At 49.0% G+C, this 406,517-nt stretch overlaps 16 protein-coding genes, 2 long non-coding RNA genes and 1 other non-coding gene across 25 annotated transcripts; 10 read left to right on the top strand and 9 right to left on the bottom strand.

Annotated features, from left to right (window-relative positions):
• Positions 1 to 7,624: 7,624 nt before the first annotated feature.
• On the top strand, positions 7,625 to 19,303 carry LOC139595291 (microsomal triglyceride transfer protein-like). Its single transcript, XM_071438328.1, has 18 exons — positions 7,625 to 7,950; positions 9,012 to 9,190; positions 11,038 to 11,181; positions 11,658 to 11,765; positions 12,273 to 12,389; positions 13,209 to 13,348; positions 13,426 to 13,579; positions 13,747 to 13,904; positions 14,096 to 14,261; positions 14,651 to 14,758; positions 14,872 to 15,084; positions 15,183 to 15,397; positions 15,987 to 16,084; positions 16,751 to 16,872; positions 17,331 to 17,558; positions 17,842 to 17,966; positions 18,169 to 18,339; positions 18,900 to 19,303. The coding sequence occupies exons 1-18, from the start codon at positions 7,884 to 7,886 to the stop codon at positions 19,045 to 19,047; spliced, it is 2,661 nt and encodes an 886-aa protein (XP_071294429.1). The 5' UTR covers positions 7,625 to 7,883; the 3' UTR covers positions 19,048 to 19,303.
• A 4,432-nt stretch (positions 19,304 to 23,735) lies between these two features.
• ADAMTS14 (ADAM metallopeptidase with thrombospondin type 1 motif 14) lies at positions 23,736 to 57,620 on the bottom strand. The gene is made up of 22 exons (XM_071438518.1): positions 57,436 to 57,620; positions 56,657 to 57,084; positions 49,865 to 50,021; positions 48,986 to 49,182; positions 41,488 to 41,571; positions 39,011 to 39,167; positions 36,049 to 36,154; positions 35,807 to 35,950; positions 35,083 to 35,215; positions 34,848 to 34,961; positions 34,529 to 34,677; positions 33,700 to 33,875; positions 32,376 to 32,509; positions 31,378 to 31,501; positions 31,188 to 31,268; positions 30,874 to 31,037; positions 30,290 to 30,455; positions 29,460 to 29,592; positions 29,111 to 29,318; positions 27,784 to 27,910; positions 27,255 to 27,365; positions 23,736 to 26,743 (listed from the first exon to the last, which is right to left on the bottom strand). The coding sequence occupies exons 1-22, from the start codon at positions 57,506 to 57,508 to the stop codon at positions 26,418 to 26,420; spliced, it is 3,492 nt and encodes a 1,163-aa protein (XP_071294619.1). The 5' UTR covers positions 57,509 to 57,620; the 3' UTR covers positions 23,736 to 26,417.
• Positions 57,621 to 70,983: 13,363 nt separating this feature from the next.
• Positions 70,984 to 95,007, bottom strand: PALD1 (phosphatase domain containing paladin 1). The gene is made up of 20 exons (XM_071438517.1): positions 94,874 to 95,007; positions 87,919 to 88,118; positions 87,684 to 87,786; positions 87,324 to 87,503; positions 87,079 to 87,243; positions 86,832 to 86,992; positions 86,633 to 86,708; positions 85,875 to 86,023; positions 85,693 to 85,789; positions 85,478 to 85,582; positions 82,975 to 83,070; positions 82,267 to 82,401; positions 79,986 to 80,102; positions 79,280 to 79,459; positions 78,617 to 78,814; positions 78,217 to 78,357; positions 77,522 to 77,593; positions 77,269 to 77,409; positions 73,500 to 73,655; positions 70,984 to 71,274 (listed from the first exon to the last, which is right to left on the bottom strand). Exons 2-20 carry the CDS (start codon positions 88,104 to 88,106, stop codon positions 71,125 to 71,127), a joined length of 2,610 nt encoding a protein of 869 aa, XP_071294618.1. The 5' UTR covers positions 88,107 to 88,118; positions 94,874 to 95,007; the 3' UTR covers positions 70,984 to 71,124.
• Positions 95,008 to 97,758: 2,751 nt separating this feature from the next.
• EIF4EBP2 (eukaryotic translation initiation factor 4E binding protein 2) lies at positions 97,759 to 101,190 on the bottom strand. Its single transcript, XM_071438516.1, has 3 exons — positions 100,973 to 101,190; positions 100,127 to 100,303; positions 97,759 to 99,974 (listed from the first exon to the last, which is right to left on the bottom strand). The coding sequence occupies exons 1-3, from the start codon at positions 101,109 to 101,111 to the stop codon at positions 99,943 to 99,945; spliced, it is 348 nt and encodes a 115-aa protein (XP_071294617.1). The 5' UTR covers positions 101,112 to 101,190; the 3' UTR covers positions 97,759 to 99,942.
• A 97-nt stretch (positions 101,191 to 101,287) lies between these two features.
• TRNAE-UUC (transfer RNA glutamic acid (anticodon UUC)) lies at positions 101,288 to 101,359 on the top strand. Its single transcript has one exon. It is a non-coding gene; the product is annotated as a tRNA-Glu (tRNA).
• Positions 101,360 to 102,495: 1,136 nt separating this feature from the next.
• LRRC20 (leucine rich repeat containing 20) lies at positions 102,496 to 111,718 on the top strand. The gene is made up of 3 exons (XM_071438515.1): positions 102,496 to 102,621; positions 105,078 to 105,245; positions 111,192 to 111,718. Exons 1-3 carry the CDS (start codon positions 102,552 to 102,554, stop codon positions 111,338 to 111,340), a joined length of 387 nt encoding a protein of 128 aa, XP_071294616.1. The 5' UTR covers positions 102,496 to 102,551; the 3' UTR covers positions 111,341 to 111,718.
• Positions 102,968 to 113,792, bottom strand: LOC139595408 (uncharacterized). Its single transcript, XR_011681024.1, has 3 exons — positions 113,612 to 113,792; positions 105,101 to 105,223; positions 102,968 to 103,189 (listed from the first exon to the last, which is right to left on the bottom strand). It is a non-coding gene; the product is annotated as an uncharacterized lncRNA (long non-coding RNA).
• NPFFR1 (neuropeptide FF receptor 1) lies at positions 112,646 to 116,678 on the top strand. Its single transcript, XM_071438514.1, has 4 exons — positions 112,646 to 112,825; positions 114,496 to 114,789; positions 115,375 to 115,474; positions 115,796 to 116,678. Exons 1-4 carry the CDS (start codon positions 112,792 to 112,794, stop codon positions 116,589 to 116,591), a joined length of 1,224 nt encoding a protein of 407 aa, XP_071294615.1. The 5' UTR covers positions 112,646 to 112,791; the 3' UTR covers positions 116,592 to 116,678.
• A 1,450-nt stretch (positions 116,679 to 118,128) lies between these two features.
• On the top strand, positions 118,129 to 129,631 carry PPA1 (inorganic pyrophosphatase 1). Its single transcript, XM_071438507.1, has 11 exons — positions 118,129 to 118,285; positions 118,398 to 118,462; positions 122,181 to 122,234; positions 123,016 to 123,135; positions 124,759 to 124,845; positions 125,122 to 125,248; positions 125,716 to 125,843; positions 127,221 to 127,306; positions 127,527 to 127,596; positions 128,623 to 128,662; positions 129,300 to 129,631. Exons 1-11 carry the CDS (start codon positions 118,150 to 118,152, stop codon positions 129,329 to 129,331), a joined length of 945 nt encoding a protein of 314 aa, XP_071294608.1. The 5' UTR covers positions 118,129 to 118,149; the 3' UTR covers positions 129,332 to 129,631.
• A 382-nt stretch (positions 129,632 to 130,013) lies between these two features.
• On the bottom strand, positions 130,014 to 130,557 carry LOC139595403 (uncharacterized). Its single transcript, XR_011681021.1, has 2 exons — positions 130,370 to 130,557; positions 130,014 to 130,088 (listed from the first exon to the last, which is right to left on the bottom strand). It is a non-coding gene; the product is annotated as an uncharacterized lncRNA (long non-coding RNA).
• Positions 130,558 to 130,596: 39 nt separating this feature from the next.
• SAR1A (secretion associated Ras related GTPase 1A) lies at positions 130,597 to 134,851 on the top strand. Its single transcript, XM_071438481.1, has 7 exons — positions 130,597 to 130,681; positions 131,051 to 131,125; positions 131,937 to 132,056; positions 132,469 to 132,534; positions 132,926 to 133,029; positions 133,458 to 133,589; positions 134,180 to 134,851. The coding sequence occupies exons 2-7, from the start codon at positions 131,068 to 131,070 to the stop codon at positions 134,294 to 134,296; spliced, it is 597 nt and encodes a 198-aa protein (XP_071294582.1). The 5' UTR covers positions 130,597 to 130,681; positions 131,051 to 131,067; the 3' UTR covers positions 134,297 to 134,851.
• A 1,257-nt stretch (positions 134,852 to 136,108) lies between these two features.
• TYSND1 (trypsin like peroxisomal matrix peptidase 1) lies at positions 136,109 to 138,122 on the top strand. 2 transcript variants are annotated; one of them, XM_071438479.1, is made up of 4 exons: positions 136,109 to 137,109; positions 137,193 to 137,329; positions 137,410 to 137,595; positions 137,681 to 138,122. In XM_071438479.1, the coding sequence occupies exons 1-4, from the start codon at positions 136,127 to 136,129 to the stop codon at positions 137,890 to 137,892; spliced, it is 1,518 nt and encodes a 505-aa protein (XP_071294580.1). In that variant the 5' UTR covers positions 136,109 to 136,126; the 3' UTR covers positions 137,893 to 138,122. The 2 variants fall into 2 exon arrangements, with proteins under 2 accessions (XP_071294580.1, XP_071294581.1); XM_071438480.1 differs by lacking the exon at positions 137,410 to 137,595.
• Positions 138,123 to 138,584: 462 nt separating this feature from the next.
• On the bottom strand, positions 138,585 to 144,268 carry SPOCK2 (SPARC (osteonectin), cwcv and kazal like domains proteoglycan 2). The gene is made up of 11 exons (XM_071438482.1): positions 143,971 to 144,268; positions 141,882 to 141,890; positions 141,641 to 141,686; positions 141,250 to 141,364; positions 141,073 to 141,175; positions 140,882 to 140,990; positions 140,686 to 140,805; positions 140,381 to 140,599; positions 139,532 to 139,594; positions 139,255 to 139,392; positions 138,585 to 139,172 (listed from the first exon to the last, which is right to left on the bottom strand). The coding sequence occupies exons 1-11, from the start codon at positions 144,184 to 144,186 to the stop codon at positions 139,027 to 139,029; spliced, it is 1,284 nt and encodes a 427-aa protein (XP_071294583.1). The 5' UTR covers positions 144,187 to 144,268; the 3' UTR covers positions 138,585 to 139,026.
• Positions 144,269 to 146,525: 2,257 nt separating this feature from the next.
• Positions 146,526 to 181,775, bottom strand: ASCC1 (activating signal cointegrator 1 complex subunit 1). Its single transcript, XM_071438476.1, has 10 exons — positions 181,619 to 181,775; positions 179,931 to 180,058; positions 178,762 to 178,861; positions 177,830 to 177,927; positions 176,394 to 176,572; positions 170,024 to 170,160; positions 167,785 to 167,904; positions 163,550 to 163,671; positions 161,426 to 161,505; positions 146,526 to 147,105 (listed from the first exon to the last, which is right to left on the bottom strand). The coding sequence occupies exons 2-10, from the start codon at positions 180,037 to 180,039 to the stop codon at positions 146,989 to 146,991; spliced, it is 1,062 nt and encodes a 353-aa protein (XP_071294577.1). The 5' UTR covers positions 180,040 to 180,058; positions 181,619 to 181,775; the 3' UTR covers positions 146,526 to 146,988.
• Positions 181,416 to 187,776, top strand: ANAPC16 (anaphase promoting complex subunit 16). Its single transcript, XM_071438477.1, has 4 exons — positions 181,416 to 181,550; positions 183,200 to 183,357; positions 185,258 to 185,332; positions 187,017 to 187,776. The coding sequence occupies exons 2-4, from the start codon at positions 183,216 to 183,218 to the stop codon at positions 187,130 to 187,132; spliced, it is 333 nt and encodes a 110-aa protein (XP_071294578.1). The 5' UTR covers positions 181,416 to 181,550; positions 183,200 to 183,215; the 3' UTR covers positions 187,133 to 187,776.
• Positions 187,777 to 192,971: 5,195 nt separating this feature from the next.
• On the top strand, positions 192,972 to 194,345 carry DDIT4 (DNA damage inducible transcript 4). The gene is made up of 2 exons (XM_071438475.1): positions 192,972 to 193,121; positions 193,305 to 194,345. Exons 1-2 carry the CDS (start codon positions 193,025 to 193,027, stop codon positions 193,784 to 193,786), a joined length of 579 nt encoding a protein of 192 aa, XP_071294576.1. The 5' UTR covers positions 192,972 to 193,024; the 3' UTR covers positions 193,787 to 194,345.
• A 2,620-nt stretch (positions 194,346 to 196,965) lies between these two features.
• DNAJB12 (DnaJ heat shock protein family (Hsp40) member B12) lies at positions 196,966 to 214,029 on the bottom strand. 3 transcript variants are annotated; one of them, XM_071438472.1, is made up of 9 exons: positions 213,853 to 214,029; positions 209,858 to 210,032; positions 208,868 to 209,013; positions 205,886 to 206,071; positions 204,459 to 204,538; positions 203,690 to 203,799; positions 200,893 to 201,065; positions 199,894 to 200,026; positions 196,966 to 198,860 (listed from the first exon to the last, which is right to left on the bottom strand). In XM_071438472.1, the coding sequence occupies exons 1-8, from the start codon at positions 213,983 to 213,985 to the stop codon at positions 199,905 to 199,907; spliced, it is 1,125 nt and encodes a 374-aa protein (XP_071294573.1). In that variant the 5' UTR covers positions 213,986 to 214,029; the 3' UTR covers positions 196,966 to 198,860; positions 199,894 to 199,904. The 3 variants fall into 3 exon arrangements, with proteins under 3 accessions (XP_071294573.1, XP_071294575.1, XP_071294574.1); XM_071438474.1 differs by having other exon boundaries at positions 196,966 to 198,764; positions 213,853 to 214,015; XM_071438473.1 differs by lacking the exon at positions 213,853 to 214,029 and adding an exon at positions 210,170 to 211,523 and having other exon boundaries at positions 196,966 to 198,764.
• A 1,811-nt stretch (positions 214,030 to 215,840) lies between these two features.
• Positions 215,841 to 309,829, bottom strand: MICU1 (mitochondrial calcium uptake 1). Of its 3 annotated transcripts, XM_071438471.1 has the most exons (14): positions 309,756 to 309,829; positions 308,308 to 308,386; positions 297,122 to 297,283; positions 288,456 to 288,636; positions 282,932 to 283,094; positions 274,561 to 274,604; positions 263,213 to 263,278; positions 261,921 to 262,035; positions 253,208 to 253,290; positions 245,410 to 245,607; positions 229,764 to 229,901; positions 224,560 to 224,668; positions 218,858 to 218,947; positions 215,841 to 216,560 (listed from the first exon to the last, which is right to left on the bottom strand). In XM_071438471.1, the coding sequence occupies exons 3-14, from the start codon at positions 297,280 to 297,282 to the stop codon at positions 216,397 to 216,399; spliced, it is 1,512 nt and encodes a 503-aa protein (XP_071294572.1). In that variant the 5' UTR covers position 297,283; positions 308,308 to 308,386; positions 309,756 to 309,829; the 3' UTR covers positions 215,841 to 216,396. The 3 variants fall into 3 exon arrangements, with proteins under 3 accessions (XP_071294572.1, XP_071294569.1, XP_071294571.1); XM_071438468.1 differs by lacking the exon at positions 263,213 to 263,278; XM_071438470.1 differs by lacking the exons at positions 263,213 to 263,278; positions 297,122 to 297,283.
• A 4,682-nt stretch (positions 309,830 to 314,511) lies between these two features.
• MCU (mitochondrial calcium uniporter) lies at positions 314,512 to 403,408 on the top strand. 2 transcript variants are annotated; one of them, XM_071438497.1, is made up of 8 exons: positions 314,512 to 314,695; positions 390,737 to 390,806; positions 394,627 to 394,797; positions 395,588 to 395,692; positions 397,897 to 398,057; positions 398,540 to 398,743; positions 400,220 to 400,336; positions 401,448 to 403,408. In XM_071438497.1, exons 1-8 carry the CDS (start codon positions 314,564 to 314,566, stop codon positions 401,562 to 401,564), a joined length of 1,077 nt encoding a protein of 358 aa, XP_071294598.1. In that variant the 5' UTR covers positions 314,512 to 314,563; the 3' UTR covers positions 401,565 to 403,408. The 2 variants fall into 2 exon arrangements, with proteins under 2 accessions (XP_071294598.1, XP_071294599.1); XM_071438498.1 differs by having other exon boundaries at positions 314,513 to 314,695; positions 401,444 to 403,408.
• The last annotated feature ends 3,109 nt before the right edge of the window (positions 403,409 to 406,517 follow it).

The raw sequence follows: 406,517 nt of genomic DNA, 5'->3' as shown, positions 1-406,517 counted from the left end.
CTGACTGCCCCTGGTTACTGAAGCCTCACGCACCGTGTCCTAGAATGCCGTAAACATGGGCTGAAATGCCTTTGTAAAGTTAACCTTGTGTTTTTCACTAACTCTGATTTCACTGAGAATTGTTACCGGAGAGATTCAAAGCGGTAAATCCAGTGCCTTATTGTTATGTGCAGCGTAACACAATCGAATTCCTTTAACAGAAATGCTGCTAACATTTACCACATCCTGTTACACTAAATACAATCTCGAGAAGCTCCCGGTTTGCTGGACAGTTTGCCAAATGCTACATTGTTATTTCTTTCTGTACAATTGCACTTTAAAAGGTCTGAGGAAATTTATGGTTCCATAAAATTTGGGGCTGCCATGAGTTTTTCTCAGTATTAAATTACATAGGGTCAACATATTTGTCACACTTTTCTAATCCCTCCAGTAAATCCATCATGCTGTTATTTCAACCATGCTTGATTCACATTTTCAGTGCCTTTTGGTATTAATAGCAGCAGAATAAGTTACATTTTGTAGTACCCAGAGCTTTTAAGGATATTGATTGTTACTTCAGTTCTGGTTTATTTGATTATGATTTTAGTGTTGGTAAGATTAAGCAAGGTTAGCAACATTCCTGAGTAATGTTACCTTTACTACTCTATTGAGATAATTTTTTTACTAATCATTTATGTCAAGGTGGATTTCTGTCAGGTTTGAGTATTGCTGAGTTTAGACAAAGTCAAGATTAAGTCTTCACTTTAAGCCATTTCATGTTCTATTCCAGTTTCATTTAGATCAATTTTTATTCAGTATTAAAGATGTTACTTTAAGTTCTCTTAAGTGTACCTCTAATGCCACTGAGGTGACACTGAATTCCACTGCAATTAATTTCAAGTCCTAAGTTAATTTTGTTTAAATATGTTGGTTTACATTGCAAGATGTGGTTCTTCTCTTCTAGAGATAAGACAGATGCCACTGAAACAGCTGTGATGAAACACTGATAAGCACCTGCTTTTGGACAGGAGAAGCTACAGCTTGTTGGGCCCTTGATCCTCTCACAGCTTGCACAGGTGCCAGTGCTGCCCTGCCTGACAGGATCATTCACTGTGATCTCTTCTGTTCTATCTTCCACAGATAGCACAGGAGAGAGGCTGGTTGTTCTACATGATGGCTGTTAGCCACTGGAAGCTGTTCAGTGTTCCATTGTTGTGGGTACAGCAATGCTGGAAGAATATTGGCTCCAATTCCTGAGACAGTCACTGCTGATGGATCGGTTCCATCATGTCAATTCACTCATTTTGATAACAGGCATTCTTCATAAGACACCATTACCTTATTCATAGCTGGCTTTTCATGAACTTTGAGCTATCTTTGTGTGACTATGCACAAGACATGGTGTCACTTTGGGATCTCTCTGTTTTGCTCTCCAGCTGCAGATGCCTCTCTTTGAACAGGCTGTCTGCAGCCGTTCCCTGCGCTGCCTGCTCAGCCTTTAGTCCCTTCTCTTGTTCCAGCAGGGTTGCTGTGCCTTCAGCCAGGGCTGTCTCCTGATTTTCCTGTGTTTTCAGAGTTCCAGGAGGAGATCTCTGGGCTCTGTCAAAAGCCTCATCTGAGCTGAGGTCCTGTGGCCTTTCCCGACCCTTTTGTGACCCATCCTCGTGGGCCAGGGCTGTGACCTGCTGAGGGCAAGGCTGCTCCTGCTCTGTGCCAATCACACACAGCCCCAGTTATTCTCACAGAAGGGCCTTTGCCTCAATTTAGCCTCCTAAAACGAGGGGAAATGCAGCTTCCCTCTTCAATTTCCCTCAACCAAGACCATTCTGGGGGCTTTTGGACATCTTTTTCACCTGTGAAGGTCCCTTCAAATGGAGGTGCCCCTCGATGGAACTCTTACAGTGGCACACCAAGAGGTTCCTCTCCAGGGAAGCCCTTTCAGACCAGGGGCAGCCGTGTTGGCTCAGTTTGAACCTGAAGATGATGGAAATGGGGCTCTTTCCCTCACCTCAAACAGCACCATAAAGGGTTCCTCCTTCCATTTAAACATGGAAATCATGGAAAATGGAGGTGCCACCAAGGGAGGCAGCCAAAAAGATGAAAAAGGTGAGTTTTCCTTCAGTTGAGACCCTGCAAATCACAGGTGAATGGGGATCCCCCCAGTTCAAACACAATCACAGAAAAGCTTTCCCCCCTCCATTTCAATCCCTTTTCTCCTTGTAATGCCCCATTCTGGGGGCTCTGGGGAGGCACTGGGGGCACTTCCCCCTCCTCACTGGTCCCCCCTGGGGCTGCTGTCCTTGCAGAGTGCTGAGGAGCTCCCTCCCAGTTCCCTGCCAGTATCCCCCCTCTTCCTGGCAAGCCCCAGCAGGGATGGGGAGAGCACTGGGCAGGAACTGGGAGCACTGTTCCTGCCCAGGGCTCCTGATTTCCCTCCCAGGGCTCCTTCCCGCTCACTCCCGCTGCTCCCACTCTCCCTCCCAGTTCCCTCTGGCATTCCCTGTGCTCCCAGTTCCCTCCCAGTGTTCCCAGGATCTCTCCCAGTGCTCCCAGCAGCAAAGCCCTGGGGGCACAGCGAGCTCTGCTCTTGAAGAGGCCAGACTTGAGCTGTCAGGAGAGAAAACCCGGCTGGGAAAACTCCACACTGTCACACAGGAACAAACCCTTAACGAGGATGGGTTTCCCTTGCAGGCACAAGGAGAGAAGCAGAAATCTGACAGGAATATTCTTCATCATTCTGCCCAGGCTCTGTCAAACCCTCCAGCTCCTGCACCTCGGGAAATAACAAGTGGCTTCTAAGCAGTGCCTTTGATGTCACTGAGCATGTTATTATGGATTAATCTCACACTGGAAAGCAGCCTTCACACCCTACTGCTCTTTGCAAAGAGTTTGGAGGCTGCTGCCCAGCGAGCTCCTGAGTTGTATCTTCCTTGTCAATCTTATCAGCCCCTTGTTTAATTATAAAAACATAAATAAAATGCAGGGAGCATTGGCCCAGGGTCTCAGGACTTGCATATCTCCTCCAAAGAGAGGGAAAAAAGAGTGTTTCTCCCAAACCACGGAGTTAAAAAGTTCATGTTATCTACATATATTTTGAAAAGGAAAAGAGGAAGAGTGAAATATAAATTTCTATGCCAGTGGTGCTCCAGCCTATTTCTGTTCTCTTCTTTCACTTAGAGCATCTCTAAGAATACTTGAAAAAAAACCCAAAAAACCCCAAACAAACAAACAAACAAACATACAAGCAACGACAAAAAAAACCCCATGGAATTAAAGCTGAAGGAGAAGCAATCTGGCTGCAGGCTTGTGGCACTGCCCTGCCTGAGTTGCTGTAAGGGAGCTCATCCCCTCTGCAGTTCCAAGCCAGATCCCAAGTCCTGAGCATCAGCTTTCAGCCTTTTGAACACTGAACTGTAAGAAAAGCTGCTGGGGAGGGCCATGCTCCAGGCACATCTGTGGCATTTCATCTCTCCGGCTCTCTCAGCTCAGCTCGGGTCTTTCCCTCTCCTTGCTGCGTTTGGCTCATGCATTTCTTGAGGGGCTGGCCCTGCACTGACCAGAGCATGAACTGACCATCAGACAAACAGCTTCTGGCACTGTGGCTCTATCCTAAATGGACCATTTCCCAAAGGAGTTCCAGTGCCTTAGTTTCACTGACTCGAGATGGCTTTTCAAGGAACCTGCTTTGATGCACTCCATTTCTAAACCAGGAGCGCACAGCGCTCCTGCACTCCCTGCCAGGGTCATTCTTTGAGCCTTGGAGAAAGGCTTTAAAGCAGCACAGAGCTTGCTGAGCACCAACAACTTCATCCAAAATTCAAATCTATAGCACGGACAGAGCCTGACTTAAATCCTATTTAAAAACTGAATTAAAGAGCAGTTGCATTGCCAATTGACAAGATGAGAAAGGTTTCCTTAGCAGTTGCTGAAATGACAAAGTAAGGGAGAGGACGGAGCATGGAGTGGGGAAAGAAGGGGAAAATCTTCATTTGCACAGTGGGGTTTTAACCATCATGGTCACAGCTCAAGGACTTGCAGAAACCATTCTAATCTCTAGAAAGGAAAAGGTTCCTGGATATTTCTCATTTCAGCAGGAGCCTAAGGAGGCCCTCATCAGCAGGAGATTGGGATAAGTGCAAGGCTGCTTTCTGGAGCAGAGGGAGCCGGGTGTGCTCCTCAAAGCCAGACCTTCACCCACAGCAGCCAGAAGGGAGAAAAACAAGGACCCAACAAAGCTTTAAGTGGGAAACGGGTTATCAGGGGTTTTATATGGAAAGAACAAGGTCTGGGGAATAGGACCTGGAAGGTGAGAGAGGAAGGAAACAGGGAGGCAGCTGAGGCCTCTTCAGATTGGAAAAGAGAAAAGAAGGGAGGAGAAAAGAAAAGGCTGTGGTTAAATTCTAACTCAGCTGGGGCTGGGTTTAAAGGTAATAGAGGGAAGCTGTAGAAAGAGGAGACTTCTTTATAGTAGCAAAGTACTGGGATAAATTCACTATAGAAACTGAGAAATCTCTATCAGCAGCAGCTCTCTGCAAAGAGGTCAGGCATCCATTCCCCATGCCAAAGCCAGGCTCAGGAAACTGGGCCAGACAACATCCCCAGGTTGATCCCAGCCTCATTTTCCAAAGATTTCTCAAAAATATAATTGTGCATTAACACAGCCAAGTATTTTTTTCAGCTTATCAGGCTTTGAGATGCCTCAGATTGACATGCAAACCCAGCTCCTGTCACTTTGTTGTGCTCAGGCTTTTCCCCTTTCCCTGACCCAATCTCTTTAGCAAGCAAGAGCTCGTAGGGAGCCAGCCAGACCAGGGGCTTTTCCACAGCTTGTTTCAGGCAGAGGGAAGGAGAAAAATAAGGAAAAAGGAGGACAAAAGGGAGGCTGTCCTGAAAAGTGCAGCCTGGCAACCTCCAGACAATGAAACACAAAGCACTCAGACAGCTCCTTGCAAATGGGGGGCTCACAAGCCTCTCCACAGGGCTGGGGGGAGTAGCTCTTTTTATCCATCTCACCCTCATATATGTCACCCTCTTTTTATGCATCTCACCCTTTTTATACAGCCTCATCCCCAGTGTGGGCTGTTTTCCTCCACAAAGTCCATAGGTGTGTGTGCTTGCATAGGAAATTGCTGAACAACTGCCTAAAAAAAAATACAGGTGGGAAAGGGGGCATTGCTGCCTTACAGACCAGCTTAGGTGGGCTGGCTTAAAAATACATACATATATATATACACACACACACACACACACATATATATGTCTGGTCCAAAACCAGGCCTGTAAATATATATTTACATAGCTCCAAACCTTTCAAACCCCAAAATTAACTGAGCAGAATTGATTTTTTTCTTAAAATTGTGTGGTTTTTAACCAGCTCACACAAGCACCAGTCATATTTTCCCCTTGCTCACAGGGCAGGTAACTGGCTGCTTTGCAGGAACTGAAATCATCTCCTAAGGAAACCACAGCTGAGGCTCATTAGGGTCATTAAAGCTCATTAGGGCCCTCAGGTGCTCATCGGTCACACCCGGGGCCTCTTGACCCACACAGCCCCAGGAAATCTCTCTGTTCAGGGATTTTGGAGATTTTTGAGTGCCACCGGTGCAATCATGTGGGAACTGCTCACTCCCCTTCAGTTTTTCTCTTAGAGGGAAGGATTGATGGAGCTTGTTGGTAGAGTCAGGGCTTTCCCTGCCGCTGCAATGGCAAAAAGGGAGGTGGCAATGCAGGAGAAGATGCTGGGGATGGGGTGGGGAAGCTTTAGGAGCTGCAGGTCGTTTAGAAGAGAAGGAAATTGAGGTTTGCAGGCTGTGATGCAGCAGCCCCTGTGGCTTCCATCCAGGCGAGTGCAGCCTGGCCACCCTGTGCCAAAGTCCAGCCTGGTGTCACAGCTCAGGGTGGTGAGGGCCCTGTGTGCCTCTCTGACCCGGACGCGGTGACCTGGGCACCCTGCCTGCCCCTGCTCTGCTCTGCCCCTGGGTTTCAGAGCTGCCACACCAGGTCCTGCAGCCAGGTCCCTTCCCTGGACAGAAGTGGGAGCTCACATTTCCCTGGGGTGCTACACGAGGGGCTGGAGGAGCACCCAGAATTCCAGCAGCACTGATTTTAGGACCATCCATCTGCCCATAGGTGTCCAAAGTTCCATAAAGCACCTTTCCAAGAGCATGGCAACCCCAAATGGATTTGAGAAGAATGCTTCACAAAGCTTTTAACTCCCTCTGGGTTCTTCTGCTTTATTCTTTCTCACAGATTCTCTCAGTGACAGAAGGAAGAAGCAGGTTTGGAGAAAGAAAAACCAGGTTTTCTCACAGTTTTTCACATCCTAATCCTGGAAAGTCTTGGCAGCCAGACCTAAACAACCAACCTGCCAAAGTTCAGTTCCACTTTCAAAACCTCCTTATCAGCAGGTTTTTTTCACAGGCTATTTCTGTTTGCCTTTCCTCTCCAGGTATTGTATTGAGCTGTAGCCAGCAAACATTCTGGGACCTCACCTTCAGGGCTTAGACCCTCCACAACCACCTCACCCTAAAATTCTTCCTTTTCCCCCCTGCTGGATAAAAAACTAAGGCTTCCTGTGTTCAGCAGGAAGTTTTCATGCTCTGAGAAGTGTGCTTTGCTCTCACACTGCAGAGCACAGATCCCCCAGAGCCATAACGTGGTTTGTGTTGGAAGGAACCTTAAAAATCAACCCCCTGCCATGGGCAGGGACACTTTCCACTGTCTCAGGCTGCTCCAAGCCCCACTCAGCCTGGCATTGGACACTTTCAGGGATCCAGGGGCAGCCACAGCTGCTCTGGGCCATGGGCTTCTCTGCCCATGCCAGGGGATTGAGAGAAAATGGTCTTTAAGGTCCCTTCTACCTCAAACCATTCTATGAGCCTATAAAAGCTAAATGAAAATACTGAAGAGAAGGATATTTATCCTAATAAAGGATATTTTAAATATGGGATATTTGTCCATAAAGACCACCAGAAGACCAAGTGAAGACACCACAAATGGAAAACCTATAACTGGAATTTTCCCAGGTTTCTCTCAGCTGGATCTGCTCTGGTTTTCTGATCACAGTAATGGCCCAAAAACCCAGTGGTGATGCAGAGCTGGGACACATGCCCTTGAAAATGCCAAAACACCAAAGTCCTGGGGTTCTGATCCCACTGCAATATGCAGATCACTTCCAGAATGACACGTGAAGTGCCCCCCTCTTCCACCCCCCATTCTTTTTAGCACAAAGCCTTCCCAGGACCCCGAGCTGCATCACCACCCCTTACTGCGGTGTCTTCAGGAAACAATTAAACTCAGCAATCAGAAGGTTCATGCACTAATAAAAATACTGTATGGTTGCTGGGCCGAGGGGTTTAGAGATGGATTTCCCAAGCCCTTTCCCGTTTCTTTCTGGGGGAAGCCATGCTCCCCGTCCCCTCCAGCCTGGCCCTTTAAGTAACTTGAGCCTCCAGGCTGCAAATCCCAGTCTCCAGCTAAAAGGATGGAAAAGCTCTTTCCCCCTTCCCGCTTCTGGGTCTTTTCTTTTGAAAGGAACTGTTTTCTATCCAGTGATGGGAAGAGAGAGATCTCCAAAAGACAGAGCAGCTTTCTGAGCATCCCCGTCCCGTATCAGGACAAACAGGCAATTCCTCCTCCCCTCAATGCTTCTGGCTGCTCTTTTTCTCCCAGCTTTCCTCCCCTCCCGCCGGCCTTTGGCGAACCTCAGCTGATTTCCAAACCCTCCGTGGCTGCTGGGGGTTGGTACAAAGGTTTAATTATTTGCCTTTTCTTGGGCAAGGCGGGGACAGGGAGAAGGTCGGGCCCCACCGCCCGGCACTGCTGATCTCGGCACTTTTGCTGTGGGGTCCCTCTCTCCCACCCTCCTCCCTTCCCTGCCTCCCTCCCGGCTCCTGGAGCCCACCATGCATCCACAGGCAGCTTGGGGATGCTTGTGCCTGCTTTGCTTTTCCCTCCTGAGAGCAGCAAAAGGTAAGAGAGGCTTTGGGCCGGTTTAGGTCCAGGGGCTCGATGGGGTCTGGATGCTCGGAGAGGTGAGATGCTCATCCCAGCATTTATCCTCCCAGTCTGCAGCCAAGCAGGGAACAGGGACTGGCAAACTGCACACAGCATGAGCATCTCCCGAGGCTGGGAAATTTTGGGGGTTGTGGAAGTCCTTTCTTGGGGGATGAGGAAAATCAGGGAGTTGGAGCTTTTTAAACTGCACCCAGTGCAGAACTGTAAAAACTCCTCAGTCTGTCTCACAGAGGAAAGCCCCAGGGACTGAGCTGGACTTCCACTGATTCATTTGTTGTTAAAAGCAGCAAAGCTATAAAACATTTCAGAAGTCCAGCAAGTGCATTAAATTTCCAAGAGAATTTCAAGTGACTTCAGGAAACAGATTTGACTGCTTTTGTCATGGCAAAGGCAACTGTTCCTCCTTCAATCACACTTGTGTATGAGCAAGAGAAAGGGACTTCAAATAAATCTAGAGAAATAAGATTAATGCAGAGAGTTTTTGAACTTTGTAGGGGTTTCTCTGATGCGGGTGTAATTAGTATTGACTCTAAGATGTAGAAGGTTGAACTACTGTTTTATTTTTTTATACTGTATTATTATTATATTTTTAAGAAGCTTGTAACTTCTTTTAGTTTGTTTGATACAGCTTTGACCTTATTGGTTAACTAATTAAAACACTATTGCTCTTTGGTAAATAAATCTCTATAACACATTCCATATTTGCTTAGTAACAGGTGTAGAAGTGGAGATAAAAATTGTTTCAATTCTTTCTCTGAGCTTTCTCGCAGCCTTCCCAGGGATAAATGCCTGGGAAGGCCTGTGCCTGCTGCCACAAGGGACCACCCTTCTAAACACCTTATGAAAAACAACTGTTCAAAACACCAGCTGCAAAACCTTAAGATAAGAATTGTTTAAAATCCTTTCTCTGAGCTTCTCACAGCTTTTCCCAGAACGATGCCTGGGGAACAATCCGTTTCTATCCCAGCATCCACAATCCACAGCTGCTTCCCTCCAACACTTCCATCTTTCCCCAGGGAATTTGCTGCCTTCTTTCCAGCCCAGGAGCCTGTATCAGTACCAGTACTCCCTGGCTGTCCAGCTGCAGCACACCTCCACTCCATCCCCGTGGGGAGCCCGGCTGCAGGCCGAGGCACTGATCCATCTGCAGCAGCTCTGGAGGGACCCCAGCGGGGAGGAGCTGCTCCAGCTGCAGGTGTGTACAGGGGGTGCAGGGTGTGCAGCCATCCCAGCCAGGGGGGTACAGGGTGTGCAGCCATCCCAGCCAGGGGTGCACAGGGGGTGCAGGGGGTGCAGCCATCCCAGCCAGGGGTGCACAGGGGGTACAGGGAGTGCAGCCATCCCAGCCAGGGGTGCACAGGGGGTGCAGCCATCCCAGCCAGGGGTGTACAGGTGTGTACAGGGGGTGCAGGGGGTGCAGCCATCCCAGCCAGGGGTGCACAGGGGGTACAGGGGGTGCAGCCATCCCAGCCAGGGGTGTACAGGGGGTACAGGGGGTACAGGGGGTGCAGCCATCCCAGCTGCAGGTGTGTACGGGAGGTACAGGGGGTGCAGCCATCCCAGCCAGGGGTGCACAGGGGGTACAGGGGGTACAGGGGGTGCAGCCATCCCAGCCACGGGTGTACAGGGTGTGCAGCCATCCCAGCTGCAGGTGTGTACAGGGGGTACAGGGGGTGCAGCCATCCCAGCCAGGGGTGTACAGGGGGTGCAGCCATCCCAGCCAGGGGTTCCTGCTGGGAACACCCCAGGAGCTGCAGGTGTGTACAGGGGTGTACAGCCATCCCAGCCAGGGTTCCTGCTGGGAATGTTCCAGGTACAGGTGTGTACAGGGGGTACAGGGATCTACATCCATCCCAGCCAGGAGTTCCTGCTGGGAACACCCCAGGAGCTGCAACCCTGTTGGTTTCTCTGGGTCTGGATTGAAGGCACTTGAGACAGTGGTTCATGTTGGGACTCAGGTGTTTATTATTTCTTAGCAGTAAAACAGCCTCACTGCTGTGAGTTTGGCCGCTGTGGTCACCAATTGTTGTGGTGTTGTGGGTCCCCAGAACGAGGTGAGAGATGAGAATCTGACTCCAAGGTCTTAGAAGGCTGATATATTATATTATATTACATTACATTACATTGCATTGCATTGCATTACATTACATTACATTACATTCTAAAACTATACAAAAGAAAGAGAGAAAGGAGACATCAGAAGGCTGGACAAGAATGAATAATAAAAACTCATGACAGCCTCAGAGAGTCCGACACGGCTGGGCTGGGATTGGTCATTAAGTAAAAGCAATTCACATGGAATCAAGCAAAGATGCACCTGTTGGTAAGCAGCCTCCAGACCACATTCCAAGCAATCAGGTAATTGTTGTTTACATTTCATTTCTGAGGCCTCTCAGCTTCTCAGGAGAAAAATCCTGCAGGGATTTTTCAGAAAATATCACAGCGACAGGCAGCTTTTCATTAGAAGGCACAAAATGGCAACAATCTCTTGTTCCAAGGTCTTTTAAGACTAAACTGTCCAGTTAAGAGCTGACACCTGGATTATTTTCCCTTTTAACCCAATAACTGATCCCACAGAGCTGCAATGGGGACTTTTCTGCCCAATGACAAAATGCCAAACCCATGGAGAAGGAGGAAGAAGCAGCATGAAGAAGAAACCCAGGGTGACACCCTGTGCCCTCACTCTTGCTTCCATCCACAACACACTAAAAACCCCAAACCTCAATTTCTCACCCAGTGATACACCTACACTGCTCTCTGTAATCTATTTCACACTTTTGTGGGTTCTGGTCTATCTTGAAGTCTGGGAAACTTTCTCTATGAATGAGGGTCAGAGTCAGTGCTGCCCTGGGGGTAAGGACACCCCAGAACAGACACAGAAATATTCCCAGTGCTCTGGGTTTCACACAACCCCTTCTGTTTCTAGCCCATGCCAGCTGAAAAATGACCTCTCTGACCAAATCCATTGCCTGCAGGGGAAAGGCACACCAGCTTCAGAGCAGACACTTTGTCACTGCTTTCTGCCATCTTCTGCTGTTGTAGATCCATGACCTGAAGGCCCAACACCAGCCAGAAGAGGAGAGGAGCCAGGACAGCACCGGAGGCTCCCCTGTAGAGATTGCACTGAGCCCAGAGGCACAGGCAGAGCTCCAGCAGCCAGTGTTCATCTCCTGGAGCAGTGGGAAGGTCAGCTGGGCACCTCCTGGGCTTGTTCGTGCCCTCTGCTAAGCATTCCTGTCCCCATCCCAAATTTCCTGGGCTATGAAGCCCATAGGAGCTGCTGCTCCACCTCTGATTTCAGAGCAGATAGAACTGGGCAGAGTGGCCAGTGCTGGACCCTACAAGGAGTCCCATGCTCCAGAAGGACTCAGCTGGAGCTGCAGAATCCCCTGTTAAAGCTCTTCAGTCCTAACCATGGGATATAAACTCCTTTCTGGCCTTCTCCTCTAAGGCTGTGGAACTCCAGGGTGGGAAGGAAAGGGAAATTTTGTGTTCTTGCATTCACAGACCTCAGGCTATCGAGGGATAAGGGCCTCCTTGAGAAAATTCCTCAGGTGTCTGCAGGGTGTTCTCAGGTTCCCTTTTGTCAGGGAAGGCAGCAGGGAGCCTGCAGGGACCCCAGAGATGTCCCCTCAGCCAGGCACCCCCTCCTGCCCTCCCAGGTCAAAGCTTTCTACGGGAATGAAGCAGAAAACATCCTGATCTCCAACCTGAAACGAGGCATCATCAGCCTGTTCCAGCTTCAGCCCCATGCTGGCACCACAGTGGAGGTAGGTCCAGAGCTGGGACCAAAACCCAGAGATGCCCCAGGAGAGCTGGCCTGGAGCCCAGGCAGCCCAAGAGCTTCAGCAGAGGGGGCAAAATTCAGGATAAATAACATTGGGTCTGCTGCTCCAACCGGGCTGTGAGCAAGGATGACTCTTGGAAAGGCAGAAGTCTTAAAATAAAATAACCTAATTTTCAGCAATTGGCACCCCTTACAAAATCACAGCCTTTCCCTGGACAGTAGGAACAGCAGGGGAAAAACTCCACAAGCATTCCTGCCAAGAGGAATGACCTGTGAACAACATGAAATAACCTCAGAACCCCAAATGCAGTCACAGAGGTGCTTAATTAAATCTTAATTTAGAGCCTGAATTTGCAAAGATGGACGTGGAGCTATCCAACCACCCCCTGATTTGTCCCACATTCTAGATTTTAGATGCTGTTCTCTTTGCTAGGTTGGCCTCTGTGTCTGTGCTCTCCACAGAGTGTTTAATACTCGGTTTGTGTTTCAGGAAGATGCCTCTGGAAGCTGCCAGGTCACCTACACCGTGTCCAACCATTCCATCACCAAGGCCAAAGATCTCCACAGCTGCTCAAAGCCAAAGTCTGGATTCTCCTCCCTGAACAAAGCAAGTCCACTGCTCTCACTGTGGGGGGCTCAGCTCACGCTGAGCACAGCAGGGCCACCCCTAAAATCCTTTTGCAGGTGGGCTTGGATTCCCATTCCCAGCTGGCTTCAGCCTTCTGCACCAGCTTGGGATGGGACTCTTAGACCCATCCCCAAAGTGGGATGCACCACCATCCCTCAGGAGAGTCTTGAGGTGGGAGGGAGCAGTAAAGGTGCTCTGGGTGACCCCTCCCCGCTCCTGTTATCAGTTCTGAGCTGCCAGCTGGTCCTGCTTGGGAAGCTGGGGATGCAGGGATGTTTTCTGGGTCTCAGACTCGTTGCATGGGGGATTATTTTGACAGGATTCTGTTTTGCTGAAAGCAGTAGCCTGTGTTCAGCCCTGACATAAACAGAGGAAATCCCATGGGTCTTAATGCAGTCATACCTGCCATAACCAAAATTGAGGGTTTTTTTTGAAAATAGGCAAATTCTACTGAATTCAATATAAAAATGGACATTCCCATGGAGACCCCACAGGTCCTGGCAGGGGTCTCAACACCTCCTTGTTGTGCAGTCCCTGTGGTGTCACCACTCTCTCTACCTGAATCAGCCATGGGTGGGAGCGTCCCCTTGCTGGTCCTCACCTGGAGGTGCCTTCTCCCACAACTGGGAAGAAGGTGGGCTCTTATGGATTTTCCTTTCCTACATTTTGCAAGTGAAGTAGGTGACTTAGTGAGCAGGAAAGCTCTTTCTCTGCTAATGTAAAGACAGAAATCTCCTGGGGAAAGGGCAAGGGGAAAAAAATATTGCCTTTTTTTCTCATTGCTTTTCCTTTCCCAAGATTTTTGGAGTGGAGTGGCAGCCCTCCAGCAGAAGCCAGTACGTGGTGAGGGATAACCTGCTCCAGTCAGTCCTGGCAGAGGAAAGCCACGTGCTGGCTCCAGCCCTGAGATCCCGCTCCGGCATCAAAATCAGCTCAAGGTGAGGGATGATCCCAACCCCTGGCCATGGAGGGTGGAAATCCCAAAACTTTCCACTGACTGTTTCTCCCTTCACAGGCAGCAGCTCCAGCTGGTGTCTCCTGCAATGCCTGGGCTGGCAGAGGTGTCTGGACAAAGCCTTGAGGATGTGCTGGCTGGCACGGGGGCACGGCCCCAGCCCCTGGGCATGGCCAGCCTGCCCTTCAGGAGGGTCTGCACCCACTGCCCGTCGGTCAGTGATGATTCTGACCCCAAAACTCTCCCTCAGGATGGGCACTCTGGGGGTTGGGGGTTAAACCCCAGTGGTGCTTTTGGAGGGGCTGCTTTGGTGTAAATGTTACCCTGTGATAACATGGGAAAAGAGGCAAAATCCTGCCCTAACAAATCCCACCTTTGCAGCTGAGAGCCTTCCTGAAGGCTTTTGACAGGCAGAGAGTCAGAACAGACACCTCGAGGGTGGCCACAGCCTGGCAGTTCCAGAGGTTCATCCAGATGCTGCACAGTGCCAAGAAGAGGGATGTGCTGCAGCTGCTGAGGAGAGCCCCTGAGGAGGCACGGTGAGAGCCCCTGGAGCTGTCTCTCCAAAATTCTGAGTGCTGGACAAGACAGGCAGGGTTGGTTGGTGCTGCTCCATGCAGCCACCCTGGCTAGGGGCAGTGTTCTCTGCCTTCTCCTAATGCCTGCCTGGCCAAGCACTGCAGGGTTTCTGTGGGCTCTGCCTCTGCTGATTTCCCTCCTCCTGCTCCAGCCCCTTCCTGGTGGAGGCAGCGGTGGCCACACAGTCAGTGGCTTCCCTGGCAGCGCTCTCAGACTTCCTGGATTTCAGCCAGGAGCCCAAAGCCCTCCTGGAGAAGTTTCTCTACACAGCAGCTTTCTCTCCCCGGCCTTCAGGAGAGCTCCTCCAGCTCGTCCTGGTGAGTATGGGCATCTCCCTCTCTTCCCCATCCTGGCAGGGACCCACACACCATGGAACGAGGGGGGAAACCTTTCTGTAGAAATTGATTTCCCTGCTCATGGGATTGTTTCATGTGCATTTAACGGGATGGGAGTAGATGCTTCCCAAAGGAAGAGAATCCAGCAGAAGATGCTTTGTATCATTGCATTAAAGATGAGAAAATCTCAATTTAGAGCCACAGCATTTTATCCAATTAAATCATGCATGGCTTCCTTCAAGGCAGGTAAGAGGTAGTTTTCCCTTACTTGCTTGAGACAAGAGGTAAAGCATACTCCTTCTCTTTTTTTCCTTTTTTTTCCCCCTCATTTCTTTTTTCCTGCTTCCTGTTGCCCCTTTCCTGATGCCCAGGACAAGCTGGATGGGAAGCAGCTGGCACCTGAGATCTGGGAGACAGGAATAGTTGCTGTGGGCTCTCTGGTGGGCAAGCTGTGCCAGCAGAAGCTCTGTGGGCTGCAGGTGGGTCCTCTGCAGTCCCTCACACTTGGCTTTTTGGGACACTCCCCAAATTCCAGGGTGCCCAGAATCTCTCCTGTCCCTCACTTCCCTCTCCTCCTGCAAATCCCGAGCAGGTGGTGGAGCGTGGGGTGGAAACCATGCTCAGGGGGCTCAGAGGTGCCGAGCAGGAGCCCAAGGTGGTCATTTCCCTGCTGGCCCTGGGGAATGCAAGGCTCCCTGAGACCATCCCCACCCTCCTGGAGCACGCTGAGGACGGTCCCACGGCTGTCACCGCCGCAGCCACCTCTGCCCTGCAGCGATTCCCCGCTGCCCACATCTCCAGCAAGGTAGGAGAGGAGGTGGTGTGAGGCTTGGTGCTCCCCTCCCCACTCAAAGCCAAGCTGCTGGGGTGCACTTCACTCTTTTCATTACCCCTTCTCATCAGGTGAAGCAAGTGATGAGGAGGATTTTCCACCAGAAGAGGAAGAGTTATGACAAAACCTGTCGCCTGGCTGCTGCAGAAATCCTCCTGGACAACCACCCCCTGCCCATGGATGTCATCAACATCCTGCTGGCCACCAGTGAGATGGAAACAGAGGTGGCCACGTTCCTGCTGCTCAAAGTGCAGAACAGCCTGCGTGACCACCACCACCTGGCAAGGTGGGCCTTGAGGCCACGGGGGCATTTTCCCTCTGCTCTGCATCACCTTTTACTGCTCCTCCTCCTCCTCCTCAATCCAGCTCTGGGGTTTGGACAAGCAAGTCTTTAAAATGGGCTAGCATCACTTTGTGGGGGCTGCCTGGACATTCCTGGAGGAACAAAAGGGATGCAGATGTCACACAGCCAGGTGAAAACTGATGTTCCTTGTGATCCTGCCCCATGGCAGCAGGAGCCAGGCTTGTGGCTTCAGCAGAGTCCTTGGAGGCTGAAGCTCTGGCTCCCAGGGCAGTGCACAATTTGTGCCTGCATTAATCTTCCTGTCTGCACAGAACAAACCAAGCACTCACATTTTTCAGAGCTAAGCAAAAGCTGCACAAAAATATCTGCCTGGTTTATCCCAATAAGCCAGAGGAAAAGGAAATTCCAGTGTAGCCCACGTCTAATGCTTTCACTTTTTCCTCACGCTGCTCTGGGCAGTCAGCAACCATGAGAAACACTTTGGCAGATTATATTTCCTTCTGTAGGGACCAGTGACCTCTTGCCTTCCCTCCCTCCCAGTGCTGACACATCCTTTGCCTCTCTTTTCCAGGAAGATAATGAAAGACATCATGGGAGACCCACGGATCAACAATTACAACTTCTTCTCCAAGGCTGGCATCTCCTCTTCTTTCTCAGGACCCCTGGCAGGTGACAGCACAGAGCACGCCTTGGTCCCCTCAGAGGGTTAAAGGAGGGGTTGGTGGGAAAAAGCAGCTTCCAGAGGAGGATCCAGGTCACAGAATGCCCTAAAATCTCAGGGAGGTTTCTGAGAACGTCCCCCAGTACCAGAGATAGGAACATGCCCTTCTCTAACACAAACTTTTCCCAAATCTTGCTGGTTTGAAAGAGGAGCTTCAGCTGGAGATGAAACCAACAGCAGATTGCTGGTGGGAGTTTCTGTGCTTTCCCCGACAAGTCAAGATATTTCACTCCATTCCTCAGTTCCTTTTGTATTTGAATAAGATCTTCAGAGGAGGATCCTTGTACTGAGATTTAAGAGCAAAAAATCAAACTTCAGAGACTGCAAAAAGCAGCACTTGCTAAATATCTGCTGAATTCTTCATCCCTCATTTCTGTCCCCCTTTAAATTAACTCAGTCTGGCCTTGCAGAGGGTCAGTGAAGGTGGAATAGCCAGGGAGAAAAAAACAAACCAACCTTGCAATTCTGAATGATTTGAGTGTTACAGGAATGAAAGGAGAAGATGCAGAGTGGTACCACAGGTTTGGGTTGGAGGGGACCTTAAAGATCATCCTGTTAGCACCCCCTTCCACCAGACCCCCAGGGGTGCTCATGGGCATCTCTCTGCCCTTCAGTCACCCAGGACCTGACTTCCACTTTTGGGCTGGACCTGCTGTTTTTGGAGGGTGGATTCCTGAGGAAGAGCGTCTCCGACTTCTCCCTGCTCAGCCACGGCCAGCGCCTTCGTGCAGCTCAGGTGCCACTGAGAGAGGGGCTGGGGGCTGCAGGGGGGTGACAGCACAACCCAGGGCTGCCACTGCTGTCCCTGTGTCCCCTCTCAACCTCCTTGTGGTGCTTCACCTCTGCGCTCAGCACGTCCTGTGTCAGAAAAAGGCAAATTCCCAAATCACCGGTGTGAAAGCAGACACCCCTGCTCTGGAGAGGGGAGCCCCCTGCCACCCCAAAACCAGAGGATGCCTCACTGGCACCTCAGGGTGCTCAGGGATGCTCAAGGCACCTCAGGGATGCCTCAGGGTGCTCAGGGATGGGTTGGATGCCACACTGGCACTTCAGGGTGCTCAGGGAGGGCTTGGATGCCTCACTGGATGGCTTGGATGCCACACTGGCACCTCAGGGTGCTCAGGGATGGCTTGGATGCCTCACCCAAGTCTCTCCATCACTGATGTCCTTCTCCTGTCCACTTCTGTCTTCCAGGTGACCTTTGAAGCGCAAGGGATGGAGTCAATGATGGGAGAAAACCTCTCAGAAGGAGAAGAGGAGCCAGAGCTCATGGCTGGGATGGCAGCCACCTTCTTTGACGTCCAGCTGCGGCCAATTGTCTTCTTCCAGGGATACACAGACCTGATGGGCAAGGTCCTGCTGAGCAGTGCAGAGCCCACCAGTGTGGTCAGGGGGAACCTCCTGCTGATGGACCATCACCAGGTACAGGATGGGGAGGAGGCAGTGGCCTGTGTGCACACCACATCCCAAATGAGCCTGTGGATGTTGCAGACCACAGACACAGATCTAAGAGCGAGGTGGCACTGCCAGATGTGTCTTGGGGTTGGTAAAGCAGTGGGATGGCTTCTTCTGCCATGGGAGACCCGTGGCTGGAGGTGCAGGCTTGGGATGGACATTCCCAGCAGCCACAAGGCCCTGCTGGTGTCAGCCGCTCACCCAGGAGCAGTGCCTGGGCACTGGAAGCTCTGCCTTTTCCATCCTCCAGGTCATTCCTCTGCAGGCTGGCCTCCAAGTGACCATCAAAGTCCAGGCTGGGCTGGGGCTGGACATTTCAGCTGACATGGACGTGAGCATTTGGGAGCAGGAACTGAAAACCAGCGTCAATGCCAGGTCAGCTTGGCTCTGGGAATGGGGGGCAAGAGGGGTGGATTTCCACAGCTCCCTGCTCCTTTTCTGGTGGGTCCAGCCTTTCCTGATGTTTACACAGACATTTTCCATGGCCAGACCTCTAACTGAGGTGTTTATGGAGTTGTTTGGTGCCCAGTTCAGGCCATTGCTCTGAGAGCAGACCCTATGTGCTTCTCTCTCCCAGGGGAAGCCTTGCCATGGATTTCCAGGCAGAACTGGATTCCCCTTTGCTGCAAGCCACCCTGAGGAGCCAGACAGAGGTGGAGACCTCCCTCCACTTTGACACCAAGCTGAGGTTTTCCAGCAGCCCCGTGCTCATGTGCCTGCAGCTGAGAGAGGAACAAGTCCCATACAGGTAGCAGCAGATCCTGCAGAAACATCCTGGTGGGCTTGAGAGAAAGGAGGGAAGAGGAGAGGATTAATGGTTGCACTTATTGGGTGGGGATTGGTAGGGGATGAGGGAAGGGTACCACAAGGTCCTGATATGGGTGGAAGCATCATCCATAAGTAATCCATAATATTGCTCTGATTTTTTAAGCCAGATTTTCTAAGCCTTCTGATGTTTACATTCTTGTAGCAAACTTTCTCACACACTTTTCTGTAAATAACTTATTGTTTGGCATGCTTTTATAGAAGAGGAGAAATTTGATGGACTGTTGGTTTGTCCAGTGTCATGGGAGAGGTGGCACTGTCACCCTCCAATCCACTGTCTCTTTTAGAAAACTATAAATGTTAGAGTCAGAAAATAAACTTCCCCTTTCTTCACCTTGAGAGCAGCAGTGTGTGCGCTCGCGTTGTTTCGTGTCCTGTAGCGACACATGAGACCAGCAGGAGATGGTGATTGGGAGGAGAAGGATGAGGTGCACCAGCACCACCCGAGGCTCCTGGCCATGCTGCTGTCCCTTTGTCCCTCAGGGAGGTCCTCTCAGTGTCCCAGTCTGCCGGGAGCCGGAGCAGCACCGCTCGGAGGGGCCGGCGCGGCGCCGTGCCCGGGAGGGAATTTGCCCTGCACCAAACCAACTCCAAGGTCTGCAACCTCCTGCTGGCTGCAGAAAAGGAATAAGGAGTCAGAGCACTTTGGGATTCTCCTCCACAGCCACCTTTGGATGAGGACAATGCTGCAATAAGGACACCAGAAGGGACCACAGGAGGAGCTGCTGAAGAACAGACGCACGCCGTGCCTCCAAATCTCCAAATCCCTCACACCCCAAGGCTGAGAATTCCCCCCCCGGACTCCTCCCCTTCATTGAGCAGGGCCTTGCTGGAAGCCAAGCTTTTCCTCATGAAAAACAGCCTGGTTTTGCAAGTGGATGAGTTTTGAGAGCCCAACAAGCCCTCCTGGAGGACTGTGTCCCAAAATGCTGAGTTTTCTCCCTATTTACCAAAGCTGTCAGGAGGGGACACATCTGCAGCCAGCTGGAAGTCCCCAGTGGAGGGAATAAATGACCTTCCTTGCCCAAGCTGAATTGTTGTCATCCACCACCACCCAACACCTCCAGCACCAGAGGGAGGCTGTGAGGAAAAGCAGCATTTCTCCATTCCTTCCTGATAATAATGTGCCTTGGAAGTATTTTTAGCCCTTTTTTTGTGGTCTGTGTGCTACAAAACAAGCTTTTTAGGAAAGAAAAGAGGGATATGGAGAATATATTATTTTGTTAATTATGAGCCTGAAATGTTAGCACCGAGTCTCCTGGTTCAGGGGAGGAGACTTGCCTGCTTTTCCAGCTGGAGACACAAATTGCAAGCGCTTTGGTTATGTACAGAAATAAATGCCCTGTATTTTCATATTGTCTCTGTTTGACTCACAGCTTTCCTGGACACATGGAAGGGCAGAAGGGAGAGGCATTTCCAGCAAGAACCTGCTGTCTAGGTCTGTATTTAGGGTGCTCCCTTTCCTCTTCCTCCTCCTCTAGAGATTGACAAATGCAGATTTGTCATCCAGCTGATATTTACCCCAAATCAGCTGAACTCCTAGTCCCAAAGGATACCTGACCTGCCAGAGGGACCAGGTCCTGTAGCTGGCATTGGAGTTGGGAATGTGTTTCCAGACCCTTTGGAAGGGGTGAGGACATCTGAATATGGATTTCACCAGTTTGCATTGCTGCTGGAAGCTTTGCTGTCCTGCTGAGCCACTGAACTCCGATGTTTTCCAAGCCCTCCCAAGGATTTTTTTTTCCCAGTCCTGGTTAGATGCTCAAACAGCAATGAAGGACCATGGGCCTTTTGGTAAAGCCACCCATTTCCTTGGCACTGGCTCCAAACCCTCCCCAAAGGGACCTCTCAGCCCCAGTCCCCAGTAAAGGTGACATTGTGCCTGCAGAGCTGGAATGGATTCCCTCAGTTTAGGTGGGCAGAAAGGGACCTGGATGTGAATCTATTTTATCCAGCCTGTTCCAGTGCTTGACAGCCCTCTCTGTGCAGGAATTTTCCCTCATTTCCAGCCTCCCCTGGCCCAGCCTGAGGCCCTTTGCCCTTGTCCTGTCCCTGTTCCCTGGCAGCACAGCCCGGCCCCCCCTGGCTGTCCCCTCCTGGCAGGGAGTTGTGCAGAGCCACAAGGGCCCCCTGAGCCTCCTTTGCTCCAGGCTCAGCCCCTGCCCAGCTCCCTCAGCCTCCCAAAGGGTCCCTGCATCCAGCAGCGAGGGACAGGGACCATCGGGCGGGCTTGGACCCCCCAGGACAGCCACTGTCCCCATCCATCTCCGCAGGGGGAGCAGCGCTGCTGTCGCCTCTCCAGGAGCCGCTCTCCGTGTGGAGCTGCAGAGCAGCAGTGACCTCCAGCGGCTGCAGCCGCATCCCAAACCCTCCCTCCGGCTCCCGGGGATGTCCCAGAGCGGCACCCGAGCTCCAGGGACCTCTGCCATGGACCGGGGCTGACCCTGGGCAGCCCTCACCCCTCTGAGCCGCCTTTGGGGTGGCACTGCCACCCCCTCCTGGCCTCCAGGTGTCACCTTTAGGTCGGACGTGACAAACACACACACGTGATTAGGGTCTAAGAAGAAATAAGTTTTTATTCTGCGTGCTCTCCAGCTTATATATTCTTAACAAAGCGTGATCTTAAGTCATTAACTACATCACAATAACTTATTATATTCATTGGTGCAAAGCAATTAACACCAATAGAATTGGTAAAAGTTTTACGGAAATTTAATCAGGCACGCACACACATCTACTTATACACATAGTCTAGCTTGCAAAAATTTTCATGTATTTTTTCTAAGATGCATGCTGCCAGGCTTGTCTTCTTCCTTGCTATGGATACACTCGAGAATCATTAATTGTTATTTCTTCTATTAACTCAGCTTTGCTTGCAGGCCAGCTGTCAAGCCCCTCCATATCCAGGCTTGCCAGCACAAGCAGTTTTCTGTGTTTTCTTTCCCCCTGCAAGTCACTCTTATTGCCAGGACACCCCTTCCAGCCCTCAGGAGAGCACATGGACACCACCCACCAAATGGGACAGTAAAACACTGTCTGCCTGCCTGCCCCAGCTGCCTGCAGAGACAAAACTGCCATGAGAGAGTGAGGGAATGCATCTGAAAGAGTGGTGAGGATCAGCTCTCCTTGGGACTTCAGTGGAGAGGCAGCTCTGAAGTGCTGGACAGAGCTCTCTCTGATCAGCCACTGCTCTCTCCTTCCTAGGCAGCCTGAAATACAAAGAATTGTATTTCCTGGCTGCTGGGCCCCAGAGACTCCCCAGACTCCATGAAAAATTAAAAAAATAAAAAAATAAATTAAAAAAAATCAGTTTATAACTCACCAAAGCAGCAGTGGAAATCCCAGCACTGAACTGTGGCAACAGCAAACCTCCCATGAAGCTGCCCATCCCAAACCTCCACTGCAGGGCTGGCAGCTGCCTTGGGGCATGCACATCACACCAGGATCCCTGCAGGGCATTCCTGGGACATGCACAGCTTCTCTGACAGCCACAGGGGAACCAGTCTGGAGCATGCCAGGAGCAGCAATGGCAGGGTGCTGTTATAACCTGCCCAGCAATCAGGAATGCAGGGAGAAAGCTGGGAAGATGGACTGGGACACAGCTGGGCAAAGCACAGCAGCTGTGCCATGAGGAGATCCCTGCAGGAAAAGCTGGGGGGAAGCTCAGGGCCAGGGCTGGTGAGTCAGGCAGGGAGCCTGGGAAGTGGCTGAGCTGAGCCAACAAGGCTGAGATAAAACCCTTTGGCAAAAGCCACGGGAAAGAAAGCTGAAGCTTTCCTAGAAAACTGTTCCAGCCACTGCAGTCCTGGCCAAGAGTGTGAGTACTGAAGGGATGCAGTGACTGTAGCAGGAAAATGAGCAGTGAAGAAGGTGAGACACAGCCATAATTCCAGTTCTGGTGGGGCAATGGGGACAAGCACCTGCTCTGCCCCATCTCACAGAACCCAAACCCCTGACTGGTTTGGGTTTAAATCTCATCTCATTCCACCTCCTGCCATGGGTAGGGCATCCTCCACCAGACCAAGTTGCTCCAAGACCCATCCAACCTGGTCTGGCCTGGCCATCCCAGCAAGAAAAGCCACAACCACACCAGCTGCAAGCCTCTCCTGTCCCTTACAAACCCAAAAATCCCTCCTTGCCCAAATCTTGTGGCTGCTGCAGCCTAAAAAGCTGAAGGTGTGATGAGCTGTAGTGATGCTGTGTGGAAGGGAAGCACCCAACAGAGAGGTGGAAGAGTTTTTCCATGGTAAAATCCAAACAGGGTTTGCAAAGCACTTGTAAAAGCAGGCACTGCAAAGATCCAGAGGAATCCAGTGTGGCTGGGATTTAAGGAATGACCTGGTGGGGTTTGGGTTTCACCTTTTGGGAGGGGCCATGAAAAACACAAGGGGAAAAACACAAGGAGAAAAACAGAGTGACTTCATTATGCCAAAAGATGTAGTGGTTCCACCATCACTCTGAGAACCAGAGGGCTGCAGGAGACACTTAAAAGGGTGTAAAGCAGGAAAGATGAAAATAAGGCTTTTTTTTGAGGGATTACAGCAGCACCAATGGCCACCAATGAAGTAAATTTTCAGCCACAGTGAAGTCAAGCACCAGCACCTGTGACATTTCCACAGGAAGCACCAATTTGTGTGAGGTGACTTTAGAGCAGCTCCCACACCCCTGAGGGCAAAGCCACGATGTTCTCACCTCCCTGCCATGCAGGTGCCACCAGCTGCCACCATGGTCATTGATAAAAGGTGGCACTGGGCACCACCCAAGTGTCCCCTCCAGCCCTGCCCTGCAGTGCAAAGGGCAGGAAGCAAGCAGGGAGTGGTCCTTGAGAGGGAAGCTGCTGCTCTGAGGATGGAGTGGAGCATCCATGAGCTGGGACAAGCGAGGCAGCACCAAACCTTGTAAGAGAGTTTCCCTAAAAACCTCAGGAAGCCAAACAGGAACTGGGATTTGGCATCAAACAGGAAAAGGGGGGCTGCCAAAACAGACCCTGACACTTCCTCTCTGGCCTCATCCCTACCCTGGTTTCACCTCTTTACATCTTTAACCTGGCCATGGCATCAGGGGCTCTTTTTGGCCCGAACCAGTGACACATCAATATTTGTTTTTGCAGTGGTTTAACTATTTATGTGTGTGTATCTATATATGTGTATCTCTAGAGATTTTCTTCCTCCTCAAAACAGCCATGTGAAATTCTGGTTGATAAAGAGGAGGAACTGGGTTGACGTAAACACCAAGTAAATCCATTTCAACAACCACACATGGGTCATGCTCATATTTCCCCCTCCACACACACATCCCCAAAACAGATCAACAGCAAGAGATTTTTATGTGGATTTATTTTTGTTTTTTTTTACATTATGTTAGAGTTCAAAAAAAAAAAAAAAAGAACCCAACAAAATTAATAAATATTAAAAGTTAAAAAGCTCTGAATCTCATATGTACAAAACTTTATACATCAAGGTAACACTGGACAAGGTTACAGCACAGGAAGGACTCCATACTCCATGCACCCACCTGCCTCAGGAGGGTGCAGGGGATCAGAGTCACCCTCTCCTCCTGGAGACAGGACCAGAGACAGGACAAAGCCACCCAAGCTCAGCCTGCCTTCAGCTGGAATAAATCCCCCTGCAAGTGTTCAAGGCCAGGATGGAGCAGCCTGGTCTAGTGGGAGGCGAGGAGGGCTGGAACCAGATGAGCTTTACAGCTCCTTCCAACCCAAAGCACTCCAGGATTCCGTGAGACACAGGGCAGAGCTGGGTGCCAGCCCTGCAGCACCACCACCCAGAGCACCCCCAGCTGCTGGGGGAGGTTATCCCAGCCTGCTTCAGATCTCCCCCAGCTCTCAGGTGATCCTGAGCTCAGGATCAGCACCTGCAGTGCAGTCCCCCTGCCCAAACACCCCAGGGGCTGTGGGTGCCAGGATCTGGCTCAGTGCCCAGCCCCAGCTCTGCCCTGAGGTGTAGGGAGGGACCACTGCAAATATTCCTAAAGCAATAAAGCACCAAAGCCTAGGCCAGCAAGGAAGGGAGGGGAGCAGCTGGGAATCTTGGAGGAAGGACATCACAGCCCATTTTTGAGGGGAAAGAAGGTCTTTTTGTTATGCTCCTTGGAGAGCAAACAAAGCGTTATCTTTGGCACAATAAATAAATGCTGGCACTGCTGTGGAGGGGCTGGCAAGGGGCATGGCAGGGGTGGAGGCATCCCAAGGGATGAACCCCACGCTGGTATCCCCACAGGATCCCCTGTGGGTGCCAATACCTGCCTGTGCTGGGTCTGGGCACTGCACAGCACCCTCCCTGTGCCCACTCCCACCAGGTGTGCCAGCTGTGTGGCTCAGACAGATGGGGGGCTTTGTTCCAGGCTTTGGGATGCCCACCTAAGGCCAAAGGGCAGCACCCAGGAGGCCAAGGACCTCCAGCCTGAGGTGCTTCAAGAGGAGTTGGAGAAATGCTCGTCCAGCTGTGCCTCAGCAGCAGGAGGGTGTGGGGAAGCCCTGGGGGAGCAATGCAGAGTCCACTGCTAAAACATCCAGAATGCAGAGGGGACTCCATCCATCTTCAGGCAAAGCAAGCACCTCAACCCTGTCACAATCCATGGGAAAGTCACCCCAGGCCACCTCAGCAGCAAGGCCTGGCTACCTGCAGAGCTCACAAGCACTGTCCTAGGGATGCCACATCCTACTCCTTGGAAACCAGGGAAGCAGGAGCCTCAGGGCCAGCACCCACACCATGCACATGCTCCCAAGGACATCCCACTGTGCAATGCCAAACTGGCCTGTCTGCCAAGCCTTGCCTTCCTGGGACTCCACCTCCCCATTCCCAAAACCTCCTCTCCCACCTTCCCCTGCCACTGCACCCAGAGGTACCAAAGTACCAAAAACCATGGAAGCCCCCTCAGGGACACCATTTTTGGGAGGTTTTTGAGGACTGAAACTTGTCAAAGCAAACCCTGTGCCCAGAGCTGGCCCAACACCCAGCAAGGAGAGGGCAGCCCAAGGCTCCTAAAGTGCTGTGCAAACGTTTAGTACTTGGCACAATAATTTGTAATGGCATTAATCACCCCCTCTCCACCCCTTCCCAAGCAATGAGAGATGCAGATGAATCCTTGGCTCCCTCCTCTCTTGGTAACTGCCCCTAAAATCCACTCCTGGCTTCCCAGTCACTCCCATTTCCCCCTGGAAGCTGTTGCTGCCCCAGAGGTGCTGGATCCAAGGGTGCAGGGATAATCCTGGTGATCCTGGGCATTGGTATCAGCTCAGGGCTGGCCAAGGGCAGAACTGGCTAAAAACAAAGTCACCCCCATGTGACAGGCATTTTTGACATCAATATTTGGTCTTTGCCCTGTGGTTCTTATTGCTCACTTTGGAATCTCCTGGACCATCCCCTGCCCCCAGGACAGAAGCAGCTCTATGCTTGGCACGTTCCACCTTCCCCCAGACACATTTCCCAAACTCTCTACCCCACCAAGGACAGCCCAAAGCAGCAGTTTGGGATTTCCCCACACTTCCCCTCTCCTCACCTCAGCACCTCCCCTCCAGTTTTCCCCACCAGATTCCCAGGATCCTCCCATTGCTATCCCCAAGCTCCAGGGCTGAACCACCAAGCCAGGACCCTCCTGTCCAGCACATCCTGTGTTGCTGCTTGGAGCAGGGGGAAGGAAAATGCAACATTAAAGCCATCCCCCTCCCACATCTTTTTAGCACCTTGGGAGGAAGCAGCCTGTGTTCCCACAGCTTTTTTTTTTTTTGCTCTTTTCCACCTTTTTTTTTCCCACAGCACTGTCAAAAAGCACCATGGCACGGCTGGGAGGGCAAGCAGGACCATGGGAAATGAGTGGTTTTCCCAGGAATTTCTGGGTGTGGAGCCAGGTCATTCCCAAACCTGGCAGTGCCACCCATGAAAACCATCACTGAAAGCTGGGGGAGAGGAAAAAGATGGAGAGAACGGGAGGAGAGAGGGAGAAAGGCTTTGCCAGCCTCACAGGGAGGTGGTTCTGAGCAGGTTACCTGGCCCCCTGGCCCCTTCCCTGCTCCCTGGGGGCTGGCAGCTCCCCTGGAAAAGCAGCACTGCTGGATACCCCAGGTGCCAGAGTGGGGTCCCCAGCGGGCTCCCCCCGAGCTGGGCTAGTGGGGTAGGGGAGGAGAGGCAGAGCAGGGCTGGGAGTGGTGGTTCCCGGGGGAATGCTGGTGGCAGGGGCTGAGCCCGTGGTGGAGGAGGCTTTCTTCCCACAGGATTCACAGCAGAGCTTGTTGTAGCCAGGGATGGAGCAGTAGCGAGCCAGCACCTCCATCTGGCAGAAGATGGACTTGTCCCCGAGGCAAGGCTCCCCTGGAGAGGGACAGAGCAGCACAAAATAAGGTGGCATCAGGCTCCCAGCCCTGCACCCCTCCCGTGGGATTCCCAAAGGGAACAACCCTGCCAGGGTGCTGCCTATCCACGTAGGAAGCGGGCAAGAGGGACCTGGAAAAGGAAGCCAAAGCACTGAAAGCATTGTGTGCATGGAGAAAAAACAGAGAGCAAGGGATGCTCCAAACCAAAATGCACCGAGCCCCAGCTGTGAAGGACTCCGAGGAGGAAAAAAACCAGAAGCCATTTCCCTGCTTAAAAAATTCCAAAGTAAAAAGGAAAGGGCATAAAAAGCGGGAGGCCAAAGGAGCTCAGCGGGGGAAACTGCAGGACCTCGCACACCACGAGATGGCAACGGAGCAACGCGCTCTGGAGCAGAGGCAGCAGCGGAGGCTGGAACTGCCCAGGAGCAGCGCTGGGTGCGCTCCCACCCCTGCTGCGCAGCTCCTCGGGAGGGGAATCCAGCGGAGCACCGCCCTTACACTGCACTTACTGGAGGAGATCTTGCTCACGGGGTTTTTGGCTCCCTCCTGGGGCACCCGCTGCCCTTTGGTCGTGCCTTGGTCACCGGCATCAGCACTGGCAGTGATGCCAGAGAGCTTCCCTGCAGAGAGAGCACCACGATGCCCAGCAGCCACGGGAGGCTGAGGGCACTCAAAATACCTCGGGAGGGTGTTTGGTTTGTTTTACGGGATCTCCTTAAAAATTAAATCCCTTAAGCACCCAGCATTTAAGCCACTCAAACCCCACCCAAGATAAACTCCAGGGTTCCCATCTCTACCAGCTCACCACGAGTTCAAACTGCCAGAAAACCCAAAACCAGTCAATGCCAGGGCTATGAGCAGAGAAGGGAAATATTTCGGCTGGCTTTTAACTTTTTTTTACTGCCAGCCACATCAGGAGACGTTCAACCCAACCTTGTCCACTGGCATCCCCTGAAGCCGCAACGGGCTGGAGGCATTTGTGGGCACATGCCCCATCCCAGTGCCGCCTCCTCCTCCTCCTCCTCCTCCTCCTCTCACCTGGGCAGACAGCCACGTGGCAGCCCTGGATGGCCTCTGGCTTGTCACCCTCGCAGCGGGCGCCGCTGTCACTGCCCTTGCACACCACCTGCCGCTGCTGGACGCCTTCCCCGCAGGTCACCGAGCACTGCGCCCAGACAGACAGACAGACAGACAGTCAGTGACAGCCCCCACACCCCCACAGCTCCCCAGGATGTGCTGCTGACTGTTCCTCAGGTGGATTTTGCTTCCTGATTTGGGGTTTCCCTCCCTGTGTCCCAAACCCCCACACTCTCTGCACAGGGATGCTCTCCCCTCTCTCATTTTTCCGTGGAAGTTTTCAAAGCCAGACTTGGAGCAACCTGGCCTAGTGGAAGGTGACCTGACCAAGGGAAGGGGTTGGAATGAGATGGGCTTTAAGGTCCCTTCCAACACAAACCATTCCAGCACTATGTGAAAACATCACTGTCTCTTGTACCCTTATCTCCACCAAGGCCAGGCTGGGTGGGACTCACCTGGTCTGATGGAAACTATCCCTGTCCACGGCAGGGGGGTTGGACAAGGTGACCTTTACAGCCCCCTTTGAACCAAACCAGTCTAGGCTTCTCCTCCATGACCCCTATAAGCACCTGACCTTCACACCCACCTGTTGAAAATCCCAATGCAAGATGTTTTCAATTCCCATCTGTATGGCAGATTACCTTTGTCAAGTGGGCAGTTTGCCTGATCTCTCTCTTTGAGTGACCACAATCACACCTCCCTGGGAGGGGACATCTGCTGATAACAGCCATTGAATGTCCCTGCATGACTGATAAGAACTGTAACATCCCATTGGGAGATGTGAGCCCAGAGGGAGGAGCCAAGCATTGCTACCCGGATATAATCCAGAGGTTTTGAGACACCAGCACGGCTTCTCCATGGGATTCCCAGAGGAACAGCAGCTGCCTCTCCTTCCACTGGATCTTCAGAGGAAGAATACATCCTTCTCTACAGGATCCCTGCTCAACAGAACCACCCCTGACACTGCAGGAGGGCTGCAGCCACATTTCCAATGGGACTGCTGCCAACACCCTGACCCACAGGGTGTCAGGCTGGGTTCTGACTCTGTCAGTGTTGTTCTAGTGTACTGCATTGTTTATTTTATGCTTTTATTTTTCCCTTTTCCCTATTAAAGAACTGTTATTTCCTGCTCCCATATTTTTGCCTGAGAGCCCCTTAATTTAAAATTCATAGCAATTTGGAGGGGTGGGGAGGGTTCACATTCTCCATTTCAGGGGAGGCTCCTGCCTTCCTTAGCAGACTCCTGTCTTTCCAAACCAAGACACCACCCTCATGCCCTCCTCCTCACCTCGGACCAGGCTCCTGTCCTCCACTGTGCGGGGCAGGGCAGGCGGCCGCAGGGCCGGCGCGTCTCGGGGCGCTGCCCGGGGCAGTTCTTGCTGTGCAGGGTGCGGTTGGTGCCGTCCTGCAGGCGCTGCATGCACTGCACCGCCCGCGCCTGCACCCCCAGCTTCCCGCAGGAGCGGCTGCAGGCGCCCCACTCCTCAGCCACCCACCTGCCAGCGGGGGAAAATGGACAGGGAGAAGGCGTTTGAGGCGATGCTTGTGCTGGGAAGCAGCTGGAAACGCTCCCAATCCAACCCCAAACTGCCCCAATGAGGAGTGGGAGCACCCTGGGCCACACAGAGAGGACTTACATGGGCTGGGAGCATTCCTGGAGGTTACAGCGCCTCCGGATTGGCTTTGGTTTCTTGCTGTTGTCACAGAAGTTCCTATGCACCATCCGGTTGTCGCTTTTCCGACGGCAGCCGTACTTGGTGTACTGGATGCCTGAGGGGGCAGAGTGTGGGCAGTGAGGGGAGGGGTGTGGGAATCCCTCCAGGTTCCCTCAGGTCCATCATAACCTCCTGGGATATCCTGCATATCCCACATATCCTGCTGGGATACGTGCTCTGAGATGTCACCACTCAGGTGGGACCCAAGGTTTGCTGAGGATGCTCGTGTGGCTGCTGGACCCACCCCAGGGTCCCCCAGGCTGCTGTGGGGTGCACACAGCTCGTGGAAAATGTCCCAGCTCATGGCAGGGTTTGGATTAGGTGGCCTTTAAAGGTTCCTTCCAACCCAAACCACTCTGATTCCCAGAGCAAAGGTGCCCCCCACGACCTGAGGTCAGATCCCAGTCAGATCCAGGCTGTATGGAAACAAGGCTTTCACCAGCAAACCTTACACCTACTTCTGTGCAAACCTTAGTAGTGGTCATCTTCAAAATCACTGTTTCTTGGCTCAAATCCAGTTAAAAACAGCCAAAGAATTTAAAAATCCCAGCAGGTCCATGGATAGACAGACAAAGGTAGACACACACAATTATGCAAGCCTGTTTCTTTAAGAAATCCAGCTAAAATGCTCACTTGAACTGCTTTGCAACAATTTCTTCATGCCAGAGATGCCCCAAGGGGCTCACACACCCTCTACCATATCCAAGCACCCCCCAAGCATTCCCTGTAGGCTGCTATGAAGAGGAAGTTACCTCCTCCACACGCCTTGGAGCACTGGGACCAGCTCTTGAGGGCCCACTCATAGGAATCCATCTCCTCCAGCAGGACATTGTTATTTCCAATCATGGGCAGCAGGTCTTCGTGGATGATGTACCTGTACATGAGGCTGCTCCTCGCCTCCTCCTCCTGAGGGACGACCTGCAGGCACAGAGGGAGCAGTCAGAGAGGGGGAAGAATGATGCCATGGGAAAGGGACCACATGGCAAGGTGGCCTCCACTCAAAACTGGGAATGGGGATGGATGGGAGCACAGACCTGCCATTCCCTGCATGTCCAGGGAACCCAATCTCTAATTCCCCACATACCAGCATAACCAAAATGGGATTTGGAGTCATAAGCAATTGCTGCAGAGCAAAATGCAGCAACACATCCTTGTGCCATTCCCTCATGCAGCTGGTCACCCCTTGCTCTTGGCTGGCTCATTCCCTGGATTTCATGACATGCCCTCTTCCTCTACCCACATCCTTCCATCACCTGCCACAGCACACCTCAGACCAGCTCCCCTGTCTGTGACAGTGGTTCCCAAGCCCCCCAGAGCACGGGCCAGCCAGGCTTACCAAAACACTGATGGCCTCGTGCAGGGGACCGCTGGTTTTCAGGCTCTCCTTGCCTTGTTCCACAGTGTATTCCCACTCCAGGCCCATCTCAATGAACACTTGGCTTTTGGCTTCTTGGCCCTTGGCATTAAGGATAAAGTTCCCCGTGGCTTGATTCTTAACAGCTGGAGGAGAAAGGAGATATTTTCAGTATCATTCCCTCTGGTCACTCGCTTTGGAGGGTGGGAATGACCTAAACAAGACCCTCTTTGGTGGGAATTATGAGAGAAGGGTTGAGAAAGGGTGAAGGGAGAGGTGCACTAGGGCATGCTCACCGATGCTGTGGGATGCTGGCTCCATCTCCTCTATCTGAAGGTGCCTTGCTCCAGCTGGGATCTCAAACATCTTCAAAACACCTGAAAGGGAGGGAAGAAGGATGGAGGGAAGAGAAAGAGCAGGTTTCCTCCAACTGGACACATGAATCCAGCTCGTGAATCTGCTTCCAAGCCCACCCACCCCTCTCACCTGGCTGCTTGGGGGTCTTGGCCAACGTGCCCTTCACCGTCCGGCAGTGGGAATTGTCCCCCCCGCAGACCCCACACTTGTCATCCTGCTTCAGGGAGCCAACCTCCTTGTCACAGCCGATGTGCTGGCACCCAGGGGACGAGAGGACAAGCCTGGGGTTACATGCCTGAGGCCCAGCCCAGGGTTACAGCCCTGCTGCCCAGCCCAGGGTTACAGCCCTGCGGCACAGGAATATTTCCCCGTCTGCTCTGGGGTGCCCTGACCCCCAGGGGAGCACTGACTTTGACTCTCATTCATGGAGAAAGTTTCCTAAACTCCAGAATAGACTAGAATCCACTAGGGTGTGAAGTAGATTGTAGAGAGTAGGTGTATTACTTGCTGAGAAATTTAAGTTTTGGGATTTTTAGTGTGTTGTGGATGGAAGCAAGATGCAGGGCACAGGGTGTCATCCTGGGTTTCTTCTTCATGCTTCTTCTTCCTTCTTCTTCAGGGATTTGGGTGGTATTTTGTAATTGAGTGGAAAAGTCCACATTGCAGGCTTTTGGGGATCAGTTATTTGGTTAAAAAGGGAAATAATCTAGGTGTCAGTTCTTAATTGGATAGTTTAGCTTTAAAAGACCTTGTAGCAAGAGATTGTTGGCCATTTTTGTGGTGCTTTTCCAGTGTGCTGAGCCTGGTGTGGACAGCGTGCAAAACTTTAGATAACAATAAACAAAAACCTGAAGACCGAAAAGATCCAGTGGGTCTCTCTTTCCTGACACAAGACCACTCCAGGAGGGTCTCCCCCCAACAGGGGAGCCCCCAGGGAGGGCCCAGCCAGAGTCCCACAAGTCAGGGAATCAGCAACAGGTACCCTGACAGCAGCCCAGCCCATCGCTCTGCCATCCCCTTTGCTGCACACAGGCTTGGTCCCCAGGGGAAAAACCCATGCCCCCAAGGGGGCTGAGCTCTCTCCTGGCCAGGGAAAGGACAGGGACAGCCCCAGGGGAGCTCCTCACCAGGCACTCGCCCCGGACACAGACGCTGTAGGGGTCTCGGTAGCTGCAGCGGGTCCCGTCGTGAACGACCTGGTTCATGAACACCACGTCCCCTGTGCCCTCAGACTGGCAGATCAGCTCACACTTCTGAGCATCTGTGGCACAGGAAAAGGGAAGGGGGAGAAAAAGAGAGGTGGGGGGAAAAAGGAGTTGTGGAAATTCGTTAGGGTGAGTGAAGGCAGAAATTCACCTCAGCTTGTACCCCTGAGCACAGCCACAATTCCAAAGCCCAGGACATTCATGTGGCTGCTCTCCATTTGCAGCTCAGGAGCCTGCACTTTTGCCTGGTACACTCAGGAAATTAAGGGAAGGACAGGACACACTACATGAGGCTGCAGTGCAAGTAGGCTGCTCTGCTCTGGAAACAGGCTGGGAGAGCTGGGAGTGTTCGGCCTGGAGGACAGAAGGCTCCAGGGAGAACTTAGAGCCCTTTCCAGTGCCTGAAGGGGCTCCAAGAAAGCTGGAGAGGGACTTTGGACAAGGACAAAGGTGGGACACATTAAACCCCATAATGGGGTTTAACCACAGAGTAATAAATCAAGCCCTGGATAAATCATTTGAAAAGATTTGTTTTACCCTCATGAAACTTTCCACAAGAAAGAATAAAGTTGTGGGAAGCTTTCTCTACAAGGGGAAGGCAAATTCATTTTGCCTAGAATGAAAATTGGATAAATTCCCAACCAAAAAAGCTGTGGATTGAAGATGGGACAAAGGAATATGAAAAGGCAGGTTTTTGTAAGGAAGACTCCAGTAAGAATTGGAAGGAGCACAAAAGGTTCTCCACAGGAGAATGATGATGAGAAGCAACTACCTGGAAAATATTTAATTTTGAGCACAAGCACCCTTCAGCTTGTGAAGACTGGGAATGACTTCAAACTGTCAGAAGGCAGGGTTAGATGGAGTATTGGGAAGAAATTCTGTATTGTGAGGGTGGTGAGGCACTGACATAGAGAAGCTGTGGCTGCCTCTGGATCCCTGGAAGTGTTCTTCCACCTGTGAGTAACCTGGTCTAGTGGAAGGTGTCCCTGCCCACGGCTGCAGGGTTGGAATGAGATAATCTTTAAGGTCCCTTCCAACCCAAACCACTCTGTGATTCCATGATTTTAAAAAGCTGCCTGCTTGATGTCGGTTTATGGCACAACAGTTTCCAGCTCAGGAGCTTCCCGCAGCCCAACATCTGTGCAGCTGGCACAGTCTCCACCCCAGGGTGATGGCCACCAGGGCAGAGGAATTCCTCTGGAGGAGTCTGGCTGCTGCTCCTTTGCCAGAACCTGCCACCACTCACCGTCATGGTGCTCGTAGGGAAGCCAGGAGTGTTTGCTGTTCTGGTGGGTGTAGTAGGAGTTGCGCTTGGAGCACTGCTGGGCACGGAAATCCTGGAAAGGCCCCGGGCACTCCTCAGCATTGCACACCTGGTACTCGTAGGTGGCTCCTGGGCACGGGCGCCCTCCGTATGCTGGGCTGGAAAACAAAGCCAGTGGCTGGTGAGAGTGCTGGAGAGGGGATGGTGTTCAACCCCAGCATGGCTCAGTGCCCAAACACACAGCACATTGTGGCATTCATGCTTTCTGGAAAAATCCCTTTGTCCAGGATTTTTCTCCTGGGAAGCTGAGAAGCCTCAGAGAAAAAGGAAAACAATAATTATCTGATTTGCTTCTCCTGTGTTTTGCTGCTTTGGAATGTGTTTGGAGATTGTTCCAATTGGTGCTGATCAATCCAACTGATTGATCCAACAGGTGCTTGTTTCATTGGGTTCATGTGAATTGTTTAGACTTATTGGTCAATCAGTGCCAAGCTGTGTTGGACTCTGGAGAGAGAGTCATGAGTTTTCATTATTATCTTTTTAGCCTTCTGTAAGTATCCTTTCTGTGTTCTTTAGTATAGTATAGTATTCTTTAATATAATAGAGTATCATAAAATAATAAATTAGCCTTCTGAGAACACGGAGTCAGATTCATCATTCCTGCCTTCATCGGGGCACCCCGCAAATACAATAGCACAGCCCCCGCAGGAACAGATATCCCCATCCCTGCCAACAAGGGGAAGAGCCAGGAACCCCTGGCTCGTGGCCACTTCCAGCTGGGAAAAGGGAGGGAGGCAGAGCCCAGACGTACGGCGGGTTGTCACAGCTCCGGCTGCGGGACCGCACGCCTCCCCCGCAGGTCCTGGAGCACGAGCCGAACTTGGACCAGGAGCTCCAGCTGCCATCCTGGCTGTAAGGCTGCTCTGACGTCTTCCAGATGCAGTGGCCCTTGAAGCACCACTGGAAGGGAGGAGAAGGAATGAGTTCCAGGCCTCTTCCAAAGCGCTCAGCACCAGTGGAGAGCCCTCCTGCACCCACAGCACTACAGAAAGGGTACAGCACGGGAGGAAGGCGCTCTTCATTGTGCCCTTGGACGCATCCCTCCCACAGGAAGCAGGACCAGCCCCTACCTTGCCAGGAGAGCACTCGGTGCCATCCAAGGGCGGCCCCTTCTTGGTCTTGCAGAAGTAGGGGTTGTCCGGGTGGCTGCACCACAGCTGCTTGCAGGGATCGAAGGTGCGGAACTGGGGAGCACAGAGGAGCTGGGCTGGGACAGCAGCGGCGAGTGCCAGCAGGCTGGTGGCAGCCAGGCTGGCTGGGGACCCCGGGGAGGGGGGACAGCGTGGCCATGCAGCCCCTACTCACCGCCGTGCAGGTCTTGTAGCCCACGCCGAAGTCGAAGCGGCACTGCTCATCCATGGAATAATTAATTCCTGGCAGCTCGGGTAGCATGGGCCACTGGTGCTCAAAGGGGTCATCCAGGAGGCAGTCGTAGGAGCTGCAGAGTCAGACAGAGGATTTCCTTCCATCACCCCATCCCTCAGTTCCCTCACTCCACTCCTGGAGTGCTGTACTCCAGGTCACTCTCCAAATTCAGCAACTGAGAAATTTGAATTATCATGGAATCCCAGCCTGGCTTGGGTTGGAATGGTCCTTAAGGGCCATAGAGTTCCACACCCCTGCCATGGGCAGGGACACCTTCAATTAGACCAGGCTGCCCCAAGCCCCAGTGTCCAGCCTGGGCTTGGACACCTCCAGGGATCCAGGGGCAGCCACAGCTTCTCTGGGCAACCTGTGCCAGGGCCTCACCTCCATCACAGCAAAGAACTTTTTCCTAATATCCCATCTAACCCTACTCTCTTGTCAGTGGGAAGCCATTCCCCCTTGGCCAAAGTCCCTCTCTGGATCCTTTAGGCACTGCAAGAGGCTCCAAGGCCTCCCTGCAGCCTTCTGTCCTCCAGGCCGAACACCCCCAGCTCTTCCAGCCTGTCTCCAGAGGCCCTCCAGCCCTGGGAGCACCTGTGGGTACCAAAAGCCAGCACTGGGGGTCTGAGGGGAGGCCATGCCTTCCCAGCTGGAAGGGGCGTACTGGATGTAGCGGTTGAGCTCCTGCTTGCTGCAGCGGGACCAGTGGTAGCGGTGGAAGGCGGCCTGCACCAGCGGCGCCATGATGCTCCCCATGCTGGTCTCGTCGGCGCAGCGGTTGCCCTGCCCGTCGTGCTCCATGCCCAACCTGGAGGGAAGATCCCAAGGGATTCACAGCTGCAGCAGCACCTTTTTAAAGGGAGGGGCACCACCACAGCCAGCTCTCTCTCTGCCCCCAGGACTTACACGTGCCCGGTCTCGTGGGCCACCACGAAGGCCGAGGAGAAGCCGTCCTCGTGGTTGAGGGTGCAGCTGCGGAGAGGGTGGCACATCCCTGTCACCGGAGCGTAGCCTGGGGCAAAGACAGGAGGGAAGGACAGAGGAGGAGAGGAGAGAGAAAACCTTTGAGAGAGGAGGGGAAAAAATGAAAAATGAAGAAGAAAAAAGAAACCCACAAATGCATAACCTGGCTTCACTGCAACAGAAGAGAAAACAGAGGGGAAGGCGCTGGAGAGGAGGGGTCACTGCCCAGGTCACTTGGGTGGCAGCCCAAGGACTGGCTCACCAGTGTGTGCCAAAAGCCTGCAGAGGTTGCTGTGGGGCTTGCTGGCACCACTGTGCCCTTGTGCCAACACACCTGGGCAGGCAGGAGGGCAGGAACAGAACCCACAGCACCATGCCAGCGTGGGTGGCCATGGCCTCCCCGCCCAGGAATGGCCTCCCCTGCATTCTTCTTCATTTAAAACAAATAAAGAAGGAAAATAAGAGAGGAGAAAAGGCATGAGGCTCCCCCCAGAGCCCTGCCAAAACCACAGCCCTGCTCCCCACGGGGCGTACCCGCACATGCACCCACCCCAGCCCCAGGACACAGCCCTCGATCAAGTGCAGTGCAGTGAGGCAGCTGTGGGCAGAGGAATCTTCCCCCACCCAGGCAGCAACACATCACCTCCATTTTGGTCACTTTTCCTTTCTTTATCACCTTATTTCTGTCCAATTTAATTAACTTGTTGGCACACTCCAGAATTTACTCCCCAAAGTTTTTTTTATGTGTGTTGGTTTTTTTTGAGGCTGACCCTTTTTGGCATCAAGGGAGTTAGTGAAGGAAGGACTTAAAGGTCAGAGAGGCAAAAGCAGGGCAGGACCATGCTGGATAACTGGGATGTTGGAAGGGGAGAGCTCAGTCAGCCAGGAGTGGGCAGCAGCAGGAGAGGGGTGCTGATGAGCTGAGGGAGATGCACATCCCTACACCCACCCTGGCCAAACCACGGGGTCCACAGAGCCCCCCCATCCTTGTGGGATACTTGATCCACACCAAGTCACTCCCATAATGGGGTTTAACCATAGAGTAATAAATCAAGCTCTGGAAAAATCATTTGAAAATATTTTTTTTTACCCCCATGAAACTTTCCACAAGAAAGAATAAAGTTGTGGGAAGTTTTCTCTACAAGGGGAAGGCAAATTTATTTTGCCTAGGATGAAAATTGGATAAATTCCCAACCAAAGAAGCTGTGGATTGGAGATGGGACAAAGGAATATGAAGAGGTGGCTGCTCACAAAGGCAGGTTTTTGTAAGGGAGACTCCAGTAAGAATTGGAAGGAGTACAAAGGGTTCTCCACAGGAGAATGATGGTGAGAAGCAACTACCTGGAAAATATTTAATTTTGAGCACAAGCATCCTTCAGCCCAGGCCAGAAAACCCTCTGTGCCACCCACTGCAGAGGGACAAGACCTTTACAGCAGCAATTAAAATTTACAGCCCATCCATCCACTGCTTTTCTCTTCAAAGGGCATATTTGGGATAATTTGGTGCTACACTCTGGTCCTTCATTCCACGCATCCCTGAGCTTAACAGAGTGTTGGGGGTCCACAAGGACTTTGTTTTGGGGAAAAGAGGCAAGAGCAAGCACGGTGTTACTATTCCAGCAGCCCAATCAGAGGGAAATTCCCAGTGGATGAGGAGCTCCTTGTGCCATGCAGCACAGCCAGGCAAGGACACGGGGATTCTGCAGAAAGTCCTGGAGATGTGTGACAAGCAGAGAGCCAGATCCACAGGGAAAAGGGGAAGGAGGTGCTGGAAGGAGCACCCCTAGAGCAGGGCTACTCCATGGATCTCACGACTCCTTCCCACCAAGGCGCAGCCTAGGGAGTCTCCCCCTTCTGCCAAAAAAGGTCCTCTCACCAATGCCTTTGGACACAGTCACTTTGCCAGGAAGGGTCTAGAAAAACGCAACAAAAGCTGGTATTGCACCCATGTGCCTCTGGACAAGGAGACCAGGGCAAGCCACCAGCCTGGCACAACCCAAGGTCTGCTACTTGGTGGCCACAGGACCACTGGCACACTCAGGAGGGTTTCCAGCTGGGTATCTCCTGATGTTCATCTCCTGCTGAGGGGGATCCTTCTCAGGGAGGTCGTGCAAGTTAGGACAGGTTTCCTTCTCCACCTTTCCTTCCTCCTGTGCACACCAGGAGAACCTGTGCTACAAATCAGGGTGACAATACCCACCCCATCCACGGCATCAAATGGAGCCTCCTGACGGGAATCCAGACCTGGCCACCAGCGTGGAAAGGAGGAGATGGGAATTTGGAAGCAGCAGGCTCAGAAGTGGGAAAAGTCACCTCTCTCCTGGTAACACCAAAGCACCTGTTTTCCTAGTGGAGCCATGAAACATCAGAAGGTTTTCCTGAAAATTTTTATTAGCAAGGCCTCCAACTTCTCAGACCACGCCAGCACAATCTCTGCACCAAGAAGGTGAGAGATTCCTGCAGCAGAACTTCCTCTTTGGCCCAGGGTTTATTGAATGCTCCCATGTCCAAGAAATAAATCCATATAAAAAAAGGTTTTAAAGGTCCTCCAGAGGACAGAATAAATGGATTGTCCCCATGGGGCTTCCTGCAGCATTTCATCGTTTTTTATCTTATTTTTATATTTTTAAGGCATTTTGGGCCAAGGGGAGGACTGGTAAATGAAATCAAAGAGCAGGAGAATAAATAAATAAATAAAGACATTTTATCCATTCAGGCTGATGCTCTGGATTAATTCTCTGTCTCTCTCTTCTTCATCAAGTGAAGAAAAAAAAATATCGATTTTTATAACCTTTTTCTGGACCTCACTGGCCAAGAAACTGTGCTTGCAAGAAAATCCTCTCACCCCTCGCTGGCTTTTCCCCCCGGGCAGACTGCACATACCTGATCGAGACAAATACAGTACCTTGCATACCTGCGGGCCCAAAATCTTGCCTGGTGAGGAAGACGGCGTGGTCGTGGTGCTCGGCGTGCGCGGGGTCGGGGCGCTGCTGCGAGTGCGCCCAGCGGCACACCTGCTCCAGGCTGCGCGAGGGATTGCCCCGCTCGATCAGGCTCACCGACTGCAGGGACAACAGCGGGAAACCCACTGCTGGGCAGGGCAGGAACGGCTGCTGCCCTTCCCCTGCAAGCCAAGGAGGCGTCGTCCCAAGTGGGGTGGTTTGGGGAAGAAGACAGGAAATACAAGCATTTCCTTCCCTCTCCCAAATCTTCACGCGTTTCCCTTCACCCCAGCAGCTGTCAGGAGCACCGTGACAGGTCCAGATGAACTGCGCCTCAGATCTCCCCGATGTAACAGGCAGATCCTCAACTGGACTGGACCAAAGGACTTCATCTCTATGTTTGGTAGCTATATCCCCCTCTCTCCCTCTCTCTCTCTCTTTTTTTTCTCTCTCTTTCTCTATCTTTTTCTCTCCCTTAATCCCTCTATCGCATTTTGCTGTGGTCATTCAATAAAGGTGTATTTGTTTTGATTATTACTGCAATCCCCTGTGCTGTGTCAGTTTTTTGCACCCTGAGATCAAATCCACAAACCATCATGAAACCCGTTCGTAAGGACGGATCGTGACATGCTCCAAACTGAGAGAGGGTAGGGGTATCTCCCTCTCCTTCTCCTTCTCTCTCCTTCTTTTCTCCCAAGTGGGAGATAAGAAGCTTGTCCTGGATCGCCAAGCTAATTGCATTCTCTTTGCCATCTGTATGGCAGTTGTCTTCTGTTCAGTGGGAAGCTTTCCTTATCTCTTTCACAACCACTCCTCCCTCCAGAGGGACATCTGCTGATAGCAGCTATTGAATGTCACTGCATGGCTGATAAGAGCTACAGCATCCCATTGGGAGATGCTCTGCCCAGAGGGAGCATTCCTACCCAGATATAATCTGGAGATTCTGGAACACCAGCACAGCTTCTCCACTGGATTCCCCAGAGGAACAGCTGCTCTCTTCCACTGGATCTTCAGAGGAAGAGACTGCACCTTTCTACAGGACCCCTGCTCCAGCAGAACCAGCCCTGACACTGCAGGAGGGCTGCAGCCACATTTCCAATGGTTCTGCTGCCAACTGCCTGACCCACAGGGTGTCAGGCTGGGTTCTGACTCTGCCAGTGTTGTTTTGGTTTACTGCAGTGTTTATTTTATCCTTTTATTTTCTTCTCTATTAAAGAACTCTTATTCCTGCTCCCATATCTTTGCCTGAGAGCCCCTTAATTTCAAATTTATAGCAATTTGGAGGTGGGGGGGATTTACATTCTCCATTTCAGGGGAGGCTCCTGCCTTCTTTAGCAGACCTGTCTTTCCAAACTAAGACAAAGCTGCAGGAGGGTTCACTAGGGAAGCATCAGACCCAAACAGTGAGCTGAGATCTCTCCTGGATTCAAACATCCATTCCTTATTTTCTACATCATCCCCTGAACCTGAGGAGTGACGTAGCTGGACAAAGCAGTTGCCTCCAGAACAGGCTTTGGGGAGGATAAATCATCCCTAACAGAGCCTGGCAGTTCCTACCCCACTGTATCACCACAGGTCTAAATCCCTTCCTCTCCTCAGCTCAACCTCCAGCCCAGAGCACAAACGTCACTGGGACAAAGCCAAATGGATTGTTGGTTTTCTCAGCTAGAGATTATATTCCTGGTCCCATGGAAGCCTCCAAAAATGGGCCAGCCTCCATCCTTATCCCTGCTCCTCAGAACCATCCCTGGATCTCCAGGATGTATTTGAGTTTCTGCCAGCCAAGCATATTTCTACAATAAGGAAGTTTTTTCCAAGACCTAACCAGTCTTATTTGCAGATCACACACAGAGACATCACTGTGTTGAGTCATTAACACCCTTGCTAGAACATTTCCTGTGGGACAGGGGCTTGCCCCAGAAAAGTACAGAAAATCACATTGTTTTAAAGAAAAATCTGGCTGCTGTGCTCAAACAAGCCTTAAAAAATAAGTGCAGCCTGAGAAACCACACGAAAACTTCTCAGGAAACCTTCCCACGCTTCTCCTGGCCATGCCCAAGCCACACAAGAGCTACAGGACAGCCAGGGAGATGAGTCAAGGAGATCCCAACCTCAGCTTCTCCTCACTAACGTCCAGCTCCTCTCAATATGGGAAGCCACCTCTACCCCATCACCTACAGAGCTCTGAGGAAGCCTCTGTGGTTTTCCCCACATGCCAGAGCAAGCAGGTACCAGCAGATCACAGCCACCCACCTCCCTGAGGGGGCTATCCAGGCCCTCAGCCCCCAAAATCCAGGCTAAGGAAGGTTCAAATTCACCCCTGCCCAGCACAGTTGTCACCTGGGCTCCAACAACTGCCACATTTTCCCAAGGCTGGGCTTACCTAAGCACTAAATAAACATTAGAGCACGTGCTGCTCTAATCCGCGCGCCGGATTTACCTGGCGATATCCCACCATGATCATCCTGACCAGCACGATGTTGATGTGCACGCCCAGCGACTCATCGTGGTAAATCTCATCCACCTGAGGGAGTGTGAGAAATAGCTGCTCACTTTCCATAGTTTAGGAAGGTTTATTAAACCTTACCAAAAATACAGCAGAAGAGTGAATAAAGAAAAAAGGTTACGGCGCTGGGAGCAAAAGGTTTTCCCCGCCATGTGCTCAGCCCCCTCACAATGGAGGTTTTACCCTTTTTAACCCTTTAACCCCTCCCAAAGTTCTGTCCATCTTCACTGTCCAGTAGAGATCTCTTCCTCAAATCCTGACTGGAGGTCAGATGTTCCACAGTGGCAATCCAGCCCTCCCAGATGTCCCAACTCCTGTTGCCCCTCGATAACCACGCGAGGGGGTACAACATAACTATAAATCTATAAACTTTTCTTAACCTATATACATGATATTTGTCCATTAATTGTAAGAGTCAATCATGGCATTACTCATCTATCCCAAGAGGGAAATCCAACAGGGAAGAAGTTAAGGCCATCCCAGCTCTCAAGCCCCTCCTGTCCTCCACGCTCCCACGTTCCACACCCTTCCAGGCTTTCCAAGACCAGGTGCAAAGATGTCATCCCCATCCTCCCACCGTGGGGAGGGTTTTTTTTCCCATTTTCCCACGTGTAACAAGCACAAAGCCAAAAAGCCAAGCTGGAATAAGCCAAAGTTTCCCCAGGAATGGCTCAGATGGTCAATGACATCACCCATTTCCATCAAGGGCTATGTTTCCTCCACCACATTTCTCAATGAGCCTTTGGAATATGAATCCCTCAGAGGGATGGAAATGCTCCAGACTCCAGCACCCAAAGGAAAAATGGCCTTTTTATACAATCCTTTGCCTGTACCCAAAGCCAGGGCTTTCCTCAGTTGAGTCAAACCTGACCTATGGCTCCAGAAATCCCAGGAAAAGGCAAAACAATGGAGAGAACAGGGAGGGCTCATGACTCAATGAGATTTTTACCATCCTCAGCTATTAAAAATGACCTTGCAAAGGAAATAACCAGCTACAACCTCTTCCTTCTGCGTTTCCAGGATGAACAAACAAATTCTACTCCCAAATGCTACCAAGAGAGTAGGAGACACCCAGATGGGAAATGTCCCTGAGAGCTGAGCCCAGTGGCATGGAGAGAGGCATGGAGTGGGCAGCCACAGACCCACATGAGACCCTGCACGTCCTGCAAAGCACGTGGGAAAACACAGCCCAGGGAAGAAAAACACCCTGGTTTTTGAGAATGGGGCTTTCTTTTTCCCAAAAGGCCTCTCAAATGAACAGTTCCACAAATTGGGTTTCACTGCAGGAGTCGAGGAGACTGAATCAAGACAATTTTTAATATTGACTAGAATTCATGTTTTAATTAAAATATACTTTTTTGGCTTTGCCCAAGGGTGGACTAATTTGCCTCAGCTCTGTCATAGCCTTCCAGACTAGATGAAGGTTATAAAGTCAGATTTATGGATCTTTTCTATTTTTTCCTCCGTTCCCCCATTTCCATTTGGGGTTTTGCAATTTTACACCAAGGATTGGGTGACAACTATCCTTTTACTGCTGCTGAAATCCATGTCAGCCACTCCCCAGTGTTTTACAAGCCCCCTATTTTCCAGCCTGGGATTCCATTTGAAATACCCACTCAGGCCATTTTTAAACCCAAAAACCCAGTGTTAACCTTTTCCCCATGACAACCAATACTCCCATGGGGTGCCTCCGAGCCATGCAGAGAGGTAATCCAGACCCTGAGCCTTGAATGCAGCAAAATCGATTATAAAAAATTAAAATTAATCAATGAACTGCCAGTCCATGCCCATTAATGCATCCCTTTGGATGCAGAAGCTGCAAGAGCCGCGGGGTATTTTATCCATCAGTGTGGAAAGACAATGCTGGTCAATGACCCTCAGCTCATCCCTGCTTTCTGTGGGTGGAATGCTCCTTCACCCTCCCCCTTTTGTAAGAATAATGAGGATATGATGGATTTTTCCTGATGCCAACCCTATTTTTTGGGGATGTGCACGGAAGTGTTGCAGCTGCAAACATTGCTCAGGCCTGCAGACACACTGAGGTGTGAAGGATCCAGCCCAGCAAGGAGCTGCAGCTCCCCAGGGATGTCTGGCTGGGTTTTAGCATGTAGGAGGCTTTGGCATCCTGGAAAAATCCCACATCCTAAGTTTGATCCCTTACAAAAATATTGGTAATGTGGCAGGGTGGGAAAGCAGGGAGAGACGGAGAAATTAAAGCCACGCTTGAAGAGATGCAGGGCTGGAGCTGGGGGTGGTGTGGGGAACAGGACAGGAAACACAACCATTTCCTTCACTCTCCCAAATCTTCACACACTCTCTTCACCCCCAGCAGCTGTCAGGAGCTGGAGCCCCAAACTGAGAGAGGGGAGGGTGGAGGGTTAGATGGGATATTGGGAAGGAACTGAGGGAAGTGAGGCCCTGGCACAGGCTGCCCAGAGAAGCTGTGGCTGCCCCATCCCTGGAAGTGTTCCAGGTCAAGTTTGATTGGACTTGGACCAGCCTGGGATGGTGGAAGGTGTCCCTGCTCATGGCAGGGGATAGGAATGGAATGAGCTTTCATCTCCCTTCCAAACTATTCCATGATTTAAGGATTCTGTGGTTGTCCACCATCCCTCTGCTGCTTGCTGCCTGCTCCTAAGGACCCCTCAATCCATCAGGATGAGCCACATTCCTGCCTTAGGGACCTCTGTACCAGCCACAACCTGACCTTGCTGTGACTGGGAGCATCACATGGAGCAGCACAGACCTTTCCCTTCCCAGCTGCACGGGACATTTTGGCAGGATGCTCAGTAGATCCTGCTGTATTATTCCAAGATGGGATTTAATTCCACAAATCTTCCTTATAAAGCAGTGCTAAATCCCCCCCTCCTCCAGCTCACAGGGGCCTGGTTCTCCCTCAGTATGGTACTCCATTTCAGCCCCCCCTGGTGCTGCATTTCAGCCTCTGAAATGAAGAGTTAACCTAAAGCCCAGCCCCTGTTTAGTCCAGGGTTTAGGCAGGGATCTGCACCTAACAGATACCAGCTCAGCAGTGACCTTCAGGGTTAATTCAGAAAGCAGATGTGGAACCAGACTGCCCAAGGCTATACAGACTTCCCTTCACAGCCAGTTATAAATAATTGATTGAGGGGGGGAAAAGAATCATATCAAAAGGGCTTGGTGCTGGCCGCTGCCAGAGCTGTGACCCACAGGCCCCAAATTTTGGGGTTGGGGGGGGAAGGGGCCAGCTTCCCCCAAGTGCTCCAGGGCCTGTGGAAGAAGTGGGGATGGAGCTGGAGGGGCCAAGCATCACCTTGGAAATGGGAATTCACCTGGAGAGCAGTTTGCAGGCTCGGCACAACTCCCCCTGCCCTCTGCAGATGCCATTAAGCAAGTCAGTGTCTTCAGAGAAACCCCTTCCCCCAAAAATAGCTGTTCAGCAAACGGCTCCAGTAAAAAAATACCAATTTTTATAACCCACATCCCAAGCCATGGGATAAAGATCTTCTTACCCCTCTCATCCATGCTCAGCCTGTTTCACACCACCACCTGGCAAGAAATGCTCTCCTCTTTCAATTAAAATGGAATTTTCCCACCTATGAACAGCCTAGCCCTTAAGGCTTGCTGTGAGTTAAGGGCAAACCAGCAGGAACAACCACCCCATAGGACTGCCCCCAAGCCCTGCAACACCAAGGAGGCAGTGGCACTGCCTTTACAGTGACAGGAACACTCCAACCTGAGAGCAGGGCAGGCTGCCTCCCCAAATCCCTGCAAACCCTGGCCAGCCCCGAGCCTGCAGCCCCAGACGCGAGATCCCGACAGCAAAACCGCACTGGCAACGAGGTCTAGACCTCGCTGTTCTTCAGGGAAGGAAAACAAAGGGAGAGACACGAGAAGAATTTGCCAAACCAGCAGAACAGCTGACATTTCAAAACGCCGGGATCGCTTACTCGGAACAGCCAAGTCATCTTTAAACTCCTTTCTTTTATTCCCTCGCTTGGTTTTTATTCTGGTGGATTCACCCTGAGCCTCTCTGCTGGGGCTGGGGGGGTTAGGAAGGGAGGGGAAAGTCCCCCTTACCACATTTTTGGGCTTGCATAATGCATGATGTCACCTCTGTGAGGGCTGACCCACATTATCTGTGGGGAGGAAGAGAGGAAGGGGAGAGTTGTTCTGCAAGGGCAAGAGTGGATTTGATCAGAGCTCTCTACAGAACAAGGCATGTTGTCCCAAAAAGATAGCAACAAACATGTAAGCCTATACAGAGGGTATGGAAAAGTACATGGACACGTGAGAGACTTCAGAGGTATTTTTGTTATTATCAGTTACCAAGGAAGTGTCTCATAAACCCCTCACCTAAGGAAAAAAACATACACAGGTTAAAATTAAAGCTGGATGTTTAATTTTTGTTCCCAAACCACCTCTTCTGTGGGGTCTCAGTAGCACTCTTTGTTGCTCTGCCCTTGGGAACAATAATTTCAGCTGGAGCCAGGCAAGTCCCAGCCTGGAGAGGGGCTCTGACTCATGGGGTTTCCCTAGTAACCCGAAACAATGGGAAAACACCAAGAACCTTTGCATCCTTAACCAAATCATGGGCAATATCAGACAAAAGCCCAGGAACCCAGTTGAGGCCAGGGCCAGGTTTAACACAGCCACAGCTTGGCTTCTCCCCTCCAAGTGGAGCCACCCCCAGACCTGAAAGGATCAGGGATGAGCAGTGGGAAGTCTGGAGGAGAAAACCAAGCCCAACTCCCTGAAGGCAAGAGACTGGGAAGCAGAGCTGAGCACTGAATATTTCCTCTCCTCTTCCTTTTCCAAGGTGCAGGATCCCCTCCTGGTTCCCAGCCCTTGATCTCAGCAGCCACCCCGTCTGGGGGATCCCAATTTTCCTTCTGTAACATCACAACCCCTGCCACAGGCAGCAAGCAAGAGAGGGGAATGGCTTTCCAGAGGCACCACATCACCAAACATCATCCCAAGAGTCCAACTGACCAGGTTTGGTTAGGTGGACACAGAAAAGCCCAGCTTGGAGCAGAGATAAGCTCAGCAACTGATGGCAGAGGGGGAGCTGTGCCTTTCCCACTCACTCCAACCTGACCCCAAATTCCTGGGCAGCATCTGAGCCAAGAAGGGAAGGGCAGGCTGGGAATGCAGGCTGGGAGCTAGCAGGGAAGGCAGGCTGCCTGCAGGGAAGCTCTTAGGTGCACAAAAGGAGCAGTCATCCTCATGTCAGCCTCCCGGGATGGACACAGCACCCTTCACTGAAAAGCATCCACATTGCTGGCAATGAAATAAGGGCTGTGCGGTTTGTTTCTTTTCATAAAAAACCTCCTCCGTGACAAATCATTTATCACCAAGCTTCGGCCGACACAGAGCTCCTAATAAAGGGTTTTGTGTCTTGGGAAGAGCCCCGGGACCCTACCTACAGCAGCGCTGGGAAGGGATGCGCGTCCCACTGCTCCCTCAGCGGAGACCTCAGGAAAAGCCAGCAGAGTTTATCATTACATCCAAACTCGTTGCCCCCTTTTCTTGGGCTATATCTTGATAGGAGAGCTCCTAGACAGGAAAACTTTCCCAGCTGGCTCCCTGACGTACTCCAGCCCAGCTCGTTAAGTCCTTTCCTCGTTAGAGGGCTGGCCAAGCCTCTCATCCTTCTTCCCTTTGCCTCCAACTAATGGGATTAATGTTCAGCTGTGTGGTCCCAGCAGGCTCCTCCTCTCTCCCTCCCTCTGCCACCCAGGCCAGAAAGCAGGACTCTCTTTTTTCTGCTGAATCGGGTGTTTTAAGGCAATCTGAGCCGGTAAGGAAACGAGGCGGCGCCAAGGGAAGAGGAGGCGGACGGAGGTCACGGCAAAGCTGGAAAGAAAACGCACTAAAAACCAGAAAGAAAGAAGGGGAAGGGGGTGGGGGGGGGGAGAATATATAGAAGGAAATAATACTTGGGGGGAAGTATTTGTTGCCTGTATTATCCTGGGGCTTTCCCCCCCTCATTAAAGTCTCCAGCGCCGCCTTTAATTGAATAGGCAGCGGGTCCTCCCTTCTCCCAGCGCAGCATCCCGCGCATTCACTCCCTGAAAAGTCCTGCCCGCGGGGTAGGAACCATGAAATGCGCCTGAAAACCGACCTTTTGAATTAGAGCTGACAACCCCCGGGCGCTCAAACTGGCCATCCCGACCCCCCTTCCCCCCCTGGGATCGGAAAGGAAAAATGACATAATCTCCGACCCCCGTAACGTGGGAAGAGCCGGAGGGCAGAGCAGGGAACCCGGTGGCTTCCCCCTCGCAGGAGGATTTAATGTTCAGAAAGTGAATTTAAGTGATGCTGAGAGCATCGGGCAACTGGCATCGGGATAACGTGCCAGAGAATAAAACATTGTGATGAAGGTGTTTGCTTCTGCAACACTTTCCCTATTCAGGACCAGCCACTTCACTCATCCTTCACCTCATCACCCTCTAATCACACAAATCCTTCCCCCACCCATGATGATAATTTCTCCCTTCATTGCTGGCCATGTGGCAGAAACAATGTCCAAAGCAACAACCAAGCACCCAAAAACATCTTTATAACTTGGCCATTCCAGAGCTGGTTGAGCCTTTTGAGTATTTTCCACCACTATGTCAAAGAACACTTAAAGAAAAGTAAATAAATAGAGGTGATAATAAAGCATGGAAAACAAAACAAAACTAGGAGATAGAAAGAGATACTTGAGAATAGAGAGAATCTTCTTTGCAGACATTCAGGTGCTGGAGGAGCAAACCTCCCTCAAGATGACTGGATGAATAAATATTGATCCTTCCACATCTCTCAGGACTTGGGGAATATGGAAGTTTTTGTCTTAGAAAGGAATGGAAAGGGGTGTAAGGAACCACCACAGGCTGCCCTGTGCCTCGGAGTGAGAAAGGGTGCAGGAACTGTAAAGCTGCTCTAAACTCCTTTTCAAACATATTCTGAATGGTTACCCAGGTGCACAGGTTTCCAAAAAGCTCCTGAAAACATATAAAAATATTTCCTCTACCAACAAATAGTATTCAGAATAAATCATGAACATCATCACTGCAAAACAAATTACAGATATGGTCATTTCTAACTAAGTAAGCCATGACTATTCTCTTTTCTAGTATTTCCTGAGACTTCAGTGATGAGGAGGAAACATTCTCAGCCAGGATAAACTTTTGGACTCAGGTGACAGACAGTGACAGCACCAACACGCCAAACCCTGCCATTGGCAAGGGGAAGGTGATGGAGATGAACATCAAAGGGCTCTGCTTTCCATCCCTCCAATTCCCACAGCTATTAAACACCAGAGCCGGCGGTGTGAAGACACAGCCCTTCCTGCAGCACTGCTCCCCTTCCCAAACCCAATTCTTCTCCCAGGATAACAGATTCGCAGCACCAGAAGAGCACTAAAACCCAGGGAAGGGTGGGATCCACATCCCCCAGAGCCGAGCCTTACTATGTTCATGAGGGTGAGGACATAGTTCTGGACGTGCTCCTTGCCATGGAAGCGCACCACGGAGTCATCCACGGCCAGCAGCACCTCAATGTTGTAGTCGTCCTTCCTGGCGTGGCGCCGCTTGCGCTCCGCGTCCCCCAGCCGCTCCGCCATCAGCTCCAGGGAATTTGGGAGCTCGCCCACCTGCACCCCGGGCCCTGGGCAGGAAAAGAGCAAGGATTTGAGGTGACCTGACACCATGGAGATGCTCCACAGAAGTAGGAATTCAGTAGGGAAAGCAGATAGGAGATTTAACTCTAACGGGATGTTGAGGTCCGGCTGGTTGCTGGTCCAGCTCGCCCAAGTGGCAGGCGAGCTCTGAATGGCTCTGAATTGTGAAGACCAGCACCAAAAGACATGTTAATGATTGGACTCGAGAACCTTAAAGGTTTTTTCCATACTAAATGATTCTATCATCTGTGAAAAAGTCAAATCGAGGCCACATTTTGTAGAATCATCACAGAATGGTTTGGGCTGGAAGGGACCTTAGAGCTCACCCAGTTCCACCCCCTGCCATGGGCAGGGACACCTTCCACTATCCCAGGCTGCTCCAAGCCCCATCCAGCCTGGCCTTGGACACTTCCAGGGATCCGGGGGCAACCACAGCTTCTCTGGACAACAACTTCCACTACCTCAATACTCTCACAACACAGGTGATCAAAGCAAGGCTGCGGCACCTCCAGCCCAGCATTCCCTTTCCTTCTTCTTGACTTTAGCAGTTAAACTGAGCCTAAAGCCACAGGGTGAGATATACAAGGGCTCATGGAAGGAGAAATCCTCTCCCCAGGTGAAATATTTATTACCAATTGCTGGGATAGACTGGATCCCAGCAGCCCCTACCTTCGGGGTGGAGGTCGTGGGGCGGCTCGGCGCCGTCCTGCCGGATGGCCGAGCGCCGATAGACCACGTGGGCCCTGCCGTGCTCCTCTGTGTCCTGCTGGCCTCTCTCCAGGGGCTCGATGAAAAACTCGTTGCTGTCTGTCCGAATCAGGCCAGCCTGGACTCCACAAAGAAACAAGGAAAAGAGGGGAAAAACGATGTGGGTTTATGTAAGTGATGGGGGACATACACACTCAGTATGCTCATTAAAGATTAATGCACAGCACACACAAAGGGGAAAGGCATCCCAAATAATCTTGTTTTGATCCTACTCCATGACACCAGGATGGTTCTAATACCATGTTCATCTATGACAACCCTTAATTTCTTCTGTAGATGGGGAAAAAAAAAAGTAAGGAAAAACCAAGCAACAAAAAAAACCCAACCTGGCTGCAATTCAATTTGTGTCCTTATATGGCTACAAAAGTCTGTTCTGCCTCATCTATGAGTTGTGCTCGACCCTGAACTCAGGGATACAAGGCTGAAGGGGCTCCCAAAACACTCCTGAGCCTCCCTGAACCCTCCCCATTCCATTCTTGCGGTGCCTTTAGGATATCTGCCATTTCACTGACATGACGAGCTGCAACAAGAAGAAGGAAAGAGAAACCATTCTCTCTGCCCCACAAAGTACTTGGGAATTAACAGAGGGGAATCCCGTTGGGGCAGAAGCTGGAAAGCATTACAACTCCACCTCCCAAACACAGGGATGATGAATGACAGGGCAAACATCGCTGGTAATGTTGTCCTGGCTACCGACCTGCTCCTAATTAACACCAAGCTCCCATCAAATCCCCCTTACATCAGCCTGAGCGCTCACACCCCGCAGCGCTGGCCGGCTCAGACCTCGGGCAAGGAAAAGGATCACCAGGATTTGGCTTCTCTCCCACGGGCAGCCCCCCCAGCTCGGCATTTTTCCCAGCTCCCTCCATGGCGCGCGCGCGCGTTCCTTCCTCCGGCGCTGCCCGCTGCTGAAGGGCTGCCTGGAAAGCACCAGCAGAACATTTGGATCTGTTCTTGGAGCAAAGCCTCCAGCAGCGTGGACCTACTGGAGTGAGTCCTCATAAGGATGTTGGGGTGTTGGAATGGTCCTCATCAAATCAAATAAAATAAAAGTAAAATACATACAGAGATGTATTTTGGACAGAGGCTGGGGCTCTTCCAAACCCACCTGGCTCTTTGGGTCCCCATCATGTTCACATCCCATTGGATACATCAGGCCATGGCCAACCTGGCTCTGTTGGATTCCACCAAATTTCCTGCTCCACTTGGGTTTCATTAACTCCTTAACTCCACTGCAAAGTGGGGTTTTGGCTGGTTTTGTTTTACCTCTTTCCTGAGGAATCCAAGTCTTTGCCTGACACATGTATCTCAGGGTCTTCCCACAGGAGACATCCAGGTCAAACCAGGGCAGCCAGGGATTGTGCCCCCCACCCTCAGCCAAGGAGATGAAGAACACAGCCAGGTTTAACCAGGGGCACCAGGCAGGGTGCTGGTGATGAGGCAGAGAACAAGGCAGGGAGTTAAGCCACCAGTCAGGTTCAGTGACGGCTGGGCAAGGCCATGATGATGGGGCAGAGCACAGAAACATGGAATCCCTTAGGTTGGAAAAGCTCTCCAAGATTATCAAGTTCAACCATTGACCCAGCACTGCAAAGGCCACCACCAAACCACATCCCCAAGTGCCACATTTATACATCTTTTCAATCCCTCCAGGAATAGGGAACACAAGCCTGTGCCCAGGTCTCACAACCCCTTCCATGAAGAAATTCTCCTCATTTGCAGCTCCGAAACATTGCCCTTCATTATACAATAAGAGAGGAGCAGAAGCAGCCCCTGGCCCAGGAGGAGCTCTTCTGGGACACCACTACCCCCTCCCAGCCCTGCCATGGGGTGTTTCACTTGGGGCCAGGCACCCCAAAGCCGGTTTATGGGTTTAGGGCCAAAGCCGGGACTTGCTGAGTCAGGCAGCCGGAGGAAAGCTGTGCTGGATTAAAACCTGAAAGAGCCTGGTCCCAAGCCACAGCCCACTTGGGTTTGAGCTGCTCTACAGCTCGTGACTAATTATATCTGGCTCAAGGAATAAAGCAGCCCAGACTTTCTCCCATAGGTGGGATGCAGCGCGCCGCCGACTCTGGGGATGACCGAGGGTGAAGGGGATAATGCTGGGATTTTGTGTCCATCTGATCAGAGCAGCCCAAGAAATGAAACAGAAGCTGCAGTGCTCACCCTGACATTCACAAAAATAAATTAAAAAACCAGAACAGGCCAAAAAACACCATTGCAAGAGGCATGCACCAACCTGCCTGCTCACAAAGAGGAGCAGCTCAGGTTGTATTTCAGCATTTTGGGAGAGTTGTAACAAAGGTCAGATGCCACCCAAAAAGTCCCACTCAGCTTCTCTTGGGCTTTTTCCAAGAGTTCAATCCCATCCTCAGTGATCAATTAGCCATATGCTTCCTACCCTTGATTTTAGTTTGGTTTAATAATACCAAATCAAATTAAATCAACTGGCAGGACTATTACCACTGCTTTTCCTAACATGAGATGCTGTCTGAAGCTCTCAGTGAAGGTACTTCCCAACTAGAAAATGGCCCTTTAAAGACAATTCCACTGGAAAGAGGGAACACAATACAACAAACTCACTCCTGCCAGCTCACGGAGGGTGAAGTGTCCTCTCCAGCTCTCCTGTGCCTCCCCAGGCTATGGGGAGATGAACTCCTGCCTCACTAAGGGGGACCTCCCAGACCCTGAGTAAGAAACTCCTCCTCCACTGCTGGGTAAAAAGCTCCAACTCCCACAGGAATTCAGGAAATTCTGACACTTTACCCAGCTGAGATGTGGAAAAATTAATAAAGCTGCTGCACTCGACCAGGGGAGCTATCAGCAGGGGGAAATCCAGCTGCATGTACAGTATGTATTTTCCCTCTAAGATTCACACATAATTTGGACAAAAAGTCCTAGAAAACCAGGCAGTGTGAACACAGAGACCACAGATAACAGCGCTCCCCTTCCATCCAGAGGGCATCAGGCATGGTCCAGAGGTGCTCCATCACTATTTTCATGCCTCTCTGCAGTACAGGCTTTGCAGCCCATCAAACACAACACTTTGCTTTCCTTGACTCCTTTTCCCTGCTCTTCGTGCTGAGGTGAGAGGTTTTTGGGGTGGCTACAGACCAGGCTTTGCCAGCTGACCTGAGCTCAAATGTAGCTCCTGGTGGAGTGAGAACATGAAGACACGCTGGGCACTAATTAATTAACTGAGTTTTCAGCCCAAACAGGGCCTGGTTTGCATCTCACTGCCAGAACCTGGGATTATCACCTGGGAGAAAAGCCCTCATATCCATATAACACCCACACCAGCTGAGGCCAGTGACCTATGTCACCAAAGGGACATCTCGCACCCTTTTCCTCCCCAAAGTTAACCCTACAGCTCAGGAACTGCAAGGAAAATCCTGGAAGACCAAGCCACCCTTTTTTCAGTGGGGCATCATTTTGAGGGGCTGTTTCTCCCTCTGTTCCCCATTAATTACTGTTCCTGAGGGCTTTTGTGTCCTGCTTATCTGCTGCCACCCATCTGAAGCAAGCCAGGGCCACGGGGATGGAAAACGCTGGCTCTACAGTTTGCAGCACTACGGCAAATCACCCCAGGGCAAAGCCAGGCACACAAATATGGTGTCTGTGGGTGATAATCCTTCACCCATCCCTGCAAACCAGCAAAGCAGGAAGGAAGCAGGGTCGACCACACGCTGCTGAAGCCGGCAGGGAATAATCTGGGATGCCTCCACTGCAGCGAGACGTGTCCGCCGGCGGAGATTCCTGCCTAACGCTACTTTACCAGTCAGGAATTTGGTGGCTTAGATCAGCTTTGAAATTACATTATGGGCCACAGCACCTTCCCACCCTGGTACGAGACACCCCTGCAGAATATGCAAGGCCAGCTTCTCACGCGTGGGTGCCTGCAGGGAACGACAGCCATGGAAAGGTGCCACGGCTTTGGCATCTGGGAAAAGCATCGGCTCGCTTACACGGCTAAATATGGATTTAGGAAAGACTTTGAGTGGACTCTCTTTGTCAAGAGTTGGGTTCAGGTTTTGGGGTTTTTTTCTTCCTCTCCTGCACTCCCCTCCCCTGTTATTTATAATCTCAGTCTCCGTTTACACACGGCCTAATCTCTCTGTGTACACAGCCCTCATCCGCAGCATCCCGGAGCGCTTCCTCTGCCCAGGAAGCGGCAGCCAAGCGCGGCCCCGCGCCTCCCACGCGCGCCATCCCGGGATGCAAAAGCCACAGCCCCCTTCCAAAGGTCATGGACAACTCCCAGCAAAAGTCCACAGCAATTCCAGGGTCCTTGCTCATGGAAGAGTTTCCTCCAGCTCATCAGCAACATTCCTGACCACGTGCATCCCTCCCAGGTGCTCTGCTGCTTCTCAGGTCATCAGCATCATCCTCCCATCCCATCCACACCTAGAACCAGGATTCAGTTCCAGTTCTTGCTCTGTTTCCTAAATCAAGCTCTTTTCACTGGTTTTGGGGAATCCTCTTGATCTCCCCACTCCTCCAAAGCTGAGATCCTGAGCAGATTGAAGATGTCAGACTCACTTAAGACAGAGGGCCATACAGCCAGAAAACCCATGGAAAAGAGAAACCAACTGTGATGTTGGATGTATCACAAGGGCAAGGGAGCTGAGCATCTGCTTGTCCCCTCAGCCTCGTGTCCTTCACCAGACCAGCTCTGGAAATTCCTGGTGGAAGCCAGGATATGGATTCGTTGGCCACCCAGCAATAAATTTATTGTGGGAAATAGAAAAAAAAATCCTTATCATGGGAGAAAAGCCATTTCTTCCTTTATATGGGCTTAAAAGGGTGGGCTTATCCATGGGTGGCAGGATATGGCTGCATAAATCCACATGGAAAAGCATCCTGTGGTACAAGCTACACCCTAACCCAGCTGGAACGAGGGCAAAAAGAATGACAACCAACAAGGTGTGCAAGGGGCTGCGAGGGGAAAACGTGGGGGTAAAGCCTAGGAAAGCCTGGAAAAGTTAAATTAAAGCCTGCTTGGGATTGACAGCAACAATAGAGCAGGCTCTGGGGAAGAAAACTCCCAGAGCTGTGCCACAGCAGGACACAGATCAGCTGCCAATGGCCTCCAGCATCCTTTGGCTCGTGATGCCAAAGGGAATGAGATCTGCCAGGGAACCTGCACGCTCCAAAGCCTGCTCTCTGCTCCAGACTCGGCACTGGCTCTGTAGGAAATGCCTTTAAAGCTGCCAAGCCTGCCCACACTGGCCAGCCCCAGCACGATCCATGTCCCAGAGAAATGTCTGCAAGTCCACAGCCTCAGCCCATTCCCAAAAGGACGCTTCAAAAGGTGTGGATTACGTGCTAAAAAAAATTTAATTCCTGTACGTAGGCGAAATATGTATTTCTAGCTGTGCTGCTCTATCATTTCCGCTTGTACAGTAGCATCAGGCACTGTATAAAAAGAAAGGAATGCCAAATTGTTTATGCTGGTGGCCAAAATTGGCTTAAGGAGCTCTCAGAATAAAGCAACTAAAAAAGAAATATATAAAAAAAGGGTTTTTTTTAAAAAAAAAGGCACAAAATAAGGCATTTCTTCCAACCCAGCAGTAAGTTTAAGTGGCACCAGGAGAAAACAGCAAACTCTGGCACCTAAAACAAGATTTAAATTGGCTCAAAGGAAATCTGAAGGGCAACGGGCCAAGGGTATTAAAAAATAAGCGCTTCCCCAAGCGTATCAAAGGTAGGGAACCCACAGGCAGAGCAGATGCTGGGGATAATGAGGTAACAGAGCCATTTAAAGGAATTAAAGCGCTGTGGCAGCAAGTTACTGATGCTGAACTGTGCTCAGAAAGCCAAGAGCCTCCGAGCCCCTGAGTGATTAGGGAGAAAAAAAAAGAAAAAGACATCCTCCTGCAAAGAGATGCTTGGTGGGAGCCAGACTGCAGCCAGCAGTGATTTCAGGAGGTGCTCCAGCTCACACAGCATCATTCAAGAGGCGGGAAACGCAGAGGAAAAGTTCCCGGAGCAGTCCCAAGGTAAAACACGGGTGGGCAAGGATGGAACAGCATCACCATGAGTGTGGGTCCCTGTCCCAGAGGCTGGGCACAGCCCATGGAGGCAACAGCATCTGGGCAGGAGGCACTAGAGGCACAGGGCTGGCAAGTTTTCCAAGCCTTTTAAATAAATACTGATGCACGGACCACCCTGATGGAGCAGGCAGGTAACACCCAGGGGAAAGGGGACCCGCTGCTGTCAAGGCCTAAGGGGCAACATATGGCACAGACACCTAAAGCATCACCAAAAAATCAGATTTCAGGACACCAGGATTCATCTCTTAAGAGGAAACGGCACCAAAACACAGGCAGCACACACAAAGCACCTGTGGTGGTTCTGCATGGGAGGCATTTAGGGAAGTGACAATTTTATGCTTTGTTTCTTTACATTGTCAGCAAGAAGAAAATGTTGTGAGAAGAAGAGAAGTATTCTGAAGGCTTTGTTCTGATTTTTATTACTCTTTCTTTTAGTTCCTGTTAATAATTTCTTCTTTATACTCCAAAAAAGTTTCGAGCTTACTTTACCTTTCTCCTAATCCTACCTCACAGGCAAAAAGATAAGCACACCAGTGATTATCCAGCACTAAAACCCACCGCATCCATTAGCACACTAACCAGAAAATCTCGAAATTAACAAACCAAAACCACTACAGCACCCCACCAGCCCCCAGCTTACCAGCCCATCGCAGTTGCTGATGGCCACGGCAGCTCCGGGCATCCCGGAGATGTCACCGGTGAAAAGGCACCGCTGCTGGAGGGGTTCCCGGAAAAGCACCTCGAAATCCTCCTGCCACTCCGCCACGGCTCCCGGCGGCACCAGCCGGCGGTTGGGGCTCAGCCGGAGGTGCAGCTCCTTCCCAAAAACCGTGACGTTGAAATAGAGCAGGCGGCGCTGGGGGGGCTCCTCCGGGGGGCTGCGGGGGACGCGGCGGGCCCGGGCCCGGGCCGGGGCTGGCTCCGGGGCTGGCTCCGGGGCACAGGCGGGCTGGCCGAGCCCCGCCGCCGCCTCGCCGGACACCACGTGCGACAGGAAGCGGCCCCGGCAGTCGGTGCTGAAGGGGACGATCACTCCATACTCGCTGAGTTTGCCGGACAGCAGGAGCTCTGCGGGGACAGCAGCGAGGCAAAGGGGCCGTGGGCACGCACGGAGCATCCCGCCGGGACCGCGGGGGCCACCCCAGCCGGGGCAGCCTTTCGGAGCCCGACGAACCCCAGAGCAGCTTTTCCGTCCCAAGCCAGCTCCGCTTTGTAGTTTTAAGCGGGTGCGTCCAGCGTAGCAGAAGGAACTCGGGCTGACGTCCCCTCGCACGCCAAGCACGCCAACTATTTCTCGCCCAGCCTCCATCTCCCCCAATTCCCATTGAAACCTCGCCCCCCAGCAGCGGGTTCCCGCTCCCTTCTCCCCATCCCGCAGCCACCTGTCAGCCCCCCAGCCCCCCGGGGCAGCGGCCGTACCTGGGGCGCTGCCGGCGGCCAGGCAGCCGTGCAGGGGGACGAGGCAGGAGAGCACCAGCCGCAGATAATCCATTTGGGGCCGGCGGCGGGATGCGGGGCCGGCGGGATGCGGGATGCGGGGCGGGCGGCGCCCGGCGACCGCCTCCCCCCGCCGCCGCCGCCGCCGCCGGGGCCACCGGCGCTCCCGCCGCCGCCGCCGCCGCTTCTGCCGCCTCCCGGGCGGCGTGGGGCGGGCCGGGGGCCGGGTCTGCTGGGCCAGGGGGTGGGAGGTCGGGTTCGTTTTAATTTAATTTCTTTGAATTTTTAAAATTGTTTTTAAAACATAGTTTTCTTATTAAAGACGCAGAGCGGGGGGGTGTGTTGGGGGAGTGGGGTGGGGGGGGGAAAGTTCTCGCGTTGCCTGTGGATCGTTCTTTTCTTGGAGATTTAAAAAAAAAAAAAAAAAAAAAAAAAAAAGAAAAAAAGCCTTTTCGGGCAGCCCTCCCTCCTTTTCCTTTCCTCCCTCCCACCATCCCGCCTCCCCATCCCTCCCCGCCCCGCGGCCGCCCGGCTCCAGCGCTGCCCGAACAAAGGCGAGACGCGCCGGGAGCCGGGGAGCGCCCCCGGCTCTGCCCCTGTCCCCCGGTCCCACCCCCGGCCCCTCGCTGCAGCGGGACCGCGCACAGAGGGAGATGCTCCACAGGGAGAGCCAAATCGTCCCTCAGCTCAGGGCGCTGCCGCCGCGTGAGCTGGAGGTAAACATCCCGTTTGGAAACAGCTGGGATGTCTTCCAGATGTGGAAACATCCCTGACAGAGAAACTGAAGATGCCCCATCCCTGGAAGTGTCCAAGGCCAGGTTGGATGGGGCTTGGAGCAACCTGGGGTAGTGGAAGGTGTCCCTGGCCATGGCAGGGGGTTGAAAAGCAATGAGTTTTAAGGTTCTTTCCAACCCAAACCATTCCACGATCCCATTTAATTTTTCTTTCTTCCCTGTCCTCCTGTTTTTGGGAGGAAACAGTCAGAAGGAGATGCTGGCCTTGCTCCTGGATGCCCTCTTGCTGGCTCTCCAAGGAAAACCCGCACTCCTTGGGTTTTCCAAAGGGCATCACCACAGCTCCAGAGTTGGAACCCCTCAGTTCAATATGTGCCGTGGTTCCTCAGGCTCCTCCTCCTCACCACCCTGACAAGGGGCAAATAAACCCACTACTCCCCTAAAAAACCTCAGCAGAACTCAACAAACCCAGCACCGCGCTAAAAGGGCTTCCCACATCATGGAACCATGGAATGGTTTGGGTTGGAAGATCATCTTGCTCCACCCCTTTGCCACGGCAGGGGCACCTTCCACTATCCCAGGTTGCTCCAAGCCCTGTCCAGCCTGGCCCTGGACACTTCCAGGGATTCAGGGGCATCCATCAGCACAGAGTAACAAACCTCCTGGCACTGTTTCCATTTGCTGTGTCCAGCTAATTTTTTCTTCTGGACAGGGCTCCAGAAGGGAGGGGGCTGTGCTGAACACCAGTAACACCATTCATGCTGCTTGTGCTGGGATGTTACTGCCATGGGGGCCAGTGGCTCTTGGGGTTTCACTGAGCAACCCAAAACCTTTCCCAAGAGGTGATTCCTGCCTTGAGGAACTTGCCATCCAAGCTGCCACACAGGCCAGAGCACGAGGGAAAAGGCAAGCAGGGAAAACAACGTGCCAGCCTGCAAGCTTCCCGTCAGGAATTGGGATTCTGGGTTTGGATTTCCTTGGTAGGACCCCAGCTGGAGCTTTGCTCCCAACCCATCAGCACAGCAATGCCCAGAATGGTAGGAAAGGATCAGTATTTGGGAAAATGCCCTGCTTTACCTCCCCTGCAGGTGTGGGTGGATGGTGGGGCTGCTGGGTGCCAGGAGGAGGATCCAGAGGTGGAGATGGCGAACCCCTTGGAGATGCTCCTGCTGCAGCCATTTCTGGTGAGGCACCACTCTCCTGTGTTCTGCTGCCAGAGCATCCCTCCAGAGGAGGGGGGAGAGCCTTGCCTTCCAGCTGGGTAACTGGGTTGGGGTTTGGGGCAAAGAGGAGAAGCTGAGGCTGCAGTGATCAAAATCCAATCCAAAATTCCCTGTAGCTAAAGCCACGGGATTCCCCCAAAGGGAGAGAGGAAAACACTTAGTTCAAGTAGAGAATTTCAAGCTGGAAGAAAACCAGATTTTAATTCCCACTCTAAGTCTTTTCATGCTTCTGTTGCTTTGTGCAATCTATAATTAAAGAGGAGAAATGATCTGCAAGAGATTCTTTGCAGAAGAGATAGAAAAAGAATTTGTGCTCCGAGCATTTCGGATGATTTTGGAAGATACGCACCCGCTGGAGCATCAAAGCTGGAATGAGCCCTTAGTTTGGCTGAATAGATTTATGAGGAAACATGCAATAAAGGGCATGCTTTACTTGTGAAGAACAGCTCTGGAAAGCATCATTTAATTACTGTTTTTCAGAGGCAAAAAACTATTTCTTCATCCACAAGGTCTGTGAATTCATCCAGTCCCTCTAGACCTTTATGCTTGCCCTGATGTTACCAAATCTCTGGCTTTGGCAGCAAAAGCTTGGCTGAATGACAATGGCAAGGACTTGACACACAGCTTGCCTCATTTATTACCTTCTAAAGGTAATAATTAAACATGCTTGGGTACCTGTGACATGCTGGACCTGGTGAAAGGACAATTTCCAAGGGGATCTCGTGGGCTCCCAGATGACAAGATGTTCATCTGTCACCCACACAGTAACACTAAGTGGTGGCCTTATCTGCCTGAAATATTCATATAATAATATTAGTGTGGATTTTGGTGTTATCTGTATCAATACACCATCATTTAAGTCAGAAAAATTCGTTTATTCCAGCCTGTTTCGTCCCAGTTCTTGTCATAGAGGATGAAAAGAGAAGCAGCAAGGCAACTTCCCCTTGGTCCTTTCCTTCTGCTTTGGCCCCTCCATTCTCCACTTTGTCTCCTGGCTTTGCCTTTCCCAGCCTTTAACTCTGTCCCACCCTTCTCCTTGACTTTAAGCTTAACCTTTTCCTTTCCATTTTGGAGTCCAAATGGCTCCTTTTCCTGTTTTTCCCCTCCTCGGGTGCTATTTTGTCTCGTGCCCCCATTTCCTCCATGGATAATGCACTCTGGAATCCCTTATGACTCAAGGCTTCCCTCTGTAGCCTGGAGATTTACCAGTGACATGGGTTTGGGGACTTTCCCATTATTTAGGTGACCTCTAGGCCTGGGGAGGAGCAGGTTTTCCTTCCAGCTTCCAGAGAAGAAAGCTGACAACAGCTGCTGTTTCCAAAACCCCAAATCGGGCTCCTTTTCCTGCAGGAAGCTCCAGCCAGTATTCCCAAAGACTGATTTTCATCTGGCAGTGCCATTTTCGGGCCATCCTGGAGTGCTGCAGTGTCCAAGCTCTGCATGTCCCACCAGGTACCACTCAGAGACAGTGCCCAGGTGAAATGTCCCAAATCCCCTCCACCAGCAGTAGATGCAGCTATTGGCCCCCAAATACAATTAATCTTGATTTTGAGGGCTGGAAAAACCTTCACAAAAGGCTGGAAGGATTTCTTACAAGGAAAAAAAAATCAAACAAACCAAAAACCAAAAAAAAAAAAAAAAAAAAAAAAAAAAACCAAAAACAAAACCCCCCAAAAAAACAAAAAACAAAAAAAAACAAAAAAAAAAAACCCAAACCCCTAACAAACCCACTTAATTGGGTCTATTTTTGTGCCTTTATGAGTACTGGTTGCTTTGCTCAGTCGTGCAAACCTCCTGGAGGGAAGGGAATTAGGGCTAATAAAATCATATCACTCCCCATCAATTACCTAAACTGGCTTTCCTGCCCATAATATCGTGAGTTTGGGAGCCAGGAGCTGGGGGTGTACCAGAGTGAGAAGACAGGGCTGTATTTCCAGCTCTAGCTCACCACATGTCTTCTTCCCAGAGATTTCAACCTTCTGTTTGTTAATCCAAAAGGCTCTGAAACAGCTGCCCCTGCGCTCAGGTTGCGCAACCACCTCCTCGCCACGGGCTGATTTCTGGCAAAAAGTGGTCAAATCACCAAAAAAAAAAAAAATTAAAGCAGAAGAAGGGGGAAAGAGTGTTTTGCAGCTGTTTGGGTTAGTCTGAGGTTTTAAAAGCAGCTGGAAGAAGGAAGAAGCACTGGGAGGGATGGCTCAGCATCCTTGGCACAGGTAAGATGGGCAGAGGGCACAGCCAGGGATTTTACCTGATGCTAAAATCCCCACCCAGGTGCAACACATTGATCATTGTCACTGCTAGAGATGAAGAGATGGGACTATTTTCAAACTCAGAAGGATTTATTGCTCAGATAAACATCAGTCTCAGAGGCAGTGAGGTTTTAGAAGAGCAAGCACTCAGCCATAGCTCAAAGTAGTCACAAGTTCTTTGTTACAAGGCAATATAGAGCTTTCTAAACCAATGGATAGGTGCTACAAGGTTCATTTTGCTTTTCCAACCTATCACTTTTACTAACTTCTACTGCACTGTGGATATTTTTATCTAATGGGCTTCCAACTCACGTGCACACTCATGCTTCCATTATAACTTCTAAACTCTCAGCTTATTCCATGCAACCACAGCCCTACATTATAGACCCTTCACCATCTTATCAATGCAGTTTTCTACATTATAAACCCTTCACCACCTTATCAATACAGTTTTCTACATTATAAACCCTTCACCACCTTATCAGTGCAGTTTCTCACTTAAGGCATATTCTTACTTACAACTACAGAAACACAAGTTTATGGTTTTTCTGCTTAATCTCTGTGTATTGTATTTTTACATCAATCCAAGCTTCTCCCAAGGCTGCAGATCAAACCCTCCAGTGTCTGTGGAAGTTTCTGTTTCCCCGATTCCCACTCGCATCCCCGCTCAGAGCAAGGCATTGTTTGCTGGGGGAAGCATCCCAAAGGCACCGTGCGGGGACCGGGAGCCCCAGCAGGCTCCAATCGCACCCTGCCCTGCGGAGGGAGGGAGGGAGGGAGGGATGGAAGCCGGAGCACGGCGGGCTGCGGGTGAGCGAGCATGACCTCATCCCTCAGCCACGCCGAGCTGCCCCGGGATTAGAGCAGGGAGCAGCCGCTGCTGCAGCGCCGGGGCAGGAGGGGAGCGAAAACCCCCTGAGCATCCTCCCCTCCCTCTCCACAGCTGCCCCTGCCCGGAAAACACCCCTTTCCCAGGATTTCAGCTCTTTGCGGGGGGATTTTTGGGAGTGCAAGAGCTCGAAGGGGAGTCACAAAGGTGTTGTGCTGGTCCAGGAGAGGAGCAGGAGAAGCAGGAGCCCGGATTTTGGAGGCAGGCGGGGAGGGAGGGAGCTGACAGACACATCATCTGGTCTCCGGCTGCCCCGAGGCACGATCATTCCTGGCAGATCTCTCCCTAATCCCTACTTTAAGACCTCCAAAGATGGAGGGAGCCTCCACAAGCCAACATTTCTTTTTTTTTTTTTTTTTTTTTTTTTTTTTTTTTTGGCCATGTCTTGCTTTTCTTATCCTGGAAAGTTTTTCCCCCTGGTTAATCTGTGTATCTGCAAGTTTGGCCCGGGTAAAACACTAATTCTGATATATCCTGCCACCAAACTCTTCCTGCCAGCATGCCAAAGATGCTGGATGCTGTCACAAAAGCAAGTGACAATGGCAGCCACTGGCAAAGCTCTTCCACAAGGCCCCAAACCCACTGGAATCAGCACAACACTTTAAAGGTGAGGCTTCACTGGAGCTGGAAAATGAAGGATTTAGCACACAATGCTGTGGATTTCTGAGAGGACCCAAGTTCCTTTTTCCAGGACCCAGATGAGAGAGCTGGGTGTGCCAAGCAGCTGATCCAGCCAGGGTGGGAAACCATCCCTTCCAACCCTCTCCCCAGGGCCAGCTGCTCTGCATCCCACATCTCCAAAATCTGCCATGCTCCCTGCTTCCCCAGTGAGCCCAGCATCCCACAGCTGAGACACGAGGCCATTGCACCACAGCCAAACCCCTGGAAGCAACGGGACAGCAAAGATGACACCGAGTTACCACAGGAGATAGCAAGGGTGACAGCAAGAAACCTCTGGAGAGGAGCAAACTCCTGTTTAGGCACATTATGGAGGGAACAGAGCTCAAATCTTACCAAGGCTCATCTTCTGATGGCACCTAGGCAGTGTTTTTTGGGATCAGAGCCCTGTGTTCAGCCCAATCCAGACAGAAGCATCTTTCCCTCATCCCACCAAAATGCATCGTGCCGCACCTCCGAGCATCGCTTCTCCCCAGCTACAGCTGCATCTGCAAATTCCTGCCAGATGTTTGCCTTGGCAGCCCTGCTGGGAGGTTTTCTAGGGGCTGGGAGTCCCCCCTCACTGCCTTGCCCACCCAGGGATGAGCAGACAAGCTCAGGAACCCAAACTGTAAAGTTGGAAAAGGGATAAATGAGCCAGAAAGTGGAAGCCGACGCCGGTCCTGGCTGAGCTGTGAGTTAAGGGATGGTGAAACAAGGTCAGTGAGATTTATACTGACAGCCTTGGATGGCTTCCAGCCCCTACTGTCAGCAGCAGAGCCTTGGAAAAGAGGAGGGAAAAACTTGCTCTCCTTCTAGGAACCGCGCCGCAGGGAGAGCTGCGCCGGCGTGGCCGCGTCCCCACCGTGGGGAAGCAGAAAATAACCCCAAAATCTCTGTTTTTCTAAGCACAGCTGCAGCAGATGCTGAGCTCCAGGTCAGCAGCACTGAGGTGGTCACTGGGGTGAGGGGCTCCTGCTGCCATGGGTGGGAAGCCCATGGAACCCTCCTTGCCAAAAGCACAGAGCCTGGAAGCTCCCTGGTGGCCGTGGCATCCAAGGGAAACCTTATTGTATTTGTGGCAGGAAGGAATGATGAATCTGATTTCAAGTTCTCAGAAGGATAATTTCTTATTTTATGATACTATATTATATTAAAGAATGCTAGACTGAACTATACTAAAGAACACAGAAAGGATATTTACAGAAGGCTAAAAAGAGAATAATGAAAACTCCTGCCTCTCTCCACAGTCCCAACACAGATGATTGACCAATAAGTCCAAATAATTCACACCAGAATCCAATGAAACAACCACCTGTTGGATAAACAATCTCCAAATACGTTCCAGCTGAGCACAACACAGGAGAAGAAAATGAGATAAGAATTGTTTTCTTTTTTCTCTGAAGCTTCTCAGCTTCCCAGGAGAAAAATCCTGGGCGAAGGCATTTTTCAGAAAATGTGAATGTGACAAAATGTGTGCACCCTATCCATGGGATCCAGCAGGGTGTCAAAGCCTCTCTTTAGGACCAAAGTCCCACTGGCATCCCTTCAGCACCTGGGATTCATCCATCCCTGCTACCTCGGCATTCCCAGCCCTTCCCTTTCTCTTCTCCCTGCTGATGCTCAGTACAAACTAGGTTAACCTTGCCCAGCATCTCCCCCAGAACAGCCTTTCCCTCTCCACACATTGACCACCTCATTAATTTTTTATCATCTTCCTGCTAAAATTAAGCTTACTGCCATGTAAACCCCAAATCCTTCTCTGTTTTTCCTTTTTGACCTCTTAAATCGAACTTCTGAGCATTTCCCAGTCCCCAGGGCCTTGCTCATCCCCTCAGCCCACAGATATTTTTCCAGCATGACCCCCACCAGCCAGAGAGTGCTTTCACTGAGCCCCATCTCCTCTTTTAGCTCGAGCTGGGGAAAATTAATTTTTCATTTGCTTGGGGCCAGAAGCACCCTGAGGTGGTGGAGGGCTGGAAAACAGCTGCTTTTTTTCCCCTTCCCCTGCAATATTCATGTCAGAAAAGTGAGAAATAGAAGGAGAAAGTCATTCCAAGCCTGGGATCCGTGGTTTATGCACATTTTGCTGCAATAAAAAAAGCCAAGGCTGATTCTTTGCATGATGTCCGTAGCTTTTGGAGCTTTGGAAATCCTCCCCTTGCTGCCACCCTCTGCACAGGTCAGCACTGCCACTGCTCTTCTGGGTTTTTAGCCAAAAATCCCACTTCTCTGCACCATCCCCTTTCAGCCCATGATTTATTCCTGCTCCCCAGAACAGGGGCTTGGCCATGCCCAGGGGTCCAGTGGAGCTGGGAGGGTGAAAACGGGGGGAAAAAGGGAATTTCTGGTGCTTGGAGGTCTGGTATTGTGCCTGGATGGCTTTTATTTTTAGTTTTTCAAGCCCTGGCTCTGCAAAAGCATCTTAATTACTATTCTTCAGCTGTAAGAATGAAACCCAGATGTGCTCCCTTAGCAGAGGTTTCATCGGGGGGTTCTGCCAGAGGGGGACATCCCAGCAAGGAAAACATGGAAATTATTATTATTATTAATATTATTTCAAGAGCTCTCATGTCCAGAGCTATTTGTGGTGGCCCCAAGCCAGCACATGCCTCTTCCCTGCTGCTGTAAATAGAAATTATATCACCCCCAGCCCCAAACAGCCTCAATTTTCACCAAAATTAAAGGGAAACACTCCTGAGCTGGGCCTTGAAAAGCTGATGTCTGTGGGACTTGGGTGCAGTTGGCAGAGCTGCCACAGCTGGGCAGAAAAACAGGAAAAAATGGGATTTTTGTTGGGAAAAACACAGCCCTGAAGCTGCAGTGATTTGGCTGGGGCTGTGGCAGGTTTCCCCTTGCAGCCCCATGTGCCAGTGGAATATTGGCTCCTCGGCACATTTTCCCTTTTGGATGGATAAAAAACACAAAGACACGTGAGGTTCAGCTTCCAGGGATTGCTGCTCACCCCTGAGAGGAGGAGGAGGAGGAGGAATAAAATCCCTGGCTGAGGTCAGAGCAGCCCTGTTCCTTTTGCCTCTGTGAAGCCCAAGGTCCCTTTGCCAGGGCCCCTGTCTGATGCAAAGATGCAGGAAGGGAGAATCTGGCCAAGAGCAGCTGCATTTTTGTACTTTAAATAAAATTAAGAATTAGAAAATTATAATAGAATTGAAAATTAAAAATAAAAATAAAAATAAATTAAATAAATTAAAACTCTAAAATAAAATAAAGAAAATAAATTTTAAAAATTTAAAATAAAATAAATAAAAATAACATAAATAAAAACTTAAAAATAAAATAAAAACTCAAATAAAATAAAAAAGACTTAAAATTAAAACAAAAAACATAAATAAAAATTAAAAGTAAAATAAATAAAAATAACATAAATAAAACCTTTAAAATAAAATAAAAATACTTAAAAATAAAATAAATAACATAAATAAAAATTTTAAAATAAAATAAATAAAAATAACATAAATAAAAACTTAAAAATAAAATAAATAAACCCCTAAAAATAAAATAAATAATATAAATTAAAAAATTAAAATAAAATAAATAAAAATAACATAAATAAAAACTTAAAAATAAAATAAATAAAACCTTAAAAATAAAATAAATAATATAAATTTAAAAATTAAAATAAAATAAATAAAAATAACATAAATAAAAACTTAATCAAATAAATAAAACCTTAAAAATAAAATAAATAATATAAATTTAAAAATTAAAATAAAATAAATAAAAATAACATATAAATAAATAATAAAAATAAAATAATAAACTAATTAAACGTTTTTAAAATAAAATTTTTAAAAAATTATAGTCTGAAAAAAATGTGATCTCCCAGGCCCATTTATTGGGAAAGAATTTCACAGAGAGGTGGTGGAGTTGGGATAAAGTTTCTTGCCACCTTGTCACCACCCACACAGAGGATTTATGTATTTATTTCTTATCCCTATTATTGTTCTCCCAGGAAAAAAAAAAAAAAGGTTTCTGGCAGAAAGCTTTGCTTTCTCTGGAAGGAGGCAGCCTTCCAGCCAAGGGTATACGTGGTGCAAAGCTCCACTGAAATATTCCTCCCACCAAACAAGCTCCACCCAAAGGCAAAGGCTGAGCAGTGAGGAAGGACCTCTGTACCCACCTCCTCACAGGGGAAAGAAATATGGGGATGCTTCCACTTCCAAGGCAGGTTTTGACCTGGAATACCCCCTGGATTGAGTCACAGGGGTTTTAATCTGTTCCAAAAAACTTTTCTTCTATTTTTTGGGGAAGTATTTATATTAAAATAGGTTTTAATAGGGATTTAAAAGAGAGGTTTTGTCCCTGTGTGAATAGCAAACACCATTCAGCCAATGGTTACAGGTTAATCGTGCCTCAATTTATAAAATGTTTTAATTACACCCTCAAACATGACCTTTGCTATGGGACAAGAACACGAGTGCAGCACATCTGCTGCAGAGAAAAGCCTGGAAAGGACACGACAGCACAGCCCAAATCCTCAGGGATGGGGAAGGCAAGCAGAAGCATTAATAATCCATTAATTAATTATCCATGTCAAATATAATCTCATTAGGCAGCAGCACAGCTACAAACAGCCCCATTGCCACGTTACCCCCACAGTGCAGCCAGAAAAAAAGGGGGAAAAAGCCATTAAAACCCTCACTGCTTTCATGCCAATGCAGCCAGGCTCCCAAAGTGGCCCAAAAATGCTCTGTGATGGTGACCCAGGCTGTGCTGGTGTGGAGGAAGGAGCATCCCCTCCTTTGCTCTGTGCTCAAGGCTTCCTGAGCAGCAAGGGGGGAGCTCAAAGGAAATTTGGGAGAGGGTAGAAGTGCCCCTGGTCTGGGTTTGAGCTCCCAGGGAGGGGCTCAGGGCAGGTCCCACCCTGGGACAATTTGTCCTCACTGCCCTTGAGGCTGCAGCATCCTGGGAAATGATGTGGGGCAGCCTGGAGCCCGTGGGCAAGGCTCCTCTGGCAATATATACAAATATGATTTGAATGAAGTCTCTCTCCTCCTGTGTCACAGGTGCAAGAGGCACTGACACCCTTTATTCAGGCAGCTGTGGGCCCCCTTTCAGTGCTCTCCACATTTCACCTCTTCTGAGCTCCAGCAGCACCAATGCCACGAATAACTTTTTCCATAGGTGGAATAAGGGGTAGATTTGGGGTTTTTAAAGGCATATTCAGAGTTTCCATGACCCACCCCAGCCTGTGTGTGCAACCAAGAGTGCAGGGGGGTGATTTTGGGCAGTGCTGGGGCTTCCCTTTGGCTGCAGCACAGAGCCTGGCTCTTCCCCACTTCCCTGTGAGCCTGCAGGTTTGGGAAAAAGGGGACAAAACAAAGCCCAGAAATGGGTGATGGCACCCAAAGCTGTGGGGATTCCCTGTGTCCCCATGGAAATGAGATGCAGACAAGCAGGCACAGATCTCTGTTTCCTGCCCTGAAATCAATCCCTTAGCACTGCTGGCTGGGATTTAATATTTAATTCCCTACCGCAAAATAACCTCAGATCCCCTTGGCTGAACTCCCACACTCCAAGCCCTGAACAAGGTGAGGAAAGTAGAGAATTAGGAGTTAACTGAGGGTCAGGAACCTGCACGAAACCAGTTTTCATGAAAATCAATAAAATTGATCAATGAGCTCTTGGTGTTTTAATAATAAAACACACACTTTGAGCTTCTATTTTTTTGCAGATATTTTAGTCCACACAGTCTCTTGCTGGTGCTTCCCTGGGAAGAGCTGCTGCTCCTCCAGGGAATAAACCCCAGTGAGGCTGGAGGTCAGCTCATTAACACCATCCAATTAATAGCTGCTTTTTACCCTCCTGCCATGGGACACCTTCCACCAGCCCAGGTTGCTCCTGGTTGTTATTATATAGAATTTAAAGTATTTCATGTATTTAATATTTCTCGAATTTACATTGTATAGAATAATTCCAGAATGTATATTTTCTATCATTATATATATAAAATTTTTTTCATCATTATATATATCATTATATATAAATGTATATATACATTTATATATAATGCATACACAGGATATGTAATAAATCTAAATGCTATATAGATTAAAAATAAATAAATATAAAATAAATAAATATAAAATAAATATAAAAATAAATAAATTAAATATAAATAAATATAAATAAAAATAAATAAAAATAAATCTAAATGCTAAATGCTATATAGACATATATAGCATTTAAAATTCACAATATACACTCAATAATGATTTTATATTTTAGATATATCACATATGATACATAACCCCTTGTTTGCTTTGTCTCTGGCTGAATCCTTTCAGAATTGCCAATCCTTTTCCCTTGGAGCAGAAAATCCAGGCCATTCAGAGCCAGGTTTTAACTTCTCATCTAGGAGAGGGATCTGGGTTTCTGCCTCCCCAGCCTGGGGAAAACAAGGAATAAACACAGCACGGTTGATTTTTCACATTCAAACACATTCCCATCTCCCAGGATATTTTTTTTTTCCCAGGCAATTGCTGCAGCCCTGCTTTGGAAATCACTTGTTAGGATGGTGGGAAAGCAGAAAGGAGCCTTTGAGCCCCTCAGACCAGGTGATGCAAAGCTCCAGCCTTCATTACCAAGATTAAAAGAGGCTGGGATTTCCTAAGCAATTAAAAACTCTGCCTAATTAAGACAGGGCTAATAGGCAGGACTTCCAAGGGCTGCTGCTGCTGGGGCAGGAGAAGGATTTGCAGCAAGAGCCTGCAGGTAATTGCTTTGGTAAGGCAGAATGAATGGGGATGTGAGGATAGAGAGGATGTGCTCTGTTAAAAACTGAAATAAGAGGAGGGAAAAAAAGAGGGAAAATAGCATCAACAGCCTCTTGAAATTACTCAGTCAACTGTCTGACTGCATCAGCAGCAAGTTATCCAAACACTGCAGCACTCAGCGAGGGGCAAAACATTCAGGCAGGTATTTCTGCCTGAAGAAAGGAAAAAAAAATGTAAAAGCGCTCCCCAAACGTGCAGCTAAGCCAAAAAAAAGAAAGTGAGGGACCCCTTGGGACCTGGGTCTGTCACAGCCAAGGCTGAAGAAAAAGCAGCACTTTGCTATTTTAAAACCTTGTTTTTCTTTCCAGCCTCCACCTTTGAATTTCTGCCACCTCCCGGCACTGGCAGGGGATGAAAGCGGCGGCCGGGACAGACGGACAGACAGCGTGCTCCTGCTTTTGTGCTTCCCATCCTGCCCTCTCCTCCCTCCAGGAGCCTTCCCCTGAGCCCCTCTCACCCCACTGTGAGGCCAGCAGGGCACCGGGACCCCTCATTTATATCATCTGCTATGGATTCACTTCATTTTTCACTCTTTCCTTAAAAAACAAAGGAACCCCCCTGGCCTTAATTTTGCTTTTATGCCTTTGCTGAGCAGCTCAGCTCCCTCTGCACCACCCTGGGACTCAACTTGCTGGAGGCACCCCAAAACTGGGTACCACAGCTGCCATGCCCCCAGCTAAAAAGAGTTGTGAAGAATCAACAAATATGCCCAAGCCCTAAAAATACCCAGGTTTGAAGTGACTGGGATTTCTGTGAGTCCTAAGTCTGGCTGCTGGTGTTTATGACTCCATATATACATGGAGCTATAAAAATATAACCATATATATATATATATTTATGTGTATATAGACATGTACATTTGTGTGTTTATACACATAAATACACCTCTGTGTGTACAAATATGTAAATCTGTGTAAATGCCGCGCTGCCTCAGGGAGAAAGCGAGGAAGGATTTTTAATTTACAACATTTTTATTGCGTCCAAAAGAACCCCAGAAATCCTCCCATCCTAAGGTGAGCTTTGAGGCTCGCCCCTCCCTCCCCACACCCTCAGATTTGGGGAAAACAGTCTTTTTTCTTCGCTCTCCCCCACCCCAGAGCAGGCAGCAGGGGCCCCTTTGTGCTACACGAAGTCGCCGCGGAAGGGCCGGGCCATGGCCCCCTGTGCCTGCCAGCGGCCCCGCAGCGTGCACAGGGCTTTGCCCTCCAGGCTCTCCAGCTCCGGGAATCCCAGCTGGTTCAGCACCTCGTAGACCCCAGCCACTGCTGCCACCTGGAAACAGAGGGACAAGGGACATTGGATCCCCCTCCCACCCCGGGGATGCTTCCGCCACCTCCGGGGTGAAGATTCCCCCCCCGATCCTGGTAGCACCCCATTCACCTCCCCCAGCCCTTTTCCAGCCCCAGTTTATCCATTTTCTAAGCCTCTTCCTTGCTGCTGGGGTCAGCCATCACAGGGTTTGTTGGCTTTGGCACCCTCCTGCCAAAAAGCTACAATGGCGCCTTGTTTTTGCTAAAAACGCCGGGATTATGCAGCGGGAAGGGGCGCCCCGGGGGTCAAAGGCTCCTTGTATCCACAGGTTGGGTGTTTTTCCCTCCCCTCCAGCAGACAGGGGGAGTGGGGAGGGGGGGGATGGAAACCCCACACACAGGAGATGTGGCATTAAAAGGGGCAGCACCTTTTGGGGCTGTACTCAAAAGAGATGCAGCGCCTAAAGAAAGATGCGGCGCTAAAAGATGCTCCAGCAAAAGCAGGGACAGAGGGCAGATGTAAATCCATGTGCTGGAAATGCAGCCCCAAAGGGTGTTGCTTTAAAAAATACAGCCCCAAAAGGTGCTGCTTTAAAAAATACAGCATTAAAGGTACAGCCCCAAAAAGTGCGGCGCTAAAGGATGCAGCCCCAAAAAGCGCAGCATTGAAGGTGCAGCATGAAAGGATGCAGCCCCAAAAGATGCAGCACTAAAAGATGCAGCCCCAAAAGATGCTGCTTTAAAAAATACAGCATTAAAGATGCAGCCCCAAAAGGTGCTGCTTGAAAAGGTGCAGCATTAAAGGTGTAGTCCCAAAAGGTGCAGCACTAAAGGGTGCAGCCCCAAAAGGTGCTGCTTTTAAAAATATAGCCCCAAAAGGTGCAGCCCCAAAAGGTGCAGCACTAAAGGGTGCAGCCCCAAAAGGTGCAGCCCCAAAAGGTGCAGCACAAAAGGATGCAGCCCCAAAAGGTGCTGCTTTTAAAAATATAGCCCCAAAAGGTGCAGCACTAAAGGGTGCAGCCCCAAAAAAGCGCCGCATTAAAAACTGCTGCACTCAACCTCGGGCCTCCCGCATCCAGCCAACAGCAAACATCCCAAATCCCCACAAAAGCTGCTCCAGCCCCAGCGGCGGCCGCCGGGCAATGCAAACACCGGCATAGCCGGGATGCCAGGGCGGGACGGCCCCGCTCCGGCCCCAGCTCCGCCCTTCCATCGGCCGGCGGATCAAAGATGCCAATAGGAATTAGCAGCGCCGGCCGGGAATGGGGGAGAAAAACTCTCTGCACCGTAATAGAAGTAAGAGATGGAAATGACAAAATAAATTGTAAAAAACCCTGAAATTATAGGGTACATCGATAGAAGTAATACAATAATAGGGCAAAAATTAAGAGTGAAAATAGTAAGATACAGTCGTGCGATGATAAAATTTAAATAAATACAAATAATTAAAATGTAACAATATTAATAGGAATAAGAGGAAGACTAGGAACAATAATAATAATATTAATAATATTATTATTATTATTAATAATAATAATAATAATAGCATTATTAAAATTGCCATGTCCCCATCTTCCCCTTCTCCCCCGACTTTCCTTTCATGCAGAAGAACCCCCCAGTCACCAGCACACACCCCTATGCACCCCACAGCACTTGTACCACCTCCAAAGTCCCTTTTCCATGGAAATTTGCAGCCCTCCCCCCAACATTCCCATTCAAATTAATGAATCCCAAATAAATCTGGCACCTACATCCCCCCCAAGAAGGAAATATGGGTAATTTAGGGTCTCTCACCCAGCCTGCCCCCATTCCATAAGGATCATTTAGGGTCTCTCACTCACCCCCATTCAATTTTCCCAGCTGGTTCCCAATCCCCTTGGATATCCAATGCCACCATCCCATACTCTCATGCCCTGTACCACCTGTCCTGGCCAGGCAGGTTTGGCTGGTGGCCCCCCCAGCCCCAGATGCTGCAATCTCACCAAAACCCCAGGGAAACTCAAACCAGGGGAAAAGAGCAGGTTTGGGGTGGGAGAGCTCCTCTTCCATGTGGTGGGATGCCAGTGGCCAGTGCCAGTGGGATCTCCAGTGGCTTTCCATGAGAGCCACCAAGCCAGGGAGCAAAGGGACACAGATGATGCCCCAACAAGCCCAGGAATCAGGCTTAAGCTAAGGATGGGTGCCTGCTTCCCAGTGAATTCCTGTATTCCCACATAAACACCAGGTGGCAGCCTGGGAGAGCCTCACCTCACGCATCCAGAGGCTGAAGGGTCTCTGCCAGGAGTCCTTTTTCTCCAGGTGCAGGTAGGTGTTGAAGAGGATGAGGAAGATGTAGCGCTCCAGGTACTGCAGGCTCCTCAGCTGCAGCGTCCGCGCCTCCCGCTCATCCTTGCTCGACTTGCCCTGGGAGGAACAACAGCCTGGCTGAGGCACCTGTGGCACCCCCAGGGGAGCTCCTGCACCCCAGCCTCAGCCACAGCCCTGGCAGAAGCCTGGGAAGGGCACAGGAAGAGGGAGGAACACTTTGGGGACAAAAATGAGCGCATCCGTCCAGCCGCTCCTGCTGGGGCTTGGCACTCCAGGCTCGCATTTCCCTGTGGTTTCCAGTGGGTAACAACATTCCCAGAGCTCAAAAATAGGTGAGGGAGGGCTAAACATGGGGGGCAGGAGCAGGAATAGGCAGCCAAGGGAGAACTGTACCCCAAACCATGAGTTTTTGGATTATAAAGCACTTCCCCAGGGAAAAACATCTCCCTGCAAGGCACTCCCACCTGGATTCAGCCTTTGTTTCCAGAGGAAGAGAAGAGAAGAGAAGAGAAGAGAAGAGAAGAGAAGAGAAGAGAAGAGAAGAGAAGAGAAGAGAAGAGAAGAGAAGAGGAAGAGAAGAGGAAGAGAAGAGGAAGAGAAGAGAAGAGAAGAGAAGAGAAGAGAAGAGAAGAGAAGAGAAGAGAAGAGAAGAGAAGAGTTGATGGCCATCACATCTCCCAGTATTATTTTATATATATAAATTATAAACATCTCTTCTTATGTGTTTTATATATACTACAGTCTTCATGCATTCATTATGTATATTTATTGCTTTATTTGATATTGTATGTAATTATACAGTAATTTTTGTTAGTAGTATTATTGCCATTATTTTAAGCCCTGCATGTTGCCCTTGCTAGGAATTAATAAATACTAATAAATCAGAGCACTGATCCCACAGGCCACCCCAAAAAGCAGCAATTCCTCACTCCAGCTCTGCCCTTGGGAAAAGATGTCTCCTCCACCTCTCTGTGCCAGTATTTGTAGAAAGCAAATCCTATAATCCTGTTATTTATCCTGGTACTGTATTACCCTATTTATTTTTCATTCTATTATCCTATTATTTACCATGTTGTTATATTATCCTACTTATTTTTATCCTATTATTTATTGTTTTATTCTGTTATGCTATTTATTTTTCTTCTGTTACTTATCATTTTATTCTATTATCCTATTTAATTTTCTTCTATTATCCAATTTTCTTCTATTACTCTATTACTTCTCATTTTATTCTCTATCATCCTATTTAATTTTCTTCTATTACTCTATTACTTCTCATTTTATTCTATTACCCTATTTATTTTTCTTCTATTATCTTATTATTTACCATCTTATTATCCTATAATTTATTTTTTATCCCATTATTTATATTTTCCTACATTTTTCCTATTTTTTCCTCTCAGTTAGGGGTGGGGAGAGGTCAGAACAAACCAAACCAAGCCCCCAGAACACCTTTCCCTTCCCTTCTGTTTGCCCTAAGCCTGAAAAGCATCTCCCAGCAGGCTCCCAAAACCCCAACAATTTCCATCATTCTCTTCTCCAAGCTGCCCATCACTGATGAAAAAAAACAAACAAACAAACAAAAAAAAAATTAAAATGAAAGCATTTGCTCAGGGCCAAGTCAAATCTAATGGGATGGATGGAGCAGCCAAGAGGCTCTTCCCTGAGCAGAGGGAGTGGATGAAGCCCTCCTTATCTTGCCTTCCCACCAGGATGCCAGCCTGGAAATGGGATACAGCCCAGCATCACCCCTGTGCCAGGCCTGACAGCCAAGCAGGTGAAACTCCCCACATGGCCACATGCCCATAGTAAAGGAGGGAAAGCCAAAATTAAATTAAAGTACTTATCCTGAATGAAGATAAATTAATAAAAAATAAATGTGACTATAAATAATTTATAATCGCTACATCTGCAAATAGTTGGGTCTCCAGAGGTTTTCTCTCCCAGCTCCCCAAAAAATGCAGAGGATCTCAGGAAGCTGCAGATGTTCCTGGGTGATTGAACACTTTGGTTTTTCTTCCCTCCATCGATGGTTGGCAGCCATTAATTGAAAACACAGATCTGTGGCAGCTGGAGCCAGAGCTGCAGTGAGGAATTCCCTGTGGGATGTGGCACAAACCACCCCAGGAATAACACCAGGCCCTGGGCTCTGCCCTTCCAAGGCTCTGTGACACAGCTGCACAGGTTTGAAACGTCCCAAATCTGGGTAAAATAATCCTTTTTGCTTCTTCATCATCCCCACAGAGTGAAACAGGGCTGTGGAGCACAGGCTTGGCTGGCCATGGATGAGTCCATTCCCTTTCCCAAAGCTGAATCTCCTTCCCAAACTCTGAGGAGCCAGAGGAGCCTCTGGGGCTGGGAGTGGAGCGGGACAGAGCAGCCCTGCCCTCTGCAGGCTGTGCCTGGTGGGATGGGATGATGGGATGATGGGATAATGGGATGATGGGATGATGGGATGCTGCAGGAGAGGAACGTGGGATGCAGGACAGCAAGGGACAGCACAGGATCCAAGGGTGACCGTCACCACAAGAGCCCTGGTGTCACCATGATATTTTCTGAAAAATCCCTTTGCCACGATCTTCTCCTGGGAAGCTGAGAGGCCTCAGAAAAGAATGGAAACCATAATTATCTGATTGTTTGGGAATGTGGTCTAGAAATCATTTACCAACAGCTGCATCTTTGATTGGTTCCATGTGAATTGTTTTTAATTAATGACCAATCACCATCAGCTGTGTCCCACTCTGAGGAGTCAGTCACGAGCTTTCATTATCATTCTTTTCTAACATTCAAATATATCCTTTCTCTTTCTTTAGTATAGTTTTAGTATATCATTTCTTTTATTATAGTATCATATCATAAAATAATAAATCAGCCTTCTGAGAACATGGAGTCAGATTCTCATCTCTCACCTCGACCTGGGGACCCTCACAACACCACGCCCTGGCACCTCTCTGGTGACACTCCAGAGACCTGCAGCCTGAGCAATGTTCCAGATTGCAAGGCAAGATGTGTTCTATTACCATCTGTATGGCAGCTGTCTTTTGTCAAGTGGGCAGCTTTCCTTATCTCTTCCACAATCACTGGGAGGGGACATCTGCTGATATTGGGCTATTGAATGTCATTGCCTGGCTGATAAGAACTACAGCATCCCATTGGGAGATGTGAGCCCAGAGGGAGGACCAAGCATTTCTACCTGGATATAATCTGGAGATTCTGGAACACCAGCACAGCTTCTCCACTGGATTTCCCAGAGGAACAGCAGCTGCCTCTTCCCCTGGATCTTCAGAGGAAGAGACTGCACCTTTCTACAGGATCCCTGCTCCAGCAGAACCAGCCCTGGCACTGCAGGAGGGCTGAGCCACATTTCCAATGGGACTGCTGCCAACACCCTGACCCACAGGGTGTCAGGCTGGGTTCTGACTCTGGCAGTGTTGTTTTGATTTACTGCACTGTTTATTTTATCCTTTTATTTTCTTCCCTATTAAAGAACTGTTATTTCCTGTTCCCTTATTTTTGCCTGAGAGCCCCTGAATTTCAAATTCATAGCAATTCAGAGGGTGGGGAGGGTTCACATTCTCCATTTCAGGGGAGGCTCCTGCCTTCCTTAGCAGACTCCTGGCTTTCCAAACCCAGAGACCCCAGCTTTGTCAGGGCTGGTCCCAGAGCCCTGCAGCCCCTGGAGCTGCCCAGTGCCCGGGGAGGGGCTCACCTGGCGGAAGGTGCAGATGATGATCTCCCGCAGGTGGTAGTGCATGGGGGTCATGGTCTCGCTGACCGTGTCCAGCGCCATGTCCACCTCCTTCTTCATCCGGTGACCGTCGGGCAGGAGCTGGACCACCTTCATCACCACCTGGAGCATGGGCAGGAGCTTCACCAGGAGCCTCCCTGCCTTGTCCCACTGCCCCCACCTCCAAACAAGCAGCTGTGGCTTGAGGGAGCAGAGGGAGAGCGCCAGGACTCACCTCGAACTCCCCCTTGGTGTACTTGGCATCGGGCACGCTCACGATTTCCTCCTCGCTCATCTCAGGGATGCCCTGGGGTGGCCAGAGGGGAATGGGTCATTATGGGCTGCACAAAAATGCAGAGCCTGTGCCCAGCCCAGCAGGACCCCCAGAATCCCTCGCCTCGCCTCTGCCAGGCACAGAACGTGAATATTTTACCCCTGCCCAAGAACGGAGCCACATGTCTGGATAGACAGAGGACTGTTCCAGGCACTGGCTCAGGGTGCCCAGAGAAGTTGTGGCTGCCCCTGGATTCTTGTGAGTGTCCAGGGCCAGGCTGGACAGGGTTTGGAGCCACCTGGGATAGTGGAAGGTGTCCCTGCCCACAGTAAAGGAGTGGAACAGGATGAGCTTTAAGGTTCCTTCTGACCCAAACCATTTCACAATTCCATGCTCTCCCCTGCCCTTAACCCTTCATCCTGGGGAGGGAGCTCTCAGGAAGAGGGTAAAGGCTCACCAGGGATTCACCCAGGCTTCTGGAGCTCACTGGGAATTAGGCACAGCAAATGACAACACACAGACAGGCGTCCACCCCACAGTCCACCCTGACCCTGCCCACACTCCTTTCAACCCTCTGGCTGTGACACAGCTGCCATGGGCTCTCCAGAGCTTCCCCAGGAACCCCAGCAGGGGTTGTTGCAGCCCCCTGCACTCACATTGAAGTGCCACAGGGTGAGGACAGCGATGACCATGGCCGTGGTGGTCCTGCCCCGGCCACTGGAGCAGTTGAACACGAAGGCTGCCCGCGAGTCCTCGGCCAGGGCGCTCTTCATGGCCTCCAGCAGCCGGTCAAAGTCCTGCCAGGACGAAGCCAGTGGGTTTTCAGGGATGTAGGGCTTCCTCACCTTGGGGTCCCCTTTGTCCTACAGCCTCCAGGTTGAACTCCCTGTTTCCTTGCTGCCAGAGCCACCCTTGCCCACCTGAAGGCACTCAGCCTCTGCATACAGCACCTCCTGGAGATCCCCCCTGCCCTGGCAAGCACTGAGCACCCAAGGGACATTTCTGCACAGCATCAGGGCTGGGATGGAGGCAGCAGCACCCTCCCTCCCTGGGTACCTGCTCCTTGGGAGCACAGAAGTCAGGGATGGGGATGCGGCGGTAGGTGAGTCCCTGGCAGGAATTCTTCTGCTGGCTGAATATCTCCTGTGTGGTCAGGCAGCTCTTGAACATCTTCATCTGCTTCTCTGACTCCAGGTACACCTCCAGCCACTTCTGGCACTTCAGCAGGTCCCCCTTCAGGGCAGCCTCCAGTTTCTGCAGAGGACGGAGAAACCCTCGCTGTAACACCCGCCCCTTCTGATTTTTAATTAGGATTTTAATCAATGTTTTTAGATGCAGGTGAACACCCCAAACCCCACACGAGGTCCTGGCCACCAGTTCTGCCCAGGTCCTTCTCTGGAGCCCCAGGAGCATCATTTCTCACCACACCACTCCTCCATGCAGCCACGCTGCTGCTGGCAGCCAAGCTCCCCCACTGCCTGTCTCCCCTGGAAATCCAGCTGGGAACATCCGCTCCCCTTTCCCCAGATGCCTTTTACCCTTGCTCTCAAGGCATGCTATAAATTCTTCCAGGGTAGATCTCTCTCTGCTTTGCTCCCTTGCTCCCAAAGGAAAACAAACCCAGTAGCTCCAGAGGGTGAGGAACTATGAAAGCCTGCGAAAATCACCCGTGAGGATTCCTGGGAACCTCCACAGCCCCCAGCACCTCCCAGAGCTCACCTCCAGCTGCTGGGGCGAGGCAGCAGGCACGGGGATCAGCTCCTCCAGGAGCCCAGGCTCCCGCAGGGTGTAGATCTGCTCGTTCCCCTCCAGGACCGCTTCCTCCCGCAGGTTGATCCAGAGGATGCGCGAGTGCTTCCTCTTGGCATCCGTCAGGTACCGCAGGACGCTGCCCAGGCTCTGGGGGAAGGGTGGGCAAGGGTGATGGGAGGGCTGGGAGCCAACAGGGGGGTCCCTGCCTGTCACATTCACATTTTCTGGAAAAATCCCTTCCCCCAGGATTTTTCTCCTGGGAAGCTGAGAAGCCTCAGAGAAAAGGAAAACAATTCTTATCTCATTTGCTTCTCCTGTGTTGTGCTCACATGCGGAATGTGTTTGGAGATTGTTTACCCACAGGTGATTGTTCCATTGGATTCTGCTGTGAGTTGTTTTGACTCACACTCACACTTTGCCAATCAGTGCCAAGCTGTGTTGGGACTCTGGAGAGAGTCACGAGTTTTCATTTATCTTTTTAGCATTCTGTAAGTATCCTTCTATCCTTTCTGTACTCTTTAGTAGAGTTTAGTATAGCATTATTTAATATAATACAGTATCATAAAATAATAAATTAGCCTTCTGAGAACATGGAATCACATTCATCATTCCTTCCTTCATCAGGGAACCCCACAAATCCAATGCCTGCCTGACGTGGGATGGTGTCCCTCACCTTGGAGCTGGGCTGTGCTGTGCCATAGATGGGCATCTTGGGCACCCTTCGGAAGTTGGCCACGCTCATCTCCTTGGCAGTGCTCAGCACATCCGGGCAGAAGCGCTCATCCGCCACCTGGAACAGAGCAGTGCCCAGGCAAGGGATGCCCCTTCCCACCCTCAGCTCTGAGCACACCCCAACCCAAAGACCCTGCTCAGGACAAGCCCCCAGACCTTTCCAACAGCATCATCCAGGGCTCAAAGCTGCATTTCCAAGGTGGGACAGGCTCTTCTTGCAGCACAAGGCACCAACAGCCCCGGCCTGCTCCACCCCACCACAGAGATATCCAGGGCTCAAAGCTGCGTTTCCAAGGTGGGACAGGCTCTTCTTGCAGCACAAGGCACCAACAGCCCCGGCCTCCTCCACCCCACCACGGAGCTGCTGCCCAGGCTCACGTCACGGGATGCTCCAGACACATCCACGTGCACAGGGATCTCTGGCCACACATTCATCCTCAGGTGGCTCAGGCTGGAAGGGACTTTAAAACCATCTAGTTCTATCCTTGCTGGGGGTGCCAGTGAGAGCTGAAGGACCCAAGAGCCCACGACATCTGCCCTACAACAGGGAACCCCTTTGTGAATGCAGCAGGGGGAGAGGGTGGGGGACAAAGAGAACCCTTCACCCCATGTTCATGTGCCAACAGAAGGAGTTTATTCTCAAGCCTTTCTTTATAAAGGACATTTGAAAAACCAGGTCTGGATAGATCAAAGGTCTGATCTTTTACTCTCCCCAAATCCTGGACCAGGGACCTGCTGGCAGCTTAGGAAGGAATGAAATTGGCTGAAGTTCCTGACAGTCAGCCCAGGGGCTAGTTTATGGAGCTGGCTGAGTAGAATTAATTTGCCCAGTACAAGCCACCTGGTATTGTGATATAATGTGGAAACATCTCCTCCTTTTTTCCTTTTATTAAAATTGCAACCTGCTCTCTATCATCCATCTGCAAGGGTGTTGCAGTAAAGCGGAAAAATTGTAAGAAAAAGGCCTCAAAAATCAGGCCTGCTCTGGCTGGCCTGTCATTTCTTCTAAGACAAGCTAGCCCTTTGCAAGTTCCCATGTGAAAGCAATCCTGGTGTGAGCAGTTCCTTAGCATAAAAATCTATTCCTGGGTAAAAGACAGCTAGCACTTGTATAAACTCTTTTTACAACATTAGATAGAAAAATTAAAATTACCTCTCACAAACAACTTTTCCTGCATGTACACACTGGGGGTTTGAGTGACCAATCAATGCAGGGTGACAACTTGTTAATAACCAATAAAGTAACTAGCAAGAAAGCTACTGACCCATTGGAGTCACACACGAGGTCTGTAAAACTGTATAAAAAGGAGTTATGTGACTGAAGAAGGGGCTTTTTCCCCCCTGAAGAAAATGAAGTCTGCATGATTTATTCCCATACAAGGGCCCTTTGCAAACTGGCTGACAGAAGCCAGCACAGGTTTAACCTGCATGAGACCACGTAGCACTGGAGCTGCAGCACTCACCTCTAGGAGTTAGGTGAGAACTTTGGCCAGCTCATCACATGCTTAATGTGGTTTTAAAGGGGTTCTCCCAGCCCTCCACACCTCTGTGAGGGCCAGCACCCCAGGAAGGTGCCACTCCCACCTGTGCAGTGCCCACTTGTCAGAACCCAGGACATCCCTCTGGCTGTCCTGGATGGCTCCAGCCCCTGCCAGGGGGCTCAGAGACCCTGGCACAGAGCCCAAGGCACCTGTGACTTTGATTTTGACCCATGGAGCAAATCACCACCTTTATATGAAGAATTACAAGTCAAGAGAGTTTAGGTAGAATAATAGTTAGTCACAGGGTGAAAAAAAGATTTTTGGGGTTTTTAGAATGGAGGCTCGGGGTCCCCAGATGGAGGAATTTGGGCGTGCCCTGTCCTTATTCTTTCTTCTTCTTAGCCTGCATCTTCTGGGTGATGCTGGCACTTTTGGATTGGTTTAGAGTAGAAGCTCACTGTCTAACACAGGTGATGGGTATTGGGAAGTTATGGTAAATAATGCACAAGTAGTTTTTAGTATAAAAAGATAACACTGCCCTGAGGGTGGCCAGAGCACCTCAACCCGACCTGCCAGACAGACCTGCGGCGGGTCGGAGAAAGAATGTTATAGATAACAAAAAAATAAACAACCTTGAGAATGAGAACAGAAGAATCCTGACTCCTCCTTCGACTGCTGGGAAAAGAGACTTGTACATATCTCGGGGTCACTGTGGGCAGCAGAAGCCCCGGGAGCACTCACCAGCACTCGGGCGCCCTTGGTGAGGAGCTCGGCGGTGACGGTGAGCTCGGCGCGGTTCATGTCGGCCTGCAGCCGGTACAGCTCCGGGCGCCGGCACATCCACCTGCTGAAGCTGAGGGCAAAGCCCAGGGGGTACTGCCGGCGGGGGAGGCACCATCAGCCTGGGCTCTGACCCCCCTGCCCGCCGCCCCACCCGGAGAACCCGCAGGGAAAACTCCAAGGGGATGGAGCAGCTGGTTTGGGGGATCCCCGGGGTGCCCCCTAAGCTGTGTGTGCCCTGGTAGCAGAGGCAGGGAAAGAGACCCACAGGGCTTCTGAGGGTGCTGATTAGATGAGGGCTTATTGGGGGTCCCACCCCTGGGAGCAGCATGGTTCCAGAGGGAGAAGGGAGGGAAGAGGAGAGAGAGGGAGAGCCTGGGGAGAAAAGCGCCGAGAGCGCGCCTGGCCTCCCTCACACAGCTTAACAGGGAGATTCAAGGTGGGTGCAGAGTAAGTCTTGGGCCAGTGGGATTACAGATCCATGATCCTTCAGGGGAGGATCACAGGCTTGGAATAAACCCTACATTTTCATTTTGGAGGGGTGAGACAGAGCGTGCCATTTAAATAAAATGTAACACCACAGGGGGAAGCCCCCACCCTCCCACCGCACAAAGGAGACAAATAAAACAGAGGGCAAGGAAGGTTCTGGGTTGTGCTGGAGGTTTTCACCTGCTCATGAAGGTAGTAGTTGAAGGCAATCAAGTAGAAATAGCGTTCGAGGCTCTGCAGAGTCCTCTGGAGGAAATACTCTTTGGTGCTGCTCCCCTGGAAGCAAAGGACAGGGAATCTGTGATGCTCAGTGCTGACCAGCCCTGCAGCCCCCAGCAGACCAGGAGGCTGGAAAAAAGCCCCACAGACACTTTGGATGAATTGGTTTTATTTTTTTTTTTTAATAAAACGTTTCCAGTTTCCCATATTAAATGATGCTCAAAGGCATAAATTCACATATCAGCTCAAAACAAAAGCTTCCCCTTAGCACAAGGACACACCTGGAGCAGTTCCAACCAGTCCATGCTGTCACAGGGACACACTGTCCAGCTGGGACATTCAAACCAAAGGGAATGGGTCTGGAAAATGCAAGGTCCTGCCCCCATTCCAGCCATCTCCATGACCTTTGGATGAAATGCTCAGGCAGTGGCATCCCTGAGCCAGCCACACACCCTGCAATACCCTTAATTTCCAAGTGTCTCCCTTTTCCATGTCCAGAAGCATCCTGATACCTATGTTTCCAGCAAGCTCTCCTCCTCCTCCTCTTCATCATCACCTCCACAACCCTTCAGAATATGCTGAATATGTCAGCATATTCTCCACCACAGCTATCCCCTCCCAGGGAGGAAACTCAAACCCTCGGGATTTTCCATAATTCAGAAACCTCAGCAGGGAGGGTGGGGGGTTTGTACCTCTGAGCACCCCATCCAACAAATGAACCTGGCACCAGGTAAGGAACACCCAGCATGGCATCCACAAGCATCCCCAGAGAGCCTGTGGAACCCTCTTCCCAGGCCAGGATGGAAAACCCTCCAAGAGGGGGCTGCGTCCGCGCTCAGCTCGGCGAGCGGGGTTTGCTCATCCCTGACACTCCGTGGCTGACTCATGAATATTTACTTGTTCTCCACAAGAGAAATCCGGCCTGCAGTCATTTATCAAGAGGAAAGGCAGTGGGATTTGCTCTGGAAACTCAAAACAAAGCCTGTGGGGATGGAGCCGCGCCAGGTTTGCCGGCAGCACCGACAGCACAGCGGTGCTGCTGCTGCTTCCCAAGCACTTGGATTCCTGCAAAAAAATCCACCCCAGTGCTCCCACCCAAGACAAACCTCCTAACATTCCCCTTGAACACCCTGGGGGTGGAAAGGGGAATGATCCACTCGTGTTTCAGCCGTGAAAAGCCAGGTATTGTGGGAGTCTGGCTGCTCAGCATCCCACACCAGGGTTCACCTGCACCTCCATCACTTGAGGGCTTAAATCTCCATTTTTTCCCCCCAAACCCAGGCAGAAACCCACAGACATCATTCCTCTGTGCCCAGAAAAGCCCTTTTTCCCCCCAAACCAACCAGTTCACCCAGCACCACTCCAACACAAAGAAATCCAGGCTGGTTTTCCAAGGACTGAGCATTATCCCCTCTCCCCTCCTCACCCTCCATGCGCCCCCAGCACATTTTCCTGGCCCCTTGCCACTGTTTAAACCTGCTCTTGCTCCACAAAGACTTCAAATAAACACTCCTTGAGGCTTATTTACGGCAGTCCCCCAGCCATTTGTTGTCCAGGAGTCCAGGATGACACAGAGCAGCTTTCCCCAGCAGGGGAAGGCTTCAAGGCAATGGGAAAATCCCCTGTCTCATGCCCAACCTTCCCCTGCTGTACAAGAGAACCTGCCAGCACATAAACAGCACAAAATCCACCCTAAAAGGGAACAGGGGAGTATAAAATTTGGGATTTGCCACTAGGGACCAAAAAAGTGACAGTGAGTGCCTTCTTTTCCTGTTGCTTAATCATTTTCATGGGGTTTTTTTTGCCACGGGGCACCTGGTTTGAAATTGCTCTTTACAACCAGCTCCAGCACTTCCACCCCACGTTCAACATTTAAATGGGAAAATTAATCTCCAAAGAAACTGGGATCAGGGCAGCACCTCCACCTGAGCATTCAATCTCCTTCCATCACCTGGTGAGGAGCCCCCTGGTTGGGCAGGGAAGACCCCAGCTTTCCAGCATGGAAAGCCAGCCTGATGGCTCTTCAAAACAGCAGGAAAAAACATAAATCCACAACTAGAAAAGCCTGACCTTGGGTGACTACATTTGCAATGATCCCTCCCAGCTCCCAAGGACTTTTACCATCCAGGCTGATATCGATTTTCCAATTTTAGAGCTGATGAAATCAGGGCACAGGATATTATTTGCCCCCAAGGTCATCTACCAGAAGCACTAGCAAAGCCCAAACCAGACTGTTTTCCCCCAGTCCCAGCCTGCTCCATTTTATGGCTTTTAAAACAACTGGGCGGGGGAAAAAAAGAGAAAGAGACACTCCACAACCTTCCAGGTTTCCTATCTCTGGGAAATCTCCAGCTCACAGGAAGCTTTGGGTTTCCAGAATTTACATTCTTCTCATCCCAGCGCAAAAACAGCTCAAAAAATTTCCCAGTCCCGATGGCTCCCATCCGAGCACTCCTCTGATTACCTGGATCTGATAATCCTCCCCAATCCCTTCCAGCTTCTTCTTGTTCTCGTAGATGGCTTCCTTCATGTCGTGCATCTCCGAGCAGGAGGCAATGGCACCGTCCACCTCGGGAGGAGCAAGAGGGAAATTGCTCCATAAGCCTCGGATCTGGGGGGGAAACTCCATCCCTCCCTCCCAGCCACAGCCTGCTGGAGGGTTCACCAGCACCCCCTTACCTCTTCCACTATCTGCTGGCCTTTGGGGACCATCTCCATGAAGGTCTGGATGACCCGGAGCCTGTCCCTAGGAGATGTCTTGGGCAAGGGGGGGAAGCTGCAGTGGGAGAAGGAGGAAATCGAACCAGCCCCAGGGGGAATGGGCATGGCCCCAGTCCCACCCTGGGGGCTGCTCTGCTTACTCAGGCTTCTGGGCAGCTCCTCGGTGGTGGTGGAGGACCAGGGTGCCCATGGCCATGGCCAGGTTGGTCCTGCCCACGCCGGTCTGGCAGCCGAAGAGCAGCGCGGGCGGGGGCCGGCCGGGGTCCCGCAGCAGCAGGCTGGGGCTCTCCTAGGAGGGAGGGACACAGGGATGGAGGGATGGATGGAGACCCCAGCAGCCTCCAGGAGAGCCAGGTCTGCCCCATCAGGGGCTGGGATGGAGGCCATGCCCAGGCATGGAGGGGTGGGCAGCATCTCCCTTTTGCTCAGGGGATGGGGTGGAAGGAGAACAGGGCAATGGGTGGCCCACCCACTGCATTCCCCTGCCCAGTGCCCTCTCCATCCACCCCACTGGAGATGCTCCCATCACTCATCCCCAGCCCCACTGAGATTTCATCTTCCAGAATGTTAAAGGAAAAAAAAAAAGCAGCTCTGACATGGAAAACCTTTGCACCAAAGGCAGATCATTCCTGCCAAAGCCACTTAGGGAAGAGCTGCCTGGAGGAGGCCAGGGATGGTAATTTCTAGCCAGGGGTAGGGATGAACTGCTGGACAACATGGACTTCTCCAGCAGGATCCTACAGCAAGGGGAGTGGGACCTGCAGGCACAGGCATCCTCTAACAGGCAAAGTTAAGGAAAACCAGAAGATGCTCTCAGGCAGTCGTGGTCTCCACACAGCACAGGAGCAAACCCCACCCCAAGGAGGCCCCGCAGGCCAGGTGCTTTCCCTCTGCTCACCCTGAGGCAGCGGATGAAAGCATCAAACTGCTCCTCCAGAGGGGCTCCCTCGGCGGGCAGGGGCAGCCGGTGGTACCTGCCAGGATGGGGACAGCCCTCGTGAGGATGGCACCACGGAGGGGCTCCATCCCCACCACCACGGGGGATTTGCGGCTTGAGGGGTGCCAGGAGGAGGAGGAGGAGGAGGAGGGAGAAGGACCTGTAGGAGGGCTGGAGGAAGACAGGCCTGCGATAGACCTCGTCGGTGACCTGGATGTCCTCGTCACAGTGCACGCGCACGGCGTGGGGCTCGTCGCGCAGCCGCTCGATGTCGTTGTACACGTAGTACACGCTCTCGCTCAGCTGCGCGAAGTCACGGATCTACAGGGGACAGGAAAAGCCCCGTCACAATCCCTCCTCTGGCCTCTGAACCCCTGGGATGTGCACCCATTCCCGCCCCAGCTCACCTCCTTGCGGATGGCCAGCTCCAGGCTCTCGGCCCGCGCGCCGCGCTGCAGGCGCTGCAGGTTCTCGTGGAGGTTCTCCTTGCCCCGGGGCGTGTAGGACACAAAGTCCCCCTCCAGCCGCAGGAACACCACGGGCTCCTCACGGACACAGAAGAAGACACATTCCTGCAAATAGCAGGGGAGAGGCTGTCTAAAAGCTCTGCTGGCTTTTTTCCCACCCCAAGTTCCCACCCCCCCCCACCAACCTTGTGGCCTTCTCTCTGCAGCTTCTGCAGCACGAGCTTGAAGCCATTGAGGCTGGGCTGCCCCATCCCGAACACGGCATAACCTCCCTTGGCCTGCCGGAAGTTGGGAGCGCCGCAGCTGCCAGTAGTGTTCAAAACATCTAATTTTCCATACACATCCCTGACCATGAAGTATTTCCCCTGCAAAACACCAGAAGAGAGAAGGTGGGACATCAATGAATTTGGAATTCAACACAGCTGAGCGTAAAAGCGGCTTTTTCTACGTGACCTTCAAAATGAGCCGCCCTAAAAAACTCCTGAGGTCCCCAAAGGCCAGGCTGAAATTTGCTGGGTGATGAAATCGGTGGCAGAGATGCTCACCTGCACCAGGTAGTGCTCCAGCGTGGCCTCAGAAATGCGTCCCACCGTGTAGTTGGCCTTCAGCAGGTCATCGTGGATCTGGAACTCCTCCCTGCAGTTGTACCTTCAAGAGCCACACACACACAGGAGGGTAAAGGAAAAAAAAACAATGGCATAGGTCAAGATCAAAACCAACCCCAATATTTAGAGAAGAGGGTGGAGAAACCCAGAATTCTGGAGGCTGCCGAGGACTTACGTGATGACCACGGGCGCCACTTTGTTGGTGATGATGGACTTGGCCTTGCTGTTGTGGAGCCCCAGGGTCTGGAAGGAGTGGATGCTGAGGGAGTGCTGGTCCTCCATGCTGCTGTCTCCCGGCGCCCGGCTCTCCAGGGGGGATGCCGACACCGCCTGCTGTGCCGCGCTGGCCGTCGTACCCATCATCCGTGGGCAGATCTGCCGGAACGGGGATGGAAGGGGGAGAGGCAAAACAACAAACAAGGAGGTAGGGGAAGAAAGAAAAGGGAGGAGGAATTTATTTTTCAGCCGCTCCTGATTCAGGATGGGAAAATCCCAGGCAGGCACAGGGCAACCCCCTGCTGACAGCCGGCCAGGGAGGGAAGCTAAGCCAGCCCTTTCCCTCCTGCTCCCACAAAAGGCTTTCTTCCTGCCTGCCATGCAGCTTGCTCCATCGGGGAGGTGAAAGTAGGGCTGAGGAGGGAGGGGGGGAATAAAGGGAGAAATGCTGGATCCGGTCCCTGAAATCTGCCGAGTCAGCACATGGCACTGCACAGAGCCTCGTCCCCTGCTTTCCCAGCACCCACAAACCACTCCCCACATGGAAAACTCTGGAACAGAGAGCACATGTTACTGGGTGTTTGGTGTGTGCCAGCCTGGAAGCTGCCTGTGCAGCAGCAGCCGGTTATCCCCATGCCAGGGGAGCACCCAGGGCAGGCAGGGACCCCAAAAACAGCCCCCAGCTCCATCCCCAGGGAGCTCATCCCTGCACAAGGATGGAATGGAAAGGGCCAGGCCTGGCGGCGGCCAGGAGCATCCTGCCACACTCCAGCGGGCTGGGACAATGAGCCGACTGTCTGCGCCAGCCAGGGCCGGATCCCGGCTTCCCAACAAAGCCAGGGATGGCAAAGGGCTAGCCTGGAAAAGACAAGGACTCTGCCCACTCCTAACGAGACAGTCCCCAGTGAAACCTCCTTTGTGTGCGTGGGAATAACCCTGGCAGCACCCGAGAGGGGACGGTACCTGCTCCGAGGCGATGCTCAGTGCTGGGAACACAGGGAATGGCTTTAACCCAGCCCTGCAAACCCCTCTGCAGCTGCTCCTCCTGCCTCACAGGCAGCCCAGGATCAACCCCTTACTGCAATCCCTGCGAATGTGATGCCCCCAGCAGCTGCAAATGCTTCAAGTGGGGGGAAAAGCCTGCGGAAAATGTGCTATTTCTAGACCGCTGTGCCCAGGCACACATTTTCCCCTCCTCCCCATCTTCCTTCCCTGCTCCACGGAAAACTTGTTGCTCTACTGTGAATTTTCTGCACCATTAGGCAGCCTGGTTTCTTTTACACACAAGAGCAGAGGGGGGGGAAAACAAAAACAGCTGTTTCAGGCCAGTGCTGTTTCTCCAAAGTCGTCTTGAGTGTTTCTTTCATGGCAACACTGTGAGGGCAAAAATAAGGAAAAAAAAAAAACAGGGAGGTTTTGAGTGTTTCAGAGCAAGTGCTTGAGGCTTTGGAGAGCTCAGGCAGCAAGCAGGAATGGGGCACCCAGCCAGGATGGTTTTTTTTCCCCTAATCTTGCTCAGAATGGGTTCATCTTTTCAACAGTGGGGTGGATCGATCCCTCTGGGTTTGCTCAGCCATCCCCATGCTGCAAGATGGAGATTCCACCCCCCACTTCCAAAGCAGGCAGCTCCTGTATGTCTTTTGTCTTTCTCCCCTCCCCACAGACACCCACTTTCACCCTAAAACCCCCGGGGATATTTTCTTTTCCCAACAAATCACACCAAGAAATAACAGGCATAAAAGACGCCGGGCAGATCTGGAAATTGCCCTTCAAACCACAAAATGAACAGAGAGAGGAAATCACATCTCAGCTTCTTCCCTTACTCCCTGCTTAGGCTGGGCAGGCAAAACCAAGCAAGAAAAGTACCAAAATTACCCAAAATGGGTGCTGAGGGAAGCCAAGGGAACTGCTCTAAAAAGCCACGGGAAGAGGGAAGTTCTGTGGTGTTATCCAAATGGGAGCAGCTATTTACTGGTATTGCTGCATCTGATGGGAGCAGGAGGATTTACACCCCCCCAGTGCCCACTCTGCAAGCTGAGCCACAAACTGGAATGGGTAGGGAAGCAAAACCCTACCGCAGGAAAACAGATAAAATGATCTTGGCTGAAACTTTACCAAATATTGCTGGTGGCTGCAATGGGAAGAGATGCAATGAAGCCACCATCACAGGCCAGCCAAGGGAAGCAGGAGCCCAGGGCCAAGCCTGGCTGGGACCAGCCCACCAAAGGGCTCTGGATTAGCCCAAATATCATTGTTTTCAATATCACTGTTTTCCCCATCACTGGCCACAGCTGGCAAACCCCATGAGATGTTCCTGCACTGGAACAGGATGCCCAGAGAAGATGTCAATGCCTCTCAAAGTGCTCAAGGCTGGATGGAGCTTGGAGCAACCTGGTCTAGTGGAAGGTGTCTCTGCTCATGGCAAGGGGTGGAACGAGATGATCTCCAAGATCCATCCCAAACCATTGTGGGATTCTGTGATTCCAGGTTAGGAGGCTAGGAAGCAAGCCACGTGGATTTTACAATGTCATCAGCCATCAGGTGGCATGGGTTGGTTTTGAGTATCCCTTCCCTTTCACCACACTGTATTTGGGGGTTTCCTTCCTAGGAGAGAGAGGACACAGAGACAACATCCCCCTGCACAGCATCCTGGCCTCCTGCCTGCACCTTGCCCTTCTCTTTTGGGGACATATCCCAGAAATATTCCCTCAGCCAGCAGCTCATCCCTTCACAGACCCCAAAGCCAAGCCTAAGATCAGTCATGGCCAAGGCTCCTGAACAAAGAGCCCATTTTCTCCCCAGCTGCCAAAAGAGCCAACACCCTGCACGAGGGCATCCCACCAAACAAACCAGCAGTGTTCCTCTCCAGGTGTTTTCCCTAAATTCAAAGCGCTGCCGATTAATTATTCTTACTGCCTAACGAGAAAGCGGAGCCTCCGGGTGGGCAGGGCAGAAGTGCTTCCCTTCCCCTCCAGACCCTGTTTCAAAACACCCAGCTCTGCCAAGCCTGGACAGGGAATACCAGAGGAGGCACCAGGAGCATCCCAAGAATTCCACTCGAGCATGCCAAGGCATCCTGTGCGTGCAGTGCCGCAGCCTCTCCCACAGAGGCCACGACGCTGTAACAGCGCCCTGCCCTCCATCTTCCCACCTCTCCCATCCTCCACGCACCCCAGGGGTTATTCCCACACCCGGGGACCTGGAGAGGACTCAAAGCTGGAGCAAACAATGGACTAAATATAGTGGGAGGTGGTCAGGCTGCAGCTGCAGGATGCATCTGCCCCGGCCACCGCGCCGAGGAGGAAGCGTGCACTTGCCTGGCCGCCTCATTGTCAGCAGGAAATAAATCAAATAAATCTCCTCCCGTGCATCCTCGGGATATTTTATAGCTTTTAAAGCTCCTCTAAATGAAAAGCAAAGCCCTTTGGGAAGAAGCAGCATCCTCCTAATGAATCCATCCTTCCTCGGCGTGGGGCAGCCCCTGTAGCTTTTCAGCATGGAGTCGGCGTGGATGCATCCTCGAGGGACCCAGGGGCACCCCTGGAGCACTGCTGAGCCAAGCAGGGAGGCAGGAAACACCTCAGGCCAGCAGGAAGCTCTGGTCCAGCCAGAGGGGCATCACTGGAGCCTGGAGGAAGTGGAGCTGGAGCTGAGCCCCCGGCCCTGGCGTGCTCTTTAACCCCCTTCTTCAAAAAAAAACCAGCAAAAATGAAATCCCACACAAACAGCTTCTGTGGGACAGCCTGGAGATATCCCAGAGCCAAGGCTGCATGGGAACCAGGCTCCTGTTGTTCCAGGTGATGCCGGAAGGAAGCGGCTCGGCTTCTTAAAAGCACATAATAAAACAAAAAATAAAGGTGAGAAATAACACATTAAGCTGCGGATGATTTGGAATGTGTTGTCCTGTGAGGGTAAAATAAGGCAAAGAACCAAAATGCCTCAAATCAACCTAAAAGTGCTTTGCCACGGGTAGGAAAAGGCCCTGGAAAGGCAACTTTGCAGCAGAGAGCTCTGCTTTTACAAGCCTTGACTGATTTCTTAACATCTTTAAAGGAGCAAAAGCAACTGCCCTCCATCCTCACGAGCTCCTTGGAGAGCCGGTGGCAATGGCCAAAAATATAACGAAATAAGCAGCATTTCCTAGAAAGTCCAGAGGTATTTCCCAGTCAGGCTGGGAAAGCAGGGATTGGGGCAGCCAATCCCCCCACCAGCATCTGCTGAGCACCACAGGAAAGCATCAGTGGGATGCCTGTCCCCAAATCCAAGCAGGAGCATCCAGAATAACGAGGATCAGGCATTTCACAGCCCCTCCCCAACGTGCTCCTGGTTTTTGGCAGAAAACCCGAGTGCCACATCCCCATCCTCCATGTGACCAACTTGCCTTTAGTCACTTCACTTTAAACACCCTGCCCTGAAGCCAGGGAAAGTTGTTGGACACAGGGAATGGAGGAGAAAAAAGTCTCCCTAAAAATGGGGATGCCAATGTGCTCCCCACCATGAGGAGGATGCTAGTGTCCATTGGGAATGGTATCCAGGCTGCAGCCCCTCTTCACAAACCTGGTTTGCATTATTAATCAGCATAATTAGCCTGCCTTGCTAAGCACAGCCTGGGAGGAATTACATTCCTGGAAGTGTTGGACAGGGCTTGGAGCAGCCTGGTCTGGTGGAAGGTGTCCCTGCCCATGGCAGGGGGTGGGAGGGGATGCCCTTTAAGGTCCCTTCCAAACCACTCAGTGGCTCCAGGGTTTTGCAGAGAGCCCACCTGTAACTGCTGCCTCACACCCCACAACTGTTAAGGCCTGCTGGCAACCTCCATCTGTCCCTAGGGTGCTCCTTTTTGGGCAGGCAGGAGATGCTGGGGCTGCCTGCTGGTGAGGTGAGGGGTTTCATCAAGGAGCAGCAATGGAAAGAGGAACAAAGCCCTGACTCGGAAGCACCAGCGCTGCCACTTGCGCCGTCAGCTCGCTGCCAGTGGTTTCAAGGTCTGCCTGAAGGGTTTCCTTTCAGTAGCACAAAGCAAAAACACAACAAAAAGCCGTAAAACATGAAGATAAAGGCTGGGGGGCATCTCCAAAGAGACCAGCGACCTGTGGGCAAAGCTTTTGTCCAGCACCAAACATTCCCAGCCTGCCAGGAAGCTCCACAGCCCCACACCCAAACCAGACCTGCCAAGCTCTTCCCCGCCGGAGCTTCTGTGGTGTGACCCCGCTCTGGCTGCCAGGGGGGAGCAGGGTGTCCCCGAGGGTGGGGAGCCCAGCCTGTCCCCCCCAGCACAACCCTGGGATGGCCAGCGCCAGGCGGAGCCGGCCTTTGGGAAGGCCAGGGCTGTGATTTTGTGCTATTCATAGCTAACCACGGCTCCCCTCCCAACGGAGGGAAGGCAGCCGGAGCAAAGGGACGGCTCCTTTTACACGGGGCTGCTTTTCCACGCCGACCACACCTTTGCCGGGACAAGCAGCACCTTATGCGCGCCAGCAGCGTGGTTTGGGTTTGGGTTTGGGATGCAGCAGGACTCGGAGCTCGCAGATCTCCTCTCCCTCGCCCCGCTCTCTTAATAAATAAAGCAAAAATCAAGCAAATCCCAGGGGTGTTTTGCTCACAGCAGAGACCTGCCCGTTATTTTTAGGCTCCGTGCAAAGACATAATCACTTCCTGCCTTCCAGGAAGGAAATGTCCCACCACCGCTGCCTGGCTGCCTCCTCCTCAGGCAGTGCCTGCCTGCTCCCAGCCCAGCCACCCCAAAACCCGCTGTTTTCTCCCATCCAGGGCAGAAAAACAAGCTCGGGGTGTGAGGGGTGCCACGGCTGCGGGAAGACGAGGGGGTGCTGGCTCCCCCAGCACTGAGAGGATGCACCGGGCAAAGGGCAGGGAAGCAGGTCCGGAAAAGTCCGGCAGCCATCGGAAACGCAGCCTGGATGGGCTTTCTGGAAGTTTTCAGCCCCGAGGAGCTGGGCAGGAGCTCAGCGGGTGTGGGCAGCCTTGCTCCCGGGACATTCCCTCCGGTGACTCGGTGCCGCAGGGGCCCGGAGCCCACCGGGCTCGGCGCCATCCATCCCCCACGTGCCAGCGGGAAGGAAGCCCATCCCATCCCATCCCATCCCAGCCTTCCCGCTCCCCAAACCCTCAGCCACATCTGCTCCTCTTCCTCCTCCATCTTCATCCCGCACCTCCCCGCTCCCAGAGCCCGCTCCCCGGGCGGCTTTGGGGAGTGCAAATGAGGCACAGCCAAGAGATGCAAATCCCAAAACTCGCTCTGGAGCCGCGGCAGGCACAGCCGGCACCGGCCGACAGCCGTGCTGGGCTCCCAGCCGTGCTGGGCTGGCTTCCAGGCCAAAAGAGGGAGAGAAAAAGCCCCTTTTAAATAGGGAACGCAACTCAAAGGCAGGAGAGGTGGGAGGATGCCATCCGCGGGGCGCACGCTGGGCCTCAGCACTAGCGATCCACCGATTTTCCAGAGGTTTGAAGCCCACCCTTGGCTCCGGATGAACCCTTCTGGCCACGGCTGGGGCACCTCCTGGCCACGCCGTGGGCTCTGTGCTCCAGGGGCAGAACAAACCTTCCCCCATTGTCCCGCCCGCCTTGGCTTGGGGGCACCCCCCGCCCAGGAAGCCCCCCGGGTGCCCATCGCAAACCCCCCGGAGGGTGGGGGGCACCCTCGAGGGCTGCTCCCGCCCCCTCCATCCCCTTCCCACCGCGCCGGGCCGGGAAACGAACCCCAGCACCCCGGGGAGGGCATGAGAGGGGCAGCCGGTCCCGGGGGGGGCAGGAGGCTGCCCGGCACCGGGATGGGGCGCGGAGCGGGGCAGGATGCCCGGAGCCGGGGCTGGAGCGGGGGGAACACCCAGTGCCGGGGCTCGGGGGCAGAATGCCCGGCTGGGCTCGGGGGATGCCCGCTCCGGGCGGGGATACGGTACCTGGGGGGCTCCGGGCTCAGCTGCCGCGCCGGGCCGGCCGCGCCGTCGGGCGCCCCATGGGGGCGGCGGGAGCGGTGGCGGGAGCGCAGCCCCGCGGCCGCGCCGACCGCCGGCGCCTCGGCGGGGGAGGGACCGGGGCGGGCACCGGGACGGGGCCGAGGGGCGTCCGGGACCGCCCCCGCCTCGGGAACACGCCCCCTGCCCCGCCCCCTGCCCCGCCGGGACGCGGCACCGGCACCGCGGGAACGCCCGGCACGCAGCACCCCCAAACACAGCACCCCATGTTCCCTTAGGGACCCCTGACACACAGTCCTCATCACCTCGGGGACACCCGGCACGCCAAACACACCCAAACACAGCCCCTTAGGGACCCCTGACACACAGTCCTCATCATCTCGGGGACACCCGGCACGCCAAACACACCCAAACTCAGCCACTGTCCCCTTAGGGTCCCCTGACACACAGCCCCATCGTGTTGGGGACACCCGGCCCACAGCACCCCCAAACTCAGCCACTGTCCCCTTAGGGACCCCTGACATGCAGTCCCATCGTCTCGGGGACACCCGGCCCACAGCACCCCCAAACTCAGCCACTGTCCCCTTAGGGACCCCTGACACGCAGCCCCATTGTCTCAGGGACACCCGGCACACCAAACACACCCAAACTCAGCCACTGTCCCCTAGGGACCCCTGACACGCAGTCCCCATCATCTCGGGGACACCCAGCATGATGATCCTTCCCTTATCTCCTGGTGACAAACCAGAGAGGGGTTGGGGACAGAGAGGGACTGTCAGACGCCACCACCCCAGCCAGGTTTGCAGTTTTGGGAGCATCAAGGCACTGCTGGTACCTCTCAAAGCCAAAAGGTGCTTTTTCTTCCCAGACATGGGAGACGGGGATGTGAGTGATGGAAGCCAAATATCCCATCCAACCCTGCCCTCTGGCTGTTCAGAACCATTCCTCCTTGTCCTGGCACTCCATGCCCGTGTCTAAAATCCTTCTCCAGCTCTCTTGGAGCCCCTCTAGGCACTGAAAGGGGCTCTAAGGTCTCCCTGGAGCTTTCTCTTCTCCAGATGAACATGCCCTGCTCTCCCAGCCTGGCTCCATAGGAAGCATCAGGGCGCTCCCAGGTCTCAGGGCCATCCTTCCTTGCTCAGGCCACTCAGATTCCTGGGAAATAAGGCTGCTGCCCACCCACCCAGCTGCTCCCCAGCACCCTGCAGGGTGCCCCATGGTGGGCTCTTGCCATGGGTTCACCAGTAGCAGCAGGTCCAGCAGCCAACTCTGCTCATCTCCTGCCCGGAGCCCACCACAGCACAGAGTGAATCCATCAGGCCACTTCAGGCTGCCCTCATTGCCACACAAAGATGCTATTTCAGCTAATCCACAAAACCCCAATCCTTTCAGCCCCTACCTGCCTTGCCACATTCCATTTGGGTTAGAACAGCGGCTCTCAGAGCCCCCCCAGGTAGGACCCCAACCCCACCTCCCCCTGAGCCTCCCCAGCATTACAGCCTTGCCCACACCCAGCACCATCCAGGGCTGCAGTGCTGCTCCAAATCAGTGCTTGTAGGGCACCAGCAGGGCAAAGGAGAAGGAGAAAAACGGCGTTAACACGTTCACTGGCACTGGGAAGGAGGGCCAGGAATGTAAACGCAGCCCAGAGCTAGTCCGAAAATGGTAACAGCTGGAAAAGAGGGCTGGAAAGTTTGCTCGTCGGGATCCGAGATCCTAGCCAGGCTCCCAGCATCCAGCTCAGCCAAAATACCCTGCCCTCAGCTGCTCTGCTGCATTTACAGTCCTGGATTGAAATTTTAAAACTTTTGAAATTGATTTTAATTATCCATTTGAAGATCCCAAATCAGTATCTAGAAGCTTATTAGGGAGGAGCACACCAAAACCCAGGGATTCACACAGCCCTCACTACAGGAGCTTTGATAGCAGGGATTAACACATAAAAAACACCCCAAAATTCATGAGGGAACCAGTTGCCACTGGCATTGCACGGCCTGAACCAGATTCAGGGAAGAGCAGCTCCCAAACGCCTCGTCAGCAATTTCCCTCGCCGTGTTCCTCTCTCTGTACGCGCTGATTTCCCTGACACTGCAGAATTAAACTGCTGCAATACGAGCACAATCCACGGGAGGTCATGGCAGGACCACTCCGAGCGCAGCCAAACCAGGGTGCTCCAAGAGGCCCCCCCAAACCCTTGGAAACGCCCCCCAGCCTCACCCCTGGGATCTGAATGCTTTGGGAATGTGATGTGCTGCTGTGGTATTTCACACACACAGCTGAGATGGCCTCAGGGGATGCATCCCCAAGTGATGCTGGTGGTTTGCTGAGGCACCCACAGAAATTTGGGGGCACCCTCTGTAGGCAGAGGGAGGGGACAGACATCCCATTGCTGCCCCTCCCTCAGTGCCCTAGGGGGGGAAAAGGACTTTGCTGCTCAGACCCCTCCCCAATTACAGTGGATGGTATAAAAGAGTTAAAAAATGGTTTAAAAATTTTGAAAATATATTACAATGCAATATATTAACATATATTAATGGTCTCCTGTCCCAGAAGGCTTCAAGGCCAAGGTTGCTGGTCACCTTCCACCAGACCATGTTGCTCCAAATCCCATCCAAAAAGTCCTTGAAGACTTCCAGGGATGAGACCAGGACAAGTGATCAGTTTGGGGCCGTTCTGCACATGGGAGACCTATGGGAAAATCAGGTTTCTCTGCATGTGACATTTTGCAATTTCACCCTTGGTTACTGGTTCTGGGTTTGACCCTTCCCTGCTCTCTGGGCATGACTGGGAGAGAGCCCATGAGGGGATTTTGCTCCAAAGGGAAGGGAAAACCCTCTTCACCCCCTGAATCACAGTCCAAATCACCTTGATTTAGTAGAACCAAAATCTTTATTGATCTCACTGTAACAGCAACCACTGGCGAGAGCTTTTCTCCTCCCAAACACCTGCTTGAAGAGACGGTACAAAAACACAGAAATCCCAAACGGAGCCCCTGACTAGCAGAGGAACACCCCGGCGAGGCCAGGCACTCCCTCCCTGCTCAGCCCCCAGCCTGCTTACAAAAGGGAACCTTTGGGCAGAAAAGTTGCTGGGATGGGGAACAGAGACACAGGGAGATTGGGAAAGGGGGCATTTAGAGGAAAAAAAAAAAAAAAAAAAAAGAAACAACAAAAAAGGTTTCCCTCCGGCTCCTGTCCATCTAGTCACGTTGTCCTTGGATATGGTCTGATTGTTTTTGGCTAGCAGAGCAGGTTTTTCCCAAAAGGAGCAGCTGTGCTTGAGGGCGCCAGCTCCCTGCATCCTCTGCCAAGGATGTCCTCGCCCCCTGCCCCTCCCTCGATCCGAGGGCCTAACCGACCTCCTAGGATCTTGGCTTCAAGGAAAATATATTTATTTATATATATAATATATATTTGTGTGTGTCTCATCACCACCCACCCACCCACACGCATTGCTACTCGCACTCACTCACTCGTGCGCCCACGGCTGCCGCGCTCACCTCACCTCCCACGCCAGGGAAAGGATGGCAAAGACAACCCCATTCCCTGGGGCTGTGCTTCTGCTTCTTCCTCCCCCACCCCAAAAACGAGGGGCAGCCCCCCCCTCCCTGTGAGAAAAGCAGCTGGAAGATGGGAGCTGGCCACCAGCGCCGTGCCAAACACACCTAGAGAAATAAATTACGGGATGGAAAGTGCACAAAGCCTGTGGGGTGTCCCCCTCCCCAGCACGGGTAACGAGGTGTGGGGTGACCCCAGCGAGGGAGGGACGATGGATGGAGCAGGCACTCAGGTGGGGGCTGATAAAATGGCACTTGAGAAGGTTGCAGAGCTGGTGATGGCTCCCAACAGGCAGTAAAAAATCAGAACTGGGGGGCTGGTGGGATTGGGGGGCGCAGCCGTGCCCAGCGCTGCTGGTCAGGGCAAGAGTCACACGGAGAGAGGGGGGGGAAAAAAACCCCATCTCCAGGGGAGGTTTGAGATGGCCATGCCGTGCCAGGCTGGCCAAGGGGAGGTTGATGTGGAAATGCTTTATCCACGACAGCATGATCCAGCTGGGAGAAATGCCACCCTGAGAACTGAGGGTGGCATCGATGGCAGCGCCCTGCCAGGAGAGCGCCCCATCCCTGCGGTGTCTGGCGAGCCCCCACAGCCCCCAGGGACACCCAGCGATTCCTGAGACATCCAACGGTGCCAGAGGGATCTCCCCCCTGTAGGATTCACATTTTAAAGGGCTGGGGGGTAAAAAAACCCGAGCACTACAAAGCACTTTCCCAGAGGCACTCGGCCCCAGCCCAGACAAAGTCGTTGGGGTTGAAGCGCCCCTTTTTAGTACCAAAAATAAAAGCAAGGGGGTTTTATAAAATATGGCTACATTGCTGTGAGTCCTGGCTGGTGGGTGGGGGACACAGCCCCTGGCTGGAGGGCCAAGATGGAAGAAATCCACATAGGAGAGATGTGGACATGCTGGCTGATTCCATCAGGGATACATCGGACCCTGGAGCACTGAAGGGAACGGGCTCCCAGTGCTGTCCTTTGCTGAATGCCAACACACCCCAGGGAAACTCAAAAAATACCCTCCCCAGGGTGCAAGCAGGTGCATGATTTTAGGAGTGATGTTTCCCCCTCCTCCCGACAGGCTGCCCAAATTTTCCAGGAGAAGGTGGCAAAGGGGGTGACACAGCTCCAGAACACCAAGCTGCTGGCCATGGGAGGTTTGGGTAACAAGAGAGGGGAATTTTGTGGGGCACGAGGCAGCAGAAGAGGCAAAGGGATGTTTTAAAAAGAAGCCTGGTGGAGATCAGGCTGCTGGCAGGTGGAAGAGGAGGAATAGGGCCGGATCCAGAAGGGATGCTCCGTCTGGCACATGCTGGGACCGCTCACCCGCAAAGGGGGAGAAGACAGAGCTGCACTCCCCCCAAAAAAGAGGGGGAGGAGGAGGGCGGGGAGGGGACGCTGGTGGGGACCACTGCCACCTCCACCTCGCCGGGATGGATCCTGCTAAGCCGAATGGGGGTGCACAGGGCTGGGGAGTCGCTGCCTCTCCGTGGTTCCCGCTCAGATATCCATCTCGAACTGAGCTTCGTCCCCTGGCAAGAGGCAAGGAGGGCAGCGTTAGGGGCGTCATCCTTCCCCCCAAATCCCTCCTGCCCCACCCCGGGGGTCCCTTACCCATGGAAGCAGTGTTAGGGGTGTCATTCTTCACCCCAAATCCCTCCTGTCCCGCCCGGGGATCCCTTACCCATGGATGGCTTGCCCTCCTGGTGGTTCAAGCTGTTGGCGTCCGCTTTGGGCTCCTCGCCGGGCTCGCCGGGGCTGGTGACGCCGGGGATATTGGGGAGGTGACAAGGCGGGGTCTTGGCCATGGGGGAGTTGCGGCGGTCCAGCAGGAACTTGCGGTCGTAGATGATCCGGGTGCCTGGGGGGAGGACGGGAGCAGAGTGGGGGAATCCGGTTCGGCAGCGCTTGTTTGCCGAAGGAGTTTCCCGGCGGAACGGGCCAAGGTTCTCCGCCGCGGATCGGCGGGGAGGGCTGGGGGGTGCGCGCTGCCGCTCTGCCCGCTCTTATCTGGGCACAACAGGCGATAATTCGGCCAAACACCCCGGCGGCAACCGGGTCCCGGCTGCCCCGGGGGCGCTCCACGCTGTCCCGAGCAGAGAGCTGGCAAACTCACGGCACGGGTGGGAACGCGTCCCGGGGATGCCGATGGAAGCGGCACCCCGAATCACCACCACGTGTCCCTCTGCGCTGCACAGGGACAGGCGTGTCACCGCCCCGCGGCACCGGGCCGGGGCAGGGCCGAGGCACCGAGCCCCCGCTGCCCGCGTCCCACAGGGAGCTTCCCGCCAGCCCGTCCCGGGATCCGGCTGCGGCCCCGCCGGGACCCTCCGCGCTCCCGGTAGGTCCCGGAAAAACAACAAACCCATCTGCACGCGTGTGCGCCGAGGAGAGCGGGCGGAAAGCACTCCGTATCCACGACATACAGAGGGGATACAGGCGCGGCACGCACGGTCCGCCCGCGACACGCGGCGTTCGGGCTGGCCCGGGCGCGCTCCCCCGGAGGCCCCGGCGGGCGCGGCGCTTTTACCTCCGGGCGTGGTGGAGAAGAGCGTCCCGCCGGGGGTGGTGCAGTAGTCGGCGGGGAGCTGCGCGGCGTCGCTGAGCGTGACGGTGCGGGTGGGGATGGCCCGGCTCTGGCTGGGCTGGCGGCCGCCTGCGGACGACATGGCCCCCGCTCGGCGCCGCGCTTTGTCCCCGCCGAGCGGGCGGGCGGAGCGGCCCCGCCTCTCCTCGGGACCGGCCCCGGCCCGCCCCGGCCCCGGGACCGCCCCCGGCCTTGGGACCGCCCCGGGCCCGCCGCCGCCAGGGGGCAGGCGTGCTGCTGCGCCACCCTGCCCGCGCCTCCCACGTGGTCTAGCGGTGAGGATTCCTGGTTTTCACCCAGGCGGCCCGGGTTCGACTCCCGGCGTGGGAAGGACGAATTTTTTGGGGGTTATTTTGGGAGGCAGGAGAGGGAAGGGTGGTGGTGTCCTGGTGTCCTACCCAGAATACCTTCGGCCAGAATGTTTTGGCTAGACCGAGCTGAATTAAGTCACTGGGAAAAGGAATGCGTCCAAATATCCCAAATCAGGAAAGGGGCTTTCTCCCCATATCCCAAACCAGGAAATGGGTTGGATCCCCATATCCCATATCAGGAAAGCGGTTATATTCCTGTATCCTAAACCAGGAAAGGGGTTGTATCCCCATATCCCAAATCAGGAAAGGGGTTCTGTCCCCATATCCCAAATCAGGAAAGGGGTTCTGCCCCCATATCCCAAACCAGGAAATGGGTTGTATCCCCATATCCCATATCAGGAAAGAGGTTGTATTCCTGTATCCTAAACCAGGAAAAGGGTTGTATTCCCATATCCAGAAAGGGGTTGTATCCCCATATCCCATACCATGTAATAGCATTCATCTCCATATCCCAAATCAGGAAAAGGGCATGGATCCCTATATCCCAAATAAAGAAATGGATTGCATCCCCTTATGCCAAACCAGGAAAGGGCTTGCATCCCCATATCCCACACAAGGAAAGGACACCCATGCCCATGTCCCAAACCAGGGAATAGGATTCATCCCCATATCCCAAACCGGGAAAATGGCATATCCAATACCAGGAAGGGGGATGCATCCAAATATCTCAGACCAGGAAAAGGGATGCACCCTCATTTCCCAAACCAAGAAAGGAGATGAATCCCCATATCTCATACCAGGAAAGGGGATACATCCCCATATCCCAAACCACGGAAAGGGATGCACCTACATACCCCAAAAGCACCAACCTGGAAAGCTGGGAATCTCACCCTGATGCTTCCTCATTTCCCAAACCAAGAAAGGAGAAGCATGCCCATATCCCATACCAGGAAAGGGGATATATTCCAAGCCAGGGAATAGGATGCACCTACATACCCCAAAAGCACCATCCTGGAAAGCTGGGAATCTCACCCCGAGGGACATGCCAGCCCCAGCACAGCCTCCCTCCCTCCCCTGGGAACACTGATCCCGCCGGTTATTTTTAGCATCGCTCTCCCGGAGAACAGAGTGGCTGGTTTCTCTCTCCAGCCCTGGATCCCCCAGGGCACAGCGCACTCCCGGCGGGACCGGCCGCCCTCCTGCACAGGAGGATGGGCGAGGCGGTGGCCCGGGTGGCCAGGAAGGTGAACGACACGGTGGAGAACAAGGCGGATTCCCTGGGTAAGGCCGCTGGAGAACAAAGCGGATTCCCGGGCTGAGCCCGGCGCTCCGTGCCGGGGCCGCACTGGGATCGGGTAGCCGGGAGCAGGGCTCTGGTTTTCACTGCCACAGGCTAAAAAAAGCTGTCGGCGCTCCCTCCCCGCGGCTCCGGAGAAGGGAAAGGCTCCCCCAAAGGGCCCTCAAAGTCAGAGCAGGTTCACATAATCCTGCGGGATGTGTCCCCTCCTTGGGAGCACGGCAGGAGCAGATTTTCCCCACGTGGCCGTGTCAGATTTATGCTTTCCTGCAGCTTCCCCATTTCCAGCTAATACCCAAGAGCAGGGTGCAGTTCATCAAAGGAGAGAGATGAAAGCCATTCATTTTTATTCCCACTGGATTCCTGGCCCTGGGATATAAACCAGAGTATGGCAGGAACTGGAGCTTCATCTCTCAGGCTCCCCACATCCTCCTGAGAGAAACGTGGGAAGATGGAACTTGCTCCATCAGCCCCCGCAGTGGCTTTGGGGAGGGAGCAGGAAGCAGAGCCCATCCTGGGGCTGGGATACAGGGTTTCCATCCCTGGAGTCTCCTGGGAGGGGAAAGAGAAACGACTCAGGGCAAAACAAGAAGGCCACGAGGTGAGAGGCACAACCAAATCTTTTTTCCCCTCCCCACCACTTGCCGTAGGACAACCAGCCATGACTATGAGAAATCCAGCCAGGAATGCCCAGGGATATCCCTGCTCCATCCCTCAGCAGTGGAATAGGCATCCCTGGGCTGCTCAGCTGCCCCCAGGGAATCGGGGACACGGGGGGGAGCAGGGGACTGAAGTTGTCAGCCCCTTGCCTGGGTCTCTCCGTGCGCAGATCTGGCCAACTGCAAGCTGATGTCCTTCCCTGTTGGAGTCTACAAAGCCGTGAGGAGCGTCACCGAGGGCATCCACCGCATCTCCCTGGCCAACAATGAGCTCAAGTCCATCACCAGCCGATTTGTCACCACCTTCAGCCAGCTGAGAGGTAAGGCACTGCCACTTCCAACCCTCTGGGGCACGCCAGGAGCCCCCGGCTGGCTGCAGAGGGGGAAAAGCACCCACGCGTCTCCCCTGAGCTCGCACCTCGTTGCAAGCGTTAGTTCAGACCCCAAAAAATCCATTTTTGGTTATGCCTTCTGGCCCCCGAAGGACGAGGACACTGGTTCTGCTCTCACCCACCCTTCCAAAGTGGTTTCAGGCTGCTGTGGGGTCACTCAGCACCCCCAGCTCCCTCCAGGGATGGGGCTGAGGATGGAGGAGGACAGGAAAGGCAGCCTGGGGATAACAACGGGACAATATCCAGGCTGTGCCGAGTAATTAGTCCTCGTAGTGCGACATCAATGAGAGCTAATCACTGCAGGAGATGGGAGCGATCATCAGCACGGCGGGGACACCTCCCTGCCGAGCCCAGAGAAGGCGGCCCGAGGCTAATCCGATCAAAAATGGCCATGCAAGCATCCAGAGCATCCAGCACCAAGGTATTGAGCACTGAGGGCGGCGCTGGGGATGCTCTGGCAGCTTCTAAAATCAATTTTATTCCTACGAAGTACCACATAAATGCCGCTGTGCTGGGTGCCTGCGGGGGCTTCCCTTGTCCTGGAGCTGCAGCATCCACTGTGAGAGCACCCCTGGGCTGGGGAAAGGAAACACATGCAGCAAAGGGAATCAATTTCCATTTTCTAGACAGCACAACCAGCCCTGAAGGGGAAAATAAATGACTTTGCCTCCCAGCAAGGGCTTTTCTCCACCAGCGAACCAATCGCTCCAGCAGTGAGCTGTGCTGGGTCCCAGCAGGAACAGATGCCCTAGGGCTGGGGACAGGCTGAATAAGGCAGGACCTATAAATACCAGGTATTAGCAGGGGCAGGGCGGCTTGTGTGGGTATTTATAGTGCAGAAAGCCCTGTGTCACTGGAGAAGGGCGCTGGGACAGCGGGATTTGGGTTCTGTGCCCGGGAGTGCCGCTCCTGGCCCCACAGGAGCTCATTTCTGGGGCGGGAAAGCATCGTGGATGGGTAAACTGTGACAAATAGGTATTTTTCACAGCTAAAGACCTCTCTCCCACCATTCTGTTTATTCCTCAGAAGGGCTTCAGGCACATGAATACAGAGGGCTAGCCTCAAGCCATGACAAATGACCATTGGCGAGGTAATTGCACTGAGTTTATGAGGAAATATTCCTTATTTTCTTACAGACTCTGCTTGCAAAAGGCTGCCCAATTTCATTAGGAAAACATTGCTCCTAAACGTGGTCTTCCCAGCAGGGAAATCTACAATGGCAACCACGGAAAACAGCAAAAAAACTTTAAAAGCCCAATTTTTGGAGCTGGAATCCCATTGACGTACCTGGCAGTCCATGGGGGCCAGAGGCTGTAAATCAAGCCGTGCATTAGTAATTTCCCCACCTTTTTCTCTGCATCCCACCACCTCCCTTCTCTCTCTTCCCAGAGCTCAACCTGGCAGGCAATTACCTGCACCGCCTGCCCGAGGAAATCACCTCCCTGCTGCACCTCCGCGCCATCGACCTCTCCCGAAACCGCTTCCGGCGCTTCCCGGAGCCCCTGGCCACCGTGCCCGCCCTGGAGACCATCGACCTGCAAGAGAACGAGATCGCAGGTGAGGGGGAACCTTTCCCCACCGGGAAAAAGGCGATTTAGCACTGTGAGAAACAACTGCTCGCGTTGGAAATGTAAAGAGGTTTGTTAAACCTTGATGAAAATACACCAAAGGACTATGTAAGTGTGAAAAACGCCAGTCACTTGGGGTTTTTTAGATTTTAAAAGTTTAATAGTAATAAAATGGTTATTAAATTAGTAATATAATTAGAGTAATAATAATTTGGACAATTAGGATTTGGACAATATGAGACAATAAAAACAAAGAGTTACGGACAGTCCAGGTGCCTTTTTCTGGGCAAAATAAGCCCGAAAAAGGACCCACGTTAACAGAGGATTAACCCTTAAAAGCAACAGCCTGTTGCATATTCATACACCTCATCCATGATGCATAAATTCCATTCAAACCCAGGATTCTGGCTGGGCAATGTCAGCTTCTTCCTCTGAATCCTGACTGAGTCTTCAGGGCTGAGTGAGGCAGGAAGAACTCGATAATGGAGCAATAAATTCTCTTTCTCTGAAATATTTGGGTGCCCTGTGGCTGCTATCTCGCTGCGAGTCCTTTCTGTAAAAAACTATCTTACACAGCATAGTTTCTATTTTAACATTATGTTATAACCTAAAACTATATTTAACATGCTACTCAAGAAAATTAATACAGCATAACTTTCTAACACAACACATATAATATTCATTTTAATATTTGCGAAAAGCCAATCATAAAATACACATTTTTCACATAAGGAAAAGTTCACAGCTCTGGGAAATGCCCTTGTGGATACCACATGTCCAGTTCATCATCAAGGTGGATGCTCAGTCTTTTATACCCCTGGGGGTTGCATCAGGCAGCCCTGGCCCCTCTGTCAGAGGGGCTTCTTTGCCATTCATCAGTGCAGACTGCTTTCTTGTAACTGCATTGGAGATCAGGTGTTGCCATGCCCACCCCCTCAGCACCAAGCTTTTCCATTCCCACTGCCCCATGCAAGGGGCACATGTGCAGCCTCCTTTGTACCTGTCCTAGACAACCCTGACTGTGTGATGGCAGCAATACAGGGGGGAAAGGGAACTGTGGGGAGAACAGAGGACATCTAAACCACAATAACATAACTATACACCACTAAAGCTTCTCTTAATATTCACACAATAGTTATCTTTTAATTGCGAGAGCCAATCATCTCATTATCCATCTATACCAGCATCACCCAGGGCTGGTGCTAAAATAATCAGAGCCTGCTCAGCCATTTGCCTTTCCTGGGAAAGGAAATTTGCCTCCCAGGGCACAGTGGGAGCCAAGCCCCATTCAAGCTGCCCCATTCACCACGCTGGGATGTAGCTCTTAGAGGCACCTCCAGCTGGGACCCCAAAATCCTCAGATTTCATTAAAAAAACCAGAGCTGATTGCAGAACCCAGCCCCGGGAATGTTGGGCCGGGATGTTTGCTGCCAGGCTAAGCAAAGACACCTGAACATTTCCCAGAACAAACAGCAGCTGTTTAACACTACAAAATCCCCTAAAAATTAAATTAAAAGAATGGCAAGAGCCGCTCATCCCTCAGCCCTGCAGCGGCAGGAAAATTTTTCATGTGAAAAAAACCCGAAGGCTTTGGAGTCTGTGAAAGCTGGGCAAAAGGGGCAGCTGTTGTACACAGATAAAAGTGAATTTATTTAGCAGGCAGCCTTCAAAGAGCCCAGGCTGGAGCATCCTACAGCCCCCACGGAGCCCCAGGGAGGCGAATCTCGGAGTCCACTCAATTTTGCTGTTTTATCTGGGGTGCTTCAGCTGCTGCAGGGAAACTGCTCCCTGCAACTGGAGGTTTGTTACCAGCCTCACATCAGCTGCTCCCCAGCTGTGCCTGCAGAAACCCTGGAATTAAAAACTGCTTCCACAGGAGCCAGAGAAGGACAAGGCTTTTCCTCACCCTCTTTTTCTCTCCTGCCTCCTGGCTTGCTTTTAGCTCCCTCCATCACTTTTTCAGTTCAATTGGCTGATTTCAACCCCAGCTGGTCTCCAAACTGCATTTTCCCCGCTGGTTTTGTGGAAGCAGGATGGTGCAAGAAGGGAATGCAGCTTTTTGGTGCCTCTTTCCCTGCTACAACGCAGGGAGGAAAGGCTGCATGCAGGGCTGCACCCAAGCTGGATTGCTCCTGGGGGACAGGGTGGCCTGAGAAGCCAGGTTTGGTCACCTCCCACCAGGCTCCCCTCAGCTGGGAGGGGCCCTCCAGATGTGGGGGAAATAAATAATAAAAAAAAACAAAGTAAAATTTGACAAGTCCAAGCCAAGATGTTGTAGGGATATGTGTGAGTAGTTCACATGATGCTGTCTGGCTGCAGAAATGGGTGATGTGAGCTTATCTCACACATTTTCTGGAAAGGGGAGAGGAAAACACCGGAAAGCCAGGGGATTTCAGCCCATGTTTTCCAAGGAAACACAAAAAACACCTGGGGGATCACCCTGCTGCCCCCAGCCCTTCCCAAACAGGTTCCCCTGCAGGTGAGCTGGTGTTTGCAGGGCTGCAGTGCCCTGGTTTGTGGGGCTGTGCCAGTGCTGGTCCTGCCTGTCCTCCTGGGCCAAGCCAGGGGTGCTGAGAGGCTCCTGCCAGGGCTGCAAACCCCGTCTGAAAGCTCCTGCTGAAAGAGCTGAGTGACTTGTGAGGCAAATCGAGCTGCAGGTGGTAGGTGGTGTTTTCCAAAGGGAAACAGGAGTGAAAGGAGATTAATTCATGCCTGCCTGGAGCCTGTGGGCTCTGTGAAAGGAGACATTTAGTGCCACAAGCCACCCTTTTCATCTAAATAAGCTCTTAACCCTGGACTGTAATTATGTATATATTACTGTCAGTGCTTTTAACTCTTTCCCTGGTAATTAGAGTTATATCAAATCAGCTTTTAAAGCTCCCAAATCCATGGGGATGTTTTGGTGCCTGGAGCTTCAGCTTCTCTTTCCCTTATTCCTTGATTAAAGGTTTAAAAGTGATGATGTTGAGGCTGGGGAGGTCACTGCTGGCTGGGGGCAGCTGTGGTTGAATTTGTCCTCCTGAGGATGTTGAGATGGGACAAAGGGGGGTGGTTTCAAACTCAGGGTGGGGCTAGATGGGACATTGGGAAGAAATTCTGCCCCAGAGACACTGTGCATTCCTGGCAGTGCCCAGGGCCAGGCTGGATGGGGCTTACACCAACCTGGGGCAGTGGGAGGTGTCCCTGTGTCCATCCAGGGTGCACTGCATCAGCTCTAAGGTCCCTTCCAACCCAGACCATGTCACATTCTGCTTTAATTATGTAAAAACGCCTTTTCCCTCCCTGTCTTTTGCTTAACTGGTGGAGCTAGCATGAATAATTCAGGCTCAAATGCAAGTGCCTCATCCATTGGGAAGGCAGCAAGGGATGTTTTGGGCTGTTTTTGGAGGAGTTTGTGGCTGGCAGGGCACAACCCTACAGCTACAGGCTGCACGGTGTGCCCTGCCTGTCCCTTCATGCCAGGGCTGAGTCACTGCTCCTCACCTGGAATTAAGGTGCAGAGCTGAGCTGTTCCCAGCCTGGGAAGGTCTTGGTCCCCAGAATACTTCACAAAACTCCTTAATCTAAGCAAAATGGGTGAAAGCACTTTTAACTTGAACATGCTGCCTGAGAGGATGATTAAACTTCTTATTCTCCACTGCATTAGGTGATGATTAAATAGGAAGATGTATGAAACAAAATATATTTCTTTTGTTCTTCAAAGGGGAAAAAAAACCCCAAGCAAAATGAAACGGGGGACTGGCAGTGAACAAATCCACCATGAAGAAGAGTTATTAAAAAAATTCATGTGAATCTCTGCCTGATGAGCTGTGCTCTCCTAGGGAATTTGTGTATGGAAAATATCACCATTTTCTGGAGGAGAGAGAGGGAAAAAAAACAAAGGCATTGAAGTGTTTGAGTCTTTTTCCAGCATAAAATAAATTTCATGGTTTAAAAATCACATAACCATCTACCAGATATAATTACAACACTGCAATTCTGCTCCAGGTGCTGGCAGAGGAAACAGGAGCTGGGGTAGAAAAGGCTCTTGTCATTCTGGTGGCCAAATTAAAAAAGAAATTGGTTTTGGTAAATCAGACAGGTGGGCTTTGCTAGCCCCAAATATTGTGAATTGTAGCAAAATCCATCACCTTTTAATGACCTTAATTAGGGTTAGGTTTTCATATCAGCCTCAGTGGATACACATTGGGACCATCCAGCTGAGCTGCACCCTCTTTTTAAACACAGAGTTTGTAAATGTCGTGTTTTCTGAAGGACAACACCCAAATTCGTGGAAATTGCAGAACAGAAGGGGGCCTGTGGGTGGCTCAGAGCCATTTTGCAGCCTGTCCAACAAGGGCAAAGACCACGAGCCTTCCTGTCAGCCCGGAGAGGGCTCCTGGGCATTGCAACACCGGGGAGGAAATCAGGGAATGGGGCTTTGAATCCCCATTCCGTGTCCCAGCAGGGGTTTTATTAGCTGGGAGAACTGGAGGGCAGTGCCCACTCTGCATATCTGCGTGTTTGCACCTCCCTGACACATTCCTTAGAACCCCGAGATCATTTAGGTTGGAAAAGACCTCCAGGACCATCGAGTCCAACCAATAACCATTTGAGCAGTTGGATAAATTAATATTTCACTGTCTTTCTGTTTGGTCAAAACCTGCAGACAGACTTAACATCAACAGCAAACCTTTGTTGTTAAACTCAAAAAACCCCTCAAGTTACCACCACGCCTCAACACAAGTAGTGGTACCTCCTGACAATCAATTACCCAATCAAATAATATTAATTCCTCAATCATTTATCCCTCAGTCAACCATTCTTCAAATAATCCCAACTCAATACCCTCAAATACAAAATTTGAATTAGCTGCCTCAAAATTAATACACCTTTTAAATAATTTTTGTTATAAAAGCATTCCTACCAAAATTGTCATTTTTTCAACAAAACCAAAATTTTTTAATTCTAAGCCAACAGCAGAATTCTTCAACTTTCAATCCTTCCCACCATTATTTCAATAAATTACAACAAAAAACTAATTATTTTAGCTCTTACATTTAGTATTCCTACAGCAATTCCACCAAAAATACCTATAACTATTACATTTCTTTTACCCATAAATACACCCAAACAAAACAACTTTCCAAAAAACTCAATTATGTCTGTGCCACTTATTGCCTCATATCCAAAAATCTTTTAAATACAATGTTTCAAACCACAACCAACCAAAATTAACTGACAACCTAACTCACCGTAATAAAACAATTTACATGACAAACATGCCAAATACTGATACAAATGTCGCTATAATTTCTTACATGTTTTAACCCAATAATTTGGGTTAAATATAGATATAAATATAGATATAGATATAAATATGTATAATGTATAATAATATATAATATATACTATATAACATATATAACATATATCATATTATATATTGTATTATATAATATATACTATATAATATAAATTATATTTTATATTATATAATATCAAATATATATCCTATATTATATATCCTACATCCTGTATTATATATTATATATTATATATTATATAGTACGTATTATATAGTACGTATTATGTATTACATATTATATATTATATAATATAAATATTATATATTCTATATTATTATATTATTATATATTATATGTTATGTATTCTGTTTTATATATTATATATTACATATTATATATTATATGTTATGTTGTATGTTGCATATAATATAATTTATTTTATATTATATTACATTAAATTATATTATACTATATTAATTATATAGTATATATATTATAACTATAACCATAACTAAATATAAATATAAATATAAATATAAATATAAATATAAATCCTGTATCAGGTTTGCTTCAGGCTGTCCATCAAGAGGAGCTCTCACCCCTCCACTCCTCCAGGGTGGATTTTCACCTCCCTGCTCTCTTTCCAGAGGTGCCCACGGACAAATTGGCCTCCATGGCGCTGCTGCGGAGCCTCAACCTGCGAGCCAACCCCGTGGGCCCCGAGGTGCGGCTGCTGGTGCGGCCCCTGGTTCCCTTCGAGCTGCTGCTGTCTCCAGAGGAGCCCATCCATCCCTGAATCCCGGCAGCGTTCCCGGGTGCCCGAGCTGTCCCGAGGGGGGCTGCCCCCCACAGGGGTTTGGCTCGGCTCAGTCCCTGCTGCGCCCCCATCTCCGCCCCCAGGCGGGTCCCAAACCCGAGCCGGTGCCTCGTTTTTCCCGTGCAGGGACGGCTCTGCCAAATCCCAAGCCAGGCAATCTCCTGCTTATGCCTTTTGGGGGTGCAGAGGAGCTGTAGCACATGGGGTGGGAGGTTTGGGTGGAGCTGGGGGGATCTGGATGTGCAGCTCCCACCTGAGAGCATCGGGAGGACATCCCTGCAGCTGGAAGGGCTCTCCCTGGAATTGCTGCCACGATGGTGGTGTGCCAAGTGCCTGATTAAATGCTTTCCTGTTACATCGAGGGGTTTGTGTCTAATTAAATTCCAATTACCAGTCTTGTCCTTAGAGAAGCCCCTTTGCACAGCTGCTCACTGCAGCCTCCAAGCTGGATTCTCCCAGAGCCAAGCTGTACTTTCCTGGAAAAATCCTTGTTTTCCAAGGAATTTTTCTTCCCTTTTGTTTTTTCACTGTGGAAGCCAAAGTGGCCCAAGGCCAGTGGGTCCCCACACGCTGCTCACCCCGTGGCTGTCCCCAGAGGTGTGTGCCCACCTCTCTGGTGCTGTGGGTTCTCAAGTTGTGCTGATTCCCTTCCCAGAAAGAAATGTCCTGGAGAGAGTGGCTTCTCGGTGGCAGAGAGGCCACTGCCAAGCACACCCATGGCCCTTAGCAGCTGGCTGCCTGCAAAAAAAAAATTCCTGGGAGAAACCCCAGATGTTATCTCCAAACGCCTTGTTTAAACAGCTCCCTTGTTTGTTCCTTTGGGTATTTAAGGGACAAACACTTCCCAGTGCTGTGTGCGGGTTGGGGACAGCCAGGAATGGTAAATCCTGTAAATATTTGACTTTTCGACTTGCCAAACTTTGGTAAAAGATTATGGTAAGAGATGTTGGGCTTGCTGGAGGAGCTGGGGTTGAGCGGAGCGGCCTGAAGCAACATCCCTAAACATCGCGCTGCTTCTCCCTCTGCTGGATTGATGCGTGGGGGATCTCCCCACTCGTCTGGAGGCTCATTTTCCTCCCGGGATGGCCAGGAGCGCTGCTGGGGACACCGGCCATCAGCTGCCAGCATCACTGCGGGGACCCGAACCTCCCTAGGGAGCGAAGCTGCTCCTTCCCTCCCTCTCCGTGCCCGGCGTGTGCTGCCCGCCCCCGCGCTGCCTCACCCGGGGGGCAGCGTGCGGGTCCCCCGGTATCCATGGCGATGGGAGGTGTTTCCCCCCGCGCCCCCTCCCCTTCTCCGCTGCAGCCGCCGAGCAGCCGCAACCGGCGCGGCGGCGGCACCGGGGCTCGGGACCGGGCGGGAGGCACGGAGCGAGGGACGGGGGCGAACTGCGCCCCCTCCCCGGGCAGCGGATCCCCTGCACGGCAGCGATGCAGCCCCCGGAGCCGGCTCGGGCCGGCGGAGGTGAGTGCCAAGACCTGATTGATGTTATTCCCCAAGAAAGCGATCCACCCCTCATCCCATCCCTGTTCCATCAGACCAGCCTTTCCCCGCGGTGCTTTCCCAGGGCACGGAAGGCGGGTGCTCCATCCCTCCCGTGCGGTCCCCCCATCCCCTGTCACCAGTCCGAGGTGTCAGTGAGTGCTGAGGACGCCTGCATCCGTCCATCCATCCACCCATTCATCCATCCTCCACCCATTCATCCATCTATCCACTCACTCATCCATCCAGCACCCAGCCGGCTGCTCAGCGGCCCCTTATTTTCCTTTCCCCATCTTCCACCTTGCTTTAAAACCACCTGCAATTCCACAGGACACCAACCTCCTGCTCATGCTGCACTGCAGCCCCAAAAGATAAAGTCCAGCAAAGTTTTAAGCTTAATATCACAGGTTTTGGGCAATCTCATTACAGTCTTTGTTGTTGCTCCTGCTTACAGAGATGGTTCACGCATCTGATACCGACTGTCTGGGGAATCTTGCCCCCTCCATCCCGCTACTCCCTTGCCTCTCCAAGAGGCTCCCTCTCCCGTGTCGGCTGCAAATCCCCCCACCAGCGCCTTTTTGAATTCCCAGTGGAAATGTGTTGCCCAAATCCTGCACCCAGGACTGGGGTATCAGGGGCTGGATCGGGCCCTCCTGCCTGCCGGAACCTTGAGGAAGCCGCTGGTCCCGGTGCCTGGGAAAAGCCCCTCAAATGGCGAGCAGGGCATGGGCACAGGGATGGGGGGTGCTCCAGCCGCCCAGGGCTGACCTGCAGGCGCTTAGGCTCAGCCTTAAAGCTCCAATGTGCCTTTCCTCGGCTCAGCACTGCAGCCCGGATTCTCCGGAGCCAGTCCCGTCAGCGCTGCAGGCAGCTCCTGCCCACGCTCGGCATCCTCCCGCATCCCCGGCTGCGTGCGTGCGGCTGGGGAAGCCCGAGGGTGGGAGCTGCCGAGCCCCGCTCCCCGCTCAATCCCCCGTGACAAAATGCCACCCCCGCCTCCACCAGGAGCTCCCAGATAATGATCAGAATGATAATTATCGCTTTAGATGGGAAGGGAGGGGAGGGGAGGGTGTCCTCTGCCTCAGCTCCTTTCTCCGGGTTCTTGCGGCTTTGCCGGGGAGAATTAAGATTTTGTGGAATATGGAATTGTAAACCTTGGAAGCACAAGGAGAAGCAGGGATGCTCCCAGGGCAGCCGTGGCTGGGACCACAAGGGTCCAGCTCCCATAAGGCCAGAGCACTGGAGTGTCTGGATGTGGATTTGTCTTCCTTGCATCATCCCTAAAAAAAAAAGGCCCACGAGATCAGAATGTCTTCTGGGCCGTTCTAATTCTAAAAGAATGATGCAAATAATAATGATATCAAATAATAACGATATCAAGCAATAATTGTACCAAATAATAATGATATCGATGGTATCAAACAATAATGTTGTAAAATAATAATTCAGCCGAGATGCTGCAGAGCCCTGAGCTGTGCAACCCAGGGAGGAGGAGACTTGTTGGGGCACAAAGATGAGTCCAGCAGGACATGTCCCAGCCAGTCTGGGCACTGGAATAAATATGAAAACCCCCACTCTGGTGGCATTAAGAAATGAAGGGAATTATTGCTTTATTCTCTCCCAGCTTCATTTTCCTGCCTTCCCTTCCCCAGGCCCTTCCAATGGCACCTGGTGGCCCAACTCCAGCGCCAGCCACCTCCTGAGGGAGAACTACACCTTCCTGGCATACTACCAGCATTCCTCCCCCGTGGCCCTCATGTTCATCCTGGCCTACACCTTCATCTTCCTCATGTGTGTGGTCGGCAACGTCCTGGTGTGCTTTGTGGTGGTGAAGAACCGCCAGATGCGCACGGTCACCAACATGTTCCTCCTCAACCTGGCCATCAGCGACCTGCTGGTGGGCATCTTCTGCATGCCCACCACCCTGGTGGACAACCTCATCACAGGTGAGCAGGGAAGAGGAAGGGGAAAGATTTTTTTTTTTTAATTTTTATTTGAGGTTCTGGCCATTTGTGGTAAAATAAGTTTAGCCCTAATGCTGCATTTGCATATTTGTTTGAAGTTCAGGCATTCTTCACCAAGCAACATTGAAAAAAAAACTCCTTTCTGCATTTACCTTCTCCCGTGCTGGCTCAGCTCTGCCTGTTGACCTTTCCAAAGATAAGGGAGTTGGGAGGGTTCAGCTGCAGCAGCAGCCAGGCCATAGGGCAGGGTTTGTACTTATTGATTTTGGGGTGTGATTTATGTATTTATTGGTATTGGGGTCAAGAAACAAGATTAAAATCCTTCTGATTGAGGGTCCCAAAGTCGGTAGGAAAAATGATACCATGTTCCTTGAGTCTCTAAGTGTCATGTGTATCTTTTTTACCAATTTTGGGGTTCTTCTTCAAGGATCATGCCATTAAAGGCTATCTCCACACAAGCTGTGAGCAGGACTTAGCATACCCCAGCAACAGCACAGTGGATGGGGACACCTCAAGGGAGCTGGGTGGGCCAGAGGCACCCACAGCCTGCATGGTGTCCCCTCACAGGTTGGCCCTTTGACAACACCATGTGCAAAATGAGCGGGCTGGTGCAGGGCATGTCCGTCTCCGCCTCGGTTTTCACGCTGGTGGCCATCGCTGTGGAGAGGTACGTTGGCACGGGGACATGGGGACGTGGGGACATGAGGAGCAAACCATCTCCAGCAGGTCCAGGTGCCCTGTGCCGTTCCCACTGTGGGAAAGCTCCTGGGAATGTCAGGAGCCTGCCACAGCTCTCCAGGAGCACCACAAAGCTGGGGCATTCCAGCAAGGTGTCCTTCCCCACGCCGGGATGAACACACCAACCCAGCTCTGCCACCAAAAGACACGTGTAAAGATCAACCCATCTCACCCTCCATTCTCACCCCTGGGTCCTGGCCACCCTCATTCCCCAGGATGCCCAAAGCCACCATGAGCTGTTCTTCCCCAGGTTTCGCTGCATTGTCCACCCCTTCCGGCAGAAGCTGACGCTGAGGAAAGCCCTGCTGACCATCGCCGTCATCTGGGTGCTGGCCCTGCTCATCATGTGCCCCGCTGCCGTCACCCTGACTGTCACCAGGGAGGAGCACCACTTCATGGTGGACACCTACAACAACTCCTACCCTCTCTACTCCTGCTGGGAGGCCTGGCCCGAGACAGGGATGAGGAGGATCTACACCACCGTCCTCTTCTCCCACATCTACGTGGCTCCCCTCGCCCTCATCGTCGTCATGTATGCCCGCATCGCCTTCAAGCTCTTCAAGTCGGTGGCGCCTGCCCAGGGCGGAGAGGAGCCGGAGGGGAGGAGGATCTCCCGGAGGAAGGCCAAGGTCATCAACATGCTCATCATCGTTGCCCTCTTCTTCAGCGTCTCCTGGCTGCCCCTCTGGACGCTGATGCTGCTGACGGACTACGGGCGGCTGAGCGAGGCCCAGCTGCGCCTGCTCACCGTCTACGTCTACCCGCTGGCGCACTGGCTGGCCTTCTTCAACAGCAGCGCCAACCCCATCATCTACGGGTACTTCAATGAGAACTTCCGACGCGCCTTCCAGGAGGTCTTCAGGGCCCCGCTCTGCTCGTGGCACTGCCAGCGCGGGCCCTACGCCCCCCGGAGCCGCGGCCCCCGGATGCTTTTTGGCACCCGTAACCGCATCCTGAGCCAGGCGCGGGCCAGCGCCTCGCCGGCCGTGTCCGAGTCAGGGCCGCTGGCCCCGCGCCGCGCCGGCATCCCTGCGTGGGACGGCTGAGGCCACCAAACCCCTCTGCACCGAGGGATTGTGGGGTGGGGAGTGGGGATTGGCCACAGACATGGAAATAAAGGTGTGTCCAATTGATGCCTTGTTCCTGGCTAGGCTCCTCCACTTCCCACCATGGTACTGAGCCTCCCGGGCCCTGCCAGAACCCCCCTAACCCAGCCCAGTCCAGGCACGGGGCCAGGGAAGGCAGGGATCCAGGAGAAGTGTGGGAGAACGGGCCATCCTGTCCTTGCTTGGCCATGCCATGGAGAGGCATACAGCACCATGCTGTGCTGGACCAAGCCATGCCATGCGGGACCATGCTAAGCCACGCTGCCATGGCCGTGCCAGGCAGGACCAAGCCAGATTGTGCTGGACCATGCTGTCATGGCCATGGGGAATGGACCATTCCATGGCCATCCCATGGATGGGCGATGCTGTGGCCATGTTGTACCAAGGCGTGCCATGCTGGACCACGCCATCCCATGCTATTGTGACCCTGCTAGACCAAACCACGCCATGCAGGACAATGCCACTCCTCGCATTTGTGGCCATTCCTGACCACATCCCACCATACTGCAGTGCCATTGCCATGCCAGTCCATGCCACCTCATGCTGTTACACCCATGCTGGGCCGAACCATGCCATGCCAGATTGTGCCAGCCCAGCCTTCTGTGGCCATTCCAGGCAGGATCATGCCGTGCTGGAACACGCCACTGCTTGCTACCATGGCCATGCTGAACTGTGCTGGTCTGGGACCTCTCTGTGCGGGTCCGTGACAGCCCAGGCTGTTGTGGCCATCGTGAGCAGGACTGTTCCAAGCTGGCAGGGCCATTCCAAGCCAGGAAGAACCATTCCCAGCCAGGCAGAGCCATTCCCAGCCGGGCAGAGCCATTCCGAGTTGGGAAGGACTATTCTCAGCCGGACAGGGCCATTCCAAGTCGGGAAAAAACACTCCCGGCTGGGCAGGACCATTCCTAGCCAGGCAAAGCCAGTCCAAGCTGGGAAGAACCATTCCCAGCTGGGAAGAACCATTCCCAGCCGGGAAGAACCATTCCAAGCTGGGCAGGGCCATTCCCAACCAAGAATAACCATTCCAAGCTGGGAATAACCATTCCCAGCTCAGAATAACAATTCCAAGCCAGGCAGGACCATTCTAAATCATGAAGAACCCTTCCAAGCCAGGAAGAACCATTCCAAACCAGGAATGACCATTCCCAGCTGGGAATAACCATTCCCAACCAGGAATAACCATTCCCAACCAGGAATAACCATTCCCAACCAGGAGTGACCATTCCCAGGCAGGCAGGACCATTCCAAACCAGGAATAACTATTCACAGCCAGGCAGGACCATTCCAAGCCAGGAAGAACCATTCCCAATCAGGAAGAACCATTCCCAGCGGGGAGTTACCATTCCAAGCCAGGAAGAACCATTCCCAATCAGGAATAACCATTCCCAGCCGGGAATTACCATTCCAAGCCGGGAATTACCATTCCCAACCAGGACTGACCATTCCCATTCCCTGCGGCGCCGCGTGGCGCGGGGCGGGCCGGGCGCGCGGGCGGCGCATGCGCACTGTGCCCCGCCCCCCCCATCCCGGCGGCGCGGCGGCGGCGGCGAGCGCGGGCGCGTGCGCGGCGATGTCGGGGTACGGCGTGGAGGAGCGCGCCGGGCCCCACAGCCCCGAGTACCGGCTCTTCTTCAGTGAGTGCCGCCCCCGCCGCCCCCACTGCCCCTCACAGCCCGCCGGGCCCCGCCTGAGCCCGCTCAGGTGTGCCCCCGGTGCGTGACTGGGCTCCCTCCCCTTGCCTTGCAGAGGATGGCGCCGGGCGCTACATCTCCCCCTTCCACGATATCCCCATGTACGCGGATGCCGGGAAGGTAAGAGCGGGTCCTGAAACACGCAGGGCGTCGGGGAGTCCTGAAACGTCCGGGACATGCGGGGTCCGGGAACATCCAAGGGACCGGGGGATCTGGGAGCACGCGGGGGATCTGGAACATCCAAGGGATCGGGGGATCTGGAACATCCTGTGGACCGGGGGATCTGGGAACACACAGGGGACCAGGGGATTTGGGAACACGCAGGGGACCAGGGGATTTGGGAACATACAAGGAGATCTGGGGATCTGGAAACATCCAGGGGATCTGGGAACAGACAGGGGACCAGGGGATTTGGGAACACGCAGGGGACCAGGGGATTTGGGAACACACAGGGGATCTGGGGATCTGGAAACATCCAGGGGATCTGGGAACACACAGGGGACCAGGGGATTTGGGAACACACAGGGAACCAGGGGATTTGGGAACACGCAGGGGATCAGGAGATCTGGGAACACACAGGGAACCAGGGGATCTGGAACATCCTGTGGACCGGGGGATCTGGGAACACGCGGGGGACCAGGGGATCTGGGAACACACAAGGAACCAGGGGATTTGGGAATACACAGGGGATCAGGGGATCTGGGAACATCCAGGGGATCTGGGAACACACAGGGGCTCAGGGATCCTGAACCATCCAGGAGATCAGGGAGTCCTCTAATATCCAAGGGTCCAGGGGATCTGGGAACACACAGAGGACATGGGGATCTGGGAACATCCAGGAGACATGGGGTCCTGGAACATCCAAGGGAACAGGGGATCTGGGAACACACAGGGCATCAGGGGATTTGGGAACACACAGGGGACCAGGGGTCCTGAAACATCCAAGGGATCAGAGGCTCCTGAAACTTCCAAGGGACCAGGGGATCTGGGAAGACACAGGAGATCAGGGAATCTGGCAACATTCCAGATGTTGTGTGCTGGGGATCTGGAAACACACAGGGGATCTGGGAACACACAGGGGACCAGGGGATCTGGGAACATCCAGGGGGTCTAGGAACACACAGGGGATCAGGAGTCCTGAAACATCCAGGAGATCAAGGGGTCCTGGAGCATCCTGGGGATCTGGGAACATGCAGGAGACTGGGGGTCCTGAAACATCCAAGGGGACCTAGGGATCTAGGAACACACAGGTGACATGGGGTCCTGAAACATTCAAGGGACTTGGGGATCTGGGAACATCCCTGGGTCCAGGGGATCTGGGAGCACACGGGGGATCAGGGAGTCCTGAAACATCCAAGGACACAGGGGTCCTGCAGCCTGAGACACCTGGGGCAGGCTCACCCTCCAAGGAATGGGTTCCTCTCCATCCTGGCCTCGGGTGGAGCCACCCAGGGAAGAGAATGGATGATCTCATTCCCATTTCCTGCGTCAGAGATGTGAGTGGTTGGCTTGAGCTCACCCGTGCAGGCATTTTGGGTTAGCTAAGCAGAAAACTGCTTTTTTTTGTAATGTCTAACCCCCATTTCTATGAGTGCTGCATGGTATTTCAGGCTTGGGGATTGGCTGCAGTATGGCCTGCAGTAAAATCTGACAAGGAACAGAAGGTGAAGATGAGCAGGTTAAATTCTTGCTGGAGCATCTCCTGGGAGCTCTTGTCTGGCAGAACCTGCCCCTTGCAGTGCTGCAGGTCTTTCACATCCTTCTAGCAGCCAGTGGTTAGGCAAATTAGGCTGTGCTGAGTAAAAAAAAATGCCCCAGCTTCAGGAAATCAAAATGGTTGTGTTTCAGTTTTCATTTAATGCATTTTCAGTGGTGCCTCGGGCTCTCTGTTTCCTTTACTGTTGTAGCTTGTTCCTTTCTCTGACTATAAATCTGTGCAGCTTGGGAAATGTAGTGGAGCAGCTGCTACTTGTTAGAGAGAGCTGAAATTCAGAGGTGGTGGGGAATGGTTCTGGGAAAGGAAAAAGGAAAAAAAAAGCTGAGAGATGAACCTCCAAAAAGCAGCTGATTGAGCTGCTGAGGTGAAGGTGATGGAGCTACCTGAGGTGTTCTGGGAAGTGGCTTTTGCCTTCGCAGAGGAGAAAAGATGGATTGTGGTCATCCAGGACTCAGTAGGGAAGCATTTCCCAGTGCAGGTGCCTGGCAGGTAAGCCAGACAAGGAGAATCCAGATAATGCCATGCTTTGCAGATGCCTGTAGAACAGAGGAGGAAAGAGCAGGGGAGTGAGTACAGAGGTGAGGGGGAGTTCCTTGACCTGGTAGTGCTTAACAGGGAAAACTGCTGCTGCCAGCACCTCTGTGCCAAGTCGTTCAGAGAAAGAAATCCCAATAGCTGAAGGTCACAGTCCCTGAAGTTACACAATAGTGCTGCTTGCTCCCATGGGGCTCTCTCTGTGCCTGGAGTGCCTCAGCACTGAGGTTTTACTCATCACTTAGCAGGTGGACTGCCAGCTACAATGCAGGGCCCAGCTCAGAGCAAAAGGTTGTCCCACTCTGTCTGGGCTCCTTGATCTTTATCCTCAGACTCCTAAGACACTGAGAGGATTGCAGGGTGTTTTTTTCAGACTCAGGCTGGGCTGTGTTCACCTTACCCAGACTTGTGTCATTGCAAAGGGACGACCTTGAGCTGCTTTCTGTGTGTCTTTGGCCAAGCTGGACCACGGGGAGGCTTCAGTCCTTACAAAGATGCAGCCCCAAGTCATCTTTCCCTGCAAAGCCATAAGCTCCCAGCCCAGCCTGTTACAGTTCCTCATTCCTTCCCTGGAGTTAGGAATAAACCCAGTTTTGTGCCTTTGTGCATGTAAAATGCAAATGAGCAGTGACCCCCTGCAATTAAGGGGTTGTAAAAAAGCTCTGCTGGGGAAGGGTGTGGGCAAAGTCAGTGATGTAACAGCACTTGTTGCACAATACCAATCCAATTACGGGGCAATACAGGTTGGAGGGACTTTGCCATGCTAATACTGCTTAAGGTGGGGATTAGAAACCTTGCCCAGGCCAGGGAGCAAGGTTTGACTTTTTGTTAAAAAGCCATAATCTCTTCAAACAGCAGATGTTAAGGTTCAGGTGTGGAAAAGCCTGTTTCCTTGGAGAGGAGGCTGACCTTGAACTCAGCCCAGCTGGATCAACAGGAGATGTTTTCAAGTGTCACCTGTAAACAAGATACAGTGAGATGTGGTTCTGCATTTCTCCCCCACGTTTTCATCCTCACACCATGCCACTAGCAAGGTCTGCTGTTACAGGAGTGTCAGCCTGGAGAAAGGGCATCCTTCCCTACACTATGGCTGGAATATTTGGGAGTGGTGGTCTCATTCATTCAGGGCAGTACCTAGATACCCACACTATTAAAGAGATGGCTTGTCCTGTTGGTCTTGTCTTTTCTGGATGGCCAGAGTGGCTCTTTGTACATAATAAATATGGCCCAAAACCCCATTTTGTTATGTCCAGGGTAGTTTGTGTGCAGCTGTTTGCCATTGATTTAACCTGTTCCTGTAGCCTAGGAATGGGATGGGGATGGGTGCAGGTGGCAACTGATGGAGAACATGTGAGAAGCTTAATCTGGCCTTTGGGGTGTTTTGTGGGATTCAGCTTGGAGTGATGACAGGTGACTGACTGGGCTACAGGACTTTCATCAGCTGTCTCAAAATTAGCACTGAAAAAAAAAAAAAAACAGCAGAAAAAAGCATGGTTTCAGGTGAACTGGCTGGTTTTTGTGCTCACTTGTATGTGTTCCCTAGTTTAGAAGATTCCTTCCCACTCACTGCTCTTCTGCTTTCTTCAGAATGTGTTCAACATGGTCGTGGAGGTGCCTCGATGGACAAATGCTAAAATGGAGGTAACTACATTACTTACAGCTCCATCCTAGTGCTTGGCTTTGCCAAGCCCTCCTCAGATCCACCTCCAGAATCAGAGTGGCTGCTAACTTCTCCTCTCAGTCCCTGCTGGGTGCTGCAGGTCTGGTGTGGAGGCTGAGGTTGCAGATGTTGGAATGCCGTGGTGTTCTCCCGTGGCTTCTGATTAAAGCAATATTTTATGGCTCTAAACCCCATGTGATTCCAAGGCTTGTAAGTCTGCTGGAAACCATATTCCAAGGGATGGCAATGCAACAGGAGGTGTCCAGTATCTGCTGCTAGCATCAGCATCTTCTCCTGGTCTCTTGCCTTGTTAATTCCATTTTAAAAAATTACTTTTTTATTCATAAAGGGTAAAGCAGAGGGATTTATTTATAACTATATAAATATAATATAATCGTAATATACTAATGAATTATAGTAATAATTATAGTAATATAAATTATATTATTTTATATAAAATATATATTATATATTCTATATTTTGTATATTATAGTATATTATAATAATTAAATGAATACTATTATATATAGTATAATAGTATATATATACTATACTATTATATTGTATACTATTGTATACTATTGTATTATATTATATTATATTGATTAAATATATACTATACTATAATAGTATAGTGTAATAATTAAAAATATGATATGATGTAATATGATATAATATAATACAATACTATATAATATAAATTTATATTATAACTATCTTATAATTATTATATATTTATTTATTTAAAACTTCTCTTTCAGATTTCCACAAAGGAACCCTTAAACCCAATTAAGCAAGATGTGAAGAAGGGGAAGCTGCGCTTTGTAGCGAACGTGTTTCCCCACAAGGGCTACATCTGGAATTATGGTGCCATCCCACAGGTACTGTGGTTTATCCCAGTGGCTCATCCCTCCTGGTGGGGAGGAGGGAGGGTTTCTGTGCCTGTATGAATGAGCAAAAAGGTCAGCAGAGAGTCTGGTCTGGAGCGTGGTGTTTGCAGCTGGATTTGTTGTGCTCCTGAGGGAGAGAACCTGTCAGGAAAACAGGGGTATTTTTAATCAGAAATGCCAGGTTTTAGGCTTCTATCTGATGGTAAAAACCAGCTCCCTGAGGAGGAGCTCCTGCTGCTCATCCCCAGCTGCTGGGAGCTCGGCTGGGCAGGAGCTGGCAGGTCCTTCTGTGGCTCATCTGGCCATGCAGTGCCTTCAGTTCCTGCCTGGCAGAGCACGAGGCTTTATCCTGAGGGTGCAGGATTGAGGCTGAATCTTTATGGGAGATTCTTCTTGCCAACGCCCAGCACTGCACAGATGTGCTTTCCCAGAAACAGCTGGCAAGGTGGCACCACGATAGTGACATCTGGACACGTGCTCTTAAATGGCTGGGGGCTGCCAGATAAAGAGGGACTTCAAACAAGGCTGTTTGCCTTTGATGTTCTCTAAGACTGGGGTTTCCTGCAGAGAAATAAGCTGTCAGTGTCAGGCAAACACTCTGAGTTTGGTATTTGTGCTCTTGACAGTAGCACATGTCGAGTGTTTTCCCCACATGGCTTTACAGGTTGAGTTGTTTCCTGCTTGAATGGATTCTGGTGCCTGTTTCTTTGTGTCTTTTGAAGCCTTTGCTCTGTCATGTATTCATGGATCAAAGGTGTTTATGCATCAAGAGCTTAACACTTCCTGGTAGAGAAATGTGATAGTGTTTGTGGCCCCACAGCACCACCCAGGTGTCAGAACATCTTCTTGAACACTTCCTGAACATCACAAGGTCCTGACTACACTGGGCTTGTCCTGGTACACAGAGGTTTGGGAAGAACATTCCTTTTTATATCTCAATCCCCTTAGGAGTACGTGTTCCTTATGATGCAAGTGGGCATGGAGTGCTTTTCACTCCTGATCAGGAGCATCTTTTAAACAGCTCTTGTTCTTGGAGTCAATTAATTGGCCTCTGGAGTGGTGTCCTTCAATGTGCATTCACCACTGTGGGTGAGATGCACTGGGGAGCACAGTGGGACTCCACATTCTTATCACTTCTCCAGGGTTAACAGTGTCTTTAATTGTTTAATTAAAGGGAAACAATACACCCTGCCTGTCTTCCATCCCTGCTGGACTGCTATCTGGAGTTCAGGAAACTTCTGCTAAGGAATGAATAGGGAGAGGAACAGGCAGGAAGCCAAATCAACAATTGCCCTTTATAGATGTGAACTTCACCTTTATGCAGCTGTGGGACAGAGGAAGTCTGGAAAGTTGTTGGAAGGGCGTTTGTGGGTAGGAAGGGGCTGCTTACCTTGTGAAAGATGAGAACTTTTAACTTGAATTCAAACTTCCCAGGCCCAAGGGAAGCAGTAGCCCAAATAGCTGACCTGGCAGCAGGTGTGAAGTGGGCCATCCTCTGTTTATTCCAGGCAACTGCATGCCCAAAATAAACCCGCTTTTTGTACCTCTTTAAACCTGTGGGTTCTTATTCTTATGTGTGGTTGATTTTGGTGTTGGTGTGGGGTTGTTTTTCAGACTTGGGAAGACCCAGGTCACAAGGATGAAAATACTGGTTGCTGTGGAGATAACGATCCCATTGATGTGTGCGAGATTGGAAGCAAGGTAAGGCATCCTCAACGACTCCTGAAACGTGTAATTAATGTCTCCAAAGCCAATTATCCAGGGCCATTATTCATTTCCTACCTCCCCTCCCTTAACAATGTGCTGTTTCCCTCTGCTGCCCCTGGAGATTGCTGCTGAGATGAGGCAGGGCTGATGAGCTGCTGACAGCCAGAGCTAATTTCATGGTGGCTGGCTGCTGGCTGAGCCCCTGCACAGCCTCCTGTCCTGCTCTCCTTGGGTGCAGCAGGATGGACAGCAGGGCCTTTGTCCTTGCAGGTCTGCTCCAGGGGAGAGGTCATCCAGGTGAAGGTGCTGGGCACGCTGGCCCTGATTGATGAGGGAGAGACAGACTGGAAAGTCATTGCTATCAACGTTGAGGACCCCGAGGCAGCCAGCTACAATGGTGAGCTCCAGGGGGTGTTCCAGTCCTTCCCTTCCTCCCCTGGGAGCCTGCAGGAGCTGGGGACAGGGCTTGCTCCCTCTGTGCCCTGCTGGCAATCAGGTGTGATGCTGGAAGGAAAGTCCTGGAGCGAAACATTTCACTGCTGTTTGTCTCATGTGGCAAATCCTCTGCACAGCCTGGCATTCCAAACAGTGCAAGGAAAGGGATTGGCCCCAAAGCCCCTAATCCAGGCTGTTTAAATGTGTCCAAGCTCCTGGGTTCACTCAGGATGCACACCCTGGGGATGACACTTCCCTGCAGGGATACTCGCTGGGACTTCAGGGAGCCTGTCTGAAATGTTGCTAAGGCTGCCTGGGGAGGGGCTGAAAGAGGCACAGCCCAGAACAGCTCAGCAGAGCCACTTAAAGTCTGCAATTCACTGCATTCTGTTACTGTTTCTGGCTAACAAACCCTGTGTCCCCTGCCAGACATCGAGGATGTCAGAAGGATGAAGCCTGGATACTTAGAAGCTACTGTGGACTGGTTCAGAAGATACAAAGTACCTGATGGAAAGCCAGAAAACCAGTTTGCCTTTAATGGGGAATTTAAAGGCAAGGTAGGATCACCTTCCTGTGCACAGAGTCCCAAACCTGAGCTCAGGCTGGGTGGGGACACGAGTGAGCTGCTGAGAGAATGGATTTTTATGGGGGTGCTGAGCGTTGATTTCAGTTCATCCTGCTGGTTTTTTCCAGACTAGTGAGTGCAGGAATACCAGAAAAAAAATGCCTGGGGTTATCACCATGGTGTTGTTGAATATTTTTTTCATGTGGGATCACTTCAGGGCTGGGAGCCTTGGTGTCAGAACCAGGTGGAAAACACCAGGTTTATTTGCTCCAGCTCTGGAGCAAAGGCAGCTTGGCATCACCCTTTGCCTTCCTTACCCGTTGGCTTTGTTCCACTGGTGCAAGTTAAACTTAACTGAGGAGTTAAAGCACTTCTTCCTTCAGGCATGAAGTGTTCCCTCACACCCTGTGAGTAAGGCTCAGCCTTGGCAGGGCTCTGCCTCTTCTCTGGGTTGGATCAGATAAGTTACTGCTCCTGAGCAGGTGAAATCCTGTTTTGGTGTCCTCACTCCTGCCCTTCCTGGAGTGCCATGAGGGGTTTAGTGAGGTGACTCAATTCCCAGGGCTCCAGAGGTGGTGCAGAGGAGGGGAATTCTTGCCAAAGCTCTCTCTGGGAAAGGAAATGGAAGTGATGAAGGACTTGTCCCCTGGCTGTAGCACAGCACTAGGCTGGTCAGGCTGGAACACCTTGCTGCCCCTCAGGATGGGTGAAACCCATCAAGAAAACTGGAAAATCAGGATAAAGAACCTCAGACATGCTCTGCAGTGTTTTATTTGGCTCAGTGTGGTATCAAACCAGGACATTTAGTGCCGTTGTTCACACCAACAGTGAACTGTGTGTTTCCTTCTCCAGCTGACAGGTTAATGCTTGAGCATATATTGCTCCTTTTTAAGGGAAGAGGTTGATCTGCCTGGAAACAAATTGAGTTTTAAGGAGTTGCAAAGCCAGCTCAGCTGCGTGTCTCTTCCTGCTGCTCTGAATTGTTTGCCTGGAGTGGAGGGAGCTCCTGGACAGGCCTGGATCAGCAGCTGCTGGAGACAAACCGAGTGGGAGGAGCAGCAGGGTGGAGGTGCTTCTAGAATGGAGCACTGGCCCGAGACTCTGTTCAGTTTCTTTTGGCCCCAAGCTCGCTCTTGACCTTGGCAGATCCTCCCATCTTGAAAGCAAAACAATTCTGCTGCACAATCCTGGTTGTTTCAGCTGTTGTGTGCTGGGAGTTTCTGCTCTTCCTGAACAGCACTGGAGAGGAAGAGGTTTCTTCCAGCCCCTGCCAGAGCTGCCTAAAATCAGCTCCTTGTGAGTGAGGGTCTGGAGAAGGTGGTCTGGTGCTTCCACATGACATGATGTTTGTTCTCATCTCCAACTTCAGGATTTTGCCCTGGATGTCATCAAAGGCACCCACGAACACTGGAAAGCTTTAATAACAAAGAAAACTGATGGAGGGGAGATCAACTGGTAGGTTCGTGCTTGTGGGAATGTGCCCTTTCCTCTTCCCTAAATTAAAAACCCTGGAACATCCCTTCCTGAGGGGTGCCATGCTTTCTGTTAGCTGCTGGCTGCCTCCCCAGGCCTTCCCCCCTCCACCTGGCAGCTGAGAGCTTTAATATTCCATTATTTAATGCTCCTGGGGGGAGGCTGGGCTTGCACCTTCTCAGAAGTGCCCAATGTCTTCCAGCACCAACCTGACAGTGTCTGAGAGCCCCTTCTGCTGTAGTCAAGACTGTGCAAAAGCTACTGTGGATGCAGTAAGTACCAGTTTGAGTGGCCAGATCCTGGTGTTATTATCAGGGAAAATGGTGCAATTTGTGTGGGGAACTGCCCTCTCTGTGTGGATGGCACATGGCATGCTCAGAGTGTTTTGGATGGCTGAACACCTGCTTCTGGTTAAACAGGATGGATGTGGAGCAAAGCACACATTCCCCCAGAGGCTTCTCCCTGCCCTTAGTCACCCAAGAGATGGAATCCCAAATGGAGTTTGCATGGAGGGCTAAACTTCTGAGCTGTAGCTTGGCTGTCAGCTGTTCTGAGAGGGTTTTCATGTTTGGGCTTCCAAGAGCTTCACAGTCCAGGTCTCCCTTTGAGAAAAGAGAGTCTAATTCCCCAGGGATTTTGCAGATTCAGAATGAAGAGCTTGACATTCCTGGTGTAGTTCTCCTGTCCAGCCTCTGGATTTAATTGTGTCTCCCTAGACTTGGAGAGTACTGCTGTTGGCAACCTGAAAGGGCTTAGAGGGAGGGGACAGGAAAATCAAAGTGCAAATCTTGGATCCCTTCCATAACTGGAAACCTGAGTCTCTCTGTAGCCTTGGAGAGATCTTTAAAACCATTGTGGTTTTTTCTAAAGTGCTGGGATCCCAATTAGGGTTCTCAGTGAGATTTTCGAAAGCCCTCGTGGAGGATGTGTCACCAGACTTTCTGGTTTTGGTTGCTGAATACCAGGGAAAGCTCTTCAGAGGAGTTCTCAGAAAGCCCTTCATGCCTCTATTCCCCCATATTTTTTAAAAAAGCAGCTGCCTGCACCTGTGTAGGGTCTGGAGTGGGAACTGCTTGTGCTGGGAGTGGCCCTGGAGGCTGCCCCTGGAGCAGAGCCCCTCGGGCATCCCCGGAATGGGGACGCTCCAGGAATGACAGGACACTGCACGGGGGCTCAGTTGTTCCCCCACAGCTGCCACAGGGGCTCAAATGGTGCTCAGGAAAGATTTGTGCAGCCCTAAATGCTGTGAGGAGAGTGAAGGACACCTCTGGTCTCTGATAACACCCTTCTCGTTTCAGGCGCCGCCGTGTAAAGCTGCCAGCCCCATCCCACCCGAAGGTGAGCCCAAAACCCCCCTGACACCCCAGCACCCAGCAGGGGCTTCCTCAGGGGAACTGTCCTTGGGAAAACGAGGGGCTGAACTAAACCTGCAGGGTGCTGCAGCCAGGAAAATGAGGGGCTGAACTAAACCTGCAGGGTGCTGCAGCCAGGAAAATGAGGGGCTCAACTAAACCTGCATGGTGCTGCAGCCAGGGCAGGGCCCAAGGGCAAGCTGAGGGCAAGTTGGGAGCAGAAAGAAGAGCTGGGCTGACTCTTGCAATCCCTTCATGGGGAATAAACCTGTGGAGGTTTATTATTTTATTAAAAATGTGTATCTCCCATGTGGGCATGGGAGTTGGAGGCTTTGCCCCCCTGAATCAGCTGAGCCAGTGGGAAGCCTGGCTTGCTGTCCTTGCCTGCACCAAGTCATGGATGCTCCTAATGTCAGCCTGAGCAAGGCTGACTGCTCTGAGAAAACAAATCCATGCAAACAGGGTTGTGCCAGAACCTGTTTGCTGTCTGAGGAGCTGTTGCCAGGAGCAGAGGAAGCCCCTGAGCTGGAGGTGACACACACACACACACACTGCCACGTAACTGCTTAATAACTGGGTGGCTCACAGGGGACTAACCTCCTCCTTTTTTCTGCCCCACACAGTTGACAAATGGTTCTACTACCAGAAAAACTAAGTCCTGAGGATGGTGGTGAGACAGCTGTGTCCTTCCCACCGAGGAGCTGCCACATGCAGGAATAGAACAGAAAAATAGCTTCAGTGTCAGCAAGAAGACCTTGCCTGTAACTTTGCTGATTAGAATTCCATACCTAGCAGTGACGTGTCTGCTGAGGCCTAGTGGAGGCTGGAAGAAATAATTTATGAAATCCAAACACCCTGCTTTGTGCACGGTCGTGTGGTGTGCTCTGAGTCGTGACAGGAGATCACTCACCTGGGGCGTGTATGGATGCTAGAAATAAAAAACTACTGAAATCCAGTGCTGTGGGGCTGCCTCTCTGTGGAAAACACCAATCACTTGTTTTTAAAATTTTACAAGTTTAATAGTAATAAAATGGTTATAAAATTAGTAATATAATTAGAGTAATAATAATTTGGACAATTAGGATTAGGACAATATGAGACAATAAAAACAAAGAGTTATGGACAGTCCAGGTACCTCTTTCTGGGCAAAATAAGCCCGAAAAAGGACCCACGTTAACAGAGGATTAACCCTTAAAAGCAACAGCCTGTTGCATATTCATACACCTCATCCATGATGCATAAATTCCATTCAAACCCAGGATTCTGTCTGGGCAGTGTCAGCTTCTTCCTCTGAATCCTGACTGGGTCTTCAGGGCTGAGTGAGGCAGGAAGAACTCGATAATGGAGCAATAAATTCTCTTTCTCTGAAAGATTCAGGTGTCCTGTGGCTGCTATCTCGCTGCGAGTCCTTTCTTTAAAAAAAGTATCTTACATAGCATAGTTTCTATTTTAACATTATGTTATAACCTAAAACTATATTTAACAAGCTACTTAAGAAAATTCATACAGCATAACTTTCTAACACAACACATATAATATTCATTTGAATATTTGCGAAAAGCCAATCATAAAATACGCATTTTTCACACTTTCCTTTCCATCCCTGGAGCTGAGGAGGCACAAAATCACAGAACCACTGAGGCTGGAGAAGACCTCAGAGATGATGGAGTCCAGCCTGTGGCGGGTTCCCCACCTTGGTACCGAGAGCTCCGGGGCTGGTCACTGCCCACTCAGTGTCTCATCACCCTTTCCGTGGATAAATCCCTGCTCGTGTCCAGCCGGGAGCTCCCCGGAGCAGCGGGACACCGCGTCCCTCCCGCCCGGGGCCGGTCTCGAACCCGGGTCCCGAACCCCCGGCCTCCCAGTGCCGCCCGCCGCAGCCCCCGGCGCGCGGGGCCAGCGGGGCCGGAAGCGGGCGGGGCGCGCGCTGACGCGTTTCCGGCGGGGCGCTGGCGGCGGCCGCGGACGGGACTCGGTGGCGGCGGCGGCCCGGGGGCAGCCGGGGGTGAGCGGCGGCGGCGGCCGTGCGGGCCGGCCGGGCCCGGCGGGGCGCTCAGCGGGGCGGCGGGCGGCTGGCGGGCCCGGGAGAGGGGCGGCGGCGGCGCGGGGGGTGACACGCAGGCAGAGCGGGGGCGGGGCGGGGGCCAGGCCGCGCCGCCCGCCCTTGAGGCCGGTGCTCGTCACTCCGGTGCCCCTCACCCCGGTGCCCCTCAGCCCGGTACCCCTCATCCCCTGTCTCCTCCACCCCCGTTCCCCTTCGCCCCCGCTGCCCCCGACCGCTCCCGTTCCCCGGGATATCCCCGGACCCCCTGCCCGCGGCTCCCTTTGGGCACCGACCCTTCGTAACTCGGGGTTTGGGGTTTGTCCCCCGCAGGCATTTTGTTTCCAGAGATGTCTTTCATCTTCGAATGGCTCTACAACGGCTTCAGCAGCGTCTTGCAGTTCCTAGGTAATGCCTCGGCAGCCCCCTCTGGGTGGGTTTCGCTTCTCCCGCTGCCAGCATCCCATAAAAGCCGGGGATTGGGGGGTGAGCAGCAGCTCTGGGCAGTGCAAAGTCTGCTGAGGCAGCTCTGTATCAATAAAGGGCCATTTACACTGGTGCAGAGAAACTTTGGGAGTGTTTGGGGGCGTTGGGCTCCCACTCAGTGTTTCTGTTGCCCTTTGGAAGCCTGTCCAGCCCCAGGCAGAGGTGCTGCCTCGCCAGGGAGGGAGCCCCATCCTCCTCGTCCTCCTTCCAGAGTGCTGGCTTCCAGTGGAACTCCTTGCTGGAGGATGGGGTGCCCATTCTCCTGATCCCCTCTTGAAGGGAGGATGAGAGGGATGGGGTGAGACAAAGCCCTGCTGGAAATCTTTGGGAGCTTTCCTGTGGCAGACACGACAAAAATCAGTTTATGCCAAGAAGACAGCTCAGTGTTCCCTGCTTTGCACTTTTTCCTGGACAACTCACTGCTGTCTTTTATGAGTTTGTTCAATTTTCACATCTTTTGAGGAGACAAATTGATCCATAATGCTCTGCTGCACACTGTCCTCTGCTGCTAGGATGGAGGAAAGAATGGAACAGGAGCTTAGAAAATGTCCATTGCTGTAAACATGCCTTGGAAAAAGGCTGTTTGAGCTGTGTGTGTGTTCCCTGCTGCCCCTGGAAGCGTGCACAGGTGGCAGCAGAGCTCTGGGAAAGGCCTTCCCCAAAAAAAAAGCAGCGTGGCATTCCGGGTGAGCCCGCTGGAGTTTTCCTCTTGCTTTGTTCCTTCTCCTGGCAGGTTTGTACAAGAAGTCTGGAAAGCTGGTGTTCCTGGGCTTGGATAATGCAGGGAAAACCACTCTGCTGCACATGCTCAAAGATGACAGGCTGGGTCAGCACGTCCCCACGCTACATCCCAGTAAGTGTCCCTGGAAAAGCCTCCTGGCATGGCTTTCCCTCTGGAATTGTGGGGGCACGGTGGAGAAAGAAGCTCAGCCTGGGGAACTCGAGGTGCACTGTGGCTCCCCAAGCTGAAATGGATCTGTGTTTTCCTCTCTAGAAATGCCCAGCAACTGGTGTGGCTCTGTTAACAGAAAGGGAAGATTTTCCTTAATGAAAAGCCTAGTAAAGGATAATAATTGCAGGTTTAAAGGCTTCAGTGGGAAGCACGAGAAATTATTTTCTGCTGCTCGTGATTTTGGGAAAGTGCTCCTGAATTCCACAGGAAGTTTGGGGAATTCCTTGCTAGAGGAGTGTGTGGGATACCCAAGAAATTCTGTCTGTCACAACTTCCTTGTTTTCCTGAATCCCACCTGTGCTTTCCATTTCAGCATCAGAGGAGCTGACGATTGCTGGAATGACCTTCACGACTTTTGATCTGGGTGGACATGAACAAGGTAAGGAAAAAATGACCAAAAATTGATCCTGACGAGTGTCAGCAATTAGCAGTGCCTAATTATTTGTTGCCTGGATTTATTTATGGAACAACACGTGGAAGCAGCCTCCTGGCTGTAGGATTGCTTGGAAGGAAATGCTGCCAGCTCTTGCCCTGCTGCCCGAAGTATTTTTAGCTGTGGTGGACTCAGATATAATTTAGTTTGGATAATTGCTGGATTTTTATTCCTGCACTTTCTAGAAGTTTTAAACACAGGTTTTTTGCCCTTTTATACACAAAACTATTGGAAGGAAGACTGCCTGGCTACAAAGGCAGCCATGGTTGCTGAGGTTTGGTGGATTTTTCCGTGTGTGGAGATTCACAGGGCCGTGTTTGTCCCTTGTGTTTTCCAGCTCGCCGGGTCTGGAAGAACTACCTGCCTGCCATCAATGGGATTGTCTTCCTGGTGGACTGTGCAGATCACTCACGGCTTATGGAATCCAAAGTTGAGCTTAATGTAAATACACTTCCCTTCTTTCCCTTCTCCAGCACCTCTGATCAGCTAAATTATGGAGAACAGCCATCTCTCCCAGGACTGGAGGAGCCTGGATGTCCTTGCTTTGGGTTGGCCACTTGGGTTCAGGGGAGGCTCAGCTTGGACAGCAGCAGCAATTTCTGCATGGAAAGGGTGCTCAGGCCTTGGCAGGGGCTGCCCAGGGAGCTTTGGAGGTGTCCAAGGAAGGGCTGGAGGTGACACTCAGTGCTCTGGGCTCCATGGGCTGGCAGGGATTTTCCAGCCTCAGTGATCCTGTGGCTCTTCCACAGAGTCTGGAAGCCCCAGAAACGAACCCTTGTTGGTCCCAGAGCTCAAACAAAACCATTTCCTTCAGGCAATGACTCCTTTTTCCACCTCTCTGCTCAACTCTTGTTGGCTCTTGCACGCAGGCGTTGATGACAGACGAGACAATATCCAATGTGCCAATCCTTATCCTGGGAAACAAAATCGACAGACCAGAGGCCATCAGCGAGGAGAAACTGCGGGAGATCTTCGGGCTCTACGGACAGACCACAGGGAAGGTAGGAGCCATCCAGACCTTGCCTTGGCACGGGCAGGGCAGAGCCTGCCTGCTTCCTTGCACATTGAGCCCTGATCCATTTGGGATTGATGGGAATTTGTCCATTAATTGGTCGAGGTGAATCAGTGATAATAATGATGGTGTGCCTGATGGGGGCCTAGGAGGGAGGGACTGTTTAAAAGCTGTGGAGTGGTGGGACAGGAGGGACTGGCTTCCCACTGCCAGAGGGCAGGTTCAGATGGGAAATTGGGAAGAGATTGTTCCCTGTGAGGGTGGTCAGGCCCTTGGCACAGTGTGCCCAGAGAAGCTGTGACTGCCCCTGGATCTCTGGAAGTGTTCAAGGCCAGGTTGGACAGGGCTTGGAGCAACCTGGGATAGTGGGACCAGGCAGTGGGGTGGAATGAGGTGATTTTTACAGTCCCTGCCAACCCAGACCTCTGATGCTGCTCTGAGGCTGATGGGATTGTCCAAAATGAAGTGCACATATGAAAGTGGCCTACAAGAGGAGCTCCCCTGGGTGGCTGTGGCTCTCTGGGCGCTTCCCCAGGGGCACCAGGGGTGCAGATGTGACTCCTGTTTGGATTTCCCCAGGGAAACGTGCCACTGAAGGAGCTGAACGCGCGCCCCATGGAGGTGTTCATGTGCAGCGTGCTCAAGAGGCAAGGCTACGGCGAGGGCTTCCGCTGGCTATCGCAGTACATCGACTGACGCCGGCACGGACACGAGAGTCTCGCTCCTCTGGACTGATCCTGTTCACTTCAGCTTCCTATGGACTTTTCTATTAGAACATGGAAGGCTTTCCTGGCGTTGTCCAAGAGACTCCTGGTTTCCAGCTGCCCCTATGGCACAGTGGTGACACCGCTCTTTTCCGCGCGGCGGGGAGGCAGCGCCGTCCCTGGCTTGTCCCTGCCACTGGGGTGACAGCGGGGCTGCTCCAGCCTGGGAAGGCAAAACTCTGCACGCTGCAGTGTAACAGCTGAAAAAGAGAGCACGTCTCACCACTGTGGTTAATTGACTTCAAAAACAAACAAACAAACAAAAAACCAGAAAAGGAAAAAAGCAATTATATTTTTTAAAGAAAGTGTTAATGTAAATGGCGTCCCTTCTAACTTTTTAGTTTAACGTTCATCTTGTTTAGTCCAGAGTCTGGTTTAGGGTTTTTTAAAAATATATTTAACGGTATTTAGGTATTTCACAAATTACTGAAGCAAGGTATCACGATATTAGAAGTCCTCAATAAACATAGCATTTGGGCTTAACTGAGCTGTAGGGTGGCTGTGCTGTGTCACGCTGACCGACGACGGCGAGCTGCCGTTGGGACTGAGGTGTGCAATCCCAGCTTCTTTAGTTTACAGGGTTTTTTATTTTATTTTTTTTTCCAGTTGGGGAGGAGCACCTGGTGCAGGTGTTGGGGATGGTGTGCAGTGGGAAGGGGCTGCCTGGTTCCCCCTCAGGCCAGACCCTCCATCGAGGCTCCTCCGGCCACGCCATCACAGTACGAACCACGGAGCTGTTTTGGTGGTTGTAGATTGGAAGTGTTTGACATTTGCATATCATGAGGTGATTAATGTAGACTAAACCGGTTTCTTTTATACTCTCAACGGACTTTTTTTTTTTTTGTCTGAAGTTTCATTGCTGTCTGGCACTCATTTTCAGTTCAATAAAGACATTTCTTTCTCCTCCGAAGGGGCAACGAGCCTCAGTCTGGCTTGGTGTTTGCTGGGCCTTGGGGCCATCAGAACACCAGCCACAGAGTTCCAGAAGCCTTTGGACAATGCTCTGAGGCACAGGGTGGGATTCTTGGGGCTGTCCTGTGCAGGGCCAGGAGCTGGGCTCAATCCTTGTCGTTTCCAATCACGATATTCATTCAATGATTCCATGGTTCTGTGACCTGCATGGTGCAGCCAGAGAGGGAAACTGAGGCAGGCTGGAAGAGCCGCTTGCCTCTGGGCTGGCAAGCAGGGAGAGCTCATGGCTTGCAGGGCGTGAGGAACCCACACCGAGCCCAGACAGCCAGGAAGGGGCTGGGGGGGAATTGGGGCAGGGGAGCTTCGGCTCTGACTCCCACTATTAGGGGGATTTTAGCTCTCCCAAAGGGATTTTCCCAGTCCCGCTACCTCTGTTGGAAATAAAGGTTTGGTACTCGTTCGTGCTGCGGGTGAGGTGGGAAGCGAGCGGGGCCGTGGGGTGTCCGGGCCGAGGGTCCCTGGGAAGGGGGCCGGTGCCGGTGTCCCGAGGGGCAGCGCTGGGGCCTGGGGGCCGAGGGGCGGCTGCGGGCCGGTGATGCCCGTTCTCGCAGGGCCGAGGGGGGCTCCGAGGCAGGCATCCCTGATGTCCGAGAAGCGGAGCCGGGGTTGGCCCTGCCCCGGGGGTCCCGGGAAGCGGGGCCGGGCCGGGCCCGGCACCCCCGTGAGGGCCCCGCGGGGGCGTGTCCGCCACGTGCGCGCCCCGCCCCGGCCAATGGGGAGGGCGCGGCGCGGGGCCGCAGCCAATGGGCGAGCGGGGCGGGTCCGGGGGCGGGGCGCGGCCGTGGCGGTGATGGCGGCGGCGCCGCCGTGCTGCGCGGTGCGGGTGCGGGGCGCGGGCGGCGGCGATGGTGATGGCGGCGGTAGCGGGCTGGTGCTGAGCCGCCGCCCCGGGCTGGTGCTCTGCCACGCCGCCGTCTTCGCCCCGTTCCTGCGCGCCGGCCCCGCCGCCTGGGCTCGGCCCGCCGCGCTGCCGCCCTCCGCGCTGCGGCCGTGCCCGCGGCTCAGCGTGGTGCTGCGCGGCGAGGCCGGCGGGCTGCGGGAGCTCGGGGCGCGGCTGCTGGCGCTGGTGCCGTGCGCGCCGTTCCGGCGGGCGCTGGAGCGCGGGCTCGGGCGGGCGGAGCGCTGGCGGTTCGGCGCCGAGGAGGAGGCGGCGGGCACGGACCCGCGGGCGCTGCCCTGGTTCGCCTGGCTGCGGGTGCCCGGGCTGGACGCGGCCGAGGGCGGCTGGGCGGCGCGGGCCAGCGCCGGCTGCCTGCGCAAGGGGCAGGCGCTGCTGACCTGCGGGTCCCCCTTCGGAGACCTGTGCCCCGAGCTCTTCCTCAACACGCTGAGCCGGGGGGTGGTCAGCAACCTGGCGGGCGAGGAGAACGCGCTGGTGCTCACCGATGCCCGCTGCCTGCCCGGCACCGAGGGCGGCGCCGCCTTCGTGCCCTCGCCCGCCGGGCCGCGCGCCGTGGCCGTGATCGCCGCCTCGCTGTGCTGGAAGGGCGCCGAGTGGGTCGGGCTCACGCTGCTCTGCTCCCTCGCCGCCATCCTGCGCAGCAGCGCCGCTGTCCTGGGCGAGGCCGGGATCGCGGTGCCGCCGGTACCGGCCTGGGTGGCCGCGGTGCCAGCGAGCGGCGGGCGGGACCCGCTGGGCTGGACGGCGCTGGTGGAGTGCGGGGCCACCTGGGGCTCCGGGGTGCTGCTGGCACCGAGGATGCTCCTCACCTGCCGGCACGTCGTGGAGGCCAGAGCCCCGCTCCGTGTGACACCGGCAGCCGGCCCCGGCCAGTGAGTGCGGCTGTGCCCCCCAAACCTCAACTCCCCTACCCTGCGTGTCCCCCGCCCTGACATCTCGCTAACTGTGTCCTTAGGGATGCCGCCGCCGTGCTCTGGGGCCGTGTGGTGTTCGCCACCGAGGAGTCGTCCCCCTTCGACGTGGCCGTGGTGGAGCTGGAGGAGAGCGTGCCAGGCTTTGTCCCGCCGTGCCTGGCCAGCACCTTCCTCCCAGGTACGCGCCGGGGGGACACGGGATGTTGGATGGGGGCTGCCTCGCCCCCTTGTCCCCACCTGCTGCCTCTCCCGTGCCAGGAGAAGAGGTGAGCGTGGTGGGTTTCGGGGCGCTGGGGCGGGCGTGCGGCCCCTCGGTGACAGCGGGGATCCTCTCGGCCGTGCTGGCGGTGGCCGGGCGCCCCGTCATGCTGCAAACCACCTGCGCCGTGCACGGCGGCTCCAGCGGCGGCCCCCTCGTCTCCTCCCGCAGCGGGTGCCTCATGGGTGAGCCAGGGCTGTGTCCCCGTGCGTGTCCCACGGGTGTCCTCCGGCCGGGCCCCCTGACGTGGTGTCGCTCCCTCCCCGCCAGGTATCGTGGCCAGCAACACGCGGGACACCGGTGCGGGGGCCACCTACCCCCACCTCAACTTCTGCATCCCCATCACCGTCCTGCAGCCGCTCGTGGCGCGCTACCGCCGCACCGGCGACCCCGCCGCCTTCGCGGACCTCAACCGGGCGGCTGAGGGGGTGAGGGCGACTTGGCAGCTCCAGCAGCGGCCAGGACCCCCCAGCAAGCTCTGAACCCCCTCCCGGGGGACTTGTGGCAGGGACCGAGGTGCCAGGGGTGGGACATCCCCTCTTCAGCCCCGGTGCTGCGGGGCCCAGGCGCCTGCACTGCACAGAGCCGGTGGGGCATGGGCACCCCCGGGCAGGGGATATGGCACAGTGCCTTGGACAGCCCCAAATGGGGAGGTTTGGGGTCTGTATGATTGTTTTATTTTCTCCCTGGGGCCATAAATGCTGTGAGTTGAGGCCCTGGTGTCCCGGTGTGCTGAGTGGCTGCTGGGGGTGGTGGAGGCCCTCACCAAGGCATGGGGTGGGGTCTGAGGGCAGGTTGGTCCTGTAAGGGATGTTCTGGGTCAGGGGTAGGATTGGGTTGGGGTCTTGTTTGGGATTGGGGTAAAGCATAGGGAGGAAGGGCAGTTCTGAGCCATTCCATGGCTCTGGAGCCCGTGGAAAGGGAAGGTTTGGGGTCATGGAGAGGGTCAAGAGCTGGGGAGGGGCCATGGCCCTGGGGAGGGAGGCCCGTTCCAGCTTCATGGCAGCAGAGTGCAGGAGCCAAACCCGGGCACTGACGGGGGGCACCCCCACCCCAACCTGCTCCCCACGCCGCTCGTGGGGGGGCACAGACCCACAGCACCCCCTCCCCAGGACAGGGCACAGGGCACAGGGCAGGCACGGGGGGTGCCGGGGCAGGAACGGGCGGGCCAGTGTTTGACACAGCACGGGGTATTTATTTCACAGCCGCTACACAACGCCGGGGGCCGGGGCAGCCACGCAAGCACAACATGAGGGGGGATGCGGGGAGGAAGGGGGGGGGCAGCTTATCTATAAGGGGGTTTGTTGGGTTTTTTTTTGTTTTTTCCTTTTTTTTCCCACTTTTATTAGCGCCATTTGCCCGGTTGAAGACCACGCAGCAGCACACTAGGCCTACAAGGCTCTACCCAAAAAAAAAAAAAAAAAAAAAAAAAGCTCAAATTCGCATAAGAGCGGCCCCCCCCCCGCCCCGCGAGGAGCGCCCCGTGTCCCCGTCCCACACGGGACCGGAGCGGGGAGCACCCACCCCACGCCACACCGGCAGCGGGGGGGGTCACGGGGACCCCCAGCTGGGGGGCTGCCTCCCGGCCGTGCCGCCCACCGGGCTCTCCTGCTCCTCTACCAGATGTAGCCGCCGTCGTCGCCCTCGCCTGCTTCGCCCTCCTCTTCCTCGCCTTCCTCGCCCGCCTCCTCCGGCTCCTTCTCCTCCTCGTCCTCCCAGCCCACGCTGCTCCCGAAGTCGCCCGAAAACCCCGTTGCTTCATCTGGAGGGGCGAGGAGCAGAGGCTCAGGGCCAGCCCCGCGCTGCAGCCCCGTCCCCCGGCGGGCTCTGCCCGCAGCTCTCACCGCAGTCGGGGCTGCCGTGCCCGCGGGTTCCCGTCAGCTCGGCCCCGTGCTGGTCCACGCACCAGCACTCGCCGCCGCCCGGCTCGCACTGTGCCCGCCGGTAGTAGCCGTCCTCATCGCAGCTGGGGATGAAGGTGCCTGCAGGGAAGCCATGGCCCCCCACCCCCCCAAACACGTGCAGTGCCAGAGCCCCCAGGCAGGTCCCCATCCTCATCCTCATCCCGGCCCGGCTGCGCGGGCACTGCTGGGGAAAAGGGCCCTGGGCTGCCCCACTCACCCAGCTTTTTTTTGGTCGCTTCTTGGATCTGGATCTTCTCCAGCTCCCTGAGACAGGGCGGCTCTGCAGTGAGGCCACATGCTGCTCTTAGGGCAGGCACCCCCTCACCCCACACATTGTGCACCCCCAAACCCTCAGCATTCATCCCTGTGGTGTGCATCCTCCAGAACTCCACATCCCCCCATGGACTGCAATCCCCCAGACCCCACAGTATGCATTACCCATGGTGTGCATCCCCATGGCGTGCACCCACCCTGGCCCATGGAGCACATCCCCCAGCTCCACAGTGTGTATCCCCCATGGAACACATCCCCCAGCTCCACAGTGTGTATCCCCCATGGAGCACATCCCCCGGCTCCACAGTGTGTATCCCCCATGGCTAACATCCCCCAGCTCCACAGTGTGTATCCCCCATGGCTAACATCCCCCAGCTCCACAGTGTGTATCCCCCATGGATAACATCCCCCAGCTCCACAGTGTGCATCTCCCCAGCCCCATGCTATGCATCCCCCTTCACCCCAGATGTGCTTCCCCACGACCCACAGCATGCATCCCTGCATGGTTTCCAGCCCTCCCAAACCCTGTGGTGTATCTCTCCCCCGAAGGCAAACATCCCAGAGGCACCCCAAACCCACAGCAAGGATTGCCCATTACCCCACCACATACATCCCCTCATGATGTACATCCCCAGCCCCACAACCCCACGAGGTACAACCCCAATCCCGCAGCAGGGGCTCCCCAATCCATGGCATGCATCCCCCAGGACACAGATCCCCCAGCCCCATGGACCTGACCCCGTGGTGTCCGTCCCCCGGCCCCTCGGCGCCATGTCCCCCTGTCCTGACGCACTTTCCCTCCAGAAGCAGAAGCACCACTCGGGGGCGGAGACGCGGCCGTCCTTGGAGGTGTCGCAGGAGTTGAAGAAGGCGCGGATGCACACCTCGTACTTGTCCAGGTTGATGGCGGCCAGCTCGGCCGCCTCCAGGAACAGGTCCCCGCTGGTGTCCAGCCGGGCGAACATCCACCCCACCGCCTCCTTACAGGCGGCTGCCACGCTCCTCTCCAGCGCTGCGGGACAGGATGGAGCCCGTGGCTGCCCGGTCCCCCCGGGGACAGCAGCCCCCGTGCCCTCCCCGTGTGGCAGGGACAGGTACCGGAGGTGGGGCTGGCGGGGAGCCCCGCGGAGCCGTTCTGCTTGGCGTTCTCCCGCAGCAGCTGGAACCAGTCACGCAGGCGGTCACCCAGGTCGGCCAGGTCCTGCCCGGTGCACAGTTCTGGGGGGTCCAGCGGGGCAGCGTCAGGCCGGGCCGAGCTCGGGGACGCTGCCCCGGCGCCCTGCACCCCACTCACCTTGTTTGGTGTCGCCGGCGGGGCTGTGCGGGGTCGGGCAGGGGCACTGCCCCTCGCACCGCACCGTCAGCTGCTTGCTGGCCAGGCACGCCTGCTGCTCCAGCTTGCACTGCGGGGCGGCAGCGGCACGTCGGCGGGGGGACACGGGGGGGACCCGGGGCCCCGTCCCCGCGGCCGTGCCCCGTCCTTACCGCCGAGCTGTAGGTGTGGCCGTCGGAGCCGCAGACGGCGGCCAGGGGGGCGGCGTGGCAGGGCTTGCAGCCGCCGTGCGCCTTGGGGCCCAGCGGCTTGATCCTGCACGGGGGGAGAGGTGCTGAGCGCCCGCCTGGGCTCCCTTTCCCCCTGCCCCGCTCCTGCCCCGCTCCTACCTGTGCTCCAGCTTCTTGCGGCTGATGCACATGGCGCGCTGGTAGCCCTGCGCCACGCACACCTTGTGCCGGCTGCACTTCACCTTCTGGCAGGGGTCCTTGGTGGTGTCCAGGGCTGGGGACAGAGAGGCGCTGGGGCGGGGGGACGGCCCGGGGGAGCCCGGCAGCGCCGGCCGCCAGCCGGCCCGGCACAAAGCGCCATTCAGCCGCAGCTGGGCGGCCGCCCCGGCACCAGCTGCTGCTTCCCGGCTCGCAGCGAGCCCTGCACCGCTCCGAGCGGAAGGGAAAAGCCCGGGGGGTGCAAGGAGAGAGTGCGACCCCCCCCCCCTTCCTGCCATACTGGCTGGCACGGAGCCCACTGTGCTCCATCCCAAACCCATCCCAGCGGTACCTTCATCCCCGGGCTGGTTGTCCTCCCAGCTCTTGATGTAGTCGTCCTGCGAATCGGGGAGAGCCTGCGTGAGTGCAGGTGGCGGGGAAGGTGACACCGGGCCAGGCGTGCCATCCCCCGGCTCGGGGCCACCGGCGCACACCCCAGGGCACCCCCGCAGGGCAGGGACGGGGAGCAGGGACGGGGAGCAGCCTCCCCCCAGGAGCGGGTGTCACCCCCTCGGTAGCCCCTCGAGCCTCACCTCCACCTCCTGGCGGCACGGCAGCGAGACGGCCCAGCCGGCACCGACAAAAGAAAAAGAGAGTGCCCACCGTCAGCTGTGGGACACACAGAGCCCTGCTCCCGGCCCCAACCCACAGTGACAGGCACCCCGTGCCAGCGAGGCACCCCGACCTTCCAAAGCTCTCGCCACCAGCTCTGGGTATCACTGGCACCGACACCAACGTGCTCCCCATCTCTGGCTCTAGACCTGTAATCCTGGAGAGCCTCCACACAGGATAAAGCCTTCCCCCATCAGCCAGCTGGGAAAGCCAGGGAATGGGGATGGAAATGGCATCGGGTGGAGGAAGCCCTTGGGAGCCCAGTGAGGAGCTCGGGGGATCCCCACGGTGCTGCCACAATGGTGAGCCCAGGAGGAGCGGGCCAAGGTGGATGTCGCAGCCTGGGGAGGCAGAACTGCTCCCATAGGACCCTGAAAGCATCCCGGGGGTGTGGGGGAGCAGCGGGGACTCAAACGCTCCCGGCAGGCAGCATCGCCCGCCCCACGGGATGCTCGAGGTGAGCTTTGCGCTAAGGCAGGAGCAGCCCCGCCGCCCTGGAGAGGGCGGGCAGGCTTTGGGATGGCAGCAGGAAGCAGCGGCACGGGAGGCAGCTCCGGAGGGGATGTCTCGCTCCAGCACGGCGGTGTTTGCACCGCAATCGATAGCCGCGCTCCCGTGCCGTGATTGGTAACACTGCGGCGCCCGGCAGCTCCCTGCGGCCGCCGGCCTCCTCCCCGTGCATCCCCCCACCGGCGCTGCTCCCCGGAAAACCCCACAAATCCATGGATTTGCTTATTAATCCAAGCTAACCGCCAGCCGTGCCACGGCAGGGTGGGCCCCACGTGTGCTGGGGACGGGCATCCCCCCTCGGCCCCGAACCCCCCGGGATGCTCAGTGCCAGGGGGGCACGTCCACAAGGGCTCCCTCCCCTCGAGCACCGCAGCCATCCAGGTGCCCGGTGCTGGCGTTGGCCAGCGGGGGTGTTGTGGGCAGGGGTCTCCAGGGGAGGAATTTACACCTTGGCGCCCTCACTCGTGCTCTGCCCCCCCAAATGGTTTATTTCGCGGGTGGTGCCCCCTGTCCCTGCGGTGGGCACATCTCCCTTGCTGCCATCCATCCATCCATCCATCCATCCATCCATCCATCCATCCATCCATCCATCCATCCACTCCTCGCTGCCAAGGTGAACCCGGGTGTGCATCTGAACAAAGACCACAGGGGCTGGCTCGGGGTGTGCCCCCTCCCCGCCCGGCTGCTGCAGGTGCCCTGGGTCTCCCCAGGATGGGGCTGCAGCACCGTGTCCCCCACCCCAGAGAACACGAGCAGGTGTAAAACGAGCCCAGGAAAAACCCCGACTGCCTCATAATACTAAGTGCTGCAGCTAAATGACATCGAGGCTGCTCGCAAGGGCTGTGGAACAGCGAGGGGTGACAGGATCCCGAGCCCGGTGTGCCAGGTGTGCCAGCGCTCCTCCAGCACTGCCTGCATCCTCATCCTCCCTGTCTGGCGTCCCCCACATCCCCAGGGGTCACCACCCCGCCGAGGCAGCGCCGGCCTCGGCTGCGGCACCGCGCGGGGCTCCGGAGACACCCGGAGGGCTCGGGGAGCGCAGTCCCGGGGGATGCTCGTGCCCTGCGCTGCCACCGAGGGTTTCAGGCCACGGCGCAGCCCCGCTACGGGCGGGCGGGCCCCGCCTGCACCCCCATGTGGGGCACGGGCAGAAGGTGCGGGGGACAGCACCCCCGGTCACCGGAGAGGGTCGCTTTGGCATCAAGCCCTGGCCACGCAGCTTTGGCGTCGGGCAGGGAGGCAGAGGCGCTGCCGGAGCCGGTGAGCATCCCCCGGGTACCGGGGCCGCGGAGCATCGCCCGGGTACCGGGGCCGGCAGCCGCCCACGGCCGCGGCGGGATGCGGGCACCGCCGAGCACGGCCGGGCGCCCGCCGCGGGGCCGAGGCCGGGGAGGGTCGCGCTGCGGCAGCCGCAGCGGCGGGCGGGGAGCGCGGGGAGGGGGCTCCCGGTGCCCGGCAGCGCGTCCCGTCCCCCCCGCCCCGCTGCCGGCGCGGACTCACGTCTCGGAAGCGGTTCCAGTGCTTGATCCTGCCGCCGTACTGGGAGATGGACGAGAGCCACTGCTCGTCCTCCATGAAATTGCCGGGGCTCTCCCCCGCCGCGGCGGGCCCGGGGCCGGTGGCGGGGCCGGCGGCGGGCCCGGGGCCGGCGGCGGCGGCGGGCAGGAGCAGGGCCAGCAGGGCCAGCAGGGCGCGGCGCCCGCCGCAGCCCCGCATGCTGCCGCAGCGCCGGGGGGAGCGGGCGCGGTGCGGAGCGGTGCGGTGCGCACGGGGAGGCGCCGCCGGCGAGTGCGGCCGCGGGGCGGCACCGGGCGGCACCGGCGGGAGGGCCGGGGCGGGGCCTCCGCCGCGCCCGCCGCACCTGCGCGCCGACACCGGGGCGGGGGAGCCGCCGGCACGGCTCGACACGGCTCGGCACGGCCGCAGCACCGGCCCCCCCCTTCCGTCCCCATCCTGCACCCTCGTCCTTGACCCGTCCCCGTCCCGCGTCCCTCATGGTGCGCCCCGCATCTCCTGCCACACCCCCATCCTGAAGTTCTCGTCCTGCACTACTGGTCCCCTGCGCGTCCCCATCCTCCATCCCCTGACACACCCCCTTCCCCATCCTCTATCCTGCATTCCTGGTCCTTATCCCGTCTCCATTCCACATGCCCCTATCCTGCACCCCTCATCCCTGGTCCTTACCCAGTCCCCAGCCTGCATCCCCCATCCCCATCCCATCTCCATTCTGCATCCCCCATCCTGCATCCTTGACCCCTACCCAGTCCCCATCCCACATCCAATGTCCTGCATCCCTTGGTCCCTGCCATGTTCTCATCCTGCATCTCTGCCCCATCTCCGTCCTGCATCCCCCATCCTACATCCTTCATCCAGCAGCCCTGGCCCCTGCCAGGTGCCCATCTCACATCCCCCATCCTGCATCCCCTGCCACATCCCCATCCAGCACCAGTCATCCCACATCCCTCATTCTTACCGTGCATCCATCACACATCCCCCATTCCTTCCACATCCCCAACCTGCATACCCCATCCTGCATTCCCAGTCCCATTCCCACCCCTATCCCACAGCCCCCTGTCCCTGCCATCTCCCATCCTCCAACCCCTCTCCCTGCAATGCCCACACTGTGGTCCCCATTCCTTGGCCATCCTACCACAGCATTTCAGGGCCCCAGGGAAGATTCCCCCCTATCCCAAGGTTTTGCTTTTGGATTTTCCCCTCATCTCAGCAGGGGGAAATCAGGGTAGGCAACAAGTGACAACTCACCCCAGCTGCAGCTCCTTCACAGCTTCAGCTGGGGATGCCACAGCACACATCCAGCTTCTCTTCTCCCTGCCAGGATGCTCAGGATGGGAAGGAAAACTGCCAGCAAACCCCAGTGATGTCAGGCAAAAGATCAGAATCCTTAATTCTGCCTGGGGAAGGAGGTGTGAAATGAATTTTGCTGCGCCAGGCTAGAGCAGTGGGATAAGCTGCTTACCAACAAAATCCAACCAACTTCCCAAAGAATTGTCACTAAAACATGTTTACACAAGCGGGAAGGGGAGGAGTATGCTCCAATTGTCAAAACCCCGTGTTTGCCTCAACTTCTCATTGAGAGTCGTTAAAAACTCATCAGGCAGAAGCTTCCCAAGGTGCACCTCCACTTTCCTGGTGGCTGCGTGAGCAGCTCCCGGGTCTGTTCCAAAGAGATTTGCCAAGTACCTCTTCAGGCTGGCGGAAAGATGACAGCAACTGGTGTTAAGTGCTCTCAGCACCTCCCTGTGAGTGCGTGCTGTGCTCTGCTCCCCGAGGGAACCGTTTGGAAGGCGGCTTTTGGAGAGCACAGAGGCGTTCTGACGCCAAGGAAAGGGACACAAACAGCCCAACGGCTCTGGCTGGGTACAAGCAAGGGCACCCAGCAAAAGCACAGATGATTGGATTGCCTGACAGGCAGGCTTGAAAGCAGACAGGCAATTTGGTCTGGGAAACATAAACAGCAATATATCTGGAGGGAAAAAGAAAAGCAATCCCAGTTTCTGAATGACTCCCACTGCTGTTTGTGCACAGCCAAAGAGCCAGCTCACTCTGGAGGGAGGAAAAGGGGTGAAGACCTCTTAGAAATGATCACTAGGACACGTGGGTTCTGCTGGAGCACCCCTATCCCTGGCTGAGACACTCTCCACCTCTACCACAGCATGATTCCATATCCATGGAAGCAACTAGGAATGGGCAGCAGCACCTGTTTTGTTACAAAACACCCAAGCACCAGCACCTTCCATTTTCCAAAGCGTTCATCCTAGGGCAAGTCGAAATCCTGTGCTGCTATTTTTACCAAATGTGGAGATTTACAGGAAAAAAACAACTTTGTCTTGAGATCTCTGAAGGATTCACAATGGAATCAAAGAGCTTGGTGCTGCTTTTAATGGAGAAACCACCTACAAGGCATATGTTTTTTGACACGCTCCGAAACGGTCACTGGAAAGAGCTCTAACCGTCAGTGCTTTCTTATTACCATAGTTATGTGCTGTGCTGGAAGTTTAATTACAGAAACTATCAATGCAACAGGAGATAAACACTTTGCTTTTGAAGGGAATTAATTTATTTGGAGATCCACATCACAGAGGCACACTGCTGGAGATCCAAGCAATGCCTGACCTCAATATCATTAAATCGTGCTCCGGCGAAGCTCTCCTGGATTTTAAATACTTATTTTAAGAACAAACTTCCCTCTTCTAAAAAAAGCCCCATATTTAAACACCAGTGATGCCCCAAAAGCCCCAGTTCTAGTAGTTTTCTTGGAAAACCAGCAATCCACAGACATCAAAGAGGCAACTTTGTGATGTTTTGGGGAAAGGAGGAGGAAGGCAACCCCAAAGCAGAGGGCAGTGGGAAAAGCTGCAGGGAAATGCCATGGTTCCCATACTTTGGAGGAGTCATGAGGCATCCCAGCTTGGAGTTCCCAGGTTCCCATCGAAGATTCAGGTCCTATAAAACCTTTCACCGAGGGATCATGCACAGAGCAGACCCACCATGGCCTCCTCAAGAGAAGCACAGCTGCCCAGATGTGGCATAGTAGCCAGAGGCGTCCGAGGAGAACCTCTGGGAGAGACGCACCGAGTCCAGCTGCACCTCCCCGAAGTGGAAGTTCTCAAAGAGCTGAAAGGAAGAAGAAAAAAAAACACTTGAAGGGCACCAGAGGGATGGAGCCTGCAGCTGGCCCACGGCTCTCTCGCAGGAGTTGGCCCTGTCAAAAGCCTCTCCTCACAGATTGGTTTTGCCTTTATATCAAAGTGTTCTTTAGGTTATTTTTCCCACTAAGGACTGCACTTGAACTCTTTTTATCTATAGTAGCAGCTGCTCAAACCTCCTCTGTTTTGCTGCCTGTGTCACTGAGGGAGCGTGGGGAGGTACCGCTGCTCTGGAGGCACCACCCCCGGGCTGCTCTCGAGGTCACAGGCTCTGCAGCAGCGAGGTTTGAGGCCAGCAGGTTTGCACCAATCCAGGCCACAGGATGCAGGACTTAACAGCTACAGCTCAGTCCTAATTCAAAGTAGCAGGCTGGAGGCACAGGGCTCCTCATCCCAGCACTGACCCCGCTTTGTTCAACAAATCCGTCTTTGTTCCGCAAAGACCTGAGTGCAAATTAAGGAAAGCAAGCCAGCTCCGGAGCCCGGGGGGTGTGTCCCTGCCCATTAATCCAACCCACCGGGCAGACCAAGAAAAATGACATCAGAATTCCTTACAAGAAGTTACTGCTGGAAAAGCGTCCTCGTCGCATCCAAGCGCAAAGTGCTCCTCCCGTTCCATTAAGCAGCAGGAAATTGCTCTACCTGGGAACATCAGCTGTGCCTCAGGAAAAGCTTCTCGGTGGAGATGCTAATTTGGAAGCTCTGTTTAACACGAGAGCTGTGAGTCACCGAGAACCTGAGCAGTGGCTTCTGCCCACCTTGGAGATCTCCAAAATGTCCATTCCATCTGTCTCCTATTCAATTTTCTATCTGTCCCTGCAGGCGTGGGCTTGAGACAGTCCCCCAGCCCTTCCTGCCCTTTACAGAAGGCAAGAAGGAAAGCCAACACATTAATCCTCCTGGAGCCAATGGTGCATCAATTCCTCCGTAGAGGGACTGACTGAAATCCCAAATAACTACTTAGCATCTGAAAGGCTGCACTTCACCTCCTCCAAAGAGGCATTTGGCTCTGCCTGGCACTGATTTGGGCACAACTGCTCTTTTGTTGTTTGTCCCAAGAGTATTCTATACCCTTTTTTCCAGAGGAGACCAGCTAGTTTTCTTTCAGGACAATTCCTGGGTTTGCTGTCACTCCACAAAGGAAAAGAGCCATAGGGAAAGTGATTCCCTGCCCATCTTGGGGCAGAGCAAGAGACCCCAGGGCAGCAGCGTGGCCTCCAGGGACACTGTGAGTGGTGGCTCCACGGGGTCAGTGCCCTAAAGAAGAGCAGCCTGCAGAAAAGAAGCTGTGCTAAGGAAACATCTCAAACCAGGAGAGGAGGAAAAGAGAGGAAGAGAAATGACGACAGCCACACAAACTCCATTTCATACAATTAAAGATTTATACAAGAAAGATTAATTATGTTCCCAAAAGCCTGCATCTTTCATGTTGGAGGACTTAGGATAAAATGTCTCATTAATAAGAGATGGCAGTAAAAAGGGGTTGGTCACCTTTCTCTTTGTTTTGGCTGACCTCAGAAGGAAGGATGGTGCTCTTTGGGGCTGCCTGCACTGCTCTGCCACTGTGCCCACTCACCCCAAACCTTCACACCTGTCCCTGTCACAGTGGCTGCTCACACTGTCTCTCCTTCCTATCACAGAGCCCTCTCCACCCAGGAAAAACAGAAATCACCTCTCTCTCGATTCCTGACAGAGGGAGTGGCAGGTGTGCTGGGAAGCAAGGAGTACTACGGCTTGAATAGAGCCCTCTCCAGTGCCTAAAGGGGCTCCAAGGGAGCTGGACAGGGACTTTGGACAAGGCCATGGAGTCATGGGACAAAGAGGAATGGCTTCCCACTGCCTGAGCATGATTGAGATACTGGGAAGAAATTCCTCCCTGTGAGGTGGGCAGGCCCTGGCACAGGGTGCCCAGAGAAGCTGTGGCTGCCCCTGGATCCCTGAAGTGTGCAAGGTCAGGTTAGAAGGGCCTTGGAGCACTCTGATCTAAGGTGTCCCTGCCCATGGCAAGAGGGATGGAATGAGGTGGACTTTAAGGTCCCTTCCAATACAAACCATTCCAGGATTCCATGAAGAAAACAAATTAAATGCTGGGATGTGCCAGACCCATCAGCAGCGCTAGAAGTCAAAGCTTTCCACAAAATAACCAAAGGAAGAGTTTTGTTTATGCTATTGCTGCACACCACAACCTGTTTTTCTTACTAAACATAGGTACTTCAAAGCAAAAATTAGTTAATGAGACTAATGAGCCCCTAATGAGACTAGTGAGCCCCTCTTGCTTCACACAGCCTCAGGCATGCCACAGCAGAAGGATGACTGGGAAGCCCCAGAAGACACTGCCCAGGTCAAGGGCCCTCCATTTGTACACTGCTAAAAGTGCAGCAAAGCCATTGTACCAAAGCACTTTGTATTCCCTTGGCTTTTTTAAGATTCCCCACCTCCCGTGTGTTCGAGCAGCTGTGTGTTTCCCAGGGAGGAACGCTGCTAGAACTATTGATTTTTGGTAATGTGGCTGTACTTTCTGAGAGTAAACATGCTACAGGATTTAGAGGACAACCACAGACACTTTTCTCTGCTCTTGTTTCAGGCTGGCTTCTCACTGATGCTCCTTGTGCTCCCTGAGGCTTCCCATGACAGAAACCACCAGACTCCAGGCACGGAGATCACTGCACAGCTGAGACCTGCCTCAGGCAGCGTGGAGAGAGGCCCCTCAAACGTCATCCTCAACACCTCTGGAACACCAGGAACCCTCCAACACCTCTGGAACACCAGGAAGTGGCTTCCCATCACAAAAGCATCCTGCACTCGGGTCCCTGGGGACTCAGGAAGAGATTGCAGAGAGCCAAGCCTCTGCTTTTGACTTTCACTTCTATTTATCTTGAGGAGAAGCCAAGCAGAGCCAAGAAAGATATTTATAACTCCCCCCTCTCCCCAGCCACCACGGAAACGCTCTGGTTTTGGAGGAGCCCTGGAGCAGAGCTGATGAAATGCCTCCTGGGAAAGCATCTCAGCATTTCTTATTCTGCACCAGGGAAGAAGGTACCTTCTGGAGGTTGTTGCCCTTCAGAAGCAATCACTGATAACCCCAAGATTGGCTGACTCCCCTTTCCATCCTTCCCTATGGCTGCCAAGGGCCCACCTTTCCCTGGAAAGGCTGCAGGGAACACGAGGAGATGTGGATCAGGAGCAGGCAGGAGGGAGGCAGGGGAGGAGAAATGCAATCACCCGCAGAGCCGTGTCATTTGATTGGAGTGGGACGTGAGGCTCAGCAAAAGCACAGTAATTCTATAAATCCAAACATGCCAAAGGATTTATGTCCTCGATGCCCAAGGAATAAATAAGAGGATGGAGGCTGGGATTTTTTTTTTTAAGTATTATAAATGAGAATGAACCTGATGGAGGTAAAGGTCAGCTTACAGAATCAACACCACACATGCAGTGCAAGCTACTAACTCCCATCAAGGGAATAGCACTTAGAGGACTAAGTGCCCTCCATCTCCCTGCTGCCTTCCCAAATTGAATTAGAATGGAATAAGGAAAGAGCACTGTTAACTTTTAACCCCAGACCCAGCACCTCCAAGCAAACGCTCCAGGGATGTGCCCTGCCTTTCAAGCCACAGCCAAAGGTTTGGGCAATGCTCACAGAGGATGCCTGCATCTCCCATGGGGACAGAGCAGGTGCCTGGAGAGTGGCAGCAGCAGCATCCCAGGATCTGTGGGGGATGGCACAGACTACAGCCACACTGCCCTCCCCATAAGCCATGAGCTCCCAAGAGAAGGAGAGAACTGGATGATGGATAACCCATATTTCACAGGTCAGCCTGCAAACTATAGGTCCAAGTGCTCCTCTCTCTCCCTCTCCCATCCTGGGGACTGGGTCTGAGTGTCATGATGAAAGGCAAGGAGCCCTGTGGTAGCTCCCAGAAAGCAAGTTTTCCTCCACTTCTCCCCCCAAAGTTGTTTATCCTGAGCCAGGAAAAGCCAGCAGCACCCCTGTCATTTCTGACACCACATTTTCTCCCTGAAGACAATTCTGTTCAGATGCTGGAAACCCTTCTTCCTCTGAGGTCTGTTCCCCTCGATTACCCACAAATTACCCAGCAGACCTCCCTTGGGATGAGACAACCATTTTCTGAAGGAAGACAAGAGGTTGAAGTCTTGTTTTGGGAGAGAGAGAAAATCACACATCAAACCGCTCACTCCTTGCAAACCTGAGCCAAAACTGCTTGTACAAACTTCAACCCCTAAACCACAACAACTTCCTTATCAAAGGCAGAGCAACAGATCAAACCCAGGATGCCTCTTTGCCACATTTTCTTCCCCTTTTCAAGCCTGTGAAGTAAGTTTTGCTGAGGCAAGGAGGAGGATGCCTCCTCAATGAAGAAGTTAAAACAGGCGCCTAAACGATGTCGTGTTCCCAAGCGCGGGTGTTTGTCAAGCTGTCCTCCTCGGGGGGCTCTCTTCCCACAGACATCCCTCCTGGAATGAGCCAGCACCTCTGTGCTCCAGCCTGGCAACAACAGCAATAAATCACAGCCAATCCACACAAGGACAGCAGCGATGTGTTTCAGCTCTGGTTATGAAGAGCGGAGGTGCCAATGCAAACTGGGCCTTTTAAATCACCTGTCATGGGCTCAACAAGCATGAGAAATATTAATGGATTCGCTTGGAGGAGCATGGGGAAGTGGGAGGACAAAGTAAGTCCACGGAAGGGAAGGGAGTCAGAGGTATTTAAAACTTCCTTCACGTAATCTGTGGCTCGCATTCACACTGCCTTGGCCTGGATTTTGCCACTACCGTCAGGATTATTGATCAGTTTTTAAAGCCTTACGTCGTTTACAGTAGGCAGCCAAAAAAACCCCACCCTGAATTAATGAAAAAGTCCAAGCAGCTCTGCTGAGAGCCTCGGAAATGCCGAGGGAGCAACAACTCACTGTGATGCCTGGCAATTAAAAATTCCCACTAACAAACAGCGATACCATGGGATAGAATGGATGTGCACACACACACACACACACACACACACACACACACACACACACACACACCCACACCTCCCTGGACTGCAGGGAGTTCTGCTGTGAACTCCAGCCCCAGAAAGCAGTGCCTGAGGGCTGGGCTATTACAGATCAACAGCACAAAACTGTCCCCGATGACTCAGCGCTGCCATGTAATGTCATTAGCCTGTGACAATCTGCCTCACAAGCCCCACTGCCCTCAGCAGGGAGCTGAGGGAGGGTCCTGTTTTCCATGTCTGGAATGAACACAGAAATTAGCAACTTCAGAGAGGCTGGGAGGAAGAGGCTCGTAGCTCCAGGAGCTCCAGGAGCCCATGGCTGTGGATGAGCTCACCGTGGTCCACGCTGAGGATGGGACACCAGCAATCCCTCCTGTGCTGCTTCTCCTGGGTGGAAGATGTTTATCCACCCTCAGATCCCACCCAGGAAGGGTGTGAACAGCCTGAGCACCACTGGGCTGTGCCTCCATGGCAGAGCACGTGCAGGAGGATCATGCTGACAGATAACCCAGTGCATGGACAGCTCCAACAAGGGATTAAAGGGAGGCTTTGGAGGAGCTGGAGCCTTTAGAGCTTCAGCTGCTCTGCACAGAGTGACAACGCTCACCAGCACAGCCCCAGCGTGTCCCCATCGGCAGCAGCGGTGAATGAGGGCACAGGCTTGGAAAGCCAGGAGCTTTCTGTTGGAAATCAGCATGTTATGGTGCTGCTATCCCCTCTGGGGAAGGGGAGGAACAAACAGAATGCCAGGCACCTGCTGACAAGCATGGAGAAAAATTAAACAGCGTTTCTGAAGAGGTGCCTCAACAAAGAGCAACAAAACCTGTCTGTCTGCAGACTTTCTGTGCCCTCCCTGGAAATCTTTCCACTTGGTAAGGGATGATATATTTGAATTAAAGTGTGTATACCACGTCCACAGCTTGGGATGAAAAACACTGGAGAAGAGCAGAGAACAATCACCCTTCCAAATCATCTGGCCAAAGCACAAGGGCAGATCCCATGCCAGACACAGCAGGAAGGCGCTGACTCCTCAGCAAATTGCTGGATTACTGATACCAGCACCAGGCAAAAAGGACTGACGGAGGAAATGGCAAAAAAATGGAAAGATTAAAAATCTTAAAACATTAAATTCTGAAATGAAAATGTTAACACTCAGAAACACTGATGGACTCTTAAGAGAACCCACTGAACGCCAGCAAACTCTGTCCATCCGAGTTCCTCTGATTAACCTCCTTTGCTGCACAAAGCACAGCCTCCAATTCTGCTTTTGGGATCCCACCTACTTGTTTAATGCACCTCAGTCCTGCAGCCTCCCACACAGGCCTGCCAGGACCTCTCCAGAAGGCTCTTATCTCCACACCTGTCACAGTTCCCAGGCTGCAGTATGTGCTGGCAGAGCTCCTTCTTCCTCATCCCAAAAAATTCACCAAACCCCGTCCAAGCTATGACCCAAACTCCCCCAAACTATGACAGACAAACCCCAAACTAAAGCCCCTGGTGGCTCCCAGAAGATGAGGCACAACCAGGCAAACTGTCAAAACCTGGGGAGTTTGTTAAATGAGTAGATTATTTTTCCTTCTATTTTTGACTTTCAAAATTTTCTGCAACAATTTGGTGCCAAAAAAGGAAATACCTGATTCCTGTGTTATTCACCCTGGACACCACTCCACCAATGATTATCTGTCAGAGTTTTAATTGTGCTTGGAAGCTTGCCAGCAATAATGCACGAGAAGCATAGGAAAAGCAGGCAGACATTCATCCAGAGAGGCAGCTCTTCCCAGCAATCCCAACCTCCTCCCCAAATTAGCAACTGCTTCCTTTCCATGGCTTTTTGAAGGATGGCTGGCTGGCCATCCAACATTTCCCAAGACTGTTCAGGTGTTACAGTCTTGAAGAATATTGTGCAGAGTCACAAGGGTGGAAGATGGGTGGGAAGGACAGAGAGGGCAGTTGTCACCCTGGCTGTCCCCAGCAGCACCAGCCACAAGGCTGCAGATTGTTTTGTTCTGCAAGTGTGCAGCTGGCTCTGGAGTGTCTCTCCATCCCCAATATAGCATCCAGCCCTTCCACAAGGAACAGCCCTTCCCCTCTCCTTTTCTTCCAGCCTCTGGCAAGATTTAAAAGGCAGCAGCAGAGACCTTTTCACCTCATCTCCCTTAGGAAGAATAAAGCAGGCAGACTTCAGGAGGCAGAAAATCTTGTGTCATAGAAGTCCCAGTGGCCTCTCTCTTGGGAGATACCCAAGTCAGGGCTATCTCCTCTGTCACATAGGAAAATCCCTCACAATTATATCACTGGTACAATCCTTTGGAAACAACATAACCGTCTCTCTCTGGCAAAGTACCACCAACATAAGAAGCAGCAGCAAGTGCATGGAGAAAGATCCAAGGCACATGATGGGAGGTTTCTTTTTTATATTTTTATTTCCTGAGCCAAAGCAAATGCCACGTAAACGCCAAGAAGCTCTTGGTATGTTCACAGATGCCATCTCATGGGTGTTCTGCACACATTCCATGGAGGAATCATGAAGGGACAAACTGAAGATAGGACCAGTGAAGGTCATCAGCTCCACCATCCTCCCCTTCTCCAAGGAAGGAGGAGCTGGGTGGTGGCAGATCCTGGATTAACACCTCTGCTCCCTCAAAACAATCAGGACCCCCTTTTCCCAGCTCCTCTAGAGCAGTGCTTCCTTATCCTGCCCTTTTACAAAGATTTTCCTGATCTCTTGCTGCAATTTAAGCCCATTATTTATCACTTTATCATCCACTACTGGCAAAAGCATTTTTAAGCTTCAAGAGTTTTTCCTACATGCTGCTCTCCTTCCCTTTATTATCCTTGAAACAACTCTTTCAGCCCCAGCTTGCAGACATTTTCTACCCCTCCAATGATCTTACTGTTGTCCCCTGGGCTCTTTGCACCCATCCATGGTACCCAAAACTGGACAAATCCTTCAGCTAAGCATAGTCAGAGGTTTACTTTAAGGACATTTGCCTCTTTTCTTAATTTCTATGGGCTGACTCAGTCTGGAGCAGCCCCCCATAAGCCAAACCCTGGCCTGTTGGGCTGGTATTGAGGAACTTCTCCATCCTACACCGGTGCCACAGCTCCCTCCTGGACCTGTCCTTGTTTGCAGCTGCCTGTTTGTTTCTGCCTGATTTCCCAACATTGTTTGGAGCTCTGTTCCCTCCTACTCACGTGTGCAATATCCCTGCCTCTCCCCAGCTGGGTTTCACCTGCAGAGCTCAGAGTGCATTTCATGCTGCCCCTAACACCCTCCTGACCTCCACGGGTGGGATGAGCATGAGGTTTCCAGCTCTGTGAATATGGAAGCAGCTGATCCTTCTGTGACTGCTGCCATGTGAAACCTCAGCTCTTGATAAAACTGGAGCAAAGCCACCCCAGCTGCCAGAGGGTGATGCAGCAGTGGGGAGGGTGACATTCAGCAATAGTCTAAATTAATCTGTCAGGATGGATTTTTTTCAAACAGAACTGTTCAGGGCTGGGTGCAGGCCTTTGTTCAGCTGAGATCCCCTCCCTCCAGGATCCCCTGCTCCCCACAAGCCAAATCTAGTGGTGCTCCTGCCATTGCCACGCTGCAAAACCTTTGCTTTAGCTCACAGTTTTGGGTCTGTCCCCCCCATCACAAATCCATGAAAATTCATGTGCTTCAGGAAATCAAACCCCAGTTGCTATGGTGAAAGGCATTCTGCAAACTAAGAAACAAATACAAGCGGGACATTTGGAGGTTACCAGATTTTTGCACGTCTTTCAGACAAGAATAAAAACCCTTTCAGCAAATTAAAGGCTCCGATAAGATCCCAGACCTACACCTCAAACGTGAAGGATTTGCAGTACAACTTAAGGGAATTAATAACCAAACACTGCATTTCTCCACAGAAGCCTCATCCCCATGGCTCCTATTACAGCAAATGCAGCAACAGTTTCTGAGAGCTGGGCTTTGCCTTTGCTGCAGGGATGGCAGGAGGCTTGGGAGGCATCCGGGAACACCGGGACACGGAGCTGCCGTCAGCGTGACCTCTCACAACGCCCACCGAGCACCAAGAGGAGGAGTCTAGCTACAGAGCCAGGAAATTAATTCAGACAGACACAGAAAATTATCCAGCAGAAGGGTCATGGCACCTTAGGGATGAACTGTCTACTTTTGCTAATCAGTAGGTTGGGGTTTTTTGCATTTAATGTGCTGGGTCCTTGCCTTCTATTAAGGCGCTGCTGTAATTCAAGCCCTGCCAGCTCCACGGAGAAAAATTGTCCTCTTAAGATCAAAGAGGTGACACTGCCCTGGCTGGCTGGTGGCACAGCAGGGATCTCAGGGAAGTGAGGAGGGGGGATGCTCACTGGGTGGGAGGCAGAGGCACCCACAGAACCTCCAAAAGGCTCAGCTGCTGGCTTGGGTGGGAGTGCAGAGGTGCAGGGGAAAGAGCATTCAGAGACTCTCAACAAACCGTCCTCCAGCTCTCACAGCTCCTGCTAAAATTAGTCAGAGGGGTGTAGAGCACCTCTGAGAGAAAAAAAAGGCTTTTCTTTTTCTTGGTAAGGTCACCAAAGAGATCTCTGTCATGCAAAGGCAGCACAAACCTTCTGCACTGCATTCTCCTCAGTGCTGTGGCTCAGCCTTCCTTCCCCCAAAACCTTCAACACTGCCTCCAAGGCCTGAACACTCCAACAAAGATATCTTCCCTCCTTTGTCTGCTCTGATTTTTCAAATGCCACTTCAGATTCCTGTTTCATCAAATGCAAATAACATGAATATGGCTTTTTCTCCCCCTGAAGAATGTAATTCTCAGGAAAGCATTTTCACAGCAACCCCAATTTAATCTCCTTTTTTTTTTCCTCATGATTATACAAACTGATCTCCAGTCTCATCTGCTCAACTGTCACATCCTCCCATCCCACTGTTGCTCTAATTGCACACTGCTGAGCCCCCTCGATTGTTCCGGTACCTCTTGCTAATGGCAGGAATTCTCCCCTCTGCAAAGTGCCAGCACAGCCTTTCATTGCTGCTTTTGATTCTTCTGCAAAAAGGAGGTGAGGAAAGCACTGGCTTATTTCTGAGATCCTGATGTTGCACCACAATCTCTTACTCGGTCTTCCCTCACCTCAGTGGATTCTTTGTTTGGTATTTTTAACTCTAAACTTTCCAAGCAGCCACCTCCTGTTAGGTATTTGTTCCAGCTGTCAGTCCTACTTTGGTTCTACATCTTTACCACCTTGCTGAGGATAACAAGATGTTCTTACCCTTTCTGAACACCAGGCAGTCTTGATCCCCACCTAACGCCGGTGCTTTGGCTCTTTGATTCACCTCAGCTTAGAAATATATCAGGAAAAGACTCAGCCTCCTTAAATCCACAAACAAAATTTACACAAAAGGCCTGGGTTCCAACTGCTGCAGAACATAAGACACACTCCTCATCTGCAAGTGGAGCTGGCTCTGCACATGTTCATTTGTTTAGAGCTTGGTAGGCTTGGGGTATTTTGAAGGGGTCAGGGGTTTATTCAGGCCAAGGTTTTTCTTTTCCATTGCACCCCTCTCCGTGGCATTGCATCAAATGTTTTAAACTGAACTGCTGCATGCCCCAGCCACCACACTGCTCTTACCCAGCAGGACAGATATGCTGACAGGGAACACCACTGGCTCTTCAGAGTATCAGACAGTAAATGCAATTTTCCCCTGCTCCCAATGAAAACAGGTACAGTGCCATAACTCAATACACTTATGCAGGCCTCAAAAGAGAAGGAGCCCCATCAAATGATGCCTTATGTGACCTAGAAGCCCTCCCTGAGCACTCTTGCAGCCCTGCTGCTGGACCAGGGCACGGCAGCATGTGTCACCACCTTGGCTGATCCCATTCCCAGTCTTCCATCCCAGCTTAAAGTCTCCCCTAATGCCCTAAAGACATAAGATGTGCAGCTTTCTGCTGCTGTACCTCAGTAGCTGTTCCCTCAATATTTAATCTTGTAAGCTGTTAATGCACGGATCTGTGCTAAGCGGCAGAGTTCAGCTTTTTCTGCACTCAGAATTTGCTTCCTTCTTGTTTGAACGTGGCAAAGGCCATTCATTTACTTCTCAGACCTCAACTCAAGCCAAAATTCATTCCATTTTGACCCAGTGAGAGTCCAGGTGGTTTTCTTCCTTTCCCTTAAACGTGCAACAGAAATTTTTGGCCAGCCGGCCTTTCTGCATTTCTTTTCCTTTTTATTTATTCACTGCAGCCTTAGTTGGATTTTCTTCCCACTAAACAAAACCAAATAAAAGCCCGGAGGCAGCGCAGCCGGAGATGCCGGCAGCTGCCCTGGGTGCCTCAGTGCCAGCTGCAGCACAGGGAGCACGGCAGGGTTCTGCCAACCCAGCATCTCCCCCAGGCCTGGCCCTGCCTGAGCTGCTGGGGCCCTTCAGCAGGAATTGCTGCTTCCTCCATCAGCTCTCCTGACTCTTTCCTGCCTCCTCCATCAGCTCTCCTGACTCTTTCCTGCCTCCTCCCTTCGCTCCCCTGGCCGGAGAACGATTTTGGGTTTGTGGCTGGGATGTTCAAAGCCAGCCTAGAGGGAATACATATGGCTCCATGTCCATGAAGCATCCCCAGCTTTTTGGGAGTGGACCAGAGAAGTGCAAAGCCAAAGCTCTGTTGGACACAAATCTCACACAGCCCCTTGGGCTCCCAGCTCCACCTATGCCAGGAAACCTTTTTCAGGGATATTCTTCAAGACAGAAGTAATTTAAACTCCCAAACGCAAGTCATCCTACAGGATCTATTTTCTGAGCAGTGTGGGAAGGTAGCGGCCTGCACAACCATTTATTAGCACAAATAGGAGTGTATGTTTAACTCCGTGGAACGGGTAGAACAAAGGATTATTAAATAAAATTCTGATTAGTTCAGCTGAAAGCAAAATACCAGCTGGAGCCTGGTGTAGCGCAGGCATGTTATCAGCAAACATGTGCTGCCAGCACATCTGCACACACACACACACAAACACACACCCCAGCTCTGACCATGGAACAGCAGAGCCACAGCACTCCCATCCTGCTCTGTGCCCCGACAGCTCCAGTCCTGCCCTGAGCCTTTGGCCCTACAGGGCAGCACAATGGGAATGAGAGTGATGAAACCTGAGTTTTCCCACTTCCCCTCCTACCAGCAGCCATGCTTTGTTAGCGTTCCAAGTGGGAACACAGCCACTCAGCAGAGCTATCACAGAGTCCCACCGCCTGGAATCACATGCAGGGCACATGGCCCTCCCTCCCACCAGCCTGCCTAAGTGCAGCCATATTCATTAACAGCCCTTCCTTTAGATCCTGGTGCAAAAGTTAATGAAGCCACTTTGTGAGAGGGCAGCCTCCCCAGCAGAAGATAAATAATGGATATAAAAGCAGGCTGGGAGGGAGCTGGCGCATCCCTGCAAGGTCATGCTGGAATGCATCAGTGGCTCACTGAGGCTGGGCTCCTCCGGTAAGGAGCCTGGAGCTATTTATGACTCATGTAATTAATTAATGCCAACGGGCGTTCTGCTGCAGGCACGTGGGAGACCAAAGGGAAATACGAAGCGGGCAGGTTAGGAAATGTAGTGGAGGTGGGAGAGAAGGATGACATTTCTTGTGGCAAGACATGCTTTGAAGTAATTACCAGCAGTCCAAACAGCCAGCAGCTCTTTTGGCTACATCAGTACAAAATCAATTAGGAGCTTTAAAAATGCATCGGGCTCGTATTCCCGAGAGCATCAAGAATAAGAAGTAGCCTCGGAAGGAGAGTGGTTGCATTTCCAAGCACCGTGCACCGTAAGACCCTTCTCCATATCCTCAGACCCCACAAACGGTGTGACCAGCAGAGGGAGCATCGTTAATACCGTCCCAATCACACACACTTTGGGATGAGAGCACGGAGGAAGACCCACAGTTTGATTTTATGTGGCTCTGAAGCCGGAGGACAACTTTAACAGAAGCAGGAGAAAGGAGTGAAGGCAAACGTGGAGAAAACAGAGAACTGCAGGCACTCAGGGCTCTTGACACAAATCTCCCTCTTTCAGAGCTGCCTCTCCCAACACTGGGAGCTATCCAAAACTGCAGATCACATCAAGAAAGGGACCAGGGCTGTGGCTTCCCTGCTCCAGCTTGCAATACTGCAGTCTCACACTGCACACTCAACATGTGGTGACGCTGAGTCATGACACCACGCTCGCACAGACCGTTTGAGGACAATGAGAGCTTAACCTAATTTTGTCCCTTTGTTTGTCCTCTGCACACAGATCAATCAGTTCCACTCCCTGCCTTCACATCCCCCTGCATCCAGTGCCTGATACATTATTAAGACTGTAAATACAAAAAAAGCTCACTCTTCCCCTCCTCTGGGAGGGCTCTAAAGTCCTTCTGAGTTGTCCAGTTCCCACCCAGCCTGCATCCTTTCTCATGTATCTTCATTGCCAGAATATCTTCTTACCCTTCCCAAATGTATCCATGCATTGTCCTCGCTCCCTCTTATCAGAGCTGCCTGCACCAAATCCTCTCACACAATGAGGATTGTAGATTCGCTTACACGCTGGTGCTGTTTTCCATTTCTGCTCCTCTGTGCATCTCTTTTCTCTCTGGACACTTGCAGGGGTCAAGCAGCACAGCATCAGTCTGCCACAGCCATCTGGATGAGCAGCAGAGGCTGCCTGCAGCCCCAACCCTGGCTGGCAAAGCCTGGGAGTCTCCAGCATGCTCCCCCTCTTTGAGCCTTTCCCAACCTCCACAGTCTGGGGGATCTTGTTTTCTAACCTCTGATCACTGCCAAAGCCCTCGGATCCTGGTGGGATTCCCTACCACTACCCAGTATTTTTCTGGAGCAAATCAATAGCAGAGATTAAAACCCAAAAAGAAAAGAGTAAGTGAAATGAGAGTGGGGTTTAGTTTCATAAATATATATGAGTAGAACAAGAGCAACCAAGTGCTTCTTTCTGGTGGGCTGAGAATCAACTCGAGCCTGAGTCTCCAGGGTAAAACAGGAGCGAAGTAAACGACAACACGAACACCCACTTAGCATTCGTGCTTCATATCCCTGCTCTGAGCCTCAGCAGCTCCAGGAATGCTCCTGTTAAATACTCTAATGCTCCCAATTACCAGTGATCTGGACTGGTTATTGTCTAAACAGATTCCCCCCACCCCCCCAAGCCCCTGGAGATCCCATAAGCCCAAGGCAAAAGCAGTCTAGAAGAGGTGTTTCGACCTCTTCTGGCTATACAATATCCATGGCTGGCTCCATTTCCCTAATTGTTTCATACTGACCTTGAGGATATTTTGGCCATTAAATGACTCCCGCTCCTTGAAAGATGATTTACCAGGCATTGTGTTGTTTCGTTCTTCAGCTGTAGAGAGAAAAGCCAGCAGCAGAATGAGCTTCAGATGGGAGAACTCTGTGTGCTGTACTTCACCCCCCACTCTGTCCCTCCCCAAAGTCAGCTGCCAGCTAATAAACCATCTTTGCCTGGTTCTCAGTGCAAAAAAACCCCACTTCCACTTGGATTTTAGGAGGAAAAGGGCTGGAGCTGGTGCCTCTATGGGGATCACCTCTGTTACCTGGAGGAAAGGCCCCAAATCACAGCTACTGCTGTGGTGATTCTGTAGGGCTGACTGCTCAGTGCAACACACCTGCTTCTCTCTGGCTCGTTTTCATCCCTCATCCTGCCATGGCAGGGTGTGAGACAGCACTTGCATGGCCTGGAACAGCCCCAGATCCCAGGCTGAGCATGCCAGCACAGTGCCAGGCGGGATGGGGACAGCCCCGACACAAACCTGTGCTGCCTGCACCTGACGTGTGCTGTGGATGCTTCTGTGGGGTGGGCACACAGCCACACACACACACAGACATTCAGAATAGCAACCCAGGCCTACAGCAGCTGCCAAAAGCCTACATCTGAGATCCATTTCCCCAGAGCACGGCTGGGTTTTTATATAATCCCCAAGTACATGATCTGTGCCTTCCACAGCACCTCTGCCTCACTCAGTGAATATATTCAGTATTTCTTTTTCATCTCCATCATTAACTATGAAGTCCCCCTCACATCCAGCTTGCTGTTCAAATCCTGTATGGAATACAAAGAGACTTCTATGGCTGCCTGTGGAATGCTGGCGGAACGCTCTCCCCATTGTGTCTGAATGCCTCTCGTGCCTCACGGGGCTGTGCAGAATATAGACTCAGGGTGCCAGACCCAGCTGCCCATGTGCAGAGCCATAGCAGCACTCTAGGGTCACATTTCCAGGGCTCAGCTTGAGAGCCCCATCTTTACAGGGTTTCTGCACCCTGGGTGTGCTTGTTTGAATCCAGCAGCGGTCAGAGACAAACCTGCCCAGAAGACAATGACACAAATCACCTGCTGTTATCACTGTCCCTGCAGAGATTCAGAGAGGCAACAACTAAAGAATTCCTGACACAACCTATTGCAGGGCACAGGGGCCAGAGCATGCATGTTTGCACATGGAGAACCAGGCTGTAACACACTGCCCCTCCCCAAGGATGATGCTTTCAGGGCTGCTTTATAAAGTAATGTGATCAGAGTGATGCTAGAGACAGCTCAGAGCAGACAATCTTTTGGCAGAGACAGCAGACGCCATACACTCAAGAATAGCTCACATTCAGCTTCGCATCACATTCATCTGTCTGCATCTGATTTAAGGAGAAAGACAATGGAATCACTTTCCTAAAGAAATGGGCAGTCTCTAAGTTAACCAAAGAGGATTATGTTTTCATCTTGTTTGAAGGTCAGCACAACACATGGAGTTGTTACCCAGTTTCAATTTAACACTGGGACACAGAGAGCCCAAGATCTCACCACCATGAGGAGTGGCTGAGGTCACCTACTCTGTTCAGCCTGAAGGAGACTGAGGGGAGACCTCATCAGGGTCTGCAGCTTCCTCCCAAAGGGCAGTGCAGGAGCAGCTCTGCTCTCTGAGACCAGGGACAGGACCCAGGGGCATTGCTGGAGCTGTGCCAGGGGAGGTTGGATATTGGGAAAAGGTTCTTTGCCCAGAGGGAACCCTGACCAGGCTCCCCAGGAAATGGTCAGAGCTTCAGGAGTGTTTGGACAACGCTCTCAGGCATAGGGTGGGATTGTGGGGTGTCCTGGGCAGGGCCAGGAACTGGGCTGGATGATCCTTGTGGGTCCCTTCCCACTCAGGACATTCTATGATTCTACTTGAACATATTTTTCCCTAGCAGTGCTACAGGGTGCCAAGGTTTTGAACCTATGACTTTTGTTCATTGCTTTATTTTCTTCTGGGTTTTATCTGCAGATATCTTCCCCCCAGCCCTGTAAGTAAGAAAAACCACGGTGATAAAGCAAACAACAGCATCTGCTGAGCAAAGGGACTACTTTAAATGCATTTAGCAGCAAGGATGAAGGCTCTACGTACTTGGATCTTTCCTGAAGAGAGTGTTCATGACTGTGGCATGCAGCTTCACCCTGTCCCACTCTTTAAGCATCAGGCCAGAGGCCACAAAGCGCTCCACCAGCTGATCAGCGAGCATCTGCAACCTGGGAAGCAAAGGGAAAGAACAGGGCCACGTGAAACAAGGAGCCTCTGCAGCATCAGCTTTGGGCTTTTCAGCCAGAAGGGCAGCAAGTGTGAAATGAAGTCTCTGCCTGCACACAGGAAAGGGAGCCAGTCCCTGATGGAAAGCGAGCAGAGGCATCAGCATTCAGCTCTAATGCAAGAAGTTCTGATTGTTGCACAAAGCTTCCTCTGTGATCGCTTCTGCTGCAAATATTCCACGAGGAAGGGCAGATTTAGCACAGCAGAGAGCTCACTCACAGTGACAGATGTTACTGGGAGCTGAAGGATGCATCTTCCTACTGCCAGGAAACACAATGTGACTCTCCTTGCAAATGCTAAAATCTGCACACCCGCAGGGGTTTAGGCACCTTGGCTCCCAGGACGTGCTCAGGGACTGCTGCAGCCTGGCTCCTCTCTGCCCCAGATAACCAACCCACCCCTGGGCTTGCTGTCTGGGAGAGCCCAGAACGTGGTGACAGGGCCACAAACCCTGCCAGCACATCCTGGTGAGCACTCCAGCTTTGGAGCTACTGAGCAAGCAAAATCCAAGGACTTAACTCCCACCTTTGTGTCTGGCCTTGACTCTCAGGATCTGAGGGCCGACCCATCCTAGGACAGGCAGCAGGAGCAGGGATCAGAGCACTGTGCTCATGTCTAAGGAGCTGAAGGAGCTTCCAGGCTGCTGCTGTGCCCAAAAAATTTCTGCAGTGCCTGATTCTTACCAAAGGTGGAGAGGATATGCCAGAATGAGAGCTTCCCATTTCTGAAAATAATTCCAGAGGGTGTTCAGTGTGTGCAGAAGAATCTGAGCTGCCCCCAGCACGTCCCAGGGATTGGAGAGCTTTCTGCTCTGTGAGATCCCACCATGGTGTCTCAGCTGTGGCAGAGCATGGCCTGTCCCCAGAGCCTGGGGCTGCCATGCTCTGGATGCCAGCTCTGACCCCACTGCTGGCTTTGGGCTGCCCCTCACGGGCTGCCAGCCCCCATGTGACCATTTCAAGACTCTCAAACTACCAATTGTCACGGCTTTTTACTATTTTCTGGCTTTACTTCAGTGATTTTTAAAATTAGCAATGACAAAGATGAAATGAATATCATTACAGACAATACTAAAACAAATTAACAGAGAATAGCTCAAGTGAAAATGGTGCTTTATTACGTTATAAAGTTAATCAAGGAAATAAAACAAATTAGAATGAATTATAATGGAAATTATTTGCCATGTGGGAGGCATCAGAGCATGATCCCTCTTTCAGTCTGAGCCATTATATGTGCAGAAGGGCTTGCCAACCCCTAATTCTGTCTGCAGTTATGCAAGCTAAGTCAGGATAAATCAAATCTCCTGCTTTACAGCTTAAGCTGATCAAGATCATCCAAAGATCAGGAAGGAACTCCACCCCTCAGCCATGCCAGGAACTACACAGAGCTAACAGGACATCTTGCATGAGACAGGAAGGCACACACCTCTCTCTAGCACAGGCTGCAGCACTCTGATCCAGCACAGGAAGCCACGTGGCTGCTGCTCTCCTCTGGTATTGGCCTTGCAGCTCAGAAACTGCTTCCCCCTTTCCCTCAGCAAGGCACAGCAGGTTTCAGCAGGTTCAAGGAGCTGCTCAGCAATGACCTGTGTCACAGGCCAGAAAACAAAGCAGGGCTTTCTGGAGACATCACCATTTGTCCTCTCTTTATAATCACTGCTGGCCCAACAGAATGTCTGCTGGAATCTCAAAGGAAGGAAAAGCTGCTCTCCATCAATACAAAAATACCTTTTTTTTTTTTCTCTCTGCAAAGCTAAATGTTTTTCTGGATGCTTGCTAATAGCTAAGGAACTATGTAAGGGGAGAAGTGCAAGGTAAATGGTATCAGGAGAAGGTGCTTCACCCAGATAGTCATGGGGCACTGAACAGGGAACTGGCACTGGCCCCAAGGCTGCCAGAGCTCCAGGAGCACTTGGACACCACTCTCAGGGACAGAGTGGTGTTGTTGGGGTGTCCTGGCCAGAGCAAGGAGCTGGACTCAATGACCCTGATGGGCCCCTTCCAACTCAGCCTAGTCTGTGAAATAATCTGCAGGTGAGGGCAGGACCAGCCTGGGCCAAGGATTAAAACTTCAAATTGCTTGGCCCTCTCTGAGCCTGCTGCTGTGCAAAAAGCAAAACAGATGCTGTGGGAGAGAATCCTGGCAGTTTCCAGGTGCCATGCAAAGCACAAGGTCTGGTTTTGTTAAAAACCTCAGCTAACAGATCTCTGTGAAGGACAGTGGAGGCATCAGTCCTTTCTTGGGGGGTGGGGAGTGCTGTTTGCAGTCTCAAGGCCAGGTGGATTTGAAGTCCTCACTTCTCTCCCCTGCCCAAAGCAGCTCTGCCAGCCCTGATGCACATCAGCACTTTCTCCAGCATTATGCCTGAGTGTGTTCTCACCACACAGGGCACAGCTGGCATCTGAAACAGAGCAGGGTGCAAGTACCAACAATTCCAGCTGTCCCCAGAGGCAGGCAGACATCACTGTCAATTCAGGCCCTGCTTGTGCTCCACAGGATTCCTCTCCCAGCTCCTCAGGCCGCAGATTTATTTTCAGATGCAACCAGACTGGCAAGCATTGCACCTCAGAGAGAGCCAGAGCTTGGTGACTCAGGAGAAGAGGCCCAGAGCTGGTATTTTAGATACTCTCTACAGCAATACCCACCAAAGGACATTTGGGTCATGCAGTGTCTGTCTCCATCTCATCTTTCCAAGTGCTCCTGCTCTTTCTCCCTGTGCTCTGGCTCCTGGCTGATCTCTGCCTTGCCCTGGTTCCCCACCTGCCCCATTTGTTTTTATCTCACCTCTTCCAGGGTAGGACAGACTTCAAAGTGGAAGAGCCAAGAAAATACTTCAATTCCTACTGCCTCTCAGCAGTTCTTGCATTTTTCATTTTCCCCCTCATTTCCTTATCCCACTTCCGATCTCTGACTTCAACACAGCTGCCAAAGTGTGGTTTTAAGCAGGGCCCCCCCTCACCATCTCCTCAGCCCTCAGGGCAAGGATATGCCAGAACACATCCCTTCTTCCCTGAGCCAGTCCCTGCTCACAGCCTCCCTCCTCCAGCTGCACTGCTCCATGCTCCTCTGCTAGCTCCTGCCGTCCTCTGCAATGGGAACACACAACAAAAGGGCAGTGCTGTCAGGCAGGGAGGAGGCTGAGGCTCAGAGACAGGAGGTAAAGCTCTTTTGGCTACTCCCCTTCCCTGTTTCTGGCAACCAGCAGCACTGAGTACATCAGCTCTTCTGTTAATCACAGAATCTACAGTGGTTTGGGTTGGAAGAGGTGTTAAAGATCAGCTGCTTCCAAACCCTGCCATGGGCAGAGACACCAGAGACACCAGACCAGGATGCTCCAAGCCCCATCCATGTTTCCTCAGTCTTCCAGAAAGCACCAAGAGAAAAGATGGTGCTGCCACTGGTGATGTAGTCCTTGTCAAAAACAAGATGAAGGAAAGTTGTCCAGACACTGCCACATCCTGGGCAGGGCTGTTTGTGGAGCTGAAGCCATCAGCCACAGTGGTGAACAGCACAAACACTGGAGCTGACACCAACCAGGCTTCAAGATCCTGCAGCAGCAGCTCCCAAAGGCATTTCACAGCCAGCACCCTTCCAGGCTGCTGCAGACACACAAACCAACTCTGTAATCAGGTCATGCTCTTCTGAGGACCTTCTGGGTTAACTGGGTTTTAAGAATAATTAAGTGCTGCAGAATAGAACACACCAGGCTGTCCAGATTAATCTGGACTGCAGGTTGGGAACAAGACAGTAGAGGCCAAATCCTCCTGCCTTCTAAGTCATCTCAGAGTATCTCCTTGGCCATCTTATGCCTGTGTGAGCTGTGACTCCATCACTCACCCTGACAGACTGCTGCAGAAACAAATAACATCCTTCAGCTGCAGCACCAGGGACTGAGTTAAAGAGCAAACACATCACTGCCTTAACTGCTTCAGGAAGCAAGGATGACTTCATCTTGGTGACTGCTGGCCTGAGGACTGCCAGGAACACCCACCAGCTCCAGAGGGTTTCCCTGGCACTCTGGGGAGGAATGAAAGACAGGAGCACAGGGAACTCACCTGTCTGAGCCATCCTTCATGTGGACTTTGGCATAAAGGACATCTGTCATGGCAGGGTCATCGTTCATGTACTCCACTCCTGCCACCTCCACTGTCAGGGGCTGGCCTCCAGTAATTTGGCTAAAATTCAAGAAATTCCTAATGTTAAAAAGAAAAACATCACACCAGCTCTTGAAATGCAACACATAGTGCTCCTTGTGCACATACCAAATATTTGGGTTTACTATGGGAATGAGATTACTCTTTTTGCTGTAGTGAGACACAAATTTGATGTTAAGTGGGACTCAAATGTTACACAGAGCCTATGGGGCAGTGAACTCCACTCAGTAGTTCTTTTCTGTCCCCTATTTTTCAGCTTGTTTGCACTGCAAAAACCCAAACTCAAAAAGTCTCCCTAATTCCTAAAACTCAAAAGCCTATTGCTGCTATTGCCTTGTCACCCTGAGTGGTAAAAGAGTTTGAGTTCATACATTTGGTGTTTCAGAAGACACACATTAAGTCAACTTGTCAGTGCTCACAGGCTACCCCAACATGGAGATCTCCATCCACATGTCAGAAACCCAGCAGAAGGAAATGGTTCAAGTTCTCATTCCAGAGAGGCTCCTGCCTCCCTGTGAAAAGACCAACCATAAAGTCTCTGATTTTTGCTGGGAAAGGCACTTGATACAGAACACAGCTCTGAGTGCAACATCCAGCCAGTAAACAGAGCTGGTTTAAAATCAGCTCCAGCTCTTCATGCAGGATATAATATGCACTCCCACACCTGCAAACGCCCTGTAGAGTGTATCTGCTTCCCAACACTCTGCCTCCTTGCCTCTACCATCCTGGGAGGCTGGGGCCACAGCCAGTGCTCCCTGTAAGTGAAGCCTTGTTCAACACCCAGGGCTTGTGGAAGGAACAGGGAGTGTCTTGGCAGGCAGATGTAACAAACACAAGTTAACAAGGTGAGTGTGACTTTGCTCTGACCTTGCTCACTCCTGCTCAGCTTTTGAGGTGCTCAGCAAAGATTCCCAAGTGAAATAAGCAGTGTGTTTTCCCTTCCCAGTATAGTCACTGGGAGGGAAACAGCACAAATGTACTATTATGGACACCAAATTAACAGCACTAAAGGTCACATATTCTAAAAAGGGTCAAAATGGTCACAGCTACCTTCAGAGGGCACTGCCTGCACTTCAGAAAAGGAAATGAAAGCTAATGAAGGTTTATGTAGGTGGAAGGGAGCCTAATTAATTTTCCAAGTATATTTACTTGGGTGTGGAAGGGGAAATATACTAAAGGTTACCTTCAAGTGTTGATTCCCCCTTCACTAAAGGAAACAGGGAGCAATGATTTTCTCGGCATCTGTTCAATCCACTTATGTGGAAGCTGGCACTTTCCAAATATTGCATTCAGAGCCTCCCCCTGGAAACACACTTGCATTTCTGTTCAACAGCTGAACTGGAGCCATCCTTTTAAAGGCAGAGGTATGAATTCTGGCCATGCATTAATTCCCACAGATATTAGCTGGCACAGCGTGGCCAATTCTTCATGCACCGAGGCAGCAAATAAATGAATGCAAGGGATCCGTGCTCTGTGTGCAAAGGCTTTGCAGAAATAAATAAATAAACCACCCCCTCAGGCCATCTTCAATTACTAAGCTGACCAGAGATAAGCTAATTAAGGTGTCACTGGAGCACATTTGCAGCCAAAGCCCCAACATCTGCAGCTGGGTGTTAACAGGCAGCGAGGCAGCCGTGAGCAGCACGGACACTTTCAGGCTGATTGCTCACAGGGCTCCTGATGGCTCCCCTCGGCCAGGAATGTGTGTCAAGGACACCTCAGCATCTGCTCTGAGGCAGGAGGGAAGTGCCAGAGCCAGAGCCCACTGCAGGCAGCGTGAAAGGTAAGGGAGCTCAGCCCTCCCTCTGCTGCAGGCAGGGGACAGCGGCAAAAACTGCTCAGGCACAAAGAACGGGGATGCACGTGAGGAGGGGAAGTGAGCAGAGCAGGTTTCCAGGGAATGCTGAGGGTCTGAGCTGAGCTACAGATGCTGTAAGGCTCTCTGTGGCTGCTCAGTGATTTCTACTGCCCCATTTGAAACATTTCTAAATGTTTCAAAACATTTCTAAATTTTTCTAAATTTCTAGAGTTGAGAGAAGACTACTGAGCTGCTCTTCTCTTCGCTGTTGCTCGTCAAGACAGAGTGCTGCTTTCCCCTCTCTCCAGGCCTTGCTGATGACATCCCTCTCCCACCACTTACTCCACAAAGTCCTCTTTGCACTGCTGCAGGAGGTCACAGGCTCTCTGGATCTCTTGTTCATTCAGGAGCACCAGCGTCCCGATAGTCAGGTGAAGCTTTGCAGGGTTCTGGAACAGGCTGCTGCTGACCCCGTGATCCTACAAATCAATCCAACACATACAGGTGTCTTACCTCATCCACACACACCCTGCTCCACCACAGGGATAAACACTACAGAAAGCAGGTACCAAGTTACTGGCATCAATCCCTTTATCTCTGGTCAGGTTGGTAATGACCTGAAGTTGAAAATGTCCCAGGCTTTGTGAGGAAGCACTGGCAGATGAGCTGCAGTCCCACCACAGCTCCCTGCCTGCTCTTCCATCAGAGCTGCTCAACAGCAGCCTGGAAGATCAGGACAGCAGGCTGTAACTTGGTACCCAGGACCTGCAACACTCACTTGTATGGGGTTTTTTGGGAGGAGACTTCCACACGTGTCAACGCAGCATCTGCTACCAGCAATGAACTCAACAAAAGCCAGTTCGGATTTAAAACTTCAATCCATTTCTTGTGCAATAAAGCTGAGACCAGCTGTAGTGACAAGCTCTAAATGGTCTCTAAATCCCGTCTAAACACAGGTTGCACCTCCCAACAGAAGCACAGCTAATACCAGCTCTGATAATTATACTTTTCTTCTTCCCATACACCCTATAGTTTGCTGAGGTGAATTAAGTTTAAATTCCCTTTATAAGAAGAGCTGCGTGTTGTTGCTGGGGAGGAACTGCTCCCAGGTGGAGCAGTGGTTGCATCCAGCTTTAAGAAACATGCAATTCTGTTCTAGGATACTTATAAAAATACCTCAAGGATGGTTAACACACTCACATTAAAACAATTATTTCCACTTAGTGGCCGCTTCCCATCAGCACATTAAATAACCTCCAATTTTAACTCCAGAAGAAGCCAAGCTGCCAGGCCATGGAAGCCCTTCTGCATCTGAAAAGGGTGCACCAGCTGAGAACAATAGCTTTGAAGTTTCTACTGTGCTCCAGAGTTTGAAATAAAACCTTTCAGACGTTTAAATGCTGCAGTATCTCAGCCTGTCAAGAGTTTCATGCCCCACATCTCACTCAGCATTTTTCATGCCTAATGACTACATGCAGACCCTTCTTTACAGCACAGCTTATGAGCTGGACTAGGGACAAGGCAGGCTGCAAAACAGAGGCCAGGGGCTTGCTCCAGCAGCCACAGCCTGGCAAACACCAGAGATGGCCCCATCTCACTTCTTCCTACCTTCCCCTCCCTGCAGTAAAAGCTTTGTGGCTTCCTTTAATTCATGCTGCTGTTCCCATGCATGACAGGACATGATTTCTCTTTGTCAGCCTTTTTTTCTCCAGTGATATCTGCACTCAGAGAATATTTGGCCCTTCACAAAAAAGCAGCTTGGGTAACAGAAACTGGGAGAAGGTTTGATTTAACTTTGCCACGGACAACCAGCCGAGGTCACAGAGTGCACAGATGAGGTACAGCAACACAGCCCTTTGCAGCTCAGAAAGCCAAAGCCCTGCCCTCATTTTCTGCCCCAGCACAATTTGTGCTGTAAACATGACCCTGCCCCAAAAGCAGCATTTTCCCCTGAGGTTTTCAACACCTGAGTGTGGGCTGAGCTGACAAATGATGGCACGTCACCTCCACGAGCCACACTACTGCTGCTGGGGAGCTCAGCAGGGAAGAGCAGTGCACAGCAAGCAGGCCCAGACCTACATAATCCTCCTGCTTTACTCCCTAGTATTTCAGGCAGCTCCTCAAAACCCTGCTTACACTCCCTACTCTTTCACAGGCCAGCAGATCCCACTTCTCCCACACATAAAATAGATGCTGCGTCAGAGCTGGCTCTCCCTGGAGCAGCCAACGTTCCTGGGGGTGTCTGAGCAGCCCTTCCTGGCTGGATGCTGCTCACCAGGATGCAAAAAGGCTGGAACTCAATTACTCCAATCCCAGATCATGATGTGTGATCAGCAATCACTGAGTCACCTCAGGGGAACCTGCCCTATTGTCTCTACAAAAATTTACTGTTCAAACCTGGGTTCTTTAGGATGCATTGAAAGGCAGGAAGAATAATCCCTTTATGCACTATCCATATGTGATGACTGTCCTTTTCAGCTTATGCCTCTCCCTAACACTGCCCTGCCATGGTCAAAAAAACTCAACTCATTTCCACTCAGTCATTTTTTCACCCTCCTGCTACCAAAGACTTCTATCTCTGCTCTCCTTCTTTAGAAGGAACACAGAAAGGGTTTTATCTGGGATCTCCAACCCCTTGCAAAGCCCAAGCACGTTGTCCCTCCAAATGTAAGACCCTGTAGTAGGGAAACCCTAAATTCCAACACACTTCAGCCCAGGGATCAAGCTCCTTAGCTCTTCCACCCTGGCCCTGCCCTCTCTACTGTTTTAAGAGCTCCCAATGTTTGCAGACAGATTTATGTTTTTCAGGATTTTTTTCCTTAAGAGCAGGATGCTGCATGCCAGCTATGTGCCCTGTGCCACCCTGATGCACAAACAAAGGAGTGAGCCAGGAAAACAGTATTTGCACAGGATTGACTGAAGAGCTACAGGCTCCAAAACCCCTCCCACTTTCTGTCCCTTCCACTCTGAGATAAAACACCTCATTAGCAATGTTTGGTATTTACAGGTTGCCATATATGACAGCAATCATGTTTCTTTTCCCTACTACAGCTGCAGCCTGTTCAGTCTGCAAACGCTGCACAGCTCTCAAAGACCCAACTGTGATTTTTCACAGCAATGTTTCTGCAAAGTCTCTTCCCTTTTCCACCTGCATGCTCAAACAGACATCTCAGCTCTCCTCACTCTCACACCTACATGATTGTGAGAGAGAGGAGACTTCCAAGGTCATCCAGCTGCCCAGACCTCCCACTGCACCACATCAGTGATGAGCTTGTCCAGGTGAGCCACCTCCCCATACTTGGATTAAATTAACCTAAAAGAACCTCCCCTCAGCCCTGCTTCATTTCCCTGCCAACCCTGACCTGTACAGCATGAACAACACCTGAAGTGTTCTGTATTTCAGCACAAGGTTTATCTTATAAAAACATTTAAAGACACACACACAAAAAGAAACTTAGAAAGCATATACCTACCAACAAAATGCTATAAAATATAAATGAATGGTTGTCATGGTAACTGCTTCAGAGAGAAAGAGAGTCCCTCACAAATGCTCAATGGCCAGAAGAGATTCTCACACACACAACATACACACACACACCTGCTCCTTTCCCTTCCTTGCCATTATTATCCTTCATTCAAAGGCTGAAGTTCACCTCATTCTGTGATGTTTTGCACCAGGTAGAGAAACACCCCACTTCTGTCACTGAAACCCATTCAGATTTCCTCAAGTATTCTGAGAAATCCCATTGCTTTGGACAAATCTATAAGCTCTTTTATTGCTCTGTGAGGCACAGTTCTGAATTACTGTTTTTCATTACTGATGTGCTTTCTAGCAGACCCTGCTGTGAGATAAAGTGGTATTAGAGTGGCATTACTGGCTGGAGGAGTGATTGAGAGAGGCATGGGGCTGCACTGCACTCCCCAACTAACAGGAAGCAATAAATATATCTAGAAACCCTTTTGCTAATACCAGGAGAAGGAAGGGCAGAAAAATAAAGCACTATATATTCCTAGGCTAAGCATATGCAACCCCCTGAATACCTGTTACTGACTGAGTTCTACATTTCAAACTGAAAATTGAAACTCTAGAGCTGATGTAAGCAGTGCCAGGAACATTTCAGGCCCTTATGGGACTTGGAGCTGTCCAGACACACAACAAAAACTGCAGGACAGACAGAAGGACAGGCAGGAGGAGGAAAGATGTACATGGCCAGTACTTGGTCTCAGCACTTCTCTGACCAAGGCTGGATTGCTGCACTTTTCTGAGACAAGGAGCATGTGAAGGTTTGCAGGCAGCTCCTTCCAAATGTGACTGCCAGCACTTGAGGAATGCACAAAGTCTGTGAACATGTTTTTAGGAGATGGCAGACAACCCCCCTCCCCCCAGAGATGCAAGCTGACATTTAAGAGTAAACAAGAGACACAATGTGACAGACAAGATCAGGAGGGGTTTGGAGAGCAAGTAGGATCACCAATGGAGGAGGGCTGCAGATATGCAACCCACCAAGGAGGCAGGAAAAACGAGTGCTCTGCAGGGAGAAGGGCTGGTCCTGGGTGAGCCTGTTGTGCTGCAGGACTAAAAACACTGCAGGAGAGCACAAACAACAGCATTGCCTGCAAAGGTGGATGAAACACACATCTTAGAAACTGAAAGGACTTAGAAAGGTCCTTGGAAGACTCATCCCTAACACCAGAGCAGCCAGAAGCCAGCAGGTGGTATGGGATGGACTGAGGTTACTGCAGCAGGCAAAGCCATAGGGAGGGACCACAGAGATCCACAGGACCTGCTGGCAGACAGCTGGAGGAGGAGGAGGAGGATCAAATACAGAGTCCAGGAGGCCAAACCTTCAGGCAGAGCAGTGCCAGATCTCCAGGAGGGCCAGGTGAAAGGACTGCAGCAGCCATAAGCCCAGGCAGAAGGAAATAAAGGGCAAGAGAAAGCCCATGCTGAAATCAGCAGCCTCATTCCAGAGCCAATGGCACAAGCAGCCCCTACAGAGCCCTGTGCAGGCCACCAGCCCCTCAAAGAGCTGCCACCCTCACTGTACCCTGCTGTGTCCCTACAGAGCCCTGTGCAGGCCACCAGCCCCTCAAAGAGCTGCCACTCTCACTGTACCCTGGTGTGTCCCTACAGAGCCCTGTGAATGCCACCAGCCCCTCAAAGAGCTGCCACTCTCACTGTACCCTGGTGTGTCCCTACAGAGAGAGCCCTGTGAATGCCACCAGCCCCTCAAAGAGCTGCCACTCTCACTGTACTCTGGTGTGTCCCTACAGAGAGAGCCCTGTGAATGCCACCAGCCCCTCAAAGAGCTGCCACTCTCTGTACCCTGGTGTGTCCCACACAAGGACTGGAAGCAGAAACCAACAGAGGGAGCCAGGCTATCACTGATGCCAGCCCCAGGTCCCAACTCTCTGTCCAGCCTACACCTTCCCAGGCTAATGTTTCCATCCCCCTGCCTGCAGGGCATTCCTTTAATCAAGGTGAGCTTTAATAAAGGTAGTGCTGCTGGCTAATGAGGAGAGATCATCCTCCTAGCCTGAGGGAAAGGTTCTCCTGGCATGGCACTGGCTAATCCCTGGAACTGCTGGCCAATTTCAGCTGTATTTAATGTCAGGTGATAGAAAGCTCCTAAGGTGTCAAGGAATTAAGTGGCTGGGAGGAGAACAGGGGCTTAAATCCTGACTGCCAGGAAAGACAAGACTGCAAACACAGCTCATTTCTGCTCTTGGAGATGAAACAACTGACGTGCAAGTGACCATGAGAACTTGAGCAAGAACTCATATCTCCCCAGATGTCAGATAATTCACACCCATGGCATGAAGACACAGGAAACTAAATTTCTTAAGCTGTGTTATCTGCAAGATTGTATTTTCCCTTTAGCAAGGCACCAGAAGAAGTGATGGAGATGAAAGTGAAGAGTATCAGCCCACAGAGCCCTGCAGTGTGCCTGCAATGCAACCTGCAGCAGCCACAGGGAGACCTCTCCTGCCTAGAGATGTCCTGCAGCAGACACAGAGGACATGGCAATTTAATAACACCATTCCCTCTCCTCAGCCCAGCCCTGTGCACTGACACACCACTTCTGTCAGCCTAGAAGCACACTAAAATAAACCAGGCAATGCAGAGCTTTCCTTTCATTTTCTTCCTCATTTCCCTATGCCTAACTATTTCCTGCTCCTCCCAACACAAGATCTGAAGGCAAGTAGGAGTGCTGTCAGCACAAAGTCTCCTGGGGAAGAAGGGAAGTGATGAGATTTGCAGGACAGCATGTGCTACCAAGTCATTCTCACTCAGCTCTGGCAATGACACCCATCTTCCTGCACTGGCAGGAGCCAAAAGGAAAGTAAAACAGAAGCAGCAGCAAATTTGTAACTTCTTACCTAATTTCATGGTTATGTAAAAATCATACAAAATGTAGACAGGTCCACTATATTATTTACTGACTTTCCTGTTAAAAACAAAAACCACAACCCTCTTTTGAAACGTAGTGAATTGTTAGTAGAGATTTTTCTAGATGGGAGGATATCTAAGTAAACCATTCCACTTTTCAGAAAATTTCACAACAGCACTCAACGAATTCACTAGGAGACCCACTAACTTAAGTAAAAGGCCTATGAAAAACGCATTCCTAGGAAACAGAACAGGAAGGAAAATTTTCAAGGAAAATGCCAATAAATGCAACAGCACACTAATCCTCATGTGGATCCCTACCTTTGAGCACTTGAGCAGCACCTCCTCCTTGAAGTGCAGGAAGTTCTGCTGGATGGCAGGCTGGTTGAGGGGCAGGGACAGGAAGTGTGTGAAGGGCTGTCTCCTGCGGAAGCTGTCCAGGAGCACCTCGAGCCGCGTCCGCGCAGAGATGACCCCGCTCCGCTGCTGCCCCGTGATCACTGCAGGCAAACACAGCATCAACAGCCTCTCTGCTTCCCTGAAGCTCTCTGCTGTTAGTCCCAGCCTCCCAAGGAAGCAGCAGGAATCAAAACCCCCAACCATGCACTGAAAAACCTGCCAGACTCCCAGCTTGACTTAAAATGCCTGACGCGGCTGTGCTTTGTGCAGCAAAGACAGGGTGATGCCATCAGAAGCATCCCTCTGCTCTGAGGGCCCAAAAAACACTGAGAGCCCACCAATTCAGGGACCCTTCAGACTTCTAGAGCATTATTTCAAGTCTTCAGATAGGCAGTCAGAGTGAAAATGCCATGGAAATCTATCAAGGATCAACACTCTCTCTGTTATTTGTGCATGCACTTCAAGGCACCAAACAGAGAACACTTGAGCTCAAAAGGAAAGAACAGCAAGGAGCAAAATTTCCTTGGCTTCCTATTATTCCATGTTTTCAACATCTCTCAACCTTCCTAACAGTCCTTCAGAGTTCTTGGGAAGAAGTCAAGACCCACTCCTTGAGAAGCACCACCGTGTTCCTGTGCAGCGTCACAGTGGGATCCTCCCAGCACTTCCTCCTCTGGAAAGCTCTGGATAGCTCTGTCACAAACATCCCTGTGCCAGAAATCTCTGGAGCATGCCCTAAGGAACCCTCCAAATACCCACTCTGGCAGAACCCACAAGGGTCAGCCCTGATGAGCAAGGTCTCCTTTCTTTTTAAATCCCTGGAAGTGATGAGAGGGAACATATGGTACAAGAAGCTCTGCTCTCACTGCTGGGCTCTAGTGCCAGCACCAGAAAGTCACAAATGTCATCCCAGCTCTTCTCATATTAAAGCATGTGCAGATGTTTATTTTGTACACAGACAGACAAGCATTTCTCTGAATGCTTATTTCAGTTTCTTATTGATGGAATACTATTTTATAAGCAAAACTAAAAAAAAACAAACAAACAAACAAACAAAAAAAAAAAAAACCAAAAAACAAACCAACACATTCAGGACCCAAGTTCTCATGCTATTTAAGGCCTAGAAGTGACTTTAAAAAAAAAAAAACCCCAAACCTGACACTGTTTAATAAGGATTTATAGACAATAAAAATAAGCTCAGGAGAAAAGTGAAGTGACTTTCCCAGGGCCAAAAAGTGAGTCAGGGCTTTGTAAGAAATAGGAATTAAAGGGAAAACACCTCCAGTACCCCCTCCCTGCTTAAATTTTGCTTGTGCAATAGCAGAAAGAAGCACATCCATTTTGTGTATCCTACTCACCAATTTCTCCTTCCACTCCAGGTTTGGGAATGCTGATGGAGGTTCGAGTCTCTGTTTCTAGCCTCTTCTTGGTTTCCCCTTTCTTCCCAATGATGTACCTGGAGACAGTAAGTGCAAGAGTTTCCCTCACACAGTGACACTGGGCCATTCTCCACCACGTGTGTCCAGAGCTGGAGTCTCTGTGCTGGAGGGAGGCACACACCCAGCTCCACATGCAGGCACAGAGCTGATCCCCAGGACCTCACACATGTCCAGCCTGGGACAATGTTGAGCTATGGCTCACAACTGGTTTAAGTTAAAATAAGTTGGTAGGGCCACAACAGCTCTGCCCACCACAGCCTCTCCATCAGCTGGGTTATCTCTTTTCCCATTATCCCAGCTGAGGTAGAAATAAGGGCTCTTTTTCTGCTTTTTGCTTTGCTCAAGGTAGTAATTTGCCAGCATCCAAATACACAATGGACCACTTTTCCTTCTCTGTATTTCAGCAAAACTATTTAACTAATAAAACTGTCAAAAATAACTAGATAAAACTTTGAATACTACAGGTTCCCCAGTAAGCAAGGGACTGGAGTCAATAGCCAATTCCAGTCATGTGTTCTTCCTCTGAAAGCTCCCACAAACTTCCCCCTGCCAGGCTGCTCGCTCCAGCTCTTCCTCCCCTTCCTTCTCCCAGCCTCCTTGACGCTTTTATGTTCAAGGGAAGAGATGTTCAAAGCCTCTCCTGCCAGCCAGCAAGCACCACCTGCTGTCCCTCCCACGGGGCCGGTGAGGAGTCAAGCGAGGCCCAACCGCACTTCAAGGTGGTGCCAATTTCCCCTTCCCCAGCGCTCCAACCCCGAGCACATCCCAGAGATCCAAACCTCCAAAAATAAATATTCTGAGCTCAACTTCTTCCCCCAGCTGGCTGCAAATGCAACAAATCACAGGCTCACTTGTACAAGGGGCTGGGAACCTCGAGCCGGCACTGGAAGCCTCGCTCGGTCTCCTCCACCACGAAGGCATCGCAGGGCTCGTCCGCACACTCACCGGGGCCTGCCAGGAAAACCACGTCTGTCAACTCTGGCAGTGTTCTATGGAGGACAACAGTCTCCTGCCAGCCTTCTCTCAAGGTGAAATGAAGGAAGGAATGGGCTTCTCTCTGCTGTGGGTAACTGCTTTGTATTTATCACCTCACTACCAGTAATGACAGCTTCTAAATCCGGCCGGCTGGGAGGGAGGCGCAGGAAGCAGGTACTTACAGGCCAGGTTTTTTCTCAGCTGGAGTTTGAGCAATTCCCACACAGTGGGAATGGTCTCTTCTGGCAGCCAATTCAGAAATTTAAGGCTGCAGAAGAAGACAGATGAAAGGTGAGGGTAGTTTTGTTCTGAGGGTTCAAGCCAGTGATTTAGAAACAGATGCACCTTTCGTCCACAGGCTGTTGGGCTGTTCTCAGATCAAACAGAACACCCTGGAAGAATCCATGCTTCCTGTTCCCTTTCCAACACAAGTAGGGATGAATTTAAATGGAAAGCACGTGGTTAAAGCTTAGAGCAATCCACTGGAAGGCAAGGTGGGAGGAGAAACAGGACACAACTGCCATATCCCCATCTGAAAAGTAACACTGGAGATTTTCTGTGCCCACAACAACTCACACACAACTACAGCAAAGATACAGGCAGAAAGACAAAAGAACACACCAGGAGAGGAAGAATTTCGTCCCCAAAAGGCCAGTTTTAAAGGCACAAACATTGCAAGGACAGAGGGTCTTTAGCAAGCAGCTGCCATGTCTGCAAATAAAGATGGTAAGGGAAACAAGGAAACCTGGGAAAAACAGATCTACACAGCTCATCTGGTTTTCCCTTTTTCTGGAGTTCCTCCTCAGTCAGCAGGAAAACTGAACAGTCAGCAGCACAGTCAGCCAACCCACTTGGGATAACTGGGACTGCTTCCACTTTGGGCAGCAGGATCATCAAGGACCAACACAAAGCCTTCCTCTCCCTCTTGAGCACCTCAATCCACCACATGGGCAGGTCTCTGTGCCCACAAAGGCATCAGAGGTGACTCTGAGAGCTCCCTAGGTCCCCAGTGCTGATGCTTACACCCCTGAGCATCACTCCTTACCTGCACAGAATTCCTCCTCCTCCTCGTGTGGGAAGGGCTGCTCCTGGATGAGGTTTTTGCGGTACACTCGGCCCCCGATCCTTATCAGGGGGGGCCGCAGCACATCCATCCTGCTCCTCCTCCTCCTACTGCAACAACACAGACAGCTGTGCCAACCCAGGCCAAGGAAAAGCTCCTGTCAGTGTTTCCTTGCACGCTGGGTTGGCAGGGACCTTAAAGCTCAGCTCATTCCAATGCCCTGCCATGGGCACCTTCCACTATCCCAGGTTGCTCTGATGGGGCAGCCACAGCTTCTGTGAGCCTTGCCACCCTCACAGGAGAACAATTTCTTTCTAATATTCAATCTCAGCCTCCCCTCCTTGAGCTAAAAGCTCCTCTGTGTAGACTCTTCAGAAAGGCAACACTTCCTCAAACCTTACATGTCTCAATCACAGAGCAATTTGATGAGAAGTCACAAGTACATAAAGCACAATCAAGTGGAAACAGGAAATTTAAGCAGTGTAAGCTATGTAACTCTAAAACTCACAGGTTTCAGCTAGAAGTCACTGTAACCTCAGGCAATGTGACATTTCATAGTTTCTTTGGGCTTTAGCTGGCACCGAGTTAAAAATGTTTAGAGTGGAGAACATTTAATGGTGCTAAAACAAAGAGCCAGCAGTGTTCTGTCAGAGACTTCACATCTCCAGCATTTAATTTCTATATTCACTGGCATGGTTAATTTAATATTGGATCTCAATTTTAAACCAGAATCTGTTACTCAGAAAATAAAGTTTCCACCAAAAAATTCACCTTTGTCAGAAGGTTTACCTGTCCACTGCAACAGAACAGAAAAAAAACAAGAGCTTGCCTCAGAAGCAGCTAGCATTTATCACAGAGAGTGACATCAGGCTGAGAAGGTTAATCTTAATACTTCTTCCCTCAGTTCGAGACCCACCTTTTGACATGACTCACAATCACCTGAACTTACAGGACAATAAAAAACATTACACTTCAATAAAAGTAATAATTCCTGTGGCTCAAAGGAAGAAGAGCAGAGGCCAACTGGGTACAATGACGGGAAAAGCCATGAAAAATCAGTCGCTGGGGCTTTTGCTTGCAGGCTTTTTTCGGGGGGGGGGGGGGGTGGGGGGGGTGGGTGTGGTGTTTTTAATACTTTAATGTCACAATTTTTTGACACAAGGACTTCTACAAAGCGAGCAGCGACAGCGGGAGGCAGAGCGCAGCTGGGGCTGCTCCACACGGCGGCATCCAGAGGGGCCCCACGGGAACCGACTCCGGGCCAGCCGGGGAGGGCGGCAGGGCCCACACCGCGCAAATTCCCCGGGCCCCGCGGGTACTGCAGCAGCAGAACCCCTCGGCTTTACTCTGACACCCCAGCGGGAAGGCGGCGGGAGCAGCAAAGCGTCCCCGTTCCCTTCGCCGCCGCTGCCGCCATTTTGTCCCCGCTCCCCCCTCCCGCCCCGCGTCCCGGCGGAAGTGGCGCGCGCCCCGCCCCATCATGCACCGCGAGCGCGGCCACGCGCGCCGCCCGCACCCAGCCGCCGTCCGGGCTCCCGGGTGAAGGAGAGAGGGTTCGGCAACGGGACCGGGGAGCGCCGGGAGGCGGCGGCGGCCCGGAAGGTGAAGGGCGACGGCATGAGCGCGCGGGGAGGGCGTAGGCTGCGGCGGCGCGGGGGCCCCACACTCACCGGGAAGCAGCTCGGAGGGGCCATTGGTGGGAGGGCGGGGAGGAGGCGTGGTCTGTGTGGGGGCGTGGTCATGAGCGCTGGGGGCGTGGTCTTGAGGGGGCGGGAGTGCTGAGATCTCCGCCCCCCCAAGATGGCGGCTCCTGAGGCGCCTGAGGCGTTGGCTGGAGGTTCCTGTAACAGGCCCTGACCTGCCGCCTCCTCTCTTCTGTGTTTGTTTAAAATAAACCCCCTGCAGCCACACTTAGGAATCTGTCGGGTCTGCGAGCCCCGGCTGGCATCGTTTCAGCGCAAACGATCGTCGCACCTCCCTTGCGAGCAGGGAGCTGAGCCCGAGGGATTGCTGAGGGAGGTGTTGCTGGGTGTAGCGTGGCAAAAATAAAAGTTTGCTTTATGCAGGCGTTTTTCGTCACGGCCCCTAAGCCCCCATGCTCCTGTGAGCTGCTGTTTTTTGTGTTGCACACAGTAACCTTGAGCACTCTTGGGAAACTTAACTTACAAGGGATGGAGGAACTGGACAAAGGGAATGGCTTCCCACTGACAGAGTGGGAATGTAGGTGGAATATTGGGAAGGAATTATTCCCTGTGAACCCCTGGCACAAGTTGCCCAGAGCAGTTGTGGCTGTCTCATCCCTGGCAGTGCCCAAGGCCAGGCTGGATGGGGCTTGGAGCAGCCTGGGATAGTGGAAGGTGTCCCTGCCCATGGCAGGGGGTGGAATGGGATGAGCTTTAAGGTCTTAAAACCCCATTTTCTCCACAAAACCCTCAAGTGCTTTCCAAGGGCACTGTCTGTGTACCCTACAGAGCCTGCAGCGGTGTACTAAATACGATAAGAGAAGTGAATTAAATGGGCAGGATAATTTGGAAATGCTTATAAGTATTTGGAGGAGCAGCAAGTGCTGTCACTGATAAGGGCCAAGTGACACCTTTTGTACTATCAGAGAGGGACATGAGGAGTTTTAATTCCCAGGTTGTGACAAACCCAGTACCTCTTAAAAACAAGTCTGAGAAGAGAGCGTGCGAGAGGCAGCCGGAATTGTGCTGCACAGGCAGATGGACCCTCAGGCACTGCCAGTTTAAGTCAAATACAATGTTTTAAAGGCAAAAACATGTCTGGAGCGATGCAGAAAGCAGCTGCTGCGGGTTAGGCACAGCACAGCTCCCTGCAGGATGTGCTGCTGGAACTGGCAGTCCCACAGCCTTCCAGGTTTTATGAGGCAGCAGCGCTTCTGTGTTTGTGCTCCTGGAAACGAGGAGGAAGAAAAGGAAAGAAACCCCGCCTTTTATGGCCCTGGGCAGCGGGACAAGCGCCAGGGCAGCTGAAGGCTGGTGAATTCAGGCCAGCAAGCTGCACCTCGTTACTCTTGTGCACGCTCTGGATGAATTCCCAGGGGAATTCCGAGGGGTTGGGGCGGGGGTTGCCTTCACTTTTGGGGTGTGACAGCTCTGTGCCCGTCCCCACAGCGGGCACAGGCAGCTCTCCCACACACACACAGGGCAGCGGGGGCGGCTTCATCCTGCCCCTCACTGCCTTCATCCCTCCTCGGGGAACTCCTTCCTAACTCCTGCTCTTTGTCCTGGCAGGCTGGCCCGGGGTGCCATGGCAGCCTCCTCCTCATCCTCCTCGGCCGGCGGAGTCAGCGGCAGCTCCGTGACGGGCTCGGGGTTCAGCGTGTCGGACCTGGCGCCGCCCCGGAAAGCCCTCTTCACTTACCCCAAAGGAGCTGGGGAGATGCTGGAAGGTGATTGCTGCTGCCCTTCTCCTTCCCCTCTCCTCCTTCAGCTGCTGAACTTCCCACCCCGCTGGCAAAAGCTGGAGATAGAAAGGAAGCACCGGGGTTTGGTTGGTCCCGGCTTTCCCACCAGTCCATGAAGAAGTGATTTTTCTGGCTCTCACCTCCTTTTTATCTCCATGACAACACTTCAGACCAGGAAGCATCTACCTGAAAGGGAACATGACGGTGTTAATTGCTCATTGTTGGCTAATCCTTTGATGTCGGGCAGGGGTTGCTGCCGGGATAGCTGAGACAGGAATATTTTTCTTGGCAGAAGTAGTAATTTTCTTGGTTTGGGTTGGATTTGACTGGGTTAGTCCAGGAGGCAGCTTGTCTCCCTGCCAGCTTGCACCTGGGTGCCCGAGCCCTTCCACCAGCTTCATTGGGATCGTGGAAGGAGAAGCCCAGCAAGCTGTGGGTGAGGGAGGAAGGGCAGGTCCTCGAGGTGACAGGGTTAAACCAGTGTCTGCTCCCCTTGAACTTCCCTTGTCACCATGGGACAGCTGGAGTGTCCCTACGGCAGCCTAGGGCAGCTGGGAGCTGATGGCTGTGCCGTTGTAGGGTTGTTTTTATTATACATTAGAGCCCATATGCCAGGCTATTGAAGTAATTATGACTAAAGGTTTGCTCACAGAACTTAACAAGCCCTCAAAACAAATTAAAGTAATGAAGCACTTCGTGTTACCAAATAGACAGGCAGCTGTTCCTCCTGAGAGCCACTCAGCAGGACAGACAGGGAGGTGGAGGAGAGAATGCAACATTTAGGTTGGAAAAGGCCTCCAAGACCATTGAGTCCAGGCTGTGACCAATCCCCACCTTGTCAACAGCACCAGAGCACTGAGTGCCACGTCCAGTTGTTCCTTGCACACCTCCAGGGACAGTGACTCCGTCAGCTATCTAGACAGCCCCTTCCAATGTTTTTCCATGAAAAAGTTCTTTCTGATGTCTCCACCATGTATTTGGGGCAGCACTTGTAAGAGGAAGCTCTGAGCACAGTGAAACTCCAGCTCTTCCCTGGGGTTCAGCTTTGGATTAGATTTTTCCAGAGTTTTGTCTTTGAAACTGCTCTCCACATTGTTGTGGCACAGAGCTTTAAATGGATTGTGCTTTGGGCTGACCTCTTTACCAGGATCACAGCAGTTCACCTGCTCTGGGTGGCAGCAGCAACCAAACACTGCCCCTGTTGCAGGAAGCTCTAAGTTGGCTTTTGAATTTCTGACACCAAAGGTGATACACTCATTCTTTCATCAGGCAGCTGTCAGTGGAGAAGCTGCAGTTTCCTGTTCAAAAATTCCCACTGACTGACTGATTTTTATTGCTGCTTTGGCTATCTCGCTCATTTCTAAAGAAACCCATAGGTATTTTGGGGTTTTTTAGAAGGAGGCAGTATAAACTATGTCAGTGCTTGGTACACAATTAGCTATGTTTCCCAGATTGTTTTATTTCTGAGTCACTTGCATGATCAATTACTGACTTGGATGGCAAGATACACATTATTTGAAACTCTGTGTAGGGTTATGGTCTGAGCCCGTGGGAAATCCTAAAGCATTCTAAGGACACGAGCGTCTGAGCCCTGAGGGAATCAGAGACTGCCATAACATTACCTGGCTTCTCCTTAGCTTAACTTCTATTTAAGATGGACTAAAATTGCTTGTCAGAGGGGATGTAACAGAATTCACCTGGGATGTCTTCCCAGGCAGCATCAGGAAGCAGCCAAAGCCCTGTGCAGGGCCACGGGGGAAAGCACAGGGGAAAATGTTGGAATGAGGCAGGGGTGGACCCACACCTCAAACATAGGAGGTTGGGGCACTAAAGGCTGCTCAGCCTCAAACTCTGGGGTTCAACCATCTCCTTTTTCTGTTTACAGATGGCTCTGAGAGGTTCCTCTGTGAGTCTGTGTTCAGCTTTCAGGTTGCATCCACACTGAAGCAAGTGAAGCACGGTAAGCGCCGGCCGCGTGTGGCTCGGGGAGGGCGGCAGGGGCAAAGCCCGCCCTGCTCTGGGCTGTCAGCCACAAGAAAGCAGAGTGAACGCTCAGTCAGGCCACCATTGAGTCCTTTTGCAAGCCCTATGCAAAGCGCTGGGAGCCCGCAGAGGCGGGGTGGGAACGGGCTGTGCCTCCCGAAGCTTGTTTTTCCCTGGCTGTGTGGCAGCACAAGGTGAGGCGGGAGGAGGAGGAGGTTCTGGGCAGGAAACGCCCACGCTCTGATCTCGGCCCAGCGCTGACTGTCTCTCTGGCCTGGGGCACAGGGACGCTCCATTCCACCTTTGTTTCTCTGCTGAGCCCTCGTGGCCCGGCAGGGTCAGGTGAGGTTTCCAGAGTCACTGGGGAGGCGGCCACGCGTGGCGTGGTGTGGCGTGACAGGGCTGAGTACACTCCCTGCCTCCCCAGGGAACAGCCTGACGTCCTGTTTGAACCTCTGCTTCCCTGCCAGGCCCTTTGCCCTCGCCCAGGTGCCTGTGACCCAGCCATGGGCTGGGCTGTGGCACAGCTTCGGTTCTCACAGAGCCCAGCAGCAGATCCTGTCTGCTGCTCAAGGGTCACATCCTCTCTGGTCCCCACCTCTTGTCAGCCAGAATGGTACTTCCACCTGTTGTCTCTGAGTGGAGAGGTTTCCTGTCCTCCTCCGGCTGTGGGGGTGTGCAGCAGCTTGCAAGGCCGTGATCCTTTATTTCTGCATCAGAAAGCAAAGCTGAACTCCAGAGCCATTGTTTCCAGAGCTCTGCTGTGTCTGTAGATACCAGGGGCTGCTACACAGCCTGGCACCCCAATAGACACCAGCCTTTGGAACTGTGGAGCACCTCCCTGTTTTCTCCCTGTGAGAAAGGTGGAGGGCTTAAAAAGAAAAAGATCAAGGTCATCATTTTTTGGCTTCTTTGTTTGACAGTTCCCAAAAGGGTGCAGGAGGTGGAGTGAGAAGAGTCCCTCTTAAAGCACCCACTGCTGCAGTCAGCATAAATCACACACAGTTTATGTTACGCCTCTTGCTAGCCCTGGGCTGTCTCTCCAAGAGGCCGCAGTGAGCTTCCAGCACTGTTAGACCTCAGCAGAGCTGGGAGAAGGGATGTTCCCATCTCTGCACCACTGCAGCACATCTAACTGCAAATGGACCCTGTGTGCCCAACTGGTTATAAGTAAACCTGAGAGGAAGATGTTGTCTGGGGACCTTCCTCTCCTCAGCAGCTCTCTGGCTCCTCTCTGCCACACTCATCCAGGTCCTCCTCCAAGGACCTTCATCAAAAGCACAGTTCCTCCTGCTGCACCCAGCTCTACCGTGGGCTGACCAAGCCCTCTCTGAACTTCTCTGTTCTTCTGCACTATAAATATTTATGCTTCATGAAATGAGCTTCATCCTGTTTTCACTCCCATACACTAATGGGCCTGATGTTTCCCTGTTGGGACTTGAATGTACATGGCACGGGCAGGGATGGGTAAACACACACTGGGGCAGAAAAGCCTGTCCCTGCTTTCTCCTCGCTGTTTGCACAGAGTGGGTTTCAATTCAAATGGGCTCTGTGGGTTTTATTCTGCCCTGCTCCCCACTGACAGCTGGGAATTTGCATCTAATTGAAAGGTTTAATTGCACTGCCATTGCAAACCACAGTTACCTTTGAACTCCTCGCAGATCAACAAGTCGCAAGGATGGAAAAACTTGCCGGTCTGGTGGAAGAGCTGGAGGCAGATGAGTGGAGGTACAAGCCAATAGAGCAGCTCCTGGGATTCACTCCCTCCTCAGGCTGAGCGTGTCTGGAGTGCTGCTGTCAGGGAGCAGAAGAAAAACGTTCCCTGGCCCGGCTTCCAAACACCCCCCATCTATCAGATGCTGACAGCTGCATCGTCAGGATGGGGCTTTGGGTTTTTTTGAGTGGGGATCCCCCGTAAAGCTGCCAATAAACGGAAATGACAAGATTCTGTAGGTCCTTACAGGCTGGCAGGGCTTGGTTTCTGTAACTTAGAAGGCAGGATCAGCTGTACAGCCCCTGGATAATCAGAGGGGGCACACAGACAGTGTGGGGGGGCGACCTCGTAACTCGGCCCGGGTTCCCGCTGGAGCGCAGCCGGAGCGCTGGGTGAGCGGGGAAACCCTCTGGAGCAAATGCCAGAAGCACTCCTCAGCCCCTGCTGTCCTCCTGGGGCATGGACACAAACTGTCCCAGAGCTGGGTGGGGGGCCAGCAGTGTCACCTCCTGCAGCAGTGTCACCTCCTGCAGCAGTGTCACCTCCTGCAGCAGTGCCTCGGCCATTGCCCAAGCTGTTCCCTCTTCATCACCGTTTCTCTGGTAGCGCTGGCAGGACACTGCTCGGTCTTTTAGTACCCTGAAACTTTGTCCTCTTTGTTCTGTATTAGATTTCTCTGTGACAATAAAATAACTCTGTCTTTGAAACTCTTTATCTGGTCTGATGAGGGAAACAATCAGCTGTTTGGGAGTTAAGGAGGTTTAGTGAAGCTCAGAGGCAGATCGACTGTCATGATGGAGACTGAAGTTCAGTGTAAGAAGAGCCAAACCATGCTCAAAAGTGGCTTGATTTAAGTCAGATTTGAATCCTGGTTTAACTCAGCCAGAGGAGAAGACCCTGGTTTAAAACCAACCATTTTAATCATCTTGTTTTTCAGTTGTTCTTCACTTCTGTTCTTGGAGGGAACTGGATTTCCATGTTCTGGCGTAACCATTTCAACATGTTGATTTTCCATGGATGAGAGCCTTCGCCCCATGGCTCTGCTGGCCAGCAGGGGGTAGGAGCAGCACCGTATGCAAACAATTATTTGATTTACTGCTCCAGATGCCTCATTTTTCCATTTTCAACATCTCACTTACGAGATGATTGTATTTTTTACTCACTATTTCAGCCCAGCCACATCTGCATTGAAACAGATTAGCTGGGATCCATTCCCATTTCAGATCACCAGCAATTAGCTAAAACTGAGGGGGAAAAGCATAAAGCCACCTTCTGTGTGTGTTGCTGTGCATAAATCAGTTGCAGTGCCAGAGCCAGCTGTGGGCAATCCAGAGCCCCACGCTGCCTGAGCCGCGGGCGAAGCCGCAATTCCAGCTCCGTGGAAATTCACCGCGGCTGCGGGAGCGGCACAGGGGCGTTCTCACGTAGGGCTGAGCTCAGCTGAGACTGTCCCACGCTGGCCACCCCAGCCACGGCCCCAGCCCGGAAAACCTCCTCCCCAGCCTTGGAGAGCTGCCAGGCCCTGCTCTGCGGGGGCCTCCTGCACAGTCAGCGGCTCCAAACGTGACGGCAGGCGGGATTCAAACTCCATCCCAGATGGGCTTGCTCGGGAAAGAAGGGAGTGCTTCAGCCCTCCACTTTTTTGTTTGCTCGGTGGCATCTATTTTTAATCCTGCTCACTCCAGCCACCTACATCTACCTTGGCCAAACCTGCCAAAAATCCTCACCCCATATCATTGTGGGGTTTGGGAATGGAGCAGCAGATCCCCCAAACTCCCTCGCTCACACCCGGTAACCCCTGCTCGCTGACCCAGCACAATCAGGCACAGAAAGAGCTTTTCCTTTTCATTGCTCAACTTGGGAAACTTTTCCACCCTGCCAGCCCTCCTGGGATGCCAGGGGCTCCGTGCCTGCAGCTCTGCCCAGGGGATGCAGTGCCCAAGCACTGCCCAGACTTCCCCATCCAGATCCTGAACACGGCGGGGCTGAGATTTCTCCCCCTCACCCTCCTCCCATTGCTTGTTTTGCAGCAGTTTCTTGTGCTGGGACAGAGCAGGGAACGTCCCCAGCTCCGTGCTGTACATGGTGTGTTTGTATGTGTGCCCAGCACCAAAATAGACACATGTGTGAGAGCCATTGAGAGAAAGTGAAAAGTTCACCCTGTACAGTACTACGAATGCAAAAACATGTTGTTGGCCGTTCCCTCCTACCTCTCAGTAAACACTTTATGTAAGGCAGGGAGAACTGGAGGGATCCGTACGGGCAAAGCCTTCCACACTCCCCCTCCTCCAAACCCAGGTTTTCCCTGGCAGCTGGAAACTCCCAAACCAGCCTATTTCCTGCTTTGCAGATCGGTGGGGCTGTGCCAGCGGTGGATATTTCTCCTTGGAGGGTGGAAGCCCCACGTCCCCCTGGCCCGGGGTCCCGGGAGCTCGGGGGGCCATAGGGAGGAGGGAGCCCAGCAGCTGCCAGAAAAACTTGATGCGGGGAGGGGAGGGAAAATAAAAAAAGAGCCGAACAAAGAGCCTCGTTCAGAGCTGCTGTTGGTTTTCCTGTGGGTGCTCGCAGCAGAACGTTATGTACCGGCACAGGCCCCGCTCACACCTCCCCTCCCCGGCTCCTCTCGCCGCTGGCCAGGGCCCCAGCGCCGGCCACGGGGCCAAGGCACGCGCTCGCCCGGCTGCCCGGGCAGGCCGCCCGCAGGGAGGGCCTCTCCCAGCATCCAGGATGCAGCAGTGTGGGGCAGCACCCCCAGAAACACCCTCTGCCATCTTCTCCCCCAGAAGCACCCAAGGCGAGAGGAGTTTCGTGGCCCACACCCTGCCAACGACACGGTGCCGACCCGGCACTCAACCCAGCTCTCAACTCGGCATCCCGGCTGCCACCACCCTCATGGATGCACGTTCCCTGCTCCCCCGCCCGGCTCCTGCAGCTGCTTGTCCCAGGGCGAGAGACGGGCCCGCAAGGTTTGGCTGTGGCACAGGCCTGCCCGGCCAGCGGCACGCCGGGACCTGCCACGCGTCCCACGCAGCCAAAGCTCACCTGCCGGAGCTGGCCACGGGCTCGGGGGATGCAGGGTCACCCTCTGGGCCTGTCACCCCCAGCCACCAGCAGGGACGCGCTGTGAGGGACACCCACCCCACCAGGCACAGAAAAAGCCATGGTCTCAGCCCCTCTGTTGATTGGACACAAAGGATCCCAGTGATGCGTGTGTGCCAGCCCAGTGTGACAAAACAGGGTGTAAATTTACCTAAAAGTGACTTTTTGGGGAAAAAACACGAAGCCGGGGACTCCTCCATAGCAGTAGCCCATGGGGCAGGAATTTGCTCCCCACCGTACAGGGCCACAGTTTGCAGCCGACGTGAGCCAGAGCACTCGCTGAGCCCCTCAGTACATCTCCTCCCTTCCTCCTCCTCTTCCTCCTCCTCCTCCTTCCCAGCCCCCTCCCCCTGCGGCCTGCAAAAGCGCTGAGCTCAGCACATCGGGGCAGGGGCCCAGCCAAGGACCCTCCCCAGTGCCAGCCGCTCCCCCGGCTCCTGCTTAACCCTTTGCAAAGCCGGGCTGGAAATCAGAACGATGGAGTCAATCTCAGCCCAGACACAGGGGGCAGGCACAGCTGGCTGGGAACAGAGTGTCCAGAAAGCCTCAATCTCTGCTCTCACAGAAAGGACAGCAGGTCAGGGGGAAAGACACGCTGCTCCTCCACAGAAACCACCCCGGGTTCACTGCCAGCAGCAGCACCAGGGGAGGGGAAGTGCAGGGATTACCAACGCTAAAACTTTGCTTTCCAGCCCAAAACCATTCCTAGAGGCCCTGCTGCAGAGGAGTGGCCTGGATCTCAGCTTCTTTTGGGAAGCAGAAGGAGCTGCCAGCCCCACACTGCCTCCCCCCCCCTCCCAGCTGGATTATTTTATTGCAGGGATCAAAAATTACATTTCCCTTTAAAACATGCCATCGCACCAGAGCTGCTTGCTCTGCTGCCTACCAGGAGATGTTATGGCAAAGAAAGAAAAATATTTATGCTTGGCTCTAGAATTCCAGCTTATTTTTAGCAGGGCGCCTTCCCTGTGGTCCTTTACCTCTTTTTTGTTTATTTGCTGCTTCCCCCCTGTTTTGACCCCCCAAACCAGCAGATCCTCATCTATTTTCAGCCTCACCCAGCCAACATTCGTACCAATGACTTGGTGGCTGTGGGAAGAAATAACCCATGGGATGCATTTTGTGAAAAACAGGATCCCAAGCACCATCCCGCTGAGTGTGCAAATATTGGGGTGTATTTTTAACAGCTGGGGGCTGGGGGATTGTTCATTTTTTGGTCCCAAAAACCGAAGGAGTATCTCTACAAGCTGTGGGCGCAAGCCAGGACTTGTTCCCAACTCCCCACACCTCTCCTCTGCTCCCTGGGATGCTACCCACTCCCCCAGCCCAGCCTTCCACGCCCAAAACGCAGATGGATTCAAGCTGTGACCCCTGAAAAGCAGCTGCAGCTGCCGCTGGGGGTGCCCAGAGCCCTTTGTGCCCGCTTTGGGTGGCAGTGGGTGGGGGACCCGTGCCCCGTGTGCCCCGCTCCGTGTTTATCGCCGGGCTCTTATCCCTGCGGGCTCGGGAAGGACAGCAGCCAAGATAGAGCCCGGGGTGGCTTTGGAGCGTGCTCAGCCCCTCCGATAAAGCCGCAGGCAGCGCAGCGGGAGGACAAACAAAGCCCTTTATCTCCCACTGCGCTCCTGCGCTCCGCAGGGGCTGCCTTGGGAAAGGTCACGTACGTGGGGACCGGCACGGACGCGGGGGACACCGCCACACCGGGGGCTCGGCCGTGTCCCGGGCGGGATCTGGGAGACCCCAGGGAGGGCAGGTGGGGGTTACCCACAGCCTGGCACTGAGTGAACCCCATCCCAGATTTAGGGGACACCAGGGATGGCAGGTGGGGGTGCCAGAGCCTGGCACTGAGTGAACTCCATCCCTAATTTAGGGGACACCAGGGATGGCAAATGGGGTGACCACAGCCTGGCACTGAGTGAACCCCATCCCACATTTAGGACACACCAGGGATGGCAGATGGGGTTTCCACAACCTGGCACTGGGCAGAACCCCATCCCAGATTTAGTGGACACCAGGGATGGCAGATGGGGGTTACCCACAGCCTGGCACTGGGCAGAACCCCATCCCTTATTTAGGAGACCCCAGGGATGGCAGATGGGGTTTCCACAACCTGGCCAGTGCCCTGCTCAGTAGCAGAACCCCATCCCAGCCTGGCAGTGCCCTACCCCCGCACCCCTTGGTCTCCAACAAGTTTCACTCCACCATCCGTTCCTGCCTTAGGAAAGCGGGACAAGGCCAGCGAACGGGACCCCGGTGGGCTCCCGCTGGGGTTGGTGCCGGAGCGGGGCTGCAGGGCTCCATCCCGTGCCAGGGCAGCAGCACCCGCCGGTGCCACCGCGCGAACAGCTCCTGGCAGACGGGGCGGATCAAACCCCAGCAACCCATGGGGGAACCCTCATCGGCTTCCCGGTCCACGGAGGGTCGGGGACCGCGGTGACACGGCGGGCGTCCCCCTCCCCACCGGGACGTGATGGTGTGCCCGAGCGATGGGCTGGCCCCGGGGTGCTGTGCGGGCCGGGGGGTGTCCAGGGGTGCTGTGCGGCGGGGCCGGGGTGGGTGCGGGGCAGCGCCGGTATCCCGGGCCGGCCCTGATGCAACCGCGGCTCCCGTTTGCAGCGCCCGGGGCCGCGCCGGCCGCCAGGGGGCGTGGCCCATGGAGGGGGCGTGGCCTCCCCGCTGTCACCGGGCAGGAGAGACGCCGCGGACGTGCCCCGCGCTCCCATTGGCGGGTGCGGGAGGGGGGCGTGTCCCGGCGCGCCGCGGCTATATAAGGGTGGGGCGCGGGTGGTGTGGGCAGAGCGGCGGCGGAGCCGGGCCCGATTGGGTGGTGCCGTGTCCGGAGCCGTGTCCGGAGCCATGCCCGGGCTGTGGGAGCGGCTGGCGGGCGGCGAGCGGGGCCGCCTGGAGACCTCCGACTGCGAGTCTCTGGGCAGCGCCTCCGGCTCGGAGGGAGGTGAGTGCGGGTCCCTCAGGGGCTGGAGGATGGATGGATGAGGGTCCCTGGGCGGAGGGGTGGAGGTGCTGTGCCAAGCCCCCGGCGTGTCCCAGAGCCACCGGCGCACCCCTGCTACACCCCTGAACCCCTGCCATCGGTGTCTCGCACCCCCGGCGCTGACCCGCCTTGTTCCCTCCGCAGATGCCGAGTACGCCGAGGGCGTCTCCCTGCCGGACATGGACCTGGAGCTGCTGCACGACCCCGAGGACGAGCTGCTGTGCGCCAGCCTGCTGGACGAGGTGCGGGCCGCGCTGGGCCGGGCCCCGCTGGGCTCCAAGCGCTGCTGGCGGCTCCTGATGCCGGCCCAGCTGCAGGCGCAGGTGCGGGCGGAGCTGCTGCGCCTGGCGTGCAGCGAACCCTGCGGGCTGCGCGGGGCCCTCCTGGACCTGTGCGTGGAGCACGGCAAGGCCTGCCACGACGTGGGGCACATCGCCGCCGACCCCGGCGTGGTGCCCACCTTCCAGCTCACCCTGGTGCTCCGGCTGGACTCCCGCCTCTGGCCCAAGATCCAGGGACTCTTCGCCTCGGGGCCGGCCTTCGCGCCGCTGAAGCTGAGCACGGGCTTCAGGGTGATGAAGAAGAAGCTGTACAGCTCCGAGCAGCTGCTGATCGAGGAGTGCTGATGGGCCGCGCCGGAGGAGCCACTTCCCAAGTGCTTCGGAAGAGCCGGGCAGAGCGTGGCGGCTCCTGCAGCCGCTGTAGTTTAGGTTAGGCTGGAGTAGGGCTGTAGGTGGAAGTAGCTGGGGCAGGCTGAGGTCCCCATGGCCCTGCCCGAGCCGGGACATCCCTGGCGTGGAGCAGCCGGGACATGCCGGGCGGAGGTCGCTCCACGCCGTCGGTGATTGCGGGGTGATCCCGGCGCTCCTGGAGGCGGCAGCGGGGCTGCTGGAGGGGTGCCGGTCTCCCGATGCCTGATCAATCATGGGGGGTTTTTTTGTAAACCAGGATTGTAATCAATGGGGTCTCGGGGGAGGGGGTCTGGATCAAAGGCCGAGCCCGGCTGGAATTGTCTTTGATCGGGAGAGGGGCCGGAGGGCAGGACCCTGGCCCCGACACGCTGGGGGCACTCCGTTGGTTACAGTTTACACTCATACGCTTGATGTTCAAGTGCGAGAATTCCTATGCAATCGTGTCGGGTGGTTTTTTTTTTACTTTTCTAATAAAACTTGTCTTGATTGATAAGCTGCCGTCTGTGTCCCTGTTGTCACCTCTGCTGGGGGAGGGATGATGCAACCAGTGGATTGAAATTCCCAGCCGGCACCCTCGGGAAGCCTTTCCCTGGCAGGGCAGCCCTGCGGTTGGGAGCTGGATGTTTTGGGAATGGTGGGGAATCCCACTGCCCCTACTGCTCATGGGGCTGTGACTCAGGGGGCTGAGTCAGGACCCCGAGCTGCTCAAGCCCAGCCAGGAGCCCCCAACACCGAGCGAGCGGCTGCTGCTCCTCCGGGGGCAGAAACCCCGGAGAATGGGCTCAAAAACTGGGACTGAGGAGGAGGAGGAGGAGGGTCACACCTGCCGGGGGGAGCACGGCCCAGCCCCAAACACACTCTGCAACACTGAGGCCAATTACCCAAACCTGCAATTAGAGGCCTCGGGGAAGAGGCTTTCACTCAAGGGTAATTAAGCTGCTTGGCAAACGAGCAGACCGTGGAAGGTGCAGGGGGGGGGAATAAAACCAGCCTGAAAAGCCATTTCCATTCACATGTGAGCTTGTCCTGGCTCAGCCCTGTCTTGTTTGATTTTTGTTTGGTTTTTTTTTTAATATCCCTGTGGACAAACTGTATCACTGTGGACAGACAAACACTGACTTTTTGATGAGAATTTTCACCATAGAATCCTTGTTTTTGATATGCATGACCCGTAACCGGAGTGTTGGTGTAAATATCACCTCGCAGCAGTCAGGGCAATGAGCAGTGCCAGGCTCGCACAGCTGGAAATGCACCTTTACACACACATGTGCAAAGAGGGGGGGATTTCCCCTAAAATTGTGGGGTTTGGAGCATTTCTCAAAGGGTCACATGCTAGAGCATGCCCCCTTCACGTGAGGGGCATCCCCTGTGGGGTCATCCAGCACCAACCCCACCCCGGGGACATGGAGAGGGGTGGAAAGGGAGCTCCAAAGCCCAAGCTCCCTGGGCAGCCCGGGCTGGAGGCAGCGCTGATCCCAGGGAGGGCACAGCAGGAGATTGGTGGTGCTGCCAGCCCTGCCCCTGGCTCTGGCAGTGCATTCACAGCTCCAGAAACACGGGGAGTTTTAAATAGCCAGCTCCTAAAGGGGTGGCCCTGCTCCTGTGCTACCAGCAGCAGCGTGACCCCTGCTTGTCACCCCCACCAGCCACTCTTAGGGAAGGCAAAGGGCTCCACATCCAATTTTTTTTAAATTATCACACCAAGAAAACCAAAAGAAAACCCCACCAAAACTCCCAAAAGCCAGCACAGCCTCTGTCCTGGGGGTGCCCAGCAAAACCTTCTGTGTGGCACCACCCAGTCACAGCCCCAGCTATGAAGGTGAAACTTTGCTTTTATTTATAGCAAAATGGCCTTTCCCTGAGAAATTTGGGGGAGTCTCAAGGTCCTTGGGGTTTGGCAGCTCCCTGGAAGGTGCAGAAGCTTCCAGCGAGGCTGGATCAAATGTCTCCCATGGCAGGGGTTATGCAGAGGGATATTTTGGGACCTGGGAAGTGTTGGGCTATTTGTGGCACCAGCATCAGCCCAGGGATCCCAGGTGCCAGCAGCAGAAAGGGAGATTTTTGGGGGCATCAGCAGCAATAATGCAAATGAGGGATTAAATCCCAGGATAGTGCTAAACCCTCGTGTTTTTCCTACCAAAAACAATGATGGGGGCAAGAGAGGTCTCCTTGGCTCCCTACCTGCCAGAGGAGGATGTTCCTGGAGCACCTGCCTGCCTTTGATGCCTCCCTGCCTTTGGCAGCCGCTCCAATTAAAAGCTTGGGCTAACGAGCTAATGGGCAGCTCAAACCACCCACACCTTTGGTGAGTGGGCAGGGACCAGCACACCCTGAAATTCAAGAGTGTCTCCCATTGCTCCAGGCTGGGAGTGACCCAAAATGCAGCAAAACCACCCCAAAACCTGGGCTGTGGGTGTGCCCTGTGCTGGCAGGGCTGACTCACCACAGAGGGGGAATGGCAGGGACCTGACCCTTGGCCTCTGAGAGCAGGGGAAAAAAGGGAAAGGGGAGAAATTCCCATTCTTGCCTCTGAGAGAAGGGGGAAAAGGGGGAAATTCCCACCCAAAGCTTCCAGTGCTTTGATGTACCAAAAGTACTTCCACCACTTCCTCCAGTGGGGAGGAAAAGAGACCCATACCAAATCCACACCAAGGCTCTGGGGCCAGCAGCTGGCAGATTCCCACCCCTGCCAGCAGGAAGGGCACCCAAGGCACTGTCTCTGCCTGGAACAAAGGCAGCCCAGAGTCTTCCTGCCCACCTGATGGGCATGGTGCCCACAGGGCTCCTTCCAATGCCAGGATAATGCTGCCAGGTGGCATCCTAGGGTGAGAATAAGGCTCAGACAGAGGATGAGGGGCTAATGGGAGGAAGGCCCTTCTGGGAACACCCCAGCAGAACAGGTCTGAAGCAAAGGTGCCCTGCTGGTGCTCGCTGTCACCTTGCCAGGGGCACCACGTCCTCTCCATCCCCTCCCTGTCCTTCCCTCTGCACCTCTGGGCAGCCCCCACAGGGCCTTTGGGATGGCAAAGACCCCAAATTCCATCCACCACTGAGAAGCTGCAAAACCAGAGCTGGTTGGAGCAGGGAATCCACAGGACACCAACCCAGCTGAAGCCTTTCACATTATAAACATTTATTTATAGATGTACAATTGTATAATTAACTAAATCGAGAGATACAGCCTCTGTGAGCATCCACTGGGATCGATGCCTTCTCCCTCCTTGTGATCCGTGGGTATCTACCAGGAAAAAGAACCTGAAGGTTTTGGCAGGCAGGCTCCAGGCAGGGAATGGCACTGGGCAATACATCCAGCTCCTTCTGTGAGCAGGATTTTGGTTCAACCCCGTCCCCATCATCCCTGTGCCTCTATCGAGCGCCATTTCCACTCCTGAACTTCCACCCAATTTCTTCTGAAGGTGGAGGAACCATTAAAAAAAAAAAGAAATAATAAAACCCCTTAAAATCAGGTCCAAGCCGTGGTGGCTGTGGGATAACAGGGCCTGCAGCCAACGGGAGGCTGAGATTTCACAAAATAAATAAACAGCCAAGACAGAGTGCATGGATTCCTAAGGACAACGGGATAAAACCTCCTCTGCCAGCCCACCCGGGAGCTGCTGTGCTCCCAGTTCAATCCCCTGACCGTGCCAGGGGATGGTTTGCACTGGAAATGTCTTTAGACACAAATGAGCTGCAGAGCAGCAAAAACAAAAAAAAAAAAACCAAAAAATTAAATAATCCAGTTTATTCCATGGGAAGTGGCTCTGCTCGTGCTGGCTTTGCTTCCAAGAGATGGCTCCTCACTCACCTGGAGCAGCTCACGCTGGTCCTGCCCATGGTGGGGCAGGCACAGGGCAGATCAGACACCCCCTGATCTCCCCCAGCAGAACTTCTTCCAACAGAATGCTTTGTTCCTAATGGATCTGTGGCATTTTGCAGGTGTCCTGCAGGAAACACGAGGCGGGGTGTGAGGGCAGGGCTGGGTGCCTGGGGGATGAGCACAGCACCTCCCAACAAAGGGCTGTTGGAAAGCCCTCTCTGCACGGAGCACGCTGATTACCAGGCAGAATTCCAGCAGACTCGGCAGAAAAAGGAGTTACATGCACAAATCAACCAAAGACTGACGAGCAAAATCCATCCAGGACAATCCTTCCCCTGGCTGGCGGCTCAGCTGACCCCCGGCTCCGCCGACGCTGCAAATCCACGGCTCTGCACGGGCTCCCCCCTTCTCTGGGAGCCCTGCACCTTTGGGGTTTGGTGTCATCAGAACCCCAAGAGCAGGTGTATGGACGTCCCCATCCACAGAATGTCCTCCCAGGAGCAAAGGACAGCAACTGCAAAGGGATTCCTGTTTTCCAGGCAGGAAAGTGCTGTGGACAGAGACACGCTGGGAAGAGGCTTCCTGCTGCCCTGCTCCCCAAAATGGGCAGAAACCAAAATAATTTAATCATCCAACCCCTGCATAGTTTAAAAGTACAACATATATACAGCTATAAATTAATGCTAAATAGATTATATTTTCTCTTCTTTTTCTTTAGTGTCTTCTTTTATCAACAAAATCCCACTTCTCTCTCCATTAGCAGCGGCGAAGGGTCTCCTTCTGCTTCAGGCTTCTACAGTTAGTCTGGGTTCTTTTACACTCTGTGTGTCTGTTCCAGGGGCTGTGGGATCCTTGTGGGATCCTGGGAGCACGCCAGCAGCGTTGGGAGGGGAGGAGGAAGACAGAGAGCTGGATTTCCTGTCCCAAGCGCTGCCTGCCATCGTCAGAGAGAGGCAGAGAGAAGAAAGAGGGGCAGTTGTGCGTTGCTAATTCTCCAATTCCATGTTTAAAGTAAGGTTTGATTCTTTTTAAAGAGCAAAGTCTGTCACCTCGGCTCAGTGCACTTCCCCAAAAGTCTTCGGGCGTTTGGACGCTCTGGGAACAAAAGCGGCAGCGGTGTCAGTCTGAGGCCAATCTGTGACTCCCCCTTGCTTCCCCACCCCACAGCACAGGCAGCAGCTTCTCCAGGCTCTTCCCAGAGCAGGGGTGCAGGGAGGGAATTAAAGAAAAGCAGGTAATTAACACCAGAAGAGGCGCAGTCGTCCAAAGGAGAGAGCGGGAGGATCAAGGTAGGAACGGATCCAAAACCAGGATACACCCAAGGAAAAGCCCAGTGTGCCCCAGAGGATTTGCTTTAAAGGCCAAACTTTCAGATGCTGAGGAAAACAACCCCCAAAAGTGCAAATCAAGCAGCTCAGCAGCCAGCATCTTCAAGGAGTCCCTGTGAGCTGGAATGGTGTCCATACAACACCTGGAACAAGCTTCACTCAGGAGTTTTTCTATAGAAATCCTGTGCTCAGATAATTTTGGGATAGTGGGATCTGCACATTTCACAGGCAGCCCAGCAGTACCTGGTAGGTGAAATGAGCCCAAAAATTTATGCAGAAAAAGGACTCCAAACCCTGTGGCAATTTTTTCTGTTATTTTGGTGCAGTTCTCCCAGCACATCTGATCTCACATGTGTTATCCGGGCTCTCCTTAATCCAAGCTCTCCAACCCCCAAATCTTCCAGACCTCCCCCCCAGCTGCTCTTCCTTTGATTGCCAGTTTAACCCAGTAAGCTACTTCTACAACCTGCTGGGAACATTTGCTTTGTTCTCCTTGAATGGGAAGGCAACAGGAGGGGGGACAAGGAACATCTGTTGGGTGGGACTCCATTCCCTGTCACGTGCCAGGGCTAACAGCTTTCCCAGCAAAACAGACACCAAAGCAACCAAAACCAAGGGATCATTAAAAAGTGGGGGCTGGATGCCACAGCGCCTAAGAAACTCCCAACCTCACCAAGGGATTGTGCCCTGCTCCTAGAGGCCAGAGAAAAGAGGGAGCCTGGAGAGAGCCGGGGGAGCCGACATGCAAACGAAACCCAATCGATTCCCGATTAACGCGGGAGCGCCGGCGGAGGGGAGGCTGCGCGTGTGCGCCCCCAGGACACTCCTGGAGGGCTGGGTCTCACTCAGGGCTTTCAGTGAGAACAACACTGGGGTTCCCTGCTCCCGGCTCGTACTTGGGCTGGCACTATCCGTGCAGGGAGGCCTGGACGTCTGACAGTCTGCTACAGCTGGGGGTGCCCATCTTCTGTGCCCGCTGGTACAGGTCCGAGTCCCCGAAGTAGCGTGCCCGGTACAACAAGCCTTCCTCTGCAAAGGGAAAAGCTCAGGGTCAGGAATGCCCTCTGGAAGGGACTCCCCTGCCAGGCCCTGCTCCCCCACCGGCTCTGCTGGGAACAGGAGGCACCTCCAGCTGTCCAAGGTGGAGCAAAGGATGAGGATGAGGAAATGCCCTGCGCCCTTTGGGACAGGATGGGCGTAAGAGCTGCTGACAGCTCATCCATCCTGGGAAAAGCCAAGGGAACCCGGCTCCAGTGCCAGGATGTGCATGGGCAGCCCACACAAAGGTTACCCCAGCAGGCCTCTGTGAGTCTGGCACCACCCAGGGATGATCACAGCCCCTCTGGCATTCCAGAGCTGAAATCCTATCCCAGTCAGTGCTCCAAGAGCTGTGACCACTACAGCAGCCAGAGCACACAGGTTGCCCCTGGACTCGCTGCCCTCACCACCCTCTGCTGCCAGGATGTCTGGCTGGATCATCTGCCTGGGCAGCCCCCTGGGAGCAGGGGTGGGATGTGGGACCATGACACCATGGGCAGCAGACTTTCCAGCACCATCCTTGAACAACTGAAATATGACACAGGGCTAGCAGGGATCCTGGAGGTTCTACCTTCCCCCTCCACTGGAAATCAGAGGTATCCTGCTGACACGGCAGGGGAACCTCTGGGGCACAGCTCCTGTCTGACCAGTTCTGCAGCAGCATTAAAAAGCAAAACAAAACAAAAAACCCCCACATACCGGGCCTGTCATGAAGTCATAGACTGGAAAAAACAAAGCCAACGACACAGGAAATGTGCTGGCCCCGTGTTAAAGTATAACTTCAGCACGACTTAGTCCTCAGTCAAAGACATTCCAAAGCCAGCCCATGGAGCAGCTGCTGACCCCTCACTACTCACTCTGCTGCTTCTCCCTCCAGCAGTTGTTCCTAAGGTTTGCTATGTAGTCGTCCTCCACGCTCCGCTCCACGTTCTTCAGGTTCGTGCCCGTGTACTCCTCGGCAAAGCTCTCGGACACGTAGTAGGGGACTTTCAAGTGCTCTGTGACCCTCCTGTGTGTGTGACCCACAGACCTGGTGCAGGGACAAGAGCACAGCAGTGTGGGACACGTTTCAAGGGCACAGCAAAGCCCCCAGCTTGGGTGGTGTGATTCCAAACAGCAGGAAACATCCCTCACCCCTATCCAGCCACCGGCTTGGAAGGTGGAAGGGAGCAGCATTTCTGGTGGAAACCAATCCAACACAGGGAGAGAGAAGCTGCCAGGCCTCCAGCAAGGTGGGCAGGGCTCTGAATACACACATAACTCCAAGATACATTGCCCATTAATTAAAATAAAATGTTCCCTGGAATTTTCATTCAATTATTAAATCTGTGATTTCCTCCATTTGCAAGATGGGACCCGCTCTGTGCCCTGGCCTGCATCAACCAGCACAGAACTTTCCAGAAGGAAATCTCTTCCTCCCCTGGCCCAGTGGATTTGCATTTCAGACAAAGCCCTGCTCTTGCCTCCCCTGACAGCCCAGCAAACCTAGAGACCCTCCCTAGGGCGTGTGTGTGAGCTGTAACACAGGAGCTGGGCCCAAACGCTGCATTTGCCACAAGGGCTCCACCTGGAGACGTGCCCAAAGCTCCCTGTGATAAACACCAGCTGCTGCTGCGCTGAGAGCAGCCTGATTCTTGAGCCAGCTCTAAACATGAACTCATCCAGCTCACTCTTCAGTCTGTTATCAGAGGATGCAGGTGGGATCCCAAGGCTCCTGCATGTTTCACCAAGGCCCAGTGCTGGGTAACTGAATGGGCTGAACAGGAGCACAGAGCTCTGCTGGGATTTCTCAAGGCAGAGGTGCAGCTTGGAAAAAGCCAAGTTCACTATTTTCTCTGTCAAGACAGAGCCCTGAGCTCTCCCAAAGCTCATATTCCTCTCCTGGATAAAGATGGGACTGCAGAGTGTGCCCTCACAGGAGAAGGATTGGGAATGGCAGGGCTGCAGCAGCACACTGGGGTGTGAAGCACGAAAATCAGGGCACAAGAAACCTGTCACCTGCAGTCAGCCATGCAATTAAGTCAGGCCAATTCCATGAGGTGTTACTGAACAGTAACAATCAGGCCCACAGCCAGGCAGCTCTTCCAGCAGGAAGATCCTTTTTGGAAGAGATTTACAAAGGTAACAGTGGTTCTTTAGGACTCTGCCCTCCTCAGTGACACCTTCACTATGGAGGGGTGGCATTTAAATCTGTGGGTTCAAAGCTTCTGTTCCCCTGCTCCTGAGCTGAGGCACAGCTTTCCCTTCCCAGTGAGTGATGCAGCAGCTCCTCCTGCCGGCCCTGCAGCACCTCAAACCAGCTCCAACACCCTGCCTGCTCAGGAAGCCTCTGGCAGGGCTGCAGGAGCTCACTTCCCACCCTTGTCCAAATCCAGCCTTGGAAATAGGGTTGCTTGCTGCTACCTGAGTGTGCAGAGACAGGGAACAGGGAATGGGGCAGCAGAGAAACATCTGGGGCTCAGGGATGGCTTCCTCTGGCAGCTGGCAAGGCTGGAAGCAAATCCCTGCCCACTTAAATGCTTCCTCCCTTCTGTGTCTTCTCACCCCACAGACTCTTCACCAGTTTAACCAAACTGGTCCATGTGGATTATGCTTAGTTTTACAATGCTAATGCCAGCTGTGGAAATCACAGCTTAACACCCTTCACCCTCTCAGAATGACCCTGAACTGTGCCAAAACCATCCCATCTTTTGGTCCCAAGCACCAATGCCACAGTCTTGGCTCTGAATCTGAGTTGGGTTTTATAGTATTTAACATCAGCCCCTCCCCTGGAATTGTTCAAGGCCAGGTCAGATGGGGCTTGGAGCAACCTGGTCTAGTGGGCTGTGTCCATGGCCATGGCAAGGGCTGGAACAAGGTAATTTTAAGGTCCCTTGCAATCCAAAGCCTTCTGGGATTCTATAATCAATGGAAACATTGCTACCTGTGAAAATAGGCAGGAACACCAGGTCTGCCCTCTCTAAATGCACATAAGAACTCACACTGAACATGCACCAAGCCTTTGCCAGGAATGATGCAAGCAGACAGAAACCAAGCCTGTTTTCCCACTCTTTGTTAGCACTGCACAGTGACTAAGAATGAGGACACATTCCATTAGTCACCAGAGGGAGCAGATGGGGCATTTCCACAGATCTAGAACAGAGCAGTTTCACTTTCACATCCTCAATGTCTGGCCAAAGCTATTTCATGGCAAGATGAGAGTTCAGAAAGAGGGGATTTCTCTGGGAGTGACTTTTATTCCTTATCCTCCTCCTCTGCTGTGTTGTGCTAAGGCTTTCATGGAGAACATGGCTTTTGTTTTTCACACTCTGCACCTCAATTTGCTCCATATGGGATTTCAGTGCTGGCCTGCAGCCTCCCCAAACCATTTTGTCCCTTTCCATGACAGACACAGCTGTGGGTATGGACTGCAGAAGGTCCCTGGCAAGGAACTCTTTCCATCAGGGAACTGAGCACTCTCCAACTCTCCCTGCACCCTGTATCTCACACCTGTGTGGGAACCACAAAGACTTCACTGGCAGCAGGAGCCACGGGGTCAGGAGATGAAGCAAAAAAACCCAAAGGAAGAACAGAGGGAAGATCCCTGCCCCACCACACCCCTCCAGAGGCCACCCCCTCCCCATGTGGGTAAGGTTTAGAGGAATGGGTACTAACAGCCTGTGGCTCAAACTGTAGGGTGGGCTGGAGACCATCATCTGGCTGAGAGCTGACACGATGATCAGGATGAGGATGGGCATCAGCTGGACAAACAGCCCCAGGCCACCCTGAGGGAACAGAAACACACAGTGCAGTGCCACCCACACAGCTGGGCAAGGACCCCACGGCACCTCCCTCCCTCCTTCCCTCCCAGTGCTCCAACACAACCTCCTCTCTCCTGCTTTTCACAGGGAGTGGCCCAAACTAGCTGGGGGGAACCCAGCAGCCCACAGGACAGTGTGAGGGGGAACCCAGCAGCCCACAGGACAGTGTGACTCTGAGGGTCCAACCCCCCTGGCCCTTCTCTGGATGTGACAATGGGCAGAGGGCACTGCCAGGGGGAGCCCTGGCAGGGAATTCCAAAAGCCTCATGCCCACAGCTCATTTTTCTAGAGCAAACTAGGGAGCAGGGCTGGTTTTATGGATGGCCTTCTCCCCTTTTCAGTGCTGGACAGATGAAGGTAACTCCCCCTCTCCCTCACCTCCTAAGCTCCCTTCAGTTCCACCTTCAAGCTTGACATAAAAATATCCAGGAAATTCTTGTTTGTTTTTTTACAATAAAATTGGCTCTGTCCAGACAACAGCCATAATAACCCTGGCTCCAGCTTTCTGTTTGAGAGGATGGTGAAACAGCAGGACTGTTTCACAAGCCAGGCCCAGGAACCAGCTCCCAGTGCTGTGCTGGGAAAACCTCCAGCCTCCCAGGTGCCAGGTGTTTTCCACTTACATCCCCCTGGTGCTCCCGCCTGTCCTGCCTCTGGTGGTAGGTGTACCTCATCCTGCCATTGCTGTACACGTGCACATTGCCTGCAGGAAGAAGAAAACTCTTACTCCAAAGTCACAGTGTGGAGTGGAGGCTGCTGCTGCCCGGCCAGGGAGGGACCACAAAAGGTGGCCATGATCCATGTTTCACCTGCTTACAGGCTGAAACAGGATATTCCTGAGGTGGTTGGAGTGCAGAGTGGGCACAGAGCTCCTTCTGTAAAATTTTGCAGGATTGTGTGAAAACTCAGCTTGGAAGTGACCTCAGGAAGTTCAACCTCCTGCCCAGAGCAGGGTCAGCTACAGAGAGAGAACACCCTGCACAGGCCTTCTCCCTTCTGATGGAATAGATTAAAACCAGTTAAAAACAGAAATAATTCTGGGCTTTTTCCCACCCTGCCAACAAAGCTCCTCCATGTCTTGTTTTAAATGTCAAAGCTACAGCTGCAAAGGGAGCCAGGCTGAGAGAGCAGCCCTCAATTCTCTCAGGACAGCGAGGAAAGGGAAAAAGAGACTGAGCTGAAATAGCAACATGCTGTTTTTGCAGGAGTAGCTTCTTGGCCTGCCAGGCAGAGCACAAATGCTGCAAAAGGCCTCCAGATGCTTTTGAGCCTCTGGTGTTGGGGTGTTAGTGCTCAGATTCCAGACAGGAAAGAGCTACCAGACTGAATTTTCTTAACTGAAACCAATTTTTTTTTTTCAAGTTGGTCCACAGAGGTCCAAGAAGCCCTGTGTCCACTTCCAGTCAGATTTGAGTGGAACAAATACAAAGGAGTCCTCTAAAATACCCTTCTCCTGACATGGAATCTGTGTCTTTTGAGCAAGTAAAGGAACAGATTCTTTCCTGCTCCCCAAGCCATGATCAGCACTGTGGACAGACAGGATGCAGATTTATTTTTCAATTCACAAGGTCTAAATTATGCTGTAGAAATACTATTTTCCTTTTTTTTTTTTTGGGGCACAGGGGAGAGAAGGAAGTGGCCACTGATCTTGGAGAACCTGTTCTAGCTGTGTGGTGGAGCAGACAGAGATGAAGAACAAGGCCCAGGTGTTACCACAGTTTGTTCTGATAAGAAGATTTAAATTCCAAAACCACCAGGCAGAAAAGCCTTCCTCAAGACAGGATTATTTTCACAACAACCCTTAAAACAAGTCACTTTTTGTTCTAGCATTCCACCCACCCTAACAGCAGCTGATGTTGCCAGAACACAAACAAACACCTGAGGCTGGGAAGCAGTCCAGCTCTGATGGCTGCTGAACTATCCAAAGATGAACCATTCAAGAAACTCGAGGCCACACGTGGAGGGAGAACTCCCCCTCACCAAACCCAGCGCAGCCTCAAGAACCCCAACCACACCAAAAGGAGGAGAAATGCAGCTGGAAGGTGCTTACTGGAAGGAAAGCCACCCCCAAAGAACATGTTGAAGAGGTCCTCGGGGGAGATGTCGGCCTCGAAGCCGCGGTGGAAGTCGGCGTGGCTGTGGCCATGGCGGGCGGCGCTGAGCTTCTCGTCCCCGAACTGGTCGTACTGCTTCCTCTTCTCGGGGCTGCTCAGCACGGCGTACGCGTTCCCGATGGCTGTGGCACACAGGGAGGAAGAATCAGCTCAATCAGCTCCTTCCTCCCACCTGCAGCCCTGCACAGTGCCAGCGTTTGCCTTTCTCATCGTGCAAAGCGAGAGATTCGGCTGCCCCCGCGTCTTTGCAACGGGCACCTGGCACGCGGCTCAGGCAAAGCCAGGCAGGAGGAAACCACGCAGGGAAAAATTCCTTAATTCATTCAAATGATAAGGGTTTGGTGCATGTCCCCAGAGAAACCCTTCAGCTGTGTAGGGAAATCAAATTTTAGTTGACAAATTTTATTCAAAAGTGGCACTAAGGGAATTTATTGTCAGAGCCTACAACTAGAACTGCAAAGAATTTAAATACGGGCTAAATCCCTGAAAGGGACTTTAAAACTTTCCATAAAAGCTGCTAAGGAAACATTAGCCAGAAGTTGCATCCATCAGCTAAGAGTTTCAGCTCTTCCAGATGTTGCATACAAGGTGCATAATTACAAGGACTGTTAACCAGTGCCTGTGAGGCTGGAAATGTACTGGAGCTAAACCCCTGCCAGGTCTCTGGGTCCTTCTCCTTCCAGCCTCAGGAGTTTCAGCCCTTTTCCCAGAATGTCTGCCTGCCACCCTCCTGTTTCTGCACTCACCTCTCCACACATTCCAGCTTCCCACTTTCCTCTGTACCCAGCCACCCCAGGCCTCCCTGTGTCACAAGGACCCAAAATGCCCGTGGCAGAAGGTGCCTGGGGTGTAAAAGGCAGGGGCAGAAGGGATGGAACAGGGGGAAAAGGGGAATAATGTGCTCATCTGGAGACCAGCTCCAAGATTCAGCATTTCCCCATGGCCAGATGGAGGTGTACGGTTTCTTCTTGGAGTGGAGATTTGGAGGGCAGAGGATGTAATGTCAATACACTCCTTCTCCTTCTTGGTTATAATTAGTGCACCCAGAGCAAACACTTCTAGAGCCAGGCAGGGAAGCTGCTGGACAAGGAGTGACTCAGAGTGTATCAACCACACAGCTGGAAAGAACAAGGGAAGCAACGACAACAGAGCAGTTCAGGGTTTCTTCACTGTCTGACTTTGTGCTGACAAAGCCCAAGAAATGCCTCATTCCAAGGCAGGATTTTAGTTCCAAGTAGCCAGGCTGAAGGCTTTTTCCAGGAGCAGACAGGCAGTGATGCAGATCTGCCACGAGGCAGCCTGCAGCCAGCTGGAACTGTACACTGAGGCACGGGCTCAGCACCTTATCAGCAGTCACTGGGAAGGCGAATGCCAAGACTTCAGCTAAATCCATCAACATTAGGAAAAATTAACTCATATCCTCACAGCAGGGCACGTTTCCCCCTTCACCCTCTGGAACCAAGCAGCTGGACTTCAGCTCAGCTCAGGGGCTGAAGGACAGGAAGCCATGGAGGCAAGGCCCGGAGGAGATAACCCCACAGTGGGGGATAAAGGGCACTTTGCTTAACGCTCCACTTCTGGCACGTAACTCCTGCCAAAGCCTTGGGCAAACATCATTATTCAAGATTACAGGTGAGGAAACCTGCCTTTGGCCACTGAGGGATCCAAGGATGAGCTGTGCAGCAGCAGCACTGCACAGGCAGAGCTGACAGCTGTGTGCAGATGCCCTTTCATCTGCCCCCACACCAGCACGGGCTCTCCCAGGTAGCTGGGGGTCAGTCACTCTTTGCTAACTCTTATCAGGGAAGGATTTAAGTCTTAAAAGGCTTGAACAAACCTTACCCAAGACTTTTACTGCTGAATTTGCGTCTGTGAGGAGCTCACCTGAATACTGTACCAGTGCACTGACATCAGGCCAGCCCTGCTCCCTGCTCCAGCAAAGGGCTCATGCATTTCACTCCCAAAATCTGGCTGCTTTGGGGGGTGGAAGGTGCCTTGAAGACCCTCTCATTCCACCCCCTGCCATGGACAGGGACACCTTCCAATGTCCCAGATTGCTCCAAGCCCTGTACAACCTGGCCTAGAAAACTTCCAGGGAATCCAGGGGCAGCCACAGCTTCTCTGGGCAGCCTGTGCCAGAGCCTCAGAACTGTCTTGAGTAAAGAATTTCTTTCTAAAAAGTGGCCAGAATCAGATTATTTTAATGGCTTCCAAACCAGTGCTGTATGACTGGCACCAAGGAGCTCTGTGTTCAGCTCAATGATAATAATCAAACTTCCACAGCTTGCAGGGGAAAATGGGATTATATGTTCCAAGCAATAGCATCTCTCTTGGAAAATTACTCCAATCTTAAGGTGTCTCATTACCCAGGAAACATCCCTGCTGCATTTATAGAGAGGCTCTGAGAATTGGGCTCTTTGCAGCAGAACCAGAGCTCCTTTTCTGAGTTTTTCCTGGGCTCACTTGTATGGCTGCTGCAGTTCCACCCTAGAAACTTCCACTTGGGATTTCTATCCACCAGTTCCATCCACAAATGGTTGGGTGTTTCCTGGAATGTTTCTCCTGAGGGGTTTGTGAGCCCTGAGTCTGCCTCTGGTGTAACTGGGTTATTCCTGACAGAATTCCCTCCTGAGCAGTGAGACAGGAGCTTGGAGCAGGGAACACACAGGGAAGGGAAGAACTGCTGGGAGAAAGAGAAGGAAGGCTTCTCCTTACCCAGCCAACAGAGGTGAGTCCTACCTTGCCAGCCTGTATTTATTATTTTAAGCTCATACTTTGGTCATGACATGACCAGCTCTGAAGGGAGACAGCTTCACAAAGAGCAGCTTTATGTCACTCTGCCTGACTTGTGGGGCTGTTTTTTAAGGGTTCTCTCAGTGAGAGTTGGGGGCAAACCACAAATGTGGAGCTGGCTTTACCTTTGAATGCCTCTGTGGCCCCTGGTGCATGGTTCTTGTCCGGGTGGAACTTCAGGGCCAGTTTCCTGTAGGCCTTTTTCAGATCCTCATCAGAAGCTTCTCTGTTGACTCCCAGAATTTCATAGTAATCTTTGCACTGCTTTACCCTGCCAGGGGAGAGGGGAGCAAGCACTGAGTTCCAGGAATAAAAACCTCTTTGTCTTGAATAGCTGTCAGCTCTGAGACTCTTCAGGCAGCAGTTTCAGGGTGTTGCTCAGGGATCTGTGGATTACTCAGCCCCTGCTCTCAGAGGGTGACCCAGCACAGAACGAGTTGGGCCAGTGCAGGAGGAAGGGCCTCCCCTCAGACCCACACAGGAATGTGACTGGCAAATAAACTTCACATTCATCATGTCCATGTGCTGGAGACTGTTTGGGAAGGACTACAGCACCTGAAGGAGACTGGCCTTTCCCTCCCCACCTGACTCTCTCCTCAGCTAATTCCCAGATGTAGAACTTGCATCAGCTGAATTGCAGAGCAGGAAGGAGGGAGCAGCCCAGGGTGTGCAGCCCATCCTGCCTGGGCACACTCAGCCCAGCCAAGGCTTCTGCTTCTTACATGATGAGACAGAATCCAGCAGGCTGGGTTTTTGGAGAGGTGGATGATGTAACAAACATTCCTGCAAGTCCCTTGAAGTGGTTCTTGCACAATCCAGGCCATGCCCATAACCTTAAACAAAGTTTACCAAGTGACTGCACCTGCAGCTCGGTCCTTCAGCTTCCAGGGTGGGCAAATGGGACAAAGGAATAAAGGGAAGCTTGGAACAGGGTTTGGAAAACGAGCAGACCCAAGCCAGCTGCCCACCAGGGCTGCTGGAGCTATAAATCCTCCTGGGCATGCTCTTAACACTATTCCAAATGGTTCAAAGCTGAAATCTTTAAAATATTGTGAAAAGCAGATGGGTACCATGGGATAAAGTCAAACAAATGCCCCAGAGAGCTGTGCACAAACCTCTTCACTGCATCCAGCTGGTCCTGAGTGTAGCCCTTGGGGGCCTCCCCCCCAGCCTCTCCGTTGGCTGATGGGAAATCTCCACTCATTCTCCTGAACTGAGGGTTTGTGGATTCCCTGGGCTGGGACTGGCCATTGGCTGACTGCTCGTTCTTGTTGAGTGACTCAAGCAGAACTGAAACGAGAGAAACAAAAACATCGAGAGCAAAGCACCCAGCTCAGCCTGCCCTTCCAGCTCTCCCATGAAGAGATTCCTCTTCATCTCTGCCCCCTTCCCAAGGCCCCCCCAGCCTTCCCCAGGAAGAGCCTCACCTTTCCTCCCATGTAATCTCTCAGCTCCTGTTGCTTCTCACCCAGGTGTGAGGGCCACTGCTGAAGATGTTCTGCTGCTCCCAACACACACAACCTCCATAAAAACCCCAGGTCCACCCAGACAGTCCAGGAGCCACAGCAGATCAGCAAAGCAGTGTCTCCCTGTCCTTTTTTCCCTTCCATCTCTCCTCGACAGCAAACCATGTCCAAATGTGTCCTCCAGCACATTATAAAGTGTATTATTCTTCTTTATCGCCTGCTTTTCAGAGCCTACAGTGCTGGGGAAGTGATGTGACAATGCCATGTCTTTAGAGAGCTTAGAAAACAATTCTGTGGGCTGTCAATCCCCCGGGGACACTCCCCTTTTGGGGACAGAGCTGCAGCACTGCTGGCTGCCAGCTCCTCACAGGGGCACTTTGTTCTCCTGTCACTACCTAGGGACTGGGAGCAGCTGTGAAACCCATCCTGCCTCTCAGTTACTGGGGGGACAAATCCACCTTCCCTTTTCTCCTCCTCCTTGCAAGGCTCAGGCACTTCCATCCTCTCCAACATGCAGGCCTGGCCTAACCCTCCAGGGGACACAATGGAGGGAGGCTCCAAGCATCCTTCCATCGTGCATTTCCCGGGCAGCTGCACAGCACCATCTTTCCAAACTGCTTTTTAAACCAACATCAGACTGATTTCTTCAGCCCCACTCAAAAGAACAGGCACACATGCTACAGTGAAACCCAGCCAGGGATATTTACACAGGCCCCAGTATCCTGAGCTTGCAGTCCTTTATCCAGACCCCAGAAATGGGAGGGATGTTCCACCTCCTCCCATGGATTGCACAGCACAGACCTTGCACTATGGGGTATCACCTTCTTTAGGCAAGTGCAAACAACACTTGCAGGCCAAGAGATGAGCCAAGATATCCTATCTGGCCCCAGTGCTCAGAGGGGGCAGAAAAATCCACTCAGGAATCCAAAAGCCAATAGAGGATGAGGGATGTCAAGGACAGTGGGCTAAGGAGTAGTAACTGGATGAGCTTTTGGGCTTGGGGGCTTCACAAATTTCAAATTAATTTCTTTTAGAAAAGTAAATTTTTCCCTCACTCATATTTCCAATGCTTCAGTGTTCACTGAATGATAATCTTTGGTTTTGCTCCTTCCAAACCTGGAGCAATCTGCTCCAGGTTAAATTTCCCCTCAGGAGGCTGTTCCCCCACCCACACCCCTCCTGCTGCTTTGGGCTTTGTTCCCTACAGCTTACCAGGAGATTTTGATCCCAGAACAGTTTGGGTGGGAAGAGATCTCAAAGCCCATCCATTCCCACCTCTGCCATGGGCAGGGACACCTTCCACCATCCCAGGGTGCTCCAAGCCCCAGTGTCCAGCCTGGCCTTGGGCACTGCCAGGGATGCAGGGGCAGCCCAAGCTGCTCTGGGCACCTGTGCCAGGGCCTGCCCACCCTGCCAGGGAACAATTCCTCATTCCCAATATCCCATCCAGCCCTGCCCTCTGGCACTGGGAAGCCATTCCCCCTTGTCCTGCCACTCCAGTTCCTGATGAAATCCCTCTCAAATTTTCTTGCAGACCCTTGAGACCCTGGAAGGAGCTGTGAGGTCTCCACACACCCTTCTCCCAGCCCCAGCTGTGCCAGCCTTTCCTCCCAGCAGAGCTGCTCCATCCCTTTAATCACCCTGGTGCCTCCCCTGGGCTCTGTGCAGCAGCTCCAGGTCCCTCCTGTGCTGGGCCAGCTCTGCAGGTGGGGTCTCACCTGAGCACAGGGGCAGAATCCCCCCTCTCCTGCTGCCCAGAGTGCATTTCCCAAAGCCAAGCACAGAAACCCACAGCTGGCCACAGCTCAGTCCCATTTTGCTGTACAGCCCCAAACCTGCTGCTTTCTGCCCCCTCTGCAGCCCCAGCACAGCACAAATTCAGGGACTACTGAAGCAGAGAGTGCAGAATTAGGCTGCAGTTCTGCCAACTCAGAGCTGCCCTCCCCAGCACGTGCCATGGGGCACTTTTCCTCCCTTATTACCCAACATTTGCCCAACTTCCCATAAATTTTCCCCAACTCCCCCTGAAAGATGACCAGAGTGTGACAGTGTCTCAGCCAACGTGCCCTGACACAGGAGATTTCTGCTGCAATCCCCTTGCAAAACCCTTCCCTGATCCCAAAAAGCCCAGCCAGGGTCACAGTTTGCAGAGTGTTGCCAAACCCTGGGGAATTCCCGGGGAAGAGATTTCCCAGGAGCTCCTCAGAGGCTCAGGGACCACCAAGGGATCTCTGGCAGCATTTCCCAATCCAGAGCCAGCAAGACATGGAGCAAAGGGTCCTTGGATGAGAAACTTGGTTGGGTTTGGCCATAAATCAGTACAAATGTTGTGTTTAACATTAACCTGCCCTGCTGGCTCTGCCTTTCTCCAAAAGCCACTTTTCCTACCCAGTAATTTCACCGAAGTATAAATTCCAGAGGAAAGGGAGGGGAGGAAAACCACAGCACAGCACACACTGTGTTTGAGGCAGAGGGAAGAGGCCTGGTGCAACAAAAAACAGGATTACAGGAAGCCTTGGGGCAAACAAGCTGCAAAGCTCAGCCAAAGAATCCAAACTCAGCTGAGGTCAAAGAAAAAAAAAATCTACAGCTTTTTACATAATATAATATTCTGCCATGTAAGAACATGCAGGGAAAGAACCGAGTTTGGCTGCTTTCACAAAGCACTTCCCATATGAATTAAAGCTCTCAGGAAATGATGGAAACAAACGAAAATCTGGCAGAAAGTCTTGGGGAGGAGTCTTGTTTTGTTACACGTGTGAGAGCGTGGGCTCAGCCACGGCCTGTCTGTCTGTCTGTCTGCAAACACAGCAGGAACAGGGTAGGGAGAGCAGGAATACGATGGAAACAGGAGGAACAGCAAGAGGAGAGGAGGAGGAATGGAGAAGGATGAGGAGGAGAGGATGGATAAGAGGAAGAGATGAGGAAGAGCAGGAGAGAAGGAACACGAAGGGGAATGCAGGAACAGGGAGGAGAGGAACGGGAGAGGGAGGGGAGGAATGGGAGGAGGAGAGGAACAGGAATAAGAGGAGGAGGAGGAGAAAAACAGGAAGAGGAGAGGAACAGGGGGAGGAGGAAAAGAACAGAAGGAGGAGAGGGACAGAAACAGGGGAAAAGGAATAGAAGGAGAGGAGGAATAGGAAAGAAGGAATAGGGGAGGAAAAGGAGGAATACGAGGGGACAAACAGCAGGAGGAGAAGTGGAGGAATAGGAGTGTAATAGGAAAATAGAGGTATAGGAAAGGAGGAATCGGAGGAGGAGAAGGGCTTTTCGAAGCCCCCTGAGAACTTTCCCCTCGCCTTGCCAAGCCCCTTCCCTCCCCTCAGCGCTGCTCCGGCAGCAGCGGGTGCTGTGCCCGCGCCTCAGGGCTCCCACAGCAGCGCGGAGCCGGCCCCCATTCCCAGCGCCCTCCTCACTGAGGGCCACCGCTAAAGACAGAGGCCGCGGGCCGTCAGTAGCCGGTCCCGGCCGGTACCGCAGCCCCAGACCCCCGGACACGCCCCGGGCCCCCCGACGAACTCGCTTTCCCGGCGTGCCCCGCGCGCACCGCGCAGGCGCCATGAGGGTGAGAGGTCAGGCCCGGCGGCAGCCGCTCAGGCCGCGCTCCCCCGGGCCCCCCGCCGCGCCCCCGGCCTGGCGCTCACCGCGGACCCGCTGCGAGGGGTACAAGCGCTGCGCCTTCTCCAGGAAGCGGCGGGCCTTGTCGGGCTGGTTGGCTTTGATGGCGGCCAGCGCAATGCCAATGCACCGCTCCGCCTCGTCCCGGTTCGACTCCATGGCGGCGGCGGCCGGGCGGGGGGGCGGAGGGGCGGGGCCGGGCGCGGAGGGATGAGGTCACGGAGCCCTGCCCTCAGGCGGGCGGGCCCGGCGGAGGCTCCGGGGGCCGGGGAGGCAGCGGGGCTCGGGGGGGATTTACCGGAGCCGAGACCTGGGGAGCCCCAGCCGGTCCCCAGCAGGGGAGGGGACGCCAGAGAGCACCCCCGGACCCTGCTCCTGGAGGGTTATTAACAACTCTATTAACAACTCCTTTTTAGAGCCTCCACCTCATGGAGTTGCTGCCCTTGGAACAGGGCCTGGCTGCAGGGATCGTGCCCGGCACGGGCCGAGGGGGACCCTGAGGAGGGGTGAGGCTGCTCGGGTGTCGGAACATTCCTCTGGCTGCCCTGGGTGATTCCAGACCCTGGCAGGGGGCTCAGAGACCTTGGCATGGAGTCAAAGACACCTATGCCTTCCATTTTAGCCCATGGAAACAATTACCAACTTTGTGTGAGGAGTTACAAGCCACAAGGGTTTGAGTAGAATCATAGTGAATTTGTCACAGGGTGAAAAATTAGAATTTTGAGGATTTAGAATGGGGGTTCAAGAGGCAAGATGGAGGAATATGAGCGTGTCCTGTCCTTCTTATCCTCCATCTTTTGCTGGGATTGTGACACTTCTGGATTGGTTTAGAGTAGAGACAGACTGTCTAACATAGGTGATGGGTATTGGGAAATTATGGTAAATAAAGTACAGGTAGTTCTTAGTTTAAAAAACTAACACCACCCCAAGGGCAGTGAGTGTGCCACAACCTGACCTGCTGGACAGATCTCAGCAGGTCAGAGAAAGAATGGAATAGATGAGAGAAAATAAACAACCTTGAAAAGCAGAGCCGAGGAACCTCAACTTCTTCAGTTGTGGGGCTGGGAAAAAAGACTCTTTAATACCTCGGGAGGCATTTCAGCAACACAAAACCCGAGATTTGGGGCTGTGACACATTGTTTCACATTCACTTGCAGCAGGGATGGCAGGAACAGCCTTCATCCCAAAAGAGAATTCAGGTACAGGTGACAGATCCTGGAGGCTGGCCGTGGGGAGCAGGCAGGAGAGAGGCAGGTAGGGCCACACCTGCACTCCCACCTTGGTCTGTGGGTGTGAGGTGAGTGACAGCACAGCGACGCCCAAACCACCCCAAAACAGCCTGGGAAATGAGGGGGAGAGGATGGGGTGATCAGGATCAATATCCCTGTGTGAACCATGGAATCCTACAATGGTTTGGGTGGGAAGGGACCTTAAAGCTCATCCAGTGCCACCCCTGCCATGGCAGGGACACCTTCCACTGTCCCAGGCTGCTCCAAGCCCTGTCCAGCCTGGCCTTGGGCACTGCCAGGGATGCAGGGGCAGCCCCAGCTGCTCTGGGCACCCTGTGCCAGGGCCTGCCCACCCTCCCAATATCCCATCCATTCCTGCTCTCTGGCCATGGGAAGCCATTCCCTGTGTCCTGGCACTTGAGGCCTTTGTCAACATTCCCTCTCCATGTTTCTTGTCACCTCCTTCGGGCACTGCAAGGCCACAGTGAGGTCACACTGGAGTTTCTCTCCAGGCTGAACAATGCCAGCTCTCCCAGCCTTTCCTCATGGGACAGATACTGTATCCCTGTGATCACTTTGGTGGCTTCCTCTGGACTCCCTCCAGCAGCTCCATGTCCTTCCTGTGCTGGGGACAGGAAGTATTCCAGGAGTGACTGATCCCCTTTTTGTCCTTCCAGCTCTGGAAAGTCATGGGGGTTTCCCCCCACTCCCAAACCACCCCACATTCAGTGCCTCAGCCCCAGCCCTGGGGGAGGATGTGGAGCAATGCAGAGACAGAGCCAGGCTGAGGGAGGAACATCTTTACAAGGAATTTTACAGAGGACAGCCCCCAGCAAACCACACCTGCCAGCCCTTCCCAGTACAACTCCCCATTCAGGGAATCAGGGAGCTCCTGCTTGTGCAAGGCAGGAAGGGCAGGAGAGCTGCACTGCTTTTAGCTGCCCTTCTGCAGCAGGTGCAGCACAGGGCTTTTGGCTGGCTGCAATCCTGGCCTGGGATCCAGGGAATGCAGGAATTGTCTGGCTTTTCTGAGGAGCAGGCTGAGAATCAAAAGAACCTCCCATGCCATTTTTCATAGCATTAAATAAAGGTGATTTGGGGCCCAGCTCTGGAGCAGGGCACATCATGCCACGGAGGTGCTGGCAGTGAAAGTCCTTTGCTTGTTCCTGAGAGAGAGGATGATGGAGGAGCCAGCAGCAAGCAAATTCAGCAGGTGTGGATTTCTAACTTGGATTGACAAAACCCTCCTGGCACAGCCAGCCTGGGCTCTCCAGAGCCTGGTGCCACCCTGCTGTGCCCATGGGCTCATCCAGGGAATGGGGGTGCTCCTTCCCAACCCCACTACTGCTGCTTGGGAGCTGTGAAGTCCCAGGCTGTCTCCTGGGCACACTTCCACATGGCCCTCATGAGCCGTGTGAAGCCCATGTCCTTGGGCTTCTCCAGGCCGCGCATCAGGCGCTGCTTCATGATGGCAACAAACTCCTTGTTGCTCAGCTCCCCATTCCCTGCAAAAAGGAGGAAAAACGATCAGAGACCCACCAGCAACCTCCTTGAAATGATAACTTTAAAGGGCAGCAGCCATGAGTGTCCTTTCCTGCAGAAACTGAGACCACATCTGGCTCCCACCTCCCAAAATATCCTGCTGAGCAAGGGCTCCCGAGCCACAGGGTTTAAATCCCAACCCCATGGATGCTTGCAGGAGGCAGAGAAGCAAATGCAAACCAAATGTCCCTGTCCTCCCAGGAAACACTGCTTTAAGTGGTTTAGGAAATTGTTGGGTGCACAAATTTTTGTAATGGAGTAGAAGGGAAGATTTGTTGATCTGATGAATGAGGATATGGAAAATGCAGCCACTGGACAGCAAAATTCCAGCAATTCCAAACTATCAAGGGTTGAGCAAAATTCCCTCCAGTGCTGCAGGTTTTTAATGCCTGTAAACACTGACAGAGTGAAAACAACAAAATAATAATAATAAAAAATGTCTGTGCCTGCTTTTCTACTTGTTTTCTTCCTTGGGGGACTCCTCTGGCAACCAGAGTCTTTCCCCCTAAAGATTTGCTATCAAAATATTTAGGAGATTCTCCTCTGAGAGAAGGCAAACAGGGAATATTTGGTTACACTTCAGCTTACTCTGATCTTCAGCCTGATCGTCTGGCATGAAGATTGTATCACAACAGTGGTACTGAAGCACAGAGGAAAATAAAACAGGAGATGTGACCTTAGGGAGGTGCAAAGGAGCAGGCAGGACTGAAACCAAGAGGGACAACAAGGACTAAATTAATTAAATACATTTTTTGATGTTCATACTTATGCAGCAGTGCTGCCACTCAGAGCTGCCAGATGCTGGTGACTGTGCTGGAGAAGCAGGGTGCCAGCCAGAACTCTGATTTTGGCCTGGCAGTTTTGGGCAAATGCAGAATTGCCTTCTTTCCAAGTCAGAATTGCTGTCACCTGGCAAAGGCTCCAGTAACTCCCGTTAAATCAAGCTGGGAGTGCTTCAGCATGACAACAACCACCCTGGGGCACTCACAGCCTCTGCAAAGCCAGCTTCCCAGCAGGGCACAGTGCTGCTATTAATTAATTCAAAATTAAGCTGATATTTGTCTAGGACTTTGGAGATAAAGCCCCAGCCCGGCTCATTTCCAACACTGGAGCACAACAGTTCATTCTGTTAGACCAACTGGAGTTCTCTGGGTGGGGGAAAAGGAGCAAAGTGTGCACACCAAACCCTCCCATCTGTGCTCCAACATCCACATCTCACAGGGTGGGTACCCCTGGATACCCTTCCCAAAAGGGCAGGGGGAATGTGGGAAATGGATTTGTAGAGAATTCTCAAAGCCTGGCAGAAGATTTACACAGTGTGTGCATCTGTATGCAAACCTTGAGATAAGAAATGCTGACTTAGAAATGCCCTGGAACATTGTGGAGAGAGAAATGGAACTAGAAACAAGTTTCAAAGGATGCCTTGTAAAAGAGACTGGATACTTTGGAGAAATAGAACTGTGAAAGATGCATTGTAGTGGGACCCAGGAGGGGTAATTTTAGATGATTCAAGGCATGTCACATTCACATTTTCTGAAAAATCCCTTTGCCCAGGATTTTGCTCCTGGGAAGCTGAGAAGCCTCAGAGAGAAGGAAAACAATAATTATCTGCTTTGCTTCTCCTGTGTTTTGCTGCTTTGGAATGTGTTTGGAGATTGTTTATCAAACAGGTGCTTGTTTCATTGGTTTCATGTGAATTATTTTGTCTCATTGGCGAATCAGGGCCAAGCTGTGTTGGACTCTGGAAAGAGTCACAAGTTTTCATTATTATCTTTTTAGCTTTCTGTAAGTATCCTTTCTGTATTCTTCAGTATAGTTTAGTATAGTATTCTTTAATATAGTATAGTATCATAAAATAATAAATAAAATAAATTAGCCTTCTGAGAAGATGGAGTCAGATTGATCATTCCTTCCTGCCATGGGGCACCCCACAAATACAATAAAGGCATTTACAGCATGGTGTGGCAAAAGCTGATAGGCCAAGAAACACTTATAATGTAATTAGGAAATGGTTGGCTTGTGACTGTGATGGTGTGAATTACAACATCTGTATTGTCTCACCCTCCACACCAGACTGAAAATGGAATAACAGTCTTTAAATCACCTCTCAGTTGCCCATCTCTGGGTCAGAAAAGGGCATAATCCAGATCCAGGGGATCTCCCCAGCTCCAGGGACACAGAGCATGGCCAGAAAAACCATTTCCCCCAGGTTCCCTGCCCTGGGCTCTCCCCCAGCCTGGCTGAGCTGGCGCTCACTCACCGTCGCAGTCGAAGAGCGCGAACACCACGTCGCACACGTGGTCTGACAGCTCCACCTTGGCCACGGTCCTGGCCACCTGCTGCATGGTCACTGCAACACAGGGAGGGCACAGGGTCACACAGGGGCCAAGCCCAGCAGGACACTCCTGTTCCTCCGTGGAAACCAGCCTTGGTGTCCTCAGAGAGGCTGCAATAAGCTTGACCAACGAGGCAGCTCCTCCTGACAGCATTCCAAGGAATGCTATCCTGTCACAGACATATTTTATGAAAAATCTTTTTGCTAGGATCTTTTCTCCTAAGAAGCTGAGAAGCTTCAGCTTCTCCATGTTTTGCTGCCTTAGAATGTGATCTGGAGAACTGTTTACCCAGCATGTGAAATTGTTTCTACTTGATGACCAATCACAAGTCCAGCTGTGTTGAGACTCTAGTCAGCCACAAGACTTTATTATCATTGCTAACCTTCTGATGAAATCCTTTCTTCTTTCTTTAGTATCATTTTAATATAACATAGATCATAAAATAATAAATTCGCCTTCTGAAACATGGAGTCAAGACTCTCATCTCTTCCTTCATCCTGGGATCCCTGCTAACATCACCACATTATCCAGCATTCAATTCTATCAAGCAGGGTATTCCAAAAACTGGGAATTCCAAAACCTGCTTTTCCTGTTGCAACCCAATAACTGCAGGAGAAACCCACCCACCCTCCTGCAGGGAGCAGACCAGATGAACCTTGCAATCAAATAAAGAGTTGTAAGGAATTATTTCCCTTTTCTCCCTAGACTGGCAGCAGAGAAGCAAGCAGGAGTTTTATTCCCCACCTTTAGAAAAGGGCAATCCATGGAGCTATCAATCTGGCAGGGTTAGGCAGTTGATTTTGCTGCACAAATGGGAAAAGAAAAGCCCCCTCACTAGGCTGGTATGAGTGTATTTAAAGTTAAATTGCTTCTCTACAAAGCCTGACCCAAGGAAATGCCATCCCCAGAACCTGGGCTCAATGTTTAGCTGTGGAGCAAGGGAAGAGAGGGAAGTGGTGCATCACAAAACCAGACTGAAACCACAAACAGCCTCTGCTTTCCTTATGGGCTTCTGCATCCCCAGTCCTTCAGGAATTTTGGAGAGTTAAGTGTGTCACAAAGGAAGAAATAATAATCCAATTTATACTGTAACTGGAGTAATTGCAAACTGCATAAAATATTTCTAATGGGATTTTTTCATTGATGCTTACATTATTGGTACCTTCCACCCTGTTTCTGCTCCCCTGAGTGAAATCTGGGGTTTTCTGAGAGGAATTCACAGCCACCATCAGGTCCTTTTCCCCATAAAACCTCTCCTTTTACTAAATAATGCAGGAGGAAATTGAAATGATGCATTGTATATATGTAAAATATTTATAATCTCAAGTAGGACTCTACTTTTCACAAGTAATTATTCTTTCTGAGTGAAATCCCCTTTCTCCATGAGTGATGTAGCTCCAGTCATCAGTTATTACTTTGTATTTCCTCAGACAACACCACCAAATTTCATTTAATTTGTGTTGTAAATGTAAAATTTCTCTCAAGGTGCTTCACCTTGATGCCATCCTCCCCTCCTGGTGCCCTAGGTACCCTGTGGCTATAGCCTTACTTATAAAAAAATGTTATAATGATTTCTTCATCACAGAATTCCAGAATGGTTTGGGTTGGAAGGGGCCTTAGAGCTCACTCAGTGCCACCTCTGCCATGGCAGGGACACCTTCCCCTGTCCCAGGCTGCTCCAAGCCCCAAAGTCCAGCCTGGCCTTGGGCACTGCCAGGGATGCAGGGGCAGCCCCAGCTGCTCTGGGCACCCTGTGCCAGGGGCTCCCCATCCTCCCAAGGAACAATTTCTCCCTAACACCAAATCAAAATGTCCCTTTCAATTTAAAACACTGCCCCTTGACCTAATACCTTTAATTATAATTTATGCTATTCTGCTGAGATTTTCCCCACTCCTTCCATCTCTGCAGGGAGTCTCCTGATCCCTCCCCTCCTGTTTGTTTTTCACAGCCACAGTTTTCCCAGCTGGAACTTGCACTCATGGCCAGCAGTTCCTGCTTCCTCTCTTATTGATCCAACTGCACAAGTGTCAGCTCCATCCCATCGTTCCTGCTTGATGCCAGAATGACTCCACAGGGGCTGCAGGACTGTGCTGTGCTGGTTTTTAAGGAATCAAAAGGAAGAGGGAAAGCACCTCTGCTTTCACATCCACACACGTGCTCCAGACCACAAGGTAGCTCAGGAAGGCAAATAAAATTGAAGCAAAGCTGCTGGAATAATTTCTTTACCATGAAATGGAATAGGTGCTGTCTGGGGAGCATCTCTTAAAGTCTGTCCAGGTTTAGAATTCTGGGATAGAAATTCTCCTGGATTTCATATCATCAAAAATGAGTTCCACATTTCTATCTTGAAAAGCTTCTTAAATTTCATGCATTGGTATCTCCCACTGGTTCCTTTAATGAGCCATCTGAGTGATTTTATGCAAGTTTAGAGTCTGACACAGTTATCCTTTTTTTCCACTCTGATTCCCAGAAGTGCACTGTGAGCAATGCCTCACTGAGTGCTGCTCCAGGCCAGGGCCTCACCAGATGGCAAACTTCACTTTTCCCTCCAACTTGGGATTAATCACACATGTGGCCAAAAGAATGGACAGCTGGGCTGCTGCCTTTGTTTTCCAAATGGCACAGGGGTGATGGGAGCAGGGCTCCCCTCCCTGGGCCATTCCAGGATGGAAAGGCAGGACACACATGTGTGTTTGGGCTCCCAGAAATCAGCCTCACATTGATGCACACCTTTCATTTCAGGGCTCTCAGTTGGAAATGTTGGATGCTATCACTGGCAGCATAGCTCCCAAAATCTCTTTAACTTTTTACAAATCATTTGCATGAGTATGTGCTGGAACACCCATCCAGAAAGAGATGGATAAGCCTTGTGCAATCCTGTGTGCACAGCACAGTTTCCTTGCTCTTCTCAAACTGCAGCCCTGCAGCTGAGCAGAAGCTGTTTTGACATCAAAGGCAGCATGCTAGAAAGTCATGGAGATCAGGGAGAAAAAAGCAGAGCTCCCAGACCAGAGCAGAGCTGTTGGTGCAATATCCACAGCCAGAAATGTGGAAAGGAAGGAGATTCCTTGGAGACACCCCAAACCTGACTGCAGCTGCGGGGATCCTGTTGGACACCAGGGTCCCAGAGCCCCTCCCAGTGCCAGCACTGCCATTAGTGCAGAGGAGCACTCCAAGCTCTGCTTCTCCCATCCCTGTCCAAGGCAGAGGGCAGCAGGCAGCAATTCCATGGCTGTGCTCCAGCTCACCTCTGCCCCTCCCTGACTCCCTGTTCACTCTGCAGCCTTTTCAAACAGCGTTATTCAAATCAAATGATTTTCCACGAACCTCTCTGGGGCTCCAGCCCTGCTCCAAGCCACAGATCAGTGGGATCAGCTGTCTCCCTGTGCTTTGGCCCTTCTATGCCTTGCCCCAAACCCCACAGGAGTTATCCCACAGCTCCCTGCTGGCACCAGGGCTGCTTGGAAAGCCTGGCTGCACACAGTGCCAGGAAAAGTGCAATTCACACCCTCCTAAAAGGGGAATAAGCACCAAATTCAGTTCCTGCCCTGCTTCCAGCTGTGAGCCCAGGCTGGGGAAGTCTCCTAAGGAGTGCTTGTGATTTAGGAGAATGACAGCTATTATGTTGCTGGGAAAATGAAAGATGGGCTAACAAATAATCTGGGTCTTTTTAAATGGGTCATTAAAATACAGGTTTATGATCCTTTTTAGAAGAAGAAGAGACTTTAATTCAGCACAGAAAACAGGCTGTCAGGCTCTGGCTGTTTGGTAGCAGCCATTTTTTCCCCTCTGAAATTTTAAACAGCCCTTTTAAAACCATAATAATGTTTGCTGCATTGTTAACAGCAAATTATTACACATACCAACCTCTTCCTAGTCCCCATCCCAGTGTAGTTTTTACTTTGTTAGTTTGTAACCAGCAACCTTGTGAAAGCTTCACTTTTGGGAGGGCACACCCCATTTATGGTTTATTTAAATCTGATCCCTGCCCAGGGAAGGTTCCCTTAGCCCAGCCCAGCACTCCCAGCTCAGTGGCTGCACAAGCTCATTAATGGCACATCATTAAACAGCAATCACACTGATTTACCAACTGCACACAGACCTAAATTCTGTGAAAATGTGTATTCCATGACAGGACAAATGCTAATTTCCTGTAGGCACTGAGTAAATTTGATTTGCTGGGCTATCACCTCCCCGGGGATGCTACAGAAAGGGCTCAGAGCAGCAGCAGCACACCCAGACTTGGTATTTTACTTTTAAATGAAAGGAAAATCCTATCAACTTCTTTTAAGTCTTAAGGTAATGGTGTTCTAAACCAAAAAGTACAGATGATTTCCCCCCAAAAAATTTAAGATGAGAAGGGCTGCTGACACACACAAGAAGAGATGTGACACGTTTGTTTCCCTCTGTAATTTCACTGTCCCCAAACCTATTAATGCCTTAATATTCCCACAACAGCAGCAGTTCGAATAGCTGGCTTCCAAAATGTTTAATTCTGCAGCTGCCTAAATGAATCAGCTTTAACTTTGTAGCAGACAAGAGTTTCCACTTAGTCTAAAATTCTTTTAATGAGTTTGCCATCTTTATTTTATATCCTCAGTCTGTTAAAAAAAAGAATCCCTCTTAAAAAAACCCAAAGACCAAAGCACTTGTGACAGATCCTGGCAGCAGGGTGGGACTTGGTTTGAAATTTATTTGGGGGATTTTTTGCCTTTTTTTAAAATCAGCGTGTCAGATCTAAGAACAAACCTGAGACAGACCAGCTCAGGAAAGGAAACATGGTGATAAGGAGAAGGATATGGATTGGTCTGATCAATAAACCACATTATTACCGAGGTCCCCAGGAAACACCAGCTCTGAGGTTTATTCAGCCCACTCCTCTGGACTGTGGGTTATCTGAGATTGAGTCTCTGGACAGACTTTAATGCTCAGTCTGGGACCTCAGTGGTGTTCCAGTGCTCCCCCTCTTTCCCTCCAGCACTCCCAGGAGCTCTGAAGGTGTTTGCTACTGCTTGGCTTCCCAATCAGAAATGCATCATCCAGCCCTTGTTTCTAGGCAAAGTCTATGATTTTTGAGCAAAGCTGAAACAAAACAAGGGTTGAGCAGTTCCTACCCCCAACCCCACTGCTGCTGTGCCTCTGCCATGTGATCAGAGACCTCCACAGAAAATAACTCTGCAAGAATTCTTTTACACTCTTTTTGAAGTCCTTTGTATAAGGGGGAAAAAAGGTCCCTTCAGAAGATGGGGATGAGGAGGAAACAGTGGTGTCCCTGGGATCTGGAAGCACAGCCTGTGGCACACTCATTAGCTCACCTTGCACACAGACAGCAGAAAGGTCCCTCTGGAGGTACCACCATGAAATCACTGCTTCCTCATCCATTCAGGCTACACATGCCAGCCTTGCTTCTCCCTCCACTGAAAACTGTGGGAGTACAAAGCCTGAAATCCCTCTTTATCCATGCATGTAGTGAGCTAGGCACCTATTACAGGAAGGAATTACACTTTGGGTACATTTTTAACCTGTCAGCTTGGCCTTGTCTGACATCTTCCCAACTCCAAAGACACAGCATGAGCTGTGCTCCCTCAGGCTTTCAGCACCTCAACACCCCACAGGTCTCAGTACCTTTATCAAGAGAAGCTCCAGCCATGTGGTAGAAGCTCAAAGCTGTGTCCACATCATTTATGTTCTTCAGAAAAGTGAAGAAGTTCTCCACCTCCTCAAAAGTCAGCCCCTAGGACACAGAAAAGACACTCATGTGGTGATGGGACAGAGATCATGGACACTCCTGGAAATGACACAGTGACCCACTGGCCCAAAGCTGCAGCCACAAGTGCAGAATCATCTGCACACTCCAAAAACTCAGCCTTGGCACCTGAGGATGTTTGGGTTGTGACCTGTACTTTTGTTCCCCTCCTGGCCCCACCAGTCCCACAAAGGGGAGGGACTGAAAACCATTTCCAGGTGAGCAGACCTCAGATGTAGGAGACCACTGCAAACAGGTGAATTGATAAATTGATTTGAAGCCTGCACACTTGCAATGGCAATATCAAACAGTCCATGTTTGATATTTTGATTTGATATATTGATATTTTCAGTAACCTTTCCTGGTTACTGAGAATTTCACTTTCTGTGCTGACAGACACTGACCTCCAAGAAAACATTACATTTAACCTGAAGCCATAGAAAAGGTTTCCAAAATTAAATGATAAACCTAAGATTATAGGTGTGTAGTTTGAATAAAAGTGTGTAATATCACATAGTAAAAAACTTAGAGCTTAAGATTTTAAAATACAGTAATATATATAAAGCAAGATAAAAATTTTAGAGCAGAAGCTAGTCCTTCTTCAACTTCTTCATGAGTTTAAGTAATGTTGTGTAGTTTGATAAAAAAGTCTGCATTGCAAGTCACAAGTAGTTAGTTATTGAGTTAAAAGTAAAAATAATTTAAGTGTCATTTCTTAATTAAACAGTTTATCTTTAAAAGACGTTGTAGAGAGAGATACATCTCCATTTTGTAAATTGTTAGTAAAGTGCTGTAGAACTTAGGGTTTATGAGACTGTAATACAGATAAGAACTAATAAACATATGAATCCAAACAAGAAATACCATCTCACACATTTAATCCCAACCCTAACAACAAAAAAAGATTAAAAACTCAACAAGCCCATGCACTGTAAGGTCTCTCCCAAGAGATCCAGGGATCCCTGGGGGAATTCAGGTCTTACCCAGTGTGGCAGAAGGTGACACTAAAGCACAGAAGTGTCCCAGTTTGCTTTGCTGCTGGAGGCAGGATCCCTGTCTGCTCCACCCACCTGGGCCAGGTGAGCATGTGCTCAGTGACAGCCACACTCTGGGACAGTCATGGAAAAACATCCTGAGATCCCCAGGAGGAGAACTGCTGATGAGCACAGCTCTGAACCCCACCTGGTTACACTGCACCTGATTTTACCACTCTGTGCAGCTGCAGCACCACCACAGCACTGCTGGGGATGCCTTGAGAAGGCTGCCCTAGAACAGAGGCCGGACAGAGCTACAGAATAAAGCAGGGATTTATTAAAAGGATCTCCTCCATGGATCCACCTTGGGCAGCACAAGAGCCCAACCAGGGCTGCACCCAGGATGAACCAAAATGGTCACAAAATGAACCCAAGATGAACCAAAATGGGCACAAAATGAACGACTGCTCACGGGGTCTCTCTCTGGGATCAGTTCTGCTCCATTTGCATCTTGCAGTTCATTGTCCCATTCCAGCTTTAGCCCCTGCAGTCCCACCCTGCTTGTTTTTCTCTCTCCAGCCCACGTTGTTTGTGCTCTTGGGGCTGAGATTTGGATCATTTGTCCTTGGTGCCCAGCTGGAGCAGGAATTGTTTTGTCTCCCTGCTCTGTGCAGAGAGCTCACCATCCCTTAATGTGAAGCTCAGACCCACACACTAAAGCAGCACAGACTCTGAAATATAAAAGCTAAACCTGAAGCATCACTGGGACAGGAGCTGGAGCCTCCAACTCCAGCAAAGCCATGGCAGGGAGCCAAGGGAGGAGGTGAATCATCACCACAGTAATAACCACTCAGACTCCCTCTCTGGGACACATAAATCAGCTTGTCAAGAGTTCAGCTCCAGGCTCCTCCTATCCTGCCTGGCACGACAGATTAATAGAGCAAGATATTAAAAATCCAAACTGCAGAACACAGCCCAACTCCAGGACCTGGATGTGTTCAGCAGGTACTGTCAAATATAAATTTACACAATCTGCTGTAACTCTGCTCAAACAACTTCTAATCAGGGAAAAAGCCACCAATCTTTTGAAAGAAAAAGAACATTTTTAAGGTCTTTCCATACAGACATTTGGGGCTGTTCCTATCTTGGCTGTAAGGGAGTAAGTGGCCCTGCAGTGATGATCTGTGTGTGCACTGACACATGCAACAGCAGCTTTGTCAGCCCTGGACTCATGGATCTGGGCCAAAAAGAATGAGATGGCAAAATGGGAGAGCACATGTGGACAACAGAGCTGAGTGAAGAGAGAAATCCCTGGTAACTCTGCAGGGAGCTTTCCTTGAATGTCTGCCTGCTCCTCGTCCTGAGGGGAACACTAGGATGCACAGCAGAATTAAATTAAATACTGTCCTAGGGAAAAAATAATCCAATAAATCAGGTACTTCTGCAGGAAGCAATGCAAAGATCCCCCTGTTTTGTACAATGGTTCTACAAGAGAAAACATCTTTGCAATTATCATGATGCCTCCCTGCCAGAGCAGGGCACTGGGAGTGTGGAAAGCCTGGAGGAACCAAGTGTGGCCACTTCCAGGCCAGCAGAAGATCTGTGCTGTGATCTGCCTGCTCTGTCTGGGACACCTGGGGGTTGCAGTGTTCTAAGCAAAGAGCCATAAACCTTGTATTTCCTGGGATTCCCAAAATGGCATTTGCCAAGGCCAAGCAGCACTGCTGTCTGTGCATAATGGAGCCCTGTTTGGAATCCTGCAATGGTTTGGCTGGGAAGGGACCTCAAAGCCCATCTCATAGGCAGGGACACCTTCCACTATCCCAGGATGCTCCCAGCTCCACCCAACCTGGCCTTTGTGGTGCTTTCACCAGCTGAAAAAACCAAAACCAGTGACACAAGTGTATCCTACAAATTGTGGCATTCACAGGGACAAAACCACTGAATGTCTGTAGCAAGAATACCATCAATATTATGAAATTTCATATTTTTTGAGGAATCCTATAGGTGAGGCTGGCATAAACATTAACTCTGTTCCAGCTACCAAAATAAAATAAAAATCAGAGATTGGGACAGCCTCAGGCAAGTCAACAGATGAATGATCACATCTTTCAAGGCATTTGTAGCTCCAGCTGTTATTCATAATCAGCTGAATCCTTTCATCACCCAAGTAATCCTCACAAAACATAAACAGGGAGATTCCAGAAGCACTCACCTGCTTGTAACACAACAGCTCAAACATCTCCTGCAAAAATGAGGACTGTTCACCTGGGAATCCAGGTCCAGCCAGGAATTCCACCTTACTGCCACCCCCTGCTAAAAGCCCAGCCAGCCCTTGAAGCACATGTGAGAGATGACATGAATCACTGGTTTCTGAAGAGACAGCTTGGTTTTCCAGCAGTTAGGGGGGCATAAACCAAACAACACATTGCTTGTGAATACTGCTGATGATTCAGGTCCTTCTTAGCAGGAGAAAAGCAGCTGTGTAAGTACAGCTTGGGGAGGACACTCATAAGCAATGTTAGACAAAACAGTGTGTGGCAGCTCTGCTGAATAAGCAAAGTTCACCTTCCCAGGGTAAAATGGGATTTTTCCTCAAGGAAAAAAAATAATGAAAGTAGATTAGCAGTTAATAGAAGAAAACTTATCACTCTCAAAAGCAGGAATGAAGAATAAAAGCCTTGGAAAACAGCTAAAGATTAGATTAAACCCAGAGTTTTATTGTTTTGGAGGCTGCCAGGGTTGCCTTGCACAGTCAAGGTAATTGCATCAGACAAAGAAGACAAGGTCTGGCAGATTCCATGAGAAAGCTCTCTCAAAAGAACTGCACTTCCAAGGGAAAGCCTTGCTGGGTGAGTCTGGGACAGTTCTGGGCATTTCACCCTCACCAGTGTAAGCAATCATGAATTTTTTACCATTTCTGTTCCTTACAAATATTTTTTTTTGTCCTATTGCTCATTTTCTCTCCTTGAAAGTCCTTGGAATAAAGGAAGATAAAGATTTGCTCTGAATCTGGCTGGCTGTAAATAGAAAGACAATCTGACTGATTTGGGGATGAGGAGTAAGGTAAGAACAAGAAGTTCTTCCTCTGGCACAGATGTCAGGGTCTTGGCTTACACATGAAAGGAAGAAAACATCTGCTGTAGGAAACCTTCCAAAATAAATTCCTTTGCCTCTTTTCTCACACAGCCAGCTACTGTTCAGTAATATACACACACACACATATATCTATATATATAAATCCAAAAATCACAGCAAAAGAATCAACAATTTGCAAACTTCAAAAGCAGAGCTGATATTTTTCTATTAGACACATATTGCATTTAAGCACTTTTTCCTGGAGAAATTAAATTATTCCTGTTAATGTAGGAATCCCATTCAGGAACAAAAAGAGCTGCAGACCCTGGTCAGAACTTGTGTTTTATAACACACTTGGCACCTAAACCAGTAAAGAAATAAACTCTGGTTCTGATGTTAGAAGAAAGCAGCTCTAAAACAGCCAGCCAAAGACTTTCCATCCATTCTCACTTTGATGAATTGCTTGTTTATATCCCAGTTAATAAAAGAACATTCCGGCTTAATAAAAGAACATCCATTACAGGGGCAGATGTAAAATTCTAATGCTCAATAATTTCTCAGCCCGTACTTGCCTTACCTGATAAAGCACATCTTGTGGTATGGATATCTTATTCCAAGGACTCTCCCTGAATTAATGAGTGTAGGGTCTGCAAACTTACTCCTCTCTAAATTGTGAGTAATTTTCCCCAGAAGTTAATAACTAAATAATAAACTGCCTGCTCACAGAAGTTAACGAATCCAAGGTCGAGCCAGGAACTGGGAGCACGGCTTCAGTGTTTGTCCTGGCTCCAGACCCAGGGTACCATTCAGCAAATTGAATTTTTAAAATTACAGCATCTATTTTCATAAGGAACAAGCCTACAGGCTGCACTGGACACCAACCACTGCACTCCCAGCTCTTCCCTCTCTCCCCCACAGCTCAGCATGGAGCGGACACTTTTCCAAAGAGGATGGGGAATTGCTTAACTCATTTCTCAGCCCAGCCTGGGGCTGGGTGGAATTTTCCCAAATTTTCCACGAATGCCACTGACCTCTCCATCCTGGAAGTGCTTCTTGAGCTGCTTGAGCATGACAGTGAGCTTCTTGGACTGCACCCCGCTGTAGGCCAGCAGCATGCTCCCGAACTGCCGCTCCGTGATCCGCCCCTCCACCGGGTCGTGCCGCTCGAACTGCGAGGGAAGGGAACGGGGAGGTGAAAACCAGGAGCAGCACAAAGCTCCACCTCGGGTGGGAGGCATGAAAAAGGCACCATAAAGAATTAATATTGCAGGAAACTCTGGTGAATGAGAAGTGTTGATGTGCTCCAGGATCTGCTTTCCCCGGGATTGTCTCTCCACATTGGCCCTATGTGCAATTCCTTGGACAGCTCTTGGGAGAAGCCTCTGTTGGAGTCCTGGATGCTGAGAATTTTAGACTTTCTGTACTAACAGAGTCTAACCCCCAAGAGAACACTGCATTTCACAGAATTCTCAGAATCACTGAGTTGGAAGAGACCTCCAAGATCATCGAGTCCAACCCAGCCCTAGCACCTGAACTAAACCCTGGCACCCAGTGCCACATCCAGGCTGGTTTTAAACACACCCAGGGATGGTGACTCCACCACCTCCCCTGGCAGTTCTTTATCAGCCTTTCTGTAAAAAACATTTTCCTAATATCCAACCTCTATTTCCCTTGGCACAGCTTGAGGCTGTGTCCCCTGGTTCTGTCAGTGCTGCCTGGAGAAAGAGCCCAGCCCCAGCTGAGCACAGGCACCTTTCAGGTGAGTTTTCATTTGACCTGAGGCCATGGAGAAAGCTTCCCAAATTGATTGATAGCACAAAGATTATGAGTGTGTAGTTTAATTAGAAGTGTGTATTATCACAGAGTAGAAAACTTAGAGTTTAAAATTTTAAAATATAACAATATATGAGACAAAATAAAAGTTTTAAGACAGTAGCTAGTTGCTTTTCTTTACCTTCTTCTTCATATGTTTAAGTAATATTTTATAATTAAACAAAAAATTCTGCATTGTGGACTTCAAGTAATTAGTTATTAAAATAAAAGTAAAAATAATTTAAGTTTCATTTCTTAATTAAATAGTTTAACCTTAAAAAAACTTACATAAAAATAGTTAAACATTTTATAGCTTATTAATAAAATACTATAAAACTCACAACTTATAATATATATAAAAATAATAAACACCTGAATCTAAATACGAAATATCATCCCGAGCACTTCAATCCCAACCTTAACAAAAGTAAAAAAACCAAACAAAAAAAACCTAAAAAACCAAACCAAAACCAAAACCAACCCACCAAAACCCAACATTTAATGTGTGAGGCCACCTGTTGAGGTCAGGACCTCCCTGAAGAAATTGATAACGTGCAGCTGTGATCTGGAAAGAAAAAATCCCCAGGGAAAAGGAAGAAAAAAGAACTCAGAAATCCCTCCCAGCTTTATCCCACAGGACTGGGCTAATGAGTGGCTGCTCTAAACAGGACCAGTGGTTAATAAACCAAAGAGAAGTCCTGCAATGGTACCAGTGTCCCAGCAAGGGAAGCTTCATGGATGTCTCCAGAACTTCACCTTCCCCAAGTTCTCCTCATCCTCAGCCCCTTCCAGTCCCTGGCTCTTACAAATGCTGCTGTGAGGCCCCTGCAGAACTTGCAAAAAGCCCTTTTGAGAAGGGCAGAGAAGGTTTTCCCCACTAATCCATCTCTCCTGCAGTGGTTTGTCTCCCAGCTTGCACTGCAGGGGAGGAGGGAAGAGCCACTGCCCAGCTTGGGAAGGTGCTGGCTGGGAGCACCAGCTCTGAATAATGGGGATTTCATCCTTTCCTCTTCCCCCTCCTCTGTCAATCTACCAGCATCAACATCAGACTTCACCCAGCTTCACAGATCTCAGCACTTGGGATAGATTATATCCCTCCAAATTCACCAGGAAACACAACACCAACACTCCAGCTGATCACAAGCCAGAAGATGACATTTAACAACAAAATTAATCTTTTAACTCATGGGAAACAACTTGGTACCAGTGACTGACATTCTGCTGCCTGCTGAGTTGACCATTCCAGCCTTAGCTGCTCTTCAGTGCTAATGAAAATTTAATTATTACCACATCAACCAGATTTTGGCTGCTTTTCCCAGTGGGAAACCAAGGGATTCCTGATAAGTGGAGCACCAAGGCTGGAGGGATTTGTATGGGAGACTTTGGCAGGAGGCAGATCCCAAATGGAGAAATTCTGCTCCTCAGCCCCTTGTGCTTTCACCTGAGTGGCCCACACAATTTTGGGGGAAAATGCTGATTTTTACTGTCATCTATACAGGCTTTGGGGATCACTCAGGATGCAAAACATGGGCCTCTCCTGTGCTGGGGAAAGGAGAGGGAAAACTCATTTTTGGAAATGTTCTTCATTAAAAAGCAAAAGTAGTAGTTTCTGCCATGCCTGAAGAATGCAAAGAAAATGCCCCTGGGACACAAAAATTTTCCATCAGTGCTGCTTTTGAAGCTTTCTTCTGCTGTAATATTCCTAATTTCATCCCCAAAGACACAAATCAGCATTTTTCTACCAACAGCCTTAAAATACCCCAGGTTTTAGCAGAGCTTTAGGTAGAATCTTTAATGAAAGGCTAGGAAATGTGTCCAAATAGCTCAGCTCAACCTTCTAAGTGGTGACTGTGCTTAGAAAATCTCAGCTTGGTGTCTAAAGCCCATCACCCCCTCTCCCCCTGCCCTGCACTCAGGATCAGCCCCATGGGGTAACACAAGCAAGCACAGCTCCCTGCAGATTGGGCAAATAAAGAACCAGCTCCTTGTGGGTTTTTTGGAACTAAACTTTTAGACTGTGGTCAGTTTTGCACTACCAGATGCAAAAAAGACCAGGAAGGAAAAAATTAAATACTTTTCATCTTCATTTTTCTACTGATACACCACACAGCTATTCACAAGAAATAATAAAAAAAAAGCCTGGAAACGATGGAATTTATGCTGCTTGTTATTTATCTCATTTTAAAATGAACATTTCTAACATTAAACGAGGACACTCAGATGCCCACTGTCATGTACAGCCAGGTCAGCCCAGAAAGGGGCTGGGAAGTGAGAGCTGGTCCACATCCATTCCCAAATTCCAACAGAAGCACCACTGAACTGAGTAAAAGCAACAGCATTACAGTGAGGGATAAAGAAAGTTCAAATCTTCCCTCCAAGCTGCTGTCAGATGCATTTAAATTAATTACAGAAGGGATAAGCAGGCCATGTCATTTAATTTCAGGGAGGAAATTCTGTTTATTTTTTTCTGCTATGTCAGAGATTGTGTTTATCCATAAAGAAACTGGGCTCCAAAGGATTTGTGAGTGGAAACTTATTGATTTCTGATGAAAGAAAATCCCCAGGTAGCACTGACACCCCCTTTCCTGGGAGCAGAGGTACCTCCATGCTCATCTACCCTCTGGAATGTCTTCTAGCCTAACACAACTCAGCACTAGGAGATGAAGGAGGGTGCAAAATCTACAGGAATTTGTCTTTCAGTACTCAATACACAGCCTACAAACAGTGTTAAGTGTTAAAATCCTCTGGGTATTTGAAAAAGCAGGAAAAATAGTGCCCATTCCCAGGAAATCACAATTGTCTGCCCTCAGGCACAGGATGATACTGTACAGGTTATTGTTCTGTTCACTGGGGGGGAAACAACCCCACACCCTCCAGGGAGGGGCTGCAGGGCACAGCACACTGGGGTTTATTACAGCTACCAAGTCCTGTGACAGCCTTTTGCCCTTTATGGATCCTAAAGAAGGGAAAGCAGAGCCAAAGCAGAGCTCACCTGGCATTATCCAGAAGGGGCTGGAGCAGCTCCTGCTCCCAACATCCCACCAGGACAAACAGAGGACAGGGAGGTCCTACCCCAGGCCAAAATCACACCCACAATCAGCCAGCGAGTCCAAAACCTCCGGAGCAGCTTCCACCGGCAGCCACTTGGTGCCAGCAGTGGATTCTGCATCTGCACCAGGCAAGGAGAAGGGGAGAGAATGCTGGCCAGGCTTCTTTCTGCAGGCCAGGACACCCGAGGTGCTGAAGAAATTAGTTTGAAATGTAAAAAGGCTTGAAAGAATTTTGAAATTCATTCAGAGCCAACGTGATGTGAAAGGAAATCCGAGGTGTTTATGGAACAGCTCAGCGGGAACTGTAGGAACAGGAGGGAATGGCTTCAAACTAAAATAAGGGAGGTTTAGATGGGATATTGGGAATTAGAATTGTTCCCTGGCAGGGTGGGCAGGCCCTGGCACAGGGTGCCCAGAGCAGCTGGGGCTGCCCCTGCATCCCTGGCAGTGCCCAAGGCCAGGCTGGCCAGGGCTGGGAGCAGCCTGGGATGGTGGAAGGTGTCCCTGCCATGGCAGGGGTGGGATGAGATGAACTTTAAGATCCCTTCCAACCCAGGCCATTCTGGAATCCTGTGGGAGGGGAAGAAAGCAGCAGAAATGGGGTGCAGCCCTTGACTTCACCAGCTTTGCTGGCCCAGTCCCTGTAGCCAGTCCAAACACACAGCAGGGTATTCCCTGACTTTTTTGTTATTTAAAAGATTACCCTTAACCTTACACACGTGTTAAATAGCCCCAAACTCCCCCCAAACCTGACAGGATGAGCCTACTCCTGCTCCTCTATAAGATGAGATTCCCAGATTTATTCAAACAACCCCACAATCCTTCCTTCTGAGAGAAAAGCTTTCTCACATGAGGAGAGCAGAGGACAAATAAGCAATTTCCCTGCTTCTACATCTCCTTAATTGCACAGCTTTATGGAAAGGCAATACAAGGAGCCATCATAAAACAATAGGCCCATAATATCTTTTCTTCCTTGCTTCATTGTTTTTTTCCTCCACTAACTCAATCCATCTTCCCCTGCAGGAAATCAAATCCCAGGCTCTGAGGAGCATCCAGCCCAAAGCAACTCAGAGACACCACCATAAGAAATGTCCTGGTGGAGAAATAAAACCAGGTGGAAGTTCCTAAATGCAGACATTGGTTTCCTTCCATCTCTCCCTCTGCCAGCAGCAGCTCCCATGGCCTCAGAAAAAGGCCAAGTTTGGGTACCACACACACTTCTCAGGGGAAGGTTTCTCTTCCCAGCTGACTCTCCTTCCTCCTCAATACATTTTTCATAATCAATAGTATTAATAGGGGAAGATTCTACCTGAAACTCCAGTGCTACTATCTGTGGGAAATGGATTTGTAGAGAATTTTCAAAGTTTGACAGAAGACTCACATAGTATGTATTTGTATGTAAACTTTGAGACAAGAAATGCTGACTTAGAAATGTCATGGAATAGGACAGACATTGTTGAGAGAGAAATGGAATTAGAAACAAGTTTTAAAGGATGGTTTTGCAAATAAGATTAGATTCTTTGGAGAAATGGAACTGTGAAAGATGTATTGTAGTAGAACTTCTGAGGGGTAATTTTAGATGATTGGTTTTAAGGTATTTACAGCATGGTGTTGTAGTAAAAGTTGATAGGTTAAGAAATATTTATAATGTATTGTAATTAGAAAATAGTTGGCTTTTAATTGTGATGGTGTGAATCATAACATCTGTATTGCTTTACTCTCTACATAAGACTGAAAAGTTTTTTAAGCATTTATTGATTGTTTTATTTCTGAGTTCTCAGTTGCCCCATCTCTGTCTCAGGAAAGGGCATAATCCAACAAATACCCTCTCTAACCAGAGGAGGGGAGTTTAAAAAACTGTTTCAAAAAGGAGGAGCAGTGTTTTGTGATTGCTGCCACCAGACCCAAGTGGGCACAAGAGAGCAGCCCCTGCTCTGCAGCTGGGGAGGGGACACCAAAACCCCAGAGAGGGCTCAGCAGCACCAGACAACCATGAGTGCCTGGCAAAACCTCCCAAGGAAAAGTGGGATAAACTGATTATCCCCTCCTTCCTAAGCTGGCATTTTTGGGCTGGACACACACTGGTGGCTTGTGTCTCCTGCTTTGTTTGCTGAAGAAGAAAATGGCTGAAATAACCTCCAGGCCCCTGCACTTGGCACAGGCACAGACATTTGGGATCCACCAAACCCCATCGGTGCAGGAGGGAAACACCCAGCTGTAACTGGAGCCAGCACCATGAAAACACAGCTCAGATTTTCCTAAAGCAATGCCAAAAGGATATACTTCCCATCCTCTTCAAACACTCACATTAGCTAAATATCCAGCTGTATTTTAGCAGCCTCCTAAATTTCTAGGAAGGTTTCCCCTAAAAACCAATCAAACAGATGATGTATTCCCTGCAACCTCAAAGCAAGGATCTTAAATAAATAAATGTATGTGTGTCACATTCCTAATTGAGACAGCAAAGAGAAATACATCTTCAAGGACATTTGGATGGGGAGAGGAGTGTTGAGGGATGATTTCTGAGCTTCTTTCTGCAGGTTAAACAAAACCATCCACAGGAGAAATCTTGCTAATACCAATTCTGTCAGGTTTAGGGGTAGTGGGAAAAGGTGACCTGTTCCCAGAGCTGCTCTGTGCATAATAAGGAATCAAAAGGGTCTGGGAAATAATGATCTGTAGGGTAATATTCAGATTCATAATATATGACCCTTTAAAGTGGTATTTGCTCAAAGCTTTATTTGACAGGCTGTAATACATTATTTATCTGCAAACTACTGCAGCACTGGCTCTGTTTACTGTTCTGGAGAAAGAGGCTGCCAGGATCTCTTGTCAAGTTGCATATACAACTATGACAGGAAGAAAAAGAAAGGGGAAAACACTATATATCTCCCTAAATCCCAGCAACCTCGTCCATCCAAAAAAATTTAATGTATTTGTGAGTAAGCTGAAGTGTTTGCACAGGCACTGAATTACTGCCAGAAGAAAAGAAAGGGAAAAGTTTCTCAAGGCTTTTTGTTTGGGAAGATTGAAGATTTAAAATACTCTTTTTTTTGGGGGGGGGGGGATAATTATGCTGAAAGGTTTCTTCTGTGGACATGGATCTAAAGCACTGGGTTTTGCAAGATGAAGCTCAGCCTGCTCTGGACACAGCCTACAAAGAGCCCCTGGGTGTAATTACTGCATTATTTGGTAAAACCCACCCAAAGACACAGCTCTAAAGATGTTCAGAGCTGCCAAAGTCAGAGGAATGAAAATGGGCAGAAGGAAATGCCAAACCCAGCCTGGACCATTGCTTCTTTTTTACCTTAAAAAATAATAAAGAAATGAAGGAAATGGGAGCTATTTTCACATGAGAAAAATCCAATCTTCCAAATGCTCTCCCTGTTCACACTTTCCCCCCTCTGCCTAAGTGAATATGTAGCAGCCAGATTAAAAAATGTCCATCTGTCAGCAGCAGTGCAATCCCAGCAGACCTGATGTTGGAGAGAAGCTTTGGAGATTTCATTGACCTTGGCAAGCCACTCCTGCTGCAAGGGGGAAAAATTCATTGCCATCACCAGCCACTTGTTCCGCTTTAATGAGCAATTAAAAAAGGTTATGTAAAGATGGCTGCACCTGAACTTCAGCCCCATGAATGAAAAGATCTTCCTGCAGGCTCTGAGCAGATCAGGGTTTTGAAATTCAGTGCAGTGAGGGAATGACAGGAAGGAAACCTGAAGAAAAGGAATCAGTAATGCTAAGGAAAAAGGACACGTTGATAAATTAAAGGGATGCAGAGGGGGCAGAGTTGAGCAATCTCCTCCCATGTCTGCTCTCCAGACCTGGCTCTGCTGCTGCCATCCCTGCCCTTGACAATGCTCCTGGTACCATGGAACACAGCAGTTTTTCTGTCCTGCATGCTCCCTGAATAAGAGGAAAGTTCAGAAGCAGAACAAAGTCCCAACCCTCCTGCAGGAAAACACACAGGACAGTGGAGCTGCAAGAACCTGAGTGAAGCCATTACTCTGAAAAATCCCAATATGTAAGTCTCCATGGAACTGCTGTACACAGTTTTATTAAGAAATACAGCTCCCTCACTGCCTGTTAAGAGTTCACACAGTTTTCTGCTTGACCTTGGTGTTAAATTCTCCAAGAAGAACAAGTTTGCAAGAGTTTAATTCAGCCTAGCAGGGAAAAGGGTCCTGCTTCCATGTTCCTCCTACATCAGCAGAAGCAAAGCCAGGGCTGCAGCACAGCCAGCAATGTGTGGAGCTGCAGAACAGCTCTGAATTCAGAGCCTGAAAGGGGAGAAAGAGCAAGAGCACTGAGTGTTTATTCATCCAGCAGCAGGAGGAGGCACAGGTCAGGTACCTGCTACAAGAACACACACAGACATCCCCAACCTCTTGCCCACCAGCTTTTGCTGCTCCCTGCTGTTGGCTAACTTGGTTGTGCACACATCAACAAGAGCATCTATGCAGAATAGCTCCTATTTCCTAATTTATGGACTCTGATACAAACCTCCACACACTCCTGTGGCAAGGTAATGAATGCAAAGAGCACTCCTGGGATTTCATTTGCAGGGGTCCCACACAAGGCTCTGCTGCACTGCAGGAGCTCAGCAGTGGATTTACACACCCCTCATAAACCAAAGGAGCCTGTTGGTACAGAGCAAAGCCTTCCACTGCTGCTAATGATGCAATAAATAGAAATTCCAATAAAACCCTCCACAGCTTCCCCTGCAGAGCCACTGCATCAACCACACTCAAGTCACCTGGTTCTAACACAAGCAAGGCAGTTCCCTCCCCAGGTGGGTGCCCCATGAAGCATCCACCCCAAACAAGAGGATTCCACAGCTGCTCCTCTGTGTCCCAGCCATGCTCACAAGCAGCTGCAGCACATGAACTGCCACACACACCCTGCCAGCCTCACTGGCACACTCCTGCATCACTGGATATTTTGGTGACCAGTGACAGACCCAAGGGAATAGCCTGAAGTTGTGGCAGGAGAAGTTTAGGGGATATTGGGCAAAGGTTCTTCCCCCAGAGGGTTGGTCAGGCATTGAACAGCTTCCCAAGGAATGGGCATTGCCCCAAGGCTGCCAGAGCTCCAGGAGTGTTTGGATAACGTTCTCAGGCACAGGGTGGGATTGTTGGGTGTCCTGGGCAGGGCTCCATGATCCCTGTGGGTCCCTTCCCACTCAGGGCATTCTGTGATTTTACAGCTGACATGCAGTTGCTCAGTATGCTCTCATAATCCTGAGGCCCCCAAAAACACCCCCCAGACTCTCTCAGAGTGAGGCACTGGGAGGGTTTGATTTCTCTGGCACAAGTTTCCTCACCTGGACTAGGGAGGAATCAGTCAGGAACAGCATTTATGGCATCTTCTGACTGAGGCACAAAGCCCAGCTTTTGGTAACTCCCCTGTGACAGTGAAACCCCACCCACCAGCATTCCCCCTGCTCCATGGAAAAAGGGACTGGAACTCAACCTGCCTTGGATTTCAACTAAACTTTCCCTGGTGCACACTTAGGCATTTCATTACCTGCTCTGCTGTTCCTGATTGATGAAAATGACTTGCCTCAGACTCCTTTATGGTGACTCCTCGTGTTTACTGAGACAGTTATCTCTCCCTTCTGCCCTTCCTTTAAGCTGCACATACCACGGCCTCGTAACTCATCCCTAGCCTCAGATTTTTTTTCCATACTAATGTTCCACTCTGAATTCCCCCCAGGTCTCTGGCTGACACTGGACAGGAAATGAATGCCAGCTTTTCCCCCAAACCTGAGATGGTGCAGTCAACCTGAAAGCTGCATGTGACCCTTTCCACTCACATGCCAAGACAAAAGCAGGCTGGCAGCTCTGAATGCTGTCAAAACCAGGATGAGCTGTCCAAGTCACTTCCACTGCCTGCCCAGAAATTCCCAGATTCCATCTGTGTATGCTGGACTGTGCCTCCTTAACTGCAGAGCTCCCTGATGTGAAACTATTCACACTGCTTGGAGGATCCCACTTTTAACTGGACATGTCACACAATTCTGTCACCCAGCACCCTTTCATGGCTATCCATCAAAGGCAGGGACATCAGCCTCACTTTGTTCCCTCAACTTCTTCCAGGGAAATGGAGAAGAAGGAATATGTAGGTCTGCAGGGTCTCCTGGTAACTCCCCTCTCCCTGGCACTAAATCCATCATGGCTTTGTCCATCTCTGACTTCAGTAAGTTCTTCTGGAGGGTAGAGCCTCCATATCCAGATCCTCTTTTCCTCCAGAGCTGTTTAAAGGTTATTAGTTATCAACACACCTTTTATCTGGTCAGGGCCTGACAAGAATGACACATCACTCATCCTCTGGGATAGACAGGGCACTCATGGGGCACACTTTAGGCTTTCTGTATTTAGCCATCAGCCCATCCTCCTCTCCTTCCCCTGCAGCCAGGCCAGGAAATCACCAGCAGGGAACACAAACAACTTTTGTGCCTGTCATTAATTGCCCTACTGAAGAAGCAATTCCACAAGTACTGGTTTGGCTTTTCAGATGTAAGGATCATCTGAAGGAAGAGAAAGCAAATCTGGAGCTAAAGCAGGAGTTCTAGATATCCAGGATATAGATATAGAACTGACAAAACTGTGTAAGTACACAAAATCCACTACAGGACTGCTGAAAAGGCAGAATTCATAAGGAAAAAGGGAAAACCTGACATTCCCCATCATTGTTCCCACAGGGGCTGGGTCGGGGTGAGGTTGAAGTGAGAGGATCAGCAGGTAAAGGAAACCTTGAGAGACAACACAGCGGATCATGACACAGACTGTCGTAAAAGTGACTTAAAACCAAACAAAAATGTCTTGTCTAAGTTCAGCAGCAAACTGACCTCTAAAAAGTCTGGGGTTTGGGCCCTTCCTTACCAAGCTCAGCCAATCTGACACTGTCAGACTTCATTTTTCAGGCTACTCAAAACCATTTACTTAAATTACTCATTTCCCCCTAAATGACTGCAGCAGAAACAAAGATATGTGACTCATTACTGCAAGTTTTGTTACTGTTAACAAATCACTAAAAGCTGTATTGCTCTGCCAGCCTATATAAAAACCAAGGCAGAATCCCAAAAAATCTTGAGTAAGCTGGTAACAACAGAGCAGTTTTTAATACCTGCTACAGGATTACTTGGATACTAACTATTCCAACACTGGGACTCAGAAAGGCACTTACAGATTTAAGTTATTACCATAAAACCCAAATCTGAAACCAGAGTATTTGTTAAGACAGGCCTGAGATCCCAGAGGATTGAGGACTTTCTAAGGAGCTGTGGGCAGATGGAAGAGCATCCAGCACCCCTTCTTCATAAAAACCAAACCAGGCAGTAACTCTATTAGCACTGGCCATGAAAACAGGAATTTCCAGGATAAAGAGGTTACTCCCACATCACCTGTCACAGAACAGACACAGAAGATAAGGAATTTTCCAGATGACAGCAGTGATGTCTTGTACCTTTGCCATATTCTTACAGCATCCCATTTTACTTTGCTTGGAAGACCTTTTTCTTGGGAGGGACATTGAGGCATCCTTAATCCTTGGGTAAGAGGAAAAATATGGAGATGAAATCAGTGCTATCAGCAGGTTTTGGGGTGCCTTGCAGGAGTGACAGAGACATGAAGAACAAAGGGCTCACACATCTCTTCTATGTGCACTTCCAGAATCCTAAAAGAATTTAGGCTGGGAGAGCCCCAAAGGCTGGCTGGGACTCCTTTTGGTCCTCCAAGGATACAGGAGTATCTGGGACAGGCACTAACAAGCAGAAACAGCATAAACAATGATGTCAAGTCCTATTCATCTTCCAGACTCACAGAGATCTTCCACTCAAAAACCAAAAAAAGAGCCCAACACCACCTGTCCCAAGGGGACATGTGAGAGCTGCAGAGCCTGTCCAGATAAACTTGTCACTGTTTGTCAAAGCAAGCCACAAGTAAAGAGGGACTTGTGGCCATAGGACCTTGCCAGGAGCCCCATTTGCTGGGCTGGGTGCTGTGGCTCAGCCTTAGCTAAGCAGGACCACCCCATAACCCAAAAACTGACCACAGTTTTCTCCAAGTGGCCAAACCCCAAAATGTTGAAATAAGGCATTAAAAGCTTCTCCTCTACCTCTGGCTGTGGTTACTTCCCTCATCCTTCCCTTCCTGCAACTGAGTTGACAGCTGAGTCTTCATAAAATGATGGAAAATATACTTGCATAAAAAAAGAAATAAAAGCAGAAAAGAAGAAAACAGCAGGCCATGGTTACTTAAACCTGCTATCAACACTTCAGCCATAAGGAACATTGAAATGTTCAGGGCTTTGTCTGAGTTAATTCCTCTGTGAGAGCTTCTGCTGAATCCTAGCAAGAAATATGCATGGGTATTTTGATTAAAAAAAAAAATGAACCAAAATCAGTAAGAGGAAGATAAAGTGGGTTCAGATGGTCAGAAACTATTGTTCCACCTTCAGTCAGCAGAAAACAGCTCAAGTGTCTGAACTGCAGAAATGCCTGGATCCTGAGCTGAAGGGAAAAAGCTTTAAAAGCAAGTTTTTTCTTAAAGCAGCTTTCTTCCAGATGAGACAAAGCCAGCATCCCAGCTGGGGAACAGAGGCTGCAGCAGCCCCAGGAGATTCTTCAGACCTGTATTTCCCCAAGGACCTCCCCAGAGCTCTCATCATGAACAAAAACTGGGTTTCAAATCAACATCCCAGCTCCAGGCCATGCTCCATGCAGAGGATGAGCAGATGAGGGAAGAAGAGTTCAGCAGAGCACCACTTCTCACATTTTCCTGATTTACATGGTCAGGGTGAACCCCTCTCTTCTCAAGAGACATCTCATCTCTGAACTGCTGTGCTTTTCAAGCAGCTGAGGTCATTAGGGCACTCCCTGGCAAAGGAACAACACAAACCCACCAGACACTCTGGGAAAAGCTCCTTAAGTGTGAACAAACACATCAAATGTGAAGCAAGGAGGAAAGCTGGGAGATCAGGTCAAAAGAGATAAAAGCTGAAGAGGAGAGAAGCCACATTGCATAATGCTGGGGACAGAAATAGGCCTGTTTTGCCTAAATCAATGAGAGTTAGGAACAGGAAAATCAGGGCTTTGGTAGCATGAACTCAAGGAAAAGTTAAGTTTGGCAGAACAGAGCCACCAATGTTTCAGTGGAACTGAGTATCAGCCTGGTGCTGGTAGAGAGTCAGTAATGATGCCTTCATGATATTTGATAACTTACTCAGACATAAATATCTTTTTTTGTCCCCAGTTATAAATAATCTGTTAGAAAAGCAACTACTATTAGCCAGGAAGATGCACAATTGACTGAAATCATCAAGAACTAAATTGTCACAGCAGAAAGAGAAGAACAAGTATCATGAAACTGAAAAGAAAAACCCCCATTGCCTCTTAATGAGGGAAGTGGGGAGCTGTGGAGGGAGCACAGGGTCAGGAACACTTCAGTGCCCACCCCTGGAGTGAACAGGGCAGGGGAAAACCAGGGCATGGAAAAACCTCTGCTTCTCTTGCCTTTACATTCAGGTTACACCTGATGTTTCTTCACCTTAAAAAGCATTTTATTCCTTTCAATTTGCAGAGGCACTGAGGAGATGACCCAGTTCACAAAGAACATTTTCTTCAGGCAGCCAATTCCCCCTGCAAAGGCAGGGCCACAGCACCTGCTTTAATGGCCAGGAAATGAAGGCAGTGAACCAGGCAATTGCCTTCACAAAAATAAAATAATCAGTCCTTGGGTCAGTTTCTTATTTGGATTTGTAAATGCCAAATAAAAAAGGAAATAAATTCAGTTTTAAATTGCAATGACTGACTTGATAAGAACTTAAGAAAATGCTGATCACACAACCTGAGCATGTGAGCAATAATACACCAGGCTGAAGTGACAGAGCTCTGAATTCTGTAATCCTGATAGGCTGGGGGGCATCTTCTTATGCACAAATCCTGATTTCCAATGCAAATAAAAGCCTGGCTTTGCTCAAGCCAGGTTGAACCCTGCAGCCTGATGCAGTGATGGGCACCATTTCCAACTGAGTCAGCTCTACCTGAGAGCTGAGACAGACCAACAAGTCCCCTGTTGCTGTCCTTCTACTGATTTTATACAAAAGAACCAGATTTTAAAGGGTGATGCTTAAATTCAGGTTATGTGATGAGGAGCAGGAGGCTGGGAGCTGGTGTTAAAAGTCAGGGCAATGCAAATTAAAAAGGAGATTAAATTCAGAAGAGATGGACAACATTTCTCATAAAACATCCAGGAGTGAACAACAGAGGTCACATAACAGAGACCACCTATTTAGGAGGATCTAAACAAACCTTGAACACTTTCTCAGCAAAAACATTCAGAATAATGAAGCAAACAGAAAAGGTGGGGACAAAAGCAGAGATGAAGTGTGGTATTTTTGGGGTTCCCCAGATGGAGGAGGAATGAAGGAATCTGACTCCATGTTCTCAGAAGGCTAATTTATTATTTTATCTTACTATATTATATAAAAGAATGCTATACTAAACTATACTAAAGAATAGAGAAAGGATACAGATAGAAGGCTAAAAGATAATAATGAATCTTGTGACTCTCTCCAGAGTCTGACACAGCCTGACTGTGATTGGCCATTAAGTTAAAACAATTCACATGAAACCAATAAAACAATGACCAGTTGGTAAACAATGTCCAAAGCACATTCCAAAGCAGCAAAACTCAGGAGAAGCAAATGAGATAATACTGTTTTCATTTTTCTCTGAGGCTTCTCAGCTTGCCAGGAGAAGAAATCCTGGCAAAGGGATTTTTCAGAAAATATGACAGTGACAATGAAGAGTTTTGGGAATGTTATAAATCCTGGTCCTTTAGGGCCCAACTCACTGATTAGGACTGAGACCAACCTTCCTCAGCAAGGCAGCAAGAGGCCACTCACAACCTCTGTTGTTGTTGAAATAAGGCATTAAAAGCTTCTCCCTTAAATCATCCCCATCAGCAGTGCCAAGGCAACAGCCAGGCTTTTAGAGGGACACACACCCAGGATGTACCAAGAGCAGCCACCAACAAATGCTGGAGATGTTCCTTGGGGAGTGCCACAGGCACTGAAATGCTCATCAGGGATTTAACAGCTTGGATCTGCAAGTCACAGCTGTAGAATTTCCCCCTGTACCCTTCTCAGTCTCTTGCTCCTCCTCCAGAAATTTTCCCCACTGTGAAAAATGCGTATTTTATGATTGGCTTTTGGCAAATATTCAGATGAATATTATATGTGTTAAGTTAGAAAGTTATGCTGCATTAATCTTTTTAGTAGTGTGTTAAATCTAGTTTTAGGTTTAAAAGGATACTTTCTTTAAAGAAAGGACTTGCAGTGAGATAGCAGCCACAGGACACCTGAATCTTTCAGAGAAAGAGAATTTATTGCTCCATTATCGAGTTCTTCCTGCCTCACTCAGCTCTGAAGACTCAGTCAGGATTCAGAGGAAGAAGCTGACACTGCCCAGACAGAATCCTGGGTTTGAATGGAATTTATGCATCAAGGATGAGGTGTAGGAATATGCAACAGGCTGTTGCTTTTAAGGGTTAATCCTCTGTTAACGTGGGGCCTTTTTTTGGGCTTATTTTGCCCAGAAAGAGGTACCTGGACTGCCTGTAACTCTTTATTTCTATTGTCTCATATTGTCTAAATTATTATTACTCTAATTATACTGCTATTTTTATAACCATTTTATAACTATTAAACTTTAAAAATTTTTAAAAAACAACTGCCTGGCGTTTTTCACACCCACCCTAAGCACAACCCACGCTGCACTGCCCTCCCCTGGACAAAACCAACCATTCCAAACCTCAAGTTTCAGAATGTCGTGCTGCAGCTTGCGCTGGAAGTCCAGGAAGTGGGAGATGGTGAGCTTCCCCTTGAGGTCAGCCCCGAAGAAGTAGGTGGTGAGGGCGGAGTTGAAGCCGGTCTTGAGGGTGTTGCCGGTGGTGGAGCGGTCCCGGTGCCGCATGCCCATGCTGGTCTGGGAGCGGATGATGCTCTGCACCTACAAACCACAGGGACATGGCACAGTCAAAACCACAGCAGTGCCTGTGCCAGCCTTTGTGGGGCTACCAGCTGTTGGTTTCTCTGTGCCAGGAAAATGAATACACAAACATCAGAGGTTTATTGTGATGGTGTTCACAGGGGTCTCAGGTTGAGGGAAGAGATGAGGATCTGACTCCATGTTTCAGAAGGCTGATTTATTATTTTATGATATATATTACATTAAAACTATACTAAAAGAATAGAAAAAAGGATTTCATCAGAAGGCTGGCTAAGAATAGAAAAAGAAAGAATGATAACAAAGGCTCTGTCTTGGACTCTCTGTCTGAGCCAGCTGACTGTGATTGGCCATTAATTAGAAACAACCACATGAGACCAATCCCAGATGCACCTGTTGCATTCCACAGCAGCAGATAACCATTGGTTACATCTTGTTCCTGAGGCCTCTCAGCTTCTCAGGAGGAAAAATCCTAAGGAAAGGATATTTCATAAAAGATGTCTGTGACAGTTTATGTCCAAAAAGGAGACAGAGGAGTCCTTTTACTTTATTCAAATAAAGGGAGAGGCCATGGGGCATTCCACTGGGATCTCTCCAACTTTTGGAGGATGCAGCCTCCCTTTTTATCCCAATTTCCCAGCCACATTTCCCTTCTCTCTTTGCTCATTGGCTGAGGGACTTGGAAGGTACAGACTTCCCAAAATGCCTGATACCATGTTGGAATTCAGGACATCCCTCTGGCTGTCCTGGATTACCAGGACCCCTGCCAGGGGGCTCAGAGACCCTGGCACAGAGCCCAAGACACCTGTGGGTTTGATTATGACCCATGGAAAAAGTTACCAACCTTATATGAAAATCTGCAAACCACAAAAGTATAAGTAGAATAATAATTAGCTTGTCACAGGGTGAGAAATAGATTTTTTGGGGTTTTTAGAATGGGGGTTCAGGAGGCAAGATGGAGGAATCTGGGCCTGTCCAGCCTTTCTCCTTCTTCTTCTTCTTGGCCTCCATCTTCTGCTGTGATGGTGGCACTTTTAGATTGGTTTAGAGTAGAAGCTCACTGTCTAACACAGGTGATGGGTATTGGGAAGTTATGGTAAATAATGTACATGTAGTTTTTAGTATAAAATGATAACACCACCTCAGGGGCAGGCAGAGTGCCTCTGTCTGTCCTGCTGAATGGAACTTGGCGGGTCAGAGAAAGAATTTTATAGATAAGAAACAATAAACAACCTTGAGAATGAGAACTGAAGAGCTCTGACTCCTTCTTTGACCACCGGGCTGGGAAAAGAGATTTTCTAACACATCTCAGGGTCACTGTGACCAGCTAAAGCCCTGAGAATACCAGAGATTTCCCTCTAATGTATAACCCTCCCTTTTAATTTTCAATTCTTATGGAATTTAGGGGTTTTTCTTCCCTATCGTTTCTTTCATCTTTCAATGTCTAATTTATTTTATCAGCAAACCTAAAGTTTATTTGTAAAAACTAATATCTTTTTCCATTCATCAGTCAGTGGAATCCTTCCCATTGTTTCTTTTATCTCCCAGTGCTGGTTTTATCTACCAGCAGACCCACAGCTTGTTTGGAAAGACAAATCTGCCATTCCTCTCATCTGGGTCTGGATTGAAGGCACTTCAGACAGTAGTTCATGTTCACACTCAGGTGTTTATTATTTCTTATCAGTAAAACAGTCTCACTACTGTGAGTTCAGCAGCTTTTCATTAGAAGGGCACAAAATGGCAACAATCTCTTGTTCCAAGGTCTTTTAAGACTAAACTGTCCAGTTAAGAGCTGACACCTGGATTATTTTCCCTTTTAACCCAATAACTGATCCCACAGAGCTGCAATGGGGACTTTTCTGCCCAATGACAAAATGCCACCCAAACCCATGGAGAAGGAGGAAGAAGCAGCATGAAGAAGAAACCCAGGGTGACACCCTGTGCCCTCCATCTTGCTGCCATCCACAGCACACTAAAAATCCCAAAACCTCAATTTCTTACCAATTCTTTAATTTCTTATTTCTGACTCTCTATAATCTATTTCACACTTTTGTGGGTTCCAGTCTATCTTGAAGTCTGGGAAACTTTCTCCATGAATGAGGGTCAAAGTCAGTGCTCTCCCAGAGCAGACAGAGAAATATTCCCAGTGTTCTAGGTTTCCACAATCCTTCTTTCTTTTCCTCCTAAAACAATTCTCAGGAGACACAACAATTAAAAAAATTGGCTGAGCTTAAGAGAGTCACAGAATGATTCAGGCTGGAAGTGACCTTAAAGACCATTTAGTTCCAAAACCCTTCCATGGGCAGGGACACTTTCCACTAGACCAGCTTGCTCCAGGCCCCGTCCAGCCTGGCCTTGAACACCTCTAAGGATGAGGCCACAACCTCTCTGGCCAACCTAGGCTTTGGCTTTTTCAGTCCATTTTAAAGAAAAAAGAGAATCAAGTGCTTAAGATGAGTTTTAGGAAACAATTCAGCCAGTGTGCAGATAAACATTCTAGCGATGATCCCACCCCTGGTCAGCAGAGCAGCTTCTTCCCAGCAAAATCCCAGGAGGTGGGGAAGCTGCAACAATCACAGAATTCACAAGGTTGGAAGAGACTTTCAAGATCATTGAATCCAACCCAGCTCCAACACCTCAACTAAACCCTGGCAGCCAGTGCCACATCCAGGCTTAAACACATCCAGGGATGGTGGGGAAGAAAAAACTCTTCAAATGTTTTAGAGCTTCCATTCCTTTACTGTCCATCCTTGTGAGCTCACAGCACCCCCAGTTTGCTGACAACACATTTCTTCCCACTCAAGCACAAATCCTGGGGTTTTCAACCCAAGGGCACCCTCTCCTTGCTGCTCTCTGTCACAGCTGGAAGTTCCTCCATCCCTGGGGCTGTGCCACCCAGCACAAAAGGCTCTTCAAAAGAACTTCCCTACCCTATAAAAGATGGCAAAAGGTTGACCATGAAGGATGTGACAGCCTGAAAATCCCAGAGTGTGTTATTTTAAGGGTTCTGTGCATATTTAAGGGGGCAGCCAAGCCAAATGCAGCCATGTCCTCTCTCCATCCTCAAGTATCTCACTAAACTACCAAGTGGATCTGAGTGATTATTGCTGGGATATGAGAAACCAGGCTTATTCTCTGTGTAGTAACTTACCTCTTCCAACAAGGCAGCAAAAGGATTCATATTAAGGACAATAAGTTTGAAAAAGAAGGAAAAAAAAACCCACCTGACAGCCCAGGCTTCCCAAAGCTCCAGCAACCACCACTGCTTTGCCATCAGCCTCCTCCCCTTGCAGACAAAAGTTGGAAGGGAGGAAGAAGAGCAGCTGCCAAGAGCTCCAGCTGTCACAAGGATGCCAGAACCTCATTATTGTGCTATTCAGTGTGTTCAACTTTTTCCTAATGAGAGTGTGAGTGCTGGAACAGCCCCAGAGGAGATGCTCTAGAGGAAAACACCACACTATTGCTGCTGGGTTCACCTTGCTGGAAACCCTGCATCCCCCACAGGCTGCTGGCTGTTCTTACACAAGGAAAATCAACTAGAGGAGAAAATAAAGAGGAAAAAAGTACAGAAAAGAGGTTTTGAGGCTTTTTGGTTACTCTGATGTGAGGAAGGATGTGGGGTGACCTAATTGTGGCCTTTCAGTGCCTGAAGGGAGCCTGCAAGAAACATGGAGAGAGAATATTTACAAGGGTAATGGCTTTACACTGAAAGACTGGAGCTTTAGACTACATTTTGAGAGGAAATTTTTCTCTGTGTGGGTGGTGAGGCCATGGCAGAGGTTGCCCAGAGAAGCTGTGGCTGCCCCATTCCTGGAAGTGTTCAAGGACAAGCTGGACAGAACCTGGAGCAACCTGGGACAGAGGAAGGTGTCCCTGCCCATGGCAGGGGGGTTGGATTGAGATGATCTTTAAGGTCCTTTCCAACCCAAACTATTCAGGAATTCTCTGATTTTTGCACTGTAAATAGCAACTCCTCAGTTTGCTTTGTGCTTCACTGTTAACTGTGAGCTCTGCATGCAGCACAGTTTGGAGACAAATATTTATAAACTGTCTGAAGCAAGGCAATTTAAGGCCAGCTTGGAAAACTGCCCCTGTTTCTACATCAGTGTTTACCACACTGCAGACTGCTCCACAGAGCAGCTTTTCCTGCCTGTTATTTATGTGGAATCCTATGGCTCTCTTTTCCTCTCCCATCTGTAACAAGTGTTGGACAGGTTGAAAATCCACCTGTGGGCACTGGAGCCAAAATGATTGAAGCAGTCCCTGTTTTGGGTAATCCTTTCAATGCCCAGAAAGGCAGGCAGCACTGCAAGGAGCTGCCCTCACCCACAGTTCATCAATCGTGCAAGGACAGGGAGCTCTGAGATGCTCCACTCTTTTTTGTTCCTATTTCAGCCTAAGTGTTTGTCATGTTTCATCTTCTGTACCAGATGAGGGGGGAAAAAAAATTAAAATAGTTAAAGACTCAAAGAGAAATCACCAGTAACACTGCAGGCAAGTTTTCTACTTTTCAGCCAGCTTTTCTTTAAAAACAGAGGAGTAAACTAACAATTTATATGCCAAAGGATGAAGAATTGAAGGCAATACTGATGCAGGCACCACATTATTCAGGACTAAGCACTAACCACATGCCTCAACTGGATAAAAAGCCTGAAATTCTTCATCAAGGCCTGAAGAAATGAAATACTTTTTTATTAGGCAGTTCAAGCCTCCAGCTAAGGCACATATTAGCTAAATTACTGAAGTAAATTTCTTTCCTGATGAGGTTTTCAAACATCAGTGAGAAGAGGGACCTGCTGTTGGCTGCCTCCAAAGACAAGGTGTGAGGGAGGAGTAGGAAGTTCATTGCCACGTGCTCACAGCCAGCAGGGATGGAATGATGGTGGTCCTTTTCTTCCCCCTCTTCTTCCACCCATTCTCCCCAAAGTGATGCTGCTTTTTTAAAGTGCTGCATAATCCCCTGAGAGGGTCAGTTCCAGCTGCTCCTGCCAGGTAAGATTAACAGGACAGAGCTGCAAACCCTGCCATCCTTCATGCTCCTCCTGAGGCATTTCCATAAGGAGTAAAAAAGAGGATTTATCATCTAAACAATTGTTTGTAATGTTAGATGTTTGCATAATGAGATATATGTGCCTCCCACTGGAGCTGAGTTTGTTCTTGCAGCAAATCAGTATCTTCACAGATATCTTCTCACTTTCCAAAACAGCTCCTTCATCCTTTTACTCTCAGCCTTTACCCAAATATTCTGATGCTAACCAGGAACTTTATTCCTTTCTATACAAGCAGTGACACAGGTAACCAGCTTAACAAAAATACCTTCCCCTTCCTAAGGATATTTATGGGACTTAATGCATGCATAACTTCCCCTGGTCTACTGGATGATTTGAAATAATTGAATTCAATTTTGTACCCTCATCTTCACAGCAATTAGGAAACATTCATCTTGTAGAAATGTTCCTTTTTCATTTTAGGTGGCTCTAATAAAAAAGCCAAACGTGACACCTGAGTTAGCACCTTGGCATCACTGCATTTTTAGTAGGAGGTTAATTGTTCTCTGCTTTTCTTAAATTCATCTATCTCCATAATTGATTTCATTCTAGAACACTGCAACTACCATAAATCACCTTTTGGGCTGTTCAATATCATCCCATAGCTGCAGTGGAGTGCTGTCTCCATGCACTATGCAGACAGAAAGAAGAACAGGGATTTTTACTTGGGGAAAGGATGGTGTCAGGACCCAGGACATTCCTCTGGCTGCCCTGGGTGATTCCAGACCCTGGCAGAGGGCTCAGAGACCTTGGCACAGAGTCAAAAACACCTGTGCCTTTGATTTTAGCCCATGGAAACAATTACCAACTTTGTATGAAGATTTACAAGCCACAAGAGTTTGAGCAGAATGAGAGTGAATTTGTCACAGGGTGAAAAAGTAGAATTTTAGGGTTATAGAATGGGGATTCAAGAGGAAAGATGGAGGAATATGGGCATGTCCTGTCCTTCTTCTTGTTGTCCTCCATCTTCTACTGGGATGGTGACACTGATTGGTTTAGAGTAGAGACAGCCAGTCTAACACAGGTGATGGGTATTGGAAAATGACTGTAAATAAAGCACATGTAGTTCTTAGTATAAAAAGTTAACACAACCCCAAGGGTGGTCAGTGTGCCACAACCCGACCTGCTGGACAGATCTCAGCAGGTCAGAGAAGGAATGGAACAGATAAGAGAAAATAAACAACCTTGAAAAGCAGAACCAACAAATCTTGACTTCTTCTTTGGTCACGGGGCTGGGAGAAAGAGACTTTCTAACACCTCAGGGGTCATGTCAGCCACAGGAACCCAAGAGGAAGGAACGTGACCAAAACCCCAGGTTTGCATTTCAAGCTGTCAAGTGATGTCAGACTGCAGATCAACACACTCCACTCTCCTCACAGTCCAAAGTGTGCATCTAAACCCCTGCTCTTACCCAGACATATTCCATGGCTCTGGAGCAAGCTCGTGATGATGACACCATGCACACAGGTAATAATTTAGGGAGGATGGCAGCAAAAGATTAGAAAAGGAAGGTAATTCAACAGACCTCCTTTGCCACTAGTTCTTCCCATTTATAGCAAGTGCCCCAAGCACGACCTTGTGGAGACTCTTCTGCAGTTAATTACTCGTGGAGCCAACTCATGAGTAAGAATCTGTCCCTGCATTCTCCAAGGCAGCTTTGTTCTTGGGTAGCACTTTGTAAATGCATTTAAATTTCCTTTTATGAATAGCACACACTGGTGATTCAGGATGTGATTTCAGGGTGTTTATAAGTTCCCAATATCTTAAGGCTAGAAATAGGCAAGGAAAATCTGCCTATTTCTAGCCTTAGGAGGGGAGGGCAAATCTTTTCCCCACTGACAGCTCGAGCCTTCAATCTATTCTCACTCAGACACAACCATAAATCACAGCTTATAGGAAGAGCTCACCAGTATCAGACATGAAGGCTAAACTCATTAAAAAACCTGCAGCAAAGTCCCTGCTGATGAAGCCTTGTAAGAAGTAAAGGACTAATGAAAATATGCTCTCAATAACACGTTTTAGGATTACACTGGAATAAGTGGATAAACTCTCCTCTGAAGCAGACTTACCTTGGCTATTCTCTGAAGACAAAATCAAGGAATGCAGTAGAAGCTGTGAATGCAGTAGGATCAAAATCCCATTTTATCAGCAGAGTGAAAAAAAGTTCTTTGCCTACCTTGAAGGTAACTTTTTGTAAGGAAAATGTTCAAGAATCATAGAATGGTTTGGGTTGGAAGGGACCTTAAAGCTCATCCAGTTCCATGCCCTACCTTCCACCAGACCAGGTTGCTCCAAAGCCCACACAGCCTAGCCTTGAATGTTGGTGACAAAGTCACAAGAAACCTGAGTTTGTCCTGCTGGCTGTCCTGGATGAATGAAAAACGTTCTCTTGACACATCCAGTTTAAAGAAACAAACAGCAGCACTGAAGCAGCACAGTAGAGCACAGAAGGGAAAGGTGCAAAGCAGCACTGAGCACAAAAATGAAGGCAGTAACATCACAGAGGGATGCTGTGCTTATGGCTCAGCTCCCACAGCACTGATTGCTCAACTTGCCTGCTCAAACTCCTCCATGTCCACCTCGCCGTCGCCGTTCAGATCAAACATCTTAAAGGCAATTTCAAAATTCCTCTGGGGAGCTACAGGAAAAACCCAACAAAACACAAAAACCAGTTAACAAAGATACAAAAGCTCAATTTAAAAGGGCACAAGTTCTGAATGACTTTATCCAAAAGCAAATTTACTCAATTCTTTCAATTTTAGTGGAGAAATGCAGCTTGTAGGAACCCCTAGCTCTGAGTTTCACAGTCCTCCTTTTACCAAAGGTCTTAACAAGGAGTTGTAAGGAGGAGATATTTCTGGAACATTTATTCTATTTACAGGTGGAAAAAGCTGGAAAGCAAGATGCCATCTGCTATTTCCAATGACAGTTAACAGAAAATGATGCTGCAGCAAGAGCTCCAGTGTGTTCCATGCAGTCAAACACCAGTTTGGCCAGAGGGTGCTCCCCAGGCACTGCACGCTCTGTGCCTCCCATGGGTGAGGAGCAGAGCTGGGATCTGGGCACTTCTCAGCTCTTGCCTCCCTGTACAAATTTAAACAAATCATGCCCACCCTGTCTGAGCCCAGTCATGACACTGAGATGAGCTGTGGGCTGGAGCTCACGAGCTGAGACGTTGCTGTACCTTATTTTTCATTACATTTAGTCTGTGCTGTCACGGTTTATTTAGTCAGAACTGCAAAGGCATCACTTCCCAGCCAGCCACGCTCTTTTCCCTGCACCCCACCACAGAATTTCAGTACATTTCCATATTGGGCTCTGGAACCTGTCACTGTTTGAAGCCACAACGCAGCACCACAATTTTTTTTTCCCAAATTAAGTTAATATATGAGGATTTATCGTGCTCTGCTACTTTCAAATACACACCTCCTACAGGATTTGTGGTGTTTGCTGGGATTTCTAGGGAATCCTCTAGGTTATAACTAATGCTAAGGCTGTCAGCTTAAGTGATCAGTTAAAACTTAGCTGCTTTTTTCATTTCCCAAATCTAATGTAGATCACTGGTGAGGTTCAGCTCTCTTTAATTTCATCTGTGCAATCAACTTTTAATATTTCCAATGGATGCTCAGGGTTTAATGAGTTTTTGCATCCACTCTTCTGTGGGAAGGCACTTCTCAAATGGGGGTGGGAGAGGGGAGACAAAGAGGAATCACTCAGACAAAAGGAAATGAATATGGAATTAACTGAACTGGATTTTGGATGTTTGTTACAGCTCCAGTTTAAACTTTCACATTGTGTTTTCTCCTTGCTATAATAACAACCAGCCCTTTATCAGGAAAAGATTCAACAGACAGGTTCATGAGACCCTTTTCCCAAACACTTTGTGCCCAAAATAGATGAGTAAGGGCATTGGGGCTGATGGCAGGGACAGCCTGTCAGGACCTGCTTGATATCCCCAGCACACGTGGTGCTGCTTTTATCATCCCTGCACTTCCAACTTCCCCCTGCCAATCCCTCGAGCCTGGAATTCCAGACACCACGTGCAGGAACAGCCTCTCCTGTGACCACAGCCACGTGCTGGGTCATCCCCCCTTCCAGCCACATCCCTGCTGGGCCTCCACATAGCTCTTCCCCCCTTCACTCCCTGTCCCTCATTAACTCACTGTTAACTGACCTGGGGACAGCCAGTCCCCAGCACCACCTTCATAATCTCTCCAATGATACATCAAATTTAAGGGATTAAGCCTCCTCTGTATCCATCCAGTGTCTCCAGTGATTAATTCTCCATTTTCTTGAAGAGCAACAAGCTTCCAACGTCCCCCTTAATATTTCAAGAACATGTGCAATTTTATTCACTTTAATTGCAAGCACTGCATGAAAGCCTGGGGGCAATTTCTTCTTATCAGCCCCAAAATCTGGCACCAGGGAAATGGTGTTTCCTCTGTGAGGAAGAGGAGGAACAGACAAAACTCTCATGCAGTTACAAGGTTGTAGAAAAAAGAGCAGACAACACCTATTTCTTACCCCATTTTCTCTACAAGGATATAATGATGTTTATTTAAAGATTGGGAAATTGGTTATTCCTTGTGAAAAACTGTCACAGGTTGGGGTTTTTCCCCCCTCTTTTTAAGGAAATATATAATAGCACATCCCATTTGTGCAGACACATGGTGAACAGAGTATAATACTCGTTTGTCCCTCACAAGGGCCATTTCCCTCCTTTTCCATCTCTAAACACACATTTCCATGAGTAATGTATCAAAGCCCCAGAGGAGAACAACACCTCCAAAATTTAAATGAGCAGTTCAGCATCAAAAATCTGCAGGGTCAGTACTTTCTAAAGGCAGAGAAGGGTGGCTTTAAATTGGCAAATTCAATTACTTCACTACTTCAGCTAATAAATGGCACGGCTGGTTTCTTCCTTTGATCTACATATCCAGCTCCAATTACCTGGAATGACACTTCCATCCCAACAATGTGACCCTGAGCCAGGGGAAGCAGAGGGCACCCAAGACAATGAGCTCATCCCAGTGCTGCTCAGGAAGGAATGTTCATTAGAGATGTACACCCCTGGTGTCCAGGCCTGGATTTATGGGGCCTGGCTCAGATGATTTCTGCCTCTCCCCTTGGCTGTGATGCTTCTGGTCAGGATTTATGTGGGAAGAGCTGTCCCTAGAGCTGCCAATCCCACTGTGCCTGCCTTGCCCATTACCTCAGCCTGCACAAGCTCCATTTCCCTTCCTCTTCCTGCACTTACACCCCTCAAACTCATAAACCATAAAATCAGCAGACACCAGATTGCCCAGCTAAATGTAGCCCTTCCCTCCCTCTTTTATTTTGCCCCCCAAATTTTACCATTCCCAGCTGCAGCATCTCTAAATTTCCCCACTGCTTCCTTAATTAAGGTGCCTCCAAACAACCCCAATATTCCTCCTGCAGTGGTTTCCAAAGCCATTTAAAGGACTCTTTGGTTCTCATATGGCCTAATGCCTGCCTCTATAAGGGAAAACCACCTCTGGATTTTCCCCAAGTGCTCTGCTGCATTCCCAGCTCTCTCTGATTGTGTGAGCTGTCTCCTCACCATCCTTTTTTACATTATTAAAAATAGAGACTGTTTCATTGCAACTGATTTCCCTTGGGCAATGAGGCAGAAACTGTTTCTTCAGTTTCTTTTTAAACTTTATTTCTATCTTTAGATGTTCAGGAGGATCCTCCAAATCATTAACGTGGAAGCATGGAATGGTTTGGGTTGGAAGGAACCTTAGAAATCACCTATTTCCAATCCCTTCCATTGGGCCAACATGAGTGAAAATGTGGTACTGAAGCCCACACTACTATCAGTGAACTCCTACCTTAGAGATATATGGAAAGACCCATATATATAGACCAAGACATAGATACATGGAAAGATCTGGTTGAAATGATCCTTTAGATCCATAATTCCACCAGCTTTCCATGCCAAGTTGCTTTTTCAACTAACCCAGGATTTAGTGTAAAGGGCAATTAACACTTTTCTTGATTCACTTCTTCCAATCAGATATTTGGGGACAGAAAGAGATCAAATAAAGCAGAACCCAAACACAGGAATGGTGGAGAGATGAGTGTCCTTCACCAGCAAACAAATAACAAGCACTGACCAAGTGGAAAAAACCCACTTGGATCCAGCAGGGTAAAGCCCCTGGGAAGGCCTGAGGGATGAGATGGCTTCATTAGGAATCTTTAAGCCAATGATGCCATTTTAAACTATTTTCAATTATTCAATGGACCAATTTGCAGCACTCAATTGCTCTTTACAGCCCTGTACTCTCAGCAGAAGCAATGCACTCTGAAAGACATTAAAAGCTCACTGATGAGAAAGGCCACATTTCCTTGGCTTTGTGCTCATTTGGGATCTTCTCTTTCCCAAAAACTCAATATTTGGAGACACCTCTCAGTGTACCTTGCTCTCTGACCTCCAGCAGAGGAACTGCATTTTAAGAAAACCAAAGTTTTAACACACATTTGGAGAATACCCATCCCTCCTCATGGAGCTGGGAATTTTTTTGCCAAAACAGAGTGATTTTTGGTGATGTTACTTAGAGGAAGTAAAACTTCTGGCTACTCCCTAGAAAACACTGGAATATCTTGTCTTTTGGTGGGAATTTATACACAAAGCAGCTCATGGCTCCCAAGACTTAATAACTCCCCAAGCAACTCCAGTGTGGGAAGAAGGATCAAGAACTCAGCTGGGAAAAATCAGTCATTTAGAGTTAAATATCCTATGGTTGCTTCTTCTCCATTTATCCCAAAATGAAGAAAAATAGATGTGCAAAGGCCACAGTACCCTGAAAGTGAATCAATCCCCAATTAACACAGTCCTGAAGCAGAGACAGCTATCCATAGAATACAGATGGCTGAGCCCCAGCTGCAGTAAATATAGGGAAAAAAAAACCCCATTAAACTTAATGTTGCAGATATTTTCCTTTCATTATTATTCCACCATTTCAGAAAATGAATCCAAATCACACCAAGTTGGTTTTTTTAATGTTAATCAACCCAGAAATGTAAGTAACAGGCAGCTACAGAACTGAGCCCACAGCACTGAGCCACAATATCATCAGTTCCAGAGGAAAACTGAGTTATTTCTTCTCACAAAGAAGGATCAGAATTAACTCTGAAATAATCCTCGTGCATCATCTTGGGATACCAGGGAGAAATCCTTCCCTGGGAGGGTGGGGAGGCCCTGGCACAGGGTGCCCAGAGAAGCTGTGGCTGCCCCTGGATCCCTGAATCCCCCATCCCATGCCACCACACAAATCTGAGGGATGAAGAGATGAACAGAGGAAGAGCAGGTGAAGGACTCAGGCTGACAGAGCCTCCCATGCCCCAGTCTGAGTTTTCAAATCACTTGGGAACATCCCAAACTGCCAATTGTGAAAAATCATTCCTATTTCTGTCCTTCAGCATGGCAAAAGTGGGATGCCAAGCCAGAGAGCCCTCCCTGTGCCAGGAAGCAGCCAGGCTTGTGTTTGGAAGCTGGGCTATTCCTTGGAAGATGCTGCTCAGACACATCTTGGAAATGCCCCACAGCAGTGACTGGGCTGGCAGAAAGGCAGGAAGACATCCCTGCTCCAAACAGTGAGGGTGAGATGGACCCATGGAGGGCCAGGAAAGACTGAAGATAAAATGAACATGAACAGGACTACAAACAAAAACAGTCCTATAAACTCAAAGCAACCTTTTCTTGTGGGAATGGGTCCTGTGGCACAGGGCACAGCAGCATGAAAGCACCACTGGTGAGGTAAAGGTTTCACTCATGGCAGGGCTGGGGCTGAAGACTTTTCTTCAGCCAGGAATAATTTATTATTGTTATTACTCAGAAGTCATGGTCCAAAGGGACCCTGGGGATCCCAGGGTGGGAGAAGATGTCCCTCCATCCCAGGGACATGCACAAAGCTCAATATCTGGCCAGAATACAATTTCCAGAGGTAGATGGCTTGAAATTTATTCCCTATACACAGGACAGAAAAAAAATAACAGAGGTGAGTCTATCCTGAGTGAGAGTTACCTGCTGTGATGGGAGAAGGAGCTGCAGGTCTGCTATGAGAGCCCTGGTAAAAGGCTAATTATTGTGGCTTCAGCCAATGTTCTTGAACCCTCCTGCCAGGAGAATTAAATCCAGACACAGCAACTGTCCAACTGTGGAAACAACACCAATTTATTCTTTTAATGCCCAGCTCTCCTCAGTACCTGTTAATGAAGGCAGAATTAGTGTGCCTTGCAATTTGCTGGGCAATTGCAGTCACTGGCCATGGAAAAGCTCTTTTTCTCCTTCTTCCATTTGTTTTGCAAGTCCCAGAGCAAAAACCTGTTTGGTCAGGGAAGCCATGTCTTTGTTTTCCTATAACACTCAAAGGATCCAAGGGAAATTCCACCAGAATTTGCTCATCTTTCTACCTCTGCCCCAAAACACAAGGAGCAGCTGAAGCAACAGAAACTGTGGAGTTTCCTCAGGGCCCCTCAGCTCTCATTGCCTTTAACAGAAGGCTGACTTGCTGAACAGCTAAAAGCCAATTTATTAGTTGTTTTAAAAGAAAAACATCACAGAAATACAGCAACCAAGGAGAACAGACAGTGCTGGGGTGAGAAATGGCTCGTAAATAAGATATGGTGACAGACTCATTTTCTGAGCAATGTGCAAACAGCTGCCTGACAGCAACATGAAATGAAGCCTCCAGCCCTCTCTCCTCCTCTCACTCCCCGTTTCACAGAACTCAGCTGGAGGGAGCTTCAGGTAAAGCTGCAAAGACAACTGAAATGAGGAGTTTGGGGAAGCACAGCAGAGCCCTTGGGGCTTTTTGTTTGCCAAGGCTCTCATTGATCAGTTTGGAATGCAATGAGCCAAAGCAGACCATGATGGATCTCTCCCCACCACTCTCCCTCCTGCCTCCCCCCCAGACCCAACCTCCCACTCCCCCTTTTGATTATCCTGCTGAGTGCTCAATATGCCACCTTCCTTTCCCAATATTTATTTGGGTTTATCTATTTGGTGTAATCTACAGCTCTACCATGTCCAGATACTTCCTTAATGCTTGGGTTATTTAAACAACACAGGGAGAAAACCAATATTGAGCTGTCACATTTAAGATTTACTTCCCTCATTCTATTTTATTTATTTATTTCTCTGTATTATTTGTTTATTTCTAGGGAAAAGAATCCAATCAGGAACTACTGGATTCCTTCAAGGTAATGTTCACTACTCAGAGAGTAAACCAGTGGGGTGTAACAGTGAGTTTTCTATTTAGCCACAGGGTAAGGCTTGGTAGGGAATTTATTTTACAACAGCACATGCTTTAAAAATGAAACCCAAACTCTTCCTCTGGGGAATCACTGTTTAACAGGAGCTCCAGAAACATTCCTCCATCCTCAGGAATCATTTAGCAAACTCCCCAAATGTCTAAAAGTCAGCCTCAAAGCCTTGGAGTTTTTTTTCCTCCTTTTTTTTTTCTTTAATTTTCCTTTTTGAAAGCTCCTGCCTTGCCCTCAAAGGCCCAACGTGGCTCCTCAAGGCCAGTTCTGTCTCCTCATTAATCTAACTCCCCTGTAATTGTGGACACACACAAAAGCCCAAGAACAAGAGGAATAATAAAACCCTGTCCCTCCCTCACAGCCTCCAAAACAAGGCAGGCTGCTCCTCCAACACAAGGTGGTCCTTTTCTTTTATTCTCACAACAAGCAATTTAAAGCAAAGCAAGAACAATTTCTCTTACTGCTGCCTGTGGAAGCGCATGAAATTCATTTTGTGCCCTGTGTGCTTGATTAGGGGGTTGTTCACCACCAGCACAACCATAAAAACAAGGGCAAGAGTGTTTTCCAAACCACACTCAGTAATGTGATAGCAGAGGTTTGAGAGTTCATTGTCATCTGTGGAGGCTCAGATGAAAAGCCCTCATGACACAAGTGAATACCCCAGATCATTTTGGCACAGCCCAGATGAATGTAAGAAAGGAACTGCAAAGGTCTTAAGAGCCAGTTTGGAGACTCAGATAAATTAAAAAAAGCAAATTAAAGTCATAAAACAAATTCCCTTTGTTGAACCAGCTTTATCTCTCTGTTTGTTTTCACAACATGAAGGTCACACACAAGTCTGCCCCCGCCAGGTCCATTTGACAACAAACAAGACCTTGAGCATTGCTGCTTGCCAGGAATAGATCCTCAGCTAATGAAGAGCTGCCTCTCCTGTCTCCTGTTACAACATGCAACAACATGGGGGGAGAATAAAGCACCTGTTGCTGTGACAAAGCATCAGGGACTAACCCAGCTGACTCCCTGAACAGCACTGGGCAGGCAGCACTGGGCTCTGCAGGTAACTGGGAAGCATCCAGTTTTCTAATTTCACAAATCAGGTCAGCATGGAATGGATACTTACAAGATTAGATGGCCAAGTTTTCTTTTTTTAAATCTAAAAATAAAATGTCTCAAGTCTATTTGGACAGTGGCTTATTCCCCCCTGACCCCACATTTACTAATGGGGCTGAGAAACTGCCATTGACTTTCCTGTTTATGATACAGCACCTTCCAAGCAGTCAGAGAAGCTCTGCAAATGAGGTTTTGAGCTTGACTTCCACGTGAAGAAAGTCTAGAAATGCCATTTGACATTATCAAAGGCTTCAGTTTCACTGGTTCTTGCCAGCAAAGCAAACTTCTCAGTGCTGGCACTGGGAGTGCAGACAACTTTGCTGGAACAGATTAGCAGATCATGGAAATATCACAAATGCAAGTCAAGGGCAGCAGGGTGAAAAGACAGAAGGTATCTAATGATACTGGTTGAAATGTAAACAGCTTAACTTCTCTCCTCATTGGATTACATCACTCACAAACCCGAGCTCACCCAAGTGAAAATACAGCTGGAAAAGGAGTTTGGAGAGGTGAGAAACCAGTGAAAAGCTGGAGATCTGTGTTCATCCAAATCCAAGAGAATATCACATGAACACAGCTCAAGAACACATCTCCATTTACAGATCTGAACAGCAGGTCAAGTGACTCATTAAAAAAAAATCTGTCACATTTCAAAAAGAGAAATAAATCTTTAGAAGTCATCAATCTGCTTGTCTTCCCAAAGCACTGGAAAGCTCAGGCTAAACCAGATCAAGCACCAGCAATTGCTCAACTCGAGTTGCAGGCAATCCAGAAGGCCTTTTAGGGAAATGCATTTCAACAAGCTATTGCTTGTGGACCCTGACAACTTCAAAAAGGCAGGAATTGCAGGGAAAATCCCTGTGTACTTACTGGAAAGGACGGTGGTGAGGAAGATGTAGTCGGAGAAGGAGATGAGGCCGCATTCTCCGAGCGCGTAGAAGATGCTGTCCTCGTCAGCAAACTTCTCCCTCTCCTGGGACAGCTTCTGCTCATGCAGCCCAGCCACACCCCAAAGAGAGCACAGAAAGCACCAGGTTAAACACAGAAATGAAAGTTTGATTTGTATCCTTAGCACCAACAAGCCATTCCATGGACACACACACCCCTACTAGCTCCATCCATATCTGGTGGACCCTTCCCAGCCTTTGGATCTGATCAGAAGAGTTCTGCAAAGATCAGTGCTTCCCCATCCCAAACAGGACAAGGAATTGCATGGGATTCCTTTGTTGGTTCAGAAACAAAAACTACTATATTTATGTTTCCAGCTGAAACATAAATATATTTGCTTATTATTACATTATTATGGCCAGTTTGCTTCAATCTTTGAGATTAGTGGTAAAAATCTCAGACTTTAATATAGGATTCAAAGAGGAAATTGTATTGCACTCACAGCTTTTTAGTTAGACTCTGTTGTAGAAAGGAGCCAAGAAAGGATTATTTGACATGAATAAAAAGTCTGATCAAAGTTATCCAAACTGTGTGTGTGTGAGCTCACAGGGAGGACCAGCCTGAAACCAAACTCAATCTCCCTCTTGCTCCAGTTCTTTTCCATTTATCAGCTCACAATATCTTACTAAGCTAAAAATCTGAGTCCCTTTGATCTGCAGAACCCCCAAAGGCTGCAAAGGATCCATAGAACTGTTAGGGAATCCACACTGGTGACCCACTTTAAGGACACAGCAGGAGGAGGCACACACACACACACAGAGGAGAATTCAATTAATACACAGGAGAGTAGGGGTGGGTGAGGTTATTCCATGGAAACCAGGCCATGCAAGCACACACAGGCATGGTGAAAGCAAGGCTGGATTTAGGAATGGCTTTAGGAAAAACCACCAACAAACACCACCACAAGAGGGTCCAGCTACACAACTGTCCCCCAGCGTTACCTCAGTCTAGCGGAGATCCCATCATATACAAGATAAAGGAAAGAAAACTGGTTAACCAACAATAAAACAAGCAGGCAAAACATCACATCAAGTTGAATGGTTAGGCTTGCCAAAAGCAAGGAAAGTCTGGAGCAACCAGGTGGTTGCTGTGACTGGAAGCCTATGGAGATGCCCCAGCAAGTGTTAGCTCATAGCTTCTCCACTGTCTGTAGCTGATGTCTCTCATCCACCTCAAGTTTTTGGGGTTTTTTTCTTTTTTGAGAGAGAACTCACCATTGTATGTGATTGCAGAGTGGGGATGAGCTCAGCTAATAATTTAGATGAAAATTTAACCTGTATCTGGCTTGGAAACCACAAGAAAAGAGACAAAAATAATCATATAGATCACAAAAAAAAAAAACCAGTTTGCAGGGAAAAAGACTTCAGTTCTATTGATCACATAAAATTGTTCCCAGTAACTCTGCCTTTACCACCTGGAGAGCACCAGGAATTTAATAAGAGGTGAGTCACTACCAGCAGACAACAGGCAAATAGCCTTCATTGGATGCAAGATAACAGCCAGTTATGATTATGGGGTACCAGGCTGAAATATCATTTCCTCAAAAAATGGTTTCGCTTCCATTTCCACCAAGATGGATCCAAAGCAAAAAATAACATTGATGCTGATGTGAAGAACAAACATCTGGTTTTCCTCTGAACCAGAGGCAGGATTTGGGGAGAAAGCAGCTCCCTGTGACTGCTGCTGGAGGTGTTGCCAGCAGCATCTCACCTGCTCCTGTGATTTATTGCCTCTCCCTCTGATTGCCTCTCCTGGGCAGCATTGATCATAATCTAGCTATTGGCATCTTGCTTAAAGAATCCCATGAAAAAGTTCCAGAAGGTGGTTTATTAATTTTTATGGGCTTCTTTGCTGCACTTAAAATTCATAGTCAGCATCAAGCAGCTCAAAATATTCCTCATAAGAGGAAAGCACATCCACAGATTAACAATAAAAAAGGATATTAAGTTAGTTGGTCTCTGAAATATAAAGACAGATGGGAGGGAGAAGCATTTACCCATTTGTGCCTTCCTTTGAGCAAACATAGTAAAAAAAATGTTATTTATTTATATTAAAACCAGCATCTACTTGTCACTAATCCAGGGAGCACAAGCTGTAACTACAGTGCTCAGCTGCCTGTAGCTTGTGGAGAAGGGAATTTCTCCCCCTGATTTTAAGAGAAAACAACTGCCCTGATCAATCAGATTTTCAGCTTCCCAGCAGTAGAACAGAAGCTTTAAAGATTTCCCAACTCTCTCATTCATTTTCCTCTGTCTCAGTGAGGAGCTGTGTGTTTGACTGCTTTCCATGAACTTTGTGGGAAGCTCACCCCACTTTGGGGAAGGCTCAAAGCATCCTTGTCCCAGGAGCTGTTCCCCACCACCAAACATTGCTGAAAGGAATGATATCTAACCTCCTGGGAAAAATAATATAAAATAAATCTATATATTTCACAATAAAGCACAATGTGGGCTGTTGTCACCCCTCAAAGTTCAAGCTCTAACTAACAGCTCAAACCAGTGTTTTCCACACCCACCTTCCTTCCAGCACACTCCCACTCAGCCAGAAAGGTGATGCTTGATATCAGAACACCCAGGAAAAATCCCTTTCCAAATCTCCATCTTCTTTTAGGGACAAATCATCACCACAAATGAATTGACCACATTTTGTATCTGAGCACAAGGTAATCCTCAAAGTGTTCAGTTAAAACAGTCAAATGTCTTCCACTTAATATTTTTTTCTATGTTAAATCCACTCCCAAAACCAGAGTAATTGGTTAAGATCATTCAGCACACCCCAAAAAAACCCCTTTAAACCAGCATTCACAGGTGAGCAAGCCATGGGGAACAATTGACAATTATGATGTATTTTTTAATCAAGCAGTAGATTCATACTTATCAAGCACACAGATGAGCAGACATCCAAATTAACACGTAAAAGGAAAAAGAAATCCAAATATCTCACTGCTTTTGGCACAAGCATGGCTGTGTAAGTTCAGTGAGAAGCCACCAGTCCAGTCTGAGTGGAACAAAACTTGTGACAGGTGTACAGGCAGATTCTCTTACAGCTCCAGACACTGATGACAGGTCAAAAAACTGACTCAAATTCAAGATACAGAGCTTGCTTTGCCCTTCCCAAGTCAGGCTCCAAGCTCAATCAGCACCAAGATGTGGTTGAACAGATCAATGCAGTGACCAAGCCTCCCCAGAGCCACGTGCTAGAGGAAAAAGTCTTGTGCTGCATGCAGGCAACTCCCCCGAGTTCCTTATGTACAGGTTGGCTGCAAAGCACCCAAAGATTCATCACAAACTTCACATCTTCCACCCCAAAACTCATCTGCTGCTGGAGCCTCCCTTAAGCTGAGGATATGGTACAGCTTCCAACAAGGATTGGTGGAAAAACCCCACGGAATCCTTATGTTCCTTGCCAAATATTATCTTTAGTTTGGATTTTCAAATCGTTTTCTCAGGGCTGAGTGAGGAGTGAAATGTGGTAATACTGAATTATGCAAATCTGAAAAATAAAGGTGTGTTTTTGTACATGGAGGGATGCTTTCTCTGCAGAGGCAGAGATGGGCACACGGTGCTGCTGCTCCCACTCCTAATGCAGGGCTAGAAAAGCCTGACCACCTAAAAACTGGCAGCTCCACCTCAGCTGGCACTCCAGAAACAACAATTTAATTCAGGAAGAACACATCCTTGGGATATCCTAATTCCTAATGCAGGTCTAGAAAAGCCTGACCACCTAAAAACTGGCAGCTCCACTTCAGCTGGCACTCCAGAAACTACAGCATTTAATTCAGGAAGAACACATCCTTGGGAAATCCTAATTCCAATTTAATTCAGGAAGAACACATCCTTGGGAAATCCCTCAGAGCTGCCAGTTTGGGTTTCCATCTGGAGAAGGAAAGGACATTTTGGGCATTTTTCTTCCTGTAACTTACATTTCAGCACTACATTTGCACTTCCATGAACCAAAGCTTCAGGAATTTATCAGCCCAATGTGACCACTTTTGCCTTCCAAAACAACAATAACATAAATATCCATGACAGATAATGGGTGTTTCTCCAGAACCAGGAAGCAATTCTGTCAATTAGCAAGGGATTTTAGATGAAGAATAAACCACCTTTTATTGACAAACATCATTGTACTTGGTTTGTTCCTTTTGAACAGAAACATCTTCAGGTGACCATTATTGCATTGAGCAAATACAAACCCATGAGTGAAGTCAGCTGGATGCAAAGCAATTCTCTTTCAGTCCCAACTGACCACCTTCAGTTATTATCATTATTTATTATAAAACATTAAAATAAGACATCTATTAATGTATTTACTTCTTTCTTAATAATGTATTTCTGTCATGGTTAACTGTAGGCATGTAGGAAAAGAAGTCCTATTTGCCAGCAGGACAAGTGGGGATTATTGTAGCTTTTTCCTGTTGAAAATCCAGGGAAATATATACTAAGAGACTTGGTAACAGACAAGGAAAAACCCTCAATAAATTCCAGTGCAAAACCATCTTGCTGTGGTAATTGAAAATACGAATGCTTTCAACTCTGCATCAAAACACTGAATTGAAAAAAGGAGGAGTTTAGACTGCTCATTTTTTTTAAGATTTAAACCTTAAAGAGTCTAAGCCATGTATCTAGAGATTTCAGGCACCTCACTTTAAGAGAACTGAATAAAGAAATAAAAAGGCTTTCAGGATCAGATTTAAAAATTGAGCCTTTCAGCCCAAATGTTCCAAAGTACTTTAGGGAAAAAGAGATAGGAGAGGTCCCACTGCACTATGAAACATGGACAAAAATGGGACTTGGGGGAAAACTGAGGGATTTAGGAGGTTTAAAATCAGTTCCATAATGTGGATGCAAAATAAGTAATTTTAAATGCACCACTTGGCTTTTTTATATCACTTTTTCTACATCATTAAATAAGAAAAAAGTGTTTGAGGCTGTGATGAAAACAGCACAAGGACCTTTTGAAACTCATAAACCTCTTTTAGCCATGGGAAAGTTCACATTATCTGGAGCCACTAGGAATGATAATTTGCTATGAAGTCTGCACACTAAAACAGGCGAACACAAACAGGCTCTCCATGGCAAATTGTGGTGGCTGAGTGCTGACCTAAGAAAATGCTGAAAATTTACTGTTGGCAGATAATACCTTTCAAGAGTATATTTTAATCAAAACCTTTTGATTTTGGGGGGTTGTTTTATCTGTGTATCTACAGAGGGGGACAAAAATACAGAGCTGGACATGGGTGAGGTTGTCCTGCATGTTCTCTCACTCTACATTTGAGCACATGCAGAGAATGAAAACCTGGGCAGCAATTCTTACTGCAGGTGGACTCCTGTGACTGGAAAGAGAAATCTGCATTCCCTCCCTTCCAGCAAGGCTGTAAATATTCAAACCACCTTTCAAACAAAGGGCACCTGAAATGCAAGGCCAGCATTCTGCACAACCCAGAAAATCAACAACACAGACTCTCCCAACCCGTGGCAGGCAGCAGAGCCACTCATGCAAGGGAGAAACCCCTGCAGGAAAAGCAAATAGGAAATGCCTTGGAAAAGGGACAGTCTACATTTGTGCTCCCCTCAGCCCTCTGCAGGGTAATGAAATCACATTCTGCAGGACCACTGGGGCATTTTGCATTGAAATTTAATGGGGAGGATTGAAATTGGGGTCCTTGATGGCCCACATCAAGCTTCTAAAATGAGCTGAGTTTTGCCACCTTGGAATTTAAATGGTTGTTTAGGTCTCTGAAGGAAATTGGGATGCTGCTCTCCCTCATCTCAGCCTGCATGACCAAGATGAACTCATTGTGTTGCTCTTTCTCTCAGGCAGAAATCCCAGTGTGAAAGGACACCAGGAGGAAAACAATAATTCTCTATAAAAAGTGATTATTATTAAACATTGGCTCAGTTGATGAGGTTGGAGCTGTGCACTTGGTACTCACCACCAAAGTCTTGTCAATTCTCTTTCCCTCTCTCAGTCCTTTTTTTTTCTTCACCTGCTTCTGCCATCCAGATTTTACCTCCTTTTGCAGCCAGGTGAGTTCAAGCATCTCCTAAAGCTCTCCCTGCCACCCTTTCCTTCCATACTAACACCATGTCACCCAAGGACAGAGCTCTCAGAGCTCTCAAGTATTAAGCATTAAGCTAACACAAGCAAAACTAGCAAAGAAATTAAAGCCAGAAATACCCCAGAATCCATTTTTGATTAAAAGACTGCCTACACCCACTGAGGGCCTATTACCAAGTTGTTTATTTTTCCCTAACTTTCCCTGTGGATTTCATTAATGTCACAAAGCTACAGGGCAAACTCAAAGTGCTTAAAGATATTTTCCTCTTTACTTACTAATATTGAATGAACTCCCCTTTGGTTTCTAGTACTTTTTCCTACTAAACATTTTAAGAACTACAACAACTAAATATCGACTACCTAACATATTCTTTAATACAGTTCACTCTACATAATTCTCTAACTTGAAAAACTCAAGTTTGCAAATATAGCCTTTTCCAAACCTACACACCTTCAAATAGATGACATTTCCCCAAAGCCTTTGGCCAGGGATTCAAACAAACTTGGTGGCCTCAAGGGGAAAACACTATTTTCCAACAGAGCCAGCTCTATCACAGTCTCATTGAGCTGCAAAATAAGACAGAAGCCTCAGAGGACACTGTGAAACCAGGAGGGCAGGGAGACACACATCTGAGCTTTGCTCAAAGCAGTTCTGTTAATAGAGCCAGGTATTAATGGTTACCCTGAGGACTGTTCTCTCCACAAGCCAAACTCAGGTGTTCTGAAATAAATCCTGCAGGCTGAGGATCAAGGAGAGCACTCTGAAGTATTTATGAGAGGAGCAGGGGGAAGAGGTGAGCATACACTGTCCCTTTCACATGAAAAGTGCATTTTATGAGGTCTGAAGCACAAACTAATCAAAGCACATGCTGTCTGCTTTGTACCTGCCAGAAATCCTGGTGGGAGAGGAGAGGGTTAGAAAAGGGAAGAAAATGAGGGAATGCTTGGTTATACCAAAAAAAAGGCACAAACCAGAATTAGAATAAAGACAAGTATCAGAGATATTAGCAGCTGGAAGAAACACCTGCCAGGGACCTGGAAACCAGAACAAAAGAGGACAAAGAACAACCAGAGGATTTTAGTAGGAGCCCTGTGGAAACAAGCAGCAGAATTAGGGATACACAAAGATAACAGAAAGTAGAGCCTTGTCAAAGGCAAAATACACCACAAATGTTTGGTAGTGGAGTTAGGAAAGGAAGACACTTGTTCTGTACTCAAAGCAGCCCAGGTGCCCACAGGGATGTTTGTGCACTGTGTTAGAAGAAATTAAGAATTTTCCTTGATGAAATCCAGTTTTATTAAAAACAAACCAAGAAAAGAATTTGCACATTTCAGTGTCCACACAGGTCCCAGCAAACAGAAAAACATCTGAACTAACTGAAGCAGACAGGAGGGTCAAGTTTGGCTGGGAGGGGAAAGCCAACAAGCAAAGAAACCAACCAACATGGACAGGGTGTCAGAGAAAGAAACCAAGAAGATAAAAACCTTCTCAGCTCAGCTTTGCTGGTTATCTGCAAGAAACTGCATCTCTGCTTCCACAAAGCCACAGGCAAGGATTTTGTCTCACCACTTCCTTAGAGCCCTTTTAGGGATGGCAGAGGAATGTCATGCAGAGCAGTGTAAGGTTATTATTATCCATGTAAGAAGGTGCCTCCTGGTTATTATGCAAATACTACCTGTGCTGAGATCAGAGAGTGCAGGAATTTAAAAGCAGGGAATCTGAAGTTGGACAGTGACATTTCCCATGGATTATGGACCAGAATGGCTAAACACTTCCAGGTGTCTCCAAGCAAACCATAACCCAGCCTCACCAGCTCCAGCTGGGGACACATTCATTTCAAACTCTGTCACAACAGATACTGGCCAGACCCCACACAGTTGGATTTAGAGAACTCCTCACCTGTTTTCATTGCATTTAACCTGGAGAACATCCCAAGTGTCCTCCAAGCGCACCTGCACTTCATGCTGCTCTTTACTGAATTGATACTGGCTTTTGGTAAGACAACATTTAGAGTTGCATCCTTTGGAATTAAGGTTTCAGAGGCACTTAAACCTCCAGGGAGCTCAGAGCTCTGACCCAGTGTTTGGCTCCTGAAGGACAGCAGGATTTTAGGCTTGTCTCACTTGCTGCAAGTTTGGGTCTGTGGCAGTTTATCAAACTCTGCTGGGAGCACCATGCTCCAGGCAAAGCCCATCCACAGAGCAAAGGATCCCAGAAATTCCAGCTACTAAATCAAGGCTCCTTTCCTTCCCACTCTTTCAAACCTGTGAGCAAGATCCTTCAACCCATCAGAAAAGGATGGTGCATCTACCTCCAGTCCTCTCCTTGAGGATTTTCCCTGAGTACTTATTTCAACTCCTTTGCTCCTGAGATGCTCTTTAAATCATCTGGAAAGAAATCTGCCTCCTAGCAAGTGTTCTTTAATGGACACACACCTTCAGGTCAGGGCAGCTGAAGATACTCATTGCATTGGGCCATGACATGACCCTGCATTATCCAGTGCTAGTGAATTCTAGAGATGTTTTACTGGCACTTAGAGGCACCATTTGAAGTGTTTTCCTTGTCCTTCACCTTGTTTGGCATTACTTTATGGCGTGCCCAAACATCTAGAGAAGTAAACATAAATGCTGGCAGGAAATACTTAAGTCATAAATTTAATTAGAGGGCACTGAAAGCCTCTCTAATTACTTACTGCAGGAGGGGAAACTGTTGCTGGTAGCTCAAAGGCTCTTGCTCTTATTGAGCAGCAGCAAGGAATTCTCCCCACAGGAGAAAAAGGAGCAAGTCAAGTGTATCCTAATTAAACTAATAAGCCATCTAGAGTGGGGCTTTTGTTTCCTAAATAGGCCAGAGGACTCTTAAAGCACTGCAGCTCACCTGCACCTTTCCACCAGGCTGCAGAGCTGGGGGACACCTGGGAGCTCCTGTGCTGGCTCACCAGGCTGGGGACAGGGTGGATATGCAGCTCACAATTCAGAGTAATTACATGAACAGCATTGTTTCTTTACTTTTTTGAGAGATGAAGCTTGTCAATCATTAATGCATAAGCCAAAAAAAATAAACAGAGAGAGCACAAGAAAAGAAAATTTTTAACAAACTCTGCATGACAACTTACATAATGTTAATGAAGCTTATGCCAGGTTGGATGTGCTAAGAAGTCTCTACTACTTAGTGAGAGTATATTCATCACTAAAACATGAGTTATTTCTCCTACAGATGGGTTAAAAATGCATTTGCTTTCCCACTGCCAAATGCAAGAGAGAAGAGACAGTGGAAACACAGCAGACAGACAATCATGGTCTGGGCAGCTGCACACCCTGAGAGTGTGCCTGTTCTCACATCAGCCTTTTGCTCAGGCTCCATATGAAATGTCTGCAAGCTGATTAATATCTTCTTTCTACTCTGAATGAATAGTAATCAATGCCTCTTTTCCCCTACTTTGCTGAGCTTGTTTCCCAAGGGAAGAAACCACCACTCTTAGACAAAAACGGAGCCACAGGTTGCCTCCCTGTACACGCTCAGCCCAAAAGCATGAGCCCGTGCTGGCACACACATCTGACCAAAGGTTTGTGCTGCCTGAGTGTCTCCAGGGCTTTTGGTCTTGCAAGAGTGAAGGAAAAACATTTAGGCTCAAATTACAGGAGCATTGTTGCCATTAATAAGGCAGTAACATCTACCTCCCTCTCCAGTAACTCTATAAATTACCAGTAGGAAGAAGGAGGGGCAGGAAGAAGAGGAAAAAGTGGATTTTATCTTCTCACCGTGGCACTCAGTCACATGCACAGCAAGCTGGCTGGGAAACCCAACAAAAGCACAATACAGAGGCACATCACTCCCCAAAATCCTTTGGCAAGGTCAGTCCTGATCACCCCACAATGGCCCATTTGTTGTTTTGATGGCAGCTTTGCCTAAATAAAATGGGTTCTGTGAAAGGAGCAGCTCGTACATCATCCCCCTAATGCTGCAGCACCTAGATCTCAAACACACGTGCTCAAAATTCACACAGATGCTACAAACACTGTCCTGGAATATGGCATTAAAATGCAGCTAACTGCACAGACCTTTTAATAACTGCATCTCCTTCTAAACCACTGCTTGCATGCAGACATCACCTCTGGAACTTGGCTTGGAACTCAAATCAATCCTCTTTGCCACTCTTCAGCCAGGGTCTGACCTCTGGATTGCCAGTGCTTTTCAGCAGCACAGCTTGCTTATGTCTGACAGCTCACAAACTCCTTTTTCCTTAAAAAAGGAGAAGAACTTTCTAGTGACCAGGCCTGTTATGAGTACCACAATTCCCATTTCCTCTCTGTAACACCCATAAGGATGCTTAGGGGAACAGGGATGACCCTCTCCCCCTTCTGCCTGAGCTCAGCAGCTCCTCCTGCACACAAAGGCAAATCCTCTCCAAGCAGAGGCTGCTTTGATAGTCCAAGAGGAATGTGTGGCTGGAACCAGGCATGGAGGGAGAGATGCAAAAGGGTTTTATCACTATGCAAGTGAAACTCAGAATGTGTGAGGTCAGCTCTGCAGCAACTCAGTTGTGCTTGGCTGAGTAAAAGCAGTGTTATTTTTTTTTAAATTGGAACCCAAAGCAAGCAACAAAATGAGAACAAGTTGCTGTCAGATCAATCTACTGTCAGCTTCCTTCATTACCAAGGGAGAGCCAAGGCCAGCTCATTTTATCCTCTCCTCAAATTATCTCTCACCTGGACATTACCACTGCCCTAATAGCCACAGCCAGATGTAGCCAGTCCCAAGGTGTCTTTAAGCAGACAGCCAAGCAAACAAGAACCTCTATTTCTTCATTTTCAGAGTACAATGCTTCCAGGGTGTTATTAGGCTATGGAAAAATCAGGTCCCAGGAGAAGATAATAAAGCAAAGGCCACTGCAGTCCCCTAAATCTGCTGCCTCACTTTCAGGCAATCAAACCACAGCACGGAGACATCCAAGTGCAGCAGCAACATCTGTAAGTTATATAAAAATATAAAAAGCTATTTCAGTCTACTACAGGTCAGAGCCCTGGGTGCTGAGGGGCAAAGGAACAGAAAGTTGAGTTGAAAGGATTTGCCTTGGATCTTTTAGCCAGAGTGCTCGGGAGCAGGAGAACGATCAGCAGGAATAGTGTGGGATTCAGCACTGCCTCCCTACAAACAAATCCTGTTTATGTAAAGCCTCAGGGATGAGGGTGATAGCTTGACAAGATAAAATGATGAAAGTGAGTGAATGCAAAACAGACTGTCATGAAACCACAGGGAGAAACACTGGGTATTTTGCAAAGAATATACATCCTTCCTTTGGTTGGGTTGCTTTTTTTAATCCCAAAAAGCAGACATCACGTTTGTGGCAGAGGGGAAAAGAAAACAGGTGTTCATGACACGCTTTGGAGCTTTATGTATCAAAACTAACTGCCAAAATCCACCTCCCTGTTGTCTGTTTTCCAGCAAAGCCCTACTCTGCTGCCTGGGTAACCACACAGTGGCCCAGTGCTCATGCAGGGACCCCAGGTATTTGATCATCTTGTTGTTACCTGTGCCTGCTAAACACAAACCAGGGAACTGCACATGTTCAGCCCACACTGGGTTTATATAAAGCTTTAAATTCTTTTTTTTCCCCCAGTGTTGAAGCTTTCTGGAAATGCCTGACACTGTGCCAGGTGCACCCTGCAGCAATAGGGGGGGAGATGCTGATGTCCCTTTGAAAGCTTCATTTTCAGATGGTGCAGATGAAAATGCTGCTAAAATCTGGAGAAGCATTGTGTGATGTGATGGAAAATTAACTAACCTGCAGTTATCTGCATCAAGGGGTCCATCTGAGCTGCCAGTCCTGGGGAAGAGCTGCCTTTAGCACCCCACTGGGATTTTCAGTGGGGATAATTAGGTCTGTGGATAATTAGGTCTGTGCCGTCCACAACAAGTGGGATGCTATGTGGCTCCTCTTTCACAGAGAGACAAAACTAGATCAGAATTAAGATTTTATCAACACCTCTCATGACAGCACAAACATCCAGAACAGTGCTGAGCTGTAGGAAGAACCTGGGCTCAAAAGGGGAACAGAGAAAAGCTGTTCAATAGGGAGGAAATATCTGGGTGGGACACAAAAAAAACCCCACAAGAGCATCTCCTTCCTTTAGGAATCTGGAGATGAGACTGGGAGGGAAAAGTCCAGTGAGTTTTCCCTGAAATGATTTAACCTGTGGGGCTCTCACACAGTCAGAAAGAAGCAGCAAAGAAATGTGATTACAACCATGATTTCCCAGCCCACCAGCATATAGGAAGTGGTAATATTTTGTCTGTAAACATTAAAATAAGGTCCCTTTATAGAAACAATCTTTCTGTCATTACAGAAAAAGCACTGCAATGCTACTGAAAACCAAAATGCTCAGAAGAGAACACTTGACACACTTCATTTAACTTACACCCTCACACAGGTAATAACTGAAGGATTCTAGGTCAAAAAAGCCATTAAATAAAATACATTTAGCAGTGCAATGTGCTCACCTTCCCATCATAGCGTTTCACTATGAACTGGTCCAGGCCCAGGTCTGCAAGAGAAAAAAAATACTTACAGAAAAGAAGGTTTTTATGGCATAGAATTAAATATTTCTTGTGTTTTCTGTTTGAGAGAACTGGAAAGTAAAATGCACAGTCTGAGTAACATGTGTAGAAAACATAAGGACAAGAGGAAAATTTTGTTTGGTTTTGTACATTTTGTACTTTGTATTTTGAACACAAAAAGCCAACAAACTCATGAAATCAGAGAAGAAAACCTCCTCCCACAGCAGGGCCAGCAAGAGCTCAGCAGTCAGCACCTCTCAAGAGCCTGAAATACCCTTCCCAAAGCAGATTCCTGCACTATTACCAGGCAAACATTTCACTGTGACCCTTGGTGCTTTTAATAACACATTTAAATGGCCCACAAATGGGAAAAAAAAATACTTGTTCCCATAGTTAATTGTCCCCAAGCAAATCCAAAGCTTGTTCATATCTGAGTATAAAATAAATAGATTTTAAAGGAGATAAGTTTAGATGTATTTGTAAGAAGTGGAGTTCTTTAGCTGGCTTGGAGAAAGGCAAGGAGAGGGATTGCTTATATCAATAAAGTCTCTGATACCTTCCCAAAATGTTTATTTATGGTGAAGAGGAGACAAGAACATCCCAGCCTTAGCTGAGTTAAGGCACAAAGCCCAGCAGGCTGCACCTAACACCAGTGACTGAAAGTATAAGCAAGATGACAAAAAAAAAAAATCAGGAAGATTAATATCTGAGCTTTGCAATCCAAAGTGAGGGAGATGCATCCTGAGAAGAGATTAAGCAGAACTCAAGTTGAGCATTTCCAGTAAAACTCAGGAGAGCAGAGGCTGATTTTTGGTGCTCTGAGAAATAAAACCTTCTGCAGAGCAACGTCCCGTGCATCTTCTGCCACTGTTTATGGTAATTAGCACATTCTCATTTCAATTTTAATTAGAAAATAAAATGGAAAAACCAAAAGAAAGCCTTCCCCATGCCTGCTGTGTCACCTGCTTTTGAAAGAGGATAATGAAACCCTTCCTGCCTGCTGGAAAGTTTGATGGCATTGTGCAGAAAATGGAATTATTCATTGCTCCAGGGTGACCCCCTTGCCTGTGTGACCCAAAGCAGCTCCAACTCCTCTGCCACCAATTTCAAAGGTCAAGGCAATTGTCACAGGGCTTTCTGCACTTGTGACAATTCCAGCCAGAAAGCACCTTCTCAATATTTCGTGGGCCTGATAACAATGCAAATTGCATATTCATACACTTTTTCAGGCTTTAATCTTGTGAATTGTGTCCTTCTCCAAGCTGTGGGTATAAATGCAGTATTAGTGCATTTAGAGGTAGGATTTTGTCTGATAAATATGATTATTTTATTACAGACACTTTATGTGGTCAGAGCTGACCCTGACCATGCATCTGCATGGTGACTTAAGCTGAGCTTATGTCCATGTGACATAATAAAGTCATTTCTCAGGGACACCTCCTTTTCCCATGCCAGGAAATGCTGCTGAAAGACAGATCCCTGACAGCCTGACATTATACATGTACTCATGGAAAGCCAAAAAAAGGACAGGGGTTAAAAATAGCAAGTGAGAGAATGTCCTAATGGCACCTCCTGCAACTGGACACTGGGAAAGCACAGAGGTTTCAATAGAGAACCAAAATGAATGGATGATTGTGTAGAGAACAGCCAGAAAAGATAAGCTGGTAACTGTCATTTTATATGTATCAATACCATATGTTTCTAAATAACTATAATAAATATTCATTGAATAAATAAATGTGGAAATGATGGCTCCTGGGCTGTCCCAGCAGGGGTGTGGGCACAGGCCCAGGGCTGTCACTGTCCCCTGGGCTGGCCCTGCTCAGGGACCTCCAGGGCTGGGTCCAGTTCCCCAGTGCAGGAAGGACCTGGAAGGGCTGGAGCGTGTCCAGGGCAGGGGCTGGAGCCCCAGGAGGGGCTGAGGGAGCTGGGCAGGGGCTGAGCCTGGAGCAAAGGAGGCTCAGGGGGCCCTTGTGGCTCTGCACAACTCCCTGCCAGGAGGGGACAGCCAGGGGGGGCCGGGCTGTGCTGCCAGGGAACAGGGACAGGACAAGGGCAAAGGGCCTCAAGCTGGGCCAGGGGAGGTTTAGGTAGGATATCAGGAAAAAAATCCTTCACCAAAAGAGTGGTCAAGCACTGGCATAGGCTGCCCAGGGCAGGGGTGATGTCACCATCCCTGGAGGGATTTAAAAGCCATGTAGATGTGGCACTTGGGGACATGGTTTAGTGGTGGCATTGGCAGTGCTGGACCAATGGTTGACCTCAATCTCAAAATCTTTTCCAGCCCAGATGATTCCACAATTGTACTGCACACACAAGCACATTGGCTTCCACCAATATTTTATACAGTCACCCTCCCAGCCATGCACGACAATGTCCCCTCTCCTCTGCTGCATTAATTAAGCTGCACACTTCAATTCCTCTGTGAAATTCCTCTTGCATTGATCCTGAGAGAAGAAGCCAATTCAAAAGCTGAAAAGAGGCATTTATGTTCAATGCACACACTTTTACTCTATACATTTTCCTTTTCCCAGGACAGCTTTATTTTCTTTTTTAAGCACTTAGCTGCCTGTTTTTCCACAAGCCTTTAAACCTGACAAAAAAACAAAACAAAAACAACAAAGAGGATCTGTTGCCTGATGCCTGGGGTCCTTCTTTAAATTAGATAAAAACCCCAAGAAGCTGCAATAGGAATTCAGCATTTGTGTGGGAACACTGCATGGATGAGGACAATCCCAGAGAACAAGGGAAGGGAAGAATGGCAGTCATTGCACCTCTGCTTTCCAAAAGGCAGAGTGTTGTTAAAGCCACCACAGGATTGGCTCTAAGTGCCACACTCCCAAGACAAACAGCCCCTGGTTGGGCTATTGCTGCTGAGCTGCAGGAACACAGGCTAACAGGCATGTTGAACCAGGAAAAAAGAGCTTTTCCATCTTTACTGAGGGGCAGGAGCTGAAAAAGCATTCTCCCAGAAGTGGTTGAAAGGATTTCCTCAAGAGAGGCAGCAATGAAAGCCAGGAGTCGTTTCAGGAAGATACCAGGCTGCCTCAAGCTTTCCTGGGACACACCCCATGGCCAGTCTGGATTGCAGGGATCACCCAGAGCTTCTCTTGGACAAACCCTGGCTTTCCACCATGATCTGCCCCAAAATACTCTCCTATTTACCTGAGACCCTGCACAACCCCTCACCTTTCCCTCCACATCCCTTTTGTTCCTGCAGCCAAGGGCTCTGCACCAGCCCCTCACTGCCAGCAGCATTTCAGTGTCCTGCAATGATTTCCCAGTCAGCTTCCCTGGAATGTTTAACTAGCCCTGTTTATTACTCTACAAATTCTGATGCCACCTTCCAGGAGTTCCAAATAAACAGCAGCACTGCCATGGAGTATCTAAGCACATAGCACCACTAAAAATGTTATTTCAGAGTAGACTGACACCATTTACTCACCAATACCAGGGATATAGGCTGCCACTTTTATTCATGTGATGGTACTTTCACAGCACTCTAAAAATAAAAATTATTCAATATAAAGCAAAAATTACTTCACACTCACTGCCTGCCACAATGGGGAAAAGAGGGTGTTCAACAGCTGAACCATACTCCCTGCATTTTCTTTTCTCATTTTGGAGAAAAGGAATGAATTTTCATGGAGAAGGAATGAATTATGTTAAGGAAAAAAACACAGAATAACTTGTTCCTGCTCTTGTTCAGCAATAGCCAAATCTAAAATCAAATGCTTATTATATTCCTATTGATTAACAAAAACATACTTTCCATGGATTTTCTCAAAGCCAGCTAATTACTACACTTGATAAATATGCAGTCAATTACTAAGCTCTTCATGTTATCTTGTAAAAATAAATCCATAGGCAGTAGGTTATAGACTGCAGTTCTAAAAAACATTTTTAAAAGGAGCTTCCAGAAGAAGGACAATTCTATTATGCCAAGAACACAGTTGAGATCAATTAGAAACCACCATGATTTCCTCTGGGACACCAGCAACTTCTCACTGATGGAAAAACCTTTTCAATTCCTTCCAAGTCTTGATATCCTTGTCAGATTTTTCACATTATTTGGGTAACATTCACTCACGATCTGCCTTTTTTCCCCCCACTGCTTAATATATAACATGAACTCCTTTATTGCCAGCAGATGAATAAAAGGGCTAATTATGAAGACTGAAAAGCTGCTAACTGTGCTTGTGATATGCCACATTATGGCAGGAGAAAATGCTGGAGCAAGCTTTACCCTCCAGAGCTGTAATCCAGCTTCTGATTGTTGTATTCAGAGTATTTCCCCTCTGAATTTAAAATGGAATCTGCAAGCAAACAATGAGCTGCCTCAGGGGACAACAGCCTCGTGCTCAGGTTCAATTCCAGGGCTGTTCTGCTCCAGGAAGGAAGGATCAAGGCACTTGGTTCTCATCTCTCTCCTCCTGCTCCAACAAGGCCATTTCCCTGTGAGACATGCACTCCTAACACACCTGCTCAGCCACACCAAGCTGGCACTGTATGGAAGCCCTCATTAAGTGGCTTTCAGCACAGGAGCATACAGGTAAATGCATCTCTTGCTCCTCCTTGGCTCTTTTCCTGGGTTCTCCTATCAGGCCTGACAGGCTCCAAGATGATTCTTGCCCGGGCATTGTGTATTTCCACAAAAGAAGAAGAGCCCCACCTTGGTCAGGAGACAAATGGATTTAGCTCTCACTCACATCCTTGCTCTGAAGAGCTCTTCAGCAGATGTGCCAGGGAAGAATAGAGAGTGAAAGCCCAGAAGGACTGGAATCCCAGAATCTCTGGTTTCCTTCTAGGTCTTAAATATCCCAGCTGACCACTTTGTACAACTTTAGGGACCTGTAACAGCCCAGGAGTTCTCCCCTCCTCATTACCTGAGCACTTGTCTCAGCTCCTGGCTGATGGTTGTACAGGAAACCAGATCCATATTTCATAAACTTTAATCAAAATGACAAATTATCACTCAAGCATTGTACCAGCCCAGAGGCCAGCTTGTGCTCAGCTCCCCATGCAGCTCAGACATGGAAAACAACCATTTTCTACCAGGAGCAGCAAGCTGCACACTCTACCTCTGTCCTTCAGGGCTCCTCTCCTCTGCCACCATCCCCTGCACAGAGACACAGCTGCTGCTGCTTCTCCCTGGCCTTCAGCAGCCTCTCTGGGGTCTCTGGCACTCAAAGACAACAAACAACCCAACCAAAACACCTTCCAAGAGTTCAGATATTTGACTTGCTGCTCATTATGTGGTGAAGCTTGAAATGCATCTTTGCTCTGGCAGGAGTCTGGGATAACCAGTAGGTTAATACAGAAATGGTTTGGGAAGAACCTGCTTTCATTACAACATGCTGGGATGAGACACAAGTAGTATTTTTTACTTCTTTCAGTCCTTATTGCAAAAGCCATAGGAAAACTGAGCATGACACAGCTCCTTCTTAGTCCAGGATGCTCCAAAATACTCACTTTTCTCAGGAAAATGATCAGTGCAGAATGAGCCCAGATAAACCTGGGGAAATGGAGGGAATCCTTGCACTTCCCACCAGAGACAGAGAATTTTCAGCCTATGTTCATCTGGTTTGGGACTGGGGTTCCAAGGAAGCACCAGGCAGGAAACAGCCACCCCTTCTCATCCACTCTTGGAGCAAACTTAACCTCTCAGGTATGAGAGGACATAAGAGAAATAAAAATAATACAGGACTGCAGGGAGCAGAAATCACCACCCACGCTTCTCCTGGCACTTGAACTTTCCAGATAGCACAGAAAGGAATTTTTTTTTTTTTTTTTTTAAAGCAGCTTTCAAGTTTAATGCCATTCTTTGGCTTCTTCTGACAAACCATTCCAAGCTCAGCAAGCTCATGTCATTACTTAAGCACAGCTTGCCTGCTTGGGAATGCTGTGGCAGGAAATTTGAGTGAAGCAGAGAAAGCAATCTACAGGAGCTGAGGAATTGGCATTCATTTTCCCAAGCTAGCAAAACACAGGCCAGAATTAAGCTGACACTTTATTGACAATAAATCAAACTTTCCCCTATGTAATCCATAAAAATGAATCAGGCATAAAATACCTTCACAGAGGATGAGCAGTTTAAAAATAAACACAACAGGGACTCAGCCACCTCATTACTCCAGATCACCTCTACTCCTCAGTGTTTTCTCTCCATAAAACAGCAGAGGCTTTTACAAGAAGTTACTCCCTGAAATGATGAGCTGCAGCTTGAGCACACTGAGGGATTACCTCCAGGAGGTTTCCCAGGAACACACCAGGAACCCCAAGGAAAGCCCTGGGATGAAGGCAGGATGCTCCAGCCCCAGTGCAGGGCACACCCAAGCTGTGACTCAGGATGAAAGCAGCCCCAGCATTTCCCAATTAACCTGTAACCTAAATTATCCTGTGAGTCAAAAGCACCGGCAGGGTGTGAAGTACAGAACTCATCTGGCCAGCAGGTAGCACTCTTTGTTTTCAATTTCTGGTCTGAAAACCAGACCTATCTTCCTTTTATTTTTTACTACCAGCTTTAAAAACATTTCAGAACAAGGTTATGGCTGGTTTGACTTTATTGTAGCAATAAGTGTTTTACTCTTCTACTGTTCATTATGTGTTAAAAAAACCCATTTACTATGATTGTGATGATGTACAGAGCTGGTAAGGAACAACCAAATAGAGCAAATCCACAAAATTTCCCTAAGTGTTCTGAAGATAGATTTTTCAACCCAACAAAATCCAAGATGCCTACTTTCCTGTCCTGACTGCTGAGGGGCAGCCCAAGCTCAGCTTCCATCCCATTCCACTTGCTAAAAACACCTAAAACCACTTTCTTCCCTTCCAAGCTGCTGTGTGTCACTGACTGGCAGCATTTGCAGGCACCATGGGGACAACATCAACAGCCAGGATAACAAAGGAATACAATGGGAAGTGAGTGGCTAAGACTGATTAATTAATTATTTCCTATTAGTCACCTCTGCTTGTCTCTAGGGAGGTGTTTGCTCAGCATTCTTCCACCTATTTGCTGTACACACCCTAAAATGCACCAAGCATGTGGAAGAACTAAAAGAAGAATCAGATGTGCTGAAATGAAACACAGGATGTTTTCAGTTTTTAAGCTCCCAGATAGGTGCTACTGCTTTCCCAAGTACCAATTCAAGGGGTTTTGAGACAAACAAGATGGTAACCTACAGCCATGAATTCACATGGAAACTACAGCCATTTCCAGGGAAAATGGAAATGTAGGATGGAATCCTAAATATCAATTCACCTACATGCTTTAAACACTAATGCCAGGGTTATTTTTTCTTCCCTCCTGCACACACTTCATATTGTTATTTTCTGTGAACAAGGGTACACAGTATTTAATTAGCAGCTGTCATCTAAGATATCAAAACAGTTTCACAATTTGGACATAAACCCCACACTCAAATATTTAACATTTGGGGACTGAAGTTCTTCATAAATGTCTGCAGAGACAAGGGAAGTTTTAATTTGACAGAAACCTGTTTCATTCTTTGAGATACAATGTGGGAGACCAAAAAACACAATCTCCCACATCTCACCCCAAACATCAATCTCTAAAATGGAGACACAATGAATCCCTAAATGGAGACCCCAAATGTGAATCCCCAAATGGAGACCCCAAACGTGAATCCCTAAATGGAGACCCCAAACGTGAATCTCTAAAATGGAGACCCCAAACGTGAATCTCTAAATGGAGACAAAAATCTCTGAAATGCAGACAAAATCCTCCTGCTACCCCCCCAACACTAAATATTCAGGACACAGCTTTCCAGAGAAGAGCAAGGTGTCTCTCTCCCACTTTTTGACTGCCAAATCCCCCCAGATATCACAAGTGATGTTTTTGTCTGCAATCCACAGAGAATTTGAAGATGGCAGAGATGAGCCCTACCCTGACCAGCAGCATCACATGGGGCTGCCTCAACCCCTTTGGAACCATTTAGGTTGGAAAAGACCCCTAAGATCATCGACTCCAACCTTTCTTGCTGATGTTTTCCTTGCCAAAGCAACCTCCTTTTGTAGGTTTGGGAAGTGTTTCAGTTAAAACTGAAATATTTCCCTATTAAATACAAGAGGAAGGCATCCCATCTGCTCTTCAGGGCTCACATCAGCCAGCTCTGCTGCACTGCAACAGCATTTTGGGAAACATGAAAGGACTCAGGCTAATTTTGGGCTTGGAGCAGGAGACCTTCAGGAGAAGTTTCCTAGCCCTGGCAATGAGAGCTGGGAAGTTGAGAGAGCAGGTGAGCAGAGCCTGGGGAGTACCAGCTCTCCATATCAGCTGCCCTCCAGCACTCACTCTCTGGCTGCTTCTCGTTGGGGGTGATGGATCTCACGAAGTCCTGCGGGGTCATGAACACCTCGGACTCGCCGTGCTCGTTGATGACCTTCAGAGTGGCAAAGTACCTGAAGATTTTGTCTGGTGTGGAGTAGGCTCTGATCCTGTTCTCATATTCCATCACCTGGAAATGAAATTCAGGCAGCATTAGATGTGCACTGTCCCTGCCCCTCGCTGATTCTCAGTCCTCAAAGAGATTTGCCACAGGACAAGTTGCATGCAGCAACACAACTCTGGACTCTTTTGGCATTATTCCTTTCAAAAACCCTTTGAACACCCAGGAAAATATCAGCTGCTGATGTCCCAGGATGAAGAACAAACACTAAAATCTTTATTATGAATAAATTTAGACCCTTCGTGGTAGCAGAAGAAAAACAAATTCTCAAAATCCCTGAAGGAGCTTTAAAACCACGAGCATAAGAAAACACACTGGCATCACATTTGTGAATCTAAAGCAGCCCAACATTTTAACCACAGTGCTGAAGGGTTTGATTTGTGATTAATATATGAAGTAAAAGAAAAAAGTCTTGGAAGGCTGGGAGAAACCTTTACTTTCAAGCAGAGTCCTGGAAAAAATCGCTTGGAGCCGCAGCTGGTTGCTCAGTCACCCAAGCTCATTTTTTCCTCTTTTCTATCACATTGGCAGAATTCCCCAGAAACTCAGTCCTCCCCACCAATCTGCTTCTTCCTAACTCTGCCAGCAGTGATTTTTTTTTTGGTACCTAGAAGCAGTTTCCCCTCAAACAGCTGGAATTAATCAAAGAAAACCGACAGCTTTTCTAAACAAAATCCCAACACAAGGCCACAAGGGTGGAAAAAGGCACAGACACCTACACTTCATCATGTATGAGCACAGAAAACTTTCCTCCTTACTTCAGCTTTTCATTCCTGCATTATATGCTGTGTTTAACAGTCCATAATGTATTTGAAACCTGCAGCTGGCCAGGAGCCACAGGAGGAAAAAATCCCCACCAAAGATGTGCTGCAAGAGAACAGGCAAGATCAAGGGTACTGCCAAGGCAGCTGTAGATCATTCCTGGCTTTGGTCCTGCTTCAGCCTTGTCCTTAAATTCCTGAACAACTTCCTCAGCCTGATGTTTATCAGACAGAAAACACCCTCTCTAGTTTTTCTTACTTCTAGGATAAATAATAAAGGTCAAATGTTCCAAATCCCCCAAGCCAGGCCTTGGGAAAGCAAATCCTCTTTATTTGCCCCAGATGACATTCCCTGGAATGACAACACCTTCAGCATTCCCCCACTCCTCTGTGCATCACCACAGCTCTTCCAGAATTCACATGTCCTTGCATCAACCACTACAGGCAGCTCCCTCCCTCCTGCAGGAGAAAGGGGTTTTTTTCCCTAGGGCCTTTGCACTTCTAATCAACAAACCTAATCCCACTTTTATTGCTCCAGTCCACAAGGTTCTGCACAGCTAAGGGCATTGGAATGAGGAAAATTGCTTTATAGCCAAGCTCCAAGTAAAAGATGACACCCACTTTTCCCCCTCTCTCTGGCTTTGTCTACTGCTCCCACCTGGCAGGAGGCAGCTCCTTATGCCAAAGGGATCTTTCCACTTGTGGGTGCAGGCCATATCTCACTCCTGCCTGACCTGATCTCATGAATATGAGAATGAATAAACCCCACCCAGCTTAATCAGCCAGAAACAGCTCAGTAGTTTTACCTTCAAGGAAGACAAATAAAACAAGGGCAATATGAAAGCCCAGACTGGAGCCAAGAGCAGACACCACAGACCACAACCAGCTCCTCCTCCCTCCATCCATGGTAACCCTCCAACACTGCTGCTTTCTAGCTAAAAAAAACCTCATTAACCAAATTTTCCAAGCCTGTGGAAAAGTTTCTTGCAAGGCACTATCAATTGCTTTTCCTCAGCCCAGCTGGGCACAACCCCACTGCTGCACCAGAGACAGGAGTCCTGACATTCTGCCACTAAAACCATGTTTCATTTTAGCCCACTTGACTCCATATCCACAATGGCTCTTCCCTCTACACCTGTTTTAATCCCCTGCTCTCAGGCTTGCTGCTTTCAGGTGCTTTTCTCCTCATGTTTAGAATATTTAGAGTATTACTTCCACAGCTTACTAACAACACGGGCTCAAAGCCACATCTCCCATCTAACCTTAGAGCACAGAAATGCACAATCTGGACCAAAAGAGTAGAATCTAAACTGCTTTTTAGCATCTCACAGGCTGCTTTCATCACAGCTGAAATCTCACTTCTTCCACAAGCTTCCCTACAAGAAGGGAACAAATGCAGCCACACTTCTTCCCCTTTGCCTGCAGCTGAACTCACAATTACATCATTCTAGGTAATGAGCTAATCAGCTGGCAAAAACTGACAAATGTTGCAGCCCATGCCTCTGGCTGCAAGGCTGGGTGCAACACCAAGCCAGGTCAAGAAGGGAGCAGCCAAGATGCTGCAAATGGGGAAAACCTCATTTATTTGTGCCTGGGTGCTGAACATCAAGTGAGTGCTAACAAGGGTGGTCTGATCCCCCAAAACAAATGTGGAGTTAGGAGCCCATGTCTTTGGGTGCAGACAACCATTTGTGAGGGGTTTTTGCACTGCTTCAAAGCCACCTGGACTGAAATTCCAGGCAAGTGTCTCCTCTCCTGACCTCTCACTTTTCCCTAGTACAAACCAGTCCTTGATGCAAGGAAGACCAGTCAAAATTCTCATCCTGCCTCCAGAAATGCAGCCTCAGGTAATCAAGCACCTCCAGAAAGATGATATAACCCAAAGGGAAAAATCCCTTTTTTGCATTTATTAGTAGAGCATGTACTAGAGGAGAAAGACAAGTAAGTAATCCCTGCTGCTCTACAAGAGTGAAGGTGCTGTTGAGACTGTCAATGTTTATGCTAAGCCTCAGGTTAAAAGAAAAAAAAAACCTAAATCCTATGCTGACATGAAAATAAAGCTCTAAATTAACATCTCAAGGCACAGAGCATCACCAGGGCCTCCCTGACTATGCAGTAGCACACATCTTTACAGGGGAAATTAATTAAGACTCATTTTCTTCGTGCTTCCTCCTGTGACACACACCCAAATGAAGGCTCAGCACAGGAACATCCCAAGGCAAGATACCTGCAGGACCCAAACACTGCCAGTACATCTTGATAAGTCAGCCCTACTGCTGCATGCAAACACTTTTAGCAAGTTAATTAACACATCAGCCTGCCCCCATCCTGCATTACAGCTCATTAGCCTTCCAACTATATTGAGGCACTCAAGTAAATTTTTTTTTTCCTTTTCTGCCCTACATATCCACTGCACGGGCAACACTTGCCTGGGAAGCATCCACACACAATCCCAACACCTGAGAGTGCTTTGTGTTTCAGCTTCCCCCTCTCACTGGATCACTATTTAAAACAGCAATGTCAAACTTAATTTACTGCTTCACCACTAATCATCACCTTCATTAAAAGCAACATTAGGATAACAAACAAGTGCTAAACACTTCCAATTAGGCTTAATTTTTTTCACAAGGAAAATCCCACGCTATTTTCAATTAATTATGGGAAGAGCTGGGAAGAGCTGGTACTGTGGGTGGTGGTTTGTTGGGGTTTTCTTAAACAGACAGAAGAGTCAAGAATTCCCGAGGTGCTACAGAGTTAGGGAGCAGCACATCCTGGGAGCAGCCCTGATTTTGAGTGGGGAGCAGGGCACACCTTCCCCTGTCATCTGAGCTGGCCACATTCAAACAGCTCCGGGGGGGGTGACTCACTGCAGCAACTGCTGACCAAACAGGGAGCAGGCACCCGGGACAATACCTGGCACATCCTGCGTTTAAAGGAGCTGTTGCAACATTGGCATTCAGGCCAACAAGGAACGTTCTGTCTGGAGGCTGCAGAGAAAAGGCTTGTGTTGGCACAAAGATGATGAGGGCTGTCCCCAGGGAAATTGCTGCTCCTGGAGAAGGCACTCTGGGATGAGAAGGGATCCAGGCCACACACTGTTCCCATCTTTTGGGCACACCTGGCTTGTGTCTTATTTGGAAATCATGGGCATATTCCTCCCTGCCTAGTTTGGGAAGGAAAGAGCTGGTCAACACAGGCACATCTCAAACAACTGGAGCAATAGTCCTTGCATGTAAAAAACTTCCTGTGGCTGCCCCAGCAGCAGCCACATCAGACAAAAATCAATCTTTGCACTCACTGTATTCAAAAGTAAGAGTGTGGGTGGAGGTGGACTGTGGTTTGCTCTTTGCAACCTGCCTCCATCTGCTAACACTGGAAAAAACCAATAACCTGCTTTTCTTGAGTGGTACTGGCAAGAGCTGAAGTTGTCAGAGCACCTGACACCCAGCTGCCATGAAAATCAGCAAGAACCCACATTCCTGGACAATTCTGAGTATCTCAGCACAGTATCTCACAATGTAACTTCACTGAGCTGCCACCAACAGGTCACAACAGGAGAGAGTCTGGAGCCCCAAATACCACAAAGCACTTGAAATCTCTAGTTGTGTAATCTTTTCTGACCAGGAACCAAAATGATTCAGCAGCTCTAAAGGAAACAGCTCTTAATTTTTCATGAGAAGCTGTTAAGCCACTATATATGACTACCCACAATTTAACAGCTAATGAGATGCAACCTCCAGAATACAGGCTTAAAAATAAGTATCAGAAGCAAGTCATAACAAAATGGAAGTAGATGCTCTTCACAATTCCTTTCTCCTCTTTGGTGCTGCAAAGATATTACATCATCCAACACAGTCCTATAAAACTGACATCCAGATGGGCTTAAAAAATAAAATACTGCTGTCTGCCAGCTCCCAGTTAGAGGACTCTGCCAGATCAAATTACACATCCTTTAATAACAGTGGTTTCACATAGTGCCAAACCAGTTGCCAGTTCTGAGGTGCCCAAAGCTCCTGGAACTCCCCAAGAGCGAAGGCAGGTCACAAACCAACAACAGAGTTTATTACTCAAGTTTTCCCTCTCTTGAAAATGTGTCTGATCTGAAAATGAAATAGCCAGAAGCATCAAGAGAGAGCCAGGACTAACCAAGAAGGGGGACTGAGCCTGTATTTCAACAGGTACATATGCACAGAAAAATTAAATGAAGAATTAAAGTCTACCTTTCCTACAACCCTCCCTTCCACATTCACCCTCTACTTCTTCCTCCATGCACTGTGTATACCCACAGGCAAAAGGATGGACTCAGAGACACTCATGCTGAATATCCCAGATGGTTTAAAAGCTTTGGCAACAATTCCTTGCTTTGTTTGCACCATCCCAACAGCCATCAGTGCAGGAACTTTGATTATCTTGGACATGTAAGTGGAGGTGGGAAAAGAGGTCTCCATTTCAGAGATCAGTGTACTGTGCTTTCCAAAGGCAAATTTCAACCTGCAGGAACTCATGGCCACATGCTGAGAAATCAGGCTCCTAAAAGAGTGAGGTGCCTCAGAAAATACAGACAGGTACAGAGCAAGTTTTCCCTCTGCAGGATGCCCAAGTTTGGTACCTTGCGGTCCCTGAACCCGGAGCGCTTCTTCTTCTTCCCTTCCGCCGGCGCCTCCTCATCGCCTGAGGCCACTGCCCTCCTGCCCTCACTGCTGCTGCTGCTCTCCTCCTCCTCCTCCTGCTTCATCTTCTCCCCTGGCTCTGCCCTCGGGCCGTGTCTGACAGAGTCTTCTGCATATGCCCTGTACCAGGGAAAAGAAAAGGCTGGTTTAGGAAGTGACTGAGGGGTGCCACAAAATGGTCCTGCCAGGCTCCACTGGTTCCAGTTCAGCAGGGAGGGCTGCAAACCAAAAGCAGAGAAGTGAGCAGTGCCCTTGGAATTCAGTGTGCTTCCCCCTGCTCTAATCAAATTTCCATCCCACATCAAAACCCAGACTAATGGCCACAGAAAGTCTTCCCAGTCCAAATCACTCAGTGAATTATGACATCCTCTCCCAAAACCCAGACATGCAAGAAACACTGGGAGAAAGGCATATCATACCTCCTCTAGCACTAAATTCCACCTCTGCTTCCCCAAAAAGATGCATTAAGTGACAGTTCTACCATCAGCACTGCAGGATTCAGGATGAACAACCTTTTTGTTTCAGCTCAGCTGATTTATTTTCTATCTCCAGCAGCTGACAAGCTGTTTTATCCCCTTCTTCCACCAATGACTCTTCTAAACACCAGGGCTGCAGGATTTGTGACAACAAAACTGGAGCTGTTTGTCCTCAAGGTGCAAATAAAACTCTGGCAGAGCCCAGGACCCCTTTTCCCTTGCTGTTCAAATACAAAGATCTTCAGTCAACTCTGTTCATAGACCAAGACTCAACACTTCAAATCACTCAGAATCAGGAGCAACTCACAGAACTGCAACTGGCAATGGGATGATTAAATAAAAAGCAGGATAAATCCCTAAGCCAAACAATGCTCTGGCTTTACTTGTAAAGCAGTTTAGAATCAGACAGAGCTCAGACCACATTAACAGCAGTGAAATGATAATCTCTGAGGAGTGTCACAAGCAACAAAGCCAACGGTTTGACAACATTATTTCTCTTTCTAAAGGACTCAAACAGCTCAGGGAAACATCCCAGCCTGCCCATAATTTAAACAAATCTGTCTTTACATTGCATTCCTGGTGATTTATTTTGGACTAATCACAGGGTATGCAGCTTACACACAGGTGCTGCTCCTTGCCCACTTTGGTACTGCCTGGAGCTATGAATGTGGTCATTGACAGCTGTGTGAGTTTGTTTTAAAAGGGCTGCCTTGGGAGAAAAACAAAAACAAACCAAGATTTTTGAAGTCTCCCAAGCTCTAAACAAAAAGCTACACATACTTCATCCTGCCAGTTTCCTGGAAAACACAGATGTGCTGTGTAATACCAACAGAAGAGCCTGTGTCTGCCTCCCCAGGAATCACAGAATCATGGAATGGTTTGGGCTGGAAGGAGCCTTAAAGATCCTCTCCTTCCAACACCCTGCCATGGGCAGGGACACCTTCCACAGCTTGCAGCAATCTCAGCACATCAGCTTCCAAGAAGGAGCAATGAGGGTAAGTGATCCATCAATTAATTTAAATGCTACCAAAAGAAAAGACAACTCTCTCCTTATCAGCATCCAATAATTCACTGACAGCACAGAACAAGACAGATGGGAATGGGCTAAAGAACTGCAAACTCCACATTACTGGTGGGAAGAAGACACTTCATCATTTATGGAATGGATTGGGCTGGAAGGGATCAGCTCAGACAGGGATTCAGAGGTTTCCAGTCCACAGTGGGACACAATACAGCCCCATTACAGGGATCTGATGTAATAAAATACACAAGTGTTCAGTGAAGAGCAGTACTAATCCTGCCTTTTTACATTCAAATGGACCGTCACACACTTCTTGCTCTGAAAAGATCCTGAGTCTCAATTTGCCAATATATATTTCTGAGTCTTACAGCAAAGCACCATCTTTATGGCCTCCACTGAACCAAACTTCCAGAGACAGGATCCAAACCTGGGTCCTCCACAAAGATCTTAAGCTAGGGAAACTCTTTCCCCAGAACAGTCCTGCAGCTGATCTCTCTTGGAGAGCATGAAGTCCATGCTGGCACCTGTCCTGAAGCCTTTCCTAAAAGTTTAATCAGCACTGGCACACCCTTGAGGAGCTGTGGGTTTGGCTGAAAAATGCAGCTGCCAGCTGAGGCTACAGCAGCAGCACTGACATGGAAAGCCCTTGTGCAGGCAGGACACCCATCCTAAGTAGCTCTGAGGGAACCTCTTGGGAGAAGGGGCAGAGAAGCAATAGGAAATCAATTGCCTATCTCCACAACTAAGGTGTTCCATAGGAAAAATGCTGGAGAATAACTGTATCAGGAAAGATTTGCTCCTGTAGTGCTTGACTGACAGCTAGCAGCACAGGGAAGGGAAAGATGAAATTGAAAAATCAAACTTTTTCAGCACATCCCACGCATTCCTTCAATCCATCAGGCTGTCAAGTCAGTTGCTCCAGTGATACAGACTGAGGCTGTTTGAATACAGGCAGCTTTTTCCTCCCTCTGGTTTATCCAGGTAATTAACTCTGCTCCACACTCAGATCACCATCCCAGCATCCAGGAAAATGAGCTGGGAGAAAGGCAGAGTCTGTAGGCTGCTTCTCAAGCAAGGTTTAACAGCTATTCTTGAACTAACCACTGAAGGAGCAGCTCTGTGTGCACCTTCTCTGTGTATTTTACCACCCTCTGCTGAAATCCTTGGCTTCCAACAACTGCAACTTCCATACTCAGCCCACATAAGAAAAGCCTTTCAGTGCAGATGTCAGAGTATGGCTGGAGGAAAAAAAAAGCCCATAGCTCCAGAAATATCCACCCTGCTAGACTACCCTCAGCAAGTGAAGACTCTCTCTTCTCCTCCCCTGTTTGATGAGGCTGACTTTCCAATGAAATTCCTGGTGCTGCAGCTTCTGCACAAAAAGGGAAATGAAAATACAAAGCCTCCCTTCACTGTGTGCCAAGCCCAGCCACCAGCCCTTCCCACAGAGTGTGCCTGCCCTGGCTCCTGAACCCTACTGCCATGCCTCAACCATTCTGATCTCTTCAGACTTTCTTCCCCTCCAGTGAACTGAATTTGAATCAAAGACTACTCACCACCCACTCAGCAATATCTCCTTTGAATCCTTGGAGAAAGCCAACAACCAAGTGTAAGATCAGAATCCTCATCCTCCCCAAAACCACTGAGCTACCAGAGGCCTGCAATGATAAATTCTCTTTTGGGGACCCATTCCTTAAGAGAGCCAAACACATGCAACATGGGATATAGAAGTTGCAGGTCCTGCAGGTCTTCCAATGAATCACAACCCCTCACTTCACAGTATTTTTCTTCTTTGAACGACAGAAGCAGAACAGCATGAAAAAAAAATAAATTACAAAACTTTGTGCCAGAGATAACAGTGCTCAGTTATTCTAATCCTGGAGGCAGTAGCAAAGTATTCAGCTATCAGCTGCTGCTCAGTGTCAGGAGGAAAAGGAAGAGATGGGCACCCAGGAGTCAGCAAAGCTGCTGTCAGCAGACCAGGGCAGGAGGGAGGAACCTGCCTGACACACGTGTTCCTCAGCTGACTAAGAGCTGCCATTCTCCCAGTATGTAAACAGCTGGGACATCCCAGTGACGTTTAAAAGCCACTTAAGACTTCAGGGCTTTCCTGCTGTAATGCAAAAGCAAGCTAGGACATGACATTGATAAAAACAGACAACCTCCAGGGATCAGGAGAACTCTCAGCAAGGAGCTCTGGCTCATCCTCAGCTCAACCACATTCAGCACCTAAATTAGTTACCTGAAACTTTAATAAGGAATTCACCAGAGAGGATGAAGAGCCACAACCCAATTTTTCAGGGTGTTGCCACACTCACAGGGCTCTTTACTACTTTGCTTCCCTCCTCATCTCTCACATACTCAACACCAATATAAACTGGCACAATGAATTTGTGGCAAGAACTTCACAAAGGCAGTCACCCTAGTGACACCCTAATCCTGTGGTGTCCTGACACTACCCCAATATCCTTGTGAGCAGAAATCTGATATTTCTTAATGCAGGAGATGCTGCTTTCATTTCCAAACAGAGCTCACCACAGTGGGGTACAGGGCTGTGCCCCCAGGGTCTGATCCTTTCCTTCCCCAATGTCCATGGAGTAAAACCCTCAGTGTTCAGCCAAAAGCCACTGGAGAGAACACAGAGTTCTTTCAAGACACCACTCCCAGACCAATGTGTCTTGAAGTCTAAGGGAAAAATCCTCAGCACAGCAATCCCAAGGAGAGTCTCTTGAGTGTGTCACCTCTCACCAAGAGTTCAAAAAGCATAAAATCACAAAATGGTTTGTGTTGGAAGAGACCTTAAAGATCAGCTCGCTCCATCCCCCTGACATGTAAGCACATGAGGGCTCTAAAAATAAACTCACATGAATAATACCTCTAATTTTTCATCTTTTCTCCCATACATTAGGTTAAGTTGTACCTGACACATCTATACCAATAAAACAGGTTTCTTCCCTCTTGACTATGATTTATGTGGTTTCCTTTGTTTTACTACAGGAGAGATTTTTGAAGTCTCTCTTTCAGCTGGCACAAGATATTTCCAGCAATTCTCCCATTAAAAATGTATTCTAAGCAAATTACTCTAAAGCCCCTGGGACACTGCTGCAAAAGATCATTGCATTCTTAAACAGAGTTATAGAATCCCAAAAACAGTTTGATTTGGAAGGAGCCTTAAAGCCCCTCCAGCAGTGCCACCCCCTGCCATGGGCATGGACACCTCCCACTAGCCCAGGTTGCTCCAAGCCTTGTCCAGCCTGGCCTTGGGCACATCCAGGCAGCCCCAGCTTCTCTGGGCACCCTGTGCCAGGGCCTCCCCACCCTCACAGAGAACCATTCTTTCCCAATATCTAAACTAATCCTGTCCTCTGGCAGTGGGAAGCCATTCCCCCTTGTCCCCAGTCCCTCTCCAGCTCTCCTAGAGCCCTGGTAGGCACTGAAGGGCTCCAAGTTCCCCTCTCCAATCCCTCTCCTCTCCAGGTGAGCACCCCCAGCTCTCCCAGCCCCTCCAGAGCAGAGGGGCTCCAGCCCTGGGAGCAGCTCTTGGCCTCCTCTGGACTGGCTCCAACAAGGCAGCAATTTCCAGAGCAACACAGGTGTCTTATCCTTACTCTTACCACTAATTCATTCACAGAAGGATAAGAAAAGGAGCATTAACTAAGTATTTTCAGTCTGGCAGGAAGAGCACTGGTAAGACACTGCTTACAGAGGTCACTCTGTGCCCCCAAAGGTACCTTTGCTCCTTTCCTTCACTCATGTTAGACTGATTAACAAGCTTCAGCACCAAAATGCCAATTTAAGGGCTTTCAGAGGCCCACAGATTCAGCCAACAAGGGTGACAAGAAGAACAGATCTGCAGCCATTTCCTGGCACTCCAAATGGGTATCAGGAAGTAGAAGGTACAAGTTTTACACCAGGATCAGTAACAGAATTTTTTTTACCAACGTTAAGCTTGCCACAAACTGTGAGATTCAGTACTTCTCATACATTAGTGCCTCATTTAGAGTAGCCAATGACTGCACCAAGATTAATTTCAATTAATTCAGTTCATTATGCCAATGCCCAGATACTTAATTGCTTCTCTTGCCAGCTGGAAATCCTCAGAGTTTAAGTTATTGCTGAGAAAGGGTAAACTTCATTAGTCTTCTAAGCTCAGCTATTTGCACTGCTCAAGTATTCCCTGCCACAGGAAAACTGAGCAGCATGAGCTACTCCTGTTGTAAAATAATTTAGAGGAGATTCAGTCCCCCAAAGCAGGCAGCAGGACTTCCCAGAGGGCAGGGAAGGCAACAAGACCAACACTTACCTGCAGTGGAACAAAGATCCCACCAACCCACCTCAGGGAGACACAATTAAATCTACCTTGCATCATACAACCAGAGGATTTCTCCATACATATCTTTTCACTCCTTGATTTCTTCTCTACCTTTGTGTGAACTTCCTTACCCCAGCACTGGCTTCTGCTGCTGCTCAGAGCACACCCTGCAGAATCCACCTGAAATACACTGGGTTCAGACTGCACCTGAGAATTCCTGTCTTTCTTCACACCACCATCACCATCTTCTACTTACCTAGCCCAAGAAACTTAAAATTTCCTACTGCTTCTTGATCTGGCCTGGTACATCTTTAATGCCTTAACTGTAAAGAAATATTTACATATTTATCTCTTAGTACTAATTAATTATACTTACTGCTACTTCCTGTACTAACCCAGGACACACCTGAGTAACTGAGGATGTCATTACAAACATTCTGTATTCACCTATTCTCATACTTAAACTCTACTGATCACCTAATATCCATTTTCAGAAGGACAAAGGAAATTTACACTTCATCCCTCATTTCTTTAAACAAGGCTAAAATGCCCACTTGAAAGTCCATTTAAAACATCAGTGTGAAAAATTTTCCTACATCAAACATATCAGATTTGTTCCTTGTTTAATTCAGCAGCTTTGTGCCAAGTAATTAAATTAATATTGTAAGCTTGGGTGCACTTTTATTTTACAGTTGCTGACGTTGAGGATTTATTTCATGGCTCAGATAGGAAAGGAATACTTGAAAGTCTGTACAATTCTATTTAGTGCTTTATAAATGTATAAAAGATGAAGGAGACAGAGCGAGGAAAGGCAAAACAAGTAATAACAGCAAGTCAGCCTCTCCAGATTGATGAGAGCTGTGTCTCACTGGCTGATTTCTAACAGTGCTCTCAGCTGAGGAAGGTGCCCAAGGGCCTCCAAGGAACAGCAAAGTACTCCAGGAGCCAAAAATCCCTCCCTGGCCCAGCACTGCACACAGCACAAGCACCATCCTCCTGATAAAAGCAACCCCAGCACTGAAAATGAAGCTGGTTTGAAAAGCAGAGGAACCTGCTACAGAAGGGAGACATTAACTCCCTGTCTCTGGGACAGCTTTACATAGGACATGATGTCCTACTGACTTTCTGATCGTGTTGAGGATAAGGTTTGAAGTGGAAAAACCCCACTCTCCTCCCTGCTGGAAAAGGGGAGTTATCCTGGCCATTCCCTCAGAGGCACTGACTGCATCAGTGCAGATCATTACCAAAATGCAGCACAAAATGACACTGTGCTGGATCACAGTGTTCTTCCTCCACTGAGCAGCTCCTCTTAGCACAGAGCCAGCTTTGACAGCTCTAAGGAACAGCCAGAACAATTCCCATCCCCTTTCTCCCACTGCATTAAAACTAAAGCCTTCTAGCCACAGGTGAGCAGGAAACCAGCAACAAATCACTCGAGGAATAGAATGAAAAGAACACAGGCTTTCAGCAAATACTTCAGTTTTAGACTCCAGTTGCAGTCATGTGCCTGAGTGACACTGCTGGTGCCATGCTGAGGGAAGAGAAGGGAGTCCCTGTTTTACTTCAGACAGGGCACAGCCCCAGGGTTCAGTGAGAGTCACCTCAGGAAAGCCCAAACATCCCCTTTCACCTCAGGTACAGGAGAGAGCTTTGAGCCTCAGAACTCATGAGGTGTCCTAAAGCTCTGACCCTGAAAATGCACATAAATCCTGTGTGCTGCTACCTTCCCACCCAGACAGACTGACCTCTTCTGCTCCTCTGCTGCATTTTATACATCAAGCAGCCAGCAGAACACACAAAAAAGGAGAGGAGCAAACCCTAACCAGATGTGCTGTTTCAAACAGAAGTTGTGAAAGTAAAGGTTTCTCTCTTCACACCACCACAAACCACCAGGCAGGGAGGAAACGAGGCAGGAAACCACATCAAAGAGCCCATGTGAGACCACGCCTCACCCCGAGCTCTGCTGCATCCCTGAGCACTGCCAGCAGCAAAGCAGCTCCTCAGGGAATCACCCCCAGTCCTGCACAGAACCACCCAGGGAATCACCCCCAGCCCTGCACAGAATCACCCAGGGAATCACCCCCAGCCATGCACAGAATCACCCAGGGAATCACCCCCAGATATTCCCAGAATCACCCAGGGAATCACCCCCAGATATTCCCAGAATCACCCAGGGAATCACCCCCAGCCCTGCACAGAATCACCCCCAGCCCTGCACAGAATCACCCAGGGAATCACCCCCAGCCATTCCCAGAATCACCCAGGGAATCACCCCCAGCCATTCCCAGAATCACCAGGGAATCACCCCCAGCCCTGCACAGAATCACTGGGTTCAAGATTATAGAGTCCAACCCAGGCCTAACACCTGAACTAAACCCTGGCACCCAGTGCCACATCCAGTCTGTTTTTAAACACATCCTGGGATGTGACTCCACCACCTCCCTGGGCAGCCATTCCTGTTCTTTATCATCCTTTGTGTAAAAAACTTTTCCCTAATATCCAACCTATATATCCCTTGGTGCAGGTTAAGGCTGTGTCCTCTGGTTGTGTCAGTGCTGCCTGGAGAAAGAGCCCAGCCCCCGCTGAGCACAGGCACCTTTCAGGAGCTGTACAGAGTGATGAGGTCACCCCTGAGTCTCCTTTTCTCCAGGCTGAGCACCCCCAGCTCCCTCAGTGGCTCCTCACGGGGTTTGTGTTCCCAGCCCCTCACCAACCTTCCTTCCGTGCAGCAGGACAAGCAGGAGCACCACAGGTACTTACCAGGGGCAAGAAAGAAATGAGCAATGCATGTATTACCTCTGCCAGAGGAATCTGGCACCCGCTGTGGCCGCAGAGGTCCCGAGGAAAGCCGCCAGCAGGAGCCTAGGCCGGGTGCCGGGGCGCGGGGCTGTGCCATGGGAGCGCCGCGCCACCGCCGCCAGCCCCGCGGCCGCGGGCAGGAAGCGCAGCCGGAACATCCTGCGGAACGAGAGCGGGGCTTTAGCAAACAACAGAGCGTGCGAGGGCTGCCTGGCCTAGAGCAGGGAAACTTTCACAGAGTAACTCACTCACGGGTGTTTGTTAAATGTCCTGAAAGAGGCACATAATCTGCCTAATAAATAGATTAAATACTTGTGAGCGTTAGGTATTGGCACACACCTGGCTGTCACATCCAGCTGCTTATCAGTTATTCCAATTCCTCAGCCTTTCCCCAAAACCCTCATCAAGAGGGAATCTCACCTTCCCACAGAGGCTATGTGTGAAAAATGCATATTTTATGATTGGCTTTTCACAAATATTCAAATAAATATTATATATGTTATGTTAGAAATTTATGTTGTATTAATTTTCCTAAGTAGTGTGTTAAATATAGTTTTAGGTTATAACATAATGTTAAAATAGAAACTATGCTATGTAAGATAGTTTTTTTTAAAGAAAGGACTCGCACTGAGATAGCAGCCACAGGACACCCAAATCTTTCAGAGAAAGAGAATTTATTGCTCCATTATCGAGTTCTTCCTGCCTCACTCAGCCCTGAAGACTCAGTCAGGATTCAGAGGAAGAAGCTGACACTGCCCAGACAGAATCCTGGGTTTGAATGGAATTTATGCATCATGGATGAGGTGTATGAATATGCAACAGGCTGTTGTTTTTAAGGGTTAATCCTCTGTTAATGTGGGGCCTTTTTCAGGCTTGTGCTGCCCAGAAAGAGGTACCTGGACTGTCCATAACTCTTTGTTTCTATTGTCTCATATTGTCCTAATCCATATTGTCCAAATTATTATTACTCCAATGATATTACTATTTATATAGCCATTTTATAACTATTAAACTTTTAAAATTTCAAAACCAAGTGATTGGTGTTTTTCACACTGTGGACTCCACATCCCTGCAAACATTCAAGGCCAGGCTGGATGAGTCTTGGAGCAGCCTGGTTTAGTGAAAGTGTCCCTGCCCTGCAAAGGGTTGGAACTGGATGATCTTAAAGGTCCCTACCAACCCCAACCGTTCCATAATTCCATGAAATATTTTCAGCCCATCCCATCTCTCAATTTCCAAGGCATGGGAGATGGCAGCAGACCTGATAAGCAACCACAGCAGGTAAGAGACATTTGGCCAGAAGCAGAGTCACAGCTGGATTTTAAAAGGCAAATTTAGTCAAATAACAAGCAAACCTATCAAACAAAACCAACCCAGGCATTTAAATTTTCCTAAGAAAATCCTACTGTTCTTAAATCCCTTTTTTTAGCTAGCCTGGAGCAAAACATTTATATGCAACTGTAAATACAGGGCCAGTTTCAAAGTGTCAAAACTCATAAAATACAATCCATATCCCATTACATCTCCAACAGAACAGAGACAAATGGGAAAGCAGAGCTACAAATCTAAACATAATTACAACAGAGAAAAAGGAACCACAGAAACACCACCTCATCACACTCCAGCTGCAGGAGGCAAAGCAATTTTGGTGGCTCACAGGATTGAAGGCACAGGGTAAATGCTGCCTTTGAAAAGAAAATTTGCTGCATGTTCTTGTGTAATAAAGGTTTCATTTCTGAGGCAAATGCAATTTTTTCATTCAGAAGGTCAGCCTTAAAATTGGGAACAGAATGGTAAAGGAATTCCCAAAAAAAACACAGAGCAGAGGAGCAGCAGCCTAATTTTTCCTTTTATTCCCCATTCTTGCCATTCTACTCACATATTCCCAGGCAGTGAATAACCACAGAATACAAAACTAAAGCCACAAGTGTTGTTTTCTATTTGCTTCAGCAACCCAGGATGCCACCACAGCATTCTGCTAAACCATTCCCTTCCAAAACTGAGGATGCTGGGAGCTGTGTGTGCAGACAGCTCTCAGGTGTGTGGTGTGTGAGGCCATTCCCCCTGCAGAGCAGGACAGATCAGTGCCACCTGCTGCAGGTCAGGGCTCCACAGTGGAGGGATGCTGTGGGATCTCAGCACATCGTTCCTGATGTCCAGAGATGCCAGGAGAACCCTTGGGGGTCTCGAAAATCCTGGAATGTTGCCAAGAGTGTTTGGTGGCTTGATTTTGATCCATCCACAGAAGTAACAAGAGTCTGAGGACAAGAGAATCACTTTAGAGTAAAAGGTGTAAAAGAGACACATTTAGAGGGTGAGATATAGACTTTAAGGTTTTTGGTACAGGGGGGTTATGGAGACAAGATGGAGGGATCAGGGCGTGTTTTGTCCTTCTTCTTTCTTCTTCTTGTCCTCCATCTCCTGTGATGATGTTGGCACTTGGGGATTGGTTTATGGTGAAGGTGCACTTGTTAATATGGGTGAAAAGCATTGGGAAATAAAGGTAAATATTGTGTACGTAGATTTTAGTATAAAAAGACATGACCGCCCCGTGGGTGGTCAGAGAGTGCCTGTGACTGCTTGCAGATCAGACCTCTGTTGGGCAGACAGAAAATTTTGTAGATAAGAAATAATAAACAACCTGAAGACCGAAAAACTGAAGAGTCCAGACTCGTCCTTTGCATCGCGTGCCACCCAAGAACCACCCTGCCCGTGTTGGGGCAAAGACAAACAGCCGGACCCGACAGGATGCAGAATTTGGGATGGGAACACAGGAAGAGGCACTGAAGACCCATCAAATATTCAGCAGATAATTCTGAAGGCTGGAGCTCAGTATCTTTAAGGCAAGAGGTGGTGGAAAAGGCCCTGAAGACTTCATGGCACAGTAAAGAAAGCAATGAAAAATCATTAATAAATCTTTTAACAGTGTGTTGTTTTGTTTTTTTTTTCCTAGGAGATTAAAACTTTTGTCTTAAGACAAGGGAGGTGGGATGGAGCACAAGAGATGGCAAAGCCACAGGCTGCCTATCCATCCCCACCCTGGTTTATGGGCAAACACCACAAATGTCAGTGCTCACAGTGAATCCAGCCAAACAGCACCCATCTGATATTCATCTGTGCTCCTATTAAAATTGGCATCATGGCTTTGCTTATTCCTTTTCAAATAAACAGGTTTAAAATTCAAATGTTAATAGAATGCAGGCAGCTAACAGCACTGATCCTCCAATCCTCTCCAGCTCTGAACAACAATGAGATGCTTATGAAAAACAACTCTGATTTCAAATTTAAAATTATTTCCACTCTACACAAAGCTGATGTTCCCATTTGGTCTCCAGGGATGAATTTCTGTTCCATATGCAGAGGAAAATCTGCATGAGTTCTTTTCCTCAAGGAGCTATCCCTGCCCTTTCTAGGGTTCCCCATCCTAATTGCAGCTTTATATTCCTAACATGTACTGGGGAAGGGAAATATTGCCAGTATCATTTAATCAACCAAAATGAAAATTAAGCCCCACAGCGTTTACTTGGGAGCTTGAAGAGATTTTTTACAACATTTCTGATTGTTGGCTTTAGTATTGCATAAATGTTTACTCTGCCTGAGCCTTAAGAAATACTAAATTATCTGCCTAGTCCAAGCAAGCTCCATCCTTGATTCTGCTGGGATGTTTACCCAGAGTGTTCACTTGGTAGCAACTGCCTGAGAGAGCTAAAAGCAGCCAATTCTCACAATCACCCCAAAATAAAGAGCATCCTTATCTCAGAGCAATTAAAAAATCCCTCTGGAAGTGGAATTTTCCATCTGCAATTTCTACGATCTCTCACAATTTTCTTTTTTTAAATCAGAAGTGCCATGATATTTGGTATATTTGGTTAAAAACTCCAGGCACTGAAGTCAAGATCACTTGAGAAAGCTGATGCTCACTTTTTGAAAGATTAAAAATAAGCATCTTGTCCTGTGCAGCAGCAAAAAATTCAACACCACAGCTTGCAGTATGGCAAGGAATAAAACTGAGATCAACTATAAAACTCCCATCAACTGATGTGATTACAGCTTACCATAAGAAACAATCCCAATTCCTGAATGATTTACTATAATAAAAGATTATTTTTTTATAGGATACAACAAAGCAGCCCAGAGGGAAAGGAAAAAAAACCAACAAACACATTTTATGTTTGCTTATTTTCATTATTTTGGAGTTATCATGATGCTCTAGCACTACAGCTACAAGGAAATCTGTAAACTGTATTTATGTTTCCAAGAGATAAGCCAAGCTTACCTTAAATTCTTGCTCAGAACAGCTCTGTAGTTACTTTCAGAGGTTGAATCAATACCCTTGGGCAAATGAAACAGTTGGGGCTTTTTTTTCCAGAACAGAATGATCCATCTACTTTTATTTATGCCACAATTCATAGGTGGTTTTGTTTAAGCAGAAGAGTCAACAGAGAGACTCAACCCCATTGGGAAAACACCACATCCAACCCAAACCAGGGTTCATTCAAACTGAGACCATCCAGGTCAGGTGAAAAGAAGAAATGCAACATTATTTCAACAGTCACATCAGTTCTGGCTAGATGTGGGGATTTGGTTTCCCCAAACAATGACCCTCTGGCTGCCAAGCTGCTCTCCAAGGAAACTGAGGCAAGCTGTCCACCCCTGGCCTTTCCAAGCCCTAGATTTTTCCAGATAATGCAGATAAGAATTGGAAGATCCCAACTCTTGCACCCTTTTTCAAATACCAAAAGGAGAGAACAAAAAGACTTGCTCATGTTTTCCCAGCTCCCTAATTAGCTGGTGATTCCAAGACTGAAAGCACTAAGCAGCTCAGCCTGGGGAAAAGGGACTTCCCACACTTGGGTACCCCCCAGCACTGAACTTTCTGTAGATCTTTTGGGGATCCAGAGCAGATAAAACACTTGTAGCAGGATTGTGATGTCAAAGCTGGCCTCACAAAGCATGTGAGAGGGAGAACAGTAATTCTATAAGCCAGTGGGTGTTTAATTTTTCATTAGAGAAGGGGTCACAGGCACTTATTTGAACAATTTTACTAGGACATGGTAAGCCCATGAATTAGTGCAGAATGTCAATTGTAAATTTAAATATAATGCTATGCAGGGAGATCTTCTGAAAAAAAAAAAAATTGTATTTAGGAGGCTCTATTAGGCATAAAAACTCCTGCAGAGACTGGCTGAGATGGAGGCACTAAGAACTCAAAGAGCTTTCTGGAGCTGTGTGTTTGTTAAAAAGCCAAGTTTGACGTTGCCAGAGCACATCAAGACATCCTGACCCACCAGATGCTCTAGGAAAATTCCTCACCTGTTCCCATCTCAGCCCCTGACTGTCAGTTATCCCTCAGCCCAGCTCACTGAAGCCAGAGCCAAGAGCAGCAGAGTGAGGGTACCAGCTCCCAGCTCTCCTGTCTCCATCTTGAGAGGATTGGGAAGAGGATTGGAAAAATTAAAATGGGGGAAAACGCACAACAAATCAAATGGAAAGGAAAAGTCAACAGGCAAGGGAAAGGGTGAAGCAACCAAGAGAGAAGTTTCACCATTGACACTGAGATTCATAAAGCAGCAGGAAAGAAAACCTCACAGCTTCAACCTGCCTCCACCAAAATCAGTTATGACTTTTCCTTCCCAGAGCAGCTGGGGGTGCCCCTGGATCCCTGGCAGTGCCCAAGGCCAGGCTGGATGGGGCTGGGAGCAGCCTGGGATAGGGGAAGGTGCCCCTGCCATGGCAGGGATAGCACTGGATGGGCTTTAAGGTCCTTTCCAATGGGAACCATTCTGTTATTCCATGAAATTTGTTTAACAATAACTCCTGAAGGGGTGCCAGGAGGTGCATTCCAGCTAATGAAACACCTGGATCTCCTCCTTCCCCCATTTCCAAGACAGACCCAACAGCTCCTGCTCTTTTCCCCTCCAAATTTTCAGCTTACCGAGCACAATTTTGAGAGAAAGGATTTCACACCTTGCTGAAGTTATTAGCCTACCAAGACACATAAATCAGTTTTAGGAAAATGAAATCTAGCAGCTAAAGTAATTTGTCCTCAGGTAGGAGATTGGGGCAATATTTGATCACATTAATTTTGCTGGAGAGGAACCACATTTGTTTCAGAGCACGATTCCAATTGATGTAGAGTCTACCAAGTATCAATCAATACAGAAACCTCAGCCACAGCCCAGCCATTTCTTTTTAACTGTCACTGCAGGAAAGTTTCACCTCTTCCTAAAATCCTCAGCCCTGGAAATGACCAATCCCCAAGTCCACAGCTCTGTACCTACACCCAGCCATGGCTCAGGGATGATCAGTGACATCCTCCCCTCATGAGCTGCTTTATTCTGCCAAATAATTGTACTGATTTTCAGGGCTAAGGAGAGATGATGTATTGCAAACACATAAGCTTTTAGATTTAGCTTTAATAAAGCATTTTTAGAAATTGCAGCTGGATTATTTATAAGGATGTGGGACAGTAGCTGGCTTGGGCTTCCCTTGAAAGGGAGACAGGAATGTTCATATCCTGGGGAAAAGACTTTGGTGCCACTAAACTGGCAGAAGAAACTCTGCAAACTCAACAGTAACCCCAAATTTCACCTGTGAGCTGAGTGGCCAGAGGATCTGAGAGTGGATGGAAGCACAGCTCTGGAGACACAAATGAATAATGAGTGTATCCAAAGAGAGGCACCTGGGCCCATCTGTTGCAGCAGCACTGAAAATAGCACCTCCAGCAAGGCTACACCATTTCCTTGCTACTTCAGACTGTCAGACTCCAGCAATGCACTGCAGGTTTCTAGGAGGCAGCTAGAAACTTGCACAGAAACAAATGCCAAATGCTGCTTTTTCCTGCTTCAAGCTTCCCTTCCCTTCCTCCACTCAAAATGCAGCACATTCCTTGAGCTTTTCTACCTAGAAAACATAACAGTAAACCCCAGCCATGAAAAGTTCCCTAAAAACACCTCCAGAGATGTCAGAGGGAATTTGGAAGAGCTGTAAAAATAAAAACCAACCAAAAATCTTCTCACCCCTTACTGAGGATAACGATCCTGCTTCATGAGCTACTTCTACCCTACTCAGAAGTGTGAAATTTTCTTTTTCCAGTGCTATTCTCAAATAATCAGGCTGCCTTTGCAAACCAGCCCCTGCAGCAGGTGCACCAGAGCACAGGTATTTCCACACTGGCTTGAGGAGCAAAGGATCATCAAAGAACTTTTGGCAGAAGGGTAGAAAACATGACATGGCTGCCTTTTCCTACAAAAAGTTACAGCCAGCAGGAATGCATCTGCTTAATGGCCTGACTCATTTAACTTGCCTTGCACAATCTGTGGCCACAGGGCATGATTTCCTGAGAATTCCTAACTTTTCCACTCCCCTTGAAGCTCCATCCAACAGTCATCCACCTGCATGTACCTCACAAGAAACAAAAAGTATCTCAGTAGTTACATTTAAGAAATGTTTATGGCCCATTGGGCTCTAGGAAAAGCAGTGTTAACTCCTAATGGATAAAAATAAAAAATTAATTCTGGAAAAGAAAAATTTAGAACAAAGTAAAAGCCTCCCTAAGCTGACAAGGGGGTAGGTTTGAGTTACCTGCAGATACAATTCCAGCTCCAGAAAGAAACAAAGGTTTTTTGAAGTGTGACAGACAGTGGATTGTCTCAGAATTTGATATGGTGAAGGCTGAACTCCTCTGTGACAAGAAGGAAAAAGATTTGTGAACTCCTCAAGAACCTGAATATCACAATGTTGGCTGAAGTTGCCTTTTAAACAGAAACATCATCTACAGCCAGATCTTCAAGAAAATGTTTCTTTCTGGCCAAAGAGTAATGCTTTGGTGGCTTTCTTTTCTATACAAACAAATTTTAAATTGAAAACCTACTGAAAAAACCAAAAAATTCACAGCACCTGTGTTTCATTTACCAGATGGAGATCCTTTGGGAAATCAGGAGAAGAGCAGAGCATTGCTTTCCCCCCAAAAAGGAAAAGCAGGTCTCAATTTTTTCCAGCAACACATTGGTGGATTGGCTTGAGCTTCAGAGAGGAGAAGAGAATATGGATAAGCCAGGCTTGTGCCTTGTGCTCTTAGAACACAGCCTGAGGGCTCAGTTTCAGCAGGAGAAAGCCAGCAGCAAACACTTGGCTGCATCCAAGGTGGGCAGGCAGGCAGCACACCTGAGGTACCTGTCTGTGTCACAACTGAGATTTTGTGACAAAACCCCACTGCTCTTGTAGCTCCTGAAGCTAAAATGCCAGAGGTGAGAAGTTTGCAGCAAACACATGAAAACACAGAGATTCAGTGGTGGTACAGAACACAGCTGGTGCATACAGACACTGGGGCTGGTGTGGGCAGCACAGACAGGACATGGATTCTGCAGCCACACAGATTCCCTGGGCTCCTGTTTCAAGCACAGGGCAGCTGCAACTCTTCTTGTCTCAAACCATGACCTTCCTTCTTGTTGTCTACATGAGGATCTTAGATTGCATGTCACAGAGCTAAAGAGAAACTGTGGTGTTGTGAGGTCTTCAGGATGAGGTGAGAGATGAGAATTGGATTTTATGTTCTCAGAATGTTGATTTATTATTTTATGATATTATGCTAAAAGAAATTATATACTAAACTATACTAAAGAAAGAGAAAGGATACATCAGAAGGCTAAACAAGAATGATAGTGAAAGCTCATGATGACTCCTAAGAGTGGGACACAGCTGATGGTGATTAGTCATTAATTAAAAACAATTCACATGGAACCAATCAAAGATGCAGCTGTTGGTAAATTATTTCTACACCACATTCCCAAACAATCAGATAATTATGGTTTCCATTCTTTTCTGAGGCCTCTTTTCAGAAAATATCATGGTGACAAGAAACAATTTGGAATTTTAGCTTGAAGGACCTTGGAGACCCAGAAAAAATCCCCAGCCCAAACCTTGTGCTAGCCTCAGAACAAATTCCCAGTTACAACCATCAGTGCTTTGGTTCTTCCAACCTTATCCTGCCCCACAGCCAAGGAGCTCCTCACATGGTGGGACTCCAATGAAAAGCTGCTCTCAAGAGAGGTGAAATGCAGAATTTACAGAAGCAAAGTCCATAGCAAGTGTCTCTGGGGATAAACAAGTCACTGTACTCACAGACAGGGCAGCAGACAAACAGAACCCAGAATTTACTACCCAAGGACTTTTCAGGTAAGTGCAGAAGCCACAGTAAAACAATCCATGATCTAACAGCCTGGTTTTCCTCTTTTAAAGTATCTTAAATCTAAAACTAAGAGGTGAGGCTGCCACAGGCTTTGGATGGTGTGTGTTTAGGGAGACAAAGTGCCTCGGGCTCTACTCACTTTCTGCTAGGAGTCTGTGTATTTTCTGCTTGAAGTGTCAAATGCATCACCCTAAAGATAAATATTCATCCTCAGCCTTGCAGTAGCAACAAAAGAGATGGAAAATGATTTTGGACAAGGACATGGAGCAAAAGGACAAGGGAAAATGGGTTCCCACAGCCAGAGGGCAGGGCTGGATGGGATATTGGGAATTAGGAATTGTTCCCTGGGAGGGTGGGGAGCCCCTGGCACAGCTGGGGCTGCCCCTGGATCCCTGGCAGTGCCCAAGGCCAGGCTGGACAGGGCTTGGAGCAGCCTGGGATGGTGGCAGGTGTCCCTGCCATGGCAAGGGTGGCACTGGATGATTGTTAATAGCCTTTCCATGATCCTGTGTTCAAGAGGGAACCATACCATTTGCACCATGCTTTTCTTAGAACAATTCAGTTTAAAAAGGAAAGGCAATGTTCATCTCAAAGGTGTACAACACCCAAAGATTCCTGCTAAATCATCCCAAACATCATCCCACCTGAAATCACATCTACACCAAGACACTCTGGCACCCCTTCAACATCCCAACAGGAAATCAGCAAAATCAACAGGAAAACAGCACCTGGAATTAATATAATTAAGGTTATTTTTATTGTTGTACCCAAGCATCCTCAGCCCCCCTGCACTGAGCTGAGATAAAATATTGAGCCCCAATATGACAACTGAGAACTTGGGAAGAAAAAACCAAGTATTTCCATATCCCAGCTCACCTCAGGAAGTGTTACTGCAGCAACTGCAACATCATGAAACAATGTGTTTTTATAACAACTATATGATTGCTACAGAACTTCTTTGGCTCAAGAAAATAAAAATGGTTACTGCCACAGTCCAGACCTAAACATGCTGATGGCTCCCTCAACTAGCACCTTAAAAAAAAAGACAAAACATTAAACCATTTCTGACGTGCTGCATCAAATGACCAGCAAGTCTTGCAGCCTGAGGACAATGGGATCATCTCTCCTCCAACTCTGCCAGGAGCTTACCCAGGAACCTGCAGGGAGAAGTGACAGAGCCACCAGTGACACATAGCAGGCAGACAGTACTGATGGGATCAAGGCCCATCATTCCTTTTCCTCCAGGGCATGGCATTTCAGTTTCCTCACTTCAGGAAGCATTGGGGAATACCACAAATCTTGCTGCAGGGAATGGGTCATGGGGAGAAAGAGCCACAAATAAATAAAGAGGGGTTACATGAGCTTAAGATTCACTGTAAACACCTTCCACCATCCCAGGCTGCTCCAAGCTCCATCCAGCCTGGCCTTGGGCACTGCCAGGGATGCAGGGGCAGCCCCAGCTGCTCTGGGCACCCTGTGCCAGGGCCTGCCCACCCTGCCAGGGAAGGATTTCTTCCCAATATCCCATCCAGCCATTAAATGCTCTGTTGCTCCAGATGGACAAGCACATAGTTTAAGTATCTTTTATTAGCTTTGGTTGTATTTTCGTTGGGGCTTTTTCTATACTTTCCCATGTTCTAACACATTTTTAGTGATCACTTGCAGGTTTTTTTTTGATGTTGAGAGTTTTTTTACATTTTATGAGAGTGCTGGAACAGCTGAGGTTGGCTGACAGAAAGCTCCAGGCATTCAAACTTCTTCTAGGGCTCAGTGTGCCCAAGCACTTGCACCAGGAAAGTCACAGCACAACTTTGCACACTGCAAAAAAAGGCAACTGATTCTCCTACAGCTTTGAGAAAAGCCCTAAGAGAACACTCCAGGAGAAGAATAATTCTACACAAGGTATATTAATCAGCCAAATGATGAATTCAGCAGTTAAAGCACCTGAGAGCAGGGAGTTGCACAGCCCAGCACTCAGCAACACCATCCTCACCTGTAGTGTATTTGCTCCCAGTTTGCAGGTCAAGAGGTCACAGGGAACACAGGGAAGTATTTCTCAGCTGGGGCCTGTTCTAAAAATGAGAAAGAAACATAATAAAGATCATAACTTCGTGCTGGCTGCACCCAATTTCCCTCCTGGCAGTCATGCCCTGCAGTGCTCACATGTATCGACCTCAGGAAATGCATCTCAGACTGAGCCAAAAAAAGCCAGCAGGAGGAAAATGGTCAACAGCTGAATAAAGGAATTAAAGATAAGCCAGGCCTTTAATTCAAGCCCCAGCTGGCAGTGAGGATTCTAAAAGAGAAACCTCCAAAAATCCTGCCTGGTTTGACCTGCCCACCCCTCTAGACTCCACTAAACACAGCCAGGTTTACCATCTTTCCCAAGCAGCTCATTAAACTACAGGCAAGCACAGGATACATAAATCACGTTGTGATAAACATCAGGCATTTCTGTGCTCCGAGCAGTACATTAACTCAAATTCACCCTAAAGGTTTTCCCACACAAGCTGCACATCAAACACAGCTGGGGCCATTCAGCGCAGTTAAAGCTTTAAGGAACCTCTATCAAGAGCAAGTGGTTAGACGTGAGCTCTAACACAGGGTGATAATTCACACAGCCCGGGCAGCGGCCGCCGGCGATCCCACAACAGCAACAAAAGTAACCCAAGTCTGGCTGCTCTCACTACAACCAGCAAGAAAACCGACCCAAGCCGGGCTGCTCGCACGGTGGGAGCTCCCCAGAACTCCTTGCAGGGCCCCCGGTACCGAACCCCGGCGGGACCCTCCTTCCTCCGAGCGCCGCCACGGAGCCCCAGCCCCGCGGGGTCACTGCCCTGGGGGGAAGGCACGGGGTCACTGCGGGACACGGGATGGAGCAGCCACAAGAATGCGGCATCCCGAGCCCCGTGTGGCCCGGAAAAACTGATTGTGCCGGGCAGCAGCTCTGTCTTAGCCCCAAGCCCCGGGACCCAGCACCCCTCACTGCCGGGGCCTCGGAGTCCCCCAGTTCCGGGGGACAGGACCCTCCTATTCCCGGGGCCTCGGAGTCCCCCAGCTCCGGCAGGCAGGACCCTCCTATTCCCGGGGCCTGCGACTCCCCTTAGCCCCGGGAACCCCAGCTCAACCTCCGGGACTGCCCTCAGACCTCTGGCTTAAGCAGATCCCATATTCCGACTCTCCTTAGCCCCCGAGACCCGGGAACCCCAGCTCAGCCCTCAGGACTCCCCTCAGCTCTCTGGCCTAAGCACACCCCACATTCCGGGGCCTTGAACTTCCCCGGGCCTTGGGAACCCCCCCCCTCCCCGCCCAGTTCCGGGCTCTGGCATGCACTCAGCCCGGGCCCCTATCACTGCCAAGGCCGGGAGCACCGCAGCCCCGGCACCGTGAACCCCCCAGCCCTGAGCCGTGCCCTCCCCGGCCCCTCAGGACCCCACTCACCTCAACCCCGCCGCCACTGCCGCCGCCCCGCCCGCCGCGCGCGCTCTTCCGGGGGCGGGGAAAAGGGGCGTGGGTGGAGCGGGTGTGGGCGTGGTCTGTCGGTTGTGGGCGTGGCCTCGGCGCCTGCTGGGCGCCGTGAGGGGCGCGGGGGTCGCTGCGGGTTTTGGGGGATCCGTGCGGGTGTAGGGGTTTAAAAAGCTCTTTGTGTGGGTCAGGAGAGGCTTTTATACAGCGTCTGGTGAGTGCTCCTACGGGTCCTGTCTGTAGGGGCTATGGGGATTGGGTATAGGGCCTTGAAGAGTGAGTGTGGGGCCTCAGGGGCTTAGATTACTTGAAGGCCTGTATATAGGGTCTCAGGGCTCCATATATATATATATTAAAAAAGAAAAAAAAAATCTATATATGTGTGTGTATATACATATATACATATTTATGTATATATCTATATATATATAAGTATGTATCTATGTATATATATGGGTTCTGTGAGGTCTATACATAAGGTCTGAGGGTCCCATCTATAGGTAGATATATAGTCTGAAAGGTCTGTATATAGAGTCTCAGAGGCCTGTCTATTGTGTATATATAGATATATATATATATAAATATATGCTCTGAATTGTCTGTATATAGGGTCTTAGGGGTCCATATATATAAATATATATATATGTGCATATATATTTATATATGTGTATATATATTTATGTGCACATATATATATGTATATATATATACACATATATGGGTTCTGTGAGGTCTGTATATATATATTCTTAAAGGTCTGTATATAGAGTCTCAGAGGCTATATCTATCTATCTATCTTTATGCTCTGAAAGGTCTGTATATAGGGTCTCAGGGCCCCATACCTGTAGGTCCCTTAAGGCCTGTGTCCAGTGTACAAGGAGCATATTTCTAGGTCCTGAATGGCCTGTCTGTAGGGTCTGAGGGGTTTATGTTCAGGTCCTGAAAGGCTTGTATGCACTGTACAAGGAGTGTCTCTATAGGTCCTGGTTAGCAGGGCTGAAGGGCTTGTGCATAGGGCCTGAAACAGGGGTATATGGGATCTCAGGGGCTTTTATTTATCTATAGAATCATAGAATGATAAGGGGTTGGAAGGGATCTTAAAGATCATCTTGTTCTGCTGTGCACAGGGACACCTTCCACCATCCCAGGCTGCTCCAAGCCCTGTCCAGCCTGGCCTTGGGCACTGCCTGTGCCACCCTCAGAGGGAGGAATTCCTCCCTTCTCCAGGGCCATGGGTGGGTGTGGCAGCAGCTGTGGCCGTGCCCAGTGGCCCAGGAACGGGATGGCAGCAGGAAGGGAAAGTGAGAAAGGCACGCCTGGGTCATGTGCACCTTGGCATCCAGAGCAGAGGGAGGACTCACTGCTGAGCAGGCTAATTTTAGCTATTTTAATTTTAGTTGCTTCCAGATGCCTCTTAGGCAAGCTTTCCTCAGGCTTTAATGTACCCCCCATTAAAAAACACATTTTCCAGAGGCATAAATAGACAGTGGTTGCTCTTGAGGAATCCAGGAGGCTGCTGAATCCTGACACTGCCCTCCCACAGCAGTAATACTGTGGGGATTTTTTAGGATGAACCTTTTGGCCAGGCTTAAGGGGATCCCAGAGGCTTAGAGGGGTCTCTGTGTGGCTGAGGTCCAGATCCCAAAAAGGGGTGGGAGAAGCAGCCAGCAAACACTGACATGTTTGGGTAGCTCAGGTCTGAGTTGGGATGAGACTCTGGGATCTCCATCCTGCCCAGTCCAAGGGAATTTTCCCCTCCTGTCCTGTTGCTCCATGAGAAGCTGGGCAGTGCTCAGCTTACAGAAAGTGGCCAACACCATTCCTTTATTGGCAAGTAGACTCTGCCCCCCATCTCGGGGCTGTGCTGTTTTATCTGCACTAACCTGGAAGCAACAATGTTTCTTCTAAATAAAAGGAGATAAAAGGCACTTGGACCTGGGATCCTCCTGAATTTCCTGCTCCACCCATGCCTAATGCACCTGCAGGATTTTGCATCAATCTCCAGGTGCCTGATTCTGCTGTATCGCAGCCCTGGACATCTGTAGGGGCAAAATTGGCTAATCCAAAATGTAAATAACACAGATAAATTGATGAATGTATGGATGAAAAGATCATTTAGCTTTTTTTCTTCCTAGCTGTTTTATTTAATCCAAGAACTCTGGGGCATGGGCAGGTTTTCCAAAGTGATGGCTTTGCTATGGCTTATCCCACACTCACTTTCTCTTCCATCAGTGTTTTATTTGCAGGAGGGAACAATCCATGCCTCTCTCAGCAGTATCAGGATGGTTGATGAGGGTTTGGAGCTTAAGTTTTCCACTTTCCCACTGCAATAATATTAACTGCAAACTCTGGTGTGCTTTTCTCCAGCCATTCTTCTCAGGAGCAGCTTTCCAATATTCAGCCAGGTGTAATTATGAGCACCAGGAGAAAGCCTTGTTAAATACATTAGTTTATTTAGGTTTTCCAAGAGTGGAAGATGCTTCTAGCAGGAGCTATTTGACATTAAATGACAGGTTTTCATTTTGGTGCCAGAATCCTCACCCCTCTCTCTCCCTGAGCCTTGGGGAGCCATTCCCTGCTGGCTCACTTAAGTGCCTGGGGTATTGATCTCAGGGCTCACATTTAATTCCCATTTTTGTGCTTTGTAATGAGTGCCCACACACTCAGCACGTGTTTGCTAATGAAGTTTTGGCTTTTCTGCTGCCCTCAGCCTTTGCTCAAAGCCCATCTTCTCTTGCCTCTGTCAAACATTCCTGGGAAATTTGTAAACTCTGCCAAAAATTTTTACTTTCGGTCATTCCCAGCTCCTCTTTAATGATAAATAAATATCTAAATACAGAGTGTGAATGGCTGGAGGAGTAGGGGATAGGAGAGAGCTGGGGCAGGGTGTGCTTGCTGTGCCCATCCCTGTCCCCCCTCAGAGCTGCTGGCACTGATCCCTGCAGGAAACCCCACAAGGAGGAGAGCACAGGCTCATCCTAAACGTGTCTGTGCTCCCCCAGGCAAAAAGAAGATTTGGGGTGGGTAATTCATGGGGGAAGAGGTGGCTCTGCCCCCAAGGGACCTTCCCCATCCTGGGCCTTCCTTCCTGCCCCTTTCCTGCCTTTCTAATCTTTCTTTTCCAGCTCATCCAGGCTGCATTGAGCACAGATTGGCCATTTTTAGGATTTGAATCCCACTGGGATGCTGGGAGCTGTCCCAGGGAGTGGCTGGGATGTTGCAGAGAAGGAAACCCTGGCTGTGGTCCATGAGGTGACTCCTTTGCTGAGATGTGTGTGGGAACATCTTCCACTGTGGAGTCATCACTGACGGCTTTGCTACTCAAAATCCTTGTTCTGAAGCATTTTTCCTTTTGCCATCGGTTTTCAACATGTCAGGAGAGGGAAACACAGCAAACAGGGATCAAGCAAAGGCTCTGTCAGGTCTGAACAATGAGCTGCTGCAATTTTTCTCCTTGGTTTTCCAAGAAAATGCAAATAATCATTGAAATGCTAAATGTGGGAAGTTGGAAAGACAGTGGGTAAATCCTTCCAGAAGGACACAGTCGAGGCTTCCACCTCTTTTCCCAACCAACAAAGAGAAAGAAGAGGAAGCTCATGCCTGCAGGAAAAATCCAGCCAGAAATGAGGATTGAGGTGGAGCATTTCTCAGGGACAAACTCCAAAATGACATTGCTTGGAGGAAAGCTTAGAACAACCCATCAGGCAGCACTGGAGGGAGGTGGGGATGGAAAAAGGAGTGTTGCGATGGTGTGGGTGATACTGAAGCACATCTGTGTCATCCCATGACTTGGTCGTGCTCCTCTCCGTATTTTTAGAAACGCAGAGGGATAAATAACAGGAATTCAGAAGGAGCTGCCATCGGTGCTGTAGTAACTCCCAAGGCCAGAGGAAAAAAGTCTTTTCTAAGTAAAGTAATCCAGGTACATCACCTTCCAAGAGAAAGCTGAGCACAGATTGCTTATTTAGCCCAGGTGCTGCAAGGTCTGTGCTGGCAGCTCAGCCCACCATGTCTGCAATACATATTTACATATATATATATATATATATATATATATATATATATATATATATGTGTGTGTGTGTATATATATATATGTATATATGTGCACATACATATACACATATATAAATAAATATGTATGTATATATGTATATATGTGCACACACATGTATGTACATACATATATACACACACACACATATATATATATATCTATCCAGATATTTTTTATCACATACTTTTCTTAACCTTCACTGAAACTCATGTTGGCTGGGGTGCCAGTCTGAACCAGCGCCCCAAATCCCTGTGCCACCCCTACACTGCATCCGTTGTGGTATCTTTGCTGCACCCCATCTTCCCGCAGCCTCTCCCTGGTGATCTCCCTTTCCCGGTGCTTCCCCACGTTCCCGTATCCCGTCCCTGGCTGTTCCCCCTTAGGGCTCCCCCCGCGCCCCCTCTTTCCACTCCCCGCTCCGCCCACCATTGGTCCCGCCCCCATCGACCACGCCCATCACAGGCTCCGCCCCCGAGGCACCCCCGTCGAGGAGTTTCCCTGCCCTCAGGCCCGCGCGCAGCCCCGCCCACCGTCCAATCACCTCTCCGGGCCGCCCACCCGCTCTGCGCCGATTGGCTGCACGGGCCGCGGGGCCGGCCGGAGGGGTGCAGCGATTGGCCGGTGGCGCCGGCTGGCCCCGCCCCGGCGCTCCCCGCCCCGCCCGGGCGGCAGCAGCACCGCCGCCGCCGCCGCCGCCGCCGCAGCGTGGGGCGGCTCCAGCGGCGCGATGGCGGCCACGGCGGGCAGAGCGCTGCCGCTCCTCCTCTGCGGCCGCCGCCCCGCCGCGCTCACCGCCGCCGCCGGCCGCTTCCCGGCGCTGGGCCGGCGCCGCCAGCAGCAGCAGCAGCGACACCGGACGGTGAGTGAGGCGGCAGCCGTGTGCCCTTCAGAAGGCGGGCGCGCTGCCGGCGGGCGGCGCGGGGGCCCCGGCTCCGCGGCTGCTCCACGGCGGTTTCGCGGCGCTTCCTGGCTCCGCCAGCTGCGCGTTTATTCTTAGCACCGTCACCGGGTGAAACTTGAGCGCGGCGACGGGCGGCGGCAGCGGAGTTCGGCCGGTGTCGCTCCGGCAGCGGCAGCTCCTGGCCCGCCGGCGCCGCGCCGCTCCGGGAGCGGGCGGTGCTGCCGGCGCTGCCCGGCGCTCCGGGGCCGCGCTCCCGGGGCGGGGGTCGCGGGGCGCGGCCGCCAGGTGGCGCTGGGGGCCGCCGGGCGGGGAGGGGGCGCGGAGCCCCCGCCGGGAGCGGGAGCGGCGGCACCGGCACCGAGCGGAGCGGGCAGCGCAGCGCCTCTGCCCCGGGCTCTGCCTCGCCTCCTTCTCTGCCCGCCCCCCTCAAGGTCAGCCAAGGCAGAGGCGCTCGGGGGGCCCCCCGAATGCCGCTCCCCGGTGCGCGGCTGGGGAGGGACGGGGGCAAAGCCAGCCGGGCTCTGTGCGCTCCCTTCTCCTCGGGGCTGTGCCAGGAAAAGAGGGACTGGCAGGGCAGCGCACGGCTTTGCTGTGTGTCTCAGGGCGGAAAAAAACTGTAAAGGCAGCAGGTTGCGTCTTGGAGCTCGAAAGATTTGCTAAAAATACCGGGAGGGTTTTCCCCCCCTTTTTTTTTTCTTTTTAAACTAAGGGAACGGTGTGTAACCGTGGGTTATCCTTCCGGCTTTTGCCACAACGTGTTTTAGTGCTGCCTCTAAAGGAGCTTCTGTCGGAGGTGTGCACCTGTCGCTCCCTTGTTGTGCTCCTAACAAGTAATCCCGGAACTCCGGGGAGGCACCAAAATCGTGGATTAATCGGGTGGCGGAGCGGGCTCTGGAGCAGCGGATCCGTGGCTGTGCTCCCTGGGGTGCTCTTGGAAGAGTTCTTTGTGCCGGGTACCCCCGCGGTGCCGCTCGTTCCCCCGCCCCTGCCGGAGCGTTCTGGCATCGGGGGATGCCGGAGGTTCCGTCCGGATCGGATGTCTCCATCCCGGCGGTCCCGCTCCTTCCCACGTGTGAGGTGCGACTTGTGGGATCATCCCGGCACCTGCTGAGGTGTGGAATGGCCTTTCCAGCGCCCCTAATTAATATTTGAGCCGTCTCCTTCAGCGGTGTGGCCCTGGCAAATAATTTGTGTTTGTCTAAATTTAAATTGACCTTTGCGATTGATTTAACAGAGACTTGGATTCGGGCTTGGTTTCACTCCTTGGGCTAAGTGGAGCAGTAAATGTGTGAGAAAATTGTAAAAAACCATTAAAAAGCTGTGAATCTCCTGTGTTTGCCCAGGATACCGAGTGGACGTGACTGAGGTGTGGGCATGTTAAAATCCCACTGTCAGAGCTGTCTCCTGCAGGAGCTGGGGGAAGGAGGAGGAGGATTTTGCTCCTGTCCTGGGGACTGATGATTAGAAAGCCCTCCTGGCTTTAGTTGGGCTCTGTTTGATTCTTGGCAGCCTGGCTGTGGTGTTGCAGTCATTGGTTTTTGGGGTTTTTTCAGCAGGTCGGTTTGGTTGAATCCCTGAGACCCAAGAGATGGGGATCCAGGATCCTGGCAGTTCCCTCTGGCAGCATCTGTGATGGGCCTGTTTATCCCCTCACAGCAGAGATGAGTTCTGCTTTCTGCACTTGAGGAACTCTGCAGAGCACTGGGAGAGAGCAGCTGAATCCTGGAATAAATGATCTGTGAGGAGAAATTAAAGGACTGGAGCTAAGTGGAGCAGTAAATGTGTGAGAAAATTGCAAAAAAAACCCATAAAAAAGCCTTGAATCTCCTGTGCTTGCCCAGGATACTGAGTGGACGTGACTGAGGTGTGGGCATGTTAAAATCCCACTGTCAGAGCTGTCTCCTGCAGGAGCTTGGGGAAGGAGGAGGAGGAGGAGGCTTTTGCTCCTGTCCTGGGGACTGATGATTAGAAAGCCCTCCTGGCTTTAGTTGGGCTCTGTTTGATTCTTGGCAGCCTGGCTGTGGTGTTGCAGTCATTGGTTTTTGGGGTTTTTTCAGCAGGTCGGTTTGGTTGAATCCCTGAGACCCAAGAGATGGGGATCCAGGATCCTGGCAGTTCCTGCTGGCAGCATCTGTGATGTGCCTGTTTATCCCCTCACAGCAGAGATGAGTTCTGCTTTCCCTCACACTGCACTTGAGGAACTCTGCAGAGCACTGGGAGAGAGCAGCTGAATCCTGGAATAAGTGATCTGTGAGGAGAAATTAAAGGACTGGAGCTAAGTGGAGCAGTAAATGTGTGAGAAAATTGTAAAAAAAAAACATAAAAAAGCCTTGAATCTCCTGTGCTTGCCCAGGATACCGAGTGGACGTGACTGAGGTGTGGGCATGTTAAAATCCCACTGTCAGAGCTGTCTCCTGCAGGAGCTTGGGGAAAGAGGAGGAGGCTTTTGCTCCTGTCCTGGGGACTGATGATTAGAAAGCCCTCCTGGCTTTAGTTGGGCTCTGTTTGATTCTTGGCAGCCTGGCTGTGGTGTTGCAGTCATTGGTTTTTGGGGGTTTTCAGCAGGTCGGTTTGGTTGAATCCCTGAGACCCAAGAGATGGGGATCCAGGATCCTGGCAGTTCCTGCTGGCAGCATCTGTGATGGGCCTGTTTATCCCCTCACAGCAGAGATGAGTTCTCCTTTCCCTCACACTGCACTTGAGGAACTCTGCAGAGCACTGGGAGAGAGCAGCTGAATCCTGGAATAAGTGATCTGTGAGGAGAAATTAAAGGAACTGGAGCTTTCATAATAAAGAGGAAATTGAAAGGAAGGAAGTGTTGCTGCAAAGGAGAAGCAGAAAACCAGACAAATCCTCATCAGGTGGGGGAAGGAATGGGCTCACAGTGTGAGCAGAGGGGCTTGGTTAGGTGCTGGCAGACTTTCCTGACAGAGCAGTGGAATGCTGAATTATTTCCTGGGATGGCTGTTCAGTCTTTGTTATCAGAAGTGGTTAGGACTGGTCAGGCTCACATCAATCAGTTATGGCTGATGAGGAATTGATCCCTCTCTGTCATGGGGCTGGGATGTACAAGCTTCCTGACACCACAGATTAAATTAGGAAAGATGTAGGAAGAGTTTGTATAATATGGGTGTAATTAATAGAGTGGTTACATCAGGTGTTTCTGTGCAGTGTTGTTTTTAGTACCATCAATTCTACTTGGGCACTTCTCAGGATGGCTGGTTTCTCACAGGGGTGATAAATTAAATGGGTTTTCTTTGAGACAGGGTGGAAATGCTAAATGGTCTTATGGATGAGTTCTTTCAAAAGCAATATAAATAATGCTGGAAGAAACTGCACCAGCAGACCAGGTTACTGTGAGAGGACAGAGCTGTAAAATAAACAAAAAAAACTCCTCCAGATGGGTGAAGTATAGAGGAGGAGGTTTTGATGCCACCAAATGGGAGAGAGGGCGAGGAGGTGAACAAATCCTTGGATTATGAGGGAACAGTTGGGAGTACATCAATACTGGGGGACACAGGGCTTGAGTGAAGCATTCACAGCCTGCTGGAGAGTTCTGGAACTTGGGGGAGCTGGGAGAGCTCAGTGGGCTCAGCATAGAGACATTCCCACAGGAACAATCCCGTAGGTAGAGGACCATGAGTCTGTCCTGAACAGGATCACAAGGGGTGAGAGATCTGGGGAGGGACATGCAAGAAACTTGAATGAGAAGTTTGCTCATTGATCTTGGAGTAGGGATAAGCAAGAAGAAGGAAGTTTTTATTGGTATTTGTAGGTTTCCCCTGTGAGTGTGGTGGTGGTGTGCACTGCAGGGTGAGGAGGCCTGACCATGGAGCAGGTGGGGCTTGGGATCCACAGCTTTGGAAGGGTGTGACAGAGCTGAATAAATGAACTTGGAGCAGAAATGTCAGAGGCTGCATCTCTTTCCAGTCTCCCTGTTTGGCTGCACACACGTGAGGGTGGAGGAAGCAGAGTTCCCAAATGTGTTTGCAGTGGAGAAGGTGCTGGGGGTGTAATGTGTGGGAGGCCACACGTCCTGTAGGACAGCTTGGAGAGAGAATTAAAGTGGGGCTTTTCCTCAAAGGAAGCTTCCCAATGGAACAAGGAAAGGCCTTTGTTGTCTCCTGCTTGCCCCAGGTGCTGTGGAAGTTGAGGGTCAGCTTCCCAAGGGCTGGGAAGCAGGCGTGGAAAAGCCTCACAAGGAAGCAAGCTATAGATGGTTTGCAGTGATGTTGGAGGTGGACAAAATCCTTAAATGAAACACTCTGCTTCTGTGTGTTGAACACCTAATCCTCATGGCTTTCTTCCTGCAGAGATTAGAGGCTCCTGTTCCTGCATTTCCTGGTGCCTGTAGCCAGGGGTTGGGTTATGCTGGGTTGGAATGTAATCAGCTGGTGCACAAATGCCTACAGAAAATCAAGGGCTTGGCTGTGTGTGGCATTCCTGTGGTGGTTCATTCTAGCAGCTCTGGGCAGATCAGGAATATTGACTCTTAGTGCCTTCTTCTAAACCTAAGAAGGGAAAACTGAACCCATCTGAGCTGCAGCCAGATTTTGAGTAGGTATTGGACAACCTGCAGGTTTGTCTTTCTGCTCCTGAGGTTGTGCTGATCCATCCTCCAAGCCAGGTAGGATTTTTGGTGGCCCAGGTTTGAGGCTGTAGTGGAGACTGTATCCTGCAGAGACCTTGCTCTGTGCCAAGGAGAGAGGGGATAAAGCCTCAAGAGGAGGATGCAGGGGACATCCTGCTGCAGCTGTCCTTTATTCACCATAGATACAATGTGTACTTAGTGAGTTTTTTCCCTCTGCAGCACTGACTTCCAGAAAAGCTGTAGCTCAATAGTGTGGTCATAATTTCCTGTGGGCCCACCTCAAGCCCCGAGGGGAAGACACAAGGAGTTTTTGCTTCTTTTTTGCCAGGGTCAGGATTAAATGTGTGAGATGGAATTTCTTGCTGGGACTCAGATGTTTGTTAGTTCTTATCTCAGTTACAGTCTCACAAACCCTGAGTTCTACAGCACTTCCCTCTAACAAACCAAAATGGAGCCCTATCTCTCTCTCTCTACAAGGCTTTTTAAGGATAAGCTGTCCAATTAGGAAATGAAACCTAAATTATTTTTACTTTTAACCCAATAACCAACCACCCATGGCCCACAATGTGGACTTTTTTATCCAATTACACAAAACCACCCAAACCCATGGAGAAGAAGGTGAGGAAGATGGACCAGCCTCTGCCCTAAAACCTCCATCTTGTTTATATATATTACCTTATTCTAAAACCTTAAACTCTAAGTTTTCCACCCTGTGATATTACACACTTCTATTCAAACTCCACACCCACAATCCCAGATTATGGCAAGATTTGAATTCTACCACTCATTTAGATAGAACTGAATTCTGTTATTCAGTTTTGGAAGTTTTCTCCACAGCCTCAGTGGAGAATGAGTGTTCTCTTGGGGCTCAGTGCCTGTCAGCACAGAAAGTTTAAAATTCTCAGCATCCAGGGTTCCAGCACCTCCCTGTCACCAAAGCTGCAGTTTATTGTCCCACTGCTGCCAGGTGAAGCTCAGGCAGTGGCAGTGGGTGGCTGCAGGGACGGTGGCACTTGGAAGACTCTTGGGTTTGTTTTTGCTGAGGATGGAAGCTGGCAGCCTTGTTTAATTAACTGTACTGCTGTTTTCCTGACCTGGCATACTCCTGATTGTGATTTTCCAAGGAATGATTAAAAATCTGTGCTAAAGGGGATGACCAGCAAATATTTTTGGATGTATGAAAGTGGCTAAAATCAGAGAACACACTTTCAGGGCTCTCTCTGTGTGAAAGAGGAGCACAATATGAGGACTAAGTATTGGTTTGGGGTTTTTTGACAGTTGTTTGGTGATATTACCATTTTTTTATTTATTATTTATAACATGAGAATAATAAAGACTTTGAATTTAGGGAAAGGAAGTTACAGTCATGATCAAGTTGATGCTGTCACTAATATAAAAATTTCAAGGCAGTTCTGTTTCCACAAGGGGAGTGTTTCTCAGCTGTGCTCAGACAGGAGGGGTACAGCTCTCCTGATCACAGCCAGGTCTTAGAAAGATAAGGAAAAAAAAGTTGTTCTTTCTCTAAAGCTGCTTTAAGACTCATCTGAAACTTTCTGTGAGGTAAGGCTCCACCCAGTCTGGAGGGTGCAACATAACTTTTATGACTTAATTTCTGATTTGTGCTATGAGTCACCAGTTTGCCATTCTATAAAATAGCATTGAGATGACTCAAATATGCAATTTAAATTATTCTCCTGATTGGAGGTCTGTGGAAATGGTAGAGATTGTTTTAGATTTGGGTGGCTTGTTTTTTTTAACAAGTAATTATTCATTTATTGCAGTGTCAGTTGGTGGTCAGCCACTCTTCCTAAAATCCCAACTGCTGCTTTTTACTTCTCTGGCTTCTGGTAGCATGAGGAACTGTACTAAAAAATGTGAAATTTGTTGAAACTAGATGAAGCTGTGTTCCTGTGCTCACCATGGGGGCATACTTCTTATTTCTGAAGTGCTCTTGAGACCACCTGTGCTATTGCTGGTGGGGATTTCATCACATTTTCACTCTCCCAGTGCAAACTACAGCAATCAGGCTTTAAGGGCTATTTTGTCCTTGAGTATTTAATGCTGAAAATGAAATGACCTGTGCTTCTGCTGTTGAAGATTCTGCAGAGGGTTTTCTCCCTGTTATTAAGGTCTCAATTGGTCATCAAAATGAGATGTCATCTTAATGAAGATGAAAATATGCTGCACTTGAGTGTGCTGTGGAATTAGTTTCCAGCAGGACGAGCCTGTGGGGTATGGCTTTTCCCTCATGTAAAACACAGAGCATGTCCACTCTCTTTCTCTGCATTCTTGGCAGCTCTTAAGGAATTAGGAAATGCAGAGCTCATTTCAGCAATTTGCTTTTGTTGGCTTCCCCAGGAGGAAAGGACTGCCATGCAATGTGGAAACTCTCAATCTCTGACACTCCCTGTTGGAATAATTAAAACTCCAATTGCACTCAGATTTGTAACTTGTGGAGGATCTACAAGGGAGCAGCCACCATAGGAACCAGCTCTGGGTGATTGTCAGTCTTGTCTCAAACCCTTTTTTCTTCTGCCCAGACTGACTCCTGGTGGTGGCTGAGCTCTTTTGGGTTTGCAGCTGAAACCTGCAGAAGGAGCAGCAAAAGGATGTTTGCTGGCCAGGGTGCAGATTGTGAGATGGAATCAGAGTAGGAAGGAAATTAGTTCTGACAGATTGTTGTAAGAGGAAATAGTTATTCATTCCACTTCAACCATTCTTTAAAAATACATCCTCATCATTTAGCCTCGTCATTTTTCTTAGATGTTTGGACTTAAATGAGAATGAGTTTTCTGCCTGGCAAAGCAACTCCAAAAATGACAATTTTAAGTACTACTCTGACAAATGAAGATATTAAGAGAAAATGGGCTGCCCGAGATAGCACAAGAGTGATTTGGGATTTTTTTTTTTTTTTTTTTTCAACTTTTGTGTTAAAAAGAAATACCTGGGGTCTGGATGATGGTTTTTCTATACAAATTTTCCTGCATGGATTCTGTTCTGTCATTATTCACGCTTGCCTCTGAGAATAATTTGAGATCCCACGTCCCGCTCGTGTTTTCTGCTTCCAGACAAAACTCACACACTGTGACTGTGCAGTGCAGCAGCAGCCTTTTAATAGTCATTTAAATTAATTGGAAGCCTGTCCCAAACATCACAGAGATTCCTGGCAGGGGGAGATGGGAGGGAAAGCTGGCAGCAAAAGTTATTTTCTCCCCGAAATAACAGTGAGCTGCAAAACTGCAGAGATTTCCCAGGGGGAGAAGAATGTGATTCCTTTTTTGGAATGAAAATGCCCTGATTTACCATGTGACTTGGGAAATCCTCTCGGCTTCCTGCAGAGGGGGAAAGGGTGAGTTGAAGGTTTGGTTGGATGTTTGTGATGCATGAGGGCTCCCCTGGGAGCCTCCTGCTTGCTGCAAGGCTATTCCTGTTACCCAGGGACTTGTTCCCGAGGCAGTGACAACAGAAATTTCATTGTCTAAATATTGAGTGGATTGGATAATTGCACTCCTCAGCGCTGTGTGGTTCCTCCCGAGTTTGGGGGTGTTGTGTTGAAGTGGAGAGTGGGATCCTTCCCTTGGAATTTGGTGTAAGGGATTCAAGGGAACCAAACCCAGTCTCTCTGTTAAGAGAGAGGAGTTGTTTCATGAGCAGTGTCTATTGCTAGGAATGAAACCAGCTCTAGACACTCCCTTCTGCATGAAGGGAATGGATTCAAAATTGTTCCCTGCTCAGGATGAGCTGTCCTTGTGCTCCATGAGCTGCCTGGAGACCCTCTGAGGCTGGCTCTGGCTCGGGCTGTGGTCAGTGCCTGCCTCACACAGGGGGACTGGTGCTGGTTTTGAGCCTGGAAACCACAGCAAGCGCTGAGACATCCGTTCCTGCTGGCTGGGCTGGTGATGTGAGGCTGATTGCTAAGTAACAGAAACTGATGGTCCAAAACAGAGCTCTGGCCTGGGGCCAAAAAACCACGACCACAGAGTTGAAGAGTGCTAAGATGGGTTTTATTTTAAGGATAATTTTGTCCAAAGACAAAGCCTGTGACTCAGATTCACACATGTTCTCGTGGAAAACAAATCACGGTTTCGAACTCCTGTGTGTGGGAGCGAGCATTTCCATATTTCCTCTTGGCATTTAGTGCTCCAGAGAGTCATTTCAAACAAATAGTTTCACAAAGTACCTCATTATTGAGCAGGGCAGGATATGACACCACACAGATATGGGTTTTTGAGCTGGCAAGGAAGTCAGATTTTGAGAGGAGCATTGATAGTACATGAAATTTATATTATGTGAATTGAATACTTATTGGTATTATTATTATTGGTATTTATTATGTGAATTGAACACATTGATACTATGTGAAATGAATTGTTTTGTAAATTGTTGTGTTTTGCAAGGGTCCCAGGATGAGGGAAGAGATGAATTTGACTCCATATTCTTAGAAGGCTGATATATTATACTATACTATACTATATTATACTATACTATACAATACTATATTATACTATACTATATTATACTTATTTTATTATATTATATTACAAAACAATACTAAACTATAGAGAAAAGTATACATCAGAAAAGCTAGAAAAGAATAAATAATAAAAACTCGTGGCTCCTCAGAGAGTCACTCATAACTAGCTTTCATTAGTCATTAAGTAAAAACGATTCACATGTTTGGATAAACAATCTCCAGACCACATTCCAGAGCAGCAAAACATGGAGAAGCTGAGGCTTCTCACCTTCCCAGGAGAAAAAATCTTGGCAAAGGGATTTTTCAAAGAATATCATAGTAACAGTAAATAACATTTTTAACAGACGTTGGGGTCTTTTTTTCATCTTTCCCCAGAGGTGGGTTGTTTCTGGTGGCTGTCCCTGCACACCATTCAGTTTTCCTGTGCACAGCAGCTCCTCTGCTTGTGCTGCATTGTGTTTTTTTCCCTTTGCAGGCAGTGGTGCCACATGGCATCCTCTGCAGGATGCCCTCCTCTCCCAGTGCAGGCACGCTGGTAACACACGGCTCCAGTCTGGAGCAGCACTCGGGGCTCTGCATCTGGGGCAGGGACTTTGCTGGAGCTGCTGCTTCCATGACCTACTTCTTCATGGAAGTAAAAAAAAAAAACTGCTCCTGGTGGCTCAGAAGAGAGATTTGGGCTTTTTTTAAAAAAATCAGACTCCAGTTTGATGCAGTCATCCTCCTCGAGGTTGTTCCCTGAGTTATTCCAGTTTCAGTGGCAAGAAAGCACAGGAACACCTGTGCCTAGAGCAGTGTGGCTTTGGGGATTTAAAGCAAGCCCTGTGTGCTCCTGAGTGTCACTGGGATATTTTATGAAAAATCCCTTCACCTGTATTTCTTCTCCTGGGAAGCTTCAGCTTCTCTCTGTTCTGCTGCTTTGGAATGTGATTTGGAGAATTGTTTACTCACCCAGCATGTGAGTTTATTTTAATTTAATGACCAGTCACATCCAGCTGTGTCAGACTCTCTTAGTCTGTCACAAATTTTTTATTATCATTCTTTTCTAGCCTTCTAGCTGTAGCCTTTCTTTATAGTTTTAGTATAGCATAGAATAGAATAAAATAGAATAGAATAAAATAGAATAGAATAATATACTAAAATAGAATATAAGAATAGAATAAAATAGAATAGAAAATATATTTCATATTATATATTTTATATTATATTATATAAAATATAGTATATAATATAACACAATATAATATAACGTAATATAACATAATATAATATAACATAGTAATCAGCCTTCTGAGAACTTGGAGTCAATTCTCATCTCTCACCTCATCCTGGGGACCCACCTTGTTGTTGTGGTCAGTCAGATGTCATTCATTTCTCCATTTCTGCATTTGTAGAGGGGTAGGTGTGGAACTGACTCATCCTCAACACTGCAACTCCCGTTTTTCCTTCAGTTTAGGACATTTGGCAACACTCAAAACCGAACTGCTGTGATTAGCCTGACGTTTTATGTAACAGAGTGCACCAGAGAGGGCTGTTTGTTCTTGGAATTGCAATGTCAGAGCCCCACAGCAGTTTTCAGGGCAGCCTTTCCATGATTTGTGTGCATTTCCAGTGGGATGGAATCACAGGAATCCCCTCCCATTCCCTGGCTATCTGTGCAGGGGTTTCATGGCACAGCCAGAGCTGTGTGTGCCTCCTGCAGGAGCTGAGGATGCTCCAGGCGGGTTCTGACTCACAAACCCTTCCAGGCCTCCTTACAGCCTTGGCAATGTGGAAAAACAGCCTGAGAGCTGAATTCCTGCCCTAGCTATGCCATCCCACTGAGGACCTGGAGACCCCTCTGGCTGGGTGTCAGGTCTGTGTTTTCTCAATTTCCTTGGCTAAAAAATTAAATTTTTTCCTTTCCATGAACACCCCCCAAAACCCCTCCTCTGACTGTTTTCTGTTAATGTATTTTTATGTGCTCCAGCCCTTTTACTCTGCCTCCTCCAAACTTTTCTTTAGAAAAGTTATCAAAAAATAATAGTAAAGCTTGCAGCCTTCCATTGTTATGCTTTCCATTTTTATAATACCAACTAGGATATATATAGTATATATATAATACCAATCCCAAGAGTTGTTTTAAGATTAGGCTAATTTAATTCTCAATTGTGTTTCCCTTTTTTTTGCCATTTGTGAGCACAGGGTAGTTTAAAATGTGTATTATTTTGGCCATGATTTGCCTTGGAAAAAGCATTCTCTGGAACACTTTAATTCAGTTATTTAATAGCTGTAAATAACAGAGCTGCTGGAGAACAGCTTGGCTGACCACTGGCAGTAATAGCCATGAAACTTCTTTAATCCTAAGTGATTAAACTTGAATTTTATGGGTTGTGTTTACAGCTGCAGCTCTCCAGCTCTGATTTCATTTCTGTGCTGCTTGAACCTTAATATTAATTTTCAGTCCTGGTGATCACTGACTTATGTGAGGCTTTTTCTATGGCCAGATCTACCTCAGTCTGGTTTCTGAAGAAATATAACAGTCAAAATAGAAGAAAAGACTTATTTTAAAAAAATTTTGGTTTTGTTGCTGCTATTATTGTATCTTCCTCCTACTGCTCTGGTGTTTTGCTGAGTCCCCCAACTTCTGCTCTTGGCTGTTTGAGATGCATGGAGAGCTTGTAAATAAACATGAGAGAAATCCATGCAACTTCTTAGCAGAGAAATTTTGATTTATTGCATATTACCTGAGTGCAAAACCCTTCCAGCTCTTGCAGTGAAAAATACCTGCCTATTTCCTTGTGGGTCTGAAGAGCATCACCCAAGTTGAAAGGATAATAATACTCACCCAAGTTGTGAGTATAAGGACTTCATGTTTTTGCAATCAGTTAATGAAGTTCAGGTTGTGTGGTACTCAAAGTCAGCTGGGTAATTTGCTGATCTGTGTGAATAAATGCCACAGGCTCCCTGGGAAGGAGGTTATTTCCCAAAATCAAGGGAAAGGACAGCTGCAGGCAGACAATCAAAAATAGTGGGGGTGGGAAGAAGGTGCATGAAAAATAGGATGCACTTGAGCTGTTGCCATCTATCACTATTATTGTAATAAGTACAGGAATTTGAAGGGGCATGAAAGCACTTCAGTGACTTCTCCTGGGTTCCTGATTTATATTCTGGGAATTTTGGTGCAAAGATGCTGTTCTTGCTCATCCCTTGGTCTTTCTGATGCTGTTGCTGCAAGGTTACTTCCCCTCCTTGTTTAATTGTGTATCCATAATGATAAACACAGGTTTTTTCCCTGTACCAAGGCTTTTATCTTGCAATAATTAATATTAATAAATATATCAACTGGATTATGTCAATAATTAATATTAATACATATATCAATTGGATTATGTATTATATATAATATATATAGTGTCTATATATAAATATATATTGGATTATATTATATAATCCAGTAATAACTGGGGTTTTTCCCCCTCATCCTTGCTGTGAGAACAAGACTACCAAGTCATTTTGGGGATATTAATTGCACGTTTTCCACAAGAGACTGAAGGAGCACAACCTTAATAAAGAGTCTTAGCTTTTAACAGTTCTAATTGCTGTTTGCAGCTTTAATTGTGATGTGGCTTTCCAGGTAGATAATCTGATTTTAGAAGAATAACCAGGCTCTGAGTAGACACTTGCCTCATTTCTGCCCCCATTTCTGGCCAGCCATTAATTTCCTTTCCCTCTCCTCAGTAATTAGTGTGGAGCTATGAAGCTCAGAGGTTGAACAGAGTAAATTAACCCTTGTGTCCAGGAGAGAGGAGATGGGAGTGTTGGCCTCCTGTGAGGGTGCTTTTTGTAGAGCTGATGTTCTTGAAGTATTTCCTTTATAGAAAAGCTTTTAAGTAATATTCAGGTAGGATTTAAACAATAAAGTTGAATAAAATGTGTGCCCCTTTGCTGCTGAAGCTGCTTGTTTCTTTGTTTTTCTTAGTAGGGCTAAGGACCAGTGGCCAGCAAGATTAATTTGTATGTGATGTGCTGATTTAGCACTCCAGAACCTCCAGTGATAAATAACTTTCTCCCTGTCCTCTCCCCTTTCTCCTGTCTCTCACCAAGTTTAGTTTCTAAGGCCCAAACCCAAGCAGGATATGTGGAGGTGTAAAATCTCTGCTTCAATCAGCATGAGCCATTAATCCCTCTCTGCATGGTTTTACATTTCTACAAATGAATTTTTTGATCAATAGTTAGCAAAAAAATTGTAAGAGAGTGCAAGTGAAATAGCAAAAATTAACCATGTTTGAGAGCATTGGTGGTTGAATCATCTGCTTCAGACCTTTGCCTGGTGATTATTTTTGGACCAAATTGTTGCTTCCACTTTTAATTCCTGAGCTCCCACTGAGAGATTTTGGGGGAACCTCAGAGTTCTGGAGGCAGTTTTCACTCAGAACAGGTTGCAACTGATTTTTAAAAGACAGCTTTGAAGAGAACTGATTTCCAGACAAACATCTTCTCTTTACTGTGCTTGTGTTAAGATTATCCTAGTTTAGAAAAATAATCTGGAATTAGTGGCAGTGAGACAGTAATCTGGCAGAGTGCAGGTTTAAATGGATACTGCTAGCAAATCCCAGGCAGTGAACTGAGCAGAGCTTCAGCCTCAAAATATTTCCAGTTTCTTGTAGTTTTCTAAATTCTTCACATTTTGCTGATTATTTCACAGTCGAGACAGTGAAAAATGACTTGTATCTTTTGAGTTTTAGGGCCCCCATGAATTTTTTTTACCCTCTCTTGGTTTCCTCAAATGTTTTTTGGTTTTTTTTTGGCAGAGCTGCTTTGCCAGGCACCCATCACAAACCTGAGAACCCTGGACCCTCCACAACCCCACTGATGCTGCAGTTGTAGGATGCTGTGATTTGTTTGCATCAGTTTGCTGTGGGGACAGTTAATATCTGGCTTGGGGGATGGCAAAACCTGGTATTTCCATGTCCCTCAGGAGGAGCAGCTGTGGCTCTCCAGGAGGGTCACCTTGCCTTGGGATGCAGCAGCTCCAGGGTGGCTCCGTGGTCACTGTTGGCAGGGGGACTCAGAGAAGGAATTTTTGCAGCTCCTGTGCCAGCAGATGATTTCCCTTTGTGGATCCTTCCTTGCCTGGATGCAGAAGAGCTTTTCAGGGAAGGCTGTGGGGATTCCCTCAGGTTTTTTGTGAGTAAATATTTAATTTCTAAGAATGGCTGCCCTTTGACTGGTGATTGTGAGTCCCTCCCAAAGCAAAGAGCTGTTTGGACCTCTTGGAGGACTTGTGGCCTCTGACATTAAATTTGCAATTTGGAAACTCTCTTTGGGACTGCAGAGTAGCTCCTGTTGCAAGTGTGAGCTGTGAAGGAGGAGGTTTAGCTGCAGACAGATGGACACTGGGCTGGGTGGGAACTGGCTGTCTTAATGCAGCTTATGTGGCTTCCTGGGGGATAAGCAGGAATGGATTGTGATTTAATGCCACTCAGTGGGGAAAAAAAATGTAATTAGTGTTACATTTACTCTGTATAGATACATAACACTTAATCTACAACTGTGTTTTCAGAGCAGTTTTCCTTCAACTGATAATACCAGCCATAAAAATTCCACTTCTGCAGCATGGCCATAAAAAATAATGACCTATTCCAATGTGCTATTGCATTCCTGAGCTTTAGGAAGTGTCTCTGAGGGGTCAAATCTGCTCTGCCAAACCTGCACTTGGGGCTGTGCTTTGGAGCAGCAGGGTTAGAGCTTGATTTGTATGTGAGGGGTGGCTGCTGCTGCAGAAAAGGAGGCAATTTGAGTGTGCTTGAGGAAAGAGCAGGGAGCTTGAAGGGCAGAGCTTTTGTCCCTTCTGCTGTTGTGTGCCTCTTCTCCCACTGCAGGATTTAACTGGGCACTTTCTCTGTGCACTGTCTAGAAAAGATTTATTTACCAAGTTTTGGTGTTTTAATCCACAGTGTTAAGATAGAGATGAAACCAATTAAGAGCTTTGCTAATGTATCACAGAATCCCAGAATGGTCTGGGCTGGAAGATGTTGGATTATGCCCATTTCTGACCCAGAGATGGGCAACTGAGAGGTGATTTAAAAACTTTTACTCCATTTTCAGTCTCATGTGAAGAGTGAGACAATACAGATGTTGTAATTCACACTATGACAATCAGAAGCTGACTATTTCCTAATTACATTATAAGTGTTTCTTGGCCTATCAGCTTTAGCCACACCATGCTGTAAATGCCTTAAAGCAAATCATCTAAAATTACCCCTCCTGGGTCCTACTACAGTGCATCTTTCACAGTTTTATTTCTCCAAAGTATCCAGTCTCTTTTACAAGGCATCCTTTGAAACTTGTTCCTAGTTCCATTTCTCTCTCCACAATGTCTGTCCTGTTCCAGGGCATTTCTAAGTCAGCATTTCTTATCTCAAGGTTTGCATACAGATGCACACACTGTGCAAACCTTCTGCCAGGCTTTGAGAATTCTCTACAAATCCATTTCCCTCATTGAAAATCCCAGTCCATCCTCATTTATGGGCAGGATCCCAATATCCCAGGTGGCTCCAAGCCCTTCCCAGCCTGGCCTTGGGCACTGCCAGGGATCCAGGGGCAGCCCCAGCTGCTCTGGGCACCGGTGCCAGGGCCTGCCCACCCTGCCAGGGAACAATTCCTCATTCCCAATATCCCATCTAAACCTCTCCTCTGTTGGTGTGAAGCCATTCCCCCTTGTCCTCTTACTCCATGCAGTTGTAGAAAGTCCCTCTCCCTCTTTTTTATAACCCCCTTTGAACTGGAAGGAGTTCCAGGTTCCCCTGGAGCTTTTTCTTCTCCAGGCTGAACATGCCCAGCTCTCCCAGCCTGTAGCAGGGGACTTGTATTTAAAAACAATTCCCAATGAGGATTTTTGTGTCCCCTCAGCATCTTTGCTCAGTGCCCGGGTCAGAAGCTGCTGGGCAGTGGGTGACAGCCCCACCCAGGTGCTGTGAAGGGACCATTCCCACCTGGAACGAGGTGTGGAGCAGCTGCCCCAGGGCCCAGCTGAGGGTGGTGAGCAGAATAAAGAGGTGGGAGAGCCTCCCTCTCTCTGCTGGTGCTGCCTCAGTTCTCTTCTTTCCCCAGCCTGGAGTGTGTGCTGAGCGATGCCTCTCATTTCTGCCTGCAGCGCTTTGGGGCTGCAATTGGCTTTCCAAGGGACTTGGTGTGTTGGGTTGTAATTATCTGGCATTTCCACTCTTCCCATCTTGGGCCAGAGCTTGGGATGTGGGTTATGAATTCTCAGCAACTGGGGGAGTAAACTTTTTGTAGAGAGAGAATTCACCACTTACCACCAGGATACACCTGGGGGAAGTGATGTTTTTGCCTTCCAAGCCTTGTTTTCTTCTCCAGCCTTTCCCCACACCTCAAAGGGAGAACCTAACAAAGCTGAAAACTATGTCAGGGATATTTTGGTGCCTCTTTTGTGCCTCTGTTAGAGCCTCTATATTTTTCTAGACTTTTATTTTTTCTAGATTTTTGTTTATTTTTCCTAGATTTTTATTTATTTTCCCCTAGATTTTTATTTATTTTCCCCTAGATTTTTATTTATTTTTCCCTAGATTTTTATTTATTTTTCCCTAGATTTTTATTTATTTTTCCCTAGATTTTTATTTATTTTTCCCTAGATTTTTATTTATTTTTCCCTAGATTTTTATTTATTTTTCCCTAGATTTTTATTGATTTTTTTCCTAGATTTTTATTGATTTTTTTCCTAGATTTTTATTGATTTTTTTTCCTAGATTTTTATTGATTTTTTCCCTAGATTTTTATTGATTTTTTTTCCTAGATTTTTATTTATTTTTTTTCCTAGATTTTTATTTATTTTTTCCTGGATTTTTATTTATTTTTTCCTGGATTTTTATTTATTTTTTCCTGGATTTTTATTTATTTTTTCCTGGATTTTATTTATTTTTTCCTAGATTTTTATTTATCTTCCTAGATTTTATTGATTTTTTTTCCTCGATTTTATTGATTTTTTTCCTCGATTTTATTGATTTTTTCCTCGATTTTATTGATTTTTTCCTCGATTTTATTGATTTTTTCCTCGATTTTATTGATTTTTTTCCTCGATTTTATTGATTTTTTCCTCGATTTTATTGATTTTTTCCTCGATTTTTATTGATTTTTTCCTAGATTTTTATTGACTTTTTTCCTAGATTTTTATTGATTCCTAGATTTTTATTTATTTTTTCCTAGATTTTTATTTATTTTTTCCTAGATTTTTATTTATTTTTTCCTAGATTTTCATTTATTTTTTTCCTAGATTTTTATTTATTTTTTCCTAGATTTTTATTTATTTTTTCCTAGATTTTTATTTATTTTTTCCTAGATTTTTATTTATTATTCGATATTACTCTATATTATTATTATTATATAATTCTATATTAGCATTCCTGAGGTCTTTGAGTAATGGTGATTGCACTGCAGAGTAACAAAAACAAGACAGGCCCTGTAGGGATTGGGATATGGATTAAGGAAAAATCTTAAAAGAGGAAGAGAGACAAAACAGTGGGTGTGAGAAAGGAATGAATGATCAATAGACTTTTAAAAACAAGTAGATCATATCCTTGTGTATATCCTTTTGTATACTTTAGTTACTTAAATATAACTTTCCTTATGCTTTTACTTTGGCAGTAAGTCCATGAAAAAGTCTTAATTCAGGAGAAAAATTGGGAAGCTTTTACACCAGCTTGGTGTCTTGGTTATGTGAGTACTTAGAAAAGAAAGAGCCTTTTATATTGGCAGGGTAAGGGACAAAGAAATGCTTTTTGAAGAATGCAGGTAGCTGGGTACTGTAAATAAAGGTGAAGGCACACAAATATTTGTCTGCTGCTTGGATTGGGTGTGATAGAGCACTGGATGTGGTGATAAAAAATTCCTCCTTTTGGTGTACAAAGTCAGTTTTAGTCTTGGTTTTCAAGCTAACAAAGAGGTCAATATTAAAATGCTGCTGTCACTTTTTGAAGGAAATAATGTGGGCAGGATTATCTGGCTTTTCCTGGAGACAGAAGTCTGAACAGTTCTCACTAGCAGATGTTTTGTGTGAGGCTTTCTTAAAAATGTCACGTTGCTTTTCTCATGAGAAAATTTGACTAAACCTGAAGTTTCATGTATCTTGTTTTTTTCCATGCTAGTCTGTGTGGGGTCTTACAGTATTTACCAGCCAGGAGTAGGGCTGCTGCAGCAGGAATATTTATCAGCAAAACTATGAAAATCCAGCTCCCCTGTGAGCTTGTCTTACACTGGATGTTAATTTTGTGTAGAAAGAGTTAATTAATCTGCACACAGTTTTAATCACTTGAGCAAAAACTGCTGAGGAGCCCTCCCTGTTGGAGGAGTAGCAAAGTTACCTGTTTCAATAATACTAAAATTGGTAAAAAACTAAGTTCTTTTCAAGGTAAATATGTGTGGATCTCTTGGAAGTTTCTGTGTAATGCCAGCAAAAATCCAGGGTTTAGTGCCTGAGTGACCCCCTGGGACTGGGTGTTCCTGCAGGTGTACCTTGGTGATTTAATTAGATGTAATTAATGGAGACATTCCCTCTTCAAAACGAGCTCATGGCACAGGTTTGCTGTTCCTCCTTTTGTCAGGCAGGGTGTGGAAGCTGTGCCTGAGCATGGACACAGCTCCAGGATGATTTTGGTGACACTGTGACCATGTGAGAGTTGGGGGGAATGAAAACTCAAATGAAATTCACAGTCAAGATGATTCAAGGTCTAAAAGGCACTGGGATAACTCCAAGTCCCAGTGGATGCTGTTGTGGTTTGAAAAGTTAGCATGGCTAAATTCTTAGCTGAAATTGCAGCCAATTGGCACTTTCAGCTGGGGCTGATCATCTTCTGATGGGCAGAGAAGTGGTGAACTGCTCACACCTGGTGGTTAAAAGTGGGGCTCAGGGCTGGGTGCTGGTGATTTGCTTGGCAATGTGTTGTATGAAACCCCTGTGGGTTTCTGCATTGGGAATTTCTGGATTGAAGAATTAGATCATCTTGGAGGAAGTTACGATATTCTGATTTATCCTTATCATGGCTTGGTCAGTGTTCAAGCTGGAAGGAGGTCACATTTTACAGGTTTTCCTTATGGCTGTTAATCAGCAGTAAACATGAGCAGTTGTTTGGAATGACTGGATTGTGTTTTGTTGGAGGGACTCCGTGCAGCTTGGCAGCTTCCACCTTTGTGGAGGATTCAATGCCACCTCAGGTTGTTTAAGGCCTTGTAAATCTTTATTTGTCTTGAAGTGCCTGAGCTCTAGGGCTGGATACTTCTAGTCCCAGGTAACTGAATTTTGGAGTTGGGCAGTGCTGCTCTTTTCACACTTTAATTAAAATCCTGCCTAATGAGGTTGTTCGCTGCTTCCCTCCCACTCCTGCCATATAATTTGTTCTCTGCTGGCATCTTTCTCTTCCTCTCTTCCCTATTTTATCATCCTGATCTCCATCCTTTTGTCTACCAGCATGAAAATAAAAACCTGGAAGCCTTGGGTAGTAAAGATTTCAGCTCTTGGAGAGGTTTTGAGAGGTGTTGAATACCATCATTGATTCAAGTTTCACTGTCCATGGCAAGGAACTTCTGGTGCTCTTTACATAACATGTAAAAGGGAAAAAGGAAATACCTGCTCTCAAAGCTCCATCAAAGGTGTGAGCTGGGAATGTGGTTGGAGAATAACTTGGAAAATTCCACCTGAATCCAAAAGGGTTTTGACTATGTTGGATGTATCCTCCTGTTAACTGGGAAGTGTGACTGAAAAATAATTTGGGAGAAAATAGATGGGATTTGTTCAGAAAGCAGCATTAATCAATCTGCATTTGTTTAAGGTTAGCAATGACTGATACATTTTTGAGTAATAACAGAAAAGGCAGTGTGAATTGCTATGGTTGAGATGGGAGTTTATAGGTTTTTCATTATCTGCTGATAAGGGAAATTGTTGTGGCATTTCTGAATGAGGTCGATATGGAGACCAGTTCATTTCATCACAGGCCTCTGGCTTTCTGCATGAGGGATTTTAAGTGTACAGGAAAATTCTTAAGTCTAATAATTCACATTCATAATGGAATTGTTTTTTAGAGCTCTGTCTTGCTGGGGAACTGGCTGGATATTCTCCCAAGTGAAAGCTTTTATTTAAAGTGTTCTCTTTGTAGGCATTTAGGCAGATTCAGGGGAATTATCATCATAATTGTCCCTCTTCAGGCTGTAGCAGTGCCTTACATGCCTGTTAAACTTCTGAGCACTGAAAGCAGCTGATGGTCTGCTCCTCTGAAGGGCTGTCAAAACACCACTTTCTTTTTTCAATTCAGGCAACCCAGTAGGAGAAAGCAATTGGGAGTTTTTCCTAGCAAGGAGTGTTTGAGCAGAAAATCATCCTGGTTACAGCACCCTGGCTTTTACCAATCAAACCATTCACCTCCCTGCGTTTGGCCTGGCAGGTGATGGCACTCTGCCATTTTTTCAATGCCAAATAATGTAATGGCAAATAAATTCAGCTTTCCTGGTTTAGGACTGACTCCTCCTTTCCCCCTGTGCCTTCAGCCCAGAATGCACAGTTGTATTCTCCATGGTGAGACTGTTTTGGTGGAATATCTCACACGTCAGCCAGAGCCAGTTTGGCAAGATCTGTTCTTGGGGTGGGTTTGTCTTTCCTCTTTTGCAAATATTCAGTTTTCTGAAGGCTGAGCAGGTGGTAATGAGGGAGTTTTTATAGCTCCATGGCTTCTGCTGGAGGCTATAAACAGCAAGAGCAGGAGGATGGATTTACATTCATGGCTTTATTGGATGAATGTTTGTAGAACCTCTGAGTACTATGACAATTAATCCTACCTGCAGCCTCCTTTGCTGCTGGGACACCCCTGGCTTGCTTTTCCAGGGGGTGTGCTGAGGTTTTTGCTGACAGCCTGAAATTTTAGGCTGGGCCTGTATTTATGTGCCAGCTGTATATTTTGGATAGCTGGCAGTCCCTTGCTCAGTTCTGTGCCTTTGTGGCTGAGCAGAAAATCATTTGTGCACCCAGTCCAGCCTGGGGAAACACACAGAGCCTTCAGTGGGACCCCCTGACCTCTGTCTCCTCTCTAACCAGTCCAGGGGTGGAATTCATGGAGAAGCCTTCCATGGCTTGTCTGATCCTGTCTCAGGCTGCAAGAAATGCTCTCAGCTGTCTCATGGAATTAATGCTTTTGCCTTTTCTAAGGTGGATTTATTGCCAGGCTTGTGGGCTGCCCTGTCTGAGAAGGGACTTGGCTGATACTCTGGATCTGGGACAAGTTCTGTTCAGTGAAATTATTCTGAATGATTTAAAAAACCCAAAACCTAAAACCCCCCCCCATGCTTTAGAGACGCCTCTGTTCTCTGTCTTGCTTTTGTGGTGGATTTTGGCAGTAGGGGAGAATGTGAACGTGTGAGTTGCGTTAAAAGGAATTTTCTTGGTTCCAAACTGCATCTGCTGCCCTGGTGTCACACTGGGGTCTGACCTTACAGGTGCACAGTGCTTTTCTTCCTCCTTCCTCTGTTTTGGCACAAGTAACACAACATTTGTGTTTTGAATGGGTCATGCACAGTTTACAAACATGAGAGGTTTTCTTTCTTTGCTGTTATCTTTCCTTCCTGAGGTGTTTCAGGCTGGAGTCCCTGATGGGGTGGGATAAGTGCAGATAAGGAATGTTGCCTTTTTCAGCTGCCACTCAGTTTTGCTTTATTCAGGTCAAAGTGAGCACCTTGCTCAGTTTTACAGACATGTAGCAGGGGAAAAAACCCCAAACACTAAAACCTTCAGCACAGGCTGTATCAGACCCGTTAAAAATAGAAGCAAAACTTGTGTGATTTTTCAGGTGATAAACACAGTTCACGTGCTGATCTCTGTTTTTTTAATGAGTGCTCTTAGTTCCTTTAGGCTCCCCCAAGTTCATTTCCTCCAAAGGCTAAACCAGGGAGAACTTTACCCATATCTTCATAAGCTGAGAATCATTTTGGCTTTGGTGTGTGAACTGCGTTTATCACCTGAAAAACCCCACATTTTAATGTTAAATGCACACATAAACCTGGCAGCGTGCTCTGGAGAACAGATTCCAGATTTCTAAAGCTGATTGAACCAAGCTCACCTGCTCCAGACTTGGATTCCAATGCTCAATTTGTTTGCAGGTAAACATGTGGAGGAAGGTGATGGCAAATATTTGTGGCTGTGCACTTGTTAGGGCTGCACCAGTCAATTATTCCTTGGGATTTTGAGGTCTGCACATCTTTGCTGATCCTGGGCTGGGTGTTTATACCTGCAAGGCATTGTCTGGGTTTGTTTTGGTTTTTTGGTTGTTTTTTTTTTTCCCTGCCCCTGGAAACATTTATAAATGTAGGTGTAATAGCAAAGGATTTCTCAGTAGTTTTTAAATGAAGATTAGGGTCAGACATTTATAATCCAAGTCTGTTTGATAGCAGTGATCTCAGGTGAGCCTGGGCCTCTCCTTGGGGCTGCTGGCTGGGATGGGAAGGAAAGGGCAGGCAGGATGTGTCCAGCCTTAGCCCCTACAGCCCTACTCTCTTGCAAATTTACCAAAATCAGAGACTTTTATCAATGTGCAGAGAGGTTTGTGTGTCTGTAAATAGTGTGAGGATGTTCAGACTTGTGTGGGCTGGTTTGTTTTCTTTCATGTTGTTTTTCTCCTGGTGCTTCCCCTTGTGTCCTTTGAACAGATAATGGGGATATTGATAATTTGGTATTGATGATTTGAGAGGAGCTTTTTCATCGTTCTTGGTTTCCTTCTTTTGTTGGGGGTTCTATCAAGGTCTACCAAAGCTGCAACAGAGGAGTTCCTGAAATACAAGACAGCGTCCCAACATACTTTCCTCACGTGCTGGGTGAGAATTTTGGTGCAATTTTATTAATACATGGCTGTGATTTCTGGTTTTCAGTGCTGCTGTTCATTTTTTTCTCCCTTACTATTGCCATAATCTTTGGGATAAATTCTACTTGCAGAAATGTTGTGATTTGGGTGATTTTGTGAAAAGCCCAGTTTGCAGACTGGGACCAGTGCAGTGTGTGAGGCTTGCTCTGTTCAATCCTGTTGCTCATGCCTGCAGAGCCAGGTGATGTTGAACAGGGGGTTGTATGTGGAATACAAGTTTGGCAGCTTCATGATTTATCAGGATTATTAAATTGAGGTTGTCCCACCCCTGGAAGTGTCCAAGGCCAGGCTGGGTGGTGCTTGGAGCACCCTGGGATCATCAGGCAACGTGGCAGGGGATGGAATGAGATGAGCTTTAAGGTCTGTTCCAACCCACACTGTTCCATGATTCCATCTGAGGGGGACTGGGTGGTATTGGAGCTTAGAAAGCCCATGGAGAGTTAGAGGGAGCCTTGCCATGAATGCCCAGCTGCCTGACCTGCTAAGCTGCTGCTCCTGGCTGGGTTATTTCCCTGCTTGGGGTCAGCTGTGACAACTGTGCTGTGCCACATCTGGCTGAGTTTTACTCCCTCTTCAGAGCTCTCCAGTCCTTTGGCAGTGCTCAGAGCTCCCAGCAGACACATGTGGGTGTTGACAGTGCTTGTCCCCATTTTTCTGTGGCAAAAATGGGTTGCTGATGTGAAAGTTCAGTTACCCATGTTTCATGTGGATCACTGGTGTGCCTGTTGTCCATGTTTTGCAGTGTGGCTCCAGCTGTGGACACCTGTGTGTGTCAGGTGTGCATGCCACATGGGTTATAAAAGTTGGGTTAATTCCTGCTGGTTGTTCCCAAGCTGGGTTTAAACAAAAAAAAAGGAGAAAAAGTTTTGGAAAACTGCAGTCTGAAATATGTGTCAGCTGTTGGAATAAAGTCTGCTTTGTGTTGTGTGTGTGACTTCTACTCCACTGTGGTGATGCCTTGAGAAGGCTGAGCTAGAACAGAGGCCAGACAGAGCTAAAGAATAAAGCAGGGATTTATTAAAAGGATCTCCTCCATGGATCCACCTTGGGCAGCACAAGAGCCCAGCCAGGGCTGCACCCAAGGTGAACCAAAATGGTGACAAAATGAACACCTGGCCATGGGGTCTGTCACTGTGATCAGTTCTGCTCCATTTGCAAATTGGAGTTCATTGTCCCATTCCAGCTTTAGCCCCTGCAGTCCCATCCTTGTTTTTCTCTCTCCAGCCCACGTTGTTTGTGCTCTTGTGCCTGAGATTTGGATCATTTGTCCTTGGTCCCCAGCTGGAGCAGGAATTGTTTTGTCTCCCTGCTCTGTGCAGAGAGCTCACCATCCCTCAATGTGAAGCCCAGACCCACACTCTAAAGCAGCACAGAATGTGCAATATATAAAAGCTAAAGCTGAGGCACCCTGAGGGTGCTGTGGAGGGTGATCACTGCTGGGGTTACCAGGCTGTTGGACAGAGGGTCAGAGCTGTCAGGTTGGATGCTTCAGGAGTGTCCTGAGGAAGCACAGGCTGTGCTGGTGGCCTGGGAGCACTGCAGGACTTCCAGAGCTCCCCATGGCTGCAGCCCAGCTCGGGTTTAGCAGCATTTTGCAGCAGCCAGAAGAGTTGTGTGGGAGAAGAGGGTTTTTTTCTCCTTTTTTTTTTTTTCTCCTTTCCTTTGCAGCACCTTGGAAGTAGGAAAGCTATTTCAAACACTTTGCTTTATGTGCTTTCCTAGAAATTCATGTGGACTAAGTGGAGGCTATGTTTGCCAGCTGCAGGGTGCTTTTTTTGCTTAGACGTGTGTATTTTACAGCTGCTCTGGGGCGAGGGGGTGTGTTACTGTGCTGGGGAAGCTGACTAGAGGAAGAACAGATGTGTGTGGCAATAAGGAGCTGTGCAGGGGTCACACTGAGGCATTTTACACTCGATGGGAACAGATGGATCCAGCCTTGTGAGTAATGGAGTTGTCTCAGAGGCAGAAAAGTTGTTCTGACGTGGTGGTGCTGCACCGTGCCTGAGCCACAGCTGCCTCCATCCCTCACTTTTCTTCCTGGATTATTGACAGAGAGGGCTCCTGGCTGCCTTTTTTTTTTTGCCTTTTGCTGTAGACCAGCTGCTCTCTGGGATTCTGAGGCAGGAATTGTGGTGCCTGTGTTGTCCCTGTCCAGCCTCCCTGCAGCCAGCAGCTGTAAATGAAGAGGCTGGCACATCCCAGAACATTGCAGGAGGATCCTGTTGGATGAACCTTGTGGGTCCTTCCTCCTTGCTCTCCTTCCCTCTGCTGCTCCCAGGAACCTCCCAGGCTGAGTGGCCTCCAGGTTTGGGGGAAGCAAGGGTTGCTTTTGGGCATTTTAAGGTTGCCATCTGTACAGATATTCTTCTAACAGGCAGAAAAGATTTTTCAGATTTTACTGCTGAGTGCTGCTGGAGGTCTCCAATTCAAATTTGGTACCCAGGCAGGGAAGTTTATGCAGAACACCTATGTATTAGAGATAATTTTTAAATGCTTAGCATCATTTTCACAGAAGAAAATCCTGTGGAGAATGGATTTCCTCTGTGAGTCCCTGTGGCTGTAATAATGATGTTACTTTTGGCAAAAATGACACAATTTAATCCTGCTTAATGCACAGTCTCTGATTTAACAGGTGACAAAGGAACTGTAAATCACATTTCTCATTTCGGTGAGGTGGGGAATGTCCACATCTAACTGTTGACAAGTGAAATTAATTATGGCAGCCATGCTCTGGTGTTTGGTGCACAAAAATAGAATGGAAATCCAGAAGTTCTCCAGACAGTTCTGAACCCAGTTTTTCTGTTACCTCATTTTTCATTTGTGCTCAGAGCCTGTCAAAACATACATTGGGCTTTCCTTTTTCTGCAGTGTGCTTTCCAGGAGCCCTGTGCTGGCTCTTGGGGTTACACCATGACTGGCATGGAGCTCTGAGCCCGTAGGAACAAGGGGAAGGCTTTTCCCTCCTGTTTTCCCACCAGGGAAGCACAAGCAGCTACAGTGCACAGCTCTGCAGGTGCCTTTGCTCGTGTTCCCCAGCCAGCTTTCTCCCTAGGGGTTTGGGAAGCACAACTGGCAATAAATACAATGTATGCAATAAATACATTTATCTAATGTATAGATAATAATACATACATACGGTGTACATTTATTGTATATAAATAAATAAATTTACATACAATAAATACGATGTATATGATAAATACATGTATATAATGTATATATAATAATACATTTATATAATGTACATTTATTGTATAGAAATAAATTTATTTATTTCTATACAATAAATACAATGTATGCAATAAACACACCAGATCTTCAGCTTGCATTTTCCTCCTAAAGCTGAAGAGAAATTGAAATATTGGGGCTGCTGTCTAGGGTTTTCCAGCCAGTGTTCCCCTAGGGGGTTGGGAAGCACAACTGCTATGCCATAAATACACCAGAACTTCACTTGCATTCTCCTCCTAAAGCTGAAGAGAAATTGAAATATTGGGGCTGCTGTGTAGGGTTTGTTGCCAGAAGTTTGTTCTCTTTTAGCTCTGTGTGCTGTGTGTGTGGTTCTCAGCCATGGGAAGGCACAGGAAGCCTGGCAGGGATGGAGGCTGGAGGGAAAAGGACGGATGAGGTGCAGAGGGATGATGGAGGCTGGAGGGAAAAGGAGGGATAAGGTGCAGAGGGATGATGGAGGCTGGAGGGAAAAGGAGGGATGAGGTGCAGAGGGATGATGGAGGCTGCAGGCTGTAGGGAAAAGGAAAGATGAGGTGCAGGGGGATGATGGAGGCTGGAGGGAAAAGGAGGGATGAGGTGCAGAGGGATGATGGAGGCTGTAGAGAAAAGGAGGGATGAGGTGCAGAAGGATGATGGAGGCTGGAGGGAAAAGGAGGGATGAGGTGCAGAGGGATGATGGAGGCTGGAGGGAAAAGGAGGGATGAGGTGCAGAGGGATGATGGAGGGAAAAGGAGGGATGAGGTGCAGAGGGATGATGGAGGCTGTAGAGAAAAGGAGGGATGAGGTGCAGAAGGATGATGGAGGCTGGAGGGAAAAGGAGGGATGAGGTGCAGAGGGATGATGGAGGCTGGAGGGAAAAGGAGGGATGAGGTGCAGAGGGATGATGGAGGGAAAAGGAGGGATGAGGTGCAGAGGGATGATGGAGGCTGCAGGCTGTAGGGAAAAGGAAAGATGAGGTGCAGGGGGATGATGGAGGCTGCAGGCTGTAGGGAAAAGGAAAGATGAGGTGCAGGGGGATGATGGAGGCTGCAGGCTGTAGGGAAAAGGAAAGATGAGGTGCAGGGGGATGATGGAGGCTGCAGGCTGTAGGGAAAAGGAAAGATGAGGTGCAGGGGGATGATGGAGGCTGCAGGCTGTAGGGAAAAGGAAAGATGAGGTGCAGGGGGATGATGGAGGCTGGAGGGAAAAGGAGGGATGAGGTGCAGAGGGATGATGGAGGCTGGAGGAAAAAGGAGGGATGAGGTGCAGAGGGATGATGGAGGGAAAAGGAGGGATGAGGTGCAGAGGGATGTGCTGAGTGGCTTCAGCAGATGAAGGTTTTGTTGTCACACCATCAGGGCACTGCAGCCTGGTAAACTGATGTCACACCCTGTTCTCACTGATGCCACTTCTTGGAAATGACACTTTACCTTGCTTCCATTATCAATACTCAGGAAATGTGTGCATTTACCTGGGGGTTGGTGTCCAGCTCCTGCAGAAGAGCACAAACCCCTGATCCTTGGTCCCTCCTTGCTGCTCTCCGGGCACTGGGAGCGTCCCTGGCTGGGAGCTCTTTTGGCAGGGAATTTGTTCTTGGGAAAACTGTGTGTGTATAAATAAAACCAAAAGCTCTGCCAAGCTCCTCTGGTATTCCTGGTATGAAACTTTCAAGTTAGGAACACCAAGGCCTCCATGAATCTTTGGTGCTGTCCTCCATTCATTCAGCACGTTCTTAGTGATCAGTGTTACAGTTGTGCTCTGTATAAAATGATTTGTGTGGTTTGAATCCATATAAGGATCTTGCTGTCAAAACCACAGTGTCATCAAAGGCCTCTTTCTGAAGGACAACTTCCATATAAATGCTTCTAAGATTATGCAAGTTGCTTGTTTTTGTAATATTGGCACCAGAGCTGCTTGCTGTGAATGCCTCTTTCTCCATTACAGGGAGGCCATCACTGGTTGTGATTCTAAAAACAAAACAAAAACAACCTCCCCCTCAAATTACTCATTAGAGGCAGCTTGGAAAAATAATGACATCTCCAAATATCTTGGACAGGAAACCTTATCTGAGTCTCCATCTTGAAAAGAAAAATGTTTAGCCTCAGAGTTTTGCTTGGAATTTGCTCTAGAAATTGTATCAATTATGTGCAATAATGAGACATTGCTGTCATTGGCCACATCTTGTTAATAATAATAATAATTCTTGTCAATAAATCCCTTCTAAACAGCATTTATTTAAAAAAGGAGGTCCTTCTTCCAGTGGAACAATATTTTTATAAAAGCAGATGAGTAGACCCAGTTGAGCTTCACCAGACAGTTAAGAATGGGGCGTTTTGGGTTTTTAACTTACCCCTCCTGCTTTGGGCAGATAAAAGCTGTGGTCACCATCAGTTTGTCACATCCCTGGATAAGGACAGATGTTCTTCCTTCCAGAGTCTGCTGGAGATACTCTGAGCTGTTGTGTTCCCTGTTAGAGCTGGAGGAGAAGAGGAGAACAGCTTCAGGTGCCTGGGAGGTCCCATCCAGCCTGGGCTGTGCTGCTTGCCTTGTCCTGTCCTTGGGGCTTTGCAAAATTATTTACATGAAAGAGAATGTTGTGTCATAGTGACCTCAGATCCTCCTGGAAACTCATATTTCTCCAGGCAGTTGGTAGAATTGGAGAACCAATGGATTTGAGACACAGGAGAAATGAATTTACCCTACCAAAAGGGGCTGTGCAGCTCAGTCACAGCTTCTGGGCTGGAGCCTCTTGGTGCCAAATAATTCCATGCTCTCAGCTGGAAAAAAGCTGCCTCGTTCCCTCTAGCAGAATATAAAATTAATTTCATCTGATTGGCTGCTCAGCCCTACTTGAATGTCCTGTTTGGGAGTTTTTTTGAACTGTCAAAAGGGTGAAGCCAAGGCCAGTGAGGAGCTGCTCTGCTTCTTAAGTGACTTGGATTGATAGATGCTTACCCCTTTTTTGTTGTTGTTGTTCTTGTTTTGTTTTTTTAACCTGTCTCCTGTGCTTGGGGAGTGTTTTGCTGAGTTCAGCCTTGCAGAAAGCACCAGCCTGGGCTGTAGGACAGCAGTATTCTTGTATTCTTGTATTCCTGTATTCTTGTATTCCTGCTGGAGTTGCTGGGGGTGGTGTCTGTGCTCCAGATGGAAGCCTTGCTTTGTTTAAAGTCTTATTTTTTGTATTCCTGGCCAAGGCAGCCCTCCGTGAGGGGAAGTGGTGCTGCAGGAATTACTGATTGCACTAGTTTTAAATCAATGTAAACTCTGCCTCCTCTAGTGAAAGATTTGCCAAGCCTTTAACCCAAAGGAATTAGCCTAAAAATGGGAATGTGAGGGCTTGATTGCTCTTGTAATCCCCCACACTTGGAAAAACACATCCCAAAACTGGAGATCCAAGCCCAGTGGTGTAAATGGAGCTGCCAAAATAAATGCACTGCTGAACTGATGCAGAGTGCCAGTGAGCACCTCTGGGTGTAATTATGCATTAGGCAATTGGGAAGTGAACTACACCTGCTAAAAGGAGAGAACAAGTGCCTTCATCTGCTCTTAATTGGGTGTTTTCCTTCCCACACCCCTCTTTGGCAGTGAGATGACTTGGCTGTGAGCACGGGAAGGTACCTGAATATCATTAGGAGAAGCTCTGACACATCCAGCCTTGCTGTCTTTGGAGTAATTAATTTCCCTTTCCTTTGAGGTAACCAGACTGATGAAGCAGCAGGGCTCTGTGTGAAGTGTTGGCTTCCAGGTGCTGGAGTTTGGAGTCTCTCTCAAGTCCCTGTGTGCTCCTTGTTCCCAGAGCAGCCAGAGGGCTGCAGCACTGGGAGTGAATGCAGTGTAAAACCTTGGAAAACACAAGGATGATTAGAGAAAACAAATGTGAGGAGACCCACCAAAACCCACTCTTGCTTTTCCCTTGGAGCAAATTCACCTTAAGAATTCACTCCAGGTAAAGGGAATTCCTTTTTCTGAGATGAGAGAAAACACAGTGACAAAGGAACTTGCAAATTTGCAGCCTTCATTTCATTCATATATATATATATATATACACACACACATATATGTGTATATATATATATACATATATGTATGTATGTACACACACAGTATTTTGAATGGTAATTTAATGTAATTTAATTATATATGTAGATATATACATATATATATACACACATATATGTATGTACACACAGTATTTTGAATGGTAATTTAATGTAATTTAATTATATATGTAGATATATACATACATATATACACACATATATATATACACATATGTATGTACACACACAGTATTTTGAATGGTAATTTCATGTAATTTAATTATATATGTAGATATATACATACATATATACACATATATGTATGTACACACACAGTATTTTGAATGGTAATTTCATGTAATTTAATTATATATGTAGATATATACATATATATACACACATATATGTATGTACACACACAGTATTTTGAATGGTAATTTCATGTAATTTAATTTTATATGTAGATATAGACATACATATATACACATATATATACACACATATATGTATATATACACATATATATGTATGTACACACAATTTTGAATGGTAATTTAAAGTTTATATTTATATATATATATCTACACACAGAGAGAGTATTCTAAATGGTAATTTGTCAGGGATTTGGGGTGCTTGTGAAATATGAATGTCTACAGAAAGGAAAAAAAATGAGCCATGAAAAACCTGTTGATTGAATGGTGTATTTGATAGAGGAAAAATCGTTATTAATGGTTCAGATATATCCAGGGGGTTTTAAAATCCTGTTTTCTCCTTTTTGCTGAGGGCAAGGCTTTTTCCTGTCTGGGAGAGCCTGGAGCACTCTCCCTGTGTAGCCTGGGCTTTCCCTTTCTGCAGGGTGTGTGGAGCTGTCCCTGTGCTTTTGTAAGCATGACTAATCTTGCAGCTTGAGCTTCTCCTTCCTGAAGGAAAAACCTCTTAAAGATGGGATTGAATTCAGTCCTGCAGCATCCAGCTCCTATGGCTTGTAATGAGGTTTTGATGTCTCGTGGCAGCAGGTCATCTTTAATGATGAATTAATTTTGAGTGAGGCATCAACTGTGGTGTTGAATTTAAGCCTCTGGAATTCTCAGTGATGCTAAGCCTGGTGTAATTCTTCAGTTAAGGTGCTCTGAACCAAAGTGGCCCTGATTTGGCTTTGCTTTCTTGCTTCTTTCCCAATGTAGTTATTATTTTTTTTCCCCAGACTTCCTAATCCTGTTGGAGCTCTTAAAAGCCAGAAAATACTTGCTGTGGAGTTAAATGCTGACTTATTCTGCAATCCTGGATACTGGGGGCATTTTAGAGAGACACTGTAATTGTCTCTTAGCAGCTTAATTGCTGGCTGAGTTTGAATCAAAAAGAAATCTGCCTGAATTACAATTACAATTTCTCCTTTGTGTGGGGGAGCCCTTGTCAGATATTCAGAACAGCCTGAAATGACACCAGTGGTTTAGGCAGGGCTCCAGAGCTGCTGGATTGTCCCTCACCAAGGAGGGAGTGGGGAGCTCATGGGGCATTTTGATAAGGAAATTGAGTGTCTTGTCTTCAGTGACTGGCAGCACAGTGTGTCCTCTGTTAAATACCCCTTCAGAGACCCTTTCCTCTGTCAAATACCCCTTCAGAGACCCTTTACCCCTGAGATGAGTTGGAAAGTCTCTTTTCCCAGCCTAGCAGTCAAAGAAGGAGTCAGAGCTCTTCAGTTCTGGTTCCCAAGGTTGTTTATTGTTTCTTATCTATAAAATTCTTTCTCTGGCCTGCTCAGGTCTGTTCAGCAGGTCAGACAGAGGCACTCTGATGCCCCAAGGGCGCTGTTATCTTTTTATACTAAAAACTACGTGTGCATTATTTACCATAACTTCCCAATACCCATCACCTGTGTTAGACAGTGTGTTCCTGCTCTAAACCAATCCAAAAGTGCCACCATCACAGCAGAAGATGCAGGCTAGGAAGAAGAAAGGAGAAGGACAGGGCACACCCAAATTCCTCCATCTTGGGACCCTGAGCCCCCATTCTAAAAACCTCAAAAAGTCTATTTTTCACCCTGTGACAAACTAGCTATTATTCTCCTTAAACTCTCTTGACTTGTAATCCTTCATATAAAGATGGTGATTTGCTCCATTGCTGATGGGTCAAGATCAAAGTCACAGGTGCCTTGGGCTCTGTGCCAGGGTCTCTGAGCCCCCTGGCAGGGGCTGGAGCCATCCAGGACAGCCAGAGGGATGTCCTGAGTTCTGACACTTCTCCTCTATCAAATACACCCTCAGAGACTTCATTGGGAGCAAAGTCTCACTGCAGCCAGTGGGTTTTGATGTTGTTTAGACAGTGAGGCAGCAAACTGCTCCTGCAGGCTGCTGGTGGAGCCCCTGGGGAAGCTGGAGCCAAGGTCCCTTCAGGGCAATAAACAAATGATGTTGAGCCATGGCACCTGCTGCTCTCTTTGCTTTTGGGCTCTTGCTCTCTGTGTTTCTTGGGTTGAAGATACATTGATCATGATTTCCAGTTCTTTCTTTACAGGGGAGCTCTTGTGGGCAGGTGTTGAAGTCCTCTGCAGTGGTTTATTCCATGGAAATGGCTGCACAGGTGGTGATGTGTGTCTGAGCCCAGGTCAGGTTCAGCTCAGAGCCAGAGTGATTTGAAAAATCCCATAGTGATGTTTGTATGGGAATACTTTGGCAAGTGATAAACATTTGTGTTGGTAACTACCCAAAGCAAAACCTACAGTTAGCTGTTTTCAACAGGCACATTTCAGTAACTTCCCAGCATTTTAATCTGTTTATTTCAGCAAAACAGCAGGAACAGAAACCTCCTGACTGATTGAACTGAGCCTAGTGGGCCTTAATTTTGATAGTTTCTCTATAGCTGTGCCAAATAGCTGCTGCCTTGGAGTAAATCTTGGTCTCATCAGTCTCTGTGATGATTTTCCCACTCACATTGCTGGACCTGTGCTCCTGTGGCCTTTGTGTTGAATGTCCCAGCAGTGATTACTTTCTCCCCTTTTTCCTTGGTGTCATCCCAATTTGATATGCTGCCTTCTCATTTCTGTTGACATTGTAACCTAGTCTGCTCTTACTGAAAAATCCTCCTTTTTCACACTCTTCCACCTCCTAAATGGGACAGAAACATCCCTGCAAACCAGGTTTTTGGAGAGGGTGCAGGGAATAAACCCTTGTTTAGACCAACACAGCTCCTGTCAGTACTGAAGAGCAGAGAAGCTTCTGGTTTCCTGCCAGTCCTGAATTTAAATAAATGTTTCTGCTGAGGAAAAGGTTTTAAGGAGAGAAACATGGTCAGTATTTCTGGTAGGACTCTGTACAAGTTGTCACGAATTCCAATATCTCCAAAGTCAGAGTCAGTCATGCAGCACCACCCTAATTTGAAGTGATGAAGGATCCTGAGTGTTCCTTGAGATGAGGGTTGGCACCTTAATGTTGTTTTTGGTATCAACATTAGGTATCTCTGGTCTTTAAAGGAGGACTCAAAATTGAGACTTTGAATTCCCCTGGAATTACACCTTGCACTGGCTGCACTGCAAGCCTCTGTGGGATGCACCATGTTGGGAATTTTCTGGGAACATGTAGAAATTACTGTGTGATTGCATCCTTTTTTTGTTTCTCTGTGTGATTGCACCCTTTTTTTTGTTTCTTTGTGTGATTGCACCCTTTTTTGTTTCTTTGCTTGGCAGCTCTGACCTTAGAAGGGCCCTGTGAAGGTCTGTGGTGAAGCAGTTTGAGCTCAGCATCATGTCATGAGTGTGGCTTTGGGTCATCAGTGTAGAGGAAACCTGGGTGATTTGGGAGCAGCCCTCATGCTCTGCCCCTTTTCTCAGATGCAAGTCTATAATCTCTTCAGTTTTTTATTTTTGTGCCTGCTTGGCAAATGCCTTGATCCAGAGATCCTTTAACTTTGGGTATTGTACTGTTGTGCCTGTGTTGGACCCCTGGATGCTGAGAATTTCAGACTTTCTGTGCTAGAAATAAATATATATAAATAAATCCTGTATGTTACAGGCACTGACCCACAAGAGAACACTGCATTTGACCTGAGGCCGTGGAGAAGGCTTCCAAAATGGAATAATAGAACTGGGATTGTGGGTGTGGAGTTTGAATAGAAGTGTGTGATATCACAGGGTGGAAAACAGAGTTTAAGGTTTTAGAATATAGTAATATATATAAAGAAGATGAAGGTTTTAGGGCAGAGGCTGGTCCTTCTTCTCCACGGGTTTGGGTGGTTTTGTGTAATTGGATAAAAAAGTCCCCATTGTGGGCCATGGGTGATTGGTTATTGGGTTAAAAGTGAAAATCATTTAGGTGTCATTTCTTAATTGGACAGTTTATCCTTAAAAGGCCTTGTAGAGAGAGGTATGGGGGCATTTTGTAGCTTGTTGATGAAGTGCTGTAGAACTCAGGGTTTGTGAGATTGTGATACAGATTAGAAATAATAAACATTGGAGTCTGAACACGAAATACCACCTCAAGTGCTTTCAATCCCAACCCTGACCCAGGTAGGAAAAGAAGATAAAACTTGACATGACTGCAGCTCCTTGTTTAGGCTGTACCACTCCTTCCATCCCTCTGTTTCCCTGTGTCAGTGCTGCCCTGATCACAGAGCATTTTTGGGAGAGAGTGTTTATCTTTGCCACAGAGAACGCTTCTGTTCCCTTCCCCTCTGTGCAATTTCTGGCATGATGTGTGCTCAGGAGGGGTGGCAGCTTTCTCAAGCACTGCTCTCTGCTGCTTTTGTTGCTTATTCCTCCCCCCTGTGTGGTTGAATTCCCAGTTCAGGCTTCAATAGTGAGCTGGAAGAAGCTTGGGATGTTGAGGGAGATGCTGAGGGCTTGGACAGGCTTTCCCAAAGAGCAGGAACATTTATTCCTGATGTGTGAGCAAGGTGAGTAATTCATCCTCCTCTCCCAGAGAGAGAGGGAAGGGAATTTTGTTCACCTCTTTTTCCATTTGAGTGTGCAGGAGAAGTTTCTCCAGACATGGCTTATTTTTTGGCTTTGTGACCTGACAGGATGCTGAAATCACTTTGGTCTTCCATGCACACAACAAAAGGGTGGGAAAGGCTTTTTGCATTCCTTGAGCTTTGCCCAATCCACCTGCTAGGAGGCTTTTTTGTTCAGGTGATTGTGATGACCTGATTATGGTTATATTTCAGAGCTGATAGCTGATATTTCAGTCTCTAGACTTTGCTTCTGGCTGACATGGGAGACCTGCTGTCCTTTGGAGGCTTGTCTTCTTCCTGCAGGGAAAGAAAGGGTGGGGATGAGATGAGAAGCAATGCTGATATTGCCAAGCAATGTTTATTGCTGGGTGGAATCAGTGGAAAGTTCCAGGCTTTGCAGAGGGGTTGTGCCAGGGAGCCTGTACACCTTCAGGTGTGTGCAGAATGTTCTAGAAGAGTGTTGGGGAACTGCTCCTCACCTGTGTGTGCTTTGGTGCACATCTAGAGAATGCTTGTTCCCTCTCTTAGACTGCTTTCTTGGTGCTTTTACTGATTTTCTGTGATTTTACTGTGCTTTCTTGTGCCTTCTGCCCTCTTACACAGTGCTGCACATAACAAGTGCTTTCAGCTGAGCTTCCCAGTTTTGTAAAACTTGGCTTGAAATCCTTCAGCAGAAGATCCAGGGAGAAGTGTCTGGAGCAAGGGATTTTGGTTGTGGGGGGTTTGTCTATAAAAAGATCTGATGAATAATGCACAGTGCTGGCAGGAGTGTCAGGCTTATCATGGTTCTGGGAGTGCCACCTTGTAGTAGATACTCTTGCCTGGGCACTGCTCTGTGCCTGCAGCAGCAGCTGTGGACAAAAAATTCAAATACTGTGGTGTTGCTGAATGCACAGTAGAGAATTTAGTGGGATGTGTTCTGAAATAAAGCATTTAATGTTCTACCCCTATGGAAAAAAAAACAACAAAAAACTCTGCAGCTGTTTAAAAGGAAAATATCATTGCAAAATGCTGTAGGAACCCAAATGTTTTTATAGGGTCATTGAGGTTGGGAAAGACCTTCAGGATCATCAGGCCCAAGCTGTGCCCACCTTGTCCCCAGCCCAGAGCACTGAGTTCCACCTGCAGGGCTGGGCACTGCAAAGCTCCCTGGGCAGCCCCTGCCAAGGCCTGAGCACCCTTTGCATGCAGAAATTGCTGCTGCTGTCCAAGCTGAGCCTCCCCTGGCCCAGCTTGAGGCCCTTTGCCCTTGTCCTGTCCCTGTTCCCTGGCAGCACAGCCCGGCCCCCCTGGCTGTCCCCTCCTGGCAGGGAGTTGTGCAGAGCCACAAGGGCCCCCTGAGCCTCCTTTGCTCCAGGCTCAGCCCCTGCCCAGCTCCCTCAGCCCCTCCTGGGGCTCCAGCCCCTGCCCTGGACACGCTCCAGCCCCTCCAGGTCCTTCCTGGATTGGGGACCCAGACACAGCCCTGGAGGTCCCTGAGCAGCAGGGCCAGCCCAGGGGACAGTGGCAGCCCTGGGCCTGTGCCCACACCCCTGCTGGGACAGAGGTATCAAAAGAGGTTCTTGTAAAGAAGTTTTTTGGAGCCAACTTATTGTGTACAAACTTGCTTTGTGTTTGTATAGATATAAAAAATAAATCGGTGGGAGAGATTTGCAACGTACCAAGAGGTTTTGTTTACATGGGGTGAGTGTAACAATAAATGCACCCTAAAGCCCTGAGGTGTGGGGTGCTGGGGAGCAAGCACCAGTGTGCTGTGAACTGATGCTCTGTTCAGGGTCTGTTGTGACACCAGCTGAGTGGCAAATAGAGACCTCAGTGTCTTTAGTTCCTCTGCAGGGTTTTGCAGATTATCAATTTACTTCCTCTCCTGCTTGCAGAGCTGTAGGTAAGGAAGCCCTTGAGAGCCTGCAGTGAAAAGGGTGCAAAACCTTCCCAGCTTCAGGTGCTGCATCCAAGGCTTCCCATGCCCATCAGCAGCCTCTTGCATCACCCCCAGGCTGTGCTCTGGCTGCTTTTGGCCCCTGATGTGCTGTGTGAGGAGCACAGAGAGTGGAATGGGGGGTGCAGTGCCCAGTTGGGATCTCAGCTGGGTTTTCTCTGCTGCATCTTGCTGTTTGATCTCTGCTGCTTTGAAATACGAGTTCACTGGGAGAATCCTCCTGGGGATGAATCTAGATGTGATCTGGCACTCCTGAGAGGCAAGAAGAAAGTCTCTTTTTCTCTGTGTGTATGTGGGGGGGAAGAGTAATTAGCAGGATCTTTGGGTACCTGAATTGTTTTGGAATCAATTTGTTGTGCTGGAAAATGCAGATCAATTGAGGTACCAAACTTGCCTGAAATGGAGATCTAAAACTGCTGGAATTTGAGAGGAAGAAGGGAGGTCACTTGTTTTTCATGGTGTTGCCCTAGAGATCATGGGGTTTAGCAAATTTTATTTTTGATCATGTATTGTTTTTCTGTAATGTTTTCCACTATATGCTGCTAGCAAGAACAGCTGAGGCTCCAAAGAGCTGTTTAAAAGAAAAAGTGGGGACTTGGGGATTCTACCATGAAATTAGGAAGAAATGAGCGTTACTTCTGAAAAAGCTTGAGTCCTGTTAAAAAGGCATCACTGAATGATGCAGTTGGTGAAGCAAACAGAACAAACTGCTTTGCTGTGCTGTCAGTGACCTGACAAAAGCCCTGCAGTCCTGTTTGCCTCTCCTCAAACCATTTTTATTTCTCCCCAGTGCTGTTGGGGGGGGAGTGTTGCAGCTCTGTGCCATAACTGCTCCTGAGCTGGGCTTTGTGTGCTTCATCCTTGGCTCGGTGTGGCTTGAGGAAAGCTCTCAAGGAGCCTGTGCTCCCTCAAGTTGTGCTGCTGGAACTCTGCCTGCTCAGCTTTGGCCGTTCCCTGCCGGATGCTGGCGCAGGAAATACTTGGTGTTCAATGTGTAGTTAATAAAGGAGAAGTGGTCAGTGAGAAGCAGATGCCTCAGTGGACTGCTCCAGCAGTTTGATGGTCTTTCTTTGCTCCTAAATAGCCTTTCCTGTTAGCAGGGATAGTAGCTGATAGCTCTGTCTGCAGGGATGTGGTGCTCCCTCCATGCTGGCTACAGGGAGGGGAGTGATGCCAGCACCGCTGTGCTCACCCTTCAGGGTGTGAGGGAGCAGAGGTCAGGCTATTTATTTCATGTGTTAGAGCTGGGAAATGCTGGCACTGCCTAATTCCAGCTCATGAAAACATCCTGCAGTAATCCCCTGTCTCCCTTGGGCCGTGGAGCAGCAAGTGTGAAACAGCAGCAGCTGCAGCTCGGGGTGTCACCAGCTCAGGAGCCCTTCAGAAGTTCCTTGTCCCCCTGCCCCTGGAAAAAAAACATCTGCCTTCTCTTGCTGCAGCCAGGATTTAGAATTCCCTGTGGATTTATCAGTGGGCAAGGATTTCTTTTAGGCAGCAGGATGCAGAACTGGGCACAGTAAAACCCAGGCTGCAGTCAGCCCTGCTAACAGTGGGATTGATGAGCTCTGCTTCCCAAAATCTGGGCTATTCTCTTTCCATAGTGACTTGCACTGTGAGTTCTTTTTGCATGTTGTTAATGGAAAGTGTTGATAGTAATGATGGGAAGGGAAGGTAGAATCAGGATTAGCTGGGACTGATGTGCAAAGCAGGTGTGGCTGAGAGCTGTTTCTGTAGTGGGTCTGTGCTAGGTGGGTGTTTTCTGAACTGACCCAGGTTTGGATCTCCCTTCACGGGACTGTGTGGGCTTTTTGCATTATTTATTGAAGAAAATGCGTAATCAGGCCTTTTTTTTCCTATTTCTGTCTTAAAGCAGCAAGACCTCCACAGCAAAGGCAACCTTCCAGAGCTGCAGGTGCAAAAGGCAACGCTAAGGCTGTGTCCAAATCTGGTTTTTCTGTTTTGTTGCGTGCAGTTTATTTTCCCAAACACAGAGAAATCAAATCAGAGGCAGGAATATTTCTGTCACTTCAAACATGAGGTTCCTACTTGAGTGGCTAAAGCATGGCACAGCTCTCCTCCTTAGCAGGTGAGGATGGCACTGGTGCTGCCTGGGAGTGCAGTGGGTCTCACAATCCATCCTGGCTGTGGTGAGAGGAGGTAGAGGGAAGGGCTTGCTTCTTTGTAAGCTGCTTAGATCAGAGACAAAGCTGATGGGCTGAGTGCCACCTGGATGCTTTGCCATATGCTGCTACTCCTCAGTGTTATCTGCTACTTGGGCTTATTGTATAGAATTTAAATTCTCTTTAAAAGGCAATCTCTGCAGAAATATCTTCTGACTTGGAAGGAGAGGATACAAACAGCTCCATGTGAGCCCTTGCAGGGGGAAGAGGTGCCTGTATTAGGAGATATAATTAAGTATGTTAAAAGAAAAAAATTGCTATCAGCCTGGGCAGGCAGCTGCCCAGCATCAAAATTTGGCATGTGCTGTCTTTGACCTCTAGGAGTGTGTCTTGGACAGTGGCTGGCTCTCCTGAGCTCCAGGAGGGATGGGTGAGTCACTCTGGAAACTGGGAATGCCCTCTGATGGGGCTGGGCCTAGATAGTTTCCATCCTGGCTTTCTGTGTTGAGCTGAACCCCAGGGAGCCAAGGAATATCACATGGGGAGCACTTGGATGCTTTCTGAGCTCTGAGGAAAAGAAAACTAAAATTGCAGGTTTGCTGATGCTGTGAGGCTGCTGGAGGGATCAGGGGAAGAGCTTTTGCTCCCCCAGTGATGGAGCAGGAGCAAATCCAATGCCCAGGGTGTTTGGTGTTTCCCAGTCCCCTGGCTGGGATGCAGACCCTGGGTGTGTGAAGCTGTGGATATTCCATGGCTGATGGGATATGGTGAGAGTACAGCACAGGGCAATAACCTTTGTGCTTCCTGCTGCTGTTTCCTGTCCCAAAGATAAAAGATTGTGTATCTGCTGGATATCACAGGTGTTATTAAATCAGGCAAACAAGTTCACCAGAGATTGTTGTTCACCTGCTCTTGCCACCTTGGGCTGAGCCTGAAGGCAGGGAGTGCCTGGAGCTGTTGAAAATGCAGTCAGGCACTCTTCAAATTCATCAGCAAGTTTGTCACAAACTAATTCCCAGTGTCCTTTCAGAGACCTTTTCTGCATAACTGGTGGAAATGGAATGGCAGCCAGATCCTTGCTGGCAAGTTTGGCTGCAGAATTACACACTGCCCCCCTCCCAAAAAATAATATTCAAATAAGCTGAGCAATCTAAGCCCCTTTGGCTTCAAGACAAAGTCATGCAATGTGTGGGTATTCTTGTTTTCTGTGTGTTTTAATAAGAAAATTATTGGGAAGGTGTTGAAGGGCATCTCCACCAAAGTCAGGACCATTGTCCCAGGGTTTGCAGAGGTCACTTCACACTGAGGAGTTTTCCTCATTAAAAGCCTCACAAAGGGGAAGAGCTGGGCTGCTGGGGCTGCTGCTGTCTCAGGTATCACTGCCCAGTTTGTTGGAATTGGGGTAATGAGGATCTGGTAAATGACACAAGAATCCCTTTTATGCTGTCCCTGTTGAGTATTTTCTTTGTGCTAATAGAAGAAGTGAAAAGTGTTGCTTTACCTTTTCTGCTGCAAGCTAACATTCCTGGAAAATAATGCCATGAAATCAGGATCTTTGTAGGAGAACTGGGGATTTTGGCTGTGTTGTAGCCAGATAATGATATGATAACATATGTTGTGAAGCTGTCCTACATAAATGTATGAGGAGAGAGCTTGATTTTCTGAAAGTCATCCCTTGAGATATGTGAATGCACAGTGTTAGTCAAATATGCTGCTAAAATTGTCTGCAAACCCTCACCAGGATAATTCAGTGTGTGTTCCTGTGTTTCCCTTTCTACATAGAGTGGTTTATAAATATCTCAAACCCCATTGCCTGGGCACTGCTCTGTGCTGTGTGTGCTTGTCTCAAGGTGCATGGGGGTGATGATCCCAGGAGTGAAAGGTCCTGGGAATAGCTCCAAGTGCAGCAGTGGGAAGGATGAAGGTGACATGGTGTGGACAAGAGCAAATCTTAAAGCTCAGCCCGTTCCAGCCTGGCCTTGGGCACTGCCAGGGATGCAGGGGCAGCCCCAGCTGCTCTGGGCACCCTGTGCCAGGGCCTGCCCACCCTGCCAGGGAACAATTCCTCATTGCCAATATCCCATCCAGCCCTGCCCTCTGGCACTGGGAGCCATTCCCTGTGTCCTGCCCCTCCATCCCTTGTCCCCAGTCCCTCTGCAGCTCCCCTGGAGCCCCTCCAGGCTCTGGAAAGGGGCTCTGAGCTCTCCTGCTTTTCTCCAGGTTAAATAACCTCTGCTCCCTCAGGCTGAGACCTTTCAGCTGCTGCCAGCAGCTGGCATTGATTTGTGTGAAGTGCCTCTGGATTGACTTTCACACACGTTGGGAAGTCAGCTTGAAGAGCTTCCTGCAGAAGACACTTGGATATAGATAGGCTCCCTAATGATGGGTATAAATAATGTTCAATCAAGCTTTATGGTGGTGTTGTCTGAGTTAACCGAGCTCACAGCTCCATTAACAAGGATGTCTCATGGCCTGGAAGGCTCTGCCATGTGGAGATTTGGAAATGGAAATCTCTTGTAAATATTTCCCAAGGAATCCTTGCTTTTGTTCTTCCCCTGTTGCAGAATGCTGTGTTCTCTTTCACAGCTATTGATTGAAATATTTTGGGTGTTTCACTACTCCATTTAAAGCCATAGTAAAAAGATGCTGGAAAGAACTCTTTTAAAAAAAACAGCTTCTTCCTTGGGTTTTTTTTTTAATGCACTGCCTAGCCAAGAAAATTTCCCCTCAGAGCTGTAGCAGGTTTGGTTTGACTGAAAGAGCAGTGGCAGCTCCTGAGGAAGCAGTTAGTCACTGTCTGAGGAGAGGTGAGAAGCTCTGCAGTCCTCAGAGATGTGCTGTGGTCATCTTGTTCCTGCTGCCCTGCTTTCTCCACCTTTGGCCAAATGCTTCCCTGGGAGTTGTTTTGAAGACAGAAAAATCCTGGGCTTGTTTTTTTTGGAACAGACTTGTGAGTTTTATTGGCATTAAAAAAAAAAAAAAAAAAAAGAAGAGCTTGTTGTGGCTGAGAAAGCTACACTTGCACAGGAAGGTGGTGGAATTCCTTCTGCTCTTCAGTGCTCAGAACAAGCAGCTGGCACTCCAAAATGCACTCAGGTGAAGGAAGCCCTGGAGGTGGCTCTGAGCGTAATGCACAGAAATACCTGCATTCCCTCTGCCCCTTCCAGGGAAGGGTTTGTGCTGCATTTTTGATGCTTTCCTGGAGAAGGTGAAACGACCTCTGATTTGTGAAATGACTCAGGAAACTTTAATTACTTCCATACCTGAAGCCTCAGCTGGTTTTGCTGGAGATGAGCCCTGGCTGCCATGACAGTAGGGCTGTCCCTATTTAGGGATGTCCAGAGTCTCAAACACCAGGGAAAGGCATTGGTGAAATTCCTTGGGACTTTCTCATCACAGCCTTCATTATCCTCTTGCTGTGGAAAGGATGTCTGCATTCACATTTTATTATGGAAAAAAAGAATCTTTAATATTAGAAGTGCTGCTTTCATGCACCTTTAAGGAACTGAGGTTAATTCAGGGAGGGAGAGAAATTCTGAGGCTGCTCTATAAATAATAATACGCATAATAAAGATATATATTATAAGATAGTACAAATATATAATATATTTAATATAAATAATATAATAAAGATATTCTTTCTGTAATAAAGAACTTCAGGTTTCTGGTACAGCAGACAGGGAAGTTGTGTGATGGAAATAGAAGAGGTGGGAACAAAGAGGAGATGTCTCCAAGCTTGGAGCTGAGCAGAAACATGCAAGATCTCTAATTACACAGGTTGGCTGGGGTGCTTTTTTAGCCCTCTCTTGTGATTGAAATCTTTCTCTGGTGGTTTTATCAGTTCAGCTGTGCCCTGCAAAGGAAAATGCTTTTTTTTCCACTGCTGCTGGACAGCACTGACCTCATCCTACTGGGATGGGAAGGAGCAGCACAGCCTTGAAGTTCATCACCTAGGGAAGGTGTCCTGGGGTCTCTTTTTCTCCATCCCACCTGTATGTCCTTCCTGAAAATCTGTGACTTGAGGATAAAACCAAGTTCAAAACTGTGGTGCATGTAATTGTTAACAGAGGCAATGGCAGCAGGGGTGGTGTGGGCTGCACATAATGGATGTGGGCTTTTTCCTCTCCCTGAGCCTGGATAGGAAATGAGTGTTTGGAGCCAGGCAGAGACTGTTGGGAGCAGCTCTGGGGGTGAGGAGTGAGCTCTGTGAGGTGAATCAAGTGTTGTGCTGCAGGGGCTGTGCCTTTGCTGAGCTGGGAGGTGTCACCAGGATATTTCCTGAAAAATCCTCTTTGCCCAGGATTTTCTCTTGGGAAGCTGAGAAGCCTCAGAGAGGAATGAAAACAATAATTATCTGATTGCTGCTCCTGTGTTTGCTGCTATGGAATGAGGCTTGGACATTGTTTACCAACAGTGAATGTTTGATTGGGTCCATGTGGATTGTTTTTAATTAATGACCAATCACCATCAGCTGTGTCAGACTCTGAGGAGTCAGTCATGAGTTCTTCATTATCATTCTTGTTTAGCCTTCTGATGTTTCTCTTTAGTATAGTTTTAGTATAGCATTCTTTAATAGAGTATCACAAAATAATAAATCAGCCTTCTGAGACCATGGAGTCAGATTCTCATCTCTCACCTTGTCCTGGGGACCCTCACAAACACCACAGGTGAGGTTCAGGTTCTTCAGTACTGACCCTGATCTTCTAAATGAATATCAAAATTAGAAGCTGCAAAAGCAGGTGATTCTCTAAATGAATTTCTGCCTCAAAGGCAATCCTAAAATAAAAAAAAAAAAGAGAGGAAGACAGCATTTCATTAGATGTCAGAAGAGGCTGGAGCTCACATTGCCCTTTCTCACCCAGCTGAAAACCAGGACATTGTGTCCCGATGTCACTGGGATATTTTCTGAAAAATCCCTTCACCAGGATTTTTCTCCTGAGAAGCCCCAGAAAAGAATTGTAAACAACAATTATCTGATTGCTTGGAATGTGGTCTGGAGGTTGCTCACCAACAGGTACATCTTTGATTGGTTCCATGTGAATTGTTTTTAATTAATGACCAATCACAGCCAGCTGTGTCAGACTCTGAGCCTGTCACAGGTTTTTATTATCATTCTTTTCTAGCCTTCTGTCTGGATCCTTTCTTTAGTATAGTTTTAGTATATCATTTCTTTGAATATAATATCATAAAATAATAAATCAGCCTTCTGAGAAATATGGAGGCAGATTCATCTCTCCCTCATCCTGGCATCCACAACACCACCACATCCCTGGGAATCTCCTGCTCCTCCTGCTCCGTTTGTACCATGCAGGAGAGGGACTGTGTTGTCATTTGTAGGCAGCCAGGTAGGACTGAATGGAGATCTTCAATGAAACCCTTTGATTGCTGGGTGCTCCAGGCTTGCAGATGAGTTTGTTTCTGCCTGCTCTTCCTCTGTAGACCCAGAGCAGGGCTCGCTGCTGCCCAGGTGGGGCGGAGCTGTGAGCACACAGCACACACAGAGTCTCTCCACGCTCCTTACGTGCTCCAGAGCTCAGTGCTGAACGTGCCAGAGCACTGAGAACAATTTGCCAGCCGAGCTGGGGGATTCCCATGTCCATATCTGGTGTTGCTCAGGGAGTATTTAATGTGCAGGGTTACTCTCAGGGAGGTTTGCTGCCTGCCACCACCTTTGGAGTCAAATCCATGCTCTTTTCCCTGTCCTTGGATGCTGTTGGTACCCCCTGGCACAGATGGAAATGTGCTCCCCCAGCCTGGGAACTGCTGTCTTTAGGGAAATCATAGAGCAGGGCCTTGAGGAGAAGCAAGGGCAGGAGGGTGTGTTTGCTTTTCCTCTGATTTAAAGACAGAAAATGATCTCATTGTGGAGTGTATGCATTTTTCTTGCTCATTGATACTGTGAACATGGATTTTTCACTGAAGGGACATGTTATTTCTTGGGAAGAATGATTAGAAGTCTTCTACTTCTTTGCTGCCTCCCAAGCAATTTTTTGTGCATGTGGTATCCAAAATGTGGCTGACATTTTCCCATTTATCAGTTTTACCCATTTATCAGTGTCCCACCATTCTCCCTGGGTGTTCATAAAATGAACATGTAGCAGGATAGTGGGTAAATACAATGAGCAGAATATGCTTGTGTCCACTAAACAACCAGGTTTAAATTGGAAAATATAGTTTTGTGTTCTGGCTGCAGCTGAAGGCTGATTTTCCAGATGAGTTATTGAAATGACTCCCAGTCAAATGCTGACCTTCGTTTAAACCTGATTTTCCCCCTCCCCTTCCTGTACCACTGGGCTGTGGTTGCAACAGGGGGAGAAGTTCCCCTCTCATTTTCCTTCCCTGTAACTGCTTGAGAAATGCTGAGCTCTGTGGTTTGAGTGTGAACACTCAAATATCTGCAATAAAAGCTTCAGTCCTAAAAATTCAGCGTGTCATTTAAGTACAGGTGTGGTGGAGCTGCCAGCTTGGGCAGGATGGCAGGTTCCTCTGAGCTTCAGAAATGGAGCCAAATCCTGGTGGGGAGAATGTTCACGTGCTTCAGAAAATGTGCAGAGAGGATTTGTGTGCAGGGGTGGGACACCTCGACTGCCCGGTTTTGTGTTTGTGGAAATGTTCTTGTTAAACATAAACTCTCACCTGCTGTGTAGGTCTGGCGTCTGCACTTAGCTGAAACAGATACCTAAACAAATATAAAGTACAAATAGAGAAGGAATGGGGTGCAGAGTGCAGTTTGTTGCTGCACAGGAAGGCAGCAGGTGGTGATGGGATCCTCTGGTGTTGCCATGCTCTGCCTGGGGCAGGATTCCCCTGCCCAGGGAATCCCAGTGAAGGGCTTAGGCACTCCTTGCTGTCCCATTGGACACAATCTGTAGGAATAGTAATGCTTGGTTAAACCTCTAGTGGGGAAAATGGGCTTCTGAGGGAGTATGAAAAGAGAGAGAAATCTCCAGGGGCTTTCTGTTTAATATAAAAATTATGGTGTCTAAGTTTTATTTTTCTAGTTAAAATCCCTGTTTGTGTTTCAGAACTAAAATGCTCTGCCCACCCATCCCAATTTCTGAATGTACTTTAAAACACTCTTATTTCTCAAGCTTGACTATTTGAGTTTTTTCAAGGACACGACATCTGTTAGAACCGGGGCAAAAAAAAAAAATCCTGTGTTGGGTCTTTGATGTGGTCTCTGTAATTAGTTCCAGTGCTTACGCGTGGGTAGATGCTGTTCCATTGACAGGTGCTCCAGACTCTAAAGAAGGAATTCCTAGAGCATCACAAGGATTCCATTCTGCAGCAATAGCTACAGTGGAAGCATTTGGCTGCAGCAAAGGACCAGAATGATTTCTGCAGGACTAACTCAGTGTTAATGCAACCCTGGGCCGTGCACTCAAGGAAATTCCTCTCCTTCACAGGGAGGAATTATTTGTATAGCAGGACCAGTGAGTGCAGGGGATCTTGAAGGGTTAATAATTTCGGGCTAATTTTTTGAAGTCCACCTATGCCATATATTAACATATGGAAACCGCTTTAGCGTGAAGAATTTTCTGCATGTTTTTGGATTATTGCAGTCCCGAGTCGCCCGACTGCTTTGTCAACACTCTCTTCTTGTATTTGCTCATTTCCTGCTGTTCTGTGGATTTTCTTGCTTTTGCTCCTCCAGCAATGTAATTCTTTCCGGGAGCGAATTTCCAAACAGAAAATTGATGAGTTGGGAGCGTGAAGAGCTCCGAACACATCTGCTGGTGTGGCTCTGCTGAGAGCCGGGGCGTGGGGGACAGAAATTCCCGGTTGTGCTCAGTTCAGTCCAGCGCTCCCTCCTCGCAGCGGGGGCTGCGGATGCAGCGCAGGGATGTGAGGCTCTCATTCCACAGCATCGGGGAACATTTCACAATCGGGGAACCCCGGCAGGAGGGAAATGAGGCTGCGGAGCTGCTGGGCTGGGAGGGAGCTCCTGCAGCAGCAGCAGGAGCGGTGATTCCCGCTGGGAGAGCCCGCCCCGGGATGGAGGAGATGCGCTGTGACCTCATTGCAAAAGCCCTTGGAGCCCTGCACAGCCAGGGGAGCCGGGATTCCGTGCTCAGCCTCCTGCTGCTCGGCACAGGGCAGAGCGTCACAGCGTGAAAAACGCCCATCACTTGTTTTTGAGATTTTAAAAGTTTAATAGTAATAAAATGGTTTTAAAAATAGAAATATAATTAGAGTAATAAGAATTTGGATGGTTTGGATTAGGACAATATGAGACAATAGAAACAAAGAGTTACAGACAGTCCAGGTACCTTTTCTGGGCAAATATAAGCCCGAAAAAGGACCCACGTTAACAGAGGATTAACCCTTAAAAGCAACAGCCTGTTGCATATTCATACACCTCATCCATGATGCATAAATTCCATTCAAACCCAGGATTCTGTCTGGGCAGTGTCAGCTTCTTCCTCTGAATCCTGACTGAGTCTTCAGGGCTGAGTGAGGCAGGAAGAACTCGATAATGGAGCAATAAATTCTCTTTCTCTGAAAGATTTGGGTTTCCTGTGGCTGCTATCTCACTGTGAGTCCTTTCTTTAAAAAAACTATCTTACACAGCATAGTTTCTATTTTAACATTATGTTATAACCTAAAACTGTATTTAACATGCTACTTAAGAAAATTAATACAGCATAACTTTCTAACATAACATATATAACATTCATTTGAATATTTGTGAAAAGCCAATCATAAAATACACATTTTTCACAATCATCACCTAGTGGGGCAATCTCCTGCTTCCTGGCTCCCACTGCTGCTATCCTTCCTCCACCTCCCCTGATAACCTTCAGGCTCCTGGGGCAGGGTTGTGGCTGTGCCAGCACAAAGCGGGGCTGAATTCCCCCCATCGGGTTCTGGGGATGCCCTTGGTCTCCAAAGCAAGGAATTTCTGAAATAATGCTGGCTGAGAGGATGGCACTGCCCGAGCAGGGGAGCTTTGGGACACTGAGCCCATCCAGAGGGGGCAACGAGGCTGGAGAGGGGCTGGGAACACAAACCCTGTGAGGAAGCACTGAGGGAGCTGGGAGTGCTCAGCCTGGAGAAAAGGAGACTCAGGGGTGACCTCATCACTCTGTACAGCTCCTGAAAGGTGCCTGTGCTCAGCTGGGGCTGGGCTCTTTCTCCAGCACTGACACAACCAGAGGGACAGTCTTAACCTGCACCAAGGGAAATTTAGGTTGGATATTAGGAAGAAGTTTTTTACAAAGGGTGATAAAGAACTGACCGGGGAGGTGGTGGAGTCACCATCCCTGGATGTGTTTAAAACCAGCGTGGATGTGGCACTGGGTGCCAGGGTTTAGTTGAGGTGTTGGGGCTGGGCTGGACTCGATGGTCTGCTGTCTGTGAATAGCAGAGTTTGTAGTAGAGACCCTGCTGCTAACGAGTCGCTTTCCTTTCCTGAAGGAGGGATTTGCATATGGGATAAGGGGGCTGGAGCGGATGGTGGCAGCGTGTTTGGTTTGATCAGTGAATCCAGAAGCAATTCCCTGGAGCTTTTGACCCGGGGCGTTTATTGTCCTGGGGGCTGTGGGGCAGGGAGAGAGGAGGGAGGTGTTTAATCATGAGGATTTGCTTCCCCGTGCCATGCACATTAACTGGAAATCCCTTCGTTTGTATTCATAGCGACCATCAAGCATTCTTCAGTTCGAGTCAGAACGAATGGGCTCGTTAAAGCCATTATTCGATGGAGGGATTTCCCCAAACAGCCACTTTTGACATTATCTCTCCTTTCAAAGTGACTCAAACGTTTTGACCTGAAGGCAGTGCAAGAGGAAAAAAGGTCACTGTTAATTAGATTATTGCCCAGCTGTAGGTTAACGTGGCTCTTGCTGTTGGCTCTGCATTATTGATGATGTGTAACAGAGATTATTTTTCTCTGCTGAGCTGGACTTCAGCCCTGTTCTCTGCAGATGAATTGTGATTGTATGTGATTTAAGACTGTCTGAAACACAGATGTGAGTGTCAAAGAGGTTGCAGGAATGAACCAGTATCACCTGCAGATAGCACATTACAGCATCTGCACTGAGCAATTACTTTAGAAGTGCCAGAATTAGTGTGAGACTGTTTTCAATCTAACTTGTACAGAATATACTGAGATTTCAGTTCGGTTTCTCTGTGTGTTCCTCAATTTCTGGGTGTTTTGAACACCAGCCCAGGTCTCGGTGGCTCTGCCAAGCCCAGCTATGCTCACACTCAGCTCTGGAGGGATCCCATCAATATCTGTGTGGTTTTCCACTGGCTCTGGTACTGGAGCTGTAGGGAAAAGCTGCTGGCCAGAGCTTTGTGTTTATTTGCAGTGCTGTTTCCAGGTTGAAGTTTATCAACATTTCTTACCTTCTTTGGCTTTAATGGCGTTTCTCAGCGTGTGACCTGAGAGAGGAAATGAGGCAGAAGAAACGAGTCCTTGGCTTGTCCTGCAAGCCCTGTGGAGGCACCCTCAGAGTGTTCTTCATTTATTTGGAGCTCAGTGTGAATTTGAGACCATTAAACACCAGAAATCTGCCATCTAAAAGCAGCTGGGGGCACCTGTCCTGTTAAAAGTGAAACCCCCCTGTGGAAATGGGGCAGCCCTGAAGGGTTCATTGGGTGATGTTTAGGGGGGAATGTTTGGGGTGCAGCAGTGCCTGTGCAGACTGGTGCAGACTTGATCTTTAAAATTCTAAAAGTTTAATAGTTATAAAATGGTTATATAAATACTAATATCATTAGAGTAATAATAATTTGGACAATATGGATTAGGATGATATGAGACAATAGAAACAAAGAGTTACAGACAGTTCAGGTACCTCTTTCTGGGCAAAATAAGCCTGAAAAAGGACCCACGTTAACAGAGGATTAACCCTTAAAAGCAACAGCCTGTTGCATATTCCTACACCTCATCCATGATGCATAAATTCCATTCAAACCCAGGATTCTGTCTGGGCAGTGTCAGCTTCTTCCTCTGAATCCTGACTGAGTCTTCAGGGCTGAGCGAGGCAGGCAGAACTCGATAATGGAGCAATAAATTCTCTTTCTCTGAGAGATTCAGGTTTCCTGTGGCTGCTATCTGGTGTGAGTTCTCTCTTAAAAAAACTATCTTACATAGCACAGTTTCTATTTTAACATTATGTTATAACCTAAAGCTATATTTAACACACTACTTAAGAAAATTAATACAGCATAACTTTCTAACATAACACATATAATATTCATTTGAGTATTTGCGAAAAGCCAATCACAAAATACACATTTTTCACACTGGGTTTCAGAGGATGCCACTCACTGCAGTTACTCTGAGCTGTGCATTGGTTTGGGGTGTGTTCCCTGCTGGCACAGTGTGGCCTTGTAGCTGAAGGGAAAAGCAGAGGAGTTCCTTGGCTTGCCTGTGAAACAGAGGAGCTTTGCCTTTCCTGCCCCTTGGACAGCAGGAATTAAGGCTGGAGGAGGAGGGCAGTGGTGTGGCATTAATTTTGGGTACTTTTAACCATAAACTTGGAGGGCAAAGCAAGCTCAAGGTGATGCCTTCTGCTGCTGCAGTGCTTAGGAGGGATTTAATTTTCATTTGCTCATTGCAGTGTTGGGAAGGCTTCTCCTGCCCAAGGGAGGGCTTAAATTAGAAAATTCACAGAAAATGTGTGCAGGTTTCTGAGCAAAGATGAATTTGGCTGACAGCTTGGGTTTATTGCAAAGTGATATTGGGGTTCATGAGAAAAAAATAAGCTTTTGTGTGTGTCTTATGGGCTGATGTATTGCCTGGCCTCTAGGGTGAGTGCAACCCCTCAGTCTCCCTGAATTAATAGTGGAGCTTTCACTGAATTGGGTGTTTACAGTTTATTGGTCTTCTGTAAGCAATGAGAAAACAAAGCTCTGACCCAGCCTTGTGGCAATTTCCACCTGGAAGGTAAAAGCTGCTACTTTTTTATGGAAGTAAATTAGAAGATTCACATGAGCTACTTTCCTTTCATGGAGAATACTCTTAAACCTTTCATGCTGTATTTGAAGGTTTGATTTTTTTTCATAGTTGTATTAAATTGTAGTTTAAAGGCTTCAACCTTCAGTTTTGATGGCTCTCACAGGAGAGCAAGGATGGATGCAAACAAAGATCTACCAGTGGTACGGTGCTCAATCAGGGTAAGTTCCACCAGTGCCAGCCTTAATTTCTGTTCAGAAAGAAGTTTTCAGCCCCAGACTGCACAGGGATGGAAGGTATTCCTCATCTTCCAGCTAGCTGCAAGCAGGAAAACCAGCAGCTGTGTGGCAGCACATTGTATTGACTCCCTTATCTAGCTGATAGCAGCCTGCAGGGAGAAAAAAAGTGAGTGAGCTTGAGTAAAGTAGAGGACATCAGAGCATGGGCAGGAGCTGGGGAGGCAGGCCATGGTCTGGGGTCTCCTTAATTAAGACAGTAAATTAAGGGGCATTTTTATAGCAACAGCACCTTGTGATTTATCTAATCTGCTTTTGTTAGCATCCTCTGCTCCAGGGAAGCTTCCTCCCTGAAGCTGCCTGGGAGGGAGAGTGCTGTGCAGACACCTCGGGCAGTGGGGATGGATGGTGCCTGCTGGAGCCCCGGGGGAATTGCTGGCAGCAGAGGCCCAGAGGGGATGCAGCAGGGCCAGAGCTCAGTCCTGGCCAAAATGCAGCTCCAAGAGGGGAGGTGAGGGTTGATTCCTTGGGTTGGGAGGAATGGCTCCCTTGGCTGCAGTGTTGGGCCAGATTCTGTGTCAAACTTGCTTATCTCACAGAGCTCCAAGGGGTCTTGGGAATGAATCAGGGTGAAGGGCTGTGCCTTGTGTGAGACCTGAGCAAGTGAAGATGAAAATGCTGCTGGCATACCAGGTGTGCTAATGAAGGTGCCAAAGGAGGAGCAGTCCCCAAAGGCAGGGTTTGGTGGGGTTGCACACTCTGAGGTTTTGGACTGGAACATTTGGAAAGTGCACAAAACGTTGCCACACGAGGCCAGTGCTGCCCACAGCAGCATTAGCAAAGCCCTGTGGTTTCTCCACACCATGGAGGAGTTGCTGGTTTCTTAACCTGGGAGCAGGATGGGCTGAAAGCAGGACTTGGGGTGGAGGCAGCTGCAGGGGGAGTCTGGTTCTGATCCTGGCATGCCTTGCTGCTCCCTGTGGCAAGCAGTGTTCTCTAAAATAAACCTGTGAGAACAGCTTGGTTCAGGAAATGCTTCCCTATTTTCTGGGTAAAAGTACCCAGAATTAATGGCACACCACTCCCCTCCTCCTCCAGCCCTGCTGTTCAAGGGGCAGGGAAGGCAAAGCTCCTCTGTTTCACAGGCAAGCCAAGGAACTTCTCTGCTTTTCACTTCAGCCACACTGTGCCAGCAGGGAACACACCTGAGCAGCTCATGAGCTGTGCTCTGAGCCTTTGGGGGAGACCAAGCCCATCTCATCCTTCTCATTGTCCTGCAGAATGGCAGCTGGATTCATTTTCCTCAATGCAAGGCTCCTGTGCTTTTAAAAAATGAAATAAAACCCCAGGGAATTTCAGCTTGTTCATAGATGGGGCTGAACTTGCGTGCCTTTAGGTGGAATTGAAGCATTTCTGCATCTCTGAGGCTGTTATGTGCTGAGATGAAAAAACCCATGAGGTTCAGTCTCTAGAATTGCTATTAAATAACTAATTTTTACAAAACAAAGCCCAAAATCGTGCTTGTTAACAGCTTGTGCATTTCTTTCACTGATGTCCAGACCCACTGACCACTGTGACTACAGAGAGGCTTTCCAAGGGGCATCCCTTGACAGCATCCACAACTCTTTTAAGGGATGTGCCAGTTCAGTGCCAAGCTGGGAGGAATTTGGGTTGTTTGAGTGCCCTTAGCCATGGGTCAGAGCTGGGCTGGCACAGGCTCCTGGTGCTCCCCCAGAGCTGACAGCACTGCTGGAAATTCCCCAGAGATCTCCCCAGGGCCTGGCTTTGTCCATGCCCAAAAATAAAACCAGGGATAGGCATTCATTTTATTTCATTTTTTTTTTATCACAAGGCAGGTAAAGCCAAATAGAAAATATTGATTGTCAAAATCCACAGTCAGGCTTTGAGTATTTTATGATAAGGATGCCTGAAGACCTATTTGTTTTTTGCACGTTATCTCTTTATCAGACCTGTTTCTTGATGGAAAATAAACATAAATCATTTTTGCTTCTTTTTCACTTCCATGGAAGTCAGACATCAGCTCTCCAGTATTTCACAGAATATTCTGATTTGGAAGGCACCCTCAGGGACCATCATTCCAGATTTCTTCTGGAAGCTTCAAAAGTACCTGGTTGTGGGGGTTTTTGCCCTCATTACTGAATTTTTATGTCTATTTATTATTAAATACCTGGTTAACAGCAGCTTTACATTTCTGAACCTAAATGCTATGAATAATGTGTTTAAAGTATTGATTTATCAAGTACCCTGATGGTAACTACATTTGACTCGGAGATTTATATCTCAGCTTCAATTAGAATAAGTCATAAAAATGTCTTCTTTACAAGTCTCTTTGGTTTAAATCAATCAGGAAGTATGTGAAACACATAGCAATTGGCATGCTGTGTGTTTTCAGAGATAAACTGGCTGGAAGTTGGGGTTATGGGAGCTGGATGGGATGTTCCTCAGTGCAGGGAAACCCTATTGCTGGGTATGAGTGGCATTTCAGGAAAATAAAGTAGAAATGGTGAATGTATTTAAAGCTGACTGTTCCTAATGAGTTTTCCTGCCTGGTGGCTTGACTTACTGAAACTCAATGTTCTTGAAATGGCCTGGATTTGAAGTCACACTTCCCCAGACTGGTTCTTGTTGTGCTATTGCTAAACCCAGCTAGAAAGAATAGGGAAGGAGGCTTGATAAAATTCAGTAACATTTATTTTTTCTTTAGCTAAAAGTGGATAGAACTTACCTTTCTGCTCTTGGGTGTTTCATCTCTGAGAACTCCTCCTTGTCCCCAGCATCAATTGCTGCCCCTGAACTCCTACACTGGAGCTTTATCCCCTCCTGTGCTTTTCACACTGAAAGGTGTTTCCCTTTTTATCGTGGTCATTCATGCCTTTGAAGGTCCCTGAGCTTGTGTGGGTTGGATTTTTTTCCTTTATCCAGATATATCCCAACATAGGGATACATTTATTCAGGCTGGGGGAAAAGGATGGGATGAAGAAATAATAATAATAATGTGAAAGTTACTTTTTGTCAGAGCCAAAATTAGCTTTAGTGGCCATATTTTCCCCTCCCTTTCCCAAATGCAAGCTGAGGGCTGCTGTGCTGTTCCTCACAGGTACAGGGCTTTCAGGGAAAATCCCCAAAGCCTTGATAATGCCATGGTCACATCTGGACTGGGCTCACCTGCTGATGCCCTCACCAGGTTCTGCCTTTCCTTGCCCAAGGTTTGCTCTTTTCCCCTCTGGGTGCTGAGAAATCCCTTCCTTAGAGTTCAAATGACAAGTAAGAGTATTTTTTCCCCCCTAGAATTTCAAGTTGCTTAGAGAACTCAGTGCCCAATCACTCTGTGAAACAAATTGCATGGAAATAACAGAGATCATACCTGGTTCAAGTGATTTACCTTGGCATTATCAGGTGGAAATTCTGTTGTGCTCCCTGGAAGGGCTGCATAGCTCAGTGATGAGGTGAAGTGAGTGGGCAAATGCAGCTTCAATGGTCTGTGAGATCTGTTTCCTTAGCTCTGATTTTACTCAGCAGCTAAAACAGGGCAGGAGGGGAGGAGGAGGAGGATGCTTTCCTAAAGCAGCACCTAAAATCCTACTTCCACAAGTAGAATTTTCGAGGTTTTTCTCAACAAATGTCTGAAGCTACACCAGAAATAATTAACTTGCAAAGTGATTTGAGCTGGGTTTCTGTGAGCCTGAATGCTCATCCCTCACCTTCTGAGACTTTTGCCTCAGAAAGGCCACTGAGTTCTTGTAGAAACCCTCCCTTCGTGACCTTGGGTGGCATGCAGGCTGGCAGGGGGATTCCAAACATTTAACAGAAAAATTGCTCTGAAATATTTATCCAGTAATTGTGCTGAGCAGCTTTTGCTCTCCAATTTAATCAAGTGTTTTAGCACCACTTCAGGCTGCAGGTAATAGACCAAAAGGAATATTTTGGATCTTACCCCTCTTGAATTATTCATGGTCCGTTGTCTCTGTTCTCAGCTTGCCAGATGAATTACTTGTGTTTCCAATAGTTAGGCTTGATTTATTCTTTTTTCAGCCTGTGTAATGCTTAAACAATTCCCAGGCAGATTTGGAAAATAACTTCTTGAAGACACAAAGTTTAGGATTGCATTGATCTCTCATGCACTGATGCATCAGACTGACACCATCCATTTGAGGGCAGAGCTCACCAAGAGAGGCTCATATTTGAAGACTATAAGTTGTCTCTTCCACAAACCACCTTTTTTTTTTTCCCTTTACTGGCAATATTAAAAACCCAGTTCCTTTTAATCTTGCCCTGATGACTCATCTACACTTTGATACTTTAAGGCTATTGAATACCAGAAGTTATAGATTCTGCATTTTGGCAGTAGAACTGAGATATTGGAGGGTTTGACTGAAATGGGTGGGGCTGAGTGGGGTAGGAGGAGTTTTGGGGAATCCAGCAAGAGCTGGTAGCACTGGGAACTCACCCTTAGGATAAAAGGGAAGCCTCTTTTGCAGGGGTCACAACAGAAATAAAAATGGTGATTTGGAGCTGAGAGTGTGTTTTGAGCTGTGTGCTTCCCAATTTGAGCTGGGCAATCTATTTGTGCTTGATGTCTGTGTCAAATCCTTCCCAAGGAGGAGTAAAGTTTATTGACTGGAGGAAGAGTGCTGCCTGTGTGGAGGTATGTGGGTAAATCACTCACTGTGTACCTGAATTACCTCTTTTGGTTATTTTCTACATGAAATCTTCCATTAGAAAGAACTGAATCAGTGTTTAAGTGCTGTGCAAACAGAGGGCTCTAGTGAATAAAGCAGCAACCACTTGAGAAAGGACACAGCCAGTTTGCATCATTAGTTCCTTTAAATAGAAAGAAAAACCAGTTTTCAATTCAGAGCTCAGTCTTGAGCAGCTCCTCATGCAGAAGGATGAGGAATGTGTGTGTTGCCTGTGTTGGGGAGCTGTTCTGCAGGGTCTGTTCTGTTATTCCTCTCTTTTTGGCAAGTCCTTGCAAATAGTTTTGTGATTAATCAAGCTGTTGCTGTACACCACAGAGAGGTGATCTCATGGATAAACTTGCTTAGAAAGCCCTTTTCTCATCTATTGTAGCAAATTTAGCCAGGCATTTGAAACACTTTACTTTTTTATTGTTTCTCTGCCAGAAATACTTTAACTGCATTAGAGATTTTTGTATGAGCCAGTGATAACTTTTCTTGTGAGCTGCGAGCCAAGAAGCTGCTGAAGGTCACACAGTTCAGTAAAATGTTTTTCCTGGCCTTGGTGCTGTAAGGAAACGGCTGTGGAAGTTTCCCTAGGTTGTGATAAAGAGCAAGGAGTGATGAAATGGCAGGGAACAAGGATACCTGGAGAAGGGTGGGTGTTAGGGAAGCTGCCAGGAGCACCCAGAGCTCAGTACTGGGGTGAGATACACTGGGCTGGCTACAGCACAGTGCAGCCCAGTGACTGCAGACTTGGGACAGGCATTGCTCTCCTTCCCCTGGGAAATCAGCCTTAAAATACAGCTGGTATCTGGGGAGAGGGAGAATGCAATATGAATAAAATAACTGGGGAAGGGAGGTTTCCCTGAGCAATGTGCAGATGTGCCAGTGGAAGAGGGATGCTGAAGGCTCCCTTGTGCTCCACTGCCTGCTCCCAGAGGATGGGTTCTGGGTCCCATTGCTGCACATGTGCTCTGGGTAAGGGAATGGGGCTGACACCTTTTTGTGATGCACTAAAAAATCCTGAGACGTGAGGCGTGCTAAGGGTCAAGTGAGTATCTCAGGGTCATACACAAACAGGTTACAAGTCTGCACATGGCATTTAGTAACAGAAAATTCCATTTGGCATTCAGTTTTCATCCTCATCTCTTGTATTCACTTTCTGCTGCCAAATCTGGTGGTGTGAATCTGCTTCTGAGTTTCCTGAGAACCTGTGAGTTCGCTCCTGAGAACTACAGCTGAGCCATTTCTTCTTTCTCTCCCAGGAATGCAGTTTGTTTCCCCCATGCAGCTCTTAAATGTGTTATTCTTTAAGCTGGGCACTAGCAGAGGCATGCTTCACTCAGATTTTAAGCCCAAACTGGTAGTCTTTGTCACAACTTTTCACTTGAACCCTGTAACTCTTTCACAATTATAAAGAGCAAGATTTAGCTTCTTTATTTTCCTCTGGAAAGATGATGATGGAGGAGGATGGAGGAGTGCCTGATGTGCATCTTCTAGCAGGGATGTGCTCTATGTGGTGCCATGAACTGTGTTTGGAAGATGCTGAGGTCAGGAGTGTGGTGGGGGGACCTGGCCAGGGCAGTCTCTGGTGTGGGTGAGGAATGCCCAGTTGGCTGATGACAGCTGAGGAAACAGCTGCAGGGGCAACCTGAGAGCTTGCCTGGTCTGTGGCATTGCCCAAGCATGCATCCATTGCATTTTAGGATTGCTCTGAAGAAATATTCTTAATAAATCCACGTGACTCTGCTCTATTAGTCAGTTCAAGACAGACTTGCTCATTACATTTTGACTTCTAGAGCCTAGTGGGAGCTGAGCCTCTTCCACTGTGCTGCCTGTGCTCAGCAGACACATGTGGGTGCTTTGACAGTGCTTGTCACTGTTTTATTTGGGCCAAAAATGGGTTGCTGATCTAAAAGTTCAGTTACTCATGTTTCATGTGGATCACTGGTGTGCCTGTTGTCCACGTTGGCAGTGTGGCTCCAGCTGTGGACACCTGTGTGTGTCAGGTGTGCATGCCACATGGGTTATAAAAGTTGGTTTAATTCCTACTAGAGCCTTTGCTGGTTGTTTCCAAGCTGGGTTTAAGAAAAAAAAACAAAAAAAAAGAAAAAGTTTTGGAAAACTGCAGTCTGAAATATATGTCAGCTGTTGGAATAAAGTCTGCTTTGTGTTGTGTGTGTGTGTGTGTGTGACTTCTACTCCACTGTGGTGATGCCTTGAGAAGGCTGCCCTAGAACAGAGGCCAGACAGAGCTAAAGAATGAAGCAGGGATTTATTAAAAGGATCTCCTCCATGGATCCACCTTGGGCAGCACAAGAGCCCAGCCAGGGCTGCACCCAGGATGAACCAAAATGGTCACAAAAATGGACACCTGGTCACGGGGTCTGTCCCTGGGATCAGTTCTGCTCCATTTGCATCTTGCAGTTCATTGTCCCATTCCAGCTTTAGCCCCTGCAGTCCCACCCTTGTTTTTCTCTCTCCAGCCCACGGGGTTTGTGCTCTGGGGCTGAGATTTGGATCATTTGTCCTTGGTCCCCAGCTGGAGCAGGAATTGTTTTGTCTCCCTGCTCTGTGCACAGAGCTCAGCATCCCCTGATGTGAAGCTCAGAACTGCACACTAAAGTAGCACAGAGTCTGAAAAATATAAAAGCTAAAACCTGAGGCATGAGTGTGGAGTTGCTTGTTCCATACAATGAGCTGGATGGTGGTCTCCTTAAGGAGGGGAAAATAGGAAGTACAAATGCACTGGTCCAGAACAATGGAGTGAAACAGTTCTCTTGGTCACCTTTGGGTTTGGTTGTTTTGGTGTGCTAACATTTGTAAAGCTTTGGGGTTACTTGAAGCCGCTATTTTTTCTTTCATAGTAAAACAAAATAAATTAATAATTCATTTGTGTTTTAGTGACATGAATATTCACAGAATTTCTGGGTAGTGCCATTGATAGCTCATGGATTTGCTCTCCATCCTGCTGCTGTTGATAACTGGTAAGCTGCTACCAGCTGATGGCTTCAGAAATGCTGTTGTAATGACACAAATCCTAGGTGCTGTCAGCAGCAGCCCTGAAAGCAGCCAGTGACTCTGTGTGCCCTCTCCTGTTGGTACAGCTGTCCCTTGGCTGTGGTGGTCCCTGCTAAGGTGACTTCATGGAGATGATCTCTCTGTGTCCCCTGTGAAGCACCAGGGACTTTTCTTGGCACATCAAGGGCAAAGAGCTGCTGCAGTGAGCAGCAAAGCACTGGCAGACTGTGCTGTAGTTTAAGATCAAGTCAGTAAAGGAGACCTTTAAAAGCCCATCTGGAATTCTGTTTTGTTGTCCAGCTGTCCCAAGTTGGCTGCTTCTCCATGCCCAGGGACTGTAAACTCAGCTACCATGGTGAATAGCAGGAAAAATGGATTCCCAGGATTGATTTGCAAGAGACCTTGGAGGGGTTTTTCCCTTGTAATGTGGTAAAATAGTATAAGAAACATTCACTGTGATAGTACTTGAGCCATTTCTATCATGTGGGATCTGTTTTAAGCAATCTGGAACATCTTTGCTTGGTCTCAGACTCCACTTGCTCCCAGGTGCTGTAGCACATGGAGAGGAGATGCAAAGGTGCCAGTCACCCAAAGGACTTGTGAAATGTATTTTCTGTGAGGAGCAAACACTGGCAACCAGTTAAAGCCTCCTCTATTACCTCAGCCTTTTCCTGCTGTTCCCAAGGAGCAGACAAAGGCAGCTCATCACTTGTCTCCTTGAGTGAGCTGGGGTAGACACTTAATACATTCTACTGTTCACAAGAAACTTCAGAAGACACAAACACTGCTTGCAGATGTGTTTCAGTCGGGGGCTGGACTGCAGAAAGCCTCTGGTTGTGGCTGTAAATCACTGCTGTGCAATCTGGACCTGCCTTTCATCCTCCCTCCAGCAGGGCACAAGAACTTGGTGCTTCAGAGATGGGGTGTGGAGGGGATGTGTTGCTGGAGCAGCTGCTGGGCAGGGGTAGCTGGCAAAGTCAGCAGCTGGGGCTGCTGCTGCACGAGGCTTTGGTGGCACAGCCTTGCAGAATGGTTCCTCCATGCAAATTCGTGTGTGTGGGACAGAAGGCTTTCCTAGAAGGAGAAAGCAGCTGTTGGAACTTGGCATTAATGACTCACTGATGCCCTAACAATCAGTTTAGGCACACTGAGTTGTTAAATGATGTCTTACTGTTTGCTTGTGTTGGGATCCTTGAAGGAATCACAAGGTGGGAAACACTCCCTTCATAGAACTTAGCCAGCTGTGTGTGGGTTTTGAAAAGCTCCTTGTTCTGTCTAACTTACTGTTCATTTGAAGGAGTCTGCTCTAAATGGACCTGAGTGAGGCACGGGAGCCTCTCAGGCAGCAGCCAGTGACTGAACCTGCTGTGTTTTCTCCTGAACAGAAAGCTTGTAAAGCAGCATTTCCAAGTTGGAGCTGATGGGCTCCACTGCCCTTTGCCAGAATGTGCCACAGGCAGTCTCAGAGCCTGCAGAAATGGAGCAGGAAGGGTCCTGCACAGTTGGTGTTCAAGTACAGAAGATTGGTTGGTTGTCTGCTTGGCTGCTGCAGCTCCTGTGCTGCTCAAGTGCCTCAGTGGTGCTTCCAGGATCCAGCTGGCCCATTGTCCTTCACAGGTGACCTTGGGTGTGAGATGCCAGGCAGGCTGGACTGCAGGTACAGCTGCTTGTCTTGCCCCTGTTGTTGATGATAAAGTGGAGATGGTGGCCCAGGCAGTGCTTCAACAGCTGTAGCCTGTTCAGTCTAAGGTCTGGCAGGGCTTGTTTCTCTGGAGTCTCCCCCCATCCTCCCCACTGAGCGTGTCTCTGTCAGATGGAAAAGATGCCACATGTCAGCAATGATTTGCCTAATAGTGTCATTAAGCACCAGTGCAATCAAACCAGTGACAGAGTTAAAATTATCTCCTAATTAGACTGAGAATCAAAGAAATCCTGGCTTGTGGGAAGAGGAGGGAAGCAGGGAAAGAGTTTGCATTGAAATGCAGTTCTCGGAAGGTTTGGGGCACCAAAAGAAGTTCGTGTCACTCTATTAAGTTGAGCCTGACCCCTGTGTGAGCTGGAGCTAGTCAGATCAGAATGAGCATTTTTAAGCCTCTTGCTGGGCTGTAAATAGTGTGGGGAAAGCTTAATGAAATCTATTTGGGACTGTGCAGGCCTTATTTCTATTTATCTTAGTAAATTCCATTTATGCAAGGTCCACAAGTCCTGGTTTTTCTTACCCAGCTGTGTCAGAGGTGTCAGTGGTTCTGTGCAGGGCTGATAAAGGGGAGTAGGGGGGCAGTTTTACAGCCCCTTTCTGTAACCTCCTGGTGCCCAGGAGGGTACAAGGTGGCTCTACAGCCTTGAGGAACCCTTAGTGGGGATCAGCAAGTGAGCAGCACCCCAGCCTGAGGTGGAGCTGGCTTTGCATGCCCATGGCATTCACCAGCAGGGACAAGAGTGCTCCTGTGTCCTGCTGGGATTTCTGCAGGGTGTTGGGGTTTTTAAACATCAGAGGAGCTGCCTCTCTCTGTCCAGGGAAATTATGGACCCAACACTTGGGTAAGAGGAGTGACTTTTACAAGATGCTTTGCTAGAAGTTGCTTTTTTCAGAGAAAACAGGTATTTAATCTTCCTTAGGCGGGACTTTCTGTCTGGAAGATGCAGAATTCCAAAAAAGGAGTTTGATATTGATTAATAATAAATGTGCATGAGCAAGTTCCCTCTGCCAGACGTCATCCATCCCCTGAGCTGCCACACGCTCTCCTGCAAACTTGCCAACGCATTTCTCACCAGCCTGCAAAACCAAAGGAGTGATGGCTGCTCAGTGGTCTGGGAGATGATGCTTCTGAATTTTTCAGTGTTCTCAAGGGTGGAGGTTTTGGTAATCCAGAGAGTCATGGTGTCAAATTCATGACACTTAAAGTTTTACTGGATTTAATTCCATCTTCCCTCTCTACAAAAGGTGAGAACAGCAGTTATTGCTGTTCTGACTTATTTACTACGTCTGTTAGTCTGTCAGACTGGCTACTGTGTTGTTAAACATACTGTAAATATTAATAACAAATAAGAGCTGGGAAATAGAGCAGGTCTCAGCAATGTTTGCAAGCCGAGGACCACACAGACTCTGTTCTAGACTGTGAAACTGTTAATGTCTCTCTTTGTTACTGTTTAAACATTGAAATACTGTGTTTTTGAGGCATTTGGTGGCCAAGCCCCTTGTGACAACTTAGTGATGACCTTGTTCAAAAAGGCTGGGACAGGCCAAAGCTTCCCCCTGCTACAGCATAACTTCATAAATGCCTTGTTAGCATTTGCCTGCTGAGAACCTCTCAATGCCAGAAAAAAAACTCAGCTGAACTTAAATTAATTCTGCTCCTCTTGCCTGCAGGCATATTGGAATGAATCTTTCTGGGTTCCTAATGTGGAAAAGAAATTTATCCCCAGAGGAGAAGGGTGTGCCAGTCACCCACCATTCAAGTGTGATTCCCAGGCTGTATTCAAACTCTTGCAGTTGTAACTTTGCCTGAATTCTTTTCCCAAGTTTATAGTGATATCCTTGAATTACAGGAACACAGTGTAGAGAGGAGACTTTGGCCTTTTCAAACTGGCTTGAAAACACTCAAGTACCCTGTGTGAAAGGGCAAGATCAAATTTGAGGAGGGGGTTGTTTGCTGTACAGCCTCCTCATTGGAGATGGCACAGGGTCATTGGGAATGTCACTGCAGAAATGGTGCTTGTCTGTAGGCAATCCATGTGGGATGTGCTCTGCCTGAGTGGATTTGCTGGGTTCTTGCACTCCTGAGCAAATCTGACTGCAGCTGGTGCAGTGTCCTGCAGCATTGTAGCAAGGCTGTGACCTGTGTTCCTCCTGTTTCCCTGCTCTGTGCTCATCTAGCTGCTGCTTTCCCAGCTGTGCTTTGTGCATGTTTTTAGTTTCCATTGTGACTGTTCCCCTTCAGAAATGAGTGATCTTTGATGTTTAGTCTGAACTTGATGTAAGTGTTCCTGGTTTGCATGTCTGCAGCAGTGGTCTGCTTTCCTACTGAGGATTTTTTTTTTGCCTCCAGAGCTCTTTATGGATTCTCCTAGTATTTGTCTGGACAGCCACTTATACTCCTCCCAGCCAGCTATTTTAGTGCTTCTCTTAATGCTTTCTCAAGGGCTAATGCGTTTTCAGTGCTGTGCTGGGAAAGCACGCAAGGTTTCAGCTCTCCCAGGCAGTTCCAGAGCCCATTGGGCCTCCTGCTCCCCAAAAGGATAAACTCTGCTTGGAAATGCCTGGGCCTCATACCTAAACTCATCACCTTGTTGCTTTCTGTCTGATTTGAGCAATAACCTTTGTCCTACACTAAAAAAAAACCCAAAAAAACCCCTGTGTGAAAGAGGGATGTTCTTTTGATGTCTCACGTGAGTGTTTGGCTGTGCAAGCTTTCAGCAGAGCCCCTTGGAAAGAATTGTGACCAGCAGCTGTGGCAGCTCGTTGTGGCTCACTTACAAGTTGTTTTGATCCCACCACCCATCAGCAAAGCAGTGTAAGCAGGGAGGGATGAAAGAAATAGATTGTAAAGGAGGCCCAGCCCTGAACCTTTCTTCCTTTGTCTGGACTTTTTGGGTTGCTGATGCCTATTTTGGGGATGATTTAAGGGATGTTTTTTTATCAGGCTGCAGAGCTGTGAACCCAGCAGATTTCACAGACTTAGAAAACCAGGCAGAGTCCTACCAGCACATCAGCTGGGGAAATGTGCTCTCCCCATTGTTTGTTCACCCAAAACAGCCAAAATAATTTTAAAAACAAAGGGGAGAGAGGGGCTTTTGTATGCGCAGGTAGTGACAGGACAAGAGGGAGTGGCTTCAGACTGCCAGAAGGCAGGGTTAGATGGGATGCTGGGAAGAAATTCTTCCCTGTGAGGGTGGGGAGGGCCCTCACAAGTTGCCCAGAAAAGTTGTGGCTGTCCCTGGAAGTGTCCAAGCCCAATCTGGATGGAGCTTGGAGCAGCCTGGTCTGTGAAAGGTGTCCCTGCCCCCATGGCAGGGAGTTGGAATGAGATGGGCTTTAAAGGTCCTTCCAACCCAAGCTGCTCTGGGATTCTGTGATTCTCTCTGAATCTATCTCCATAGAGGAGCAGAAACCTGGGATTCACAGCTGAAAGAGCTTTAAGTCATAATTAGCATTGGATCAAAGGAAAAGTCCTGCTTCCCAGGGCTATTCCGTGCAGTGAGAAAGCACTAAAAAGGTTCTTGGAAAGGAACTATGGAGAGTGTCTGATTCTGTGTGAGCTGAGCCAGCCTCTCCTCTTGGATGGAGAGCATATGTTTTGAAGTATGTTTTGAAGTCCTTACCTTGATGCCTGTCGCTTCGTGGCTTCTCCACAGAGGCTTTTTTTGCTCTGTTTTGTGTGTATATTTAATTTTCCAGAGAAGAATGGTTCAATTCTCATTAACTAACTGAGACTGTCAATGAAAATACAAACTGTAAAGGTGTCTCTGACAGCTTGTATAACTCAGAGCCAAATTGTAAATTGCCTTCTTCTAGACCACTGAACACCTATCACAGTATATTAAACCCAGTTTAATTGATTTGGAAAAGCTTTAAGGAAGTGATCAAGCCAAAGATCTCCTGTTACTTTCCATTCCAAATCCCTCTCCCTCAGGATAATCTCTTTTCCCAGGTCTGTTCATTCTTAAATGGCCTTAATAACTAGAAAAATGTTCATTTTCCTAGTAATTTTTTTTCCTAGTGGTTCATTTCCAAGGCTTCTCAATCTCTCTTAATATGAGTTAATCCTCAGCCTTCATATAGGAAAGAAGTGAGAACTGCAAACCCTTTGCAACATGTGCATCTCTGATGTGTGGTTTGCAGCTTATAATTGGGCAAGTAGTTCAAATCAATTTTTGGGACTGGCTGTTGAAAATGGTTTTGTTTGGTGTTGGATCCTCCTTGTCTTTTATTCTGTGGATGAAGCTGCAACAACTTCCATGAGGAAAAAACTGTAGGTAGTGATATAAATGCAGTATATTATATGTTCTGTGCTTTTAAAACAAAGTAAAAATACAATTTGAAAAATTTCAATTAAAATCCTACTAAAACAAGCCTTGTGATCTGGGGGATAGAAAATTTATAGAAAACAGTATTTTAAAACAAAGAGGTAGAAAGAAATGTTTGGGTAATCCTGGTTTATCACACATCCTGGCAGTGGTTAACTTCATAAGTTAGGGGAAGTCATAGGTCTGTTTTTCTTTAAGATTCTTCAGTGATTTTAACTTGGATGCCTGGACTTAATGATTATATAAACTAGAGGTGGGTTTGTGCACAGTGTGTGTCCATAAACCCTGTTTTGAGTGGTTTTGCCAGGTCAGAGGAGGGAGGTTTGGGAGGGGACGGGGTGGATTGGTGCTGAAGGTGGCCTGGCCATGGGCACTGTGGTGGCACCTCCAGGGCAGCAGCAGCAGCCCTTCCCAAGGGCATCCAGCCTCTCATCCCCACGGGCTCAGCCTGGAGGAGTGATGGGTGGGACTGAGCTTTGAGGGTGCCACTGGCTGCCAGATGAAGGGATTGACTTCACTTTCCAGCTTTCCTCAAACTTCATCTGTCCGTGCCTCCATTGTGCTTCCCTGCATTTGAGCCTAATCCCATTCGGATTTGCAGCACAGCAGTGCCATGCAGGAGCTGCTCAGATGAATAGCTCTGAGCTATTAGGAGATGCTGTTGCAGTCATTCCCTTAATCAGTGGTCAATTAAACAAAAACCTTTTGATCTCTGGGCCTCCTGCTTATGACCAGTGATGAAGCAGTGAGTGTTCCAGTCAGCCCCACCTGCTGCCAAGGCTGGGCTGTGGGGAGCAGTCCCACAGGTGATAAAAGCTTTTCCTGCTCCACAGGAGCCAGGAGCAAGGTTGTGTTTCTGAAACCATGCACAGAATGCTGCAGGATACCCTGTGGGTGCTGCCTGTGCTGTACAGAGGGGGTCAACCCTACTTTCTTATGGTTAGGGAGATGGAGCACCTCTGCTGTGAGGAAAGGCTGGGAGAATTGGGATTGCTCAGGCTGGGAGAATTGGGATTGTTCAGGCTGGGAGAATTGGGATTGCTCAGCCTGGGGAAGAGAAGCTTTGGGGTAACCTAATTGTGGCTTTCCAGTATGTGAAGGGAACCTACAGAAAGAGAGACTGTTTACGGGGGGAATGGCTTTAAACTGCCAGAGGGCAGGGTTAGAGGGGATGTTAGGAAGAAATTCATCCCTGGGAGGGTGGGGAGGTCCTGGCACAGGGTGCCCAGAGAAGCTGTGGCTGCCCCTGGATCCCTGGAGGTGTCCAAGGCCAGGTTGGGCAGGGCTTGAAGCATTTAGGTCTACTGGAAGGAGTTTCTGCCCATGGGAAGAGAGGCTGGAACAAGATGATCTTTAAGGTCCCTTCCCACCCAAAGCATTCCAGGATTCTGTGACTCTATGACCTCCTCCTCTCCCTAACAGACCAGGGGAGATGAGCAGGGAACAGCTGAACTGGGAAACCTTGGGGACTGAATTGAACACACTAGTTAAGCATCAGGTTGACAATTAACGTGTTTGTGTTCTTCCTGCACATTGTTGGTGTGTCAATAAAGATCTGCCACTGCAGAGCACTGCCTTTCACTCCTGCTTTAACTTCTGCCAAGCTGCCTCTCCAGACACGTACCTATGGCACACAGGAGGTGAGCATTGCACCATCTCCTCTCTCAGGGCACAGGAGGAGGGCAATCCTGCAAAATAAGTACAAGTGCATCGTTAACCAAAGCACATTAAACATTAACATATAGGGATATTAAGTTTGCGTGTAAGTATCCTTGATCTGTGGTCTGGTAGCACAATGAAATGGAGTTCTTTAATGGCTTTAAACATTCATATATTTTTATTGGAATTTTTTTCGTTTCCTTCTGTTGCTCAAGTCTTGCCAGGGTGCATAAGGGATTTAGAAGCCAGAGTTGCACAGTAACAATCCTTACAGCAAGCAGCATATCCAGGGGCAGAATGTCAGGCATTTACCCTTAATCAACTGGAGGATTCTTCCAGGGCTTCATGAGATGTGTCTGGGACTAGCAAAAGGATTGATTTTTACTGTACTAATCTCACCTGGTGGTAAACTGCTGCAAACTGATTTTAGAAAGCAGGGAAGAATGCCAAGTTGAACATCCTACACTTTGATATTTCCTCCAGAATAAACCTGGCCAGTGTGAATTTGCTGCAGGTATTTGTAGCCAAACTTAGGTTTTTGCTTTGGGACTGAACTTGTGAGAATCAGAATATCTATAAAGCTTGTCTGGCACTTTTGGGCAGCACTCCTAAACTTCCCTGCTAAGTGCCTCATAAAGGATTCAATCCTAAAGTGAGTTTGGCCTCTAGGCTCACAATGCCAGAGAAGGAACCACTGGATGTGCTTTTGTGGGTACAGCCTCTTGCTGTCTCAGAGTACTTACCTTTCTGTTCCACCACCTTTTTGACCAAAGCCAGGTGTAAAGTTACCCAGAGAGGTGAGATTGTTTTGTGTTGTGCTTTCCTGCAGGGAGTTGATGCTGTAGGACTCCCCCAGCAGTGGGATGTGCTGTGGCTTGCAGGATGTTGCACCTCTCCATATTTGAGGCTGTGCAGATCCTCCCAAGCTGTGCATGTGCTGGCTCTGACTCCGAACCTGCACGAGCCTGCTGTGCCTTTCCACCAGCAAGGTTCCCTCCTTTCTGAGTTTATTTCCCTGGAAAACCAGTGGGAGTTGGCTGCTCCCCAGCACAAACCAGGCAGAAGGAATTCCCTTGTACTTGTGGGAAACTCACTGTGTAACTCTGCTCATTGTTTCATTCTTGGTGCTGGGAGTGCAGGGATGTCAGTGAGGTGCTGTTTCCTCACTGGGAAACTCTTTTTGCACTGGGAGAAGAGGGACAAGAGCTCTTGTTTGAAACTGGTTCTAACAGAGGCTAAAGGAGTTGCCTAATGGGGTTGGTAAGTGCTAGAGGAAAAAAATCAAACAAGAAACCAAACAACAAAACAACAGCCCTGGGGAGATGGCTGAGGGGAATCCATCTGATGCCTTCTCTCTTGGTTATGCACTTTTCAGCTGTGGGTGGCTGAGAGAGACAAAATCCCTGAAATTAGTGAGCTCAGAACTCACTGAGTTCTTCAAACCTTTTTTTAACAGTGCTTGACAGCCGCCTTAATTTTGAGAAGAGAGTTATAAACCTTTTCAGTAAGATTTAAGTGATGAATCTGGAAATTAGGGAAAGGAGTTTAGCTCTCAGGTTTCAAAGCTGACAGAGGTTTAAATGCATCCTAGTGTTTTGTTTGAGTTCTATGTTTCAAGCCTTCAGAATTCAAAGGAATTTAAAATTTTCAGCTTTTTTTTTTTTCCCCAGTAACCATGAGGATTGTATTAAAAGACTGGAATCCAAACCATCCTGCTCCAGTAAAGCAAAAATATTTTCATGGTGAAACTGTGATCTGGCATCACAAACTGTCAGGGAGAAGTTCCAGCCCTGTTTTGTGTTGTCTGCCAGAGGTAGGAAGTTCAGTGTGAAGGTTGGGTGAAAGAAGGAGTGTGCCTATCATCTGCCTTAAGTTAGGAATTGGTATTTCTCTGTAAATTGTTGGCACTTGCAATAAAATTAAGAATACAGACTGAGAGAATTTTCGGTTTGGGGTTTTGATTTGGTTTTTAGTTAAGGGAGAAGTGATGTGGATGGTGGCAAAGGAAGCACCTGTTCAAAGCAAAAGATTCTGCCTGGCTGATGTGCTTAAGATGTCAGCTTAACTTTCTTCCCTTTTATTACCTCCTCTTCCTTCTCTTGTCTCCCAGAGGCTCAATCAAACCCATCAGCTGTTGTTGAGCAGAGATGTTCCTGCTCAACAACAGTTCCTGCTGCAACTCCTCATTTCAGTATCTCCAGAGCAGCAGTAATGCCTGTGAGAAGGGCACAGTGAAGGATGAGGAACAGTTACTTCATCCCTGCTTTTTCCTTTTTCTGCAGAGAATTACTCTCTTTCCTCCTACCCCCTCCTCTTCCTGGACACTGTGGATTACCTGCTTCTTTTTAGGCAGATGGGCAAAGGAAGCAGGATGAGAAAGGAGTATTTATAGCTCACCTCCTGTTTATGTTCCCTTCCTAGCAGATGTGCTAGAGCTTTGTACTAATGCTGGAAGAAGAGAAAATTCAGGCAGGAACGAGAACTGAGGCAAATGAAGATCATTTGCTAACGCATAGGTCATACAAAGTGCTTGTAAATGTAAGGAATAGCACTTCCCACATCTTGCTGGCATTGCCTTTTTTTTGTGTCTGTCTACAGCCTGATTTTAAAACACAGAAGAAGGAATCCACGAAGAATAGCACTGCAGTTCAGACGAGTTCTTGTTTGCTTGACCTTCATCCACATGAAGCGCTGCCCTGTGGGGGCAGTGGGCGCAAAATGTTCTTTTTGGTGCAAAATCTGACCTCTTGAGTGGGATGGAGCAAGGGCGTGCTGTCAAAGAGAGAGAGAGGAACCAGTTCAAGCCAGTGGGATTTAATCAGACAAGTGTTGTTTGGGTCCTGGGAGACGAGCTGTATGGTTGAAAAAGGCAGCAGTTTGGACTTAGAGAAAATCGTGCTCAGAAGTGTTTGGCTTGTTTCTGTCACTGCCAGGGCACAGCTCTTGGGTACAGGGGCATTCCCTCTCCAGGCAGATCCCTGGGGGTTTGCATGGATGCAGTGTGAGCTGTACCCTGTGGGAGCAGGGGCTGTTCTATCACATCCCAGACTCCCAAACAGCAGCCCAGGGTATTTCTTGTGGGAAATACTACACGCTGTATTGGCTGTGTGAATGTATCCAGAGACCACAGTGAGAAGCTGGAGAACATCTTCCATACAGGGCTGAAAATCCCTGGTAAAGTTGGGCTCAATTTCAAAGGAAGATTGACATTTTTTTTTTGGCTTTTTTCTCTTAAAGAGGGATCCCGGGAGTTGGGCAGTGGTGTCCAGGCACCTCAGAAAGAAAAGAAGGGTGTGAGAGGTGCAGGCAGACATCTCCAGTGGCAGACAGGCCTGTTTTGGTCCCTTTGGAGGTGTCTGAGGAAGGCAGGGAGGACGCTGAGGAGGAATTAGCGGGAATTAGCTGAGGTTGGCACTGGCAGCAGGCGGGTCCCTCACGAGGCGCCGCCATCTTCTCCTGGTCACCCTCTGCCCTCAGAGCCCTCAGTGAGGGACTGCTGCAAGGTCCTGTGAGTGCTCAGAGCCCCACACTGGCTCCTTTCTGAGGGGTTTTATTGGCAGACTGGTTTGATGGTCACTGTGGGGGGGCCTGGGGCTGGGAGGGGTCTCTGAGGGGGCTGTGTGGGGTGGCTGGGCCTGAGGGGTCTCTGTGAGGGCTGGGGTGTCATGAGGCTGAGTGGGATCTGATATCTGTGGGGTGTCATGGGGCTGAGGGGTCTCTGTGAGGGCTGGGGTGTCATGGGGCTGAATGGGATCTGATATCTGTGGGGTGGCATGGGGCTGAGTGGGATCTGATATCTGTGGGGTGGCATGGGGCTGAGAGATCTCTGGTATCTGGGGTGTCATGGGCCTGAGGGGTCTCTGATTTCTGTGGGGTGTCATGGGGCTGAGGGGTCTCTGATATCTGTGGGGTGTCTAGTGCTGAGGGGGTCTCTGAAGGCTGTGTGGGTTGTCATGGGGCTGAGGCGTCTCTGATTTCTGTGGGGTGTCTGGTGCTGAGGGGTCTCTGATTTCTGTGGGTTGTCATGGGGCTGAGGGTCTCTCTGATATCTGTGGGGTGTCATGGGGCTGAGGGGGGTCTCTGATATCTGTGGGGTGTCATGGGGCTGAGGGGTCTCTGATATCTGTGGGGTGTCATAGGGCTGAGGTTCTCTCTGATTTCTGTGGGGTGTCATGGGGCTGAGGGTCTCTCTGATTTCTGTGGGGTGTCATAGGGCTGAGGGTCTCTCTGATATCTGTGGGGTGTCATGCGGCTGAGGGGGGTCTCTGATATCTGTGGGGTGTCTCAGGAGGCTGAGAGGTGTCTGGGGTTGAAGAGTCTCTGATCTCTGTGGGGTGTTTGGGGCTGAGGAGTCTCTGTGGAGTACCCAGGGGATGAGGGATCTCAGTGTGCAGTGCCTAAAGGGTTTCTGGGCAGACTTGGATCCTGGATAAAGGGTTGGGTTAGGGGCAAAGTGTTAATTTCAGGCTGGTTCTTGATATTATCTACTTTAACTGGCAGTAAATCAACTTTCCCTTAGTCCAGTCTGAGCAGTGGTGACTGATCTCCCTGCCTTGATCCTGTTATCCTGTCCTGTTCCCAAGGAGCTTGGGAGCAGCTGGCTGGGCAGCTGGCCCCAGTCAATCCCTCACAGCTCAATGTACTTCAATCCAGGCACAGCTTATGTGCTGGTGCAAAACCACTGGCTGTGTTGGGAAGTCACACATTGCATCCCTCAGACAAGCAGGTTTCTGGTCAGGGCAGGGCTTTGCCCTGAGTCTCTTTTACTTTGCAAACAGCTGGTGTGAAGGGGAAGGAAAAGAGGAGTTCAGAAGGGAACTTTGATAATTTAGGATCGAGGTACTGTGTTGATTCCTTATTTTCTTTTTTTGTTTTGGTTGGGATTGAAAGCATTTGAGATGATATTTTGTGTTTAGACTTAGATGTTTATTATTTTTATTTATATTATAGTCTCACAAGTTGTGAGTTCTACAGTATTTCACTAACAAGTTACAAAAATGGCTTCATATCTATCTCTACAAGGTCTTTTAAGGAAAAACTGTCTAATTAAGAAATAACACTCAAATTATTTTTACTTTTAACTTAATACTAATCACTCATGTCTTGTTAATGTGGACTTTTCTGTCTAATCACAAAATACTACTCATGAAGAAGAAGGTGAAGAAGGACTAAGTTACTGCTTTTAAACTTTTATCTTAGCTTTATATATATATTATTATATTTTAAAACTTTAAACTCCAAGTTCTCTACTGTGTGATATTACACACTTCTAATCAACCTACACACTCATAATCTTAATTCTGTTACTCAATTTTGGAAGTCTTCTCTGTGGCCTTGGGGGTTCTCTTGGGGGTCAGTGTTGGTCAGCACAGAGAGTCTAAAATTTTCAGCATCCAGGGTTCCAACATCCTGTTTAAGAGAGACCAGAATCTCACAGATTGAGTACAGGAGCAGAAATGAGCTCAAGGCAGATAAATGGAGCCCTTCAGCATGGTTGAGGTGGGTGGCTTGGGCTGCTGGGGCTGCCTGGGGAAGCTCACAGCAATTCTCATCACTCAGATTCTTTTTAGGAGATAACCACTTTTAGAGCCAGGAAAGACATTCAGTGTTTCATGCAGCAGAAGTTGGGATAGAGGGGGAAATACCTGTTTCTTGTTGGAAAAGGTGAGCTGCTTTGGATCAGCCTCATATAAAGAAGGCCCCTGGTAATTTGTAAAATAGATGGGCCAGAAGCACTTGCAAACGTGGCTCTTAAATCCTTTACTTGTAGTAAGAAATTTTTATGCAGAGAATGCTCTGTTTTTCACAAAAGCTCTGCAGTTCTTGCTGCACTGGTACTCCAGGTAATGAGTTAGCAGCATGTTCTACTTGGGTTCTAGAGTAAGATGTTCACCTTTTTTCATGTTTGGGGTATGGGTTTTTTTCCTGGTCAGCCTCTTTTCTGATTTTAATTAGTGTTTGGAAACTCAATCTCCTAAAGTTGTTAGTGTTCCATCATTGATAATTACATACAGAACAGGAGCTGCTCCTTCTTTTTCCATGAGAGTAGCCAAAAGGTTGATTTTTCAGCAAGGCTTTGATTAACTTTGTCACCCAGGCAGTATTGAGAAAGCTGCAGTAGGACCTGTAGAGGTGCTGTTATTTTTGCCTTTGGGTTGGCTAATACAGACCTGGAGGAAGGATTAGCTTTAGGTAGAGGACTGGCACTTTTTTCCCCCCTTGCTCCTTTAATCATTTTGGGAGCACAGCTGCTGCATAACCCTGAGCCTCTTAGCATGCATCTTACTGCAGATAAGGCAGGAAATGAAGGATCTGATGGATGTGGAATGTGAATTCCTGCATGTGTTCCTGTGAGACCCAGAAAGTTATCCTAGTGCTTAAAGCTTTTTGCTTTTGTGGTCTGGCCTGGTGCTTTTCACACTCCCAAGAATTGTTTCTCTTGGGAGGGCTGGACAAGCCTGTAGTGACTAAAATTTGGGTGCAGTTATTGCACACTTGGTTGCTGAAGGGGGGTGGGCAGATCTGGTCAGTAAAGCTTGAGATGGGTTCCTCTCTGTGCCCTGCACTGCTCTGAGCCCCAGCTTCAGCCTTCTGACACCTTCCTGTATGAGGCTGTTGAACTGCAGACATTGGGTAGTGGGTTCAAACATTTCTCTCCATCTCAGTTTTAAAACAACAGTCTCCCTTCAGGAATAAAGGAATAAAAAGGATGGATGACTCTGTAAGCTCTTGCTAACCTTGGATGACAAACCATGACATCTTGGTCTCTGCTCAGTTTTGAGCTCATTTGTTCCTCCTTTTCCCTTCCTGCCCAGTAGAGACTGTTTGTGTTGATAAGGAATTGCACCAGCAGCACAGTTCAGAGCTGCAGGAGTGACAGATCCGAGTGCTTTAACAGCACCTCTCCTGTAAAATACACACTGCTGGGGAGGGCAGTGTTCAGGAAACAGAGGGGTTCAGCCCATGTTGGGGTGCAAGAATTGTGCAAGGGATTAAGTCTGGGGACACCTCAGCTTTTTGATGAGTCACCTAACATGCCCTGCTTTTTTCAACCTGTTTTGCTTTTTCCCGTTTTGTTTTATGAGGGCAGGAGGCTTCTGGAGTGAGCTTGTATCTGTCAGATACTCGTAGCCTTAAGGCAAAGCATTTGCCTGTGCTAGCTGATAACATCTTCCAGCTCCGTGGTTGTTTTGCAGTGGGATAATGCCGGGTTTAGCAGGGTTTAGGATGTTCTGAGAACTGCGTTTTTGGGCTGCCATCCACATCTGGTAGAAAAGCAGAGTCCTGCCGTGCAGTGTTTGAAAAATGAATGAATGATGTTGTGTAGAGGGGGAGAGTGAAGCAGTGAAACCTCCTGTCAGTGCTAGCTGTGCTGTGGGATCAGGTAAAACAGGTCTACAAACAGAACAGTCTTTGGGGTAGTGCTCTCTGACTGAGGAGGGCTTGTGTCTCACTGAGTGAGTTCTGCCCACTTGTTTTTGTATCTGATGCTATTTTTGGAAGGATTGAAATTCCCCTCCTTAGGTAAAAATTGGTTCTGAAAATTGATTTGCGTGTGGTACCACATCTGATCCTTGAAGCTTCTGACTTTGTTAATAATATAACAGTAATGCCAAGACAACAGAGCTGGATTTGTACAGCATGTGGGAATGTAGCTATGTTTTTCTCAGTTTGGAGTCTAAAACCTGGGTTTTTTCAAGTGGAAGGGGTTGTCCTGCTTGCTCAACAGCAGCACATGCTGTCAGAGTCAAGAAGATTTGGTTATTTCACTTGCAAAAAAAGCAAATTTGCCCTTTGGTTCTCAACATGCAAGTGTTTTTTACATTTTTTATATTACTCTTGCTGAAGCATTCAGCTTCCCACTTGTGTTACAGCTGTTTGGTGCCCACTTATTTTCCTGTCTGATTTGACCCTGGGAAGCTGAAAATGCAGTAGAGAGGAGGCAAATTGAAAATGACTGATTTTTGTTGTCCAAATGGATAGAAATGAAATATAAATACAGCACATGTCACAGTGAATTTCTAGAGCTGTCAATGCAGCGACCATCAGGGCCAAAGGTTCTGCTTTGGAGAAAGATTAGTGGAAACTATCCTTGGTTTGGATATCAGGCTTCAGAGGACAAGGGAAGTAGCAATTAAAGCCATTCAAAGTAGGTTATCAAAGGTAACCTCATGAAACACAGAGGTCTGGACAATTTGGCAGAGAAATAATCAGCAACCTGGGTTTTGTTTGCAAACTTCATTAGAAGTTTACTTAAACAAGTCCTCCCTGTAAGATATCTTCATAAAAATGTAGCTTTGGCAGCTGTGATTTAGCATTCAGTAAAGAAAAAGTATCCCAGACTGTAGGAATGTCCAAATTGGACAACAGCTGTTAAAAAATCTGAGGCTATCCACTGAAATATGAACCACCAGAGACAGGTGAGAGCTGGGTGTTACCCCTTACTGTGCTTTACAGTTGGGCTGCTTTGTGCCAGAGCTGTCATTTCAGTGTTGGGGAAGGATTAGTGTATAACCAGTGTAATAGAATCTTAAAAATAAACTTTAAATCACTCTGTTTGTAGATTTTCATGGGCAAATGAGTCTCTTACTAAGTTTGCAGAATGTGCAAACCCATTCGTGTTCTTTCTTCCTGTTGGGCTGTTGTTGTTTTTTATTTTTATAGCTCAGTATTACAATTATTGCTTTTTATGTTGGAACAATTTGTTCTTCTGTGCGCAGGCGTGTTTATTGTCTGAGTTCAGCTTCCCTCTGTAAGGACATGAGAAAAGTCATGTTGGCATGGAAAACAGCCAAAGAGAATGACCCTGTTAATCCACAACTCTAAACATCCATCCAGTTAGGCAAAAAACTTCCTTTTTTAACCTTTAAAGACTTGTGCTTTGCTATGATTTCTACTGTGTGTCTGTGTAGTAAGCTAAATGGATTTCTTATAACTGATTGACCGGGTGGATTTAAAAATCCATGTCACATTAAGGAAAACAAACCACAAGTGTTCTGTTCTAGACTCTCAGCTACTTGTGTGGAGAGTGAGGTGTGTAGAGGTGAACTTGGCTGCGGGGGGAATCCCTGTGGGGTGACAGATGGGAAGGGAAGAGGCTGTTCCTGACAGGTGCTCGGGGTTTGTGCTCCTGCGGACGGAGGAAGTGCCCGGCGCGGGCACCGGGGAGGGGGCTCGGGAGATGGCGGGGGCCGGATCCTGCCAGACTCGGAACATTTGTCCTTTTTCCCGTGTTTTCCAGGTGCATCAGCGGCTGTCTCCTTGGCAGAGCGTGAGAGTGGTGTATTGCAGTACCGTAGTGCCCTCTGATGGTGAGTACACACCAGCTCCTGCCTCACTCGGACTTCCCCAACTCACGTTTCATTCCCTGCCCCCTTTTCTGGTGGAGGCTTCTTTGGCTGGGCACCAATCCAGTTCGGAGCTGAGGAAGCGACAGAGAGAACAACGTCAGGAAGCATTAAGGCAGTGGGCAGCTTTTCTATGAGCTGTCCTTACCAAACTGGACAGGCTTTCTAAAGAAGGATGGAATTGTGTGCAACTGTCCAAGTCTTTTTCCCAGCCCTCTTTCTGATGTAGCTGTGAGGTCTGTATGACCCCTGCCCTTCAGGGTGCTGTCCTTCCTGGAGGGAGGTGCCAGAGGCTGGAACCTGGCTCTGTCCCGTGGTGCCAAGCACTTGGACACGAGGCAAAGAAACTGATGCATGGGAAATTCTACCTGAACGTGAGGAAGATGTTCTCCTGGGCACTGGAACAGATAGCCCAGAGAGGCTGTGGAGTCTCCCTCACTGGGGATAGTCCAGAACCATCTGGACACACACAGTCCTGTGCCATGTGCTCTGGGATGTCCCTGCATGAGCAGGGAGGTGGCACCAGAAGAATCACTGTGATCCCTTCAGCCTGACCCTACCTGCCCCCTTAAGTCCATTTATGTAACAAGAGTGCAGTTCAGCTCCATGCCACAATAGTCAAAAGCATCATTTGCTACAGTAAATAAGCTTTGAAGCCAAGGCAATATTATTCCTTTATTTAAATTCTGGGACAGCTCAGGCATGAAGCTTTCTTGGTAAGGTTGTCAGAGCACAAAGCAAAAGGATGCACTGGTGGAACTGTAAAAATCTCAGTGTGCCACAATGCAAAGAGGAAAGGAGCAGCTTTCAGCTGCTTAACATCTGCATGCTGTGCACAGGGAGTGGAGCTGACAGACGTGGGCATGGAGTGGATCCTCTCCTTGTTAAGGCTTGTTAATAAGGTCTGAAAGCTAATAAATGAAGGGTTCCTGCTTCCCCTGCCAGGATAACAAGTGTGCAAAGACAAAGAGAACATGACTGCTCTGCAGAGCTTACATGAAAACCTGGCAGCTTAAACAGGTAGAAGTGTAGAGGATGTGTAAGGTTGAAAAGGTATCTGCCTGTGCTGATCTGATTTTACCTTTCCTCATGTTGTGCTTGAATAATTCTCTCATTATTTCTTCCTATAAATTTGCCTTTACCAGTAGCCAATGTTCAACACTGACTTCTTTGGCCACACTTTTTTCTTTTACTATACTTTGTTTTGACCTCATTTGTTGCTCAAGTTGATCTTAGGCAAAAATGGAAATCTTTAAAATAAGAATACCCATGATCTCTTGCTGGTGCACATATGATTGAGTCAAAACTTTGTGGCACTTGGATGGAACTCCTCCCTCAAAGCAACCTCACATTTAATACAGCATGTAAAGCTTTTCAAATCCCCCACGGTCTCATTTAGCACCATTCCTGGCCAGGTTGTAGGTGACTGTAAATGTAAGTGCAGCACACTTATATAAAATTAATTTGTTTTACTTGTCCCATGACTTTAAATCCCGGCTTAAAATTTAACTAGGGGAAGATTAGCTGAAACCTTAGCACTGTAATTAGAGAGGTGCCAAATGCTTTGTCCCCTCAGTAACTTGTGAAGTAGATGCAGAAGACACACAGGGCTGTGGGAGAGAAGAGTGAGGCAGCCATATCACAGGGACTTGTTAATAACTTTTACTGGAGCTGCCTGCTGCTGTCTGTTAGGTTTGTGTTCTTGTGTCCTTCAGATTTCCTTCTTTTCTTTGCCTCTTCCCTCTTCAATGCAGTAAAAATCTGACCAGCATTGCTTGTGTGGGAGGTGGTGAGAGGATCAACCTGCAGTCATGGACTTTCCCCACCAGTGAAGTAAGCTAGGAAATTGATTTTACAAGGAAAATATAAAGCAGCTGTATTTACAGGCTTATGGACCCTGTCTTTTGAATTTGGTCTTTAATACTTCACCTAAGCTGGAAATCCTGGTCAAAGGCTTTGTTTGTGCTCCTAATGCTGATGGCTCCTAAAATGCAGCAGGGCTGTTCCTGGCAGGCACTTCCTCCAGAGCTGGCAGTCCTGGAGCTCTGGTTGTGCTGTGGTACCGATGGGATCCATGGAAAAAGTGTAAATGCAAACATTGTTCTCTCTTTTTCTCTGCAAAAAAAACAGCCTCACTGCCTGTGTGATCCAGGTAGCATTTTAAATTTAAAGAAAACCTGATAGCTGGTGTCAACAGCTGCTGCTAAGGAGCTCTACATTCTGTCTGGCAGTCCAAATATATTAGCACTTTGCTTTATTTCTTTCCAGTAAATAGCTGATAGTTGTCTCTGAAGTCTGTGCTTCAAAACACTGAAGCTACTAAAATCCTGTCAGATGTCTGAGTCTTGAGAACAGGCATTGATAGGTTTTCACATTCTGGGGCCTCTTAGGATGCTTTAGTTGTTTTAGGTGACCATACTTGGTTGCTTCCATCTAGTCTTTAAGGACTTGAAGGCAGCAATCCCTTGCAAGAGGGAAAAAGCTTTTTTATGCTTGATTCATTTCATGAAGGTGTGTGATAGTTAAGAATGAGAAGAGAATTCTTCTGGCTTTGTACAAGTGCACTTGGTAAATCCTTTCTCAATATCCACAATCCCCCCTTTTTGGAAATACATGTTGCCCCAGGACTTGTCCCCATAGTTCTCTTTGCTGGTTAAAATACCATTATTTGCCTTTATTTCTACTTCTGTTGACTTTTTGACTGGCTGGTTTTGATGTTAGCTGCTTAAAATGACTTAGCATGTCAGTGCATGAGTTCAGTGAGTTTAAGGAGACAGGAGCTGACCAGAGCTACAACAGGTTGGGATACTGAGGCAGATGACTTGTGGGTGGGTGTGACTGCACCATCCTTCAGACACAGCAAATGCTCTGAGCAATAAAAAACCCTGTGTGTTTTTACATCAGAAACACACCTATAAAAGCAAATCATTTTGAGGTGTGCTGTTATATCCTCACTTGAGGACAGTTATGACTGTGATTCAGTGAAGGGCTCAGGGAATATGAACTTTTGACTTCTCTTTTCTCTGTATGGATCTCACGAAGTACATGGAGCAGGTTGTGGCAGTAAAATAATAAACAGCCTACAGCTCATACAGGTCACTACCATTGATTTTAGAATTACAGAAATCCTCAAGAACGCCCTCAGAAAAGCTTTTGGCAGCACCAAAGAAATGGAAAAATCTTGTTTTATCTACACCTAAGTAGTAATGCCTGTCTGGAGAAGTACAAAGCATATTGATCCCATGAATTTTAGATTAAATGACCTTGAAGTCTAAACTCAGAGTGCTGTTCTCCTGCAGCCTCATGCTCCTGACTGCTTTCTTACATGTTTTGCCTCAGGACAAGGAGGAAGAAACCAGAGCTAAACAAGAATATAAACATTTGAAGTGGGTCCTTCCTTGATGTTTCCTAATAGACACAATCTGCCTTTGTCTCCTGAGCTATAAATCCTGATGTAAACAGCACTGTTTTGTCTTCCATAGTCCAAAATGCTTTTATTCTCAGAACCTAACCAAAACATGCTGTGCTGCCATGTTATGGCTTTTAGATACAAAGGTGGCTGTGTTTAGAGTAAGTAACTTTGACAAAGTACAGACAAATACTGCCGAGTTACTGGAGTGAGAATCTCTGCTATACCTCCATTTTTCTTTGGCCACATCTCTTGAGAAACCCAAAGTTCAGTCTGTTCTATTCAGATTATAACCATCTTGCCTCTCTGCGTGGAACAAGTAGGGAAGGTCTGTTAGCTTGTGACGATGGCTGTGTTGTTGCTGTCTCTCCGCAGAGGTGACGGTGGTGTACCAGAACGGGCTGCCTGTGATTTCTGTCAGTCTCCCCTCGCGGCGCGAGCGCTGCCAGTTCACCCTGAAGCCCATCTCAGACTCTGTCGGGGTGTTCTTGCAACAGCTGCGAGCAGAGGACAGAGGGATTGATCGGGTTGCAATCTACTCAGCAGGTACTCCTGTTTACAAACTGATTGATTTGCTTGCCTGCCAGCTGTCTGCATTCAGCCTTTTGCTTTTGGAGTACAAGTTCACTCTGGTGTGAACCTTTCTGACCTTCCTGAAAGAGCAGAAGGTACAAATGCTATTCCTAGAGTTAGAATATTGTGTAGTCAGTGCTGCCAAGGAAATCAGTCCTAATGGAGACGTTTTCTGGTGAGTTCCCTACTATTTAGTAGGAAAGATGCAAGCTGTGCAACCTACAGAGAGGTTCAAATCGATTTATAAGGAGTTGGGTATGGAAGGTGGTACGTGGGAAACAGTATCCTCCTTTAGCAATGGGAACTCAGTCATGTTTCACCTTTCATTGTCCTGGCAAAAAGTATCATCCTTTACAAAGAATATTTACATTATTATTGGAAATAGCTAAGAATTTAAAGTTATTTTGTAAACTCAAATTCCATTTTGGCTTTAAGGGACTCTGCTCTTTGATTTTGGTCATATGGCAAAGCACATCAAGAGATCAAGTTCATCTGAAGACTTCACTATTTTTATTAAAGATTTTTATGTTTTTCTGTATTTTTGTACACTACTTTTATACTTTGGATGTACTATTTTTTCATAGTCCAATACTGTAAATTAAGAGATCCACCCTCTGGTTTTCTGTAAATAATATTTACATGATTATATTTACAAAGAATAGAAACCAAACAGCTGGACTTGGGATGGTGTTACAACATAGCCACAGCATGTTTGAGTTCTTTGTTCCTCCTGCTTAATGCATCATCTGTGTTTTTCTAACAGATGGCACACGTGTGGCCTCCTCCACAGGCATAGACCTGCTTCTGCTGGATGACTTCAAACTGATCATCAATGATGTCTCCTACCACGTCAGACCACCAAAGAGAGGTAGAGCAGCCTGCTTCTGCTCAGCACTGCGAGGACATCTCAGGATTCAGCTCCCTGCTCCACTGCAACATGCTTTATTAACTTGTTCAGGAGCATGGAGTGTTGTTTCTAAAGGGAAACCTCCTGGTTTCTAATCCTGCCCTTGGAGCCCAATTTAGAGATATCCAAGTAATCAGAATAATCACTAATGAAAAGCAGATATTTCATTCTGTTCAAAGCTAGTGCCCCCAGCACTCAAGAGGAATAAACAAAGAACTAGAATTCCTTTTAATTTCTAAGTTTTTTCAAAATTTTTTTAATAATTACTGGAAAGTAATTTAATTTAACTCATTCTGAAGGAATGCAGTACAAGATGGGAATTAGATTAAAACTTAGATTGTCTGGTTTGGAAGAATAAATTGTTGCTTCCCCTGGCAGCTAACATTGTTTCCATTTAAGTGTAGTACTTTGCAGATAATATTGCAGAATAAATATTGCAGATAAACCTCAAAACCTGTTACCTACCAAACAGTGAAATAAAGGAGACTGTGCCCTTAGAAGAATCAGGTAGGAGGGGAAGGGAAAGCAACCTATTTTGAGTCAGTAAGAAAATCCATTTCAATAATATTATTTGAACATGTGTGATTTTCAAGATGTGAAAACATGCAAAGAAGCTTTTGAGACATTTCAGCATTACTGGGGGAGGCAGGAACTCAGTGTTTTTATCTGCCCTTTTTCTTCTGGGCAGCTTCATAGCCTTATAAAACACCAGGTTCTTGCATGCCTGTAGTTACCTCTGAGGATTTAAATAAGAGGGACAACTTGGGAAATGCTGTTTCTGTTTGGCTCTTGGCTCACAGATGTGGGGGGTTTTATTGTTCTGTTATTCTGGAATTGGGAGTGCAGGGTACTGGGTGAGCTGGTCTTTCTCCCCTAAATGTGGGCTAGACTCACCTCTACTAGAGATGATTTTTTTCCCCATCTCATCAGAAGCACCTTAGCAGAAAGCTCTCTGCTAAGACCGGATATCTAAACCACTGGTACCACACACACAAAGAAGTTACTCTGTGTGCTGATAGGTGAGCTCTGGGATCACCAAGGCTACAGGAAAGTGTCTCCTAGGGTGCACTTGGCAAGGAGATTTCTATAGTTGGTGCTAAAATGAATGTGCCTACAAATAGGCACTGAAATTAGTTCTGTCAAACTTTCAGCTCTTGCTTTTGCATTTTTACAAGATCACCTTGTGTATTTGAGAATGGAAATGCCAGAATACTGTAATTTTAAATAAGTACTTCTTGATGTTCACCTCAGTAGGAACACATGAATTTTTCTTTGTAAGAGAACAGGAGCCTTTAACTAGAATGAAATTATGTATTTTGTGTGTGTTGGAACAGGCAACTGAGTCACTTTTTTTCCCTTGAGCTGCTGGTGTTAAAACTTAAGCCGTCCATAGCTTTTTGAGTTGGTAAAATCATATTTTGATAACTTTAGGTACAAGTCCAAGGATGCTACAAATATTAATTTTTTTATTTGGTTAACGTCAAAATATTTTGCTTTAATTTCAAACTTCTTTTTTTTCCATGTGGACTGTAAAACAACACAATAGTCACAACTCCTTTAAGAACTGGTATCCTCCAGGAATCCTTTTTGAGTTGCACTGCAAGGATAAAGGTGTTTTTGAGTCATGGCCCTGCTCTTGTTTCTAGATACTGTGTGGGAGAGCTTCACTGCTTTGCAGGCAGCACAGCAAGGGGTGTTACCCACAGAGCCCTGGGAAACAATTCCTGGCACTGGCAGTGCTGCTGCTGAGGCTGTTGTGGGGTCCCTAGCCCACAATGTTCAGTTGCCATCACCAATAGCTCTGGTTGCTGGTGGTCTGTATTCTGAATTCTGCCTGTGCCTTGACAGCTGGTGTGGTGGATCATAGCTAGTTTAGTTTGTTTGTCTTGTATATAAATATGAATCAGAAGCAGCTGTTGGATAATCTGGCCAGCTTTATAGGGCACCTCTCTTTTCCTTCTTCTTATCAAATTTTAGGAATTTCCAGTAGTAAAGCCCTTCTTTCAAGGGAATCACATTGTCTTAGAGTGCAGAGCTCTTCCAAAGGCCTCTTTGTTGAGAAGATAGTTTTGTTCATTTCCAGTGCAGACTGATAGTGATTCCCCAAGGGCCCATGAGCAGCCCTGTGGGCACAGTGTGGTAAAGCAGCCTCTGTTTTTCCCTAGAGCTCTTAAGCCATGAAAATGCCACGACGCTGAATGATGTGAAGACGTTGGTTCAGCAGCTGTACACAGCCTTGAGCATCGAGGAGCACCAGCTGAACAAGGAGAAGGAGCTGATAGGGAGACTAGAGCAACTGAAGGAGCAGCTAGCACCTCTAGAAAAAGTAAGGAATTTCTCAGTGTCTTGTATTTATCTTCCAAATGCAGCCTGGATTTATTTCCAGGTTTTAATTGGGTCCCTGCCATGCTTCAAATAGTTTTAAGATCACTGAACCAAGTATTTACCAAACCATGTCTGCTTCTGGTTTCTGTGGAAATATTTTGTTTCCTTGCTTGAAGTAGTTGGAAATGAGCTTGTTAGTTAAATAAAGGCTGGGGCTAATGCAACAGAACATCTCTGAACATAGAGAAATAAATACTTTCCTGAGGCATTCAGAGCATGCTCAGAGTAAATACAGGTGACAGCAAGATAGTGATGGAAAAGAAGCTGAGGTTTGTTTGTATAAGCATCATGCATAATCAAATCATGTTTCAAACCACTTAATGTTGCTATTAATATAAGGGACTGATTTTACACTATTATCTCTTAACAATATTAACATAATTACTTCTGAGACTGCAAGATGTATGTTTCTGCCTTCTGCAGGTGAGGATGGAGCTCAGCAGGAAAGCAGAGAAGAGGACAACCTTGGTGTTGTGGGGAGGCCTGGCCTACATGGCCACTCAGTTTGGGATTCTGGCCCGCCTCACCTGGTGGGAATACTCTTGGGACATTATGGAGCCAGTCACCTATTTCATCACCTATGGTAGTGCCATGGCAATGTATGCTTATTTCGTAATGACCCGCCAGGTAGGACTTGATGTGCTGATATTGCCACTTCAGTAGAAGACTTTCTCTGGGCTCTACTCCCTAGAAAAATAGCAAACTTGTGCCTGGTAGAAGCTGCTTTGCCCCTTCCTTATCCTGTTGGAACCCAGATGCCACTTGTTTCATTTGTGCTGGCCAGGGAGGTGGTGTGTGGCCATGGGGTGTTCTCATGGTGGTTCTGGCTGCTTGTCTTACCAGAAATGCTTTTCTAAAAGTGTTATTGACTGACTGACTGCTGTAGCCAAACAGATTCATCTGCTGGCAGATATGGTCAGTACAGACAGGTATGGCTGCCTGAGATACCTTCTGAGTGTCAAGGAAGCCCACCCCTCTCATGTGCCATGCTGGCCTTTTTAAGGAGCCTAAGGATCAGGCATCTTGTTGGAAATACCTTTTACAGATCTGGCCTCCCATCCAGATTAAGAATCCGTCTCTGGATCCTTGTAATTGTGACAGATTCTCTATGGATTTTCTAGTACATGGTTTTTTGTCTCATCAGTTACTAATTCTGCCTAAATAATGAGGGAGTGCTCAAAGTGTCTCTGCTGTCACAGGGCCATCAGAACAGATGCTGTCCCAAGGGTCTGTCAGCTACATCATTTCAGGGACAGTATTTATAGCAGTTTTTCTCCCTCCTTTATTCCCCACAAACTTGTCAGTACAAAATGTTATTTGTTCTTGTCTCTGCATGGAAGGATTCACACACTAGGGACAGGAGGAAGGTGCTAGTAACTCACTGCTGCAGTGTAACAAATGAGTAGAGAAGCAAATGTCTGACTTTGCTGGGTCTGGCTGGGATGGAGTTAATGTTCTTCAGAGCAGCTGGTGTGGTGCAGTGTTTGGCACTTGTGACCAAGACAGCCTTGGTAACACAGCAGTGCTTTGGCTGTTGCTGAGCAGTGCTGGTACAGCATCAAGGCCTTCTGTGGTTTTTGTTCTTCCCTGCTCTGCCTCTTCCCATCCCTGGGAATAAAGGGTGGGTGAGGTGTTGTGAGGGAGCACATCTGGAACAGCTGCCCTGAACTGACCAAACTGATACTCCATGCCACATGATGTCACATTTTGCAATAAACTGGGAGGGAGTTTCTCCAAAGCAGCTGTTGCTCAGAGTCTGGCTGGGCATTGGTCTGCTGGCAGGAGGTGGTGAGTGATTGCTTTTGCATCACTCTTATGTTGTTGTAGGCTTTTTCCCTCAATTATTAAACTGTCTTTAACATTACACTTAAATATTTCTTGGTTTTTTCCTACCTTTGGATGCTCTTCTCTGTCCCAGCTGTGCAGCAGTGAGTGCTGGGTGGCAGGGGTCACCCACCACTGTGTGAGCTTGGACCAGGCTTGTGCCTCCTGTCAGGAACTGCTCATTCTCCCAAAAACACTGAGACATCCTGTGCTATGGCATCCTGTGCTGCCTCCCTGCTGTAGCTTTATTCCCATTTTCTCTCCTTTTTTTCTCTTTAGGAATATGTTTATCCAGATGCCAGAGACAGACAGTACTTACTATTTTTCCATAAAGGAGCCAAAAAGACAAGATTTGATCTAGAGAAATACAATCAACTCAAGGATGCAATTGCTCAGGTAACAACAATATTTCCAGAAACTCAATAAAGAAATTACTGCTTGCCAGGTTTTCATTACTATTAATAGACACACCTCAAGCAAGAAGGAATGTATTTTAAGTTTTCAGCCCATTTTCCTGTCACAGCCCCACTGCAATCACTGAATTGGCTTTGATATTACCAGGAATAGAAGTGGAAGTGTAAATCAACATGAAACCCATATCAATCTTTAAGGGCCTTTCAGAAACTGCTGGTAAATCTTGAGTTGCTTCAGACTCTTTATGCCTCAGAGGAGCCTAATTCAAGATTTCTTTTCTTCTCAGCTCCTACACACCAGATGGATTTAGTGAGGAATGAAGTCTTGCATCCATTCAGTTCAGGTCTTCCTGACATAGCACTTCAGTGCAGTCCTGGAAAATAACGTTCAGGAAATGTAGCTGTATTGTTTAAATCAGTGGGGGCAGATTTCTCAGACTCTGGAGACAGACACTCTTGACAGATTATCCACATTGTGGGATCTGTTCAGCAAAGGATGGAGATGTTTCCTTGTGTTTCTCAGAGCCTTATTGCAGAAGGATGGTGTGAGCAGAAAAAGCAGAGTTACCACATTATTTTTCACTGCTCTCTATCATCCTTTATTCCCAGGCTCTGGAAAAGACAGTGTAAGATATCCAGGGCAAGACAAATTCTACCTCTGGAGAACAAACTGCATAAGGAAGGACCCAAAGGTCTTTCTGGGGTTTCTTATGCCATGTTGAATAAAGATGCCATTGGATGGTCATATTTTCCTGGAGCTTTTCTTCTAGAATCAACCATCCCTAATAATCTAGTTGGGATGTTGGTTTGTTGGGTTTTTGTTGGCTTGTTTTAAAAAATATTCCAGTGAATTTATGGGGATCCAAATCTCCCCTGCCTTATTCCTTTAAGTGGCTGTGTGCAGACAAGTTCAGAGAAATACAGCTGAGAATGGTTTTTGTAAATATGAGCTTTCAACTTTTGGGCAAATTCCTGCTGGACAGGGAAAAAACAAGGAAATGTGGGAAAGCTTTTCTTTCTCTAAAGGGAAATGGTACTGGGGGAAGCTGGTTTGGGAGCTTGTGCTTTATAACATGTCTTTTACTTTTAGGCAGAATTGGACCTTAAGAGGCTTCGAGACCCACTGCAAGTTCATCTGCCCATCCAGCAAATTTCTGAAAAGGACTGATCAGCAAAGAACCTCTGAACCCCGGCAAAAAACCTGTTCATAGCTCTTGCCTTTTTTAATTAAAGCATTGCAGGTGGAAGCTGGGACGTGGTGTGGGGGGTGGAGGGTTTTTACCTTTAATCAAGACAAAGGACTGTAAAGGGGGAAAATCTCTTAAATCTGAAGATGGGACTTTGTGGAATGTTAGTTCTGAAAAGGGCTTGGCAAATAGTCACATTTTAAAAACTGTCAGAATAGCGATTGTGTACAAATACAGGATTGGGGGGGTTCATGAAGAGAATGTAATGCTGGGGTGTAGGGGTGTCTTCTTCCAGCTTTGCAGGGTCTGCCTCTTGATAAGACACCAGCAGCCTGCTTAGCTTTTTAAAGTTTCCTTTACCCGATTCCAATCTCTCTTTCTCTCTTGAAAAAAAACAAAAGGAGAAAAAAATAAATGAACAAAGAATCCAAGCCACCTGGAGCTCTGGCTGGTGATCAGAACTTGCACTCCACCACCATTAACACGCACACTTCTGGTCAGACCTGGTCTCTTTTATAAAGTTACTACAAGACTGCTTTCTACTGGAAAACCGTGAGCTTCCCCTCCCCAGCCCACCCCCTGTGCTCCACTGACTTCCTCCTTTGCTTATTTGTAGCACAGATTGGTTGTAGCCCAGTGAGAGAAGGAATGAGTTTTCTTCTGGATATTTGATAATCGATGTTTTGGATTATTCCAGAATAACTCTTGAAATTTGCATCCCAATGCCCTTGAGCTCCTCCTAGAAACCCATGGCAGCATTGCATGAGCGGTTTTTTATATTCTGTCTTAAGGCAGGGAGGTTCCCCTCTTCCTACCCCCAATCTGAGAGCCACCTGGACTATGGAATTTGGGAGGCCTTAAAGGATTACAGAACTGTTGCCAGAATCATGACTCCTGCTTTAAAATGAACAGTTTTGAAACATGGAATAATGAAACTTGATACTTGACTGCTTGTGTAATGGGATAGAAGATTTCACATATTGTCAAAGCCTTTCCCTTGCCCAGAGGCTTTTTGAGAGCCTGGGGATCTTACAGTGCAAGAACAGAACTGCTTTGGTTCTGTAGCACTTTCCCCTGATTGAGTAGCTTTAAGTGAACTTTGTGACCACAGGTCAGAATTTCTTAGGAGTGGCTAATGACATCTCTTGTTCTTAGCTAAAAAGAAATGAAGGAAGGAAGGTCAACCCATTGCCCTCTCTCTCAGCCAAGGCTGGCTGCTTTCTAAGCAGATAAAACATCTCTTCACTCAAAGCAGGTCAGTCTGGTGTAGCACCCTGCTGATAAATGCTGTGGAGACAGGATGAAGGTGGGAGAAGGACACTAAGCTTTATATACAGAAAGGCTGGCTGCTTCTTTTTGATGTTTCACTACTACTCCTCACTGTGTCATGGAAAGAGGCTTCTGGGGTTTTTTTGGAGAACCATGTTTTAAAAATATAGGAAAGAAATAATTCAGTATTAACTAGATGCCAGGTGCCTTGCAGATGTGGAAACACAGCTGGGATTGCTGCCTCTTCTCACTCAGTGGCATGTTGGACCGAATGGGTGCATGTTTCTAGTTTTGTTTTTTTTTTCTTCCCTCCCCCTTCTCCTCTGTCTTTCCATTTAATTACATTGTGTGATTATTTTTTATCTGTTTTATCATGTTTGTGTGATGAGTTTTAAAAGGAAAAAAAAGTGAACACAATCCTGTAGCTGAATCCTTGGTGTGTGTTTGGGATGAGGGAGGGAGCATGGAGAAAAGTCCTTCTTTAAAAAAAAAAAGAACAAAAAAAAACCTGAACATGTGTAAAATCCTGTATCATTTATGAAATATGTATAAAAGAGCAATGTACTTCTGGAACAATAAATAACTATTCAATTTTTGAATCAGTGCTCTTGAATAATGTTATTTTCCCCAGCTGAGAAGAGAATATTCCCTGTGTGGCAGCTCTCTCCTGAGTTTCCTCCATTTCTTTTTGTTTAGGTTGTGTCTTCCTGACTGACCTTACCTCACTGAGGCCGTGGTGGTGCAGATAATAACTTTCCTGAAGAAGCCTGGATGGAGATGTGGCTGCCAGGCCTGTCTGCCTAACACAGGGATCTCAGGAGCAGTTGAGGTGGTGAGGTAGAGATAGAGATATTTGGTCTAGAAAGATCTTCCTTTGTTTGGCCAGCATAGTAGCAGGATAAGAATATATCTGGGCAGTAATGCCCAGCAACCCAAAAGAGCTACCTGTGGTGTCAGTGTATTTCTATATGCACTCAGGTGCTGTTTTGGAGAAAAACTGGAGTGTCAGACTTCAGTTCCTTTCTGTCTGGGCCCTTGAGGGGTTTGTTTTATCATGGTGACACGTGATTTGTTCATTAGCTTTGGGAATCAGCAGAGTGTGCTTCGTCCTGACTTTATGGATTATTAGGATGAGATGTTTGGTGCAGGTTTCCACTGTGCCCATGGACTGCTTAAAACAATTACCATCCATGATTAGCTAGTTTTTGAAAAAGCCAACTCTTGTGTTTTTCAAAGCTGGAGGGGAGGGGCTGGAAGCTGTTTGTTGTCACTTCCCTTTAATCACTGCTGACAGGCCTCCTTCCTCCAAGCAGCCCTAGTCTGCTGCTGCCACCCTTAGGTAAATTGTTTGGCTCAGTTGCATAAGAATTCTTCCACTTTGGCATCCAGGAGAGCAGCAGACTTTGTGACATCTTAGCATCACCATTTCTATTTTGAAAACAAGAAGATACTGGCACAAAACTGTTCCTGCACATGAGTTAATGTTGTTCTAGAGATGGTGGGGGTTACAAAAGTAAGGAGAGTGGCTACACTTGTGCCCTGGAATCCACAAGCCTGCTCCAGTCTCAGTGCCTTGGAATGCTAACACTGAAGGGAAGGGCAGGGTTTGTTTGCTCTCCTGATCCCTTATCTCAGCATCAGCACACACTCTTGCAGCAGCATTTCTCCTTTGGGAGCCAGGCAGGTGACAGGGTCCTGTCCCCCTGGCAGCACTTGCAGAGCAGGCAGTGCTGCCTGAATTTCAATGTGCATTCCTCAGCCCTGGTGAGGGAGGAACAGCAGGGAGCATTGCAGTGCTCAGGTGCTGCTTTTTCTACTGATTTTGTCATTCTTTTGATTAACCTCTTCTGTGATAAATATATGGAAGTTTCATTTCAAATGAATGTGTGGAAGTTGGGTTTTTTATGGCTTTAGGTTAGATGTAGTGTTCTCTTGAGGGTCTGTGTTTTTAAGTGTAGAAAGCCCAAAATTCTTAGTATCTAGGGTTTTAACACATGACCAGTTCAAAGTTTCCTGGAGAACAGCATTAAGTTCCCTTTGCCACACCCCTGAGGCTCTGCCTTGCAGGCCCCTCCAGGGAAGCTGTTCATGGCTCCTCTTTCCTGAAGAGCAAAGAAGAAACCCTTTTTCTTTGCCCCTGTAACCCTTCCTGCCTGGCAGGCAGCAGTGATGATCACCTTGCTGCAAGTTCTTGTGCTTCTATGTTGGCTTTAAGAGGGTTTGCATGAGGCTCTGAAGCTGCTCTTGGCTGCCAGACCATGGCACTGAGCCAGCCATGTGAAGCTGGCCAAGCTGCCCTGTCTTTGAGCCAGTGGACCAATTTCTTTGATATCCCCTGGGTTTTTTGTGTCTGTGGAGTTAGAAAAGCAAGCTTCTTTCCTCTGTGCCCCATTGTATGGCTTCATTTTCACAGAGGAAGGAGATTTTTATATCTTAAGTATTCTTCTACCTATCCTAAAAGATGCTAATTATTCTTTTTAAAAAACCCATCAGGCTTATTTTCTTTACTGGCATTTAAAAGGATGAAAAGTAAAATATCCAGTAATGAAAATTAGACTTGCACTGTACCTAAGCCCTGAAGCAGGGGAGAACTGCTCTTGGACTGTGCTGCTGTGGCTCTGAGGGCTCTTAAAAATGACTTCTCCTTCTCTTTCTGCCCCTGACTAGTTCTGCAGTTTTTGTGTGCTGTCTATGCCATCTGAAAATGGAGGAGAATGGAAAATAGGACTTGGGTTAGTAGGACCTATGAAAAACACTCTCAAACACCAAGTTGTGCATCACAGTGCTTCACTAAGGGAAAGGAAACAACTGCTACTCTTAACTAGGAGTGATGTTACTGGGCTCTCAGTGTTGTGCTTGTGAGAAGTTTGCTCACATTTCACTCAGCTTGTGCTCCCTCCCTGCTCTCCACAGCCCTTCCCACTGGCTCTGAGTGCTGGAACAAGTTGTTTACAGCAACCAGGCCTATCTCCAAGTCCTTGACTTCACTGCAATCCATCTCAGCTGCCTGTCAGGGCTTATTGTGAACGTGCATCCTCCAGTCAATCCCACACAAGGGAGCCTGTCCTGTGTGCCAGGCTCTCCTCCCTCCCTGCAGCAGGAAGTGCTGATTAGCTCTTCCTCCTGCTCCTTCTAGGCAGGCTGCAGGTTCCTGCACCCAGAGCTGTGCTTCACACACCTCCCAGGCATTGCTGTGTCCTGAGAGGTGGCTCTGACAAAACCCAGACCAGCATTTTTGTTCATGAGTCCACTGCAAACTGTACGAGGCTTTCCAGCCCAGCCAATGCTTTGAAGAATTTGAGTTCCTTGTGTGAGGATGGTAAAGCCCTGCAGAGATCTCTCTTCCACAAGAAGGGTGGTTGCCACCTGCAAAATGAGCATTTTTCCTGTGTTAAGAACAGATATGCACAGGCTTTGTAGCAGGTTTAGAAAATCCCTCTTGGGTACCAAAATAAAATCCCTGCCCTTTATTTTAATTTTGCCTTCCTTTTTCATATCTTTTAAACAGTAGTGGTGGCTTCTTTTAAAAGATTCTAACTTGAAGCTGATTCTTTTTGGGGTGTTGGGTGCATCAGTCTTTGGGGTGCAAAAGTGGAGGTCAGGAACAACATATTTGCTGTAGAGTGCAGGTCCTACAAGAATGCCCTATTGGAATTGTGTCTCTCCCAGAGCATCTCCTTGCACAGAGGTTTTTTTCTCTGGGTTTTT

The sequence above is a fragment of the Agelaius tricolor genome, unplaced genomic scaffold (genome assembly GCF_023055355.1).
Source record: "Agelaius tricolor isolate 1412-34295 unplaced genomic scaffold, bAgeTri1.0.p SCAF_13, whole genome shotgun sequence".
In the NCBI taxonomy this organism is placed as follows: Eukaryota; Metazoa; Chordata; class Aves; order Passeriformes; family Icteridae; genus Agelaius; species Agelaius tricolor.
Note: the sequence above shows the minus strand (reverse complement) of the source record. Positions and strands in the feature narration are given on the sequence as shown.

Excerpts from the sequence above, each read along its gene's own strand:
- DNAJB12 (XM_071438472.1), bottom strand. The coding sequence starts at position 213,985 with ATGGAGTCGAACCGGGACGAGGCGGAGCGGTGCATTGGCATTGCGCTG. Across the intron at positions 210,033-213,852 it reads CCCCTCGCAGCGGGTCCGCG|TTCTGCTTGAGTCACTCAAC; the intron begins GTGAGCGCCAGG and ends CTCTCGTTTCAG. Across the intron at positions 200,027-200,892 it reads CTGGAGGGAGAAGCAGCAGA|AGGAAGGCTTGTTGTACCGG; the intron begins GTGAGTAGTGAG and ends TTCCCTTTGCAG.
- LRRC20 (XM_071438515.1), top strand. The coding sequence starts at position 102,552 with ATGGGCGAGGCGGTGGCCCGGGTGGCCAGGAAGGTGAACGACACGGTG. Across the intron at positions 102,622-105,077 it reads GAACAAGGCGGATTCCCTGG|AGCTCAACCTGGCAGGCAAT; the intron begins GTAAGGCCGCTG and ends CTCTCTTCCCAG. Across the intron at positions 105,246-111,191 it reads GCAAGAGAACGAGATCGCAG|AGGTGCCCACGGACAAATTG; the intron begins GTGAGGGGGAAC and ends CTCTCTTTCCAG.
- NPFFR1 (XM_071438514.1), top strand. The coding sequence starts at position 112,792 with ATGCAGCCCCCGGAGCCGGCTCGGGCCGGCGGAG. Across the intron at positions 112,826-114,495 it reads GCCGGCTCGGGCCGGCGGAG|GCCCTTCCAATGGCACCTGG; the intron begins GTGAGTGCCAAG and ends TCCCTTCCCCAG. Across the intron at positions 115,475-115,795 it reads GTGGCCATCGCTGTGGAGAG|GTTTCGCTGCATTGTCCACC; the intron begins GTACGTTGGCAC and ends GTTCTTCCCCAG.
- EIF4EBP2 (XM_071438516.1), bottom strand. The coding sequence starts at position 101,111 with ATGTCGTCCGCAGGCGGCCGCCAGCCCAGCCAGAGCCGGGCCATCCCC. Across the intron at positions 100,304-100,972 it reads CTTCTCCACCACGCCCGGAG|GCACCCGGATCATCTACGAC; the intron begins GTAAAAGCGCCG and ends TCCTCCCCCCAG. Across the intron at positions 99,975-100,126 it reads GGAGGGCAAGCCATCCATGG|GGGACGAAGCTCAGTTCGAG; the intron begins GTAAGGGATCCC and ends GCCTCTTGCCAG.
- MCU (XM_071438497.1), top strand. The coding sequence starts at position 314,564 with ATGGCGGCCACGGCGGGCAGAGCGCTGCCGCTCCTCCTCTGCGGCCGC. Across the intron at positions 398,058-398,539 it reads AGCTAGCACCTCTAGAAAAA|GTGAGGATGGAGCTCAGCAG; the intron begins GTAAGGAATTTC and ends TGCCTTCTGCAG. Across the intron at positions 400,337-401,447 it reads TCAAGGATGCAATTGCTCAG|AATTGGACCTTAAGAGGCTT; the intron begins GTAACAACAATA and ends ACTTTTAGGCAG.
- PPA1 (XM_071438507.1), top strand. The coding sequence starts at position 118,150 with ATGCGCACTGTGCCCCGCCCCCCCCATCCCGGCGGCGCGGCGGCGGCG. Across the intron at positions 123,136-124,758 it reads ATTATGGTGCCATCCCACAG|ACTTGGGAAGACCCAGGTCA; the intron begins GTACTGTGGTTT and ends GTTGTTTTTCAG. Across the intron at positions 124,846-125,121 it reads TGTGCGAGATTGGAAGCAAG|GTCTGCTCCAGGGGAGAGGT; the intron begins GTAAGGCATCCT and ends TTGTCCTTGCAG.
- SAR1A (XM_071438481.1), top strand. The coding sequence starts at position 131,068 with ATGTCTTTCATCTTCGAATGGCTCTACAACGGCTTCAGCAGCGTCTTG. Across the intron at positions 132,535-132,925 it reads TCTGGGTGGACATGAACAAG|CTCGCCGGGTCTGGAAGAAC; the intron begins GTAAGGAAAAAA and ends TGTGTTTTCCAG. Across the intron at positions 133,030-133,457 it reads AATCCAAAGTTGAGCTTAAT|GCGTTGATGACAGACGAGAC; the intron begins GTAAATACACTT and ends TCTTGCACGCAG.
- ANAPC16 (XM_071438477.1), top strand. The coding sequence starts at position 183,216 with ATGGCAGCCTCCTCCTCATCCTCCTCGGCCGGCGGAGTCAGCGGCAGC. Across the intron at positions 183,358-185,257 it reads AGCTGGGGAGATGCTGGAAG|ATGGCTCTGAGAGGTTCCTC; the intron begins GTGATTGCTGCT and ends TTCTGTTTACAG. Across the intron at positions 185,333-187,016 it reads ACTGAAGCAAGTGAAGCACG|ATCAACAAGTCGCAAGGATG; the intron begins GTAAGCGCCGGC and ends AACTCCTCGCAG.
- SPOCK2 (XM_071438482.1), bottom strand. The coding sequence starts at position 144,186 with ATGCGGGGCTGCGGCGGGCGCCGCGCCCTGCTGGCCCTGCTGGCCCTG. Across the intron at positions 141,365-141,640 it reads CAACCAGCCCGGGGATGAAG|CCCTGGACACCACCAAGGAC; the intron begins GTACCGCTGGGA and ends CTCTGTCCCCAG. Across the intron at positions 140,991-141,072 it reads GCCACACCTACAGCTCGGCG|TGCAAGCTGGAGCAGCAGGC; the intron begins GTAAGGACGGGG and ends GCCGCCCCGCAG.
- MICU1 (XM_071438471.1), bottom strand. The coding sequence starts at position 297,282 with ATGTTCCGGCTGCGCTTCCTGCCCGCGGCCGCGGGGCTGGCGGCGGTG. Across the intron at positions 229,902-245,409 it reads ACGACATTCTGAAACTTGAG|TTCGAGCGGCACGACCCGGT; the intron begins GTTTGGAATGGT and ends CTTCCCTCGCAG. Across the intron at positions 224,669-229,763 it reads AGCACTTCCAGGATGGAGAG|GGGCTGACTTTTGAGGAGGT; the intron begins GTCAGTGGCATT and ends TCTGTGTCCTAG.
- PALD1 (XM_071438517.1), bottom strand. The coding sequence starts at position 88,106 with ATGATGGGTACGACGGCCAGCGCGGCACAGCAGGCGGTGTCGGCATCC. Across the intron at positions 82,402-82,974 it reads ACTACTACCTTCATGAGCAG|TACCCCCTGGGCTTTGCCCT; the intron begins GTGAAAACCTCC and ends CCCCGCCGGCAG. Across the intron at positions 78,815-79,279 it reads CCTCGCCCCAGCAGCTGGAG|AAACTGGAGGCTGCCCTGAA; the intron begins GTGAGCTCTGGG and ends CGTCCTCTGCAG.
- TYSND1 (XM_071438479.1), top strand. The coding sequence starts at position 136,127 with ATGGCGGCGGCGCCGCCGTGCTGCGCGGTGCGGGTGCGGGGCGCGGGC. Across the intron at positions 137,110-137,192 it reads CCGGCAGCCGGCCCCGGCCA|GGATGCCGCCGCCGTGCTCT; the intron begins GTGAGTGCGGCT and ends CTGTGTCCTTAG. Across the intron at positions 137,596-137,680 it reads CCGCAGCGGGTGCCTCATGG|GTATCGTGGCCAGCAACACG; the intron begins GTGAGCCAGGGC and ends CCTCCCCGCCAG.
- ASCC1 (XM_071438476.1), bottom strand. The coding sequence starts at position 180,039 with ATGGATGTGCTGCGGCCCCCCCTGATAAGGATCGGGGGCCGAGTGTAC. Across the intron at positions 176,573-177,829 it reads TGGAGTGGAAGGAGAAATTG|TGATCACGGGGCAGCAGCGG; the intron begins GTGAGTAGGATA and ends GTTTGCCTGCAG. Across the intron at positions 161,506-163,549 it reads TCTCTTCAGGAAAGATCCAA|CTGAAGAACGAAACAACACA; the intron begins GTACGTAGAGCC and ends TTCTCTCTACAG.
- DDIT4 (XM_071438475.1), top strand. The coding sequence starts at position 193,025 with ATGCCCGGGCTGTGGGAGCGGCTGGCGGGCGGCGAGCGGGGCCGCCTG. Across the intron at positions 193,122-193,304 it reads CGCCTCCGGCTCGGAGGGAG|ATGCCGAGTACGCCGAGGGC; the intron begins GTGAGTGCGGGT and ends TTCCCTCCGCAG.
- LOC139595291 (XM_071438328.1), top strand. The coding sequence starts at position 7,884 with ATGCATCCACAGGCAGCTTGGGGATGCTTGTGCCTGCTTTGCTTTTCC. Across the intron at positions 14,262-14,650 it reads AGCTCCTCCAGCTCGTCCTG|GACAAGCTGGATGGGAAGCA; the intron begins GTGAGTATGGGC and ends CCTGATGCCCAG. Across the intron at positions 14,759-14,871 it reads AGAAGCTCTGTGGGCTGCAG|GTGGTGGAGCGTGGGGTGGA; the intron begins GTGGGTCCTCTG and ends AATCCCGAGCAG.
- ADAMTS14 (XM_071438518.1), bottom strand. The coding sequence starts at position 57,508 with ATGGATTATCTGCGGCTGGTGCTCTCCTGCCTCGTCCCCCTGCACGGC. Across the intron at positions 35,951-36,048 it reads GCCCACGAGACCGGGCACGT|GTTGGGCATGGAGCACGACG; the intron begins GTAAGTCCTGGG and ends TCTTCCCTCCAG. Across the intron at positions 31,502-32,375 it reads GTGTCCGGGGCGAGTGCCTG|CACATCGGCTGTGACAAGGA; the intron begins GTGAGGAGCTCC and ends CCTGGGTGCCAG.